Source organism: Bos indicus, chromosome 24 (genome assembly GCF_029378745.1).
Source record: "Bos indicus isolate NIAB-ARS_2022 breed Sahiwal x Tharparkar chromosome 24, NIAB-ARS_B.indTharparkar_mat_pri_1.0, whole genome shotgun sequence".
In the NCBI taxonomy this organism is placed as follows: Eukaryota; Metazoa; Chordata; class Mammalia; order Artiodactyla; family Bovidae; genus Bos; species Bos indicus.
Genome location: NC_091783.1, coordinates 30,036,180 through 30,541,856, shown reverse-complemented (window position 1 = coordinate 30,541,856; position 505,677 = coordinate 30,036,180). Strand labels below are relative to the sequence as shown.

Below are 505,677 nucleotides of genomic sequence, written 5' to 3'. Positions count from 1 at the left end.
GGTTGATGGTGGCTTATTAGTTCTGCGTTCCTTACCAGGACCTCCTATCGTAAAACAGCTCATGAAAATGGTTACTAAAGGGCCTGGCCAGGATGGGTGGTTTCAGTCAGTGTGCTTCCCCTAACAAATCTACTGTGTAATAAATGTCCACATGATTGGGATGCACATGAACTAACATTTGAGAACTTTTTTCCCTTGATCTAACGTGGAAGCCAACCATATTGCTCTGTCTACGCTTTCACTTCACATGCTTTCATCATCGACATTTCATGGTGTCCTGGAGCTCAGCCCAAATTAAAGCACGCTCCCAGTCATAAGACCTCCTAGTCCCTGCCCTGCTTTGCTTGGTCGAGGGCATCTTTGGAGCACACTTACTCACTCCGTGGTAAATTCTGATTGGTATTGAGACAGCAAGCCTATGAAAAATCACCACACCTAACTACAGTTCTATTTGAAATAATTTATTAGGTGTAAAACTAAATTGCTTTCCACTCAATTGGTATTTAAAAAAAATTGCTTTGAAAGTGAAAGTTAGTCACACAGTCTTGTCCGACTCTGTAGTCTTGTCTGACTCTGTGAGTCCCATGAATTGTAGCCTGCCCAGCTCCTCTGTCCATGGAATTCTCCAGGCAAGAGGACTGGAGTGGGTTGCCATTTCCTTCTCCAGGGGATCTTCCCGACCCAGGGACTGAACCAGGGTCTCCTGCATTACAGGCAGATTCTTTACGAACTGAACCACTAAGGAAGCCCCAAACATTTTTTTTTTAATGTAATACAATTTTTAAAGGTTGTACTCCATTATTGGCTATACCCCCCATTTTGTACAATATATCCGTGTAGCCTATCTTACACCCAACAGTTTGCATCTCTTACTCTGCCACGCCTACGTTACCCCTCCTGCCTCTCTACTTTGTTCTCTGTATTTGTGAGTCTGCTGAAGAAATAGCTTTTTAATAGCGTCATGTCAGAGTGGAGAAATCAGAGACTTTGGAATCAGGCAACTCTGGCTTCAAATCAGTTTCATGGCTCACCCTCATAGGATGTTTGGCAAAACTTGAATGTCTCTGAACTCTTTCTTTGCTTGTGATGTGGGAATCTTAAATTATAAACAGTCCGGGTTGGAGAGAAAAATGAACAATATGCAAGAAGTGCTTGGGGTAGATAATAGTAATTATCATTCACCATTTACAAATAGCTGTTGATTTCACAAAAGGTGGACATGAAAAGAAGAAGCAGTGGAGAGATGGGATGAGGCTGCTGATGAAATACTAGGGAATTCCTGGGATGCACAGGAAACTGCTGAAAACTACTCACTTCCTGCTCAAACCTGGGCCCTATAAAGTCTCTCCCAGAGTTCCTTCGGGGTGAAGACAAAGAAAGAATGCATAGCCATTCCAGATGACTGCCACAGCTAGCACTGTCCCAGAGACAATGTGCTAGAAGACAGCAAACTTACCTAGGAAGTCATGTGATGAAAATTTTGTAGACAAAATGAGAACTTTGGGCCACTGAAGACAGGGGCTAATGCTGCTGCTGCTGCTGCTAAGTCGCTTCAGTCGTGTCCGACTCTGTGCGACCCCATAGACGGCAGCCCACCAGGCTCCCCCATCCCTGGGATTCTCCAGGCAAGAACACTGGAGTGGGTTACCATTTCCTTCTCCAATGCATGAAAATGAAAAGTGAAAGTGAAGTCGATCAGTCGTGTCCGACTCTTAGTGACCCCATGGACTACAGCCCACCAGGCTCCTCCATCCATGGGATTTTCCTGGCAGGAGTACTGGAGTGGGGTGCCATTGCCTTCTCCAGAGGGGCTAATAATTCTCCCATATTTAGTATAAAGTCTCCATAAAAGAGATGTAACAGAGTAGGATACAGAAAAGACTCAGCAGATGTAATAGACTTTGAAGGATGAAGTCAGAATAGAATACAGGGGAAGCTGAAAATAACTTGGTTTAGGAAGGCGATGGCACCCCACTCCAGTACTCTTGCCTGGAAAATCCCATGGATGGAGGAGCCTGGTAGGCTGCAGTCCATGAGGTCACCAAGAGTCGGACATAACTGAATGACTTCACTTTCACTTTTCACTTTCATGCATTGGAGAAGGAAATGGCAACCCACTCCAGTGTTCTTGCCTGGAGAATCCCAGGGACAGAAGAGCCTGGTGAGCTGCCGTCTATGGGGTCGCACAGAGTCGGACACGACTGAAGTGACTTAGCAGGGTTTCACCAGTTCTCTTATTGAGCACCACTGAATACCAGTAACAATAATGATGATGACAACTTTCTAGTGGCCTAATCTGGCAGACCAGGTAATAAGCATGCTCACAAAATAGTATCTTTACTGCTGTTTAGAGATGTTATATTATATATTTTCAAGTGTGTTATATCATTTAACTATCCTATGCCTGTGAAGTTGGTTTTATTTTTAGCCTCATGGCCTTAGGATCTTGAAAAATATAAAAGTGTTAGTCTCTCAGCAATGTCTGACTCTGTGCAACCACATGGACTGTAGCCCGACAGGCTCCTCTGTCTATGGAATTCTCCAGGCAAGAATACTGGAGTGGGTAGCCATTCCCCTCCCCATGGGATCTTCCTGACCCAGGGATCGAACCCAGGTCTCCCGAATTGCAGGCAGATTCTTTATATCTTGACACATGGACAATACCAGTTGAATGCTTCATTGTGTGTGAAATGAGTTTCCACAACAGAGATTTGTTGTTTGCCCAGTATCCACTTTTTTAAAAAAAAAATTTATATTTATTTATTTGACTGTGCCAGGTCTTAGTTGCAGGATGTGAAATCTAGTCTCCTGACTAGGGATAGAAACCAGGCCCCTACATTGGGAGTTTTGAGTCTTAGCCACTGGACTACAGGAAAGTCCCTCCACTTACTATTTTTACAGCAAAATGATATCCCAAATTCCCTTTGGGAAACCACCATTCTCAGGTCACATATTTTTGTTGTTTAGTCACTAAGTTGTGTCCTACTCTTTGTGACCTCATGGGCTGCAACAGCATGCCAGGCCTCCCTATCCTTCACTATCTTCCGGAGTTTGCTCAAACTCATTTCCATTGAGTTGGTGATGCCATCCAACCATTTCATCTTCTATTGTCCCCTTCTCCTCCTGCCTTCAATCTTTTCCAGCATCAGGGTCTCTTCCAATGAGTCAGTTCTTCGCATTAGGTGGCCAAAGTATTGAAGCTTCAGCTTCAGCACCAGTCCTTCCAATGAAATTCAGGATTGATTGCCTTTAGGATTAACTGGTTTGATCTCCTTGTGGTCCAAGGGACCCTCAGGAGTCTTCTCCAGCACCACAAAGCGTCAACTCTTTGGCGCTCAGTCTTCTTTATGGTCCAACTCTCACATCCTTACACACTTTTAAAAGTTGTCAAATCCACCCCTAGCAGCAGAAATGAGTGTTGATCGGTCTAAAGAGATCCACATGCTCCTTTCTCCTTGGCTATACTGATTGGTTCAGCCATTGTCTGTGTGACCCAGTCGCAGCAATGCACAGTGAGACTGTTGTTCTTTTCCAAGGGACTTGAACCTGGAAACATCTGGCCTGGTGCTTTGCTGCTACCTTGCTACCACTCGTAGATCAAGAATTAGTCCAGTGAAGTGGAAGAATGCAGAGTCCACTTGAGAGAAGGGCAAAAATGTGTCTTGATGACCTCAATGGAGCCTAAAGCAAAACATTCTGGAAGAGGGTTCCATTTTGGACTTCTTCCATAAGTGAGCCTATAAATTCCCTTATCACTTAAGCCAGTTTTCATGGAGTGTTTTTTCATATTCAACAGAAAAGCATCCTAATGAGGCAAGAATCTCTATCTACCCTTCTATGCTAGGGGAATTATAGACAGAACTTGTCCATCAAGAGGTTTTTACGCAAAACAAAGGCAAAAATAGAAAACTGGCACATTATGGGCCATTTTATACTTTGAGAAAATTTAAAGACTATCTCTCCAACAAGCACATTCTGGAGAAGTTGCTAGTCACCTATTCTGATATTTGTTCTTGCCTCTTAAAATCCTGACTGTAGCTGGCACATGACCAACTTTTTTAAGAGAGACTTTGTGAGATGCCTTTGGGATTGTGTGGCTTTGTTCCGGCCAATGGGGCTAAGTTCCGGCCAGTGGGTTTTAATTTCAGCAGCTCCTCCAGGTAATTTTCTTAAAAGGTAGCTGGCAAGTAACCTCTGCTTTTCTGTCTTCTGTATTCATCCTACTGCCTGGAACGTGATGTGATAGCTGGAACGTGATGTGATAGCTGGAATGTGATGTGATAGCTGGAACTCTACCATCTTTGTGTCATGAGGTCAGGGCTCAAGTAGCAGAGCTATGAGCTGAAAAGAGCCTGAGTCCCTAACAACTTCAGGAAGCAAGTTATTTTACAGAACTCGTTAGCTTACACCTGAATTTTTACTTGAGAAAGAAATAAACCTGTCTTATTTGAGTTACCATTAGTGTCAAGCCTACTCTTAACTATTATTCCCTGATGGTAGTTCTAAGAATGTGTTTTATAGGAAAGTAAATTATCTTTTCAATCTCTTTTTGATTATCCATGAAACTGAAAACGAGTACAGTCAAGGTATGAAAAGTTCACAAGATGTTGGTATAGTCTTTCCATACAGATTATGTAAATAATTATAATAATATTCAGGTTAAGTTCAGTGTAAGCCGAAAGGATTCAATTCTTCCTACCTGCCCAGTGCTGTGCTAGGCTAATGGGATTTGTCAATGACAAAGTTGTGAATGTAACACACACATTTTATTTAGAGTCACAAACCAATTAAATCACATGTTTGAAGAGAAATTTTGGAGTATTTTAGGAAGGGAGTGAGAAGCAAAATGTTATGCACATTGTAGTTTGGATAAATGTTGTTTATAATGGTATAAACACTGCCTGAGAACCCCTGTCTCATAATAGCTGTGATTCAGATTCTGCAGGTATTTGTCAGGGCTGAAATTAATAAATTACATGGAAATCAATGGATTCAATTCTATTTGCCTCACAGAGGTACTTTACATTGCTGGGTGAATTTGAACAAGAGTAAATATTTTTTGGCATTAAAATTGGGAAGCTTAATGGATGTCATGTAATTTATGAAGAATTTTGAAAAAAAATTTTTTTTTTAGTAATCTCTCCATAATACGTACATAACATCTCAAGTCCCATGTTGAAGAATACTGAGGTAGAAAAAGAAATTGAAAAGGCCATGGGGATTTGTGGTAGGAGAATTTGGGAATGTCATCTGTATCATTTTGGCTTGGAGACCATCATCTTGGTGACTACTACACCTTCAAGGAGACCAAATCAGTCAATCTTAAGGAAAATCAACCCTGAATACTCTTTGGAAGGACGGACTCTGAAGTTGAAACTCCAGTATTTTGGTCATCTGATGAGCAAACAGCTGACTCATTGGAAAAGTCCCTGGTGCTAGGAAAGATTGACGGTAGGAGGAGAAGAGGGTGTCAGACGATGAGATGGCTGGATGTCATCACTGATGCAACAGACATGAACTTAGGCAAGCTCCGGAAGGTGGTGAGGGACAGGGAGGCCTGGAGTGCTGCAGTCCACAGGGTCTCGAAGAGTTGGACATGACTGGGCAACTGAACAGGAGAAAGCAATGGCACCCCACTCCAGTACTCTTGCCTGGAAAATCCCATGGATGGAGGAGCCTGGTAGGCTGCAGTCCATGGGGTCGCCAAGAGTCGGACACGACTGAGGGACTTCACTTTCACTTTCCACTTTCATGCATTGGAGAAGGAAATGGCAACCCACTCCAGTGTTCTTGCCTGGAGAATCCCATGGACAGAGAAGTCTGGTGGGCTGCCGTCTGTGGGGTCGCACAGAGTCGGACACGACTGAAGCGACTTAGCAGCAGCAGCACGGCAACTGAACAACGAACAACACCACCACCCTCATCAATGGGAGTTAGTGGTGGGTATGATTTGTTTGGTTGGTGAGTGTCATTTTCCAAGGTGTGCTGGAATTTCTGGAAGTGTTAGGTATATATACTGTCAGGTGTAAGTAATGCAGAGACATAAGAGAAAAACAAAATAATATAGATATATCTATTTGCCATTGCTGTATAACAAACCAGCCTAAAACTCAGAGGCTTAAAACAATGACTATCTATTTAGCATATGATTTTGAGGCTTAAAACAGTGACCATCTATTTAGCATACGATTCTGGGAGTTGGTAATTTAGGCTGGACTAAGTGTTCGTTATGGAACACTGATGATGGAAGCAAGGTCCGATGCTGTAAAGAGCAATATTGCATAGGAACCTGGAATGTCAGGTCCATTATTCAAGGCAAATTGGAAGTGGTCATTCAGGAGATGCCAAGAGTGAACGTCGACATTTTAGGAATCAGCGAACTAAAATGGACTGGAATGGGTGAATTTAACTCAGATGACCATTATATCTACTACTGTGGGTAAGAATCCCTTAGAAGAAATGGAGTAGCCCTCATAGTCAACAAGAGACCAAAATGCAGTATTTGGATGCAATCTCAAAAATGACAGAATGATCTCTGTTCATTTCCAAGGCAAACCATTCAATATCACAGTAATCCAAGTCTATGCCCCAACCAGTAATGCTGAAGAAGCGGAAGTTGAACAGTTCTATGGACCTACAAGACCTTTTAGAACTAACACCCAAAAAAGATGTCCTTTTCATTATAGGGGACTGGAATGCAAAAATAGGAAGTCAAGAAACACCTGGAGTAATAGGCATATTTGACCTCAGAGTACAGATTGTAGCAGGGCAAAGGCTAATAGAGTTTTGCCAAGAGAATGCACTGGTCATAACAAACCCTCTTCCCACAACACAAGAGAAGACTCTACACATGGACATCACCAGATGGTCAACACCGAAATCAGATTGATTATATTCTTTGCAGCCAAAGATGGAGAAGCTCTATACAGTCAGCAAAAACAAGACCAGGAGCTGACTATGGCACAGACCATGAACTCCTTAATGCCAAATTCAGACTTAAATTGAAGAAAGTAGGGAAAACCACTAGACCATTCAGGTATGACCTAAATCAAATCCCTTATTATTACACAGTGGAAGTGACAAATAGATTTAAGGGACTAGATCTGATAGAGTGCCTGATGAACTATGGACAGAAGTTCGTGACATTGTACAGAAGACAGGGATCAAGACCATCCCCAAGAAAAGGAAATGCAAAAAAGCAAAGTGGCTGTCTGAGGAGTCCTTACAAATAGCTGAGAAAAGAAGAGAAGTGAAAAACAAAGGAGGAAAGGAAAGATATACCCATTTGAATGCAGAGTTCTAAAGAATAACAAGGAGAGATAAGAAAGACTTCCTCAGTGATCAGTGCAAAAAAATAGGGGAAAGCAATAGAATGAGAAAGAGTAAAGATCTTTTCAAGAAAATTAGACATACCAAGGGAACATTTCATGCAAAGATGAGCACAATAAAGGACAAAAATAGTATGGACCTAACAGAAGCAGAAGATATTAAGCAGAGGTGGCAAGAATACACAGAAGAACTGTACAAAAAAGATCTTCACGACCTAGATAATCACGATGGTGTGATCACTCACCTAGAGCCAGACATCCTGGAATGTGAAGTCCCGTGGGCCTTAGGAAGCATCACTATGAACAAAGCTAGTATAGGTGATGGAATTCCAGTGGAGCTATTTCAAATCCTGAAAGATGATGCTGTGAAAGTGCTGCACTCAATATGCCAGCAAATTTGGAAAACTCAGCAGTGGCCACAGGACTGGAAAAGGTCAGTTTTCATTCCAATCTCAAAGAAAGGCGATGCCAAAGAATGCTCAAACTACCACACAATTGCACTCATCTCACACGCTAGTAAAGTAATGCTCAAAATTCTCCAAGTCAGGCTTCAACAATATGTGAACCATGAACTTCCAGATGTCCAAGCTGGTTTTAGAAAAGGCAGAGGAACCAGAGATCAAATTGCCAACATCTGTTGGATCATTGAAAAAACAAGAGAGTTCCAGAAAAACATCAATTTCTGCTTTATTGACTATGCCAAAGTCTTTGACTATGTGGATCACAATAAACTGTGGAAAATTCTGAAAGAGATGGGAATACCAGACCACCTGACCTGCCTCTTGAGAAATCTGTTTGTCATGAAGCAACAGTTAGAAGTGGACATGGAACAACAGACTGGTTCCAAATAGGAAAAGGAGTTCATCAAGGCTGTCTATTGTCACCCTACTTATCTAAACTTATATGCAGATAACATTATGAGAAATGCTGGGCTGGAAGAAGCACAAGCTGGAATGAAGATTGCCAGGAGAAATATCAATAACCTCAGATATGCAAATGACACCACCCTTGTGGCAGAAAGTGAAGAGGAACTAGAAAGCCTCTTGATGAAAGTGAAAGAGGAGAGTGAAAAAGTTGGCTTAAAGCTCAACATTCAGAAAACAAAAATCATGGCATCCGGTTTCATCATCTCATGGGAAATAGATGGGGAAACAGTGGAAACAGTGTCAGACTTTATTTTTGGGGGCTCCAAAATCACTGCAGATGATAACTGCAGCCATGAAATTAAAAGACGCTTACTCCTTGGAAGGAAAGTTATGACCAATCTAGACAGCATATTCAAAAGCAGAGACAGTACTTTGCCAACAAAGGTCCATCTAGTCAAGACTATGGTTTTTCCAGTGGTCATGTATGGATGTGAGAGTTGGACTGTGAAGAAAGCTGAGTGCTGAAGAATTGATGCTTTTGAACTGTGGTGTTGGAGAAGACTCTTGAGAGTCCCTTGGACTGCAAAGAGATCAATCCTGAGTGTTCACTGAAAGGACTGACATTGAAGCTGAAACTCCATTACTTTGGCCACCTGATATGAAGAGCTGACTCATTTGAAAAGATCCTGATTCTGGGAAAGATTGAAGGCAGGAAAAAAAGGGGAAGACAGAGGATGAGATGTTTGGATGGCATCACCAACTCAATGGACATGAGTTTGGGTAGACTCTGGAAGATGGTGATGGACAAGGAGGCCTGGTATGCTGCAGTCCATGGGGTTGCAAAGAGTCGGACACGACTGAGCACCTGAACTGAACTGACTGAAGTGTTCGTTGTCTTGATTTACTCTTCCTTGTGTATCTATTGCAACCCCTGGGTTGACCAGGCTGATCTTCTGGAGGTTGGATGACTCTCCTTCCTCCATGTGTTCTCATCCCCTCGAAGGTTATTGTGAGCTGATTCCCGCAACAATGGCAGCGTTTCAGGCCCACACACTGGGCCTCCTGTGAATCCATCTTGGTCTAGTCCTCTGTTACAAGCACTGGGTGCTGTTGGGCCTAGTTGATGACAAGGCTAGCCTGTTTGATGACAGAGGCTGCGAGGTCACATTTCAAAATGCAAGGATACAGGGGAGGGAGGATCACGGCCCCTTCTCAATCAACTTACCAGAATGGAGTGTTTTGAGGAGCTGAGGGAAGACAGACTTGATTTGTTGTTGAGCGAGTGAGCAGAGAAGTAAGAAGAAATTAAAAAGGACACATGTAAGAAAGAAAGAAGGGCATCAAAGAACAATGAGTGGTTAAAATGTGATACAAATAACAACAGGGAATGCCAGAAGAAATTTAAGCAAGACAGAAATGTAGATGATGCAAAGGGCATATCTTAACATCTGCAGAGTTATAGGGGTCTTCTGGCTGAGGGCCTAGCAGGGTAATCAGAGCGTTGGTATCTCTGAGTTTCTGAGTTAACAATGCCAGCAGTCTCTGGACCAGCCAAATTGTGGTGGATTTATTATTTACATTACAACTGAACTTAAAAATGAAAACATATGTCTACATTTTCAGTGCTTTGAAAATACCACTGAACATGCTGTAGAATTTTATATACAGTAACAGGATGCAATTTCCCTATCAAATAAAATTGCTGTTTGTTTTCTGTACTCTCTGTTATTATGGAAATTTCACAGTTTATCGGCTACAGTGAAATGAGGAGGCCACTTACATGATCTACTTTCTCCCACCCCTAAAAATCCCAGTCCTCCTGTTTACATATTTATGCTAACATTGTTTTATGCTAATGATGTACTTTTGTTTGGTGCTGTTTCAATGCTACACAGCCTGGTGACTCAGTGATAAGGAATCTGCCTGCAATGTTGGAGACTCAGGTTCAATCCTGGGGTGGGGAAGATGCCCTGGAGAAGGAAATGGCACCCCACTCCAGTACTCTTGCCTGGAAAATCCCATGGACAGAGGAGCCTGGTGGGCTGCAGTCCCTAGGGTCGCAAAAGAATCAGAGGTGGCTGAGTGACTAGACAACAACCACCACCACCACCACCTGTGATTAAGAGGAGAAAGGCAAATGTTCTGAAAACTCTTTGATGGAATTGACGGTGAACTGAGATAACTCCAGCAAGAGAACATTTTGGTGGCATCCTACAGTCTCATTTTCCTCCTCTTTCCTCAGTTGACAGTGTACTTCTGAAATGAACAAATAAGCAGTTGCTTAGGGCCCAGTTAATTTTGCTGACTTCTGCAGAGTATGCCTGATTTTGTTCCTAGTGATTGTAAGAGTAATGGTTCTGTATGGTGCAACTGGGCAATTTTGTGAGATACCCTCTCTTCCAAGAGCAATTTAAAGATGCTTCTTCTGCACCCCGCCCCCCTTTTTATTGCAGTGTGACAACAGCCAGTATCCAAATCTTGTTAGCCAATAATGTGATTTCTGAACTTGGCTTCTGGACTAACAATGTTACAGGGTATGTGCCACCAGAGATGAAGTTAATAGTCGCATGTTTTAAAAAATATCCAGTATTCAGGTCTAGTAGTTTCTTTTTTCTTTAAAAGTAGTCTTCAATCTTGTCCTCATTTTCTTATTTGAATTTGTCGTCTCGAGCTTGAGCAGGAGCAGAATCCAAGGCAAGGGGAAATACGGTGGGCAAGTTCTTCCCTGGTTAGGGACCCGGAGGTTGGTTATTTAAACCTATAAGACAGTGCGTAGGGCTTCCCCGGTAGCTCAGCTGATAAAGAATCCACCTCCAATGCAAGAGACCCGGGTTCAATTCCTGAGTTGGGAAGATCCCCTGGAGAAGGGATAGGCTTCCCACTCCAGTATTCTTGGGCTTTGCTGGTGGCTCATAGGGTAAAGAATCAGCCTGCAATGTGGGAGACCTGGGTTTGATCCCCAGGTTAGGAAAATCTCCTGGAGGAGGGCATGGCAACCCACTCCAGTATTCTTGCCTAGAGAATCCCAGGGACAGAGGCTCTAGTCCATGGGGTCACAAAGAGTTGGACTGGACTGAACAATCGAGTACACACTTGTCAATTAATCTTTGTGACTCATGACGTAACCTTTGAGATTAGTTTCTGCCTCTCTCTAGCTGCATGACTTTGGGCAGATATCTTATACCTCTATCAGGCTTAGTTTAATAGTATCTCATAACATTGTGGTAAAGATTAGATAATTACACCGTACACAGTCCTTGGGACATAGAAAGTGCTTAGTGGCATCATCATCATGGTCATTGGCATCACCATTATTTTCATGAATCAGACTACTCTAGAAAGTGAAAGTGAAAGTCGCTTAGTTGAGTCCAACTCTTTGGGATCCCATCGACTATATAGTCCATGGAATTCTCCAGGTCAGAATACTGGATTGGGTAGCCTTTCCCTTCTCCAGGGGATCTTCCTGACCCAGGGATTGAACTCAGGTCTCCCACATTGCAGGGATTCTTTACCAGCTGTGCCCCAAGGGAAGCCCAAGAATACTGGAGAGAGTAGCCTATCCATCTCCAGGGGATCTTCCAGACCCAGGAATCGAACCTGGGTATCCTGTATTGCAGGCGATTCTTTACCAACTGTGCTACAAGGGAAGTCCCATAAGCCTTCTCATATCTGTGTCCTTATCCTTTCATTCCACTGATCTGGCTTCACCTCTTGTGTGATGTTGACCAGTAGTAGGTGCCAAGTACACAGTATGTACTCAAGTTCTTGAGAAACAAGGTAATAAATCCATCAATCCTAATTACAGTGTGAGTTTTCTTAAAATAACTTAACCCCAGTACATTGATAAGTACTTCTGATGACACACAAATGACTGGGAATCAAAGATTTCTTTGCAGAGATTTATTTATGTGTTTGTTTGAAAATCCTAAATAGAAACCAGATAACAAGTGGATCAAAGCCTGATTGCTCTCAGGCCCCCAGGCCTCCATTGCCTTATCTCTGTCTCATCTCCCAGGGCTGTCCTAGAGGGGGCCTCCCTGTGGAATCCGAAGACTCAGAGGAGCCAGGGTGAAAACAATTGCCCTAAAGAATCGTCAAAATGAATGTCTTTACGCTTTTCAGTTTGATTGTTTCAATAATGCTTTTCTTTTTTTAAAGGGCTGTGTTTATAGTTCTAAATGGAATCTCAGGTAAAGTGTTTATCACATCGTTTCTGAAATCTCAGCCACCGCAACGCAGTGGTAATATCCCTGGTTTTCCAGGGAAAGAATCTAAGGGAAAATTTAAAATTATGAAGTGCAGAAAGCACCAAGTTTGTGCTCAGTTGGACTGAAGTCTCTGACTTTTCACACTCTGGTCTCTAATCACTCTATTTCCCAGGACTTCCTGGGGTGTTATCTTATTCCTAATTGGTGCAATCTCCTTAGCACCCCTAATTATACCATCTCTTCTTGCTTTTGGTGATCTCTCTCCTCTCCTTGTTTAAACCCTGGATATCTTTCAAGTCCTAAGACAAATTTTGTCTCCTCTAAGATATAGTTTCCTACTACTCTCTCCCTTATTTAGATCCATGAGGTGTAGCATTTAATTGTTTTGTGTTAGCTTTTTCATCCTAAATAGGTCACGATCTCCTTGAGGGCAAAGATTATGCTTTTGCCCTTCTAGTTTCTCACTCTGGAGCCTCTCTAAGTGATAGATACATAGTAGGTGCTGATTAAATATTTGTTGATTGATTTCCTGCAGAGGGGTAGATGCAAACTAAAGTGAAAGCATAAACCAAAGCTGTGATCGGAATCTCCCTTTGGGAAGATGCTCTTATGAGAATGGAAAACATTCTACCAAGAACCCTGTCAGCTAATGCTCTTCCTTGAGTGCCCTACTAATGTGGGGGGTGGGGTGGGGTGGGGCAGGGTTGCAGGAGGGGCCATTCTCTCCTGGAGGTTATGGGGCTGGCTATTGAGGGCTTCCAGAGGCATAGAGACTCTGGGGCTCCCGGCATTTGAGTAGGATGTAACAGAAAAAAGACTTGTATATTTATACCTGCACCCAGGTTTGGGGAATGTACATCCCTCACCCACAAACCAGAATGAAGAAGGGTTTAATTCTGATGACTTGCAGCTAGAGCTGAAAAGGGAGGGGATGAGAGAGAGAGGGAGAAAGAGAGCGAGAGAGAGGAGGAGGAAGTGAGTCCTTCTTTGGGGTTAATAATGTTCTCTTCAGTGATTGAGCTTGGCCAGCGGTGAAAGGAGAAAAGTCACAGAATTAGCTCCAATCCCCTATGCATGGCCTCTTCACAATTTACTGAAAGTTTAGAAACTTCTTTCTGGGGCAGACACTGGGGAAGCTGTCCCTAAGCAATTCCTTGTTAAGATTCAAGTTTCCTGGTTCTAAAGAAAAGGAAGCAAATGAGAGACATTTGAGCAGGATTGGGATGAATGGGTGCAGGTGGGGAAAAACTACTTCTTCCTCTTCTTTGGAGAGAGCAAGGGTGTGCGGGGCTGGAGGTCTGGGTGGGCACACATACTTCAAAGTTTGATTGTGGTAAGAGGCTGAATCATTAAAACCACCACTACAGGCTGGTGCACATGTCCTTCTGCTAGTTCTACATCATATCAGTATTGTATAGGGAACTTGAGAATTTGAGGCAAGGGCTGATTGCTTTATTCGAGACATATGAACAAGTATCTTTTAGTCATTCAATGAAAAGGGGAAACCAAGTATCTTCACGTCTTTGGAAGCTTCCCTGGTGGCTCAGATGGTAAAGAATCTGCCAGCAATGTGGGAGACTCTGGGTTCAATCCCTGGGTTGGGAAGATCCCCTGGAGAAGGGCATGGCAACCCATTCCAGTATTCTTGCCTGGAGAATCCCATGGACAGAGGAGCCTGAAGGGATACAGTCCATGGGGTTGCAAAGAGTCAGACAAGACTGAGTGATTAACATACTTTCAGGTCTATGGAAATTAGTAATAACCTCCCACAGACATAGACACCCACTGTAGTGTTAGGAGAGGCTGGTGAAAAAGCCACATGACTTGGTTGTCCATTGGCTCACTTTCGGTAACTGTTATCTGGAAAGCAAATGCAGATTGCTTATTTATAAGACGAAATGGCCACTGCTGTGGAAAATATAATTCTTAAGTGAAATCTTATTACCATTCTGGGCCCAATATGTTTCCTTTTATAGAATTAATATTTTCAAAATAACTCCTTTGAAATTATAATGGAAAACATGGAAAATTTACACACACACAAAGGGCTTCTTTCCTTTATTACTTCTCCTGGATCCTTGATTTTTGCCTCTGCTTAACATCTCATAGGATGATTTCTGTATCTCTTTCTGGACCTCTTCAGATGAGTCTCCTCCAGGGGGTTCTTAGATGTTGTAAAATCACATGTTCCATGGGCACATCTTGGGAGACTGTTGGGTGATACTAAGAGGTGAAGAGCAAATGAGGAAAGAAATGACATTTTTCTTTTTAGCCACATAGCCCAGCATGTGAGATCTTAGTTCCCTGACCAGGGATTGAACCCATGTCCCTTGCAGTGGAAGTGTGGAGTCTTAACCACTGGACCACCAAAAAAGTCCTAGAAATGACATGTTTGGTGGAAAGACAGAGACTGTGAGTGGATATGCAATGAGTTGATGGCTGTTGCCCCTGGTTCCCAGGAGATGTTCAAGGCAGAGAAAATTTCAGGCAAAGTCCTGGTATAGTTTTACCCATGCTCTGCTTGGCAGTCCAGCAGTGGGTGGGTTAGGAGGATCTCAAAGTGGAAAACACTGTCTGATGTGACTTTACCTCATTACCTATGTTTGAGAAGGAAGAAGGCAAAGGAGAAAAGGATGGAGCTCAAAGAGTATAGTGCAGAGGAGAGATAATGAGAGAGAGAAAAGCCTGCCTCAGTCCTCTCTTCATGACTTCAAAAGTCCTCTGGTTTCAGGGTTCTCAAGTGTGGTCTGGAGACTCTGAAGGTCCCTAAGACCCTTTTGGGGATCTATGAGGGACCTACCTTTTTCAGTGACCGGTGTGAGGATGGATTTTCTTCAAATACATTAATTAAAACAACATATTGCATCAAACTGGGGGCTTCCCAGGTGTTGCAGTGGTTTAAAAAAATCCACCACCAATGCAGGAGATGCAAGTTCAATTCCTGGATTGGGAAGATCTCCTGGAGTAGGAAATGCAACCCGTCCCAGTTATTCTTGCCCGGAATATCTCATGGACAGAGGAGCCTGGCAGGCTACAGTCCATAGGGTCACAAAGAGGTGGACATGACTGGAAGACTGAATATGCATGCAACAAATTGAATGCTGAAACAGATATCAGAATCTAGTTTTCTTTTCTTCAGACAGACATTAAAGAGATTTGTAAAAATGTAAAACGGAAGTATTCTTCTTATTAGTTTTTGTTTTGGAAAATATATTCTTTAAAATAAAATTTTATTTAATGTAGTTTATATTAACATGTCATGGGCTTATTGTTTTTTTTAAATAAATGACTACATGAATATTTTTAAATTTTCTGTCTTAATTTCTAATACAGTCTGAATAGCTGGATATCACTCACATAAGCCAAAGCTTTTTGGAGTTCTTATTGTGAAGAATGGAAAGGAGCTCTAAGACCAAAGAGTCTGAGAACCACTTTTCCAGGAAGTAGGATTGCTGCAGGGGCAGTGATCCTTACAGAAGGCAAATACATGTCAGGGACATATTAAGTCTATTAATAGAAAGATCAGTCCTTTTCTAAACCAACACCAGGATTGTACTGCCAAACACAAATGTCCCAGGTAAGTTGCAAGAGGTACTTGTTACAGGTACCTCCAATACTTTTTTCAATACTGAAGCTCCAATACTTTGGCCACCTGATGTGAAGAGCTGACTCATAAGAAAAGATCGTGATGCTGGCAAAGACTGAGGGCAGGAGGAGAAGGGGCTGCAGAGGATGAGATGGTTAGATAGCATCACCAACTCAATGGACATGAGTTTGAGCACACTCTGGGAGATAGTGGAGGACAGGGAAGCCTGAAGTGCTGCAGTCCATGTGGGTTGCAAAGAGTCGGACACGACTTAGCGACTGAACAACAAAAACTTGTTACAAGTAGTTTACTTTCCAGGTTTTGCAGCCCTGTTTGATCCCATCACATTCTTCCTTATTGACTTGAACACAGTGGCACTACCTTCCTCTTGTCTTCCTTCCCCTCTTGCCATCTACATGAAGCGCTCCATTCCACTGTACTATATAAACAGGGAGGTCGTGTACTTGGTCCAGAGGCTTAATCAAGAAATGAAAGCCAAGAGACTCATGTTTTGGACCCCCAACTGACATCGGAAAGCACGTAGCTAATGTAATTAGCAGATGAAGTCATCCCTTAAAAATGAATAATAGTAGTCATTCTGCCATGACGTTATTAATATAAAGAAAAAGAGCTCCCTTTGTATGTCTGTACATTCCTGGCCACTATAGTTTTCAGAGTGAAGCTGGTGAATTCCTCCTTCTCTTGACTGCTGAGTACGTTGGGATGCAGACGAAGCTGACTTTGGAGGGCGTGACCTTACTCTGTGGGCAAATGGGCTTGCAAATCCTGAAATCCAGGGTTTTCCAAACGTACACACTCAGCACAGGCATCTCCGGAAGAAAGCAGGCCCTGCTTCCACGGGTAGACCATTTCACCAGATGGCAGAGACTGAGGGGCTGAGTCACCATTGCCAAGTGATTTCCCCTGAGTTTCCCGGTGAGATGCTTTAGTTATTCTTTCCCAGTGAAGATGGGGACCTCTCTGGTGGCTCAGACGGTAACGAATCTGCCTGCGATGCAAGAGACCCGAGTTCGACCCCTGGGCTGGGAAGACCCCCCTGGAAAAGGGAATGGCTGCCCACTCCAGTATTCTTGCCTGGAATGAGCCCTGGCGGGCCCCCATCCATGAGGTCGCAAAGAGTCAGACACGACAGAGTCACTAATATTTTCACTTTTCCTGGTGAGGATGAGAGTGAGCAAGCAGGAAGGTGAAGTGTGTTACTGCCCATGTAGCCCCCTCTGCATGGGTGGAAGCTCAGGATACAGGTCTAAGTGTTACTCTCAAACACATGTTCCCTCCAGAGATACCGAGTGCCTTCTCTGTGACGGCTCGTTACCGCGCTACTTGTGTGCTACTTGCTGCTTCTCAGAGATCAGCCATAATCAGGGAATTTCTATTGGGCAGCAGAGGAGCTGAAAGATAAAGGGCCAGTTCATGTGCAGTCTAGAGAAATCCAAGGCCTGCTATACAAGGATGACACACGCGTGTGAGAGCTAAGCCGCTTCAGTCATGTCCTACTCTGTGTGACCGAATGGACTGTAGCCCACCAGGCTCCTCTGTCTATGGGGTTCTCCAGGCAAGAATACTAGAGCGGGTTGCCATGCCCTCCTCCAGGGGATCTTCCCGACCCAGGGTCGAACCTGTGCCTCTTTCATCTCTTGCATTGGCAGGCGGGTTCTTTAGCATTAGCGCCACCTGGGAAGCCGGAAGGGTGAAGGGTGACATCAAGATCCAGCTTACAGACCTGTGAGCTCAGAGTCAGGTCAACAGATCAGCACCTCAGTGTTCTAGACACTGGTCCAGATATTGGTCTTGCCCCCTGGCTACATACTTGTAGGAACCAAAAGGTTAAGTAGCTTGTCTCAGTTTCTATAGCTGGTAAGTAGCAGTCAAGATGTGAACCTAGGAGCCCAGATTCTGGGCATGCAAACATGCACCATCCTGCCTTCACCCTGCAGCCTCATCATTTCATCTAATCCACTTTTATCAAGGGCTTTCCAGGTGCCGGGAGGTGGGTTGGGTACAGTGGAGTCAAGTACCATGTCTGCTTATGGTTCAGAGAGGATCGCTCAGGCCCACCATTGAACTTGGCCCATAATATACAGGGTCTCCACTAGAGAGGGCCCGTGACACCATCATTAACATGCAGCATTATATTCAGCCTGCAAGTCACCTATCTGGTTGGCAACCTCAAGCTACCTCATTCTCAGTTCTCAGACTCCTTTATTATGGGCCGTCCTTTGAAACCATAATCAGAATCCTTCAATCAGAGGCAGTGGTCTTAAAGCAATGTGCACTATTTATGAAACTGCCAAGGGAATGTTCTTACCAGGCAAGGAGGATTAATCAGAGCTTGCTGGTGGCTTTATGTATGATTGCCAGCATACGACAGAATTTCTTGCTTTGCAGGGGTGGGAGACATGGGGGAGGTGGGGCTCTGCAGAAGGAAGGATGGCAACAGAGTCTCCAGGGACAGCATTTTTCTCAATATAGTTCCTCAAAAAATGTAATATATATATGATGACTGTATACAGTTTGGACTACCTTGATTATGGTTTCCTCCAAGAATTCATTATGTTGAAACACAGGCATTCGAGTAAAACGAGAAGAAGGTTTAAACTTGGCATGGTATAAAGGGTTTTTTTTTTTTGGCAGGAGCATAGTTGTGAGAAACAGAGCACTTATTGTTTAGCAAGTCAGGGCCGTGTGCTGGCCAAGGAAATGCTGATGAAGTAGTTACTCTGGAGGGGTGAGGGGTGGAGGGTCTTCAGATAAAAAGAAGAGAGAGAATGGATAACCGTGCTGTGCTTAGCCTGCCCTTCAAGACATCCTTCCAACAGTTGAAGGCAATGGTATGCATGTGCCTGTGTGTGTGGTTAAAACTGGAAACACTGCAAAACCAACAAGGAACGCTAGTGCCCCAACCGCTCCCGGCTTGATGGTATTGTTCTATCTGCTTTGATTGCTATAGTGCTGTGCTATGTACAAGGCATATGGACATTCCTTCTCCTCTGAGTCCCACACTGCCGCCAGACTGCTGCACCTGGAGCGCTCTGAAGGAACCTCAGATGTTAAAACAGTGTGCTTCCAAATAGGGTATTTCTCAAGCATAGATCTCTCTACATGAAGATCTCTCTAGAATGTTTAAAAAAATTAATTAATGTATTATTTTTTGGCTGTGCTGGGTCTTCGTTGTGGCACCTGGTCATTCTCTTGATGCAGTGCACAGGCTTCTCCTTGCGGTGCCTTCTCATGCTGCAGAGCACCAGCCCTAGAGTGTGCGGGTTTCATTAGTTGTGGCACACAAGCTATGTGGAATCTTCACAGAGCAGGAAATTGGTGAATTCACAGAGCATTGGCAGGTGGATTCCCAACCACTGGACCACCAGCGATGTCCTATCTAATATGCTGAAGGTAATGGACTGGTTCCACCGGAAAAGGAGTACGACAAGGCTGTATACTGTCACCCTGCTTATTTAACTTATATGCAGGGTACATCGTGCAAAATGCTGGGCTGGATGAAGCACAAGCTGGAATCAAGATTGCCGGGAGAAATATCAATAACCTCAGACACACAGATGACACCACGCTTATGGCAGAAAGTGAAGAGGAACTAAAGAGCTTCTTGATGAAAGTGAAAGAGGAGACTGAAAAAGCTCGCTTACAACTCAACATTCAAAATATGAAGATCATGGCATCTGGTCCCATCACTTCATGGCAAATAGATAGGGAAACAATGGAAACAGTGAGAGACTTTATTTTCTTGGGCTCCCAAATCACTGCAGATGGTGACTACAGCCATGAAATTAAAAGACACTTGCTCCTTGGAAGAAAAGCTATGATAAACCTAGACAGCATATTAAAAAGCAGAGACATTACTTTGCCAACAAAGGTCCATCTAATCAAAGCTATAGTTTTCCAGTAGTCATGTATGGATGTGAGTGTTGGACCATAAAGAAAGCTGAGGGCTGAAGAATTAATGCTTTTGAACTGTGGTGTTGGAGAAGGCTCTTGAGAGTCCCTTGGACTGCAAGGAGATCCAACCAGTCCATCCTAAAGGAAATCAGTCTTGAATATTCAGTGGAAGGACTGAGGCTGAAGCTGAAGTCCAATACTTTGGCCACCTGATGTGAATAACTGACTAATTGGAAAAGACTCTGATGCTGGGAAAGGTTGAAGGCAGGAGGAGAAGGGGACGACAGGATGAGATGGTTGGATGGTATCACTGACTCGATGGACATGAGTTTGAGCAAGCTCTGGGAGTTGGTGAATGTCAGGGAAACCTGGTGTGCTGCAGTCCATGGGGTCGAAAAGAGTTGGACACGACTGAGTGACTGAACTGAACTGAACTGAACCTGTCATCAAACTAACTTGAACATTGCTGTTAAGCAGCCAGCCACATGAGAGGTCCATATGCTGAGCACTTCGTAGGGGCTAGGGGCTGGTTGATGCTGTACATGGTCCTCTTTGACCCTCATCCCAACTTGCACAGCTGGGTGATGATGAGCCATTTTATAGATGGGAAGAGAACTTTGATGACTTCTTCGAAGTGGGATTTCTAGGACACAAGATCAAGCTGGTCAGATGGCACCACCCTGCTGCTGGGGCCACCCTACTTCCTCCTGTGCAAGCTCACAGGATCCTCAGAGTTCCAAATTAGTGACTTTTACCCCTGGGTTTGGAGAATCCTAGAACACAAGATACTTTGTGTGTGAAAGAGAAGGCGAGATTTGCTAATAAGGATTGGGCATTCTCAAAGGATTTGCCTCCCATGTTTTATTATGAGGTTTTCTTTATTACAGGGAACTTGAAAGAATTTTATAGCAATCACTTGTATACTTATCACCTACATCCTGCCATTAGTATTTTATTATATTTGTTTTATTATCTATCTATCTATCATCTATCCATCCTTCTTTGTCTATGCGTATCTGAATCTGAGGCATTTCAAAGTAAACTGTAGCCCTCAGTGTGCGTGTGTGTGTGTGTGTGTGTGTGTGTGTGTGTACGCTAAGTCCCTTCAGTCGTGTCCGACTCTGTGTGACTCTATGGGCTGTAACCCACCAGGCTCCTCTATCCATGGGATTCTTCAGGCAAGAATACTGAAGTGGGTTGCCATGTCCTCCTCTAGGGGATCTTCCGACCTAGGGATTGAACCTGTGCCTCTTACATGTCCTGCATTGGCAGGCAGGTTCTTTACCACTAGCACCCACCCAGGAAACCCAGACATCAGTATACTCCTCCCTAAATACTTCATGACACACATATTTAACTAAAGTTTAATTTTGTTTACATCTCTTTCCTTTTGATGTAAGATTTACATGCCATGAATTGCCTGGATCCTAAGTGTGCATTTGCTGCATTTTGATAAATAGGGATATCTGTGTAATTCAACCCCCCCTCAAGATATGAAATATTACCACCGCCTCAAAAAGTTCCTTCATACCATTTCCTGTCCCCCTCACCCCCACCCCCAGAGACAACCCCTATTTAGATTTTCCCACCAGTGTACTCTTGTGTGAGGCTTCTTCCACTTAGTATAATGTATTTGAAAGTCATTCATCCATGTTGTCTTGGGGCTTTCCCGGTGGATCAGTGGTAAAGAATCCGCCTGCAATACAGGATCCACAGGAGACACAGATTCGATCCCTGGGTTGGGAAGGGAGGAGGGCATGGCAACCCACTCCAGTATTCTTCCCTGGAGAATCCCATGGACAAAGGAGTTTGGCAGGCTACAATCCAAAATATTGCAAAGAGTCGGAAATGACTGAAATGACTTAGCACACGTGCATGTCGTCATGCATGGCAGTAGTTTGCTCTTTTTTATAATTGAGTGGTATTCCTTGTATGACTATTTTAATGTTTATCCATTTTTCCATGGGTGGCTTTTTCTCAGTTTCCAGATTTCATGAAGAAAGCTGCTCTGAAGATTCTTGTACAGGTCTTTTTATAAATGTTTTTGTTGCTCTCAGGTAAATGCTTGGGAGAGGCATTCCTGGGCCACAGGGTAGATGTGCTGCTGTGTCGCTTCAGTCGTGCCCGACTCTGTGTGACCCCACAGACGGCAGCCCACCAAGCCCCGCCGTCTCTGGGATTCTCCAGGCAAGAACACTGGAGTGGGTTGCCATTTCCTCCTCCAATGCATGAAAGTGAAAAGTGAAAGTGAAAAGTGAAAGTGAAGTCGCTCAGTCGTGTCCGACTCTTAGCGATCCCATGGACTGCAGCCTACCAGGCTCCTCCGTCCATGGGATTTTCCAGGCAAGAGTACTGGAGTGGGGTGCCATTGCCCTGTACATAAGGTCTTTTTTCAAAGTGGTTGCCTCTTTTTACTGTTTCACCAACAATGCATGATGATTCCGGTCATTTCACCAACAATGCATGATAATTCTGTTTGCTCCATTTTCTTTCTAGTGTTTGGTGTTATCTGTCTTTTTAAATGTAACCATTCATTTTGGTGGGTGTTGGGGAGTACAGTGACTTTGAAGCAGAGATGATGGTTATAATGGAGTGATGGATCACACGCTAGCACAACTAATAGTAGATCTCCTTAGAGTTCACTTAGAAACTCATTGCTTCAGCTCTCTAAGTTCCCGCCAGCCTGTTTTCTGATTGACAGATGGAAGAGCCGGGGTAGTACCGATTTTTAGGGTCATGCTCCTAGGACAATAAGCTCACTTAAGGCTTCTTTGTATAATCTGGATGCTCAGCTTTAACCCTTGTGACATTTCTTAGCTTTGTCAAACTTCTCAGGCTGGATTGCAATTTCTCTTCCTTTACAGAGTTTTCACTCAGAGAAAGGTTGATGGTTTGAATGTCAAAAGAGGCAGGCTTCCAATAAAATGCAGAAAAAACAGTTTTGAAGACCTAGACCTCTCTTTTCCGTTATGGTTACGTCTCCAGCCTCTTCTGAATCAGAACAATATGGAAAAAAAAAAAAAAAAAAAGCAAAAACAACAAAAAGAACAAAAAACAAGCTGGGTGTGAGGAGATCTGCCCTTTGTGCTCAGCTGCGGGGCTGGGTTGTGGGGGGTCATTTCACTCATCTTGATTGGCTGCCTGGACTTCTGGGGACCCTTGGTTTCCTGGACTTTTGGGGGAGGGGCTTGATTTCCTCCCGTGTAGAAGGACCTGGCTGAAACAAATGACATTGAAGGTCTTACTTCTTTTTGAAATTTCAGAAAGACAAATTGGTTCTGAACAAATTTCTCTTTTATTTAAACATTAAGAAATGTTAAAATTTTAAGGTAAAGATGCCACTTAAAATTTTTTTCAAGAGACCGAATACTATTTCCTACATCCCTTCCTGCACCTTAATGATACCCGTATACATTCATGGAAGCAGGTCTCTCTTTTATATTTTGACTTAAAGATTTCCTTAATGATTCTGTGGACTCTTAACAGATGTATCAGCTGACACTGCTAGAAGGATTCTACCTAAAACTATACAAGTGCTGGGTGAGCTGGTATTTATTTAATATTGGCTCTGGGATCTTTTTCAACAGATGAGGTGTTTGAGGTGGATTCGTTGATTTCCCCCCAACTTTTGTTATTCTATACTGTTCAGTATTATTCTTTTTTAAATTTTTTAATTTTAATTTTCTGACCGTGCTGCATGTGGGATCTTAGTTCCCGGTCCAGGGATTAAACCCACTCCCTGCATTGGAAGCACTGCACCACCAGGGAGGTTCCTGTCTAGTTTTATTCCATTTTATCAAAGTATAATTGACATACAACATTATGTTAGTTTCAAGTGTGCAACTTAATGATTCAATATATCTGTGCGTGCATGCTAAGTCACTCTAATTGTGTCCGACTCTGTGCGACCCCATGGACAGTAGCCTGCCCGCCAGGCTCCTCTGTCCATGGGATTCTTCAGGCAAGAATTCTGAAGTGGGTTTCCATGCCCTCCTCCAGGGGAATTTTCCCAACCCAGGGATCGAACTCCTGTCTCTTGTGGCTCCTGCATTGCAGGCAGATTTTTTTACCGCTGAGCCACCAGGGAAGCACTGCAAAATGATCACCATAATAAGTCTAGTTCCCACCTGTCACCAAAGTTATAAAAAAAAGTTTTTTTTTCTTGTGAGAACTTTTAAGATTGACTGTCTCAGCAACTTTCTCAGTTGTATTTTGGAATTGGGTGGTGGTGGTGGTGAAGAGAGTGTGAGGAGGATGTTTGGGTCATGTTCTGTCTGCAGGCAATCATTTTGGAACAGGAAGGAAGAGAGAGGAGGATATCTAGAGAGGATTGGCTTCAGGGGAAACCGGCAGCCTGAATTTCAGTTTAAACAAGATAAGGGTCGAAGAGATAGAATCTGCCGATAAAGGTGTTTTTTCTTGGCTGCTGTTACTGCCTGAAAGGGCTGGGAGGTTTTCCTGGGTGTTCATTCCCTAGAGGCCCAGGAAGAGAAAGGATCCTGATCACCGAGGGAAACTTCAACTACAGACACACCGCAGTCCCTCAATTTTCCCTTGCTGCAAGGTTTCAAAGCCCCCAGTTCTTGAGCAAACACACCAGGTGTCTCTGTGCATTGGTTGAGATTTTTGGTACTGTAGCAGAGAGCACCGCAGACGATGCTGAAGGTCAAATGAAGGTAGAGAAACCACAAAACAGCAGGACACACCACCCAACTGCAAGCTAATTGGGAAGGAAATGGTTTCAAACTGACAGACTGTGGCCAGATAACTGAAATCTCATCGGGACAAAAGGTTCATGTCACTTAAAGGGGTAGCTTTGCCGACTTAAATTGTGCAAACAAAAGAAATGAAAACCCCCGATGGGATGGGGAGTTCTATTAGCCGATATTACCATCCTTGCTTTTATGCCCTCCTGTGTCACAAACCCTGAACATGTGCTGCGTGTCCTCAGGCATCCATTGGTTAATTTCTTTATTCAAAGTAAGGCAACAAGAACAAAAAGCAACAGCAAACCCCAAACAAATTACATACTGGGGCACAGACGGCATTAAGATGCAGTGCACAATTTTGATGTGTGGGTTTTTAGGAGAAATGTGTTTGGTCTGAAATCGTACATATGTTAAACACTAGAGAAAGTAAGAAGCCGACACTGACTCTTCTGGGAACTAAAAAACACAAAACAAAACAAGAAAATTCTTTAAAGGCATCACCATGTTGAGAACCAGGGATCCTTGATAAAATGTCAGGTGATCCTCTGTAGCCAACAATAGCCATTTGGGGCTCGACTTTAATCAATGTCCCAATAAAGGTGACTGGAGGAGGCTAATTTTTCTATCCTATGGATGTGGTAAAAGTTAATTATATACTTAAGTATATCCTCTGGTTTTGAAGTCCTTATAGAGTGCCTACAAAAGTAACCTTGTATATATTCCCTTATATTTTAAAGCTGAATTGTAATGAGTGAAATAATATGAAATAATTAATGCTTTCAACACTGTGTTTAGTTGGGTTTTCAAAAAAGAAGTCATTAGAATAGTACTCTGTGGTTGACTGAGACTTATATACATTTTCCATGATGTTAAGGGAAATAGTAAAGTCCAGAAACATTAAGAACTTACTCATGTCACAAAAGAAGTTGAGATAGAGTCCAAGCCAACTGTTTTCTCTTGTCTTAAAAATTAGTTCATGCGTTCTTGTCATGAACTCTGAGAGTTCTGAGTGTTTTGTGGGTCATCAGTGTATTTCGATTAGTATCAGTGATATCTTAATGTTTAATTCTGGTTTGATGACCAGCACCTATGTTTAAAAGAAACAAATATGAGCTAGTATAAGAAAATTATAATCAGTTACTTTTCATTTTATCTTCTGGATAAAACAGTCTTTTCAGAGAGATGTTACAACTATTACTTAAAAAAAAAAAAAACAGAAAGAAAAAGAAAGTTAAAGTAAAATACTTTTAGCTATTTATACATTTAATTATTAAAAAGATTTCCTTTGTGATTCATATTTATTACTTAGTCACTACTCCACAAGATTTCCCAAACTTAAGAGGATTTAGAATCAAGAACTTTCAAAGCAACATGTTATATTTATAGTGTTCCCAAGTAATCAAGGGACTTTCCCATCTTGTCGAACAAGGATGACAAGTCCATGGCACAAAGCACAATTCTGGCTGTTACAAAGTTTTCATTCATCCTATGGAATGTTCAGGAAAATACCAGGGGCTTGTGAGTGAACTTTCCTTACATAGCTATACTTCAGGTGCCTGACACATGAACACTGGTATTCCCATGAGCAATGTGACTTACCAGTCAAAGTGGATTTTATTAAACTCTAAATGCTGAAATGAGCACCCGCTGTACATGTAAAAGAGTGATTTGAAGGAAAATTACTTACCTGCTCTATATTTTCTTCCCTACCAATTCATCATAGCACCAGAAATGGCCAGTCTTTATAGCCATTTCTCTGGTTTAAGGCCCTGTGTCCAGAAGGTCCTTATTAAAATGCAAATATGCAACTCATCAATCCATTTGTACCTTAGCAAGGATTAGCTTATCAGATCAGAGGAAAGAGATTAGGGCCCCAAGGAATGGGAGATAGGAGGCCTAGTTTGATTGAAAAGGGGGTTAGAGAAAAGTATTTTCAATAGGCCCTCTGCTGTCTTGACCGTGTGACTTTGTGAAGGTATGTTCTATTGCTTTAAATGTACCCTCACTGCCATTGACATTCAACTCTATCTCACTGTCCACTTCAATTCTTATCATTTTCCTGCAGGACTTTCCGGGCTACCTGGGAAGAGGTGAACTCTTCCTATCTGAATTCCTAACATTCATGAGCTGTATTATTTATTTATCAAGTCTTGTCTTTGTTGTAATTATTTTTATTTATGCACATCTTTTTTTCTAAAATAAAGCATTTCTAATTTATTTATGGCTGCCATGGGTCTTTGTTGCTTTCTCTAGTTGCGGCGAGCAGGAGCTACTCTCGATGTAGTGTGTGGGTTTCTCACTGTGGTGGCTTCTCTTGTTACCAGAGCACAGGTTCTAGGGACGCAGGCTCAGTAGATGCCCTGCGGCATGTGGGATCTTCCTGGACCAGGGACTGAACCCGTGTCCCCTGCCTTAGGAGGCAGATTCTTAACCACTGGACAACCAGGGAAGTGTATTTATACACATCTCATTTACCAACTTTGGTGTCAGCTGTGCTCAGAAGCCAGGTTAGTGACCCAGAGGAAGAGAGAGGCTATTTTGGCTGGGGGTGGATGAGAAGCAGCAGGTGCTACCGGTCCATCCAGCACCCCAGCTTCTGTTGTGACACTTTTACGTGGATTCTCTGGATTCTGTCCTCTGCTTCTTCCCTTTAGTGTGATGACTCCCTGGCTTTGGTTTTGGTTTTATTGTCCAGATAGTCTTCAATCTCTCGATTTGAGAGATAACAGGCCATATAACTTGTATCCATCAAGCCCTGAATCATTGCTGGGCCATTCTGGCAGGTGGGGTCATTGTGCTTTTGTTCTGATAGGCAGGTCTGCACAACAGATAAAGGTACCACTCTGGGAGTCACTATGGCTCTGCTTCCTTGGTCATAAAAAGATAGGTTGTGGTTCTGTCAGAACACAAGGTATCAGGTTCTGGCCTGATTGAGACTCTGAGAGAATCAGGTCAGTGGAGAATGAGCCAATGTGTGGATGGCAAGTCTAGCTACTCAACCAGTCCAAGACCTAGTCCCCAAAGAAATTGATGCAGGGTAGCCAAAAAAGTAACAGATGTCCAGCTCACCACATAAGTATGTTCACATGATGGGTATTCTACCAATGTCTATTGACTATGAAGTGTTTCCAGGAGATGGAATACAAGGAGGAGAATTCTGGGCATCCAGGGGGCAACATGGGGTCACTAGTTTGGGTATGGAATGGTCAAGGCTATTGAAAGGTGAGAAAATTTGCTCAAAAGGAGATTGGGGTAAAAAGTGTTGCTAATAGTGAAGATCCCACTTCATTTTCCCTGGGGCTGACTCTGACTAACACGAATGTATTCGCTGAGCCAAATGACTCTATAAAAATAATGTGTTTTCCAGCAATTTCCTCTTTTTGGGGGTGACACAGCACACTTTCTGGCTTTGATGAATCATCCAGATAGCAGGAGGCTTTAGTCTGCTTTCATACTAGATCAATTCCAAGCTCTCAAACTGGGTATTATAATTAGCAACGCAAACCTCCAGAGAATCATCTCTGAATATAAAGAAAATATTGCGTGGACCTTATAGAGGATTCTTGTGAGCTTATTCTTCTCCTTTTTTAACTAGTTTTTTGGTTAAAGGTGAGTGAGGAAGTCACTCTTGAGAAGCTTCAGTCTGAAGAGTCATCGTTATTAACAAACATAGGCCAAATGGTAGCAGAATTCTTTTCCCTGTTTAATGGTCCTTTATTAATTAGTTTGCAGTATTACGGAGACGGGGCTTCCCTGATGGCTCAGATGGTAAAGAACTTGCCTACCAGGGCAGGAGACACAGGTTTGAGCCCTCTCATTGTATGAGGGATACATGTATGTATCCCCTGGAGAAGGAAAATTACAACCTACTTCAGTATTTCTGCCTGGAGAATCCCATGGATAGAAGAGCCTGGCAGGCTACAGTCCATGGGGTTGCAAAAGAGTTGGACATGACTTAGCTACTAAACAACAACAACAATCACAGAGAGAGAAAATAAGGCAATATTTCTATGGAAGCAGAAAAATCATCTTTCGGGCCATTTAGAGGCAGTGAGACTCAGTTTGCTGGAGCACTCGGGGAAATGAATGTCTACTCTTCTATACTGGTCTTGAATGTAGTGTGAACACCCTCCAGGGGATCTTTCCAACCCAGGGATCAAACCTGTGTCTCCTGCATTGCAGGTGAATTCTTTACCCGGTGAGCCACAGGGGAAGCCCCACTAACCAGACTGGTCTTGAACACAGAGTGAATAAGTTCTGGAATGGGATGAGTTTCCATGAGGATGGAGCCAAGATGGAAGAAGGCAGAGTCAGGAACTAGAGAAAGGGATGTGGAATTTTTGGTGACATTTTGGAAGCCTGGATCAAACCTTGCCTAAAGGCTACCTCTGTGCACTAATAAGTTTTCTTTTTTTCATAAGCAAGTTTGAAGTGGGTTTTTTTCACATTCAGTTAAGATTTCTAATATTCATAGCATTTAAAAAACATTTATTTATTTATTTATTCAGCTGCACTGGATCTTACTTGTGGCATGTGGGATCCTCAATCTTAGTTGCAGCATGCAGGATGTTTTTTGTGGCATGCAGGATCTAGTTTCCTGACCAGAGATTGAACCCGGGGCCTCCTGCATTGGGAGCACAGAGTCTTAGCCACTGGACCCCTAGGGAAGTCCCACTCACAGTATTTTCTTTTTTTTTTTTTTAAGAACAGGCTTAACCCATGAAACAGATGCTATGATGAGAGCAATACTTTCAAGGATTAAGACTCTCGAAATTAAAATTTTAGGGGCAGCATTTATTTTCTCTTGAGTGATAGCCTTGCTTTTCTTGACTTTCATATAATCAGAGTCCTACTCTGTTTGAACCTGCAAACAAGCTCTAAATGAATGAAATTTCGTGTCTGGGCTACTGCGGGTTGAGAGAGGGTTGGGTTTGATGCAGGTGTTAGGACAGATGTATTTTGGCCATCTTGGGCTCAGGATTTCTACAAATAAGAGATGACTCTAGAGAAGCAAGCAGTGTGTTGGGTAAGAAGAGCCCCAGGCAGGAGGCAGGAGAGAATGGGGTTGTGCCTCTATTAGCTTGTGGCTTGGGGGTGAGGACTTGAAGTGCCCACGGCTCAGCTTTCTCATTTGTAAAATGAGGGGCCTAAACTAAATGATCTGGAAGGCCACGGCAGCTCAGAAGATCTATGACTTAATGAATTGAAGCACCCAACCGGCCCTTCTGGGAGGGTGAGAGTTTCTTCCAGGAGTACCCTGATGAAGATGCATTTCCTTGGCAGGAGATTTCTAGGTCTGTGGCTGTCCCATCTTAGAACAGGCATGTTGAGTGCCAATGAACTTTCATTCACATCCAGTGACTGCTTGATTTTTAATCTTAGCCAGGGTCACATTTGCAGCTGCCATTGTATGAGAGGAGAAAAACCATGGATAAAGATAATCCCCCTACCTTTCCATTCATTTATTTAAAGCAAAAAATTGGAAGGATGAGCCGATTCAAATAGGCACTAAGACTTGTCTCAAGTCAAAAGCAAGTTGGTGGCTGGGCTGAGACCAGGGCCAGAGTCTGCTGACACTCAGTCAACTCAGCTAGAGTCAGTCAGCTCAGGAAAAGGACAGCTGAGAGCCCGCGAAAAATGTCACCTGCTTTGGAGACTTGCCAGAGGTTGCTCCCTCCCCCACCACAGTCTCTGCATTGGGAATGGGGAAGTTCCCCCTCAAAGTGACTTCTGTCCCCCGCTGTGAGCAGCTGAAGCAGCAGGAGCTGGCAGAGGGGCCTTTTGCAAAGTTCTTGGGCCGAGAGGGGAGGAGGAATCAGAATCCTCACCAACATCTTGACTCCTTACTTGACTACTCTCTCTATCTGCTCTGTCTCTCGCTCTCTTTCAATTGAGATGTCATTTATGTATCATCAGTTCAGTTCAGTTCAGTTCAGTTGCTCAGTCGTGTCCGACTCTTTGCGATACCATGAATTGCAGCACACCAGGCCTCCCTGCCCATCATCATCTCCGGGAGTTCACTCAAACTCACGTCCATCGAGTCGGTGATGCCATCCAGCCATCTCATCCTCTGTCATCCCCTTTTCCTCCTGCCCCCAATCCCTCCCAGCATCAGAGTCTTTTCTAATGAGTCAACTCTTCGCATGAGGTGGCCAAAGTACTGGAGTTTCAGCTTTAGCATCATTCCTTCCAAAGAACACCCAGGGCTGATCTTTAGAATGGACTGGTTGGCTCTCCTTGCAGTCCAAGGGACTCTCAAGAGTCTTCTCCAACACCACAGTTCAAAAGCATCAATTCTTCAGCGCTCAGCTTTCTTCACAGTCCAACTCTCACATCCATACATGACCACTGGGAAAACCATAGCCTTGACTAAATGGACCTTTGTTGGCAAAGTAATGTCTCTGCTTTTCAATATGCTATCCAGGTAGGTCATATCCAGATGCTTTCCTTCCAAGGAGTAAGCGTCTTTTAATTTCATGGCTGCAGTCACCATCTGCAGTGATTTTGGAGCCCAAAAAGATAAAGTCTGACACTGTTTCCACTGCTTCCTCATCTATTTCCCATGAAGTGATGGGACCAGATGCCATGATCTTCGTTTTCTGACCCAGGTCAGTAGGTGCCCAATATGCTACTGGAGATCAGTGGAGAAATAACTCCAGAAAGAATGAAAGGATGGAGCCAAAGCAAAAACAATACCCAGTTGTGGATGTGACTGGTGATAGAAGCAAGGTCCGATGCTATAAAGAGCAATATTGCATAGGAACCTGGAATGTTAGGTCCATGAATCAAGGCAAATTGGAAGTGGTCAAACAGGAGATGGCAAGAGTGAACATCGACATTCTAGGAATCAGTGAACTAAAATGGACTGGAATGGGTGAATTTAAATCAGATGATCATTATATTTACTACTGCGGGGAGGAATCCCTCAGAAGAAATGGAGTAGCCATCATGGTCAACAAAAGAGTCTGAAATGCAGTACTTGGACACAATCTCAAAAATGACAGAATGATCTCTGTTTTGTTTCCAAGGCAAACCATTCAATATCACAGTAATCCAAGTCCATGCCCCAACCAGTAATGCTGAAGAAGCTGAAGTTGAATGGTTCTATGAAGACCTACAAGACCTTTTAAAACTAACACCCAAAAAAGATGTCCTTTTCATTATAAGGGACTGTAATGCAAAAGTAGGAAGTCAAGAAACACTTGGAGAAACAGGCAAATTTGGCCTTGGAATATGGAATGAAGCAGGGCAAAGGCTAATAGAGTTTTGCCAAGAGAACACACTGGTCATAGCAAACACCCTCTTCCAACAACACAAGAGAAGACTCTACACATGGACATCACCAGATGGTCAACACCGAAATCAGATTGATTATATTCTTTGCAGCCAAAGATGGAGAAGCTCTATACAGTCAGCAAAAACAAGACTGGGAGCTGACTATGGCTCAGACTTAAATTGAAGGAAGTAGGGAAAACCACTAGACCATTCAGGTATGACCTAAATCAAATCCCTTATGATTATACAGTGGAAGTGAGAAATAGATTTAAGGGACTAGATCTGATAGATAGAGTGCCTGATGAACTATGGACAGAGGTTATGTATCATAGAAGCTACCATTTAAAAGTGTACAATTCAGTGGCTTTCAGTGTGTTCCTGAGACTGTGCAACCAAAACCGTGAATTGTAGAGCACTTTCATGACCTCCAAAGAAACCCTACACGCCATGGCAGTTACGCTTCTCTGCTCCCTCCTCCCAGCCCCCGGGAACCACTAATCTACTTTCTGTCTTTACCGATGATTTGCCCTACTCTGGATATTTTATGTAAATAGAATCAGACATTACCTGGCCTTTTGTATCTGGCTTCTTTCACCCAGCAGAGTGTTTTCAATGTTCATCTTTCTTGTGGGATGTATCAGTACTTCATTCATTCTTTTTTTTTAGTATTTATTTATTTTTGGTTGCTCTGGGTCTTCACTGCTGAGAGGGCTTTTCTCTAGTTTTGGTGAGCGGGGGCTACTCTCTAGCTGCGATGCTCGGGCTTCTCATTGCAGTGGCTTCTCTTGTTGCAGAGTGTGGGCTCTGGGGTGCTCAGGCTTCTGTAGATGTGGTGCACGGGCTTTAGTTGCCCATGGCATATGGAATCTTTCCGGACCAGGGATCCAATCCTGCATCAGCAGGTGGATTCCTATCCACTGTACCACCAAGCAAATCCCTTCATTCTTTTTTACGGATGAAAAAATATTCCATTGGATAAACATATCACATTTTATATCTGTTCGGCATTTGATGAACGTTTGGGTTGTTTTTACTTTGGGGCTGTTATGAATAGTGATGCTATGGATATTTACAGGCACTTCTTTATATAAAGAAATACATTCTGGACATACTTCTAGGAGTGGGGTTGCTGGGTCATTTGAAAATTATGTTTAACTTTTTGATAAATCACCAAATCTTTTCCCACATAATTTATCTCTTTGTAACCACATGTCATCTTTATTTTTGGCTGGGTTTGTCCTTCCCTTATACATATGTGTGTGTATGTATATATTATACACACATATTTACTTATTTTTAGTTTTATTGGAGTATAGTTGATTTACAATTGTTGTGTTAGTGTCAAGTGTACAACAAAGTGATTCAGTTATACATATACACATATTCATCTTTTTTAGATTTTTCTCCATATAGATTATTACAGAATATTGAGTAGAATTCCCTCTGGTATCGAGTAGCTCCTTGTTGGTTATCTATTTAATCCATAGTAGTATCTATCTATTTGTAAGGCATCCTCAGACAGTCATTTTCCTTTTTTGCATTTCTTTTTCTTGGGGATGGTCTTGATCCCTGTCTCCTGTACAATGTCATGAACCTTTGTCCATAGTTCATCAGGTACTCTGTCTATTGGATCTAGTCCCTTAAATCTATTTCTCACTTCCACTGTATAATCATAAGGGATTTGATTTAGGTCATACCTGAATGGTCTAGTGGTTTTCCCTACTTTCTTAAATTTAAGTCTGAATTTGGCAATAAGGAGTTCATGATCTGAGCCACAGTTAGCTCCCGGTCTTATTTTTGCTGACTGTATAGAGCTTCTCCATCTTTGGCCACAAAGAATATAATCAACCTGATTTCGGTGTTGACCATGTGTAGAGTCTTCTCTTGTGTTGTTGGAAGAGGGTGTTTGCTAAGACCAGTGCGTTCTCTTAGCAAAACTCTATTAGCCTTTGGCCTTACAAATAGCTATGAAAAGAACAGAAGCGAAAAGCAAAGGAGAAAAGGAAAGATATACCCATTTGAATGCAGAGTTCCAAAGAATTGTAAGGAGAGATAGAAAGCCTTCCTCAGCGATCAGTGCAAAGAAATAGAGGAAAACAACAGAATGGAAAAGACTAGAAATCTCTTCAAGAAAATCAGAGATACCAAGGGAACATTTCATGCAAAGATGGGCTCGATAAAGGACAGAAATGGTAGGGACCTAACAGAAGCAGAAGATATTAAGAAGAGACAGCGAGAATACACAGAAGAACTGTACAAAAAAGATCTTCACGACCTGGATAATAATGATGGTGATCACTCACCTAGAGCCAGACATCCTGGAATGTGAAGTCAAGGGGGCCTTAGGAAGCATCACTACGGATAAAGCTAGTGGAGGTGATGGAATTCCAGTCGAGCTATTTCAAATCCTGGAAGATGATGCTGTGAAAGTGCTGCACTCAATATGCCAGCAAATTTGAAAAACTCAGCAGTGGCCACAGGACTGGAAAAGGGCAGTTTTCATTCCAATCCCAAAGAAAGGCGATGCCAAAGAATGCTCAAGCTACCACACAATTGCACTCATCTCACACCCTAGTAAAGTAATGCTCAAAGTTCTCCAAGCCAGGCTTCAGCAATACATGAACCGTGAAATTCCTGATGTTCAAGCTGGTTTTAGGAAAGGCAGAGGAACCAGAGATCAAATTGCCAACATCTGCTGGATCATCGAAAAAGCAAGAAAGCCTCAGAAAAACATCTATTTCTGCTTTATTGACTAGGTCAAAGCCTTTGACTGTGTGGATTACAATAAACTGTGGAAAATTCTGAAAGAGATGGGAATACCAGACCACCTGACCTGCCTCTTGAGAAACCTATATGCAGGTCAGGAAGCAACAGTTAGAAGTGGACATGGAACAACAGACTGGTTCCAAATAGGAAAAGGAGTATGACAAGGCTGTATATTGTCACCCTGCCTGTTTAACATATGCAGAGTACATCATGAGAAATGCTGGGCTGGAAGAAGCACAAGCTGGAATCAAGATTGCCAGGAGAAATATCAATAACCTCAGATGTGCAGATGACACCACCCTTATGGTAGAAAGTGAAGAGGAACTAGAAAGCCTCTTGATGAAAGTGAAAGTGGAGAGTGAAAAAGTTGGCTTAAAGCTCAACATTCAGAAAACGAAGATCATGGCATCTGGTCCCATCACTACACGGGAAATAGATGAGGAAACAGTGGAAACAGTGTCAGACTTTATTTTTCTGGGCTCCAAAATCACTGCAGATGGTGATTGTAGCCATGAAATTAAAAGACATTTACTCCTTGGAAGGAAAGTTATGACCAACCTAGGCAGCATATTGAAAAGCAGAGACATTACTTTGCCAACAAAGGTCCATTTAGTCAAGGCTATGGTTTTCCCAGTGGTCATGTATGGATGTGAGAGTTGGACTGTGAAGAAAGGTGAGAGCTGAAGAATTGATGCTTTTGAACTGTGGTGTTGGAGAAGACTCTTGAGAGTCCCTTGGACTGCAAGGAGATCCAACCAGTCCATTCTAAAGGAGATCAGCCCTGGGTGTTCATTGGAAGGACTGATGCTGAGGGTAAAACTGCAATACTTTGGCCACCTCGTGTGAAGAGTTGACTCATTGGAAAAGACCCTGATGCTGGGAGGGATTGGGGGCAGGAGGAGAAGGGGACAACAGAGGATGAGATGGTTGGATGGCATCACTGACTCGATGCACATGAGTTTGGGTGAACTCTGGGAGTTGGTGATGGACAGGGAGGCCTGGCGTGCTGTGATTCATGGGTTTGCAAAGAGTCGGACACGACTGAGCGACTGAACTGAACTGAGTATCTATCTGTTAATCCCAAGTTCCTGATTTATCCGTTTGTCATGCCTCCCTTTTGTGTTTTTTATATCTGTGAGTCTGTTTATAAATAAGTTCATTTGTATCATTTTTTTTATTTATTTTTTTTATTATTTATTTATTTTTTAATTTAATAATTTTAAAACATGTGTTCCCCATGTGTGTATCATTTTTTGAGTTAGATTTCACATATGAATGATATCATGTGATAACCACACGCAGTCTTTGGATGGAAAAAACAGTGCTACAATGCTTTTCTTTATATATCTCTCTTAGAGTATGCTCGTTTTCCTTTTGTGCTCTAGTCATTATTGAGTTGGAAGGAATTTCAGCTTTGAAATTAGAAAGTCCACAGATGGTGCCTTCAATTTTCTGGGTCCTTAGTTTTCTCATCTGTAAAATGGGCCCAGGAGTGCTGTGAACCAGGAATGAAACAATGGTCATAGAACTTTTGGCAAAATCTTGGCACTTAGCAGACATTGGCTCTGCACTAATGCCCTTGACCTTGTCTAGGAGAGGTACAATGTCTCTGCGCTCTGTCCCTAGCACCTGGCAGGGTTCGTGACAGTAATATTTGTTCGGTACTTGGATGTTAGTCTTCCCAGGTGGTGCAGGGGTGATTTGCCTGCAGTACAGAAAATTAGGGCTTGATCCCCGGGTAAGGAAGATCCCCTGGAGTAGGAAATGGCAACCCACTCCAGCGTTCTTGCCTGGGAAACCCCAGGGACAGAGGAGCCTGGAGGGCTGCATTCCATGCGGTTGCAAAAGAGTAGGACATGGCTGAGCGTCTGAGTACACATACACTTGGTCACTAAATGAGTGAATGAGGGAATGAGTAAAAGCACACAGGAGCACAAGGATGCTTGCATATAGGTGGTATTCAATAGATGTCAGGTGATGGACTGAATGGATAAAAAAAAGGGGAAAAAAAAGAGGGTTACAAAGGCAGGAAAATCGCTATTCTTAAAAAAGAAGTTTTCAACAGATATATTTTCCCTGGTATTTGGGAGGCTCTGCCTAAGATCACTCACAGGCAACATATGTGCAGCTGTCTCTTCCTTTTTGAAATTAATAGGTCTGTGCTCAGGCTGCTGTCTGTCTCTGTATAGGGGGAAACAGCCTTCTTATTTTTAGAGTAATGATCACGTGACCTTTGCCTGTCTGTCATCACTGGGATCCCAGGAGTGGGAAAGCCAGAGAGTGCCTGTCTGTCTTGCTTGAATGCTCCTGTTTGCTGCTTCTATGCACTGGCATCCCAGGCCATGGCAGGATGCAGTTTCAGACATGCCAGGGACAGCCTGGCACACAAGGAGATAAGACAGTTTAGCTGAACACAAATTGAATGAGTCCCAATCAAAGAGATTTACTGTGTTTTTAAAAAGACACTGATGTTGACTTGACTGGTGGAAAGGTGCATGGCGACTGTGCTGAGTGAGGGCCTTCTGTGAACCATTAAAGAAATGGGGTTTGGTATCTCAGTCATGATTGCCCAGGAATATGGATCAACCTTGTACTCCAAGATTAAGATAGGTTTTCTGGATAGCTGGCACTTTTTAAGAATGGTGCAAGTTTTTGTGACAAGACTTTAAAATGAACAGAAGACAGAGAGGAATCTGAGATGTCTGTTCATGAACAGGAATGATATTTTCGGCTGCGTCTGTGGAACGTCAGGCAAAGTGCAATCATATAGATAACTGGGGCCTCAGAGTCCTGTTGCGGGGAGGGTGGGAAGGAATGGAGGCAGTAGATTCTTACAGATGGTCTGTCCATATTGATCGAGTTCAAATGCTTGCCTCCTCAAATCTTCTTCCTTAGGAAGGCACGCGCATGTGCTTAGTGGATTAGTCATGTCTGACTCTTTTGTGACCGACCCCATAAACTGTAGCCCACCAGGCTCCTCTGTCTATGGGATTTTCCAGAAAGAATACTGGAGTGGGTTGCTATTTCATCCTCCAGGGGATCTTCCTGATGCAGGAATCAAACCCAAGTCTCCTGCCTGTCCTGAATTGACTGGTGGATTTTTATCACTGAGCCATCAGGGAAGCCTTGGGAAGCCGAGACCTGCTTATAAATTCGCCACAGAATTTGTAGCACGGGCTCTATGTGTGCCCTCTTGTTGGCTCACAGCTGGAAGGCTGGGCAGGTGGTAAGGTTAAGGTGTCTTTCTGAGGGGCTGGGCAAGCTGTGCTGGGTGGTGGGTATGTTGTATCGTCTCGATAGGGACCGCAATCTGTACATATGAGAGAACTCAGAGCTGAGGATGAACTGAATTGCTCTCTGACTGAGAAGGTTGCTGCTCTTTTGCTAGCAGCCCTTCTGAGTCTGTGGCTCAGTATGGAGCACTGCCTGGCAGGAGAGGGAAATGGCATCACAGATCATGATGTTTTTTTGCTGGGACCCCATTTCCTGACTACAGTAAGAGCATCTCTGATGAGTTCTCCAAATTGCACTTTGAGCAGACCTGGGTTTTCCCTTGAGTGTTCTCCTGTTGCCTCCTAGGCCCTGGGCCCTGAACTCTCCTTCAAAAGAATCTTGCTTTTCCTCTTCTGTACATGGCACTCACTCAAAGATGTTATTTGCTAATGAATTATGCTACCCAAACACATTTGAAAAACTACTAGCCTGGTGCATCTCTTAAGTTCTCTTCTCACTTTAGTTCCTGAAAAAAACAAACTAAAAATAGAACTACCATATAGCCCAACAGCTCCACTTCTGGGTATATCTGTAGAAGAAAACCATAATTCAAAAAGATACATGCACCCCAATGTTCATTACAGCACTATTTACAATAGTCAAGATATGGAAGCAACCTAAATGTCCATCAACAGTGGAATGAATGAAGATGAAGTACATATATACAATGGAATATTTCAGTTCAGTTCAGTTCAGTTGCTCAGTGGTGTCCGACTCTTTGCGACCCCATGAATCACAGCACGCCAGGCCTCCCTGTCCATCACCAACTCCCGGAGTTCACCCAGACTCATGTCCATCGAGTCAGTGATGCCATCCAGCCATCTCATCCTCTGTCATCCCCTTCTCCTCCTGCCCCCAATCCCTCCCAGCATCAGGGTCTTTTCCAATGAGTCAACTCTTCGCATGAGGTGGCCAAAGTACTGGAGTTTCAGCTTTAGCATCATTCCTTCCAAAGAACACTCAGGGCTGATCTCCTTTAGAATGGACTGGTTGGCTCTCCTGGCAGTCCAAGGGACTCTCAAGAGTCTTCTCCAACACCACAGTTCAAAAGCATCAGTTCTTCGGTGCTCAGCTTTCTTCACAGTCCAACTCTCACATCTATACATGACTACTGGAAAAACCATAGCCTTGACTAGACGAACCTTTGTTGGCAAAGTAATGTCTCTGCTTTTGAATATGCTATCTAGGTTGGGCATAACTTTCCTTCCAAGGAGTAAGCATCTTTTAATTTCATGGCTGCAGTCACCATTTTACTCAGCCATAAAAAGGAATGAAATAATGTCATTTTCAGAGACGTGGATGGACCTAGAGACTGTCATACAGTGTGAAGTAAGTCAGAAAGAGAAAAACAAATATCATGTAGTATTGTTTATATGTAGAATCTAGAAAAATGGTACAAATGAACTTACTTGCAAAACAGAAATAGAGACACAGATGTAGAGAACAAATGTATGACTACCAAGTGGAAAAGAGAAGGGTGGGATGAACTGGGAGATTGGGATTGACATATACACACTGCTATGTATTAAATAGATAACTGTTGAGAACCACTATTAGCTCAGGGAACTCTGTTCAATGCTCTGTGATGACCTAAATGGGAAGGAAATCCTAAAAAGGGAATATATGTATAATATAAATGATTCACTTTGCTGTACAGCAGAAACTAACACAACATTGTAAAGCAACTATGAAAGTGAAAGTGTTAGTCACGCAGTCCTGTCTGGCTTTTTATGACCCTATGGACTGTAGCCCACCAGGTTCCTCTGTCCAAGAAATTCTCCAGGCAAGATTACCAGAATAGGTTGCGATTTCCTTCTCTAGGGGATCTTCCTGACCCAGGGATTGTACCTGGATCTCCTGTGTTTGCAGGTGGATTCTTTACTGCTGAACCATCAGGTAGTCCAATTGGGGAAAAAAAAAAAAAAAAATTGGAGATCCAAGTCCCCCAGCTATTCTGGAAACCCTGATTTTCCTTTTTTGTCCTGATGAGTTTTTGAAATGAATCTTAGTTCCCTGTTATAATGAAGGCCCATTTCTACAACTTCAGAATCTGCTATGCTTCATATGGTCTAAACCCATGGGACTGGGGCTAAGAATCCTACCTGCTTCGATGAGAGGTTTCACGCACATGATGACCTCCTTCAGGAATGGGTGAGCCTCAGATTTGCATCTGACTCTGAAGTCACACAAACCCAGACACTTGTAATTATTCTGGGGTTTCCTGAAATGCCTCTGCCTATCTCACGACATAAGCCTCCAGGGCGATGAGAGAGACTTTTCTTTACTTAAAATATATTGCCTGAGAACTTGTGCAGGAGGAGGGGCTGGTAGGCGCAGCGACACCCTGTGACGGGCTGCCTGGCGTATATGCGAATGAAGTGACCATCTGCATCAAATAATTAGAAGCCGTCTTCCCTGACTGCTCTCCATGTGCCGGCACAGAGGGAGGGGAGGCACCCCTTTACGGCCGCTGCAGCCCGCGGAGGAGAGGCTGGGGTGGAATCACGCATCTTCTCCCACTTTAGGGCACACAACCTGCTGAGCGGACAGGTGCTGGCAGTGTGATGTCCCTGGGCATGGAAGCCGGCCTGTCCTCGGCGCTGACATCTATATCTCCGTTTCGCTGGATTTGAAAACTGACACAACATAAGGACTGTCACTCTCTATTAGATGATCTCCGCGTGCGTCTCTATTGCATTGGAAGCCCTGTGAGCAAATGTCTTGATCACAGCTGCCCTCTCGCTTCCGCTTGAGGGGCTCACCCCCGGAAGTGGAGCAGACCCGGAAGTGGGGCAGAGGTCTGAGTTGGTGACTGGGTTTTGTCTCCTGGTTGTGGGCGCTGTCCCGCATCTGCTGGCCTGTTGAAATGATAGTGAATTGGTTTTTCCTGTTTGATAATTCTGCCCAAGTCCCACCTTCCCTTTGTTAGCTAAATACGGTTGGCACTGAGACCTGATTTTTGCCTGTTTTTGTGCGTGAGGAGCTTTACTTGTTAACATTTGCAATGGTTTGCGGCCCTTGGGAACCCAGATTTCAGCACCCTGCAAGGGTGACTCGGGCCGCCCACATGGTCACTCATGGCTCCAGTGTCTGACGTTGGCCCCCTGCCAGTCCTCTCCCCTCTGGCACCGTTCTCTTGTCTGAGAAAACCTCTGGCAGGGCGACTTCTGGCCTGACTAAGCAGACATCATCAGGTGAGTGTTCTGGTGCAATTTTGTGTAGCTGGGAGCCGAGCACCCACTTCTATTTGAGAGAAGCTAAGAGAGCATCTAAGAATTTTGAATGTGTGTTGTACGGTGGAGAAAAGATGACAGATGCATTTCCATTTGTGCTTTGAGGCAGAATTTTAGAAGGTCACTCGGGGAAAGGGGAAGGACTTCCATTTCATCATTTTAAAATAATGACACATTCAAGTGTGGTTAATGCTTCTGTAAAAACATTGGGAAATAAACAACTTTTTCTATCCATGCATCTATTTATCTATCATCTGTCTTTGTCTGTCTATCTATCATCTATATCCATCATCTATCAATCTATTTATCAATCTGTCTTTCTAAAAATGCAGCACTAATTTAATTTGTCTTTCTGGGTCACTACCTTGTAGGATTTTCCTGGGAAAAGTGGGGGACCTCAAGCAGAACATACGTAGACAAGAAAAATTTATTAGTAAAAAAAGAGTTACATTCTTAATGGGAAATCTGATGTTTGACTTTCAACTCGCTTTAGAGAACACATTAGCTTTTATTATAAGCCTTTTGTTGGCTTTCTGTTTACACAGTTCTTTTACATCATTATGTTATTTGGTTCTTCCAACAAAATTGAGAGAAGACTATATTATAATTTTTAGGTCAGGAGACTGAGCTCTGAGAGATACAAGAAGGTAAACTAAACACGCAAAATATACATATGCATTCAAAGACAAGAGTAGGAATCTTCTTAGTGACCATGAACTATGAGGAATCCTGGACAGGTGGAAGATGGAAAGTGGAAGAAAGGAAACCCGATGTGCAATGCTCACAGAGAGGCACCATGTGGAGGTAGGAGGTTCTTGAAGCGGGGATGCTGGGAAAGATACCACATACCCGTCTGGTGGTAGGTGATAGTTACAGGAGCGAGATCAGGCCTTTTCTCTCGAATGCCTGAAGTGTTCCTGTCACAACTTCTGAAACAAGCTCAGGACACTTTGGGCTTGGCTCCACCTACACAGCACAAACTGAATAGAGATTTGGCAGCCTTTTGTTAATTTGAGCACTGTGCATCAGTGAAGTGTGTGATTCAGGATTAATTACAATTTTTTTTCTGGTTGGTCCCAATTCTTTTCTTTCTTGCTTGAGAAATAAGCGTTATGGCATTGTAATTTACATAATTATAAATTATGTAATAAAACTGACCACACAAGTGTCCAATTCGATGAGTTCTGACAAATGTATACAGTGCGTAACCACCACTGTGATCATGACATAGATATAGTTCCTCAAAAAGTTAAACAGAGAGCTATCATAAAGCCCAGCAATTCTACTCACAGGGACATACCCAAGAGAAATGAAAACATGTTCACACAAAAATTGTGATACAGATGTCTGTAGTAGCATCACCCCAAAAGTTTCCTTTTAATCACCCCCTAGATTTCCCTTGTTTAGCTTTGTAAGCATTCCTCTTTCCCTACCTCTTACATGACAATCACTAATTTGTTTTTTGTCTCTAGTTTTATCTTTTTTAGAGTTTCATATAAACAGAATCATACAGTATGCAGTCTTCTGTGATTGATTTCTTTTGTTTCTCTTATACTTTTGAATTTTATCCATATTGTGTTTTGTATCACTAGTTTGTTCATTTTATTGATGAGTAATGTTCTATTAAATGAATATACTGCAATTTGTTTATCCATTCAACACTTGGTGGACATTTGTATTGTTTCTAGCTTTTGGTTATTATGAAAAAAACTGCTATGAACTTTTTGAGTATGAGACTTGGTACAAATGTATATTTTCATTTCTTTTCAGTAAATATCTGAGGAATTGAGTGATATGGTAGAAATATCAACAACCTCAGATATGTAGATGATATGGCAGAAAGTGAAGAGGAACTAAAAAACCTCTTGATGAGGGTGAAAGAGGAGAGGGAAAAATGTGGCTCAAAATTCAACATTCAAAAAATGAAGATCATGGCATCTGGTCCCATCACGTCATGGCAGATAGAAGGGGAAAAAGTGGAAGTAATGACAATGACAGATTTTCTTTTCTTGGGTTCCAAAATCACCGTGGACAGCACCTGCAGTCATGAAATTAAAAGATACTTGCTCCTTGGAAGGAAAGTTATTACAAACCTAGACAGTGTATTAAAAAGCTTTGTATAGTCAAAGCTATGCTTTTTCCAGTAGTCATGTACGGATGTGAGAGTTGGACCATAAGGAAGGCTGAGTGCCTAAGATTTGATGCTTTTGAATTGTGGTGCTGGAGAAGACTCTTGAGAGTCCCTTGGACTGCAAGGAGATCAAACCAGTCAGTCCTAAAGGAAATCAACCCTGAATATTCATTGGAAGGACTGATGCTGGAGCTCCAATACTTTGGCTATCTGATGTGAAGAGCTGACTCATTGGAAAAGACTGAGATGCTAGAAAGATTGAAGGCAAAAGGAGAATGGGGTGGCAGAGGATGAAATAGATAGCAGCATCAACTCAATGGACATGAATTTGTGCAAACTCTGGGAGGTAGTGGAGGACAGAGGAGCCTGACATGCTGCAGTCCATGGGTTGGAAAGAGTCAGACATGACTTAGAGACTGAACAATAGCAACAAATGGCATGTGTATTTTTAACTTTATAAAAAACTGTTAATCTGTTTTCCAGTGGTGCTCTACTAGTTTGCCTTCCCATCAACAATGAATGAGGGCTCTTGTTTTTCCACATCCTTCTTGGCATTCTATACAGCATAGTTTAACATTTTTAACCATTTTATGGGAATGTAATGGTATCTCACTGTGGGTTTAATGAGCATTTCCTTAAAGATTAATGCTATTAATCATCTTTTCCTGTGTTTATTTGCCATTTGTTTATCTTCTTTTACTGAACTGTCTAACAATTTTTTGTCCTGTTTCTCAGCTGGTTTGTTTTTCTTATTATTGAGTTTCAAAAAACTCATTCAAAAACATTAAAAAAATGAAGGTCATGGCATCCGGTTCCATCACTTCATGGCATATAGATGGGGAAACAAAACAATGAGAGACTTTATTTTCTTGGGCTCCCAAATCACTGCAGATGGTGACTGCAGCCATGAAATTAAAAGACACTTTCTCCTTGGAAGAAAAGCTATGACAAACCTAGACAACACATTAGAAAGCAGGGACATTACTTTGTCAACAAAGGTCCATCTAGTCTAAGCTATGGTTTTTCCAGTAGTCATGTATGGATGTGAGAGTTGGACCATAAAGAAAGCTGAGCACTGAAGAACTGATGCTTTTGAACTGTGGTGTTGGAGAAGACTCTTGAGACTTCCTTGGACTTCAAGGAAATCCAACCAATCAATCCTAAAGGAAATCAATCCTGAATATTCTTTAGAAGGATTGATTCTGAAGCTCCAATATTTGGCCACCTGATGTGAAGAATTGACTCACTGGAAAAGACCCTGATGCTGGGAAAGATTGAAGGCAGGGGGAGAAGGGAACAACAGAGAATGAGATGGTTGGCTGGCATCACTGACTCAATGGACAAGATTTTGAGCAAGCTCTGGGAGAAACCTGTATGCAGGTCAGGAAGCAACAGTTAGAACTGGACATGGAACAAAAGACTGGTTTCAAGTAGGAAAAGGAGTACGTCAAAGCTGTATATTGTCACCCTGCTTATTTAACTTACATGCAGAGTACATCATGAGAAACGCTGGGCTGGAGGAAGCACATGCTGGAATCAAGATTGCTGGGAGAAATATCAATAAACTCAGATATGCAGATGACACTGCCCTTATGGCAGAAGGTGAAGAAGAACTAAAGAGCCTCTTGATGAAAGTGAAAGAGGAGAGTGAAAAAGTTGGCTTAAAGCTCAACATTCAGAAAACAAAGATCATGGCATCTGGTCGCATCACTTCATGGGAAATAGATGGGGAAACAGTGGAAACAGTGGCTAACTTTATTTTTCTGGGCTCCAAAATCATTGCAGATGGTGACTGCAGCCATGAAATGAAAAGACGCTTACTCCTTGGAAGGAAAGTTATGACCAACCTAGATAGCTTATTCAAAAGCAGAGACATTACTTTGCCAACAAAGGTCTGTCTAGTCAAGGCTATGGCTTTTCCTGTGGTCATGTATGGATGTGAGAGTTGGACTGTGAAGAAGGCTGAGCACCGAAGAATTGATGCTTTTGAACTGTGGTGTTGGAGAAGACTCTTGAGAGTCCCTTGGACTGCAAGGAGATCCAACCAGTCCCTTCTGAAGGAGATCAGCCCTGGGATTTCTTTGGAAGGAATGATGCTAAAGCTGAAACTCCAGCACTTTGGCCACCTCATGCGAAGAGTTGACTCATTGGAAAAGACTCTGATGCTGGGAGGGATTGGGGGCAGGAGGAGAAGGGGATGACAGAGGGTGAGATGGCTGGATGGCATCACTGACTCAATGGACGTGAGTCTGAATGAACTCCGGGAGTTGGTGATGGACAGGGAGGCCTGGCATGCTGCGATTCATGGGGTTGCAAAGAGTCGGACACGACTGAGCGACTGATCTGATCTGATTAAGAATTCACTGATTTCAGTTCACTACTTTTTCCAGTTGAGTCTTGCTGTGCAATCACTGCCTCTCTCCTTGAGTTAGATGGGTAGGCAGGAGGAGGAGGAATGTTAGGGGATGGGGTGGGTAGTCTATGTTCCTTGTGTGGCTAAGACCGAGGAATGAGTCAAACTCGTATTTCTGTAGGCATCTAAATGTCTTTGTGTGGTAGAGAAGAGCTGGAGTCATTACATTCAATTTACTAATGGGAAACAGAGACCCAGAGGGGTTAAGCGCTTAGTCCATGGTTATTTGGGGAGGGTTCAGAGATAGAGAAGACCACAGTCCCCCTAATCCCACTGCTCTTACCGTTGTACTTCCTGTGTGGTCCAACGACTCAACTAAATGACATCTGCTCTTAAAAAAAAAAAATACAGATTTGCCTTTCTAAAGTGAATACATCTCATGAAGTGGATAAATCAATTTAAGATATTTAGTCAAATTAAAAAAACAGGGAGCCATAAAGTTAGTCCTCAAAGCGGAATACAACAGTAGTTCACAATAGCTTCCTCATTCCTCCTGTTCTTGAACTTTCTCTCTGTGGGGGAAAAAATCTCAAAGTGCATTTATCCCAGGGTAGGAAATAATTCATGCCTTTGCAAGATTTGTTACCAGAAGTGTGTATGGAAAGAGTTAACCTTTATTTTCTCAACATTTTGAAGGTGTCACTTTGAAAATTATATATAATCTTCACTGCAAGATAAACTTCTGGGATTGTATAGAGTACAACCATTTCAGACTCGAAACTCGTCTGCCAATGGGGCCTTAGAAACCTGAGAAGCACACTGCTTGGTGTTTTATGATTTTTACAAGTCTCCTGTCATTTAATGAAAGGCAGGAAGAGCAGCTAAATCCTTAAAAAGATCCTTTGATTCAAGACTCCTCATGTGGTTAGTCTTTTCCATGTTATTTTGATCCATACCCAATTTGCAATTAATCAAGTTATATGCCTCTGAATTCTTCAAGGGTTGAAATGCATCATCTGGTAACTAGCAGCAAATTCAATATTAAGTTGCTTCCTCTTAGACTGTGTATCTGTCTGCTTTGTAAACCTACTAAGGGACAAACACTTCTCATTGACAGGCCAACTCCAAACGATTGAATAGAGGCCATATTTAAATAAAGGTGATTGTAACCTATAAAAATGTAGAGTTTGATTAGGATTAAGGGACAAGCTTGAGATTAGTCCTCTTGAAGAGGCTAAATGTTGTTTTGATGATTCACTCCAATTATTATACTCAAGGAAATACAGTATATATATAATATATAGAATAATATACAATATAATATTATTGCTGTTGTTGTTTAGTCTCTAAGACGTGTCTGACTCCTTGTGACCCCGTGGACTGTAACCCACTAGGCTCCTCTGTCTATGGGATTCTCCAGGCAAGAATACTGGAGGGGGTTACCATTTCCTTCTCCAGGGGATTTTCCCCACCCACGGATCAAACTCTTGTCTCCTGCATTGACAGGCAGATTCCTTACTGTTGAGCCACCAGGGAAGCCACATAATATAATATAGTATAGGAATTATACTTTGCAGCTCATCTGTGCAATAGACTAGTCGTTAGTCTAGTGACCACATGAGTCTGTGGTCACTGATTACTGTCGATGTGGCTCATCTAGACTGAGAGACAGCACTGCTTAGGGCTTCTTTTGGAGTGGTCGTTTACTTGTCATCATCAGAAATAGGGATAGAAAGGGAGGGGTCAGCTGCACCAGAGGCAAAGCACTCTTGTTTTTTATTTTTTAAATTAAAAAAAATTTTTGGCCATGATACACAGCATGTGGGAACTTAGTTCCCTAACCAGGGATCGAACCCACACCCCTTGCATGGGAAGCTAGGAGTCTTAACCACTGGACCACCAGAGAAGTCTCACAAAGCACTTTTGGGGATATGTGAGTGCCACAGATGTTTGAAGCAAATAAATATATGGGCCCTGAATTCTTTGAGTTTGTCCCTGAGGATGTTGGTGCGCTTGGTAAACCACTCACCTTTTGTGATCCTTTGAGTTATCTCTGGGTCTTTATCCTCTACATGAATACTGTCCCATAGAAATATAAAGTGGAACACATATATAATTTAAAATTTTCCTGCAGCCACATTAAAAAGGGGGAAAAACACCCAGGTCTATTTTAATAATCTATTTTAACTCAACATACAAAATATTATCATTTGAGGGGCATCAAATGTCTGAAATATGATTTGTATTTATACTTATAGCATCCCTCAAATTATACAAGCTATTTTTATTTTTAAAAAAAATATTTATTTACTTAGCTGCATTGGGTTTTAGTTGTGGCATTCAGGATTTTCAGTCTTCATTGTAGCATTCAGGGTCTTTAATTGCAGCATGAGAACCCTGAGTTGGGGCATGTGGGATCTAGTTCCTAGACCAGGGATCAAACCCAGGCTCCCTGCATTGGGAGCACAGAGTCTTAGCCACTGGACCACCAGGGAAGTCCCCAAGCTACTTTTGAAGTGCTCAATGGCTTGAGTGCTCGTGGCTACTGTCACGATGGTATGGACATTTTGGCCTTGGTCCTCCAGTGAGCAAGAAGAAAGTGTAAATTGGCCTCTAGAGTAAAGAGAAACATTTCATAGTTATGTTCAAGTTTATTACAGATCATATTAAAATGTAAGGATGGACTTCTAAGAACTTTATAAACCTGGATTGATGTGTGTCTCTGGAGATCTAATGGCAGGTAGAAGGGAGAAAATCTAATATTATTGATCACCTAAAATGTACCAAAACTGTGTTAGTTGCTTTGCATGTATTATTCATTAAATCCTCTCAATAACCTATGAGTGTTATAATTGGCCCGGTGAAAATGAATGAAACAGAAATGCAGTGGGATTAGGAAGCCTGTCCAAAATTAACCCAGTGATAAATCAATAGTGGAGTTGGGATTCTTCCTGAGCCAGGTTAACATAATTTCATTCGTCCCAAGATTTTAGATTACCCTGTACCCAAGTAGATTTAACCTCAAATGTGTCCAAAATACCTGACTACAAAGCCCTCTAATACAAATCAAGAAACCATGCACATCATACAATTTCCAATCATAGTTCTTATTGTCTAAGTTTTATTGCCTTTGTTATACATTGATGCTGAAGCTGAGCTCCAATACTTTGGCCACCTGATGGGGTGCAAAGAGCCGACTAAATGGAAAAGACCCTGATGCTGGGAAAGATTGAAGGCAAAAGGAGAAGGGGATGGCAGAGGATGAGTTGGTTAGATAGCATCACTGACTCAGTGGATATGAATCTGAGCAAACTCTGGGAGATGGTGACGGATAGGAGAGCCTGGAGTGCTCCTTGGGGTTGCAAAGTGTTGGACATGACTGAGTGACTGAAAAATAACAACAAAACAACAAATACATTCAGGAAAATGTATTTGAAGAAAAACAGAGATATTCATCTTATAAATAACTAGATAAATAGATAGATAGATGTAGATAAATAAATCACATTTAATGAATGGGGGACACTGCTGACACAAGCCAGTTCTTGTCCTTGAATGACATCAGGCAAGCCTGACATTTGTCTTCTGGTGTCTCCCTGTCCTTTATCAATTAATCTTCTTATCAAACAGCTTTACAGTTTCTTGTATGTTTATTGGTTTCTGAATCTCCTACCAACTGTTTAACAGAGGCTAGAAAACACAGTTCTGACATTTGATCCAGGTTTGTTTGCCAGGATGCTGAACCTGGCTTTCTTTTCCAAATGGCTTGATGTCTGGCATGGTAATCAGAGTCATTTCCCTAGTTGGAAATACCTAGGTAAGATGCATAAAGGAGAATTGGTATGGCCGTGGCTCCTGAGAAGAAAGCATGATGACTGAGGACCTCTGGTCTTTGAAGGGCTTGGGGAAAGAGCAGAGCCTACTGAGAGAAAAACTATAAATCGAGCATATTCAAAATAACATGCAAATGAGCGCCAGGTCATTTTGCTATGGAAGGTCAGGTACTGTAAGTGGTGAGCAGACATGCCCTAATTAGTTCAAGATCTTCAAAGGACAGCACTGCGTACAGCCACAACCTAACCCGCAGGCTTTTTTACTAATTCAGAGAGCAGCTACCCAAAGCGCCTTCTCCAGTACTTCCCTGAAAATTCAAAGGATACAAAGATTAAAAGCCCAGGTTGCATTTGAAAATTAAATGTAAAGGAATGCAAACTATTTTTTCTGGTGACAGAAAGTGTGTCTCTGAATTATATTGGTCAGGCTGGACCCCTCACTTCTAGAGATATGAATAAACCCATTCTGGGGCTTCCCAGGTGGCGCTAGTGGTAAAGAACCCACCTGCCAATGCAGGAGATGTAAGAATCATGGGTTTGATCCCTGGGTCAGGAAGATCCCCTGGAGAAGGGCATGGCAACCCACTCTAGTATTTTTGCCTGGAGAACCCCATGGACAGAGGAGCCTGGTTGGCTACAGTCCATGGGGTCACAAAGAGTTGGACGTGATTGAAGGGACTTAGCACGCTTGCATGCTCACACAGACTTTCAAGACTACGTTAGTGCAAAATGTGGTATGCTTTCTAAAGATAGCGCATTTAACTCTGAGACTAGTTTGAAAAGATTACAAGGTGCCACATTTTTAGAATGTTTTCAAAATTGAGAGAGAATAATCAAAAGATGGCTGTGTGTGCTGTGTGTACAGTCGTGCCTGACTCTGAGACTCCATGGACTGTAGTCCCCCAGGCTCCTCTGTCCATGAGATTTCCCAGGCAGGAATACTGGAGGAGTGGGTTGTCATTTCCTCCTCCAGGGGATCTTCCCAACCCAGGGATTGAACCCTTGTCTCTTGCATCTCAGGCACTGGTAGGCAGATTCTTTACTACGGTGCCACCTGGGAAACCAGGATTGATATCTGGTCAGATAATCTGTTGATAATCTAACCAGCAGGACAAGCTTATTTGTTCTAGATATGGTTGTCTTTTTGTATGGTAAGCACTGCTGCTTTTGTAATCTTTGATTAGGAAAAATAAAAACCCAGATAGAATGACCCTCCCAGTTCAAACCAAATTGCCATAGTCTTTTGATGTATAAATGGAATCACATTCTTTAAAGCAGTGATTTTGAGTCACGTGCACCAGGTTAGATTGATTGTCAAATTTGGGGAAGGAAAAGAATTTCCCTCTGGGGTCTACTGGCAATTATTTTTCAGTTGTTTTTGCCCTGCCCTGGAGCATGAAGCCAATATCATTTTTAGGATCAGGTGAGTTTACCCAACATGATCAATTTCCTGTGATTGTCTGCCGCTGTCACTGCGGAGAGGGGAAAGCAGCTCTCCTTGATCACTTTGACACTAAGAGCTGTCATTTGGAAATTGACCAGGACGTAAAACTCTGAGCCTCTAATGACAACCACAAAGAGATCCGGAGATTAATGAAACCGTGGAGAGAGTCAGGGTTGTACAAAGTGAGTTACTACTGACTTATGTTGCCTCCGTTCCCTCTAATGAACCAGGGCGCTGGGTGCCTGGTGTCAAGCATTGTGTGTCATGCAACTAGAGTGTTCTGTCAGGACCTGAAGAGTAACACGACAGGACAGACACAGTGAGGATAATGAGTCAGTTCTCCCTGGTGCAGAACATCGCTTGATAGGGATGGAGGCGCAGAAGAAGGCTGCATGTTTACCGTTTGGAGGAGCCATGCAGGTGCTCTATGGGCACGTTCAGACAGGGCTCCTTATCTGATAATTTCCTGGATTTGCAGAGAACTAGGCCCAATCTCATGGGTGAAGTTGTCTTCTTGCTAATTCCTAAGTGCTTCTTATCTTTTTCTCGGAGTCTTGTTCCTTGGTTTTATTTCTGTCCTCCAGTCGTGTCTGTTTACTGGTGTCTTCCGTCCTTCTTCCTGATTTAACATGAGACAGCAAACACTTATTTGGAATTTATGAGATTTCTAATTGTCATCCAAAATCCTACTCTCACGCCTATGCAGTGCACTTTCCACCGACAGCCGGTATGACCTGTAAAAACCTAAGTTACGAGCATGTTGATTAAAATCCCCTACTGCTGCTGCTGCTAAATCGCTTCAGTCGTGTCTGACTCTGTGCGACCCCATAGATGGCAGCCCACCAGGCTCCCCCGTCCCTGGGATTCTGCAGGCAAGAACACTGGAGTGGGTTGCCATTTCCTTCTCCAATGCATGAAAGTGAAAAGTGAAAGTGAAGTTGCTCAGTCGTGTCTGACTCTTCTCGACCCCATGGACTGCAGCCTACCAGGCTCCTTCATCCATGGGATTTTCCAGGCAAGAGTACTGGAGTGGGTTGCCATTGCCTTCTCCATAAAATCCCCTAAAAATCTTCCAAATTCCTTCCTCTCTAAAAGATCTTACAAGATGCAGCGTCCCCTCGGCATTCCAACTTCAGGTCGTCCTCTGCTGCCGTCACTCACTACACTCCAGCCACACTGGTTTTCTTTCCTGCTTTTTGAATCCCTGCCTAGGTACACGAGGGTTTGGAATCATGGAAGTTAGAAGAGTGTTTTAAGAAGGAGGACTCGGCCAGCTGTGCCAAGGTTATTGAGAGCGTGAGTACGTTGTTTAAGAGAATCACACACTAACTTCGGGAACATGGAGGTCACTGGAGCCTCAGCAGTTTCCCTGATGAGAGTAGAAGCTTCATTGTAGTGGGTGGAGGAGAGAAGGCGAGCAGAGGCAACTCTTTTGATGCATTTTGCTATGGAGGCAAGCGGAGAGCTGGGGCAACAGCTGAAGGGGGATGTGTGGGAAAGAGCCGTGATGCTATTTTACTTGCTATAGATGATGGATAACAGAGCACGTTTCTCTGCTGATGGGCTGCTTTGGCAGACAGTCTTTGAGATGCACAGGGATGTGGTGATTAAGAACAAATTCCTCCAGAAGTGGAGATGGGTGATGGAGGGTCTGTTCCTGCACAAGAGCAGTCTCTGTGGGTAACAGGAGAGAGGGCAGATATCAGTGGCAGAGATGTGAGTGGGCTGCCATGTTTGTTTGGGGGAGACAATGGATTTCCTTTCTGATGGCTTTCATTTTCCCAAAGAAGCCTGAGGCAAAGTCACTTGTTATAAGAGAAGGGATGGGAAGGGGTTACTGGACATTAGAGGAGCAAGAAAAGAGAGTCAAGTCCTCTTTCTGGAAAGTGGGAGTGTGAACTACATATAGGAGTGTAGCAGCATTTCCCCGAAGAGTTGAGCACCCGCTGAGGATTTGCGGTCAGGAATTTAAAGCGGAAACAGGAATGTGAGCTCTTTCTGGTGATAGCCAGCAGCTGGGTGTCACACCCAGTCAGCTGGGTGTCACCAGAGTGTGACCTCAGTGGTTGTGGTTGCACAGGCTTAGTTGCTCCATGGCATGTGGGATCTTCCCAGATCAGGGATCGAACCTGTGTCCCCTGCATTGGCAGGTCGATTCCTATCCACTGCCCCACCAGGGAGGTTTCCCAGAAACAATTTTAATCCTTATTATTATTTCCATTCAGAGTGACTGAGGTTAGTCCTCTGAAACTTGCCTCTGGCATTTATTTTCCTTAATGAACTGTTGGTACCCCAGGGGAATTGGGAGATAAGTTCTAGAAGAGCAGTGAAAGGCATGGTAATGTTCCTCCATGTTTTGACCACTAGAGTTTGTAGAATTAATGTTTTGCCAGATGGATAGAAGACATTTTAGGGCTCTCTTAGGCTCTATGATGGTCAACGCTTTTTTTTTTCTCCTAAGTGTTGAAGACCAGTAATAAGTAATAAGTTCCTTAGAAAGTGAAAAATAAACCAGTTGTTTTACTATTGCTCCAGGCCCCAAACAACATGTATAATTGACTTCCTTTCTAATTGCTGTCTAACTTAGTCCTTTTTACTCATATTCAATCTGACTCCCCATGAGTAGAAGAGGAGGATGTAAATCTGTGACAAGAAACCTATGAAAACTCACTTACAAGCAAGAGAATTTAGTATCTTAATTTGCAAAGAGATGGGAAGAGAGTTTTCTCAAGAAAAACACTGCTGAACTACAAGCCAAGTTAGGTCAGACTCTCCAATAATTTAAATACTTCAAACACAGGCAAAGCTAGACTGATTAGTACCATTAACATCTTATAGACTGATTGTCCAAATCCAACACCTGCTTCCTCCACTTGTGCAGCATTTTTAAGAAAATCACAGATATCATGTCATTTTATGGAAAAATACTTTTGTATAGTTTTCAAAAAGATAAAGGCTTTTAAAAAATACAACCAGAATATCATTATCATACCAAGGAATTTAGTATTAATTCCTTAATATTATCAACTATCCAGTGTTTTTATTTCTAATTGTCTCAATAGTTTTTTTTACAGCCTTTTTGTTTATACTAAATTTATACTGTTACTTCTAATTCAGCTTTAGGACAGGCAGGATTTCTAGTCCACCTGTTTGATCTAGTCCTTCTGTCATTCTTGATGATAGACGTTTTCTTGGTAAGAGAGAAATGTTAAAATGGAAAATGAACAAGTCCAGTTTACTCTGAATGCCATCTTTTGAGTGACATGAAGTTTCTGATGGTGCAGGGGCTTCATGGAATTAAAATTTTGATAACTGAAGCAAAGACTTTATGGTTCATGGCATGATAAAACTAACTAGAGACAGAGGTACACTGTTGTCACAAGGAAACAAAAATATATTTTAGGAGCCCTGGAAAATTGAGTTGTAACAAATTCATAGTTTGCACCATTCTGCATTTTTGGTTAACAGGAGATCAATGTATTTATAAAAACATAAGTTACCTCTGTCCTCATGAGAATGATCCCCTTGTCATTTGGGTATTTGGTTTTGATCACTGAGGTCATTTAGTTTTAGTAATTAGTCCTTTGTATAGCCTTCCCTTGTGGGAATAATCTGTCTGCAATCCAGGAGACCTGGGTTTGATCTCCAGGAAGATCCCCTGGAGAAGGGAATGGTTACCCACTCCACTATTCTTACCTGGAGAATTCCATTGACACAGAAGCCTAGTGGGCTACAGTCCATGGGGTCACAAAGAGTCAGACAGGACTGTATGAGTAACATTTTCACTGTCCATGGAGAATTCAAATGAGTCAAGTGTCTAAGTAACATTTTAACCAGATTGAAATCAATAAAAGATATTTACAGGGGAAAAATGGATTTTTGGAAATAATCGGCTTCTAATCTAAATTGATTTCATTGCTAAGGTTATTCAAAAATTATCAGACTATCCCATCGGTTTTTATCAGCCTTCAGGACCGTATGGTCATACATTTAGCTGTCAGTACTATGACTTGAATGAAAAATTATATGGAAATTAAGAAATATGAGGAGTATTCATGGTAAGAAAGAAAAGTGTTCACCTGATCTACTTTCTGTCCTTCGTATTCCTTCAGTTTTTGTCTGCTGAACCCCTAAACTGCAGACTCAGCCTCAATCTGACCTTTAGTACTCACACAGTACTCAGTACTGCATGAGCTGTTAGTCATCAGTCCTCACACAACCTTAGGCTGGAAAGGAAAATTGTCAGAAAATTGTTGTTCAGCACTCAGAATGATTCAGTATGAGGGGACCTGTATACATACTCCACATCCACTGACTATGACCTTGAGCATACTATAATGCCAGGTCTTTGGCTTGAGATTAGATAACTGGAACCCACCGAACAGTCTGGGGCATGAGCCAGGCTGTGTGGGGGACATGATGGCAGGGACGGGACACAGGGGACTTGTGGGGGACAGGACAAGGGGTTTCCTTTGCCTTTCAGGATTCTATTTTTTTTTAATTAAAAATATATGTCTTTATTTGAAAAACATATAAGTTGATTTTCATAATGTATTTACCATAAATATTCAAGTCAGATCAAGCTTAAAAAGGAAAAAAATATATCATTTTTTCATGTGACTTTTTAAATTAAAAAAGCTTTAAATTTAAGTATAGTTAATTTACAATGTTTTAGGTGTATAACAAAGTGATCCAGTGATTATATATGTACATACACACACAAACACACACATACATATATATGTACATATATATTTTTTTCGGATTCTTTTCCATTATAGGTTATTACAAGATGTTGAGTATAGTTCCCTGTGATATATAGTAGATCCTTGTTGTTTATATATTTATATATAGTAGTGTATATCTGTTAATCCCCAATTCCTTATTTATCCCTCCCCCAACCCCACCTACCCCAGGAGCCGATGATTTTGTGTTCTGTTCACTGCTCCTTATTTTCAATTTTTATAACCTGCTTAAAAATCTTTTTTAGTGTTACTGTCTTGCTTTGTTTTCCCACTTCCTTCTTCAGGGATAAGATCTCTACCCTTGAACTCCAACCTCATGTCTGAGTCTCTGCAACCCTCCAATTTCCCCCTCAGCCTTTAATGAGAGCAGCAGCCAGTGCTGAGGTTTCCTTCTGCCCTGCTCAGGGAACCTTGGGCATCTCGAATGTTGATGGCCACCCACAGACCTCCTGTTTGCTGCGTGCCTGTCCTGGCTCCTATGACTGGCACTCTGCCCCTCAGGCTATAGGTGAGGACACCGGGGCCTGAGCTAGGCCAGTAACATGGGGAAGCAAAGTAGTGTGGGGACCTTTCCAAGAACCTGACCTTCTTTTTAAAAATTTATTATTAATTTTTATTGACGTGAGTTCGTGCGTGTGTGCTGAGTAGCTTCAGTCATGTCCGACTCTTTGCTACCCTGTGGTCAGTAGCCCACCAGGCTCCTCTGTCCATGGGATTCTCCAGGCAAGAATACTGGAGTGGGTTGCCATTTCTTTCTCCAGGGGATCTTCCTGACCCAGAGATTGAACCCGGATCTCCTGCACTGCAGGCAAATTCTTTACCATCTGAGCCACCAGGGACACCCTGGACTACATGAAGCCCATGGTAAATGCTCAACAGTGTGAGATATTACTGTTGTAATCAGTCTTATTAGTTCAGTTATTGGATGAATTATTTTCCTTTAGCTGGTTGACATTCATTCAGAGGCGCTGAATATCTGAAAAATGAAAACTTTTGGAAAAGAACATAAAAGATGAGCAATGTCACTATTGAAGTAAGAGGAGAGCTGACATTTCTCAACACAGAAGTCACCGGTGACTGTCACAAGAGCAGTTTAGGTGGAATGATGGAAATGCAAGCCAGATTAGAGCAAGACCCAAGAAAGAAAGAGCCAGAACTCACTGAGTTCTATATAGAGTCAGAGGATGTTCCAGCCAATTGTCACCCAAGCTTCAAGTAGTTCTGCTTGTCCCTGTGGTGACTTGCACCCTGCCTCTCCATGGGCACTGAGCTAGAGGGTATGTCTGGATAGAGGAAGCATCTGTCTTCTGATAAGTCCTTCCCTCTTCTGGTGCCTTCTCTGCTTCTAGTTGCCTTCTCTACTTATAGGTGCCTACTCAGAAAACATCTTCTAGAATGTTTCTTTCTGTTGAACTCAAATCAATTTGTACAGATCATTGCCTGGAGATCAGTTCACCAGGCATACCCAGACACATGCCACCTTTATAGGAATCAGAAATTCCTGTAATTCTCTAGGCAAGAATACTGGAGTGGGTTGCCATAACCTCCTCTAGGGGATCTTCTCAACCCGGGGATTGAACCCACATCTCTTACGTCTCCTGCATTGGCAAGTAGGTTTTTTACTAATCATGTCACCTGGGAAGCCCTGATCCCTTATAGTAACAAATCTAAATCAGTCATAAAATTTGACCAAGGGCTGAGGTTGCTCTTCAGGGGAGTACATGGATTGGTTGAAGTCTTTCAACCCAACTGTCCCATAATAGAAGTAAAGTACTTGGCATAATGTTCATTACACATTAATTTCCCTTTCCCCATCCATTGCCTTAGGTTCAGAATAATCTCTGCAAGCTGAGAACTGGGGGCCAATTTCCAGGACAATTTATGCCATGAATTTCATACTCCTTTTAAACTTGGACCACCTCCGCCCCTGCTTCCTTGGGTTTGTTTGCCACTAAAGGGACATTATTCCTGCATTTCTTAGTATTTCCACTTCAGGGGGTCACCATTAAAGGCATGAGGACATTTCAGTTAGTACAAAGCTTGGAATTTATTTGTTTGATTTATTAAAAATACACCCTAGCCTCAGGGTCTCAGGGTGTGCATACAAAATACTTCAATTAGATTCAAACCAGCAGCTAAAATTTCCTGTTAAGAAATTGAAATATCAAAAAACAAAAACAAAAAAAACCAATGCCAATAGAGAATGTAGCAAAAGTAGAAGGATAGGCCTGGTGCCATTTTTTCAAGGTCAACAAGCTGGCAGCCTGGTGACCAGGAATGGGTAAGAGCTGCCAAACGGGACTGGCCTCATGTGAGCTGAGTGTCTGCTCAGGAACTTGTAATTTAAAGGGCACTGGTCATCCATTCCTCAAACCCACCCTCAAAAATAAGTAAAACAGATTTTTGTTTTATTTATACATTGTGCTTTTCCAACTAGAGTTCTGCCCAAACAGAGTTCTTTTGTGTGAAATATCACCTTTAAAATAAAATCAGGCAACCTAGGCTAGTTAAAGAAGAAGGACATGGAACTGGAGGAATCAACCTGCCTGACTTCAGGCTCTACTACAGAGTCACAGTCGTCAAGACAGTATGGTACTGGCACAAAGACAGAAATATAGATCAATGGAACAAAATAGAAAGCCCAGAGATAAATCCACACACCTTATCTATGGACACCTTATCTTTGACAAAGGAGGCAAAAATATACAATGGAGAAAAGACAATCTCTTTAACAAGTGGTGCTGGGAAAATTGGTCAACCAGTAGAACACTTTCTAATACCATACACAAAAATAAACTCAAAATGGATTAAAGATCTAAACGTAAGACCAGAAACTATAAAACTCCTAGAGGAGAACATAGGCAAAACAGTCTCTGACATAAATCACAGCAGGATCCTCTACGACCCACCTCCCAGAATATTGGAAATGAAAGCAAAAATAAACAAATGAGACCTAGTTAAAATTAAAAGCTTCTGTGCAACAAAGGAAACTATAAGCTAGGTGAAAAGACAGCTTTTAGAATGGGAGAAAACAATAGCAAATGAAGCAACAGACGAACTAATCTCAAAAATATACAAGCAACTCCTGCAGCTCAATTCCAGAAAAATAAACGACCCAATCAGAAAATGGGCCAAAGAACTAAACAGACATTTCTCCAAAGAAGACATACAGATAGTTAACAAACACATGAAAAGATGCTCAACATCACTCATTATCAGAGAAATGCAAATTAAAACCACAATGAGGTACCACTTCACGCCAGTCAGAATGGCTGCTATCCAAAAGTCTATAAGCAATAAATGCTGGAGAGGGTGTGGAGAAAAGGGAACCCTCTTACACTGTTGGTGGGAATGCAAACTAGTACAGCCACTATGGAGAACAGTGTGGAGATTCCTTAAAAAACTGGAAATAGAACTGCCTTATGACCCAGCAATCCCACTACTGGGCATACACACTGAGGAAACCAGAATTGAAAGAGACACGTATACCCCAATGTTCATCACAGCACTGTTTATAATAGCCAGGACAAGGAAGAAAGCTAGATGTCCATCAGCAAATGAATGGATAAGAAACCTGTGGTACATATACACAATGGAGTATTACTCAGCCATTAAAAAGAATACATTTGAATCAGTTCTAATGAGGTGGATGAAACTGGAGCCTATTATACAGAGTGAAGTAAGCCAGAAAGAAAAACACCAATGCAGTATACTAACGCATATATATGGAATTTAGAAAGATGGTAATGATAACCCTGTATGCGAGACAGCAAAAGAGACACTGATGTATAGAACAGTCTTTTGGACTCTGTGGGAGAGGGAGAGAGTGGGATGATTTGGGAGAATGGCATTGAAACATGTATAACATCATATATGAAATGAATCGCCAGTCCAGGTTCAATGCATGATACAGGATGCTTGGGGCTGGTGCACTGGGATGACCCAGAGGGATGGTACGGGGAGGGAGGTGGGAAAGGGGTTCAGGATGGGGAACACGTGGACACCCGTGGCAGATTCATGTTGATGTACGGCAAAACCAATACAATACTGTAAAGTAATTAGCCTCCAATTAAATAAATCTAGAAAAAAATGAATGAATCCACAATTTCCTCTACATTGTTGACTCCAGTCTTCTGAGTGAATGGGCACTTTCTGGAGGAGGAGAGAGAAGGAGATTTGGGAGCTGGGATATCACAGGGAAAGGTAGGGTTGGATGGGGTGGTCTGCTGAATTTGATGTAGGTGAGGGTCCTGGGTATCAGGGCACCTGGGATTCCAGTTCCAACTATGGGAGAAAATTACAAAAATCTCTACACATTATTCACTTGCCAGTTTTGTCTATCACAGAATTAAAGAATCTTCCAAAGAAAATCTGTAGGGTGTTTGCAGGTTCAGTTGGGAGAAAGTCATATGAAAGCTGGAGCTTATTTTTACTCTTGTGATATTTCAGAAGATGAGAATAAATACTTAATAATCTTTAATACTTGGAACAGAATATGATTAACGGGCAAGTGAGATTGGCTGGCACATGCAATAGAGCAGTGGTTCTCAAGCCACATTCACCCTGATGGCTTGCTCTAAGTTTCTGATTTTCATAGATCTAGGGTGGAACCAGCATTTCTTTCTTTTTTTTCTCCTTCCTGCCTGCCTCCCTCCCTCCCTCCCTTCCTCCCTTCCTTCCTTTCTTTCTTAATTGGAGGATAATTGCTTTCCAATGTTGTGTTATTTTCTGCTGTACAACAACGTGAATCACTTATAAGTATACACATATCCCCTCTCTCTTGAGCCTTCCCCACCCCACATCCCACCCATCTCGGACATCACAGAGCACTGGGCTGAGCTCCCTGTGCTATACAGCTGCTTCTCACTAACAATCTATTCTATACATGATAATGCATATATGTCAACGGGGACCAGCAGTTCTTAACAAGTTCCCTGCTGATGCTCTTTGCTGCTGATCCAGAGATGGTACTTTGAGAACCACTGCAGTAGAGACATTTACCTGGAGGCTAGCTTTGAGCAGAGAATGTGCCGAGGATGACAGAGCTGAGGTTTATTTTCGGAAAAGAGATTATAAACTTACTCTGAAATGGAGGACATGTGTGTGTCAGTTTCCTAGGGCTGCTGTAGCAGGAACCCCAAACTGGGCAGCTCAAAACCACAGAAACTTACTGCCTCACAGTCCTGGAGGCTGGGGGTCTGAGATCAAGGTGTCAGCAGGGCCGGGCTCTGTCGGATGGCTCTAGAAGGGATGCCTGCAACCTTTAGTGTTACTCGTAAATGGGTCGCTCCAGTCCCATTATGGCCTTCTCCCAGTTTCTTTTCCAATTATTTTTCCTTTTTGTGGGTTGGTGTCCACAGTTCCCCCTTTTATAGGAACACCAGTCATGTTAGGTTGTTGTTGTTGCTCAGTCGCTCAGTCGTGTCCAAATCTGTGACTTCATATCTTCTGGAGTTTGCTCAAAGTCATGTCCACTGAGTTGATGATGCCATCCAACCATCTCATCCTCTACTACACCCTTCTCCTCTTGCCCTCAATCTTTTTCAGCATCAGGCTCTTTTCCAGTGAATTGGCTCTTCATATCAGGTGGCCAGAGTATTGGAGCTTCAGCTTCAGCCTCAGTCCTTCCAATGAATATTCCAGGTTGCTTTCCTTGAGGATTGACTGGTTTGATCTCCTTGCAGTCCAAGGGATTCTCAAGAGTCTTCTCCAACACCACAGTTCAATATTAGGTTCAGTTCAGTTCAGTTCAGTCCCTCAGTCGTGTCCAACTCTTTGCGACCCCATGAATTGCAGCATGCCAAGCCTTCCTGTCCATCACCAACTCCCAGAGTTCACTGAGACTCATGTGCATCAAGTCAGTGATCCCAACCAACCATCTCATCCTCTGTCGTCCCCTTGTCCTCCTGCTCCCAAATCCCTCCCAGCATCAGGGTCTTTTCCAATGAGTCAACTCTTCGCATGAGGAGGCCAAAGTATTGGAGTTTCAGCCTCAGCATTAGTCCTTCCAAAGAACACCCAGGACTGGTCTCCTTTAGAATGGACTGGTTGGATCTCCTTGCAGTCCAAGGGACTCTCAAGAGTCTTCTCCAACACCACAGTTCAAAAGCATCAATTCTTCAGCGCTCAGCTTTCTTCACAGTCCAACTCTCACATCTATACATGACCACTGGAAAAACCATAGACGGACCTTTGTTGGCAAAGTAATGTCTCTGCTTTTTAATATGCTATCTAGGTTGGTCATGACTTTCCTTCCAAGAAATAAGCGTCTTTTAATTTCATGGCTGCAATCACCATCTGCAGTGATTTTGGAGCCCAGAAAAATAAAGTCTGACACTTTTTGCACTGTTTCCTCATCTATTTCCCATGAAGTGATGGGACCAGATGCCATGATTTTAGTATTCTGAATGTTGAGCTTTAAGCCAACTTTTTCACTCTCCTCTTTCACTTTCATCAAGAGACTTTCTAGTTCCTCTTCACTTTCTGCCATAAAGGTGGTGTCATCTGCATATCTGAGGTTATTGATATTTCTCCCGGCAATCTTGATTCCAAAGTGTGCATCTTCCAGCCCAGCGTTTCTCATGATGTACTCTGCATATGTTAAATAGGCAGGGTGACAATATACAGCCTTGACGTACTCCTTTTCCTATTTGGAACCAGTCTGTTGCTCTATGTCCAGTTCTAACTGTTGCTTCATGACATATAGATTTCTCAAGAGGCAGGTCAGGTGGTCTGGTATTCCCATCTCTTTCAGAATTTTCCACAGTTGATTGTGATCCACACAGTCAAAGGCTTTGGCATAGTCAATAAAGCAGAAATAGATGTTTTTCTGGAACTCTCTGGCTTTTTTTGATGATCCAGTGGATGTTGGCAATTTGATCTCTGGTTCCTCTGCCTTTTCTAAAACCAGCTTGAACATCTGGAAGTTCACGGTTGATGTATTGCTGAAGCCTGGCTTGGAGAATTTTGAGCATTACTTTATAGTGTGTGAGATGAGTGCAATTGTGCGGTAGTTTGAGCATTCTTTGGCATTGCCTTTCTTTGGGATTGGAATGAAAACTGACCTTTTCCAGTCCTGTGGCCACTGCTGAATTTTCCAAATTTGCTGGCATATTGAGTGCAGCACTTTCACAGCATCATCTTTCAGAATTTGAAATAGCTCAACTGGAATTCCATCACTTCCACTAGCTTTGTTTGTAGTGATGCTTCCTAAGGCCCACTTGACTTCACATTCCAGGATGTCTGGCTCTAGGTCAGTGATCACACCATCGTGATTATCTGGGTCGTGAAGATCTTTTTTGTACAGTTCTTCTGTGTATTCTTGCCACCTCTGCTTAATATCTTCTGCTTATGTTAGGTCTATACCATTTCTGTCCTTTATCGAGCCCATCTTTGCATGAAGTGTTCCTTTGGTATCTCTAATTTTCTTGAAGAGATCTCTAGTCTTTCCCATTCTGTTGTTTTCCTCTATTTCTTTGCATTGATCACTGAGGAAGCCTTTCTTATCTCTCCTTGCTATTCTTTGGAACTCTGCATTCAAATGGGTATGTCTTTCCTTTTCTCCTTTGCTTTTCGCTTCTGTTCTTTCACAGCTACTTGTAAGGCCTCCTCAGATAGCCATTTTGCTTTTTTGCATTTCTTTTCCATGGGGATGATCTTGATCCCTGTCTCCTGTACAATGTCATGAACGTCCATCCATAGTTCATCAGGCTCTCTGTCTGTCAAATCTAGTCCCTTAAATCTATTTTTCACTTCCACTGTATAATCATAAGGGATTTTATTTAGGTCATACATGAATGGTCTAGTGGTTTTCCCTACTTTCTTCAATTTAAGTCTGAATTTAGTAATAAGGAGCTCATGATCTGAGCCACAGTCAGCTCCCAGTCTTGTTTTTGCTGACTGTCTAGAGCTTCTCCATCTTTGGCTGCAAAGAATATAATCAATCGGATTTTGGTGTTGACCATCTGGTGATGTCCATGTGTAGAGTCTTCTCTTGTGTTGTTGGAAGAGGGTGTTTGCTATGACCAGTGATTTTCTTAGCAAAACTTTATTAGCCTTTGCCCTGCTTCATTCTGTACTCCAAGGCCAAATTTACCTGCTACTCCAGGTGTTTCTTGACTTCCTACTTTTGCATTCTAGTCCCCTATAATGAAAAGGACATCTTTTTTGGGTGTTAGTTCTAAAAGGTCTTGTAGGTCTTCATAGAACTGTTCAACTTCAGCTTCTTCAGTGTTACTGTTTGGGGCATAGGCTTGGATCACCGTGATATTGAATGGTTTGGCTTGGAAACGAACAGAGATCATTTTGTCGTTTTTGAGATTGCGTCCAAGTACTGCATTTCAGACTCTTTTGTTGACCATTGTGGCCACTCCATTTCTTCTAAGGGATTCCTGCCCACAGTATTATTAGTAATAATAGGTTAGGGTTATTCTAAAGACCTCATTTTACCTTGCTTCCCTTCTGTGAAGACCCTATTTCTGGATAAAGCCATATTCTGAGACACTGGGGGTTAGAACTGAAGCCTATCTTTCTTTGGGGGAATGCAATTCAACCTGTAATATTGTGTTTAACCAATACCATTTCATAGCATCAAAATAATACATTAAGGCCCATATGCATTGGGTACTATTGGAAAATAAATTAACTAGACACAGAAATGTAATGCCTAAGGCAGGCTTTGCTGATAATAGGAGATGTAGTAGAGAAATATGCACAGTTTAAGTATACACACAGATGGCCAGACTTTGAACTCTTCTTTGATTCTGTCCAAAATGGTGAATTGCCACCTTATGTGTGATACTATGGCTTTTGGACATACCTTTATTATAAGTATGTCCTATAAAATCTACATTCTGTACTTCCTTGGCAGTCCAGTGGTTAAGAGTCCACCTGCCAGTGCAGGGGGCTTGGGTTTGATCCCTGCTCCAGGAAGATTCCACAGGCCCCAGGACAAGTGAGCTTGTGCACCACAACTACTGCGCCCTGTGCTACAACTGCTGAAGCCCACACCCTAGAGCCCATACTGCTCAACAAGTGAAGCCACTACAATGAGAGAGGAGTCCTTGCTCGCTGCAATTAGAGAACGCCCGTGCACAGCAATGAAGACCCAGTGCAGCCAAACATAAATAAATGAATGAATGAATATACTCTGTTTCTTAAAAAGTTATGACATTCTATCATAGCTACTTAATTATGTTAGTCTCTCTGAAGTACAAGCTACTTCAAGGTAGGGCTGTGTTTAAATGTATTTATAGTCCTGCACTCTGGCACATAGTAGGCTCTCAAGGCGTTGAATGAAGTCCATAATAAGCTGAGAGCAGTCTGGGATTTGGGCAGATGTTTCCAGGTGCCCTTGCTCACACGGCAGGTAGAGGAAAGTGAGAATAGATGAGCAGAGAGTCTGCTGCTGCAGCCAGGAGCCACCCTCCACAGATGCTAAAGTTCTTTGAAGTCTCCCTTTCACTTTAAAAATTAATGTGGTTTTTGCATGCGAATCCATAACACATCCGTGTTTGTTTTAATACAGAACTAGTGTTTCAAATTACTTAGGTGAATAGTTGAATTTCTCCCCCCTCATTCAACCCATCTTCAGTTGGAGACACGTTGTATCCTGTGGGAGACATGCCATGTTTCTCTTAGGAATGTAGAGACCCCACCCCCACACTCCACTAGGCACCTGCTAAACAGCTGAAGGGGGCTTCCCAGGGGGTTCAGTGGGTAAAGAATCCATCTGTGATGCAAGAAACACAGGAAACCTGGATTCAGTCCCTGAGTCCAGAAGATCCCCTGGAGGAGGGCATGGCAACCCACTCCACTGTTCTTGCATGGACAGAGGAGCCTGGTGGGCTAAAGTCCATGGGGTCACAAAGAGTCGGACATGACTGAGTGACTGAGTACAGCACAAACAGCTGTGAAAAGAACAGGGAAAGCCAGTGGAGTGGGAATTCTATGGGAATGAAACAGGGGACAAGGAAGTATATGGCAGAGCTGCATAAACTCTCGGGGAGTTGACAAAAGAATGCATAAAGGACAGAAAGGATTTGGAAACTATCTTTGGAGAGGGTTGGGCCAGCCTAAAAGCTGGTGGTTCCAGATTCGATTTTCCCTCACATTGGAGATGGCTTCTCAGCAGGTATCATCCCACCCCTTTAAGGCAGTCATGCACATTAGTGTAGGTCTCTAGGCTAGGAATTCAAAAGCAATCAATCTAGTTGCAAAGAAAAAAAAAAAACCCACAACTTGAGGAAGAGTGAGGATGCAGGAGAAATTTGCAACCCATCACATGACATCTGCTGGCAGACTCGGCTCTTACTGTTAGAAGTGATTCTGACACTGTTCTGTGGCAAGAGCTGGTTAGAACTTAAAGTATTTTATGGGTCATAAGACTCTGTGGCTCTATCTGCATGGCTGCCCTAAGGAATTGTCCATTCAGGCCTTCCCCTGTCCCTTCCAAAGCTTGCTTTTCACGAAGAGTGGGCAACCAGAGAAGTCTTCGTCCAAAAACATTATATAATGCCTCCAGGAAATGCCATGACAGTGTACAGCTCATGAAATGGAAACCCTAGCACAGTGACCTTTCTCCCAGATATCCTAGGACACACTTCACACTTCACTGGGCAAACATCTCTCCTTCCAAATGGATTCAGCTCTAAAGATTTCTGCCCTCACTGGGGGCCAGGAGACACAATAGGTTGCAGAAGTGGCAAAGAGTTTTTTCCTTTAATAAAATGATCATCTAATATTTCTACAAGCTGGAAGTATACATGCATTTCATGGTTAAATAGAAATGTGCTGAAAAAAATATAACAACCTAGTGTTTGCCCTGAGGAGGTAATGGTATAAATGATGCACTGCAGAAAGAAAGGAAGATATTCACAATCCTGGTACCCACCTATCATGTTGCTCTATTTTGATTCTTGTTTCACATTAGTATACTAGTTAAGAAGGGCTTCTCTGGTGGCTCAGATGGTAAAGAATCTGCCCACAATGCAGGGGACCTGTGTTCGATCCCTGGGTCAGGAAGATCCCCTGGAGAAGGGAATGGCTACCCACCCCAGTATTCTTGCCTGGGAAGTCCCATGGACAGAGGCGCCTGGCGGACTACAGTCCACTGGGTTGCAAAGCATCAGACATGACTGAGTGACTGAGCACACATACATGCGTGCACATACTAGTCAAGAAAGATGAAAAGTGAAAGTCGTTCAGTCATGCCTGACTCTTTGTGAACCCGTGAACTGTAGTGCCAGGCCTCTCTATCCATGGGATTTCCCAGGTGAGGATACTGGAATGGGTAACCATTCTCTCTTCCAGGGGATCTTCATGACCAAGGAATCGAACCTAGGTCTCTGGCATTGCAGGCTGATTCTTTACCATCTGAACCACCAGGGAAGCCGATTAAGAAAGACAGACAGATATCACGATTTTTGAACATCATCTTGACCAGGTAAATGTCCAGGTGTTACACTTGTTAACCTACTTCGTTTTGAGAGAGGCATATAAAATGTACGATCCGATTCATGCAAAATTTATTTAAGCATGTCAACTTTGTGTTTATTTACTTATGAAGCCTCAGGGTTGATGAGCAACACCAGGAAGAAGGAAAAAATAAAAAAACCTTCTTGCTTCTGGGGACTGTTCCTTTAAGAGTAATTATCCTGCTAGAAATGATGACAATGAATCCTGCATGAGTGTTTATTTTGAAATGACAATAGAATCTATGTGTCCTTGAAAATTTGAATTCCTGTAAGAGTTGTTCAAAATAGATAAAACTAAGAGCCTGGGTGTAGATGTTTCTTTGTGGCTAATTAGTGAACTATCTTTTCTTCTAAACACAAAGAAGACAGGCTGTCTCCAGCAGATTAAAGGGTCAGAAAGTTCTAAGCCAGTTTTTGTCACACTTGGGCAATGCACCTGCTCTTTTTTCAGCTCTATGATATTGACTTAAATTATTGTCTTTTATAATATTGCTCAAATTTATACAGACAGTTCCTGTGCAATTAAAAATGTGTATTTTTAAAAAATAATTGACTAAGGGACTGCACAGATGCCCATTAGACAAAAATCACTAATTACAGTGTTTAAGTCTTTTATATATTTGTATTATTTTTTGTCTGCTTAATCTGACAGCTATTGATAGAGGTATATGTATTGGTTTTCTAGGGCTATGGTAACAAATACCCATAAATTTGATGGCTCAAAAAAACAGAAATTTATTCTCTTATTGTTCTGGAGGCCAGAGGTCTGAAATCAAGGTGATGGCAGGGCTCTGGGTCCTCCAAACCTGTAGGGAAGAATCTGTCCTCTTCCAGCTTCTGGTGGCGCCCAGCTTTGCCTAGCTTGCGGCTGCATCACTTGGACCACTGTGTCCATCTTCACACGGCTGTCTTCTCTGTGTCTGTGTCTTCTCTCTTGTCTTTCACAAGAAGATGTCTTATTGAATTTATTATCAGGGCCCACCCAGATAATCCGGAATGGTTTCATCCGTGATTTCGACTGCAAAGACACTTTTTCCAAATAAGGTCACATGAACAAAGTTTGGAGGGGAGGCAGGAGGGGGCCACTCTTTTGGAAATCTCAATTTAACCCATTACAGCGTAATAAAATTTCCCACTCTGCCCATCGCTTTTCAACTTCTTGTGTCTCTGCCAATATTTATTTCATGTATTTTGTGGGTGCTGTTATTAGGTACTCGCCGGTTCAGGATCTCTCTCCATTAATTGTTTTTTGTTGTTGTTTATTTAAAAATTTTTTTGGTCATACCATGTGACATGTGAGACTTTAGTTCCCTGGCCAGGGATCAAACTCATGTCTCCTGCATTGGAGGCATGAAGTCTTAACCACTGGATTGCTAGGTAAGTCCCTAATTTTTCTTTTTATTATTATGAAAGATCTTCTTTATGCTCTTGCTCACCCCCCCCTTTTTTTTTTGCTTTAAGATCTAGTTTTCTGATATGAATACAGTTTTTCTAGCTTTCTTTAGGTGAGTGTTAATAAATGTTGTATCATTTTCTATGATTTCATTTAACTTTTTGTGTTTTATTAACTTTTAGAAGTGTTTTCTGAGAACAGCTTAGAGTTGAACTAAAACTTTATAAAAACATATTCAAAGTGGAGAATGTGGTACAATGAACCCCCATGCACCCATTAACCAGATTCATTAATTATCAAAATTATATCACATTTGGGCTTCCCTGGTGGCTCAGATAGTAAAGAATCTGCCTGCAGTGCTGGAGACCCAGGTTCGATCCCTGGGTTGGGAAGATGCCCTGGTGAAGGGAGTATCACATTACTTCCCCAACCCTTTAAAAATGTATCTTTTATTTTCTTTTCAAAACTATTTTAAAGCACTTGCTATATATCATATCATTTCACCTTATGTATTTCATATGTACCTCTAAATAATGTGAATATTTTCATTCTTACATAATGGAATACCATTATTCCATCCAAGGAAACTAATAATAATTCTTGGGTATCATCTATACCCAATATACAGTTTAATTCCTCCAGTTTTCTCCTGATTTCTTACAGTTGATCATTTAAATCAGGATCTAAACAAGGTCCGTGTTTAAGCTGTTTGTTACATCTCTTAGCTCCCTTAATATTGAGTGTTCATTTTTCTTTCATGCTCTGGACTTATTTCAGAAACAAGTTAGCTTCCTATAGAATGCCTTGTATTCTGCATTTATGAGGTCTGTGTTTCCTTTGTGATATCATTTATCTTGTTCTACAATCCCTTGCATTTTCTTTGAGTGAAAATGATCCAATATTAGAATTTCTGTCTTTTAACTGGTGAGTTTGATCCATTTATATTAATTAGTAAATGATATTTACTATGTGGATGATATTACTGATATTTAAAATTTATTTTTACCATCTCCTTTTATGCTTTCTATCTGCTTTTTCTTTATTTTTTTTACTAGCTTTTCTATTTTTAAAAATTCCTCACTTTATTCTTTGTTACATATTTGATTTCTATTTGTTTAGTGGCTATCCTTAAAATTTTAAAATAACTCTTTGACCAGACCATATCTACAAGCAATCAATATATTTACCATTTTCTGTACAATCCTTCCTTTCTGGAAACTATAAGCAAGGTGAAAAGACAACCCTCAGAATGGGAGAAAATATTAGCAAATGATAATATTGACAAAGGATTAATTTCCAAAATATGCAAACAGCTCATACAACTCAATGGCAGAAAAACAAAGAACCCAATCAAAAAGTGGGAAAAAGACTTCAACAGACATTTCTCCAAAGAAGGCATACCGATGGCTAAGAAACACATGAAAAGATGCTCAACATTGCTCATTATTAGAGAAATGCAAATCAAAACTACAATGAGATATCACTTCCCACCAGTCAGAATGGCCATCATCAAGAAGTCTACAAACAATAAATGCTGGAGAGGGTGTGGAGAAAAAGGAACACTCTTGCACTGTTGGTGGGAATGTAAATTGATGCAGCCACTACAGAAGATGGTATGGAGATTCCTTAAAAAACTAGGAATAAAATCACCATATGACCTAGCAATCCCACTCCTGGGCATATACCCTGAGGAAACCAAAAGTGAAATAGACACACGTATCCCACTGTTCATTGCAGCACTATCTACAACAGCTAGAACATGGAAGCAACCTAGATGTCCATCGACAGATGAATGGATAAAGAAATTGTGCTACATGTACACAATGGAATAATACTCAGCCATAAAAAGAAATGCATTTGAGTCAGCTCTGATGAGGCGGATGAACCTAGAACCTATTATACAGAGTGAAGTGAGTCAGAAAGGGAAACATAAATATTGTATTCTAACACATATATATGGAATCTAGAAGAATGGTACTGAAGAATTTATTTACAGGACAGCAATGGAGAAATAGACATAGAGAATAGACTTATGGACATGGGGAGAGGGGAGGAGAGGGTGAGATGTATGGAAAGAGTAACATGGAAACTTACATTACCATATGTGAAATAGATAGCTAATGGGAAATGGCAACCCACTCCAGTATTCTTGCCTGGAGAATCCCAGGGACGGAGGAGCCTGGTGGGCTGCCGTCTATGGGGTCACACAGAGTCGGACACGACTGAAGTGACTTAGCAGTAGCAGGGAATTTCCTGTATGGCTCAGGAAACTCAAACAGGGGCTCTGTATCAATCTAGAAGGATGGGATGGTGTGAGAGATGGGAGGGAGTTCAAAAGGGAGGGGATATATGTATACCTATCACTGATTCATGTTCATGTTTGACAGAAAACAACAAAATTCTGTAAAGCAATTATCCTTCAATAAAAAAAAACAAATCCTTCCTTTCCTTTCCTTCCTTCCTTCTTCCCTCTCTTTTTTCTTTCTTCTTCTTTCAAAGCTCAACTATGCAATTTTCTAGCATTACTTCTAGGTTGTAAACCATTTCTGTTTTAGTTTAATCTACTATTTTCTAGACTTATTGAAATATCAAAGTAATTAAAAAAAACAAGTGAATGAATATGTGTATTTATATGCACGTACCTCTGCTTTCTTTGGATCTGACTACTGGGCAAAGCAGTGCGGGGTGTGCCATGTGGTGTTTAAATTCTCCTATCATGTCACTTATAGATCCAGTTTTAATGTTATTTCTTGCAAAGTTTTTATAGACATAAACGTGATTGGAGATGCTAAAACTGTATGAAAGTGCTCTATTATATTACACAGCTTTCCCAGTGATACCAAGAATGCTCACATTAATATTTATAAAGAGTATCAAAATAGAAACTTAAAATTAGAAACAATCTTTTATAGAGATCCTTGGATTCCAGAATATTTGGCTGGTTTATGGAAACTGGTTTTAGAAATACTACTGCTTGGCTTAGTCCACAATCAAATTTATAACTAGCTGGTTTTAGAAAGTATTCTCTTCTGCAGATCTAACTCAGATCTTAGTTCCTCTGTGAAACTGTGTGTAATTTGGGAGGGTGTTTAAAAAAATTAAGCCTACCGTATTAGTCAGGATTCTCCAAAGAAAGAGATCAATTGCAAGCAATTGACTCACACCACTGTGGAGGCTGATAAGCTCCAAATCTGATGGATAGGACTGTAGGTTAGAGAATCAGAGAAGAATTGCACTTTGAATCAAAGACCATTTGCTGGAAGAATTCCTTTTTGTGGCTCTGGGAGGTGGGGGAGGTCCTCTATGTTCTGTTCAGGCTTTCAACTGATAGGATGAGGCCGATCCATGTTATGGAAAGTAATCTGTGTTACTTAAATGACTTAAATGTTAATTCCATCCCCAAAATACCTTCACAGAAAGATCCAGAATAATGTTTGACTCACTATATGGACACTGTGGCCCAGCCAAGCTGACATAAAAGTAACTGTCACACTTACCTTATAGTTTTTGTCTATGGCTGGATTACCCATGTGTTTTGCTGTCTGCACTAGACATTCAGGTATGACCTAAATCAAATCCTTTATGACTATACAGTGGAAGTGAAAAATAGATTTAAGGGACTAGATCTGATAGACAGAGACCTGATGATCTATGGATGGAGGTTCATGACACTGTACAGGAGACAGGAATCAAGACCATCCCCAAGAAAAAGAAATGCAAAAAAGCAAAATGGCTGTCTGAGGAGGCCTTACAAATAGCTGTGAAAAGAAGGGAAGTGAAAAGCAAAGCAGAAAAGGAGAGATATACCCATTTGAATGCAGAGTTCTAAAGAATAGCAAGGAAAGATAAGAAATCCTTCCTTAGTGATCAGTGCAAAGAAATAGAGGAAAACAACAGAATGGGAAAGACTAGGGATCCCTTCAAGAAAATTAGAGATACCAAGGGAACATGTGATGCAAAGATGGGCTCGATAAAGGACAGAAATGGTATGGACATAACAGAAGCAGAAGATATTAAGAAGAGATGGCAAGAATATACAGAAGAACTGTACAAAAAAAATCTTCATGACCCAGATAATCACGATGGTGTGATCACTGACCTAGAGCCAGACCTCCTGGAATGTGAGGTCAAGTGGGCCTTAGAAAGCATCACTATGAACAAAGCTAGTGGAGGTGATGGAATTCCAGCTGAGCTATTCCAAATCCTGAAAGATGATGCTGTGAAAGTGCTGCACTCAATATGCCAGCAAATTTGGAAAACTCAGCAGTGGCCACAGGACTGGAAAAGGTCAGTTTTCATTCCAATCCCAAAGAAAGGCAATGCCAAAAATGCTCAAGCTACCACACAATTGCACTCATCTTACACGCTAGTAAAGTAATGCTCAAAATTCTCCAAGCCAGGCTTCAGCAATACATCAACCGTGAACTTCCTGATGTTCAAGCTGGTTTTAGAAAAGGCAGAGGAACCAGAGATCAAATTGCCAACATCTGCTGGATCATCGAAAAAACAAGAGAGTTCCAGAAAAACATCTACTTCTGCTTTATTGACTATGCCAAAGCCTTTGACTGTGTGGATCACAATAAACTGTGGAAAATTCTGAAAGAGATGGGAATACCAGATCACCTGACCTGCCTCTTGAGAAATCTGTATGCAGGTCAGGAAGCAACAGTTAGAACTGGACATGCAACAACAGACTGGTTCCAAATAGGAAAAGGAGTACGTCAAGGCTGTATATTGTCACCCTGCCTATTTAACATATGCAGAGTACATCATGAGAAATGCTGGGCTGGAAGATGCACACTTTGGAATCAAGATTGGCGGGAGAAATATCAATAACCTCAGATATGCAGATGACACCACCCTCATGGCAGAAAGTGAATAAAGAGCCTCTTGATGAAAGTGAAAGAGGAGAGTGAAAAAGTTGGCTTAAAGCTCTACATTCAGAAAACTAAGATCATGGCATCTGGTCCCATCATTTCATGGCAAATAGATGGGGAAACAGTGGAAACAGTGGCTGACTTTATTTTTCTGGGCTCCAAAATCACTGCAGATGGTGATTGCAGCCATGAAAGTAAAAGACAGTTACTCCTTGGAAGGAAAGTTATATCCACCTAGATGGCATATTAAAAAGCAGAGACATTACTTTGCCAACAAAGGTCCATCTAGTCAAGGCTATGGTTTTTCCAGTGGTCATGTATGGATGTGAGAGTTGAACTATAAAGAAAGCTGAGTGCAGAAGAATTGATACTTTTGAACTGTGGTGTTGGAGAAGGCTCTTGAGAGTCCCTTGGACTGCAAGGAAATCCAACCAGTCCATCCTAAAGGAGACCAGTCCTGGGTGTTCATTGGATGGACTGATGTTGAAGCTGCAATTCCAATACTTTGGCCACCTCATGCAAAGAGCTGACTCATTGGAAAAGACCCTGATGCTAGGAAAGATTGAGGGCAGGAGGAGAAGGGGATGACAGAGGATGAGATGGTTGGATGGCATCACCGACTCAATGGACATGGGTTTGGGTGGACTCTGGGAGTTGGTGATGGACAGGGAGGCCTGGAGTGCTGTGGTTCATGGGGTCGCAGAGTCGGACACTACTGAGTGACTGAACTGGACTGTCTCCCGCCAGGGTAGTTTTTGGAATTTAGTAGATGCTGGATACATGTTTATTTAGTAAATTAATATTGTGAAAGGGGAAGCAGGGAAAGAAACTGAAATGTGTTTCAGTCATCTGATCTTCAGATCAAATCAGTCGCTCAGTCGTGTCCGACTCTTTGCGACCCCATGAACCACAGCTCTCCAGGCCTCCCTGTCCATCACCAACTCCCGGAGTTCACTGAGACTCATGTCCATCGAATCAGTGATGCCATCCAACCATCTCATCCTCTGTCGTCCCCTTCTCCTCCTGCCCCCAATCCCTCCCAGCATCAGAGTCTTTTCCAATGAGTCAACTCTTCGCATGAGGTGGCCAAAGTGCTGGAGTTTCAGCTTTAGCATCATTCCTTCCAAAGAAATGCCAGGGTTGATCTCCTTCAGAATGGCCTGGTTGGATCTCCTTGCAGTCCAAGGGACTCTCAAGAGTCTTCTCCAACACCACAGTTCAAAAGCATCAATTCTTCGGTGCTCAGCCTTCTTCACAGTCCAACTCTCACATCCATACATGACCACAGGAAAAACCATAGCCTTGACTAGACGAACCTGTGTTGGCAAAGTAATGTCTCTGCTTTGGAATATGCTATCTAGGTTGGTCATAACTTTCCTTCCAAGGAGTAAGCGTCTTTTCATTTCATGGCTGCAGTCACCATCTGTAGTGATTTTGGAGCCCAGAAAAATAAAGCCTGACACTGTTCCACTGTTTCCCCATCTATTTCCCATGAAGTGGTGGGACCAGATGCCATGATCTTCATTTTCTGAATGTTGAGCTTTAAGCCAACTTTTCACTCTCCACTTACACTTTCATCAAGAGGCTTTTGAGTTCCTCTTCACTTTCTGCCCTAAGGGTGGTGTCATCTGCGTATCTGAGGTGATTGATATTTCTCCCGGCAATTTTGATTCCAGCTTGTGTTTCTTCCAGTCCAGCGTTTCTCATGATGTACTCTGCATATAAGTTAAATAAACAGGGTGACAATATACAGCCTTGACGTACTCCTTTTCCTATTTGGAACCAGTCTGTTGTTGCATGTCCAGTTCTAACTGTTGCTTCCTGACCTGCATACAGATTTCTCAAGAGGCAGGTCAGGTGGTCTGGTATTCCCATCTCTTTCAGAATTTTCCACAGTTTATTGTGATCCACACAGTCAAAGGCTTTGGCATAGTCAATAAAGCAGAAATAGATGTTTTTCTGGAACTCTCTTGCTTTTTCGATGATCCAGTGGATGTTGGCAATTTGATCTCTGGTTCCTCTGCCTTTTCTAAAACCAGCTTGAACATCAGGAAGTTCACAGTTCACATATTGTTGAAGCCTGGCTTGGAGAATTTTGAGCATTACTTTACTAGTGTGTGAGATGAGTGCAATTGTGCGGTAGTTTGAGCATTCTTTGGCATTGCCTTTCTTTGGGATTGGAATGAAAACTGACCTTTTCCAGTCCTGTGGCCACTGCTGAGTTTTCCAAATTCGCTGGCATATTGAGTGCAGCACTTTCACAGCATCATCTTTCAGGATTTGGAATAGCTCGACTGGAATTCCACCACCTCCACTAGCTTTGTTCATAGTGATGGCCCACTAAGGCCCACTTGACTTCACATTCCAGGATGTCTGACTCTAGGTCAGTGATCATACCATCCTGATTATCTGGGTCGTGAAGATCTTTTTTGTACAGTTCTTCTGTGTATTCTTGCCACCTCTGCTTAATATCTTCTGCTTCTGTTATGTCCATACCATTTCTGTCCTTTATCGAGCTCATCTTTGCATCAAATGTTCCTTTGGTATCTCTGATTTTCTTGAAGAGATCCCTAGTCTTTCCCATTCTGTTGTTTTCCTCTATTTCTTTGCATTGATCGCTGAAGAAGGCTTTCTGATCTCTCCGTGCTGTTCTTTCGAACTCTGCATTCAGATGTTTATATCTTTCCTTTTCTCCTTTGCTTTTCACTTCTCTTCTTTTCATAGCTATTTGTAAGTTCTCCCCAGACAGCCATTTTGCTTTTTTGCATTTCTTTTCTATGGGAATGGTCTTGATCCCTGTCTCCTGTACAGTGTCACGAACCTCATTCCATAGTTCATCAGGCACTCTATCTATCAGATCTAGTCCCTTAAATCTATTTCTCACTTCCATTGTATAATCATAAGGGATTTGATTTAGGTCATACCTGAATGGTAGGGAGGCATAGATTTTCTGAGTTCTTAGAAATAATTTATTTGTAATATTGGTGATTACAAAACTCATGGTTTGTTTCAAACCATGTAATTTTGATACAATTAACTTATACTGAGGGGGCCTGCTACACATTGGATATTATGCTAGGTGTCATTCATGTTTCTCAACAGCCATACTAAGGTATCTGTGTTGATCAACAAATTCTTACTCCCTTTTCCTGGAGAAAGCATGGAATATTCCTTTTTTTTTTTTTTGCCATGCCACATAGCATGTAGGATCTTAGTTCACCCTCCAGGAATGGAACATGTGCCCCCTGCAGTGGAAGTGTGGAGTCCTAACCTCTGGACTTCCAGAGAAGTCTTCTGGAGCATGCTTCTTTGTGCCCTTCCTTGTTTCATTCTGAAAAACCTCTAATATAATTTTAGGGATTGATTTAAGGCTTTTGGGGGGATGGGGTGGAGGAAGCAGTGCTCTTGAATTTTTCCATCTCAAATGCAGGCATATTGAATTGTTTCAAAGAAATCTCATGCAGTTTCCCAAGTTCCTGTGTATGTGATTCTTTGTCTTCCTCGCAGTAGTCCCTGGTGGAGACATTCGAGTATTTAACTAAGGTTCTGAGCTGAATTGCGTCCACTCCAAATGTATGTGCTGAAGCCTTCAAACCCAGTATTTCAGAATGTGATTGCTGGAGTTAAGGTCTTTAAAGAGCTAGTTAAGTTAAAGGGAACTCATTTCAGTTCAGTTCAGTCACTCAGTCGTGTCCGACTCTGCAACCCCGTGAATCGCAGCACGCCAGGCCTCCCTGTCCATCACCAATTCCCGGAGTTCACTCAGACTCATGTCCATTGAGTCAGTGATGCCATCCAGCCATCTCATCCTTTGTCGTCCCCTTCTCTTTCTGCCCCCAATCCCTCCCAGCATCAGAGTCTTTTCCAATGAGTCAGCTCTTCACAACTCATTAGGGTAGCCTTGATCCAGTACGCATGGGGTCCTTATAAGAAAAGAAGGTTAGGACACAGACACTTAGAGAGAAGACCAAGTGAAGACCCAGGGAGAGGACTGACATCAAGGAAGTATGGCTCGGAAGGAACCAACCCAGCAGACACCTTGATCTTGAACTTCCAGCCTCCAGAAATGAGAGAAAGTCAACTTTTGTTGTTTAAGCCACCAGTCTGTGTTACAGCAACCTTGGCCAATGAAATGACCATGGATTTTTCAAAGATATTGTTTCTTATCACAATCAGATTCTTCTTTTTTATTTTTTCATTCCTTTTGCTGCCAAAACTTGCTCTCCTGCCTGGCTTCTGCAGTCAGAGGCCTTGCAAAACTTGCTATTTGGAGCAGAACATACAAAGCTGAAACAACTCTGAGAGTGAGATGAATCTTGGCTTTGAATCTTTTCTTACCACTGTAAATGGCTACAGGGTTTAGGCTAAAGTATTTAAGAAGGTCCTGGCAGTGCTTTGCATTTGATCAGCAAAAACCATATGCAGTGGTTGGGGTCGGGGGCGGTGTGCCCTGCTCTGTTTTGCTGGATGACTCTGGTGTAATTAAGGATGCCGGTGAAAACCAATCTAATGTTTTGGATCTGGGCAGGGGCCAGTTAGCTGCAGTCTCTATCTGTAGATTGTAGCCAACTTTGCAGTCATTCTTAGGGAAAAAAAAAAAGCACAGGCAGGTCAATGTAGTTTCATTGTTGCACCTGGAAATCTAAAGGAAAATAGCCTACTGGGGCAGTATCTTTGACCTTCTTCTAAGCTTAATAACTTTATTATTGTTAGCGATTTCATGTGAACCACAAGAGACTCCCTTTCTTCTTTCTCCATGGATTCTTTTACTTCAGAAAACATGCAAAAAGTATACATAATCACATGTTTGTGTGTTAGTCACTTAGTCATACCCGACTCTTTTCAATCCCATGGACTGTAGTCCACCAGGCTCCTCTGTCCATGGAATTCTCCAGGCAAGAATACTGGAGTGGGTTGCCATTTCCTTCTCCAGGGGGATCACATGTTTAAGATATATAATTTTAGTGTTTTTCAATACTGACATATGGGGGGGGGGGGAAATCTTAAGATATCTTCCTTCTTTCTCCAAACATTGATGCTATCTTTAGTTCAGATGATTAGATAATGAACATGTTGCATGAAGAGGGTTATGTGGTCACTGCTGAAATTCTTATGTGTAGTCATAAGACTACTTTTGGATATCTTTTTCAACTTCCTGGATCCTCTTAAAGTTCAATGAAAATGTATCTCTTTCTATCCTTGATCAAACAGCTTAATCTTCCCCTGTCTACGATTTTCAATTATACTGGCTTTGAAAGGTCTGAGGACATTGTATTAAAGACATCGCAAACAGTCTGGCATTATTGTAAGCTGTGCAGACTCAAATCCCGCATGAAACCTAGATCTCAATTTATCATCACCCCCAGGCATGTCTGCATTTTCTATAAACAAATTGGAATTATTTCCCCTTTTGATCTGGATATACTAAAAAATAAATTTCTCATTTTGGGATAGAAGCTTGGCTTTTTTTTTTTTTTTTTTAAGTTAGTGAAGCTTATTCCTGATAGAACAGTGGAATTGGGAGTCCACCAGCCCTGCAAGTTTCCCACCTCTTTCTTTTAAAGAAATTTTTTTTTATTAGAGTATAGTTGCTTTACAATGTTGTATTAGTTTCTATTGTACAGCAAAGTGAATCAGCTATATGCATACATATATCCCCTCTTCTTTGGATCCTTCCCATTTAGGTCACCACAGGGCACTGAGTAGAGTTCCCGGTGCTATACAGTAGGTTCTCATTAGTTACCTCTTTTATATATAGTATCAATAGTGTATATATGTCAATCCCAATCTCCCAATTCAATCCCCTCCCCTTTTCCCTTGGTATCCATACATTTGTTCTCTACACCTGTGTCTCCTATTCCTGCTTTGTAAACAAAGTCATCTATATCATTTTTTTCAGATTCCACATATATGTGTTAATATACTGTATCTGTTTTTCTCCCTACCTCTTTCTTTAGCTAAAGGAAGGACTTGAGGAAGGAAATTAACCTCAAGCCTCTTTCAGCTTAAATCCAATAGACATCTCCCATGCTGGCAAAGGCAGGTGATAGGGAATCAGAGAGGAGACAATATTAAGTGTTATCCAGGGGACTCCTCGTTTTAAGTAGAGAACCCATCACCTTTAGCCTATCTTTCCTCCATCTTTGAAACCGACATTGTCAGTTTCAGACCAGAGCACATGCAGAGTGGCAGCTTGTGAGAGTATCTGTTCCTTTTCCTTGTTCAGGTTTCATTATCTTTTTCATCCAAGGTGAGCATGAGCTTTTAGGCAGGGCTCAGAAAACAACTGTTTGGCTTGAATACAAGAATTTTCTTACATTCTTGCAGGACTGATTTTCTCCATGCAAAGCACAAAAATTTGTTGTTCAATAAATTTCCATCTCTTCCCCAAGTACAATAAATTTGGTTATTTATCCAAAGTTTTGTTACACTCTCAGAGAGCACTGCATTGAGGTGATGCTTCAAAGGGAGCAGCTTTGACACAAAGAAGTAACATGTTTTTGTTTCCTGGGTTTATTAAAAGATACCTCCTTTAGATCAGAGTCTGAATGCCTGTATGTGGTAAATAAAAACCTGAAATTTTAAAAAGTGAAATTATTTTTTATCCAGTAGAATTCTCTGTGTAGGTCAAAGAAATGCCAGACTTAACAGATGTCTTACACTGTGCCCTGAAGGTCAATAAATTAGAGTTTTGTTGAACCAGGAAGAGGAAGGAATTCCAGAACTTCAGGTCCCCAAATGGAAATGCCCCTTAGGACAAGTCTAAACTAGGGAAATAGCACTGGAGCTCTTCCAAGGCAGTTGGCCCAGTGCAGTGTAACTCATTTCTGGGCCCCCTGAAGCTGTTTGTTGAACTCTGCAGTCTACAACATTACAGTGTCAAAGGGAGTTAATCATTAGCAAGTGTGAATAATGTCAGTGTAACAAGGCATGATTGCAATTCTCTCTGCCTTGACAATGTTTTGCGCGTTTGTCAGAATAAAAAAAACAAAAACAGAGCCACCATACACACATCATGTGACCACATGTGAATGTGAAATGTTGCATGGAATCTGGGGAGCTGTTAACTCACTTTCTAGCATTTTAAATCACCCCTCTCATTTTCCTGGAGGAGAGGATGGTGTGGTATTCTCCAGATGAAATAAGGGTTCCTGACTGGCCTGGGATGGTCCGATCTAGCTCAGGTAACTGATGTTCAGAGAACTGGTCTTTGGAGAAGGAGCTAAAGATGTAGATGTATGACCCTCAGCCTCGCCATTCTCCCTCTCCTATGCCAAAGCCACCACATTATGCTTGAGAAGTAATGTGGACCCAGCTGTGATCCAGAGCCTCATATGCCTCCTGCGTGTGTCCTGGGCTGGGGCATCACAGTGAATCCAAGACCTCTCTCTGAATGAGAATCATAAGTGCCTTGGGTTCTGGAATTCTGAGGTTAGGGACAGGATGAAAAGCAACATTCCAGCAGCACTGAAGGACTGATTTTTATTTTTTGGCTCATCTGAATTCTGATTGAAAAAAGGATAGTCATCCTAAAACACAATCAAGAATTCCAGTAGCCGCTCAACATGGCTCTGCGGTTTGGTTTCAGAGTCAAGGGGATGAAGAAGCACTCAACCAAGCTCACCAAGGTAACAGCTGCGTCCCTCACTCTGGGGAGTTGCTGAACATCAGTTACATGTTATATCTTGGATAGTCATAAAGTTCTTCCAAGAAGATGCACAGGCTTCATCTCTTCCTCAGACCAGTGCCCCTCAGAGATGCCCTTCTTCACTTAATACAGCTTCACGGATTCCTTTTGTTGCTCAGTCCAGAAAGTCAGGGTACAATGAGTCAGCTGCAAATCCCAGGATCTCAAGGTACCTTTCTCCTCTTTCTTCCTGCTGCCATGGGCTTAGTTCAACCCTTGTAATTTCTCTCTTGCTAACTTTCATGATCCTCAAACTCTAAGAGGATGCTACTAGAATCACCTCTTTAAAATCAAGACTTGATCCCGGCACTCCCCTGCACATTCTGTATACCCTTTTCCTATGGATAAAGTCCAGCCCTTGGGTTGTTGTTTAGTCTCTCAGTTGTATCCGACTGTTTATGACCTCACGGACTGCAGCACTCCAGGCTTCCCTGTCCTTCACTATCTCCTGGAGTTTGCTCAAACTCATGGCCCTTGGGTACAGTCTGCCATTTACTTTCTAACTAGGGCTTTGCCGCCCACTCTGGTCCCATATTTGTTCTCTGTAGCTTTAAACCACATTCTCAAAGTTTATGTATCATGAACTTCCACACCTCCTGTCTCCTTCAAGCTGTTCCCTCTACCTAGGACACCCTCTATGCATGGCCAGCTTGAAAAAAAGAAGTCTCGAAGAAGCTAAATCTATTCGTAGGTGTATATACATACATACATATACATATACATATATATATATATATATATATAAACCAAAACACGTGTATTTGAAAAGATACACACATCCCAACGTTAATTGCAGCATTATTTATGATTGCCAAGATATGGAAGCAACCTAAGTGTCTATCAAACAGATGAATGGATAAAGAAGATGAGGTATATACACACAATGGAATAATACTACTCAGCCACAAAGAAGAACGAAATTTTGCCATTAGCAGTGACATGGGTGGATTTGGAAGGGGTTATGCTAAGTGAAAGAAGTCAAACAGAGAAATAAAAATACTGTATGATCACTTATATGTAGAATCTAAAAAATACAATAAAGTAGAGAATGAAAAAAAATGCAGACTGACAGATATAGGGAACAAACTAGTGGTTACCAGTTTGGGGGCAACACTGGGGGAGGGGTGGTAGTGACAAGCTATCGGGCGTAGGTCAGGCTCAAGTGTGCATTGTCCAACGTGGGGAATGTAGCCAATATTTTGTGTATGTGCTCAGTCACATACATGGCTATGTGCTCAGTCGTGTCCGACTCTTTGCGACCCCAAGGACTATAACCCACCAGGCTCCTCTGTCCATGGAGATTCTCCAGGCAGGAATACTGGAGTGGGTTGACACACCCTCCTACAATATTTTATAATAACTGTAAATGGAAAGTAACCTTTAAAAATTGTATAAAAAATTTAAAAGTTGTTCTTTTACTGCCATTCTCTTTGTCCCCTCTCTTACTACCACCACCTTAAACTGAGTACACCCTCTATATTCCCTAAGTCCCTGTTAATTGCCTATCAGAGCATTTACCACAATGTACTTATGTCTGTCTCCTTTTAGACTATAAGGGTCTGGAAGGTAGAGGTTGTAATCACTTTTTCATCCCCATCTCCTGACACACTGGTTCTGAGTCCTGCAGAAGTTTGTTGAAGGCTAGCTGAAGAGAGCTGAAGGCTAGCTAGCCAGTTGTTAGTGTTTATGTTCAAGTAGATAGACTTAATTAAAAATGTCATGCTCGGGCTTCCCTGGTGGCTCAGTGTTAAAGAATCCTCCTGCCAGGTCAGGAGACACAGGTTTGAACCCTGATCCAGGAAGATCTTGCATGCTGCGGAACAACTAAGCCCGTATGCCACAACTACTGAGTCTGTGCATTTCAGCCCAGGGCCCAAAATTCCTGAGCCCATGTACCACAACTTCTGAGGTCTGCCTGGCCTAGAATCCGTGCTCTGCAAGAAGAGACACCACTGAAGTAAGAAGCCCATGCATTGCACCTAGAGTAGCCCCTGCTCTTCACAACTAGAGAAAAGCCCATGCAGCTACGCCATAAATAAATAAAATTTTAAAAATGTCATGCTTGGTTAGATTGCAAAGTGAAATGGTCCTCACTTAGTAATTCTCAGCCTTGCTGCACTTTGCAATCACCTGGAGATCATTAAAAAATACCAAGGGCAAGTTGGTCTCAGGGGAAGAGGAACAGGTCTGTTTGGGAGCCGTAAATCCAGGTCCCCTTTCCTAAGATTCCCACCAAAGGGCCTGGGGTAGGACGGGACATCAGTACTGAAGACACTCCCAAAGTGATACTAACACGTGCCAAGTTTGACATTCATAATTCTCACTGAACCCACTGTATTAAGGATACATTGGTATTGCTGGTGTCTTTCTGACATTCGTAGCTTTTTCTTCTTTCTATTCTTCCAAATACAGAGACCAAACACAGAGAGTCGGACCAAGTATGGGAGTTGCTCTCAACCCTGGCCTCACAAGAGAATCATTACTCAGGAAACTTAAAAAATACCTATTTCCCAAAAAGAAAGAAGAAAATAAAAAAAACAATACTGATTCCTGGACGTATACCTTTGCTCTTAAAGGACACATTGACTTCTCTGTATTGCTCTGGATGGCAGCCTCCCAGTAGACCCATTATTGCTCTCTGGGGAGAATGATACTTTGTTTTAAAGATTGTCAGGAGTCAAGGAAGGAGAGAGACTGGGAGAACAGAAAGGGGAGAAAAGGAAGGAGAAAAATAATTACATATGACCCTTCATGGGAATGTTACCAATAATAGATTTAGGTTTCATTTAGAGACACTAAAAATAAGCCATGGAAAACTGTTTTCTCTGCATGTTTCTTCGCCACTGACCCTTGTATTGAATGGTAAATTGTTGCAATGTGAACGGATGGTCAAGACTTTACAAGCATTATTTAACATGCTCTGAAATACATTAATTCTTCAAGAGATGGGAATACCAGACCACCTTACCTGCCTCCTGAGAAATTTGTATGCAGGTCAAGAAGCAACAGTTAGAACTGGACATGGAACAACAGACTGGTTCCAAATTGGGAAAGGAGTATATCAAGGCTGTATATTGTCACCCTGCTTATTTAACTTATATGTGAAATGCCAGACTGGATGAAGTGCAAGCTGGAATCGAGATTGCCAGGAGAAATATAAATAACCTCAGATACGCAGATGACATCACCCTTATGGCAGAAAGTGAAGAGGAACTAAAGAGCCTCTTGATGAAAGTGAAAGAGGAGAGTGAAAAAGCTGGCTTAAAACTCAACATTCAAAAAATGAAGATCATGGTATCCGGTCCCATCACTTCCTGGCAAATAGATGGGGAAACAATGGAAACAGAGACAGACTATTTTCTTAGGCTCCCAAATCACTGCAGATGGTGACTACAGCCATGAAATTAAAAGACCCTGATCCTTGGAAGAAAAGCTATGATCAACCTAGACAGCATATTAAAAAGCAGAGACATTACTTTACCAACAACGGTCCGTCTAGTCAAAGCTTTGTTTTTTCCAGTAGTCATGTATGGATGTGAGAGTTGGACTATTAAGAAAGCTGAGCACCGAAGAATTGATGCTTTTGAGCTATGGTGTTGGAGAAGACTCTTGAGAGTCCCTTGGACTGCAAGGAGATCCAACCAGTCCATCCTAAAGGAAGTCAGTACTGAATATTCTTTGGAAGGACTGATCCTGAAGCTGAAACTCCAATACTTTGGCCACCTGATATGAAGAACTGACTCGTTGGAAAAGACCCTGATACTGGGAAAGATTGAAAGTGGGAAAAGAAGGGGACGACACAGGATGAGGTGGTTGGATGACATCACCGACTTGAGGGACATGAGTTTAAGGAAGATCTGGGAGTTGGTGATGGACAGGGAAGCCTGACATGCTATACAGTCCATGGGGTTGCAAAGAGCTGGACACGGAGAGCAACTGAACTGAAATACAATTCTTCTATTGCTACAGATGTTTGATTTTATTTTACCTCTAAGAAAATATTTTACAATTCTGCAAAAGAAGAAAGATTTCTTATATGCCTTGGGATCCCCCTCAAAATATTTAGTGATGAATTTTGCATATCGTGTGTGTGCGCTTAGTCGCTCAGTTGAGTCAGACTCTTTGTGAGCTCATGGACTCTAGCCTGCCGAGCTCCTCTGTCTATGGGATTTTCCAGGCAAGAACATGGGAGTGGGTTGCCACTTCTTCCTCCAGGGTATCTTCTGGGATCCCCTGGTATCAAACCAGTGTCTCCTGCAGCTCCTCCATTTCAGGTGGATTCTTCACCACTGAGTCATCAGGAAAGTCCCTTTGCATGTAGCAAATGCCCATTAAATACTTATTGAATGAATGAACAAAGGTATGTTTGTTCTTGATATTTTCAAAAAGTGGTTTGGGTTCATGCTTTCTGATATTTGGCATCTATAATTCTATGTTTGTGTAGTTGAAAGATTCATGCTTATTTCTTCTTAGTTAATAAAGAGAAATTGATTTTTTTCCCCATAAAACATTGCAAATTTTTTGTCTAGGAGAAAAATTTGGAGAATGGTTCTACATTTTTCAGGTTTAATTAAGAGCCAAATTGGATGTGCTATAGAAAGTGGGGTAAAATATATTTGAGCTACAAATTCTGGGTCCTGATCATTTTCTTACTGTCTTTGCTCACATTTTTCATACTACTCACCCTAAATGGTCATCAGAGCTGGCCACCTAAGAAGAAGATGTATCTGTAGTATGTTAAATCTTTAATTTCTCAAACAGTAGAAAAGTGTTCTAGTCTTTTTCTTTGGCTGCTAATATCTTTGTTAGCAAAGACATATATCAATGATTAACCAGTATTATCTAGTCAATGTGGGAAAATCAATAATTACTAGTCGCTGCCCCCACACCCCCACCCCAGCCCATTTCTCAGGTTTTAGATGCATCTTTTTTAGAGACTGAGGACCAGGAAGGTCAGATTAAAAGTAGCCTTCCCACCCTCTTCTCCAGAGGAAGTAATCTTTCCCTTTCTCTTTCCTTCCTTATAGTGCAAGATGTTTTCAAAAGATACTAATAGTGCAAGATATTTTCAAAAGATACTACTGACTTACCTGAATGGTTTCCCTATTTTTACTCCATTATAGTAGCATTTTGGGGTTCAGACTTTGAAGTTTATAACTGCCTGTGTTCTTGCTCTGGCAGAAAGACATTCTGTCCCTTGGGCACCTTGCTGCTTCACTCACTGTTTTGAACTACAGCCATATGGGTGTGTGATAAATCTGTCCTGCTCAAGAAATCCAACCAGAGCAAGCAGGGGGATCCATCTGGATGCTCTGTGGCTCTCTGAGGGGTGGGCAAGCACCGTTCAGCATCAAGCAGACCATGATCGCTTCCAGGTGTCACCAGAGAACCTCTTAGTGAGGATAGCTCATGTGTGCGCGCCTGTCTGCGTAGGTGCTCAGTTGTGTCTGACTCTTAGCGACCCCGTGGACTGTATAGTCCACCAGGCTCTCTGTCCATGGGATTTCCCAGGCAAGAATACTGGAGTGGATTGATTGCCCTTTCCTTCTCCAGGGGATCTTCCCAACCCAGGGAATTTGCCTTTCTTGAATCTCCTGCATTAGCGGGCGGATTCTTTGTCACTAGCCTGAGCTCAGGACACCCTATTCTGAACCTTGATCTCTGGCCACATTCTTTCCTAGTGGCTAGAAGGGAGTAAAGTTAATGGCGGCCCCAGTTCTCACGGGACTGAAAATTTCCAGTTCTAATTGTGCTGCTGCATGTGGGGTACGAGAACTAACTACATGGGCAAACAAACTACTCCATCTCAGTAAGACACTTGGGAGTTGGGAATTTGAGGGGTCATGTGGATTGGATGATCCAGTGTTTAGGCAGTATTGATGGAACCACGAATTCCTGGATTGCCAATTAGTCATCTTCATCCTGGTTCTGTCTTTAATCTGCCCTGTTCAGCATCAGTTATCAGTGATCTGATGAGATCATTCGTGGCACACTGATGATTTTAGTTGGTTATGGGAAGCAGGATGAATTTAGCAAATACATTCAATGACAGAATAAAAATTAAAAAATACTGTATCAGTGGGTGGAATCTAGCCAGATAGATTTCAATAGGGGTAAATGTAAAGTCTCATGCTTGGGTTCAGCACACATACACACACACACACACACACACTTGTACTATCGGTGGTTCTTGTCTTCTAAAAGGTGAGGGAGATGTGTTCTAAAGCCTGGACTTGGGTGTGGCATTCAGGCGTGGGGGCTGGGAGTGTAGACGGCAGGTGGCGTTGTCCCAGGGAGATGCTGAATGAAAAACTGGCCAAGGGACTGCCCTGGTGGTCCAGTGCCTAAGACTCTGCATTCCCAATGCAGAGGGGCCCGTGTTCCATCCCTGATCAGGGAACTAGATCCCACGTGCTGCAACTAAGGCCTGGTGTAGCCAAATTAATTAAATATGTTTTTTTTTAAAAAAGGCTGGCCAAGCCACTCAACAGTAATATCCAAAGAGGTTGACGGTGGGGTGGGGAGGGAGCATCAGCCAACAAAGGCAGCCAGATAGAGATCTGTGATGGAGACTCCTTGAAGAGGGAGCAGGAGGCAGGTTGCAGGCAGAGCCCGGGGCAGTTCCTGTGCCGATCCTCGCTTTTATCTGTTGCAATGACCTTAGGCAAGGGTGGCGAGGGAACAGGTAAGGCACCTGTCAGGTGTGGACAAGCATAATTACAGAAAAGGGCAACTGTCTCTAGGAGTAGTGTATAGAAAAAAGGCTCAGGCATTTGAGTTGAAAGCATGACATGAGTGAAGCTTAGAATGCGGTTGCTGAAATAGCTCATTTGCTGTTAGGCTGCACTGATAAATGGGGAAAGTATTTACAAGAAATCCTGCTCTGATATCACCTAGTGAACTGACCCAGTCCTGGGTAACACACTCTGCAAAGACCATTGACACCCCAGAAAGTACCCAGGAGAGAGGCTTCATTCACTCATTTATTCAGTTAACAATGACTTTAATGTGCAGCTCTCCAGGGCTAGGGACCGGGCTTGGTGCTGTGTATTGAGAGATGAATGAAATGGGTGACTCTCTAGAGTCATCCTCTTTAGAGGATGTCTAGAGACAGATGATAAACAAGATACAAACAAATATCCATGTAATTTCAAATTTTATTAAATGCTAAGGATGCAGTGAAATGCGTTTTTGTTATCTATTGTTGAATTACAGTTCACACTAAAATTTAGTGGCTTCAAACAACCACAGTCATTTATTTTGCTCACAAATCTGCCATTTGTAGGCAGGACTACAGTGGGAATAGCTTATCTCTGCTGAAGATGACACTAGTGGTAAAGAACCCTCCTGCCAATCAATACAGAAGACATAAGAGACATGGGTTTTATTCCCGGGTCAGGAAGATTCTTTAGAGTAGGAAATGGCAACTCACTGTAGTATTCTTGCTGGGATAATCCCATGGACAGAGGAGCCTCACAGGCTATAGTCCGTGGGGTTGCAAAGAGTCAGGCACGACTAAAGTGACTTAGTGCATACATACTCTGAGCACAGCATCTGCTGAGGTGGCTTGATGGGGTTGAAGCACCACTTCTGAGACAACTGACACATACTTGACACTGGCTGTTCTTTGGGAGCTCAGCTGGGGTTGTGGCTGAGGACCTCATCTCTATTCTACCTGAGGCTCTTCATGGGACTGCTTGGGCTTCCTCACAGCATGGTGACTAGGTTTCAAGAAACTGCTGGGCTTTTAAGGTCTGGGTGAGAAATGGCAAGAGTCACTTCTACCATATTCTATTGATCAAGCAGTCAAGTCCACTTAGATTCAAGGGCATTTAGTTCAAGAGTGGTCAAAAGCCCAACTCTTGATGAGAAGAATGTTAATTTTTTTTTAAGTAGCCATCTTTGATGTATCACATGCCGTCATTTTATAATTTTCTATCTTTAAGTCCAGTGTCCTAGAGAAGGTTGATTATTGCCTGCAGATTTTTCCTATTATTAGTATGTATTGACATTAGAGGTCATGGGATGTGCTGACTTAGTTGTGAATTTATGGCTTGACTAACTCATGGGGGTTATTAACAGATTATATGTTTCTCCCTTGCTTATATATTTTCTTTAAGAAACAACATCTTTATTAAATAAGAATAAAACTTCAGGTATCAAATAAATATTTGATAAATCCAAAATTACATATGGATCCTGTATATTTAAAACTTAAAAAAAAAAATCAATAGCCCTATAGTTAACCTTGTTCTTTCATCAGGTACTGAATCATAGGAGGATTTTTTTATGCCCTTGTGGTGGTGATATAATCACTATGTCGTGTCTGACTCTCAACCCCATGGACTGTAGCCCTTCAGGCTCCTCTTTCTGTGGGATTCTCCAAGCAAGAATGCTGGAGCGGGCTGCCATTTCCTCCCTCAGGGGATCTTCCAGACCCAGGGATTGAATCCGGGTCTCCTGATTTATAGGCAGATTCTTTATCGACCGAACGACCAGGGAAGCCATTTTATGTTCTGGTAGATTGTAATCATGTCAGACTTCATATCCAGAGCCCTTGGAAGTGCTTTCTTTGACTATCATGATTGTCAAAGGCATATTAAAAAAAATCATGCTTGCTCAGTTGTTAGCCAAGGACCGGAGGTCTTTTTTGGCTTTCTCATTCTTCCTGTTTAGTTAGCTTCCCCCTGCTGGGTGAAGGAGGAAGCACCTGGTTTAAATTCCTTCTAAAGCAGCTTACTTTCCAGGGATTGCTGGGTAAGTTAACCTTGCTGGGATTCTTTTTTCACAACCAGAAAATGGAGATAACAATACTAACTGGAAAGATGTTTTGGAGGTTGTAATACGTTACCTTAAGTGAATCACCTGTGCACGTAGAAAGTACTCAATGAAGTCTGGTCTCCTTTCTCTTCTCCAGGCTCTGACTGGTTGGTGTCTTTCATGGCAAAGTTGTAAGAAAGCCATGTGGGAATGCTAGCATATTTTCAATAGTCCTCACTTCACTATCACCGCCAGTGACTGGCGACCTTTGAAACCTTTGGGGCTGAAACACGATTTTGCTGGTTAAAAAAATTCCGTGCATGGTGACATGCATACACACACTGCACTATTTCTCTCTCTGTTCTCTTAGTGGTGAGACGCAAAGTCTAGTTCACTTAAAATCTTGTTGCAGAGTTCTACTACAATAGAAAACCGGGGCTTCCCTGATGGACCAGTGGTTAAGAATCTGCCTTACAATGCAAAGGACACCGGTTCAATCCCAGATCTGGGAAGATCCTACAGACTGTGGAGCAACGAAGGCCCTGCGTCACAACTACTGAGCCAGTGCTCTAGAGTCTGAAAGCTGCAACTACTCAAGCCCGCGCAGCTTAGAGCTTGTGCTCCGCAATAAGAGAAACCACCTCATGAGAAGCCCCTGCACCACAATGAAGAATAGCTCCCGCTAGAGAAAAGCCCGAGCAGCAACGAAGACTCAGCACAGCCAAAACTAAAAATACATAAACCTTTAAGACAAAACAAAAACTAACCAGAACCAAGTACTTAAACCAAATTTGAACAGAAAGAAGATTGTGAAGCACATAGAAGCTTTTTCTCCACAGTAGCAAATGTTTCCTTTATTTTCTTCCTTTCGCTGGTGACCTTGTGTTTCCTGCTCTCAACCGTGCACAGGGGAAGGCAGCCCCCTCTCAAGGTCAAGCTCTGACCTTAGCAGACACTTGCCACATGGATCTCAGAGAGCAGCCTGGTTTAGCCATTCCCAAAGGTTTGTTTATTCCTTGGATAGATTCTGTTTGCAACCGGCAGCTCAGGAGAGAAGAGAGGAAGGAATTACCTCGGATGGCTGGAGCGGAGAACTAATGAGGGGAAGGCTCCAGGGCTTTGCCAATGGGGCATCTGGCTGGAAAATCTGTGGATGAATCAGCACAAGTGGATGCTCGCTGTTACAAAAATGACCAGAATCACATATTCTAGTCATCACTGCTGATGGTATCACATTAGGAGTGAAAAGCTGCTGTGAAAGAATGCTCACTTTTCTTGGTGGTGAGAGGTAGGAATTCAGAAACCTTGGACCAAATCTTTTGAAAGCAAAAGGCCAGTCTTCAGACATCTTTTAAAGCCAGCATTCTGACTTCCAAATGGTAGGCTAGCTCTATAAGTATTATAAATGGATGTCATTATAAAGATGTTAATACCTATCTTTTCTCCTAGAATCATGAAAAGCACTACCCTTAATATAGAATTGGATATTAAAAGCCGTTTCTTATCCATGTGTCCTAAAGCAATCAGTGACATCCATGATTAATTAGCAGGGGTGATTCCTGGAATGCTAATTGTCATTCTCTGATACAGAATCACAACCTGGGGATTCTCTTTTCTTTTTTCTATTTGACTCTGGGTATCCAAATCTAAACATTGTTTGCTCAAGACGACTCGTATAATTTACACGCCCAGCAATTACGACTGCCAAATATTTTGTATTTTGTATAGCCAAATGGCAACTCAAAGTCACATTTAAAGGGTATGAAAAAAGAAACCACATTTAGAGCATGATCTTATAAGTTCAGTAGGGAATAGGAATTAAGGGCACAGGCTGTGCAGTGGGACAGACTTTGGAGAAGAATCCAGCTTTCTCATTTCTGCTGTGTGCCTCATTTAACTTCACCAAACCTCTTTTTCCTCATCTGCAGTGTAGGATAGTGATAACAACAACTTAGACAGGTTCTAATGTGGGATAAATGAGATAATCTATAGAAACAGTTCAGCACAGTCCCTGGCATAGGACAGATTTAATAAATAATAGATATTATTTGGGCAAAAATATATACAGTGGACATAATCTTGCTATATGACCTTGCAGAAGATATTTAGCTCCCCCCATTTTATTTTTATTTTTTTTAAAGATTTTTTTGATGTGGACCATTTTTTAAGTCTTGACTGAATTTGTTACAATATTGCTTCTGTTTTAAGTGCGGTTTTTTGGCTGCCAGGCATGTGGAATCTTAGCTCTCCAACCAGGGGTCATACCTGTACCCCCTGCAGTGGAAGGTGAAGCCTTAACCCACTGGACTACCGGGGAGGTCCTGGCCCCTATTGCATAAATTTTTATTTTCTTATTTCTCAGAGTTGCTTAACTGATTCGGGCTTACTATATGCTATCCTTTATTGGTATTTATCATTTCACATGCCTCTCATTGTCTTAAGTGCTGTGTTATGTCTTAGAAGGAGGGACTGTATTTCACGTTGGTTTGTAATTTCCACTGTGATTAAACTGGTGGCTTGTATACTGTAGGTGCTCATTCAGTGCTGCTTGATGGAAATGGTGGTTGAATAGTAGTATGTGGTGCAAAGAAGCCAAAGGTCAGAGATTCAGGCTTCATGTGCATGAGAACGCTTGAAGTTTGCTGGAGGAAAGAATTCTGTTTTCTTCTAAATTTTTTGGGCACACGGAACAGCATAGCATATGGGATCTTAGTTCTCCGAGGAGGCATCAAACCTGTACCGCCTGCATTGGAAGGTGAAGGCTTAACCACTGGACCACCGGGGAAGTCCTTCGTTTTCCCTTTATGGTCAGAGACTTCATTGTCCATCCTGTTCGGTCGTTTCACCCCTTCTTACCCTCATTGTATGAAAACATGCAGATGAATAGATACAAATACATCATTGCTACTGGCAATACATCATTATCACTGATGACTGTCTTTGTTTACAGAAATCTTCATGGTCAAGGAACTTATTACTTTAACTTTGGATAAAGATGTTCAATGACTATCACGCTTTATTTTTATTGTGGCAAAAGATAAAATTTACCATTTTAATTATGTTACATGTTCAATTCTGTGGCATTAAAAAAAACCCAATCCATTTTTATTTATTTTTGGCACCAGGGATTGAACGGGCCCCCTATAATGGTAATGCAGGGGTCTAACCACTGGGCATCCAGGGAATTCCCTCTGTAACATTAAGTGTCTTAATGCTTCCCAAGTGGTAATAGTGGTAAAGAACCTCCCTGGCAACACAGAGACAGGTTTGATTCCTGGGCTAGGAAGAGCCCCTGGAGGAGGACATGGCAACCCACTCCAGTATTCTTGCCTGGAGAATCCCATGGACAGAGGAGCCTGGCAGGCTACAGTCCCTAGGGTCTCAGAGTCAGACATGACCGAAGTGACTTAGCACACAGGTAGCACACACATGTTGTTGTGCAAACTTCACTATCATCTCCAGAACTTTATCTTTACCAACTGAAACTCTGTTCCCATTAAAAAATAACTGCATTCTTCCCTCCCCTGGCAAACACCATTCTACCTTCTATCTCCATGAATTTAAATACTCTAAGCATCTTATGTAATCTTCTCTGGTGTCTCACATGGTAAAGAATCTGCCTGCAATGCAGCTGCTGCTGCTGCTAAGTCGCTTCAGTCGTGTCCGACTCTGTGCAACCCCATAGATGGCAGCCCACCAGGCTCCGCCATCCCTGGGATTCTCCAGGCAAGAACACTGGAGTGGGTTGCCATTTCCTTCTCCAATGCGTGAAAGTGAAAAGTGAAAGTGAAGTCGTTCAGTCGTGTCTGACTCTTCGAGACCCCATGGATTGCAGCCTACCAGGCTCCTCCGTCCATGGCATTTTCCAGGCAAGAGTACTGCAGTGCAGCAGATGTGGGTTTAATCCCTTGGTTGGGAAGATCCCCTGGAAAGGGAAATGGCAACCCACTCCAGTATTCTTGCCTGGAGAATCCCATGGACAGAGGAGCCTGGTGGGCTACAGTCCATGGCGTCACAACTGGCGAGTTGGACACAACTGGCGACTGACACTTTCACTTTCAAGCATCTTATGTAAGTGGAATTATACAGCATTTGTCCTTTTGTGACTGGCTTATTTTACTTAGCGTAATGTCCTCAAGTTTCAACCATATTTTAGCATATGTTAGAACTTCCTGCCTTTTCAGGACTGAATAATATTCCAGTGTATGTCTATACCACACTTTGTTTATCCATCTATCTATCTGTTGATGGACACTTAGGTTGCCTCCGCCTTTCGGCTGTTGTGAACAATGCTGTTTGAACACGGATGTATACATTTTGTTTTTGAGTAGTATAGACTGTTATTATGTGCTTGCATAACTGTCAGCTCAGTTCTTTTCATGTAAGGATTCATGCTGGTCACCATCCTGTAGTTGGAGAAGGCAATGGCACCCCACTCCAGTACTCTTGCCTGGAAAATCCCATGGACGGAGGAGCCTGGTAGGCTGCAGTCCATGGGGTTGCTAAGAGTCGGGTACGACTGAGCGACTTCACTTTCACTTTTCACTTTCATGCATTGGAGAAGGAAATGGCAACCCACTCCAGTATTCTTGCCTGGAGAATCCCAGGGATGGGGGAGCCTGGTGGGCTGCCGTCTGTGGGGTCACACAGAGTCGGACACGACTGAAGCGACTTAGCAGCAGCATCGTGTAGTGATCCCTTTTCGTTTCTCCCTGAATCACTCCATGAAGTCTTTTCTGCTTATAAGGACTGGTGTCCACAAGACGGGCTTTCCAGGTGGCTCAGTGGTAAAGAACCCGCCTGCCAATGCAGAAGATGCAGGAGACTTGAGTTTAATCCCTGCATTGGGAAGATCTCCTGGAGGAGAAAAAGGCAACCCATTCCAGTGTTCTTGCCTGGAAAATCCCATGGACAGAGAAGCCTGGAGGGCCACAGCCCACGGGGTCACAATGAGTCAGCCATGACCTATCGACTAAGCATGAAGCACATCCGTAACACCTGTGAGTTTGGCCATTCTACCTCTATTCCAGTTCCCTTATTCAGAGAAACACTTAGGAAGAGTCCTTGTTGCTTAAAAATTAAAGCTTGGCAATTGTCTGCTTGGGTTGGGTTTGTCCAAAGAAAGAAAAATGTGAAAAATCAGACAAACTTTAGACAAGCCACAGTCCTACTTGCTTCAGACACATCCTGGAAATGTAACATCCCCCACCCTGGGCCAGCAACGTGCCACCTTCTGAACTGGTATCCAACTTCCACGTTGTTTACAAGGAGAGGGTTCTGGCTTCTCTGATGCTCTGACTCAGAGAGCATATGGTGACCCCAGCTCTGTTGTAAAGAATTCAGAGATCCCAGAATTGATTTTTTTTTTCTTTCTTAAATCTGAAGACCAGGGTTCCTTTGAGCTATGAAGTCACAGGCTCTAGCATTTGCAGACGTCTGGTGCCGGCATCCTCTTGTGCGGCTGAGCCTCCGGAGGAGGAGAACAAACCTGCTCATCTCCCGCTGGTGAGACCAGGGAAGCAGTTCTAACATTTTTGAAAAGAAGCCAAATCGTTCCTCTTTTGACCCTGCTGCAGCTTTCGGGGGTCATCTTTTTGTTTACCGTATGTTTGCTTTTGATTTAGGTAAGTCCTGGTGTTAGTCGTTCAGTTGTGTCCGACTCCTTGCGACCCCATGGACTGTAGCCAGGCTCCTCTGTCCATGGGATTCTCTAGGCAAGAATACTGGAGTGGGTCACCATTTTCTTCTCCAAGGGAATGTAGTAGGTCCTGGAGACATAGCCAAAACAAAGACGAGGAAGTCAAACAAACAAATGGATGCGAAACAAAAGAAGGACTTTAATCATTTCCAGGTATGATCACCCTGATGGTAAGATGACTCTCAGCTTTTTGGGTGACGTTCTGAGAAGCTAACCGTGTTCTACCTAACAAGAGTCATCTGTCGCCTTATCACACACCCAGCAAGTGCCAGGCGCCTTCTGTGCTTTTCTCCCAAGTCCCCCTTCCTCTTCCATTTCCATCTTGGTGGCCTAAGGGACAGGCAGTGTGAGCACAGGCTTAGTGGGGGCCCAGGCATCCTCAGGCGGCCAGTCTGCGGGGACTGAGGAATGTTGGATACCTGGGGGCCTGGAGGATGAATGCCTGGCATGTTGAAAACTGTCAATCTATGGTTCTTGGAAGGATAAATGAATGGAAGAGAAATGTCTCTGACCAGAGATACAAATTGCCAATCTACATCTAACATGAATTTCACTCTGCAGATGGAGAGACTGAGTTATGGAGAGATTAATTGATTTACACGGGCTCAGCCAGCCAGCTACTTAACATCAGAAACAAGACCAGACTTTATGTTTCCAGGCTCAGAGCTGAAAGTGTTTGTACTAGATTTATGCTCTTGCTGACCCGTCCTGCTGATGGCCACTTTGATAAATCATCTCAATTAGAAGCAGATGTTATCATGGTATATCCAGAGACAGGTCTTCCTGGGGTTCCAAACAGGGAGGTCGTGTCTTTTAATGGTTTCCTGTCCCCGTGTGCGGCTGTGTTTGTGCAACTCTCACAAACATACAAATAAGCAGACAATAGTAACAACAATAAAAGCAACAAAACTAGTTCCAGTGGCATTGCAGATTGCAGAAGAACCTGAGGATAAAGTCGTATTCTTTTCCCTAGACTAGACTGTGGTCAGCTTTGCTCGGAAAATGAGCAGTAAGATGAAGAGCCTTGTTGTTGTACAGGGGAGTCAGAAATCACTTACCCAGGAATGGAAGTATCTGGGAATCTTGGTCTGGAAAACAATAATTACAACAACCTTTCTTGCCTTTATGGCATCTGGTACTAACCATCCCATTCTGAGAATCTTGACTTTCGTGCAACCATTTTCTTAAATTATTTCTTTCTCATTTTAGTATTCACACGGCTTTTATTTTCTTGTAATAGCTTCCCTTTTGATTATAAATTTAATACATGCAAATTTTGCAGGAATTTGGGGAAGATGTTTAAAGGTATAAAGATAAAATAAAAATCAATGATCATTCATTACCCAGAAATAATTGTTATTGACATTCTGGGGTATACTCTCCCATTCTTTTATATATATATATTTAAAATTGGGATGTGTTATATATTTTGTTGTACAATCTTTTTTTTTTCTGCTTAAGATACATTTTGAGAATTTTTCCATGCAATTGAATACACTTCTAAAACACAGTTTTGTTTTTTTTTTAAGGGATGCAGTGCTCTCCTGTACATATTTACTCAACCATTTTTTATGATGGAATTAAAACAGAATTCTGACTTATATAGTTCATATGCATATGGATAATATAGCATCTATTTTTATATCTGTAGACTTTCTTTTAGAAATGCATTTATTTTGAGCAATCAAGCATTTGATCTTACTTTTGACTCACTCTTTCCCCTTGGGAAACTGGAATTGGAGCAAAAATGAGAAAAGAAACAAGATAATGACTAAAGTTGAAGCAGTTAATGTTAATTAAACTGTAAAACTTTTCCTTCCTCCCTTCTCTCCTCTCTCCCTTTTCTTCCTTCCCTCCCCTCTTTAATCAACACCAACTGTGTCAGGCAGCGCACTCGCCCACAGAATATCAGTAAGCAAGGGCTAGTCCCCACTTTAATAAACACATGACAGAAGGAGAGGACCGCAGCCTACCTAGTTTCAGCGATAGAGTGGAGGTGGTGGCTACCTGGGATTATTAGCCTCGCAGCAAAGGTAAATTAGGTCACCATTGACCTGAGGTGGTCGTGGAGTGTAGCTGAAAGAGGAGAATATGCACGTGTGTGAGTGTATGTGCGTATGTGTGCACACATTTTCATGGTCCGCATGTGGTAGAGAGGAAGAGGTTCGGATGAGCTGAGTGCCTTTGACTCAGATACGAGAGACTCAGGGCTTCCAATTTCAGTTCCATCCTGAAAATAATAACATAAAATTCCTACTCAAGAGTCCAGAGTTTCTTTACTAGATCAGTCGTGTCCGACTCTTTGCGATCCCATGGACTGTAGCCTGCCAGGCTCCTCTGTCCATGGGATTCTCCAGGCAAGAAAACTGGAGTGGGTTGCCATGTCCTTCTCCAGGGATCTTTCCGACCCAGGGCTTGAACCCAGGTCTTCTACACTGCAAGCAGATTCTTTACCATCTGAGCCACCAGGGAAGCTGTGGTGGGTATGAGCCAAATTGCAAAGTGTTGGTACCAGACAAGAAAATGAAAAAGAAGAGGGCTTGCCGACAGCGATCCCCCAGTTTCTTGCTTTGCTCCCAGGGTCAGACTCTCTTCTCTCTTGAGTGTGCTCCCTCTTGGGGTAGATGTGGCTGAGGCTCACGGCCGGTCATTAAAGAGTCTCTGCTAACAAAGCAATGGGGTGGATGGGGTCTCGGGGTGCTGGCTGATGGGGCAGGCTGCCCACACCGTGGCAGTCTGGCCTTGGTATGGTCGGGATGCGGGCTCCTACAGTGCCCACGTCCCCTCACCTTCTTGCCTGCCCCCAGGCTTCTATCAGAACCAGGCAAGCTTCCCAGTGGCCTGCCAAAATTCTGATTCCATTGAGACCTCTCTTTTGTTGACTTTGGCTCTTAGAAGCCTCATCAAGGACCTTTTCCATTATGGAGCAGCTGATTTTCTCATTTAGTTATATTTGGGGACAGAAATATTTTTGCGGCCATGACTTACCGGCCAGTACAGTGTTGTCTTTGATTCAGTCGCTCCAAATAAATACTCCTCCTAAAAAAGAACTGGATAACTAAACATATTTTTAAAGCAAATTCCCCATAAACCAGTAAAGCAAATATTTTGAGATAGAGATATACACATATTAATAGAAAAATGTTATAATTATCTTTATAAATCTGAAAGTGGTTTAAAATAATGTTTTCCAAAATTATGACTTTTTCAGTAGTTAGAATTTGCCGTATGCAGTGAGATAAATTTTGAATTCCTTTTGAATATTTTGGAAAAACCTGGGGTTTAAAAAGGTTAAATAACTTGTCCAAGGTTACCTTGCCAGTGAGTTCCAAAGATGGAAGTTGAAATCTAAAGGCTTCACTTTTAAACAATTTGCATGTTTTAAAGACACTATTTTGTGAACAATATGCCATGGAACCACAAAATTTCATTTAATACTCATTGTGCCCCTCTGAGTTGTTCTTCTTTTACTCACAGGGAAACTAAGGCCTAAAGAGATCAAGGGAACTGCTCCAGGTGCATGGTCATTGTTTGACTGATCAAGAATCTAACCTTTATTTATCTGGAGGAAAACAACAACAACAACAAAAATTGACTTTTTGAAAAGATACATGCACCCCAATGTTCATATTAGCATTGTTTGCAATTGCCAAGTTATGGAAGCAAACATCTGTTGACGTTTATGTCCATCAACAGATGAGGATAAAGAAGATGTGGTGTATATGTGTCTGTGTATATATATACACAGGAATACCACTCAGACATAAAAAAGAATGAAATTTTTCTATTTGCGGCAACATGAATGGACTCGGAGAGTATTATGCTAGATGAAATAAGTCAGACAAAGAAAGACAAACACTGTGTGATATCACTCACATGCAGAATCTAAAAAAATAAGACACACTAGCAAATGTAACAATAAGGAAACAGTCACAGATATAGAGAACAAATTTTAACCAGTGTGGAAAGGGAAGGGGAGGAGCAGGGTAGGGGGAGGGAATTAGAGGCACAAACTATTATGTGTAAAATAAATCAGCTCCAAGGGTATGTTGCACAACACAGGGAATATCATCAACATTTTACACAAACTTCGAGTGGAGTATAACCTTTAAAAATTATGAGTCGCTATGTTGTTCACCTGTAACTGATATAACATTGTACATCAGCTATATCTCATTTTCCTAAACAAGTAAATACAGTGCCGATACAGGGCCAGGAGATAGGGAAGGGTAGGGAAACCTGGCATGCTGCAGTCCATGGGGTCGAAAAGGCTCAGACACGACTCAGCGACTGAAAAACAGCCGTGCCTGTAACAGCACCTAAAGTGTGTGGGGCAGTCTACTTTAGTGGATCTTGATGCCACAGCTGTATTTCCTGGCAAACTAAAAGAAATGAAGGCAGTTAAAGGAAAAACATTTCAAAAAGGAGCCTCATCCTCAGTCTAACTCTAATGCTCAGTTGCTTAGTCGTGTCTGACTCTTTGTGACCCCATAGACTGTAGCCTGCCAGGCTCCTCTGTCCATGGAATTTTCCAGGCAAAAATACTGGAGTGGGCTGCCATTCCCTATTCCAGGGGATCTTCCTGACCCAGGGATTGAACTCATGTCTCTTGGCATCTCCTGCATTGGCAGATGGATTCTTTGAGCCCACAAAATTCCAGTGCACCACGGTTTCTTCTGGAGCCTGTACAGTTTGGAATATTTTTGGTTTCTCAAAACCTACTTTCACCGTTGTTAGTTCTCAGACTTATGGACCCACTGGAAGCAGAAATAAGCTGCATTTGGATGGGGAGAAAAGAAAGAAACCATGAAAAAAAATCTGGGCAGAGTCAGAGAAAGGATATTTTTCCCCCCAACCCAATTTTCAAATGATTTTTGAATCCTTTTTTTTTTTCCCCTCTTTCGATCAAATTCAGAACATGCTCCATTTATTTTCAAACCTGGCTGGTATAATTTTGTCACGCTAATTCAGATTTTCATAATCTTCACTTAAAATCACCAAATGCGTGTGCCCGGTGTTTGCAACAGCAGCCTGGAGTCGTTTCTCTGGGAAGGGCTGAGGTGATGGCAGGGGCACTTTTCTCCTAAAGGACAGAAAGATGAAGCTACCGGGAGCTCTGACTCAGGACAAGATCCAGAAAAGTAGGACAGCCTGGAGGGTATTTGGCATATAACAAGGTTGAGTTAGATCCCAAACGAAGCGAAATCAAAGCAGGCTGGCCTCCCACTGGAGATGGGAGTCTGCCTGGAGCTGACAAAGCCCAAGCTATAGAGGGGCTTCAGGACAGGAAAGGAAATGAAGACATTCCTCAGCTCCCCACCCAACCTTCCTTCCCCCAGACCCAAAGATGCTCGATCGCATTTCACGCTAGGTGAAAACAACACACAGGCTGCCTGAAGATGCCTCCGTCCACAGGTCATTTGGGCTTGGCCCAAAGCCAGTGCTTTAAATGCACCCTCAAAGGAAATCCTAAAGGAAGTCTCTCCCCTGCCAAGATACATATGTGTGCAGAGCGCATAGATGTGCATTCTGGAGATGAGGAGGCAGGCGAGGAGAGGTTTCGCTTGGAGCACCCCAAAAAAGCTCCTGGCCACGGGACCGGAGAGGGAAAATCTGCGTGTGTGAATGAAGTCTTTGCCAACTGGTTGCTGTGGGGGAACAGAAAATGCTTCCTGGCCCAGAGTAGAATCTTGCAGCCAATGTGGGAAGGGTTGGCCAAGGTTTGCTATGGGAGTTTGCATCCTTCAGGCTGGCAATGTCCTTGGCACCTAGGCAATGAAAGCATCCATAGTGTGAAGCTGCATCTTTACTTATTTGATGGCTGGGTGCTTCTCTGTGTCCAGGTTGCCCCTGGACACAGAGTTTTTATCAACTAAGGCAACTTTGTGAACACAAGCAAATAGATGAAAGGACGGTAATATTAGGGAATGTGTGCTGTGCTTAGTTGCTTAGTCCTGTCCGACTTTTTGTGACCCCATGGACTGCAGCCGGCCAGGCTCCTCTGTCCATGGGATTCTCTAGGCAAGAATACTGGAGTGGGTTGCCATGCCCTCCTCCAAGGGATCTTCCCAACCCAGGGATTGAATCCAGGTCTCCCACATTTCAGGAAGATTCTTTATTGTCTGAGCAACCAGGGAAGCCCAAGAATACTGGAGTGGGTTGTCATGCCCTCCTCCAGGGGATCTTCCCAACCTGGGAATCGAACCTGGGCCTCCTGCATTGTAGGTGGATTCTTTACCAGCTGAGCCACCAGGGAAGCCCATTAGGGAACATGTTATTGTATAAAACGTATATACACATGCACACGCCTACCTACCTTGGTGGTGGTTTAGTGCTAAGTCATGTCAGATTCTTGCAACCCCATGGACTGCAGCCCACCAGGCTCCTCAGTCTATAAAATTTCTCAGACAAGAACACTGGAGTGGGTTGTCATTTCCTCCTCCAGGGGATCTTCCCGACCTGTAGACTGAACCTGCGTGTCTTGTATTGCAGGTGGATTCTTTACCACTGAGCCGCCGGGGAAGGCCACTACCTACCTTGGGATCACAGCTAATATCCCAACAACTAGTGTCTTAATAACTTAAGATGGTCCTTGCGTTCAGAAAGATTTTTATCTTTGACTAATCACATTTTAAAATGAAGATAAGCCAGTGACTGTTAGGCCGAGATTTGTTTGTTTGTTTGATTGTTTGGATTGGGTTTGATTGTTCTGGAGCAGGTCTGGGGTTTAAAATGAAGATAAGCCAGTGACTGTTAGGCCGAGATTTGGGTTTGATTGTTCTGGAGCAGGTCTGGGGTTTGGGTTGTTCTTTACCTGTTCCTCTAGTGGTTCCAACATTCAGGTGGGGCTGAGACATCTGTGGAGAAGCACTTACAGGTCATTCTCAGTTACTTCCTGCCTCATTCCTACTGAGCTTAGGGGTGAGTATGGGGGTGGAACTCTGAGTTCAAGCCAGGTTATCATATGCTCTTATGACAGTATTGAGGATTTCTTGTGTATTTTAACATCACACTTTTCAGATACAGGAAATCAGTTTGACCTACTGATTTTGTGGAGCAGGTCTCTAAATATGTTTAAGAGGCTCCACAGCCCTACGTGGCCATGTGGAAACCTTTGGGTTCATGGGTGATGCCAGTTCTTGCTGTAACATTGATGCCAACTCTCCTGTCAGGAGACATACCTCAGATAAAACATACTGGCATCTTTTTTTTCACCTGTGAAATGAAGAGAAAACCAAATATAATCAATATTTGGTGGGTTTTACTCTCTGAGAGAATTCCATGGGTCAGTAATTACCCTTTTCAAATGACCACAATTATATTGTGCTTCCTGTATCTATATTTGTTTGTTTCTATTTCTTTTTTTTAGCAGAGGATGTGGAAGTACATGGGTAACTTGGTCAGAGTTACCTGGCTATGACTGGACCAGCCAAGTCAGTTTCAGATCACAGTGAGTCCTTCTCCCTGGTTCCACGTGGCTCTTTGCTCAAGCCTCAAGAGAAAGACTTATTGACACACAGACTGAGAAAACTCCAAATGTCTTCAAATATTAGGGCATTATTTCTGGCTCATTTGTACAATTCGAGGAGTCTGAATTTATTAAGCTATGTTGCATAATACAGTAGAATCCCACATTTTAGAAGTTATATATGTAATATATAATACATATCATATAAAATAGAATAAAAATATTTATAATTGCCTTTCCTAGGATTAGTGAGTAGATAATAACATTGCATACATGGTCTGGATCCTATAAATTTGAGAAAAACCAATACAGATTTCCCCTATGACATCCTAAAAATTAATCATAGTACAGTTTGGACATTTTAGGTAAGTAGTATTTGATTTCAAAATATTATTTACTTATTTACAAATATGCACATGGTTCAAAATTTGAAAGATGTAAATGATTAACAGTAAAAAGCCTTTCTTCCATTCCTCTCCCAGCTGCCTGTTTCTTCTTCCTGGATTTGCTCAGTGCTACTAGTCATGTCCAACCTAGATAGCATATTCAAAAGCAGAGACATTACTTTGCCAACAAAGGTCCGTCTAGTCAAGGCTATGGTTTTTCCAGTGGTCATGTATGGATGTGAGAGTTGGACTGTGAAGAAGGCTGAGCGCTGAAGAATTGATGCTTTTGAACTGTGGTGTTGGAGAAGACTCTTGAGAGTCCCTTGGACTGCAAGGAGATCCAACCAGTCCATTCTGAAGGAGATCAGCCCTGGGATTTCTTTGGAGAGAATGATGCTGAAGCTGAAACTCCAGTACTTTGGCCACCTCACGTGAAGAGTTGACTCATTGGAAAAGACTCTGATGCTGGGAGGGATTGGGGGCAGGAGGAAAAGGGGACGACAGAGGATGAGATGGCTGGAAGGCATCACTGACTCAATGGATGTGAGTCTGAGTGAACTCCGGGAGTTTGTGATGGACAGGGAGGCCTGGCGTGCTGCGATTCATGGGGTTGCAAAGAGTCAGACACGACTAAGCGACTGAACTGACTGAACTGAACTAGTCTCTTGTAAAGAGAACTTTTATTTATAGTATATTTAAGTAGAAATGGAGGATAAAAAGTCTTATTCTCATTGAAAGCCAAAAAAAAAAAAAGTACTTAGTGACAAATGGAGGGAGAAAATGGCATAATCTTTTTTTTTCCTTCTTGTTTCATTAAGGCAAAATTAACATACAGCACTGTATAATTTTAAGGTATATAGAATAGCCTTCCCAAGTGGTAAAGAACCTGTCTACTAATGTAGGAGATGCAGGGTCAGGCAGATCCCCCTGGAGGAGGGCATGGCAACCCACTCCTATAATCTTGCCTGGAGAATCCAATGGACAGAGGATCCTGGTGGACTATGGTCCACAGGGTTGCAAAGAGTCGGACACGACTGAAGTGACTTAGCACACACACATACAGTATAGTGATTCGATTTACATATATCATGATGTGATTATCACATATTTAGTGAACATCTATCATCTCATATAGACACACAATTAAAGAAATAGAAAAAAATGATTTTCCTTGTGATGAGAACGCAGGGTTATTCTCTTAACAACTTTCATATGGAACATACAACAGTGTCAATTATATTCCTCATGTTGTACAGTCCATCCTTGGTACTTATTTATCTTATAACTGAAAGTTCTTATAAGCTTTTGACAGTCTTTCTCCAATCCCCCCTCCCTGCACCCCTCAGGGACATCATCTCTGACTATGAGTACTGCAATATTTATCACCAAATGACTTTTTTGTTTTTGACTGTGTTGTGTGTCATGTGGGGATCTTAGTTCTCCCACCAGGAATTGAACCCCTGCCCCTTACATTGGTAGCGCAGAGTCTTTAATCATTGGACCACCAGGGAAGTCCTGCCAAGTTACTTAAAAAAAACAAACTTTTAATTTTATATTGGAGTTAACCAATTAACAATGTTGTGATAGTTTCAGATGGACAGCAAAGGGATTCAGTCGTACATATATATTATCCATTCTTCCCCAAACTCCCTTCCCAGCCAGGCTGCCACATAACATTGAGCAGAATTCCCTGTGCTATACAGTAGGTCCTTGTTGGTTATCCATTTTAAATATAGCAGTGTATACCTCCAAATGACTCTTTTCAATCTCTATCAATGGCTACTCCACTATCGTGCCTTGTCAGGAGATGCTAAAGAAATAGTTGCTCATTTAATTGGCTGGTGGTAGGATGCTATCTTTCTTATATATCACACCTTCTGTGTACTTTCTCCTGTTTCTACATCCTCTGTAGAGGGTCTAGTATTAGGCAAGTTGGGCCTCCTGACCTTTGATTTCCCTGCTCCCTGAACACCCACCCTACCTTGACTTGGAGAATCTGGAGTTGCTTGCCTGCATCTCACTACGTGTGCAGTCCGGATGCTGCTTCCGCTTGGGTTGTACTCATGGTGGCACTTTCTCCTGAGATGTGGGGCAGATGAGGGCTGAGGCGCTTCTCCTGCTGGGTTAAGAGTTGCCTCCTACTTTCCCAGCAGGAAAGAAAGCCCGGTTGCGGTGAGGAAGCAGTTTTTTAGCCACTGCTGCATGTCAAATAGGGCTTCCTATTGTTTTGTTTACCTTCTTGTCTAATTCTGTGATTTGAGTTCCAGGAGGGTTTTGCCAGGTGGCAAATATTCTAAGTGACTGGGAAAGAGGGGAGAAGGGAGAAAGGGCACGAGGGCTCTATCTCCACTGGCAGAACCCTGACTTTCATTCCCTCTCATCTTTTCCTTCTTTGATTTCCTTATTTTCAAAAACCCTGAAGAATATGTGAAACGGGCTGGGCTGGACAGGTTGAAGCTAAAAAAGCTGTTTCCTTAGCAACTGTAGCCGTATGAAAGGCTGGCAAGGATTCCTTGTCTCATTTTTCATTTCATTTTCTGCAGTTCCTGAAAGGAGGTCAGATGCTCTGTGTTAAGTTCACATTGCAGTTTTGCTTTGCGGTACCTTCTGTCTCATAGCTGGGGAAGGCAGAGCTTGTGCAAGTCACTGACTGCTTTTGTTTACTTCAGTGAGAAATGATACATCTACACACATAGTCACATTTTGCAGCCAGTTCTCAAAGAATCATAACATATTCATTTTATTTGTGAAGAGTTCAGAAAGTGTCAGAAGCAACGGATGCATCAGCTGCACACATATTTGCAGGTCATCAGTCTCGAATGAGAGCTATTCTGATTTCAAAGTCATATCAGAATATTTTTGGTAATGGCAAAGGGCACCTTTTTTAAAAAAAAATTCAGATTAGTTCCTCACTAATCGATTCCTCTTCTAAAATTATATGCGAGATATAAAATTGAAGTTTATGGTTAATTTCCAGTTTCCAAATTCAATTCAACAATATTTATTGCCTCTCTGTTTCACTAAGAACTGCAGGGGATAAGCAGATGTGGTAAGATGGTCTGTGCCCTCAAGGAGTTTCAAATTTAGTAGTGGGAATAAGACAAATACGGCGTAATTACAACTACAAGGGAGAAAGTGATAAATGGTGCAATGCGGTGGTTATCGACCTCGACTGCAGATTGGAATCACCCGAGGAGCTATAAAAACACCAGAGGTTCCTCCCCAGAGGTTCTGATTTAATTGGTCTGAGGGGGATGTGCAGCCGGGAGACGGGGATTTCAGAATAGCTTGCCAGGTGATTCAAAGACACAGCCAAGGTTAAGAAGTACTGGCAAAGAGCGTCCAAGAGATGTCTCAGAGGACACATTTTGGCTTGGTTGGGAGCGGAGAAGGCTCAAATGTAGCACTTGAGAAGAACCCTTGAAACGTGGGTGTGATTTCAGTATGTAGAGGAATTGGGGTGTGAAAGGTGATGTCTGAGAAGAGGAGAAACATGAGAAAAGTCACTGAAGTGTGAAACCCGGAACCGGAAGTAGGTCTCTATGATCGGAGCGCATCACCTGCGCATGCACGAGCATCCCAAGTACGGAGAACTCAAGCTAAGTGATTTCAGTATGTAGAGGAATTGGGGTGTGAAAGGTGATGTCTGAGGAGAAGAGGAGAAACATGAGAACACTCACGGAAGTGTGAAACCCGGAACCGGAAGTAAGTCTCTATGATCAGAGCACATCACCTGCGCATGCACGAGCATCCCAAGTACGGGAGAACTGAAGCTAAGAGGCAGACAGAAGAGACGGAGGAATAGAGACGTGAGGTAAGTAAGGCAAGAAGGACCCTGAACTCAAGGTGGCACCTGGTTCAAGTTTGGTCTTTCTGCTTTTAGTTGTTCCTCGAACTCTTTGGGACTTTGAGTCTACTTGTGCTGGAAGAGGAGTCTAGCGGAAGACGAGAAAAAGAGCTAATTGTGGGAGAAAGTGTGAATTAAATATCTGACAATATCGCCATCTTTTAGATTCAGGAGGAACGTTGAAGATAATTCAGTTATGTTTGTTTTCCAGTAGAGGAGGCCCTAAAGGAACCGACCTGTGACAACTACCTGATTAGTTAGTGAGCTGTTGTGATTCTGAGGTCAGCGGGGTGTCCAGGTGCAGATGTCCAGCGGGCAGTTTACAGGCAGGTTTGAGGCTGAGGAGAGAGGTCAGGGAGAGAAGTCCAGTTCTGAGAATAATTTGCAATGAGGACTCGAGGGCGAGGGAGGCATGTGGAAAGGAAAGGGAGAGTGATATTTAGATGAAAAGAAAATTTGAAACCAACAAAAGAGGCATAGAATTAGCATCTGAGAAATAAAAGGAGATTGAGAAGAACTCAGTGGTACAAAAACCAAGAAAGAGTGTTTTGGGGAGGAGGGGTGCAAGATGCTGTGCAAAGTGCTGTGGGTGGAGAGGCTGGAGCTTCCAGGCTGAGTGGACTCCCCTGTGCTTGGCTTGTCTGTGTAGTGGCTGGTGGGTCATGAATGAATAGCACTGTTGAAGTTACCGCAAGCTCTTTTCCTGGGCTGGAGAACCCTTCTCCAGGTCTCACTTGAGTCATTTCTCATCTATCAAAACACAAAATGGTTGCAGTGAAAACCAGATAGACTCATGTGTTTTTGAGGAGAAGAACAGCCTCAGATTCTCCAATTTCAAGTCAGATCCATGAAAAAATGACATTCCATAACACAACCTTGAAAAAGAAAATGAATAACTTATAAATGAGGCCGTAATTAGCTGTCTTTGCATTGTTTAAGTCATTTACAAGTATAAGCCAACCAATGGGGGTTGTGAGTCTGTGGATAGATTATGGGTATCATAGTTGCTATACAGGTCAAGAGAAAGAGGATGACTGAGGTGCTGGGGGTGGAAAAAAAGGCAAGGACTCTGGATTTTCCTCTTGGGGAATGGAGGCAGCCTGCTCTAAGCTGTTTAGTAGTTTTGCTCAGCAGTGAGAATACCAAAGGGATCAAGGCCCCCACAATCCCCACGGCTGCCCAGAAAGAGAGAGTTTATGAACTGGGACAGAAGCTATCAACAAAAGGAGAAATGCTTTATTTATTATTCACAGCCTGTTGATGTGGGTGGAAGAAGAGAGTGAAAAAGCTGGCTTAAAACTTAACATTCAAAAAACTAAGATCATGGCATCTGGTTCCATCACTTCCTGGCAAATAAATATGGAAAAAGTGGAAACAGTGGCAGATTTTCTTTTCTTGGGCTCTAAAATCACTGTGGACGGACTGCAGTCACAAAATTAAAAGATGCTTGCTCCTTGGAAGAAGAGCTGTGACAAACCTAGACAGTATATTAAAAAGCAGAGACATCACTTTGCCAACAAAGGTCTATCTAGTCAAAGCTATGGTTTTTCCAGTAGTCATATACAGATGTGAGAGTCGGACCATAAAGTAGGCTGAGCATGGGAGAATTAATGTTTTTGAATTGTGGTGCTGGAGAAGACTCTTGAAAATCTCTTGAACAGCAAGGAGATCAAACCAGTCAATGCTAAAGGAAATCAACCCTGAATATTCATTAGAAGGGCTGATGGTGAAGCTGAAGCTCCAGTACTTTGGCCACCTGATGTGAAGAGCCAACTCACTGGAAAAGACCCTGATGTTGGGAAAGACTGAGGGCTGGAGGAGAAGGGGACGACAAAGGATGAGATAGTTGTATGGCATCACTAACTCAGTGGACATGAGTTTGAGCAGACTCCGGGAGATAGTGAAGGACAGGGAAACCTGGTGTGCTGCAGTCCAGGGGGTCTCAAAGAGTTAGACATGACTTAGTGACTGAACAGAAACAGTAATTATTCACTAATCTCCAAGGTCCTTGTGCTATTCAGAATCAACATATTATCTGTAATAAAGGTTTAACAACTTCTGGTTTGACGTAGCTGTGCTCATCCACACATGTACAACATCTTTCTAAGGGCCAGGAAGGAGAAATATACCAGAGCCACATCCCCTCCAGTCCTTAGAGTCATCTGGTACACCTCCCACCCCAATGTACGAATTACCGCATGGATCCCCGACAAGGGCTGCCTAATCTTGCGTGTTTCTAATGATGAAGAGTTCATCATCTAATAAAGCACCTCATTTTGTTTTTAAGCGATTTTTATAGTCTCCAGGAAATTTTGCCACATGTTGAATTCTACCTTTCTATAGCATAAGTCTTGCACCTTGTCCTAGGTCTTATCTCTTTTAGAGTCTGTCATTCCCCTCAAGCTCTTTCTCTATTAACTATTGAATGTGTATTCTACAACTGGAGTCATTTTCATTTGCTTTATAATTTTAAAAACAGAAACAAAAATTTGCAGCTTATGTACTCAAACTAAAATTCTTTGATAGGATGTCTATGTCCATTGGGGGCCCTCCATCCCTTTAAAAGGGACCTTGAAGTCAATACAACATTGGTCACTTGCTTTCCTAGTTAAGCTTAAACAGTCTAGGCTACTCATAGTAGTTTTCCTGAATTAAAAAATCTAGTGTCTTTGACAAATGTCTGTCTGTGCAGGGACTTCCATTCCTGTGCTAGACCTATTGAGTGGAGCCAGTCTACAGCATGAAGTAATGGCACCACTTTTTTCAGTGGTGAACTTAGGAGACGTCTGAGCTCTCAGAAAACTTAACAGTTGTCACTTATGGAGGTCCATTTGCACTCAAATCTCTGAACTCTTTTTTCATCATCATCTTAGAGAGAAGGGACCATGCTAAATACTTTTTTCCAGATAGTAAGGTACCTGGTAGTCACAGGTGAGTACTTGGCAAATTCCTGCTGAGTTGACTTGAATGGAATCTGCTTCGGTAGGTTTCCTCTTTTCCCTGAAGTCACATTTTCCTGTGGGAGTACTGGTGGGGTTCCTTTCCATAAAATAAGAAAGACATCTTTTGATAATCTCTAATTCTGTGGGATGTATTTGGATTCTCCAGCAGTTCTTTGCAAGACTAGGTCAAGAATGCTGAGAGATGTTATTCAAAAACATTATTTTTTGAAATTGATAATTCAAAAGGGAGAAAAGATGGGATAAGTAGCTAACGAGCAGACACAGTAGATCAGGAATCTATGTTATCATGTTCCTCAGGGTAGCAGAAACTCAATCTCTCAATTTCCAAAATGTTTACCTTTTTTTTTTTTTTCAATCTGGGTTCTTCTGGATGTTTAGTATACCTGGATGACTGTTTTCACCCACATTCATTTATCAGATAAATTTATCAGATAATTAACACTTTTTTTTCCTTTTGGTGACAAGGACGAAGAGATATGAAAATAAGTTGCAAATGACTTTTTTCATGTCTAGTTTTTCAGGGCATTTTTCCTGATTCTCTGACATAAGTATAAATGTAATATGACTTGATATGCGAGACCAATATAAATTAGATGCTACTGTTTGTTTTTAAAGCTTTATTTATTTATTTTTGGCTGTGCTTCATCTTCGTTTCTTTGCATGGGCTTTCTCTAGTTGTAGTGAGCAGGGGCCACTCTTTGGTGTGGTGCACAAGCTTCTCATTGCAGTGATTTCTTTTGTTTTGGAGCACAGGCTCTAGGCGTATGGGCTTCAGCAGTTGTGGCTCCTGGGCTCTAGAGCACAGGCTCAGTAGTTGGGCTCATGAGCTCAGTTGCGCCGTGACAGGTGGTATATCACAGACCAGGGATTGAACCAGTATCCCCTGCATTGGCAGATGGATTCTTATCTTCTGCACCAGGGAAGTCTGACCCTGCTCTTTTTATTTTAACAAATATCTTGATCATATTCAGCTCTGTTACACTGATCCCAATAGGCAGTTCTTGCTAGTATCCCTTGGCTGGTATGGACTCATGAGCAGTACCACCACCACCCGAGTTCCCCGGGAACTGGAGGCATCTGTAAGTCCCTCTCTGTCCATTCTCGGCAGCCACTCTGTCAATTTACTTAATGATTGTTCCTCTTGGCTTTTTTAGTAGGCATTGATGTACATTAACAGAGAAGGCAATGGCACCCCACTCCAGTACTCTTGCCTGGAAAATCCCATGGACAGAGGAGCCTGGTAGGCTGCAGGTCGCTAAGAGTCGGACACGACTGAGTGACTTCACTTTGACTTTTCACTTTATGCATTGGAGAAGGAAATGGCAACCCACTCCAGTATTCTTGCCTGGAGAATCCCAGGGATGGGGGAGCCTGGCGGGCTGCTGTCTATGGGGTCGCACAGAGTCGGACACGACTGAAGCTACTTAGCAGCAGCAGCAGCAGCAAATGTACATTAATGGTAGAAGTTTTATGTACAAATAAAATTTGACATGATTTTAAAATGTTGGGTTGGCGTTTAGTGGATACTTCTGTGCTTCCTCTGTAAATTGTAGGGCTGTTAATTTTATTGGAAGGCCAGTCCTTGGAAGGAAAGCCAGTGACAAAGTACCTCTCCTGGTCCCCTTAACTTTTTTCCGAGGCATGACTTTTCCTACCATTTCAAAGAAAGGACAGCTTAGTCAATGGCTGTCATCTGGGTGTCAGGATTTTGGAGAGGTAAACAAAAGGAAAGAGTGTGAAAAAGAATGCAGGGGTTGTTTAAACAGAAGACTGTAGAGTCTATGACTGTGTAAGAGAGGAGAGGCAGGTTTGGAAAGCAGACATATGAGTTGTGTCTGACTCTTTGTGACCTTATGGATCATAGCCCGTCAGGTTCCTCTGTCCAAGGGATTCTTCAGTCAACAGTGTTGGAGTGGGTTGCTGTGCCCTCCTCCTGGGATTCTTCCTGACCCAGGGGTCAAACCCATGTCTCTTGGATCTCCTGCATTGGGAGGTGGGTTCTTTACTATTAGCACCACCTGGGAAGCCCAGACATCTGAGGCTTTTAGACAAATTAACAAAACATCCTCTCTCTGGCACATGTTGTGGTGAAGACTTCTTGCGTACAGTGGAGTGTGGCTTGAATCCAGATGTTCTTGAATTTTCATGTGTAGATTTAGATGAGTTTGGGGGAGAGCCAAGGCCTTTTTTTCAAGGTCTATTTCCAATGTCTTTTTTTTTTCCCCCCCAACAAAGCCTTCTCCAATTCTCCTGAAGATGGCCCCTGTCTTTGAATGTCCTAGAGCATTCAGTATCTCATTTTGTTTAGACATTCTCCCTCATTACTCTTCATCGCCTTTGGAATGGATGCCCCCTGAGGGCAGGGCTGACCTCGCATCAGCTGTGTGTCTTCTGCTGGTCTTCGTGCAGGAGGCACCCTCCAGACGCTGGAGTTGAGTTGTGTAGACTGGGATTGAAAGGGTGGGAAAGAAAGCAGGTCAACTCTGAAAGCCTCTGGCATTTTTAAGAGCTGGAGAGCACTCTGGAGGCCACCCCAGGAAGGAGCCGGCTGTGTCATGATGCGAAGGAGCTGCCTTCTTGGATGGCTGTGAAACCCTGCCAGGGCATCTTTAAGTGCATGACTCCTCAGAATCCTCAGTGCTCTTGGGCACGGCTAGACTCTGAGGAAGAAGGTGACTCTGTAGAGTAGTTAGCAAGCATTTAACCTCCAAGTGCTGAGGGTAGGAAAGGAGAAAGCCTGGGGCATGAGGCCAGCTCAGGGTCCCCGGAAAATAGGTCAGAATTCTGAGTGGCATCTTGGATGTTTAAAGAGAGTGACATCCTTCTCTAGGTAAAGTCTAGCAGATTGAGTGGGTGTCCTGTCTCTGCTTTATTTCCCAAACCCTTTCAACTATGCTGATCTGTGGAATCCTCCAATAGAAGGATCTTATCTTATTCATCCCTGGGTGCCTGACACTGTGGGAGTGGAGTGGGCAGATCCATCCACTCCAGTTACTACAATAATGTCCATGTTCCTGCTTCTGCTTTGATGTTGTCATTCTGTTAATAAATGCTGACTCTTTAAGGACTGCTCTTGTTTTTGAATTTCTAAACTGCCTAGCACGATGCCTTATGCCAGTTAGGTTTTTTAAAAAAAAAAAAAAAAAACTATAACATTTTCAGTAAAACTATTATTTCACAAATGCTTTAATTTTATATACTAATTAAAAATCAAGAGCATTTCATTTTTGACATTGTACTTAATTTTATTCCATTATTTGATATTTATAAAACATTAATGTGTAAAATAATGATAGTTTAAAAATCATGAACCACCACTTAATCTAAGAGCTATAATGTTATTAAAAACTTCCATTTTGCTGTATATTTTCTCCTCCCCCAAACTCTGCTTCTGTTCCATAGATAACAATTCCCTTAACACTCCTGTTTATCAGTCCATTGCATTTTATCTTAAGTACAGTTTTATCTCAATGTGTATATGCTTACACAATGTACTATTTAGTTGCATTTGTTTTTAAGTTTTCTTTTAAAAAAAAACTGTCATCTTACATTTAGGTTTCTGAAATTTTCTTTTCTCTACTTGAAGTTACGTTTCCAAAATGTATTCATGCTTTGGGAGGTAGTTATAATTCATTAATTTTCATTGCTACGTTATATTCTATGGTATGAAAACACTGTGGTTGTTTCATCTTCTTGTTGATGGGCCTTTGGCTTGTTTATTGTTTTTGCTATTATGCTTTATGGATGTGAACCAAGAGCAGTAATTTGGGGGCATATCCACTTAGGAATGAGAGCTTCCTGGTGGCTCAGATGGTAAAGAATCTGCCTGCAATGCAGGAGGCCTGGATTTGATCCCTGGGTTGGGAAGATCCCCTGGAAAAGGGAATGGCAATCTACTCCAGTATTCTTGCCTGGAGAAGCCCATGGACAGAGGAGCCTGGTGGCCTGAGTCTGTGGGGTCGCAAAGTCGGACACGACTGAGTGACTAACACTAACTAACTAACTAACCACTTAGGAATAGGGTCTGTTAAGTGTTTGACCTGGCCAGACACTGCCAAACTGTTTTCCAAAGTGGATTAGCACTTATTCTTCCACCAGCCAGCTATGAGATTCCCCGTGTCTGCTTTTTCCACAGCCCTTACTACTGGCAGTCTTAGCTTTTCTTCCTTTTTCTGTTTCTGTGCTTTATCATGCAGATGAGATTCAGGGTAGATTTTGCAACTTTGCTTGTTGAACTGCATTGATCAGAAGTTCCACAGATGTCAGAGCAACAAAATTTTAGAGCTTGATGGGATTTTGTAGAATAGATTGTCTGAGAGAGCCAAGGACCAGAATACAGGAGGCTTGCGTTCTCTCTCTGTGTGCGTATATACACACCCATCTCTCTGTATCTATATTATCTGTATCTTTATCATCTATAACAGCTTCCCTGACAGCTCTGTTGGTAAAGAATTTGCCTGTAATGCAGGAGACCCTGGTTCGATTCCTTGGTCAGGAAGATCTGCTGGAGAAGGGATAGACTACCCACTTCAGTATTCTTGGGCTTCCCTTGTGACTCAGCTGGTAAAGAACCCGCCTGCAATGTGGGAGACCTGGGTTCAATTCCTGGGTTGGGAAGATCCCCTGGAGAAGGGAAAGGCTACCCACTCCAGTATTCTGGCCTGGAGAATTCCATGGACTGTATAGTCCATGGGGTCACAAAGAGTTGGACACGACTGAACGAGTTTCACTTACTTATCATCTGTATCTATATATTTAATCTATGCCTATATATTTAATATACATACATATATATATATATGGATATATATATATATAAGAAGAAGGGAAATGGCAGCCTACTCCAGTATTCTTGCCTGGAGAATCCCATGGACAGAGGAGCCTGGCGGGCTACAGTCCATGGAATCTTAAGAGTTGGACACAACTTAGTGACTAAACCATCCATATATATTTAATCTATCTATTATATCTATATCATTTATTTCTATCTGTATCTCACAATTGTTTGTGTATGTTATGTATTATAAAGAACAAACATATTGATGTGTTAATATTATTGCAGTTACCATGCAGGAAAGGAGGGGAACAGGAAAGGAAAAGACAGATGAAAGTGGTGCAGGCTGGCAGATTTACTAGTCTCTGCTCCACTAAAGGGATTGTGGGTTGTGGGGTCATTACCAATTGGTGAACATCATACAAGGGGACCCGTGTGTGTGCATGTATTTGTGTGTGTGTATACATGTGAGTGTGTATACATGTGAGTGTGTGTACATGTGTGTGAGGAAGATGTGTCTGTGAAAGAAGAGTACAGATGAGAGAAATTTCTGGAGTTTATCAATAATCACAGATTTGGGAAGCTAGAGAAGGCAATGGCACCCCACTCCAGTACTCTTGCCTGGAAAATCCCATGGATGGAGGAGCCTGGTAGGCTGCAGTCCACGGGGTCGCTAAGAGTCAGACACGACTGAGCGACTTCACTTTCACTTTTCACTTTCATGCATTGGAGAGGGAAATGGCAACCCACTCCAGTATTCTTGCCTGGAGAATCCCAGGGATGGGGGAGCCTGTTGGGCTGCCGTCTCTGGGGTTGCACAGAGTCGGACATGACTGAAGCAACTTAGCAGCAGCAGCAGCAGCAGCAGAGAACTGAAGAGAGAAGAATCTAGTGATATTGTCATTGCCCATGCATTCTTTTATGGGTCACTGAGAAATATAATAAAGGATTTGAGTCATCTCTGAAGTCCTGTTGGAGACCTTGACGTGTTTTCTTGAACTTGACAAAACTTTGTGATGGAACCAAATGGAATGCAGAAAATTTCATTATTGTATTTACACATATCCTAAAAACTGGGCTCCCCAGGTGGCGCTTGTGGTTAAGGATCTGCCTGCCAATGCAGGAGACACAAGTGGAGTGGGTTCAGTCCCTCGGTCGGGAAGATCCCCTGCAGAAGGAAATGGCAACCCACTCCGGTATTCTTGCCTGGGAAATTCCCTGGACAGAGGAGCCTGGTGGGCTGCAGTCCATGGGGCCATAGAGAGTAGGACATGACTGAGCGACTGAGCACAGCACATATCCTAAAAACTCTAAGCACAATAGGTTGAAAAAAACCAACTTGTCATGATGATCATTGCCTTGTTCTCACTTAAAGAATAAAATATAAATGCTGTATGCACAAAATATAAGGGAGAGTTGCCTTTTCAAGTACCACTATCTCCTTATAACCAACAGTTCCCTTTTAAAACATTTTTTTAATATAAAAATATAGTATCCACTGAATCCTGGATGTATGTCAACTAAAAAAAGACAGAGAAGTAGAAATACTCTTCTACTGAATCTCAATATTAGCTTTTGGTTTCAGGTGTAATAGTGTCATTGTGATCGGCAACATCATTTGAATTTATTTTCACTTCTGTGCATTTTGGAATTCTCCTGTGCCTTGTGAATTAGAGCTCAGTTGTATTTAGCTAGGCTGACACGTCCCTTGTCAAATCCACTAACTCAAGCCAAGTTGTAACAACATTTCTTGATACTCCTCTTAGGGACTATATATCTATTTGTTTACTTATTTAATGTGACACTTCTTTAGCGGCTACTCTTTCTATTTCTGGTTGTAACCGGAAATCCTTCTTTAGTACAGTGAGCAATAAAAAAAAAAAAATCTACTCGGATATTTAAACCACTGCATTCACTTAATACATGTCTCTTTTAACCTATAATAGAGGTATAAAAATATGGGCCCCTGGAGTTTGGGGGAGAATGGATACATGTATATGTATGGCTGAGTCCCTTTGCTGTTCACCTGAAACCATCACAACATTGTTAGTCGGCTATACTTCAATACAAAATAAAAACTTTAAAAAGTGCCATCAGGTTTTTTGGGGCTTCCCATCTGGCACCCCTTGAGAAGCATCATCTTAGATAATGCTCTCAGGGCGACTGGTCCTGTTCCAAGATCTCCCTTTTCATTTATAAAATGTCAGGTGCTATAACAGAGAGAATCCCTTACCGAACTCAATTTCTGACCTCCACTTACCCTAGAATTCCCTGGCTTGAGAAACTCCATTTTGCACTGGCAATCCACTTGTTTCTCTTCACAGACGGTTTCTCTGTTGCCTCTCCTTCCACCAATCTGTCAGACAGTCACCGGTTTTTCTTCCCTGGCACTGCACTGTTACCAGTAATTGCAGAAACCATTAATAACATGGGTGGGAGGGGGCCAGAGGGAGAGGGAGGCGAGCCACAAAGGGAGTCAGCAGTGTACACAGCCCACAGGCTTTTCCCTCCCACACATATGATTCACTGTTGTTCCCGCCTCACGTGGGAAAATGTTGTCCTGCTGAAAATACACCTGGAAGGCAGCTCTGCCTCAAAGATATCACATATGCATATTAATAACACACACTTTGTCGTGCCTAGAGTTGTTTTTAACCAAGAGAGCTGAAATACACCAGCCACTTTCTCAGCTCCTTCTGTGCGCTGCTGGATCCCTGAGTATGGGCTCGGGTGGCTCCTGCCTCCAAAAGAGGAGGCACAAGGAGGAGTTCCTTAGGACCGAAATGGAGAGGGAAGGAAGCTTCGCTGGATGAAATTAGTCCATCTTCCAGGAAGATTGAAGGAAGAGTTTCAGCACAGGAAATGTCCCCATGTGTCAACAAGAGGGAGCGCAGGCACAGGAGTGGAGAAGGACCTGGAAAGGAAAGTCAGAGGCAGACAAGAGAACATATGAGAAAAGGTCTTTAAAGATGCACAGTGTTAGTTGCTCCATTGTGTCTGACTCTTTGTGACCCCACCAGACTGTAGCCCACCAGATTCCTCTGTCCTTGGGATTTCCCAGGCAAGAATACTGGAGTGAGTTGCCATTTCCTTCTCCAGGGGATCCTCCCGACCAAGGGATGGAACTCTGGTCTCCTCCATTGTTGGCAGAGTCTTTACTGTCTGAGCCATCAGAGAAGCCCAGAGGTGCACAGGGAAGTCTTAAACCCTGAGATGAGTTTCCACCATCCTGTCTGCCATCTCCCAGTTTGCTGAAGGACTTTGCAGTTTGCTTATATGAGAACAGTTTACCTATTTTAACTGGGATGAGTGGAAGGTTGAATTTCTCAGAACAATTTAGTGTTGTCTACCAATCCAGTTCCCACCCCCTGGGGTCCGTTGCTGCAGAAGCTCAGGTGATGCTTTGGGCTCGGCAGTGAGCCACACTGGCTAATGGATATTTGGCTTCCCTTTGTTAGACCAGCCCAAGATGCTGGTATAGTCTTCCTCAATGGTTTGTTAGTTGGTTGGAACATGCTGCTAATGAGACCAAAGTTAATGTCTCTGAAATCTGGTGATTTAACTTTATGTAGAAGAAAATCTCTTCCATGTTCACAGGATTTACTCACAAGGAGAAGAGCATGATGGATTGCTCAAGAGAGGGCCAGCCTCAGTGGAAAACCATGGACAAAGCCTAAGCTGGTCCTGTGTTTCCTAACACCTATTTCTTTTTTCCATTTTGGAAATAAAGACCCTGTGACCCGTCACTTCTTCCTTCAGCAGTCTTCTAATATTCTCAGTGTTTTTAGACTCTTCCCACCCTAATCAGTGTACACAAGATGGCCAATTGGAGTTCTACTCAGGTCTCTTAAATCAGTGGCCCCGAGATTAAAACCCAGTGCTTTTGTACTTAACATCTTCTGGGTTTGATCCTGGGTTTTGCTTCTAATTTTGACCGTTAATCCTTCTTATCACTGAATGCTTCAATCAAATTGGACAATCCATTAGCCCTCAGACTATTTTCCATTTTTCTTACCTCTGCATCCCTTCTGCTGATGTTACCCCTGGTGGGAACACCTCTCCCCATTTCTGTCTCTGAACATTCTTCCATTTCAGGGCACTGTTCAAATGTCACCAGTTCCAAGAAAAAGTTTCTGTTCTTACAAATGAAGACAAACTCTAAGTGTCTCTTGTGCTTGGTTTGTATCTCTTTTAGGACATGTATGATTTTTATTCCTTCAGTAAATATTAATTAAATATCTAGAAGTGCTAAACACTATGGTACATGGAAAGTCAAATATGAACATATGTAACCTCCTCACGTTAGTTAAGGATATGCTGGTTGCTCCTCTGGGAAACAGACCCCCAAAGCTTAGTGATTTAACATGACAGTCCAACCTGGTGCTACTGGTTGAGTGGAGGCTCTTCTGTCTCTGGTGATTTAAGGACTTTGTTAGTTTTGTCTGTTGACTTTTATCTATTTTCTCTATTATCTGTAATATACACAATAAGTTCGTTGCATTACAAATTAGCCCCCAAACTGTTGGCTTAAGAAAATATTTACTATTTCACAAATGCTGTAGGTCAGGCATTTAGGAGAAGTTTAGCTGAGTAGTTCAGACTTCGGGGTTTCTCATGAGCTTATAGTCAAGCTGTTGTCTGGGGCTGCAGTCACCTGAAGGCTTGACTGGGGCTGGTGGATCCATTTCCAATGACTCATTCATCATCCTCACCAACTGCCCATTGAGTGTACTTATGGCTACAGACTCCAGTAGTCCTGCCTGGGTAATCCCATGGACAGAGGAGCCTGGCAGGCTACAGTCCATGGGGTTGCAAAGAATCAGACATAGCTTAGTGACTAAACAACAACAACAATGGCCTGATAGCTGGCTTCCCCCAGAGAAAGAAACCCCAGAGAACACAAGAAAGAGTCTGATTCGATTCCAGAAGTGAGTCCCTAAGTTCAGCTCACCCTCAAGGGGGTGAGAACCAGGCTCTGACTTTCAAGGCAAGGGTATAAAGAACCTATGGACCTATTTTTCTCTTTTGCACTAAGGGCTTGTGGGATCTTAGTTCCCTGGTCAGGGATAGAACCCGGGCTCTTGACAATGAAAGCGTGGAGTCATAACCACTGGGGTGTGTGTGCGTGCTCAGTTGCTTCAGTCGTGTCCAATTTTTGTGACCCTACGGGCCATAGCCTTCCAGGCTTCTCTGTTCGTTGGATTCTCCAGGCAAGAATACTGGAGTGGGTTTCCATTTCCTCCTCCAGGGGATCTTCCTGACCTAGGGATCGAACCTGCATTTCCTGTGTCTCTTGCATTGGCAAGCAGATTCTTCACCACTGAGCCACCAGGGAAGCCCCCATAACCACTGGACCACCAGGGAATTCCCTGTGGACCAGAGCATGGGACCCATGCTCCTTCAATTCTGTGGGGCTCTGTCATCTGCTAGAGCCTAGATCCTTCAGCTTCCAGCAGATGGAAGTTGAAAGCATGGAGAAGGCACTCCAGCTTCTTAAAAGCACTGATCTGATAGTGACACATATGATGACTATTCTCCTTTAAGTGGGGAGTAGTACATGGCCACCTCTGGATTCAAGGCTGACTGAAAAATGCCATCTGGGCTGGGCAATCATTTCCCAGTGACAGCCCTCTGTACCTGCCACCCTTCCCAAATGTTAGCTTCTTCCAGGCAGGAACTGTCTTGTCCTTTGTGTTCCTTATTATACAAATAGCACAGACCTTGTGTGGAAGAGGTGCTCTTTAAATATTTCATGAACAAATGAATCCATGAAGGATGGGATGGTAGCATTATTTTTCTGTATATTTCAAAAGGTAAACCTAGGCTACCTTCTGTCTGGAATCCACATCAACTCTGCTACTTAAATCCTCTTTACAGCTGAGCTGTGGCATATGTGTCTACGTTCAGAACTATCTAGGCATCATGGTTCTCTTGTTATTTCTTATGAATTATTTATCTTCCCTCCTCTGAACTTTCTTCAAATGGCACATTGCAAAGGACTAGTTCTTTACTAAAGAATATTATATAAAGGCAAGAATGTTCAAAGCTTCTCTGCATCACTACACAAACAATTCAAGTAAGATGCTGCCAGATACTGAAGAGATGGGATCACAGGGTAGCAGAGATAAGAAATAAATTGTCATAGCAACCAGAAGACCTGAGTTGGGAGGACTGTACTTCAACTTAAAAGGTAGTTCTAAGAGCTTAAATATACACAAAGAAATGGCTAATTGCATAAAGATGTCATTCAAATACAGAAGAATCTATTTAAACTTTTCTGAGTGAATATAATTTGGAAACATAATGTGGGAAAGTATCAAATAAGAGCATGAATGAGCCTTCACCATAATGTTTAATAAGAACAATAATTTATGATAATTGTTGAATTCTATTTATTTACCAAAAAATAAGATATTGTTCATTTGGGAATTACAATGATGTTGCATGGTTGGTGTAGAAAAATTGAGGTGGGAGGCAGGCTCAAGAGGAAGGGCATATATATATGTATACATATGGTTGATTTACTTTGCTATACAGCAGAAACTAACACAACATTGTAAAGCAATTATAGAAAAAAGAAAATTTTAAAAATGCAGAAAACAAGAAAGGGGATGAAAAAATCACCCTACCACTCCGAGTAATTTTAAAAATATGTTTAATGTATATATAAATATGTACAAGCATGCTATGTCGCTTCAGTTCAGTTCAGTTCAGTCGCTCAGTCGTGTCTGACTCTTTGCGACCCCATGAATTGCAGCACGCCAGGCTTCCCTGTCCATCACCAACTCCCGGAGTTTACTCAAACTCACATCCATCGAGTCAGTGATGCCATCCAGCCATCTCATCCTCTATCATCCCCTTTTCCTCCTGCCCCCAATCCCTCCCAGCATCAGAGTCTTTTCCAATGAGTCCACTCTTCGCATGAGGTGGCCAAAGTACTGGAGTTTCAGCTTTAGCATCATTCCTTCCAAAGAACACCCAGGGCTGATCTCCTTCCGAATGGACTGGTTGGATCTCCTTGCAGTCCAACGGACTCTCAAAAGTCTTCTCCAACACCACAGTTCCAAAGCATCAATTCTTCGGCGCTCAGCCTTCTTCACAGTCCAACTCTCACATCCATACATGACCACTGGAAAAACCATAGCCTTGACTAGACGGACCTTTGTTGGCAAAGTAATGTCTCTGCTTTTGAATATGCTATCTAGGTTGGTCATAACTTTCCTTCCAAGGAGTAAGAGTCTTTTAATTTCATGGCTGCAATCACCATCTGCAGTGATTTTGGAGCCCCCCAAAATAAAGTCTTACACTGCTTCCACTATTTCCCCATCTATTTCCCATGAAGTGATGGGACCGGATGCCATGATCTTCATTTTCTGAATGTTGAGTTTTAAGCCAACTTTTTCACTCTCCTCTTTCACTTTCATCAAGAGGCTTTTGAGTTCCTCTTCACTTTCTGCCATAAGGGTGGTGTCATCTGCATATCTGAGGTTATTGATTATTTTTCCCGGCAATCTTGATTCCAGCTTGTGCTTCTTCCAGCCCAGCATTTCTCATGATGTACTCGGCATATAAGTTAAATAGGCAGGGTGACAGTATACAGCCTTGACGTACTCCTTTTCCTATTTGGAACCAGTCTGTTGTTCCATGTCCAGTTCTAACTGTTGCTTCCTGACCTGCATATAGATTTCTCAAGAGGCAAGTCAGGTGGTGTGGTATTCCCATCTCTTTCAGAATTTTCCACAGTTTATTGTGATCCACACAGTCAAAGGCTTTGGCATAGTCAGTAAAGCAGAAATGTTGCTTCAGTTGTGTCCAGTTCTTTGCAACCCGATGGACTGTAGCCCACCAGGTTCTTCTGTCCCTGGGATTCTCCAGGCAAGAATTCTGGAGTGGGTTGTCATGCCCTCCTCCACAGGACCTTCCTGACCCAGGGATGGAACTCGTGTCTCTTATGTCTCCTGCATTGGCAGGCAGGTTCTTTACCACTAGAGCCACCTGGGAAGCCCATGTATATATATATCTATATATCTGTTTCAATCATATGTATATTAAAAATTGAGATTATATATTTTTCATTTAGTACTTTGATTTTACTTACATTATCTCATAACGTTTCCCCATTTCTTTCATATTCTTTAAAACATTTAGAATTACTGCATAATGTTTCATAATTTAGATATATCATAATTTTATCTAACTATTGCTATAATGTTTGACATCTCAATTATTTCCATACTTTTGGTATCATAAATAATTCTATAACTAACGTTGTGGTGTAAGCAATATTTGTCACAGAGTGGATGTTGGATAAGGGTTTGATGAATAAACTACAAGATACAAATCTTTTGGCACATTTCTGATAACTGATATTATGTTCCTAAAAAAATGAATTATTATCAATTATCTAGAAGATTCGGAGAAGGCAATGGCACCCCAGTCCAGTACTCTTGCCTGGAGAATCCCATGGATGGAGGAGACTGGTGGGCTGCAGTCCATGGGGTCACTAAGAGTCGGACACGACTGAGCGACTTCACTTTCACTTTTCACTTTCATGCATTGGAGAAGGAAATGGTAACCCTCTCCAGTGTTCTTGCCTGGAGAATCCCAGGGACGGTGGAGCCTGGCGGGCTGCTGTCTATGGGTTCGCACAAAGTCGGACATGACTGAAGCAACTTAGCAGCAGCAGAAGATTTATTAAGCTTCATTTTGACTATTTGGAATAAACTTAGCTTCTAATACTTGTGTTGTAGACTCTCCTATGTGTATAAGTAATAGTTTGCAAAACATAGGTGAGGGAGCTGGAACCATCCCGGGTACAGAGTCTGATCGGTCAGAGGCATCTGCTGGTGTCTGGTGTCTTTTCTTACTGCCCACAGGAAAGTCTTCCATGTGTGGGGGGCTTCAGATTTGATCAGGTTGTGATCCGCACAACCATCCTGCAAGGCCAGCAGGCCAATCTCCCCCCACCCCCACCCCACCCCCAGCCCATTTTGCAGCAAAGGAAAGGAGACTCAGTTTGTGAGTTAAAATTCAGCCCAAGGATCTGAAGCTCATCTGGTCTCTTGTTTCTAGAACACACGCCAAAGACCCAAGACCCTTATGTATTGGCTCCTGTTTCTCAAGACAGTCCTCCAAAAATAAATTGGACCAGCATAGAAGGCTAATCTTTTAATTTTATTTTTAAAGGTTTTTTTTAATGTGGACTGCTTTTTAAAGTCTGTATTGAATTTGTTACAATGTCGTTTCTGTTTTATGTTTTTTGGCCACTAGGCAGGAGGCATGTAGGCTCTTAGCTCCCAGACCAGGGATCGAACCTGCACCCCCTGCACTGGAAGACTAAGTCTTAACCACTAGACCACCAGGGAAGTCCCAGATCTTTTAAATTGTGTGGCCTGTTTCTCATTATTAGGAGTCTTGAGGGACTTGCTATTATGATTATTAACATGTAAGGCTTTTCTTATGACAGTAGAAGTTGTAGCTTTTTCAGTTTTCATCCTCAAACTCTGGAAATGACTGTGACACCTGGTTTCCTTTTGCTATAAGGATGAGAGGGAGAAATAGGCATATAGCAAACAATTCAAAAAAAATCCTTTTTAAAAGCTTCGGCTTAATAGAAAATAGAGCAAAATTTCACAAAACTATTATGGAGGCAGGTTAGCATAATGAGGTCTCAGTGCCTGAAGGAATGCAGCCTTCCTCTGCCAGCCACGTGGCAACCTCAGAGCGGTAGGGAGGCGGGGGAGACTTGTGACCACTCCCAGGTTCATTTTAGGGGAAAACAGGCCGCTTTTGGACTTCCCCATTAGTAACACCTGATTGAACCCTCAGGTTAGGCTTAGAAGATGTCAAAAGTGTGTGTGAATTAGGCGTTTAAAATTAGGTGTCACCACTCTGACTGCACAGTAGAAATGTCTGGGGAGATTAGAAAAATGTATGGGTGTCTGGCCCCACCCTTGATAATTAAAATCAGCATCTCTTGGAGTAGGAGCAATTGTCAGTAGTTTGCGAAAGCTCTCATGTGATTTTGATGTGCAGCGGGGATTGAGACTCAGTATTTTAAACTTTGTGAGCATCTTCTCGCAGGGTAGAGGTGGATGGATAAGAAGATTCAACAGGTGGGCAGATGGGAGGTGAGTGGATGAGAACAGTTCCCCAAAAGTTTCTCTGAATTATTGGGGACAATGAATTTTAAGTATTTTAAAAATTGTGTTAACCCCTCCCTCTGCCTCATTACCTGCCATCACAGGGCCATCTTTTATATCAAGAGGATGGTGTGAGTCTCCATTGAAGATATTTAGGGGACCCTGGGGAAGTAACACAGGCCCCCTCCAAATTACTAACCTCCTCATCTAGACTTCAGACATCCCGTTAGACTGTTTCCCTTGAGGTGCCATTCTTCCCCTGCATTACAGAAAGCTTTTCTAGTGACTAAATTATAATGATTGGTTTACCAAGTACCAACCAAAAAGTTTTGAAATCTAAAAGTCAGACAATTAAGGGTTGAAAAGGCAAATATTTCCAAGCTAGACCTAGGCTTGGAAGCAACTGACAATTGAAATTCTCAAAAATGCCTTTATAAAATAATGTCACAAGTAAGTAGATTGCAAGTCTCATCACCTTTAAACCCAGCGCCATCCACATACAAAGCCTTCCTGAGCTCACGGAAGACACACCTTAGGCTCCAATGGTCTACATTTCACAATTGGAACGGCAAGAAAATAAGCTGTGACTTGAAAAGGTACATAGTGACTCCCTCCCCAGCCTCTGGATCTCAGCACTATGGGCTCAGCAGCCTAGCCTTCTTTGTTTCTGGAAAATGGGGAACAAATGTGACCTGGGCTGCAGCAGCTCCCACCCCTCCCCTGGCTTCCCCACCCTCTCCCCTCCTGGGCTTGTTCTCCATTGTTTTCAATCAGGGCATTATTTTTCTTAAATATCATTTCTCCCGTCTCTGGGGATATTGCATAGAAACTTACTAATGAGAGTCTTATGTGATGTCACCATGGCTCTTGCACGTGTTGGGTGATTTGCTTAGTTTATCAGACATCCAGAAGCTAACAAGTGACAGGCATGTGTGCGAGTATTTAGCATTTGCCAGCATGGCAAGAAATCTTCCAAAGTGCCAGGAGGAAAAGCCAGCTTGTGCCTCAGTTGCTCGATTTTAGCACCTCTTGACCTCATCATCTCACTGTTTTGAGGCACCTAACTTAGTGTCATTGCAATTGCTGTGAAAACAACTCTACAGGAAGTCACACCACGAAAAGGAACACACCAGGTGGCCCCTTCCACAGTGTTGCTGTGGTGATCCCTTAACTGAAAAAAAAAAAAAAAAAAAAGCTTCACTACCCTGTTATTCATCCTCCATCCCCAGAAACTTTGAATTTTATACACACACACACCACACAGACACATCTGATACTAAAAAAAAAAAAAAATCAGAGTTGTTGATGCAGAAATGACTTACTTTCAACACCTGCCAAGGGGTGGAGCTGCAGAACCACAGACCACGGTGGTACTGCGTGTTCTATCCCGTCAGGACTGCTTTCATCCAGGATCTAGGCTGCTGCTGCTGCTGCTGCTAAGTCGTGTCAGTCGTGTCCGAGTCTGTGTGACCCCACAGACGGCAGCCCACCAGGATCCCCCGTCTCTGGGATTCTCCAGGCAAGAACACTGGAGTGGGTTGCCATTTCCTTCTCCAATGCATGAAAGTGAGACGTGAAAGTGAAGTTGCTCAGTCGTGTCCGACTCTTTGTGACCCCATGGACTGCAGCCTACCAGGCTCCTCCATTCATGGGGTTCTCCAGGCAAGAGTGCTGGAGTGGGTTGCCACTGCCTTCTCCGAGGATCTAGGCAGATTCACCTCTTTCTTTTCAAATTGGAGTATAGTTGATTTACAATGTTTTGTTGGTTTCATGTGTACAGCACAGTGGTTCAGTTAAACATATATCTATACACACACACACACACATATATATATATACTTTTTCAAATTCTTTGCCCTTATCAGTTCAGTTTAGTCGCTCAGTCATGTCTGACTCTTTGTGACCCCATGGACTGTAGCACATCAGGCTTCCCTGTCCATCACCAATTCCCAGAGCTTACTCAGACTCATGTCCATTGAGTTGGTGATGCCATCCAACCATCTCATCCTCTGTCATCCCCTTCTCCTCCCGCCTTCAAAAATTTGTGCTTATAAGTTATTACAGAATATTGAGTATAATTCTTGGTGCTATATAGTAGGTCCTTATTGGTTATCTATTTTACATATAAATATATCTACTTTATTATAGATATATCTTTTTCCATCCCATCAGTACTGTGTTTATCCATGATCCCTTGTGGTTCAGATGATAAAAAATCTGCCTGCCAGGCAGGAGATCTGGGTTTGATCCCTGGGTTGGAAAGACCCCCTGGAGAAAGGAATGGCAACCCACTGCAGTATTCTTGCCTGGGAAATGGGGAAACAGTCCATGGGGTCGCAAAGAGTTGGACACAACTAACACTTTCACTTTTAAACAGATCTACCTTTTATCTCTTTTCCTTACTTAGTTTTAGGTTCTTAGCCTTTTTCTTTCCTGGTGCATTTACCCTGATTATAAATGGGTGTGAATCCCTTCACAATTCATCCCTGTGATAAGATCTGAGGGGGAACAGGTGCTTAAGGACTCAGCCCTCAGAGAATCCATCTTGTTAAGACAGGTACATGAAATGTAGAGAACTAAGTGGTTAGGGAAAACGGTGATGCAGAAATTGTGCATCAGTTTGTTCACTTTAACAAGTTTGGTTTTAAACTTTTGTGCAGGGTTGCTGCTGAGTTTAAAATACAGGGCTGATGGGGAAATTAAAGGTGTCTGGAAATTTAGCCTAAAATTCCTGGATTTGAAGGGACACAGGCAAGCCCAGACTTTTCTTGTTTTTGTTTACTAAGCATATAGCAATGTTACGTGCTTTTTAGCTGTCATCACATCTAGTTGGTCCTTAATCTGGATTTTAAAATTTAGAAGCATACTCAAGATCTTCACTACAGGGACCCCTCTGGTGGTCCAATGTTTAGGAGTCTGAGCTTCCACTGCTGGGGACTAGGGTTTGATCCTTGGTCATTGAACTGAGATCCTGTTGGCCAAAAAAACCCAAACAAATAAAACCGAAAAATGATCTTTACTAGAGCCATAAAAAATGAAAGCAAGGGTAATCTTTGTAACTGTGATGAAGGTATTTATGCTCTTATTGCATTAAATTAAAGAAGCAACGTGAGATTTTTTTGTGTGATAAAATCAGAAGCAATTGGTGTCACCATTAGGTGGCGCACTCCAGCCACCGATTGCTTAGGCTTTATGGAAGCAAGCGGTGCCACCTAGGCGGAAATTCCTGGACCCTTCCACCTTTCCTTTAACCATTTAAGATTGCAAGAAGACAATCTGTGTGGAAACCGGCAGCAGGCATATTTTATGCTCCTCTGACACTTTTTGTTTTAACATTTGGCTTCTAGCTGCACCGACTGCTTCTCTTTGGCCCCACGCGGTTTCCAAGCCGGCTGCCTTCGCTGCCTTCGTTTTCCTTTCTGCTGCAGCAGCATTTGCACTGGCAACGGCACAGTGCATGTCAAACCTGCATTCAATTTGGATTGAAGTCTCTATTTTTTTTTTTTTTTTTTTGTATTTGCAACATTTGCAGTGGGTTGAGAGAATGAGTCTGATGGGAATTGAGTCTGGTGAAGAGAATGAGTCTGGTGAACAGTGTTCTAGCATCCCATCCCTGCCTGTCAACGTTAGGCAAAAATAGAAAAGAATAGTTAAAAGGAGAAATCATGGCAATTATTAGGAGTCTCAGCATCTGCTAATGGAACACTTTTCCTTTAATCATGTTCTAACTTTCCCGGGTCACACTGGCTACAAGGACCAATTCCCCAGTGCAGTTAATAATAATCAGGGTGGAGATCACTGTCTTTGAGTTGCCTGCCTTCCTCCTGGAGGTTTCTGGTCACACTGGCTCCTTTCCTTGGCGGGCTTTTCTCTTCACCTGGCATTCTTTACTCCAGCGTCTCACTCAAAGTAGAGACTTTAAAAAAAAATTGGAATATAATTGCTTTACAATGTTCTGTTAGTTTCTGCTGTACAACGAGGTGAATCAGCTGTGTGTATGCATATATCCCCTTTCCCTTGGCCCTCCCTCCCATACCCCTGCCGTGACTCTCTAGGTCATCACAGAGCACCGGAAGAGACTTCTCTGCTGCCAATAATCCGCCTGCTGCTCCTGTTTTTTTTTTTTTTTTTTTAATTAATTTATTTTTATTGAAGGGTAATTGCTTTATACTATTGCATTGGTTTCTGCCATACATCAGCATGTATCAGTCACACGTACATGTATGTTCCCTTCCTCTGGAACCTCCCTCCCACCTCCTGCCCCTTCCCACTCCTCTAGATTGTTCCAGAGCTCCGATTTGAGTTCCCTGAGTCATACAGCGAATTGCCACTGGCTATCTATTTTACATATAGTAGTGTATATGCTGCTCTCTCCATTCATCCCACCCTCTCCTTCCACCCACCCACCTGTGTCCATAAGTCTCTTTTCTGTCTGCGTCTCCATTGAAAGTGAAAGTGTTAGTTGCTCAGTTGTGTCCGACTCTTTGTGGTCCCGTGGACTGTAGCCCATTAGGCTCCTCTGTCCATGGGATTCTCCTCTGTCCACGTAAGAATACTGGAGTGGGTTGCCATTTCCTCCTCCAGGGGATCTTCCCAATCCAGGGATTGAACCTGGGTTTCCTGCACTGCAGGCAGGTTTTTTACCATCTGACCCACTTGGGCAAGAAGCTGTTGCATCTCCATTGCTGCCTGCAAATTTAGGTTCATCAGTACCGTCTTTCTAGATTCCATCTCTATACATTAATATATTTGTTTTTCTGTTTCTGACTTACTTCACTCTGCTTCTGTTGTTTTTGTGGATCCGTCGCTTGTATCATTGAAGGTGCTTTTCCTGGGCTCCCAGAAGGTTGACCCTGGGCTTTCAGGATCTTATATCCCTCTTACTCTAGGAACTTGGAGCACATGCCCCAAGGCTGGATTGGAGAAGATTTATTTCAGTGGCAGCACCAATTATCAAACTCAGAAGTGTCCCTTGTCACCAGCAGGCAAGAATAAAGCCCTGGCTTCTTGAGTCATGACTTCTTCCTGTAGCCATATGGCCCAAGTTCAAGGATCTTAGGTAAGTTACTAAGCTCTCTCTGCCTCGCTTTCCTCAATTATAATATAATATTATAATAATATGGAGAAGGAAACGGCAACCCACTCCATTACTCTTGCCTGGAGAATCCCTTGGAGGAAGGAGCCTGGTAGGCTAGAGTCCGTGGGGTCGCAAAGAGTCGGACACGACTGAGCGACTTCACTCACTCACTATTTATAATAATAATATAATAATTCCTCATTTAATTCCTCATAAATAATATAATTTCCTCACATAATAATACAAAAAAAGTTCATCACGGGATCAGCTTTTCAGTTGTTGTGAGGATTAAATGATTCAGTGCATGTGATGGCTCCTCTGTCCATTGGATTCTCCAGGCACGAATCCTGGAATGGGTTGCCATGTCCTCCTCCAGGGGATCTTCCCGACCCAATTTTACAGTGCCTCAGGAATTGACCCTGGGTCTCCTGCACTGCAGGTGGATTCTTTACCGCTGAGCCACTGGGGGAGCCTTGCAGCTCTAAATTTCCTTTGTTAAATCAATCTGAGTTGAGCTTTTGGTCACTTGCATCGTAAAAGTCTGTCTCTATTGTTATGATGCAACCTAGTGAAAACATTCCTATGACAGAAACACGTCATGGTTTCTTAACATCAAATTGGAAAATTATTACTGTTTCATTGGTATTTGCTGCTGCTGCTGCCAAGTCGCTTCAGTCGTGTCCAACTCTGTGCGACCCCACAGACGGCAGCCCACCAGGCTCCCCCATCCCTGGGATTCTCCAGGCAAGAATACTGGAGTGGGTTGCCATTTCCTTCTCCAATGCATGAAGGTTAAAAGTGAAAGTGAAGTCACTCAGTCCTGTCCGACTCTGAGCGACCCATGGACTGCAGCCTACCCGGCTCCTCTGTCCATGGGATTTTCCAGGCAAGAGTACTGGAGTGGGGTGCCATCACCCTCTCTGTCATTGGTATTTAGATGCCCTGGAATATCTAAACATCGTAAAGCTTTGTGTATTTACATATGACCTCTCTTGATATGCAAATCTAGAGAGGAGTCATTTGTTAAATTGTGTTTCCAGAAAGATGTTCATCTATCAATTAGAAAACGGCCTTGAACGTTTCTAAAGTAATTCGCCGCACATAGATAAAGCTCGTGAAATGTTTAAGAAATTAGGTTTTCTGGATAAATGAATTTCTGATTAATTGAAATTAATTAAAGCTCTCCCCCTCCAACACACGTGACCTACTAGTTCGTCTCTGTAGAAAATCTTTGTGAAATGTATAAATGCACTTTCTTTCATTAGTAATTACAGTATAGTGAGCATAATTGCATTTTTGATGATTAAGAATTTTACAGTGCCTCAGGGTTATGAGAGTATAAATTCTCATTGTACAGTATTTTACATAGAGAAATTCAGGGAACTGGGCTAAATATGGATTGATCCTGGGATATTTACTAGACGTTTATTTTTCCAAACCTCCAATATCTACTTACTAGATTTCATTGTCTTTCATTTTTTTCTATAAAAAATAATGTGCAAAAAGTTTAATAGAGATTTTGGTTAGCTGGGCTCTTGTTAAGGAATATTTTGTTTTATTTTTTCAATAAGCCATTTAAGCACAGAAAATTTTGTTATATTTTTTCAATAAGCCATTTAAACACAGTAATTGCACACTAACTTATTAATGTGGAACAAGATGGAAAATGGAAAATGTGGGACAAAAGGGGCCTGACATTGACAATAGGAGCTTCAGTGATGAAGTTACACTGGGGGTTGAGTTTAACTGTGTAGAGTCTCAGAAATGACCCAGGATGTTCAGTGACTGTGAGTTCAGGATCCCAGGGCATCCAGCATGTAGGGACCATGGTTCATTCTTGTCAAGCGTTTTTTTGTAGAGTGGAGGCCCAGCGGTTCCAGATCTTTACATATCCTGTGGCTCAGCCACAGTCAGGATGTATAACCAACTCACGGTTGGTTATATAGGGAGTTTGACATGGAGGGACCACATCCAGGAAACACTTACTGTTCGTGGCAGTCTTTTCTCCAGGTTCATTCTTTCTAGTTCCTTTTCATCACTAGACTGGTAAGCTGTAGAAGATTCAGAGATTTGGAACCAAGGCCAGTAGTTCCTTTATTCCCATCGGAGGTATGATTAATAGTCAGAGTCAGAGATCAGACGTTGCCATAACATCATGTGGAGTCTTAAGGGTTGAATTGTGTCTCCCCACCCCCTTCTGTTTTCATATGTTGAGGTTCTCATTGCCAACACCTTAGAATGTGACTATATGTGGAGATAGGGTCTTTAAAGACATAATTAAATCAAAATCAAGCCATTGGGGTGAACCTTAATCCTATATGAAGGGCATTTTTTTTTTTAAATAAGAAAAGATTAGGACATCCAAGTACAGAAGGAAGATTATGTAAAAATCAAGAAAGAAGACAGCTGTCTATAGCCAAGGAAAGAGACCCCAAGAGAAACAACCTTACAGACATTTTGGTTTCAGACTTTTAGCTTTCAGATATCCTTAAGGCATCCTCGTATATGTATACGTATATCTTTAAATAAAGACCTTTTCTCAGATATTCTCTTGTCTGCCTCTGATTTTCTTTTCTAGATCCTTCTCTCACTTGTGTGTGTAGTCACTTCAGTCATGTCCGACTCTGTGTGATCTTAGGACTGCAGCCTGCCAGGCTCCTCTGTCCACGGGATTCTCCTGGTGGGAATATTGGAGTGGGTTACCACGCCCTCCTCCAAGGCATCTGTGTGCCTTTGTTTCCTCTCTTATTGATACATGGACCATTTCCTGTGCTGAAACTCTTCCTACAGCTTTGGTCTTCCTGGAAGATGGACTAATTTCATCCAGCAAAGCTTCCTTCCCTCTCTGTTTCATTCCTAAGGAATTCCTCCCCATGACTCTTCTGTGTCTCTGCTAGGGGCAGGAGCCATCAAAGTCCATGCTTGGGAATCCTGCTACATACAGAAGGAGGTGAGGAAGTTGCTGGTCCATTTCAGCTTGTTTGGTTAAAAACAACTCTAGGCACTACAAATCATTTCTGTGGTTTAAACCATTCGTCTGTGGCACTTTCTTATGGCAGCTTAAGCAAACTAATACATGGAGTTATTCAAGAAAGGAGCAGGCCAACCATCAGTGTGTGTATTCAAGGATGGGATGGAGAAATTGTACGTCAAGGCAGAAGGATATGAAGACCTGTCGTATCATCCAAGAAGCAAATGTCAGGTTGCACGACATGGAATGTTGCTGGCTGGGGATCAGAGGTGGTTGTGGGTCCTCCCCTTTGTCTCCATCCCCTTGAGGTTGCAATTCTCCTCTTTCTACTCCCATTCCAAATCCAGTTATCAAGAGGCCATATTCTGCCACAGTTCAGAAGCTGGCATTGGACACGTTTTCAGTTTGTTTTCATATATTTTTTTTCCCCCAGCCTAGTCTGTCCTTTGCTAGGGTCATCTTTCATGTGAGTTGATGTTATTGACCTACCATCTGCAGGGCATGTACGTTGAGTTTTATTTACAGTAGCGATGATGAATTAAGCTTGAGTTAGTGAACTCACCAGCCTCCCTTGGGAAGATGGCTTTGCATTTGTGGAGAAATAACAGAGGTTTCCTGGAAGAGAATGTATTTGCTGGAGGACTGGTAAGATTGAGACACAACCTATAATTGGGGGGACTAACTTCTCTTCATGCAAAGCTGCTGCTTTTCTCCTTTAAAAAAATCAGATTTAACCTCAGTCATGCCTCAACAGCACCATGCAATGCTCATTTCGGTTCTAGACAAAACCTTTTACTTCCTGAGTCAATCAGCCACCACTGAGCTGAGCACTACAGGGATTATAAAGATGAGTTCAACAGGGTTGGCAATCTCAACATCCCACAGGGGAGACAGATAGGAGTGATTCTAACATGAGAAAGACTATGAAATGAGCTATAATAAAAGTATGAATGGATTTCGTTAAGAGGAACAAAGGAGGGAGAGGATGTTTCCAACTTAGAAGGCATCTGGAGGAGGAAGGGATATCAGTTGGGCCTTGGAGGAGTTAGAGATGTGTAATAGACACAGACTAGGGAGGCGAGAACAGCGTGCACACACACACACACAGGCTGGAGAGAGCAAGGCCTGCTCCAAAGCAGAGAAAAATCCAGTGAGACCATGTGTGGGTATGTAGTGGTCAGGTAGGATGGGAGGGGCTGTCTTAAGGGAGACTGGAGCTGGAGGCTGGGCTTGGCTGTGGATGGCTCTGACTGCCAGATCAGAAGAAGGTGGGGAACCAATCAACATCTTTGGAAAAAGGAGTTGGTACGGTTATACTGATTTTAGGAAGATCATTTTGGAGATAGAGTGGGTGGTATGGGTGGGAGTTGGGGAGCATGACAGACTGAAACTGGAGGACCGTGACTGGCAGCTACTGCAATCCTTCAGATGAGAACTGCTAAGTCATGACCTAGGAAGATGGTGGGAAGGACAAAGAGATATGGACTCAGGAGTTGTGGGGACCCCAGGGAGAAGGTGGTGCTGATGACACTCAGGGTTAAACGCAATGAGGAACCAAGAGGAAGGAAGGAAAGGGGACAAGATTTATTTTAATAAGATGATAAAGAACTTGTTTTTGAGTATGTTTAATTTTGTATGTGTACATGTTCAGCAGGAAAACGATGCTTGTTCCTTGAAGACTAGGTTATGTCTCATTCACCTCAGCCTCAGCCAGAGGCCAAGTTTTCATTTATTTGCTCATTCATTCATTCATCCATTCAACCAATACTGAGTAAATGCTCATTTTGTACTAAGCTCAGAACGTGGCATATAGTAGAAGTAAACAGTTGTTTTTTTAGCTGAACTAAACTGACTCTGGGAGTTGGTGATGGACTGGGAGGCCTGGCATGCTGCAATTCATGGGGTCGCAAAAAGTTGGACACGACTGAGCAACTGAACTGAACTGAAGCTGATTTTTATGGATTCTCATGCAGTTGAGTTGTCATTATATCGAGAACTTCTAATCGGTTGGTTTAGTAAGACTGTTGGTTCCATGGGGAAGGGATATATGGGTGGAAATAGAAGGGAGAGTGGAGTTCATAGCCTCCATCTATAAAAGTCACACACGGAAGTGCCATGGGTGTCCACCTGCCCTCTGCTGGATCTCTCAGCCCAGAAGTGGACAATGAACACAAAGTCTTAGAGATCTTATATACAGACATTTTTCAAAAGCAGGGGGAGGGATGGAATTAGAGTTGAGTCAGTCACTTAGGTATTTATGCCTATGTCAGAAACCTGTAATTTTAAAGATTACCTGTATTTATACCTCTTGTGTTTTCTTTGTACTTGAAAGCTACCTTTTTTCTTAGGTGTTGGCATTTCTCAAATTCCGTCTGTCTTTGTTTGGTGAGAGACAGAAAAGAAGACCCCCTTTAGATTGTTTTCTTTCTTGGGTTGGAAGTTTATATGGAGAGCATCGTACTGCAGGGACTCATCGGGGTGGTAGCCGGGATCAGAAAGGAAACAAGCACAGTGGGAAGGCAGAGCCTGGGGGAGCAGTCAGCGTCTGTTGCACAGAATCCTTTTCTACCTGGGGTTCCTGTTGCAAAGGCATTGGGGGTTTGTGTAGCGCATTGGATAAGAATGTGGGTGTGGGAATCAGAGCCCTAGGTTGGAATAATCCCAATACAGATCATGTGTACTTGTGCCAATTATTTACTCTCTTTAGGCTTCTACTTTCTCATTTAAGATAAAGATAATAATCATATCTTCCTTGTCTTCTAACATGAAATACTTTGCTTAATGTCTGTGTTCATTTCTGTTTCCCCCTTGAATGTGAACTTCACGGGGACAGAGATTTCTATTTGCATTGTTCTCTGATGTCTCTCACGTACTGAACACATGGTTACTTGGAGGAATCTCCAAGGTAAAAGAAGCAGGAATGGTGGGCAGGAATGATTAGAAATGTAGAAAAAGAATAAGTTGGGAGATGGTTCTGGAAGCCAGTGTAGGAAAGGGTTCCAGCAAGGGGATGTTGAGCAAGGCTTAATCTTAGGAATCTGAGGAAAGATAGAAAGAGGTAGGCCCCAAAGGAAAAATCACTGGATTTGATAACTAGAAAGATATTGGTGGCTTAGAGAGTCTGAATGTCATTGGAAAGTGGCAGAAACACCTGATAGTCAGTGATGAGAAGTTAGAACTTAGGGCATGGTGACAATGAATTACACCTCCTGTTTGCAGAAGGTTGGTAAAGAAGAGAGGCAGGATGGGCTTGATCTTCAGGGCAAAAAGTGTTCAAGGGAGAAGCTGTATTTTTAGACCAAGGAAGGAAGATGCCCAAGGTGAAGGAGAGACAGAAGATGTGAACAGAGGCAATGACCCATCGATTAAATCTTGGGAGGGAAGGAGGTGGATAAAACCCTGTGGGGGAGGGGATAGAAATTAGCCTTAGAGGACACTTCTGGTTAAATGAGGATAAAAAAGGAAAACTATGAAAAGAAAGGAAATTTGAGGCTTAAGGGAGGATAGTTGAAAGAGTTCAAACGGGAGTCACCTATCATCTCAGTGACTTAGTAGCAAGCAAAGTCTGATTGCTGAAGAACTAATGCTTTTGAATTGTAGTACTGGAGAAGACACTTGAGAGTTCCTTGAACAGCAAGGAGATCAAACCAGTCAGTCCTAAAGGAGATCAACACTAAATATTCATCGGAAGGACTGATGCTGGAGCTGAAGCTCCAATAGTTTGGCCACCTGATGTGAAGGACTGACTCATTGGAAAATACCCTGATGCTGGGAAAGATTGAGGGCAGGAGAAGAGGGTTACAGAGGATGAGATGGGTGGTATAATCAACTCAATGGACATGGGTTTGAGCAAACTCTGGGAGATAATGAAGGACAGGGAATACTGGTGTGCTGCAGTCCATGGAGTTGCAAAGAGTCAGACACGATTTAGCGACTGAACAACAATAACAACCACCTCGCGGTGGATTAGTGGGAGCCTGAGGAAGGTGGGAAAGAGCTGGAAACTCACTAGGGGTCAGTAGAGACATCGATAAGATTGCTCAGTGGACTCGGGCCAGGTGGAATTAGAAGGCAGGGATGTGTCTCGATCTGATCTACTCAGTAATGTGACTCCCTCTCCCCAACCCCCACCAAGGCCCCAAATGGGGATTAAAAGCAAAATGGTAACTGGAATCATGTGAGATGACAAATTGGAAGGAGAATGGAGAGATGGATAAAGGATTAATGACTTCCTGAAAACCAGCCTCCTGAAAGTATGTCTGAAGCAATGGAGCAAGAGTAATAAGGGATTGAGTCGCACTGGAAAGAGGCAGGAATTGAAAACCTTGAAAATAAAGACCAGATTCAGCAGCGGGTAGAGAACATGGAAGAGGTGGAAAGTTTGGTGTGCTCATCAGGTCCAGCCTTTCTTCTTATTTTCTCCCCAGAAAAAAGTGTGGAAGTCATGAAGCTGGATGTTTTCATGGATTAACCTAATAAATAACACCCTTTGTACTTTTTGGTGCACAAGTACACATGACTGTTGCCTGCTGATAATAACTCATGGTTAGAGTAGAAAGAGCTGAAGATCTATCTGTAACAAGGAGATGGGAGGGGGCATTATCCCTCATCTCAATCACGATGTTCTTTGAAGTTAACCTGGGAAATAGAATCTCAGTTTGAATTTTCCTTCAAGTTCTTTTTCATACACATGCTAAGTTATGGCAGGTTTTTTTTTTTTAACCCCCTTAAGTTTTTATTTCTTCTTTCCTTGGCTGTACGGAAGTCAAAAGTGGTGTCTTTCAACAGAACACAAGAGGTAGTCTTATGAGTTGAGGTGCCCTGAGTTTATGGGCTTCGGGTTGGCTGAGTGTTACCATTGATTTGTAGTAGGTCAGAGTCCAGCTACCTTTCTATCTGCATTTAAGGAGCTGGTCCAGGTAGTAAGTCTCTTTTCACCTTGGCCCAGATAATAAGGTCGCTGTCCATGCTGCTCATATCTAAAAGCCATCAAGGACAAAGAGACACAGAAGCCCACGTTCTCAAGACGGAGGACACAGGCCCTGTCCAGAAGCCACTGGGTGATGCTGCTGGACCAAGACTGCCCATGTTTTTGGGATGCTGATATGAGTCCTTTCTCTTAATGTGGGTACTGCTGCTGCAAGTCGCTTCAGTCGTGTCCAACCCTGTGCGACCCCATAGATGGCAGCCCACCAGGCTCCCCCATCCCTGGGATTCTCCAGGCAAGAACACTGGAGTGGGTTGCCATTTCCTTCTCCAATGCATGAAAGTGAGACGTGAAAGTCGCTCAGTCGTGTCCGACTCCAGTGACCCCATGGACTGCAGCCTACCAGGCTTCTCCATCCATGGGATTTTCTAGGCAAAAGTACTGGAGTGGGGTGCCATTGCCTTCTTATATAATAATCTTTTTAAGGGTGGAAGTGGCTGAGGTTTCTCTATCACCTCTCTGAAACTTACCAGGTTCTCTCTCTCTCTCTCTCTAGAGTGGCCAGTAACTGCTCTGAGAAAATAGTAGACTAAGAGTGACTAAAGTGAAGCCGCTCGGTCGTGTCCGACTCTGTGACCCCGTGGACTGCAGCCCACCAGGCTCTTCCCTCCATGGGATTCTCCAGGCAAGAATACTGGAGTGGGTTGCCATTCTAGGGGATCTTCCCGACCCAGTGATCGAACCTGGGTCTCCCACGTTGCAGGCAGACGCTTTAACCTCTGAGCCACCAGGGAAACTGCTTGGGCTGAAAGGCACCATTGGTATTTGAATAATAGTTTCCATGTTACAAAGAATTTTCACATGTCAAGTAACAACAAACTCATACTGTAGAGCACTGGGAACTATATTCAATATCCTGTGTGATAAACCATAATGGAAAAGAATATATATATAAAGACTGTTTATGTATGTATAACTGAGTCACTTTGCTGTACAGCAGAAATTAGCACATCATTATAGATCAACTATACTTCAAAAAAAGATAAATTAAAAACAAGCAAACAAATAAGAATAAAACCCAAAGACTTTTCACATAGCAGTGACTTCACATAGCAGTGACTTGTAGTGTAAGCCAAGACATCACATTGCCTACAAAAGTCCATATAGTCAAAATTATCGTTTTTCCAGTAGTTATGTGTGGATGTGAGAGTTGGACCATAAAGGCTGAGCGCTGAGGAATTGATACTTTTGAATTGTGGTACCGGAGAAGACTCTTGAGAGTCCCTTGGACAGCAAGGAGATCAAACCAATCAATCATAAAGGCAATCAACCCTGAATAATCACTGGAAGGACTTATGCTGAAGCTAAAGCTCTAATACTTTGGCCACCTGATGTGAAGAACCAACTCATTGGAAAAGACCCTGATGCTGGGAAAGATTGAGGGCAGGAGAAGAAGAGGGCAACAGAGGGTGACTGACTCAACGGACATGAGTTTGAGCAAACTCGGGGAGACAGTGAAAGACAGGGAAGCCTGGCGCCACGCAATCTATGCAGTTGCAAAGAGTTGGACATGACTCAGTGACTGAACAGCAACAACAATAGTTCCTTGTACAACTCTGCTAAGACAGTGATGATTGTGTCTAACGGGAGGAAGCTGTGGGGATCCCGGAAATGAGCCTCTTAGTGGTGTGATTGTAAGGTGGCTCGTCCTTTCTTAGAATCTAAAGGGAGAGTAGTATGAGCAAGACTGTAAAGTTAAAAATGGATGCAGGAATCATTGCTGATTAAATAGAACCAGAGGGATATGAGTATGAAAAGAGAGGATGAAGCCTGAGATGGAGGTAAGGAAAAGTAGGTTATATTACAGAATTCACACTTGGCAGATGTTTGCAGGGGGTGTGGTTTAACCTGGCTATTCCTAAGCATATCATAATAGAGGTTTATTCTATTTATTGGGAAAAAGTTATAAAATGATTAGTTACCTAACATATTTTTTTTCCAATGTGTCATAGAACATATGTGTGACATAGGCAGCTGATGTTCGAACAAAGATATCAACTTTCTCTTTGATGAGTAACTGATCAGATCACATATAGCTGACATACCCCAGTCACCTTCATACAACAGAACAAGGTTTGTTTCAGTTGTTTCGTCATTGAAGGTGGCCCATTAGGACTGGCTACTTGGAAATCAACTTGCAATGGGAGCATTTTTCACTGTGACAGCCAGACGACCTCAGAACTGTAAGCTGCCAGTCTCTGATCTTCTACATAGAAATAGTCACGGCTTCTCCAAATGAAGACGGAGAGGGAAGCATGTTGCTGTGTTTTGTTTCTCAGCTTCTAAGATGTAATAGATTAAACCAAAGCAAGAGTCAGTGTTCCTGATCCTGTCTGTGGTTTGCCTTTATTGTTCAGCAAAAGGAAGCTTCACACATGGAAAACCATATGTTCTATCACTTTTCAACTTGGGATGTCTCATCTGGGGGTGGTTTGAGCCCCCATCCCTCAAGACTTTTTTATGACTCCAAGATTAAAAGACCATACTCCATCTTATTTTATCGTATCTTTTGTGAGAGGCATGGAAATGTAACTCTTAGCGGAGGAGGGAATTGTATGCCATCTGAGCTGGAAACAGATGCTAATGTTAACCTCTTGGCAAGATCACTGGCAAGAATATACACAGTATTTTTGTATCTTTCAAAGTGAGGACGCCCCTGACAATAAAAGCAAGTATAGATTACCTCAATATAACCCCCCCAAATACCATTTTCATGTGTAATATCATAACATTCCTCTTCTTTTACCAAAATCAAACCTTTAGTTGGTTGCTCAAGCAAAAAAAAAAAAAAGCCAATTAAAGTAGGGGATCATAAAAAAAAATATGTTACACAAATCTTATAGGCATTATTTAAACTTGAAACTCATAATTGCACACTAATTCGCCAACCTTGTGAAGTAGGTCATGACCTTGTCCTTGAGTTGGGACCTGCTGATGCCTGTTCTTCCTTGGAGCTTAAGGACTAGTGATACCCACACAGCATCATTTACAATTTTCAGCTTCAGTTTTTTTCTCTTTTTTTAAATATTTTTTTTCTGCTTGCAGACTTACAGTACCCCCTCTTTTTTTTTTTTCTTATCTGTGTCTATTTACTTGTTTATTAGTTTTATTTCTGCCTGCACTGGGCTTTCATTGCTGTGCACGGCTTTATCTAATTGCACTGAGCAGGGCTCCTCTCTACTTGCAGCAAGCGGGGCTTCTCCTTGCAGTGGCTTCTCTTGTTGCAGAGCATGGTCTCCAGAGCACACGGGCTTCGGTATTTGTGGCTCATGGGCTTAGCTGCTCTGAGGCATGTGGGATCTTAGTTCGCAGACCAGGGATGGAAACCATGTCCGCTGTATTGGCAGGCAGATTCTTAATTACTGGACCATCAGGGAAGACCCCAGCTTCAGTTTTTTAAGTGAAGGGAGAAATTATAGAAATTCACAAGACAATCTGGTATCAGGATTCTTCTAGTTATTTATGATAACTCGCCTCAATCTCTTACAGTTGTCTTGCTCACATTTAATACAAATGCCTTGTTTTTACTGTTTCTTTGCAACACACTTGATGTGATTTTGCTGCAAGAGATCTTTCGCTCTTTGTATTCATATTAATTCCTTTTAAGAATCTTCAATTAAATTGCGTAATTACAGTAGCAAGTACAAGTGGGAACCCTGGATTTAGGAACAGCCTCTTGCCAAGCATCCAATGCAGGGGTCCAGACAGACTTGTAAGGGTACACTGATGAGGCTACTAGTTGTGAGGATTTGATATTCAGCGGGCACCAAGCAGTATGTTTTACCAAGGGCAATGAGTGCCTCAATTAGTCTTTCCTGATGGGATGGAGGCTGGTGAAGAGAGCGTTTTTAAAAAGCATTCCCATTAAGTATGTGGGCTTCCCTTGTGGCTCAGCTGGTAAAGAATCCACCTGCAATGTGGGAGACCTGGGTTTGATCCCTGGGCTGGGAAGATCCCCTGGAGAAGGGAAAGGCTACCCACTCCAGTATTCTGGCCTAGAGAATTTCATGGACTGTATAGTCCATGGGATTGCAAAGAGTCAGACACGACTGAGCAACTTTCACTTTCATTACGTAGGTCCCTATAGGTCCATGGACTGGCTAAGAGTCAGACACGACTGAGCGATTTCACTTTCACTTTTCACTTTCATGCATTGGAGAAGGAAATGGCAACCCACTCCAGTGTTCTTGCCTGGAGGATCCCAGGGAAGGGGGAGCCTGGTGGGCTGCCGTCTATGGGGTCGAACAGAGTCGGACACGACTGAATCGACTTAGCAGCAGCAGCAGCAGCATAGGTCCATGGTCAACTCTTTCATATTCTTTTATTGCATCAACATGCAGAATGGCTGCTCTTAGCTCACTCCTTTTACCTTTAAACAATTACAATATAGTATCCTTTAAAATCTGGTCTTGCCTTCAGGAGTTAGTGTGTCTTTATTCAGGCAATAGAACTGTGTAAGTTAATGAAGTCTGTGACACTTCTGAGTGCAGGGTATCTCACATTCCTTTTAGTTTTTTCCTAAAACACATCTGCATTATAAACAATGGGAAATCTCTGTATGCAACCATAAAAGTAAAAAAAGAAAGCCAGAGTGTAATTTAATGTTGGAAATCAATACTGTAAGCCTCTGATTGAATTGAGAGGTAAAGATGACATATATGTCCCTGGGTGGACTAGAAAATGTTGGTGCCTGCAGTCGGTCACAGAATATCCAGTCACACGTGTTTCATTGCCTCTAGTATTTGCCAGCTCTAGACTACACCTGTTCTGACTAATGAGAGGGCCACCTTGACTGGGAGCCCTCTGAACCTTCCCATGGGGCCCCTTGTGCTTATTCATCTCTTGACATCAGCCTTCAGAGTACATGATACAGAAATCTTAAGGAAAGAAAGAGGACTGAAAGGATGTTGTGTGCTCATCTGGCTAAACTCTTAATGTCTGATGATTATATCTGATTTTTAAGTCATTCTGAACTCTATCTGCAACCCTGCTCCCTTTTATCTTTCCTCGGCATCACAACCTTTACTACAAAGCTTATTTCAAGGGAAAACCTCTTAGAATTCAAATCACTCCTGCTTTGTGCCAGCCTGTTTGTTTGGGATACCAGCTTACAAGGTGTCCTTTGAATGATTGCTTTTAGTGAAATCAAAGTGATTCAAGGAGTAAGACTTTGATAACAGAATATGTGTTTTTCACTACTTCATGGGTTCCTTTTGCAACTTGATGGAGTCGCAAATGTGAAAACTGAAATGAATCATTACAGGTAAGAGGATTGAGGCTTGTGACCGGCAGTGTGAACAGATTTCTAAAGGAGCACCAGCAAGGCCAGAGGAAGTGGTCATTTTGTGAGACTTCAGAAGCAACCTGGAGTCAGATCTGTGACTCTAGAATGTTCTCAAATTGGGGTGATGGGTGTTCTTTGTTGTCAGATGCCCTGGGCTACAGCAGGAAGAGTGCTTCATGTCCTTAGGGGGCGTTTGCTTGCTTTTGGAGGGATTCTTAAAGTGGTGGTGACTTTGGGGAGTTAACTAGGGGTTAAGTGGGATGGATAGAAGACCGTCCCCTTCCATGCTGGGTTGGTACCATGGATGCAGGACCCCTTACCTCCATCTGCAAGCCCTCTGGAGCTGGTCCACCTGTGATGGATGTACTTCCTCTTGGTTAGAAAAGGCATCTTCAGCTCAAAACCTACATAATGAAGTAGCCTTACCATTCTTTGCATCAGAGTGAACACATTGTCTTCCCATGACTTAAAAGCAGAAAAAGTCACTGGATGTCCATTTATCACCTCTAATAAAACATCAGATCAGATCAGATAAGTCGTTCAGTCGTGTCCGACTCTTTGCGACCCCATGAATCGCAGCACGCCAGTCCTCCCTGTCCATCACAAACTCCCGGAGTTCACTCAGACTCACGTCCATCGAGTCAGTGATGCCATCCAGCCATCTCATCCTCTGTCGTCCCCTTCTCCTCTTGCCCCCAATCCCTCCCAGCATCAGAGTCTTTTCCAATGAGTCCACTCTTCGCATGAGGTGGCCAAAGTACTGGAGTTTCAGCTTTAGCATCATTCCTTCCAAAGAAATCCCAGGGCTGATCTTCAGAATGGACAGGTTGGATCTCCTTGCAGTCCAAGGGACTCTCAAGAGTCTTCTCCAACACCACAGTTCAAAAGCATCAATTCTTTGGCGCTCAGCCTCCTTCACAGTCCAACTCTCACATCCATACATGACCACAGGAAAAACCATAGCCTTGACTAGACGGACCTTTGTTGGCAAAGTAATGTCTCTGCTTTGGAATATGCTATCTAGGTTGGTCATAACTTTCCTTCCAAGGAGTAAGTTCCTTTTATTTTCATGGCTGCAGTCACCATCTGCAGTGATTTTGGAGCCCAGAAAAATAAAGTTAGCCACTGTTTCCACTGTTTCCCCATCTATTTCCCATGAAATGATGGGACTGGATGCCATGATCTTCTTTTTCTGAATGTTGAGCTTTAAGCCAACTTTTTCACTCTCCACTTTCACTTTCATCAAGAGGCTTTTGAGTTCCTCTTCACTTTCTGCCAAAAGGGTGGAGGACTTATTATGGACAAGGCAAGGCACATGCACGTTTCCATGAACCTTTCATGTATCTTTAGTGATTTAATCATCCCCTTTCTACAAAGGAGGAAGATGAGGTTTAGAAAGATAATGGCCCCACAGCTGGTAAATGGTGAAGCTGGGACTTGCAGTTCTATCTAGTTTTAAAAATAGTGATCTTAACTAGGGGCATTCTGGGGTTTTCCCGAGTATCATAAGATTTACTCAGTATTATTCAAGTTAGAGAAATGAAAGCACATAGTGTTCCATCGAACTTCTTCAGTTCTTGGAAAGGAGAGCAAAATGAAAAGGCGGATACTTTCCCTGATCATATATGAAGATTGTCTTCTATGCTGCCAAACAGATGACATATCATCACCATGTATTTATTCAGCATAAGGACAAGGAAGATAAATTAGTAGCTATTGTCTCACAGATAGGAAAGAGAATGGAGAATGGAGAACATTCTAGAATAATATGAAGTGTAAACTCAACTGAAAGAAGACTGTTCTTGCTTGCACAATAACTGGCACCCACCCTGGTCATCGCAAATGTCAGTTGCTGGGTGCTAATGGTGAACCATGCTTGTCCAGATCCACATGCCCAGTGAGCTTTCCTTTGGTCCCCTTTGGCTCCATGTTTGGCAGGGGCTGGCACAGCTTCTGTGGTCCAGTTTCTCCATGGCCTTGTTTTCTGAAGCTCTCTCACAGCCCACATTTGGACAGGATGGCCATCCCGAGAAATGAGAGCAATTTCCTTTGCACATATTTGCCAGGGTGTGGCTTAACACAAAGAACGATTTTGTAAATAATTGGACAACATTGTGATGAATGTTTTTAAACAAAACAAAATGAAAAAATACCTGGAAGACAGAATTGCCAAGCTCAAAAGAAATCCAGATGGGTTTTCTGACCTCTTTCTGCACCAACATTTCCTTTATGTTCTTGGAAATAGCTGGAGAGAGTTTTATATCTGTTCACATTTCAATCCTGGGACTTGGAAAGTTTCTCTCTTGTGCCTCAAAGAGCAGCGCGTGTCACTATTAAACCTGAACTGTCTGGACAGCTGTGAAGATGGAAAAGAAATACCATGCCTGGAACATTTTCATTTTGTTGTGTGTATTGCTTATTGTGCAGCTGGTCTGAATTCTCTCTGCAAAGATGTTATGCAGCTGTTTCTCTGAGGCACAACCTGAGGGCAAGTATCAACTCATCACCTCTCACGTTTCTGATCTCAGCAAGCCAGTTTGGCTTTAACTCTGCTGTGTATAATCACAAAAGATCACAATTTATTGGAATCTTCTTTAGGATACAGTATACGAACTCACTCTCAGAAGTTGCTGGAACACAGCATTCCATTCTAAGAGATTTTCTATGCCCCGCCTCCCCCCATGCCATTTTCACAGTTGCCATGGTGACACTTTTGCTCTGATGACACCTCCAGGATTATTGCACCATCACAGTTATTTCTTCTGATAACTATTGTTGCTTCTTGTCATCAACATCATTTTGCCTGTCGGTTCATCACACTCTGATCCTTAACACCTGACCTCTGGGGAACATCTTCCCAAAACAGTTACCAGAAGAGCAATTACCCTACATCAGGTTTATTTATTTTTTCTTTTCTTTTCAAGTTTCCCACCATGTCAATCTAGTCCTTTCAGAATATATGCGTATCAAGTTTGTCCTAATACCAATATATATGTGGTTTGTTGCCAGCACTTCTTGCTTTTAGAGAAGGAATGTATGCATGCATTCCTGCATGTGTGCATGGGGGGTGTTATACATCTAAAGCTTTCTAATATTACTAAAGGAAATTTTCATTAGACACTGAAAACGAGTTATTTAGGGAACAAGTTTTAACAGACAATTATCTATCAATAATTATCTGCCTCCAGCACTGTGACTCTCCTCGAGGCTTTCTTAGGGTGACATGTCAGTGAGACTCCAGTTCTGCTGTGACACCCTGAGCCTTTGAGATCTTTCTAAAGTTGGATTGAAACCCTACCGCCTCAGGTCTTGAGAGTCTAGAACCCTCATTTTTAAGTCCCCACAAGTCCCACAGCTGTCTTTTTTGTGCTTTCCACCTCTGGGCCGCTGTGTTGATACCAGTTGCTCCTGCTGGATCTAGGAAAACACTGGAGGCAAATTCAGTGTCTTCATCACTTTCTAGGGGAAACTCCCAAGGAGAAAGCTTGCCCTCTTGCCCTCTCTCTCTCCTTCCACCCCTCCCTCTCTCCTTTCTCCTTTACTCTTTCTTCTTTCTGGCTTTCCCCCTCCTTCACTCCCCCTTTCCTGTCTCTTTTGATAGGAGGCAAGGCTTTGAGGATCTGGGGAGTTGCTAGGAGTCACTTCCTAGGGGAGCAGGTTTCCACCATCTGGTTCCCAGCTCCACCCTCTCACCTCCTTTCTTCGTCTCTGCTTGTTACCTTGCCACAAGGCACACTTAAGAATGTCTTCCCCTTGTCTCCTGTGAGGCAGCAGTCCCCAAAAGGAATTCAGTTTTTTCCACTTGGTTTCATTTTGCCCATAGATACATTCATAGCAGGCTTCCCAGGTGGAGTAGGGTAAAGAATCTGCCTCCCAGTGGAGGAGATGTGGGTTCAATCCCTGGCTATAAAATTCATCACAAAGTGTCCATTCTTATCACAAACTACAGCATTTCCACCCATGGGTCCCAGACAGGTTTTTGTCCTTTGTAATTCTTGCCCTTCACACACTGCAAGGATGGGGAGGGGACAGGGTCTTGGTGTGCCTGGCCCCAACGTGAGGTGCACACTGGTGGGTATGTCCTCTCAGCTTTGATCAGAGTCTGGAGTTTGGACCATGAGCCTTCTGACCAGAGCCTTTTAGAAGGATTGGGATCGTTCCTGGCTGGGACAAGGAAGCTCATTGTCTATGTGCCTAGTGCTGTCAAAGCTGCTCTCTCTGGCCCATGTAAAGACAGTGAATCTCCTGGATAAAACAGTTGATCAATGTAAACACATTTTTATTCATCAATTCCCCAACATTTCATCAATTCCCAAAAACGTATTGAAGACTTACCTGTCTCCTGGGCATCAGGGAGACACACATCTGTCACCAAAGCACTGTCAGAATCCTCAAAGAATCCTCAAGGCGTGTGGTGGTGGTTTAGTTGTAAAGTCGTGTCTGACTCTTGTGGACCCCATGGACTGTAACCCACCAGCTTCCTCTGTCCATGGGATTTCCCAGTCAAGAATACTGGAGCGGGTAGACAATTTTCTCCTCTAGCAGATCTTCCTGACCCAGGGATAGAATCCAGGTCCCCTGCATAGGCAGGTGGGTTCTATACCAACAGAGCCACCAGAGAATCTCAAGGTATCATGGGGAACAAATGTGAAACCCAGAAACTTTGTGCAGCCTGATGATGGCGCACCATGGACAGTGCAGAGAAGAGGGCTTCAGAGCAGAAGATCAGGGAGTCTGCTGGGCTGCAGGATGGGAGTGGGCAGTCCAGGTAGAGGACATCGACTCTGCAGTTTGGCCTGGAGGTGGGAAGAGCGTGCGTGTTCAGGAAACGAGGCTTATGATTAGGAAAGAGATGGCAGTGTGAGTGGAAACTCCAGAGCCCTGGTTCTCATGCGAGAACTCATGGAGGAAAGCTGCTTGGATGAGCTGATTCAAACGGACTTATCCTAGGGACAAACTTTCCTTGGATGTAGATTCCTAGTGAGGAATGCTGGCTGCAAGAGTGTTTACTGCTAAATATATATTTGTCCTATGTTTTTATTTTAGTGGTGGGGCTTCCCTGGTGGCTCAGATGGTAAAGAATGTGCATGCAATGCAGGAGACCTGGATTTGATCCCTGGGTTGGGGAGATCCTCTGGAGAAGGAAATGGCTAATCATTCCAGTATTCTTGCCTGGAAAATCCCATGGACAGAGGAGACTAATGGACTCAGGCCATGGGGTCACAAAGAGTCGGACACCACTGAGTGACAAACCCTTTATTTTAGTGCCAAGGCTTATAGTTGACTTTGTGAAGATTAAAGGGAAGAATGATGCAGCTCTAATGGAAAGATCTTTTTCAAATACCTGCGAAACACCTACAGTTTGTACTTTTGGTGTTCCCTAAGATCTCAGTTTTGGGCTGACTGCTATTTTAGTTCTCAAAGTTTTTAGTTTAGTGGCTTAGTTGTGTCTGACACAAAGAGTACCTAAGAAATATACCTTCAGAGTTGAAAGCTTTGTAATGTAGGGTTAATAGTGTGAACTCAGATGTAACAAACACTAGATATGAATTCAGTCTCTCTCTCTCTTAATTCTTAATGTGGGGCAAGTTAAGTCTCACTTTCTCTTTCTTTTTCTCTTGATCTCTCTGGATTTTCTCATGTTTCCTCATGCCACAGAGCCCTTTCTCCTCCTCTTTCACCCAATTAATTCCGATATAACCTTCTGATCTCATTTCAAATGACACTTCCACTGGGGAGCCCTCCTAGATTAGGTCAAATCTCCTTGTAAATGATGTCACAATATGCTGTATCCTTTATTTACTGAATTTCTGTTTGTAGTTGTTTGTTTATTTCTGATTATTTAATTCACGTAAACCTCCAATTTTATACTATTGCTCACCGTGGTGGCCCACTGTTTATCATAGTGTCTGTCACATAAGAGGTATATGATCAACATTTTTGAGCAAATAGGTAAATAAATACCTCTGTAAGAATGAGGACTACATTTTATAATGCATCTAAGTAGTTTGGCACAGTATCTGGTATATCCCTGCTGGCTCAGTGGTAAAGAACCCTCCTGCTGATGCATGTTTGACTCTTTTGTGACCCCATGGACTGTAACCCACCAGGCTCCTCTGTCCATAGGGTTTTCCAGGCAAGAATACTGGAGTGGGCTGCCATTTCCTTCTCCAGGGCATCTTCCCAACCCAGAGATCAAACCTGCATCTCCTGTGTTGGCAGGTGGATTCTTTACCACTGAGCTACCAGGGAAGCCCAAGAGCATTTGTTAGTTAATAATAAAATAAACCCTTCAGTGAAAAAAAAAAAAAGTATCGGTTATCAGAATTATTCTTAATCCTGTAGTTTTACAATTCTTTACTCCTAGAGTAAACTGGATAATGAACAATTTGCATGTCTTCAGCTAATTTGGGACTTCCTTGGTGGCTCAGTGATGAAGAATTCACTTGTAATGCAGGAGATGCGGGTTTGATCCCTGGCTTGGGAAGATCCCCTGGAGAAGGAACTGGCAATGCACTCCAGTATTCTTGACTGGAGAATGTCATGGACAGAGGAGCCTGGCAGGCTATAGCCCATGGGGTTGCAAAGAGCTGGACACAACTGAGCAACTGAGCATGAGCAGCTAAGTTCCAATAGTTCTGTTTGCTAAGTTTTGGTAGTACAAATGCTTTCTTTAAGTTCAATATTATGCCCCAGATTTCGATTGAGTGTTGGTTTAAGAAATGGAGATTTTTGAGGTCATTTGTGAAACCACGGACAAAGATTTTCTGCAGTATGGCCATCAGGAGCAGGAGTTTTGGGGGTCTGGATTGTGGTCTTTTCTTTTTAGCTGTAGCCATGGGCAGCTTATCTCTCTGTGCCTTTATTTTCCAACCTGAAAAGCAAGGATGATTGTCTTTCTCACAGTGCCATTATGACGATTAAATTATGATTCATAAAAAGTTTAGGAGAATGCCTGGCACATAAAAAACATTTGATACACGTTAGCCATTATTTTATAAGGACTTATAGGGTAAAGTATTCCTGGAATTTAGTACAAAACTAAAAACTAAAGTAGTAACCCCTAAAGAGTTAGTATTTTTCCTTTTACAACATGGCAGGTTTAATACAGTCCATAGCATTTCCTCTTTTGACTTGATATCAGAAATTTTAGAGCTGTTAATAAATTTAGTATTTATGTGTAGCAAATATCTCATCTCTAAATCGATATACTAAGTACCATTATGTCTATGGTTTCCCTGATGATTCAGTGGGTAAAAAATCTGGTTGTAATGCAGGAGACATGGGTTTGATCCCTGGGCTGGGAATATCCCCTGGAGAAGGGCATGGCAACCCACTTGCCCTGAAAAATCCCATGGGCAAAGTAGCCTGGCAGGCTATAGTCCATGGAGTGATAAAGAGTTGGATATGACTAAGTCTATGTATGAGTGTATATATTAATACATTACTGTCTTAGTTATCTATCCTGTGTCCCTGGATATCTTTTTTTAAAAGTTAAAATCCACCTCAAATTCTTTGTGGGGATTACAAATGATGAATTCTTGAGTTTTATAATAAGAGGTTAGAAAGAAAACATGTTAGATGATATTTATGTCAGATATATTTTGTGTGATCCAAAATTTATTTATAACCCTGCATAAACTTCTCCGCTCCTCTGTGAATAACTAAAAGCAAATTAAGTATTATTGTGGGGATGATTCAGTACATAAATTCTAATTTAATATGTTGTGAATGCTTATGACCATAAATTGCATAATGATTACTGGCAGTATTTGAAAAGTCCAAATTATTTCCCACTGTTTATATCATAGAATCATAGAAATTTAGAACAGCATATTATTTACTTTTCATATTTTGCTTGACCAAACTGGCCAACTTAATTTTCTGTTAATATAGTTTCAATTTCTTCTTAGAAATAAGACAAAGCTACTGTCTTTTCATAGAATTATGGTGCTGAAAGGTCTCTCCAGTTGGGTATTTCATTTGACTCCCTATCAAGGTCAACCTCCCAACCACTTGAAATAGAAGGATAGCATGTTAAAATCTTTTGAAAAAGAAATGTATTTTAAAGATCTTCACCCATAACATCTGTCAAGATTTAGCATTTCTGTTCTTCCTGCAAATTGAATCTAAAAGTCATACCTCTTCTGGGTAGAGAGCAGAGAAAGAATTGGTGACCATTTGTTGTGTAACAGCTCATTGCAGAAAGCCAGTAATGGCCAATTTATTCATTCAATCATCAGCCAGCAAATATTTACAGATTGTTGTTTCAGTGCCACGTGGGTGCCACATTTTCTTGGGAAATCTAGAAGTTGACAGAAAGAGTGGTGAGCTGCTTTGATGCCACAGAGAGAGCATTTCTCTATGTGGCATTTTATTTGCATATTATATATAGAGAGAATTTATTGACTATGCCAAAGCCTTTGACTATGTGGATCACAACAAACTGTGGAAAATTCTGAAAGAGGTGGGAATACCAGACTACTTTACCTGCCTCCTGAGAAATCTGTATGCAGGTCAAGAAGCAACAGTTAGAACTGGACATGGAACAATAGACTGGTTCCAGATTGGGAAAGGAGTACATCAAGGCTGTATATTATCACCCGGATTATTTAACTTATATGCAGAGTGCATCATGGCAAATGCCAGGCTGGATGAAGCACAAGCTGGAATCAAGATTGCTGGGAGAAACATCAATAACCTCAGGTACGCTGATGACACCTCCCTTATGGCAAAAAGTGAAGAGGAACTAAAGAGCCTCTTGATTAAAGTGAAAGAGGAGAGCGAAAAAGCTGGTTTAAAACTCAACATTCAGAAAACAAAGATCATGGCATCCGGTCCCAGCACTTCCTGGCAAATAGATGGGGAAACAATGGAAGCAATGAGAGACTTTATTTTTTGGGGCTCCAAAATCACTGAAGACGGTGACTGCAGCCATGAAATTAAAAGACACTTGCTCCTTGGAAGAAAGCTATGACCAACCTAGACAGCATTTAAAAAGCAGAGGCATTATTTTGCCAACAAAGGCCTGTGTGGCGATGGTTTTTCCAGTAGTCATGTATGGATGTGAGAGTTGGACTATAAAGAAAGCTGAGCACCAAAGAATAGATGCTTTTGAGCTGTGGTGTTGAAGACTCTTGAGATTCCCTTAAACAGCAAGGAGATCCAACCAGTCAATCCTAAAGGAAATCAGTCCTGAATATTCATTGGAAAGACTGATGCTGAAGCTGAAACTCCAATACTTTGGCCACCTGATGTGAAGAACTGAGTCATTGGAAAAGACTGATGCTGGGAAAAATTGAAGGCGGGAGGAGAAGGGGATGACAGAGGATGAGATGGTTGGATGTCATCACCGACTCAATGGACATGAGTTTGAGTAAGCTCCGGGAGTGTGGTGATGGACAGGGGGCCTGGTGTGCTGCAGTCCATGGGGTTGTAAAGAGTTGGACATGACTGAGTGACTGAACTGAACTGGACTGAGAGAGCATTTGCCTGGGGAGAAAGGGCCAGGCTGCACCATCTTAATTCCTACTGACCCAGGCAGATTTCTCGGTGGTAATGAATCCTCCTGTCAGTGCAGGAGACACAGGAGATGTGGGTTTGATCTCTGGGTGGGGAAGATCCTCTGGATAAGGAAATGGCAACCCGCTTCAGTATTCTTGCCTGGGAAATCCCATGGACAGAGGAACCTGGCAAGGTACAGTCGATGGGTTTGCAAAAGAGTTGGACACAACTTAGTGACTGAGTAAGCACACACAGGCAGGGCAGAAGACTGAGCGAAACACTGAAAGCCGGAATACATCCCCTTCAGTTCAATTACAGATGAGGAGTTCCTAGAGATGGCGATTCCAAAGAATTAAACAACCAAAGAAAACTAGAATACAGCCCAGGAGGGGAAAAAAATCAGAAGTCATCATTTACCAGAATCAGAGAAACCAAAGCTACCTAACAGTATTTTATTTGTTGAATTTGGTAGCTCTGTTGGCTTACTTTCTCCTGTGCCTACAGCTTAATGAGCCACTGTCCAAAGGGAAAGGGGTGAACAGAGAAGGACAGAGCCGAAGCTAGTGCACCTCCTTTTTGTAAGTCAGGGAGCTGCCAACCACAGACTTTATTGAGGTGGAGAGTGAGTCCTCTTAACTTGGAAGAAAAATTGAGGAACTGCTTAATATGTTGAGCAGGATACTTTCTATATTTGTGGCTCTGGTTTTGTGAATTAAAATGATCATATGATCGTCTTCATGTAAGTCAGCAGAAAGTCAAGGGAATCTGCCAAATTTCCTTCCAGGAACAGGGGATGCATATCGTCACTAAATAAAATAAAGGGACAGAAAAAAGACAGTAATAAAATTGTGTTTTGGTCCCATCAGCACCCACGAGTCTAATGGGTTTGTTAACATGGGAGTTACAGCAGAGACATTTAATGTAGGCTCCAGGGGGTTCTCTGAGGAAGTAACATTAAACAGAGAGCAGAAATCTGTGCCAAGATGGCAAATTAAAGTGTTTTTTTTTTCAGATTCAAGATTTTAAAGGGGATTTTAATGGGGAATCTCCCAAAATCCCCATAAAACAATTCTAAAGTGATTAAAAAAAAAAGTATTAACCCCCAGGGCTTCCCAGGTAGTAGTGGTAAAGAGCCTGCCTGCCAGTGGAGGAGATGCGGGAGACCCAGGTTCAATCCTCTGGAGGAGGGCATGGCAACCCACTCCAGTATGCTTGCCTGGGAAATACAATGGACAGAGGAGCCTGGTGGGCTGCAATCCATGGGGCTGCAAAGAGTCAGACACAACTGAGCACACACATCTGTCATGTTCTTGTGTTAAACCCCAAAGCGTAAGAACAATAGAGGAAGCACTATCTACAAAATTTTGGAACTTGGGAAACAGATGGATGAGTGAGAAAGGACCAGAGAGAATTGAAAGTTAAGTTCTAGGACAGAAAGAAGAAACCCAGCTTCATTACTCAGACTCCACAGCTTAGAAAGGGGTACCACCTGGAACTTCCAGAAGTGGGGTGGTTAGGACGACTAAAATGAGAAGGATTGATTGAAAGCTAGTTTTTGAAGTAGTAAGACTTTCAGATCACCTTTCCAGCTCACTGACCAACAACACTGGCAAGAGGAGGAGGATTAACTTTTTCCAGAGAAAGAAGCTGGGTTAAGTTAAGGGTGGAGATACATCCTGAGAACAGGGGAATAAAGTGAATGTATACAATTCTGGAAGGACTGATGCTGAAGCGGAAACTCCAATACTTTGGCCACCTGATTCGGAGAGCTGACTCATTAGAAAAGACTGTGATGCTGGGAAAGATGGAAGGCAGAAGGAGAAAGGGGAGGCAGAGGATGAGATGGTTAGATAGCATCGCTGACTCAGCGGACATGAGTCTGAGGAAGCTCCGGGAGATGGTGAAGGACAGGGAAGCCTGATGTACTGCAGTCCATGGGGTTGCAAAGAGTCAGACATGACTGAGTGACTGAACAACAGCAATGCGATTGAGACCAGCCCCCTGCCTTCCTCCCGTGTTCAGTTTCCAGACTCTATTGTCCTAAAGCAATCAATATGAACTCATGGCTGGGAGTTGGGGCTTTGGGTTGGACTAGCTGAGCAGCTCTGAGCTCTCTCCAGGACTCCAAATTCACTTGTAATGAATCAGTTTCTGGCTTAACTGGGGCTGGATGGTCTAAGATAACCTCACTTACATGTCTGGGGCCTTAGCCAGGATGGCTGGAAGAGCTGACCTTCTGTTGCCAGTGGTTCTTCATCTCCCAGTTTACTAGAATGGGCTTTACACTGTGGTCTCAAGGCAGTGTCCCAAGGAATTGGGGGCTGAAGCTCGAGGCATCTTGAGGCCTAGTCTCAAAAGTCACACAATAGTTGCATTATGCTGGTAAAGCAAGTTATAGGAACAGACCAAATTCAAGGGATGAGAAATAGATTTCACCCCATGATGGGACGATTCACATAAATAGAAATGGTATGAGTTCTTATGGCCATCTTTGGAAATAAATCTATCACAGCTTCTTTTTAAGAATAGAGATTATTTTCTCAGATGAGATTAAACAAATTGTTCTCAGACCCTTTCCTAAACCAGTCACTGAAGAAGGTGATTAAATTACCCTGATTGGGTAAGCCTAAAAAAGGTTGACTTCCTAGACCTGAAGACCCATTATTTTCTGATTCTTACTGAAAAATATGTGTAGGGAGTTTGATAGAAAAATAATCAATATCTCTTAGATTTTACTAAAGAAATATAATTTCATTTTTAGAAGATAACCTTTGAAGATAATGATTTAATTTAGAAGATAACCTCTACAAGATGAAAGATATGATTTCATTTAAAAAAGATAACCTTGAAATATGATTTCATTTTTAAAAGAAGTTTATTATTCTCACTTGGAGGGAAGCAAGACTGAATGTAAGTAGACTACATATAGCGTTTCTCAGTCTCAGTTCTATTGAAATATTGAGCCAGATAATTATTTGTTAGAGAGTGGAGGAATGTTCTTTGCATTGTGGGATGTTTAAAATAACCCTGGCATCTACTCATTAGGTGTCAGAAGTTCATCTCCAGTGTAACAGCGAAAAATATCTCCAGACATTGACAAGTATTATCTGGGGATCAAAGTCACCCCTGGTTGGAATCCATTGGGTTCAGAGGCTAATACAATTATGTAGGTGATGATTTCATTGGTCTGAACCAAAGTAGAGGCAGTAGGGCTGGAGGCAAGAAGGATTTAAGAGATCTTAGATTTGGCAGATCATTGAATGGGAAGGGGGGACCACATGCGATGACTGCCATGTTTTGGCTTAAATAACTCTACAGTTTGGCACACACAAGAGGAGAAACAGGCTGGAAGAAATCAAGGCAATGAGTTCAACTTGGAAGAGGCTCCATTTGAGGTGTCTGAAGAACATGAATGAAGATGTTCAAGAGGCTGTGGAGTAAAGATCTTGAGCCTGGCCCAGCCTCAGATGTACTTTTCTTTGCTTCTGTGATTTTAGAAAAATACATGTGAACTTACATTTAAAAAAATTTGGAGACTTCATATTCAAGTTTGAATTTCCAGTTTGTCTAAAATATTAGAAGCTCTGGCTGCACTTGGTCCAAGGTCTTAGATGACAGAAATCTACAAGCCAAGTTTACTGCAGCAGGTCCCAGACTCCCCAGAACCTTCTTGACTCCTTTCTATCACTTGCTCACTTACCATTTTAAAAATTTGAGTGTAGGACCCTCTTGCCTTGGGGGACATTTCTGCTCTTGGACATCAACACAGATGTCCAAGATGTGTCCCTTGCCATCCCCAGGAAGAAGTTCTGTCTCAATTAAGATAAACTTGCTCCCACTTCTCAGCCTAGATCCAAGGAGTGCGTCACAACTGAAGCAGAATTATTTTTTTAAAATGGCAATGGAAGAAAATAAAATGAGTTTGTTGTATTCAACCTCTCTGCTTTTGTGCTTTTATTTTATTTTTTATTTATTTTTTTTTTTGCTTTTGTTCTTTTAAAAATATATATTTATTTTAAATGGATTGATTGCTTTACAATGTTGGTTTGATTTCTGTCATATAGCAACATGAATTAACTATAGGTGTACATATGTCCCCTCCTTCTTGAATCTCCTTCCCACCTCCCACCCCTCTAGATTATTCCAGAGCCCCTGTTTGAGTTCCTTGAGTCATACAGCAAATTTCCACTGTCTATCTATTTACATGTGTTAGTGTATATGCTTCCACGCTGCTCTCTCCATCCATCTCACCCTCTCTTGCCTCTCTCCTGCCCTTGTCCGCAAGCCTGTTCTCTATGCCTGCATCTCCATTGCTGCCCGGTGCTTTTAAAAAATATATATATATATTTTGGCCAAGCCACGTGGCATATGGGATCTTAGTTCCCCGACCAAGGATCAAACCTCTTCCCTCTGCATTGGAAGTGTAGACTCCCAACCACTGGACCAAAAGGGAGCTCCCTCTGCTTTTGTACATTTTAAGCCAAAATTTGTGCATTCTGAAGGTTACTAAGAAAAGAAAATGAAACAATCAAGAATTCAGGCAATTAAGTGTTTTCCCAACATTAGGAATTCAGTAGTCATAATTTATCACCCCTCATTCTCTCAGTGTTTCAAGGAAACATTTTCCATTTATGTTCATTTGTTTTTCCAAATGCTTCTTAAAATAGCCTTAAATGTACTATTTGTAGGTCAGTGACAATGCTCTTTTAAAACTGCTTGAATAATAGAACAAAATGACATACCTCTTACAGAACAAAATGGGCCATAATAATGTGAGAGAGACCATGTACGAAGGGATGTAATGGTTAGAATTAAAATGACGTCTGACAATTACTTTCAATTTGAACGGAGGTGAAGAACATCAGAATTACAATACTCTTGTGATTAAACTTGGATGAGATGAAAATGTCATATTGTTTGATGAGAATTTTTTATTAGAGTTCAAAGAATATGAATGATTTAACTACAATGTACCAACACCACAGGGCTGAATACTCTTTATCAGTTTTCCTGACTTTTCCTTACAGCAGATCACTAGAGAAGTGCCAGCCTCTCTCCTTCTTCTGTTCTTCTGCCACCGTTTTCAGAAGATTGGTTTGTGAAACAGCAAGATCCTTTGTGATAAGTTTTGACACTGAAATCCTGTGCCTGCATGCTCAATCGCTTCCGTCGTGTCCGACTCTTTGGGGCACTGTGGACCATAGCCTGCCAGGCTCCTCTCTCCATGGGATTCTCCAGGCAAGAATACTGGAGTGAGTTGCCATTTCCTCCTCCAGGGAATTTTCCTGACTCAGGGATCAAACCTGTATCTACTGCATTGGCAGGTGGATTCTTTACCACTGAGCCACCAGGGAAGCCCCACCAAAATCTTGGAGAAGCTTAATATGGTAAGTCATCTCCAAGATCCTTGTGCTGAGATGAGGCTCATCATTTTTCCTTTTGAAAGAAATACATTATAAAGGCAAGGTTTCTTGTGTGAGATGTGGGGAGATCCTGCTCTCACCCTGCATTTGTTGCTAAAAATCAAAATTCGGTGAGTCCTTTTATTCCATGGGAGGAGTCTAGGTATTTCCCTTTAGCTTGAAATGGCAGCACTGGGATCACAGGTTTGATAGTCACTCTGTTGTGTCCGACTTGTTTTGACCCCATAGACTGTCTCCTCCCAGGCTCCTCTATCCATGGGATTCTTCAAGCAAGAATACTGGAGGGGATTGACAGTTCCTCCTCCACGTTGTCTTCCCATCACAGGAACTGAATCTTCGTCTCCTGCATCGGCTGGCAGGTTCTTTACCGTCTGAGCCGCCAGGGAAGCATGAGGTTTTGACTATTAAAATTGTTGAAGACGATGCTTGTTCAGTTCTCTTTCCAGTACTGATTCCATCATAGGATGATAACTCAGCACAGGGACTCACCTCTGTCTGCACAGGGGCAGAGGCTGTCCTGACAATTCCCACACTGTGGGAGCAAGAAAATAGGAGCCCCTGTCCTCTGACTTTGCTCTTAGTGAGGGACTCCTGTCTCCCCTCCCTCCCCCATGATCATCCTTTTTCTTATCTTTCCCCTTTGGGATCCCTAAATCAATTAACTAATGTTTTTTTTATTGGAATATAGTTGCTTTCCAATGTGTTCGTTTCTACTGTACAAAGTGAATCAGTTATATATATCATATTTGTCCTCCCTTTTGGATTTCTTTTCCATTCAGGTCACCATTTGGGAGCCCCAGATTTAAACAAATAGTTCCCCAGTCACTGGTAGTACATCTCTATCCTGTATTTTAAAAGATTTTTGTCTTCTGAAAGTCTGAGTCAAATTAGGTGGGAACTGAAGCTACAGTTCTGAGGCTTGAGCACAAAGAGGTAAGGACTTACTGATGACAGTCATTCTACTCATTCATTTCCCAAAGCTGTTGCCGTTGTAACAGTGTTAGTACTTGGCTCACTCATTGTTATATTTATCTATTTATTTTTGGCTGTATAGCACAGTGTGTAGGATCTTAGTTCCCTGACCAAGGCCTGAACCTGAGCCCTGGCAGTGAAAGCTCTGAGTCCTAAGGGCTGGACTCCCAGGGAATCCCCACCTTTATTATTATTATTTTTTTGCAAATAAAATCGATCCACTTTATAAGCCAATATATAGGATAAGTTATCACATACTATTAGTTCAATTTATTGTCAAACAACATTTTATTGCTTCCTTTTTAAAAATTGTATGTTAAATAAAATTAATAAATAAATTATAATTTATTAAAGCTTTCTATAGGATCCTGAACAAAATAGGTGTGTTAGCATACATATTGATTGGGTGATTAGTAGGTAAAGAAGAACTAAGATATATATTAATTATCTTAATGAAGGGCAGAGAGAAATTGTCAGATTAGGTAAATTAAAGACCAGTTAGGAAATCTGGGCTATTGATAAAAAGTGAGCAGTATCTGTCATACCCCTGTTCAAGAAAAGAAAGTGGGTTTTTGGCTATTCAGTCCCTTTCAAAAACACTTTAAAGTTCAGCTGATTTATTTTTGTAGCATTTGCATTGGAGGGTTTCAGTCTTCCTTCAGAGGTGGTCAGAATGATAACCAGCGGTCAAGTTGTGAACAGCGGAGAGATTCAAACATGCTGAAGTCTAGCATGTAAGAATCAAAGGCTTGGAAAAAGCAGATATGAATGTTGACACGACTGGCGGCCTAAAAACCCCAACCTCAGGTAAGAGACAGTACAGGACAGCTACTAAGAGTTGAGTCTGTGGGACAGACTGCCTGGGTTCAGATCTCACTTCCCCCACTTGGCAGCTGACTTTGAACTATTTACTTACCCATCTTAGACCTCAGTTTCCTCACCTATAAAATGAGAATGATAGCAGTATCTACTTTGTAAGGTTTCTTTACATAGTGTTAAATATATGTCTAGTGCACACTACATGTTGTCATCATTATTGAATTGTGGAAGACCTAATCAGTACCTTTGCAATCAATCCTCATCTCTTTTTTCTGGACCAAATGAAAATCATCTTTAGTGGTCTTTATAATATTTTTGTAAATAAAAATCAATCAAAATTTTTTAAATTACCCAATCTAACGAAACACATTGTAGCAGTCAACTCTATTCTCTTATTTGGGATCTTGTCTAAGATTTGTAATAGGTACTCCAGATCTATAGTACTTAACTTATTATCCCTCACTGATGCTGTATATAAAGATTTCCCCTAGTGTGGAGAAGGTGTTTCTTGCCACTTGATGGCTGATGGGAAATTAGGCTGATGGTTGGAAGAGAGAACTTTGTGTGACTTAGGGAAACAACATGAGGGATTGGGATTAATAGGGATGTGAGTTCCTGGTTTTGCTTTAGCACTAGGTACAATTCTGAGTAGTTTGCTTAATCTCTTTGACACTCATCTTGGGAAATGGGAAAGATAGTAATGCTTGCCCCACAATGAGTTTTGAAGAGTGACAGATTGAGACCAATATTTAGAAAATCGGACACCCCATGTATGCTCATAATTGATAGTTATTCTAATCTGTGCATTTCTCCTCTACCATTTTGATCCTTGGCCAATATTTTTTTAAAGGAAGAAGGCATACAGGCTCTGATTTCCATCTATTCTCAGATTAACTTACTTCTTCCAGACTGGAGAGTTTCTTTCACTCATCCATCCATTCATCCATCTATCCATCCACCCCTCCATCTTTCCATCCAATCATCCATCTTGCATTTACCGAGCACTGTGCTGGGGGCTGTGCTTAGCCACTCAGTCATGTCTGACTCTTTTGTGACCCCATGGACTGTAGCCTGCCATGTTCCTCTGTCCATGGGGATTCTCCAGGCAAGAATACTGGAGTGGGTTGGCATGCCCTCTTCCAGAAGATCTCCCCAACCCAGGGATTGAACCCAGGACTCCCACATTGCAGGCAGATTCTTTACTGTCTGAATCACCAGGGAACCCCTTGTTGAGCACTAGCTACGTGCTATCACTATTCTGTGCTCAGAGGTTGCAAACATTATGCTCATGGTTTCTCAGAGACTTCTGAACATGTGGAGGCAGCAGAACTCAACTAGCTTTTTGGGGTCTTTAATGTCTTCTTGAAACCCAAGGAATGAAGATGTAGAAAAAAACTAAAAAATATTAAGAATGAATTAAGGTGACATACTGCTTTGGACATTTTCCAAGCAGGATAATTATCTAAAATCGAGCTGACATTTATTTTCTAGCTTCCCATGCTTGTTAAAATACTTTTCTTGCTGAAATACTCATAGAGCTAAATTTCATCTAACATCTGGCCATCATATAAATATAGCAATTAAAACATGTCTCGTTGCTTACACATTAGGTATACATTTTAGAAATCCAGTTAGTGTTTTATTCTTTCTAAAGTGCATTTTTCCCTTTTCTTTTCTTTAGTGTTTGAACTAGTTTTGGACTCCTAACTGGAACTATATGCATTCAAATATTTTGCACACACTTATACAGTAAAAACCAACTAGATCAAGGTATAGTGCTTTGTGGTATTTCCTAATGATTGAGATATTCTTTAAGTTATTTATTCATTTATGCAACAAGCATTTATTGAGAGAAATGTCAAGCCTAGTTCTCAGTGCTGAGAATAAGACATAGTCTTAGCCCTTAAGGAGTTTAAAACCTAGTAGGAGAGACAGAAACCTACACAAATGATTTCACTACAATGTGACAAATGCAATAAGAGGTTCACATCCACCTGGCTCTTAAAGGCAGCATTCACCACTCTTCCGATGGGTTGCATGTTACATAAATGATTGTCCTCAATCCTTCCCTGAAGGTCTGTAACCTCTCAAAATTGAGAGGTTCCAACCGAGAACCCAAGGGAGTAAACTGATACTCACTGAGGCTACGTTATCCATCTGGGTAGGCAGAATTTGCCAAATGCCCTGAGGATGGATCGTCTATTTTGCAATACCAGCCTCATTTGAGTCACAGTTGTTTAAGTCTTCACTCTTTGACTCTCTATAATGATAGCTGATATTCAATGGTCTGTTTTGCACAGATGTGAACATTTAGAATTAAGCCCACAAAAACATTTTCACTGTCTATATGAGGACCTAACATACTGTGTACTCTGTAGGCTCTCAGAAATATATTTTATTATATGGATTCCACAACCATTTCATTTGGTGTTGATTGTACTCAAATATCTAAACCTCCCGGTCCTTCTCAATGATGCTTCAAGATGAAATGAGCAAAAGCTGTGGATGAATTTTCAAAATCATCAAACACAATGCTTACCTTTTAAAATATTAAACACTTTATTTGCACAAGCTTAGTAATATGAGATCAACATAATTCATGGAAATCAACCACAGTGCTAACACTTTAATAGATTATTCCAAATATTAGACATTACAGTTTCAATCTCCTTAACATTAGCTCTAACACTGGAATAACATTTCAGTTAATGAATAATTGTGAATATAACCATATGTTCAGTTTATTCTCACCAGTTTATCATGAATTACAATTTTATTGTGATTTGAGTCATAAAAGTGATAAACAATTGTTTATATAGTTTTATAAATTGCATGTTTATTTAATTAATCCTGAAGAGAATCTAGAAAGACATTCTGATGGGTTATATAAATTCAGTGTATTTTTTAGCTCTTGAGTTTTAACATGCATAGGTAATGCTATAACTGCTTTAAAGTTTAATGTTAATCGTACATGTTGCATAACATTTATTTGATCTGTATTTTCATAGGTTATTGTCATTTGACAAAGTGAGCAGCCACAGTTTTAAAGCCCTGGATTAAATATCTTGCATGTATTTTAGGGAAGAGGGTTTCAAAAGTTACAGCTGTTTTGGAGTGATCTGTAAAGTACTATGAAAGCAATGCAAATGTACACAATTTGGGGTAAAGAGAGTGTTACATTACACTTTCCAGAGAGTAAACACACTTTTCTAATAATTTTGATGCCATCAACGTATTGGGAAAGACAGAATGACTTTCAGGTATCAAATAGCCTGAGTTTGCATATTCTATAGTGCTTATGATGAGAGTTTATATCAGCTTTCTCTTGTCTGATAAGTTGGTCTGTTGGGCTCGCGTTGTCATTCTTAGCTGTCACAAAGGCAATTTATCTGTCACATGTTCACAGCATGTGGAAACAGTGTCAACAGGCTGCAACAGAGAGCTTCACTGGGATCAATTCTAGTATTTGAATGTGCTATTCTATTTTGGAATATTTTGGTTCATTATGGAGTTTAAATCAGTAAGTGAGTTGCCTGGTTTCATGGTCTAAGAAGAATATTCTGTGCTATCTAGAATCAGACCTCTAATAATTAGATGGCTTAATTCCGTCATGTGCTGGGTGCTGTGCTTAGTTGCTCAGTCGTGTCCGACTCTTTGCAACCCCAGGGACTGTAGCCCACCAGGCTCCTCTGTCCATGGGATTCTCCAAGCAAGAATACTGGAGTGGATTGCCATGCCCTCCTCCAGGGGATCTTCCCAGCCCAGGGATCGAACCCAGGCCTTCCGCAATGCAGGCGGATTCTTTACCATCTGAGTCACCAGGGAAGCGTGTTAGCAAAATACTTCTAATCTTGTAAAATCTTCAAGACTGAGCCAGCACCTACCAACTGCATCAGTAAAAGGATCAAAAGGGGGAAAATACAAGAATATAGGAAAAACATCAAATGGCAGAAATGAAGTGTAAGAATGTTACATTTAAGCAACTATTTAGATACCAGAAAATACTTCCTTCCAGTATAAAAGTTGAGAACTCTTTGAAGAAAATGTCGTCTTCTACAATGAAAACATACGTTCAAACTCTGGACCCCCAATTTTAAAGAAAGCCCTGGAAACTTAAAAAATAACTCTTACCCTTTGTACTCCTTTGGCAAACTATATACATTTGCGATGTAGGGACCACCTTACAATTGGGGCGGGGGGCGCTTGTTGTACTTTTCCTTAGGGAAGAGGCGGCTGGCATCGTTTCCTGGCTGGGTATAATTCATTTATGTCCTTCCAGTTTTTTCTCTCTGATCTCTTTTCTGTATATCTGTCAGCAGCACTCTCCTGGGAGCAGCACGATGCACTTCATTAATAAGAAGGGATTAAAGGAAAAAGCCCCAGTCTCTTAATACACTTGGATAATTTGGTGTCATCCACAAGGCAAAAGACCCCTGCTGCATAGATGTCATTAGAAAGGTACAATTTCATTACTTTTTACTGGTAGAGCCTTGAGTGAAATACAAAATATGTTGTCTCATGTGCGGGGAAAGGAAAGTGCAGAAGCTTTCATTCGCTGCATGCCCCTAAAATAGTAGAAGGCAAAAATATATTCGATGGTTTTTACATTTATATGGCCTTCCCTTAGTACTCCTTGAACTCATGCTTCTATAAAATATTGAACAAAATAAAGATGAAAAGAAAATTATTTATATCCTTAAATCACAAATGAAATGTATATATATATTTTCTCAACTAACACACTTGTTTTGAATACCTACTATGTGCCAGGTACTCTGCTTGTTGCTGGAAAACAAATGACCAAAATATAATTCATGAGGGTTTTTTTTTTTTTTCCAGTGATAGCTTATCAAATGCTCTAACTGGAAGTAAGTGTAAAATTGACTGTATAAGAAGTAAACCATATGGCTGAATAAAAATGATCCTACACCAGTAAACTTGAAGTGTATTCAAAATGTTTCCTTTTTTCCCTTGATGTGTGTGTTAGTTGCTTAGTTGTGTCCAACTCTTTGCAGCCAGGCTCCTCTGTCCATGGAATTCTCCAGGCCAGAATACTGGAGTGGGTTGCCATTCTCTTCTCCAAGGGATCTTCCTGACCCAGGGATCAAACCTGTGTCTCCTCCATTGCAATCAGATTCTTTATCATCTGAGCCACCAGGGAAGACCCTTTCCCTTGCTAACCTAACTTATTTTTGAACTGGCATGTTTGCCTATGGTTGATAGCATTATCTTTTGAGCTAAACCACTCCTAGTTTTAAGCCTTTAATGATATATTGAGCAAACATGAAAAGATGGGCATAAACCATCCTTAGAAATACACCCTAGTTCCTATAGATGCTGTCCCAAGCAGGAAGCAGCGTGCCTCGATGATGGAGGGTGTGGACAGCCACCAAAGGGACCTGGGATTTAGGCACCTGCCAAAAAGATGACAATGGGACTTCTGGGGACTCCCCTGGTGTGATGTCTCTCTTGGAACCTTATGCATTCCTTTCCTAGCACCGAAGAGAATCAGATTTAATAGTGGTCCATTATCTCACTGCAACAGACACACAACTGCCATTAACACTGAAAAGTGACACGCAGTTGGAACTGTGTGTGGGAGAAGAAAGCCCTTGATTATCAGCTATTTACAAGCCACTCTTTGCAGTGATAGGTTTTTGCTTTACTATTAGCTTTTGTTCAGTGAAATCGACTTTTGCAGCTCTTTGTCTAAAACAAAGGCTAGAACAGACTGGGGTTTAGATGACAGCAACTGGCATTTCTAGAGACAATTTTACTGACATAAGGCAAAGCAGTACAGAAAAAAAAAAAAAAAAAAAACAACCCAAGTTATTTTGACAAACAAATGAGTCAATAATGAAAATTCTTAAAAACCACATTGGGTTACATACAGTATCTCTACAAATGAAAGACTGTCATCTAGTCAGCTTGGAATACAGAGGATTTTGATGTCCTCACCCTTTTATTTTGCAGTCTTGTTGTTCTTGTCCTTCGTGCATTTTAGTTCATTAAAATATCATTACGTGTACAATGAAGATGATCAACAAAGGCACAGTGAAGATTATCAATAAATGTCATGAGAAGTGGGAGGGTAGCAGCGATTGGGGCTGGCAGGACCAGTGTGTACACCTTCTAGAATGAGCAGAGCTTAATAATTAACAAAAACTCAGAACTCAACTAGTTATGTTCTTGTTATCAAAAATATGTCTCAGCTAATGTTTAAGTACAGTTAACCAAAATTACAAACAAAAAAAAAAAACCCCAGTTTTGCCAATAAATTAAAAAAAAATAAGCAAATGGTTAAGTGGTTACAAGTTTAGATTGTTAAACTCATGTGGTGTATTTGAGGACATGCACTGAAAACAGATCATCTGAAACCATCCTACAGATTGCCTTTTTCCACAGGATTTTTGTATGATGGGAAGTTTCCACCCACCCCCATATAATTTTTCAGGTCTGTTTGTCCTGAGTCTCAATAGGTACCTTATGATGTAGATGTTTTATTAGGTGAATAAACATAAAGAATTTTATGAACATTATTCAAATTTCTGGGCTTTAGATCCATATTTACCCTAGAGACAGTGAGGAGGAGGAAGAAATATTATGAACTGAGTTTGGGTTGAAAGTTGGGTATTTGAAATATAAATGAAAACAACTCATTAGCAATGACTCATTAATATTCATTTGCCGAGGTAGTTTAAACATAAGGGATTGCATGTAAAAGAGTTTGTTATATTTTCTCTCTCGAATGTGCAAGACTCTGTGACATACTCTGCATTTTGCCATTGACAAACTGGATTTAAAAGAATAAATACTCAGATGAGGATTGGCAATACCAGTTACAAGGAAGAGGAAATAAGCTGATAGGTTATGTCTGTGTGATAGATATGTCAGGCAAGCCTTAACAAAATCTTGATAGCATTTTAAATTGATTATCAATTAATGTCAAATAGATAAACTAGATACACATTTGCTTTGGGGATACTTCAAAAAGATTTTTTTTTTTAGATTTGAAATTCATGATAGGTTTCTTCCAGTCCTCCTTGGTAAATAATGAAATATTTACTGTCTAGACTGAGTAATATGACATGAAACAACAAACCTGCACATGTCTAATTTATAACAAATCTGTTTCCTTAATGGGTGGAAGGAGATCTGAGGACAGTTCTAAGGGCTCTTGTCTGCTTTCAGTGCTGCCTGCTAGTCATACTGAAGACAACACCTCTCCAGATGGGTCTTTCCCTTTCTTCTCCTCCCCCCGGTCAATGTCGATCACGTGCACCACTCCGGGTTTTAGAATCAAGTCGTCGGTCTCTACCTGACTCCTGTTGTCCTCCACCTCCATGTAGCTCCCTTTTGTTTGCTGGGCAGCTTTGCTGAAGGCTTCTTTAAATCGACGTTTGAGTTCAACATCTGGACAGAAGACATACTCATAGAGACCACCAGCAAGGACAGCTCCTATGATTGGTCCAACCCAATATATCTGGGAGAAAGATGGAAGAGTTATAGAGCGTAAGTAGAGTAAAACTATTTCTCTGAACAATGCATGAATATAGAACTTTGCTGATTTAAATTGAGAGCACATATGGCATGCATAAAAAGAGACCCTTGGAAACAAAATAAGAAAGCACGTTAAATCTACGTCTGAGATCCATATATTACTAAATAACATTTTGAACAGAAAATAAGAAGACTGTTTCCTCTTTTCTTTTCCTGCTTTCATTATGTTCTTTCCATTTTCAGATAATCCTGAAAGATAGGTCCTCTTTGGTGGTACTATAAATTAAAAAGACACTAAAACTTATTTAACTAAAATAGAGAAAAAATTTTCTGGAAAGTATCAATACTTGTTTTCTTAATATTGCCATCTTATATTGGTTTTCTACATAATCACAATCATGGTACAGATCGTACCACTTGGGGCTTTAATTATTCAGTACAGCATGATAAATGGCATCTGAGGTCTACCACTTAGCAATTTTGTGACTGCTTGCATCCATTACATAACCTCATGAACACTTAATTCCATCAGATGCAAAACAGGAATAATAATAATACACACCTCACCGTTGTCAGGATTAAATTGAAATACTTGTAAAGTACTTAAGAGTTCCAGTTTCATAGTAACTTGCTCCTTTCCATGTTTCCTAGACAATTTAAAGATGTATGGGTCTAGGCTGGCTATAAGTCACTTTCCTTATGTTACATGTTTTTTTTCTCTGAAATTTGGTGATTTGTTTTAAGAGAAAACCTCAAGGTTTATCCATTGATCTTCTTGCAGAGTGCGTTTATCCTCATGGTTCTTATACTGATGACTTGGTGGAAAAATCTGTGCTGAGTTTATGGATGATGGTGAGTAGAGGATTTGCCATCCCATAGGATTTTAATTCAATAACTAGAAGTTTCTATCATATTAGTTATGTGTCTAGAATAAACTAAGTTTTGAGATTGGATAAACTCTAACATTTGCTTTAGAGTACATGTAGACTGTAGGATCTCAGACAGTAAAAATCTGCCTGCAATGCGAGAGACCTGGCTCAGGAAGACTCCCTGGAGAAGGGAATGGCTAACCACTTCAGTATTCTTGCCTGGAGAATTCCAGGCAAGAGGAGGAGCTTGGTAGCTAGGTTACAGTCCATGGGGTTGCAAAGAATCAGACAAGACTGAGAAACTAAGACTTTCACTTTCAGATTGTGGAGCATTAGACGTTCATTCAGCAGATGGACTTGAGCAACAGTTGTTCAGTCACTAAGTTGTGTTCGACTCTTTGTGACCCCACGGACTGCAGCATGCCAAACACTGTTTATTGAGTACTTTCTCTGGGCTGGCTGTATTCAGTGCTTAACTTGTATTAACTCATTTTATTCTAACTGATCTTTGAGATAGATATTATTATTATCCCATTTTATGGGTATGAAAATGGATATGCAGAGAGGGTGAGAAGCTTGCTTAAAAATTTATGCTTAGCAAGTGGTTGAGCTGGGATTTCAGGTCTGTCTGATTTCAAAGCTCTTTCGAACCATTATGCTGTTTTCTATTATACTCGCTAATGGTAAAGAACCTGCCTGCCAATGCAGGAGACATAAGAGACAGGAGTTTGTTCTCTGGGTCAGGACGATCCCCTGGAGAAGGGAACGGAAACCCACTCCAGTGTTCTTTCCTGGAGAAGCCCATGGACAGAGAAGCCTGGTGGGCTACAGTCAATGGGGTCGTGAAGAGTTGGACACGACTGAAGAGCTTAGCACAGATACACACACACATGCTACACTTCTCTCATTTGGAAAAAAAAAATCAGATGAATACTTCTGGGTTAAAACACTCTGTGGAAATTAAATTCATTTAGCACCCTCATTGCACAGTCTAAAGAAAATTCAAACTTAAGCTGAAGCGGAACACATACACTTTACAGGGAAATTGTTGACAAAGTGGCTGCAAGAACCAAGTTCCTTATCTTGAACATGAAAGAAATCATGTCAGAGTTGACCTTCTTAATGCCCTTTCAAAGGGGAAATGAGAGCCCTCCTCTAAATGTCTTTGTGCTACATTCCTTTGGTAAGATCTCATTTGGTATGCTCTATTCCATAAGCTCCAAATTCCACAAGAGAGACAAAGGACTGCTAAATAATTACAGTTCCTTCAAAACACTTATTCAGAAGACATCTGGCTGCATGCTCTCAAAACAAATCTCAGTTTCAAGTTGCTATTTCCAAAGTTATAATGCCCCTTAACTTTTAAAATTCATAAAGGTAAAGAATTTTTACTGCTAAAAATCCAGAAAATCCAGAAAAGAAGACTAAAAAATATTATTATACCACACGCAAAATTCATCATTAATATCTTGCTATTTTCATCTATCAGTCTACCTATTTACAGATATACTTTAATTGTTAATTTTACACAACCATTGTTACAAAACGGACATTAGTTTTCAGTAGGATTAAGTGTTATAGCAACAAGGGGAACCTTAGATTCAGTCAACAAGCTAAGGATTTTTTTTTGCCACTCAAATTTTAACTAGTGTATCACAACTCAAATAATTAATAAAAACACATGTTTTCATCTACATTTTAAAGTCCTCATGGATTAAAATTTTTCATTTTTCTAAATTTCAAATAGAAAAATTGTTTGAGTGTATAAGTTGAACTAAAAGTTGTACTTTTATCATAAGATCTATATACTGTGTTCCGTTGCTCAGTTGTGTCCAACTCTTTGTGACCCCATGACACCAGGCTCCTCTGTCCATGGGATTCTCTAGGCAAGAATACTCGAGTGGGTTGCCATTTCCTCCTCCAGGGGATTGTCTCGACCCAGGGATCGAACCGGTGTCTCTTGCATCTCCCAGATTGGCAGGTGGCTTACCACTAGTGCCACCTGGGAAGCCCTGAGATCTATATACTGTGTTTCCATTCTGTTAATGTGGCAAGTCCTTAGAGACATACATGGGAATTTCAGTGGCAAAATGACCAGTTGCATGGATAGTATTGCTGACTAAGCTTTTTCATGGCCGGGTCCAAATCCTTGCTTTTGATCACTGATGTTCATGCTTTTATTTAATGGGATAGATTACTCATAAAGACTTGGTACACTTTTCTTAGAAGTGAAAGCACATAGCAGTGGGGCAGTTTCTTCTCATTTGCAACATAGATCACGGATGAATGCATGTGACTGGGTTAATAACCCCTGTATGCATGACATTAAAACATAAGCGACATCTATCACAGAAAAGAATCGAAAAAGAATATATATATACATTCATACACTTGTGTGTATAACTAAATCACTTTGCTGTACACCTGAAACTAACACAGAATTGTGTATCAACTATACAGCAATAAAACAAAAAACATTACATTCGTGAATTAAAAATAAAAGGTGTAAAAGAGCATTCACAACATATACATGAAGATAAAAGTTAGCCCCATTTGAAGCTGGCTTATATACACCTATTTTTATTGGTTGTTGTAAGTCAGTATGTAAAAGATCTTCAGAACTGTCACATTATTCATTTAAGGGATTTACATTTCTTTTTGGTAAGAAACAATTGAAAAGAAATCGACTGTGGTATCAATGGATACCGCTGCTCTCTAGAAGCACTGCCCCCACATTAAGTAGGGTAGGCATGAGGTGTGAGAATTGTGTCTTTCCTGAAAGTCACTTATTCTTCCAGCTATGGATATGGTGATAATAGCATAAGCTCTGGCACTATCCATTCCTCACCATCTGCAGTTCACATGCTCCCAGCTCCTATACTGTTAATTGGGTTCATGCTTTTGTAAACAAGAAGGGTAAATATTTTTGCTACGTGCTTTTAAGCATTTCTCTTTTTCTTCTTTTTATTGTTTCGCAAGCATATTATGTATCATTGCTGGGAAGGGTTTACTTTCAATTATTTAAACATCATATTCACTTCACCACCCTGATTTTAATTTGTTACAGCCAGGCAACCTCCATATACAATATATTCTGCCAAAGTCTATCAGAATACAGTGTGCAGAGCAGCGGTTAAAAAAAAAAGACTATCACTAAAGGCTCAAAAGAGATATGAAATGTTTTACAGCAGATAAAATCTGTCCCAGTCTGTCCCTAGTCTTTATGAAAGATGTAATAAAGTGGTGGTGGGGGGTTACAGTTGGGTGAAAGAGAAACTAGTGAGCAAAATAATGGGAAAAAAAGCTCTATGGCTCATTGTCCTCAACTTTAGGAAAATAGGAACAATGAACATGATGGTTACCCAGTGGTTCTCCCAATTTCCCATGATAACTGCAGGTCCAAAGGATCGGGCGGGGTTCATGCTGGCACCAGTGTAATTGATCTACAAGGGAAAAGAACACAACTTCAGACATTGCTGAAACAGGGCTACCAACAGGTAGCCTTCATGGCATTATGTCACTGTTGGCCAAGTCAGTTAGAGGAAGGTTAGCAGCCTTAGCAACATTCTCATCACAAAGTTAGCAAAACAATAACCTAAAATGGACAGAAGAGGCTGGATACTAAAGAACTACAGCTGTGAAACGCAACATCTTCAGGCCAGCTGAAGGGTGAGGCTAAACAACGTGGATCCGTTATTTAAAGGAACTTGGAAACTTACTGCAAATAAATGTCCAATTGCAACAGAGATCCCAATGGCTAAAGCTATGGAACCGGTGACATCAGTCCGTTTGGAATCACAGCTGGCAAAAATAGTAAACACCAACTGAAATGTGATTATCAACTCCACCAGGAGACCGTGTCCAGCGCTAAGATTTCCGTGAACCTGGAGACAGAAAAATACTCCATCTGAATTGACAAGAGAACCTTTTCTGTGATAACATATCATTGTGAAAGGCACATTTTATTCCTATAAAAACTGATGGTCAGTTTGAGTCTTCTGTTCCACCCCTGATTGAGAGATGCATCTCCCCCCTCAAAAATAAATACTTATTTTGGGCCAGCACAGATAATTAATTAATCTTATAATGACCAAGTGGGAGTTTGTGCTGAATGTTCTTTTCTACAAAGAAAGCAAAATATGCTACTGCTGCACTTAAGTTATAAAAGAGTTTCTTGAGAGTCTTGTAATTTTATAAGGCAAAGATTAAATTTATTAATTAGGTTTAAATTAATTAATATATACTTCAATTAAAATTTAACTGTGTGTGGTTTTTTAATCAACGCCTGTGCTGAGCTAACAAATGATATACTTAATCAGCTAAGAACAAAACCAGGATCAAATGCCAATTCATTTTTTTGAGTGTGACCCTTGATGTTTTAAACCTCATGTTCATGGTAACAAATAAAACTGTTCCTTCTGCTAGTGAACCAACAAATAATTGTAATAAAAATGTCTTATGTTATATATATAGTCAATGCAGTCACTGGGATGGAGAGAAAGAGGAAAAAAGAACCCAACACAATTTTTGTGCTGCCCAGACTTAGTGCCATTCAAGTCATTCAACAGCAAATAATGACTCTATATGATATATTCAGTGTGGCTGGAATCAGTTTGCACCCCTATCAAGAGTTATCAGACAACCCCTGGGAATAAATTAGCAATTTTAGGAAAGACTCTAAGGTCACCAGGGTGTCATTTAGCACTCCATATAAGCTGCCTGGAGTCCGAGACTGAAAACAACAGCTAAAGATGGTACCGTGGTGACTCCAAGGCCCCCCACCACACTGGGAGGCGTGACCAGGTAGAGAATTCCGGCTCCAATGATGGCGCCCAGGCACTGAGCTGCAATGTAGAAGACAGACTTGGCGATGCTAATCCTCCTGGTGCACACCATGGCCACCGTCACAGCGGGGTTGATGTGGCCACCACTGATGTGGCCAAAGCACTGGACCATAGTCGCGATGCTGAGTCCAAAGCAGAGGGAGATGAGAACCATGTCGACAGGTAATGGCTTTTCTGCTCCACCCCAGTTGATGGTGGATCCCAGGCTGAGCAGGACAAAAATAAGCATGGCCAGAAATTCCGCAGTGACTGCCTTCCAGAAAGTTTGTGTCCAGACCCCTTTGAAGGCCACCATGATACTCTCTCTTGTACACAAAGGTCCACACTTACTGAAAAGAAAAAGCAAAATTGGCATCAGAAGCTACTGAATCAGAGTCTCCTGAGATGATGGCCAGGCCCTCGGGCTCCCAGGTGGCTCAGTGGTAAAGAATCTGCCTGCCAATGCAGGAGATGTGGGTTCGATCCCTGGGTCATGACGATCCTGTGGAGAGGGAAGTGACAACCCACTCCAGTGTTCTTGCCTGGGAAATTCCATGGACAGAGGAGCCTGGCGGGCTACAGTCCATGGGGTCTCAAAGAGTCTGACACAACTGAGCCACCAAACAGCAGCAGCAGGCCCTCAGTCTTGCCTATTGTGGGGCACCTCCCACCAAAGTTTATTTGCATATAAAGCCTCCCTCAAGGTCATCTGCATACAAAGAAAGGATGCTTCGGGAAAATCTCCTTAGCTACTTAATTATCTCCTTAATTAATAATCAAGAGATTGTCATTCTGATCCCCTTTGATTTAATATCCAAAGATCATCCAGTTTCACTGAAAAATTATCTGAATTGTCCCTAGAAAGGAAAATATCTGGATCAAGTTCCTTAAAGAATTAAGTATATTTACCTTGTAGTTAATTCCCTCTGAGCAACTTTTTACATTTTCAATGTACTTTTTACACATCATTTCTATTTGGAACCTACGGCCATAAGAAAGAGAGGTCTTTTCCAGTTTTGCACTTTCTGGTTCAAATGGCATTCTGGAAATGGATTTTGAGAGCTGACTCTCCCTTCTCTCCTCCAGTGGAGACTCTGATGAAGGGGTGTTCTGTGAGGAAGCCAGGAAGGCTATCTTTTGAGGATGTCTTTTGACTGATACGGGCAGTGGGGACTCGCACAGCAGAGCTGGGACCCAGAACTGGGACGAGGATGCTGCCGTGCTCTCCTGGCCAGCGTGGGGAGAAGTCCTAGAGCCCGCCTGGTCCGGAGGTCCAGCGCAGGCCGCCCAGGACCAGGAGTGCCCGGGCGGGGCGGCTCCGGGAAGCCCACCCACCCCTGGGTCCCAGGCATCTCGTCCGACACGGGGGATAGGTTAGAAGTGCATTCTGGCCTCTGCAGTACTTCTGCAGGGTTGAGGGACTGTCCCTTCTTGGGCTTGACTCCCCATCCCTTGATGTTCACCTCTGATAAAATCCTCCCAGAGGGATCCTGGAGGCCAGCGTGTGCGGGCAGCACCCCCGGCACCCTAGCCGCCAACTGCGAGGGACAGCGACTTGGGGAGAGGGGCGGAAGGCCGCTGGGCGAGGGGAGGGTGGTCAGGAAGACCATGGGCCTCAAAGCAGGAGGCTCTGGAAAGCGGTTTTTCTCTAGTGTCTTCTTGATGGCATTCTCTAAATCTCCGGTACCTCTTCTGCGGGAGCTTGCTGTGCCTTGAGTGGGTGGGGAGGATTGGTGGGGAGGGACGTGAAGGTTGGGGGGAGGAGCAAGGCAGCCTTTGGGAAGGAAGACCCTTCTCTTCCTCCACTGTTGCCCCGCTAATACCTTGGGATCTTCACAGCTGAGAAGGGATGTGCTTTGAGGATATTAATGGCAAGACATGACTAGGATTCCTCTTGGGGGACAATCATCCCAGTGACCCCGTTTTTCAAGACATTTGCCCTTATCCTTGGTCTGTGATGGGGTAGGAGAGAGTGATGGAATGTGGAAAGCATTTAGTGAGACTCATCCCAGGGGACTATGAAAAGGGTAATGCGAGAAGGTGGGCTTCCCAGGTGGCGCTAGTGGTAAAGAACCCACCTGCTAATACAGGAGACTTGGGTTCCATCCTTGGATTGGGAAGATCCCCTGGACAAGGGCACAGCAACCCACTCCAGTATTCTTGCCTAGAGAATCCCATGGACAGAGGAGCCTGATGGGCTACGGTCCATGGTGTTGAAAAGAGTCGGAAACGACCGAAGCAACTTAACACACCCAAAGGCAGGCAAGAAAGCCAGGTATTTTAACAGATTAGAGTTATTGCAGTTCTTCTGAGCATGGGCGCTTCCCTCCCCCATCGAGTCCCCAGGATCCTAGTCTGGTTGAGCCAGTGGGTGAGAACTGTGCCTATAAGTGCCAGGGGAACCCTGCCTTGACCTTTAGGATCTTGACTCAGCCCCTGGTTTGACATGGGGCTTTGCTACAGGGCTGGAAAGTGAAACCCATTTTCTGCCCAAGCCTAGGTGGCTCCAGAAGGGGACCAGCCAACTCCATCTGTCTGGAGCATCCCCCATCCCAGTGAACAACTCTAAGCAAATCATGCAATTAGGAGAAACCCCAGCTGGGAGGACACTGACATCACACTCCCTAGAGAAACAGAAAATAAAGAGACCAAAACAGTGCTTGGAGCCAGGCAGCCAGTGAGGGTGCCCTGGGGGAGAAATGACAATATCCCAAAAGGGGAGAAATTCACAAATTGAAAAAAGAAGTTTCAAAAGTGGCTTTAGAACTTACCAGCAGCCCACGGCTGTAGCCAGGATGGCAGAGGGCTAGGTGCTATGTCAGGGGCTGGTCCTCTGTGGCCAGATTTAGTGGGAAAAAAGGGAGAGGCAGGAAGCTAAGGCAGCCAGGTGGGCAGGACTCGGCAGGTCCCATTCAGCAGCCACACAGGGAGCCCAGGGAGAGGCATGCCCTGGGGACAGGCCGCCTCCTCCCTGCACCCTCTCCCTCACCTTCCCTGCTCATTCTCTGCACCTTCTCCAGAGACCCAATCTCAGAAGCTCAGTTGCTCTTTCAGCTTCAAGACTTTATCAGCCAGAGGAATAAAAACAACCCCCCTCCAACCTCCGAAGTAAACAAATAGACACCTTGAGCATGCCTTTAGTTTTCTTTGAAAATCCGCAGAATCTGATCTCTTTCCAGGGCAGAATGACCAACCTCAGAGGGCTGTGAACCCCAGGGTCCCCTGGCGGCACATACATACCTCTGTCTTGACAAGTGCTCAGCTCAGCTCTTTCGCAGCCCCTCTGAGTTATCTACCGTCAATGTTCCCTTCCCTGTTCACACTCCCTGGAAATGCATCAATACCATTTGTTGTGCTTTTTCCCCTTTTGCTCCAGAACAAAGGGGGTTTGTTGATGTGACCGGGTTATAGAGAGCCCGACATTACTTACTAGCCGAACCCCCAGCCTGATCCACTTCTGGACAGCTGAGCCCCTAGATAAGTGATTTTTCTGATGAAAAATACTAGATGATAGATTTACCTCCATAGACTCCATAGAGGCATTTTCTTGGGCTATAGGTCTCCAATATATGGAGGATTTTTGCTGTAAATCATCCCCCTTTTTCTTCTGCCCTCTCTCTGCCTCTCTTATGAGTATGCCCATACCCAGCCCTGGAAGAACCACCTGCCCTACAGTTCCTTCTAGATTCTGCCTGAGCAGCACACGTATCTGTAATAAAAGAGTCCCAAGTTTCATCTTTCATCCGAGCCTCAGCATTGTTCCCTTAAGGCAAAGAAGGACTTACCCCCACCGCCTCGCTGCGGGTCTGTCACTCATGCCTCCCCCGGCCAGAGTGCAGCGCTCACATTGCCAGCCCCACGGCTCCCAGTGCGCCGGGAGTCAGATTACGGCCACTTGTCTGATTGGGTTTTTGAAGTCTTAGGGGTGGAAAGATTCGGCACCATGTGGCAATCGCCAAGTTATATTTGAACTTGAAATGACTTTCTCTACCTGATCGTTATAGACACAGGACATTTCAGGAACACAAAATGCTGGCTCACCTAATCCTTGAAAATGAGGCTTTCCCCAAATCTTTATTTGAAATCCTCCCACCACAGGGAACTGCTGAGAAATTTTGTTGTTGTTGTTCTGTGTGCAGTCGAATTTGGGCGACTATTAAGAGCACGGATTTGCATTATCCAGCAGTTGAGATGAACGGAATGAGATTCAGGCTTCGGTGCATTTGTTTTTGAGTGGCGACATAGCCAGTGGGTTCTATGCGAAGTTTTTGCTCACAGAAGCAGTTTTCAAAGTACTGCAGATCACTTCAGGTCCCTTGGAGCCTGTGCAGCACTGATTTGAGTAACAGGATATAAGACTGCTTTAGAGTCTCACCTGACTGTTATGTTAACAATTGTTGGTAAGAAGTAGCAAATTTTAAACAGATAAACGTTGGGTGGCACAAAATTATTGGGAACTAGCTGCTTCTTGTTGTTCAGTTGCTAAATCGTGTCTGACTCTTTGTGACTCCATGGACTGCAGGATGCCAGGCTCCTCTGTCTTCCATTATCTCCCCAAATTTGCTCAAATTCACGTCTGTTGATTCAGTGATGCTATCTAACCATCTCATGCACTGCTGCCCGTGTCTCCTTTTGCCTTCAATCTTTCCCAGCATTAAAGTCTTTTCCAGTAAGGTGGGAACTAGAAGTAAATTTAATATCTAGAAACCCAAGGACAGGACTGACTTGACTGCACCATTTTTGGGGTCCAGTGAAAAGTGAATGCAGGACTCCTTGTTGAAAAATTATTAAGAATTTCCAGTTTGCAGCAGTAGGATATGAAAGGAAGTACGGGACCCTTCTAAATGCACAGGTTGTGTGCCGGTGAGGCAGGCCCGGCTAAAGAGTTTGGTGAGCTCTGGAAGGTCTGACAGTTAGTGCCTGCATTACCATCTCATTTTTTTCTTTCTTAAAATGGACCACAGGTACCTAGGACTGAAATAATCATCATCCTTGATACAGGGCACTCTGTCATCACTGGTACATTTATGGCCCTCTTTTATTTTATATTATTTTAATTAGTTACTTTTTAATAGTATAATGATCATCATACTGGCAACTAGACCTGTGATAATAACTCACTATGGGACCCTCTTTATCCCCGCCCTGCTTCTCTACCTACCATCTCATTTCACATAGGAGCTTCCTTTTTTCCCCCAGAATGGACTGTGGCAAGAAAGAAATACAGGAGAGAGAAGAAAACAGTTATGTTTTCACATCATGGTTACAATTTCTTGTTTTCTTGTCTCTTTTGGATACTTGAGAACTGGGAATGGTTGAAAAGCTCTCATGAGAAAGAGGGATTACAATTTTGAGTGTGAATTTCAGAGGAGCTCTTTATTTCTGTTTCCAGCATTCTCAGATAACAAAGATTGAATTTATATCCTTTAAGAATGTGGCTGCATACTGATGGCTGTTCATCAGGGGTTTCAGCCTTTGAAAACACATGCAAGTCAGAACAAACTCTGGTAAGAGGGCAACAGAGAATTTATGGCAATCTGCAAAGAACACTTAAAATATTTCCTGTTCATCCACCTTATTAGGACTGACTAGAATGCATTCTTTTTTTTATATAGCTGAGTAATATTCCATTGTATATATGTGCAACAATTTCTGTATCCATTCATCTGTTGATGGACATCTAGGTTGCTTCCATGTCCTACTGCGAAGTTGGTTGTGAAGTTGCTCAGTCGTGTCCGACTTTTTGCAACCCCAGGGACTGTAGCCTGCCAGGCTCCTCCGTCCATGGGATTTTCCAGGCAAGAATATTGGAGTGGGTTGCCATTTTCTTCTCCATGTCCTATAGCTATTGTAAAAAGTGCTTCCATGAAGATTGGGGTACAGGTGCCTCTTTCAGTTATGGTTTTCTTAGGGTATATGCCCAGTAGTGGGATTGCTGGGTCATATGACACAGTATTGTAAAACAATTATCCTCCAATTAAAAAAAGAACAACAACAACAAAAATTATTTCCTGTTGATTGTTACAGCTGTTTACTATTCAGATTTTTGAATGAGATTTTTTAAAGGTGCAAAATGTTCTTTTTTTTTTTTAATTTGAAAACTTTGATTTGGACAATGGGTCAGAAGTGCTTGTGAGGTCTTTGAGTCCAAGGAACAGTGCTGTGAGGTTTAAGTTCTTCCTTGAGAATGAGGCCTGTGGTGCTAGCCACAGAAACCTACCAAATGTGGCATTGTGTAGGGCTGCTGGTCAGCAGGAGGACATTTTTCAGGTCCACCCTTTGTAAGTTGCACTCGGCTCATTAGCATTCACTCCATGGTGGTGGCAGTTCCCGGCACCATTTTACAAAGTGCCAACAGAACTTGGTTACCACAGTTTCTCAGACCCTTTCCCTTTCTTCTGGCTGGCTGATCACTGCCCTGGTAGAATGTGTTGACAGTCCAGTTCCTAAGCGATGGCTGTTCCCATCAAGGGAAGGGCCACCCTAATTGGCATCAACTCACACTTATTAGTACTCTCAGCAGAGAGGTTCAGAATTGACCAGGGATTAACCCTTCACTTCCTGGAGGTAGTTTTTCTTTTCAGATATTCTTTATTATCCTTTCTATATTTGAGATGGTAATATTGACCTTCCTATGCTACATTCAGTCTACCTACTTCCCTGGCTTTTCTTTAAACTAGGGATAGAAACTTCCAATAGGACTGTTTATGGCAATGCATGCAGGATACAATAATGAAAGAAATCAGCTGTATTGGACTTATGATCGTGCAAAAAGTATGAGGTGGGAGCCCTGGTGAATATAAGTAATAGCCTCTAAGTTGACCTGTTTTGAACTGGCTTAGGACTAGAATCAAAGATTTGAAATCTAAACTTTTTTCCCCCACTGGTAACCTTAAAAAGGCCTAAATTCATTTAAAGATGGAATAACAATTTATTGATGAAGTTTTCTTGACTTTCTTACCTTTAGGAAAAGGATGGTAACCTGGGACATTGATTTAAAATCAGTCTTGTATGTCAAGCAAACTTGTGAGTTTTTAGTTAAATAGCTTTGTGAAGTTGTGAGTCAGTAACATATGAAAAAAATGAAGGCATGATAAATGTAAATTACAAGTACTTGACAAAAACTAGTGGATGAATGCACTTTGTTCCTAATTTTTAATCTCTTACATCATGTTGTTATCCTTGGGTGCTGATGTATATCTGTGGGATTTGTAGACCCCTTTCCCCACCCTGGCCCTCAGAACTTTTAGTATTTCTTCATGTGTTCAGAGATAGAAGACTAACACAAACATACTAAAAACGCCAGCAAGGCCTCAGGATCAGATAGGAAGTGTCTCCAGGCTGGCAGGGACAAGACTCAGTAGCAACTCACAAATCTCATCTTCCTTTTCATGAATCTCAGCGATAGGAATCCCTGCAGAGCACTTATGTATCAGCAAGTTCATTAAAAACAAACAAAACAACAGCAGCAGCAGGGCAACCACAGGCACAGGCACCACAACACAGGACTTCAGTGGAGCTTTGTTCGCTTTTCAAAGAGGTGTTACCTTATTATTGTTACAGTAAGGCAGAGTGGTTGCTGGAAATATGGCGCACCACCCAAAGAGAAAAATAAAGATAGCAATCAAAAAACATAAAAGAATCAAAGAAAGTTTGACTTGCCTCCCTTTCTCGGGGAGGTGAAACTGACAAACCCTGGGTCTTTGCACCTGTGTGGACCCTTCCGCTCTATCGCTGCCCCTCCCCCATCACCCCTTCAATCCAAGTTTTCCCGTTTGTGATAGCCGGTGCTGTTTCCTTGATTCAGGTCCAGGCCGACCCTGCTTTGGCTGGTGAGTTGTACTCTGCTGACATTTAAGGCAGGAATTCCCTGGGAAAATAGTCAAGAGATTCTTTTGGTGCCACTGGCAGCGTTCCAAAAGGTTTAGGGTTCCCCTGTCTAGGCAAATGGGCAGAGAGAACGGGAGGGATGGAGAGAGAAACAGAAGGACTTTATTGAGTGACTGTGTTTCATCCGAAGCTTGTACAAAAAAGCAGAAAGGTGGTTGGATGACAATGCTTTTCTTAGCCCTTATCCTTTACCCAGCTTCTATGAGAGTTCAGAGTTTGGTTTGGGCGTTTTAAAGGCTGCTCAGACATCCACAGTGGGAAGTCAGTTTTCTCGGAAGCAAAGGACTTTGGGATCTAATGGGTTGGATCAGAATGTTTGGAATGGTTAATAATCTGTAAAGTGTAGTCTGTAGTAGTAATTGTTCCAAAATGTAAATTAAATTTGAAGGTTTTAAGAGCCAAAACAGCATTTTGGCAGTTATCACTTATACAGAGAGATTCAGAATCCTCATGTTTTTAATAAACTAAGAAAGATAATCCCAGTTTCAAGGAAAGAGCAAAATGCTTAAAATTCAAGGGGCTCTCACAGGAGGAGTAGACCAAAAAACAAGAAAATTAAAAGAAATGCTTTTAGAATAATACTAGAAACAGAACATTTTCTAAGAAAGGAGAAGAAAAGGTCATAATCTGTGACCATAAAAAATACAATAGACTCTCAACAGTTTAGTTACTTAAGAATTTTCTCGGATGAACCTTATGATTCAAACAAAGTTTTCTGTTTCTTTCCTGAATGATCATTCATACTACTCTTTAACCTCTGTACTTCCTACTTTGTTTTCTCATATAGTCAGAAGAAGTCTATGTGTGAAGAAATTCACAGGGCCTCTTAGAGGAGTCAGGTATCACTGATGGTTTCACCACTGCCTAGGAATATCCAGTGCTACCCCTCGGCCCATATGCCTGTTGTGGGGGACCGTGCCGTGGCCACACCTTGTCAGCTCCTCTAGGGAGCCACCTGAGGTGACCCTTCCATCTTTAATCCCTTTCCCTTCTCTCTGCCACATGATTCTCTGTTTCTTCTTTAAAAATTCCTCAGTATTTATTCCCTCCAGGAAACCTGCCCTTTGCAGACACACTGGCTCTCATCACTTGAAATATAGCAACCTATGAACCTATGTGAAACCCTACAGTTTTTAATAGGCAATGTGTCTGTATTATTCAGCGGTGTTTTGACGCAAGTTTACCCTCTCTTCTTGATACGAACTGAAGCTGTGGGCTATATGCTGTGCTTAGTTTTCAGTCGTGTCCGACTTTTTGCAACCCCAGGGACTGTAGCCCTCCAGGCTCCTTTGTCCATGGGGATTCTCCAGGCAAGAATATTGGAGTGGGTTGCCATGCCCTCCTCCAGGGGATCTCCCCAACCCAGGGACTGAACACAGGTCTCCTGCATCACAGGCAGATTCTTTACCATCTGAGCCACCAGGGAAGCCCAAGAATACTGGAGTGGCTAGCCTATCCCTTCTCCAGGGAAATTTCCTGACCCAGGAATCGAACTGGAGTCTCCAGCATTGCAGGTGGATTCTTTACCAGCTGAGCTACCTGGGAAGCCTTGTGGGCTGTATATATCATATTAATTTCTTACAGTGATGATGATTATGATGGATGGACAGTAATGATTTTGGTGATGATACCATTGTGCAGTGGAAGGATAAGGGGTAAGAGCTGCCAGTCATAACTCAGTCACTTAATTCTTATTGGCTGTACGCCACTTGATGTTTCTGAACCCTGGTTCTTCATCTGTGAAATGGAACAAAGCATTTTATGTCCTCTCTTTTTGTAAAGTTGTTTTAAGTCCAGATGCCCTCCTGACCCATTCTAGTTTTAGACCACCTCATGTGTGCTTGCTTGGGAATTCCATTTAGGAATTTCCCAAATTCCATCACAGAATTGTCCCCACCATACCAGAATCATCTGTTTACTTGTCTGTAATTGAAATCAGGGCAGAGAACACTCTCAATAATCATAGTAATTAATTAGACTTGGTAATTAATTGCTGTATCCTCAGCCTGTAGTATATCTCCAAGACACCCTTTAAAGACTGAAATCATTGTGGAATAAATAAATAAGTGAATGAGGCTCAAATAGGGTGATACTAGCAGGAGAGTTTTGCCAACAGAATTGATAAGTATAAATAATGATCATAAGGATGTTTACGATAAAAAGGCATTGAGTTATGTCAAGAAATTTATCTGTGTCAAACCTTGAAAAAGTAATTTTTCTTGACCTAATTTCCCCATTTATAGAATGAAATGGTAACTCTTTTCTAACTCAAGTGAAGGCTTCCCTAGTGGCTCTCCGGTAAAGAATCCACCTGCCAATGCAGGAGATATGGTTAGATCCCTGGGTTGGGAAGATCCCCTGGAGAAGGAAATGATGACCCACTCCAGTATTCTTGCCTGGGAAATCCCATGGAGAGGAGCCTGGTGAGCTATGGTCCATAGGGTCATAAAAGAGCTGGACGTGACTAAGTTGAACAGGACAACAACAACAACTCAGGTAAAAACCTAGAAACAGTAAGTTTTTAATGTATGTACAGTGCTAAAAGTATTAACATCAGTGTTAACATTTTATGAACTTTATATGGGCATAAATTATTCCAAGACCACATTTTGGAGTTTAAATCAGAAGTAATATTTTAAAAAACCTCTATCTTATGGATAAATCCAAAATATCTCAGTGAATTTTATTTAAAAAAGAAGAAACTGCCTTTATGTTATCTGCTTATTAGCTTAGTAACTCTTCAGGGATGATAATGACATTTATAACTCTCACATTTCCACCGAGGCTGAGTATTGCTGGAAAAATAATACTGCTGGTATTGGTCATTTTACAAATTTATCATTTCCAGAGTAAACTTGGGCTTCCCTGGTGTATCAGTGGTAAAGAATCTGCCTGCCGATGCAGGAGACGTGAGTTTGATTCTTTGTTGGGAAGATCCCCTGGAGAAGGAAATGGCAACCCACTCCAGTATTCTTGCCTGGAGAACCCCATGGACAGGGGAGCCAGGCAGGTTGCAGTCCGTGGAGTCACAAAAGAGTTCAACACAACTTAGTGTCTAACAACACCACCAACAGAGTAAACTTGCTCCTCAGTGTCACTCAGCAATCCTATTGGTTCAGAGGTATCTGACTCTCATTCTCCTGTCAGGAAAGAGATGAAAATTGTTTGCAACCAGGGACTTTAGCAGAAACAGGAAATGACTCTGGATTTCCTAAGCAAAGTGGACTTCATTGAAGGGATGGGTGCGTGCATGCTAAGTCGCTTCAGTCGTGTCTGTCTCCTTTTGACTCCCATGGACCATAGCCTGCTAGGCTCCTCAGTCCATGGTTTCTCCAGGTAAGAATACTGGAGTGGGTTGCCACTTCCTTCTCTAGGGCATCTTCCCAACCCAGGAATTGAACCTGAGTCTCTTACGTCTCCTGCACCAGGAAGCAGATTCTTTACTACTAGCGCCACCTGGGAAGCCCAAGGCAGGGCCAGAAGCTGGGGCAACACCTGCACCTCAGCCGCTGGGATGTCTGCTGTCCTGTGTTCTTTTCTTCGTGCATAACTGCCCCAAGGTATAAAGTCCCAGGACCCAGCCCTGGATATGAGTCAGGGAGAGAGATGGCTTCTGTAGAGGGAAGAGTCACCAGCAATGATCCTGCTACCAAGGCCACACACAGTGAGAAGAAATCATGGTGGCAGCTAACACTTCTATAGATACTCGTTTGGGCCTCACTTTTTTTTTTTTTTCTGTGCAAGGTAGGATCTTAGTTCTCCTACCAGGGATCGAACCCGTGTCCCCTGTGTCGGAAGCGTGGAGTCTTAACCACTGGACCACCAGGGAAGTCCCCGAGCCTCAGTTTCTACCATCCCTGACATCCTCTCTTCTTTCTGGTCATATGAGACTGTATTAGTCTGTTAGAGTTGCCATAGCAAAGAACCACAGACCGGGTTGTTTAAACGACAGACATTTATTTTCTCACAGGCTAGAAGTCCCTGCCTAGATAATTCAGACTTTGTTGTTTAAAATTCAAGTTTTACTTTCCCTATTAAACCTTCCCTGTTCCTATAGTTTTGTCTAGATGCCATTTCTCTTATATTTCACAGCACCTTCTAAAATAGCTTTGTACTTCTCCGACTTCCAAGCATGTGAATACCAAATTCCCTTTACATCCCTCCCTAAGAGACGCGGGTTGCCCCAGTAAGAACGCATGAAAACCAAAGGCTTTATAACCAGTACTTGACAAAAGATACTAGGAATTGTGCTTGGGGTTTCCAAACAGGGTTGCATTAGTTATAATTACTGGGCTCAGTGGTAAAGAATCCGCCTGCACTGCAGGAGAAGCAGAAGACTTGGTTTGATCCCTGTGTCGGGAAGATCCCCTGGAGAAGGAAATGGCAACCCACTCCAGTATTCTTGCCTGGGAAATCTCATGGACAGAGGAGCCTGGTGGGCTACAGTCCACGAGGTTGCAAAAGAGTCAGACACGACTTAGTGCCTAAACAACAACAAGTTATAATTACACAGCTGGATAGTTCGTGGCTTACAGCTCTGTCTCTAACTCAAGAAATAAATTCCTTGGGGCAGAGATTATGTGTTAGTTGTTTATGCAACCCTGGAAAATAGAAGACGGTCAATACATTTTGGTTGGTTGGATGAATAAATAAATGAATGAGGAGTTTACAAAAATGGTTTCACACATTTTTCAGTATGTTTATGAAATAGGCAGAGTGTTACTTCTCTAGTTTCGGTCTAAGTTAGTGGAGAATTTAAGTGACCCAGAAGGTCAGAAGTTAATCAAACCAGATTTGTCCTATTATATATATTATACAAGTGTATTTTTTAGCTACTGTGGGGCTGTTGGCTGCTCTTTAAGCATATTCATTCTGTCAGGGTACAAGTGTACCTTTTGATTTATTTAAAAGATTTAAATGGAAATTTATGTTTTGATTTTCTTTTGAAAATAGAATAGTTTGTGGGAAAATTGGCTAATTTTGGGATCATTTGACAAAGTATTTTAATAAACATAGAGTTATATCCTTGTTAACTGGTTAAATTATTATTATTTTTTTTACTATACAGTTTTTTAGATTATTAGTTTTTAAAATAACATGTTTATTTCTAATTGTAGTGACTTTTAAAGGTTTAGGGAACCAGGAACACCCTGACATAAAGAACTATGTTACCCATTGATATCTGAGAGGGATTAGTCCAACAAAGTGTTGTAACAAGGACTAAACAGTTTTATAGACATACTCAATATATAGTTTATAGTTTTGTTGTGATATTTTTCCACGTACAAGTCTTTATCATCACCCAAGGGGGCATATGAAAATCAGTTTATGAACTTTCAAGAGCAATACAATTCTTCTTTATTATTATTATTGCTAATAATCCCATTTAAAAAATGAGAGCTTGTTGAGTAAATGGAAGAGCTCTATGATGCCCTGGTAATACCAACATTATTCCACCTCCATTAGTGGGTCGTGTCGCACACCTCACAGAATAAGTATGCAGACTTCATATACCCTTCTCACTCTGCACAACATTTTGAGTAAAAAAAGACAAAAGGCCCTTTGGGTTGTCAGAATATCTCTTTCTATTTGGAAAAAGCTCACCAAAATCAACCCTCCGTCAACCGCAATTACCTACCAGAGACCATTAACCCTACTTTCCCCTGTGTAGCCAAATACCCTTAAAAAGATCATTTCCATTTGTTGTCTCTTTTCTCATGCTTTATCCTTTGCAATCTAATTTTCTGTTCCTGTCGCTCCCTGTGAACTGCTCTCCTCGTGTTCTGGGGCCTCCTCTGTTGTGTGACTCTAGAGGAAATGCTCCCATCCTTACCTCCCTTGACTCTCTGCAGACCTGACCCTGCCCACCACTCATCCATCATCATAATGTGCCAGGTCTATGCTAAGTGCTTGACACGAGAGGGTTTATTTAATCTGGGTGGCATCCTGATGATGGAGCTCTGATTATTATTCCATGTTACAGATTAAAACAAAAACAAAACCCAAAAAAACAAGTACCTGAAGTCATACAGCTCACAAGTAGAAGTGTAGAGTCTCAAACCCAGGTCTCCATGACCCCAAAGCTACAGGTCTTACGCACCACAATCTACCCCCTTCTAGAAACACCTGCATCTCTTTCCCATGACATCATTATTCAGGTTTGTTGTTATCAGTTTCTCAAACCTTTATCATTTCTGTTGTACATTCACTATTTTTTTTCCATATTGAAATCAACTTTTCACTGCATATATATATATATACATATACACACAGTTGACCCTTGAACAATGTGGGTTTGAACTCCATAGCTCCACAAACATGGATTTTTTTTTTCAATAGTTAACATTACAGTTCTACATGATCTGAGGCTGGATGAATCCATGAATATGGAACTGTGGATCCGGAGGGTGAACTGTAAGTTATATGTCCACTGATTTTTGACTGCTTTGAGGGTAGATGGCCTTAATTCCTGAGTTTTTCAAGGGCCAGCTCAGATTTTTGCTCAGAACCAATCTGTGCAACAATACCATCCATCTGATACACTGGCTAGATTTTTTAAATATGTATGAATTTCAGTATATAACTTTCAGGAAAGTCCATTCTGTGTATCACCTCAAGCCGTCTTGCTCACCATCAGCATATGTATGCCACCTCCATTGTGAGCAGTGACACTATTTTTGAGAAAAGAGGTAAGGAAGAGAGGATTCAGGAGGAAGTGCTTTCTGTCAAGATGGAATGAAAAGAGGAGGAAAATGAAGATTTGTGTGCATCTCAATTGATGGTGGTAAAAAATGGTTGGCCCTTCAGGCCACAGAGGTTGAGGAATGTTTGATAGAACAGCACAGAAATCATTACAGAATTAATTACTTCGGGATAAAGGATGGTGTTTTTCAAGTGAAAGGTGCGGGCCGTACTGTCCTTGGGTATCTGTTATGCAGATCAGAGAGCAACTGAAGTGGCAGTGGTACTGGCCTCAGACCCTGCCAATAGGGCCCTGCCCTGGACCCCTGATTTAGAAGGCTCTGCCCCAACTCTGTGGAGAAGGCAATGGCAACCCTCTCCACTGCTCTTGCCTGGAAAATCCCATGGATAGAGGAGCCTGGTAGGCTGCAATCCATGGGGTCGCTGAGGGTCGGACACGACTGAGCGACTTTACTTTCACTTTTCACTTTCATGCATTGGAGAAGGAAATGGCAGTCCACTCCAGTGTTCTTGCCTGAAGAGTCCCAGGGATGGGTGAGCCTGGTGGGCTGCCGTCTATGGGGTTGCACAGAGTCGGACACGACTGAAGTAACTTAGCAGTAGCAGCCCCAACTCTGAGTGCATTGTCCTCCTCTGTACAGAAAACTTCTCTAGACCACAGGGTCCATGACTGGGACTCTGGAATTCTCTGCTCTCAGGGTTTGGGCTGGCCTGGCATCCCTCCCCTGACCTGGATCCCACTGCTGATGTGCACAACCTTGGTCCCAATCGTGCCCAATGAATGGCTGATTGTAGGTATGTGTGTATGGAGCTTGAACAGTGGGGTCCAAACTTATGCATATGATGCTTCTTATGGTATAGCATAGCACTATGGCTGGGAAGATTATGGGGGACCCTGTCATGCAACTATCGGGGGTAGACTTGATTACCCCAGAGTCAGAGAACTGAGCCAAGGAGAGAGAAGTGATCCTCAGAGAACAGGAGCATCAGTCCAAAGGGAACATGTCCTGCAAATTCCACCATGAGCACCTTTATTTATCAGTCTCTGGAAGGAAGAGAATTAGCTGGCATTGTGCCAAACATCATAATGCAGACTCTACTTAAAGTAGGAACTTGTCTACTTAAAAAAGACCAAGAGATGGAGTGTTACATACGATTAGTACCAAGACAAGATTCACTTCATGATGGAAGTCACCTTCATGACCATTTTAATACAGAACCAATTGAAACATGCTAAATGGGACATGGAGCGACAGCAAAAGTAGTGCAAACAGGGTGACAAAAAGGAGCCTGACTGGGATGAACCTAGAAAATCTTCCCTCACCTGCGTCTGGCTAAGATTTCCCCCAATTCTTAATAAAAAAGAAAATAGAAGTTCACGTAGAAACTATACTAAATGTTGTTGCTCTTTGTTTCAATCAGATACAGATATATTGAACAGACTCCATCTTTCAGGTCTTTTGCAAGGTGCTGATATACATAAAATAGTATGAAAATCAGTTCCTGAGGGAACTGAGTGGGAGAAGAGACTTCAGGTGGAAAAGACTTAAGACAGCCAAGATCTGGATTAATTTGTCTAGGAAATTTGCTAGGGAAGGGAAATGAGATAAATAATAAGCTTTGGGTCAGTTGGGAGTGCATTATAAGTTAGCATGAATTTGTAGGGAGGCCAGCAAGATTCTGTGATTTTCTTTAGCAGTGATCTGCTGTCAGGGAAGGAGCAGGAAAACTGAGTGGAGGTGGGTATGTCAAGTTTGGCACAGAGATAGCTTAAAAAAATAATCCAGGTTCAGTGAGAACAGCACAGAAGAGGCTGCCATGCCACCTGGGCTAACTGTCATCATCATCATCACTAACTTTTTTTAAACTATATAATACTTCCTGTTCTTAAGTCTTTATTTTGTTCTATTTTTTATTTTTTAAATTAAACAAAACCTTTTTTGCAGTGTGGCATGTGGAATCTTAGTTCCCTAGTCAGGGTGGGAGCCATGCCCCCTGCCTTGGAAGAGCAGAGTATTAACCTCTGTTACGTCTTTAAATGCATCATTTCTGGACTTGGTAGAAGTCATGTGACCACAAGAAGGTTAGTAAGCTGGGAAGAGTGGAACGGCAAAGTGATTCCAGGGCTTGATGAAGATTCCAGAAGTTTGTGTCCAGTTGCTTCAACTTACTCTGGAGATGAATGGAAATTTCAGTGTGAGGAATTTAAAGATTTGATGATCCCAGAATGAACATCTGAAATAGAGTATAGTGATCTTCTCAGAGAGACTTCCCTGGTGGCTCAGTGGGTAAAGTATCCACCTGGAAAGCAACAGGAGACTCAGAAGATGTGGGTTCGATCCCCAGGTTGGGAGGATTCCCTGGAGGAGGAAATGACAACCTACTCCAGCATTCTTGCCTAGAAAATCCCATGGACAGAGGAGCCTGGTGGGCCACAGTCCATAGAGTCTCAAAGGAGTTGGGCATGACTGAAGGGACTGAGCACGCATATACTATCTTCTCTGAAGGTTGTTTAAAAACTGAATGCATCATTTTGGCTGTTTTGGAGTATTTTAGATGTGGCCTTGTTTGGAAGTAGGTTATAAACAAGGTGATCATCCCAGATCCCTTCCCATCTTTAGGGATGTGAAATTAAGCTGGCACCTTTTTGTTTTGTTTGGATTTAGGCTTCTACTGATAGAGAAAAAAGTGATTTATTTAGAATTGAGAAGATAGATTTTCAAACAGAATAGTTTGGCTACCTGTGCTGTGGTTGAGAGCTGTAGCTGTCTGTGAAAGTATTTCCTTTATCATGTGAAAAAAAACAAAAAACAAAAAAACAACCCAGTCCAGATCAGGTTCATCTTTTATTTGGTTAAGATTTGGTAACATGGCCATATTTGAGGGGAATTTGCTATCCTGTGCAGAAGATCTTAATTGGCATTGATCATAACTAACTTTCTGACTTTTGTTATAAAGCACATGGGAAAAAAGAAAGAGTTGAGCCTACCTGGCTGGTTTGCTTGTTTGTGACTATGGAACAGTCCTAATTCAGATACCATGAAAGTCAGCGGACCGTGCAGGCAGAATCATCTGTGAAGTCAATTGTTCATGCACAGCAAAACTTGCTTTCAATTACTGAAATCAATTTTTCCCAATGCCTCAAAGCAGGGACCATTCTGAGGCCTTTGAAAGCAATTTTTCATATTATTTCTTTGCAGACTGACACATCACTCTGCTTTGTAACAGAAGAGCTGACTTAAAGCGGTTGGTTTGCTGCTATGGCTAGCTACCTCTGCCCAGGATCCCATGATCCTCTAGACCAGCAGTCCCCAACTTTTTGGCACTCAGAACTGATTTCACGGGAGATAATTTTTTAATGGAAGGCTGGGGAGGGGATAGTTCAGGCAGTAATGCAAGCGAGGGGGATCGGATATAAATACAGAGGAAGCGTCACCCACTTGTCCACCGCTCACCTGCTGTGCAGCATAAATTCTAACAAGCCAGTACCCATCTATGGCCTGGAGACTGGGGACCCCTGCTCTAGACTGTTCTGTGCCATATGGTGGTACCTACCCCAAGACGGCTCTCTAAATAGATGTGGGTGATTAAAACTTAAGTGAATTTATGATTTGAACCAAGGAAATTTCTTTCCCCAATATTGGTGCCCATGTAACTGCGCTGATTCCTTAGTCAGTGTGACTGCTTGGAAGATTGTAAGAACCGAGCAAAAGACTTTTAAAGAATTTTCATGTTTTACATGTGTAGGTCACCTACTTGAAACCTTTTTTTCCCGGTTTAAATTGTTTTCTAACTAATGTGTTATGTGTCCATGGATAATCTTGAAACTGTAAGAAAATTATTTTTTTCTCCTAGTGATAAATACTGAGTTCACTGCATTTCTCAGAATACAACATTGATCATTGGTAGCCAATGCTCATCTCTCTAGTCCTCTTGTCTAGAAAGATTAGCTTAATATGGAAAGGAGTATGTGTGTGTGTGTGTATGTTTGTGAAATAAAAGGGAAATCCACTGTGCTGTATGGTTAGTTTCTAGATAAGTTTTGTCTTGCAAGTGATAGTTTGAAAGTACTTGGAATTCTTGGATATACTACAATTTAAAATCTGTATTCAGGCACATTGCTGTTAATACTGAAACTTTACAGTCTCAAGTTTGAACTCCAATAAGCCCATATCTCAGAGCTTATAAAACTGTATGAAAGATGCCCTGAAAGATATTTCTTGGCCAACCATGGTGTGAAATGGAGAGCTGGAGGTGGGGGAATTGGGGATGGTTGGGAGGAGGGGGTCCCAGAAGACAGTGTTTCCTGAACATAGGAAGGTCAGCAGGGCTCATGTAAATGATGCCACTTTCTCCTTGTTCACATAATATCCAGAAGCTGTGCTGGTTAGTCAGAACTACTACCTTGGTTTTCAGAGTGCTCAGGGGTATATGTACACTGCCATAGAGAAAAACTTTCTTGAATATATAGTATGTGCCTGGTACTGTTATCCCTTCTTAGTTTTTTCTTGCTTTCCTTCCATGTGTATTAGCCATTTTTCGCTCCACCCCAGATGAGATCTTATTTTCTACCTGCGCATGAATTGGCCCTGTTTGTTTCCCCAACATGCTAGGAGCTGTTAGATAAGCTCTTTCTTAAGCAACAATCATTAAATAAGTATCATTAAATAATCTGTGAGCCATGATTCCTGCTCATGAGTTGAGATAAATACATGTCAAACAATGAATAACATCATTTTTCAAATTACTATTATATGATGGCATAACAGAAGCAAGGTTGCATATTATAGACAATGAGTAAGAAGGATGTATCTGTGTTGATTTGTTATCAGATCAGAATCTGGTGATGTGTTAATTGAACACTTTCTTGGTTTATCCATTTGGACTACTTCTACTGAGGAAATAAAGACAGAAAAGATGAATGGGCTTCATTTTACACTGATACTGTGGAATAGAGAGCCCGGGCTGTGTAGCATGCTAAAAATTACAGATGAACCATTTTTAGATCAATTTGGATGGCTGCGTTAGAGCATCCAAGATCCAACCAATATCTGTCACTATCTTTACAGCATATGAGTGACTTTTGTTGAGGTGTGTCGTTGCAAACACTGCCTACAAGGCAATTCATGGACAGGGTTAAAGAGAAGGTACATGTTAAGAAGCTAAGTTGCCCTTGGAGAGAAGTGGTGAAGTGATGTTGTGAGGCTTACTGGTCACAGTCCCAAATTTAGGATAAAAAAATTCCCCTTTTGTTCAGCATTCAAGTTGGGTATTTGCCCTGCAAGAGACAGTCAACTGCTGACTTTACTTGAATGTACTTGGAAAGAGAAGGACTTAAACTAGCCATGAACAGAGAAGAATGCCAGGTTTTCTGGAAACATCGCCAAACCCCAACAATTTCTCAGAATTTTCAGAGGCGCCAGAGGAGTGTTTGCATTTCAATGGAAAAAGTTCTGAAGCTCTGAAAACTATTGTCAGTTTAGTTTTGCATTGAAAGGCAAAACCATTGCTGTGAATAAGACACAGAAGCACTTGCTAGAGCTTTGTTGAGAATTATAAAGGGGACCTCTGGGAAATTTTAATTGTTCAACCCTTTGCCACAAACCAAGTCAAAGAGGATTAAGTCATAATGACAAATAGAAAATAAAAGTACTGTTAACTTTATACAGAAGTACCCAAAGTTTGGAGTTGCCTTCCACTAGCCTGGGTTAGAAAGAAAGGCAGAAATTTCTAGGTTTAATGAAATGTCATAGCAACAAAATACTTCTCATAAGTACATACTCATCGTAAGTATTTCATCTTCTCACACCTACAGGTACCTGGTTAGGTGGCTTGGAGGTGATAGCATTTATGAGAGATCATTTTTGAGAAAATATAATACTATTTCCAGTTGAAATATGGGAGGGTTTTTAAGTAGACCTATAGTAACAATAAAAAGTAAACAAAACTATTTTATGTCTAATTCTACCTCAACAAGCTTGAAGGTCGCACTGTCCAGTAGAAATATAATGTCAGCCAATAAAATTAAACATTTCTAGTAGCTACAAAAAAGTAAAAACAAACAGGCAAACTATACCACTGTACTTAATCTAATACATGTAAAATAGTATCATTGCAATATGAAATGAATATAAAAATTAGTAATGAAACACTACATTTTTTCATTCTGTTTAAATTTTGTATGCATTGAATGCTTACAGTCACTTTCCATTTGGAAGCTAAATAGTCATTGGAAATACAGTTGACCCTTGAACAATTCAAGTCTGAACAGCCCAAGTCCATTTATAGACAAGTTTTTTTTTTTTAAATAAAAACCTACGGTACTGCACGAGCCCAGATTTTTTGAATTCCCCAATGTGAAACTGTGGATACGGAGGGCCAGATATGAGCATCCATGGACTTTGGTGTCCATGGCGGGTCCTGAAACCAATCTCCAGCAGATGCTTAGGGATGACTGTCCTTGACTGGTGTTCAGATGTCTAATACTCATATTTGAAAGAGTAGATGAACAACTATACTTGAAAAATTTCCTGAATTGAGTAACAGTTTTTATTTTAAACTGATTAAAATGAAATAAAATTGAGAAATCCTTTTCTCAGTGTTACCAGCCCCATTTCAGGTACTCAGGAGCCCACATGTGGCTAAGTGACTACTTATTAAATGATGCAGCTCTAAGAAGTTGCTCAGTTTTTAAAAAGTTATTATGCTGCAATTTTATTGTTTCAAACATTAGCTAGTCAAGTGAGCATCTGAAATTGACTTGCTATCTTTTTACCTAAAAATATTTGGGAGGTAATACAAACGTTGTATGAGCTTTGACCTATTCTTTGTTTAAGGAATTTGTTTCTCTGTTTAATATTAAGTGTGCATATATTGCGAGCAATTTCCAAAACCTTGAGCAAACTTGGCCTGTGGGGCCCAGGGAGTCACGTGGCTGTGAGGTGCAGTAGCTGTGGGAGGAAGATGAGGAGGTAAGGCAGGTTAGAAAGAGGGACGTTCTCCCACCAGTCTCAGGAATGTGAACATTGCCTTTCAGGTAATGTGACATCACCACGTTTTATGAGTATTAAAATAATGCTTCTTTATTATAAAAATTAACAACATTCAGATAAGCCTGAGAAGATTACAGAAGCCATCCATAATTCCACCACCATGAGGTAACCTCTGGTAGCAATGAACATACTTCTTGGTAGCTTTATGAATCTGTTTAGACAATGACTGTTTTCTAGAGGGTATTTTACAATCCAGGGGTCCCCAGCCTCCGGGATCTAGTGCCCAGTGATGTGAGGTGGAGCTGATGAAGTAACAGAAATAAAGTGTGCAATAAGTGTAATGTACTTGAATCATCCCCAAACCATCCCCTCCACCCTGGTCCACGGAAGGATTGTCTTCCATGGAACTAGACCCAGGTGCCAAAAAGGTCGGGGAGCAATGAGGTCCTGTCCTGATGGCTCGTTGGGAAACTGCTCAATCATGAGTTATATCTCTGTCTTATAAATACTTTCTGTTTTAGTATTCAATCTTTTCAGATTTAAGACTCTATCAAGGCTAGTTTAAATAGTTTCTTTGAATAAGACGACTCTAGTTAAATACTCAGTCTTCCAGATTTCTGCTCCTTTCCTTCCTCTTTCCAAAATGACAACTGACTGACTCTATGAAGCAAGTCACTTACCCTTCTGGCAGTGAGCCTGAGCTCTGCCTCAGAGGGACTGTTCGTATCTACTTACTAGTGACTTCAAGATGCCCCCGGTTCCTCTGGTTTCTTTTTTCTTTTTTTCTAATTTTACCTTCATTTACTCCTTTATAAAAAAAAAAATTTTTTATGGAAATATAGATGGGAATACCGAACCACCTGACCTGCCTCTTGAGAAATCTGTATGCAGGTTAGGAAGCAACAGTTAGAACTGGACATGGAACAACAGACTGGTTCCAAATAGGAAAAGGAGTACGTCAAGGCTGTACATTGTCACCTTGCTTATTTAAGTTATATGCAGAGTACATCATGAGAAACGCTGGACTGGAAGAAACACAAGCTGGAATCAAGATTGCTGGGAGAAATATCAATAACCTCAGATATGCAGATGACACCACCCTTATGGCAGAAACTGAAGAGGAACTAAAAAGCCTCTTGATTAAACTGAAGGTGGAGAGTGAAAAAGTTGGCTTAAAGCTCAACATTCAGAAAATGAAGATCATGGCATCCGGTCCCATCACTTCATGGGAAACAGATGGGGAAACAGTGTCAGACTTTATTTTTCTGGGCTCCAAAATCACTGCAGATGGTGACTGCAGCCATGAAATGAAAAGACGCTTACTCCTTGGAAGGAAAGTTATGACCAACCTAGATAGCATATTCCAAAGCAGAGACATTACTTTGCCAACAAAGGTCTGTCTAGTCAAGGCTATGGTTTTTCCTGTGGTCATGTATGGATGTGAGAGTTGGACTGTGGAGAAGGCTGAGTGCTGAAGAATTGATGCTTTTGAACTGTGGTGTTGGAGAAGACTCTTGAGAGTCCCTTGGACTGCAAGGAGATCCAACCAGTCCATTCTGAAGGAGATCAGCCCTGGGATTTCTTTGGAAGGAATGATGCTAAAGCTGAAACTCCAGTACTTTGGCCACCTCATGCGAAGAGTGGACTCATTGGAAAAGACTCTGATGCTGGGAGGGATTGGGGGCAGGAGGAGAAGGGGACGACAGAGGATGAGATGGCTGGATGGCATCACTGACTCGATGGATGTGAGTCTGAGTGAACTCCAGGAGTTGGTGATGGACAGGGAGGCCTGGCGTGCTGCGATTCGTGGGTCGCAAAGAGTCGGACATGAATGAGCGACTGAACTGAACTGATAGATTTACAATGTTGTGTTAATTTCTGCTGTATGCACAGTGATTCAGTTATACGTGTATATACATTTGTTCACATCCTTTTCCATTACGGTTTATCACCGGATGTTGAATACAGTTCCTTTGTTACACAGTAGCCGTCTCTTCTTCTGAATCATGTATTGGTACCCATGCTGGAGTGCCTAGTCCTTCCCATTTGTTTCCAATAATAAGTCTGTGTTTCCTAGTGGTTTCTTCATCTCAAGTCTGATAGTCCATTTATCCTCTCAGCATCCTTGTGGCCCCCTCTGGATTCCCTCTAGGTGTCACATAGGCTATAGCGAGCCAGAAATGCTCCCTCAGACACACCTACTATCCACCTTCCCCTGCTGCTTGGCTGTCGCCCATGTCCTGCTGGAGATTGCTAAAAGAAAGGCATTTCCAGGAGACCTATTGCCTCCTCCCCAAGTTCCCAGGTCTAGGCGACTAACTTCTGGCTCATTCTACCTCTCTCTGCTATTTGTGCCCTTAAGCCTTTGGGCAAGAAAGAGTGGGCTTAGTTCCTCTATGTCAGCAGTTCTCAAAGTGTGATTCACAGATCCCTGCGAGTCCTTGAAACCTTTTCCAGGGGCTCAGAGGATCAACACTATTTCCATAAAAATATTGAGAAATGACTTCCGCTTTTCACCGTGTGACATTTCCACTCATGATGCAAAGCAATGTAGGTAAAACTGCTGGCTCCTTAGCACAAATTGAACTTGAACTTAGCACAAATTGAGGCAATGGCATTGAACTCTATTGGTATCATTGTATTCTTAACATCACACAGTAAACACACACACACACAACCTCAAGAGACAAAAAAAAATTAAAGATAATCTGCTAATTTATTTCCCTTAGGAATGTCCTTGATATATATATATATATATAATTTCAACTTTCAATTACACATTTTTGGAATTTTCTATGTGGCTAACTAGCAAGTACAAATAAAATATTTCTGATTTATGTTGAAACATGATGGGTGTTCTGAGAAAACACACATGTAATTATTTGAGTTGTGAACTGAATTATCAGTTTTTTTTCCCCCATGGAACCATTTTTACTTGAAAGAACAACTGATAGACAAACTCTGAGTAGTCAGAGTTGCATTTCTGGTGGACATTTTCTCAAAAATGAATGAAGTGAGTCTGTCATTTCAAGGAAAGTAATTGGAAGTATTTGCTGCCACTTTGAACTTTCAGCCAAAAAGTAGTTTAGAAAATGTGTATCACCACCAGTGAACCTGACTGCTTCCCCGCACTTCAACATTTTTCTGATGAGATGTGTGATGATGGTGATTTTTGATATTGTACAATGAAATATGTCAATGGTAGAAAAAAACTCCGTAACTCGGCAAATTAATATTCTCCAAGTGATCAATGCACGATGTTTAAAATCATGCATAGGTTAAAGATTCATTCAGAGTTCAAGATGAATGAATGAACTCTAACGTAGCAGTGTGAATGTTCATTGATATGGGATCAAATTCCAAATTGTAGCTCGCATTTAAGAAAGTATTAGCTGTTGAGTTTTGACATAGTATTAAAAAAGAATATCCATGCAAAGGTCATTAAAATACTCCTTATTCTAGATACATATGTATGTGAAGCTGGATTTATTTTCTTGTACATTAACCAAAACAATATGCCACAACAGATCAGAAACAGAAGAATCCAGCTGCCTTCCTTTAAGCCAAACATGAAATAGATTGTCAAAATATAAATAACTTCCTACTCATTCTTTTGAAGTTGGAAAGGTTTTTTTTTTTTTTTCCCCCATGAAATATGTAGTCTATTTAGTGTGGTAGATTTATTATATCTTAGGTGAATTAATAAATATTTTACAATGCTCTCAGTTTTAATCACTAATATGATATCTAAGCTTGGGCTACTATAACAAAACATCAGAGACTGAGTGGCTTAAACAACAGACATATATTTCTCACAGTTCTGAAGGCTGGAAGTCCAAGAGCAAGGTGGCAGTGTTTGGTAAGAACGCTCTTCCTGGTTTGCAGATGGGCATCTTCCTGCTGTATACTTACATGACAGAAAGTTCTCACATTACTCTTATCATGAGAGCCTTGCCCCCATGACCTAATCTAACCCTAGTCACCTCCCAATGACGTTACTCCAAACACCATTGCATTTGAAATTAGGTCTTAGCATAGGAATTTTGGGAGAACACATTCAGTCTATAGCATATGGTTACTATCAATAGATGTAATTCACATGGTCTTCTCAAGTGGAGCCAGTGGTAAAGAACCCTCCTGCCAATGCAGGAGATATAAGAGGTGTGAGTTCAATCCCTGGGTTGGGAAGATCCACTGGAGAAGGAAATGGCAGCCCACTGCATTATTCTTCCCTGGAGAATCCCATGAGCAGAGGAGCCTGGCAGGCTACAGTCCATAGGGTCACAAAGAGTCAGACGTGACGGAAGCAATGTAGTACGCACGCAATCCACATAAACAAATAACTGTCAGTAGTTAAAACAGCAGAAATGATTAGGGTCCTCAATAATTTTAAAGAATTGTGAAAGTGCTCTGAGACCAAAAGTTCGAGAACCACTGCTCTCTCTTTGACCTTGTTTTTATTCATTCTGAGGCAATTCTGTGATCTAGTCACCAATCTGGTTTCTTATACTTAGAGGCTGGTTGGGAGCCATAGGGGACTTCCTTGGTGGCTCAGATGGTAAAGAATCTGCCTGCAACATAGGAGACCCAGGTTTGATCCCTGGATCAAGAAGATCACCTGGAGAAGGTAATGGCTACGCATGCCAGCATTCCTGCCTGGAGAATTCCATAGACAGAGGAGTCTGGCAAGCTACAGTCCATGGGGTAGCAAAGAGTCGGATACAACTGAGTATAATGCACTTGGGAACTAAAAGAACTTTTAAAAGTCAATCCTTGTCTTGGCTAAGAGTAGATTTCAAGACTATTTAAAAAATTCTGCTTTAATAACCAAAAGCTGAATATTGCCTTTGTATTTCTCTTCCTGTTTGCTTTTCTTCCTTCAGCCAGAAAAGGTCTCATCCTAGGTACCCAGCTCCAGTCCTGACTGTGGACAGGTTCCAGACACAAAAATGTAAGGAAAAAGGATCTGACTGTGTTTCAAAAACATTACCTCAGTAATACACATTCAAAAACACACACAATATTGAAAAACTTAAACCCTATTATGCAGACTCATTGATGATTCACCCCTCTCCTTTGTCATGAGCACATTTTCATATCATGAATATTCCTCAAAAGTGTGATTTGTGGGCTTCCCTGATAGCTCAGTTGGTAAAGAATCTTCCTGCAAGGCAGGATACCCCAGTTTGATTCCTGGGTCAGGAAGATCCCCTGGAGAAGGGATAGGCTACCCATTTCAGTATTCTTGGTCTTCCCTTGTGGCTCAGCTGGGAAAGAATCTGCCTGCAATGCGGGAGACCTGGGTTCAATCCCTGGGTTGGGAAGATCCCCTGGAGAAGGGAAAGGCTACCGACTCCAGTGTTCATGAATATTCCTCAAAAGTGTGATTTGTGGAGCTTGTACAGTATTCTACTGTAAGATCAGTTCATTAGTTGTGTCTCCTGCCACCAGCAAGGTTTAGACAGAGGGATGATGTTTATGTTCTAAGAAGGTAACTCTAATGACAATACTGAGACACCCAGGGAAACCTGTCAGAAATCTAGAGTCTACACTTGCTCCCCAAGGGAGAAGCTATAAATTTAATCACACACAACATGGTCTACAAAACCAAGATTTCTAAAAGAATGAAAACAAGAAGGCTGTCTCCTCTGATACACCTTTTTTTTCAAGATCATAAGAGATATTTGCTGTTTGCTTATACGACTGTTTCTGTTCTCACCAGGCCTGAAAGCGTTAAGTGACGTTCCAAGAGTCCACTGGATTCTAGACTTCCTCCCCCTGCCTCTAGAAGGCAGTAGTATCTCTAGTTTTTTATGTTGTGTGTGCTCAATCACTTGGTCATGTCTGACTCTTTGTGAACCCATGGACTGTAGCCCACTAGGCTCCTCTTTCATGGAATAATCCCAGAAAGAATACTGGGGTGGGTAACCATTTCCTCCTCCAGGGATCCTCCCAACCCAGAGATCGAACCCATGTCTCCTGCATTGGCAGGCATATTCTTTACCACTGAGCCACTTGGCAAGCCCAGTTTCTTATGGAATCAGAGTCAAATCCCGTTGCCAGTGGAATGACTCCTTTCTTTGCCTTTTCCTCCACAGTGACAGGAGGAATTCAAGTGTTCTGAAACTTCATGGGACTTATAATTTCTCCTTACTGAAGATTTCCTCTCTGGGAACCAGTAAATCCAGCCCAGCTGTCTAAATTTCCAGGAAATGGGAAACACAAATTCTGCAAATCATTCACTGTGACTAATAAAGAGAGGAACAATCCTTTTTCCACCCAGAGCCTCGTATTTCAGTTACTAGGACACAGCTCTGTCATTCAGTATATACGCTGTAGGACCCAAGGGCAAGGGCTAGAACCCACCTAGACAGGTGCCCTTCTCAAGCCAGTGCCTCAGCTGAGTCTCTTGTAGGCCATTTCATCTTCTCTTGACTATTTCTGGGGAAAGCAATACACGGTCAGTCTAGTGGATTTCACGGTTGTGCATACACACCTTCATACCTCACTGGCCATAAATGAATCTCTTGATTGGAGGCAGTGTTGGGTGGGACACATTAGTAGATCAGCCTTTTTGAGTGCCCTGGATGATGGTGCAGTGATGGCATAAAAGACAAACCTACATTTGGAATAGACAGGTGGTGCAGGAGCCACTGGAGACCCAGGATCCATCCCTGGGCCTAGAAGATCCCCTGGAGTAGGAAATGGCAACCCACTACAATATTCTTGCCTAGAAAATTCCATGAACAGAGGAGTCTGATGGGCTACAGTTCATAGGGCCACAAAGAGTTGGATGTGGCTGAGCAACTGAACATACACACATAGATTCCAGGAGCTCAAATTGTTGCTCCCTCCAGAGTGGAACAGGACCAGTACAATCAATGGATGACAAGTAGCTGCCCGGTCTTTGCTGCAAGCAGAGAGGGCCATCAGCAGTGGAAGGAACTAGGTCTATTTTGGTAATAGAGAGTCAGGCTGTGGGACCCACGCATTGCTTCCATCCTTGCTATCATGGTCACTCTGCTCATGGGCCTGTTGTACAAGCTTTGAGGAGGCAAAGCTGAAAGGCAAACTGACAGCCCTTCTGACCACGCTGTTGTTGAGAGCTTCCCTTGGGGTGAATGCTCCTGAGACGAAGATCTTCACGCATTAATTAGCATTGTTTGTGCTGTTCCCATATATCCACCTATCTTCTCCGCACATCTCACTTTCCTTATTCTTTCAGCCTTATTGCTTTTTTTTTCAGGCCTTCTTTAAACAGAGTTGAGCTACTTAGTGGTCTCTTCTTAGAACTGATGGAGCAGCATCCATGCAATAGAGACAGGTGGCATGGGAACAGAAATCACTGGTTTACCACCCATTCACATGATGTGATTTACTCACACCTAGATCTGCCAGATTAAAAACAGAACATTTCTGTTGTATATTGGATCACTGCTGCACATATCTAATCTTATAACCCTGTGCATCTGATAACACCCCATTTTTTGATAGGAAGCGCCAGTTACTGGAGTTCCCCAGGGGTCCCATGGCCAGGTAGAGCTTCTATTAGGTGCTGTAACCAGTTTCCAAATGGAAAGTAGTCTTAAACTGGCGAAGGCACGGATTTGCTCCAGAAACCCAAGAGGTATGTAGTACAGCTCTTCTGTTGGGACTTTCCAGAAATTCTCTACAGCATCTTTATCCATTGTGGATACATAGGTACCATCAGATACACTGAGTCACGTGGCAAGTGGAAGAGCAGCTTTTGCCCAAGCCCAGGGTTGCTTCCAAGTTTTCTGTTGGTCTGAGCTTCAGCTGAACTGACAGTCTCCTGGGTATCTCCCAACATGGACCATACCAGTGTCCCAAATTACAGGACTGGCTGCCTCTAGAATCCAGAAAGTCTGTCTGTGAACTCAACCTCTTTCTTAATGGTGGGAGATGCAAGGTGCAACCACTTTTCATTTCCACAGATGGAATGCCCCGTATCTGTCAGACTGTTATACCCCCACCCCAACCTTTTATTGAAGTGGGATACTCCTAAATTTTCATGGGGCTTATCTCTCTATTGCACACACATATCTTCTTTGCAACCCCATGGACTGTAGCCTACCAGGCTCCTCTGTTCATGAGATTTCCCAGGCAAGAAAATTGGAGCGGGTTACCTTTTCCTCCTCCAGGGGATCTTCCTGACCCAGGGATCGAACTTGTGTCTCCTGTATTAACAAGTGGATTCTTTATCACTGAGCCACCAGAGAAGCCCAGGACATCCAGAGAACTTGCCATTTCCTGTTCTACTGGGCAAGTTAAGCTGATGTTATCAGTGTAAGTGAGCCAATATGATGATTTGCAGAATGCCAAGTTAATCAAAGTCTCTGCGGAGCATACTACAACGAAAGACAACAGAATTAACACAGCCCTGGAGCAAGACAGTGAATATTCTCTCTCTTCTGTGTGAAGGTGATCTGTGTTTGATCTTTTCTATTGAAGGAGAAGAATGCTTTCCCTAGATCAGAGTCCACAAAGCATGTGTCAGAGGCAGTGCTGATTTGTTGCAGTAAAGATACCATGTCTGGCCAGCGATCATCTGGTTCAGATTACAGTAGCCTTTGAATAGGGAGGTGATGGAGGGCATCACCCTTGCACCCTTTAGGTCTCTGAGGGCTAATCTAAAACTCCTCTTGGGATGTGGTGGTGGTTTTGGTTTAGCATGTTGGTCAGGGATGGAAGCGATTTTAGGGGATTCCACTCATTTTTTCCTATCATAATGGACAGGACCACACAGCTAAGGGGACCAGTGTGAGACATTATGCCACTTCTAAGGATATCTATTCCAATTACAAACTTGGAGACAGAAAACACAAACACAGGGTAGGTCTGTGAACCCGTTGGACTCACTGGAAATTAGATACAGGTTGAATTTCCATTCATCGCTAGATCTCCATAAGCCTCTACTCTTACTGGAGGAGCATAATGGTATTTGGGGTCCATAAGTATCAGTGTCACTTCAGACCTTGTATCTTACAGATGTGGAAAAGTCTGGATATTTTCCTAATGGGTACTTGTCTTAACAAATGGTGGCAAGTCACTTTTTGAAAAGATTAGGGGAATATTTACCATGTATTCTTATCATAGCTTTGCAAGGCCCTTTCTCGAGGGGATAAGAGTTTTGTTTGGACCAAAAAGCTCTGTCTGTAAACCAACATAGGTCTGGAAACTGCACGGACATCCATGATTTTTCATTGGGGCAAAGGGTATCACCATCTGCTCTCTTGGTGTCAAGTTTTTTGACTACATAAACTGAGCAACATTGTGATCAGTTGGCCATCTACCTTACCTCTACATTCAAATGACCTATCTATCTATTAACCATTGCTGCAGATCACTGCAAATCAAGCCCCCTGATGACCACCCCAGTCTTCTTGTCCATTATGGAACCACATCTACTTGTTTCAGAAAGTCCAGTGTATACCTAGCTTCTACAACCCTCCACACCATCATCCCCAGCCGTATTATAGAGTCTGGTTCTCTCACAGCATCTTCAACTGTCAATCCTACCTTATGGAAGATTTTCTTGAGCTTCTAAAAAATGCTGGCGTCTACTCACTAGGGCATTCCATATCACCTTAGAAAAAGGAGTGTTTTTTGATTGGTCCTGGTTAACACAGTCCAGTGGTGAGTTCCATGGTTTTACACATTAAGTCCATTTTAACAATTTCCCATCTGGAGGTGTCTGACCCCTTCCTTGGTGCTGTGCCAACAGTTCTGGGATCTCCATTGTATTTTCTGTAGGCCATCAGCATACTCAGCATTCAAGGAACCATACCAACCAACTATTAGGATTAGCTCAAGGAGCCTTTGCCAGACAGCCTGGGGAGTTCCAGCATGTGCATAAGTTACCCTATCCGACTTTGTCTTTTCTCTTGTCCCCACCTATCCAGCACCCTCAAATTTCACTCTCACATGTGTTCCCCTGATTCCTGCTGATAGATATTGGTGATGCTTTCAGCATGCAAACTGTTTTGTACCAGAATGTCCCCTCTTGGGCTGTGTTGACTTTAGTATCAGCTGGAGGTAACAAGGGAGTAATGAAAGTTCTTGAGAGAAACAGGCTTCATCTTATCCCTGCCTTCAGTGTGTTTCCGTGTGATCCTCATGGAAGGTGAGGCTGTTGTCTGGCTGGGTGTTCAAGGCTCTCCAACTCTCCCATGTTAAGAATTCCCATCCCAGATCTTAGTGTCCCAAACAGGGCCTTCACCTTGATATAGAGGAACAATTGAGGATGTGTGTTCAGCTCAGCCACCGTCAAGACTTGATCTTGGGCTGATTTCTCAGCAGAATCTACCTTGATGCTTCAGGAATTGAAAGTCTTCTTCAAAACTTCCACAGGCTCTCTGGCTTTGAAAGAACACCCTGAATTGGTAGTAGGCCACCCAGAGTCTATCATCTTTTCTCTTCGAGGTTTCAAACGCTGTTGAAAGAAGCCAGCCTCCTCCACAAACCCTTATACTTATCATTTATTTCAGTGACTCTCCTTCCACTTGGACCTCATCTAACCACTAACTATCCACAGGTAAAAGACTTAGCAATGGTCTTCAGGCCACCTGAAGAGACAGGCACCCAGGGAGAACCATTTGATGATGGAGGCAGAGATTGGAGGGATGAAGCTGCAAGATTAGAAACGCCGAAGTTTGGTGGCAATTGCCAGAACCTAGGAAAAAGTCATGGGACAATTCTCCTTCAGAGTCTCCATAAGGAACCAACTCTGCAGAAACCTTGATTTCAGACTTCTGCCCTCCTGCACCTTGAGTGACTAAATCCCTGTTGCTTTAAGCCACGCAGGTACTTTGTTACAGCAGCTGTGGGCAACTAAAATACATCCAGGTTCCTAAGAAAGCGGCATCTGAGGCAGAGGTTTTATATGCTCATCCTGGGCTTCCCCAGTAGCTCAATGGTAAAGAACCCATCTCCAAATGTAGGAGACACAGGAGACGTGGGTTTGATCTCTGGGTCAGGAAGATCCCCTGGAGAAGGAAGTGGCAACCCACTCCTGTATTCTTGCCTGGGAAATCCCATGGACAGAGGAGCCTGGTGGGCTACAGTCCATGGGATTGCAAAAGAGTCAGACACGATTGAGACACACCAAACAACTACCCTGTATCAATACAGTCAGTACAATCCCAGGGAGCTGAAGTGAGGGCCAGCACAGGGAATCAGGGATGGGACGATGGCCAGTTCAGGATATGATGTCTAGCTGGTTGCCAGGAGAACCACTGGAAAGAAAATGTATAAATAATGTCTCAGTACTGCCTGTTGAGGAAATAAAGGGAGAATCATATGTCCACTTGGACACACTTCCCACTGATCAAAAGCTCTTTCCATCTGGTATTTCTTTTTATGATTTTTTCTTGATGTGGACCATTTTTAAAGTCTTTGTTGAATTTGTTACAATACTGTTTCTGTTTTATGGTTTGGTCTTTTGGCCATGAAGCATATGGGCTCTTAGCATCCCCAGCAGGGATTGAACCCACACCCCCTGCGTTGGAAGGCAAAGTCTTAACCACTGCACGGCCAGGGAAGTCCCCCCATTTGGTATTAATTCTACTTCTCAGGCGGTGCTAGTGGTAAAGAACCCGCCTGCCAATGCAGGAGACATAAGAGACACAGGTTCGATTCCTGGGTCAGCAAGATCCTCTGGAGGAGGGTGTGGCGACCCACTGAAGTATTCTTGGTGGGAGGATCCCCCGGACAGAGGAGCCGGGTGGGCTACAGGCCATGGGGTCGCAAAGAGTCGGATGCGACTGAAACAGCTGAGCACTCACGCACGCACAGACGCCTCCACGTAAAGGCTGCGTATGCATTGGTGCCCGCTGTTCAGAAAGGCTTGCAGAGAGGAGCAGCGTGCTTATCTGAGAAGATCGAGGCTCAGCCCGCTCAGGGTGCGGAGTTAACGGAAAGAAAGGGGCTGAAGATGATGGATAGAATAGGTTTTCCTTATTTGCTTCAACACTGTGGTTAGGAAGCCCACTATTTTAAATGATTATTCTTATTGAAAAGAACCAACCCTTGAAAGTCTTCTGAACTTCAGTTACGTGTACATTGAGCAAGACATGGTTTCTGCCCTCAGGTAACTTAGAATCTGACAGACTGAAGGCCCATTTTCATATTGTTATAATACAAGTCATGATACGCTGTAAGGGAAAGGGCACAGTGCGATGCTAACAGAAGGGTAGTGTGCGAGATTCGTTCCTGCAATCATTTCTGCAACAAATATTTAATGAGTGCCTTCTCTGGGGTTACAGAGATGAACAGGATAAGGAATTCAGTGTACTGGGGGAACCAGACACATACAGAAATGATTAAAATTCTGCGAGTGCAAAGATAGAGATACACATAGGATCTAATGGGACAATAACAGTAGTTAAAGTTTATTGAGCACTTATCAAACACTCTACACAAGTTTCCCACTTATTTCTCACATTGACTTTATAAGGAAGGTATTACAGTCCTCATTTTTCATATGAGAAAACTAACATTCAGATAAGTTAAATAAATTGAAGAGATCCAAAAGTTTGAAAGTTGAAGACATGGGATTCAAAACCAGTTCTTAAGGATGACAAGCCCCAGGCTCTTAACCATCATAGCATCATAACCATGTTGCCCAGTAACACAGGCGCAGAGCATCTCCTCCAAGCCAAGGGAGGGGGGGAATGCCTCCCTGAGCTGAGGTCAGGGATCAGGAGGTGAGTGATCCTCCAGAGAGGGACAGGATGAGTAAAGACCCAGGAGGCAGGACACCACTCACTGTCAGGGGGCCACAGCCATTCTAGGTTGTTGAAGAGGAATCGGGAGGTGGGAGTTGGCAGAAAATGTGGCTGGAGAAGAACTGGGACCGTGGAAGACACTGCACATGTGTTAGGAGACAAAACTGGATGATTGAAGCCACTAAGGAGCTTTAAGTGGAGAAATGCCAGGCTTGGGTTTACTTCTCTGAATGAATACAGCAAAACAGAGGATGGCGTTGAGAAGAACAAGGGTGGGAGACCATTTAGAATGTATTGCAGTGTTGCAGGCAAGAGAGGGTGAGGGCTTGAGCTAGGAGAGTGGCAGAATGGCTGGGAGGAGAGGAGAAGCTGGAGAAGCATGTAGATGGTGAAGTTAGTGCGCTTTCTCCTGGCTAGCGGGCGTCAGCGCAGGGAGAAGTCTGGTTTGACTCCTGGGTTCCCGGCGTGAGAGACAGAGGAGATGGATGATGATTACATCAAATAAGGAAAAAGCAGATTTGGGGGCTAGATGATGAGTCTAACTTTAGTCCCGTTGAGTTGAGAGTGCTAACAGGCCATCTAGGTGAAGAGGTCTAGTGGGAAGTTGGAAATCTGAGTCAAGGATCACTCCAGACGTGTGGACTGAAGATGGGGATATGGGAGCCATCAGTCTAGAGGTGGAGTTACAGCAAGGGGAAGAGAGATTCCCCAGGCAGAGTGGGTAAAGCAGCTAACTGAGGGATGGTGATGAGGGAAGGAAGGGGTGGGCTCAGAATGGGGGGATGGGAGGCAGCATCGGGTTGGAGGGGGCATGTGAGGAGGCCATTGAAGACAGAGGAATGTAGTGACGTGGATGGACCTAGAGTCTGTCACACAAAGTGAATGAAGTCAGAAAGAGAAAAACAAATACTGTATATTGATGCATATATGGGGCTTCTCTCAGAGCCCAGTTGGTAAATCATTTGCCTGCAATGCAGCAGACCCAGGTTTGATTCCTGGGTCGGGAAGATCCCCTGGAGAAGGAAATGGCAACCCACTCCAGTATTCTTGCCTGGAAAATCCCATGGACAGAGGAGCCTGTCAGGCTACAGTCCACAGGACCTCAAGAGTCAGACATGACTTACCAACTAAACCACCACCATCAACGCATATATATGGGATCTAGAAAAATGGTACAGTTGAACCTATTTGCAGGGCAGGTACAGAGATGCAGGTATAGACAAGCAGACATAGAAAGTGGACATGTGGATACAGATAGGAAGGGGAGGGTGGGATGAATTGGGAGATTAGGATTGACATACATATACTACCGATCAATGCAAAGAAATAGAGAAAAACAATAGAATGGGAAAGACTAGAGGTCTCTTCAAGAAAATTAGAGATACCAGGGGAACATTTCATGCAAAGATAGGCTCAGTAAAGGACAGAAATGGTAGGGACATAACAGAAGCAGAAGATATTAAGAAGAGGTGGCAAGAATACACAGAAGAACTGTACAAAAAAGATCTTCACAACCCAGATAATCACGATGGTGTGATCACTCACCTAGAGCCAGACATCCTGGAATGTGAAGTCAAGTGGGCCTTAGGAAGCATCACTACAAACAAAGCTAGTGGAGAATTCCAGTTGAGCTATTTCAAATCCTGAAAGATATGCTGTGAAAGTGCTGCACTCAATATGCCAGCAAATTTGGAAAACTGAGCAGTGGCCACAGGACTGGAACAGGTCAATTTTCATTCCAATCCCAAAGAAAGGCAATGCCAAAGAATGCTCAAACTACCACACAATTGCACTCATCTCACATGCTAGTAAAGGGCTGCTTAAAATTCTCCAAGCCAGACTTCAGCAATATGTGAACCATGAACTTCCAGATGTTCAAGCTGGTTTTAGGAAAGGCAGAGGAACCAGAGATCAAATTGCCAACATCCGCTGGATCATGGAAAAAGCAAGAGCGTTCCAGAAAAACATCTATTTCTGCTTTATTGACTATGCCAAAGCCTCTGACTGTGTGGATCACAATAAACTGTGGAAAATTCTGAAAGAGATGGGCATATCAGACTACCTGACCTGCCTCTTGAGAAACCTATATGCAGGTCAGGAAGCAACAGTTAGAACTGGACATGGAACAACAGACTGGTTCCAAATAGGAGAAGGAGTACATCAAGGCTGTATACTGTCGCCCTGCTTATTTAACTTACATGCAGAGTACATCATGAGAAACGCTGGACTGGAAGAAGCACAGGCTGGAATCAAGATTGCCGGGAGAAATATCAATAACCTCAGATATGCAGATGACACCACCCTTATGGCAGAAAGTGAAGAAGAACTAAAGAGCGTCTTGATGAAAGTGAAAGAGGAGAGTGAAAAAGTTGGCTTAAAGCTCAACATTCAGAAAACTAAGATCATGGCATCCGGTCCCATCACTTCATGGCAAATAGATGGTTAAACAGTGGAAACAGTAACTGACTTTATTTTTCTGGGCTCCAAAATCACTGAAGATGGTGATTGCAGCCATGAAATTAAAAGACGCTCTCTCCTTGGAAGGAAAGTTACGACCAACCTAGATAGCATATTAAAAAGCAGAGACATTACTTTGCCAACAAAGGTCCATCTAGTCAAGGCTATGGTTTTTCCAGTGGTCATGTATGGATGTGAGAGTTGGACTATAAGGAAAGCTGAGTGCCAAAGAATTGATGCTTTTGAACTGTGGTGTTGGATAAGACTCCTGAGAGTCCCTTTGACTGCAAGGAGATCCAACCAGTCCATCCTAAAGGAGATCAGTCCTGGGTATTCATTGGAAGGACTGATGTTGAAGCTGAAACTCCAATGCTTTGGCCACCTGATGCGAAGAGCTGACTCACTTGAAAAGACCCTGATGCTGGGAAAGATTGAGGGCAGGAGGAGAAGGGGATGACAGAGGTTAAGATGGTTGGATGGCATCACCGACTCAATGGACATGGGTTTGGTTGTACTCTGGGAGTTGGTGATGGACAGGGAGGCCTGGCGTGCTGTGGTTCATGGGGTTGCAAAGAGTCGGACACACCGGAGTGACTGAACTGAACTGAACTGAACCATGTGTAAAACAGCTAGTGGGAAGCTCTTATAAAGCATAGGAAACTCAGCCTGGTGCACTGTGATGACCTTGATGGGTGGGGTTGGGAGGGAGGGAGATACCAGAGAGAGGGGATATATGGATACATAAAGCTGATTCACTTGTACAGCAGAGGACTAACACAACATTGTAAAGCAATTATACTTCAATAAAAAAGCAGAGAGACAGAGAAGAATGGATTCTTCAGACACTGCAAATAGTACGAACAAAATTAGGAGAGGAGCAAGGAATGTAGTTTGGCTGGATAATAATGGGTCTGATGCCTTTATCAGGTCATACTGGATAAAAATTGTATTGTTGAGGGTCTTAAAGCCATGCAATGAGAAGCTGGGAGCAGAATGATGTTGTGGGAAGTTTATTTTCAAAGTGTGTAGAGTAGATTAAAAAGAGAAGCTCTATGTACAAAGGACATTATTCAGTTTTAAAAGAAAGGCAATTCTGACATGTCTATAGCATGGGTAAGCCTTGGGGACATTTTACTAAGTGAAAGAAATCAGTCACAAAAAGACAAATATTCTATGATTCCGATTATATGAGGGACTTAGAGTAGTCAAGAAAAGGTAGGGATTCCCTGGTGGGCTCAGATGGTAAAGAGCCCATCTTGCAATGCAGGAGACCCAGGTTTGATCCCTGGGTTAGGAAAATCTCCTTGAGAAGGGAATGGCTATTTACTCCAGTATTCTTTTTTATTAATTTTTAAATTTTTCATAATGGTATATATTTAATGGTGTTTATCATTAGTTACTGTAATTAAAAAAATTAATTTTTAAAAATTGGAGGCTAATTATAATATTGTAATTTTTTTTGCCATATATTGACATGAATCAGCCATGGGTGCACACGTGTTCCCCATCCTGAACCCCCCTCCCAACCCCCTCTCCATCCCATCCCTTTGGGTTGTCCCAGTGCACTGGCTTTGAGTGCCCTGTTTCATGCATCGAACTTGGACTGGTCATCTATTTCACATATGGTAATATCCAAAATCACTGCAGATGGTGACTGCAGCCATGAAATTAAAAGACGCTTACTCCTTGGAAGGAAAGTTATGACCAACCTAGATAGCATATTCAAAAGCAGAGACATTACTTTGCCAACAAAGGTCTGTCTAGTCAAGGCTATGGTTTTTCCTGTGGTCATGTATGGATGTGAGAGTTGGACTGTGAAGAAGGCTGAGCGCCAAATAATTGATGCTTTTGAACTGTGGTGTTGGATAAGACTCCTGAGAGTCCCTTGGACTGCAAGGAGATCCAACCAGTCCATTCTAAAGGAGATCAGCCCTGGGATTTCTTTGGAAGGAATGATGCTAAAGCTGAAACTCCAGTACTTTGGCCACCTCATGTGAAGAGTGGACTCACTGGAAAAGACTCTGATGCTGGGAGGGATTGGGGGCAAGAGGAGAAGGGGACGACAGAGGATGAGATGGCTGGATGGCATCACTGACTCGATGGATGTGAGTCTGAGTGAACTCCGGGAGTTGGTGATGGACCAGGAGGCCTGGCGTGCTGTGATTCATGGGGTCACAAAGAGTCGGACACGACTGAGTGACTGATCTGATCTGATCTGAATATACATGTTTCAATGCTTTTCTCTCAAATCATCCCACCCTCACCTTCTCCCACAGAGTCCAAAAGTCTGTTCTTTATATCTGTGTCTATTTTGCTGTCTTGGAAATAGAGTCATTGTTACCATCTTTCTAAACTCCATATATATGTATTAATATACTGTATTGGTGTTTTTCTTTCTGACTTACTTCACTCTGTATAATAGGCTCCAGTTTCATCCACCTCATTAGAACTGATTCAAATGTGTTCTTTTTAATAGCTGAGTAATATTCCATTGTGTATATGTACCACAGCTTTCTTATCCATTCATGTGCCGATGGACATCTAGGTTGCTTTCATGTCCTGGCTATTATAAACAGTGCTGTGATGAACATTGGGATACACGTGTTTCTTTTAATTCTGGTTTCCTTGGTGTGTATGCCCAGCAATGGGACTGCTGGGTTGTATGGCAGTTCTATTTCTAGTTTTTTAAGGAATCTCCACACTGTTCTCCATAGTGGCTGTACTAATTTGCATTCCCACCAACAGTGTAAGAGGGTTCCCTTTTCTCCACAACATCTCCGGCATTTATTGTTAGTAGACTTTTGGATCGCAGCCATTCTGATTGGCCTGAAATGGTACCTCATTGTGGTTTGATTTGCATTTCTCTGATAATGAATGATGTTGAGCATCTTTTCATGTGTGTGTTAGCCATCTGTATGTCTTCTTTGGAGAAATGTCTGTTTGGTTCTTTGGCCACTTTTTGATTGGGTCATTTGTTTTTCTGGTATTGAGCTGCATAAGCTGCATATTTTTGAGATTAATTCTTTGTCAGTTGCTTTGTTTGCTATTATTTTCTCCCATTCTGAAGGCTGTCTTTTCACTTTGCTAATAGTTTCCTTCGTTGTGCAAAAGCTTTTAAGTTTAATTAGGTCCCATTTGTTTATTTTTGCTTTTATTTCCATTACTCTGGGAGCTGTGTCATAGAGGATCTTGCTTTGATTTATGTCAGAGAGGGTTTTGCCTATGTTTTCCTCTAGGAGTTTTGTAGTTTCTGGTCTGACGTTTAGATCTTTAATCCATTTTGATTATTTTTGTGTATGGTGTTAGAAAGTGTTCTAGTTTCATTCTTTTACAGGTGGTTGACCAGTTTTCCCAGCACCACTCCAGTATTCTTGCCTGGAGAATCCCATGGACAGAGGAACCTGGCAGGCTACAGTCCATGGAGCCGGATATGACTAAGCAACTAACGCTTTCACAGAGTAGTCAAATTCAGAGAGACAGAAAGTAGAATGTGGATACCAGGGGCTGGGGAAGGTGAGAGGGAGTTATTTAAATACTAATGGGTAGGAGGTTTCAACTTTGCAAGAGGAACAAAATTCTGGACAGATGGTTGTGATGGTTGTATAACAACTGGATATACTTAATGCCACTTAAAAATGATTAAGATGGTAAATTTTAGATTATGTGTATTTCACCACAATTAAGAATTAAAAGAGAAAAATAGAGAAAAAAAGAAAAGAGAAGAGTGGTGAGGGGTGGGGATTTTTCTAGGGGCAGTTTCTAATGCTAGTGTGACTAGAATTGCATAGGGAGCAGTAGAACTCATAGTGGGAACATTAAAAGGCTAGGATTGTACGTCAGAAATGGTCAGATGTTGACAATGTCATGTGGTTCAACCTCACAGAGAGGAACGGAGAGACATGCTTTAACGAAGTCATGAAATGTACATTCTTAACCATTTAAGTTAAATTGCAAAAAATTTCCCGAGGCACTTGCTTTCAAACTAATAACATAAATAGCAAATATTTTCCATTTTCTATTATCTTAGGTTGATTTGAAAGAGGCTTTTTAGTTTTTATTGGAGAAACTCAGAGTGCCTTTGCGTAGGTCAGTGTGAAGTTGAGTTGCCAAAACTGCCCTCAGTACACATTTGTCTTTTTTGTCTCAAAAGGAGAAAATTTCCATCTCCCCATTTGATCCTGAAAGCCTTCAAAAGTCTGGGCAGTGCCAGGCTGTCCCCATAACTCACTCATTTCAGCTCTAGTTCTTGCAGTTGGCAGCCTTGGATGCCAAGTTTCTGCTTCAGCGCTGGTCACAATCCCATGCTGGACTTCGGTACCAACACCTGCTGATGCGTCTCTCAGTAGAGAGTTTTAAACTTTTCAACAGAGCAGCACAATGAAAGAAGCAGACTTTATTATCACCTGTAATCAATCAGGATATGAAAAAAAGAATCACACACATATAAGTGGTGCTCCAACTTTGCTGTATATAAGGCTGATCCCAGGAGATTGTTAAAAAATTTTCCAAGTGAATTTCAGGAGATTCTGATTTAATGCATTCTGGGTGTGCAGTGCGGGAGACCTGGGTTTGATCCCTGAGTTGGGAAGATCCCCGGGAGGAGGTCATGTCAACCCACTCCAGTATTCTTGCCTGGAGAATCCCCATGGACAGAAGAGCTTGGCGGGCTACAGTCCACGGGGTCACAAAGAGTCGGACACGACTGACTGAGTCACGGAGAATGCATGCATGCACACACTAAATAGGTTGCCAGATTTTTTCAAAATAGGAGGAATTTTTGCAGGAAGGTCAGGGACTGACAGTCTGGGCGCATCAGTGTGAGCCACTTTTTGTCCCTAGATGCCCAGCTTCTGGGGACATGGGAGAATGACTCATCTCTGAAGGGGATGGGAAGGACTGCTGTGGCCAGGGGGACCCAGTGGTTAATACAGAAGGATGCCAAAGAAAGGCACTGGACTTCTCCCAACATCTTGTTGTCAATCAAAAGTAGTTTATTTGAACAATGAAATATTGTTTGGTCATCCCACTGTGTAGAAGACCAAAGGACAGACAGCATTTTGAGTGAGGATAAGGAAATCCAGAATATGATGGCCTCCCAGAGTGCAAAGCACAACTATAGACAAAGAAAACGTTCAGAAATTCCTTTGGAAGCTTAGTGGACAAAAGAACACACATTTTCAAGCAGGGGTTAAAAAGTGGGACACTTAGGGGTCGGTCAGGTGAGGTAAGTGAGTGATGATGGTTGGGTGGTAAGCATGAGCAAGAGAGACCTCCAGGTTTGTCAAAAGGACTGACCTGGATTCTGCATGTTTTCAGGCAGGCAGGTAGGCTGCAGGGTAACAGAAATTACCTACCATTGATGAAAAAGTCCCAATTTTAAAATGTTGCAGCTAATTCAAATATTAAATCAAATGCACTGTAGGTCAAACCAAACATATCTGTGGCCGGATCTGGACTGGAGGTGGTCAGTATGTGGTCTTAGCAAGTGAGCCAGATCGTGGTGGGAAGCTGGTTCTGGGGCCAGTCATTAATCCCCTGTGACTCTCAGTTTCCTCATTTACAACAGGATGAGTGGGATAACACCTATTTTTCATATTTGAGGGGATGGATGAACATACTCTTCATGTAGTTAAAGTGAAGGTGTTAGTTGCTCAGTCGTGTCTGACTCTTTGACCCCATGGACTGTAGCCTGCCAGGCTCCTCTGTCCATGGGATTCTCCAGGCGAGAATACTAGAATGGGTTGCCATGCTGTCCTTCAGGGGATCTTCCCCACCCATGGATCGAGCCTGGGTGTCCTGCATTGCAGGCAGATTCTTTACCATCTGAACCACCAGAGAAGCGCATAGTTAAGTTAATGTACATATTTTTCCAGGGTCTGCTATCCAGTAAATGGCTGTAAATGGCTCTTATATTGACCAACATCATACATTTTTTTTTTCAAAATTTCCTCTGCAAAACTTCATAAATATATAATCTTAGAAATGTACAAGACTGCTGTATGCACAGCTATACTTTATGTTAGGATGTGACTGTTAGCATAGAAAAGGCATGTGGCTTGGGTCGCTTCCCCCAGTTGCCCAACTCTGGACCCTTCTCTTTAATCCATTGGTCCTACAGATAACTGAAACTTGTAAGGCAGAAATGTACACATTAAACACTAAGAGAAGCGGTAGGTGAACCTTTACACGACATCACAAAAACATTTATTAAAGGAGCTCTTTCCATGCAGCGCTTTGCTGGAAACTATGTGAAGTGAATTAAACAGACACACTCTTGGAAGACTAAGACACATACCAATGACGACAGAGACTCTGTATGCATATAAAGAGGGATATAGCAAGTGAACAAATTAATGAGGCAAAAAACAAAAAGGGAAGGGAAGGAATACCTGCATTCATTGGTAAAATAAGAATCTGATGCATATCAGGAGAAAATCGTTCTTTTTCTGTTGATAAGAGTGCTCATAAAGAGATAAGATTTGAAAACTGAATAATCTAAAAAGATTCCTTGGTGAGTGAATATGAAATAAATGCCCAGAGAGAGAGAGAGAGAGAGTATTTCAAATAGAGGGGAAGACCTGAGCAGAGGCTTAGAGATGTGAAAAGAATGGGATTCTCTGGTGGCTCAGGCAGTAAAGAATCTGCCTGCAATGTGGGAGGATCGGGTTCAATCCCTGGGTAGGGAAGATTCTCTGGAGAAGAGAATGGCTACCTGCTCCAGTATTCTTGCCTGGAGACTCCCATGGATAGAGGAGCCTGGCAGGCTACAGTCCACGGGGTTGCAAAAAGTTGGACACGACTGAACGACTAACATGTTGACTTTAAGTGGATTTGAAGAAATTTACCTGGAAGAATAAGATCCTGGTGAAGAACCAAGATGGGAGCACGGAGGCAATTCTGAGAGTTTAATGATGCGGGACAATAGCCTTCTGCTGAACTGAGAGCTGGACTTCCTCAGGTAGAGTGCCCCACAGACCCAGGGAAAGTCTACCTTCATCTAGCTGAGCACTTATTTAACTTGACTTTTTCATGGTGGTTTTCAGTTGGTTTAAGTCAAACTGCTCCTCTGTTCTTTTGTACAGTCTTCCTGAGTCAGTTTAGGGTTATCGAAGCTAAACTATTTTTGGGGATAGGCAATCAGAATGGCCCAGCAGGTGAAGAATCCACCTGCAATGCAGGAAATATAGGAGTCATGGGTTCCATCCCTGGGTTGGGAAGATCCCCTGGAGGAGGAAAATTGCAACCCATTCCAGTATACTTGCCTGAAAAATCCCACGGACAGAGGAGCCTGGCAGGTCCATAGGGTTGTAAAGAGTCACACATGACTGAGCACCGAAGCATACACACACAACTACCAAACTAGCATCTGGGGATAGGCACTCAGGAAAGAGACCAGCATCGTTGATCAGTTTTTAACAGTAGTTACGGAACTTTCACTTGACCGACTTGCTGAGCAAGGCCATCTTCAAAGGCCATCAAGTGCCGACCTATGTAAAATTGGCTGAATTCCCTCCCTCTTGGACTATATTCCCCTTGACCTTACCTACTTCTGGAGCTGTTTGGATTTTCATGTCAAAATTACATTTTGTTTGTGTTAGGCTAAATTTGTTTCAAGGACTTTTTTTCCCCCCTCTTTATAAAACATTGTGACTCATGATCAGCTAGGAATAAAAAAAGGGAGGGATAGGAAGCCTAAATTTTTATAAAATCTTTGAATCTGTTAGCTTAACTTAGCAGGAATAAAGAAATAAGCTGATTTGAAATGTCAAAAAAGTTTCTGGGTGCCAATATATATTTCTTGCCTTTGGCTGTTCTGAATATAGGTAAGAGAACACAATCAATCGGCTACATAGTACTGTACTATAGGTTTATAATACTTTTCACATAAATAATACATGAAACATAAACACAAAAATAAAGCATTTTTAATCTTACAGTACAGTACTTTGAAAAGTATAGTAGTACAGTACAACAGCTGACATACAGGGGCTGGCATTGAGTGAACAAGCAAGAAGAGTTACTGACTGGGGGAGAGGGAGGAGGTGGGAGATGGTAGAGCTGAAGGGTTGTCAGCAACAGGAAATGGAGGGCAAACAGCAATTTCACTCATGCCTGATGTTGATAGAATGCACGTTTGGAGTTTTGAAAATTCACACTTGAAAGCTGTATGTAGGGGACTTACTGTCTACTATTTTAAGAAGCGTGTTTGGTAGTGGTATTTTCTGGTTGAAATCATTCTCTCACCCTACCTAATTACCAGTCATGCCTCTTTAAAGCATACCCTATTTTAGTTTCCTTTATTATATATGGGAAGGGGGTGCATATAACAACATCTATATTAGATAGGTAGCTCAGCTGGTAAAGAATCTGCCTGCAATGCAGGAGACCCTGGTTTAATTCCTGGGTCAGGAAGCTCCCCTAGAGAAGGAATAGGCTACCCACTCCAATATTCTTGGGCTTCCCTGGTGGCAAAGATGGTAAAGAATCTGCCTGCAAGGCGGGAGACCTGGGTTTGATCCCTGGGTTGGGAAGATCCGCTGGAGGAGGGTATGGCAACACACTCTAGCATTCTTGCCTGGAGAATCCCCATGAACAGAGGAGCCTGGCAGGCTAGTCCATGGAGTTGCAAAGAGTCAGACATGACTGAGCGACTAAGCACAGCACAACTTAGATTGACTATGGAGATTAAGTTAATGCATGAAAAGCACTTAAGTATTGAATAACTATTAGCTATGATTATGAATATTATTATTAACAATTATGATTAAGATTGAGACCCTAACGGTACGATCCTAACAGTAGGACTAAATTATGTTAGCCATGGTCTGAGGTGGTTGCATGCATGCTAAGTCACTTCAGTCATGTCTGATTCTTTGTGACCCTATGAACCACAGTCTGCCAGGCTCCTCTGTCCATGCGATTCTCAAGAATACTGGAGTGGGTAGCCATGTCCTCCAGGAAATCTTCCCGACCAAGGGACTGAACTCCCAGTCTCCTGCATTGGTAGGTGGGTTCTTTACCGCTAGCGCTACCTATCTACCATTAAATGCCTTGGTCAACCATTCTTCAAATATCAGAACACTTTGGGGATGTTAGCCAGGGGCAAAAATTTCTGCTTCACCATATTCTATAAGACCTAGAGTTTTAAAGATGCCCCAAGGGGCCAGATGAGCATTCAGAGTAAGGAGATGTTTACCGTAACCCAGCCTACTAATTCCAACTTCTACTAATTCAGCAAGCGATCTTTTCAAAGAGAAGTCTAGTATTCAAAAATTCTCTGTGTCTGCTTATAAATTCCCTGCAGCTAAACACTAATACACAGTGTTTGGGAGATAACACCTTTTTGAAGAATAATTATTCCTGAAAAAGTGTAAGTCTTTTTTTGCACTCTGTAATTATAAATGATGTACAACTAGTTCTTGAATTGCTGGATAGTTATAGACTGTGAAGTTCAATAACAAGTTGAGTGTCAGAGTGTTGGGTGTCCTGTGTGTACATCTCCATTGAAGTTGGTGGCAGTTTCTGGGCACAGTCACATCAATAATGCCCATCCATAGGTAGTTTCGGAGAAGGCAATGGCACCCCACTCCAGTACTCTTGCCTGGAAAATCCCATGGATGGAGGAACCTGGTAGGCTGTAGTCCATGGGGTCACTAAGAGTCGGACACAACTGAGTGACTTCCCTTTCACTTTTCACTTTCATGCATTGGAGAAGGAAATGGCAACCCACTCGTGTTCTTGCCTGGAGAATCCCAGGGATGGGGGAGCCTGGTGGGCTTCCGTCTATGGGGTCGCACAGAGTCAGACACGACTGAAGCGACTTAGCAGCAGCATAGGTAGTTTACCAGGTTAAATAACTGTGATTCTGGGTGTAATTGCCCACTTGTTACCCTAAGAGTAATTCCAGACAGGAGAATAACAGAGTGAAGGGGCCTGTGTTACTGCTGCCCATAAAAATAAATAAGATCCTTAGGGTTTAATTAGAGGACTAACAGTTACACCTAAAGCATGCTAATGTTCGCATGGGAACATTGGACATCTGGAAGATGAGTCCAGATTTGGTCACTTGCCTGTAGGAAACTACGTCCAAGAAATGGTGAGTGTCCAGTGCAGCAGCGATGCTCACATTTGGCATTTTTACACAGGCAGATATGACAAAGGTGAACATAAGCTGGTCTGAGAGATACAGCAATTCAGGGGAGATAAATGGGACTGCAAGGAGATCCAACCAGTCCATTCTGAAGGAGATCAGCCCTGGGATTTCTTTGGAAGGAATGATGCTAAAGCTGAAACTCCAGTACTTTGGCCACCTCATGTGAAGAGTTGATCATTGGAAAAGACCCTGATGCTGGGAGGGACTGGGGGCAGGAGGAGAAGGGGACGACAGAGGATGAGATGGCTGGATGGCATCACTGACTCGATGGACGTGAGTCTGAGTGAACTCCGGGAGTTGGTGACGGACAGGGAGGCCTGGCGTGCTGCGATTCATGGGGTCGCAAAGAGTCAGACTCAACTGAGCAACTAACACGCACGCAAACACAAATGGGAAGTGTATTTAAAATCCCGGGATTATGGCAGCTTCTTTGACCCTAACACAAAAAGATGTCATTTAGAAGGAAGAACAGGTACATAAAAATGTTCTTCCTTCATAATAACACACATGGCCCCAGGAACTCAACCACACAAGATGCCGGCTGGCATCAGAGAGTCCACTGAAGAAAAGAATGTCTACGGGGCCTCTAATGGTTACAGAGGCTCTATAGAAAGGGCCAGGAAAGGAACTTTTACAGCATAACAGCTTTTTTTTTTTGGCCATACCTCTTGGCGTGGGGGATCCAGCTCCCCAACCAGGCATTGAACCCACGTCCCCTGCAGTGGAAGCGTGGAGTCCTACCCACTGGACTACCAGGGAATTCTCAGAAGAGCTTTGATACAGAGCACTGTGTATCATTTTCTTCCTTTCACCCCTCTGCTCTACCACCAATGCCAAACAATCATATATATATATATATATATATATATATACACACACACACACACATAAATGATTGTGCATATATATATGATTGCATATGTATATTATATGATTGTGTGTATATACACAGAGTATATTCCATAGTTTCAAGCGCATTAGAGATGCTAATAAGAGACAGGATCCTCATTTCCACCTTCTTTCCAAGTTATGAACAGAAAGGTTTTTTGTTCTTTATATGGTTTCAAGAGTAACTTTGAGAAAACTGCCTCTCCCCTTTATATCAAACCCATGTAAAACAAGTTTTGTGTAGTTTAGGCATAAAATGTTAGGCTTCTTGGCATATTTTCTATTCTTTCGCTCTTTTCCTCCATAAAAAGCTAAGCTCAGTGTCTCTAAGTGACTGGGAATCCTCTCTACACGGTATAGCAAAATCTAAATGATACCATTTAGATGACTCGAGTAAAACTCCTCAAAGACAGAGAGCACAGCTTAAGTGCATGGTTTAGAGGCAAGAGTAAATGGACTGGAAAAGTAGTAAAAGTTGGGTTTTAGAAGGTTTAGTACTTACGATCTGGCGGCCCATTGCAGTTCCCCTCTCCTCAGGAGACAGATGGAATGGGGCACGTGAGTGTTAAGAGGGAATCAATTCATGAAAACTCAGCCATGAAATGGAAAGTCAAAATGAAATAAGCATGAGTGTAGCTATGTTGGTCTATTAATATTCAAATATTAATACCTCCTTTTCTTTGAGAGACATTGCTCAATATTTACTGACAAGAAAGAAAGATAGTTGGAGGAGAGGAATGTATTCAAGAAAAGTGTTTAAACAGGGTTTGAATGTGTGGTTTGCTTAACTCTGTGTAATTGTCGGCCAATTAGATTTCCCATCCAAGTGCATCTACCAGTTCAGGGTCTCTTGGAAAAAAATTTCCAAAATGCATTACAGCTTTTCACAGGGGTGACACACAGTCTTATTTTCCTAAGACTCTGACTATTTGAATACAATAGTATTTTATTCTGTTAGAGAATAAACTTGAAAAGAAAAATATTTTGTTTATGCATAAGCCTATTAAAAAAACGTTTCTAGGGGCTCTCCTGTTTATTCTGTAGAACGTAATCTATCTTTGAAGTGGGTATATTAGTTTTTAAAAAATCATTCCCAAGCTGAATAATTAGACAAAAGCTATTCTTAGAGTACATTCCCATCTAAAGCTATGCACATGATGCTTTGATTCAAGTAATATTCTTATAAAACTTTGTTATTGTTTGAGGTCTATATTCAGAGTGGCAACTTTTGTTTTTGATGCTATTCTTATAAAACTTTATTATCATTTGAGATCTATATTCAGAGTGGCAACTTTTGTTTTTGATGATTATTCCATCCTGAAACAATTTCTCTTCTGCCCAATTAAACCAGAATAAGGAGCACATTTGTATCTGATGAAGGTTAAACTTCTCCATCTCGGGCTTCAAAAGGGAAGACCTTTAGTGATGCCATTCATTTTGTCTCTGCAAAAGGGCTCAAAAGAAAACAGAATCAGTTCCCTTAAGTTTTTCTGGAAGAGGAAGGTTGCTTTTGTTGCTTTGATCTTAGCATGTTGTGCATTTTTTATTGGCTGTCGAATATAAAAAGCCATTGCCTCATCTGGTTTTTCTGCTATATTCTCATATTGTAAATCACATAATGCCTTCCAATTTAAGTAAAACATTCTGGTCCAAAATGCCATTTCAGAATTGATTTATCATTACAGTTGATGGAAACATTTCCAGGGGTGTAAGAAAACTATCCAGTGTTTGATTCATATGCCACAGACTGCTAAAAATATCTCCATGCGCTTTAGACAACAGATTCCAGGATGGAGACATACACTCATGCTATTCTCGATCGTTTTTCCTACCCTTGAAAGAGGCAGTTGTAGCTTATGTAGCAGCTGGCTGGGTTATTGCTTCTATAATATAATCCATAATGCAAAAGCAGCTCTTTTCCAAACATTCTAGAGTAACTGAAGTTGTTTACATGTCTCTGTTAGGTAATTTTCCTATAACTTTGTGCCAATTGGTTTCATACTATTTGGTAAAAATCTTCATTCAATCAAGACAACTGCACTTAGTTAAATTTTTTTCATACAGAGAATTATAGGAAAGTTACAGCTAGCTGATTTGAGGCCATCGGCATAAAGTCAATACAGAGTTTTAGAAAAAGAAAGCAGACTACAAAAATGGAGTTGTATAATTAAACATCAAATAGTCCAAGTAATAAAAGTCATAGATTAACTGTCTCTCAGTTCTAGTCAGATCCTTTAAATACTGTCCCACCACCTGAGCGTTGGTTCTTTTATCAGAAGAGTGCCTGTCTTTAAAGTTGGGAAATTTCAGTTCCTTTGGAGCTCCGATCAGCTGTAAAAAGTAATTGGCGTCTTCTTCCAAAGTTTCAAATTTCCCTACAAAATCGTAGTGGATCAAACAGGGATAGCAGAGTTTGCTGACCTTTTCCCAGTGAATGTCCATTCCTACTGGACGATGCGAGTCCAGCAAATAATGGATGAACTCTCTGAACTTGACTCCAGATCCATTATTTAATGCTTCTTCACAGGCATTCGGCCGATATTTCTTTATAATTGCCTTTCCAAATACTGGATGGTAATAACTATTGGGGTGTTCAAATTTGTCCCTAAATGCTGACACTAATCTTTCCATGGGATCACGAACAAACACAGCTTTGGTGTAGGTGTTTAAACGACTATAAATCCCCTTTAAGTCAAAGCTGTCTAGCTTTTTCAAGTGCTTCCCGTAGTGAACAGCATCATGGGAGATGTTGTACGCAGAGGGGGCCAAGCCGTTGAGCACCATCAGAATTCTCTTCCAGTTGGAGCAGCCAGCCTTGGGTACTTCACAATACAAGATCTTGTGTTTATCCTCTACGTAGATCCTGGAGACCATGTGGAAAACGTGGGATTGAGGACGACTCACCCCACCATATTTCTTGCAAAATTCCTGAAGGAAAGACCTACGTTTTTCTTGAGTTGCATCAATTCTCTTCCATTTGCTGTCTGTGACTAAGCTTTTATTTAAAGGCTGAATGTCTACCGACCAGTTCGTTTCGCTGAACTTCCTGAAGAGGATCTTTGTCCCTTGCTGTTTTTCAATCAACTGAATTGTTGGTGACCCTGGGTTCCTGCTCAAAGCTGGAGCCTCTCCTTGGGAGTGGTTGGTCTCCGTGAAGACCCTAGTAGGGCTCTTGGAGTTGAGTAGATTTGCCAGTTTATCCTTGGGATCCTTGAGCATGTGGGACTTGGGGTTCTGTTAAAATAGAGAATGAGAAATGTTGAAAGAACATTCACAAATATGGGTATATTGATAAGGAGCTTAACATTATTGTTTTAAAATGCTATCCAGGGGGTCACATTTCATGTAAGCTGCCAGAACAGTTTAGCAAAGCATGAAGAATATATGGTTCATAAGCTTCTTAATAGAAAATGTAACAAGGAAAAATGGTATCCGGGCATCGCTTTGAACCAAAGCTTCATATTGTACAGTGTATTTATTTGGGTTATTATTATGTTATTCATTTAATATTCATGTGGTGTATTACTTTAATAGATTTTCTCATGCACAATTATCTGTACATTATTGGGATAAAACTATTAGTTGTTTAGAATGTATTTATTTGGCTGTGACAGGTTTCAGTTGCAGCATGGAGGACCTTGTTCCATCATGCAGGCTCAGTAGATGCGGCATGGACTTAGTCTCCCCATGGCATGTGAGATATTAGTTCCCTGACTGGGGATTGAACCTGCATCCTCTGCACTGCACGGTGAATGCTTAACCACTGGATCACCAGGGAAGTCCTCAAACTACTGGTTATTGATTTGAATCTATGGTCACAGTAAGTTTGTTATTATTTTTGTACCATCTTTGTATCCGTGGCTGTCAATTATATAATCTTGTGCATGTATGAGTCTTAAGTCACTTCTGTTGTGTCCAACTCTTTGTGAACCTAAGGACTGTAGCCCGCCAGGCTCCTCTGTCCATGGGATTCTTCAGGCTAGAATACTGGAGTGGGTTGCCATTTACTCCTCCAGGGGATCTTGCTGACTAAGGGATCAAACCTGCATCTCTTTGTGTCTCCTGCATTGCAGACGGATTCTTTACTGCTGAGCCACCAGAGAAACCCTCATACAATCTTACAAAATGCAGAAAAAGTATACACAAGATAGAAAGGAAAAAGCCCTGAATTTTCTATCTTAACTTTGCCTGTAATGCAATAAAATATAACTCCATCATTTTGTAGGTCAATGATTCTTGAGCTATTGAAGTGTGTGACCTTCAAGCATTGACTTAGTGCATCTGAATGTAGATACAAAATGTAGCTGCATTTGGATTGAGATTTTTGTTATTTTTGGGGGGGGGGGACATTCTATAATGTGCAGAATATAGCAAGGCCAATTAAAAAAGTCTAACGGCCACTTCAGTTTTCCAGGCACTTGCAAAAACTGATACATAATTTTTTCCCTTTGGAAACTGTTTTATTTTTCTAAAATTCATTTATCACAATAATTTCATAGTATCATACAGTTCCATTCATGTATGAGACCTTCCCTCTTTCCTAAGTGAAGAAAGACTAGGGAATCCAGAAATGTCTACTCGATGTCCTGCGATACAAAACTGTATCAAAAGTAGGATGAGAATTTAGTTCTTTTGGTGGGATGGTTCAGCCCACTTACCGTCTGTTCTTCATCTGAATATATCCTTCCTACAACTCTCAGAAGTGACTTGATAAAAGAAGTCTTGGGAGACAGGGTTTACAAGGTGGCTTCCTCTGATAGTGACACAAATTTTAAGAACCTTGACTTTTACCCTGGGTAAACTACAGAGGCTTTGGAGAGTTCTGAGCAAAGAAGTAACATGATCTCACTTGGACTAGAAAAGGATGGCTGAGGAGACTGAACTGAAGCTATACACGTGGGGTTGTCAGCAGGGTATTAGAAAGATGAATGAAAAAAATGATGTGTTGGGGGACTGAAGCATGGGACTACCAGCCTAGGGGGAGGAGGGAGTGGCGGGGAAAGTTTCCTAGCAGACTTGTGTATATATACCTAGAGGGAGACAGCTACTGATATAGATGGATTTAGCATTTTGTTCTCAGGGTCAAGAACAGTCTATAGTCTCTAGTAATTATTTGTTACATGGAGGAAGGAAATGTATGACTTGGCAGATTAGGTCTTCAAGGATTATTAGGAATTTTCCAGCAAATGGAGCAAAAGAGCAGAGGAATGAAGCACTGTATATGGGAGCCACCTCCAGGCATCACAGTCCTTCCATTGGCTGAGCTTCAAGGAGATATGCTTCTTTCTGGTGGAAGAAGGTTGACTGAGTAAGCCCTGACCACCATACACCAACTTATGGAACTCCATAAAACAGTTGCCAAGACCCACCACACCACTGAGCCAACTATGTGGAGTTTCAACTCTAAAAGCATTTGTCTGCCATCTTCTCAGAGACTGCCAGGGTGACCTGAAAGCTTTGAGTCCCTCTTTACCCTGATCAACAACTTGTAGTCCACAAAGTTTTCACTATAACATAAAAGTTGACTTGAGGTTTTGAAATGGAGCACGACCCCATGGTCCTTGCCTCCCATGTCCTCTGCTGGCCTTTTGTCTGTGGAAAAAATTTTTGCCAACAAGTAAGTTTAATCAGGGAAGTAAGAACATGAAGAAGGAAAAGAAAACAGTCAAAGGTGACCAAGCAATAATAGTTTAGTCAGTAAGCAAAGCCAAGGACTTTTAGATCCTCCTCAAGGGCTACCCAGGCAGCCTGGGTTCGACCCCTGATATGGGAACTAAAAGTATTGTTTGGGCTTCCCTGATAGCACAATTGGTAAAGAATCCTTCTGCAATGCAGGAGACCCTGGTTCGATTCCTGGGTCAGGAAGATCTGCTGGAGAAGGGATAGGGTACCCACTCCAGTATTCTTGGGTTTCCCTTGTGGCTCAGCTAGTAAAGAATCCGCCTGCAATGCGGGAGACCTGGGTTTGATCCTTGGGTTGGGAAGATGCCCTGGAGAAGGGAAAGGCTACCCACTCCAGTATTCTGGCCTGGAGGATTCCATGGACTGTACAGTCCTTGGGGTTGCAAAGAGTTGGACACGACTGAGCGACTTTCACTTTCAAGGGCTACAGATAATATTCTGAGCCATAACCTGTGAGCTGTCTTATAGATACTGAAACCCCCAGTTTCAGTAGGGTTTCACTGAAGTGAAGAAGTCAACCACATGATGACCAGACTGCAGCCATGATGTAAGCTGCCACAATTCTGAGAACTGGCCTCAAGGAATTGGAAACAACCTGACCCTGGAACTGAAGATTAACTGTACCTAAAACAGTCAAGATGACGCTAGTCAGACCATTGATGACCAGTTTCAAGATGACTGTCAAAGCTGACTATGCTGTTTCTGCATATATTCCCCCCATCTATAAAAGTTCTTGCCACCTGATTGTCTTGGAGGGGGGCGGTCGACCTTTGGACAGACACCTGCCCACCCCCCAGTCCCTGTTCCCAGCATCCAAAATAAAGCAAACTTTCCTTTCCATCAGCCTGGCCTCTTTAATGGCATTTGAGTATCGAGCAGTCAGTCCCCACTTTTGGTAACAGTCTGAAAGATCACAGGGTCATTCACAGTGGCACGGGAAGTACTGAGCATAGCCCTGAGATCAAACTGCCGCTACATTTCTGCTACTACTGCTTCAACTCCAACGATAAGCAATAATCGCTCTTATTATTGTTTTACTATTCATCATTGTTGTAATAGTATTTCATCCCAGTGACCTAGTGAATTTCAAGGCTCCCCAGTTGTCCATTATTATCCAGGCTGTAATTTGTGTGTCTACAGATGGCCCAATTAATTCTCTCCCTGCCCCATTAACAAAAACAAAAATGAAATCAGCCCTCTGATCGCCCTCTGGACCTTCTGCTTGTGGTCATCAGATTTCCCTTTATTCTTCAGGGACTTCTGGAATGTTTGCTTTCCATGACTTTTTCTGATGACTCTTGCACTTTTTCAAGTAGATGAAACTTCACTTATTTATGCCACTTGTCTCTCAGGCCAGAAGATGGGGAGCTGTTTGCTTGTCCTTTCTTGTAGCTTCCAGGACACTCCCCCAGCCTGCCCTCCTGCTTCTGGGAAGCACCTGGGTCCTGCTCCACCCCCTTTTCCTCTCCCTATCTGGTCACCTGCTTTTTCCACTGACCTTTCCACTTCGTGCACTGAAGACTTCAGCTCCAGGCTCAGACTCTGCTTCTTCATCCCCACTTTGTCATCATGTGTAGTGACTCCGACACCCAATAAACTCTCTGCTCCTTGACCATCTCGCCTTTCACAGAAGCGTCTCCACTTTACATGGACCTTGCTATTGCCAGAGTCTGCACCACCTCCATCACGTCTCTGACCCCTGGCATCTAACCATCCAGTTAGTTCATCAGGGCTTCCAGTTTTGCAATTCTATGACCACTTGTCACTATCTTACTCAAGCTCTTAGCAGCCAGCACGCCTGGTGACTCTCAGAAGTCATCTCTGTAGGGAGGTGTTCCTTGTAAGCCTTGTTTAATTTGTGTTCCTCTCTGAGATTTTCTCTCACTGAACCCTACTTATTTTTCTCATACTACTTATCATGATATGAAATGATTTTACTTACTCCTATGCTATTTCCACCCCATCCATCTCTCTTGCCCTAGAATATGACTGCAGAAGTCTCATCTTTCTTGTTCTTTGTTGGATCACTGGTATCTAGCATGTTACCTGTTGCATAGATGACCAATAAATAATTATTGAATGAGTAAATGTGATTATAATTTAACAATGGGCTTCTAAGGAGTCATTTTTTGACCTTGTTGAAGAAAACCAGAGCTAATCAGAAGATCAAGGTTAACTTAGATAAATAATTGACTGATTCTTGTTAAGGGGCCGAAAATCTGTATTCAAACAAATCTTTGGCAGAAGAGAAAACAAATAAAAGAGGCACAAGGAGAGCTGCTCATGCTAAAGTAGGTGTGGAGGTGGGACCCTTACCGGCCTGCCAGATCAGATTGGTTCAAAGTCATTCAGTACTGCCTGGGAACTCCTGGCGGCCGGCCAGCCATCTGGACTCCCAGGCCTCACTGTGACGCCCTGAAACAGAATCTGGGGAGGAGGCTCTTGATTCTAATTTACTCTACATACAGGTGTGCTTTCCTGCTAAGTCGCTTCAGTCATTTCCAACTCTGTGTGACTCTATGGATCATAGCCTGCCAGTCTCCTATCTCCATGGGATTCTCCAGGCAAGCATACTAGAGTGGGTTGCCACGCCCTCCTCCAGGGGATCTTTCCAACCTAGGGATCGAACCCTTGTCTCTTACAGTCTTCAGAAGACTACTGGTTCTTTACCAGTACTGCCACCTGAGAAGCCCAACACAAGCAATAATGGCAGTTGGGGTGCACTGTACTGGACCATAGCAGTGGAAGGTGAGGAAAAAAAAAAGAGTTCATCTCATACCATTCAGGAGAGAGATTCCCAAATATGCCAAATGCGAGTATTTCAGTAAGCAGAGGTAAATGCTTTACTGTAGGCAAGGTGTCATGTCGGCCCTAACATGGACCAGTTGAAATACCCTTCACAGATACCCACTTCCCTTTGCTGGAGGTCCGTATTTCTCCAGACACTTTCCAATCACCAGTATGGCTGGGGAGATGACTGCACAAAGGAAAATTTCAGTGCTCATATTGACTTCAGTCTCCTACTGGTTTACTGAGTATCAATCTGTTTCCTTAGCTCTGATCAAATCAAGGTATGAACAAAGGCTTCACTCCAGGCACCCCATGAGGCTTCTGGGTGAATGGACATGAGACCCTCTCCCAGCAACGCCTCATTTCACTATCACTCACCTTTATAAAAACAATTACTAGGATCTTGTGACATCCCTCCTCTCCCCTCCCACCCCTGCCCTGCCTCACTCTACTTGCCTTTAAATCACAGCAAAGACTGAGGGGTTTGGACCACTAACAGAAAGGTTAATAGTATTTTTTTTTTTTTTTTTTTGGCTGTGCTGGGTCTTCACTGTGGTTTGCAGGCTTAGTTTCCCTGCAGCAATTGGAATTCGAATTGCCCAACCAGAGACTGAACCTGAGTACCCTGCATTGGAAGGTGGATTCTTAACCACTGGACCACGAGGAAGTCCCAAGGTTAATGGAATTTTAAATTGGAGGCTTAAACCAATGAATTTCCATCATGATGGTGATAATAACAACAGTAACAGTAATAATAAGAGGAAACTTACATTCCCATTTTCCTTCAGGGCACTTGGTTCAGACTGTCCCTAAAGCAAATGCATATAAAGTCAAACTTATCCTGTTCCTCCCCAAATTAGCTCCTCCTGCACTATCTTCTATTTCTGAAATGGTTCTAGTACATTCTGGTCCCCACTGACAGAATCTGAGAGATGCTTTGACAATCAGAAAGTAAATTGGTTAATTTACATCTCATAACGTATTTCAAAAAAACTTTTCTTTTGTACTTATTATTTCTTAATTGGAGATATTCTTTAGTAGCCTCCTAATTGGTTTTCCTGAAAATTACTGCCAAATTAGTCTTCTTAAAATATTTTATTTTTCATCCCTTAAAATCTGGAACTGGTTCAACTACAGATATGGGGTAGGAAATGGCAACCCACTCTAGTATTCTTGTTTGGGAAATCTCATGGACAGAGGAGCCTGGTGGGCTACAGTCCATGGGGTTGCAAAAGAATCATACATGACTGAGGGACTGAGCACACACCAACATATAAATAAAAGTCTTATTTCCTTGGTTGGCATTGGCAGCCTGTCACCACTGGATCTCTGCTCACTTAGTGGTCTGCTCCTTTCCTGATGTGTTCTGTCCTTTACTTGTTTCTAGCAGTCTCTCAGCATCCCCTATCCATGCTCTCCCCCTTTATTGGGACTTTCTGAATCTCCTAAGCTGAAAGTCCCACTTTCCTCATTAAAACCACCCAGGTCTCTAGAGAGGGATTCCACTCTCTTTGAAACAACTTCAGCACTTAGTCTGTACCACCTGTAAGGAAAATAACTTTATTCCAGCCTACACTGAGATTTGATCGTCTCACTGGAGAAACTCTTTTCAGACACAGCTAAATTGTAAACTCTGACATAAAGCTAGGGTTTTCCAAGTGTGCCTTTAAAGAGTGGATATTACTGTAAAATTAGCTGAAAGACATGTAACCACAGATGAAAAAAAGAGTATTAAAAGAAGTGGAACAAAAATTGTGGAATATACGTGAACTCTGCAGTAAATGTGAAAGCCTCACTCTCCTTAATTTTTAAGGTCTACTGTACCTCTATGAAGTCTTCTCTGATCTCCAACATTTAAATTAATTGCTCTTCCTCTTTCCCTCTCAAAGTCATGGAACCCCTACTATACATCAGGCACTGTGCTAGATGACAGTGATGCAGTGGTGGAGAAGACAAATGTGGTCCTTGACACTGTGGAGCTGATATCCTTATAGGAAAAAAAATCAGATAATTACACACTTAATTAATATATTGCCACAGTGGCAAAGGCTCCAGCAGGAAGCTGTTGGAGGCTGGGAGAGCAGAAATGTGAGTGCAGGGTACTAAGATAAGTCTGCTCAGTCTGCGAGTCGGGTCCTCTGTTTAGCACTTTTTGTTTCTTGCCTGGAGAATCCCAGGGACGGGGGAGCCTGGTGGCTGCTATCTATGGGGTCGCACAGAGTCGGACACGACTGAAGTGACTTAGCAGCAGCACCAGCAGCCGTTGGTTGTTATAGTTGGTTATTTAGGTGACTAGCTTTCCAATTTATTTAAGTTTATTAAAGGTCAGAGTACAGTCTAATTTTTTTTTCTCTCCTTTCTGTTTGCACCCATTCCCACTAGTGCATTTTTATTTTAGATTTTTCATATTACATTCTCTAAGTCACTTTCCTGAATATATGGACATTCTATTATGTGATTGAACTGCTTTTTTAAAAATTTATTTTTAATTGGAGGATAATTGCTTTACAATATTGTGTTGGTTTCTGCCATATCACAACGTGAATCAGCCATAGGAACTACTTTTGCCTTACTTTGTCTTTTTAAAACTTATTTTATATTGGAGTATAGTTGATTAACAATGCTGTGATAGTTCCCGGTGCTCAGCAGAGCAACTCAGCCATACATATACATGTATCCCTTCTCCCCCAAACTCCCCTCTCATCCAGGCTTCCACATAAAATTATACAGAGTACATTCTTATAAATCTGTATTATTGCCATAAGTATCTGGAATAGTATTTTGCATAAACATATGTTTTGATTCAATGGAAGCAAAAGCAATATCATTCCTGTACTTTCCGTTTTTCAGGCAACTAACTTACATTGGCTTTATGCTGTCATGAGTTTCAGTTCTGCAATACTTTATCTGCTATTGTGAGGCTGATGGAAACTATGTGCTCAAGGATTTTGAGCATTCATTTGATACACATTGAACTTCTGCTGTATGTTGTTCTTGGCATTGTAGAAATGGATGAAGGAGATAAAATTTATAGTCCTGTGAGGAAGCCAAAGTTTAACTGGGTTGATTAAAAAAAGCAGCTTGTGAAAAAGTTGTGACAATTGCCATAATGAAAGGATGCATAGGGTATTTGGGAACAAAGAAAATAGTACTTAATTTTTCTCAAGAGCTGTTTTGTGGGGCAAATCTCACAGAGGAGGTGGATGCCTGAGAGTCTAGGAGGATGACTGGGAAGCTGACAGGTGGACCAGCCAGGATGGGAAGGTACCATCAGGGGGACTCTTGGGGGACCAGATTCAGATAGGAGAGGCAAGCGGGTTGGAGTCATCCCAGGAAGGCCTTGGGCCCATATAGAATCTAGACTTTGCCATGTAGGTGACAGGGATTTTTGAAGGCAGGGACTTAGAATGAGTATTCTGTAAACAGCAGCGGCAAGAAGGCATGCCTGGAGAAAGGGGATCGTCTAGAAGACAACTGAGACTGTCCATCAGGAATTCTTAGGAGAACTCAAACAATGGGGTCAAAATGAAGAAGAAGGAATTATTTGGGGCCAATTTAGGAAACTGATCAGACTGGGAGAGTGGCGGTAAAGGAAGTAGAGAGAATGGATTCCCATCTCCCAGAGAGAGGACACAGAAGCAGAGGGTTATGGGAGGCTGGGGTGTGGGTGTGGTGGGTACTTTAACTATCTTCAAGTTCAGGCCTCTGGAGTTGGAGGTGCCTTGGGAAATCTGTCAGTATCGGGACTCCAAAGCTGGGTGTACAGATTCGGGAAGTGTTGGCTGGTGGAGGTGCTAGCTGAATGTATGGGCTTTGAAAGTATTTCCTAGATAGAGGGGCAGATGATCACAGTGTCTGCTGTTTACTAAGTGCCTGCTATGTGCAGACCCATTGCACACACCACCCCCTACTGCCATGAGAATCTTCCACTTCCGCTTTTCAACTGAAGAAACGGAGCCTCTTCACTGAACCTGTTTAAGGCACACAGGGCTTTAGCACAGGTAAGAGCCCTGTCCCAGGAAGCAGTCAAGGCCCTGTTTCCTCGCCATCCGCTGCCTAGTAGCCCGAAGCTACGTGAGCCCTGGCAACAGCCACGCCGACTGTGACGGCAGCAGTGACTCTGGCAGGACACATTCCATTTGTCCTATTTGGCTAAGCATCTGCCAGACCCAGATCAGATTTGTCCGTGTCAGCATCTTTGAGTGACACACACGCCCCTCTGGCTGAGTCGCCGGCAATATTTGACAACTCAGCTTTACTCAGGGATGCCTCTTCAAAGCCCGCTCCAACCCTCTCAGTCCAGAGTGGGCGACCCACACTTTGGTGGTACCGTGGGCTAATAGGGCCCTGTGTTAGAGGGTGGCCTGGGGCACTGGATCTTGCCCGGGGGAATCTGGGGGTGTGCCAAGAGGGATTTCTTTTCAGGATTTCAGGCTGAGAAAGAATGCAAAGGAAGACTGTAAGCCATAAACTCACAGCAAAGCAGGACAGAGAAACAAGAGAATAGAGTGGGTTACCTAAGGAGGGGGTCAGAGTGAACAAATCACGGACAAAACAAAGTGATGATCGATCTGTTTCAGTGGACGGTGGTATGGATGGTCTTCTCTCTCCACGCGTTGTGCTTATGCGCATGCTCGGTCGCCTCCGATTCTTCACAACCTCAAGGAGTGTATCCCTCCAGGCTCCTCTGTCCATGGAAGTCTCCAGGCAAGAATACTGGAGTGGGTTGCCATTTCCTCCTCTAGGAGATCTTCCTGACTCAGGGATGGAACCTGAGTCGCTTGCATTGGAAGCAGTGTTCTTTACCACTGTGCCACCGGGGAAGCCCTGATCTCTTCAGGTATTAAGATAAACTTTATCACCTTCATTTTAAGAATATTATTTCATTAATGATAATATTTGAAGCTTTTTTGGAAGTTTCCAAAAGACGTAGTTTCTCCTGAGTATGACAATTTGATTCAAGATGTCATTGAAATGGCCGCTACGACGTATCAATGGCCATAGACAACTCCTTTGGTCTCCCTTTCTTCTCAAGGCCAGGTATGAGCGGCACTGGTCCGGATCATTTAGTCTGAGGCTGGGGGCTTTCAGTCGGAAATACTTCATCCTCCAGAGCTGGTACAGAATGAGCTCCTGCTGGACTGCGAGGATCACGGAGGGGCGCCTGCCCCCTACAGCCCAGCCTTGGTAACTGCAACTGTTCGAACGGAGCCGTGGGGAGTGAAGAGGTGGGGAAGGAGGAACTGGGGACAGTCCAACCCTTCCTGTTCCTTTCTTTAGGCAGAGCCCCAGACCAGGGAAGCAGCATTTACCTGGGGAACTGTTTCTTCTCCACCCACTACAGAGCCACTTGAGCCCCTGGGACAGCAATGTCCACTGGCAAATAGCAGTGACACCAGCAGGGCTGGTGATGACGTCCAACCACACTCCTCTTATATGGAGACGCTGATGGACAGGATTCTGCCTAACCTACTTACAGAGACACCGCTCTCATCAAGCAAACAGGCGAGCATAATTCTCTAAAGGTCCTTCAGACACTGCATCCTTGCCCCCCTCCCCTTGCTATGATTCTATAATCTGTTTCTTGGAAGGAATAAACACGTGTTGACATACCTTGTTCAGAAACAACATCACAGTCTATTAACTCCATTATTCCCCATGCCAGAGAATACTGCTCAGGGCAGGAGGAAGGAGGTCTCAGGCTTCACACTGGGGATTTTCTTGGGCCCTCCCATAACTGTAGCCACTAACAACTAGACTATAGCCAATACTGTAACAGGATGAAAGTGGATGGATGAGCATCACTCACTTGTGAAACCCACAGAAAAGGCGGGCACTTCTGGACCAGTTATCAGACCCAGGAGAAGACTCCCTTGCATTACCTGAGACTCATATATTGAGATTCCTAGGTCCAGACCATGCTCCCTCTTGAGCAAGGGAGCACGATATATCTATATATTTGATATATTTATACCAAGTGGCAGGGAGACTGTGAGAGCTCCAGTCTCCTTTAGCTACACTGTACCTGCTAGACCAAGGGAAAGGATGGGTGGGGAGGGTGGTTTGGGGATGAATATTGTCAGAGGGCTTCACCTGTGTCACGTGCTGCTCAAACAAGTGTATCCTCCCCCAACTCTGTCAGGTGGTTATGCTCACATTCCCATGAGACTTACTCAGTATCTTACAGCTGGCAACTCCTAGAGCTAAGGTTAAGATCCAGGCTTGTCTGACTCTTCCGTTTGTCATCATACAGCACATGTTTACCCCACAAGGCTCTCAGTGCCACCACGTCTTTATTTAGAAGATGATGGAATTTCCTTGCTCTGAGATTCAACTGAATATTATCTTTTGTACTGAGCTACCCTGAGGTGGCTAGATGTATCTATGTCAGCTTCAAATAGACTGAACAGTGGACATCGCCAAGCCTTTGATTGCTTCTCTTCTCCAATTTGAATTAGATAAGTTGGGTACCAAGAACTGATGCTCTACTGGACAGTCCCAAATAATTAGCTTGGTTGAGCGGGTCCTGGGCTCTTGCTTCTAGAATATCACGATGTAACCATGATGCTGCCTGGACTTTGGGTTTCCTTTTATGCTGCATAAAGCACACAGAGATATTGATCATCTGCTTAGCTTTTATGTCTCAGAACGAAGCTTCTTATCTTCACAGCATCTTTATTTCCTTTTCTGCTTCTACACTCCTGTTAGACACACCTATCCAAGCTTGGTGGTTTTGGAGGGGTTATGTCTTCACTCCATCCCTGGTGGCCTTGTTAAGAAAACTTATTTTATATTACTACAGCATTTCAGCGACTGTAAGTCTGGGAAAACTGTAAGTCTGGGAAAACTCATCATGGGCACTGCTGAGCTGTGTGCCTGGATCAGGGATGAAAGGAGGAAAACAGAAGGTATCTTTCAATTCCTGGTAGACTCCCAGTGACAAGTGAACCTGGTCCCCATGGTTTTTATTGAGACACTGGCTCTATGATGCCGTCTCCATTAGGATTTATATGTTGGGGATAAATGTCCACTTCTTGCCACGAGTAAAGGGATGCCTGAGTGTTGAGCTGCAGCATCTTCTACCTCCCCAGACCCATTAGCAGGATCGTCTCTACTCCGGACCCCAGCATAGAACTCATTTTCAGTAAAGTCTAGTTTCCATGTTCTAAGTTGGTAATTTATCAGATGGTTGGCCCCAAAGACAGAAACCGTAAGAGTTTTGTGTATTGCATTTTGGTTATTTCCTGGGGGTCCTATCGCCCTCCAGGCAGTGGTCTGCAAGGTAACTGCTATCATTCTGCTCTACTAATCTCCTCTCTTACCTACATCCAATTACTTTCCTGTTGGATGTCTTCTTTAAGGTATTTCCAGCTCCCAGCCCCGCGTGGTTACAGAATGAGGAAGATAACCATGGAGGCCCACAGGGCCCCAGAGCACTTTGCACAAAACCCCTGAGAGCCAAGGTAGGTTGTGAGACACACATTTCACACCCCTTCAGCCAGACAACTTGTGAAATGGGACGGAGACCAGACTTAGTAAATTTTTATCCTTTTCATGCTTTACTGGTAACTTTCAGTTGACCTTAAACCAGTACTTTCTACCAAATCAATCTCCCTCACTGGAGTAGGACAGCTAACCAATCAACCCGGGATAGTTGACTCAGCCTCCCCAGAGTAAGAGAGATAATGACGCTGATTTTATGGAGTCATGAAAAATAAATGGGACAAATACACAATGCTTGCCATGTACATATTAGACAAAAGGCTGAGAAGTGATCTGGCGTGTGGTATATACTCATTAAATGTGATTTTTAACCACGAATTGTCTTCCTGCAGTAACCCTGGGGACCTTGCATGAATCCCTGTCTCAGGTTGTTAATTTGCTTCCCACTCCCAGACATCAAACTCTTCATTTTTTCTCTAAACTGTTCATCCCACTATCAGTGTATCACCTGTGTGTGTGTGCTCAGTTGTGTATGACTCTTGCAACCTCATGGACTGTGGCCCACCAGGCTCCTCTGTCCATGGGATTTCCCAGGCAAGAATACTGGAGTGGGTTGCCATTTCCTCCTCCAAGGGATCCTTCTGACCCAAGAATCAAACCTGTGTCTCCTGTGTCTCTTGCACTGGAAGGCAAATTCTTTACCTTGGCCATATATTTTTTTTTTCACACCCAGACTATCGGCATAGCCTGCTGGCAGAATTAAGTGATGCATTCATTTGATGAATACTTATTATAATCATTTAATATGTGCCCTGTTTAATGGCACTGGGGACAGAGGACCAGACAACTCTGACAAGGGTCCTGTTCTTAGGATACTTATATTCTTGTGAGTGAAGGCAGATAATGAACAGATAAATGAGCAAAAGTTTTGATGATGATATGCGTGATGTAAAATAAACACTGAAACAGAGATTGTGGTAGAGCATGGGAGGCAGTAGAGTGGAGAGACTCCATGAACTAGGGCTCTAGGGTCTGGATCTATTTGTGGAGAAGCTGCTCGAGGTGGGATCTGAATGACAAGAAGAAACCCCAGATCTGGGAGCCGAGCACTGCAGGCAGGGTCAGTGAGGGCAAAGGTCCTCCAAATAGGAACGAGCCTGGTTAGGCAAAGGGACAGAGGGCAGGCCAGCGTGTTGTTGTGTAAGTGAGAAGGGCCCAGGTTTCCCTGGTGGCTCAGTGGGAAAGAACCCGCTCCACCAATGCAGGAGACCCGGGTTCGATCCCCGGTCCCGGAAGATCCCACATGCTGAGGAGCAACTGAGCGCACGTGCCACAGCTATTGAGCTTGTACTGTAGAGCCCAGGAGCTGCCACTACTGAAGCCTGACCCCCTAGAGCCTGTGCTCCTGCAACAAGAGGAGCCACGGGGATGAGAAGCCCTCACACTGTAATTAGAGCGTAGCCCCCTTGCCACAACTGGAGATAAGCCTGCACAGCAACGAAGACCCAGCTCAGAAACAAATAAATAAATAAATAAATATATTTTAAATTAAGGGCTTAAGAACACAAGATAAAAATCAAAGAGGAAGGCAGGATCACATGCCATAGGAACACCAGGTCAAGGAGAATTTAGGATTTAGGTCATGGAAAGGAAGTAGGATTTTATCAGAGGTGTACTATGAGCCATTGGAAGTTTTAGATAGGAGGATAACATGATGTGATGGACAGTGCATGAAGCTCAGTCTGCTGGCCAAGTGGAGAATGGACTGGGGGCTGCAGAGTGGAAGCAGAGTAGCTTGGAGAAAGGTTGGTAGCTGCTCAGAGCTGATGGAGTCAGAAGGAAAATACAGGATATAGTTTCAAAATCCTATATTGATTTTCCTAATTTTCTCAACTCCAAAATTTTCAGTGTCACCACATTATATTTCCTGCTGAATCAAACCTGAGAAACTTTGGTTTTCAAGGTTCTCCCTGATCCTTCCCTGGCCACTTTTCATGGCTTGTTGACTTCACCAAACTCTCACGCTGCCTGCTTTGTGTAGTTAATAAGCAAGGGAGTAATAACACACTCTCTGTGCAGCATTGATGGTGTGTTCATCTTCTCTTTCAAGGCATAAGTTCCCTTTAGAACAGGCTCTCTGCTGATCCTTCCCTCTATATCCTCCATCATATTTAGCACTGCTCTAAATGCAGGGTATGTGTGGAAACTGCTTACTGATTGATGAAAAACACACATCACAAGCATTCGTTTCTTCAGGATTTCTCTCGTATGAACAGGGGTGATTATCTGTCAATATTCATTGCACCATTGAGCCAATATGCAACACATGAATCATCTCGGAGATCAGCAGATGAAGCTTTCTTGTAATCTTTCCATTTTGCTGAGATAATTTCACTTGCTTCGGAGTTTATGAGGCCATAAGTGGCTCCCATCTGTTGATGAACATATTTCTAAGAGTCATTTAGTCTCAAGTATGAAATACTTGAGGGGAATTAAATAGTAACTTTTATATAAAGTGTCATCTCAGTAACAGAACCAAGATTGGAAGCATGTGTTCAATTTTGGTCTTTCATTTTCAAAGCTTTCGGTCAGGCAAAGAATTAATTTCATTTGTTTACAAAGCAGATTATGCCTAATAAAATCTATTTTGTTTATGGTCACATTTTAGACAATCCATTGCCTTAGCAAATGAGAGAAATCTGATTGGCTAATTAGTCAACATAGTAAATTTCATTATTCCACATACACAGAACATTGGCCTAATTGAATTATCCAGTAATAGTATGAAGGATATATTTCCTTTTAATACATTTTGAGCAAGGCTCATACCAGTGATGAAATAGTGAAGAATCTTGTTTATTCCATCCTTGTTTTGATGATCAACCACAGAATATAACATAAGACTTCTGTGGATAATAACTTTTTCCATATTAAGGGAAATAAAGCAAGGTAGCAGCTTTCACTGGGATCCTTACTGGTACTCTGAATTTTCACCAATTGTCTGTGCATCTTTTCTTTCCTGGAAACTTGTTCTTTGGTAAGTGCTACTTTACAAAAGAAAGTTTCAATAGAATTAGTTTTAATTTATGCATTATCAAAGAGATAGTTTTGATCACGTGCTCTAGTTATAGGTAGAAAAACTATCTCAGATACTTTCTTTCACTCCTGAGGTTCTGATGAGGACTATCTCCTCAGCAAAATACAGAGACCCATAAAAGTCTATAAACAATATCAGAGTTGCCCATGGGATCTGCCGTGAGGGGCCAAAACCATTTATATAACATGGATTCTACAGAATTTGCATTGTATTAATGACACTACTAATTATTTTTTTCTTTCTGGGCTTATAGAAATATTTATTGTGGTCAAATGTTGTAAATAGTGAAGTTCAAACTGATAAAGACAAAAAAGGATCGTAATTTGTAAATACAAAGGAAACAGCCATTTTAGCATCATTATAGAGAACAGAGCTCAACTTAAGCCATCTATAAACATTATCTTTAATCTATATACATTATAGAAAATTTCTGATTCCTTGATCACTATTTATTTCTTAAAATACATCTTTATGTACACAAACATTTTATTCAAAATGATGACTACTTAAGTGCCTCTTTCACACAATTTCAGAATATATCAAGTTTTCACTTGAGTCCTTCATTCAGTGGTTTATCATGAGAAGAAAGAATAATATGGATAACATAGTTTAAAGGTAGATTTAAAAAATGTTGTATATGAGAATGTATACTCAAACATGATGACAGATAGACTCTTTGGCCCATCTGATCCTAGTTTTAACCCAAGAAGTAAGAGACTTTCTGCAGGGAGGAGGTGTTTTGAGTTTCTGAATGTTGATGGGTCTCCACTACCTGCTCCTGACTTGTAGAACGTGGTTACGGAGGTTAGTTGCTATGTGTTGAGGAAAATCCCAAATGATGGTGCAGACCATTTGGCTCATAACATCTGCTGAGCTGAAAAACTGCAGTTACCCAGTAAAACTCATCTTCAGGTATGTGTGTGCATGCTCAGTCGCTTTAGTTGTGTCCAACTCTTTGTGACCCCATGGACTGTAGCCTGCCAGGCTCCTCATCCATGGGATTCCCCAGGCAAGAATACTGGAGTGGGTTGGCATGACCTCCTCCAGGGGATCTTCCCTACCCAGGGATTGAACTCGAGTGTCCTGTGTCTCTGACATTGCAGGCAGATTCTTTACCCAGTGAGTCATCTGGGAAGCCCCCATCTTCAGGTGCTAACAAATAGGAGGGGGTATGATTAGAAAACTCAAAACAGAGGAGGAAAAACAGGAGAAACAGATTGACTAGAAATCCCTTGTGGAATCAGTTTCCCTGGACTGCTTAGTGATAGCAACTTAGGTGGTAAGATTCATTTACACTAGATGGTAAACTCACTGTTTTCATCCTTTTTAATAGGAGCAACATTTCCAGCAGTTTAAGAATCCATATTTTCTCACATGATTACATAGACAGTAACACATTATGACTAGCAGTGAAAACCTTATGAAAGAGTTTTCAGAAGTAAAGTACTTTTCTGGAAAACTGAAGAGTAAGAGAAGATTTCATAGTTGTTAAGAATACACGCTTCTATTTTAATTCTTGTTTTATGTCCATGATAGTTTGGTCTGGGCTCCGCTGAGGAAAATTGCCAATGGGCAACAGATTATCCCAATGTACACCTTTCTTTTTTTTTAGCTTTAATCTCTTTTCAGGTGACAAATAACTTTTCTCTTAGACTAGATCATTTGATTTTTTCACTTAATTAAAAAAGTAATTTAATGCTCATCAGGAGTCCCAGAGTATGTGCTCATCTTGATAGTTAAAGCATTTAAAAAGAAGCTTTTTAAAAAAGATCTACCACACCATAAATATCTGTGTTCTAGAATCTCACAACCAATTGCTTCAGTACTGGTGTTAAAATTGGAGTACTGCTTAGGGTGGTCATACGTGGAATCATCTAATTAATAGAACTTTCAGAACAAGTAATAGGACAGCACAATAGCAAAAAGAAAGGATTTCAGAATGCGATCCATCCACATAGATTCAGACTCCAGCTCTACCACTCATCATCTGTGTGCTTTTAACTAAAGACACTTAAAGCAGCAGAGAACAGCGGCTGGTGCTTACATGGTTGGGTTGGATTGCCAGCTCCCATCCTTGATCTCAGGCAAGCCTCTCAAGTTCACTAATTTTGACTCCTTGAATTTGTACCTGCCTTCCAAGGTCACTGCTGTGAGGTTTAAATGAGAGAATTTTGTGTATAATACCTATGCATAGGAAGTTCATTAAACACTTGGTAATCATATTACTAACTAACACTGTCTTCAATTGTGTCCAACTCTCTGTGATTCCACGGACTGTAGCCCACCAGGTGCCTCTGTCCATGGGATTCTTCAAGCAAGAATACTGGAGTGGGCTGCCATTTCTTCCTCCAGGGGATCTTCCTGACTTCCACATCTCTTGCATCTCCTGCATTGCCAGGCAAATTTTTTTTTACCACTATCACTACCCGGGAAGCCTAATAATTATGTTAACCATTGTTATTATTCATTTAGTGCTAAGCATGGCAGGACCTGAAAAAGTACTAAATCTTTCAAGGGTGTTTCCACCTGTCGAGAAAGGAGATTAAAATACTCATCATCCTAAGCTTGCTATGACAAATAAACAAGTTACTGGAGCAATTCTTGGTCACAATTATACAGAAACAATCTAAGTGTGAATGATCTCGAGTGAGAACAGGTGAGTGAGAATTATCTCATGTCTGAATTGCTAATAGTTCTCGCAGTGTCGCTAATAAACTGTTTTCCTTGTTCCAATCAGTATTTTTTCTATGGGTTTTCATGCTTTTAAAACACCTGAGGGCTGTCTTCTCCTCCCTCTGTTTGTCTTGACAATATAGTTCCAAAGACTATATTGTCTTTTTCCACTAGACATCCTTACGTAGTGCGTTAACTTTCTCGGCTTCCAATAAAAGAGGTGAGTGCAAGCCCTTTGACATTTACACCTGGGTATCTTCCTGATGTGAAGCCTTGTGACCTTTCGTACAGCATGTCTTTCATAAATGCCTCTTTGTTAACCATTAGTGCACCACTTTTGGATAATTTCAGTCTTGCTTTCAGGTATTTTAAAAAAGACTCATACATTGAATGGTTTTTTAAAAGCACAACTTCCAATTCTAGAAGGCAATCTTAGAAGAGAATGAGGGGAATGGGATCTTTACCTGTTGCATTAGCACTGAACCTGCCAAGAGAGACGCTCTGTAGGTCAAAGTTGTCTCCTTGAGTGCATGGCCATTTTGATAAGAATAGTGCAAGGTAATGTAATCCCACTTTAAATTTAGAAGTTGTAAAGTTCACACGACACTGAAAAGAAACAGCAGTGAATGACGGTGCCGTGCTTACAGTCGAGAAAAAAATCTCAGGGGCCAAGTCTTGATTCAAGCAAATGTTCAGTGTTCTCCAGGCGGTTATGGGATGTGGAAATAAAGGTGGGGTCCCCTTGCTCTTTGATTCTTGTATTCCCCGACTGTGTGACCATCATTTGTAGAGACTATGGGCAGCCTTAGCTGCGCCTTCTGTTTTTGGTTTAGAGTCCTGACATGGGAGGCAAAGGACAATGCCTGGTTTCTGCCTTATAAGAGTCAGTGTAGTCTGCCTGCATCCAGCAGTCCCTCTGGTTTCTAGGATAATAAATTACTGAGTGAAAGAATTGACATTCAACCAGCAATTGGTCAGCAATTGTTCAAGTTCTAATCGTGAGCACAGAAATGAGCCAAACATGATTTCTTTCCTTTGGTGCAATACTGTTTCATTACAAAATCACATAGGAATATCCATAATTAGAATATAGAGTAGAAAATGCAAGGACCTATGCCAAAGGGGCAGAAAAATAACAGGAACACGGAAGAAGGAAAGATTACTCTAAGCCCTGAGATGAGGAAAGCTTCATGGAAGAGATGATACGGGTATGAGGTGCTGGAATATGAGTAAATGTTGTACCTGCAAAGAAAAGGGTGGGTATATTGGTGGAACAACTTTAAATAGGGCATGTTAGCCTGGCAGGTTATAGTCCATGGGTTCACAAAAAGTTGGACATGACTGAAGCAACCTAGGACACACGCATGCACATTAGCTCTATACACAGGAGAAGAAGCTCTATACACAGGGAAGTAAGTCCAGGGAGGCAAGGGGCATGCTCTCCAAAGCAGATCACAGGGCCATGGATAGGATTTTATCCTATAGATGACAGGTGAGTGGGTTTCATCTTGGCTTTTTATTGGAATAACATGTTGAGTTTTAAGTTGTAGATGTCTGATTGATATCATATCAATAACATTTATGGGGCCTAGAGCGGGAGGATGAATGGAGGCCCATGCACTATATGTCTAAATATTCAAAAGTTTTAAAGTAAGTGATACTCAAGACCCTGCCTTTGTTTTTATCCAGGGTCTGCAGTCTGTCCCAAAAGATCACTTGGGCTTGGAGGCTAAAGAAGCTCCCTCTCCCTGAGGACTACCCTTCCACAGGGGTCTGAGTGGTCCTTCAGGAGGAGAGTGGGGCAGAAACTGGACTCAGCTGGGGACTCCTAGGCAGCGTCTGGATCTGTTCCCACCAAGGACAGGATGACGCAGGAAAGCTCATTAGGTTCTGGGAAGGGCAAGTTCCCTCACTTCATGTCTCACTTTTCTGACCTGGGAGTGTCAGGCAGCTCTAAGTACCACCCAGAACTATACCGCCCACTGCACCCACCTCCCAAGCAGAGGCGAGGGCGGAAGTACCATTATGGGAGGATCGCTGTCTGCCTATACATCCTCCCACTTCTGGGGGGTTGGGGGTGGGGTGGCTACCTGGAAACCGAACCAGCCTTTCTGTTTCTCTGGTTTCAAAGGGCACAGGCTAGACATTGTCATACTGAGTGAAGCAAGTCAAACAGAGAAAGACAAACATCATATGACATTACTTATATGTGGAATCTAAAAAAATGGTACAAGTGAACTTATTTACAAAAGCAGAAACCGAGTCTCAGATGTAGACCACAAACTAATGGTTGTCAGGCGGGTAAGGGGAGGGAAGGGGTAAATTAGGAGACTGGGACTGCCACATACACTCTGCTATGTATAAAACAGGTAAGTAATAGGACCTATTGTAGCACAGGGAACTTGACTCAATACTCTGTAATGACCTATATGGAAAAACAATCTAAAAAAGAGGGGATATATGTATACCTATAGCTGATTCACTTTGTCGTACAGCTGAAACTAACACGACATTGTAAACCAACTATACTTCAGTAGAAGTAAGAATCTGCCTGCAACGCAGGAGACCCAGGTTCGATTCCTGGGTCGGGTTTGATCCCTGGGAGAAGGGAATGGCAACCCACTCCAGTATTCTTGTTGGGAGAATTCTATGGATAGAGGTGACTGGGAGGCTACAGTCCATGGGGTCAAAAAGACTCTGACACAACTGAGAAACAAAGCAAAATAAAAAAAAAAGTATTAATTCGCCAAAAGTTCTAATGATCTACTATCCAAAAGGCACAAACAGAAAGTATTCTATTTACTACAAGTTTCAATTGCCTACTAAATAAAAAGGCAATTTTTAAATCTTAAGTCAAAAGGTTTTATTATTCCCATTCTGGTACTGACCATTTGCTACTTTGATTTGGAAGGTATTCTGGGTAGTATTCTAAGGTATTATCTTTAATCTACCATATTATGGTAGACTACCAAAATTATGGGGAAATCTACAGATTTCATCTCTACAGGGCGCATTTTTCAGAGAGAAAATCATGGTATCATTGAACTGCCAAAGGGACAGCTGAAAAAAAAAAAATGGGTCATGCATTCATCTCATTCTGCCAAGCGGTTCACTGCTCATTTTTGTCCTCTTCTCGTAAACAAGCTGCGTTAACAAGTTACTTGAAAAAAGCATACTAATTTCCCCAGTGAATTACACAGGAAAGAATCCAGCGTTCCCTCCAGAGAACTCAAATAGTTGTTTGTTCTCTGAGCTCAGGTGTGGTAAAATAGCCATGGGCTAAAAATGCATGCTGGATATTAGCCAGCAGGCTAGAACTTTCCCTCTGCTCCAGTCCTGATTTCTCACGTTGGTGTGCAGCTTGGAGATTGCTTAATGGGGAAAAAAAATAAAAAACAAAAAACCAACAACAGGACTTGATTTTCAATTTCAATTTAATTACACAATCTATAGTGCCTAGTGGGGAAGGATTTCGGGGCAAGATTAACGCACACCAGTGTTCCATTTTACATTCCTTTCTGATAAAGAACTCTGTATTGATTAGCCAAAGTGAGTATATAGACATGTTTTACAAGAGTCAAATTCTTTGGGTATCAGAAGGGGAGTGTGGATGAAGAAGGACAAACTTCCAGTTATAAAGCAAATAAGTCTTGGGCTGCAATGGACAGCACAGTGATTATAGTCAATCCTATCATACCGTGTGTTTGAAAGTTGCTAAGAGAGTAAACTCTGGGAGTTGGTGATGGATAGGGAAGCCTGGCGTGCTGCAGTCCATGGGGTCACAAAGAGTCAGACACAACTGAGCGACTGAACTGAAGAGCATAAATTTTAAAAGTCATCACAAGAAAAAAAAATGGTTTGTAACTTTGGATGGTGACAGATGGGAACTAGACTTACTATGGAGATCACTTCAGAGAATAAACAAATATAGAATAATTATGTTTTGTATATACTATACAGACTAATGTATGTAATCAGTATATTGTTAATATACTAATTATAACTAATATATGTAACTAATATAATGTTATATATCAATTATACCTCAATTTAAAAATAATTAAAAAGGAAGTGACTTCATTTTACCCCAAGGATACTGGATTGAGTAGACTATCCCTTCTCCAGCGGATCTTCCCGACCCAGGAATGGAGCCAGGCAGGGTCTCCTGTGTTGCAGGCAGATTCTTTAACAGCTGAGCTACCAGGGAAGCCCAACTAATATAATATACCTAACTAATATAATGTTATATGTCAATTATACCTCAATTTAAAAATAATTTTTAAAAAAGTGATTTCATTTTGTGGCTCTTTGCCAGACTTTAGATAAATTAAAGGTATAAGATGGCTTTTATAAGAGGTATAAGATAAATTAGAGGTATAAGGCCTTCCTTGATAGCTCAGTTGGTAAAGAATCTGCCCGAAATGCAGGAGACCCCTTGCTAGGTTGGGAAGATCCCCTGGAGAAGGTAAAGGCTACCCACTCCAGTATTCTGGCCTGGAGAATTCCATGGACTGTATAGTCCATGGGGTTGCAAAGAGTCGGACACGACTGAGTGACTTTCACTTTTCAAGATGCCTTTTAGAATTATATTCCCAGTGCATTCTTTTTTGTTGTTTATTTTGTTCTTTTTTTTAAAATTACTTTTAATTGGAGAATAATCGCTTTACAATGTTATGTTGGTTTCTGCCATACAACATCGTGAATCAGCCATAAGTACACATACAACCCCTCTCTCATGAGCCTCCTTCCCACCTCTGACTCCACTCCTCTATATGGTCACAGAGCACTCCTGGTGTATTCTTGAGAGTGCGGAGCACCTCCCTATGTGCAAGAAGAAAGAACAGAAATTCCATTGTAGCATCAGAAATACCAGCTGGCAGACACTGATTGAACAATACACCTATCTGTCCTGAAAATGACTACATAACTAATACACTCAAGACCCTTACCTCTGAAGACTAAAGAATTTCACTCTTTTACTGGAACCGGGAGACATGATGCTTTTATCTGGCACCAAATCCATGTTTAAGATTATGAGTAAATATTTGATGTTCTATTCTAGTATCTACATCCTCGATTAGTTTAGCCAAGGGTACAAAAGAAAGAAAATACAGGAAATGAAAATCTACCCCTGAGAAGTAGTCTTAATATATTTCTTGACCAACTGTTTTACCTTGTTAATAAAGAAAACAGTTCTCTTTATAAGGAAAAATGTTCCCTCTGTGACTTAAATAAACAAAACGGTAATAATGAACTTGACTGGTTAACTGTTGCTCAACCTCACCAAGCCACTTGAGTATATACAAACAACTGAAATACAATGCTAAAGACACTAAGCTCAATAGGCAAATAAATATTTGAAACGACTAACTGACTTTAACATTACATGGGGATGGCATTTTCAAGTTTTTAAGATGGCTGAGACTGAGTCAGTATTTACAGCTCTATTCAAAAGCAAAATGGTGCCCAATAAGCATTACATTTTGCCTACTGAATTTGCAAGATAGGAGGTCAGTCACAAGGAAGGACAATTTTTAAAGCCTGGTGAATTACAGGACGTCTGGCACAGATTAGGTAGAGCTAGGGAGAAGGCAATGGCACCCCACTCCAGTACTCTTGCCTGGAAAATCCCATGGATGGAGGAGCCTAGTAGGCTGCAGTCTATGGGGTCGCTAAGAGTCAGACATGACTGAGCAACTTCACTTTCACTTTCCACTTTCATGCATTGGAGAAGGAAATGGCAACCCACTCCAGTGTTCTTGCCTGGAGAATCCCATGGATGGAGAAGCCTGGTAGGCTGCAGTCCAGGGGTCGCACAGAGTTGGACACGACTGAAGCGACTTAGCAGCAGCAGCAGCAGCAGGTAGAGCTAGAACTTAATTTGGTTGGAATGCCAATGGGAACCAGAATTGGAATTTATTTTGAAGTCCGTTAGGAGGAGACGTTGAAAAATGTACCCTTGACTGGTATAAATGCAGATGAACCATTCTTCCCCTTGACAAGGATGAGGTGACAACAACAAGACTTGGAGATGTGTGTCTATGAATGAAAGCTGTGCGTGTTTTGCCGCAGGCCAGTGGCTGCGTCCCCTGGGTCTAGTGGCAGCACTGGGAAACACTGCAGCCAGATTGGCCCATGGGAAGAGGGTGAGGGGGGGCAAGCCTGGCCACACTTGGTTTGGATCTATGGCTGCATGTCTTAAACCCCTTAAGCTGTTGTACAGAATGACTCCATCTCCTGGTAAATATAAAAAAATTAATCAAAAAAAGACTGGATAAGAAAACAGTGAAGCAGGCAGGAGGACACTAGCTACATGTGGGTAGAAATCAGAGACCAGATAGAAAACCAACTTGTACGTTTCTGCGGCTAAGGCTTTAGTTCTTAACTGTTGGGGAGGGAATGACTGGATGAATTAGAACTTGAGAAAATCACTGAGGACAGTCACCTTAGTTAAGGGAGAAGTAGATAAAAGTATCTCTTTGCAGCCATGATAGAATCAATGCAGAGGTCATGACATGCTCTGAGGGCTGCTTACATCAGAGCTGGCAGAGTCCATCCTTGGGAAAGATGGTGTGGAGGGGAGGAACGAGGTGGGGGAGACAGGAAAGTGCACGATCACCCATATATGATCAATTTATTTGTTCTCAGAACCAATAAGGTGTATTGCTCATACCCAATAACTAGCAATGCCTCCTTTTAAAAATATTTACAAACGCTTAATTAATTAGTAACATTTGAAGCAAAATTCTACATCCTGGTTTATGAGAAGTGAGGAAATACCTGGTTGGTGATATGTTCCTGGATTTTTTCTCTAGTCACTGAAAAAGAAAGCAAAAAGAAAGTCAGCATTAGTACTGGTCTTGCTCTGTTCTCACTCAAAATTCAGAAAATGAAAAAACAATTAAAAAAAAAAAAAAAGTAGGCTCTTCAATCCAGCCACTGTCACAAAATACCAGGGCCAATTTTGGAGTTTCTAGATAATAATTACCAATTTTCTTCATTTTTAATGGTACTGCCCAATTGGACACTCTTGATATGTTTCGGTATTTAGATGTCTTTTGTCAGATAATATGCAGTGTATAAGAAGAGTGTATAAAGAAGAGTGTTTTTTGGAGGGGGGACTTGCCTTTTGAATTAGATCACCAATGTGGACAAGAAGAGAGGGAAGAACATTCAGGAAGGAGAGAGCATTTTGGGTCCAAAGCAGGGAAAGGAAGCCAGCACGGCCAAAGTGAAATAAGGGGAGGTGGGGCGGTGTGAGATGAAGCTGGACAGACAGGCAAGAAACATTTAGCAAGAAAGCTCATGTAGACCATTTTGGGGAGATTGATGACCTTCCCCAAAGTAGTGGGAAGTCAGTTATGAAGGGAGTGTAGCCCAGGGTGTGAGTAGGCCCACTGGAATGCCTGGGTCAGCTGTGCATTTTCAGAGGACCACTCAGGGCTGGTTGCTACCTGGAGGATAGACCAGAGGTGGTGTCAGGGGCGGCAGCAGCACCAGGAAATCTTAGTTTTATTTCCTTAGGAACAAACTGAAATCTGAAGGAATTCCAGTGAAAAGTAAGAGGCCAAACAATCAGATAATCATAAACTAATCACAATGTCCCCTGGACTCTAGAAAATGGAGTAGATGGTAACCTGACATCTAATTTACAGCTCTGTCATTTATTAGATTTAGGGCCCGTTATGCCTGGAAAATCCCATGGATGGAGGAGCCTGGTAGGCTGCAGTCCATGGGGTCGCTGGGAGTCGGACACGACTGAGCGACTTCACTTCACTTTTCACTTTCATACATTGGAGAAGGAAATGGCAACCCACTCCAGTGTTCTTTCCTCGAGAATCCCAGGGACTGGGGAGCCTGGTGGGCTGCCGTCTATGGGATCGCACAGAGTTGGACCCGACTGAAGCGACTCAGCAGCAGCAGCAGCAGCATTCAATGTTCTGGTCCTGTCTGGTCATGTATACCAAAGAGTTACTAGTGTTTACCCCTCACCAGATTTGGGAGGATTAAATAAGTATGATTTTTGCACACAAAGGATAAGAGAAAGATATTCCAGGGAGTGGGACTGAAAGAATAAAGTCTCAGAGGCAAGGAGAGGGTGTATTTGGGTGAATCATGAGACATTTTGAGAATCTGAAAGTCAGCCCAGCCAAATTGGAGAGACAACAGTAAGTGCAAAAGACCAGAGGTCAAAAGGACCAGATATTCACATGAGACCAAAGTGACTGGAGGGTAGAAAGGGAGAGGAAATGACTCAAGCACAGTACATCTGTTGTGTGCTTTATTTCTAATCTAATGGCTGCTGATCTGACAGGCTCTTTCAAATGTTCAGGTTTTAGTTTAATATTAAGGCCTCATACTAGTCAAATGGGCTTCCCTGGTGGCTCAGAGGTTAAAGCATCCACCTGCAATGCTGGAGACCTGGGTTCTATCCCTGGGTCAGGAAGATCCCCTGGAGATGGAAACGGCAACCCACTCCAGTATTCTTGCCTGGAGAATCCCATGGGTAGAGGAGCCTGGTGGGCTACAGTCCACAGGGTCGCAGGGTTGGACACGACTGAATGACCTCACTTTCTAGTCAAATGGCCATCATTGAAAAAAAAATCTACAAACAATAAATGCTGGAGAGGGTGTGGAAAAAAGGAACTCTCTTGCACTGTTGTTGGGAATGTAAATTGATTCAGCCAAAATGGGGAACAGTATGGAGGTTCCTTAAAAAACTAAAAATAGAGCTACCCTATGACCCAGTAATCCCACGCCTGGGCATAAACCCTGAGGAAAGCATAACTCAGAAAGACACACGCACTTTAGTGTTCACTGTAGCATTATTTATAGTAGACAGGGCATGGAAGCAACCTAGATGACCATCAACAGACGAATGGGTAAAGAAGTTGTGGTACGTATATACAATGGAATATTACTCAGCCATAAAAAGAAACAAAATTAAGTCATTTGTAGAGATGTGGATGGAGAAGGCAATGGCACCCCACTCCAGTACTCTTGCCCGGAAAATCCCATGGACGGAGGAGCCTGGTAGGCTGCAGTCCATGGGGTCACTAAGAGTCGGACACGACTGAGCGACTTCACTTTCACTTTTCACTTTCATGCATTGGAGAAGGAAATGGAAACCCACTCCAGTGTTCTTGCCTGGAGAATCCCAGGGATGGAGGAGTCTGGTGGGCTGCCGTCTATGGGGTCACACAGAGTCTGACACAACTGAAGTGACTTAGCAGCAGCAGCAGCAGCAGCAGCAGAGATGTGGATGGACCTAGAGACTGTCACACAGAGTGAAGTAAGTCAGAAAAAACAAGTATCATATATTAACACATGTATGTGGGATCTAGAAAAATAGTGCAGATGAACCTAGATCCAGGGCAAGAATGGAGACACAGACGTAGAGAATAGATATGTGGACACAGGGGGCAAGGGGGAGGGTGGGATGAATTGTGAGGTTAGGTTTGACGTATATACCCTACCATGAATAAAACAGAATGCTAGTGGGAAGCCGCTATATAGCCCAAGGGAGCTCAGCTCAGTGCTCTGTGATGACCTAGATGGGTGGGATTGAGGGGTGGTGGGAGGGAGGCTTAAGAGAGAGGGGATATAGGGCTGATTAATTTCGTCATAGCAGAAACTAACACAAGACTCTAAAGCAATTATACTCCAATGTAAAAAAAGACCTTAGGGGCTCTTCTCTGGCCGGCCCACCTCCTCTGATGATTCTTGTTTATTTCTTTCCCAGCATTTATCACAACTTGCATTTATTTTGTCATTTGTACGTGTGTTGCTTCTTTGCGCATCTCCTTCTACACTATAAGCATCCTGTGGTCAGGGACCCTGCCTATCTTGGTTTATTTCTTTTTTGTCTTTCTATTTTCTGATTTGAGACTATATTACACAAATTCTGGCAATAACATTTTATTAACAAGACGAGATCTCTTATCAAGAAACCACGTTTAAAAATAGAGCAAGAAAAAGTAATAATGATTTTTATGAGGGGGCTGGTTTTATTACAAGTTGAAGAGCACTAAAAAAAGGTTTAATTTCCTACATTTTACAGCAGTGGTTACTAACATTGAAAGAATGTGGGTCCCTTTAAAATATCATGACAATTGCTTATAATTTTGTTATTTATTAAAATTCTTTTATGTACATGCGTGCTAAGTCGCTTCAGTCGTGTCTGACTCTTTGCGACCCCCATGGACTATAGGCCACCAGGCTCACCTGTCCATGGGATTCTCCAGACAAGAATACTGCAGTGGGTTGCCATGCCCTTCTCCAGGGGATCTTCTCAATCCAGGAATGGAACCCATGTGTCTTAGGTCTCCTACACTGGCAGGTGAGTTCTTTACCACTAGCCCCACCTGAGAAGCCCCAATGTTTTATGAAGTGTCTATGAATTCAACACCACCTAAAAATGAGTCTGTACCTTTTAAAGAGATCTATTTTCTTCCTGTATTTTATTTCTTTTTTAGATTAATTTTTTGGGGAGTCTAGTTGATCCATCTTATTTACTGCTATATCGAGGGCCTGGTGCTGGCACACTTGAGGTATTCAATGCAAATTTACAGAATGATTGACAGCGTTTTCAGTCAGGGCTGGTTTGTATCAGTTCTCACATTTTAAAGGCAGCCGTTCCTGGCTCTTGCTCTTTAGTGAAAGGAAAGATTCAGGGGTTAAAACTCATTAGATGAACCGTATGAATGCCTGAAGTTGACTACTAATAAATTCTAGCCCATACCAAACACTTGGTTTTGTGATAGCCACCATTTTTGTCTTAGTTCCCAGTTGATTTCCCAAGGATTTTAAAGTATCCTAGTAATAGTGATATGTCTAATCTTCCTTTCCCCCTCCTTTAAAATATAACATTTATAGTAGCCTTAGGGCTTCCCAGGTGGCTCTAGTGGTAAAGAATCTGCCTGCCAATGCAGAAGCCACAAGAAATGAGGGTTCGATCCCTGGGTCAGGAAGATCCCCTGGAGGAGGGCATGGCTCCCCACTCCAGTATTCTTGCCTGGAGAATACCATGGACAGAGGAGCCTGGGGGCCGCAGTCCACGGGACCAAAAAGAGTCGGATACACCTGAGTGACTGAGTACGCAGTAGCTTAGTTTTGTATTCCTAACATGAAAGTGAAAGTCACTCAGTCATGTCTGACTCTTTTCGACCCCATGGACTGTAATCCATGGAATTCCCCAGGCTAGAATAGTGGAGTGGGTAGCCATTCCCTTCTCCAGGGGATATTCCCAACCCAGGGATTGAACCCAGGTCTCCTGCATTGCAGGAGGATTCTTTCCCAGCTCAGCTACCAGGGAAGCCATACATGTTCAAGACTGTGGGAACTGAAGTGAAGGACAGAGAGTTAATTCTAGATAACTTATAACACCAGGTTTTATGCTTTTCCTGAAGGCTAACAATATTTTAATTGTTCCTTTAGTTTGAATTTACCCAAATTTCCACCATTCTCTTTCACTAAGCTGCTATTTACCAAAATAAGGCTTCTCAGCATAGCTACCCAGAAGACTCAGGCTTCTCTTTAATTGCATTGTGGAATCAGGGGCTTTGAGGAGGGTGGCAACCCCAGGGCAGATTTGACCCAAGGCCCCCAATTACAGGCAGGAACCCAAGACACAAACCTGGGCTGTGTGTCTTGGGATGTCAAGACAGACAGGCTGGATGTAAGTTTCCCAAGCAAAAGGTCACAATGAGTCCAGGATTCAGGGCTTCTATGCAAATATGGAAGAGGTGGATGATAGCAGGTGACGTACATGGCAGGGAACACATCCGTGTTTCAGAGGGACTTAGTTCCACGTCATGAACAACTCAGGCAACAAGGCAGGAGCCACGCTGGGGACTGAGGGATAAGGCAAGGGCTGATTCAGAAGGCAACAGAGTAAGGTTCCAGTTACTAAGGTCAGAAAGTCAGTTGAGGATCATGGGGACTAGAGCCAGACAGACCATTACTTGAGATACAGCTATTTAAATATGAGAAAAATGATCTCCTCCCTTGAGCTATTAAGACTCAAATAAATTAAAATATATAATTACATTATTATTTTGTGACTGTAGTGGTTATGATTGCAACTCATGATAATTTTTTCTCTTGCTCACAGATAGTCTTAGCCTGGTGGAGATGTAAATGTTCCCTGACCGAGACAAGAAAAAAGGAGGGAATCCCACTTAAGGAAAACTGAAGTCGTTCCCCAGTTTATTCAAATCGTATTTGAGAGAGAGGAATGGAATTCAGGGGATAAATTGTAACTGCATAAGCTTTTGCTAATAAAAGATTAAGAAGTATGTGGTTTAGCATCTTTTAATTATTTTTTTCTAGCATCTTGAATATACAATGTTTGAAATCTCTGGTTGGATCAACATTATTTTGCTCAGAGGTTTGTGGACTTTGCATACTGATTCTTTCCTGTTTCCAAGTACATTTGCTTTTAGGCTATTTTTATTCACTTTAAAGGAATTTTAATAACTTTCTGTTGACAGCATGGACAGCTGGTCTTGAGAATTAAAGAAAATTCACTTGCTGACTGAGGAAGGAAGTGACATCAATGAGCTTCTAAAGTCAGCCCAGAGGGGGAAATTGGCTTGTGAGAGAGTAGCCTTGCATGGCACTGTATTTATCGAGCGATGCCTTGAGATGCAAATTGGTGTATCAATCAAACCTATGGTGCCTACCTCCAACCAACTGAGTGCAAAGAGAAGGAACATTGCCCCGCAACACTGAGGAGGAAAAGGATGAGGGATATGGGAACCCAGGGGCGAAGTGAATTATGGGAACTCACAATCCCCTCTCTGGGCGGATGCTTCACTCACTGTCAAGCCTCAGTTTCTTTGTCTAGAAAATGAGTTTGATGTAAGCTGATGGTTGAAGTCAGTCCATTTCTGTGACAGATGGCTAATGAGACCGTGTACTAATATATACGGTAGAGATGTTATCTCACCACTTTGTCCCAAAGAGTGCTATCAATCACTTTTTATCTCTCACTAAGAGCAACCTAGAAAGAGAAATCTTTAAGTGTCATTTGTAGCTACTGGGCTTCCCTTATGGCTCAGCTGGTAAGGAATCTGCCTGCAGTGTGGGAGACCTGGGTTTGATCCCTGGGTGGGGAAGATCCCCTGGAGAAGGGAATGGCTACCCACTCTAGTATTCTGGCCTGGAGAATTCCATGGACTGTATGGTCCACAGGGTGGCAAAGAGTCGGACACGACTGAGCAACTTTCACTTTGTAGCTACTACCTTCGTTCCTTGGTATTTTTAAAATTGGCATTCATTGTGTATTCTACTGCAGAAAAAGGCACCAAATCTGGAAGACACCAAACCTGGACTTTAAAGACTAATGACAACGGTAATAGCAATTATCATTGTCGTCATAATGAATGACTTAATTCTTCACCCTTTTAGAGACCTGCCCTCTGGAGCTGCAGTATCCATTTTTCAAAGGTCACTGCGGTGCAAGTGGAATGTGTGTGTGTGTATGTGAGGTTTGCATCATGTGGGTGTACAGGTACGTGTATATATATATACACACACCTGTGCAAAAGACAGGCAGAAAAGTACCTTAATACATTTTATGGTTATGAGCTGAAAAATAAAATCTGCTGATTATTTCTTAGCTCAGTTTATAAAGTGCTTGAGTGCTGGTTCAATAAGAGTTAAATAATATGAGTTTGATTTTGCAATCTAGAGTCAATGGGAATTTTATTCATCCCAAGAGATAGATGCATTCAGGCTGCCTTCTTTTCCTTGTCTATAAACATATTTGGGGTATTAAGCTAAATTTTCAAATTTTACAAGTATAAATAGGTAACTTGAACCATTCAAAAAATATTGGTTAAGTAGAGAAAAGAAAGGATGGGCTTTCAACAGCCATAGTCTTCAGGCTAAAGGATTTTCAGCTTATCCTCAAGCAAACTAATCCTACAGCAATATTTTAATGAGCATCTATTATGGAAATGGTGTTCCAGAAGTATAGAAGAAAAGTAGAGAAAGCAAGATGATCACCCCACAAAATGACAGCATGTAATCATGGAGCTGTAAAGGATTTATCAGTAATTGTATAGGTAGTCAGATCAAAAGGTATTTAAATCTTGATGTAGTAGTAACGGCAATGGATTCACCTTCAGACTTTTCTAGTCTTGGTTTTGCCACTATCAAGCTGTATAGTGAAAGTGAAAGTCACTCAGTCGTGTCCGACTCCTTGTGACGCCATGGACTGCATAGTCCATGGAATTCTCCAGGCCAGAATACTGGAGTGGGTAGACGTTCCCTTCTCCAGGGGATATTCCCAGCCCAAGAATAGAACCCAGGTCTCCTGCATTGCGGGCGGATTCTTTACCAGCTGAGCCACAAGGGAAGCTGTTGGCATTTAGTAAATAACTTCACTCCTGTAGTTCTTGCTTTTTCTTCAGAACAGTAATCACAATGTTGCAAGTATTGATGGTCTCTAAATTTGTCTCTAGTTACTTAAATTCTTTGACCTTAAAAAGAATGAGGGAGATTGAAAATTTCCATAGAATTGGCACAAACAGAAGACAGCTCAAGAGGGAGGGGATACATGTGTACTTATGGCTGCGTCACATGGTTGAATAGCAGAACCTAACACAACACTGTAAAGCAATTATTTTCCAATTAAAAAAAAGTAAAGGATCATTTATTAAAGTCAAAAAGAAAAAAGAAAAGAGGTCATGTTTGGTGAAGGAACCTGAGGAGGCTTCATAGAGGAGACAGCATTTGATCTGGGTAGTTCTATTAATAAAAATAGATTGGAGGAAAGGTTTTTCACCTGAAAGGAAAATCACAAGCAAAAGCGCAGAACCAGGAAATGTATGGGGTGTGTACAGGGTAGTGAATAGGACTTTTTGACTTTAGTGAAGTCTGTATATTAGCAAGTAGTCAGAAGCAAGGCAAAATGTGTGTGATGGATCAATATTAAGGAGGGTCCTAAAAACTTCAGGAGAAATTTTGACCTTTATTTGGTAGGAGAGCCCTAAAAGATTTTTGAGCCAGAGAGTGATCAAAACTGTTTGAAGAAGATGAATCTAACAGTGCTATCACTTGAGGATGGGAGACATTGGTAAGGAGATGGCATGCTAAGTCGTCTCAGTTGTGTCTAACTCTTTGCGACCCTATGGACTGTAGTCCGCCAGGCCCCTTTGTCCATGGGATTCTCCAGGCAGGACTACTAGAGTGGGTTGCCCTGCCCTCCTCCAGAGGATCTTCCCAACCCAGGGATTGAACCCGTGTGTCCTGTGTCTCCTGCACTGCAGGCAGGTTCTTTACTCCTGACCCACTGGGGCATAATGTGGGTGAAAGTGAGATACTCTGTGTGACTAGAATGGACTTCCTTCTGCTGGGGGCTGGGCAGCAGGGCAGTGGAAAGAAAAGAACTAAAGATGATCAAGATCTTGAGCTCGGGTGCTTGGGAGAAAATGCTCTTAATGCAAAGGTGGAAACAAGGAAATAGGGACAGTTTAAAGAAGCAAATTTGGTGAGTAATGGTGGAGGTGGGATGATTAGCTCAGTTTGACCTTTGTTAGGTTTAAAAACACCAGGAAGACATCCTGGAGGAGGCAGTAAGTGAGATCAGGAAAGAGGTCAGTTTCCAGGCCATCTTCCACAGAGAAATGCCAGGGGGAGCTACTAGATGCAAGACTCTTTTTAAAATTTACACAGAGAAATAATGACCAAATTAGAACTTTGGGAAACAGTTGTGATTTATTTATATTTGATTATGCCTCCTTAAGTAATGGAATGCAAATTTGACATCATCTGTGCTGTGCATAAGAGATGCTGTCTCTGAGCTAACCCAAAACTTAGTGTCAGGAACTAGCAAGTTCCAGGTCCAGAGCTTAAGTCCTCACTGGTCCCGGATTTGAGTCAAAGGCTTTGATTCGGACACCAATTCTAATGTGTTTCTCTTTTAATACAACAAACAATGAACTGAATTCTCCACAGATACTGACTGGTAGGGTTTCCCAAGTGGTGCTAGGGGTAAAGAACCCACCTCCCATTGCAGGAGATGTAAGAGAGGTCGGTTCGATCCCTGGGTTGGGAAGATCCCTTGGAGGAGGGCATGGAAACCCACTCCTGTATTCTTGCCTGGAGAATCCTATGGGCTGGGGGCTTGATGGGCTATAGTTCATGGAGTTGCAAAGAGTTGGACACGACTGAAGCGACTTGGCATACATGTACATACAGACTGACTAGTTCACAAATTTAACTCAATTCTGACATTACCTCCCTGAAGATAGACTCAGATTCTGCAGGTTAAGGGCTCAGTCCCAGATGCCTGTATCCACACACCAGTCCCACGACACACACGTGTGAGTGCACATACACACACCTCACTTCAGATGCCAGCTGCAAGTCTAGCTTGTCCATTGGGCTTCTGACCTGCCAGCTATAGATCAGAGATCCTTACAACCCCTCCCTGAAGTTTGATCAATTTTGTTAGAGTGGGGCTCATAACTCAAAGAAACAACTTACTAGATCACTAGTTTGTTACAGAAGGATATAACTTGTGCATGCATGTGTGCTCAGTTGCTCAGTCCTGTCCAGCTCTTTTTGACCCCATGAACTGTAGCCTGCCAGGCTCCTCTGTCCATAGGATATCCCAGGCAAGAGTAGTGGGATAGGTTGTCATTTCCTACTCCAGGGGATCTTCCCGACACAGGGATCGAAACTGCATCTCCTGCACTGACAGATTCCTTACCACTGCGCCACCTGGGAAACCTTGATATAACTCAGGAGCAGCCAATGGGAGAGATGTACAGGGTGAGGTATGTGGAAGGGGCACAGACCCTCTCCGGGGGCACAATTCTCCCTGAACTTCCACTCCTTCTCCAACCAGGAAGTTCTCTGAACCACATCCCTTTGGGCTTTTCTGGGGGTTTCAGCACATAGGCACCATTGATTAAATCACTGGTCATTAGTGATTATACTCAATCTCCAGGTCTTCTCCCCTCCCTGGAGTTCAGATGTGGGACTGAAAGTTCCAACCCTCTCATCACATGGTTGGTTCTCCTGGCAACCGGCCTCCACCCTTAGTTCAGTTCAGTCGCTCAGTCGTGTCCGATTCTTTGTGACCCCACGGACTGCAGCACACCAGGCCTCCCTGTCCATCATCAACTCCTAGAGTTTACTCAAACTCATGTCCATTGAGTCGATGATGCCATACAACCACCTCATCCTCTACTGTCCCCTTCTCTTGCCCTTCAATCTTTCCCAGCAACAGGGTCTTTTCAAATGAGTCAGCTCTTCGCATCAGGTGGCCAAAGTACTGGAGTTTCAGCTTCAACATCTGTACTTTCAATGAATATTCAGAACTGATTTCCTTTAGGATTGACTGGTTGGATCTCCTTGCAGTCCAAGGGACTCTTAAGAGTCTTCTCCAACACCACAGTTCAAAAGCATCAATTTTTCAGCACTCAGCTTTCTTTATAGTTCACTCTCACATCCATACGTGACTGCTGGAAAAACCACAGCCTTGACTAGACGGACCTTGGTGAAGGGAGGGGTCCAAAAATCACCTCATTAATATAATAAAAGACATCTTTATCACTCTCATCATTTAGGAAATTCCAAGGGTTTGGGGAGCTCTGTGCCAGAAAGTAGGGACAAAGACCAAATACATCTATTTCTATTATACATCACAACATCGGCAAATTGTAAGTTCTAGGAAAAGAAACTCAGGACTATTCCCTTTTTTATAAACTGAGACTTAATGAAAGTTTAGGATTTTTCTAAGGACACCAAACTTAGTGATGGTCAAGAGTGAGGCTTAGCAGTCAGAATTTCTGGGCTTGATTCTCAATTTCTCTACTTTCTGTCTAGTTGGCCTTGGGGAAAAAACAACCTCTTTGAGTTTTCTCATCTATAAAATAAGGATAACACCTATAGTATATAATCATTTTTTATAATTCAGCAGGTTAATATAAAGGGCTTAGCACACTACCTGGTATCTGTCATGACTCACATCACAGGAGACTCCAGCTAAGGATAATAAAACCAGATTGTTTAAAGCCAAGATGGAGTAACAAGAATTTTCAAGAGAGCCAAGTATCCTATTCTGGAATAACCAAGGAGTATGGGAGAAAACTAGGGTTAATAAGTATTTTCAGTGTCAAAAAAAGAGATGAAAGAAAAATTTAGTCAAATTTAAATGATTAACAAGTAGTCAAACATCTAAGAGTTTCAGCTTGGCCAATGCAAATGCGTGCAATCCTATTTTCACCTTAAGGCATAATTGCATAGGCAGATATCCAAGTCCTGCCCTTGGCCTCCAGTCCCCAGCCTGCCACACAGAGGCACAGGACAAAGAAGCCTGCAGCCTTGCCCCTGGTGTGGGTGGAGGGGCCAGCCGACACAAGGACTTCCCTGGAGAACTGAGGGGTGGGGGCGTTGGTGCTCCTAGTGAACTGATCTGGTTCTCCAGCGATACGAGCTTTGAGAAGAAGAATGTGCACAATTTCCTAGGTACCTTTTACCACTTCTTCGAGTGAACTATGATATGGCTCCTGAAAAGACTCTCTCCTTGATTAGACTTGAATCAGGTTCCTCTGACCGTGACCTGTGTCGTCTTCTGCCAGCCTTGCCCAGTCTTAGCAATAATCCTACTGAGTCCCCTGAAACCTTGATCCGTGATCAAGTTCCTCACCTGTAACTTTGAGGTGTAAGTCCTTGGCTGGCCTTTAGCTAGAATCCTGTTCGGTCGGTTTAGCAAGAATCCTCCTACCCTTAAGGTCGCCTCTTAGTAATTTTCCATCCATTGACCCCATACTCTGCTCACTGGCTGTAAGTCCCTACTTGTCTTTTGAGCCCATCCCTCTCTTCTCTTACATACCCTTATTGCAACAGTCCTGAATAGAGTCTTCCTTGCCATCTTAACAAGTGTCGGAAATATTTTTTCCTTCAACACACCTAACATTTTATCATTAAATTCATTTTTTTCCTTTATATCCATCTCGCTTGTCCAAAAATGACTTTTTATTAATTTCTTGTTAAGTTTGCAGATCCCGTGTGCTCGCTAATTCTAATTACTCCTGGTGGTATCTTAAAGCCTTAGTATACAATCAGGGAAACTGTAAATCACACAATCCATCAATGCCAGACCCTGGACTTCACAATGTCATTTACAGTAGGATCTATAATCTTATTAAAAGTAAGGTCTCCTCCTGCTACCTTTGAAAGCGGTAAGAAATATGAGCTTAGGTTTCAAAAGTCAAATATAGATGTTTGAAATGGGGTTCCTTTTTTCTTTCAAATTCAAGCATGATTTTTTGTTTAAATGCTGAATTGGGATAGCTGATTTTTTAAAGGTAATTTTTAGAGTATTAGAGACTACAGACATTATGTGAATTATATGAATTATATGACTACAGACAGTATATATGAATGTTTTCCGATTACCTTTTCTATACATCAACACTTAACCAGTCTAGGCTGGAACTAGTTGAAGGGATTGTCAATAGGCTGTAATAGTTAGTTTATCTCCCAGCTCTTGGTACACAACGCAAACATATCTGAGGAGGGGCGGTTTGGATAGAGCAGATTACAGTTCTGCGGAGAGAAAAAGGGAAGCTGTGCCTTTGTCAGTGGCCCCTCTGTGTGATCAGTGGGTCGTGCCGTGCGGACGGCCTGTGGTTCAGGCAGCAGAGACCACACGTCAACAGGCAGCTCTTGGTGGCTCCACGTGACATCATTATCCCCAGGATCAATCTACTAGACATGATCCTATATCATATCCATAGGAGGGGGTAGACTTGTGATGCTTATGTTTTTATTTCATCTCCTTTACATTTTGGTATTTTTTTTGGCATTTTAGGGAATTTTGTCATGTTTATTTATACATTTCAGAGGTTCTAAGTATATTATCACACTTCCACATGCAGGGTAGGGAACAAGGGAGTAAGGGGGAGTGGGGACGGTAGTAGGCTAGCATAGGGAGGTGTCATAAATTCAATTCTGTGGTGAGAACTTTTTAACACCCAGTTAAAAAGTAGAAATAACAAAGGTGAACACAATCTATGGTTGTATCATAGCCATTTCTTCTTTAATCAGATATTTATTTCACACCATTAAAATCAACTAGGGGGAAATAATTGAATAGTCATTTAAATTATAATTGATTCCCAGCTTCTTGCCTTTTGTAAAAAAGGATTTGGGGGGCTTTAAAGCTCACCATGTTTTTTCACTTAGCAGGGAAATATGTTGCTTATTCTGTTACAATGGTGACAGAATAATTTTCTTTTGTTTTGCAATTTTTCCTTTCTATTTGGAAAATATATGTGTCTGATTGAATTTGGTTGGTCCCATAAAAGTAGTAATTGAAGGAAGTAACTTAAACTCATGAATCCCTAAACCATTTTATACACTAATTGTCATATAATTTTTTATTTTAAAATCTCCCATTCTTTTTTTTTTTTTCTGGAAAGAACAGACAGCATAATTCAGAGTTTTATGCTAAAAGCAAATCATACTCATTCTTGTAGAATGAGAGTGCAATGCTGAATGCTTGCATCACTATAATTCTTCTTACATTTAAACATGCCCAAGTGGCTTAAGTAAGAATTTAAGGTGCCAATTTCTCTCTCTCACTGTTTTGCCCATTCCATCCTTTTCTGTTAACCAAGTTAGGGTCAATACTATTTTGGTAGTTTGAATCACCAATCACAGTCTTATACAATTAGAAAATTCTTTCTCCTTGACTTGGATTAAATTCACTACTTGTGAACATTTTTTTCTTATGTTAGACAATATTTACATAAAAACATGATGATGATTCTTGGCTCCAAGAGCTGAATCAGGTTGTATTTCTTTTGTAATAGCCCTGACATTGGGAAGGGTCCATTTCATTATTTATCTTTATGGTTTATATTCCAAGAACAAAAAGCATCACAAAGAAATTATAAGCCTGACACTCAGCAGATTTACTGTCATTAGTAACAGTGGCATTATAATCTTGAAACTACTGAAAGTATATTGTAGGAAAAAGACAGTAAGTAAGTATATTCTTAGGAACTCAAGTTTTCAGTGTAATTTTCAGAGAAGGGACAAAGGAAGAGGGATTCTAAATTTGAGTTGAAAATATATGAAGCCATCATTTAGGGAAAGCAAGCATCCTTAGCAGCTTGTTTAACACCCAGGTCTTAATTTCTATGTGCTGTGAAGTGAGTGAGTGAAGTCGCTCAGTTGTGTCCGATTCTGCGACCCCATGGCCTGTAGCCTACCAGGCTCCTTTGTCCATGGGATTCTCCAGGCAATAGTCCTGGAGTGGATTGCCATTTCCTTCTCCAGGGGATCTTCCCAAGCCAGGGCTCGAACCCTGGTCTCCTGCATTGTAGACAGACCCTTTACCGTCTGAGCCATCAGGGACGCCCTATGTGCTAGTCCTCATTAAAAGGAACCAGGGCTCCTTGTAGAAGCTGATTTCAGGGTTGCGGCAGGGAAAAGATAGCTTTTTGCTAGCAATTAGGAGAAGTACTCAAAACAAATGAAAGTGAAAGTGAAAGTGGCTCAGTTGTGTCTGACTTTTTGCGACTGTATAGTCCATGGAACTCTCCAGGCCAGAATACTGCAATGGGTAGTCTTTCCCTTCTCCAGGGGATCGTCCCAACCCAGGGATTGAACCCACGTCTCCCACACTGCAGGCAGATTCTTTACCAGCTAAGCCACAAGGGAAGCTCAAAACAAATGAGGTCGTACCAAAAAGACTCAGGAACTAGCTGAAACAGTGTTTCGCTGTCCACATTAGGAAAAATGCACACCAAAAAGCAGAATGAATAGAACCGACTGTAATAGACTGCATGGGAAAAAATCAATGAGTTCATAGTTGTCCTCCAGCCTAAGGAAAAGGGAGAGAAAGTGAAAAAAGGGAAAGTTTCTTTATTAAATAATGTCATCTAATAAATGTGGAAGAAGTGACAGAATTAAGGAAAGATGTTTAAAATTTCCGTGTCAAGAATATTACTGCCATGAACATATTATTCCATGGATCTTTCAGTAACTGAGAAGGAAAAATGTACTTTTAAAATAGAGAAATCTACTGTCTGTACTTTTAACAAAGTGATCAAACGTGGCATCACTAATAGTGAGAAAAGTGACAACACAGCACGAAATAGAACACTTCCCCACGAGGTATCAATGCCCCAAACCTTCAATCTGGTTTGGGCTAACTGCCAGTTTACTGAGGAAAGGAAAAATGTAAACTATTTTATGAGAAATGCTCAGAATGCAGGCCATCCTAGAGACAATGGACCTGGAATCCTAAACAACTCATACATACTTGGGGTTAAAAAAGAAGGCAATTGAATTTAGTGCTAAGCATGGCACAGAAAAGATCTGAAAACTAATGTTATTGATCAGAGTGTCTTTCTTCTTCTTGTGGCCGCACTGGTCTTAGTTGTGGCACGTGGGCTTAGTTGCTCCACGGCAGGTGGGATTTTAGTTCCCAGACCAGAGATTGAACCTGTGACCTCTGCACTAGAATGGGAATTCTCAGCCACTGGACCACCTGGGAAATCCCAAGGAGAGTTTCTTAAGAATGGTGGGAGCTGAGGCCAAATATCAGTGACTTTGGACGTGAGAAAATGAAAATGGGAAGGATGGGCTCCACAGACAAGAACTTTGAATGAAAATGAAAGTCATAAGATTGAGTCAATGCAGAAATATTAATGGAACCAAAGGACTTGAAAACAGCTTTGACTGAGACCCAGGAACTGGCCGTAAAGAAGAGGTTGGACATATTGGAGACAGTACAGGAAAATTTGAGCAACAGGTCCTGGGTGGGCAAGTGGGCAATACACCCATCCAAGGCACAGACTTGGCCTTGAGCAGGAGGATGAATGCACATCCCCTGATACCGAAGGAAGGGAGTATGCAGGGTGTACACTGAGTCTGCAGGGACAGTGAGAAGCTGAGAGAGTGCATGCCTGTGGCTTCCATTTCCTCTGAAAATCTGGTAAGGCAGTCCGCAAAAAAATGAGAAGAGTGAGGATTTAAAGGTGGCGGGGAAGGGTGAGGATCATCATGAGTAGGAATCGGGACACTGGGACACTGGGTGGTGTACAGACCTTCCTCATGTTGGAGAACATGATTTCCAAGTGACACTCAGCCTCCCTGTGGGATGTTCTCCATCTTTCGAGCAGATGACATGAAAAGAGTGTTCAAGGACTACACGTTTCTGAAGAAGGGGAGATCTGAAGATGAATGTGAAGGCTCAGGCTAGGTTATGAACGAAGGGGGATGAAGAAAGAAAAAAAAAACTGCAGAGAATGGCAGCAAAATGGCAGAGATATCTAAGAGGTCAAAGAACAGTTAGGTGGGCAAGGAGTGCCCTGAGATAATAATCACAAGATGAAATCAGAGATCCTTGTTTCTGATTTTTGAAGCAGAGCAGTTACAAGTCAAGATCAAAGTTGTAGCCATGGGAGCTGATGACTGAAGCTGAGCAGAGATTTAGCTCATGGTTGCAACGAAGTGTCCCCAGAACCACAGAATGTAAGAGTTACATGAGCAGGGCCTTTATTCCAATTTCCACCAGAAGAACTTTGAAAGCACTTTTGTCAGTGAAGGATCCAATTTTGGTTTAGTGCCACTTTAAAAAGTTTGCTTTACTCACCCATGACTGATACAGGCAAAAACCACCAAAATATTGTAAAAGTAATTATCCTCCAATTGAAATAAATAAATCCATTTTTAAAAGTTTGCTTTACTCAAATTTTAATTGTTTTCCTTAATTTATTTTTATCCAAGTAAGACAACTGGGAAAGAGTCAACAGTGAAACATGAATTCCCCTTACAGGGTTTATTCTAAAGAAATCCTCAGGGCAATATATGAAACTGGGTCAGCTTGTGGGCTCCAGGCTGGGCAGGAATGAACTTGAGAACAACTAAGGAGAAACTCAGAACTGGCAAAAGAAGTTCTGGTAAAAGCTTTCAGGGGACTCTTAGATAGCCAGTCAAAAAACGATGAAATGGATATAGTTGCTGCTGCTGCTGTTTAGTCGCTTCAGTTGTGTCCGACTCTGTGCAACCCCAGAGACGGCAGCCCACCAGGCTCCCCTGTCCCCGGGATTCTCCAGGCAAGAACACTGGAGTGGGTTGCCATTTCCTTCTCCAATGCATGAAAGTGAAAAGTGAAAGTGAAGTCGCTCAGTCGTGTCTGACTCTTAGCGACCCCATGGACTGCAGCCTACCAGGCTCTTCCTTCCATGGGATTTTCCAGGCAAGAGTACTGGAGTGGGTTGCCTTTTCCTTCTCCAGGGGATCTTCCCAACCCAGGGATCGAACTCATGCCTGCTGCATTGCAGGAGGATTCTTTACTGCTGAGCCACCAGGGAAGCCCTCCTTTCTAAACAGTTTCTCTTGACCTTCTCTCAACCTGAGTGTGGCCTCTGCTTCCTTTGGGACACTGACTGATACATGGTGGCTTTGGCCTGCGGGCTGCATTCCAGCTGGGCACTCACAGCGCTGAGGACAGGAGCATAGCTTGGGGTTGCCGGCAGATCCTCGGGGCACTGGGATCAAGGCCACGGTGGCAAATACCTGGAGAGGTGTCTGATGGAGTGAGGAGAAAACTGGCAGGTGGCAAGTGATAGATGGTAGTGTGTTTATATCAGGTAGGACAAACTCTGAAGACTTCTAGAAATCATTATTGAGATGGAGTGGAGTCAGAGAAACATAATTGGTTTTACGATGATAAAGCTTTTGGTTTGTCTGTTTGTTTTAAACTCTCATGCTGATGTTTTTAGGGAAAGACCCATCATCACTTAGATGAGAAAAATCAAGGCTTCAAAAAGTTGATTTGCTCATTTATTCATTCAGCAAATACTGAGGGCATAATAAGTACCAGGCAGTGGGCTGAGAACAAAGAGTGAACAAAATGAACTGAAGCCCCTTCCCTGAATGAGCTAGGTGCATTCGAACCCAGGCTTGCTGCTGTTCAGTTGCAAAGTCATGCTCCCACTCTTTGTGACCCCATGGACCGCAGCATGCCAGGCTTCTCTGTCCTTCACCATCTCCCAGAGTTGGCTCAAACTCATGTCCACTGAATCTGTGATGCCGTCCAACCATTGCATCCTCTCTTGTCTCCTTCTCCTTTTGCCTTTCTCAGCATCAGGGTCTTTTCCAATGAGTTGCCTCTTCACATCAGGTGGCCAAAGTATTGGAGCTTCAGCTTCAGCATCAGTCCTTCCAATGAATATTTAGGGTTGATTTCTTTTAGGATTGACTGGTTTGATCTCTTTGTGGTCCAAGGGACTCAGGCTGTCCGACCTCTAAACACAGTATACTGCTGCTGACTCAGGCTGCCTCCTTTTTAAGTATTTGACAAAGTCTCGCTTTGTTGAAACATTACTTTAAAGACCCCCTCCTCCACCGCTTCTTGGGACACCACAGACCACGGAGCCAATTCTGCCTCTTGTCTTCCTTCAGACTCATACTTTTAGTTAAGCCTGGCAGTATCTCCAAGCCCCTAGAACTCTGCAGCTTGGTTAAGTCAGTACTGGGACTATCTGTAAAAGCTGACACTCATGCTTACGACTGAGTCATTGGGTCTATTTGTAAGAACACAGAGAATGAAAAGATTTGCTGCCTACAAGCTCCCCCAGCTGTTCAAATGGAAAAACTTCACAGAGCCCTTGGGTTGAGTGGCACAGATTCAAGCTTATATTTTTAAAGAGGATTAAAACAAAAAATTTAGTGAAACAACTCTTTGTCTCGTCATCCAGAAGCACCTATTACAACTTAAGGAATATCCTGTAGCCCTAGAATACAATGACGACAGGCACAGACCCGCGTGTCAGACAGATCTGGGCTCCAGTATCAGTGCTTCTATTTACCAGCTGTGTGACCTCAGATGCTTACCTAGCATCTCTAAACCTTTATTTTTTTCCCTCCAAAACAGGATTATCTGAGTAATATCTCCCTTAGGAGGCTTTCCTGAGGACTGACTGATATAACGCATGGCACATACTTGGCACAGCTCCTGTCACATAGCAATTCCTCAATAAATGTAGCCACTTCTATGAAGTGGGCTTACCCAGTGGCTCAGTGGTAAAGAATCTGCTTGCAGTGCAGGAGCTGAAGGAGATCTGGGTTCGATCCCTGGGTTGGGAAGATCCCTTGGATAAGGGGATGGCAACCCACTCCAGTATTCTTGCCTGGAGAATCCCATGGACAGAGGAGCCTGGAGGGCTACAGTCCATGGGGTTGCAAAGAGTCAGACACGACTGAAGCGACTTAGGAGCATTATTAAGTGCCTTATCTCTTTGACTTGCTACCACATTAGGGAGGGAGTGGGGAAATGGTAACACAATCCAAGTATTTTTTTTTAATTTATTTATTTTCAATTGAAGGATAATTGCTTTACAGTACTGTGTGAAGTTGCTCAGTCGTGTCCAACTCTCTGTGACCCCATGAACTATATATATAGCCCACCAGGCTCCTCCGTCCATGGGATTCTCCAGGCAGGAATACTGGATTGGGGTTGCCATGTCCTTCTCCAGGGGATCTTCCCAACCCAGGGATCGAACCTGGGTCTCCAGTATTGCAGGCAGACACGTTACCCTCTGAGCCACCAAGGAAGCCCAACAGTACTGTGTTGGTTTCTGCCAAACATCAAACATATGTCCCCTCCCTCTTGAACCTCCCTCCCACCTCCTTCCCCATCCCACCCCTCTAGGTTGTTACAGAGCCCTGGTTTGAGTTCCCCGAGTCATACAGCAAATTCCCATTGGCTGTCTATTTTACACATGGTAACGTATGTTTCCGTGTTCCTTTCTCCATACATCCCACCCTCTCCTTCCTCCCCCTGCACTGTGTCCATAAGTCTGTTCTCTAGATCTGTGTCCCACTGCACGCATGGTAAGTTGCTCCAGTCGTGTCTGACTCTTCGTGACACTATGGGCTGTAGCCCGACAGGCTCTGTCCATGGGACTTCCCAGGCAAGAATACTGGAGTATGTTGCTATTCCCTTCTCTAGAGGATCTTCTCCACCCAGGGATCAAACTTGGGCCTCTGGCACCACCTCATTGCAGACAAATTCTTTACCACTGAGCCATCGGGGAAGCCTGTGTCTCCATTGCCACCCTGCAAATAATTTTATCAGTACCATCGTTCTAGATTCCATATATATGTGTTAGTATATAATACAATCCAAGTATTTGAAGCCAGTGCAGCAAAGTTCTAGTTTTATAAGAGGAAAATTTAAGTAAATTGAGCAAGAAACCATAAACTACATTAACATAAGAGAAATGAGATGTTGATGCAACTAATACAAGTTTGACATTTATTAAAGTTGCAAAGCTTTATAAAAAGTGGAGAGTGAATCTAAGTCCATATCATGTACTTTTATGCCATTGCTCACATTTAATATAGCCATTAAATGTAATAATTTATGGATATACTTAGAGGCAGCTCTTTTCTTATACCCTTCAGTTAACCCCCTAAACATGACATTGTTAGAAACATTGTACATTCCTTCTCAAGCTCCCATCTGGTTACTGGACTGGAGTTTTAGGAAGGACAAGCTCCTTGTGCTTTGGTGTATTTTGATCTGTTTGTGCCAGTCCCAGGCAGGGAGAGGGGAGAAAGAACATTTTCTTCCTCCAGAAACAAATATGCTCCTTTTAGACTTCAAATTTCTTCTTCCCATTTAGTGCACATTACTTATAGGTGTTTTATGTTTCTTGATGCATTTGCTGTAAGCAAGAAAATCAAAGCCAGGAGGAGAGCCATGGAAAATCTGGTGCCCCTTATGGCAGGGCTTTCTGGGTGGTACCGGTGCACGGGGAGGAGGAAACAGGTGTGCCAGGATGCTGGCGCCGCCCCCTCCCTCCATGGGTCCCAGGTTTCTGGGCCCTTTGCGTGCCCCCTCCAGCAGCACGTGTACTGCACACCAGTACCACGATTATCAGACTTCCGTGGTGGCTTAGCGGTAAAGAACCCTCCTGCCAATGCAGGAGACGCAGGTTCAATCCCTGCCTTGGAAAGATCCCCAGGAGAAGGAAATAGCCACCTTCTCAAATATGCTTGCCTGGGAAATCCCATGGACAGAGAAGCTTGGCGGACTACAGCCCATGGGGTTGCAAAGACTCAGACACGACTTAGCGACTAAACAATAACAACCGCCACCGTACCAGGTGTGTGGTGTTGGGCAGAGGATGGAAAGCCCTGTCTCAGAAAAGGGGAAGCTTTGAGCAGTGCCCTTTCAGAACAAGGTCAAAGGAATTGTGCGGGTTGATTCAGTAGTTCCCAGTACGGTACAAACAACTGCCACGGGAAAGACGACGCAATGAACAAACGTGCAAGAAGAGTCGTAATAATGGGAGGCCGTTTCCTTACTGGTTGACGGGCAAGGCCAGGTCAAGATGGTGGAGCTTTAGTATAGAAAATAAGAGCATACTATGCGAAGTCACCTCAGTCATGTCCGAGTTTGCAACCCCATGGACTGTAGTCCACCAGGCTCGTCTGTCCATGGGATTCTACAGGCAAGGATACTGGAGTGGGTTGCCATTTCCTCCTCCAAAGGAATATTCCTGACGCAGGGATCAAACCTGTGTCTCCTGCATCTTCTGCATTGCAGGTGGATTCTTTACCGCTGGGTCTCCGGGGAAGCCCAGAGAATAAGAGACATACCTCCTTTTCTGTTGTCTCCCTTCATTACCCCCAGTTGACCAAAGTCAACACCTTCTTGGGAAATTTATTAAACAGTGTAAAATGTAATACAAGGGCTCACTCTTGGTTAACAGCACTGGCCAGGCATTTGTTTGGGTTTAGAACTTTTCCCATATGCAGCAACACAGATGAACCTAGAGAGTGTCATGAGTAAAGTAAGTCAAGACAGAGAAGGAGAAATATCGTATGACATCTCTTGTATGTGGAATGTGGAAAGAAGTGATACAGATGACCTTGCTTGCAATACAGAAAGAGACTCACAAACTTAGAAAACATGGTTGCCAGGGAAAGGGATCGTTAGGGAGTTTGGGATGGGTATGTACACACTGCTGTATTCAAAATGGATAACTAACAAGGACCTACTGTATAGCACAGAGAACTCTGCTCAATGTTAGGTGCCAGCCTGGCTGGGAGGGGGGTTTGGGAGAGAATGGATATGGGGGTACGTAAGGCTGAGTCCCTCTGCTGTTCACCTGAAACTATCACAGCATTGTTAATCGGTTATACCCTAATATAAAACAAAAAGTTTAAAGTTTGAAAGAAAAAAGAATTTTCGGTGTGGCTGGACTATGACCCTCAAGTACTGCTGCCTGGGTGGCGGGTCACAGCCTGTAGAGGCGCTGTGCCACTTGCCATGGGTTCACAAAAATCCTCGTCTGAGGTAGCATGTCCTGGTGCCCAGGGGGTGTTATTTCCACTTGCAAGAGCGGTCTGCTTTGGCAGGAGGGCACCCAACTTATAATTACGTGAAGATTTGTGAGTGGAAACACGAGAGAACTGGCAGCACATTACCCGTCTACTCCAGTGGCATCCCTGCTTTTTATAGGCTGGTATCCCCAGGCAGAGGGCCACCTGGCTCGCCCTTTCATTTGACCTTGGCCTGCAGCATGTGCTTTGGCACCCACAGACCCGAGTTCAAGTTTGAGCACTGCCATTCATTAGCTGTGCCACCTTGGGCATGTTATTTAACATCTCTAAGCCACGGACTGCAGGTCAGAGGGACGTGGATAATAATAGAACTGATTTCATGATATTGCTGTGAAGAGTAAATGAATAATATGTACCAAGTGCCTGGAAGAGCTTAAAATAGGCTCACTCTTTCTTTAGTCCTATAACGGCAGCAGTGCTATCAGAGATGGCTCTTCTATCAGTATAAGCAGATGCAGATGTTGAATAAGGACCCCTGAATCCCAATGCTGAATTCAGATCCCTGAATAAAGTCAGGGATCAGAAGGCCTCGTGACCTAGTGGCAGGTCTGCCGAAGGACCCAAAAAACAAACATCTCTTAGTAGAAAAAAATGACATTGAAGGAATAGGCAAAGGACAAAACCCCTATGGAATCCTGATCTATCAGCCAGTGACAAGAGATTGGCAATGAAAACAGAACAGATCAGTAGATGGTCATTCTTTTTCCATATGTCGAACATTATATGGACTGGCAAAAATATATTCTAGTTTATTCAAAATGCCTCTTTTATCCTTCTCAACTAATTGTTTGGTTTCTTTCTAAAGTTTCTGGCATTCCCAACTGATCTTTTAGGGTGGGAAGTGTAAGTTAAAAAAATGGAATATTGTTAATCATTTTGAATAAGGATTTTGTTGCTGAGATGCTTTATAAGATACTGCTGTGACAGCTATTACAAAAAAAAATCAAAGAAAAACTGTAATTGATAGGATACTTTCATTTTTGTTTTTCTAAAGAAATTTCTTTTAAGTCCTTGGAAAAGACCAGGCACAGCAAAAGTGAGTCAAACCTTGAAAAGTCTGTTCTTCTTGTAGGGCACTCTAAAATCAGAAATACACATTCATTTTAAGTTACAAGAATAGTAATCTAGGACTTTGGGGATTTAAGACAACTCATTTCCCTGCTTTAAATTCTTTTGAAATAACAAGGCAAGAATATATTATAAATATTGCATATAGTACTTCTTGATTTGAATCAAATCCTTGATAAAACGGTGACACTGGTTTAGAATCTCACTCTTTCACCAAATGTGTTCACTCATACACACATGTATGTGGATGCACACATACACCCACATATAGCTGTTCATTACTATTTCCACTGAATTAACCACAAATCTTTCTGTATGTCATCGTTTCCTCAGCTGTCTCATGAGTTTCCTAGTTTCCTTGGTAATGTTGGAAATGATCCTGCCTCAGTATCAACTGGACAAGTGAAGGCCAGCTGGCTATCCTGAGGCATATGAATTATTTTCGTATATTAGGTTCTCCCTGGCTGACTTTAGATGATAAAAGAAGACTTTAATTTTTCCTCTCTGAATAAGATTCCTAGAAGTTATTGCATAAGTTTAAAAGATTCTGGAAATGTAAACAAATCTTTTGATGTTCCAGTTGGCAGATGCCTTGCACTGGTCTAGGATTCACATAATTTTAATCCAGGAATAATCAAGCACATCAAAAGTGAGTCACACCTTGAAAAGCACATTCTTCTTGTGATGCACCCTAAACCAGAAATATGCATTTGTTTTAAGTTGCAAGAACAATAATCTAGCACTTTGGAGACTTAAAACAATTCATTTCTCTGCTTTAAATTCTAGTGAAACAACAAGAATTTGAGGGATAGGTCATAAGGGCAGAGTGACCTAAGTATTGAGGGCTTTATCCTTTCTCTTACAAAATTCTAGAGGTGGTCGTATTCACTGTGAAAAAATTTCCAATATTGAGAAAAAACGAAGTGAAAATTAAAGAGTGTCACCTCATCCTCAGTATTATTCATTCCCCATGGGCAGCCGGGGTTACCAGCTTCCTGTATAGTATTCTGAAAGTTTTTGTTGTATATTCAAGGATTTTTATGCTTGTCTTTTTGCTTTTAAGAAATGGGTCATGCAACATGTGTGGTTAAGCAAATTATATCTTTCTTTTATTTAGCAGTATATTGTAAACATATACTGTCAGTCCACACAAACATACTCCATTTTTAATAACTGCAATTTTAATAATTGCATTGGTGTCTACTAAATAGAAGTCCTGTCACTTTTTGGCAGGAAACTATTGTACATGTCAAGAAATTTCTTAATCGCAAGCAATTTGCCAATGAACTTTCATCTTCATGTGCTCATTTAAGTATATTCTGTAGGTTAAGTTCTTAGAATGAGAACTGCTTGGCCAAAGGGCGTAGATTAAAATTTTTGGCTGCTATTGTCAAGTGACCATAAAAAAGGTTAACAAATTTACATTCCCACGAACAGTGTATGATAATGTGTCTTTCCCATATCCTTAGTCTATAAGGTTATCAAACTTTGAAATTATTGTCACTGCTATTTTGTGGCTTTAATTGGCATTTAAAAATTTAGGAGTCAGATTAATTTTTTTAATGTAGACTAATCATTTCTGATTACTTTCTTGTGAATTTTCCATGCATTTACTTTTCATGTACAGTAGTCCATTGTGGGACTTTCCTGGCGGTCCCATGGTTAAGACTTCATGCTCCTATTTCTAGGGGCATGGACTTGCTCCTTGGTTGGAGAACTAAGATCCTGCATGCCATGTGGTGTGGCTAAAAAGAAAAAGAAAATCAAACCCTATAATAGTTCATTGGACATTAAAGAAATCAGATATTTGTGTGACAAACTCTGAAGGACTTGTAACTTTCTCTGTCTTTTAACTTGGATCATGGAAAATATTTTGTGCGTGGATATTTTTACTATTTGTGAAGTTAACTTATTAAATGTTCCACTATACTGCATGCATTTCATGCCATTCTTAGAAAAGTTTTTCCTAATTCATAGCTGTTCTTAAAAAATCAGCTATTTTTTCCCAGTATTTTCATGATTTTTTAATTTTTAGATTCTTTACATTTAAAATTTTGATATGTTTGAAACTAATTTTGGTGCAATGCTTTACGAAAAGACCTCAATATATTTTTCCTTTCAGATGGCTAGCTAGTTTTGCCCAAATGATTGAAGAATGCATCTTTCCTCCACTGATTTGAAATGCCACCTTTACTTATACAAAATTGTTGCTGCAGTCGCTAAGTCATGTTTGACTCTTTGCGACCCCATGGACTGCAGCACTCCAGGTTCCCTGTCCTTCACTATCTCCCAGAGTTTGCTCAAATTCATGTCCATTGAGTAGGTGATGCTATTTAACCATCTCATCCTCTGCTGTCCCTTTCTGCTTCTGCCTTCAATCTTTCCCAGCAAAATATCCACATGAATTCAAGCCTCCTCTCAAATCTGCTCTGTTGATTCCTTTGTCTATTGTTCAAATTCACACAGCTTTATTTTGTAATGCTACTCTCTCCTTTTTTGGCTGCTCTGGGTCTTCGTTGCTGTATGAAGCCTTTCCCTTGTTTCGGCCTGCGGGCTCTAGAGTGTGGGCTTCAGCAGTTGCGGTGCTCAGGCATAGTTGCCCCCCTGCATGTGGGATCTTCCCAGACCAGGAATCGAACCCATGTCCCCTGCCATGGCAGGTGGATTCTTATCCATTGGACTGCCAGGGAAGCTCTAGTCATCCTTTCTTATTCCTTCTTTTTCCCCCTGTTAATTCCAAAATAATATCAGGGTGGGAGTCTCTACACAGACTGAAGGTGACCTCTGGTTGTTAGTGTATATTTGGCAGTTGGGCTCACACATAAAAAAAATTTTTTTTTCCAAAATAGTTTCCAAAAGACGACAGGGTCAGGCACTGTCCTAGGCTCTGAGGACAGCAGTGGAGAAGAATGAAAAGGTCCCTGTTCTTACTGAGCTGACGTTAGAGAAAGTGGAAGGAAATAAACAGTAAGCAAATCAACAAATATGCAATGTAATATTGTGCCATGAAGTGGAATGAAGAAAATAAATTAGGTGATGAGATAGTGAGGGGAGGAGGGAGATATATGAGATCAGCTATTTGGGGAAGGTTTTCAGAGTGATATTTGAGCAGAGCCCTGAGTTAGTTAAGCTTCAGTTTATCATATCTAATTTCATTCTAACTAGCTTGACCCTGATGCTTCAGTGTCTAAAATAGAACCTGCCATCTTTACCTTAAAACCGGCTTCCCTTTGGTCTTTACCATTTGGACCAGTGTTATCATTTAAGTCACCAGACCCTGAAACCTTCGAGGCCTTTCTGCTTTTCTTCTTTTTCCAAGACTGTCTGTTGGTAGGACAAGAGCACCTTCTCCAGAGCGTCTTCAATGTTGGTCTCTTCTTTGTCGTGGCCGTGACTGGAGCACGTGTTTCCAGTTTCCCACAATGAGATGAGGCATCTGCCTTCCCTGGTGGCGCAGATGGTAAAGAATCTACCTGCAATGCAGGAGACTGGGGTTCGATCCCTGGGTCGGGAAGATCCCCTGGAGAAGGAAATGGCTACCCACTCCAGTATTCTTGCCTGCAGAATCCCATGAACAGAGGAGCCTGGTGGGCTACAGTCCAGGGGCTCATGACTGTAAGAGTAATACACGGCCGAATCACCAACACACACTATCTGCCTCCAAACCGGTCTTCCTGCCTCCACTTTTCAGCTACTATCACCTGGCTGAAATATTAACATCTATGGCTCTCTGATAAAAGCCATTGATCTGCTGGTGGAAAGTATTCTGCCTTCAGAATGACACAACAGCCATCTGCACCTCAGCCTCAAGATCCTGCAAAATTCTTGAGGGCTGCACAATTCTCAACTCTTCTTTCCAAATCAACATTCACTCTATGACAGGGACTATTCTAAACACTGCATGTTTGACTCATTTAATCCTCAGAACTCATTGAGTTAGGGACTATTATGATTGTCATTTTACAGACAAGGAAGTAGAGGGGCAGAGAAGTTAAATGACTTGTCAGAGTCAATTAAGATACCTCATGGGAAGCCAGGACTTCAATCAAGGAAGTCTAACCCTACAGTCTGGCTTCTAACCATAGTGGTATATGCTACCTTCTAATATTTCAAAACAGGATCCTGCTTGTGTGTGATTGATACTGTTCCTCTAGGCAGGAATACTCTCTCCTGGTGCTATTTCTGCTTGTCCAAGTCCTCATGAAATTAAAAGTCGCTTGTTTCTTGGGAAAAAGCTATGACAAACCTAGACATCATATTAAAAATCAGAGACATCACTTTTCCAACAAAGGTCTGTATAGTCAAAGCTATGGTTTCTCCAGTAGTCAGGTACACATGTGAGAGCTGGACCATAAAGAAGGCTGAGTGCAGAAGAACTAATGCTTTCAAACTGTGGTGCTGGAGAAAACTCTTGAGAGTCCTTTGGACAGCAAGGAGATCAAACCAGTCAATCCTAAAGGAAATCGAACCTGAATATTCATTGGAAGGACTGATGCTGAAGATGAAGCTCCAATACTTTGGCCACCTGATGCGAAAAGCCAACTCATTAGAAGAGACCCTGATGCTGGGAAAGGCTGAAGGCAGGAGGAGAAGGGAGTGACAGAGGATGAGATGGTTGGACAGCATCATTGACTCAATGGACATGAGTTTGAGCAAACTCTGGGAGACAGAGAAGGACGGGGAAGCCTGGTGTGCTGCAGTCCATGGGGTCGCAAAGAGTCACACATGACTGAGAGACTTAACAAAAAGTCCTCAAGGCCCAGCTCAGGTAGCCTCCCACCCCCACCTGTAACCAGTTTACTTTCAGTGGCTGTCTCCACCTCTGAATTCCCAGAATTATAATTTTAACTAATTAAATAAAAATGAAACTTCAATTTTATTCAACAGCTGTGGTGGAGGTGGCGGCAGGGCTGCAATGTACACTGGAGTGTCGGGGAGGCAATTGCATTGAATAAGGACTTGAAGGGGGTAAAGGAGTTAGTAGCGGCTATGTGGGAAGGAGGGTTCTAACCAGAAAGATACCAGCAGGAGCCCTAAAGTGACAGCATCTCTGCATGTTTGAAGAACATCAAGGAAGCTAGTTGGGGCAGGTGAGGTGGCTGGGGCAGGTGAGGACAAAGGGACTTGGAATTGAGGCCACATGGTGCCTTCCACTATTCTTGCTTTTACTCTGAATGACCCAGGGAGCCATGGCAGGGCTCTGAGCAGAAAAATGACATGATTTCTCTTAAGTTTAAGAAGGATCTGTGTTAAGAATGAACTGTTGAAGGGTGAGAGGGCTGCCATGATCACCCAGGTGAGAGCTGCTGGTGGCTCACTCAGGCTGATGTCACTTTTTCTTGCCATGGACTCTTGATTTCAGACTTCCTTTGCGGGGGATATGTGTGTGTATGTCTGTGTGTGTCCGTGTGTGTGTGTGCACACACTCGCACTCAGTCATGTTTGACTCTTGCAACCCCAGGGACTATAGCTGACCAGGCTCCTCTGTTCATGGGATTATCCAGGCAAGAATATTGGAATGGGTTGCCATTTCCTTCTCCACTTTTCCAGTTTTCATTTCAAAGGTTGCATAGGGACTGAGAATGAAATCTGATTTCTTCTCATGACTCCCATGATGGCCTCTGCCTTCCTCCAGCTCCACCCTTTGCTACCTGCTTTTTGCTCATGAACTCTAGACTCCACTGGCCTCCTTCTGCTCACTTGATGACCTCAAATTATTTCCAGCCTTGCTGCATATCTCCTTCACCTGAAACACATACTGTCTCTCCTTCTTCATGTCTCAGTTCAAATGTCTCATGTGAAAGAAGCCTTCCCTGACCAGGGAGCATAAGGCACCCTCTTCTAGTTTTTCTTGGTCCCTGTCCATTTACTTCCTTCGTGGCTCTCATTACAATCTGCCCTTCTATCGCTTATTGAATTCCTTGTTCATCACCTGCTGCTGACCACTGGAATGTAAGCTCTGTGACCAAACAGCTGGGAGTGGTCTGTCCTGTTCCAAGTGTAATTTCCAGTGTCCACAAGAGTATTTGGCAGAATTAGCTACTTGACAACAAACGAATGAAGAGTCCCAAGGGGTAAGTTGGAGTCAGTGAGGCAAGGATGCAGGTCAATGGATACATGGTCCCAGGGGAATTCAAAGAGATTTTTGAAATAACTCATAAAAACTTGAGGAGGTGATGCTTTAGATGGTGAATTGCTTTTTGAACCCCAGACTGGCTCTGAGCATGCTGGGCACTTAACATATTCTATTTTAATGATCTGTTTTTGTATCTGTTTCCTCTACCAGGGGCTATGTACTAGTCTTTCTTTTATGCCTGATGCCTAAGTGCTCGACAAATACTTTTTGTACCAAACTGTACTGACTGCTCATGTCTTCTAACTCTCTCGTGCTGAGTTCTCTAATTAGATCCTTATTAAAAATAAAATCTTATGAATCTTGTTGGGTCTTTGTGGAAAAAATGGTTTACACGCATGCCATGATCTTTGGGATACATCGAGATGTTTCTAATCAAGCCACCATCTGGACCACACATTATATTAACTCAGTTTTGTTGTGTTCCATCAATTCATGACAACATTACTAAATCTGAAGTATAGGATTTGAACTACAGTCTGTGACCTAGAGTTCCCTGAGATGTCTATTTCCTTTTTGAAGTTTTAAAGCCAATATGTTTTGAAATGAAAGAAATAAGGAACTAGTACAATGAAATCAGGGTTTAGGAACAGGTAGTGGACATTGGTAGGCATTAGGAGGCATGGCAAATTTCTCTGACCAGTGGAGCATGGTTAGTAACTGAGACACAGTTACCCTCCATTTTCTCCATTGACATCGTGCAGCCTGATGGGCTACTGAAAAGAAGAGCAAACATCTTGACAGGGGCAGGAAGGTGGGGAGGAGATGGAGGTGTGAAACGTTTTCTGATTGCTCAGACTGAGGTTGAGTTGGTTCCTCTGAACATGTGTTAAAGACTTTAGTACTGGCTTGAGCTTTTGTTTTAGCTTAAAACTTTATGTCCTATGTTTGAATGGTTTATGAAGGCTCTCAAACACTCCCCAAATCCTCTGTCTCATCTGATCCTTCCAACAACCCATCAGCAGGTGGAACTAGAATTCACTTCAGTTCAGTTCAGTCACTCAGTCGTGTCTGACTCTTTGCAACCCCATGAATTGCAGCACGCCAGACCTCCCTGTTTATCACCAACTCTCAGAGTCCACCCAAACCCATGTCCATTGAGTCGGGGATGCCATCCAACCATCTCATCCTCTATCATCCCCTTCTCTTTCTGCCCTCAATCCTTCCCAGAATCAGGGTCTTTTCAAATGAGTTAGCTCTTCACATCAGGTGGCCAAAGTATTGGAGTTTCAGCTTCAACATCAGTCCTACCAATGACACCCAGGACTGGTCTCCTTTAGGATGGATCTCCTTGCAATCCAAGGGACTCTCAAGAGTCTTCTCCAACACCACAGTTCAAAAGTATCAGTTCTTCAGCTCTCAGCCTTCTTCACAGTCCAACTCTCACATCCATACATGACCACTGGAAAAACCATAGCCTTGACTAGATGGACCTTTGTTGACAAAGTAATGTCCCTGCTTTTTAATATGCTGTCTAGGTTGGTCATAACTTTCCTTCCAAGGAGTAAGCATCTTTTAATTTCATGGCTGCAGTCACCATCTGAAGTGATTTTGGAGCACAGAAAAATAAAGTCAGCCATTGTTTCCACTGTTTCCCCATTTATTTGCCATGACGTGATGGGACCGGATGCCATGATCTTAGTTTTCTGAATGTTGAGCTTTAAGCTGACTTTTTCACTCTCTTCTATCACTTTCATCAAGAGGATCTTTAGTTCTTCTTCCCTTTCTGCCATAAGGGTGGTGTCATCTGCATATCTGCGGTTATTGATATTTCTCCTGGCAATCTTGATTCCAGCTTGTGCTTCTTCCAGCCCAGCGTTTCTCATGATGTACTCTGCATATAAGTTAAATAAGCAGGGTGACAATATACAGCCTTGACGTACTCCTTTTCCTATTTGGAACCAGTCTGCTGTTCCATGTCCAGTTCTAACTGTTGCTTCCTGACCTGCATACAGGTTTCTCAAGAGGCAGGTCAGGTGATCTGGTATTCCCATCTCTTTCAGAATTTTCCACAGTTTATTGTGATCTGCACAGTCAAAGGCTTTGGCACAGTCAGTAAAGCAGAAATAGATGTTTTTCTGGAACTCTCTTTCTTTTTCAATGATCCAGCAGATGTTGGCAATCTGATCTCTGGGAACTGGAATTATTCTTTCCCTTTTATTAATACAGAGGAGGATAGGGAAGCTCTGAGCTTCAGGACAGAGCTGTAAGGTGGCAGAGGTGCCAACACGAGCCTTTGAATAGCACATCTATTGGGTCCCGTCAACCTGATTTTTCTATTTAAATCCATTGTTTTATTAGATCAGGTTCTCCGGAGCCAAGGTTTCAGGTGCAAGTGATATAGTGAAGATGGGCTCCCAAGAGAAGCCAATAAGGGGTGGGGGAGGAAGATGGGGAAAGGTGATTCCAGAAGGGCCAGACTCAGGTTGTTTCTTGGGGGAGGAGCATCATAGGGCATAAGTAACATCTCAGGATTTATTGCACCTTGATCTTTTTATTGGACTATAGTTATTCTACAGTGTTGGGTTAGTTTATGCTGTACAGCAAAGTGAATAAACTATATATATATACACATATCCGGGCTTCTCTGCTGGCTCAGCAGTAAAGAATCTGCCTGCAATGCAGGACATGCAGGTTTGATCCCTGAGTCAGGAAGATCCCCTGGAGGAGAGCATGGCAACCCACTCCCGTATTCTTTCCTAGAGAATTCCATGGTCTAGGGAGCCTGGTGGGCTACAGTCCATAGGGTCACAGATCAGATAGGACTGAAGCAACTGAGCATGCACGCATACATGTATCCCCTCTGTTTTGGATTTCCTTTGGCAAAGGAGCTGGCCTTCTCTATTCCCAGTGACTTCCATGATGGACATCAGTGGGTGCCCCCCACCTCCTTAGAAGAGCACCCAGTGACTGGGAGCAACCTTCTAAAGGGGGTTTGTTAGCAGTCAAGCATACTAAAGGGGGTCCAATAGTGTACCCTAAACTATGCCAACCAGGATGATTAAATGAGCTGCTGTAAGTGAGATCCATGAAAGCAACCCAGCATTTTTCAAACGCTACACAGATATAAGAAATCATTTAATTCTGATGCATTCCTAGGGCAGACTGATCATATGGATTCTTTCTTTGAATCAGAATCAGAGCCGCAGGAGGAGCATGGTAGGCTGCAGTCCATGGGGTCGCTAAGAGTTGGGGACGATTGAGCGACTTCACTTTCACTTTTCACTTTCACGCATTGGAGAAGGAAATGGCAACCCACTCCAATGTTGTTGCCTGGAGAATCCCAGGGACAGAGGAGCCTGGTGGGCTGCCATCTACGGGGTCGCACAGAGTTGGACACGACTGAAGCGACTTAGCAGCAGCAGCAGCCGTAGTCATCCAACTCTCCTCCCAAGGAATCTGATACAAAGATGCTTATTTAGAACAAGTGGGTGTGGAAAAGGTGGATGTTGTCTCACCGAATATACAGAAATTAATTTTATTCACTCATCCCACTCTGACAAAAGATCAAGCATAGAGACCAAGTGGTAGTGATGTGGTGACTTAGTTGCTAAATCGTGTCAGACTCTTGTGACCACAAGGACTGTAGCCTGCCAGGCTCCTCTGTCCATGGGATTTCCCAGGCAAGAATAGTAGAATGGGTAGCCATTCCCTTCTCTGGGGGATCTTCTCGACCCAGGGATTGAACCTGAGTCTCTGGCACTGCAGGCAGATTCTTTACTGCTGAGCTACCTGGGAAGTCCCAGAAACCAGGTGATTTAGCCCCAAGTCACAAAACTGGTAAGTGGCAGACCCTGAATGGGAAGCCAGGTCTCCTGACTGTTAGTCCAGGGTCCCTTCCAGGTCCCCACATGCCACGAAATCAGAAGCAACCTTGCTTTCCAGCTGGGCAGGGTTGAGGTGAGGACCTGGGAGGCCGGGGGTATTCTCTCCCTGGACTCTGGTTGTCAGCAGCCCTAGAGCCTGTCCAGACACAGATAGAAGACTCTTGCACATATTTTTAAGTCCTCCACCATAGACAGGCTCTCATAGGACCAGAAGAGAAGCGCTGCTGTGACTCAAAGTCAGAGGCTGCCTGGCACGGCAGTCACAGGTACACAATCCACATCTCACTGGAATGGGAAACCATCCGATCTGTAGGCAGGAGGAATGGGCATTGATCATGAGTTTAGAAGAGGAAAAAAAATCCATCTCCTCTATTCTCCACCATGCAGCCCTATGAAGTGTTACTGCTAGTTGCCTGGGTTAGAGGCTTTATTCCACGTACCCTTCCCCTCCTTATAAGGGAGATCTTATTTGAAGGGGAGAATGAGAGGGAGATGAGAGATCTGCGGAGCCCTGTGCTTCAGAGCATGTTCTCCAGGCCCTTTCAGTCAGTGTGACATGGTGGGCCTGAACCATGAACATTCCCCCTGGGAAGTCACAGAATCATCTTAGGAGAAGTCCAACATGCATAAATTTCGTGAATTTCTATGGGAAATGTGCAACTCTACAGAATATACGTTACTTGTTAATATATAAAGCCAGTGAATTTGTACTGAAGTTAAAAAAAAGAAGGTTAAACTGAACCCAGATGGACACTGTCTAGACGCTCGGGTTAGAGAGATTGGGTCAAATACGGTAGCAGGCCCTAAAGCAGTAGCTTGCTGCAGGGAGTACAAATCTATCTGCATTTAGTCTAAATGTAGAGTGACCTTTCACTACCAAGCCTTGAGCTTCAAGTTGGCTGCAGTTATTGGAAATCACTTCCAAAGGTCATTTGCAAAAAAACCCCATAAAAAACAGTAATATAGATTTAAAGATGCCTCCCATATATGCAGAAAACCAGGTCTGCAATGCTGGTCAGAAGTAATACAGGGGAATCATTGTTGCAGTGATGAGTTTGGAAAATAATCTAAAAGGTCTAGGGCGACACAGATTGGGCAATTTCATTTTCTCTCTTTATCCATCAGTAGAATTGTTCCTGTGTGTATCACTATGCTATTTACCAACACTTTATGGATGGCAGAAAAATAATATGCAGCATTATTTAGGAGGGAGTTATGGAAAACCGTTTTGCTTTCATCAGATGAGGAATAATCTTACCCTGTAGCCAAGCAGAGAACATTACAATGAGTAAAATTCCTCTTTTCATTCCAAAGGGTGATATTTATATGCAAGATGTCCAACATGTCATTAGAAAATTTTCAAAGGGCATAAAGAGCTGAAGTCACTAGGGCATGATTACATGTGCCACCTTAATAAGTTTTTTAAAAAATCTTCATTGGGTCTGCAGGAGCTCAAATACACTCTCCCGTTCATCAGTGATGCTAAATGAGGCCCCTTTTCAGACATAGCTAAAGGAGAGCAGGTATGTGCATGTGTTAGAAATAACACACACTTTGATGATTCTCAAAGACATCCTCTTTTCTCATGCTTTTTTTTTTCAGTGAAAAATGATGTTTAATGTGTAATATCAAATTATTTTTCTTGAAGTCAAAGCAGAACTGAATAATAAATTACTCTGCTGTATTTAATTAGGCATCTCTTTGTCTCAAAGATTTCCTTTCCCCTCTTCCTAACCAACCCCTCTTTCTTTCCCATTTCTCTGATGTTTCTGTGTTAATATTTTTTTTTTGCTTTCTTGTGCTCCAGAATAATTCCTTAAGGACAATGACAGCATCTATTCAGATGATTTATTCAGGATGCATATGTTTATTAAGTATTAAATCAGAGTATTAATAATCTTTTTGTTCTTTGCCCCAACAAAAATGTATGGAGCATTTATTGTATGCCAGAACCCTCCTAGACACTAGCGCCCACATAGGAAATGGCAACCCACTCCACTATTCTCTGGGAAATCACATGGGAAATCCCATCGACAGAGGAGCCTGACGGGCTACAGTTCACGGGGTCGCAAAGAGTCGGACACGACTGAACCCGCACGCACACACAAATTAAAAATAAACCTCCTTCTCTTCCCTCACGAATGTTGGTCTGCTTTTGTTAGTTGAGAGCTGCCTTCCATTTGGTATTTGTGACCTGGAATAACACGCACTATATTCAGAAGAAATCTGGGTTCCAAGGTTGCTTCCAACAGTCACCAGCCTTGTAACCGGAGGCAAGAAACCATCTAAGTCTTACTTTCTTCAACTGTAAAATGAGAAAAATAATAGCGGTCCTATCTACCTCACAGGGCTGTGGAGAAAATAAAAAGAAAAAACTTAATGAAAATGCCTCATAAATTTTAAAGTGTTATGCAAATTTAAGGCACTAATGCATTTAGTAAATGGCAGATTCAATGGCTGCTCAGTGCTAAGTAAGGTGGATTCTCTACAAAGAGATGAATCTAAGAGAGGACAAGAATTTTCTAGGTGGCTTATGTAACACACCCTATGTGTGTGTGTGTGTGTGTGTGTGTTTTAAAGTATGGGCCATTATGTCAGGGTACAGAAAGGTCTTTCATTCTTGAGAATGTTATCCTGTGCAGTTGTGTCCTGGACAAATGGCCATTCTGTTTTGTTGTGAGAGTTGGACCATGAATCATTCTCCTATATAATGTGAACACTTGGTGCCCTTTATCTTCCTGAATGACAACTTCTTGCATCTTTTTTTCATTATAAAAGCAATATGTTCATAATTGAATACTTGAGAAAGACCAAAAGGGGGAAGTGATGAAAACACCACCTTCCCAGGTGGTAGTAGTGGTAATAGATCCACCGGCCAATGCAGGAGATGCAGCTTTGATCCCTGAGTCAGGAAGATTCCCTGGAGGAGGAAATGGCAACCTGCTCCAATATTCTTGCCTGGAAAACTCCATGGATAGAGGAGCTAGTGGGCAATAGTCCACGGGACTGCAAAGAGTTGAACATGGCTGAACGACTGAGCACGGCATCACTATCCTTAGAAAACCATGACTAACACTTTATTTCTTTGCTGTCTCTCTCTCCTTCTTTTTTTCCCTATGCATGTATTTTTTTGGTTGGTTGGTTTTATATAATTGTGGTCAAATTGCATATCCAATGTCACAGACTGTTTTTATTTCACACATAACATTATAAAATAAGAAATTTTCTCTGCTTCCATTTTCTTTCTCCCCTCTTGTCATTCAAAACTCAAGTTCTGCACCATCCTTTTTTGGCAGCTTAACATGTTTGGCTAGTTTCTTGTTTGTTTTGTTATTTAAAAGTTTATTTTATTGAAGTATGATTGATTTACAGTGTTAATATATGCTGTACAGCAAAATGATTGAGTTATACATACATATACATTCTTTCTTGTATTCTTTTCCATTATGGTTTATCACAGGATACTGACCATAGTTTCCTGTGCTATTCAGTAGGACTTTATTGTTAACATGCCCTGCTAATTTGATTTATGTGGATCTCAGTTACATTCTAATAATGTGTTTAGACCACCACTGGAGACCATTTCCTACCTGTAAGATAATTCAGTCATCTGTATTCCCCAGTTTACCATGAACTACTTTGAGGAGGATTTGTGTATACCTGACTTTGTGTACACAGACCCTAGCTCAGTGCCTGGCATAGGTTGTTCTATAAATATTTGTAGACTAAACTACTGAATGTTGAAATAAAGTCTTGGCAAAATCATGAGTGTCTGCTCTTTAGTCCTTTAGTAGATAAACTATAGTTTCCTTTAAAATCCCTCTGTTGCTAGTTTTAAGACTGTAACTACAAATAACTATGTCACTGACGTTCTTAAATATATTTTTTCATACTTCGTATTTTTTTAAAACTAAAGCTTCAAAGAAGGTAAATTTCAGGTGTAAACATTTTTTTTACTTTCGACGTATATTTTCTGATTACTTTTGAAGAGGTGGCATCTGTTTTCACCATTTCTAGTCTATCTTAATTTCAAGTGATTGCAGCCATGAAATTAAAAGACGCTTACTCCTTGGAAGGAAAGTTATGACCAACCTAGATAGCATATTAAAAAGCAGAGATATTACTTTGCCAACTAAGGTCTGTCTAGTCAAGGCTATGGTTTTTCCAGTGGTCATGTACAGGTGTAAGAGTTGGACTGTGAAGAAAGCTGAGTGCGAAAGAATTGATGCTTTTGAACTGTGGTGTTGGAGAAGACTCTTGAGAGTCCCTTGGAGTGCAAGGAGATCCAACCAGTCCATCCTAAAGGAGACCGGTCCTGTGTGTTCACTGGAAGGACTGATGCTGAAGCTGAAACTCCGGTACTTTGGCCACCTGATGCAAAGAGCTGACTCATCGGAAAATACCCCAATGCTGGGAAAGATTGAGGGCAGGAGGAGAAGGGGACGATTTCCGGGAGCCAGCGTGAGGAACTCCGCCCGTGGCAAAGGTCATGAGGAAGGAGGCTCGGCATACGCAAAGGCGGGATCGAGCCTCAGGAGTCCCCCTGGAAATTCTCGAGCATCTACCCCCAAAACCAGAGCCTGCCTACTTTACTGCTTTGTGCTCTCACCTACACCTCTGACTTTATGGGGGGCTGTCCCCCACCACCTTCTCTCTGAAAAAGAGTTAACTTACAGCTCCAGTTAATAAAGTTCCTGGGCATGCCAAGGGTGTTTCAACCTACAAACTCCTTTGGAAGTCCTCTAGCCTGCCTGAATAGGTTCTTCCGGCCACATGTGATTGTTCAGAGCCTCCCAACCGTGAGAGGCATGAGATGTTCTAAACTGTCTAAATACAGATTCCTTTGAGCAGTTAAAAGATTGATTAGAAATTGTATTGGTGAAGGGTTTTTCACTTCTTGGGCCAATGTTTGCTGCTAAGTTTCCATATCCCTTACCTACTGTGTCCCTGGCAGTGTATTGATTGATATAATTGGTGTATAGGAATGTAAGTAATAGCTTTAATGTTTGTAATCTTGGACCCTTGAGTTAATTCTTTTCTTGTTATAGCACACCACACCTTTGCCCTATAGGAATGCAACTTTATCTAATGCTTTTGGAGGGTGGCACCTGACTTTAGAATAATCACCTTTAGAGAAAAATAAGTTTTCTGAAAAAAGGATCTTAAAATGTTGACAGGCCTCCTGGCCAGAAGATGATGTAAATCACCTAAACTTTTGCATATGATAAGTTTGCAGGAAGAAAGCCTGGCTTGCTGCTGACTCTACCTCTTCCCCTATTATCCTCTATGCACAACTTAAGGTATAAAAACTACTTTGGAAAATAAAGTGTGGGCTTTGTTGACCGAAACTTGGTCTCCCCATGTCGTTCTTTCTCTCACCTTCTGGCTGAATTCCCATATGGGGCGGGGAGGCTCGTCAAGCCTACTAATTCTGCCTGGGCTTCTAAGATCTGATCGGGGAGGCCTTAGTGTCTCCTCTCCTTCGGGAGAATGGGAGGACGCCTGCGGATTACGTAGGTGACGCAAATTCCTTATTTTGGAATTTTATTATTTTTCCACGTAAACCAAGTTATTCAGCCTCTTTTCTCCACTGAATTTCCTCACTGAGCTATCCTTATTTAACCACTCTTTATATCCTTAATTAACGTTTAATTAAGCAGTTGTTTCCTGATCCTTGCCGACGCCGTCCCCGCTTCGAATTCCCTGGATCCACTGGGGCTGGACCCTGGCAGACGACAGAGGATGAGATGGTTCGATGGCATCACCGACTCAATGGACATGGGTTTGGGCGGACTCCGGGAATTGGTGATGGACAGGAAAGCCTGGTGTGCTGCAATTCATGAGGTCGCAGAGTCGAACACGACTGAGCGACTGAACTGAACTGAGTCTATCTTAGCATCTATTAAGACTTCATTAAGGGACTCCCTGGTGGTCCAGTGGTAAAGAATCTGCCTTCCAATGCAGGGCGATGAGGGTTTGACCCCTGACTGGGGAACTGAGATCCTACATGCTGTGGTGCAACTAACCCTGAGTGCCACAGCAAGAGAACTCTGTGTACTGAGCCTGAACACTCAGCACAGGAAAGGAAAAAAAAAAAAAGACTTCATTAAGACAGCACAGATATTTCTTCCTCCAGGAAGCCTTCTCTATTTCCCTACCACTTTGACCTATGCAGCTTAGGTTAGCCTTCTCTGTACTTCTATATAACCCTCCACTGTATATTTATAATACTTGAATACAGTTATGTATTTACTCCTCTATCTTCCAGATAAGACTATAAGCTCTTTGAGAGCAAGAAGCAAGTTATACTAATTTTTACAGTCCTCAGTGCCTGGGAGAATAGTATATTCTCAATATATTCTTGTTGACTGCAAGTGGCTAGTGTTTAATCCAATTATATAATAACAGTGATCTATAAATAAAGATAATAATGACAATGATTATTATGTACTAAACATAAGGTGGAGGGCAGAGAGATAGAGAATTAGTGGAATTCTTCACTTCGGAAATCTTGACAGAATTCATGTTCAATACAGACTCTAATGTCTGGTTATTCAACAATTAACACACTGGAGTCAGGAAGTTTCACAATAATGACTTTTCCCTTCTCCATCAACCTGCCTTTATTCTGTTTCATACATCAGACTTCCTTCCTCTAAACATTCCGAGGGTTTACTGCTTCAGCATGCAGATTCAATTACTGGTAGAACTGCCTAAGGCAAGCAGCCCCATCAGGTCCAAATCTGTTAAAAAAGAAAGTCCACACTTCTCTTGAGAAGAAAAAAGGATCTTATAATTTATAACAGTTAATAATGAATATTTTATCAAGGGCAGAAAATGAGCAAAGCGGTATAAAAGAAGTTATAGAATTATCTCGTAGCGACCCATTGGCCAAAACAGGAGCCTGGATATTCTATGTCTTAAATCCGAGTGCAGAAAAGATACACAAGATGAAGGGATCTTAAAGAATATATGAAGTGCCCTTCACTTTTTTTTGGTCATTCTTCAAAATGCTGATCAATCCTCATCTATATAAAAATGATCCTTCCATATTTAAGGAAAATTCTGTGCTATTGATAGCAATAGACTAAGGCCAGGAGGCCCTTTTTTCCTTCATTTCTACACACATGTTCATAGCTAAGTTGGAATACTGGATTTTTTTCTAGTTTCCCAAATTAAGAAGTGGATTGGAAATTAGAATTGGTTGCAGACTGAATTTTATATGTTAAAGAAAAGCTTTTGGTTTAGGAGAGAAAAGGATTGGGAGTTTGGGATTAGCAGATACAAACTATTATATATAGAATGGATAAGCAACAAGTTCCTAATGTATAGCACAGAGAACTATATTCAATATCCTGTGATAAGCCATAATAAAAGAGAATATGAAAAAGAATATATTTATGTATAATAGAATTGCTTGCTGTACAGGAGAAATACACAGCATTGTAAATCCAACCAAACTGCAATAAAATTTACAAAAAAGAATAGTTTGCCTCAAGACCAAACTGCTAAAATAAATAAAAGATTTTGGTTGTGAAATAAATTTTTTTTAAGCATTGGTAAGATAAAACTAAACGCTCCTTTTTTACAGGGCTAAAAACATAAATACACCTAACCAGGGCAAGTCATTCATGTCTAAATGCTGGCTTATCAACCAAAGCTTGCCTGTGACCCATGCAGATATGACGTATATTCTTCACAATGAGGTACCCATCTCCATTCCATTCACAAAAAGTAGTCAGTCAAGTCTGGCCTCAATCGACATGTGAACTGCTGACGGTACTGAGCTGTAGCCAAGTATTTGCTAAGTGGCATGTTTAGAGTGAAGCGCCATCAATCATTCAAGTGTTACTAATTTCCATTGTAATGAGCACTTGAGAACGAACAGTAAGTTCCTTGTTCAGGAATACATGTGCGATCCTGCTGGTGAGCACCGGTAAACATGTATTCTTGCTCAGACTCTCAGTGCTTGCCTCTGGCACATGGACTTGGAGGTATGATTTCTACGGGTAATTATCCCATATTGTTTTTGTTCAGTGCTTTGTCGTTAACAAAGCCTCCATGGTATAACCTCGCAGATCCAGTAGAAGAGGAGGCCCGACAATTTAATTGTTATTATTTCAAACACTTAAAGTTCATATTTTAATTTTTTAAAATTGGGGTATAGTTGCTTCGCAATTCTTTGTTAGTTTTTGCTGTACAAAGAAGTGAATCTGCTATATGTATACATTTACCTGCTCCCTATTGGGAAGCCTCCTACCCCCATCCCCGCCCCATTCTATCCGTTCATGTCATCACAAAGCACCAAGCTGAGCTCCCTGTATTCCCTAAACATGTCCCTATATAGCAGGTAGGTTCCCACTAGCTATCTTTTATCTAATTTCTGACAGTCCCCCTATCTTTGTCAGCAAATTCAGTGGACTGAGCCAATGTTCTAAATATCTGTTGAAGCCAGTCCCTTTCCTAACCACCCCCTCTCCAATTCTGTCACAGCCCTAATGCAAGTTCTCATCAACTCTCTCTTGATCGGTTTTAACATTTCTTGTAACTAGTCTTCTGCACTGCAGTCTCCATCCTCCATTTCCCACTTCCCAATCAATCCTCCACACAGCAGTCAGAGTGACCTTTAGAAAAACAAATCTATTATGTTATTTTCCCTCCTTAACATCATTCAATGGCTTACAGCTGCCTTCAAGATAAAGTACAAACTCCTACACAGAGTAAACAAGACCCACAAGGCTTTTCATGGGCTGGCCTTTGCCCAGAGGCTAGATTCCAAACCTCTAAACATTGAAAAGATTGTGGTGGCTCATTTCCTGGTTTCTTCATCCATATGTAATTAACAAAAAGAGAGGAAGAAGCCAAGAAACACCAAACGCATATGGATGCTGTAGTTGAAATGGTTTCTTAAAACATGTCTGATTAAAAAAAGTTGGAGACATTTATCAAAGCTAAATACCTCTCAAATTGTCCCCCTGGTGCTCCTAAATTTTTACTGGTGCTCCTAAAATTTTGCATACTTAGCCAACTAGAAGATCTAGAACTATAGATGTCTCTCCAGCAAAAAACATTCAATCACAAGGAACAACAGCAGTAAGAAAACTCCACTTATGCCATTAAATAACTTGTTCATTCAATCATTCATTCATGCATCCATCCATTCATTCACTTATGGTGAATTCACTGTATGCCAGGCACTGTACTTGGCCCTGCTGGGGACTGGGAACGGATGAGGGATGGGATGCTGTCACTGGCTTCAAAGGGCTCACAGTTTAGAAGAGGGAGGGGAAAGGGGTGTCAGAGTCCTTGAGAGCTTCCAGTTTTCTTTTGAACACCTCTTGTGACAGGTCCCTTAGTGCTCCTTGCCTCCTTGAAGTCTCTATTCCCTGTACCTTGTTTTACAATTACTTTTCCAAAAGAGAGTCCTTTAAATATTTATTGATTTACTCAAAAATTATAGAATTCCTTTCCCCATGAGAACTCTGTTCCCCACTCAAAACATTGCATTGAACTCCTACACATGCCACACGCTGGGAATGCGAAGTCCCTGGCCTTAAGGTCATCCCAGCCTAGTGGCAGATACAGGGAAGCAGACGGACAATGACTAAGCAGTGTGACAAGAAGCATGACTGGTGGATCGCATCTGGAACTCTGTGTGTGCACGTATGTGTAAGGGGAGAGAGGATCTGAGCCCAAGGGAGGTATTAGTCAGGCTACAATCTTGATGGGGATCTGGGCAGAGATTAGCACCCACCTGGGGGTGTGACCAGGCACGGCAGGTTACAGGAACCTTTTGTAGTGGAGCATGACTGGAGAAACTGCAAGCCCTGCACTAGGGGTGTGCGCCAAGTTTTGTGACCCGGAGAACTCATTAACACACTGTTGTTTTCTGGGTTCCACTTTCTGGATTTCTGATTTAGTAGGTCTTACGTGGGGCCTAAGAATCTGTATTTCTAACTAGTTTCCAGGTGATGCTGATGTTATTGGACTGGGAAAAGCACACTTTGAAAATCACTGCCACAGACAATTAAGGAACAAATCACAAGAAATTTTATATATAAAAATCATATGTACCCTGTATATAAAAGTATAGATACATATGCATATATACATACACATATAGACACACTTACCTATGTATATATACATGCACGCACACACATGCATATACATGTATACATGTATATACACACATGTATGTGTGTGTGTGTGCCAAGTCGTGTCCAATTCTTTGTGACCCTATGGACTGAAGCCTGCCAGGCTCCTCTGTCCATGGAATTTTCCAGGCAAGAAGACTGGAGTGGGTTGCCATTTTCTATTCCAGGGGAATCTTCCCAAGCCAGGGATTGAACCTGCATCTCTTGTGTCTCTTGCATTGGCAGATGGATTCTTTACTGCTGCACCACACGTGCATATACATACACATATATATAGAACTACAAGGCTTCATAGTTATTCCAAAGTGAATGCCTTTTGCAATGCAATGAATTGTTACTGAAGCCTGCTATGTGCAAGGCATTATTCAAGGTTCTGTTCTTTTCTAGGGTCAACCCTTCTTCTTTCCCGTGGTTCTTAATCCATTTGCTGTCTTGGTTTTCCATAACAAAATGTAATTATCCCTTCTGATGACAGTGACTTAAGCACGCCTTGAAGTCAAAAGACCTGAGCTTAAAACCAAGAGATTCATACCTTACTAGCCATGAACAGTGGGAAATGTATTTAATTCATCTCATTGAGCATTTATTCATTTATAAAGTAAGGAAACATCTATCTAATAGAGATTTTCTGAGGATAAAATGAAGTATCAACTTGCACACTGCCTGCAGCATAATCAATGCTCAAAAAGTGCTAGTCCAGAAAGAATGAGCCTTTCAATTAACTATGCTACAGCAATTGGTTACTCCTATTTTGACCCCTACTTCACACCAACAAAAAAATTAATTCCAGATGGGTTGTGGAACCGACTGAGAATGGGAAACAATAAAGCTTTTAGAACAAAACATTGGGTAATATCTTCATGAACTTGGAACAACCAACAGTTTCTCAAACAGGGCACTAAAGAACCAAATCATAAAAGAAAAATGTGAAAAACTTGGCTATGTTAAACTTAAGAACTTCTGATTATCCAAAGACATAATAAAGTAAAAAGGAAATCCACTAATAAAGAGAAGGTATTTGCAATGCATGTATCTGACAAACAAATTTATATAGAACTTCTATAAATCAGTAAGATAAAAGTCAACCACTCAGAAAAATGGGAAAGACTTTGAAAAGGCACTTTATAAAAAAGGATTATTAAATGACCAAAAACATGAAAAGCTACTCAACTTCATCAATTACCAGGGAAATAAAAACTGAATAAATACATGCTCACCAGTATGGCTAAACTTAAAAAGCAAAAAATGTCAAGTGTTGATGAGGATGCTGGACAAAAGGAATCTCATACACTAATAAAGGACAGTATTTGTATAACCACCTTGGAAAACTCTTTCTAATTATTATTGACCAAAGTCGAGCATATGCTGTTCCCACTAAATGCAAACATCATAGAAATTACTTCGAATAGTTTTTTTTAAAAAAACTTTAAATCGACATTCAAAATCTAAGCTGGGACTAAGCACATGCTAGTTTTTAACTTTAGAAGGACCCTGAAAAGAGAGTTGCTTTCCTCTGTCTTCCTCTTATTAAATGAAAACAGTCTACTGTGTATCTTAACTGCATTTAATTTTAGTTCTGTAATTATTTAGCTGAGGTTGTGTTTCCCTTATTTCTGTTGAAAGTTCAGTTTCCTTTTAAAGAAAGAACTAAAAAAATCCAAAAGTTATAAAAGACCTTGTTTTTAACAGTTTTAATAAGAAGAAATTATATTGTTAATGGGTAATGCCCACCTGGAGATAGAGCCAGATTTTCAGGGCTCTGCTCACATATTTGATCCCCAAGGACTGGGTCTGAGTCCAGCCTGAGTCCAATCAAGCTTTGTGCAGCGTTGCATCCTGTGATGTTCATGAGCCCTGTCATGCTGTGGGCAGGCCTGGGTGGCAGCACAAAGAGAGAGTTCACAGTGCACTGTCCATACAGCCTCATACTTTGTGCTTATTTATCTTAAGCACTATGTTTGGTGTTTTAAAATATTTATTTGGCTGTGTGGGTTCTTAGCTGCAGCCCATAGGCTCAGTTGTCCCCAGCATGTGGGATCTTACTTCCCCAACCAGGGATTGAACCTGTGTCCCCTGCACTGGAAGGCAGATTCTCAACCACTCGACCATCAGGGAAGTCCCCGATACTTTGTGCTTATGCTCTCATCACTTATACTCTGTAAAAGTGACTCTTAGCCAACAATGTCCTTTTAGGGGAGGCCTCTGGACACAGGAAGTGAAAGAGAGGAAAGGTCTATTCTTCATCAATGCTTTCATAAAGATGGTTAAGAGTTAGGGGAGAAATAATCGTACAGAGGACAGAACCATGGGCTAGAGTGGCTGGAAGGGAGGAGGTTGGATTACTGCCCCAAAGATGTTAGAGACTGGGCAGTCCAATAATGTGCTAGACGGACTCAAGAATGTCGACTCAAGTCAAAGGACAACCTTGGATTTCTAAGTGTCTCTTGTTCCTTGAGTGTGTATGTATGTAGTGTGTGAGTGCACACCTGTGTGATTACGTGTGTACAATGTGTCAGAGGTTCTATCTATGTGTACATAGCAGTGTGTATATACTATGCCTAATCTCTGAATTTGACTCTATGCTGCTTATTAGACAAAAACTAGAAGATTGGTTTTTTTTTTTTTTTTCTAGAAAAACTAGAAACTTAACTGATTTGGGCCATATTTTTCTGTTGTCAACAACAATCCTTTCAAAAAATGTCCCCCAAGTGTCAGAAAAATATACAGAACTTAAAAAAAAATATTTTAAACATCTCAGCAACATGAGTCATTGCATAGGTCTTGAATTCTGGCCACCTGAGTTCCAATTTTCCTTTTCCACTTGTAGGCCGAGTGGGCAAGTTGCTTCATTCTATGAGCTTTACTTTTCTGGTCTCTAAAAGGGGGTAATAGCAGACTTTACTGACCAGGTCATAGACTACTCAGGATCTACCCCCAGAACCACTGCTCAAGAAATGTGAGCAACCATGAAGAAGTGAAAGAGATTTCCCTAAAGTAAGTAGTTCTCTACGACATAACTATAAACACAATTCTAAATAGAGGAAGTCTAGTCTTCAGTTATAAAACCACAATGTTTCATATTATCTATTACAAAGCACAGCAGTTAAAATGCAGTCTACCTTTCTAAACCATCTGTGAGAGTTTGGTCACTTATTATGACATTGTTGTTGTTGTTTAGTCATTAAGTTGTGGCCGACTCTTTTGTGACCCCATGGATTAGACTGGCAAGCTCCTCTGTTCATGGGATTCTCCAGGCAAGAATACTGGAGTGGGTTGCCATGCCCTCCTCCAGGGAATCTTCCTAACCCAGGGATTGAACCCAGGTCTCTCGAATTGCAGGCAGATTCTCTACTGACTGAGCCACCAGAGAAGCCCATCTGTAGTCTACTAAGAGCAATACCATCATGTCTAACAAAACAATGCACATACCTTAATATAAAAATTGTTTATTGCTAAAAAAATAAAACACATCATCTGAGCCTTCAGTTCAGTTCAGTTCAGTCGCTCAGTCATGTCCGACTCTTTGCAACCCCATGAATCGCAGCACGCCAGGCCTCCATGTCCATCACCAACTCCCGGAGTTCACTCAGACTCACATCCATCAAGTCGGTGATGCCATCCAGCCATCTCATCCTCTATCGTCCCCTTCTCCTCCTGCCTCCAATCCCTTCCAGCATCAGAGTCTTTTCCAATGAGTCAACTCTTCGCATGAGGTGGCCAAAGTATTGGAGTTTCAGCTTTAGCATCATTCCTTCCAAAGAACACCCAGGACTGATCTCCTTTAGAATGGACTGGTTGGATCTCCTTGCAGTCCAAGTGAATCTCAAGAGTCTTCTCCAACACCACAGCTCAAAAGCATTAATTCTTTGGTGTTCAGCTTTCTTCACAGTCCAACTCTCGCATCCATACATGATCACTGGAAAAACCATAGCCTTGACTAGATGGACCTTTGTTGGCAAAGTAATGTCTCTGCTTTTCAGTATGCTATCTAGGTTGGTCATAATTTTCCTTCCAAGGAGCAAGTGTCTTTTAATTTCATGGCTGCAGTCACCATCTGCAGTGATTTTGGAGCCCCCAAAAATAAAATCTGACACTGTTTCCACTGTTTCCCCATCTATTTCCCATGAAGTGATGGAACCAGATGCCATGATCTTGGTTTTCTAAATGTTGAGCTTTAAGCCAACTTTTTCACTCTCCTCTTTCACTTTCATCAAGAGGCTTTTTAGTTCCTCTTCACTTTCTGCCATAAGGGTGGTGTCATCTACATATCTGAGGTTATTGATATTTCTCCCTGCAATCTTGATTCCAGCTTGTGCTTCCTCCAGCCCAGCGTTTCTCATGGGGTACTCTGCACATAAGTTAAAAAAGCAGGGTGACAATATACAGCCTTGACGTACTGCTTTTCCTATTTGGAACCAGTCTGTTGTTCCATGTTCGGTTCTAACTGAAGACATTATTTCAGTGAGCCTTCAGTGAGTCGTAATCTTTTTACTGGTGGAGGGTCTTGCCTGGAAGTTGCTGGATGGTGACTGGTCAGGTGGTGAATGCTGAAGGCTGGGGTGGGTGTGGCAATTTCTTAAAACAAGACAATGATGAAGTCTGATGTATTGATTAGCTCTTTCTTTCATGAATAATTTCTCTGCAGCATGCAGTGCTATTTGACAGCATTTTACCCACAGCAGAACTTCTTTCAAAACTGGAGTCAGTTCTCTCAAACTTGGGCTTCCCTTGTAGCTCAGTCAGTAAAGAATCTGCCTGCAACCAGGAGACCTGGGTTCGATTCCTGGGTCAGGAAGATCCCCTGGAAGAGGAAACAGCAACCCACTCCAGTATTCTTGCCTGCAAAATTCCATGGACAGATGAGCCCAGCAGGCTGCAGTCCATGGAGTCGAAAGAGTCGGACATGACTTAGTGACTAAATCATCATAGAAGCTCTTAAACTTTTCCACTGACTTATTCACTATGTTTATATAGTATTCTAAATCCTTTGTTGTCATTTAAATAGCATCTTCACCAGGAGTAGATTCCATCTCAAGAAGCCACTTTCTTTGCTCATCCATAAGAAGCAACTCTTCACCCATTAAATCTTTATCATGAAATTGTAGCAATTCAGGGACATCATCAGGCTCTATTTCTAATTCTAGTCCTTAACTCCTCAAAGTCACCCATGAGGCTTGGAATCAACTTTTTCCCAAACTCCCATTAATGTTGCTATATTGTCCTCTTCCCATGAATCACGGATGTTCTTAATGGTATCTAGAATGGTGAATCCTTTCCAGGAGGTTTTCAATTTACTTTGCCCAGATTCATCACAGGAATCACTATCTATGGCAGCTACAGCCTTACAAAATGTATTTCTTAAATAACAAGACTTGAAAGTCAAAATGACTCCTTGAACCACTGGCTGCAGAATGGATGCTGTGTTAGCAGGCATGCAAACAACATTAATCTCATTTTCATCCATGCCTGCCAGCCCTCTTGGGTGACATTGTCCAATGGGCAGTAAGAATTTTTTTCTGAGCATTAGGTCTCAACAGTGGGCTTAAAATATTTAGTACACCAGACTGTAAACTAGGTAACTTGCTGCAGCTTCTGCGTCAGCATCAGCATTTGCAGCTTCACCTTGGACTCTGGAGCTTCCCAGGTGGCACTAGTGGTAAAGAATTCGTCTGCCAATGCAGGAGACTGGAGAAGGCAATGGCACCCCACTCCAGTGCTCTTGCCTGGAAAATCCCATGGATGGAGGAGCCTGGTAGGCTGCAGTCCATGGGGTCGCTGAGGGTCGGACACGACTGAGCGACTTCACTTTCACTTTTCGCTTTCATGCATTGGAGAAGGAGATGGCAACCCACTCCAGTGTTCTTGTCTGGAGAATCCCAGGGACGGCGGAGCCTGGTGGGCTGCCGTCTATGGGGTCGCACAGGGTCGGACACTACTGAAGTGACTTAGCAGGCTTAGCAGATGCAGGAGACACAGGAGACATGGGTTTGATCCCTGGGTCAGGAAGATCCCCTGGAGAAGGAAATGGCAGCCCACTCCAGTATTCTGGAAAATTCTGTGGACAGAGGAGCCTGGTGAGCTATCGTCCATGGGGCTGTAGAGAGTCGGACTCTGCTGAGCAACTAAGCACTGCACAAACTTGGACTTTGATATTACAGAGATGGCTATTTTCTTTTTGCCTGGGAAATCTCATGGACAGAGATGCTAGTTTCAAAATAGTCGGAAATGACTTAGTGACTAAACAAGAGCAAACAACATTTTCTTCTTAAATCTCAAACCAACCTCTGCCAGCTTCGAACTTTTCTTCTGCAGCTTCCTCACCTGCCTCAGCCTTCATAGAATTGAAGACAGTGAGGACTTTCTCTGGATTAGGCTCTGGCTGAAGGGAATGCTGTGGCTGGTTTCATCTTCCATCCAGATCACTTGAGCTTTCTCCATATCCACAATAAGGCTGTTTCGATTTCTTATCATTTGTGAGTTCACTGGAGCAGCACTCTGAATTTCCTTTGAGAACTTTTCCTTTGCACTCACAACTTGGCTAACTGTTTGGTGCAAGAGGCCTAGTTTTCAGCCCATCTCAGTGTCTGAAATGCCTTCCTTGCTAAGCTTAATCATTTCTAGCTTTTGATGTAAAAGCAAGAGATTTGATTTAAAGTGTGACCTTTCTGTTCACTTGAATGCTTAGAGGCCACTGTAGCTTTATTAATGGGCCTAATCTCAATATTGGGCCTCCCTGGTGGCTCAGACAGTAAAGAATCCACCTGTAATGTGGGGATCTGGGTTTGATCCCTAGGTTGGGAAGATTCCCTGGAGGAGGGCGTGGCAACCCACTCCAATATATTTTTTTAATATTTACTTATTTTTTAAAATTTATTTGGCTGTGCCAGGGTCTTACTTGTGGCATGTTGGATCTAGTTCCCTGACCAGGGATCGAACCCAGACCCCCTGCATTGGGAGCCCGGAGTCTTAGCCACTGGACCACCAGGGAAGTCCCCACTCCAATATTCTTGCATGGAGAATTCCCATGGACAGAGGAGCCTGGCGGGCTACAGTCTATGGGGTCACAGAGTTGGACACGACTGAGCGACTAGGCATATAGCAAGCTCAATATTGTTGTGTTTCAGAGACTCGGGAGGCCCAAGGAGAGGGAGAGAGACAGCTAAACAATCAGAATACACACGACATTCACCCATTAAGTCCAGTGTCTTATGTGGGTGCGGTTCATGGCACCCTGTAACAGTAACAATACGAACATCAAAGATCACTGATCATGGACCACCATAACAAATATAATAATAACAAAAACTTTGATATACTGGGAGAATTCCCAAAATGTGACAGAGAGACAGTGAGCTAATGCTGTTGGAAAAATGTCATGGATAGACTTGCTTGAACACACGGATGCCATAAATCTTCCATCTATAAGAAATATAATATCCGTGAAGTAAAGCAAAGCATAATAAAATAAGATATGCCTGAATAAAGAAACCCAGAGAGGCGATTAGGTAGTCAGTCACATCAAATGGGAAAGAATTTCCTATAAATGCTGGAAATTCCTGGATACCATGTGGAAATATACAGGGAGGACTTCTTAGGCCATGCTCGTTCCCTAAGCGGATGGGGTGTGTTGCCCAGGGCATCGATGGAGCTTTCTCCGGGCGGCTGAAGATTTTGGCCACTCCCCAGTCTCCATCCTCTCAATCTGGCTGTCATTCCATCTGAAAGAACTGGAGTTACTTTTCACTTGGGAGAACATAATAAAAATCAGTTCTTCACTACTAAATTAGGATGGACAGCCCTTCTCTAGGGAAGAAAAGCAATAACTGATCACAATAATGAGATTGTGCAACAAGCTTTGAAAATGCTTAGCCCGCATTTATACAGAACAGGATATGCTTACACTTCAGATACAGCCATCAGATTTATGCTTCAGAGATACCGCGTAGGTAATAAATACAAGCATCACACTCTACTGAAACCACTTCACTTTTTTCAAAAGATAAAAATAGTATTTGCTTGTTCACTTCATATTAAACTACAGTGTTCAAAATATTCCACTTTGGATTTTCAAAATCAATTTTGGCAGGATTAGCCCATAATACAATGATTCATTTTCCAAAGGAAATACCACCAGTGATGCACTGCACTCTCAAAAATTGTGTTCCAAGCATGATATTAGATTTTTATTCCATATCATCAAAACTGACTTTTCTGGGTCTCATAAAGTGCATTTCCAAAAGTAATTAAATGTTTTATAAGGTCAAACTCAATATTTAATTTTAAATGTAAACAGAACCAAAATTTTAAGGGTTTATGTTAAGAAAACATTGGGAGTTAGAGAAAATGAAAGGATTTCATTATAGTGTATCTTTGTCTATATCTTTAGAAAGTTGTATTTTTCTCTTTAACTTCCTACATTTTAACCAAAGGGATAAACATTATCCTGCCTTTCAGGGTTTTTATAAGTATTCCAATTTATAAAATATCACAGAGGTAGTAGTAGTATAGTTATTGTCATTTAAGTAGAAGGTAAGTCTATTGATAAAATTAAAATAAAGATCCAAAAAACATGTAATTAATTTAAAAGGATACTTAAGGTGTTGCGTGAAAATAATGTGTAATGACGTAAAGCTAATTATTTAGTGGCAGGTTATAAAATAGAGCAGTTGTTATAAAATAGAGCAGTTGTTATAAAATAGAGCAGTTAAAACAGGGGGAAAAAAGAGGCCCATAGGCAGGAGAACAGCAGAACGAAATTAAACAGAAGACAGCTGAGGGCAGCCTCAGGTACTCGGCAATAATGTGCTTGCGAATGCAGAGTTCCAAGCTGTCTTTGTTGGTTTGGGGAGCAAATACAGAATGATACCTTCCATCTTCCTCCTACCATGCCTGGTGGATCATATTACTGACACCTCCATATTCATCTACCGTGCTCTCCAGATTCAGCCAGACCTCTAAACCGTCTAACCACATCTGCTTCACTCTTAGTTCCACACATGGAACTGTGGATTTGTTGGACACCTTGCTGCTGCGTCGCTTCAGTCGGGTCCGACTCTGTGTGACCCCATAGACGGCAGCCCACCAGGCTCCCCTGTCCCTGGGATTCTCTAGGCAAGAACACTGGAGTGGGTTGCCATTTCCTTCTCCAATGCATGAAAGTGAAAAGTGAAAGGGAAGTCGCTCAGTCGTGTCCAACTCTTAGGGACCCCATGGACTGCAGCCTACCAGGCTCCTCCGTCCATGGGATTTTCTAGGCAAGAGTACTGGAGTGGGTTGCCATGGGCTTCGGCAACTTCTGCAAGGAAAAAAAAAAGGCAGTTGTGCAGGAGTCTTTTGAGAAAAACATGATGTATTTGATGGCTGAGGTGTTTACTCATGAACGGATCTTTCAGAATTTTAATCTGGGCCTGTTTTCACATTTCAGAGAACTCAAATGTAGAAAATCCAAAGTGATTTAGCTATTCTTTCAAAATTAATTAACCAAGTGATATTTAACTTGAAGGACTTCTCAGGTGAGTCAGTGATAAAGAATCTACCTGCCAGTGAAGGACACAGGAGACTCGGGATCAGTCCCTAGGTTGGGAAGATCCTCTAGAGAAGGAAATGGCAACAGACTGCAGTCTTCTTGCCTGGGAAATCCCACGGACAAAGGATCCTGATTACAGTCCATGGGGTCGCAGAGTCGGACACGACTTAGCAACTGAGCACGCACACATGCACACATTTAACCCGAAAACACAAAGATGAAGAAACCCTACCACAGGAGGCCACAACCTAGAAAAATGGTTGTAAAACCTTCCTCATTGTGCAGCACTAAACTCTCACCATCATGCATTCACTTACTTGCTCTTTCTATGTATTTATCGATCTATCATCTATCTATTATCTATCATCATCATCATCTATCAACTACCTAGCCTCTAACATTGTGGTAGAATATTTTGAGCTCATAAAAGTTATTCCACCCCAGAACAGAGAATTAAAAAAGATAAAAATTACATATAAGTGGAAGTTCTAATATTTCCTTCCCTAATATATTATCGTGTATACCTCTTGAGGTACAAGCAACCCACTTAGGAGATGGCTGCCTGAAAGGGATATAAAGACATGTGAAGAGACAACATAAGAAGGCATAGAGACTGAAGCAACTAATCCACTGGGAGAACTGGCAGGACATCACAGCGGAATTAGAATTATAAGCTGGGTTTTTGAAGAATGAACAGGATACAAAACATATAATACAGGAAGTGATGATGTGTGAGTGCACGTGACTAGTGGGTCATTTTTGACACTGATGTTTTTCATATTTGTTTGATTATTTATTTAACGTCATTAAACTTTTTATTCCATTAAAATTCTATGTGGAAGCCCAGAACGTAATATAAATAAAAGCAGAATTGCTCTGGTTGAAACAGGAAGTGGAGTCCAGAGAGAGCACCTGTTTAATGCTGAGAAGGTTCTGTGGAACTCGGAACTCCAGACTACTGTGAAAAGCCACAAGAGAGTTCTAAAATGAATAATTTTAGACAAGAGAGTTCCTTAAACAATGAGTTTCTCAGCTTCCTGGTGGCAATAGTGGTAAAGAACCTGTCTGCCAGTGCAGGCGACATAAAGAGATGTGGGTTTGATCCCTGGGTTGGGAGGATCCTCTTGAGGTGGGAATGGCAACCGACGCCAGTATTCTTGCCTAGAGAATTCCACGGACAGAGACTGGTGGGTTACAATACATAGAGTTCCAAAAGAGTTGGACATGACTAAAGCAACATAGTACACACTATATTGTTTACAGTTTTGGAGAGTATAATTGTGATGTAAATTTGGGGAAAGTGAAATTTAATCAATTTATTTCCTTTAAATATAGGTGCTTTTTTTTTAACCTTCCCTTGTAGCTTTATTTTTAAAATTAATTTATTTTAATTGGAGGCTAATTACTTTATAATATTGTGGTGGTTTTTGCCATACATCATCATGAATCACCCATGGGTGTACATGTGTCCCCCATCCTGAACCCCCCTCTCACCTCCCTCCCCACCCCATCCCTCTGGGTTGTCCCAGAGCACCAGCTTTGAGTGCCCTGCTTCATACATCGAACTTGCACTGGTCATCTATTTTACACATGGTAATATACATGTTTCAATGCTATTCTCTCATATCATGCCACCCTTGCCCTCTCCACCGTAGTCCAAAAGTCTGTTCTTTACATCTGTGTCTTTTGCTGTCTTGCATAAATACAGGTGCTTTTATGCTTACTTATTTATGGCACACAAGATACCACACAAGATACCAGTATAAATGCCAAGTTTCCAGTTTGTAACCTTCCGTTAGAAGTTCCTGAATTGAAAAAAATATCCCCGTGACACGGTAAAGAATCTACCTACTATGTGGGAAATCTGGGTTCGATCCCTGGGTTGAGAAGATCCCCTGGAGAACAGAATGGCTATCCACTCCAGTATTCTTGCCTGGAAAATCCCATGGAGAGAGGAGCCTGGTGGGCTACGGTTCATGGGATGGCAAAGAGTTGGACCTGACTGAGCAAATAACACATACATACTGAATGTAGAGATTTATAATTTGGATGTGCATTTGATTTGATAAAATATTTTTCTTCTCTAGTTCAAGAAAATGAGTAAACAGAGTAGTAATTATATTTCACAATGGTCTATTCACTTAACAAACATTCATCGAACGCCTGCTTTCTGCCAGGCACTGTGTTGGGTCTTGTGAAAACATGTGAAACTCACCTGTGGTCCAGTGGAAGGAGGCAGGCAGTTAAATATAGTAGAATGACATAGAAAATATACACATATAAAAATTAATATGTGATTGTCAAATAATAATACCACAAGTCATGCTGAAATTACACTTTACATATGTACACTGTTATATACTGTATAATGGTATATATCATAATTTAGACATACATTATTATTAAACATTTTTGCTGTGTTTTATATAAAATTGGGTCTCAACATATAATGTGTTCTATACACTTTTATAATTTCTTTGATTAATAGTGAACAACATTTTTAAATTGCTTGTTTCCATATTGTTTTAACTCTCACTGATTAAAAAAGATCTACATATTAGGATTATTAACTCCTTTCAGTTGAATGTTGTGTAATCCTATTTTTAGACAAACTTTGTGTTAGTATTTCTGATATCCAAATCAGCAATTGGCAGCACAGTTTTTCAAAGGAATAATTTGTGGTCAACGTTTGAATAAACTAAAGAGTTTTCCCTTGGTTTATAAGGTGCTGACTTTCCCAGAAAATTTAGTATCTCTTAAGATAGCAAGCTATGGTTTTTCCAGTTGTCATGTATGGATGTGAGAGTTGGACCATAAAGAAGGCTGAGAGCCAAAGAATCAATGCTTTTGAACTGTGGTGCTGGAGAAGACTCTTGAGAGTCACTTGGAGAGCAAGGAGATCAAACCAGTCAATTCTAAAGGAAATCAACCCTAACTGTTCACTGGAAGGAGTGATGCTGAAGCTGAAGCTCCAATACTTTGGCCACTGATGTGAACAGCCAACTCACTAGGAAAGATTTTGATGCTGGGAAAGATTGAATGCAAAAAGAGAAGGAGGCGGAAGAGGATGAGACAGTTAGATAGCATCACCAACACAATGGACTTGAATTTGAGCAAACTCTAGGAGATAGTGAAGGACAGAGGGACCTGGAGTGCTACAGTCCATGAGGTTGCAAAGAGTTGGACACGACTTAGTAAGTGAACAACAATAAAAGATCGCAGTAATTTTTTTGTGTTTATATCTCAAAGAGAGGTGGGGTCTAGGACCACCAAATGATAAATATGTTTTTCAAGTGCAAGGATTTCAGAAAGCCACGAATAACTGGGGTCACTTTCTTTTTGGACGGAATGGACCTGTGCATAGAAAGGCTATCTAGCAGTATTGGTTTCTATTGACGAAATGTCAGTGACCTGCATTTTCTGTGACAACAGAAAACTATCCTCAGAGACTTTCAGAAAATCTTCCCTGAAGGTCATTTCTCCCCTGAGGAAATCACTACTCTGCTGAATATAGTTAGCTCCTTCTGGTGTATATATTAAAGCATATTATAGGGCCCTGCATTAGGACAGTCTGCTTATAGAACACTAGTCCAGACACTGCTCTTTCCACTCATGGACCACTGTGGCATTTTTAGGAGCCAGGAAGTAGATGTGATACAGAAATGCAATCTATTGCTATAATCAAGAAAAGCAAATGTTCTATCTTCCTAAGGAGAAGTGTTAAGGAATATTAATGATTTTGTAAATAAATATATAAAATGTGAAGGTAAGTCAGCGGAGTAGGGCTGTGTAAGAGGAGAAGACAAATGGCAAAAAGGTAGAAAAATAAGATTCTTTTCCCAAGTCAAAAACAGAAGTTAATTTATTTATTATAATTCAATCATGGGGGTTGACTAAGCTGGATGGACATCTTAGGATTTAATTTGGCTTGAAATACATGGAAACAGGAACATATCCTAAAAATAATTTTGAAATTATTTTATTTTTTATTAATTTTTAAATAATCTTGTGAAAACTGGCATCCGAAGTAACATTTTTTGTTGGTCTGAACAAAAAGTTTATTTAAAGGGTGAGGACAAGGCTGGGTGCCAAGGATGGCTGATTGAAATCAAAGCTTTAGAGTAATCTGCATAACAATTACACTAATCATTTTCCTACTGGAAAAATTGATGATGTGTAGACTTCCCTATGACCACATGGTGAGTCAGGGGAGCAAGGAACCAAATTCACGATTCCCAGTCCCAGACCACCATTTCATTATTCAAGAAGACCTAGATCTATCGCTCATGGGGGGTTAGCCAAAGCTCACAAACTAGGTCGGTGGGTGAAGTGTTTCAATTTATAGGATGAAATGATGGGCACAGACCTGGTAAATTGTACTTGCAATTATTTTCTTAATTATAACTGCAGGGTAATTTCCACAGATAGGGTGCATAATATAGGAAGTTTTTTTCCCCTTCACATATAAGGAGTAGGGCAATTGAAGGTCTCCCATCTTTGCTCTGCTTGAGATATCCAATATCTGCTAAATACAGACTTCATGATTTAATATACTTTACAACTTTTTCACACGCCAAGCAAAAGAAATGGTGAGTTTGGAAAAGAAAATCAATTAAACTGGTTGTTCGGGGACTTGTGGACCAAAGCGAGCTCTCCTTTGGCCACAACTTTCACTCTCGAATCTGTGGTTTTAGTCTTGCACACACACCACAAAAGGTTTTTCTGCTTGTTTCTGTGCTGTCAGAGGCTAGTGTGTAAGAATGGGGTTTCTTCCCTCTTATTTCTCCCCATTTATTCGATTAGTGTGATAAACGATTCTCCTCTGGCATCAGATAACATGCTGTCTATTACTATCAAGTTTAGGTAAAACAGATCCTGGAAACACATTTTATGAGTTTCTGAAGGAAATAGAGATGTGAGTGTTTAAAAAGGAGAAAAAAAGAAAATAAGCCACAACACAGGAACAAAACTAAAACTGGAACTCAATCTAACAGCTAATGAAAACAAAGAGGAACAATAAAGGGGGAAAAACAAAGCCAGGCATAATGGGAGGAAAAATGAAATGAAAGAGAGAGGCTGTAAAAATGAAGACCAAGGAACTCTGGGCCACAGAGGAAGGGGGGCAAACACCCTCAGGGCCAGATTAAAGGAAGGGATGAGGGCAGTGGGAAAGAGAGCAAGAGGAAGCCACAAAGGGGGCTGAGGAAGACCAAGCTCTTGTCCCCGCTGTTTTTTGTTCTTTCGTCTTGTTATTTTCCCCTTTCATATCACATTCATGCTTCCAGCGGTAAAAGACAGAGAGGGAGAGAGAAGACAGGATTCCTGACCTCAAAACTATGCCTGTTTTATTTTATTATTTTATTTAAAAACTTTTTATTTTATATTGGAGTACAGTCAATTAACAATGTTGTGATAGCTTCAGGAGGACAGCAAAGGGGCTCAGCCACACATTTACAAGTAGCTGTTCTCCTGCAAACACCCTCCCATCCAAGCTGCCACGTGACATTGAGCAGAGTTCCTTGCTGGTTATCATTTTAAATATAGCACTGTGTACATGTCCATCCCAAACTCCCTAACTATCCCTTCCTCTCACTGTAAATGCTCCTTCTCCAACCAACATGGCACTTGAAAACAGTCCATCAGAAGGTGTCCTGAATTCTTACATCCCGAATCAGGTATTTTCTCCTCTCTTGAAAGGTAAATGTCAGTAATTGTTCTATTTCAGCAAGTATTTTTGGTAATGCTGATTTTATATCCCTAAGTGCCCCCTAGTGACAAGGTCCAATTTCAAAATCTCTTTCACTGTAATTCTGTCTAAACATTTCCTTTTCCTAGCACAAATGTTGCTGTCTCAGGGACAAAGCACGTGACTTATTATCAGTTTATTTTAATTAGGCAGATAAAAATGTTTCTTGAGTAGCTGTAGGATGCTGTAATAATGAGTTATTTATAAATTAACTTACAAATTGGAAAAAGTGATTGTCCCCTATTATAAGAGCAGTTTTCCCTCAGTTATACTTATTGGCATGATAACCCACTCCAGTATTCTTGCCTGGAGAATCCCATGGAGAGAGGAACCTGGCCAGCTACTGTCAATGGGGTTGCAAAGAGTCAGACATCACTAAAGCAACTTAGCATACTATTACAAAACAAACGATTTGGGAATGGGATTACTCACATCCCCCTCCATTAAGTTTTATTAAGACTCAGATTTCTGCATAGTTTCTTTTCATTCATCTTGTGAAACAAAAAAAGCAGGACAAGAGTGCCCTGTCTCTTTATAACTCTTTTCCAGTTATGCTTTCTGATCATGTCTGCTAGCCCTACAGACTGTGTGGTAACTAAGAAGAAAAATGTTACTTAGGCCTAAATCCTAATTTAATAACTTTCTGTGGAATATGGGACATGCCATGTAATTTCTTTAAATGTCAGTTTTGTATCTGCAAAATGGGAATAATAATAAAAGACTTATGGGGATTAGATAAGATATTACAAATTAAGCTCTTAGCAGCGTATCTGCAAATAATTTGTTGTTAAGTCGCTCAGTCATGTCTGACTTTTTGCGACCCCATGGAAGCACACCAGGGTTCCCTGTCCTTCACTGTCTCCTGGAGTTTGCTCAGACTCATGTCCATTGAGTCAGTGATGCCATCCAACCATCTCATTCTCTGCTGCCCCTTCTCCTCGTCCTCAATCTTTCCCAGAATCAGAACCTCATGAACAGTATGAAAAGGCATATATTTAGGGCTACATTGGTGGCTCAGATGGTAAAGAATCTGCCTGCAATACAGGAGACCTGGGTTTGATCCCCGGGTTAGGAAGATCCCCTGGAGAAGGGGATGTAACCCACTCCAGTATTCTTGTCTGGAGAATCCCATGGACAGAGGATCCTGGTAGGCTATAGTCCATGGGGTCACAAAGAATCAGACGTGACTGAGTGACTACACTTTCACTTTCATAAATGATAGTTTTTAAGATGTGTAGCCCAAGAATCGACACAGACCAATCTTGTGTCTTCCTTCTCTCTTGAAAGATAATCTGGTAGAAACAATCTCAATGCCCTGAAGCACAGTCACAGTGACCTTTAAATAGATCATATTTACTTCTAATCAAGGCTATTTTTAGATTCTCTTTAGAATCTAAGTGCTCAAGAGCTTAACTACAACAGTCAACCTACCCAGCTCTGTTGTATCATATTTAACAAACTGAATAAAAGAGGCAAATGGAAGATATTAAAACTTTTTCTGTAGATCCGTTCACACCTTTACAGATTCTTGTCTATATCATTCTCATTTTATCCATGAGGAAACTAAGACAACACAGGTCACATATGGGGAAGAAATGGGGAAGGGACAGCCCGTTTGGGGAAAAATTCAAAACCTCCTGGAAGGAGTGGGTTTCCCATGTACAAACTCCCACACTCCTTCCAGGAGCAGGACCCTTAAGAACAGAAGGGTGTTCCCCTTGTAGCCCCTGAACCACTATTTTTGATGGAAGTGTGTTCAACTTCTTAGTCACTTCTGGGGTAGAAACAAGGGTAGGGAACAACCACTCGGTTGATAACTGATCTTGAGTGAGAATCCACATCAATTTCAGTATAGAATTTCTACATCCACCTAAGAGGAATTTCTTCTATTTCTTGTATTCAGAATTTTTAGCTTCAAATATTTGTTTGCGCTCTCTATACTTGCCCCCATTCTATTTCCATCCCCTATTTGTAGACCTCATTAGAAGGAAAACTGATTAGCATGAAGGGAAAAGAATCACTATACAATTGGAATTTTCTCTCTGATGTAATCAGAATAATAGACTTTAGCCAATGCCCTGAAGAGGTGAGCTGCTCTAGGCTTTATTAATTTCTCTTATTTATTTGCTCAAGATCAAATGCTCATTGATGAATCTATTTTCAGAGATGTTTTAAATTCACACCCCAGGCCTGCAGAGGGTATGTTATATTCATAGAAGTCAACCAGTTTCAATGAATTGGGGCAAGTAGGTATTTTCATTGTTCTGAAAACCTCTAACAGTGCACAGATTGTGAACTGAGGTGAAACGGTATACCCTGTCATATAAAGTTTTATTGTGATTCTATTTGGCCTGTCTTCATATCCATCCACTTGATTTTAGGTATGGCTGAGATATCCCCGGTTCTTTAACCTCATAACACCCTAGTGTGCCATGTATATATAGAGCTGCAACAAGCGTTGCTAAAAATTCTTTTCTATCCCCAGTTGTAGATTTCTTCTTTTACACTAAAATTTGTCATCCTCGTCCCCTTTCCAGATTCAAATGACTTATGTGATTACTTCTCAGCCTTTCTAGGATTGCTGCAATTTTAGAAGTTACTGCAGCTCCAACTGTCACCTAAAAAGGTGCATGGAATGGTCTGATCTCACTGGTCTGGAGCAAGTCAGACTAGCAAAGACAAACTGTTTGAGTAGCTTCAGCGCTGGTGAACAGGACACTGGTGAGACAGTGTTTCCTGAGTCGGGAAACTTCTGATAATATCAAGCATGACTTCAAAGTAGGCAGGAAGGTACGTGTTTAACACTCCAGTCCACACTCAGTGTGTGTGTTCTCGTTTATTCCAAAAAGCTAGCCTCAACCTCTTCAAAATCCAAGTCCAGTGTGTACACCCTCCATTCTATTAACAAAGTCTTCTCAGTGGAGAAACTCCGCCTATGTTCTCATCCACCAAAATGCTAATTGTTGATGATATGTTACCTCTGGGCTTAAGCATTATCTTCAAGAATGTCGGGAAATGACTGCCTTCTATTACAGAATAGCTTGGGCATCAGAGAATAGGTGGGGGAAATATATTTGTGAATGTGGAGTGCCTTTCAAAAATAAGGTAAAGGTCATCTAAGTTTGACCTTGCCTTAGAGAGATGATGAAACATTGGTGGATTCAAATTCTTCTTGGATGCTCCTCAACAGCTGAGCAATCCTTCGATTTAGTCATACATTGATGCTGTATTTGATTTACCTTAAATAGGGTGCTAATTTAAAAAAGAAAACTACTTTTATAAATTTTTACTTTATTAACTACAGAATGCTGGCTATACATGTTTACATATCTTGTACATGGAAACTATTAAATAAGAAAGTGGTAATATAAAAGGCCAAGGCCATGCAAAAGAATCCATCGTTACTGTAAAATTTAAATCAGGATAATGTACCTATATATCTATTTATTTTGGGAGTTATTAACCTCATAAAGCCAGGAGAATCAGAACCAGAAATGTCAAAGTTCAACTATGTTAGAGGTATCTAGGTTATTGAGATATACTTTCTATTGTGCTTGGAGAAGGAAATGGCAACCAACTCCAGTATTCTTTTATTTTATTTTATTTTTAAACTTTACAATATTGTATTAGTTTTGCCAAATATCGAAATGAATCCGCCACAGGTATACACGTGTTCCCCATCCTGAACCCTCCTCCCTCCTCCCTCCCCATACCCTCCCTCTGGGTCGTCCCAGTGCACCAGCCCCAAGCATCCAGTATCGTGCATCGAACCTGGACCGGCGACTCGTTTCATACATGATATTATACATGTTTCAATGCCAGTCTCCCAAATCTCCCCACCCTCTCCCTCTTCCACAGAGTCCATAAGACTGATCTACACATCAGTGTCTCTTTTGCTGTCTTGTACACAGGGTTATTGTTACCATCTTTCTAAATTCCATATATATGCGTTAGTATACTGTATTGGTGTTTTTCTTTCTGGCTTACTTCACTCTGTATAATAGGCTCCAGTTTCATCCACCTCATTAGAACTGATTCAAATGTATTCTTTTTAATGGCTGCAACTCCAGTATTCCTGCCTGGAGAATCCCATGGATGGAGGAGCCTGGCAGGCCATAGTCCCTGGGGTTGCAAAGAGTCGGACACGATGGAGCGACTTCACTTTTCTATTGTGCTTAGTCGCTTCATCATGTCTGACTCTTTGTGACCCCATGGACTGTAGCCCACCAGGCTCCTCTGTCCATGGGTTTCTCCAGGCAAGAATACTGAAGTGGGTAGCCATTTACTTACAACTAAGTTTAAAATAGAACTTAGAAAAGTAGAAGATGAATGAGGTCAAAGTTCACATTTGTAACACTGCACATAAACTTCTCAATCTGCACCACATCTGTGAAAAGGAAAACACGGGCCAGCAAAACTCATCCACTTCAGAGAGATGTAGCCTGGTGAAGCGCGCACTGTAACAGTTGGTACTGACTCCTGTGAGCTACTGAGTCTCCAACCAAATGGAAGTAAAGCCCTTTGATATTCAGTGTAAGAATAATGCAATGGATTCATGGATTTAAATTCCTCCTGTATTGCTTATTGTTCTCTTAATTCCTCTTTGTAATTTAGAAAAAAGCAGAGAATCTGCCCAACACTCTGTAATGGTCTATATGGGAAAAAGAATCAAAAAAGAGTGGATATATGTTTCTGTATAACTGATTCACTTTGCTGTACAGCAGACACTAACACAATATTGTAAATCAACTGCACTCCAATAAATAATAAAAAATTCATCATGAACTACAGTCAAATACTGTAAAAAAAAAAAAAAAGGAGAAAAAAGCAGAGAGCTTACAGCCTTCAAGAAAATGGGTTAAGACTAGCACCAAAATAGAATCAAAATTATTTCTATATTTTATGCAGATTTTTCCTTTTAAGATGGAAAACCTATCACATGTAAACTTGGAGTGGCTGGGAAGTAGATTTCACAAGAGAGAAAGAAAAAGAGAAGGTGCATCATTCATTCATTGAGACCTTCCGTGTATTAGAATCCACGCTAGCTGATGAAGGTTCAGGGATGAATACAGTCTGATGGGGAAGATATAGCACAGAATTATCCAGATAATCATGAAATTACAATTGTGGTAGCTGATAAAAGGGAATAGAGGACAGGAAAGAGCAGGGACAGCAAGTCTAGTCAAGAGGACTTGGAGGGATGAGAGAATTTCCCAGAGGATTTTATCTGAGCCCCAAGGCGAAGTGTGGAGATGGGCAGGGATGGCTGGGATGAGGAGGGCAGAGAATTTCAGGGATAAAGGCAGCACGTGAGAGAACAAGCCTATGGACACCAAGGAGGAAAGGGAGGTGGGTGGGATGCATTGGGAGACTGGGACTGGCATACAAACACCACTATGTACATAACAGATAACATAATGCGAATCTACTGTACAGCGCATGGACCTCTACTCAGTGCTCTGGGATGACCTAAATGGGAAGGAAATTTAAAAAAGAGCGGATGTATGCATATACATAGTAGGTCCATTTTTCTGTATAGCAGAAGCTAACACTGCATTGTAAAGCAACTATACTCCAATAGAAATTAAAAAAAAAATGAGAACAGCACATGGTCAGGAAGGAGCTTTTGTGATGAAGCTGCTAAGAGAAGCTCAGTGCAAGAGAGGGACTGTCAGAGGTGGGTAATAGGAAGTAAGGAGACGGGTCTGTAGGAAAAGGGTAGATAGCACAGGATCATGTAGAAGGCTGTGCTTTTTTTTTCTAAGGACACTGGGAAGCCTCTGAGGCATTTCAACCTATGGAGGGACACACTCAGATCTGCATTTGGTAAAATTCATTCTGGCTGTGACGTGGACAGTGGGAGAGAGAGGAGCCTGACCAGACATGGGGAGAGAAGTTAGGGAGCTGTTTCCAGAGACAGTGAGATGGCAAGTGAAGAAGCCCAGAACAAAACAGCACCATATCCATTCTGCAGGTAACACTGATAGGAACCGAGTATGAGAGCTGAAGAAGAGGCCAAGCGTCAAGTCCCACATTTTCCGCGGGAGCAACTGGGTGACATTTACTGAGATGGGGGATGTTGGAGGAGGGGCAGGTTTGAGGGAGATAGAACAATAGCACCCCATAGGCAGAGGGTTAGATGTCTCTGAGGTTCTGAAGACAAGTGGAGAAGAGAGGCTGGCTTATAACAGGGAAGGAAATCACTAGGGAAAGGGGAGAGGCTGAAAAGCCAAGTGGACCTGCAGGCAAGCGAAGAAAAATCTAGTGTGTAAAATTCAGGTGGAAGAAAACAGATCCTCAAAGGGATGGAAGAAGAGCAGAGAAGGAGGAGGAAAAGCCTTTTTTTTTTTCAAGGAGAAAGCAGTAAGATGAAGACAGGTCAGGTGGAAGAGGGGCTTCCCAGATGGCACTGGCCGTAAAGAACGCACGTGCCAATGCAAGAGACGCAAGAGACATGGGTTCAGTCCCTGGGTCAGGAAGATCCCCTGGAGGAGGGAAGTCGAAAGAGGGCACAGGATTTGGAAAAGACCTTCTTTTCTTTTTTAAAGGAGAAACTAGAGCATTGTGAATACTGAAAACGAGCAGCCATAGAGAGGAAGAGCCTGAAGATTCAGGAGAAAAGGAGTCACTCATTCAGGGAGGTTTACGGGAGGACAATACAGAGAGGACCGGAGCAAAGGTTGGGACTCACCTTGATGCAGGTGCATCCACTTCCTCCTTCCCCCATCGTAACACGAGGAGAAGCAGATGGGAAAAAAGCAAACTGGCTGACAGATTTTGCATACATATCTGAGCTACTTCTCAGCGGGTAGCCTCTGACTTCTCTGAAACACAAAGCCAGGTCCTGCAGTGACAAGGAGTGATTTGGAAGATGGGGCTGGTGGGGGGGGCAGTGTGTGAAATTTCAAACCAGAGGAGGTTATTTCAGAGAATGACCTAGCTAGAGAAATAATTCGGAATGGTCAAGGAGTCCTTTTAAGTAGTTTTAACAACAGTGAATCGGTTGGAAGCTGGAGAATTTCAAATGTTGTTTAGTCGCTTAAGTTGTATATGACTCTTTTGCAACCCCATGGACTGTAGACTGCCAGGTTCCACTGTCCATGGGATTTCCCAGGCAAGAATACCAGAGTGGACTGCCATTTCCCTCTCCAGGGGATCTTCACAACCCAGGGATCTGTGTCTCCTGCATTGCGAGAGGATTCTTTACCATTGAGTCACCTGGGAAGCCTCAATATAGAGAGAAATTGTAAAGCACCATGCCCCACTTACACTTTCCCTCTTAAACATGCTACATTAAGACCAATCTCTAGTTCTTTTGGTGATTGTGATTCTCCACAACTTAATAACCATCACCAGACGGTCAATACCAAAATCAGATTGATTATATTCTTTGCAACCAAAGATAGAGAAGCTCTATACATTCAGCAAAAACAAGATGGGAGCTGACTGTGGCTCAGATCATGAACTCCTTATTGCCAAATTCAGGCTTAAATTGAAGAAAGTAGGGAAAACCACTAGACCATTTAGGGATAACCTATATCAAATCACGTATGATTATACAGTGGAAGTGACAAATAGATTCAATCTGATAGAGTGCCTGAAAAACTATAGACGGAGGTTCATGTCACTGTACAGGAGGCAGTGATCAAGATCATCCCCAAGAAAAAGAAATGTAAAAAGGCAAAATGGTTGTCCGAGGAGGCCTTACAAATAGCTGAGAAAAGAGGAGAAGCTAAAGGCAAAGGAGAAAAGGAAAGATATACTGATTTGAATGCAGAGTTCCAAAGAATAGCAGGGAGAGATAAAGCCTTCCTCAATGATCAGTGCAAAGAAATAGAGGAAAACGATAGAATAGGAAAGACTAGAGATCTCTTCAAGAAAATTAGATATACCAAGGGAATATTTCATGCAAAGATGAGCACAATAAAGGACAGAAATGGTATGGACCTAACAGAAGCTGAAGAAATTAAGAAGAGGTGGCAAGAATACATGGAAGAACTATACAAAAAAGATCGTCATGACCCAGATAACCATGATGGTGTGATCACTCACCTAGAGCCAGACATCCTGGAATGTGAAGTCAAGTGGGCCTTAGGAACCATCACTACGAACAAAGCTAGTGGAGGTGACGGAATTCCGGTTGAGCTATTTCAAATCCTAAAAGATGATACTGTGAAAGTGCTGCACTATTATATGCCAGCAAATCTGGAAAACTCAGCAGTGGCCGCAGGACTGGAACAGGTCAATTTTCCAGTCCCAAAGAAAGGCAATGCCAAAGAATGTTCAAACTACTGCACAATTGCACTCATCTCACATGCTAGCAAAGTAATGCTCAAAATTCTCCAAGCCAGGCTTCAACAGTAAGTGAACTGTGAACTTCCAGATGTTCGAGCTGGATTTAGAAAAAGGAGAGGAACCAGAGATCAAATTGCCAACATCCATTGGATCATCAAAAAAGCAAGAGAGTTCCAGAAAAACATTTATTTCTGCTTACTGACTACGCCAAAGCCTTTGACTGTGTGGATCACAACGAACTGTGGAAAACTCTTCAAGAGATGGAAATACCAGACCACCTGACCTGCGTCTTGAGAAATCTGTGTGCATGTCAGGAAGCAACAGTTAGAACTGGACCTGGAACAACAGACTGGTTCCAAATTGGGAAAGGAGTACATCAAGGGTATATATTATTACCCTGCTTATTTAACTTATATGCTGAGTACATCATGTGAAATGCCAGGCTGAATGAAGCACAAGCTGGAGTCAAGATTGCTGGGAGAAATATCAATAACCTCAGATATACAGATGACACCACCCTTATGGCAGGAAGCGAAGAATAACTAAAGAGCTTCTTGATGAAAGTGAAAGACGAGAGTGAAAAAGTTGGCTTAAAATTAACATTCAAAAAGCTAAGATCATGGTATTCGGTCCCATCACTTCATGGCAAATAGGTGGGGAAACAATGGAACCAGTGGGAGACTTTATTTTTTGGGCTCCAAAATCACTGCAGCCATGAAATTAAAAGACATTTGCTCCTTGGAAGAAAATCTATGACCAACATAGACAGCATATTAAAAAGCAGAGACATAACTTTTCTGACAAAGATCTGTCTAGTAAAAGCTACTGTTTTTCCAGTAGTCATGTAGAATGTGAGAGCTGGACTATGAAGAAAGCCGAGTGCTGAAGAATTGATGCTTTTGAACTGTGGTGTTGGAGAAGACTCTTGAGAGTCCCTTGGACTGCAAGGAGATCCAACCATTGAATCCTAAAGGAAATCAGTCCTGAACATTCACTGGAAGGACTGATGTTGAAGCATCTGATGTGAAGAACTGACTCATTAGAAAAGTCCCTGATGCTGGGAAAGATTGAAGGCAGGAGAGAAGGGGTCAACAGAGGATGAGATGGTTGGATAGCATCACCAACTCGATGGACATGAATTTGAGCAAGCTCCAAGAGTTGGTGATGGACAGGGACACCTGGGGTGCTGCAGTCCATGGGGTCACAAAGGGTCAGACATGACTGAGCAACTAAACCGAATTGAACTCACAACTTAATAAATAATATGGCTTCGAAAGGTGCATTTTGATCAGAAGTTTCAAAGTTTTAGGTGGAAACACTTAATTGCAAAAAGTGAAAATAACTGCAAAAAAATGCTGTGAAACAAGCTCCTCGACTGGCCAGCAGTCATACCTTGGTTCAACTTCCCCAGACCCGTTCTCCTCTATTTGCTTCCTTCCCTACCTCCCTTCCTTGCTCTCTTACTCCTGTAGAGAGCAGGGAGTCCACTTGACTCCCAGCATGGTGCTGAACTTGCAGGAAGGAGTCCGTAATACTGGTATTTCTAATTGTAACTTTCATGCCCATGAAGAGAGTCCATCTTCAATGGCCTTTCAATCTTGAGACATAGAGCTATGGCAGGTTCTGGGATTTTCCCCTTTGTTTTCTTTTTTCACTTTGTCAAAAATACTGAAACTCTAAATTGGAGACCCAGGGAATCACTTGCAAGCACTCTCTCCCTCTCTTTCTGTGCTCCTCTCTGTCACACAGAAATATGCTCCTACATGTGAGGTAGGTTTTTGCTCCAAATATCAGGTGAAGAAAGGACCCCCTGTTGGTTCAGCATTCTCCTGCAACTTGCATGTGTGTGTTGAAAAGGATCTTAGAGACCATTTTATCTCCTCTCTGGCTTGGATTGCACTCCATGTTACGGATGAGAAACTTACAATGGTTTAACTTGGAGCCCCAAGAGGCCATTCCTGGAACTGATGACCTTGGTCATCTGTGAACAGGGTACAGATCTGAAACCTAGGATGTTAGTTCACATAAACCCTTCTGAGATGGGTTCATCTTTTTCTTTGCCCACAGACTCTAGCGTGGTACTCTGCATGCATTATTGCTTAATGAACACTAGGTAATTTGAATTTGCTGTTCAGGATCCTTCAGTAGCAAAATGATCTTTGGATCAATGGAGGTTTCCAAGTCACCATCACACTAAGATCTAGGTTTTAATATTATTTCCCTTCCTTCAGTTTAGAATGGAAATATTACAGAAAAATGGGTGAAATAATGCCAGTGAGTATGGTAATAAATTCTGACATGTGGCATGCAATCTGTGAGGGGATTCTTTCACTTGGTCCTGTACTTTGGGGAGTAATGGAGTGGAAAATTAAATTAAGTAAAATAAGCTGTTATTATTCCGTGGCTCTGTTGAAAAGGGTACCATCAAATACTTTTAGATACGTATCTTCCGAAAGCAACTTCTGAAGTTTTTTCACGTTATTGAATTGTGAAAAAGTGTTTTCTCATCTATTTTATGTTTTCCTTTTCCTTTCTTTTTGCCTTTGGTAGAATCAAATCCATGGTAACTTACTTTGGGTTGCCTCAGAAATACATATTTAGATCAGAAGCCTTCAAGGTGAAATCCGAAAGTATAGGTTCTAAATTAAGTCAGAGAAGTAACAAGGTAATACTTTTATTGTTTTCATTTATATCACCCTTTAACCTCAGATTTCTGTGCAGGCTTATATGTCTTAGATGTTGCAGATATTTCTATATTTGCTTGTTTCTTTATTTAAACATAATTATATCATATTTGATAATTAATTTTATTTATACCATGCCCAAATATACTTTTTTCTTTTCACATGAAGTAAATTTATCCATCATCACAAAATGATAGTTGACAGCTGAAAGCAGGACCTAGTATCCTTGGCTTTTAGCCCAGGGATTTAAGTGATGTCACCTTTCATGGTCTATAATGTTTTTCTCATTTTATCTGTCCTCTTCCAGGCTAGTATTGTTTTAGTGGCATATGAAGAAAGACATCCCTTTCTCCTTGTGCACTTGACTAAAGTAGTTATTGACCATGTATGAATGGGACTTGACTTTCAGTAATTGTAAGTGTCATTTAAGAGAGACGTTTCCTTATGTTCTGCAGGCACAAACTCAGGGCACGTGGAATGGGAGGAGGGTGGGGTTTGGGGTCCCACAGCCACAAGTTTTATTCTAAATCCGCACCTACTATCTGTAGGCTGAAGACAGGAAAGGTAATTCCTCTTCTACAGCACATCATTCACTGAAATAACACTGTTCTCAGTCGGGTGCCCAAGTAGCATTCTTAGAAACATGTTTTACACGTGTATCTTTAAATACTTCCCTACAAGAAATTAGAATGGTCAAAACATCCATGAAACAAAACAAAATACTTTGTCCCCCTGCTCCAAAATTAACCACCCACAACTCTTTACACACCATTATTTTATAGAGAAAATGAGGTTTGGAGAGGTCAAACAACCTGCCCGAGGTCCTACAATGGACTGGAGCTTGAGCCCTGTTCTATCAGATTCTAGAGTCCAAAGGCTTGTAACACCCAAGGGAGGGAACAGGAGACAGCATCAGTCTCAACGCCAAAGGAGGAAGGTTGATGGTGGGAAAAATGAAATAGAACTAAGCAGTACCCATCTTTTACCTACATGTCCTTGTTCAAGGTCACCAATTAATCGAGAAACAGGTGGTTTCCAAGCATCTGATATGGGAAAGGCAGGGAATTGTAGCCTGTGGCTGTTTGTCAAAGAATTATAGACTACGAAACTTGAAATTAAATTAGACCACATGCCCATGGAAACTCCAGTGTGCAAAATGTTAGGCTAGTCCTGTAGTATAGATGTTACCCCTGTAGTACTCCTCCATCAAGGCTAGGATAGGGGAGTCTTAGCTGTAGATCAAATTCTTTTACTTATTGTATCATCTTGGGAAAGGTCATTTAAACACTGTTTATGAAATAATGGACTGTATGATTCGACTAGTAAAGGCTTATATGACACATGTGATGTATCCAATAACAGCAAGTGAAATGGTGTTCATAATTTCTCATTCCATGAATATGTGCAGCATGTGAAGTGAAGTGAAAGTCACTCAGTCGTGTCTGACTCTCTGTGACCCCATAGACTATACAGTCCATGGAATTCTCCAAGTCAGAATATTGGAGTGGGTAGCCAGTCCCTTCTCCAGGGGATCTTCCCAGCACAGGGATCGAACCCAGGTCTCCTGCATTGCAGGTGGATTCTTTACCAGCTGAGCCACTAGGGAAGCCCAAGAATATTGGAGTCGGTAGCCTATCCCTCTCCAGTGGATCTTCCTAACCCAGGAATTGAACTGGGGTCTCCTGCATTGCAGGCGGATTCTTTATCAGCTGAGCTACCAGGAACACTTGCCAAGTCTGTGCAATAGCTAATTTTCAGTACATGTTACATATGCTGAAACCACTGTTCATCTCAAAGCTCTTTAACACACAATGTTAATACATTCATAAATTATTAAGCTGTTTATCCTTCTAATATTGTATGAACAGTTGTTAACTTAAATATACTTTTATAATTTGATTTCTTGTTTGGCATGAAAAAATTAGCAAAGTATTCAGACAAGAAAACCACAGCTTGAGCTTGAAGCCCTGGATATAAGACATGAAATTTAAATATATTTGTAAGTATCTGAGACTATTTCACTCTTCCAACAGCCACTAAAGATTTAACTCAAGAAAGAGTTTGGTTTAAAAAATTAGTAATCATCCTTACAGTACTATGCAACTGACATCATTATTCTGAATTTCTCTAGTTGCTCCTCTCATTTGAATATATTACCAGCAAGTGTTGTCTGATATTTAACTTATACACATTTTGTTATGATCACTAAAGACTAAAACTTTCACTTTAAAGTTTCAATTATCTAAATGACACATTTATTCTTTGAAAGTTAATCTCTTGGCACAGAGCCTTCAAATAACAGTCATGGAGCAAATGTTAGCTAATTCAAATTTATCAAATTGGTTGTCAACTTTTGCTTTTATGTAAAAAAGCACACCCTTGGTAATATCAATCCCTTGGAAAAGTTGATGAAACAAAAATTTTAAGTTCAAGTGTGTTCATAAAAGTAAAAAGCTGTGACTGCAGTAAGCAGTATCATAAATGAAATATGTAAGTGCAGCAAATATTAAATACTAAGATTCAAGAACTGTGCTACCATGCCATCATTCACAAATATGCAAGAACATTTACACTTCATTAAAGTCAATGGAGTGTACCCATTCATCTTGGCATTATTCATAATTGAAACACTTTCAATTTTAGTTAACACACACAAAACTAATTTAAAAGTCAAATGAGGAAATTAGGTCTATGTTCCCATATTCCAATTCCACAGCAATATCAACCAGCCAAATTTAGCCCTAGGAGGTATGAAAAAATATCTAATACAGTGAATGGAAAACCTTTCAAAGAATCACAGATCTGTTGAAATTAACCATTTTGCAACCAACTCAACAAAAATATATTTAGTGTTGTAAAACAGCCCTCAAACAATTGTTATGAAACAACTGAGCTTATCTATAGATTCACTTCTGGATTTAAAGAGCAGTGAATCAAGAACTAGAGTATTAATGTAAGAAATACAGCTCATTTCCTAAATAATAATAAAAAAAAACAACTATACTGAACAGTGATTGAAAACTATTTTCTGCACACATATTATGAAGACCAGAGGGGATCTTCTCCTGTTTTAAATCTTTATTTCTGCCATACTCTTCCTATTTGCTTTTCCAGTTTTCACCGTTCTTTTAGTATCTCTCTTTTTTTCATCTTTTGGTTTATTGCTTTATCAGCCCCCACTGTGCATGTCACCAAGGACTCTTTCCTTCATCCTTTGGTTGTTTATCTCTATGTGAAGTCTTTTGTCTCCCATCTCTGAAGTTAACTGTTCCGGAATATTTATTTCCATCTGAGCTTCTCTCTCAAACTCAGTTTTATTTATTGTCATTTGCAGATACTGAAGTGAAAGTGAAAGTGTTAGTTGCTCAATTGTGAACCACTCTTTGTGACCCCATAGACTGCAGCCAGGCTCCTCTGTCCAAAGGGTTCTCCATGCAAGAATACTGGAGTGGGTAGCCATTCGCTTCTCCAAGGGATCTTCCCAACCCAGGGATCAAATCCAGGTCTCCTGTATTGCAGGGAGATTCTTTACCATTTGAGCCACCAGGGAAGCCCTTACAACTAAAGCTCAACAACAACAAAAAAGGTGTTAAAATTCCTTGACTTTCCTGCTAAAACATTTTTGTAACTGTTACATTCAGGCTTTTTTGCAAGCTCATAACCCTGGTACAGTTGTTCCTTGGTACACAGGAGGGAACTGGTTTCAGCATCCCTATGGAATAGGGGCCCTGAAATAGATACTAAAGTCTGAGAATGCCCAAATCTGTTATATAAAACAGCATAGTACAGTCGACCCTCCACAAACACCCCATGTTTAGTCATTCTGACACCTTTCTTTCTGAGGGTTCCGGTCTCCTCAATATGAGGAAACATTATCTTATATTCTTCCAAGTTTAAACAATCACCAGAGAAGGAGTTGTGTGCATGTCAGTGTAGGGAGCGTGCATGCACCCATGGGAGAGGGTAAGGGGGACGCTTATCAGAGAAGAGGAGAGGGGGACTCTGCTGGACCAGGTCAGGGCACAGAGGCAGGGAGAGGATGCTGGCCTTGACCCTGCAACCAGATCATTCATCTGCCTGCCTAGAGCCACGTTGTAGCTTCCAGCTGCAGCCCTGCCTCTCTAGAAGACTCTATTGGGAAAGGTACATGCTGGCAAATCATATTTTATCTACACTTCCCAGAGGCAGGAAATAACTTCAAATGGCGGAGAGAGTCACATAGGAGCTCCGCTACCCCACAGCAAACCTGACAATGGAGAGAGGTCTCTGCACAACAATTCTTGGATTCCTGTCTTCCTTTCCTTTACGACTCAGCACAATGTACACAAATTTTTTGAAACTTCATTTAGTGGAATTTCCTGCTTCTGGTTTCTTGCCGTTCAATCCACATTACCTGCTTGAGAATGATCTATACCTGGCTGGTGTATGGGAAATGTGGTGTCCCACACATGGTCTCATCCTAACTTCTGGACATTAATTCCTGACTTTGCCTCACCCTAATGCTGGGACCCTGGCCTTCTCCCTACTTCTTCACTATGTCTGTGCAAGGCACCTCATGGCCCTGATGTGGGTTCTAAGTTTAAATCCCCTTGGTCAGCATGTCCCTCTGTGCTCCATGTGTCTATGGACCTCCTGTCCTGAGAATTCTGTTCAACAGACACCAGTGAGTGATCCCCTTATCCCAGGCCACATGCCATCAGTCATCACTTATCAATATAAGCTGAGACTCTTCAGAGACTCCAAACAACAGTAATATAATTAATAATCCCTTATTCTAGCTATGAATACCCCATGTTCCTTTTGTGAGGAACGTGGGCTTCAGCTGTAAGGTAGAACAGTCTTTGTCAACTTAACTCCTGACCGTAGTCAAAAGAAGCCTTTCCATGACCTTGCTGCTGGTCTTACCCTGTCTCTCTCTTCTGCTCACTGCCCCTACCCTAGCCTGGATTACATGGCTCTTACCTGCCTAAGGCTGTCACCTGAGTGGCTTGGCTCGTAAGACTGTTCTTCCCCACGTGGCTGGATCCCTGTCAACCAAGTCTCTGGTTAGATGTCACCTGCTCAGGAAGGCCTCCCTACAGGTGGTTCCCCCTGTTACTTTTATTGGTGGTGCCCTGTAATATCTGCAGAGCATCTAACAAAAATTTTAAACAATACCTGTTTACTTGACTCTTCTCATTCAGGTAAGAAGCACCAAGAGGTGGGTACCTGGTCTGCTTATTCACCACAGCGTATCCAACATCTAGCACGTGTACGTGTGTGTGTGTGTGTGTGTGTGTGTTAGTTGCTCAGTCCCATCTCTTCATGACCCCATGGCTATAGCCCACCAGGGTCATCCATCCATGGGATTTCCCAGGCAAGACTCCTGGAGTGGGTTGCCATTTTCTTCTTCAGGGGAATCTTCCTAACCTAAGGATCAAACCCTTATCTCTTGCATTGGCAGGTAGATTCTTTACCACTGAGCTACCAGAGCTTCCTGTTTAAATTTGTATCTTTTTCATAATATATTGCATGTATTTAAAATATTACAAATTTTGTGTATTTTAATAAATGTATAGATAAATGATATTATTTGGAAAGTCTGATAATTTGCTATCATCCTTCTTCTCCAGAGATAAGGATAAAGAATAGGAATAGCATGGTTGGGCTCCTTGGAGTTAAAGTCATTGCTCAAGGACAGTGAATAATGCTATAAAATCACTTGTACTCTAAAGATCATTATCTAAAGTCATTATCATACACAGGACATTCAAACCTCACATTGAGATTTCTTTCCTAGTCCTTCATTTCTAACAATTCTCAAAACACCAAGACTTACTTTCTGTTTGTTAGAGAAAAAGAGGATACATCAAGGAGATACTTGAAAATTAACAAGTAGTCATAAATTTATAAAAGTACAGAGATAGCCCTGTGTTTCAGTTATTATAAACATGCCTCTTTGTTTGCCTACAAAATGTCCTTATTATTCTTCTCAATGTTTAAAGTTGCTATCATCACTTTTTGAGTAAGAGCAGACTATGTTCACAACCTTAAGGTAAACAAAGATTTCTTAGGACACTAAAAAGCATTAACCGTGCTCTCTGGCTAGTTTAGCTGGTTCTGGGTCCAGGTCTCCTGTGCTTTAGAAATCCCTTCTTCACTGGGCTGTCAGTCTTCTCACTTCTTTTCAGCTTGGCTTCTGCCCCAGAGACCTCTCCTGGGGTCTCAGCTCCCTCCTTGCCCACGTGTGCAGTAGGTCCCCAGCCTGGACCCCTGAGTCTGCCCCCTGGCCCGCTGGTCCCCTGCTATTCTAACTGCCTGCGACTCACTTTCACAGACAATGTTTTGTCGTCACCCCATATCCCTCCATCAATCTCCCAATCTGACTTCTTGTCCTTCTTCAGTAACATGACTCCCGTTTATCCAACATCAGATCTCAGAGAGGCCCAAGTTCAGTGATTTGCCTTTAGGTATTTAATACATTCTTACTAATTCTACCTCTGCTGTGAATTAAATTGGGCTTCTCTGGTGGTGGCGCCGTGGTAAAGAATCTTCTGGCCAGTGCAGGAGACATAAGAGACGCATTTCGATCCCTGGGTCGGGAAGATCCCCTGGAAAGGAAATGGCAACCCACTCCAGTATTCTTGCCTGGAGAATCCCATGGACCAAGGAGCCTGGTGGGCTACAGTCTGTGGAGTTGCAAAGAGTTGGACATGACTGAGCACACAGCAAGAATACTGGAGTGGTAGCCTATCCCTTCTCTAGCAGATCTTCCAGACCCAGGAATCAAATAGGGGTTTCCTACATTGCAGGCTGATTCTTTACCAACTGAGCTATCAGGGAAGCCTGTTTACAACTATCAAAACTCACTGAGTCAGACAATTACCTGTGTATTTTATTGTATATAAATTGTACTAAAAAATTAAAAGATTCTTTTATTTAAAACAACATTAACACTAAACATCATTCAGAGTATTTGCTTATTTTCCAGGCATGAGAAATATTAAGAAAATTCTTATTTTATTGAATTTTACATAACTGGTTTATAATGTATGATGACTATAGTAACTTATCCAGTTTCATTAGATTAAGCCTCAATTTGTTGTGAAGTTCAAAAACATAGAGAAGTACCAAGAGAAAAAAAAAACCCCACCTCCCAAACAAACAAAAACCCTTGCTCTGAACCAGGATTACATTTTTAAAGGTGAATGTCATTGCTACAATATACCAGCAAGGGGAGCAGTTACACTTTGAGAACAATTTCATCCTCTCACCACTGAATTATTCTATAGGGCACTTTAAAGAGACCAAAAATTGACTTTTGGGTGTAGCCACAATGGAAATGACAGATCATTTTAATGCAAGAGAAAAAGATTGGAAACCTTGACCCTCTAGATTACTTTGCACCTCAATGAGAAGGGGAAAAACAGATCAGCTTATTAAAAGAATATGTTCATGAAATTCAGGTACCAGAAAAAACATTTAAAAGAACAGCTAAATTAACTGTGGGCTGCCACTTTTCTTTGGTTAATCATTCCCATATGAGAATAATAATGTCTGTCCACCCCCTTCTCCCACAAGAGAAAAAGACCCCCAAGAATGCCACTCTTCTGATGGATGTGGACAAAGCAGCATCCATTTGTGTAGAATTTGCAAGCTGTTCGAATACTGGAGTCTGTCTGAGCATAGGCAAGGCTGGCAAAGGGTAATTTTTTAAAATCCTGAAGCATAAAGGCTTTTCAGTTGAGATGGTTACGCCATGAATCTGAAGGTTTATGTTGCATTTTTTATATATATCACCGTGCTCATCAATTCTTATAAGATTTGTAAGGCTTAATGCTCAGCTAAGCTGAGGAAGCCTGTAGAAAAGTCTCTAACTATCCCTTCCTGTCAGGTTCGGTAATCCTGGATTTACAGAAAAGAATGTTCTGGCTGACAATGGCAAGCATGTCCCCCAAGGCACATGCAAGTGAAGGGCTTGGTAGGGACACTTACAATATGGGTAACTGCCCCCTTTACACTCTAACCTGCATAGTAACCCTGGCCTTGATTCTAACATCATGTGTGGTGTGTCACTTGCTCAGTCATCTCTGACTCTCTGCGAGCCCATGGACTGTACCTGACCAGGCTCTTCTCTCCATGGAATTCTCCAGGCAAGAATACTGGAGTGGGTAGCCATTCCCTTCTCTAGGGTGATCTTTCCAACTCAGGGATCGAACCTGGGTCTCCTGCATTGCAGGCAGATTCTTTACCATCTGAGCCACCAGGGAAGCCCCTCTCATATCATGGCACCTTCTCAATTCTCCTGGTTCCCCAGAGAAGCTGAGCACAGAGGACACAGCATTATGTGCCCTGAAAAATGCCCTGAGCCATGCCCAGGGTTGGGGATGGATTCCCACTTGTAGGAAAGCCGTATCTCTACATTCTGCAGTGCTCATGCATCCGAGCTGTGCCTTCCTCTCTGGGAGTCAGGTGAACCCGAGAACGGTGGGTAAACAGAAGCAGGAGTCCCTTCCGGAACTGCGTAGGAGAACGCACCAACAGAATGCAGCTCTAGAACGTGAGCAGATGTGTGCGCTGACTCTACATGGGCACCTGCAGGGGCACCAGGAGCAACTCTTCCTTTAAAGTCGCACTTCACTGCAGCCCTTCCACAAGGGCAGCCCTCTGTCCTAGGAGAGGAGCCAGGGCTGGACCTCGGCAGGAGGGAATGCTAGCAGCATGGAAAGGGCATCACCCATGAAGGTGGGTACCCTCTGCCTGGGACATAAACCCTGCCCAGAGATTCTCCTTATGAAAATCCAAGGAACACTTCTCAGTTCAACGTCCCTAAGAAAGGATTTGGAATTACTACTCCCACTCATGAAATAGAAGGAAATCACTTTTTTCTCCTCCAGTTTCTATAAATGGAAGTCCAAGGAAGTAGAGGGTTCAGAGTAAGAAGATTCAAGTTTAGACTCTGCCTTGAACATTTTCTCCAGACCCCTTAATCTGTGATGCTACAATCTGAACCATATTCTTGCTGGCAAAAAGTCATGGGGTTGCTCCACACTGAACTAGCATTTCATTACGCAGCAAAGGAGTTTTGAAGAACAACGAAGCAAACAACCAAGCAAACATAGAAATGAAGAGCTGTGGCACACACAGTCCTAATTTTGAGCTTGCCACTGAATGGACCTGAGTTTTGGGTTCTTCCAAGTTGGACATAAAACAAAAGACTGTCTCCCAAGAGTTACTAAAACCTGTGAGATGTATCAAGTGTAGAGATGAAATATAAAGGGAAAAATAAACAAAGAACCCAGAAATGGGAGACATGCTGGCTAGAGGAAGAAACAGAAGCAAGATGTAGTTAGAGCAAAAGACATAAAAAATAGAGATGCCTGTGTATGTGTTTAAAATTTTAATTTAATTTTTCATCGCTATATAGTTGACTTACAGTATTAGTTTCAGGTGTACAATACGGTAATACAAATTCTTATAAATTGAGCACCATATAAGATTATTATAATGTTACTGACTGTATTCCCTGTGATTTGCTCATCTTATAACTGGTATTCTGTTGTGTTTGTTTAAAATGAAAGGTGAGTTGCTCGCTCTAGCAGATCTGCTTGCATATAAACCAGGAAGGAATACTTGGCAGTTGTAGAGGGCACATTGGTCTGGTTGACATGGCACCAGGTGATTAAAGCATATTCCAGAAAGGGCTGATGTGTGTTTGTGTCAAGTGGGAAAATCCCAGCCTGAAATCCAATCAGAAGAGTTGTATGGGGCTTCCTACTCTCGAGGAGGTAGAGATGGGCTACACTTCAGCATGGCTCTTGCCCCGTAGGGAAGGGCTGTGAGGGGGGAGTGAGGATGTTATGTGATCTAGAACCATCTATCTATCCATAGGTGACTGCAACTGACTGGAAGGAACGTATAGGAAGCAAAGTACTTCGAAGTGAATTCTAGGTGACTCCCTGTTGGCAGTCACAGGAGGGTGGGCTTTGGGAACCAAGTCTGAGCGAGAAGAAAGAGCTTTGAGGTTACCCACACTCTAAAGAGTCTCAGCAGCTGTATTTTCACAGAAATGTAGAGTTTTGTCTGAATTTGACAGGGTTTTCCTAATGTTTCAATTATTATTCATGAGAAACGCTGGGCTGGAAGAAGCACAAGCTGGAATCAAGATTGCCAGGAGAAATATCAATAACCTCAGATATGCACATGACACCACCCTTATGGCAGAAAGTGAAGAACTAAAAAGCCTCTTGATGAAAGTGAAAGAGGAGAGTGAAAAAGTTGGCTTAAAGCTCAACATTCAGAAAATGAAGATCATGGCATCCGGTCCCATCGCTTCATGGGAAATAGATGGGGAAACAGTGGAAACAGTGTCAGACTATTTTTTTGGGCTCCAAAATCACTGCAGATGGTGACTGCAGCCATGAAATTAAAAGACGCTTACTCCTTGGAAGGAAAGTTATGACCAACCTAGATAGCATATTCAAAAGCAGAGACATTACTTTGTCAACAAAGGTCCATCTAGTGAAGGCTATGGTTTTTCCTGTGGTCATGTATGGATGTGAGAGTTGGACTGTGAAGAAGGCTGAGCGCCGAAGAATTGATGCTTTTAAACTGTGGTGTTGGAGAAGACTCTTGAGAGTCCCTTGGACTGCAAGGAGATCCAACCAGGCCATTCTGAAGGAGATCAGCCCTGGGTGTTCTTTGGAAGGAATGATGCTAAAGCTGAAACTCCAGTACTTTGGCCACCTCATGCGAAGAGTTGACTCATTGGAAAAGACTCTGATGCTGGGAGGGATTGGGGGCAGGAGGAGAAGGGGATGACAGAGGATGAGATGGCTGGATGGCATCACCGACTCTATGGACGTGAGTTTGGGTGAGCTCCGGGAGTTGGTGATGGACAGGGAGGCTTGGGGTGCTGCAATTCATGGGGTTGCAAAGAGTCAGACATGACTGAGCGACTGAACTGAACTGAACTGAAGGTGCTTATATATATACATCAGTTCAGTTCAGTTCAGTTGCTCAGTTGTGTCTGATTCTTTGCGACCCCATGGACTGCAGCACCTCAGGCTTCCCTGTCCATCACCAACTGGAGTTTCAAAGTACTGAAACTCCAGTTTCAGCTTCAGCATCAGTCCTTCCAATGAATATTCAGGACTGATTTCCTTTAGAACTGACTGGTTTCATCTCCTTGCAGTCCAAGGGACTATCAAGAACTTCTCACAGTTCCAAAGCATCAATTCTTTGGTGCTCGGCTTTCTTTATAGTCCAACTCTCACATCCATACTGGAAAAACCGTAGCTTTGACTAGATGGACTTTTGTTGGCAGAGTAATGTCTCTGCTTTTTAATATGCACTCTAGGTTGGTCATAGCTTTTCTTCCAAGGAGTAAACGTCTTTTTATTTCATGGCTGCAGTCACCATCTGCAGTGATTTTGGAGCCCAGAAAAATAAAGTCCATCACTGTTTCCACTGTTTCCCCATCTATTTGCCGTGAAGTGATGGGACCAGATGCCATGATCTTAGTTTTCTGAATGCTGAGCTTTAAGCCAACTTTTTCACTCTCTTCTTTCACTTTCATCAAGAGGCTCTTTAGGTCTTCTTAACTTTCTGCCATAAGAGTGGTGTCATCTATATATCTAAGGTTACTGATATTTCTCCCGGCAATCTTGATTCCAGCTTATGCTTCATCCAGCCCAGTATTTTGCATGATGTATTCAGTACATAGGTTAAATAAGCAGAGTGACAATATACAGCCTTGACATACTCCTTTCCTGATTTGGAACCAATCTGTTATATATATTTATTTATATACACACATGCATATATATATATACATGTATATATATATGTAATTGGGATACAGTTTGTTTTACGATGTTATGTTAGTTTCTTCCATGCAATGAAGTGATTCAGCTATATGTATACATATAGCCTGGGATATAGTGCTTCCCAGGTGGCACTAGTGGCAAAGAACCTGTCTGAGAATTCAGGAGACATAAGAGATGCGTGTTTGATCCCTGGGTAGGAAAGATCCCCTGGAGAAGGGCATTTGCAACCCACTCCGGTATTCTTGCCTGGGAAATCCAGGGACAGAGGAGCCTGGCGGGCTATAGTCCATGGGGTCACAAAGAGCCGGACATGACTGAAGTGACTTAGCAAGGAAGCACACATACATATATCCCCTCTGTGCTGGACCTCTCCCCCCCTTCTCCACTCCATCCCATCCCTCTAGGTCATCACAGAGCACCAAGCAGAGCTCCCTGTATTATACAACAGGTTCCCACTAGTTATCTATTTTACACATACTAGCACCTTGAATTAGTATATTCTTCTTGAATATATTCACTCACTGCATGAAGCAACCAAATTCCCCATGGAGGAGTGTAGCTCCCATTAATTAAAATAGTAGTCCATAATGAGTGAGGTACAGCCTATAGTTTCTTTATTACTTCCATTTGGCATATGAAGGACATTCTCCAGCCATTCAAATCTCTCTCCGAGGGAAGTTAACTGTCAAGGTAGATCTTGGTAATTCTTTCTTGGGGTCCCCAGTGCTAACTAAGAATTTAAGAGGACACCAGACATCATCCTCTTGGCTGGTAGGATAACCAACTTCCAGGTATGGGAGAGGAAGTGTGGCCCTGCCTGCTGTACCCAGTGAATCCTGTTCTAAGGTCTAGAAGGGGTGCTGATGACCTGAGGGACAAGAAACACGCAGATGGGCTCTTTTTTACTTGGTTCAAATGCCACTGTTCTATTCCAGGGGAGATAGAAATGTTTCTCACTGTCTCGTGTGCTAGGGAAAAATGAAAACTCAAGTGGAAGAGAGGCTGGGGTAGGGACTGTGAGCCAAGGGTGGTCAGTGAGAGGGTAGGAGAGGCGGGCAAGGGTCTGGCGGGTCTCTGAGCAGACAACTATGTCTGGAGCTTAGCTGGTAGGACAGTAGACAACCTTGGCCTCTTTGGAACTCAGCTCTCTTCCTTGATAATGACCAGAGCCATAGGCTCACAGGCAGCTGACCCTTAGAAAACACAGTCTTCTGCCAACTCAGGGTAGAGGCTGGAGAACAGGTCCTGGAATATCAGTCTCCACACTTCTCAGACTGGAACTCATCAACGTTCTCAATTGTTCTCTCAGTGACACAGTGCTTGCTTTGACCTTCCCCGACTCAGGCCATTGAAACATCCCTATTGGCTGCTCTGGGACACATAAATATGACTGTACTTGCAAAATCATGCTTTCATAAAGGGTTCTTAATGCTGCTTAAAAACCACTTTCACAGGGCTTCCCTGGTGGTCCCGTGGTTGAGAATCCACCTTGCAAAGGAGGGGACACTGGTTTGATCTCTGGTCCAGGAAGATCCCACATGCTTCAGGACAACTAAGCCCGCCCATGTGCCACAACTCCAGAGTCTGTGCCCTGGAGCCCGAGAACCTCGACTACTGAGTCCATGCATCACAGCTACTGAAGCCCACACACCCCAGATCCTGTGCTCCAAAACAAGAGAAACCACCACAATGAGTAGCCCACGTACCACAAAGGAGTAACCCCCTGCTCTCTGAATCTAGAGAAAACCCAAGTGTAGCAATGAAGACCCAGCACAGTCAAAAATAAATAAATATTAAAGGAAACACTTGCACATGTCCCTTTCCAATCTTCATTCCTCATTCTGTTTTTTCTGTCCCCCTGGAGACAAGCTCCTATTCACAGATGACAATCATCTCGCAGCTCTCATGTATAGAGCACCTTTGTATGAATATGTTGTACAAGCTTGTCTTCAATAATCGCAACAATCCATATAAGCTGTGTACTGTTATCCTCATTTTATAGACGAGAGCTCAGTAAGTGAAGCCAACACTGAAATGTACGTGGGTTATGTGATCTGCCCGTGTTACATGACTCACAGATTCTGGAGCAGGGATTCAAACTTGTGCCTTTCTAATAGGCATTCCACACTCATCCAACAGCAAAACGGAAAGGAGACTGAAGCTCTCAGACATAAACTCCCTCGAATCTCTTTGTATACACCTTCAAATGTTTATTTATTTATTTATCTCCCCTTCTCTCCTCTAAGAAGGAGAAGCCTATTCTTGAAAGTTCTCTCAATTGTCCACAGTTTAATCTATTCCCATTTCTCTACATTTCAGCTTTCTACAGACAACTCTCAAATTTTTCTGTGAGCTCCAGCTGGTGTTTCCAACCTCTAAGGAAGGGCATATCTTAGCAATATACCATTTAATAGACCATATATTGTTCCCCACCTCCTCAGCTCTCCACCTCAAACATGTCTGCTGTTTTTCTTAAGCAATCCACATATTCTCTATTTCCATATGTTGCTCACACTGATTTGAAATGTCCTTTTCTCTACTTGTAGACATTGAATTTATGTTTAAAGAATGAGCTCCAGTGTTATACCTGCTATGAATATTTCCCTAACTTTTTAGTCAAATTTAATGGTATCATCTCAGTGTTCCCTAAACACTCTGCTTATAAGGATAACACATCACTTATCACATGGGAAAACTGTCTCCATCTCTGCTTCAACTTACGGGCTGCCAGCACAGTGTAGACAAGAAGACAGTTTTATTAATCTCTACACACCTTGAAGCAATAAGCACGGCCCTTGGCTAAGTGTTTGTTGTATGAAGGAATGAATGGTGATTTGGTTACTGCTCTGACTTTTCAACATGCCACAAGGAGGGCATGATATGATTTGGGGGTTATTTTTTTCTCCCCCTAAATCTTCACTATCATCTTGGGAATTTGTCTTTCTTGCTTTGTGAAAATACGGTTTTAAATTTTAAAAAAATTCCTTTGGTATAAAATCACAGAAAATAAAAGGGAATGCTACATCATTTTTCTTGTAAAAATAAATACATGACTGTCATCCAGGTGATCAATGTTACAGATAGGCATTCAAAAAATTAAAATGTATATCTGTCAGTTTCAAAAATAAGATAATAAGAATTGATCCTCTTCTACTAACAAACATTTATGTCCATATATAACACACAGTACATTTCAGTAGACTAGAATACTGAGTTTGGGGAGGTGGGAAGAAAAAGGGGACGTGATCCTGAACTACAGAAGTCAGATTTATTGAAAGCAATGCACTTTTATTACTTTCAATACTCTAATCTGCCAATAACGCCTGTCTAAGGAGAAAGCCACTAAATGACATGCATCCTTGTTTTACAGCTGAATCTTTTTGCCTAAAGACCACCGTATGTGCCAAAACCATGAAAACAATTATTCTTTTAAAATAGGTTACAGCTGTTTTCTCTGTTTCTTGTATCAAGCCCATTCCATGCTGACAATTCATAAGTAAATTTCATCTTGGTCTGGGTCAAACTGTCAAAAACTGTATAATCAAAATACCTGAATGAAGAAGGTTTTACTGAATTCTTAGAGGAAGACATTTCTGGAAAATAAAGAATATAGTCCAATGTCCCAGGGAAGTGTTATAAAATAAAAATAGGTAAAATGTGAACTTTTTCAAATAAGGTGGATATTAATTATTCATTAAGCTAGATATAACTGGAATATATCTTCAAAGTCTATGATTTCCTCTGTAAATTTATTGAGGGCAAGGATCATGGTTTGCTTGCTTTTCTCCCCTATCCTCCAAGACTTTATAAAACTCAAATGCCACCTAGGCTGTGCTTTCTGGTGATGGATCATCAGAACAGGTATTTAAAAGTGACGCTACAGGGTTTTCAGTTATTGTGGCTTTGGGGCTTCCCTGGTGGCCCAGATGGTAAAGAAACTGTCTGCAATGTGGGAGACCTGGGTTCGATCCCTGGGTAGGGAAGATCCCCTGAAGAAGGGAATGGCAACCCACTCCAGTATTTTTGCCTAGAGAATTCCATGGACAGAAGAGCCTGGTCAGGTACAGTTCATAGGGTCGCAAAGAGTTGGACACAATTGACTGACTAACGCTTTTGCTTTGCTTGTCTAAAACTACCTGAGACCCAAACATTATGGAGAGTTTACTCACTGATTCTGGGTGTAGATCGCAAGTAATTTACAGGTTCCCATCCTAGAAAAGAAGAGACAGGAAATGCACATATTACCATCACCTGCAAAGACATTTTAAGAAACTTTCTACATTGACATACCTCAAAGTCTCTGATATTTTATTGCTAGCCAAGAAAATCATGGGAAGGGAGAGGGTCATGATATAGAATATGACATCCCTGTGTTTCTAGGCTACTCAAGTGGTGGCGGGCTTGATATCACATATTAAGAAACTTGGCATTACCTTTAAACTTTGCCACAGAAAAGACAGCTTTGTGCCTATACCTTCTGCCTCAGAGAAATCGAGCTGGGACTGCTAGGGTAGGCGGAGATGGAAAATATTCATCTTGGGATTTCCCTGGCAGTCCAGTGGTTAAGACTTTGCCTTCCAGTGCAAGGGGTGAGGGTTTGATCCCTGGCTGAGGACCTAAGATCCCCACATGCCTCATGGCCAAAACACCAGAACATAAACAACAGAAACGGTATTGTCACAAATTCATTTCAAGGAAGAAAATTTCCTTGGATTCTTTGCATTCTACTCCATAATCTACCAAGGTGTTGATACACAATTATAGTTTCTGTTTAAAATTTCTGAGTACATGGGATAGATCTGTGCATAAAATTGATAGCTGGGATAGAAACACCATGTACATCTTCTGGTATGGAATATCCAATGGCCCACTCTTGGATAACTTGGGCTGTGAAGCTTGAAAGAGTAAATGAACTGAAGTCTAGGATAAAAGGACAAAAGCTTTTTGAGGGATGAGATCCTATGGATATTTTTATATCATCCAGAGATACTGGAAGTTAATTCTATAGTGAAGAGCTCTAAGAAAGAAATCTTGAGGGTTCCCTTGAGCCAACAATTTTTCATCCTGATAATCAAGAAGGACGACCTTTTCTGCCAGATGAAGTTGCTCAATGTAATATAGAATATTTCTTCTGGTTTAGTCATCTCTGGGGAGAAGTGAATCTCAACTCATTCTGAGAACAAGTTGAGGGAACCGCAAGATGGTAATTATATGGCTATTCAGACTTTTTGCTTTCTAGATTACACTGGTCCAATTCCTCTTTTAAAAAAACATATTATAACCATATAATACGTAGGCTTCCCACTTCCCAGGTGGCACAGTGGTAAAGAATCTGGCTGTCAATGCAAGAGAGCAGCAGGAGACATGGGTTCGATTCCATGTCAGGAAGATCCCCTGGAGGAGGAAATGGCAACCCACTCCAGCATTCTTGCCTGGGAAATCCCATGGACAGAGGCGCCTGGGGGCTACAGTCCGTGCATGTGTGCTAAGTTGCTTCAGTTGTGTCTGACTCTTCGAGACCTCACAGACTGTAGATAGCATACTGTCTTGTTTTTCAAAAATATTCCTTTCAAAGTATGTTGATAAAATTTGAACAAATACTTAAGAATGATGAAGCTTATACATAGAATGGTAAGCTTAGCTCTCTGGTCCTGCTCTTCTGCTCCATTTAAAAAACTTCCTATCAGTGTAATTCATATATAATATTGTTTCTCTAACCTAAATTGAAAGAAAGATTCTATCAGTGCTTGTTTGCATAATTATTCTTTCATCAAATTTCATTTGTGCTAAAATATACCAGTTTATAGTTATGTCAATTAATGCTATTCTAGTAATAACTTTATAAGGGAAAAGAATCTGAAAAGGAATATATATATTATATATATTTAAACTGAATTACTTTGTTGTACATCTGAAACTAATACATTGTAGATTAACTATACTTTAATAAAATGTAAAAGAAAAAATATAAAAGTAAACAAAAATTTAAAAAGGTTTTTAATATGCTATTCTATCTTTAGAATGATTAAAAAATACATATAAACAATATATTGAGTTGTAGTATCATGAGTTTCCTGGGATAAGGTATCAGCAGTGCACTTGATTTAGTAATTTCTGCATTTTGGATGAAGGCATTTATAAGTCATTTGTATAGCTCATCAATAAGTTATAGGTCTTCTGGTACAACTGATCCTCAAGGGTTGGAACTTGATATGTAATCCACTGCTTCGGCTCACTTTGATGCGATTGAAACTCTCTATTTACTGATTCACCCATGTAACAATAGCATGATTAAGGTCACACTTGCGTGGCTTGGTGATAACAATATTGTTTAGGCTAGGACTCAAAATCTTCCCTCATTCAAAATTGATTTTATCCGGCACATCTCATTGTTGATGTAATCTGTCACGTAACCAGGGAAGGAAATTAAATTGAAGTGGAAAAAATGGCTATTCAAAGAGTCAAATGCAGTTGCTTCTTTATCTCTTATGATATTCTGCTAAGCAGTTTACTGATTGCATGAGAAATGGTTCTCATCAGGTATTGCCTCTAAGCCCTCAGGTTTATGATAATCAAGTCATTTCCTTTAAAAACGTGGACATGGTGGCCTCTTTCCCCATCTCTGTGATGGCTCAACTAGAAAGGCTATGCCAAGGTCATCTGCCAGTTTCTTTTTTCTTTTTTTATTAATTGTAGGAAAAAAACACATTAGATCTATCCTCAGTAAATTTTAAAATATACTGAATGGTATGTTGACTGTAAGCTGAGCATATCTCTAGAACTTTTTCATCCTGCATAACTGAAACTCTATAGCCACTGAATAGTAATTTTCCATGCCCTTCTTTCAAGCCCCAGGAAACTATTGTCTCCCAACTTCTCAAGGGTCTCAGGAAACCTGACCCTGGGGCCTAATAATAAGATTATATTTCTGGGCAGGATATACTTTGATGTTCTAGTTTGGCTTTCACTCATCACAGACTGATGGAACAACATACTGGTTCCAAATAGGAAAAGGAGTACGTCAAGGCTGTATATTGTCACCCTGCTTATTTAACTTCTATGCAGAGTACATCATGAGAAACGCTGGGCTCAATGAAGCACAAGCTGGAATCAAGGTTGCTGGGAGAAATATCAATAACCTCAGATATGCAGATGACACCACCTTTATGGCAGAAAGTGTAGAACTAAAGAGCCTCTTGATGAAAATGAAAGAGGACAGTCAGAAAGTTGGCTTAAAGCTCAATATTCAGAAAACAAAGATCATGGCATCTGGTCCCATCACTTCATGGGAAATAGATGGGGAAACAGTGGAAACAGTGGCTGACTTTATTTTTTGGGGCTCCAAAATCACTGCAGATGGTGACTGCAGCCATGAAATTAAAAGACGCTTACTCCTTAGAAGGAAAATTATGACCAACCTAGACAGCATATTAAAAAGCAGAGACATTACTTTGCCAACAAAGGTCCATCTAGGCAAGGCTATGGTTTTTCCAGTAGTCATGTATGGATGTGAGAGTTGGACTGTAAAGAAAGCTGAGCACCGAAGAATTGATGTTTTTGAACTGTGGTGTTGGAGAAGACTCTTGAGAGTCCCTTGGACTGCAAGGAGATCCAAGCAGTCCATCCTAAAGGAGACCAATCCTGGGTGTTCATTGGAAGGACTGATGCTGAAGCTGAAACTCCAATACTTTGGCCATCTCATGCGAAGAGTTGACTCATTGGAAAAGACCCTGATGCTGGGAGGGATTGGGGGCAGGAGGAGAAGGGGACGACAGAGGATGAGATGGCTGGATGGCATCACCAACTTGATGCACATGAGTTTGGGTGAACTCCAGGAATTGGTTGATGGACAGGGAGCCTGGCGTGTTGCGATTCATGCGGTCGCAAAGAGTCAGACACAACTGAGTGACTGAACTGAACTGAACTGAACCACAATAACAGCTAACCTGTACTGAATTCTTGTTAAATATTAGACATTATGCTGAGCACTTTATGTGAACCTCATCTAATCTAATACCAGAAGAATCCCTTGGAGCATGACCTGGACTTCTGCTTATGGAATAAAACAATGTATTTCTTTTTTACATAAACTGCACCTATCATCATTATCATCATCTACATTTCCTAGTTTCAGTCCCATTAAAGTGGATTGAGAACTGAAAGACACAAAGCAAAATCCTTTTAGATTTGAGTTTTTTCCTAATATTTTACCATTTTATTTTCACACCTGATTCTGTAGCATTTTATTTTTAGTAACTCAACTTTGAGTCTTACCAAAACAGCTTCATAGAAATAGCAACTGTTTTATGTATCTGTATGTCATTGGTTTTATATAACTTAGAATTAAATAGTTATATTAACAGATACAATGGGGACAAATACAACTAATCTTGGTCCATATTCACCCTTACTGGTGGGATCAGAAGTTACAGGTGGGCTCAGGGGACAGCAGGTGAGACCCTGGTGGCCAGCTGGCTGGAAGCATCAGTCAGTAGATTATATCTAGGAAAGGGAGAGAGTTACTCAGTCAGGGAACTCATTTAAGGAAGCTAGTTCAAAAAACTTTTATTGCACTTGATACTTTAAGTATGCATTACTTTGATAAAAATCAAAAGATAATTAAAAAGAATAGAAGTAGAAGGAGAAAGAGAGTAAGTTTAGGGAGCTTTCCCAGGATGAATACACTAGAGTTAGAACTGAATTTGGCTCCAGAATTCAGCCTCCAAGTCTAGCAATTCAGTATTCTTTCCCTCCATCCCCTGAACCTCAGCACAGAGAAAACTCTGGAGGGTTGTGTGGGCTGTTACCACTCAGGAAGGGGGTTTGAGACCACTTGCGCATGGTCAGCAAGAGAATACAGTAACAGAAGAGAGAAGAAGCCAGAAAGTGATGAGAGTCTTAGAAGTTTGCAAAAGAAGAAACCTGTATAGAGAACAGTCTTTTGGACTCTGTGGGAAAGGGCGAGGGTGGGATGATTTGGGAGAATGGCTTTGAAACATGTATAATATTATATGTGAAATGAATAGCCAGTCCAGGTTCAATGCATGATACAGGATGCTCGGGGCTGGTGCACTGGGATGACCCAGAGGGATGGTATGGGAAGGGAAGTGGGAGAGGGGTTCAGGATGGGGAACACATGTACACCTGTGGCATATTCATGTTGATGTATGGCAAAACCAATACAATATTGTAAAGTAATTAGCCTCCAATTAAAATAAATAAATTTATATTAAAAAATAAATAAAAATAAAATATATAGTACCAAGAAAAAAAAAAAAGAAGAAACCTGTGATTGTGTTAACCTTAAGTTAACCCAAGTCTTTCTTGATCTTGGGCCTCCCTGGTTCAAAACAAAAGGGGTTTCAGCAAATATATTTGGCCAACTGATACTGCCAACTATTTTCAGAACCGGTTTTTGCAGCTCTGAAATTGAAGAAACCCTGAAAGGGCACCCCTCCCTATCAGCAAACGATAAACAACACAGAAGAACCGCTGACCCAATGGCCCCATGGGAAGCCAGGTGTGGAAGCAAACTTAGTGGAAATCTGTGATGACAAATAGCATTTAAAATGAAGTCATTTGAATCTCAATCCCACTTTCTTCTAAGCCTTGGGCTTTATGGTTTCTATTTCCATTAAGTCTTTCTTTGAGTAAGACAGCACTAGTTTTGAAGAACTTCCTAGCCTCTGGTAAAAAAGAAACAAATCCAAAATGGATTCACTCATGCTAAGCCCATGTCACCAAGCAGAAACTTAAGACTTAACCTAATTGTAGCTTGAATTTCCCCCAGGAATGTAATCCTAACCGGTCAGTTGGGAATTTTCTGGTCAGCACTGATGACGTAATTAGCCACAGAGACCCTTTTCATCCACCAAAGGAAGATGCTGTAATCTGATCCTTCCTTATCCCTTCCTCTTTCTGCCTAAACAACCCTTCCATCTTGTACAGCTCCCTCAGAGCTCCTCTCAACTTGCTACATGGAATGTTGCCCAATTCCTGAATTGTTTAATAAAGCCAATTAGATCTGCAAATTTACTCGGATGGATTTTGTTTTTTAACACCTCCTGGAAGGGATGATTTTAATAGCTGCTTTAAAATGCCTCAGAATGGCTTATGCTTCTCCATTAAGTATTAATGATTTCCAGTTTATGTTAAATGCTTCCTATGTTTTTGTCCTTGGCATTTCCCAAATTGTTTCCTTCAAGAAGAACATTAGAAAGGTATTAAGATTTCTATGACTTCATAAGAAATTCATAAGAAGGTTAAGATCGCAAGTGGCTATCCTTTCCATAAAATTATGCTAAGTGGTGCAAATGGTTCAGACATGGGACATCACTTTTATGCACTTTCAAAAACAGCTACTTCAATTTTTAAATGATGTGGCTTATAATTATTGCGATCATTGGGCTATAAACGCAGTTGAGATTTACAGTCTCCTTCATATAAAACAGTATGTCATTTCAATATCTTTTGGGAAACAATATTCGTGTTCAGTCGCTCAGCTGTGTATGACTCTTTTGTAACCTCTGAACTGTAGCCTGCCAGGCTCCTCTGTCCATGGGATTCTTTAGGCAAAAATACTGGAGTGGGTTGCCATTTCCTTCTCCAGGGGATCTGCCTGACCCAGGGATCGAACCTGTGTCTCCAGCATTGCGGGTGGGTTCTTTACCACTGAACCCACCAGGGAAGACCAATTATAAATATTTGTTTAATTAAAATGTATGCAAAAATAAGGAGTGAATGGGTAAACTGTTTATTTCGTTTTCTAAATATTGCAAGATTAGTTAACTAAAGGAAATACACATGAAATAGAGAAGTAGGGCAAGAGCAAATATCCATGTGTGTACAGAGCACTCCTTTCCAGGAGCCCCGCTCTAGCCGACGCAGCTTCTGTGCTCTGCCCTTGGCTGAGTGTGGGCTCCCCTTGCAGAAGCCCCAGCAATTTACAGTATGAAAGTGAAAGTCGCTCAGGTGTGTCCAAGTCTTTGCGACCCCATGGATTACACAGTCCATGGAATTCTCCAGGCTAAAATACTGGAGTGGGGAGCTGCTCCCTTCTCCACAGGATCTTCCCAATCCAAGGATCGAACTCAGGTCTTTGCATTGCAGGCAGGTTCTTTACAATCTGAGCCATCAGGGAAGCCCAAGAACAACTGGAATGGGTAGCCTATCCCTTCTCCAGCGGATCTTCCTGACCCAGGAATCGAACTGGGGTCTCCTATGTTGCAGGCAGATTCTTTACCAACTGAGCTAGCAGGGAAGCCCACTTTACAGTATGCTTTGTGTAAAACAGAGTACAGATCTAACCATATGCAGTGAGGCACTGAGAGACAGGAAGAGCCCAAGCAGCAGCCTGGAAAACGAGAAGAGTGCTGAAAAGGGGCACGTCTGACTCTGCAACCATCCCAGGGGAAACCACCGAACTCCGCTTTGCTGAGCCCTAATTCCTCACCTACAAAATGTGTCCATTTTGGCTTTGGGATTCTAGGAAACGGGGCAGTCACCAAATTTTTCCTATTTATGTTCTATTTCTTCAGCCGTGCCCCCATAAGTGCTGTCATATACATCGCCTCCCCTGATGGTCACTGCTGTCTCTTGCTGGCATCTTACCCCGCCTCACTCCTGCCAGGCCATCTTGCAGAAATTTCACCCCCTCTCCTGTCTCTCACTCTCCCCTGTACTTGATTCAGTCCCAAGTATATACACAAGCTTAGCTCTGACCTCTCCTGAACTTCAACTCTGCTTCTCCAAATTCTAGCTTCCATATGGGTGTTCTATTGTTGGATCAAATGCAACCAGACTTGAAAGAAACTCGTAATCCTTTCCCCCAAACCACAGGTCCCTCTGAACTTGCATGTGTGTGTCTATTATACAGACTTCTCCGCCAGTCAGGCTTGCAAACCTGACATTCCCCCTCATCTCCTCCCCACACCCGTCTCCAGACAATCACCTTCTGATCTTTTCTTTCTACATCTCAACACTCATTCTCTTTTATATGAGCCCCCCCATCAATCCCGCCAAGAGCCTGAGCACATCAAAGTCTAGACTATTGCAGTGGTCTCCAAACTGATACCCTAATTTCAATCTCCACCCTAATATTTATTTACCAAATTAATCATGTAAGAAATTGTTTTGCTCATGCTAATCTCCTCCTCTAAACCTCTCTTTGCTTCTCACTGTTACCAGATCTCATCTAACGCTGCACTCATCCAGTGCTCATTAAAATAAGATCACTGCTTATGTGCAACTCCCTATACAAGGCCACTATTTTCCCTATACAAGGCCACGTTCATTTCTAGTCCTAAGTCTGAAAGAGCCAACTCTCTTCCTTGTGTTTGACAAAGTCCCATTCCTTCTTTAACCTTGATGACCTCATCTCTCTGTGTTTAGGATGATCCTATTCTGAACTTTAGTAGTTATTGCTCATTTGGGATGCGGGCAAAGCCAGGAGCAAAGAGCATGCCAGCCTAGGCACTGATGGATGAAAACTCATTTGTTCCTTGACCTGACCTGGTAAGTACTAGATGCTTATTCCCCCTTTACAGGTGAAAGCACAGCTCAGAGAACTTGTCGAGCTCACAAAGCTGCCAAGTGTTGGATCCAAAACTAGGGGGATCCAGCCACAGAGTGCAGGCTCCTAACCCTTATGCCACCATCTACAGAAGCCTCCTCTGTGATAGAAATCATTGTGTCAGGTGTCAGTCCCACATGCAAGCTCATTAAGGGAAAGCACTTTGTACTCTGAACCCCTGACTAGAACACAGAGATGCTGGCTGTGAGGATGCTAAAAGGCGCAGGAAGCTTTTAGCGGTAAAAACAATGGCAAACCTGCACAAGGTCTGCCCTGCTTAAAATACATGGAGACACACACCTTCCTTCTTGAGCTTTCCTATGTTCTCTTAAAAGCACTGCTGCATATTTCACAGGTCAGAAAAGGGGTAAAAGTCATAATAAAAATACCTGGTACTTTTCCATGTTTCAGAATGTCAACCAGACAATGAGGAAAGATCTTCGAATGCTGTAACCTTTCTCCTTCACTATCTTTTCTTCTTTTGTCATTCTCTCAACAAATATTTGTTTCATGCACATTACATGCCAGAAAAATAAACCTCTGGGTGTTATTAACATTTACATCCCAGATGCTAAAAGACAGAGGCAAGCAATAAAAAGTAATATTAAAAGTGATGAAATGACTCCTAAAATGTATTGTGATCACAGCATAAGCTAGACATTAGGGACTTGACAGGTATTTTCTCCCTTAGTCCTCTATTATTATCTCCATTTTGCATATAAGGAGACTAAATTGAGAGAGAGTAAGGTCATATGACTCCCAAGGGACAGAGGCTGGATTCCAGCCCTGGTCATTGAAGACTAGAGCTTGCACTCTTAACCTTAACTTTGGAGTAGATTCAACTGCAAGGCATGCAGAGGGCATATGCAAAAGCAGTTTCACTTCCTTCGAAAAGGGTCCCACACAGAGTGTCGGGGGTCCCACACACAGTGTCGGAGTCCAACAGGGATGCTCTGAATGTCAGCAGACTGCATCCAAAAGCAGGTGTGTGACTTTTAACAAGTTACTCTCTTGGGGCTTTATTTAATTCATTTGTAAAATGAAAAATTAGCAGCAGGTCATCTCTGGACTTCCTCCCAAACACGGATCTTACACAATTCTAGAGCAGCAGCCGTGGAGCAGTGAGAGTTCTCTGATTTGGGAGTTAAAAGAACTAGGCTTGTTTTAATAACTGGCACCCTTCATCAGAGCCCCCAGCACAGGGCTGTGCATCCATCCCTTCTGGCTTGTCTTCTGTTGACATCTGCCTCGAAGACAATCACCCAGCCAGACAGCATCTGGAAATACAATGATCTGCTCTCTTAACAGATTTTTAAGTGTACAATACGTTATTGTTGACTATAGGTACAGTGTTGTACTGCAGGACTGGAAAGCATCTCGCTTGACCGAAATTTAATGCCTGGAGATTAATAACTCTTATTTCCCCCGCCCTCAGCTTCCAGTGACCACCATTTCATGCTTTGATTCTATGACTTTGACTATCTTAGGTACCTCATGTAAGTGGATCATGTAATATTTTGTGTTTCTGCTATTTCACTTAGCACAAAATCCTCAAGCTTCATCTTGTTGTCTGTTGCAGAATCTCCTTCTTTTTAAAGGCTGAATAGCATTCCACTGTATGCATATACCACATTTTCTTTATCCATTCATCTGTGAATGGCCATTTAGGTTGTCTCCACATCTTGGCTATGGTGAGTAATGCTGCCATGAACATGGGAGAGCAGATATCTGAGATCCTGATTTCAATTCTTTTGGGTAAATACCCAGAAGAGTGATTGCTGGACTATATGGTGGTTCTATTTTCAATTTCTGAGGAAGCTCTATACTGTTTTTTCATAGTGATTGCCCCAATCTGCATTCACACTGACACTGTGTATGTAATTACCTAAGAATTCAAGATCAAAGTCTCAATTTCTGAATTCTTTATTGCCTTGTTCTATGGCTAGGTGTTTTGCTCCTTGACTGTGAGACTTGCACTGATGTCCAATATTCCCTTGTTTTAAGTTCTTCTTTTTTCCTTTATTTTTTGGCCACACCATGTGGCATACAGGATCTCAGTCCCCCAACTGGGGATCGAACCTGCACCCCCAGCACTGGAATCATGGAGTCCTAAGTGCTAGTCTGCCAGGGCAGTCCCTCCCTCATCATAAATTCTAGCTGGAAAAGAGCTAGTCTCATAAAATAATGTACCTGAGTTGGAAGGGTGTTCACACCATTCCCTCCCTTCTGTGCATCTTTGGGATTGTTTTGCTAAATAGCATGATCCACAACAAGCCTTTTATTTTCATCCGAAATACAGACTCTTTATGCTTTTGACCTACAGACTTTCTTGGAGTAATCTCATCCACTCTGTTAGCACTGATGATAACTACGTTTATATCACTGACCCCCCACATGTCTAAACTGTGTCTCTCACCTGAGCCTCAGGCTGAAATAAGAACGTGCTCAGTGCACATGCCTGTAGGTCTCCCCAAGCAATAAAACTGTGCCTCCTCCAGTCTGAAGTCCTCCTCTTGTAATCATGCTCCTGGCCCAGTGCTCACTCTCCAGGACTAGTGCCCTCAGTCATCCTTGGAATTCCTCTCAAATCCCTCACCCTCACTTGCTATTAATAACCACGTGCTGTCTATTCTTTCTTCAGACTTTTCTTAAATCCACCCACTTCTCCAGCCTCATTGTCCCTTCCCCAGTTCAGGCTGCTATCATTTTTTACCTGGATGATTGCAGTAGATCATCAACAAGTGTCTTAGCTTGGGTAGGTAACAGTGATCTCAAATTTAAGTTATCCAAAATAGAGAGCTCCTCTTAACCTCAGCTCCTCACTTTAACATTATCCTCACTTTCTTGCGGTCATCGGAACTGACCATGCAGTACCTCTCAGGTCTGCACGTGTTACACTATTCATACAAGTTCTCTAAAAAATAGAAACTAGTCACGTCTTAGCCTTGGTGTTTACATTTCTATTAATATCAGCAAAGATGAACCAAAAGTTTAATCCTGTCTTCTATCTTAAGTGTAAATCTCTTATTTTTCACTTAGAACAAATATCTTCTGTTGACACTGTCTCATGAGTGACAATGCTACATTTGATACTTTGTTAGTAGAAAGAATATGACATCTAATTTATACTGCATGGGATCCTACTGTATTGAATCTGGGTACAAAAGATTCTCCAAATCTTCTGGAGAGAAAAGATTAACAATGCAAGCTGATCAGGGGCATCTATTTCTGCCAACAATCATGTTACTTCAAAACAGGAATAATGAAATCCATCTTTCAGATCATTTAGTCTTTGACTGACTTTTACAATCTCTCAATAACTTTACTGCCAAGTTTGCATGTTTCCTGAAAAATTCACTGAAATTCACAGATTGTGGTTATAATTAGAATACTAAGAATAGGACATTATTGGTTCTTCAGTGTGAAACCAGGATCTAATCCAGATGTGTCAGTAAGTTGTTATTTAAAGACTTCTGCTATGGAGTTAAAAAGTAATCATTTGATTATTTCTGTTTTATTTTTCAAATGTGGAAGAGGAAAATGATTTTTTCTTATTTCCTTGATAAACACCAGAAAGGTAAACTGAATTCTAGGAATGCATTTACATTTTACCTTTAAAAAATACTGTACATTTGAATCAAGATAAGGAAAGGAAGAAGAAAGAGAAACTCTCTAATATATTCAACAATCAAAAACATCATCCTCTGATTTAATCATAACCATTTATGTATTGGGTATTTTAGGTCCAAAATTATTTTAACTGAACCACTGTCATGATTTTGTAATACCTGTCATTTAATACTAAAAAAACCAACAATAGTTACATATAAATTAAGTATGAGTTACATATTTTTAATATGGGGCAATTTTTTTTTGGTTTATACTGATTATTCTATAAACATGCTGATTAAGGATATTTTGAATGCTATCACTTGGCTTTTCACAAATTCTCTTCTAATTCCCAGGAAGTCAACACACAGCTGTCCTCTAGCAAACAATGACCACTACTGTTCGTTGCTGCTGAGAAGGCCTGGCTATAGCAGACCCTGGGAAAGCATGCAAACACTTGTTAGGTTCATTTTGCAATTAAAAAAAAAATTGAACATTCCATGAGAGACTGTCACTCATATCCTATTATTTTCTAAAGTGCAGAGGCCCCTATACTAACGGCAAAAAAAAAAAAAAAAAATTTCTGATAAATGTGCTTGATTGCAATTAAAAGAGATGCAACAGAGAATCGTGTTAAAGGTGTGAGATAAATGTTAATGACATCCTGCATCTCTTTTCAGTTGAAGCCCCCAATTATTTCTAAATGTGGACTCCCATTTGCAACCCCACAGAGGCAGGCAGGAGAGGAATTGTTTATTAAAACTATTTTTTTCCTTGTATTTACATGCATTTAGAAGGTAACAGCAGAACGCTGAAAATCAACAAGCACCATAAAGACAGAATTATCAAAGAAATACTGATTTTTGCACTTTGTTTTAAATGTTGCAGTGACCTGAAAAGGTATTATAATATTTGTTATCTCTTTAGGCAAATAGACTCATTCCAAGGCAATCAATGCAAACATTTCATGCAAAGATGGCTCAATAAAGGACAGAAACGGTATGGACCTAACAGAAGCAGAAGAGATTAAGAAGAGGTGGCAAGAATACACAGAAGAAGTGTACAAAAAAGATCTTCACGACCCAGTTAATTACAATGGTGTGATCACTCACCTAGAACCAGACATCCTGGAATGTGAAGTCAAGTGGGCCTTAGGAAGCATCACTATGAAGAAAGCTAGTGGAGGTGATGGATTCCCAGCTGAGCTATTTCAAATCCTAAAAGATGATGCTGAGAAAGTGCTGCACTCAACATGTCAGCAAATTTGAAAAACTCAGCAGTGGCCACAGGACTGGAAAAGGTCAGTTTTCATTCCAATCCCAAAGAAAGGCAATGCCAAAGAACGCTCAAACTACCGCACAATTGCACTCATCTCACACGCTAGTAAGGTAATGCTCAAAATTCTCCAAGCCAGGCTTCAGCAATCCGTGAACCATGAACTTCCAGATGTTCAAGCTGGATTTAGAAAAGGCAGAGGAACCAGAGATCAAATTGCCATCTGCTGGATCATCAAAAAAGCAAGAGAGTTCCAGAAAAACATTTATTTCTGCTTTATTGACTATGCCAAAACCTTTGACTGTGTGGATCACAATAAATGAAAATTCTGAAAGAGATGGGAACACCAGACCACCTGACCTGTGTCTTGAGAAATCTGTATGCAGGTCAGGAAGCAACAGTTAGAACTGGACATGGAACAACAGACTGGTTCCAAATAGGAAAAGGAGTATGTCAAGGCTGTATATTGTCACCCTGCTTATTTAACTCATATGCAGAGTACATCATGAGAAACGCTGGGCTGGATGAAGCACAAGCTGGAATCAAGATTCCCGGGAGAAATATCAATCACCTCAGATATGCAGATGACACCACCCTTATGGCAGAAAGTGAAGAAGAACTAAAGAGCCTCTTGATGAAAGTGAAAGAGGAGAGTCAGAAAGTTGGCTTAAAGCTCAACATTCAGAAAACGAAGATCATGGCATCTGGTCCCATCACTTCATGGCAGATAGATGGGGAAACAGTGGAAACAGTGGCTGACTTTATTTTTTTGGGCTCCCAAATCACTGCAGATGGTGACTGCAGCCATGAGATTAAAAGACGCTTACTCCTTGGAAAGAAAGTTATGACCAACCTAGTTAGCATATTAAAAAGAAGAGACATTACTTTGCCAACAAAGGTCCATCTAGTCAAGGCTATGGTTTTTCCAGTAGTCATGTATGGATGTGAGAGCTGGACTATAAAGAAAGCTGAGCAATGAAGAATTGATGGTTTTGATCTGTGGTGTTGAAGAAGACTCTTGAGAGTCCCTTTGACTGCAAGGAGATCCAACCAGTCCATCCTAAAGGAGATCAGTCCTGAAAACCCAGGACTGATGTTGAAGCTGAAACTCCAATACTTTGGCCACCTGATGCGAAGAGCTGACTCATTTGAAAAGACCCTGATGCTGGGAAAGATTGAGGGCAGGAGGAGAAGGGGACGACAGAGGATGAGATGGTTGGATTGCATCATCGACTCAATGGACATGGGTTTGGGTAAACTCCAGGAGTTGGTGATGGACAGGCCTGGTGTGCTGCAGTTCATGGAGTCACAAAGAGTTCGACAGGACTGAGAGACTGAACTGAACCGAAAGGTAATCAAGATTCATCTATCATGGACCTGAAGGCAAAATTCAGAAAATACCATCCCACCCCCTGTACTTCCCCCAAACAATCAAAACAAATAATTTTTTTTTTAAAGTGTGAGATTTCTCTCCAACTGAAATACAGCTCCAGTGCTTTGCCCTTAACTCAGAGTCATAAATAATAAATATTCTTTTAATAGTTCTTCAACAAATGAATGAATAAACGAATGACTTCACTTCCAAATGGAATTAGGATGCAGAAATTTATATGCAGAACTAATGAAATCTGTGCTTTAATTTATGGATAAGGAAGTGCTCATGGATCCAGGTTGGCTAGAGTCAATCCTCTGTACTTCAAATGCATTGTGTAAGGTTCTCATATCCTTCTTCTGTGTGTTTCCACTTTTCCAGTTCTCTCCTGCCCTCCCCTTACAATTCCTTCCATCACTCTCAGGGACCTCCTTCCTTCATTAACTCACAGAGCCATTTTCAGTGTGTGATAATTTAACAAGGCCACTTGTTTCTTCATTTGCTGAACCAATAATGACTTCTTTCAGGTCCGTGGGAGGTCCCAGGGACAAAAGAGAACCATACAAGCAACCTTTGTCTTTGTTTTCAATACATTTTCCCATTTCATCCAAAAACCTAGTTCAGAAACCAAACAAATAGAACCTAGCACCAGCAAGAATCTTAGTCTCTGCACAGGCATTCCAGGACAGGGCTTGCTGCTGATACAGGCTCACTCAGTGAGACCCCAGTGCCATGACAGTGCTTGGTAGATGGAACACATTCAACAATGGAGAGCTTGCTAAGTACATTTAGGAGCTCACCCAACAAATACATATTCAGCACTTACTAGCACCAGGTGATAAGGCTACACTGAGCTCTCCAGCAGAATTTCCATGATGATGAAATGCTCTGCTCTGCACTGTCTTCTGTGGTCGCCCCGGCCACATATGGCTATTGAACACCTGCTGTGTGCTTAGTACAACTTAGGAAGTGAATTGTAAATTTTAATTAACCTGAATTCTAACTTAAAGCTGAATGAAAAGATGCTCAACATCACTATTAGAAAAATGCAAATCAAAACTACAATGAGGCATCCCCTAACAACAGTCAAAATGGCCATCATCAACAAATCTACAAACAATATATGCTGGAGAGTGTGTGGAGAAAAGGAAAGCCTCCTACACTGTTGATGGGAATGTAAACTTGTACAACCACTATGAAAAACAGTATGGAGGTTCCTTAAAAAACTAAGAATAAACCTACCATATGAGCCTGCAATCCCACTCTTGGGCATATATCTGGAGGAAACCATAATTCAAAAAGATACATGTGCCACAGTGCTATTGAAGCACTATTTACAATAGCCATGGCAAGGAAGCAACCTAAATGTTCACTAATGGAGGAATGGATGAAAGAGATGTGGTACATATATACAAGGGAATATTACTCAGCCATTAAAAAGAACAAAATAATGCCACTTGCAGCAACATGGATGGGTGCAGAGATTGTCATACTGAGTAAAATGAGGCAGATGGAGAAAGGCAAATATCATATGATATCACTTACATAAGTGGAATCTAAACAATGGTACAAATGAATTTCTTTACAAAACAGATGTAGAAAACAAACTTATGGTTATGAGGCGGGGAAAGGATAAGGGAATAAATTGGGAGACGGTTCAGATTCTCAGTTGTGTCTAACTCTTTGCAACCCTATGAACTGCAGCATGCCAGGCCTCCCTGTCCATCACCAACTCCCGGAGCTTTCTCAAACTCACGTCCATCAAGTCGGTGATGCCATCCAACCATCTCATCCTCTGTTGTCCCCTTCTCCTCCTGCCTTCAGTCTTTCCCAGCATCAGGGTCTTTTCCAATGGGTCAGCTCTTTGCATTAGGTGGCCAGAGTACTGGAGTTTCAGCTTCAGAATCAGTCCTTCCAATGAATATTCAGGACTGATTTCCTTTAGAATTGCCTGGTTTCATCTCCTTGCAGTCCAAGGGACTCTCAAGAGTCTTTTCCACACCACAGTTCAAAAGCATCAATTCTTTGGCACTCAGTTTTCTTTATGGTCCAACTCTAACATCCATACTAGACCATTGGAAAAACCATGGCTTTGACTAGACAGACCTTTGTTGGTAAAGTAATGTCTCTGCTTTTTAATATGCTGTCTAGGTTGGTCATAGCTTTTCTTCCAAGGAGCAAGTATCTTTTAATTTCATGGCTGCAGTCACCATCTGCAGTGATTTTGAAGCCCAAGAAAATAAAGTCTGTCACTGTTTCCATTGTTTCCCCACCTATTTGCAATGAAGTGACGGGACTGGATGACATGATCTTAGTTTTCTGGATGTTGAGTTTTAACCCAAATTAAGAGACTGGTATTGACAAAAACACACTAGTATATATAAAATAGGTAACACTAATAATAATGACCTACTGTATAGCACAAGGAGCTCTTCTCAATATTTTGTAATGACCTATGGGAAAAGAATCTAAAAAAGATTGGATTTCTGTATAACCAATACACTTTGCTATATAGCAGAAACTAACACAACATTGAAAATCAACTATAACATAAAAATTAAATCAAAGCAGTGTACAACAGTTTTCTATTAAACACACTTTGTTTTTTTGGTGGGACTACATTTTTCCTTAACTTTTGTATCATATGATCTATTAATTTTCATTGTATGCCTGGCAAATGCATAGTTTCTAACATTACATTTATAATTTTAATATTGATTACATTTTCAAATGCTAACATTATTAATATACTAAGTTAAATAATATATTCTTAAATTAATCTCATCTATTTCCTTTTACCAGAGAAGGCAATGGCACCCCACTCCAGTACTCTTGCCTGGAAAATCCCATGGACAGAGGAGCCTGGTAGGCTGTAGTCCATGGGGTCGCTAAGAGTCGGACACGACTGAGCGACTTCACTTTCACTTTTCACTTTCATGCATTGGGGAAGGAAATGGCAACCCACTCCAGTGTTCTTGCCTGGAGGATCCCAGGGACGGGGGAGCCTGGTGGGCTGCTGTCTATGGGGTCACACAGAGTCAGACACGACTGAAGCGACTTAGCAGTAGCAGTAGCATTTCCTTTTACTCTTTAAAATGTGGCTATTCAAAAGTTTGAATTTATATCTATGGTTTGAATTGTATTTCTACTGGACAGGGCTAATCTAGAAAAAAGCAAGAGAGAGGGAAGAAAACCAAATAAGCAAACAAATAACTGTGAAGCCTAGGAAATCCTATAAATCTAATAATTTTTTCTGCCTAAGTTAAAATCTTATAGGGTACCATATGATCACAATGAACTGTGGAAAATTTTTCAAGAGATGGGAATACTAGACCATCTTACCTGCCTCCTGAGAAATCTGTATGCAGGTCAAGAAGCAACAGTTAGAACTGTACATGGAAAAACAGACTGGCTCCAAACTGGGAAAACAGTGCATCAAGGCCGAACATTGTCACCTTGCTTATTTAATTTATATGCAGAGCACATCATGCAAAATGCTGGGCCAGATGAAGCACATGCTGGATCCAAGATTGCTGGAAGAAATATCAATAACCTCAGATATACAGATGACACCAGCCTTATGGCAGAAAGTGAAGAAGAACTAAAGAGCCTTTTGATGAAAGTGAAAGAGGAGAGTGAAAAATAGGCTTAAAACTCAGAAAACTAAGATCATGGCATCTGGAGCCATCACATCATGGCAAATATATGGGGAAACAATGGAAACAGCAACAGACTTTATTTTGGGGGGCTCCAAAATCACTGCAGATGGTGACTGCAGCCATGAAATTAAAAGATGTTTGTTCCTTGGAAGAAAAGCTATGACCAACCTAGACAGCACATTAAAAAGCAGAGATATTACTCTGCCAAAAAAGGTCTGTATAGTCAAAGCTATATAAGTTTTTCCAGTAGTCATGTATGGATGTGAGAGTTGGAACATAAAGAGAGCTGAATGCCTAAGAATTGATGCTTTTGAACCGTGGTGTCTGAGAAGACTCTTGAGAGTCCTTTGGACTGCAAGGAGATCCAACCAGTCCATCCTAAAGGAAATCAGTCCTGAATATTCATTGGAAGGACTGATGCTGAAGCTGAAACTTCAATTCTCTGACCACCTGATGAGAAGAACTGACTCATTGGAAAAGACCCTGATGCAGGGAAAGATTGAGGGCAGGAGGTGAAGGGGACAATAGAGGATGAGATGGTTGGATGGAATCACTGAATTGATGGACATGAGTTTTAGAAAGCTCCAGGAGTTGGTGATGGACAGGGAAGCCTGGTGTGCTGCAGTCCATGGAGTCCCAAAGAGTCGGACACAACTGAGTGACTGAACTGAATTGAATCATATGATCCAACAATTTTAATTTTAGGTATATACTGAAAAGAAATGAAAATGCAGTCTTGAAGAGATATTTGTCCCCTCATGTTCATAGTAGCATTATTCAGAATAGCCAAAAGGTGGAAGCAACCCAAGTGCCTATTGATGGATGAATGGATAAACAAAATTCATTATACACATTGAATAGCATTCAGCCTTAAAAGGCAAGAAAACCTTGACACATCCTGGAGCATAGATGTATCTTTGAAGATATTACGCTAAGTGAAATAAACCAGTTGCAAAAAGACACTGTATAATTCCATTTATATGAGGCACCTAGAGTGATCAAATTCATAGAGACAGAATGTAGAATCTTATGGGATGTAAGATTTAGTGCCCTTCTAGGTATTGTGACTCACTGGAAAAGACCCCGATGCTAGGAAATATTGAAGGCAAAAGAAGAAGGGAGTAGCAGAGGATGAGACAATGAGATAGCATCACAGATTCTATGGACATGAATTTGAGCAAACTCTGGAAGATAGTGGAGGACAGAGGAGCCTGGTGAGCTGCAGCCCATGGGGTTGCAGAGAGTCGGACTCGACTGAGCGACTAACACTTTCACTTCACTAATAACTCCATGGTGAAGATGTATAAGCAAATGCAGGTCAGCAAGGATAGATTCAAGAGACAGTCTGTGAGGACTCAAACAAGATAAAGACGTTGAAACAAATACCATGGGCTGTGGTCAGGATCATCATCTATAAATGGTTCAAATGGAAGCCAAGACACTGATGATCACATGGAACAAAATCTAATTATTTTTTCTGAAATCAGTCATGTAGTAATTCATGGCCCTTCATTAGCCCCTCAGTATAAATGAGTTGATCAGATTAGTGAGCTGTTTCTAAAAGAGTCCCCTGGGCTCTGGTTTCCCCCCACAATATCTACCTCCCTTCCCGGTTCTCTCTACTTCAAACCAGGCTTTGCCTCTCTCAGAGTCCCTGCAAGAGCCACTCAAGTCATAACCTCACTTCTGAGGTGAGCCGTCTACGGGCGTTTCTTGTTTCCTTAGAGTCTCCTGGCTTCTCTCCTGCCCTCTAAATCCTCTTATCGGGGAATTTTCAGTGAGATAGTAGGACAATTTATACGATTGATTACTGTATTACTCAGCTCAAATGACTATGTTCCCTGTAGATGGTTTTCAGTGACAGAGCATACAAGTATATCACTCACAGCTGATTAAAATGTTTGTGATCATTTCTATGGAAAAAACAACAAAAAAAAAGAAAAGTTGGGCATCTGTTCTTTTGGTTAGAAATACAGATTCATTGTTTTCTCTGTGGGAAAATCAGGTATGACTTAAGACTCTGCTAACAAGAAACCCTCAGGATCACCTATTCTCTATTTCTGTGGGCATGTTTAATCCTCTGCCAGTATGAGTGCCAGTTTTAACTAATCAAAATATGCACTGACCTAGAATGCTCGGGAATGGAGCAAATCGGGTTGGATGAAAGTGTAATTACTATTATACTGACTAATACACACACCTCGGATGCCCTTTGATGCAACTTCCACAATAAATTCAAACTAGCATGAGCCTAATTTTATTGAGAATGGCTTTGGCTTATACTGCCTTAATGAGCTCTATCATATAACTCCTGAAAGTCTATTTTTACTTGAGTCTCTTTCCATTTTAATCGGCAATTCCCTGTGGGCTTTCCTACAGAATGTTTAAGATGAAAGAGCGAAGTAATTTTTGGCTAACAAAATTACAAACCTTTTCTTCATTTCTTCTTCTGGATGAAAGGAACACATTGGTGGTTCAAGAATCAACCCAGATGAAAGTTCTTCTTCCCTTCTACAATGAGCCACGCTGCTTTATTTTGATGCAGCTAAAGAGGATATTTCTTCCCTGTCACCTAAAGAAACCATGTTTCCGGTCTCAATTGTATGTAAATAAATCCTGCTCTGTGTACCATAATAGCAATCCAAAATAAATTCACAGAGGGAATTTCAGAGAGAGGTTTTTATACCCGCACTTTGACCATGAAGGGTGATGCAATTTCTCCCACATTAGCTATTTGTCGTTTCAGATTTGTTTAATTTGCATACACATTCTGTTTTAAATGTAGTGTTATGAAAAAGAAATTTAGGGATTTTCAAAATAAAGCGGCACAGCTGTTTTGTTATTCAGTCTCCATCATAAATTCAACTAGCTGGAAAGTGAAGCCTGTTTTAAAATAAACTCTTCAGGTTTCCTTTTAATGAATAGCCCGTGTGTTCGTCTTCCATTTTCTGGATGGAAAAATATATCTAAGATACTTATTTCACTTGATGATAAATATTGTTCTGAAACCACAAAACCCAGGGAACGTTGGTTATTTTTTAATAACCAACTTTGGGACTTTGCTGTCAATCAGATGGAGACCCAGGACTGTGCTTGTCAGTGTTTAACAGCTGATTCTCCAGGAATAAGCAAACGAATCAACCAACCCTGGTTTGCCAGTTTCCATGGTGCAAATCCTTCCACCGTGGCCAACTGAGGTTATCTACATGACCTCCCTGAGCATAGAGTGGGAAAAAGATATGTACAAACCAGTTCTTTCCAGGTATCTCCCCATATAACTCAAGCTGCTTCTAGCAATCCCCCTGCTTTGAGGCCATTTCTAGCTCTACCAGTTGACACATGAGGTCAAAGCAAGTTATTTAACTTCTCTACATCTTGGTTTTCTCATTTTTAAAATGTTGACCATAAACAAAGTTTACAGAGCCATTTTGAGGGTAAAGTAAAAGGCAGTGAGTGCAGAGCCTGAACTAGTAGGTCTCAGTAAACAGGATTCCCTGACGTAATGACTTAACGATTCTGTCTCTCTCCCTGCTCCTTTTTGAAGGCAAATTCTTCAAAAGAACAAGTGAGTATTTGTTTTCATTTGTTCTCTACTTTCTCCCTCAACCCACTGCTACCTGGATTTCACTAACAGAGCTCCTAAAAAGTAATTTCTTTGTGGTAACCAGGAGATCTTTTTTCTCTCGAATCCAATGAACATTTTCCGGGTGCTTATTTTATTTAACTGCTCTGTGGCATTTCACATACTTGACCAATTTCTTCTTCCGTCTTCCTCCTTCTCTTGGATTCAGAGACAGAGGATCCTGTTGATTCCCACAAGACAACACTGATAGATCTTTCTTAGGCTCCAGCCTCTGGCTTCTTTCACTGTGTTCTTTGCTCACGTTAGGGATTTACCAAGGACTCACTCCAGGCTCTTTTCTTCTTACACCCTCATTTCCCTTTGGGCAGCTTGTTCATAGCCAGGGCTTCAACTCTTATCCAGGTACTGACGGCTTGAAAGGCAAGCCTATGTCTCAGACCCCTCTCTGGGGTTCCAGTCTTGTAATGTCTGCTGCTTATTTAACATTCTTGACATTTCTACCTTCATATTTCATACATCACACTACAATCAACAAAGATATAACTCAGTTTATCATTTTCCCCACCAGATTTGTCCCTCCTCCAGTGTTCCCCACACAGGATGCACTATTCACCTTAATTCTTAGTCTGGAAACCTAGGCATCATCTTCCTCTACCTTCCATATCCAACCAAACAGGCCAATTCTGTCTTGTAAATGTATCTGCATTCATTTCCTTAGCGCCTTCGCTAATGACACTGTCTTAGTCAAGACCCTTCAGACCTTCACCCTTCCATTCTTATAATTAAAGAGATATACTTTCTGATTTCACTGTCTCCAGTCAATTCTCCTTCTAATCCAGACTTCCTCTGGAGGATTTTTATAAAATGCAAATAGACTATGTAATGCCTTGCCCTTCATCAGCTCCTGATATCTGCTGCATAAAGTCCAAACTCCATGGAAGGGCAAAATGGCCCTTGTTCTCACTATCTCATGCTTACTTTTCTGACCACATTGCTTGTCTTAGTTTATTTATTACTGTGCTACATCCAGTCTTACTTAACCACAAAGCTTCCTTCAACAGGCCGTGCTTCTTCTTGTCTTTGTCTTCCTGGAAAGCCAGCCCTTTCGCCTTTTCCACCTCAGTTCAGTTCAGTTCAGTTGCTCAGTTGTGTCCGACTTTTTGTGACCCCACGAATCGCAGCACGCCAGGCCTCCCTGTCCATCACCAACTCCCGGAGTTCACTCAGACTCACGTCCATCGAGTCAGTGATGCCATCCAGCCATCTCATCCTCTGTCATCCCCTTCTCCTCCTGCCTCCAATCCCTCCCAGCATCAGAGTCTTTTCCAATGAGTCAACTCTTCACATGAGGTAGCCAAAGTACTGGAGTTTCAGCTTTAGCATCATTCCTTCCAAAGAAATCCCAGGGCTGATTTCCTTCAGAATGGACTGGTTGGATCTCCTTGCAGTCCAAGGGACTCTCAAGAGTCTTCTCCAACACTACAGTTCAAAAGCATCAATGCTTCAGCGTTCAGCCTCCTTCATGGTCCAACTCTCACATCCATACATGACCACAGGAAAAACCATAGCCTTGACTAGACGAACTTTTGTTGGCAAAGTAATATCTCTGTTTTTGAATATGCTATCTAGGTTGGTCATAACTTTCCTTCCAAGGAGTAAGTGTCTTTTAATTCCATGGCTGCAGTCACCATCTGCAGTGATTTTGGAGCCCCAGAAAATAAAGTCTGACACTGTTTCCACTGTTTCCTCATCTATTTCCCATGAAGCGATGGGACCGGATGCCATGATCTTCATTTTCTGAATGTTGAGCTTTAAGCCAACTTTTTCACTCTCCACTTTCACTTTCATCAAGAGGCTTTTTAGTTCCTCTTCACTTTCTGCCATAAGGGTGGTGTCATGTGCATATCTGAGGTTATTGATATTTCTCCCGGCAATCTTGATTCCAGCTTGTGATTCTTCCAGTCCAGCAGAGTAGCCATCATGGTCAACAAGAGTCCGGAATGCAATCTCAAAAACGACAGAATGATCTCTGTTCGTTTCCAAGGCAAACCATTCAATATCACAGTAATCCAAGTCTATGTCCCAACCAGTAACGCTGAAGAAGCTGAAGTTGAATGGTTCTATGAAGACCTACAAGACCTTTCAGAACTAACACCCAAAAAAGATGTCCTTTTCCACCTAGTGAATTCCAATTATTTCTTTAAGTACCAGCTCAAATCTCCCCTCTTCCATGAACCCTTCTTTGATATCCTCATAACACCTAGTATGTGATTCTCTAAAAGGCAAACTTGATACTGGATTCGGAGAAGAAGATGGCAACCCACTTCAGGATTCTTGCCTGGGAAATCCCGTGGATAGAGGAGCCTGGTGGGCTGCAATCCATAGGGTCGCACAGAGTCAGACACGACTGAAGTGACTTAGCATGCATTCATGCATTTGAGAAGGAAATGGCAACCCACTCCAGTATTCTTGCCTGGAGAATCCCAGGGACAGAGGAGCCTGGTGGGCTGCCGTCTATGGGGTCCCACAGAGTTGGACACGACTGAAGCGACTCAGCAGCAGCAGCAGCATACGGGATTATAATCATGTCTATGCACCTGTTTTTCTCACCCAGCTGAAAGTGAATGAATTGAAACATTAATGCCATATCTTATTCACCACTTCATCCCCCATATCAAGCACAAAGCCTGGATCACAAAAATATTTAGCAAATTGAATGTATCAACTTATAAACACTTCCCCAGATTTATTCTCTTTCCCCTTTGTGGTACCAAATGAGATGGAATCAAGATATGAGTTTTTTTTTTTAATTGAGATCTAATTGACATTAGCATTATATTAGTTTTAAGTGTACAACATAAAGATTCAGTATTTGTATATATAGCAAAATGATTACCACAATAAGTCTAGTTAACGTTTGTCACTGCACAGAGTTACAGGATTTTTTTCTTTTTTCCTTGTGATGAGAACTTTTAAGATCTACTCTCTTGTTTTGTTGTTGTGGTTGTTTTGCTGTTTAGTAGCTAAGTCATGTTGGATTCTTTGCTACCCTACGGACGTAGACTGCCAGGCTCCTCCATCCATGGGGTTTCCCAGGCAAGAATACTGGACTGGGTTGTCATTTCTTCCTCCAGGGGATCTTCCCGACCCAGAAATCAAACCCACAGCTCCTGCATTAGCATGAGCATTCTTTACCACTGAGCTGCCAGCGAAGCCCTCTACTCTTTTCAGTTCAGTTCAGTTCAGTCGTTCAGTTGTGTCCGACTCTCTGCGACCCCACGAATCACAGCACGCCAGGCCTCTCTGTCCATCACCATCTCCCGGAGTTCACTCGAACTCACATTCATGGAGTCGGTGATGCCATCCAGCCATCTCATTCTCTGTCATCCCCTTTCCCTCCTGCCCCCAATCCCTCCCAGCATCAGAGTCTTTTCCAATGAGTCAACTCTTCGCATGAGGTGGCCAAAGTACTGGAGTTTCAGCTTTAGCATCATTCCTTCCAAAGAAGACCCAGGGCTGATGTCCTTTAAAATGGATTGGTTGGATCTCCTTGCAGTCCAAGGGGCTCTCAAGAGTCTTCTCCAACACCACAGTTCAAAAGCATCAATTCTTCGGCACTCGGCTTTCTTCACAGTCCAACTTTCACATCTATACATGACCAGTGGAAAAACCATAGCCTTGACTAGATGGACCTTTGTTGGTAGAGTAATGTCTCCAAATATGTAATATAGTATTATTAAATGACAAGAGCTTTTGTAAAGTCTGAACAAGTTAGGATGATATGCATTTTCAACCTTGATTCTAACTGGAAGACTGATTCTTAAAGTGAGAATAAAACATGTAGAATATTACAAAATATTAAAATCCAAGAAGTGTAGGCTTTTCAAGAATGACAGTTCATTTAAAAACATATTTGTCACAACATAACCTGGCTGATCGGAGAGGGCAATGGCACGCCACTCCAGTACTCTTGCCTGGAAAATCCCATGGATGGAGGGGCCTGGTGGGCTGTCGTCTCTGGGGTCAACTGAACTGACTTAGCAGCAGCAGCAGCAGCAACCTGGCTAACTCCATATGTTTAATGTTGGTCATCGATAATTAAGACAATGACAAACTAGGTCTCCTCATGCTTATTTTTGAGAGTTTCTTGATAGTGTATAAGAACTATGACAAAAAGCACTACAAAAATAGTAACAGTGCAGATAAAAATCATGCTAAATATGCATGCACTTGAAAATTTGTGTTCAATAACTGAGTACCCAGTAAGAAAGTGAACATGCTATTCCCACATAGATGGAAGGATTTATTCAGCATCTAACACTTTTAAATCTGAATGACTGCATGTACAATGTATGTTTAAAGTTTTAAAAATGAGATGCTATTGCTGTTTTACAACATTTCAAAGAAGTGAAAAGCCCAGTTAAAGAGTAAGTAGCAAGAACTGAGCTTGTAAAACAGATGTTCTACCATTTGCTGAATTTCCAATAATAAGTTTCACCTTTGAGTTGAGAGAAAAATAACACTGTTCTTTACCAGTAACTTTTCAGAAATGATGCAAAGGAAAAAAATTCTTAAATTTTTGTGATGCTCTAATGTCGTAAATGGGACTGGTGATGGAAGTAAAGCCTGATGCTGTAAAGAGCAATATTGCATGAGAACCTGGAATGTTAGGTCCATGAATCAAGGTAAATTAGAAGTGGTCAAACAGGAGATGGCAAGAGTGAACACTGACATTCTAGGAATCAGTGAACTAAAATGGGAGAATTTAATTCAGATGACTATTATATCTACTACTGTGGGCAAGAATCCCTTAGAAGAAATGGAGTAAGCCTCATAGTCAACAAAAGAGTCCAAAATGCAGTACTTGGGTGCAATCTCAAAAATGACACAATGATCTCTGTTCGTTTCCAAGGCAAACCAATTTATATTACAGTGATCCAATGCCCCAACCAGTAATGCTGAAGAAGCTGAAATTGAATGGTTCTATGAAGACCTACAAGACTTTCTATAATGGACACCCAATAAAGATGTCCTTTTCATCACAGGTGACTGGAATGCAAAAGTAGGAAGTCGAGAGCTACCTGCAGTAACAGGCAAATTTGGCCTTGGAGTACAAAATAAAGCAGGTCAAAGGCTAACAGAGTTTTGCCAAGGGAATGCACTGGTCATAGCAAACACCCTCTTCCAACCAAAATCAGATTGATTATATTCTTTGCAGCCAAAGATGGAGAAGCTCTATAGAGTCAGCAAAAGCAAGACCAGGAGCTGACTGTGGCTCAGACTATGAACTCCTTATTGCAAAATTAAGACTTAAATAGAAGAAAGTAGGGAAAACCACTCAGAGAAGGCAATGGCACCCCACTCCAGTACTCTTGCTCAGAAAACCCCATGGATGGAGGGGCCTGGTGGGCTGCAGTCCATGGGGTCGCTAGGAGTCGGACATGACTGAGCGACTTCACTTTATTTTTTCACTTTCATGCAATGGAGAAGGAAATGGCAACCCACTCCAGTGTTCTTGCCTGGAGAATCCCAGGGAGAGGGGAGCCTGGTGGGCTGCCATCTATGGGGTCGCACAGAGTCGGACACGACTGAAGCGACTTAGCAGTAGCAGCAGCAGGGAAAACCACTGGACCATTCAGGTATGACCTAAATCAAATTGCTTACGATTATACAGGAGAAGTGACAAATAGATCCAAGGGACTAGGTCTTATAGACAGAGAGTCTGAAAAACTATGAATGGAGGTTCATGACATTGTACAGGAGGCAGTGATCAAGATCATCCTCAAGAAAAAGAAATGCAAAAAGGCAAAATGGTTGCCTGAGGAGACCTTACAAATAGCTGGGAAAAGAAGAGAAGCTAAAGGTAAAGGGGAAAAGGAAAGATATACCCATTTGAATGCAGAGTTCCAAAAATAGCAAGGAGAGATAAGAAAGCCTTCCTCATGGATCAATGCGAAGAAATAGAGGAAAACAATAGAATGGGAAAGACTAAAGAAGTCTTCAAGAAAATTAGAGATACCAAAGGAACATTTCATGAAAAGATGGGCACAATAAAGGACAGAAATGGCATGGACCTAACAGAAGCAGAAGATATTAAGAAGAAGTGGCAAGAATACACAGAAGAACTATACAAGAAAGATCTTAATGACCCAGATAACAACGATGGTGTGATCACTCACTTAGAGTCAGACATCCTGGAATGTGAAGTCAAATGGGTTTTAGGAAGCATCACTACAAACAAAGCTAGTGGAGGTGGTGGAATCCCAATTGAGCTATTTCAAATCCTAAAAGATGATGCTGTGAAACTGCTGCACTCAATATGCCAGCAATTTTGGAAAACTCAGCAGTGGCCACAGGAGTGGAAAAGTTCAGTGTTCATTCCAATCCCAAAGAAAGGCAATGCCAAAGAATGTTTAAACTACTGCACAATTGCACTCATCTCACACGCAGCAATGTAATGCTCAAAATTCTCCAGCCAGGTTTCAGCAGTATGTGAACTGTGAACTTCCAGATGTTCTAGCTCGATTTAGAAAAGGCAGAGGAACCAAAGATCAAAGTGGCAACATCCATTGGATCATCGAAAAAGCAAGAGAGTTCCAGAAAAACATCTACTTTTGCTTTGACTAGACCAAAGCCTTTAACTGTGTGGATCACAACAAACTGTGGGAAATTCAAGAGATGGGAATACTAGACCACCTTACCTGTTCCTGAGAATTCTTTATGCAGGTCAAGAAGCAACAGTTAGAACTGAATATGGAACAACAGACTGGTTCCAAATCAGAAAAGGATTATGTCAAGGCTGTATGGTAAAGAATCCAGCTGCCAATGTAGGAGACATGGGTTTGATTCCTGGGTTGAGAAGACACCCTGGAGAAGGAAGTGGCACCCTCTCAAGTATTCTTGCCTAGGAAATTTCATAGACAGAGAAGCCAGGTGACTACAGTCCACAAGGTCACAAAGAATCAGACACAACTCAGCAACTTAACAATACCACCATCTTAAATGAAAAGAATGCAAAGTCATTTTGAAACATTCATTATCATCCCTACTGATAACTCCATTCTCTGGTCCATTAGGACTATTCTTTACTTCATACTTAGCTGAATTTGAAAGTGTTCTCCTTTTTGGAAAAATTGGAATAGTATCTGTTTAACCGATGGTGTCTCTTGATAGTCTAGCTTAGTAAGCCTTGTAATATCTCTTTTTCTAAATAATAATTTATGAAGCATTTTTCTCTGCAAGAATTCTTCTTTGTGTTTTTGTTGTTTTCTTCTAAAAAACAAGAATTCCTAACCTCAAAAGGGGTTTTTTTTTTCTCCTAAGAGAAAAGTAACTTCACACTCCATAGAGTTTTTATGTAGAAATCTATGGAATATAGCTGGTTATTTTTTTCTATTTTTTTGATCAGGACAAATAGATAATTGTTGATGTTGGGAACTTGCCTCCTGGCATTTTTCTATTTACCATTTCACCTCCATATATTTTAAATATTCTTTACCAACCCAAACAGCCAAATTTAGCTTTGATGTTGCTGGCCACATTTTATGAATTTGACATGGGTTTCCAAATTCAATGTCAAGATGCATATGCTTTGAATTATCTTTTGAAAATGGCTAAGCTTACCATAGCTTTTGAAAAATGGTATCAGGTTATCCATACTCTCTTGTGACTCATTCCTGGCTTATCAAAAAGAGCATCATACTTGAAACTACAGCCAGGGCTGCAATCAGGACACAAACAACTTTCTCCCACAAGAAGCTAAATGGACTATAGAATAATTTTATTTCACTGTCTTTACTAAACAACTCAGTCTAAACTAACAAACTTTGGGACATGATTCATTCAGTTACATAATGAAATATGAGCCATTTAGGAATTTTTGTAGTGTTGATCCGTACGCAGATTGTAGAGCTATTTTAATAAAGAACTGACAGTAAGTAGAATCAGACACAAAATTGAGAACCTTAGGAATGATCCAACCAACTTTTCAGGAATTTCTTATCAACATCTCTTGCATACAACAGAAATTAATACTGCATCATAAAGTAATTATATATACTCCAGTAATAAAATTTTTAAAAAACTACTATAAAAAAAAAAATCCCTTGCAAGTGATGGCCCAACTTCTGTAAAGTGTTACTCACATAAGTTTATTCTTCCCAGACCTGGAGAAGTTTCCTAGTTAGGAAGTTATTTCTTTTTTTGAGTAAAAACACACCTCTGTAACTTTCATCTTAGTGCAAGATTCTTTAAACAAAGAATTAACCAACCCTACTCACTCAGTAGGGCTTCCCTGGTGGCTTAGTGGTGAAGAATCCAGCTGCGGTGCAGGAGACCGCCTGCAATGCATGTGACACAGACTGGATCCCTGGGTCAGGAAGATCCCCTGGAGGAGGAAATGGCAACCCACTCCAGTATTCTCGCCTGGAGAATCCCATGGACGGAGGAGCCTGGTGGGCTACAGTCCATGGGGTCACAAAGAGTAGGACATGATTGAGTGACTTCACTTTCACTTTCTTTCTTTCTTGCCTTGGAAACCCCACCGACAGAGGAGCCTGGTGAGCTACAGTCCAAGGGGTTGAAGAGTCAGACAACTTAGCGACTAAACTACTACCATTACCAGTCACTCAAAAATTGAGGGTCCTGGAACTCCCTATTTTTCACTACCATATTTATTCTTCTAAATTCTTTCTCCCGCAGCTGGGAGATGGACCCACTATAAGCAAAAGGGTGCTGGGTTGTGCTTAGCTGCTCAGTCATGTCCAACTCTTTGTGATCCCATGGACTGTAGGCCACCAGGCTCCTCCGTCCATGGAATTCTCCAGACAAGAATACTGGAGTGGGTTGCCAAGCCTCCCCCCAGGGGATCTTCCCAACCCAGGGATTGAACCTAAGTCTCCCACATTGCAGGCAGATTCTTTACCATCTGAACCACCAGGGAAGCCCCAAGCAAAAGGGTGTATTGTCTAATTCAGCAGGCAGGACACAGAATCTGAGCAGAATGGAAGATAATGAATACAAAGAAATCCAGGCAGGAAGTAAGAAGCAGGAGTGCCTATGATGTTATTGGTATCTCAGGCACAGGCTTTACAAAGATGCAGACATTCAGAGAAGAACCACAAACTGAACATGGCCTTATATATATATACTTATGGCCACAGTGACAATGGTTATGTCTCAGTTTTGAAAACTCAGACTGTCTTTACAAATGCAGATTTCCTGAGGGCAGGATTTGTGTTCTTTGAAACGATGAGGAGCCAAAAAATTTTCCCCAATAATTTGAGCTCTGTGTGTCAGTTATCCTCGACTTCACTTCCTCACAGAAAGTTTCTTCCGTTTTCTCACAGAAATAGAACATACTGACAAGCTGCGGATCAGTTGAGGCAAGTTAGCTCCGTTAAAGGAGTTTCCTCAGAACCCTGGTGATCAGTGTTTGCCTTAAAAAGACGGTCTAATTGTTGAAAAATATTTTACTAAGCAAGAAACCTAACACTTTGTTGAAATGATTGCACTTTGATTTGGAAAGAAAGCTTAGGAGGGTGGGACTCTGGGAAGAATAAGGAATGAAGAAATCTGAGTTCTTCTCTTGTCTCTGTTGCTAGTCCCTTATGTCACCTTGGTCACGCAGCATATTAGAACCCACAAGCATGGAGGGGACTTAAAGAGGCATCTGGTTTAACACTTTGCCCAGCTTAGCTTTCATCTCAACAATAAAGTTTCTTTACGCCCATACCTACAGGATCATAGCAATAGCGGTTCAGAAACAGTATAAACAATTTTCCCCCAAGGAGCAATAATGGAGGTGATCACATCTGTGAGGACGCCAGACACTTTCTTGACTTCACTTTTTTTTTTTTTTTTTTTGGCATTCATGATAAGGTTTTAAAAGAGCCACAGGGAGAAGGCAAACAATAACATTTAAAAGGGAAATCGTGTCTAAGATGAACCCTAACAATGGGAAGGAGAAAAGAGACAGGGGCTTAGACTACTTTAACATTTTTGGTTTTGGATTAACACAAATTTTGGCTTTCTGTTGACTGCATTGTTTGCAAACATTAACACATCATTACCAGATCAGAAAAAAAAAAAAAAAGGAAGTTGAAAGAAGACAGTATTTGGGAGTAACACGTTGGTGAAAACTTAGCAAGGGAGGTGGGAATTCCCTGGTTGTCCAGTGCTTAGGACTCCATGCTTCCACTGAAGCGTGTGAGGGTTCGATTTCTGGTCAAGGAACTAAGATCCCGCATGTGGCAAGATGTGGCCAAAAAAATAAATAATAATAATAAACAAAAATAAAAAAACACTCAGTTAAAAAAAATAAAATAATGGTTAAAAAATCTTAGGATGGGTGGTGGGCATGGGTACATATGCCAAATTAGAATTCTCTGTGAATACTGACAATTTTCGGGCACTGGGAACTGGAAAATTGCCCTTATGCAAATATTTACTTGGCAAATGAAACTTTATCTTACCATACATGATTTTAAGCCAAAAGCCTAGTGATGAAAATATGGAAATGTCAAAATGTATTTCTGTATCAGATAGCAAATATTGGCCCCTACTATGTGCAATGGCACTGTGCCAAAGCACCATTTACTTCTGCATATATCTTAGGATTTAGAAGTGGAGAAATCTTAAAATTCCTTCAAAATGTAAAGACTCTTCTTGCTTAACTGACACCACCCTGAAAAACATCAACTACATAAATGACTTCGAGAAAAATAATTAAGGTTCACAGATATTTAGGGAAATGAAACAGTTGTCAACAACTACAACCTTCACATTTTGAAGTTGGTGGTTGCAACACTTACTTGTTAAATAGGTAATCATGGAAAAATTGAGTAACATGCCATCTCATTTTCATCTGAATAGAAAGGTGGGATGAAAAGGACATGACTTATGTGAAAGTGAAAAAGCAAAATGTGTTCATTTATTTTCATTAATTCAAAGTCAATCAAGTCTAGATTTATAAACTACTGCATTTTTAAGGTGAGTTTTTGAATATTATAATGCAAATCGGTTGTGTTTTTTTTCAAGGTGGAAGTAAAAACATGACATAAAGCTGAGGCCAATTAGTCAGCATCTTACCTGAAGTCGCTCTTTGTTCTCTTCTCTTCTCTACTTTCCCTGCAATAAGAAGTGGCGGATCAGTTGCAATATGCAGCTGTGAGAAAATGATGTAACTAAGACAGAAGCCCAGTTTATCGCAATTTGCAGACACAGTCACTAGGTCAGCCATGTTCAACATTTTTCCCGAGATGACTGGGCACAGAGGAAAGGGCTGAACAATATTTTCAAATCAATTTACAAAAGTCAAAAATTAATGAATATGCATTAAATATGCTGCTGGGTTTAAAAAAATCTTGTTAGAGCCATTTACTCAACAGTAAAATTAAGAGTGCAAACCCCACCCATAGGACAAATCCCCATGTTCCATGTGCGGGTAAACACGTAACTAAGATAAGACCGTGCCCTCTTATGACCTACTTGGGAAGATAAAGGACAGAAAATATGACATGAAACAAGATGCGCCCTCAAAGGGCATGTGCGTGTGTGCATGTGTGCTCAGTCATGTCTGACTCTCTGCAATGCTGTGGACTGTAGCCCACCAGGCTCCTCTATCCATGGTATAAATGTTTAAAATACTAGAGGGTGAAATGATTAGTTTTAAGAAATAAAGGGGTGCCCATGAAGTTATGGAGAATACTTAACTTAAAAATCAAATATGGAGTATTTGATTTGAACCTTGAAGACATATGTAATTTGGGGAATTTTAAATAAGGAAAGGATTAATTCTTGACCAAAGAAATAGTATAGATTCTGTGCATGCATACATGCATGCTATGTCACTTCAGTTGTGTTTGACTCTGTGACCTTATGGACTGTAGTCGGCTGGGTTCCTCTGTCCCTGGGATTCTCCAGGCAAGAATACTGGAATGGGTTGCCATGCCTTCCTCCAGGGGTCCTTCCCAACCCAGGCACTGAACATGAGTTTCTTACATCTCCTACACTGGCAAAGTGAAAGTGAAGTCGCTCAGTCGTGTCTGACTCTTTGTGACCCTATGGACTGTAGCCCACCAGGCTCCTCCGTCCATGGGATTTTTCCAGGTAAGAATACTAGAGTAGGTTGCCATTTCCTTCTCCAGGGGATCTTCCTGACCCAGGGATCAAAACAGGGTCGCCTGTACTGCAGGCGGACTCTTTACTGTCTGAAATCCCATTGGCAGGCAAGTCCTTTACCACAGGTGCCACCTGGGAAGACCTATGGGTTTTGTAGGACAGGGCTGTCCTACAAAACCCATAGGTCACCTTTAGGACTTGCCTTAAGAACTCAAATGAACAGAGTTTTGCATAGGAGGAGGGCTATCTGAGAAGTTGGGCAAGAGGTTGAGTATGTCAGTGGGAGCAAAGAGGAGGGAAGTGATGGGTGCAGAGGAGATGGCAGGAAAGCAGAGCTCACAGGGCCCAGGGGTTTACAAACTGTAAGTGCAAGGGAAAAGGAAAGGTCAAAATGAATGGCTATCTAGGTGTCTCTGGGTGTGGTGATGCAATTCAGGGAAACGGTAAACATGATGGGGACATGGGAATGATGAGTTCAGTTTTAGGCTTAATGAGTTTGAAGTGCTATGGGGACTTGGAGCTTGGGAGGGTGATTGGAATTGAAATTACAGACGTAGAAAATGGCCATCTTAAGAAGGTGGCTGGAGCTGAAAGGGGAAATAGAAACATACAGGCAGACAGAACAGGGAAAGGTCCCAGACTGAAGACAGGGACCAAGAAAGCAAAAAACACGATTTGTGCTTTGTGATGGAGGATGAGGAGAAGACAGAGGAAGCAGAGGTCCACGAGACCAACCGAACAGAGTCAGGTACCACAAATAAAGTTTTAGGAAGTATGGAGTGGGGCTACCAACAGCATCTGAAGCGGCTGAGTTCACGAGGTTGTTGCTAGACTGTGAGAGAGAAGTTTTAGCAGAGAGAGGGTGGGGAACACGAGAGGCCTTGAAGGTCTACAGAGTACTGGGTGATGAGGAAGATGAGGCCGAGGAGGAAATGACTTGTCCACGATACCTGTCAAACGTGAGTGAGATGGGGCGATAGTTTGAGCAGGAGTTAAGTCAGGTTTCTGGGATACCTTAGCATGTTTATGAGCTTAGATCAGAAGGTTGGCACCAGGGCAATGGTGTGTGTAAACGCCCCTGTTGAGGTGAGAGCCTTGATTCTGTGATGGGTAAGTAAAGGCTACCCTTCTAGCCATCACTTTCTTGTTAGTTATTAACTTTTCACAGATGGAGCTGGTTACTGAGAGGTTATGGAAGCTGCATGTAAACTTCCCACAAGGCCTTTAAACTATAAGGTGGAAAACATATAAGCCTTCTCTTGTGTAGCTGCCCGAAGGGGAGAATTTATTTAACTGGCATCCTGATTAATTTCATATTCTATTCATTTGAGTGATTTTCAGAGTACTTGTTTGATGTAATTTGTTTCAATGATTCAAATAGATAAATGGCATTAATAGCACATTTAAAGGTTTCATTCATTACCAAGTGTGATGGGATATCTCCTCATTCAAGATTTTTATTGGGCAAGCCACTATGTATGCTTGATTATAAATTTTTGTATACTAGGGGCCTCAAACATTTTCATGAATTTTTACAAAAATGTTATTCAAGTCCTGAATTATTAAAAAATAATTTAAAAAAGACATTAAAAACTATTCTCATTGGAGAGTCTTTAACTTGTATGAGTCATAAATCCTGAAAGCTCACAATGAATGTACTGAAGGTAAATAATGGGTTATGGTAGACAGTCTCGAAGGTGATCCCAATGATCTTCCCTCCTCCAGGCATTTGTATCCTTGTGTTGTCTGCTCCCACACTGAATCAGATTGACTTGTATAACCAGTAGGATTTTGTAGAAATAATGTGATTTCAAGGCTGGGCCTCAAAAAACATTATGGCTTCTGTTTTGTTCTCTCTCAGATTACTTCCTTGGAGAGAAACCAGATAATATGTTAAGAAGACACTCTTCCTAAGGAGAGACCCATGTGGCAAAAAACTGAGGTCTCCTGTCAATACTACTGAGACCTCCTGTCAATAGCCAATGAGGAACCGAGGACTCCAGAACAGCCAATGTGCAACTGAGGCCTCTAGCTAATAGCCAATGAAGAATTAAGGCCTCCGGAATGGCCAATGAGAAACTGAGGCTTTCAATTAGCAGCCACTGAGAAACTGAGGCCTGCTGCCAGCAGTCTTTATCGACTTGCCAGGCTAATGAGCAGCCCCTTCTGCAGCCCAGCCCCAGTCAAACCTTCACATGGTTGCAGCTCAGGACACCTTGACTGTAACTTCATGGGAGACCCTGACCCAGAACCACCCAATCAGCCACTCCAGAGTTCCCCACAGAAACTGTGACATGAAAAATGTCTGCTGCTGTTCTCAACTGCTAAGTTTTGGGTAAATTGTCATACAGTAATACACAACTAATACTATGGGATAATTTTATTATGAAAGTTTGGGTTAATTTATCAATTAATAGAATATGCATGTGTGTGTGTTAGTCACTCCACTGTGTCTGACTCTTTGTGACCCCATGGACTGTAGTCCACCAGGCTTTCTCCGTGGAATTCTCCAGGCAAGAATATTGGAGTGGGTTGCCATTTCCTTTTCCAGGGGATCTTCCTGACCCAGGAATTGAACCTGGGTCTCCTGCATTGCAGGCAGACCCTTTACAAACTGAGCCATAGGGAATATGCATTAAAGGATGTTAATTTTTGCAGATAGATCAGTCTCCCTGCCTTTCTCATCTGTAAGGTAGAGATCAGAGCCTGCTTATCTGGAATGTTGTGAGGATGAACTAATTTCATATGCAGAGCCAGCAGGAAGTGGAGGTTACATACAAAATACTGGCATTCAAGGTTTCAGAAGGGAGGCTGGAAGGCATTGTTGATAACAATTTTTCACTGAGATGTCAAACAGTTCTCTGCCCTTATGACATATGAAAGGGCTCTGTAAACTGTGGCATTCTATGTAAATGTTATGTATTAGTTTTATTATGGTATTAGTTCTGGTATAGGAAACAGATTTCTGTTCTTAGTTACATATACACTAAACTTCAAGTTAGAAAAATAAACACTGGATAAATAAGACAATCTTATATTTATCAAGAGACACAGAGATTACACCACTTAACTGTAGATAACCCTCTAGGTTTCTTTTTAAGTCTCTTTATCTTGCTCTGTATGGGTGACTGTATCTCTCAGTGTTCACCATCACTGGGAAGAGATGATGCCAAGACCTATGTCTTTAGCTCCAAAATCCAGCTAGGTGTTAGGTCCACTGGAAATATCTATATCTGCATTTTCTACTTCACAAAAGTCCTTAAGTCAAATCATTATATTCCCCTCCAAAACTGCTTATCTTTAGTGCTATCCTGCTCAGGCAATCGGACATAAAACCTAAGACTCATCAGCTCCTGCCATTCACTCACCCTCAGACCGTTCTGTTCTCTCTACAGGGCCTATCAGAGCTGACCTCTCCTTTCTCACTGCCACTGACCTGGTTCATAAACTTGATAATTCTTCCTGGGGTTATTTTCTATAGGCTCCCAACTGATTTCATCAGTTTTATGGATGGTTTTTCCATCCTTGTGGTTTGATCCCTGTTAAAATACACATTCCCTCATATGAAACTGATGACCCTGGAAGACTTGGTCATGACCTACCTTCTGCTACAACCCCTGAAACACCGTACAGAATACTGACCAATTATACCAGGAATTGGACCTCCCCCTCCAACTCCCTGTGCATGATGTTTATACTTCCTGGAATATCCTATAATGTCCTTCCTGCCCATCAAAACTCTATTCATCCTTCAGAGCTTAGCTCAAATGCAGGCCCTTCTGTGATGTCTCTGGCTTTGTGTCACTCCCCCCAACTTCCCATTCCCTGCAGAATTAATCGCCCTTCTTTCTATGCTCCTTTAGCCTTTGGCTTCCCTCATAGCTCAGTTGGTAAACAAACAGCCTGCAATGCTGGAGACCCTGCATTGGTTCGATCCCTGGTTGGGAAGATCCCCTGGAGAAGGGAAAGGCTACCCACTCCAGTAATTGGGCCTGGAAAATCCCATGGACTGTATGGTCCACGGGGTTGCAAAGAGTTGGACACGACTGAGCAACTTTCACTTTCACTTTTGCCTTTTATTTGTTCCTTTGCTACAGCACTAACTCCAGCGTTTGGTTTATAATCAGTTGCGTGTTTATTTCCCAACTTTACTGTGTTTTCCTTTAGGATAAGAGGTGTATCCTGTGCCTCTCTCTGTCTCCTCATGCCTCACAGTGCCTGGAGCACAGATGCTTGGGATTGAGTGGACATAGAGTTGTGTAATATCCCAACCCTCCTTAAATGCTAAAGAACACAAAATCAATTTTAGTGTTGCTAACATTGAGTGCAAGTACAACCAAGAACAGAGCTTTTACCGGGTATCTACATTACAACTGACAACCTAGGAAACTATTACATTAGAAAAGTGGGTGATAAATTAAGAGAGGCTTTCAGAATAATGAACATGCATTTTGCCCTAGTTGTGCTTTATTGTACCAGAGACTCTACTTGAAGAACAAAACATTAAAGTATGGTGCGCACCTTACTTCTCTCTAAAGCTGGATATAGGACTTCACCTGTGAGGAACCAAAATGGACAGTAATCTCATAAAAATGGAATTTGAAGGGTCTAACTTTTTTCTGAGAAAATGTATTTAGTTGAATATTAAAATGGCACATCTCATGATGATTTATTTATATAAACGGAGTCGATATTTTTAAAAGCTGTTTTAGACTTGGGGTTGATATGGTTTTAGGGAGTAACATTAAGTATATACCCACTTGTAGCACATTTCAGTACTTCATTACGTAAGTAGTTCCTTAATTGAAGTAATGGTTTCTGGTCTTTTCAAACAACAGGCACATAAATGCCTAGCCAGTAACGACTCACCAATAACAAGCAGGGCACTTGTATCACAACTCAGAATCTTATGTCACTTCTAATGAAAAGAAAATGTTGTGCATGCATACATAGGTATTTATATGTATGCATATATACAAATAGTGGGTATACATGTATATATATGTACACATGTGCACATACATATGAAATGTATGTCAATATGTACACATACATAGAAGGCATTACATATATGTACCTGTGACACATCTTGTAATTTTACAACCAGACATAGTCTAATCTCCAAAATATGCTCTTTCTTCTACCTGCTTCCATGGGTGTGTAATAAAGTCTGTCATAGAATCTTATCAAGCTTCCCTTACTGCACACCAATTTCTCAGGCGCCAATTCTGAGTGTGTGTTCACTCGCAGGCATTTTATCTGCCCTGCTCTGAGAGGTATTATTAATCACATCCTGTTGCTAGGATACCTGAGAATGTTCATTTATGTCCGATGTTTCTTTGGCAAAATGCACCATGAAGGAGGCATAGAATCATGACAAGGAAAATTACTGTGCACATGCTACTCATTAAAAAAAAAAAGCAGAAAGGGCAGGGAGAGTAGCATAGCTACCAGATAATATAATGTGAACTCTTATGAATTCTTTTTTAATACCATTTTGTTTCACTTAGCTTTTAATGGAAAAATGCTGGCAATGTTTCTAGATAATGACAATCCGTAGTACTTCTTTACTTCTTAGGAAAAGTGGAAGGAGGTAGGGTTTTAATTTTGTTTACTTTAGAGAAGGGGCTTTAAGATTACTCGCTTTGGATGTCTCCATGAGAGATGGGGTTACTAGGTCACAGTGCTAGTTGATTTGCAGAGATAACCTAAACCCCAGGTTACCACTATTGGCATGTTTAGCTATCTTAATGAAAGACTTATGAGAAAAGTAATCTACAGAATATGCATTTGGGTAATGGGAGAAAAAATACCTTTATCAATATCTCTAAAAAAATTACTGTTGTTTTGGATATTAGTATTCCAAAAATTCTAGCTTATCTTTGGAACATGAATATATGAAATTCACCTAAATGCAAGATTTTCTTAGTCAATCTCTTCCCAGAGGAAATGGCATGATATAGTGAAATAAATGCCGACTTTGGTGTTAGATGGATTGACTTCTTGTCTTAACCACTGGTACCTATGGCTATGTTAACCCTGGGAACAAATCATAGAGGATTTCCCCAAAACTTGTTTTTTTCTGTTTCCTCCTCCTTTTTCCAGTACGGTGTGTGTGTGTACAAGATGTGTGTATACACACACATACACACACACACCGTACTGGAAAAAGGAGGAGATATATGTGTGTATATATATATATATATATATACACACACTATCTGTTTATTGATACACTATCTATCTATTTCTACCTACTTACCTCTTATATTTCAACTGAAAGCAGAAACAATTTTGAGTTTTACTTCCATTATTTTTCTAAGTGGTATTAACAGAGTTCTATTATTGTAATCATGCTAATAACTGTAGCTAATGTTTATTAAACAATATCTATGTGCTCACTGCTGTTATCAGCACATTACATATGTTAATTTATTTTATCTTCACAGTATTATGAGGCTTGTATTATGTATTATGAATATTTTATTATGTTTATGAATACATAATTATGTATTATGAATTTTAAACCTATTTTCAGGTAAGAACACATGGTAGAAATTTCTTAAATAACTTTGCCAAATCACTGACTTACTAGTGGCAAATAAATAATGAGAGGACAAAAAATAGTTGGGGTGAAAAGGTAGGGAGGAGTAAGGAGTGCGATATCAATCCGTAAGCTGTACATAATCAGTCTCTAGGTTTGAAAGTTAGCTTGAATAAATTATTTTTAAAAATATTTGTATAGACTTAAAAAACTAGCTGCCTATTATTTATCAAATTATTTGCTTGAATGAATAAACTGCTTATTTTAACTGCTAAGTGCCTGATCATAGTATTTCAGGAGCAGAATGTCAGAAAGATCTTCAGATTTTGAACTTTTTTTTAGTAGATTAGTATTTATTTAGTTGTTGTTGTTCCATCGGTAAGTTGTGTCTGACTCCTTGCGACCCAATGGACTGCAGCACGCCAGCCTTCCTTGTCCCTCATCATCTCCCAGAGTCTGCTCAAACTCATGCCCACTGAGTCAGTGATGCCATCCAACCATCTCATCCTCTGTCGTCCCCTTCTCCTCATGCCTGCAATTTTTCCCAGCATCAGGGTCTTTTCCAATTTATTTAGTACCTACTATGAATTTGGCACTCTAATAACACTTATAAATCTTCACAATAAGCTGAAAGCTATTTTAGGCTTGGTATTATATGACGTCATGGGAAAATATTAAATATAGAATATATATCCATTTATATATTACATTTCAGTGCTGAAGTATAGAATTACTTCCAAGATTGGAGTGATTGCTTCTCATCTTTTAAAACCACAGGTTCATATATGGCAATCCAATGACGTCTCATGAATAATGAGCAGGGCATTTGTATCACAACTCAGTATTTCATGTCACTTCTACTGAAAAGAAAATTTTGTGCACACATATAGTTGTATGAATCTCCCGACTCAAGGATCGAATCCGGGTCTCCCATGTTGCAGGCAGATTCTTTACTGTCTGAGCCACCAGAGAAGCCCATGTATGTTTTCAGTTCAGCCACTCAGTCATGTCCGACTCTTTGTGACCCCATGGATTCCACCACGCCAGGATTCCCTGTCCGTCACCAACTCCTGGAGCTTACTCAAACTCATGTCCATTGAGTCGATGATGCCATCCAACCATCTCATCTTCTGTCGTCCTCTTCTCCTCTCCTCTTCAATTTTTCCCAGCATCAGGGTTTTTTCCAATGAGTCAGTTCTTCGCATCAGGTGGCCAAAGTACTGGAGCTTCAGCTTCAGCATCAGGCCGTCCAATGAATATTCAGGACTGATTTCCTTTAGAACTGACTGGTTTTATCTCTTTGCAGTCCAAGGGACTATCAGGAGTCTTCTCCAACACCACAGTTCAAAAGCATCAATTCTTTGGTGCTCAGCTTTCTTTATAGTCCAACTCTCACAACCATACAAGACTACTGGAAAAATCATAGCTTTGACTAGACTGACATTTGTTGGCAAAGTAATGTCTCTGCTTTTTAATATGCTGTCTAGGTTGGTCATAACTTTCCTTCCAAGGAGTAGGCGTCTTTTAATTTCATGGCTGTAGTCACCATCTGCAGTGATTTTGGAGCCCCCCAAAATAAATTCTCTCACTGTTTCCATTTTTTCCCCATCTATTTGCCATGATGTGATGAGACCAGATGCCGTGATCTTAGTTTTCTGAATGTTGAGTTTTAAGCCAACTTCTTCGCTTTCCTCTTTAACTTTCATCAAAAGGCTCTTCAGTTCTTCTTTGCTTTCTGCCACAAGGGTGGTGTCATCTGTATATCTGCATTACTGATATTTCTCCCAGCAATCTTGATTCCAGCTTGTGCTTCATCCAGCCCAGCATTTCTCATGATGTACTCTGCATATAAGTTAAATAAGCAGGGTGACAATATATAGCCTTGACATACTCCTTTCCCTATTTGGAACCAGTCTGTTGTTCCATGTCCAGTTTTAACTGTTGCTTCTTGACCTGAATACAGATTTCTCACTTATAAAAATAGTAGGTATACACATATATATGTGTGTGTGTATGCATATATATATTGGGGGCTTCCCTGGTGACTCAGATGGTAAAGAATCTGCCTGCAATGTGGGAGACCTGGGTTCGATCCCTGAGTTGGGAAGATCCCCTGGAGAAGGGAACGGCCTCCCACTCCAGTATTCTGGCCTGGAGAATCCATGGACACAGGAGACTGGCAGGCTACAGTCCATGAGGTTGCAAAGAGTCAGACCCAACTGAGTAACTTTCACTTCATGCATATACATACATATAATGCATTACACATATGTGACATAATGGAGAACGAAATGGCAGCTCATTCCAGTATTCTTGCATGGAGAAGTCCATGGACAGAGGAGCCTGGAGGGCTACATACAGTCCATGGGATTGCAAAGAGTCAGACATGACTGAGTGAGCAACACACACACACAAACACATGTGACATACATCCTGTAATTTTACAATCAGACATAGACTAATTTCCAAAACATACTTTTTCTTCTAGCTTCTTCCATTAGTGTATAACAAAGTCTGTCATGGAATCTCATCAAGCTTCCCTCACTGCATACCAATTTCTCAGTCGCCAATTCATGGAGTAGATTAAAATGACTTCCATTTTCCAGTGAAGAAAGAGTCTCAGAATATTTTTTGAAACAGGCTCAAGATCCCAATTAGTGACTAGCAGGATTAGACTATGAACCCAGAGATTTGCACTTTTTTCTGAGCAATATAAGTAATTTGGGGCAGGTCCGTAGAATGGTGAAGGGCTCTTCTGCTTAATCAATGTGCGTTATTTACCCTCTTTAAATTGTATTTATCTGGAAATGGGGTTAATACTAGTTCCTACTTAGGGTAATTGTGAGGATTAAACAAAATTTTAATAATAATATAATTTAATTTATATTTAAATTAAATATAATTTAAAACAATCCCAAATGTTTTGAGTGTATAATACAATCACATTTATAAGGGTCTCACTTCATTGCCTGGGGAATAGCAATGTAACGTGTCGCCAGGTGCTTCTCTTTATGAATGTTCCATGTCAGGTGTTCCCTGGTAACATCCAATATTTCTAAATATTCTCAAGGTCAGTGGCTTTGTTTACAGAAATATTATAAAGTTCAGCCTTGGAGTCGCACAGAGTTGGGCACGACTGGAGTGACTTAGCCTCTAGCCTCAGCCTTGGAGAGTTTCTTGATATTTTTACCATCACTTCTGTCTCTCTTGCTTTCCCTTAGAATTTCTAAGTGAGAAATAGCTTTTTACTTTGGTGAATTCCTTTTCTCTCCTCCTCATGTTGTAACTCTTTCCAAATACAAACTGGTTTGATGAAACACACAATTACATGGCAAGACTCTCCCCAACTGCAAGCTCAGATGACATGATATTAGAGCCCAGGGTGTGTGGTCCAAATCCCTGCCCATATCTGGTACTGACCAGCAGCTGTGGAACTGTCAGCAGTCTAATGTGACCTAAATAGAAAGGGAGAGCTTTTCTAGAAACCAGAGGACCTCAATGCCAGAGATAAGCAGACGATACCTCTCTAATGGCAGAAAGCAAAGAAGAACTGAAGAGCCTCTTGATGAGGGTGAAGAGAAGAATGAAAAAGAACTTGAAACTAAACATTCAAAAAACTAAGATCATGGCGTCTGATCCCATCACTTTCTGGCAAACACACGGGGAAAAAGTGGAGACAGTGACATATTTTATCTTCTTGGGCTCCAAAATCACTGTGGATGGTGACTGCAGGCATGGAATTAAAAGACTTGCTCCTTGGAAGAAAAGCTATGACAAACCTAGACAGCATATTAAAAGCAGAGATATCACTTTGCTGACAGAGGTCCATCTAGTCAAAGCTATAGTTTTTCCAATACTCATGTATGGATGTGAGAGTTGGACCATACAAAAGGCTGAGCACTGAAGAACCGATGCTTTCAAATTGTGGTGTTGGAGAAGACTCTTGAGAATCCCTTGGACTCAAGGGATGCAAGGAGGTCAAACCAGTCGATCCTAAAGGAAATCAACCTTGAGTATTCACTGGAAGAACTGATGCTGAAGCTCCAATACTTTGGCCACCTGATGTGAAGAGCTGACTCACTGGAAAAGACCCTGATGCTGGGAAAGACTGAGGGCAAGAGAAGAAGGTGACAACAGAGGATGAGACAGACTCAATGAACACGAGTCTGAGCAAACTCCGGGAGATGGTAAAGGACAGGGAAGCCTGGCGTGCTGCAGTTCATGGGGTTGCTAAGAGCTGGACATGATATAGTGGCCGAACAACACTGCCAGAACTTACTCCTTAAAACAAATAGTAAGATCTTGAACAAGCAACTTGACTTTTCCAAGATTCAAAGGTCTCTTTAGTTAGGTAGGTAAATAGTACGATTTTAAGTACTATACTATAGGGCAGGAACAGAGGCGCCACTGTAAAGACCAGAAAGTCAAAAAACAACAAAGACCTGTTGTATTGCACAGGGAACTCTGCTCAATGTTATGTAACAACCTAAATGGGAAGAGAAGTTGAAGAAGAGTAGATACATATATATGTATAAGGGAATCATTCTGCTGCACACCTGAAATGAACACAACACTGGTAATCAACTATGTGTGCACGCATTTGAAAAGTCAAAGTATCAGTCGCTCAGTCGTGTCCAACTCTTTGTTACCCCATGGGCTGTAGCCCTCTAGGCTCCTCTGTCCATGGAATTCTCCAAGGCAGAAATACCGGAGTAGGTTGCCATTTACTTCTGCAGGGGATCTTTCGGACCCAGGGATAGAACCCAGGTCTTTTACCATCTGAGCCACCAGGGAAGCCCTGTGCATGCATTTACTCCAATATAAAATAAAAAGTTTAAAAATGACTGTTAAACACTGCATGGTTTCTGTTTCGTTAGTTGTATATAAAGGCAGAGGAGTTTATTATTGACATCTGGATTTATGCTGATGCTGAAAGGGTATTGGCCTCAGTAAACACTGTGATGAGCCTCTGTGCCGCTGTGGACCCTCTGCCGTCCTCCAAGTTTAGATAAACTCCTCTTGCTCTTATGTCCATTTCTATGCGCTGAGTTGATGTGTCGCTAGGATGCTTAGGTAGAGAGAGCCGTTATGAGCACATTGCCTGCTGTGAGCTCCAGACAGTGTGGACTGAGCCACAGAAACTGGCCCTTCAGAAACATATCAATACCAATAGATCTGGGCCTCCGAGGTTGGCCGTCTGCCTTGGCAGGGCTGACACTCCATCTGCGCTCCCTAGCTCCGGGGTCTGCCATCCGTCATCGTGTGGAGAAAGCCTGAGAAGAACTGAATACTCAAAGATTTTTCCTGGGCTGACCCCTCTGCAGAGAAATAGGAAAAGCTGTAGGAGAAACAACAGTTTAATGTTCTCTTGGAAATTTTCAAGTACAGAATATCTTCCCACTTATCCACTTAACAAGCACGTGATTAATGTGACAAGCAATAGTTCCTTTCAGATTCCCAACACTGGCCTGGGTGAATTAAATCTTAGAGTAAACCTTCTGATATTCAGCACCTCATTTTTGAAGCAGTTTTTTATTGGCACAGAAGTTTTTTTGGTAGACTTTTAGATGCTGAAGTCAGATTAGGAAAATAAAAATAAAAACCAAACCCAGTGATAGCCAGGTCTTAAACATCTGTGAAAAACGGGAATGCTAGTTTTACTAATATACGCTTCAGTTAGTGACCAAAGCAGAGATGTGTGCATTTGCACTTTCCTTTGTACAATAATATGTTTCTTGTGCATTAGATGTGAATAACTATTCTTAAATGACAGAATATTCTAGATGTCCTTGGAATCTTCATTATATAAAAGAAACAGGAGTGAATTATTTTGCAAAGTAAAGCATATATTCATAATATACTTATTGGGCTTCCCTGGTGGCTCAGCTAGTAAAGAATCTGCCTGCAATGCAGGAGACCTGGGTTCGATCCCTGGGTTGGGAAGATTCCCTGGAGAAGGGAGCAGCTACCCACTCCAGTATTCTGGCCCTGGAGAATTCCATGGACTATATAGTCCATGGGGTCACAAAGAGACACAACCGAGCAACTTTCACTTCACTCACTTCATACTTATTCACTCCTGTGCTAGAATAACAATGACCTTGCTTTAGGAAGTGGAGTCGATTTTCTTCCTACTGAACTGTCCAGGCCTTCATAAATTGCTTAAAGAGTAGATTACACTGGAACTGCCAGCTTTTTGGCTTGGGACTTGAAAATCAGGTAGCTCTCACTTTCCGAGTCTGATATTTGCTCTGAGAAAAGCCCTTGAGACCACCATGCTGTGAGGAAGCTCAAGCTAGCCACACCTACAGGCCTGGTGGAAAGCAAACTGCCTGAACCAAAAATGACCAACAGCTACTGTTCCAGCCATGCCAGCCTAGGTGCCAAACATGTGTGGTGATGACGCCATCCTGGAAGTGGATTTTCCAACTCCAGTCACCTGAGTGAACACCACATGGAGTAGACAGATTGCCCAGGAATTTTACAAATTCCTAACCTACAAAACTGCAAGCAAAATGAATGTGTGTTACACCACTAAGTTTTGGCATACTTTGTTACACACTGAAAGATAATAAAAACAGCTCCTTTTCTATTCTGATAGCAGGAATTATTGAGGTACCGATCAATATGAGCTGCCCAGGTGGCTCAGTGGGTCAAGAATCCACCTGCCATGCAGGAGATGCAGGGGACACGGGTTCGATCCCTGGGTCAGGAAGATCCCATGGAGGAGGGCATAGCAACTCCCTCCAGTATTCTTGTCTGGAGACTCCCATGAACAGAGGATCCTAGTGGGCTATGGTCCTTAGGGTCACAGAGAGTGGGACATGACTGAAGCGACTAAGCACACACACACACCTATCAACACATATTGATTTTTTTCCCATAAAGCAAGGCTCACCTAGATTTCTTCTTTCCTAAGATGGCTTGTTCAACTATACCTATAGATATGTTCCATTATTTTAGCATTTAAACTTATTGCTTTTCACAAAAAACCCTGTTATTAGTAACAGTGTGGTTAATTTATGTAGAATCTATGTAGATTAATATGTACTTCGGTTTTATAAAAAGTATTACAATATCACCCTTTGTCCAGATTATCAATCAAAAGTAAAGTGGCGACTCGCCCATTACATAGCGTCTTTTCAGAACTTGTAAACCATCAAATGAGGCACCCATTTGAAACAACAACATTTAAATATTCATCCAGGCTTCATAAACTTTCTCGTTTATGGCTGGAATTATACAGAAACCCTTTGAACCGAACCACTGAAAACATTCAACAGCCATTTCTGCTAAATAATTTAAAATTATCTTTCTTACCCTAGGTAGATTTACTTTTAAAGGATAAACTGGTAGAATCTATATTGAATTAAGAGCTTTAATATTATTTAGGGTTCATTTTCTGTATGAAGGCAACAAGGGGAAACATTTCACTGAGAAAGGTAATGATACGAGGCCAGTCAGACCCAACGCTTGTGAAGTCGGAGTTGGTTCACTTTAAACACAATTTATTTGGCTCACGGACACAGTCCTGCCCAGCTTTTCATTTGAAGGAAACGAGCATATTTCACTACTCTCTCATCCTCTTAATCATCTCCTCATTAGCCTGTGAAGAAAGCTTTTCGAGGCCAGAGGTGAGCTTCATTTTACTCTTTGAGATGTCAGCACCATTTTCATTCCCTCTAGCCCCGAGTTTTTTCTTTTTTAATCTTTAAAAAAATCCTCATCATACTCATCTTTCCTTCACACTGACCTGCATCAAAGGTTTGGGCCTCAGACATTCAGGGAAGCTCTTATTTCATGGACAGAAGGAAGACAAGGAAGAAAGTGTGCTTAGATGAGTGGCTATGGATTTACTGTTTTCAGGCTTTGCAGCATACTTCGTGATCTGGCAGAACTATCCTCTGTAGAGCTGGTTGACTACTCAAAAGTTTACAAGAAAAGTTGTTAATGATCTAGTCCATTTTATGTGTAGGGGAAGAGGCTCACCAATACTTGGGTCCCTCGGAGAAAGCAATGAGAGAGAAATGCTGTTGAGCCCCTGTGGTGTGATGAGTGGGGAGTTCAGCACTTTATGTTTGCAGCACACTGTAAAGAGCGAGCAGAGAGGGGGATGGACCTAGAGGCTGTCATACAGAGTGAAGTAAGTCAGAAAGAGAAAACGAAATATCGTATATTGATGCATATATGTGGAATCTAGAAAAACGGTACAGAGGATCATAGGATCAAAGCAGAAATACAGACACAGATGTAGAGAACAAATGTATGGATACGAAGGGAAAGGGTGGGTGTGGGAGGAATTGGGAGATTGGGATTGACATATATACACTATTGGTACCATGTACAGAATAGATAACTAATGAGAACCTACTGTATAGCACAGGGAACTCCACTCAGTGCTCTGTGGTGACGTAAATGGGAAGGAAATCCAAAGAGGAGGGGATACGTGTAAACGTTAACAGCTGATTCACTTTGCTGTGAGCAGAAACTAATACAACAGGGTACAGCAATTAGGTTTGTGATGTGCGCTCAGTCGCTCAGTCGTGTTCAACTCTTTGTGACCCCACGGACTGCAGCCCACTAGGCTCCTCTATGGGATTTTCCAGGCAAGAATACCGGAGTGGGTTGCCATTTCCTACTCCAGGGGATCTTCTTGACCCAAGGATCAAACTTGGGTCTCTTGTGTCTCCTGGATTGGCAGGCGGATTCTTTATCACTCACTAAGCCATCTGGAAGCCCACAAAGCAACTGTACTTCAATAGAAATTAATTAAAAACAAAAAAAGGTAAACAAGAAATTCACCGTCAAGGGAAGGGCTGTGGAAAGCAGAGACTGTCAACTGGTACAATGGATGCAGCCTCCTGCAGGGGCTGGAGTGGGCCTTTACCTAATAACAGAGACAGAGCGGAAGACACTCCAGGAGGGAAGGGAAATAAATATCATCTGAACACCTAAGGCAATAAGCTATTTTCCGGCAAAATCTTTCATTGATGTTCAGTGTGAGATGCTGATTTCAGAAAAAGCAAACCAGGCACTGAGAACGTGGAAAGGGAAGCTCCCTTTGATGCAGTTTACCCAGATAGATGGGGCTTCCCATGTGGCACTAGTGGTAAAGAATCCGTCTACCAATGCAGGAGAAGCAAGAGACCTGGGTTCGATCCCTGGGTCGGGAAGATTCCCTGGAGGAGGGCACGCCAACCCACTTCAGTATTCTTGCCTGGAGAATTCCATGGACAGAGGAGCCTGGCAGGCTACAGTCCATAGGGTCACAAGTGAAGCGACTTAGCACGCAGGCACCCAGAAAGACAGGAAGAGCAGCATCCCCGGAGGAGGGCACAGGCCAACACAGGAAAGGAGTGGGAGCACTGAGAGGAGTCTTCTCACCAGCTTCAGCCACTGCAAGCTTAGATTTGCACAAGACTCAGAGTCTGGCACTTCTGGGGAGGGGAATGACTTCTAGCTTGTTTACTACGGCAGGCACAGCTGAGTGCCTGCCCTCCAGTCATGCCCCTCTTGTTCCATGCTGGTACTCGGCGCTCCAATCACATGGATGACACGGATGAAACATGACTGACATAAAGTAATCATTGTGGTCCCATTCCCCTTGCTTTAGGTGGTCATTTGACATTTCTGGCCAATGACATGTCAGATGAATTCTTTTCAAGAATTTCATGGCAAGGTTTCCCATGCCAATAACAAATGACAGGTAGGGGAAAATATCACATTTTCTTTCAGTGGCTGTTGTTGCATCTGGGAATGATGCTTGGGACAGGAGGATAACACCACTCACTGCAAGGACGACTGAAGGGAACAGATCCCAGGAAGGTGTCTCAAAGGCTCTGAACTCACGTACCACGGAACCACCCCAGCCCGAGATTTCTTTTTATGGGTTATCTAACCTTTTTGTGTTTAAGTGACATTTTTTAGGTACTTGCAGCTGAAAGCATCCTATATTGTATACAGGTCAAGCACAGAATAATGGTATCCAATGCTAAATAAACTAGGGAGGCAAAATAATTATTTAGCTACATAATGAATATTGTTAGTTTCTCAGTTGTGTCCAACTCTTTGTGACTCTATGGACTGAAGCCCACCAGGCTCCACTGTCCATGGAATTTTCCAGGCAAGAATACTGCAGTGGGTAGCCATTCTCTTCTCCAGAGGATCTTCCTGACCCACGGATCAAACCCTGGTCTCTTGCATTGCAGGTGGATTCTTTACCATCTGAGCCACCAGGAAACTCACTTAGCTACAAAGTCTATGCTAAATGAACTAAAATTAAAATCTGAGGGAAAGGTAAGAGCATTTTAAGCTAGTTCCAGGAATTTGGGGTAAGGCTGCTCCCCCGCTGGGACTACACTTGAAAGGGTCTGGTCTTGCACTTTTCCACACAGGTCACCTCACACAGGAAAGAAAGGACCAGCATGTTTGCCCACAGATTCCATTGCTTACCTGGACCATGCACTGAGCACCTGGGATGCCAGAATTTCCTGGTCAAACATCCCTGAGGCCCTACAGGGTCTGTATGGGCTTTCTGCTCAGATTAGAACTCTAGAAGGTGCGGGGGGTGGGGGGATGGGGATCAGACTGCACCATTGGTACCAGGCTTGTAGCGGGGTGTTCAAAGGATGCTTGGGGCTTGGCAAATATGTGTATAGACTGGTCCCAATGCATGTGAGTGAGGCCCTTCACAATGCTGGAGCAGCTGTGATGGAGGCTTAAGAAAACGGGCTTTCCGCTGGCTCTCCTGCCCCAGATGCAGCAATCACAGGGCAGGCCTGTCATGACACAAACACGGAGTGTATTTCTGAAGAATGCACAGAAATGTGCTGTGCTAAGTCGCTCCGTCCTGTCTGACTCTTTGCGACCCTATAGACTGTAGCCCACCAGGTTCCTCTATCCATGGATTCTCCAGGCAAGAACACTAGAGTGGGTTGCCATGCCCTCCTTCAGGGGATCTTCCTGACCCAAGGATCAAACCCATATTTCTATGTCTCCTGCATTGGCAGGCGGGTTCTTATACCACTAACGCCACTTGCGAAGCCCACACACAAATGATGAGCCTGTAAACACAGCCTCACTGAATTCTCACAACAGTCCAAGGGGAGGAAGGGGAAGGTACTTTATCAATAGCTTATAAATGAGGAAACAACAAAGGCTCAGAAAGGTGAATTTGCCTAAGTTTACCCAGTAAAGGTTAGATTCTGGATTTGAATCCACGACTTTAAAAGATCACACTGTTTACCACATATGATTCCTCAGATTTTTCTGTACAAAACCGAAAGATACAGATTATATTAAATTAGCCTTTTTATTTGTAAAGTTTCCATTTCCTATCCCCAAAATTCTTAGCAAAGCTTACTCTAGGTGGGTAAAATACAAAAATGAAATCCAATCAACTTCTTTATAAATCAATCATTGTTAAATTTATCTGTGTATCAAAAACACTAAGGGATTGGGGGCAGGAGGAGAAGGGGACGACAGAGGATGAGATGGCTGGGTGGCATCACTGACTCGATGGACGTGAGTCTGAGTGAACTCTGGGAGTTGGTGATGGACAGGGAGGCCTGGCGTGCTGCGATTCATGGGGTCGCAGAGTCGGACATGACTGAGCGACTGAACTGAACTGAACTGAAAACACTCTTAATAAACACTATATGCTGGGATAAAGTAAATAAAGTGGAACAGGGTAGGCTTTTTCTTCTTGCATGGTCTTATAAAATAGAGACGATCCACTGTCATTTGTATAAAACGTTCTCTGAAGTTTTTTGGAAATGGGTCAGTTCTATTCTTTTTCCCTTTGTTGTGCAAAATATGTAAGTTTTATTTTCCATAACGTTATCTGAACTGGTTGCTTACATAGCCCCAATCTGTCACTTTGATTTTAAATTCCCCAATTCACTATCTGTTACAGATTTCTGAAAAAAAGTTGCAAGGTGATTTGCATTTTAGGGGGTAAATTTTAGTTTTTTTTCCTTCCAGTTGAACCAACCATATTTAAATCTGGGTGAGGGCAGTGGAGGGGAGGCCAGCGGGGTTGTAGACCTTTCTAGTGTTGCTTTCACCTTTCCTGGGGCTGTTCTGGAAAGGGAGATGTCATTTCCATGTGTGTACGACCCACTTATGGGCTTCCCTGGTGGCTCAGTGGTAAAGAATCCGCCTGCAATGCAGGAGGCCTGGGTTTGATCCCTGGGTCAGGAAGATCTCATGAAGGAGGAAATGGCACACTCCAGTATTCTCGTCTGGGAAATTCCATGGACAGAGGAGCCTGAGGGCTACAGTCCATTGGGTTACAAAGAATTGGACACCTCTGAGCAACTAACAAAACAAGAATATGACCCACTTATACTCTCAGGAATACCTAAGAGATTTCTCCTAGAATGCTGAACATCTATAGAAAACACTTTGATAACTTTTTTTTTTTTAACACCGCTGTGACACTGACAAATATTTTGGAGAAAAAAAATCACTCCTGAGTATTAATAGGCAGGGTAACATCAGTTCCTGAGAAACTGGTAGGAAATCCTAAAAAAGTGATAACACAGATACAGAAAACACTCTTTCATTTCAAAAGATGAACAAAATCTTACAAAATCCAGATCACACAGCTGTAACAGCCACGCCTTAAAATGAAGAAAAAAATCAGGTTGTGAGTTCTGCCATCATTTCCAGAGTCAGCCTGATGAAGCCAGGTTGCTGTGTCTGGCTGGCTTCCAACAATATCTACCCATCCGGATGCCACCAGGATTATTAACACAGTCGCACAAATCTTATTCCTAAGATTCATTTTTGTGGTGCAAAGTACCATTTGGGGTTTAAACCAAATGACCAGGATAGCTTCAACTCAAGACAGTTCAAAACCTGAGTGTCCAAATGATGGCCCCATGGCTCGGTGAACTATTCATCTAAAGAAATACGGTTGGTGCATATTTTTATTTTCTTGCCATTTCAGAAATATTTGACAGAATTGCATATGACATCATAAACATTTCAAAGAAGCATGGAATGTAGAGGTTTCTGGTGTTCAGCTGATCATGCCTCTGGTGATGAGGCACATTTTCATTCTCTGGCTGGTCCCCAGAGACTTTCGCTTAATCCCGTATTCAAGAGGACACTGCTCGGGGTGAGGCTGGCACTCACGGGTACATGTTCACCCGACAATGCACACACAATTTGAAATAGACTGCCGCTGGCATAGGGCAGGAGGAGAGGAGGCCAGAGCTGCTGGGCTATTTGTCATCTCAAGCATTTCAAGCGTTTGCACACCACCTCCTTAGCAGGACACATGGGGTATGTGTCCCCTGGCAAGATGTTTAGTGAACACAAATAAGGGCTGTAATGTATCCACCCGAGGGGAGAGACAAGACCCACCACTGGAGCTTTTCTTCCTGCATTTAAGGGACAGAAAACTCTTCAATAAACATCTTACTATTTCAACCTAAAGGCTGAATAATTCCATGGAATTGAATTTAAAAGATATGGCTGATTCATGTTGATACATGGCAGAAACCATCACAATATTGTAATTATCATAAAAAAAATAATAAAAAAAATAAAAACAAAATAAAAAAAGACATGAAAATTGAAAAGGTTTGCTGGTGATATATACTCCACAATCATTTGGTCTGACTCTGGTCTGCTTTCAAAGGAATACAAAGGTCTTTGGGGTTATTTTTTCCCAATTCTGGAAAAACAAGAATTTTAGACCTTATTTTTATCATCTTGCATTTTTCATGACCATTGTGTGAAAATAAACATGCTCTGAAAATACTTAGGTAACAAAATAGGGTTTGTTATTAAAAACAAAACAAATGGAAGCCGCTTTTTGTCTTCCAGGGGAGTGGCAGAATGCCATTGCTAGGGAAACTGGTTCTTTAGGAAAATTCCCTGGCGCCTTAAAAACCCATTTTGGTTATGAAAGTGAGATTTCTGGGATAGTTTAGTTGAGAGCATGCAGAAAAGGAAGGGTGGATTTTTCTGTATAATGATATAAGAGGAACTGTGGAGCTATTCATTAATTATTGTTGAAAGGTTAAGTAACTCTGAAGAAAGTACAAGGAAAAATGGTCTAAAAAGGGAGGGGGCAGGTTCAGGTTTATATATGAATATAGGGATCAGTTGGAACCTAAGGAAAGATATAACCAATAAGCAATTCCCTTTTAGGAAAAGGCCAAGAAACGCGTAGAACCACAATGACTACTTTCAGTGTAAGTTGTTTCCAATTCTGTGGCGTGCTGAACTCCATTCTCTGAACCACTGAAATCAATGAGTTAGTTAGGCATGATGGTGTGGCGTGAGCACGGCAAACGGTTTTGGACGGATACACTGTGTGTGTGTGGTTCTTGGAGATACAACATGGAGTACGAGGCCAAGAACAGAATGGAAGAGCTGATGAGCAGAAGAAATGATAAGCCCCCTGGGGTGGACAGAGGAGGCTGGACTTTGCAGGAGGTGAGGAAAGAGTCTGCTTACTTGGTTATCACAAGAATGGTCAACTTGTGACGTATTAACATTGCTGTGTTGGTCACTCAGTCATGTCCAACTCTCTGTGACCCCATGGACTGTAGCCTGCCAGGCTCCTCTGTCCATGGGATTCTCCAGGCAAGAATACTGGAGTGGGTTGCCATTCCCTTCTCCAAAGGAGTTTCCCAACCCAGGGGTCAAACCCAGATCTCCTATATTGCAGGCAGATCTTTACCATCTGAGCCACCAGTACCATATTTAAAATGGATAGCTATAGGAAGCCGCTGTATGGTGCAGGGAACTTAGCTCTGTGCTCGGTGATGACCCAAAGGGGTGAGTGGGAGGGAGGTCCAGAGGGAGGGAATATATGTATACATACAGCTGATTCACATAGTTGTGCTGAAGAGACTAATGTAACACTGTAAAGCAATTATATTCCAATTAAAAATTTTAAAAAAGAAGAGTAGAAGAATTTTGAATCTGGGCAAGGAAATAAAAAGAGTTTCTTAAAAACTATAAGAAAAAAAGGCTCTCATATGCAGGATGGATAACAACAAGGTTATCTGTTGTATCTACTGTATTTAACACAGGGTGTATATTCAATAGCCTGGGATAAACCATAATGGAAAAGAAAATGAAAAAGAATAGCAGAAACTAACATGACACTGTAAATCAACTATACATTAATAACATTTTTAAAATGCTCCTAGTTATTTGCATGCTTTGATTATTAACTGTTGGGTGTTAACAGGCAAAGTAGGGGGAGGACTTGCATTTGGATCCTCATTCTCACACTTAAAAGTTACAGGATCTGGGTTGACTGCTCTCCCCTATGTATTTCTATCTTCTCATGTTCAAGACAGAAGAAATAATACTAAACTCTTAGGATTATTATAAAAATGAGAAGAAATGCTAACTATTATGTTCTCAATAAAATGCTAAATCTAAAGTCACAACTTTCAAGCCACAGTAAAATAAAAATCAATATGATTTCAGTAAACCTGGCAAGATTCCACTGTCCCCAGAATGCCTGAACTATTCACATACTTCCTGTATTCATTATTTAATGAAGTGCCTTAAATAGTTCTGGAGAAGGAAATGGCAACCGACTCCAGTATTCTTGCCTGGAGAACCCTGTGGACGGAGGAGCCTTGTGGGCTGCTGTCCATGGGGTCACACAGAGTCGGACACGACTGAAGCGACTTAGGATGCATGCATGCATTGGAGAAGGAAATGGCAATCCACTCCAGTATTCTTGCCTGGAGAATCCCAGGGACAGAGGAGCCTGGTGGGCTGCCGTCTATGGGGTCGCACAGAGTCCGACACGACTGAAGTGACTTAGCAGCCGTAGCAGCAGCAGCTTAAATAGTTGGTGATGATATTTCACACACAATTTCATTTAAATCTAATTGTCTTTTTTCATTAATGATGTCTCATATATTCTAAATTATTTGAATTTCATATGTGTATTTATTTGGTTATTAAAAAGATAAATAGAGTAGCCTCTAAAAAGATTAAGATAGCTATAAGTTGTTATATAACACAGGGAGCCAAGCTTGTTGCTCTGTGATGACCTAGAGGGGTGGGATGAGGGGAGAAGAGGGAAGGTCCAAAGGACGGGGATATATACATAGCTAAGGCTGGTTCTCATTGCTGTATGGCAGAAACCACATGATATTGTAAAGCAATTTTCCTACAATTAAAAAATAAATTCAGAAAAGATTAAATAAGTCTCATTATACTTTGCAAATATCATGACTTCCAGGAAATCAGCATGTTCAGTAAATATCTTCAAATCTTACTAATGATTATTTCTAATAACACCTTACATTTTTGTAGTGGTTTCTTTTTCATGTGTATGATCTCTTTTGGTCTTGAAGTCTCTTATTTTTTTGATCCATTTTTAATTGGAGGATAATAACTGCTTTAATTATTGTGTTGGTTCCTGCCATACAACACCTTGAATCAGCCATAGGTATACATGTGTCCCCTCCCTCTAGAACCTCCCTCCCACCTCCCTCCCTCCCACCTCCCACTCCCTCCCACCCCTGTAGATTATCACAGAGTGCTGGTGTGAGCTTCCTGAGTCACAGAGCAAATTCCCACTGGATGCCTCTGATTTTTTGTTGTTATTGTTAAGACTAAATTTTCTATGTTCAAAACATTAAATTCAAGTAGTATGATTCAACTTTCTAATTGCCTCTTGAAGGTAAGTACCATTTATCACTGTACCACCTGATCAATATTTTCCTAGTTCAACCAAAGTTTCAAATTCATATACTCACCTATGGGAATGTTCCTTATTGGTTATTTGGTTGGCAAACTGTACTGACATGTTGACATGTTACCACTGCTGCTGCTGCTGCTAAGTCGCTTCAGTCCTGTCCGACTCTGTGCGACCCCATAGACGGCAGCCCATGAGGCTCCCCCATCCCTGGGATTCTCCAGGCAAGAACACTGGAGTGGGGTGCCATTTCCTTCTCCAATACATGAAAGTGAAAAGTGAACATGAAGACGCTCAGTTGTATCCGACATTTAGCGACCCCATGGACTGCAGCCCACCAGGCTCCTCCGTCCATGGGATCTTCCAGGCAAGAGTACTGGAGTGGGTTGCCATTGCCTTTTCCATGTTACCACTACAGACTTTTTTTTTGAAATCTATTCAGTTCAATTTTGTTTAGGAGATTAAGCATCTCTTTGGAGAGCAAAATACCTAGATCAAAACTGACACTGCATTAAATTTACAGGGCGATGCTTTCTGGTTTGGTAGTTATGCTTCAATAATATTTTGTGGCAGTAACAACACACTACTATCTGACATTTTCCTCCTCTTTAGAAATCTAAAATGGAAGAAAGAAAACCAAAAAAATATAAAAAGCCTTCTTACAACAGGGTCAAGGAATTCAACTATTGATACTAACTCAATTTTATTAATTTCAAAGCAGTGATAGTACCCAAAATATTTCTTTTTCATTTATCATTTTTATGAAAAAGTCAGTGTTTCTAGTCGTCCACCCATCTCCATTTTTCTATAGGTCTTGAATACCACTTTATACAATTAGAATTTAAAAAGGAGTAGTTATAGTGAGCTTAAGAGTGTTAAATCTAATATATGTAGATTGGCAGGCCGCTTGATTATTCTGGGAATATCTATCCAGTTTTTAGTTTATGAAGCCCCTCTGCCCCTCAATCATTTTACTGCAGCAACATTAGGGCATGCTCTGAAACACAAAGCATATTTTTTTTTATAATCTGTGAGAAAACAAGCAAGCTATAACTATTGCATATTATATTACTTTGGGGACTCTTTAAAAATGATCCATTTCCCTCTCTTCCATACTCAGAAGACTCTCATAAATGATTACTTCTCCAACTCTAACTGTTTGTTTTTCTCTCTCAACCTCAATCATCCCCCTACAAGGAACAATAATGAAGTGATAATAAGATCCCACAGACAACACAAATATTTTGTGGAAGTTAATCTGGAGAAAGTAAGAGGAATAAAGAGAGACAAGGATAATTTCTTTATGAGATACAGTTCCAATTATTTGTTTTCTAAAAGTGGTTTCTGACCACTGAACAAAGTTATGCCAGTCACACTCCAAACTGTTGAAAAGCTTCAAGATTTTCTGCTCCTTTTAGATTCACGAATGAATACTGAATGTAAATTAGTGCCATGTCCCCATAGTCCCTAAGCTCTCTAATATACCTTGCAGTCCCCTAAGATATCTTCAAAGCTCAAAGAAGCAGTTATGCCACGTAGAGCACAGTCTTGTCTTCACTTCTCTGGCTCAATATGCTTGTGAGACAACTGCAAGCACTTATAAGAACTTTTTATAAGCCCTTCACATGGAAAAATAAGAAAATACATAACTTTTTAAGAATCAGAATGAAAGATTAGGAGTTCAGGATTAACAGATACGCACTGAAGAAAGTGCAAGTGTTAGTCCTTCAGCTGTGTCCAATCTGTGACCCCATGGATTGTACAGCCTGCCAGGCTCCTCTGTCATGGGATTCTCCAGGCAAGAATAATGAAGTGGGCTCCATTCCCTTCTCCAGAGGTTCTTCCCAACCCAGGGATCAAACCAGGGTCTTCTACATTGCAGGCAGATTCTTCACTGACAGAGCCACCAGGGAAGCCCTAGGTATACACTACTATATATAAAATAGATAAATAACAAGGACCGACTGTATAACACAGAGAAATCTACTCAAAATTTTGTAATAACCTATAATGGAAAATAATCTGAAAAAGAATACATATATATATATATATATATATATATATATACACACATATGTGTGTATATATACTTGTATAACTAAATCACGTTGCTATATTTGAAATAGGGCTTCCCTGGTGGCTCAGACAGTAAAGAATCCACCTGCAATGTGGGTAGACCTGGGTTCAATCCCCTGGAGAAGGGAATGGCTATGCACTCCAATATTCTGCCCTGGAGAATTCCATGGACTGTACAGACCATGGGGTTGCCAAGAGTCGGACATGACTGAGCAACTTTTACTTTCACGATTGAAATATGTGAAACTATTCACTTTCATACTTGAAACTAAAACATTGTAATGTTTTAACTTGAAACTTAAAACATTGTAAATTAACTATACTTCAATAAAAAAATTTAAAAACCAGAATGATATAATTTTTTCCCCAAAAGCCAATCTTATTCCCACATTCATATTAAACACAAAATCAGCATACTGTACCAAGCATGAACTCATGATGGATTATAGATGTCAACTCTTATACAGATATCAGGACAATAAGTCTGCTATACGTGAGTGAATGTACTCTAGATCATCTGTTGATATCCTAGAAGTTATAGGCAGTGAGACTAATTTCTAAATTTCAGCTATACTAATTCACTGTGATTTTTTGATAAACCTTCCTTAGATTGCTACAATGAAAAACAGAAGTAAGACAGGAAAATGAAGATTAAGCGGATACATGAAAACCCTTTTGGGGGACTACCCCACTGACGAGAAAAGCACCAGACATGAATTGCAACAAAATGAATACTGATCTAACTCGAATATCAGTAAACCAAATAGCGTAGTTCCTATTTCAGTCCAGGAAGAAGTACAAAACAAATTATTTCAAGAATGATGAGTTAAATAAATCAGGAGAACACAGCCTGGCACTTAAAGCGCCAGTGCCTTTGAAATGTTAGTGACTTTAAAATCAATTATTTCATGGGAAGAAGTTTCTTGTCTCAGCACTCTCTGCCTATCTTGGCACGTAAAGAGTTAATAACAGAAAAGCTAATGTCTGCTAGAGAATAAATCAAATAATGATAGTTGTCTTAAATTATATTTAGAACTCTCTTATAGCTACCATCTGCCCAAAGTTTGACAATTAACACTGGTCCCAGTAAATTTATTTCTCAGAAGCAGTGGGCTCACATCTGCTTTAAGGACTTCATGCTTAACCTCTGCTGCACCTGTCTTAAATCCTTCAGTTCAGTTCAGCTGCTCAGTCGTGTCTGACTCTTAGTGACCCCATGGACTGCAGCATGCGAGGCCTCCCTGTCCATCACCAACTCCCAGAGTTTACTCAAATTCATGTCCTTTATGTCGGTGATGCCATCCAACTATCTCATCCTCTGTTGTCCCCTTCTCCTCCCAGCTTCAATCTTTCCCAGCATCAGGGTCTTTTCCAATGAGTCAGTTCTTCCCATCAGGTGGCCAAAGTATTGGAGTTTCAGCTTCAACATCAGTCCTTCCAATGAACATTCAGGACTGATTTCCTTTAGGCTGGACTTGTTGGATCTCCCTGCAGTCCAAGGGACTCTCAGGAGTCTTCTCCAACACCACAGTTCAAAAGCATCAATTCTTGAGCACTCAGCTTTCTTTATAGTCCAACTCTCACATCCATACATGACTACTGGAAAAACCATAGCCTTGACTAGCTGGACCTTTGTTGGCAAAGTAATGTCTCTGCTTTTTTTTTTTTTTTTTTAATGTTTATAGCAGCTTTATTTGTGATAGCCTGGAAAACTGAGAAAACAAAAATGCAAACAGATGTTTTTCCATGGGTAAAGGGTTAAACTGGCATTTTCACACTATGGAATACTGTTCAGCAAAAACATCTGTTGATACAAAAAACTGGAATGGATGTCTCTGCTTTTTAATATGCTGTCTAGGTTGGTCATAGCTTTTCTTCCAAGGAGAGAATGTCTTTTAATTTCATGGCTGTAGTCACCATCTGCAGTGATTATGGAGCACAAAAAAATAGTCTCTCACTGTTTTCATTGTTTCCCCATCTACTTGCCACTAGGTGATGGGACCATGATCTTAGTTTTCTGAATATTGGATTTTAAGCCAACTTTTTCACTCTCCTCTTTCATTTTCATCAAGTGGCTCTTTAGTTCTTCTTTGCTTTCTGCCATAAGGGTGGTGTCATCTGCATATCTGAGGTTATTGATATTTCTCCCAACAATCTTGATTCCAGCTTGTGCTTCATCCAGGCCAGGATTTCGCATGATGTACTCCACATTTAAGGTAAATAAGCAGGGTGACAATATACAGCCTTGACATACTCCTTTCCCAATTTGGAACCAGTCTGTTGTTTCATGTCCAGTTCTAACTGTTGCTTCTCAACCTGCATACATATTTCTCAGGAGGCAGGTCAGGTGGTCTGGTATTCCCATCTCTTTCAGAATTTCCCACAGTTTGTTGTGATCTGCACAGTCCAAGGCTTTGGTGTAGTCAATAAAGCAGAAGAAGATATTTTTCTGGAACTCTTGCTTTTGCGATGATCCAATGGATATTGGCAATTTGATCTTGGTTCCTCTGCCTTTTCTAAATCCGGTTTGAACATCTGGAACTTCACAGTTCATGTACTGTTGAAGCCTGGCTTGGAGAATTTTGAGCATTACTTTGCTGGTGTGTGAGATGAGTGCAACTGTGCGGTAGTTTGAGCATTCTTTGGCATTGCCTTTCTTTGGGATTGGAATGAACACTGATCTTTTCCAGTCCTGTGGCCACTGCTGAGTTTTACAAAATTGCTGGCATACTGGGTGCAGCAGTTTCACAAGACCATCTTTTAGGATTTGAAATAGCTCAATTGGAATTCCGTCACCTCCACTAGCTTTGTTCGTAGTGATGCTTTCTAAGGCCCACTTGACTTCACATTCCAGGATGTCTGGCTCTAGGTGAGTGATCACACCATTGTGGTTACCTGTGTCATGAAGATCTTTTTTGTACAGTTCTTCTGTATTTTCTTGCCACCTCTTCTTAATATCTTCTGCTTCTGTTAGGTCCATACCATTTCTGTTCTTTATTGTGCTCATCTTTGCATGAAATGTTCCCTTGGTATCTCTAATTTTCTTGAAGAGATCTGTAGTCTTTCACATTCTATTGTTTTCCTCTATTTCTTTACATTGATCACTGAGGAAGGTTTTCTTATCTCTCCTTGCTATTTTTTGGAACTCTGCATTCAAATCAGTATATCTTTCCTTTTCTCTTTTGCCTGTAGCTTCTCTTCTTTGCTCAGTCCTTATGGCTTTATTAAAAAGTCTTAATAATGTTTGAACAAGGGGTCTTACATTTTTATTTTGTTCTGAGACCCACAAATTAAGCATTGAGTTCTGACTGGGTTAATATAACAAGCCTATTCCCACATTTGTCCAATAGGGAAGATATAATTTTGATCATGTTTCCAGGCATAAAGGTCTTAAACAGCCTATTGCCTACCAGGTAAACATGAAACTCCTTAGCCTGTTATTCAATACCCTTCAAGAAGTGGTTCCAATATCTGATTCCACATTTAATTTATCTGATTTCATTCATTCTTTCATTCATGCATTTGTTTAATGAAGATTCATTCCTACTCCTCCAGTAACTGTGAAGAAAAGAAGTATGAATATGTCCTAACTTATCTGTGTCAGAGGTAAACGGCATTTCTTGTAAATTCCCCAACAGCCCTGGTTTTCTGAAATCTTTGCATTTGCTGGCTCCTCCTGCTTGTTCTTGGAGTCGTACCCCACCCTTATCCGGCTGTGTTCCCTGTTGTTGTTTCATCGCTGAGTAGTGTCCAACTCTTTGCAACCCCATGGACTGTAGCCTGCCAGTCTTCTCTGTCTGTGGGATTTTCCAGGCAAGAATATGGAGTGGGTTGCCATTTCCTTCTTCAAGGGAATCCTCCCAACCCAGGGACTGAACCACAGAAACTTGGGTTTGATCACTGGGTTGGGACTATCCCCTGGAGGAGAGCATGGCAATCCACTCTAGTATCCTTGCCTGGAGAATCCCCATGGACAGAGGAGCCTGGAGGGCTATATAGTCCATAGGGTCGCAAAGAGTCGGACACAACTGAAGTGACTTAGCACGCACCTGAGAAGCCCTTGTTCTCTGTTACCTGAAACAAAATTTACCAGGTTTTTCTTGTACTCCTTGGTAGGCTGGGCCAACAGTAGGTATTGATGAAAGTTTGTAGAACAAAAGAGGGGGGCACCCAGACTCTAAGCCACTGTCCCTCCCCACTGCCGTGCGGGTTCCTATGCCAGCTCCACGGGGCCATTCTCTTTGTCACCATTGCCCTCCACAGTCCCAGCTTCGGCTGCTTGGCCTCTGCCGATTGGTCCTGGCTTCTGGGCTCCAGAAACATTACTGTCCTCCTAGTGCTGGTGGTGGTGGCAGGGCCCTTCTGCTCTCGAGCTTCTTGGAGCCCCACTATCCACTGCTAGGCTTCCCTGCTCTTCTAGAGCCTGCAACACCATCAAAGTTTCTTTTTTCCTAATTGGATCCTGGTCTTTTCTTTCCTGAAATTATGTCTCCTTTCTACCTAACTTGCTCCTTGGAAGAAAAGATATGACAAATCTAGACAGTGCATTAAAAAGCAGAAACATCCCTTTGCCGAAAAGGTCTTTATAGTCAAAGCTATGGATTTCCTAGTGGTCATGTATGGACGTGAGAGTTGGACCATTAAGAAGGTTGGGGACCAAAGAATTGATGCTTTCAAACTGTGGTGCTCAAGAAGGACTCTTGAAGAGTATTTTGGACAGCAAGGAGATCAAACTAGTCAATCCTAAAGGAAATCAACCTTGAATATTCCTTGGAAGGATTGACTCTGAAGCTGAAGCTCCAATACTTTGGCTACCTGATGCGAGAGTTGACTTAGAAAAGATGCTGTTGCTGGGAAAGATTGAGGGCAGGAGAAAGTCGTGACAGAGGATGAAATGGTTGGATGGCATCACTGACTCAAAGGATATGAGTTTGAGCAAACTCTGGCAGATAGTGAAGGGGGAGGAGTCAGACATGACTTCGCAAATGAATGATAAAAACAACCTAACCTTTCATTCACCCTTCAGGGCGCAAGTTCAATCTACCTTTTCTATCAACAGTTCTTTTGTAATACTTACAATGTTTGAACTTATTTGGTAGCTGCTTATGCAGATGTGTCTATTGTCCTTGAGCACAGGGATATATCCTAGAGTAAATGAGATTTATCCTAAGACAAAGCTGTTCCCTTACCAAGTACTCAATAAATTCCTTGTTGTAATTCTCTAAATATAGCACTGAGTCTTATGTACTGTATTTTTTTCAACTCAAAAATTTAATTTATAGTTCTTTGTGTAGAAACCAATATTTCCAAGGAAATATCTGCATTGCTCATATGAGTAAAGTGCTAACAAATCAACTGCCAGGACAAAATGGACTGTGAATTATTCATATGAAAGTGACATCATTGCTTGAAGACACAAATAACAGCCAGCATTAATATAGTCATAGAGATCTTGGGGGGGTGGGTGGTGTCCATATTTTCATGATGCCAAAACTCTATTAACTATAGACATCTTCACAGTTAGTGTAAACAGTCTCTGAACTTGACCTTCTTTCTGCCAGACATACATTTAACATATGGCATATTTGATTATCCACGGGGCATATTTGATATGTTAATGTATCTCCTCTATTTGAAGATGATGCTTTTCCTGTTTACCATTATGTATGAGCCTGACTGTCAGGATGCATGTCTACTCAGTAGTTATTTCCATATTGCCTCGTGTGAAGACTGTTTTTTGATTGGGCTACAGCTGGGCTTTTGAGAGGCTGTTTTCAACTCTTGCTCTTAAGCTAACAGCACGCTTGTGAAGTCTCTGTTCAGAAGAAAAGCTCTTCCATCTTGGTTTGAAATGCGCCACCCTCACCTCCCTGTACCTGTCGCCTTCTAGCAATCTGTAGTGAAGCTTTATTGTCTGAAGTTCGGATACAGAACATCCTTAAAGCCTTCCTTAATCTTCAGCAGTTCCCTTTCTTTGAGATGTTGTACGACTAGGGTTGTCAACAAAAATTTCATTATGGGTTTGTTCCAGTGGACTTAGGATAAGCATGGAAGGCAGACCCTCTAAATGCCAGAGGGCTTAGCAATATCATGGTAATATTTACCATAAATGATGAAATGGTTTAAGTCTGTAAGGGGACATCTGAGATACAGAGGCTGAAGCTGCAGACCTGGGTGTCCTCATAGGTGACCTGTAGCTAAGATACAGCCTTGACACTGTGCCTCACAGATAAGCCAGTTCTGCTTGGCCAGATGTTCAGCCCCACTTGGGCCCAAACCCACAGTGATGAGATTCAGGGAGTCAAGTCAGTTTGTCCAGGCAGAGAGGGACAACCCTTTTCTTTTTTTTTTTTTTCCCCTTTTCTTAACAGAACAACAGGCAGTGTTGCTCTAACCCAAGACTTGGCAGAAGACTCTGGTCCAGTTTATATCCTTAAATTAAAGCAACTGATGGAATGAGTGGCTGGCAGCTTTCCATAAGAAGTGTACTTACTGCTCCTGCAGTGGGCTCTCTTTCTGTTTGAGAAGTTCAACCCAACTTTGCCCACGTTTGTACTTTGTACTTTGGCTTTGTACTTTACCACTTTGGCACTAGTGGTAAAGAACCCACCTGCCAATGCAAGAGATGTTAATATGGGTTTGATCCCTGGGTCGGGAAGACTCCCTGGAGAAGGAAACAGCAACCCATTCCAGCATTCCTGCCTGGAGAATCCCATGGACAGAGGAGCCTGCCGGGCTACAGTCCACAGAGTCACAGAGTCTGACATGACTGAAGCGACTTAGCACTGCCTAGATTTTAGCAACTCAAAGTGCAGGGGACAAGTTCGTTGCCATAAGATGTGAAGAATCTCAGGCCACACTGCAGGACCTACTGAATCAGAAACTACATTTTAGCAAGATTTAAGTAATCTGTAAGCACAATTAAGTTTGTAAAGCACTATCTTAAATGACCAGGTGACTATCTCTGAAAGAGCACCCGGGTCGTGTCATATTGGAAATGGGAACTTTGTGCTTGTAGGTAAACATATAGCTGGATGAGGACGGTGGAAATCACAGTGATCTGTCTCATGATGTTCTGTGTATTCCAATCGGCAGGGGATACTGAGGCCCCAGGAGTGGAGGGAGAGGGCTATCCAGGCAGAGTGGAGACCTGGTTCCAGATTTTCCATGATCTCCTCTGAGGACGTGCTGAACCTGAGAATAAAGTCCATGCTGAGTTAACAAGTTAGGCGAGCATGTGGGGAGTGACCGGCAGAGGAGCAGGGAAGTACAGGGTCTCAATGGGGATGCGGACACCTCAGACTGAGTAGCCTAGACTGCAAACAGTTCATGGAACACGGAAGTGACGTCGTTAGAGACAGGTAGTCAGTTAAACTAGCCCTGGGACTACAGAGAAGTCAGGAACCCAGACAGAGAAGTTCCTAGGGACCACCTAGAGGGGTACCCAGGCAGAGAGGGGACTGTAGGAAGGAGGACCCAGGCGGCCATTCCTGGATTGATGGGGATTCAGTCACCACTGCGGCTCATTCACTTCTGCCCCCTCTGTGGTCCATCTCTTCAGGAAGCTGTGGCTTCTGATAAATTTCATGTATCTTTTGACACTATTTTACTTACTTTTCATGACTAAATCTATTTCTTCCTGTATAGGGGGCAGTCCATCATATTTTCTATTTCTCTCTGTTTGCATTTATTATCTCATCTTGTCTCATTTTTTCTAATCTCAGTTGTGTCCACAACTCTATGAAGAGGTGCACATATAATTCATCCTTGATATGTCGAAACTGATTTATAACTGTGACACAGAACCACTCGTCTCACCGAAGGTAGCATATATGGTGACAAAGTTAAGAACAGCACACAGATATTCATATTTTACCCTGGCACTTTTGAATATGACACCTAGATGTTTACCATTCCCTTCAAATGTGTGAAAGTTTATGAGACTAACATCCTTAAGTTATGAAGCGTGGAAGCAACTTTCTCCCAAGAGCTATGTTATTTTGAAAACTGATTTATTTTGGCCAGCCTAGCTTGAAGAATCTTTTCTGAAATTCATCTCATTTTCTTTTTTATTATTTATCTCCCAAATCTAAATCCACAAGTATACTATCTCTTCAGTAAATGATGGGGTCTTTAATGACTGGTATTTGCTTTTAAACAAAGACAAAACTATAAAAATGCTTTCAAGTTAATCAGATTTTGTAACAAATTGGCATTTAAAAAATAGCCTGAGGATATGGTGTTTTGTGTGTTCCTTTGCAGAAATGAATACAATGGAGTCAATTAATGTTATCTTTTTTTTTTTGGTGACAAACTGTGGCTTTCTCTGATGATGACCCAAAAAGACTCCCCCTCCAGATCTCTGCCCCCCGTACACCAAACCTTGACATTCACGTAGTGCTATCAGCTTGCCTCCGAGTAAATGGATTGGGTGGTTTGTGTCCTGATGTTGGTATTCTACTTGCACAAAACACAGACACTATTTTCTGCTCCTAGCTTTACATAGCAACAATTATTATTTAATATTGTCTGTTTTTTTTTAACATATTGCTGAAGTTAGAAGGGAGAATATCAATATATAAGATTTATTAAATCCCTAATATATTATTAATACATAATAACACATAATTTATATTATGGCTTAGTGGTAAAGAATCCACCTGCCAGTGCAGAACACTGAGGTTTGATCCCTGGGTTGGGAAGATCCCTCAGAGAAGGAAATGGCAATTTCAGTATTCTTGCCTGGAAAATCCCGTGAACAAGAGGAGCCTGGCAGGGTCCAGTCCATGGGGTCACAAAAGTGTCAGACATGATTCGGTGACTAAACAAAAACATGTAACTATATAATATAGTTTATATAGCATTAATATAATAAATTATATATATTACCTAATATCTAATACACATAAATCATATATGTTTATGTACTGAAAGCACAACTGTAATACATAAAATTTGACAGCTATAATGCAATCATTGCATATAAGAAATAAAAATAATGCTTTAAAGAAAATGTTCACTCATCATATATATTTTTTTAATTTTTAAAAGGTAGGAAGTATAGATTGAAAATTATTGATAAGTAAAAATGAAGCGTTCCCAAACTGCTGCAGCAACTGCCTCTTTGCCTAGCATATATTACAGTTCTTATAAGAGGTGCTTTTTTTTTCACTGACATTTTATTAGTTACAAGAAGCTTCACTGGATGACTCATATTTGTCATAGTCATTTTACGAACTTGTTCAACCAGATAGCAAGTGTACTAAATCTCCACTTCTTTATAAATGCAAAGAACACACACACACTCACACACACACACAAAGAAATCCTTATTTCCAGAAGGATACCAAAGAAGAAAGGATAAAACAAACTCCAGTCTGCCAACTGGTCTTATCAGCCTCTGATTCAACATTGAGAAGATATATCCTATCTGACTTCAAATGGTCTGACAACCAATTTACTTCAATTATCCTTTTTTTAAGGTAAAATTCATGAGAACATAGATGACTAGACCATGATAACATGTAAAATCAGACTATACCAGGAGTGCTTTTTGTTTCTAATGAAGCTTACAAATCTCACTTATCAGGCATCTGTTACTCATTACAAAGCAGCTCTTCCACACACACACTGACTCCCACAAGTGCTAAACTTCTTATGTATTCTGTCAGAGTTGGAAAATACTCTTCTCAAATGTATGGTGTGAGGATGACGAAAATTAATTACAAAATATCTAAATATTTAAAGATCTGCCGTATTTAAGGATGTCTTAGGGTACCCCACTCCAGTACTCTTGCCTGGAAAATCCCATGGATGGAGGAGCCTGGTAGGCCACAGTCCATGGGGTCGCGAAGAGTCAGACATGACTGAGCGACTTCACTAGGGTACCTAAAAGCTTGTTATGGATGCCTAAATCCAAGAAGCAAATTTTAAAATCCCAGGAGATCCAACAATTTTATTAGCACTCGTGCCAAGGCCACGGCCCTCTGCCCAGCTCCTGATAGAGACCTAAGTCCACAGAGCTGAAACCCGAGTAGCCCTTGGAAGCTGTCCTGCCATGGCAACATAATTTACTGTGTCATTACCACTGTTCCCTTGTCCTCAACTTCAAAGCATGCGGTATCCAGGTGATAAATGATTGAATCTGACATTTCTCAGCATTCAAGAAGTACTCTGGTAAAAGGACTCAGCTCCTTTAACTAAATGTGCAATTTCAAGACAATAGACTCTATTTGAAAAGGATTACATTCCTGAGAGTTTAGTTAAATGACATAATTAGACATTTTACGCTCTTTCTGATATGGGACAATTTCAGAAGCAGTAGCAGTAACTGCCCTATTTAAGGCACCAGATTGTTTTTAATGCATATGTCTACATGTGTGTGTAATACAGGTTCACTTTAGTAGGCTTGGCTTTTATAGGTCTCAAAAGTGTACGTTAGTTGCTCAGTCACATCCACCTCTTTGCCACCCCATGGACTGCACCTCGCCAGGCTCCCTTGTCCATGGAATTCTCCAGGCAAGTATATTGGAATGTGTTGCCATTTCCTTCTCCAGGGCATCTTCCCAACCTAGGGATAGAACCTGGGTCTCCCGCATTGCAGGTAGATTTTTATTGTCTGAGCCACCATAGGCCTCAAAGGTTCCATTTAAAAATTATTTTCAAAAGAGGAAGTCTCAAGAATGCTCAGAATGTTTTGATACCTGACCAATAAGTGGTCCCTGGGATAGGTGTGGATCAGTGTGGCAACCAAGAGCTGAATGCCAAGGACATCACAATGGACAGACACTCTCCCCAGCCCCAGTCCTGTGCCAACTCCTGTTTAAAGCCAGTGAGTGTTTTTTGTGTTTAGCAGAGCAATTCCAGGATAGATACCTGTCTACAGTTAACACAAGTGACTCCATGCTTCCCTGTGCATGACCTTGGGGTCTTGCAAATGTGATTCCATTGAGAATATAAATCCTGCCTGGAAGCTTGCATTCTAGGCACCAATCACTCTTTCCCCCACAATCAGGCCAATAAGGTGTCTGAAAAAAAAAATTAGTACAGAGGTTGTTCCATATTTTCTGCACACGGTGGGAAAAGGAGACAAGAGCCACATGCCCAATGAGGGGGAAGGAGGTGAACAGAAAGGGGAACCAATTATTTAGCCACACATTTAGCCCTTAGGAGAGGTGATTTGTCAAACAGACTCTAGTGGCCTTAATACAGAGTATAACTGCAGACATTGATCAGGGAGTTCTCACTCTACTGAAAGAGGCAGTCCATCTATGTTTTATACCATGTTCTTAGAAGGTGCATAAAATTCTGAATTTATAGCTTCACACGGTTCACTTAACCTACCAAGCTAGAGTTTATTGACTCATCTGTATGGAAACTTTGGAACAAATTTTCTTATAGTTATTGGCGGTACCAATGATGTTTCTTCATCTTTACCAATGTTCAGAATTCATCACATTAACAGAAACAAGAGGAGTTATGGTCATTTTAATTACCAAGTGGATGAAAATCAAGGAACATTCCAAATGCCTAAAATTCTGATGGGCAGACTTGAAATGTTCTTAGAACGCTTTAAGTTAGACACTAAACACATAAAGTTGAGTATACTGTACATATTGGATTATATAGTTTCTTTTCTGTAGAGTTAATTTCTGCTCCATGGTGTTTTGATAAGGCGAAACATGTTTTGATAAGGTGAAATACCTTCTTTATCTGAATCTTCCACAGCACTCAGCACAGAGCTTAATAAATCCTGTTCAATGAGTCCTTGAACACAAAAATTCTGTTTCATAATAGATAATGGTGTGGATAGTAGGGGAGGGAGCCTTTGTTTAGAGATTCTTATTGCAGCAAAGAAATAAACTTCTTTGGGGAAAGCCACCATGATCTACTGGTTGTTACATTTAGGATTCCTTATTCAAAAATTTTACAAGATGATTCTACAATTGTTAGGCTAATCTAATCACATAGAGATGCAGTGATTATGTCTTTATGAATCCTGCAAATTTTTAAGTCCATATGTCTAAAATGTAAGACTGTATAAATATTCATAACTGGCTAAAAACAGGCAAATAATGTATCTTGCTCATATAAAGATAGAAACCAATACAACATGGTAGAAGGAATTCATTACTTTGTTCAGTATTGTTTGTACAAGTGACAGTTCTAGAGTATGGTACAGAGGCCAACTGGATCAGAGCCTGGTTCTCTGGAGGTGCTCAGTGGCTTGCGTAAAGCACCCCCAAACAGGTGCCAAAGTCCTCATTCAATTGGCCCCAGAGACAGAGTTTCCTGCCCTAAGGCTCTTGCCTCCTCCAGTCTCCACCCTCCGGTCACCTCCTGCTGGAGAGCTGGAACAAACAGGCAGAGTGTGCCCTTCTTTGACCTCAACTGGGAACATATGTGTTGCATGACACAAAGTTTTGCCACTCTATATTCATCCCCATGTGACATTAAAAGTGCCACAAATATTGATTTGGGGATTATAAATAATTTTCAGCAAGGAGGCACATTTGCATATTTAGAACTCAAAACTGATGAGGATGGACAGTATTTGTAAACCTCGCATCAGTACAGGTCATCAAGGTTAGGACTAAATTCAGGGTGGCTCAGTTCCAAGACTAAGACCACATAGACCTGAGCTTCCCCAAGTTGGTTTCCCCTACCTGCTGTGGCAAGGCCTCTGGGAATGCTTTGGGGGCCATCCTGACCCCTCCGCTAATGTTTGCATTCAACACCATGTTTATCCTCACGGTCTACCAGCACCTATCAAAATGGATGATGGGCTTTCTTCTTGGAAAACATTAAAAGATTTTTAATGTAAGTGAAATATTAACTTCACACTCTAAATTATAGAGTTAGTTACAGATAGGTTTACCCAGGTGGCAAAGTCATAAAAAATCTTCCTGTCAATGCGAGAGGTGCAAGTGATGTGGGTCTGATCCCTGGATCAGGAAGATCTCCTGGAGAAGGAAATGACAACCCACTCCAATATTCTTGCCTGGAGAATCCCATGGACAGAGGAGCCTGGTGGGCTACAGTCCATGTGGGTTACAAGAGTTGGACATGACTGTGCACACATGCGTGTGCACACACACACACAAACACAGTTACAGATAAATTCAGGATGGTAATTTGCGGGCACTTCAGTTAAAAAAAAAATCTTGTTTTCTGATAATTGCAACTGGAGAAATTTTTCTTCAAATGATCTTCCAGAGTAAAGGATATCATTAGTTGAAGAAAGTGGCTCTATCACAATGTGTGGAATTTCTCATCAGTTTTCTCTCTTAATCCTCTTTGATGACTGAAATTTGTATGATGAAAATTTTGCATTTGCTTTACTTTTTCATGTCACCACAGTCTAACGGTTGTTACATTTAGGATTCCCTACACAAACACTTTACAAAATGATTCTACAACTGTCACGCTAATGTAGAAGAAAACACAGAAAACTCACATCAGGACCTATACCCCATGGATGAATGTTAAACACTGTACTAGTTTGCTATTGCTCCTGAAATGACCTATCACAGACTCAGTGGCTTAAACAATATAAATGTATTAGCATAGAGTTCTGTGTCTAAAATATGCAGGCAGGGCTGTGGGGCTTCGGAAGGTGCCCAGGGAGAATTCTGGCCTTTGGAAGCTTCTGGTGAGTGCCACTGCCCTTGGCTCCTGGACTCTCCTTCATCTTCAGTCAAAAGTAACATTGCTCTGACTTCTGCTTCCACCCCTCCATCTCCTCTGACTCCAACCCTCCTCTGTCCCTCTTATGAGGAGCTTTGTGATTATCCAATTGATCGGATAATCCAGAATGATCCCCTCATCTCAAGGTCACAACCTGTTTTGCCATGTATGGTAGCATATTCACTGGTTCTGGAATTGTCATATGGACATCTCTGGGGCCATTATTTATGTGACCACAAAACTAACCTGGGTTCTCTGGTGGCTTAGTGGTAAAGAACTCATCTGCCAATTCAGGAGACTTAAGAGACATGGGTTTGGTCCCTGGGTGGGGAAGATCCCCTGGAGAAGGAAATGGCAACCTACTACAGTATTCTTGCCTGGAGAAGACCATGGACAGAGGAGCCTGGGGTCTACAGTCCATGGGGTTGCAAAGAGTTGGACACAACTGAAGTGACTTGGCATGCATGCACAAGTGTTATACATAGTTCAAAGACACTGAGGCATGGTCTCTACAGTTAAAACTTGCAATCTGGTCAGGAACTGGTGAATACTACAACAGCCAGGGAGTTCAGAGAAGGAAGAGATTGGTTACCAACTGACCAGAAGAATCTCAACTTGTGTAGGTAATACCTGCCTTTTCTTTATTTGTCCATTCTCTGGAAATGCCATTTCCTTCTCTTGTACTTGGCTGACTCCTGCTCATCCTTGAAAATTCAACAGTCACTTCTTAGGAGACACATCCTTTGATGCCCTAAGCAGAGATGGTACTCTTATCATGTTAAATAAATAGTTTAATTAATTGCATCTCTCACCAGACACCCTGATGACTCAGTGGGTAAAGAATCCACCTGCAATGTAGGAGACACAGGAGATGTGGGTTTGATCCTGGGGTCAGGAAGGTCCCCTGGAGGAGGAAATGGCAAGCCACTCCAGTATTCTTGCCTGAAAAAGTCCCATGGACAGAGGAGCCCGGCAGCTACAGTCCAAGGGTCACAAAGAGTTGGACACGACTGAGCCACCAAGTATGCATGCACATCTCTCCCTAAAAAGAGCTCTTGTCTTCTAGAAACTCTTGTGCTTCTTTTTTTCATTTCTGTATCCTCAACACCTTGTGATGATTTGTGTACAGTAGACACATGGCAAATATTTGATAAATGAATTAATGGGGCGGGCATTGGGCACAGAGGACATAATGACTGATTATATCGTCTTGGGCAGTGAGGATGTCACGTACAGTGAGAAGGTGAGTCACTCACTGAAGCTGGGTGGAGGGCTTTTCCAACTAACTCATGGAGGAGAGGGAGGTTGGGAGGAAAACCTAAAGAGAAGTCAAGGATGAAGCTCCTCTTGGAAGCCTGGGTAAGCAGAGAGACACTCATGGCCATCTATTATTAACAGGAATAATACACAAGGATGGGGAGGTGGAGGTTTGGTGTGGAGTCATTATGACTTCTTTCTTGGCTTCATGAATCTAAAGAGTTTAAGGCAACAGCTCACTGAGATGAACAGAAAATGGTAAGGTGGAATTTAGGAGAAAACTTGGGGTAGTGTTTGGAATTAATCTTCGGAGGAGTAACAGTATGAGCTACAAGGGTTGCTTGAAGGAAAAGACAGTCAAAAAGAAAGAGAAGAAGGAATCAGAGACAGAATGTTGGTGAGTATATTCGGAGGGACTTAGCTGAAAGGGCACTTTTAAAATAAATCAACAGCAGATGAAGGATGGAGCCACTGTTCTCAGGGGGACTGCTCATCATCTCTGAGCTGCTAAATGGCAGGAAGCGTGTGTGTATTTGGCCTCACTATCCTGTGGGGATGGTATCTGATTTCCCAACTTTCCTAGATGACACACCTGCTGAGGGCAGGGGCTTATCTCTGCATCTCTGTGTCTCCCAGATGCTGGATTCTGCTCTTCACACAGTATATTTATCAAGAGAGTAATAAATGAGTACGATTCAAGTGTGGTGGTATTTTTTAAAATATTTTTTTAATCCAGTTTCTCCTGTTTGCCGCAGGTCCTGGAATGGAAAAAAAAAGTGTGGGGGGGGGTGCTTACAAAGGAGCTTAAAGACACTGTGCACAGGCCAGAGGCTAAAAGCACACCCAGTGTTCTCCGTCTTGTTTGCAAAGCGGACCCGTGTGCAAACACTCTGGATGCTGCTCAGCTGAAACTTCCTGCTACATGATACCTCTCGGGTTCAAATAAAGGACAGAAGTCTGCACTTAATTAAAAACATAAACAGGAGCTTTCTGTTCCACGATGAGATTTAATCCTAAAGTCACCTGCAAGTGTTTATCAGTCAGTCTGAATACCCCTCACAGGAGGTAGTCAGTTCTCAAGTTACTAGACATACATATGCTTCAACAAAAGGTCTACCAAGTTTCCCTTAAAAGTGGATCTCAAAACGTTAAAGACTAACATCGCTCATAGAACAGGATTCAAAAGATTGAAGACAAAGGACATTCATACATTTTAACATGCAAACCAAAAAAATCTGCTTTTTGGTATGTGTGTGCTTATGTGCTTAGTCGCTCAGACATGTCTGAGTCTGTGCAACCCCATGGACTATAGCCTGCCAGGCTCTTCTGTCCATGGGGATTCTCCAGGCAAGAATACTGGAGTGGGTGGCCATGCCCTCGTCCAAGAGATCTTCCCAATCCAGAGATTGAACCCGGGTTTCCCACACTGTGGTGGATGCTTTACCATTTTAGCCACCTGGGAAGCCCCTGCTTTTTGGTATAGTCATAATAGATACTTGAAAAATTGATCAAAATGTTCATGCTTTCTAGTTAAGTATGAAAGAAATGACAATTTATTAACTTTAGTAAGTTGTTTTGCAGACAATTCTCAGAGCTAGCACTCATTAAAAAAATCTATTATTTATTGGCTGCATCGGGTCTTAGTTGCAGCAACGGCTCCCTAGTTGCGTCGCACGGACTCCAGAGTGCAAGGGCTTCAGAGCTGCGGCGCATAGGGTTAGATACGAAGGTAATTAGATACTAAAGCATGTGGGATCTTAGTTCCCCAACCAGAGATTGAACCCACATCCCCTGCATTGTAAGGCAGGTTCCTAACCACTGGACCACCAGCAAAGTCCTGCTTCGACTCACTTAAGGCAAATATTGGATGGAAAAACATACAAGGTGTAGATTGTGTTGCTACCACACCCAAGTAAGTGCACATTCCTTTCCAGCCATGCAGCGATCTTTCCACGTGTGTTCTGTGACAACAATCATCTAACTGGCCCATTAACCTTTTTAGCTGATTTCTCTGTGCTCAAGGTGGTCCTATGAATGACAAGAAAACTGAAAAATAAAATTAATGGATGAATTACACTATTCAGGAACTGGGATTAATTATTTCAAAGCAAGCCAGTTTCTAAGCAAAACTTCTGGGCAAACATTTCAAAAGCTTTTCACAGCTGGTTCCTACTGTCATTTCCTTGAAGTTTTAGCAATAAGTGGAGAAAAGACCACCGTGGGCATCTTTCTGCCTGAGGGAGCAAGATGACAGTGTAAGAGGAACACATTTAGGCTTTGATATGTCCAGTTGAAAGGGCACTCAGGCTCCAGAGAATTTTCTCTAAATGCTTATTTTGTGTGCTGTGTGCAATTTGTTGTTTAAATCCCTCTAGGAACCAGGAGATTTTCAGATGCGTTTTAGGGAATGGTGATTTTTCAGGGTGAAACAGTATCATACTTCGTTGGTAGATGTGTTGGATCAAGTGTTAGAAAGGTTATTAAATCCTACGGTATTGCTTCTTTGCAACCCAAATGATAATGAAGGCTTCTTAGAGAAATACAGAACCAGTGCGAAGAGATTGCTTCAAGCAAAGGTATTAAATCGAATCTGAAGAATGATCACTCTCTATACTCATCAACTCTCACTTAGCTCAGCATTAAGCTTGTTTAAATAGAGACTGGAAAAGAAGTAATACAATATCTTTTCTATTTACCACTCATCCTCATATGTAGAATTGTGACGAACTTGTTCTGCATGATTAAAATTTAACATCAGTTATAACTTATTTGGCCATGAATTGTTCTAGGCTCATTCTGAGAGAAAAAAAAAGCACATGCAAACTCTGGGTGAGAGGAAACATTTCTTTTTGTATTACACAGTTGAGATACATACAACTCATGATCCCATTGTCTCTGAAGATGTGTTTTTCTGAGAGAAATTATTTTTTGCTTCTAAGATAAATACTTTTCAAAGACATATTTGATGGAAAGTGTTCATCCTTCTCTGTGAGAAAAACAGGCCTCCCTGAGAAGCAGGCCAATCTGTTAAATGACTGATTTACACAAAGCCAATCCATCAAAAATCAATCTGTCGAATGACCCATTTGCCAATTTTTTTCTGAGTCTTAATTTCATCACGTCTCTTTAACCTCTTTTCCCACCAGCTTATCGGTTGGCCTTAGCTAATATTCCTTTGGCAGGTTTCAAAATTCAGATGTCTAGAATCTCTGGAACTTCTGCCTCTGGTCTCCTGTGTTCCCACCACACCTGTGATTTTTTTTAAATCTACCCTTACACTTGCCTCAACTCCTACCTCTGGCTCTACCAACCTGTTCTGGACCTGGTTTAATATGTCTACATGAAATTGTAAAGTAAATTTTTCTTGGACTGCAAATGTGGTGAATTGGCCCTTTCCAATTAACTTGTGGAAATGGTTTTCAGAAAATTGATTTGGAACCCCCTAAACTACCCAGGGGGCTTCCACGGTGGCTCAGTGGTAAACAATCTGCCTGCAACGAAGGATCCTCCAGAGATATGGATTTGATCCCTGGGTAGGGAAGATCCCCTAGAGGAGGGCATGGCAACCGACTCCAGTATTCTTGGCTGGAGAATCCCATGGACAGAGGAGCCTGGCCTCTACAGTCCATAGGGTCACAAAGAGTCGGGCACGACTGAAACAGCTTAGCACACACACACATGCAAACTACCCAGGGCTTCCCAGGTGGCTCAGTGGTAAAAACATCTGCCTGCAATGCAGGAGACGTGGGTTTGATCCTTGGGTTAGGAAGATCCCCTGGAGAAGGAAATGGCAACTCACTCTAGTATTCTTGCCTGGAAAATCCAGTGGACAGAGGAGCTGGGTGGGCTATAGTCCATGTGATTACAAAAGAGTCAGACACTGACTTAGTGACCAAACAATAACAATAAAACTATCCAAAAAAATCTCAGAATAATAATATCCCTATTGAGTGCTTTCTTTATGTCTGGCCCTTCATAAGTATAACATCATGGAATTCTAATAGTAAATGAAAGCCTTTTCTAACATACAAGAAAACTGAGGGTTAAAATAATTACATAATTTTCCCAAGGTCACAGAGCCATTAAGCAGCAGAATCAGGATTTGAATCCAGCCTATCAGACTCTAAAGCTAGTGTGCTATATATTAAACTAAACCACATTTCAAAACAGTGTTTTTAATAAAGGTGATAATTACTTAAAAAAACATGAAATAATTTCTGACATGTTTCCTGATGGGCAGCCCTGAAGAAGCCTAAAATTGGGTAAAGGATGTGTATTTCATACACTTTCAGAAATTCAAAGCCTTAGTGAATACTCAAATGTGTAAGATAAGATTTTGACGAGTGTCTACAAGTGTCTTTGCAAAGGAAGAGGAGGTGTCAGAATATGAGAGCTGGATGTGTGTTAAATCCCTTCAGTCGTGTCTCCAGGCAAGGATACTGGAGTGGGTTGCCATGCCCTTCTCCAGGGGACCTTCCCGAACTAGGGATCAAACCCAAGTCTCCTACAATGGGAGGCGGGTTCTTTACCACTAGTGCCATCTGGAAAGCCCTTGAGAGCTGGATATTCTTTCTTAACCAGAATATGAGGTCTCTTAAAATGAGCTGGTTGGTCTCTTAAATTTTCTGTACAAGATTTAAATGAAACAGAAAGCAGACCCTTAGGAAGTGATTCATGGACAGCAAGTCTACTATATGAAGCAGGAACTGAGGTGTGTGTTACACTGTCTTGAAAGGATGTCTGTAAAGAGAGTGGGAGCCCTCCATGCTCTCTACTTCCGCCATAATAAGACCCCACCACAATTAACTGGAATATCTGGAAGTCAGCTCTCTTGGACTGGCCTCTATTCTCTTCCCCAGAGGCTATTTTAGAAATTTATGTTTATTGACATCAGAAATGTCAGCACAGGGCTGGTAGGAAAAGGAGAAAAAAGACTTCAATGAGTCGCCAGGAAGCTTGTTTCCGTCGTATCATTCCCGCTGTCAGTATCCGTCACTTTCAGTGCTCATCTAGACCCGACATTTGCAGAAACACCGGCAAAATCACCTTCCTGAATGAGCTTCTTTGCCCTTTTGCTGAGTGTCCTTGCCCTTTTGGTTGGTTCTCCAGTAGCAGGCGGGGGCAAGTCACTCAGTCATTCACTCTTAATATTTACCGAGTGCCTTCTTTTTATAAGAAAATGTCCTGGGCATATATCACTTCAATATTCTTAACAGATGCTGCTTTGCAAATTTATAAGAATTTGAAATGTGCAAAACCATAACTTAGAGTGAATATATCTTCACATGAGCCTGCCCTCCCCTGCTCCAAAGACTCCAGAGAATTGCTAGGAACATTTTCACACAATGACTTTTGGGATTAAACCATGAGTATCTAATAGTATTATTGGCTAATAAGTTTAGTTAGATAACTTTACTAGTATCTATCTTCCCAAGGAATCTAATGTCCACAGCAGTCCCCTAGGGAATGGCATCTGTGGAAAAAGATTGTGTGTGTGTGGCGGGGGGTGGGGTGGGGTGGGGGCATGGCTGCCTATCAACCTCCTTCTTGGTCCCCAGACAGAACCCAAAGTGACCTTTGTGTTAACGGGCAATCTCCTGACATGTTCAAGTATTACAGGACAATCATGTTAGAGATTCTTCAACGTTCAATTTCTCCTACTTGGTGACTCTTCAAGGACAAATGATAATTTTCAGAGACTTGGGAAGCTTTTGGAAACTTATTTATGTCCTTTAGGTATAACACAGGCTCCCACTTTATGATAGTGATGATTCCCCCATCATCTCAGAATATGTCATACTCAGAATTTTGCAGACTGCTGAGTCCATAGTTTTGGACTCCACCTAAACAAAAGCAAGGAGGAATTTACATACAGAAACAGGAGAACCTTATGAGCAAGGAAGGGATTGAAAAGAAAGGTGTACTGGGCAAAGCTGAAGGACACAAACTCCTGAGAAATGTCTTCTTTCCATTCACATTACACTTACCCATAATTCACAACTTGTCCATTTACCTACTTATGGGTAAATAGAATGGAAAGAAGACGTGTTGTTAATATACTGAGTTACAGCCTTTTGTATTCCATTTCCAGCTTTCATCACTTTTTTTGATGCCTATAGGCTAGGAAACTTCCATTAGGAGGAGAAGGGGGCTATCTCTGCAAGTTGCTCCTAAACTGAATTCCATCTTTGAGATGCACAGGTTTCCAAACATGCTACGGAGAAGAGCTGCCACGTAGGGTCTCCGAGACCTGGCACTATGGTTTAGAACCTTTCTGAATCCTAATGCCTAGGTCAGTGGGCTGGTGGCTGAGAAGTTCTCAGTCGGCCCTTGAGCGCCTCCGTACACAGAAGTAAGAAGAAGTTACTCCTTAGTCACTGGCTGCAATAAAGTGTTATTATTTTACTGGATAATAAAACATATCAATTCATAGTCCGGTTAATTTTCCAGTTTCCAACTTCATGCTATTTGCGGCATACCAATATTCCACATAATTGTTATGGCAACCCACTCCAGTACTCTTGCCTGGACAAGAAAATTCCATGGACAGAGAAGCCTGGTAGGCTACAGTCCATGGGGTCGCAAAGAGTTGGACACAACTGAGCAACTTGACCTCTTCCTCTTTTACTCTCTTTTGTGTTTTTTTAAATCAAGGAGATTGTGACATGATTAAATCATGCTTTTCAAACTGAAAAGGCTAATGCCTTTATGCTAAGTCAGAATCAAACATAAAGAAGCTTATATGGAAGCATGCCGATTTTAGGTTAAACATACACTGGAGTTATCTTCACATTGGGAGAATGAAGGGGTGCTATGGAAGCTATTTTCTTCTTATTTTTATTTGTATGTTTCTTATAAATGTATTTGGGCACTATATGTGAGAGTGGTTGCTAAAGTCGCTTCAGTCATGTCTGACTCTTTGTCCCTCTATGGACTGTAGCCTGCCAGGCTCCTTGATCCATGGACTTCTCCAGGCAAAAATACTGGAATTGGATTGCCATGCCCTCCTCCAGGGGATCTTCCTGACTCAAGGATCGAATCCACATCTCTTACGTCTCCTGCACTGGCAGGTGGGTTCTTTACCACTAGCAGCACCATAAACACATAGCTAAAAAACCTTATTTGCTCTAGAAGATAGAATGAAGGGTTGGCAGTGGGGCAGACATAATCCTCAAAAACAGAGACCCCTTGACAGAACTGGGCCATCTCATCACATTCACTGTGGGGGTTTGGAACAGGGGACAACATTACTCAGCATTGTTAAATAAAACAGAAAATCTTATTCAAAGAAAATCTTTACTCTCATTTGTTTTTAGTATGTTTATTTCCCATGTTGCCAATGTACTGAGTTACAGCCATCTGTACTCCATTTCCAGCTATTATCACTTTAATATACATATATATCAAACAAGACCTTTCTTATATTCCAAGATTCATAATAAATACTGACATGAGAAAAATTTAGAAGTCTTGTCTGCCAGGTGATAACGTTAAAGTGACAGCAGCAAAATGCCTATGACTGAGTTCTCAGTTTCCATTATGAAATTGTTAAGGAGATTTAGCAATCTCCTCTCATAGGTATGTTTATCTTGGTATTGATATGTATTTATACAGAAGGTAAGCAATGAAAATTACAGATGATATTTCATTTTGAATATGCCAGATTTGGATTTCAGGAAGCTAGAGATAAAAGAATAGCAGAAGTGATCTACCATGTCCTACATTTATACCGTACGGGCCAGACACAATGCTTGAACTTTGAAATTTCAGTTAACCTTCATGGCAACCTGATGAAGTCCAAGCTACAAGTCCAAATTTATAAGTGAGTAAAATGAGGCTTGGACTTCTTTGGTGGCTCAGATGGTAAAGAATCTGCCTGCAATGCAGGAGACCTGGATTTGATACCTGGGCCAGGAAGATCCCCTGGAGGAGAAATGCCTACCCACACCAGCCTGGGAAATCCCATGGACAGAGGAGCCTGGCTGCAGCTCAAGGGCTCGCAAAGACTTGGACATGACTAAGTGATAAACACTTTGACTTCTTTTCAAAATGAGGTTAGGTGGCTTACCACAAGTCATATAGTCAGCAAGTGTCTAAGACAGGACTCACACCTGTTTTCAGATATAAAGCACATGACTGTCTCCATATTTTGAATAATATTATGTTGCCTGATAAGATAATTGCAACCAAATAAGATGAGGTGATTTGTACAATTTTTACAGCACAACTAAAACCCAGGTTTTCTATTTCCAAGATCTGCAATCTATCTACTACACTAACAATAGGAGGCCAATTTATATTATAAAATATTTTGAGAGTAGATTCCCTTTAACATAAAGGATACTAACTCACAACTTCAAAAAGCATATGCAAATCTTGGTTTTCCAACATTGAATAAGCATTGGATAAACAGTAGGACCAAGGGTTTCTTAATGTACAACCACATATTTACAGTTAAAAAACAAGAGCTACTCTGAAGGAAAAGCAATGTCTGTTGTAATTTTTTCATGATTTTCCAGTCTGACATAAATGCCAATAGAACAGTCTTTTAACTAAAATTAAGTTGAATGGAATTCAATCATGAGTGAAATTTCTGGTGCTTTAACTCTATGGGCAATAAATGTGAAATTGTAACATGTTAAGGAAATCAATATGGTGGCCTAAAAAATCTTTCCCGCAAAATTCAGATTTTAAATACTTTTAGCAAAAACAAGCAGGAAAAAACCACAGTACATCATTCAGATCCAAGTTGTGGAGCTTGAACAGCAACTAATATACCCAATCCTTTGCCACAGTCCAGGATTCACCCTAATTAATTTTAGCATCTCCCATTGGTTGATACAAAGGAGATTGCTGCAGACAACCTTTATCAGCCAAGTCAGGTATATTTTTCTATCTGTGAAGAACACTGCTTGTTTTAATTCACCTCCTTTAAGAATAGTTTGCACACTTGTCGAGAAAACTATAGGAAAACTTTGTTCCCAGACACAGATAAAGTCTTGTTCTACATGCCCTAATCTCTGGTGATTTATTAATGCCAGAACCCAAAGCCCTGAAAAGACAAGCACAATTGATTTCCCTTGCATTCTAGTAACTAGAAAACACTAATCTCTAAATTACTGTTAAACCTCAAGTACATCAATGTGTAAGATGTAACCTATGCAATGTTAAATGTAAGATTAACCACAAAATTTGTGACTCCCCCAAAATTAACTTTAGCTTTAGCATTTGGGAGACAGAGCTAAAACATAATTAGTTGTTTAGAGAAATGGTGAAGCAGTACTGAAAATTCTGAAAACCACCTTATTTTCAATGCATAATTACTTTCGAATACCAGACAGTGAAGTTAACACTTCCACAGAGATAGAAAAATAATTTTTTTTTTGTTTTAAACATCCTTTTCTTAAATATCAGTGCTTCTATTACACAGATGATGTCATTATAAGTGACATTTCTGCTAGCAGAATTCCCAAGGTTTTTCATTGTCATTGCAAAGGTTTTGAATTACCTTTCTGAGAAACTCTAATGTATTATTGCAAAATTATATTAAGTGTGGATATTCTTAGACTGAAGATATACAGTGCCCTTAGTCTTCATGTCAAATCAAAATAGCTCCAAACTTCCAAGTCTTTAGTAATCAGATATCACTGTATTTAGAAATCATACTATACAGTTGATGCTTTATAATTATTTATGGATTAAATTAGAATCTATTGGAAAATACAAATGGCTTCAGGAGGGACATGTAAGAAAACTCTGCTGAAAGGCACAGATGCTGTTGTAACTGGGCTTATGTATCATCCGCATGGATTGAAGAATTTTTCCAACACTTCAGTTTGTGTCTGCATCTGTATATGTGACCAGAGAGTAGTATCAGTGTTTCTTAAAGTTTGATACTCAAGATTAACATTAGGAGAGACACAGATGACCAAGTTTAGTATGCGTAGATACAAACTCATTGGATCCTTTCCAGAGCTGTGGATGGACCTAGAAACTGTCATACAGAGTGAAGTAAGTCAGAAAGAGAAAAAGATATATATTAACATATATGTGGAATCTAGGAAAGTGGTACAGATGCACCTATTTGCAGGGTAGGAAGAGAGATGCAGATGTAGAGAACAGACGTGTAGACCAAGGTGGAAGGGCAGCTTGGGATGAACTGGGAGATTGGGATTGACATATATACACTACCATGTGTAAAACAGATAGCTAGTGGGAAGCTGGTGTGTAACAGAGGGAGCTCAGTTTGGTGTCCTGTGATGATCTAGAGGGGTGGGACAGAGGCGTGAGAAGGAGGCTCAAAAGGGAGGCGATACGTGTATACATATAGTTGATTCAGCTCGTGGTACAGCAGAAACTCACACAACATTGTAAAGCAAGTATGTGCTATGTTCTCAGTCACATCTATTTGAAGCCCCATGGACTGTAGCCCACCAAACTCCTCTGTCCATGTGTTTCCAGGCAAGAATACTGGAGTGGGTTGGTATGTCCTACACCAGGGGATCTTCCCAACTCAGGGATCAAACCCATGTCTCTTGAGTCTCTTGCATTGGCAGGCAGATTCTTAACTACTGCAAGTATACACCAATCAAAAAAAAAAAAGAAAAAGTCCATTAAACAATTCAATTAGTAAAATTTCTGTACTAATTTATGGATATCTTTGTTTAGGATGACTCTAAGTAAGCATCTTATAAATGAACTTGAGGAAAAGTGTTAGTAATTTACAGTACAGATAGTACACTGCTAGAAAAAAACTGTGATGCTTAATGCTTGAGAAATAATGGCTATGATTTTCCCTATTTGGAGATTCAGTCTACTTTTGTCCAGTAGCACTAATTTCGGGAAAATGACTACTCTCAATAATAAAAAAGAATAAGATTAAATCATTTTCACTCCATCCTGAACAGTGGGTTTTTTTTTTTTTTTCTGTGAGTATGTAGCATTCTTTATTGATGAAATATGGAATATTGTTCAGATAATAATTAACAACTTCTTGGACAAACATATTATCACATGAATATTTGATGTTAACACATTATTGATGGGGGATTTTTGCAGAAACTAATGCCTGTGGCTGGTGATTTGTTATGTCAGTGAACACTGAAACACTCTGGTCAATAATGTTTGGGTAACAAAAAACATATTAATTCATCTCTGGCCAATAAGTTGGTAAGAACTTTATTTACATAAAAGTACTCTTTTCCTTTGGGCAAGATTAGGTTCCCCTGGGATATAACTGCATGGGGCTTTCCAGGTGGCTCAGTGGTAAAGAATCCGCCTGCCAATGTAGGAGACATGGGTTCAAACCCTGGGTTTGGAAGATCCCCTAGAGAAGGAAATGGCAACTCACTCCAGTATTCTGGAAATGCCATGGACAGAGGGGACTGTCCAGCTATGGTCCATGGCGTTGCAAAAGAGTTGGACACAACTTAGTGATTAAACAACAACAAAACAATACTTTCACAGCACACTGGACTGTTCGCTCACAGAAGTGCTCTCAACTATAATATTTATTTGTGTGATTATTGGTGTAATGTCAGGCATCTCCCCACACAGACTCAATGCTTCATTGAAGGGAGGAACATTGTCTGTTTTATTTATCTATTTATTTAAAATTTTTTTGGCTGTGCCTCATGGCACGTGGGATCTAGTTCCCTAGACCAGGGATTGAACCCATGCCAGCGCACAGGAAGTACAGAATCAACCACTGGACCACCAGGGAAGTCCTGTTTGTATCTGTTTTAGCCAAAGCTATGCCCCATTGCTTAACACAATGCCTGGGACTCTGCGCTTTTTTATTTTTTTTAATGTACTGGATTGTAAAGCACAATCTGTTTGTGATTATCTAGAAGTAATGAGGTAAAGCAGAGCAGTTATCAGTCTGTACAAAGGGTATTTTCTCGTTAAAAAGAAGAATCCTCAGTCCAGATAATGTGATAGGAGTCAAACGTGTTCTGTCATTGGCCAAGTCTGCAGCTGAATATGTACACAGTGGAAAAATGATGGGAAAATTGCCATACGCATAATGAATAGAATCTTGGAATTCTTTGTCTTGAAAGCACCTTAGAGATATCTTCTCTAGTCCTTTCCCTTTATGGTAAAGATGACTAAACCGAGGTATAGAAAGAGACAAGTAATTGCCTCAAGTTCACATAACAGGACAGTGGAAACAGCCAGTGCCTAATTGTGGTCTCAGTGTCCCATGATGCTTGGTCCCTCTGCTCTGGGCTCTTTCTCAGCCACGAGTCCCCTTTCTAAGTGATCAGTCTCTGTTAACCTCTGCCTGTGGGGAGAGGGGGCACCACTGGTTCAGCCTCATGGCTCCCTTCAAGATGCTGAGGCACAAGGTTCAGGGCTCAGTCAGATCCCTCCTTACAAACTCCTAAAGCCCAACTGAGATCATTGGAAATCCACTGTCAGAAAAACAGTCCTGTCTGATAATCCATATTGCAAATAATCTGCATGTGGCTGAAATGGTTTCCACAAAGGTGTAAGACCAAACAAAGGGACTGTTAAGTGGAGCTGACCAAATTCAAGTTCATCCTTTGATATGACCATTTACAAGCAACAAGAATTGTTGGAAAGCCTTGGACTCCTTACATGGGAGAATACAGATGCCTTTGGTGAGTCAAGCCAAGTGGCCTTTTGTATTGCAGATTTTTTTAAATCATCAACTGCTGGTCATTAACAGACTTCAAGGCAATAAATTACTGTAATTGTGATTAGTGTTTTTCTTGCTCTCACATGGCTGTTTGGAAGCATTCTTGTAACAGGTACAAAGAAGCCAGAGGCTCATTTACCCTGAACTGTATTACATGAGTTTCAGGATTTTCTGAAGCCTCACTTGTCAATATTACCTGATACAAGGGAACGAGAATACAATTTATTTTAACAAACCTTGAGTGCGTACTTTGTGAAATGCTCCTTGAACAGCAGAACATGACATTTAAATTTTTCTTTCTATTGGACTTTTAATAACTATTATCATTTTAAAAGCTCATCACCACTGTCTCACCTCCATACCCACCATTAGAAGAAATACACACAGTGCACCTATTAAGAGCCAGGCACTGTGCTGAGCAACCAACGAAAAGGCTTCATTATAGGTAATGTAATTAAATTCCTACATCTCTCCAAGATGGTCTTTCAAATCACAGAAATTGAACTGAATACATTGGGATATGGAATCACAGCATTGCCTGATTCTTCATGGTGTCTGAGTAAAAGGCTGTGTGTCTAATTGGTTTACAGATGCAAGATTTCTTGCCTTCTGCTATCCTCAATGGCACAGGCTCTTTGCTTGCTTTTCATGGGTAGAAATTTATATTAGAAGTTGTTACTTTAGCATTCTGTGTGCTAAAAAATCAGTTTTAATGAAGATCTTCTCCTTAGGCTATTGTTAAAGTCAAATTTCACTCAGGCAAGAGACGCCACTGGGAAGCATTCACTCAGCATCTAGAAGGTGATTCTTGGAATATGTCATTACGATAGTCTCAACCATACTGGTTACTGACTTGGGTGGCACATCTCTAGTGAATAAGAAATAGCTTTGGCTAAGCTACTGATTCTGACTATTTAAACTTTGAAAAATGATTGATAGTGCTTCGAGACATGTATTTCCACAATCTTTCAAATCTAATTTTGTCAACTAGAGTGAAGCAAGGGGCAGAGGAACCACATAAGGACAAATAATTATATCCATTATTATCTAGAATGTGGTGCCTTTCTGTGCTTTTATCTTGCTTCCTTGAAGAAAAATGAAATCCTACTCAGTGCCTGACCCATAGTAGGCACCCAAGGAACTCAAGATACAGTTGTTCAGTGAATAAAAGAAGCAATTGCTAGTGATTTTAAGCAAATGAACTATCACCTTTCAGTAATTCATGGGAATGAAGTTTAACTAACTCAAGGTTCCTCTTTTCTTCCCTTCCATCCTGGCTTTTTCTTCTTTCCTATTTCTTTTTTCTTGCTAACAATACCTGAAACAGAGAGACCATTTGAGGTCTTAGAAATAAAGGGATGTTTTAAAGAAAAAAAATTAGGATCATGAAATTAAACACAAACTTCCATTTCTCTTCAATCAACGAAGTTTACAAAACAGACAGAAATGATTAATATTGAGTTTTTCAAGGTCCTATACCTCTTCCTCTCCTGAGATGACTCACTCTGCTTACTTTAAAGAAAACAAAGGAAGGATTAATGTCTATCTTTGATTGGCTTCCTCTGCCCTGATTTCTAAGAAGAGTTTTGTCTTTGTCAGAACAATCTGAGGACTCTTCTGTGATTCTGAATCTGGAGAATAGATGGAGAAGTACATCAAATAAAGGACCAAGAGAAAGGAAGGATTTTGCATGTTGTTTATAGGGAGAAAGTTTTGGAGGTCCAGTGTATGAAGGAAGCTCAAGCAGCCACGAGGTAAAAGAGAAGAGAAGGGAGGAGAAAGGAGAGAGGACAGAAACTTTTAAGAAGTATCACTATGTACAATGAATTAGCACCTCTTCATGTAAGAGACTCAATTTGACATTGAAGTTTTATTTTAATTTCTTGGCCTACTCTTTTTCACATGATGCTGTGTAAAACCTGGTCCAGGTGGTATGTGCTGTGCTTAATTGCTCAGTCATGTCCAACTCTTTGAGACCCCATGAACTTTAGCCTGCCAGGCTCCTCCCTGTCCATGGGGATTCTCCAGTCAAGGAGTGGGTTGCCATGCGCTCCTCCAGGGGATTGTCCCAACCCAGGGATTTAACCCAGGTCTCCCACATTACAGGTGGATTCTTTACCATCTGAGCCACCAGGGAAGGCCAAGAATACTGGATTGGGTAGCCTATCACTTCTTCAGGGGATTTTCCCAACCCAGGAATCAAACTGGGGTCTCCTGCATTGCAGGTGGATTCTTTACCAGCTGAGCTACCAGGGAGGCCTTAAGAGCAATTACAGAAGTCTGATTATTTGAATCAGAAAGGTTCTGTAGCCCTCAACCCTCATACATATAAAAATCTGCAATTCCAAATTCAATGTGATAGAGTAGACAATGAAAAGTCAGAATGAGACTTTAAGGTATAAGGATAAACATATTTCCAATGTAGGAAAATTGCAAAACATTAATGGATACAAGTTGTCAAAAATATAAAGTTTAGCATTCTAACTCACTTTGTAAATTTTACATTTTACTTCAGCAGAAGCAGGCTATTTTGCTCATAAAACTAAAAAAAAAAAAAGAATGTCTAGAGGAAAACTTCTTTTGATGTAGCTAGAAACTCAAATAAATTCTTGAAAGATTAATCAATGCATAAATATCTGGGAAACTCAGTCACACAATTGTTCTTAGCGATTGGTCTGGATCATCACCCAAAGTATTGACTGCCCGAACTGCGTATTTTTCTAGCAGTTTTGTTTGCCTCTGAGGAAGCAGAGACAGCCCCACACTAAGGGTAAAATTTGCTGAGCTTAAACAAAATCATTAACTAAGGATCATTCTTCTTCATTTCCCCTCTTAATGATTAGCTCCATTTGAAAACCAGCCCTCTCATTTTGTTAATGCTATTATTGGAGTTGGATAAATTCACCGACCAGCTTAACCAATTTATTCCTATTTGTAATTGCTGTCTTACAACAGCTTTCTTATTCCCTGAGACTTTGCATATGACCTTAGGAAAACACGTTGATAACTTGCATAATAAAACTTATCTCCTAAATTTTGCATATATGATCAAATATTTTTAACTATGCTGAATGAGATATTTAATATTTACAGCTTGGTTTCTGGCTAATGGTAAAAAAAATGTAGGATGAAAGCTTAAAATAAAGACTGCTTATTTACACAACACATTCTTTTGCTATGCAAGTTCTATGCTAAAATTTGAAATAATACACTAAGAAATATTCTTTTTAATCATTTTTTTTTTAATTTGGCTATGCTGCTCAGCCTGTGGGATCTTAGTTCCTCAACAAGGGATTAAATCTGTGCCACTTGCCTTAACCATAGGAACAGCAGAAAATTCCCTCTTTTTAAATTTTCATAAATTCCATGATTGACAATTTATCAACTATTTACAGCAGTTGACAAATTTGCCTACCTATTTAATACCCTATTTTCCATTAAATAACCTTTTATTACCTAGATCTTTCTCAAAATTCAAAAGGAAAAAATAATCCTGGGATTTTGGTTATACAAATATCAGAGTAGGTCATATACGTACATGAGTGGGTGGGTATATATTTGAAAACAAAGCTAAATAACTAGTGACTGGTATGACTTTGTTGTTGCTCAGTTGTTAAGTCATGATGGATCCTTTGTGACCCCATGGACTGCAGCACACCAGACTTTCTGTCCTTCACTATCTCCCGGAGTTTGCTCAAACTCAAATCCATTTAGTCAGTGATGCCATCAACCATCTTATCCTTTCTCGAACCCTTCTCCTCCTCCCCTCAATTTTAGGATCTTTTCCAGTGAGTCAGCTTGTGGTATCAAGTGGCCAAAATATTGGAGCTTTAGCTTCAGCATCAGGCCTTCCAATGAATATTCATGGTATGGCTTAGAGATGACATTAAAAGATAAGGAAGATTTCCATGGGTGAGAAAAGCCTCTGGGAAGGAAAGGCAGAAGGTCTTTGGGGGAATTAAGGATATGAAGACTAGAATAGTAGAGTGGTCTTGAAAGGTAGATAGTGGCTACACATTGAATTGTATTAAAACTTGCCTATGGAATCTTGAGTTCTGGTTCGTAGGCAATGGAGAGTTTTACTGGAGTTTTGGGCAATGGTATGAGAGTCGGACATGACTGAGTGACTTCACTTTCTCTTTTCACTTTCATGCATTGGAGAAGGAAATGGCAACCCACTCCAGTTTCTTGCCTGGAGAATCCCAGGGACAGGGGAGCCAGGTGGCTGCCGTCTATGGGATCGCAGAGTCGGACACAACTGAAGCGACTTAGCAGCAGCAGCATGAGAGTGACTTATTCTAGGAACATAAAGGAAGATAACCTTTGCAACAGTATCATAATTAATCTAAGAAAAACAAAAACAAAACAGATATAGGACTTCCCTAGTGGCCCAGTGGTTAAGACTTCGCCTTCTAATGCAGGGGGTACGGGTTTGATTCCTGGTCAGGGATTTAAGATCACACATGCCTCCTGCCCAAAAAAACGAAATATAAAACAGAAGCAATTCAATAAAGACTTTAAAAATAGTTCACATCAAAAAAAGAAAGAAAAAGAACGGATCTGCTCAGAGTCCCTCTGGCTATGGTTGCTCAGTTTCAGTTCACTGCATAGCAATGCAGCATGGGTACCATCTTGACACCCGGTTTTTATTTATCAACAGCACAGAAGATTCATGTTGAGAATTTTCTAAGGACTCATTGTTTATGAGTCAGTTTTTTCAGTTAAATGCTCACTAAAACTATACAAGAAGAGAGCTATATAACAGATGCTGTAATTCTACAGTGGACAGGCAGGTTTCAGGAACAAGCTGGAGCTAGATAAAAAGGTTGAACATTTCAGATTTACACTGTGCTTCTTAACCAAGTGTTTGCTGCTGCTCCAAAGAATAACTTTCTTTTTCAAAATAATGCTATTTTTTTAAATCAAGAATTATCTGAATAATTTGGGAAAAACTCAGAGGAAGGAGTCACGGGGAGTGTAGAAAAAATTATGCCCTATTATTTCTTATCCAACCAAACAGAAAAATTCACTATTAATCATAAATATGATGTAACATAAAGATATTATACTTATTAATGCACTTCTTATTGGGATATATGTCATTTTTTCACAATTCTGGTCTTTATAAGGTCCAAGGGAGCATAAACTTTATTTCTCCCAGACAATTTTAAACTCAAACATCTTTACATTATGTCCTTGTTACATAAAACTTTGATATTTAGCATTCATGCATGCATGCTCAGTTGCTCAACTGTTTCTGACTCTTTATGACCCTATGGACTGTAGCCCACCTGGCTCCTCTGTCCCTTGGATTTCCCAGGCAAGAATACTGAGTGGGTTGCCATTTCCTCCTCCAGGGAATCTTCCTGACCCAGGGACTGAACTTGTATCTCCTGAATTGGCAGGCTGGTTCTTTACCACTGAGCCACCTGGGAATCCCCTTTGCATTCATGAAAGTGAAAGTGAAGTCGCTCAGTCGTGTCCGACTCTTTGCGATCCCACGGACTGACTGTACCCTACCAGGCTCCTCCATCCATGGGATTTTCCAGGCAAGAATACTGGAGTGGGTTTCCATTTCCTTCTCCAGGCGATCTTCCCAACCCAGGGATTGAACCCAGGTCTCCCACGTTGTAGGCAGACACTTTACCATCTGAGCCACCGGGGAAGTCCCCTTTGCATTCATAGATATGCCAAAATATATGATAATTTTCAAGATGGTTATGGGATAATTATAGAGTAAGGAGGTCAGAAGTCTTGAGTTGTATTCGTAATAAGATGCCAATAGTGTTTCTAGCAAATCCCAGTACACAGCAAGATTTATGTAGCAAATAAACTGAGCATGTGAAAGCAGATAATATCACAGTGTCAAGAATTCCTGCCCACACCTGGGACGGCCTCCGGCCACCTGGGAGCTCAATCTCATTAAGTAAGTCCTTAATCAAGGCACAACTATCTTTTTACAATTTTCTTTTCTCTTACAAGCCCATGGGACAGAGCCTCCTGGTTCCTGGAATTTGATGTCCCTCTTTATCCTGGCAAGTGTCATTTGTTCATAGTGTGAAGGAGGTGGGTTATTTTAAATTTTGCTGAGAAGCTGCTCATTTTCACCTTAAATTTAGACAGCAAAATACTGAGTGATAGATCTCCTGCTCTGGACCAAGATAAGCATGGGCATGTGGCCACCATGGAAGACGATGCAAAGCCTTTGACTAATCTGGCTGAGATCTGCATCTTAGTTAATTGTTTGGTCCCAGGGTAGCACTGATGGCTTGCCGATTCCAGCGGAGCACACGGCCACCTGTGCCGGGGGCTTCTCCAGCGCTGGACTCTAATTGGTGCTGACGCCAGGTGCCTCCCTTCCATCGCCTTCTATCTGAATCAGTTCATCATCGCCACTTCATCTGTCTGACAGCAGCTCCTGGAGAATTCAAACATTGACTCTGACAACTTTTGTTTTTAACCTCAAGGCTGTGCCCTGGTTGCCTAGGTGAATTTGACAACTTGATGTTTCTCTCCTTAATCAGGGAAGGCTCAGGACCCTAGACTCTGAGCCCTTGGCACCTGTGAGAGAAGTTAGGGCTTCATGTGTTACCCATTAGCGGGAGGGGAAGCTCCCGACTGAGGAGAGACATGAGGTGGTTGAATTTTCTTTACTTAGGTGGAAGCCAAGTTGAGTAGTTTATTACCAGGGTCGTCCGGGAAGCAGACAGAGGAAGACAGAGCTCCTGCCTCAGGGTTTAGAGACATTAAAATAAATCCTGATTGCAAAAGTGTAAATGTTCAATGTAGAGTTTTATGGCCTAGTTTTTGGTTTGGATTGTTTGCTTTCTGCCACCTGAAAAAAGTTTTGTTTTGCTAATCTGCTCTTGTCCGTTCTGTGTAACTTTCTCCCACTTAGCCTGGGCTCTGCTGTTTCTTCTTGCTTCACACCATGCCTGCGTCTGACATATCCTCCCATTTCCACCTGATGTTTTTTTTCCTACCTAAAATCCTTCTGTTCCCTTCACAGGTTTCAGGCTCTCTGACATTTCTGTATTAATTAGGCTACTTTGGGCTATAACTAACAGAAATGTCCAACTCGAACTGGCCAAGACATGAAGATATTTATTTTCTCACATAAGTGGAAGCTCAGGCCCCAGGCCAGGTACCATCTGGGCCATATGTCATCATGGAGTCAAATTTCTTCCAGTTCCCTGCTCTGACCATCACAGTCTTGGCATCCTGATTGAGGCGTGTGTTCCCTCATGGTCACAGATGGTCACAGGATGGCCTCCACTGTTTCCAGACTGCACGTCCAGAAACAGAATGTCTCTGGGGAAAAGAGACGGGGCGGGGGGAGGCCCTGTTCATTCCCTATCTCACGTCTTCCAGTAGATATCCTTTTATGTTTGGGGGGCTAAATTTAAATCATATGCCCATTCCATCACCCATGAACAACCAGCGTAAAGGTGACCTTAGACTAGTGGTTCTCAAATTGTAGCAGCATCAATATCACCAAGGGATTTGTTAGAAAGGCCAGTTCTCAAGCCCCACCCAAGGCATACAGGATAGGAACTCAGCAATCTGTGCTTTAACAGAGCTTCAGTGATTCTGATCCAAGTGCAAGTTTAATTTCCACCACTCATCTGGGGTAGAGTGGATTTAGGAGTCTACTGCTATGACCTTGCCAATCTCTCTCGTGGAAGAGGACTGAGTTCCTGAAGTCATTGTTTTTTAAGAACTGGTTTGTTCCCAGGTGGCTCAGTGGTAAAGAATCTGCCTGCCAACGCAGGAGAAGTGGGTTCAAGTCCTGGGTTGGGAAGATCCCCTGCAGAAGGAGATGGCAACCTACTCAAGTATTGTTGCCTGGGAAATCCCATGGACAGAGAAGCCTGGAGAGCTGTAGTCCATGAGGTCACGAAAGAGTTGGACATGGCTGAGTGACTAAACAACAAAGTTTTAATTTTGCATTTCTTCTGTTATATTTATCTCTAATTACATATTCTGTTCTCTTTAATGCTACTATAAGTGGAATTCTTAATTCCACTTCAGATTGTTCTCTGCTTATTTGGAAATACAAATTATTTTTGTATATTGATTGAATCCTAGAACTTTGCCAAACTCACTTAATTTTTTTGTGTGGATTTCCATACTTAAGATGGTGTCATCTGTAAATAGAGATATTTTTTTTCTCTTTCAAATCTGGATACCAAATTTCACTTTCCACCAACATTTCCCGATTTTGAAGACTCTTTTTTTAAATGACCAAAGGATAAGGGACATACTCAAATAATACGTGAAAAATGCATGTTGTTTTCAAATTACTTGGATATTTAGGATAGGAAAAATTTTATCTACCTTATGTTAGACCTTCTGCTAAGTGCTCCTACATTATTTAATGTGTTTACACCAGCCTTGGAAGCAAGTATTAATAATCCATTTGATGGATGAGAAAACAGAGGTGGAGAGACTCAACATCAGGGAGTTTGAAATCTGCACACAGAGAGGGGATCTGAACCTGAGCTGTCTGACTTCAAAGCCAGACTTAGAAACTCTTTCCAAGTAAAAGTACTCACCAAAATATCCTAGGAAGATATTTAATTAAAAGGAAACAAAATAACAGCAACACCTGTAGATCCACAGTTGGCTGTGGAGAAAGCAACTCACAAAGTCCCCAGAGTCCTGCTCAAATATGCACTGCCCTGGGCCTTCTCCTTTCACTTAGCCATGGAAGATGCACCTCAGTTCTTCCCAAGGAGCCCTCAGTCTTGTCAGAATGGCCACTATTCCTCTGATGGTTCTGTCCCCCACTATCCACCCCACCCACATAAAAATCTCCAGGTTTATATAGTTTTCATATCATAGTTTTCAATTGTAATGAAAATGTTAATGATTTCTGTTGGATAATTAATGAAGTGGATTAAGAGTTAGGTTTTATATGTATTTACATGAATGTGCCATGATTTGGGTTTAACAATTTCCTTTTATCTTCTCATTTTGGAACCAAAATCTATGCCTATCAGCACTCAGACACTGTCATGAGTTCTTGAAAAGATCATAGACTCTGGGAATGGGGCTGATGAGAGTTGCCTTTGGATAAAATCACAAACTCCATTTCATCTCCTCTTGGATCCAGAATTTCTAAGTGATTGATCCACCCAACCAACTACATCTACCTTCTTGTTTTAACTAACAATGTGCACCCATCACCTCATGGAGTTGATAAGACTAGGAGCACATGCAAAAAAGACCTGCTTTTCATTAAGTCATTCAGCCACATTACAGAGAAAGATATGCCATTCATTGAACGATCAGAAAATATTTTATGGTTATATAAGAATCAGTTACCTTTGAAGCAGGAATGGGAACCTTTTGGAATTCTGCTTGATGCTTTTTGTTTTGTTTTGTCCTGGGTGCTAGTTAGGTGTGTGTGCACTTCGTAAACATTCATCAAATGGGATGCTACTATCTGTGTACTTTTTTGTATGTTTGTTATACTTCAATAAAAGTTTACTTAAAAGTTTTTTTTTTTTTTAATTTTGAACTTAGTTTAAGAGCTCCTAGTAATCTGAGCATCCAGAATATGGGGGTCACGGTTTGATGACCACTGGAGTGAAGTCTCGTGGGGGACTTCCCTGGTGGTCCAGAGGTTAAGGCTGCACCTTCCAGGGCAGGCGGTGCAGGTTGAGTATCTGGTGGAGGAGCTAAGATCTAAGATCCCACATGCCTCATGGCCAAAAACCCAGAACTTAAACAACAGAAGCAATATTGTAGCAAATCAATAAAGACTTTAAAAATGGTCCACATAAAAAATGTTTTTAAAAGTATTTTCCAGTGTAACATTTTGTGAAAAAAGAAACAACAACAAAATACTTCAAGAGCATTCTATCCTCTCTCCTGTACTTAGCTCTTGTTTCTCTGGCTAATGGCCAGTTTACTTGCCCCTTTCCTGTGGGTCCCCAGCTATTTTCACAGTTTAAGGCTCTGTTTACTTAAGTCTATACTTAGCTTGCAGGTGATAATTGCTTCCTTATCAGTTTTTTTGCTATTTGCTCTCTAAGCCTGTTCTTAGGTTCTCTCTGCCTTTTTTCACTTGTTTCTCCTTTTAGAAATCCCATCCAGGGAGATGTCTCCTTAGGATTTATTCCAGGCATCACTGGTTGCTTAAAGGAGACTCCCTTTACACTCATTCAACAGAATTATCACATATTTAATATGTGATCAGGCACAGTACAGCATGCTGAGAATACAGAGGTAAATAATCAGATGTGGTCACTCATTTATAATTTAGTGGGAGAGAGCAGTACCAGACTATCAAACAGTCACACGAGTAAATGAACAATTTCCAGTTATGGCAATTGCTTGAAGGAAAACTACAAAGTGCTGAAAGAGAGTGTATCCAGGGAACCTAGTAAAGATGGGTAGATCAGGGAAGGCCTCATGGAGGTGTTAATATTAAACTTGAGAACTGAAGTGTAAGTGGTAGTGAGTGGGGAAGATGGACAGGACTACTCTAAATAGAAGAAACAAACTTCAGAATCACTGTCAGGTTTTAAGCTTTACATTTCATCCTAAGAAGGTTTGTTAGTCAAAAATAAAACATGTCTTTCTACTATAGCTGAAACAGATACAGAGGAAACAGATGCCTATATTAAGAGTAGATTTTGAGGGAATTCCTTGGTGGTCCAGCGATTATGAATCTGCCTTGCAAGGTAGAGTACTCGGGTTTGATCACTGGTTGCGGAACTAAGATCCCACATACTGCAGAGCAACTAAGCCCTTGTACCGCAACCATCGTGCTTGAGAGCCCCAACTAGAAAGCCTGCGCACCTCATGGAAAGATCCCACAAGATGCAGTGAAAATCCCACAGGCTTCAACTAAGACCCAACATAACTAAACAAACAAATATGTAAGGGTAGATTTTGGAAAGGGGTAGGGGCTTCCGCAATGGCTCAGCGGGTAAAGAATCTGTCTGCAGTGCAGGAGACATAGGAGACACTAGTTTGATCCCTGGGTTGGGAAGATCCCCTGGAGGAGGGCATGGCAACCCACGCCAGTATTCTTGCCTGGAGAATCCCATGGACAGAGGAGCCTGGTGGATTCCAGTCCACGGAATCACAAAGAGTCGGACATGGCTGAGTGACTAAGCACTACAGAGAAAGCAGTGGCTGAAGGAGAGATCAGAGTCACTACCACTCAGCCTCCTCCCAAATGCTCTCTTCTTGATCAAATAGGACCATTTTCATGACCAGATGGCCACAAAGATTTTAAATATATTATTTTTTTTCTTCATGTTCATTACTACCACTTACCTCATAACTAAAGTCCTCCGACCCCTAGCCATTCTGCTTCCTGCCTGCTCTCAGGATCAGTGGCTCTTGAGCCTGTCACTCATCAGAATCACTTTGGCCATTATAAACTGTAAGGTTCCCCCACCAAATTCCAGAACTAGTGAACTGGGATGTCCCAGGGTGAGACTCAGGTAATCCACATTTTAACAAAAGGTGCTCCAGTGATTGTAATATGAAAAAGGCTTGAGAAACCCCAGTATACTACTAGCTGTGTGCCCATGGTCAAGTTACTTACCCTCTCTGTGCCTCAGTTGCCTCAACTGTAAACTGAGAATAATACTGGTATCTACGTCATGCAGTTATAATGAGTATAAAAAGTGGTAGAGAATCCTGACTTTGGGTAACATACCTGGATAAGAAAGACAATCACTGAAGGGAATGCCAGTTTAGGGACTTACACAACTCAGGATTGTCCCATAGACAGAAGGACTTCCATCAGATCATCTCTGGACATCACTTTGTGAGCATCTTTAAGAGCTGGACAACTCCACCACTAGAGTTGAAGGTGGTAGCATGAATATCAGCTACAGTTTAAAAATCTGCCTTCATGCCTTCTTCTGCAGTATGAGCTCCACAATCCCCACCTCCTTGATTGGCACAAAGCTGTCAATTATCAGACCATATTTTCTGTGAGCCAGGGGAAGGTTAGGTTGGCTGGTCTGAATATTTATGTCCATGGACACAGGAACCGTAGCAGAAGACCTTGCAGGATGGATCAGTCTATTTTCAGTAACTGATGTGGACACCAGGGGAGGAAGCAGTCTCTTCTTTGAAACTGCAATCACTAAGGATAGTAAAAGACTGGGATCTCCCATGGGTATCTCTGCCATCAAACTCAGGCACCTGCTGAGGAAGCCACCATGCATTGGAAAACAAAGCCAAGAGAGGAAGCCAGAGATGGAGGGAGTCCTCACAATCAACTTGCTAGAACTCTGGATCTTGCTCGTTCTGACACCATATGACTTACCAAGCCTGGGCAGAGACTAAGAAAGTCTCCTGTGCAATGTATCTATCTATTCGTCCACTGGTTTTACCTACATGGAAATGGATTTCTGTCACTTGAAACCCAGCATTCTGCACAATACCCTTTGATGTTTTTCTGACATATTTGTAGTCAGTGTGGCTTCTTCCACAGTGCTGTGAAGTTCTGTTTGAGAAGAAAAGCTAAGATTACCTCCAGCTAACAATCCCAAGAAGCAAGAGCAGGAGTCTAGATGGGAGATGAAGGCAGGACTGTCATTGCTTCAGCTCTCTATTTTACAATTACTGAAGAGCAAACATCAAGGGCTTCCCAGGTGGCACTACTGGTAAAGAATCTGCCTGCCAATGCAGGAGACCTAAGAGACACAGGTTCGATCCTAGGGTCAGGAAGATCCCCTGGAAAAGGGAATCCACCCTACTATTCCTGCCTGGACAGAGGCAGGGATAGAGGGCATGCTCCTCCATGGGCAGAGGAGCCTGGTGGGCTACAGTGCATGTGGTCACAAAAGAGTCAGACACAACTGAGTGACTGAGCATACACACAAACATACTTAAAATGAACTCAGATAAATTTCAAAGTTTAAAACGATTTCTTATTCTGCACTGATCAGAAACTCTGTTATTGCCAATATATGATCCCAGATAGTGTGGGTTTATCTCTTCCCTTAAACAAAACAACCTTAATAAAAATGCTATCCCTACAGCTTCAGTGAGAGTCTGTGTCTTACAGCAAAGCTTGGCAATATTGCATTCTATTGTGTGTAGAACTCTATTCAAAGCTACATCGAATACAAACTGGAATGGAGTTACAAACAGCATTAAAAGTTAATGAAAAACCACCTTTGTATTTGCAGAACAATAAAATAAGTAGGAAAGGAAATTAATTAGGTTAGGCTAGTTACAGTTAAGACTTAGGTAATTATTTTGAATTTGAAATTTAGATCATTCTCCCCTCTCCTTGATGCAATTATCCATTACACTTACTACTGCACATTTTCATGTCAAGCTAGCCAAAACTCCAAAATAAAGAGGTTGGGACTGCAAGAGAGAAGAGAAAAGAGGCAAATTTGACACACATGGAAGCAAAAGAGTGCAGGAAAACATCAGCATTTATTGCACCATCTATCACTAAGAGTGTGCAGGAGCGCCATGCTATCTTTATTTGGTCATAGGATAGAAGATATGAACCCCGTACATCTTCAGTGTGACTCAAAGAAGCAAGTGCTGGAAGAACCGAGTTGTAAGCGGATGAAAACACCAGTGTTTCAGAGCTGAAAGGAAACGGGAACAGCAACTGGTATAATTCCCTGTGTTTTAGGTCAGGAGGCACATTTGGGTGGGCTGAGGACCCTGGTCAAGGCCACACAGCTACCCAGGTGGAGTTTCCTCAGTGCTAATTGGTGGTTATTTCCCTCTCTAAGATATACAGCTATCAGGAAAAAAACACCCAGATCAGAGAGTGTTCTTCCATTAGACATATTTCTCAGACTCTCTAATACAATTCTGCCAGACGCTGAGTATGTCCATTCCACTTCTGCATCCTGGAATTGCAGAAAGGACCACAGGATGGGTTTGGGGATGACCCACATACTGTGAGATGGATCTGAGCATCTGATGACAATGATGTTTGGGTCTCAGAAATTGGTGTCAATTCAGGGCCCTGGTCCTTGCACACGTGTGCTCAGTCGTGTCTGTCTCTTTGTGACCCCATGGACTGTAGCCCACCAGGCTCCTCTGTCCATGGGATTTTCCAGGCAAGAATACTACAGTGGGTTGCCATTTCCTACTTCAGGGGAATCTTCCCAACCCAGAGATTGAACCCGAGTCTCCTGCATTAGCAGGCAGGTTCTTTACCACTGAGCCACCTGAGAGGCCCTCCAATTCAGGGCTTATGTCCAGTAATTCCCCCAAAGACTGATCATTTCCTTTTCCCTAAGTCATAGTCACCTGGGTAAAAGGCCATAGTATCCAGTGGCATCTTAATGAATCTTTTGTTTAAATGAAAATTTACATTTGTAAAAGATAGTCCTTCATGCCATAGAGCATCATGTCCTAGGTTCAGTTTGGTTCTACAGAATCAGAAACAAAACAAGATGAGAAGTCTGGGGAGGGCAAGGAGGAAATGTCAGAAACAAGGGGAGACTTACTCATTTCTCCAGGACACCCTATTTAGTCCTCAGAACTGCTGGGGAGCAACTTGCCCCAAAGCAGACATAAATACTGTGGCAAGAGAAGAGCCATTTTATGCACTGACATCAAGCATAGGCCATTGGGGTATGAAAAGGTAGCCAGAATCTGGCAACAAGGCCACTCTTTGCAGACCACCATCTCCATCCCTTCATGGATCACAGCCTTGTCATGGCAAAGGGGCTTGCATAACTTGATGAAGCTATGAGCCAAGCTGTGCAGGGCCACCCAAGACAGACAGGTCATAGTGAAGAGTTCCTGCAAATCATGGTCCAATGGAGGAGACAATGGCAAACCACTCCATTATTCTTGCTGCGAGAACCCCATGAACAGAATGAAAAGGCAAAAAAGACATAACACCTGAGGATGAGCCCCTTAGATCAGAAGGTGTCCAATATGTTACTGGGATGAGATGGTTAGATGGCATCACTGACTCAATGGACATGAATCTGACAAACCCCAGGAGATAGCAGAGGACAGAGGAGCCTGGTGTGCTATAGTCCATGGAGTTACAAAGGGCCAACTTAGCAACCCAACAACAACATCTCCACAGCCACAGGAAACCTTGAGTCTGTGTGTTTCAGAGTGGGTCAGGCCGGTTGATACACTCTACTGTCGTTTTTCACAGACCCCCCTCGCCCCCCAATCCCCACCCAGAATCCTCCCTCCTCCTTGCAGTCCTTGGCTGTCCATGACTCTCATGAACATTCCAAGAATACAAAGGCAGACAGACAGATGCCCTTATAAAGTCCTATGAGCCTTGAAAGCGAAAGTTGCTCAGTTGTGTCCAACTCTTTGTGACCCTATGGACTATACAGTCCATGGAATTCTCTAGGCCAGAATACTGGAATGGGTAGCCTTTCCCTTCTCCAGCGGATCTTCCCAATCCAGGAATTGAACTTACAAAGGAGGTTTCTGGAAGGAATGGCAACACAATTGTTTGAAGTTGATGTAACGAATTACATAGTAGTGCTACTCACTGTACACCCCCAAAATGTAACAACCCAAAGGGTCCTCAAAGTCAAAACTGCATAAATGAATATTTAAGAGTTCCAGATGCTAAAAATACACCTGAGATCTCATTTTCTTCTTAATCAGAAATTGCTTCGGGGAAGAAGGCTCTTTGCCTTCTGGAATCCAACATCAGCCAAGTTAACTTGGCATCTTGGCAAAAATCAAGGATACCCTGACTCTTGCCAATTGTAAACAGAGAGCATAGAATTTAAATGTAAGAGCTACAGAGGAGGAAAAAGCTGCCTACCTGTTGTTGTGAAATGAACAAGACTATTTAAATTTTATCAGATATTGCCTTAGTAGAATTTGAATATGGTCAGATTTTTTCTTTTTTTTCAAATGGACATCTGTCATTACAAACTCAATCATGTTAATGTGAAAATATTTCAGAAGAATGAGAAACAGAATTAAAACCTGTTAAACTTTTTCAGTACTACTAGTTTTCCATTTAAGTGCATCACCATTTTCCCCATCTATTCTAGATTGCTCATAAGTCTCCACATTTCTACCAAATCTCACTTTTTGGATATGGGATTTCAGGTTGCAGTTATGTCATTTTCCCTAGCTCAGGGTTAGTGGAAATACCTTGGAGCCAAAGCAAACTCGGAGTCTCTACTTAATTTTCTGCCAGTGGTTCGGTGAATGGACTTCTGATTTCTGTTGATTATGGAATCGCTTCTGGGGATGGATCTAAAATGCAGCCACTGACCCTTAATGTCAATCATAAAATTCTGGGTCCAAAATTCAGGGTCAATTTCATTGTTCACAGTGTATTTCTGGTGGCATGATCATAAGCAGCCCGACTGCTTTATGGATTCACCTCTCTCCTGAGCAAACTTAAAAGAAGGCTTAGTAAAACCTCCATTGGTTTATTGAGTGTATAAGGGCTGCCACTCTTGTCTTCTACTAGATATTCTTTGGCCTTATTCATCTGTGGGCTTCCCTGATGATTCAGATGGTAGAGAATCTACCCGAAATGCAGGAGACCCGGGTTCGATCCCTGGATCTGGAAGATCCCCTGGAGAAGGGAATGGCTACCCACTCCAGTATTCTGGCATGGAGAACCCCATGGACAGTGGAGCCTGGTGGGCTATATAGCCCATGGGGTTGCAAAGAGTTGGACATGACTGAGCGACTAATGCTTTCACTTTTTATGCATCTGAAAAGAATTCTAAAACTGAATTTTGAAAGTTAAAAAGTAAGAGTTTCTTAATATGACTAAATACAACTTTCTTAGCTAATTACTTTGTGATGGGTCATGTAATCAACAGAAATCATGGAGACTATCTTATGATAAAAATCATTTGTGTCTTAAAGTAATATTTTATAGTACAAGAAATGCAAGATTGTGTGAGCCTAGTTTATATGAGCTCATAATTCATAATAAATTGGTTATAAAAGTAATCTGAAAGCTGTTCCCAGGACCATGAAATAGATAAATATTCATGTCTATTGTTTTTCATTTGCAAACAACTATTAATTGTCACTTTACCCACACAGCACATAATAAGCATTCTGGAATTCTACACTTATCACTGTGATGTTTTTATTAAGAGTATGTTAAGGTATTTGCACACGTACTCGACCACAGCACGGAAAGCTGGATATTTTGCCTCTGTTAGCGTTCCTACTCTGACTAGATCAGAACCATTTTTGATGTCAATTTCTGGCCGTCTCAATTTTTAAAAAATTAATGAGGAAAATTCTCTCCCATCAAGAATCGTTACTAAATATGTAGCCAGCTGCCACCTACAGAACAGTTAAATATCACCTTCAAAGAAGAAAAAGGCAACTGGGCAGGGTGTATTTTGTTCTATCTCTAAGATGGTCCTAACAAACAAGAAACTTCCCAAGATGCTGGCTGTCAATGTCACTGGTGGCAATGCTGCCTGCACAGTCTTCTTTACTTCTTTTAAAACTTTTAATTTTATATTGGAGTATAGCCGATTTACAATGTGGGGACAGTTTCAGACAGACAGTAAAGACACTCATTAGCCATACATATATACATGTCCCCATTTTTCCCTAAACTCCCCTCTCATTATGGTAATATCTACAGCAACCAAGCTCACAAACACAGCTAGAAGGTTGTGGCCACACCAAAGATAGGTTGATATACTGTGAGTCCTGCAGAAACTGTCAGCTCTCTTGTCTCTGGAATCTCGCCCCCAATTCTTCCCATTGAGCTCTTTCCTGGGGTCTCTTGTGTTCCAGGCACAATGGGTCCTGACCCTCAATGAGGCTGCCAGTTGGGGAGACAGACATGGAAGCAAATGTTTACAACTCAGGCTGAGTCAAGTCATGGGAAATGGGGATAAAAGCTTGAGAATAGGAAGGGGGCACTAGTGATGAGTTCTGTCTGCTGCATTAGCACAGAACCATTTACTTTCAGTCCTATATATATATATATATATATATATATATATATATATATATATAAAACTCAGTATAAAAGGACAGAAGCTGCTTCGAGGGTTTCAGCTTCTGAGCTGGCACTAATGGTAAAGAATCCTCCTGCCAATGCAAGAGACACAAGAGATACAGGTCTGGTTCCTGGATCTGGAAGATCCCCTGGAGGAGGGCATGGGAACCCACTCCAGTATTCTTGCCTGAAGAATCCCCTGAACACAGGAGCCTGGTGGGCTATGGCCCATAAGGTTGCAAAGAGCTGGACACAACTGAAGCGACTTAGCACTTAACAAGCAGCATGAAATGGGACCCTCCTACAAATTAGTGGAGCATTAGTGAATATTACAAATGCAAAGCCTAACTTTGTGAACCCCAATGTAATGAGAAAGTTTGGAAAAGTCATTGAAATAGTCAGAAGAAAGAAGTCTTATCTGAAATTTTCTTTCGTGATGACAGTAAAGCCTTCCCAAAGTACAGGTGTCTTTAACCCCCATTCTGGGGTAGCTTCGAGCCTCTTTCCAAGGAGACTGCCCAACAGAATCTTCTATTCTTTAACACCGAAGACCCCACCACTCCCACCCTCACCCCACTTCTCACCCCAGTTTTGGTTAAACTGATACATAAACCTCTGGTGGTGGTGGTGGTGTAGTTGCTAGGTCATGTGCAACTCTTGCGACCCCATGGACTGTAGCTTGCCAGGCTCCTCTGTCCATGGGATTTCCCAGGCAAGAATACTGGAGTAGGTTGCCATTTCCTTCTCTAGATAGATAAACCTCTACCTCTGGCTAATCTGCTAATTACTCACTACTGAGTACTCCCACACACATAATAAACTTTTTTCCTATTTAAGGAAAAAAAACCCCAAAAACCTCAGTATAAGTTTTGGCAATCTGTGACTCAGGGAAACAGAACACTTAGTGAAAAATAAGGTTCTTCTTTTCACATTTTATTCCTCTTTAATCTGTGATGATCTGGATATCATGAAATTTCCTATCAAATCTCTTGGATGCTTGATTTACTCTTGAAAGGTATGTTCCCAGAGACCTTGGTTCTGTACTCTTGAACTTTCTTTTGAAGTCTGTGGCTTTTACAACAGTCAGTTCTTCTCTGTGCAGATTTTTCAACTGGAGAACAGAAAACTGTGTCTTTCTCTCTCTCTTCATAGACTATATATGTATAAACTATATATATAAACAGAACATATCTATATGTTCCTGGTGATGCATCTGGTTGCTAGACTTCGAGATTGGGTTTGAGGATTGCTGTGTTCAAGCCGCTTTAGGAAACAAACCAAACACGCGAAGCGTCCTGAATCCTCTTCTATCTCAGGGGAAGAGGAAGAGCACTGGGCAAAAAATAGGAAGTTATCAGGCATCATGTTTTAGTGCCAGGTCTGTTGCTTCCTGACTGTGCAAATGTAAGCCTCTTGGTTGCTCCTCTGTACACGGAGGAAGCTGGGACTAGATGATGCTTTGGTTTTTGAAATTTATTTTTATGAGGAAAACTAGACAGTCTGAACTAGGTGGTATTACATACTGAACCAATAACCCTAACAGGAGCTAACTTGTCTATCACCATGACTTATTTAGTGAGTGAGGTCTTTGCACCTATAATCAAAGTCCACACTAATGACTGGTAGTTATTTGAATTGATTCTCAATGAACTGCTAATCACCCTGTTGATATTTACCAATAAAGCAAGCAGCCCTGTACCTGCAGGTTCTATGTTTTATATTTGTATCTTTCCATTCAGAATTCTGAATGGAAATCTGTGTGCTCAACTGAAATTTCTATGTCTATTTAACGTACTAGGAGTATCATTAAACATCTGTAGTGTTTTAAGAAGTCCTAATTTTGATTTGCAAAAGCTGAAAAGAATATATAAAGTAACAGAATCTTAAAGATGATATTATGTGAACAGAGGAACCTGGTAGGCCACAGTCCATGGGGTCAAGAGTCAGACATAACTTAGTGACTAAACCACCAACCACTCAGCCACCTGTAATTTGCTTCTCCCTGTAGACTTTTTCTTAACTCTCTATCCCGTCTTCTGAGTCTCCTGTCTTCCTGCGAGCTGCCTCCTGCATTTGCCCCATATCCCAGAAGCCACACTACTAGAAATTAAGAAGTAATTGTCAGAATTGCTTAAAATCTGCAGAATTTGAATAATACTCAGTGGCCAAGGTTTTCTACAGAGTTGATCCAATCAAAGTAGATTTTTATAAAATCTAGTAATGATAGCTGAGAGAATAAGAATAAACATGGAATTTAGAGGGTGCTGGCGGTATATAACAAAGTGAAAATTGACATCAGAATCTGAAAGTGGGTGACAGGCAGGTGAATGAACATCAGTGACCAACATACAAGTTCCCTGCCATTGGGAACAGAGGTAGAGCATATGTAAATATATAAAAGGAATGCTTACAGATAGACTAAGTGTCATGAAATAAGTTTTAAGAAGTAATAAACAGGTACTGGTAGATACACCATCAGAGTATGCCAACTTTATATAGGATGTTGAGAGAAGGTGATATTTAAGCTATACTGTGAAGGAAAAGGAAAAGCCAGTAATGGAAACAGGGAAGGAAAACATGTTCTAGGAAGAGAGAAGAGCTAACTCAAAGGCCCTGAGATGGGAAAAATCACATAAAAGGAAGACAGGATATGGAGATGTCCAGAGGGGAGCTGTGGGAGCAGATATTCATTTGATTTAAAAAATGGTTGCAGCTCTCATCAAAATCAGAGGAAGTGACTCAAACAAGTGACTTTTAAAAGAAATGAGATTTTATTTTCCCAAGGATATGATTGACAGTAAGCATAATGTCTTTCCAAGTTATAAGTGGCTTTGCTTCAGGTCAGGTATAAAAAGATCCCCTGAGAGAAAATAAAATTTCAAAACAGCAACATCAAAATGAGGAAGAACAGCCTGATTCTGAAGGAAAAGAATATACTTTCTCATCAGAGAGGTGCAAGAGAAAAGAATTATGCCAATCTAGTCTAAAAGTCTTCACTTTCACTTTCCACTTTCATGCATTGGAGAAGGAAATGGCAACCCACTCCAGTATTCTTGCCTGGAGAATCCCAGGGACAGGGGAGCCTGGTGGGCTGCCGTCTCTGGGGTTGCACAGAGTCAGACACGACTGAAGCGACTTAGCAGCAGCAGCAGCAGTCTAAAAGAAAAACTTTATATGCCACAAAATATATTTAGTTTGAAAAAAAGCAATACAGAATCTTGTTAGAAATACCAAAGCATAGAGGTCAGTTTGCCTATAAGGTCCTGCATCAATTAACTGTCTGAGAAAAAAGAATAAGGTGGCTTTACTTTGTCTAAAATCAGAAGCTTATAGCTACTAACTATAAAGTTTTCATACCAACAAAGGAGTGTTAAAATATAACCTGGGCCTACTGATGTTAACTGTACTTTTGCAAAACAAAAAATTAAAAGTAGCCATACACACATGGAAGATTTGAGTAAAATCTTGGCTTACAGAAAGGTCACATCATTGACCAAAATGAACATATACTTTAGACCAATCATGTTCAAGATTGGAGTCTTACAGAGCCTGGATTGGTGGTAATGAGTTTTGCAAAGGTGAGATTATAGCTATGTGATTCTTTTATATGCTGCTGCTGCTGCTGCTAAGTCGCTTCAGTCATGTCCGACTCTGTGCGACCCCAGAGATGGCAGCCCACCAGGCTCCCCCGTCCCTGGGATTCTCCAGGCAAGAACACTGGAGTGGGTTGCCATTTCCTTCTCCAATGCATGAAAGTGAAAAGTGAAAGTGAAATCGCTCAGTTGTGTCTGACTCCTAGCGACCCCATGGACTGCATCCCACCAGGCTCCTCCATCCATGGGATTTGCCAGGCAAGAGTACTGGAGTGGGGTGCCATTGCCTTCTCTGTTTTATATGCTAGGTATGATAATTTATAGCTAAACAATTGACCTTATATGTTAATGCTGAATTTTCAACTAAATTCAGATATCAGTATTTAGTGTAAATCAGAAAGAAACTAGTAGAAAAAAATGTCATTAAAGGTATGAAAGTCAAACAAGTTTTTGTTTAAGGTAAACATTTAAAAATAGTATCAATTAAGAGCTAAAACATTATTGGTCCTGCCAAAAACAAGCAATCTTGAAAAGAAAGCTGGAACAAAACTATATTACAAGGTTATAGTGACTAAAACAGTACAGTACTAGCATAAAAATAGACACATAGATGAAAGAAACAGAATAGAGAGCTCAGAAATAAACACCCAAGTAAATGGTCAATTTACGACAAAGGGTCTGAGACTATACAATGGGGAGAGGACAGTCTCTTCAATAAATGGTGTTGGGGAAACTGGTCAGTGACATGCAAAAGAATGAAGCTGGACCACTACTTTACACCATACACAAAAATTTACTCAAATGGATCAAAGACTTGAACACAACACCTGAAATCATAAAACTCTTGCATGAAAACATAAGCTGTAAGGTCTCTGACCTTGTAGATAATTTTCTGAATCTGTCTCCAAAAGCAAAAACAAACAGGTTGAACTACATCAAACTAAAAAGCTTTTGCATGGCAAAAGAAACCATCAACAAAATCAAAAGGAAACCTACTGAACAGAAGAAAATATTTGTAAACCAAAACCCAAATATATAAACAACTCATACAACTCAATAAAACCCCAAACAATCTGATTTTTTAAAAAATAGAAAATCTGAATACATATTTTTCCAAAGAAGACATGCAGATGGCCAAAGGGGCATGCAAAGAGGCTCTGTGTCCGTCATCATCAGGAAAATGCAAACCAACACCACAATGAGATATTGCTTCACACTTGTTATAATGGCTATCATCAAAAAGACTAGAAATACGTGTTGGTGAGGATGTGGAGAAAAGGAAACCCTCATGTTACTGCTGGTGGGAATGTAAATTGGTGCAGTCACTTTTGGTAAACAGTTATGAAGGTTCCTCAAAACATTAAAAATAGGACTACCATATGATCCCATGTTTCTATTTCTGGGTTTTTATCTGAAGAAAATGAAAACACTAACTTGAAAAGATATATGAACTCCCATGTGAGTCTCAGTGAACTCCGGGAGTTGGTGATGGACAGGGAGGCCTGGCGCGCTGCGATTCATGGGGTCGCAGAGTCAGACACGACTGAGCGACTGATCTGATCTGATGTTCATTGCAGCACTATTTACAGTCCCGAAGTCATAGAAACTCGTATTTATTGGCATATATTTTTTTAGGTTTCACGCATATTCAAAAACCATCACAAAGCAAGAAACATGCATTCTATAACCATTTCGACACCAAAACCCAGAGGAAAATATAAACTAGGCTGTATAAGCCTTTAAATCTCTATGGTCGGATCAAACATTCAAGTAGTTTCAGAGGGGTTTCTTTCAATTAATTTGTTCTAGTGCTTTCACAAGCAAGTTCATAAAAATGTGGAAGAGAATCAAAATGTACAAAACACAGATATAAATGATTCCAAGGCCTTAATGAATCCAGGAGAGAAAGATTGCTCATAGCTTTGGTTTTGTTTTTATATTACAGATAGGGACTTGTAGGATGGCTTTGAAAACCATCTTGAAATAATATGAAATCAGCAAAATTTTATTAACTCTACTAATTTCAGACTCAGATTTTTTTTTCCCTCTAAGTGTAATGTAAAGCTGATGACAGCTCATCGGTGTTATGCAATGTATTTCCTTTGTCAAGGTGAAGAAATGTTGGTTTACAGAAAGAAATTGAATGTAATTTTAAGCAATTTACTTTTAAAGATGAACACAACTATTTAGCAGAGGATATTTTAAGTAAATGCAAAATAACAGCTGACTGGCTGTATGTCAAAGACTAAGATATATTTCTTTTGTATTCAGCCTATGTTTTTCCTATATGGTATATTTTGCAAAAAAAAAAAAAAAAAAAATCCCACACAGCATGATTATTTTTCTACCTTTTATAAAAGATAGAGCCTGTTTATTCATTTAGTAGATACAGAAATTTGGTCTATAATTGAACTCCTAGTACTCTCGCCTGGAAAATCCCATGAATGGAGGAGCCTGGTGGGCTGCAGTCCATGGGGTCACTAAGAGTTGGGCACGACTGAGCGACTTCACTTTCACTTTTCACTTTCATGCACTGGAGAAGGAAATGGCAACCCACTCCGTTATTGCCTGGAGAATCCCAGGGACAGAGGAGCCTGGTGGGCTGCAGTCCATGGGGTCGCTAAGAGTTGGGCACGACTGAGCGACTTCACTTTCACTTTTCACTTTCATGCACTGGAGAAGGAAATGGCAACCCACTCCGTTATTGCCTGGAGAATCCCAGGGACAGAGGCGCCTGGTGGGCTGCCGTCTATGGGGTCGCACAGAGTCGGACACGACTGAAGCGACTTAGCAGCATACAATGGAATAGGCTTCCCTCATAGCTCATTCAGTAAAGAATCCATCTTCAATGCAGGAGACCCCGGTTTGATTCCTGGGTGAGGAAGATCTCCTGGAGAAGGAAATCACAACCCACTCCAGTATTCTTACCTGGAGAATCCCATGGACAGAGGGGCCTGGTGGGCTACAGTCCATGGGATCGCAAGAGTTGGACACGATTTAGCAACTAAAGCACCACCATACAACACTTTGGCCACCTGATGCGAAGAGCTGACCCGCTGGAAAAGACCCCTGATTCTGGGAAAGATTGAGGGCAAGAGGAGAAGGCGTGATGGGATGAGATGGTTAGATGCCATCCCTCACTTAATGGACATGAGTTCGAGGAAACTCAGGGAGACAGTGAAGGAAGCCTGACGTGCTGCAGTCCATGGGGTCACAAAGAGTCAGACACGACTTAACAACGGCAAACAACTGACAGGTGAGAGCTGGGAGAAGAACGTTCCAGATCTGAGACTTGGTTTGGTAGAGAAATTGTGATGAAGCCGGAAACACTGGCCAGGGAATTAAGGTGAGGCTGTGGAGCAGGAGTTGGCCCCACCCATGGCTTTGTAAGCTCCAGGGAGAAGTTTTTGCTAAAGGAACTGAGCTATCACTGACAAGTTTTAAACATGGGAGTGTCATTGTCAGATTTATATATTTAAAAAACAGGTTGTGAGAATCAAAGGTTGATCTTTAAATTGTTTGTAAAGCTGGCATTCTGATTCTGCAATGATGGGGTCCTTCACTCTCTCTTATTACACATACACAACAATTATGCACCACACCTTTTGTTACTTGCTGTGTTTAGCAGTAACAGTCTACGTAGAGAAAGAACATCAGATTGCAAAACAGTCTACCTAGAGAAAGAGCACCAGATTGTAAATTTCAACAGCGGTTGGGGGGTAAAAAATAAGCCATTGTTGTGATTTCTCCTGAAATGGCCCTCCTTGCTATTGCACTTTACACGGGCCTGTATCCTTTCGGATCTGGTCCTCTGCTGACCCTGCTCCTAATTTGACACTGCTCCTTCTAAGACTTTTATCTGCTCAGCAGTTCCATTACTGACAATTGATTGGGCTCTTTCTCCTGGTCCTAACTCATTACCTTGCCTCATAAAGAAGGACCAGACTCCTTCCTGTCAAAATGAACTGTCCTTTTGTACCAAAGCCTTGGCCTGGACTCAAGACCATTTTCCCCCTTACAATCCAAGAGACTATAGTCTCCTTGAGAACAGGGGTTATATCTGCTTCTCAATTACATCTCCTGTTTTCATCACAGGGCTTGGCATCTCCCATTGTTACATCTTCAATAAACGCTGTTGAATGAATGAATGCCCTGACCTTGGGCAGCCTGTACCGATCTGATATCGCTCTGGACCAGAATTCTCCTGTCTGCCACTCATCACTCTCCTTCCAGTGTCTACACTGTGAAGCATGATGGCTCTGTGCCAGTTAGACTCTCCCAACTATTTTAACCAGAGCTGAAACTGAGCCTTTTTTCCTATCTTAATCATTTAAGGCACAAGCTTGGGATTGTTTTCCTCAAACGTGGCTGAGTCTTAACTTGGATAACTCAGAAAAAAAAAAAACCAAGTCTGCAGATGCTCTGCATCATTGCCAGGATATTAGCAGTAATAAAGCTCACATCCATTGGCCTCACTGCTTGCCAGGCACCATGCTAACTGCTTTGTAGACATTGTCTCCTTTGATCCTCACTGCAGCCCTACAGGGAAAAGATTATTACCCCCATTTTACAGATGAGAAAATCAAGGCTAGAGTCACAGAGCTAACAAGGAGATCTGAGATTTTCAAGATTCCTCTGAATGTAAAACTTGCACTCTTTAACAGTTAGGGGGAAAATGTACAAAATAAAACTGATAATAATACATCCACATACTGAAAATTAACACAGAGAAATGCATAAATTAATTGATAATGGTACTGAAAAATGGATGCTTATATGAAACTCTTTGTTGTATAATTGGATAGATTCTAATTTCTCTGTCACACATTTTTCCTCTTTGCCTCCAAAATATCTGTCTATTCATAATCTTCTACTAGTACACAGAGCACATTTGAGATTTTTTTCATAATCTTCAAGCATTTTATTTTAATAAGAAGCAGCCCAGGAAAACTAGGAAGGCAAGAAAACAATCATATCTTACTGGATTTTAAAAGCCTCAAAAGAAAAAGTGTATGAAAAGAACCTAAGAGCTCTTATGGTACAACTGAAATGTACATGAGATCAAACCATCCAGAGCTTTAAAATCTGCTCTACTTACAGAGGAGCAGACATCTTCCAAAGTGCTGTGAGTGATAGTTTTAAAGTGTCCAAAACTCAGATTTCTGTTTACCATCAAAGCACACATTCAGGTATTTTCTGACTTAAAGAGACTGCCTTAAAAATATGAGTGATCTTCCTCTCAAACTAGGGCTCTGTAAGAACTTAGAGGGGTGGGAAGGGGTGGGGGATGAGAGAGAGGTGTCAGGAGGGAGGGGATATATGTCTAACTATGACTAATTCATGTTGATGTATGGCAGAAACTAACGTAATACTGTAAAGCAATTATCCTTCAATTAAAAAGAAATAATTTTTTTTTAAATGTGTGCTGTTCCTGATGTTATCTGAAACAAATATAAAATACACAGCGAACTGTTTACCTAGAAAACTACAGAATTATAACCTAGGGACTAGCCTAGTGTAAGGCAAAACTCCAGATGAAGTCTTACTGAAGAATAATAAAACATTTCTTCAGTAAAATAGTTATCTAAAGGAATCCTGGTTCTAATGTTCATACTCACTGTCATGAGTAGATTGTGAAATATTATGTAATTCACTTGGGATATATTGAGAATAAGAGAAAGTACTTCTAGAAAATCACAAGCAAAATTTAAGAGAATAAATGGGAAATGTTTTAGCAGCTTATCTTCACTGGGGACACTAATTTCCCAACTTGAAAAATTTATGAAGTCAAGAAAAATTTTTTAAATTTTGAAAAGAATCTAACTTGTAGACGAGAGTACCCTCTATGAACTTATAAATATAGCTTAGATTTACCAAGTCAGTGATTTTAAAACATAGTATCAGTGATGTATTATATATATGTTTATCTTTTCTGTTTTTGTTTTTTTTTTGATTAGGAGGTTCTTTTAGGACTTAAAAGGCACAGGAGAACCTGGGCATGGATCATACTTTGAAGATGCTTAGCTCTGTATCTATGGACATGTCACTTAAAAGTTTCAGTTTAAAGTCTCAGCTCCTTCATCTGTGCTCTAGGGGGTAATATTATTCACTTTTTCACATTCACAGAGGCAGTGTGTAGGGTAGAGGCATGGATTTTGGAGAGGCACAACCTGGGTTTGAATCCTAGCTTTTCCTTTGCATCTCAGCCTACACATGTGGGGCCCTGAATATCTGCCTGAGCCTTAGCTTCCTCATCTACAAACTTAGAATATCATGTCCAGTGAGATATCAATAGGATAAGGGAAAACATCTAGCACATACTAAGTTTTCAATAAATTGTAGCTATTGATGTTCCTGGATAAGTTTTGTAAATTGCATTGTATATGTCATGTTATTATACAACTAGACTGTTTTTTCAGATGTTAGGTAGATTCTTACTGACAGACTAAATCATAACATTTCTCCATTAGTCTGTATATATGAATATATTTTCTTTTCCAAATTGGAGCTTTGTTGTGACACTTTTCTCGAGAAATTCATTATGAGACTATGACATTAACAAACCTCCTAATAATGAAATTCCTGCTTCTTCCTCCATTGCTGCATTCCAGTCTACAGTCAGCAATGAGTTTTAATTCACTCATTCAACAAACACCTACTGAAGGCTTACTATGTGACAAGATCTATGCTAGGAATTATATTGCCAGAGGAATTAGCCTATTTATTTTATCACAGATGGTTTCATTCAATATTGTTTAAGTTATTATGATAAAATATTGCAGTAATATAGAAAACAGAAATATTATAATGTCTACAATGGGAATTAAAAATAAGTTTTGACAATATGTTAATGTTCTCTAGAAAGTAATCACATGCAAACTGTTTTCACAAGAGTTACCATAGAAATAAATAATTTCAAAGTGTCTATGAGGCTAAACCAAGGAAAGGAATTTTAAAATGGAAACACTTTTACAATTACCATTATTTATGACTTAGTATGGAGTTATCTTTCAGAGCAGATTCTTAAGGGCTTTACATCTAGAATGATTTTCAAATAAGCCACAATTGTAAACAATTAAGGAATTGTTCTGCTTTTACTTTATTTTTCTTAACTGTCATAGGCCATAGGCTATTTCTACCAATGGAAAACAACCAAATTTCACAACACTTATGTATATATATTTCTGTAGTGTTCTAAAACATTTCCCTGCATCATTATAAACATAATCCACTGTAACAGTAATTGAGTGTCCCCAAAGTATAGCAAATTACAAACTGAATAATCAATGTATTAATACAAAATGAGTATAGTACTAGTAATCAACTATGGCTTGTGGACCAAATGTGGCCTACCACCTGGTTTTATAAATAAAGTTTTATTGGAACAAAGCCTGATCCATTTGTTTACATAACAATATTTGGCTGCTTTTGTGATCTACTGGTTGTAGATAGAGACAACTGTAGTTGTGATAGAGACAATATAGCCTGCAAAACCTAAAATACTTTCTATATTTTTACTGAAAAGTTTTGCCAACCCTCGCTTTATAATAAAAGTATGAAAGAATTTCTACACCAACTGGAGTATTAATGTAAAAATTTAAAAGGAATTAAGAGAGAGAGTTTGCTGTATACTTAGCTCTTATTAGGCTTGTGCTCAATGCCAGAAGACACATCAAAGGTAGGATGAGTGAGTAGATGAATTCTCTACAAGCAGTCCTTGCTGAAAGGGCTGTCAAACCACTGGCCCAAGATAATAAAAATTCCAAGAATGGTCCCAAGGGACAGAGTAAATGCTCACCAGAAATGTATAACCATGCTTTCTTTGGGGAGCTGGAGGTTTTGTGTCCAGTGTTTTGTGTTGCTGGAAATCTTGTGACTTTGTATATATTTATAAATACCACAACTTATTTACCTGAAAATGACCATTATAATTAAAAATAGGGGGAAAAAAGTTGAGGTTTTACCTGGGTGTTGTTCTTCAATGCAGACTTGCAAGTACATGAAGAGGAGGAGCCCTGCTACACCAAACAGCAGCACCGACAGGAAGACTTGTTTGGGGTTCATGACCAATTCAGAGGGTTGCATCTCTCCTTACTTCTGAAGAGCACATGGTTTGGTTTCCCCCAGAGCTTCAATCCTTCCTTTTTCCCTTAAGCGCTCATTCCACAAAGTAACCTAGAATTTTAAAAAATCCACACTGTAGCTTGCTGATGACATTTCTTCCCAAATATGGTGTAAATATGCAGTATATAATGATTTCCCAGGTGGCTCAGTAGGAAAGACTCTGTCTGCAATGCAGGAGACCCAGGTTTAATTTCTGGGTTGGGAAGATCCCCTGGAGAAGGAAATGGCAACCCACTCCAGTATTCTTGCCTGGGAAATCGCATGGACAGAGGAGCCTGGTGGGCTACAGTCCATGGGGTTGCAAAGAATCAGACATGACTGAGTGACTAAAACGTTCACTTTCATGCAGTATATAACTGAGAATTTCCATGAACTTTAATAACACTCAGAAGACAGGAAAGACTATAGTTGATGTCCCTGGAATGGCAATTTTCTATTTTGACCTTTATCTTATCTAAGTAACATGCTGTGCTGTGCTTAGTCACTCAGTCGTGTCCGACTCTTTGTGACCCCATGATTGTAGCCCACCAGGCTCCTCTGTCCATGGGGATTCTCCAGGCAAGAATACTGTAGGGAGTTGTCATTCCCTCCTCCAGGGGATCTTCCCAACTCAGGAATCGAACCAGGGTCTCTTGGATTGCAGGTGGATTCTTTACCAGCTGAGCTACCAGGGAAGTCTCAAGTAACCTGCTATTTTATAGTTAATAAGTAACAGCCTAACATTTAATTAGGGGAAGCATACCAGACTTCAGGTTATCTTAAAATGTTTGTGAGTGGAAAGAAGACTCTCAGAATAGATTTTTGAAAAAGGGATTTTGAAAAACACGTTCCTAGAATGAAGGGGGAAAACACTTCATGTCTTAAAAATATATAGAATTCAAAAATGAAGGGTTCAATCATCATTTCTCTCTATTTTAAAAGTTAAGAGTCTCTGGATGTCCCTGGTGGCTCAGTGGCTAAGAATCGCTTGTCAATTCTGGGGACCCGCGTTCAATCCCTGGTCTGGGAAGATTCCACATGACTCGGAGCAACGAAGCCTGTGAGCCGCAGCTCCTGCAGCCCACCCACCCTGGAGTCCGTGCTTGGAGACAAGAGAAGCCACCACAATGAGAAGCCGGTGTGCTGCAGTGAAGAGTCGCCTCCACTTGCTGCAACTAGAGAAAGCCAACGCAAAGCAACAAAGACCTAGCTCAGCCACAACTAAATAAATAATAAAAGAAATGGCATTTCTTCCAATCCTTCTTTTAAAAGCAAAAAAGTCAGAGTCTCCTATTTAAAGAGTACACTTAGAATCCCTCAAAAGGCATAAACGGATAAATATGAAAAGTTCAGAGTTCCATGGCCTCTCCCTCAATTACACGGGAATAGAGAAGTTTACCTCAGATTACAGAAATCTACCTCAGTGATAAAAGGTTACTAAAGAAATATTGCAATGACATTATTTTAAGAACTATCACATTTAGTGGAATCCTAACTTTTTAGTTTTTCTTTTTTAAAGCTCCATCCACTTTTGAGAATGTGATGAAAATATAAATCCCCTCCTTGGAAAAATAAAGACATAAAGTCTTGCGTCAAATGTCAGTATGTTTACGGACCCTCAGTTCAGTCGCTCGGTTGTGTCCGACTCTTTGCGACCCCATGAATTGCAGCACGCCAGGCCTCCCTGTCCATCACCATCTCCCGGAGTTCATAAGAAGCCCTACTCCCTATGAACAGCCATACAACTATGCAGTAGCTTGTATGGTGAGCTCAGGTAATTAGCACCCCATCTAATGAGGCCAAGGTCATGGCACTGTGTCTAAGGCTGGTCAAAGACCTTGGCTCCGTTCCTTGGCCACGTACCACATCTCGTCTTTGGATGAGCTGAATTAATGGTTTCTTAGTGTGAGGATATCACACACACTGCTGTGTCTAAAAATTCTCTCTCCTTTCTCTCCAAAGATGTCTCAAAAACTTCTGAAAGAATATTGATTTAGCCTTTTTAAGAGGCGTTTGGTGAGGTGCCAGGTAAAAGTTAAAATGTGCTGTGGCAGATTGCAAGCCTGCTGAAAGGATAATATTTAGCTATTCTTGGCAAAATCAATTTTCACCCAGATGTTGGGCTTCAAAGGTAACCTTTGAGGTCAGAATTAGACATGGATATGGCAGTAAGATCTCTTGATTAAAAAAAAAGAAACAAAAGAAGTCCACCAAATAGGTAAAAGTGTTTATGTAATACAACAAAAAGTCATATTATAAATGCATTTCTTCCTTCATATTTTAATTATATGCAGACAGGGCCAGAGTAAGAGCAGTGATTGTCAGAGGAGCTTTCTCCAATCCACTTCTCTAGTCCCTTGAGGAAGGGCAATGGTTAACGTTTTCACATGTACTTTTGAAGATTTCAAGCACTTTCTTGATTTTGGTCCTGGAGGAAGTTTTTAAATAAGTAGAAAAACTCAGAGCATGATCGTACTGCGTATTTGGTGGGTGATATTCTGCTCTTATTGGCTTCCAAGGTGGCACTAGTGGTAAAGAATCCACCTGCCAAAGCAGAAGACCTAAGAAACGTGGGTTCCATCCCTGGGTCAAGAAGATCCCCTGGAGGAAGGCATGGCAACCCACTCCAGTATTCTTGCCCAGAGAATCCCATGGACAGAGGAGTCTGGTAGACTACAGTCCATAGGTTCATAAAGACTCAGATAAAATTGAAGTGCCTGAACACTAGCATTTACTCTGCTCTTATATTGATTCAAACCTGAAATATTACGGACTTTCCAAACATATGCAACAAATAGCAGTTCCGGAGAGAGATCTGCAACTTGGGAGCTCTAAGATCAAATCCCTCAAGGAAAACTCCAGGCCACATTATGCACTTGTCCAAATTTCAGGCTGGAAACTTGAGGCATAGAGCTTGCAGTCTGTAATATGCACTTGTCCATATGTCGGCCTGGAAACTTGGGGCACAGGGCCAGTTTCCTCTTTTCTCGATACTGCAGCTAAACAATGAACAGACATCATTCCCGAGTCCACAACAAGATTCAGATAGGAGGAAACCAGTTAGACCAAATCTACTACTAACAAAGAAATAGTTGTTTACAAGGAAAAGAAGAGACTTTTACAATCTGTCTACATAATTAAAACTTATCTCGGAAGAAAGAGGATAGAAGAGAGCTCATAAATCAGAACAGAGCCAAAGACCTGTGGGAAATGGTGGGTGTGAAAACCAAAAGAAGTATTCCTTGGGGGTTCACAGAGGAAAATTATTACCTACGATGCTGGAAAAAAAGATTAAGGATCTGCCCTTCCTTTCTTCAGGAGATGTTGCTATACTCTGACATACCCTCCTGGGTAAGAAGTCGGGAGAAAACCCATAATTGTTATGATGGCAGATGTGAGAGGAACTGAGTGATTAAAGCCACAAGGCAGAAAAGCAATCTGGTGGAAAACGGAGAGATACGTTTGATTTTCTCCCATCTCAGTCCTTTAACCCAACACTGGCATTAGGAAATGGCTCTCATTAAACAAAGGTGAGGCACGAGGAACAGCATATTGCTTTAAGCAAACTTCAGGTCAGTTGTGATGGGAAAACACACACCTATTTGGACACCATGTATCTACCTCCATGCCTGTGGAAAAAGTGCAGACTACTGGAGATTGAAATTACTTAGAATAATGCTATTTTATGTACCAGCATTATTCAGCATTTCCACGGTCAAAGGCTCCCTGTATTTTGTTCAATCCTTCCTTTCCTCGCTCATAAGCACAGTACCTTGAGACTAACAGGTACCCAACAATGGGCTGCACTGAATTGAATTTGGAGCTCCAATAATAAGACACAGTTAGCTTTCTAGTTGTACTTGTAAATCCTTAGTTCTAAACTTCAAATGGAGAAACAGACTATTAAAATACTGAAAGGGTCTTTGTGACTTTGTTAAAAAAAAGTGCATATTTATTTTTATTTGCATATCCTGTGGATTTATCCCTAGTAATTAGTAGTGTTAGCAACTCAGTCATGTCCAACTCTTGGCAACCCCTCGCACTATAGCCTGCCAGGCTCCCCTGTCCATGGAATTCTCCAGGCAAGAATACTGGAGTGGGATGCCATTTCCTACTCCAAGGGATCTTCCCAACCCAGGGATAAAACTCGGGTCTCCCACATTTCAGGCAGATTCTTTACTATCTGAGCTACCAAGGAATCCCTAATAATTGCGAAGATATAAAAATAATTATTTTGCTCCAGTATTTCTTTTCCAACACTTTAGAAATTATTCATTCCAATAACCAAGACTACCAACAGAAGCATTTTGGGATTACAGTGTAGCAATTACTAGATGGAGGCAATTAATTTAAAAGGAAAATTGAGTTATTCAGTTCAGCAGAAGCCTATAGTTTTAAGGAAGGAAGTTTTGTAAGGTCAATTTAGACCTCGTTAGAAGAATCCAGAGTCAGGGGACCACTTGTCTCTACTCTCAGCCTCCACAGGACCTCACAGCATTGCTTCTTCCTCTCTCAAAGCAGATTCCCTGTTTTCCATCTCTTTCCCACCCTGTAAGAAAACACAGACCATCAGGGACAAACTCCCTTAATTTACTACCCCACCAGCACAAAGTTTACTATTGCTTGGTTCCACCGTTTGTTTGCCTCTATCTCTGATGAACAAGTCCTCACTCCCACCTCCATCTCTTCTGGGCTGCTGTGAAGTGCAGCTCCATTACTTAGAAGCCTAGGTATCAGTTTGAACTTTCTTATCCAATGACTTCCCCTTCTGTAATCCCTCTAGCCATCGCCCCATTGCTGTCACTCCCAGCAAGCTTAAAGACAGAAAACTCTGTCTTGACTGCCTCTGGTGCCTACTTTACAGGCTTCCTCCACCCACAACTACCCAGGAGGCTGGAGAAGGTACCATGTAGCTCAGAAGTTGTGTAGGGATGGAAAAGTTATAATACCAGGGGTTTCAGTTTTGCTTTGTCTTTTTGCTATTCCAGTTTCCTCTTCTATGCATTTCCTGTTTATATTTCCTTCCCATTGTTCTTATTTTTTTTTTTTTCTCATTGGATGGGAATTCTTCATCAGCTATGAGTATTACAAAAATCTTCCTGTCTGCAACTTCTTCTTTCCTTCCTCCCTTCCATTGCTAGTGGTGTGATTGTTTTATCATGCAGAAGTGTAAAATAAATTTTTTTTCATTTTCCTTGCTGATTTATCAGCTAGGGTCTTGAAAGAACAGATGTGATGTACTCGAAACCAAGACACTGGGAAACAGCTTACAAGGATGTGTTCAGGGTTTTAGGGAAACCAACAAGAGGAAGAGCAGTCTTCAAGGTCAAGGAGCAGCAACCACTCCAGGAAGTGAAAACAGGAAGTAAAGCCATTATTCGTGGAGCCTGGAGAGGGGCCGGGAGGGGAGCTGATGGGACCTGTAGCCTGTTGGACAAGGACACGGACAACACTATGTTGCCAGGTGTTAAGGGAACCAGAAGAAAAACTACCCCATCTGCAATTTCCTCCTGTCCTGAGACTTCATGTCAGTGATTCATCCGGCAAACCTGACTGATGGCCTGAGGACCAGACAGCCTTTTCTGGAGTACAGTACCCTGAACTTCCTAAACCTCAGCGCAGGGAGGGGGGTGGCAGAAATGGACAGCATCCAGCTCAGTTTGTGACTTTTACAAATTTTCTAAGATAATATTTCTTCCCTTCAAATAACATGATTATTCTTTCATATATCCTTTCAGGGATTTTAAAGGTTTTACTTTTCGTAATTGGAAACTTAATCCAATTGGAATATACTTTTGTTTATGCTACAGGCTATTCATTTTACATGGACAACTGTCCAACTCTACTTTGAACCCGCATCTCTTGCATCTCCTGCACTGGCAGGCAGATTCTTACCACTAGAGCCATGTGGGAAGCCCTATTTACTGAGTAGTTTATTATTATTTTAAAACTTATTTATCTACTTTGGCTGTGCAGCACAGGATCTTAGTTCTCTGACCAGGGTTTGAACCTGGACCCTTAGCAGTGAAAGCACAGGATCTTAATCACTAGACCACCAGGAAATTTCCAGTAGTTTGTTATTTTACTATTGATTTTTAATGCTGATTTTGTATATTCAAGTTCCTATCCAGTAGTCATGTATGGATGTGAGAGTTTGACTATAAAGAAAGCTGAGCACTGAAGAATTGATGCTTTTGAACTGTGGTGTTGGAGAAGACTTTTGAGAGTCCCTTGGACAGAAAAGAGATCAAACCAGTCAAACCTAAAGGAAATCAAATCTGAATATTTATTGGAAGGACTGATGCTGAAGCTGAAACTCCAATACTTTGGCCACCTGAATGGGCAGAACTGACTCACTGGAAAAGACCCTGATGCTGGGGAAGATTGAAGGCAAAAGAAGAAGGGGACAGCAGAGGATAAGATGATTAGATTCATATCCACCAATTCAATGCACATGCATCTGAGGAAATTCCAGGAGATAGTGGAAGACAGAGAAGCCTGGTGTGCTAGAGTCCATGGGGTCGCAAGGAGTCATACACAACTTAGTGACTGAACAACAAAGTATGTTTGTGCAAACATATGGGCCTATATTTGAGGAATGGAAAATCAATCTGATTACTGATTTGATTTTGTCAATGGTTATTTATTTATTCATTTCACTTTTCTTTAGTTATCTTTAGAAAAGTACATTGCCTAGACAACTATCATTTCCTTTTAATGTCCAAATGTATAAGCACAGAGTTGTTCATACTATTTTCTTATGACTTTAAAAGTGTCTTTCATAGCTGTAAATATAACCCCGTTTTCATTCTCAGTACAGGATTTGTGCTTTCTTTTACTTTCTTTGGACATTCTTGTTAGAGAATTGTCTGTTTTATTTAAAAGTATATTGCAATGCCTCTCTGTTGTTTTTTGTCTTCTAGTTATTGATTTCTTCTCTTATCTTCATTTCTTTCTTCATTCTGCTTTTTTCTTTAGGGATATCTGGTTTCTTTTTTCCCCCAAAGTTTTTGAATTGAAAACTAATTTATGTATGTCAGATCTTTTTCATAAAACACTTTATATAAGCTTACTAATTTCCTCCAAAACAACTTCTGTTGCATATCACATGTTTTCACATGTAGTATTTTTAGTCATCCACTTTTAAATATATTGTAATTTAAGTTATCATAAACTGTTGTCTTTTATTTTTATTTTTTATTTATTTTTATTTTTTTGATAGGCAAGAAGTAGATTTATTAATATAGGATGCTTATAAGAAATGCAAGCGGGCAGGCAAAGAAGCTCTGCCCTGAGGATTGAGTGAGCTACAATTTTATAATGAAAAAATGGGGGGAGGGGAAAAGACCATCTTCTTCAAGTAGACATAGATGCAGATGTAAGGCATACATTTTGAGCTCCTCCTTCATTAGCTCCTCCTTCTTAATAGGTAGAGAAGTGTCTGATCCTATGAGGTCAAAGTAGGATTATCAAATTACTAGAAGGGTGGTGACATTTTTCTTCCATCTAACGGCCTGGGGCATATCTCGTGGTTTTGTTTATGGTTTTATAGTTCAGTTCAGTTGCTCAATCATGCTGACTCTTTACAACCCCATGGACTGCAGCACGCCAGGCCTCCCTGTCCATCACTGACTCCCAGAGTTCACTCAAACTCATGTCCAATGAGTTGGTGATGCCATCCAAGCATCTCATCCTCCATCGTCCCCGTCTCCTCCTGTTTTGGATCTTTCCTAGCCTCAGGGTCTTTTCACATGAGTCACTTCTTCACATCAGGTAGCCAAAGTTTTGGAGTTTCAGCTTCAGCATCAGTCCTTCCAATGAATATTCAGGACTGATTTCCTTTAGGATGAACTGGTTGGATCTCCTTGCTGTCCAAGGGACTCTCAGGAGTCTTCTCCAACACCACAGTTCAAAAGCATCAGTTCTTCAGTACTCAGCTTTCTTCATAGTCAAACTCTCACATCCATACATGACTACTAGAAAAACCATACCTTTGACTAGCTGGACCTTTGTCCGCAAAGTAATGTCTCTGGTCTTTAATATGCTGTCTAGATTGGTCATAACTTTTCTTCCAAGGAGCAAGCCTCTTTTAATTTCATGGCTGCAGTCACCATCTGCACTGATTTTGGAGCCCCCAAAATAAAGTCTGTCACTGTTTCCACTGTTTATTTTTAAAATGGATTTTCTCCTTCTTCAGTTTCCTAAGGTTATTAAGTCCTCTCTATTCTGCTTTCTTTGAATCTAAAGATTTCCCTTTCTGTTTGGTAAGGAGTAATTTAAATTTTTTCACAAAAATATCTTCTTAACAATAAATTCTTCTAATAAAGTTTACAGTGCTCACAGAACTTTAGCATGTTTTAAATATGTGTTGAACAATGTCTTCTCACCTTGGTCATACTTGAGCTTTTCTATTTAATTTCAATCATTTAAAATATATTTAGTATTAATTATTAAATAATTAAATTTACTGGTATGTTATAAATTTCTGTGTTCAGTGTTAGTCAGCCGAGATCAGACTGCCCACCCACCAACTGTAAAGATAATACATTTGTACTATTTAAGCCACTAAATTTGCTATGATTTTTATAGCAGCAAAAAAACTAATATAGTACATTACCATTACAAAGTAATTTTAAAGGAAAACAGTTTGTGAAATTGCTATGAATGGGTAGCACAATACTGATTTTTTCAAATAGGTTTCACATGGTTTCTCAGACCTGTGTTTCATGGTCCATTTCTGTCATAGCTCCATTGTTCAATGTGTTTTGTCATAAGGAACACAGAAGCATATCCCTTCACTAGACACTAATTTGTAGGTGCTTCCTTATGCATTTTGTTGCTTTGATTTTCTGTGTAATTTATTTAACAGGTACCTTCTACTTTTAGCTATTGCAATTAAATTTTAATTACAATTAAGGTCTATAACAAGACAAGCTTTTGCCCTTCTATTCTTTGTTTTAGAAGAAAAAGTTTTAAACTCATATTTTACATTCTCGTGTTCAGTGTAAGGTTCTTTGCTTTATTTTGGTTTTTGGTTTTGCAACAATAGTCTATTTCTAAAGACTGCATAAGACTAAAACCAAAGGCCCTTGTTTGTATTAAATAGGGGAAAAATAAAAATACCCATACAGATTATTGTTGAATGGACTCTATCTCAGTTCTCATTTTTACTTGTTCCCCCACTCCAAAGATGTCCAAGCATTAAATATGGAAAATACAGAAATAGAGTTATATTAGTTATATTTTACATTTGTTTAAGCACAGTCACAAGAACTTATAGCATGTATTTATATGTCAATCAGGAATCACCAGAATCACATTCTGGAAACCAAAGGTAAACACAGCAGCAAATTCTGTTTCATTAAAGGGTCCCATAAAGATAGAGGGAGTCCTTGAAAAGTTTGAGTCCTGGGAGAACAGAATGGCAATTTGAGTGGTCATTTCTAAGATGACTTGAAGGAGTTATTAGAGAGGGATTATGCCAGATAAGTGATAACTACAGATTGAATAAAGGGGTGGTCAGCAAGTCCAGTGAAATGATTAAATTTTAGTCACCATAGTAGTTAACAAGGTAAGCTAAAAAGTGTTAAATAAAAGATGGCTTCCACAACCTCAGAATCTGTCAATAGATAAATGGATAAAGAAGATGTGATGTGTGTGTGGATATATATACAAACATACAATGGGATAGGTGTGTGTACACACATACAATGGGATAAGGGGGCTTCCCTTGATAGCTCAGATAGTAAAGAATCCGCCTGCAATGCAGGAGACCCCAGTTCCTGGGTCGGGAAGATCCTCTGGGGAAGGGTTAATCTACTCACTCCAGTGTTCTTGGGCTTCCCTTGTGGCTCAGCTGGTAAAGAATCTGCCTGCAATGCAGGAGACCTGGGTTCGATCCCTGGGTTGGGAAGATCCCCTGGAGAAGCGAAAGGCTACTCACTCCAGTATTCTGGCCTGGAGAATTCCATGGATCATATAGTCCATGGGGTCGCAAAGAGTGGAACACAACTGAGCAATTTTCACTTAATGGGATAGGAAATATAAAAAAGAATTGAATATTTTTGCAGCAACATGGATGAATTTGGAGTGTATTATGTGAAGTGATACATGGAAAAAAGACAAATACTGTATATTATTTATATGTGAAATCTAAAAAATATAGCACACTAGTAAACGTAACAAAAAAGAAGCTGACCCACAGATAGAGCAAACTAGTGGTTATGGTGGCAAAGGAGGAGAGGCAGTACAGGAGTGGGGAGTGGGAGGTACAAAATATTCAGTGTATGATATTGTACAACATGGGGAATATAGCCAATATTTTGCAATTAGCTTTAAAATTATATAAAAAAAATAAAACAAATTTTTAAAAAAGATGGCAGGCCCTCCACAATTGGAATCAACTGTGGTGTAACCAATAGAAACGGATCACAGAACCCTTGGAGGCACTAGGGGAGAACCCTTCATTGCTTCTTCTGATTTCCAGTGGCTCCAATCTCTGCTTCCAACCTCACATAGCTCTCTCCTTTGTTTTATAAGGCTATTTGTCATTGGGTCTGTTGCCAACCCCAAGATAATTCAGGATGAGCTTAATTTGAGATCCTTAACTTAATTATATCAGCAACCCCCCCTTTTCCAGATATGGTTACAGGTTTCGGGAGTTAGAATGTGTCTATATCTTTTTTAGGGTCACCATCCAACTCACCAAGCCAGGCTTTGCCAGGCCACGGTGGCTGTTTTGGAGGCGATTTAATCAGAACCAAACTCAGTGCTTTGGATGGATGGTCATGAGCTGCAATGTTTTCTTTTGCAGTGAATGCGAATGAGAAAGCAGATAGTTCCTGCTGTTGTTGGAAGCCTTCTGGCAGCCCTGATGGAAGCCAGCCTATAAGACAAGGCAGCAGAGAGGAAGGCAAAGCTGAGAAACCTGCAGAGAAACAGAGGAACAGCTCCGACTGGACCCCGGAGGGACACACTCTGCCTCCGAATTTATAAATTAGAAGAGCCAATAAAGTTCCTTTATTTTACAGTGTATTACAAAGCAATTCTAAGACCAGTGAGAGAACTGAGGAATAAGCTATATGTTGGGTGTAGCAATTTCAGCAAGATAATAGGAAATAAATGAAAATAATAGTGCTAGCATTTATTGAACAGTTAGACGTTCCAGGCTCTATTCTGAGCATTTTATATTGATTATTTAATTTAATTCTCACAATAACTCTATTATCTCCCCAGTCAGGAAATGTGCAGAACTGGCTCATGTAACCACATGGCGTGATGCAGAGTTCAGTGGGAGGTGAGACGAGAGATGGAAGTGGACCACAGAGGCCCTCGGCGTCAGCCTATGGGGACGACATTTGCTCTGTGGACACCAGGGGACAGAGGGCAGGTGTGAAGAAAGTGGAAGGATCAGGTATGCATTGTGGGAGGATCACTGGGAAGCAGGCAGTGAGGAGACAGGATGGAAGGTCAGGAAGACCACGACTGTTCAGGTAGAGGATAGTTGCTGGTTGGGAATCCCCAGGGCAGGGATTGGACTAGATTTTGTTCCAATCCCAAAATCTTTCTGTCCTCCAATTCATACACGTCCTCTAGTCTTTCATTACTGGAGGCAGTTTATCACAGTAGCTAAGTAAGAAAATTCCGAAGCCTGATTGCCGGGTTCAAATCTCAGCTTGATGACTTACTGGTTCAGTCCCTCAACTTATTATGTAAGTAATAAGCTGAAATGCCTATATGCCTCAGTTTCCTCACTCCTAAACTGGGAGAATAAAAGTATTTATCATGTAAGGTTAATGATCTGAAATGCTGATACATAAGAGATATTTAGCTGGAGGAGGAAATGGTAACCCACTCCAGTCTTCTTGCCTGGAAAATTCCACAGACAGAAGAGCCTGGCGGACTACAATCCACTGGGTCGCAAGGAGCCAGATATGACTGAGTACACAGGCATGCAAGAGATATTTAGAAGAATACCTGCCCCACAGAGGTTGTCTACAATATTAAAATGTTAATATCTTTATATTCCAGATATCTGGCACAGGGGCAGCTACACTGTAGTTCATCAATAAATATTTTTTAAAAAATAAATAAATCAATAAATATTTTTACTTCAAAGGCAGTCTGTTTTTCCTGTTAGAAAGGTTTATTCTTTCAATTCAGGAAAATTCAAACCAATCAATAAACATCCATTAGGCTAGGATGGACTCAGGCTGGATGTCAGACACTGTAAGCAAAGCCAAACAGAGTAAGATTTAACCTCTGCTCCTCATCATGGAACATTTGAACTTAAGCTCTTCACAACTGGTACAAGTTGGTTTTAGTAGAGCCTTCTAGAATAACTCATAACAAATCTGTTCTCTCCTTTATGTGACAGACTTTCCAATTATTGAAAACAATTATCCTGTCTACGCTTAATCGTTTTTACTCTAAGATAAACAATAAATATGCACAATTCCTTCAGCCATTCCTTATGGGACATGGTTTAGGAGTAGTCAATCAATTTAATCATCCTCCTCCAGACACATTCGTGTTTGTTAATGCTTTTCTTTAAATGCAGGGCTCAGAAGTAGATATAATAATCCAAGCGTGATTGAATGGATGGGTGATGTTATGAGAATCAGCACCATAAAAATAATGGCTACACTTGAGAACATTCACAGATACAATGGGAGAATAAAACAGGTTACAGGTTAGAGTCTTAGAGATTCCCTTCAGTTCAAACAGCAGGATAATGGAAAGACCTTCTTTAAAAAAATTTGAAGGAAAGGATTATGAAGTAGGAAACATGTCATAAAGAACATGCAATTAAGAAACTAAGGACATTATTACATGGCAGACTGTAAACAAAACATTTGTTTAATAAATAAATGGAGAGCAAGGATTTAAGAAATGTAGGCAAGAAAATTATCTATGAAACATGTCACCCCCCCTCCCAAAATGGAAACAGTGATCAGAAAAGATGACTACACCAATGTGAAATTATTGAGAGAAGATCAATAGGATTTGGGGAAGAGGAACTGGAAGATGAAAAATTTTTTTTTCCAACCATGAGTTTGAAGTGCTGGAAGAGAAAAAGGATATGTGCTTTAATGCAGTGCACAGTAGAAAGAAATAGTTCTTACATATACAAATGTTATTCATATACCCATGAACCTTAAATAATAATGAGGTACTTTGGGTGCTATGCATTTGTTTTCTGTTTCAACGATAGCAGGACCTGAGTTTTCACAAAATTCATGTCTGATTCTTTCCTACCCTGTGAACTGTAGCCTGCCAGGCTCCTCTATCCATGGGACTGTCCAGGCACGAATCCTGGAGAGGGTTGCCATTCCCTCCTCCAGGGGATCTTCCCAACCCAGCGATCGAACCTGCGTCTCTTATGTCTCCTGCATTGGCAGGCAGGTTCTTTACCACTACCGCCACCTGGGAAGGTGGACTTAACTTCTCAATGATAAGCAGGACCTGGGTTTTTCATATCAACTAAAGGAAGAAGTTGCTTTTCAAGGAGATAGACCAATATATAACGGCATTACAAAATCTAGTGAGTTTGGTTGGGCACTATAGCTGAAAAAAGTGACATGATTCGAAAATAGGATAATGTAGACATGGGTGACTAAGAAAGAAAGCCAGAGAATTTTAAAAGCTTCATAGAAATATATTTACTTCCAAATGTCCTCAAAAGACAAATGAAACCCAGCATGTAATTAATTATCATGTATATAATATTGACATTGTAGATAAATAATTAAAATCATAGAAAAACAATTCATGATACCTTTGTAAGTGAAAAGGGCAGCTTATAAAACTGCTGGAACATATAGTTTGCTAATTATTGAAGTTCCACCCCTCTCGTAAAACTGTAGGACTGCATTCTGCCTTCTTTACGATTGGTGGCTCAGACGGTAAAGCGTCTGTTTACAACGTGAGAGACCTGGATTCGATCCCTGGGTTGGGAAGATTCCCTGGAGAAGGAAATGGCAACCCACTCCAGTACTCTTGCCTTGAAAATCCCATGGACGGAGGAGCTTGGTGCAGGCTACTGTCCATGGGGCCGCACAGAGTCGGGCACGACTGAGCGACTTCACTTCACTTGTCACTAGTGCAAAAAAAACCAACAACAGTCAAACAAGAACAACCCTAGAGCGCTGAAGAGGGAACAGGTGGGGAACTGCCCTCAGTCCAGTGGTTTGGGCACTGTGCGCTCACTGCCAAGGGCCTGGATTCAATCTCTGGTTGGGGAAGTAAGATCCCACAAGCCCCGGGGAACAGCTCAACAAAAGGCAATGGGCAACAGAATGTTAGGAAGTCATCTTGATCTTTCCACTTCTTCTGAGTAAGCAGGATTCCCATTATGATGCTGGCTACAATATAAAACACAATGGATCAAATTGGTATTGAAATATTACTTTTTACACTAGCAGTCTCTGTACTTAATTATGTCCAACACTGAAGACTACTTCTAGTACGACAAAATCCTGCAACAAAAACTTAGACAAATAGTTTGGCATTGCTTTATAGTCTACAAACTGTCTTGATCTATTTTCAAATTAGTAATTTTGTGATGAGACCATAAAACATAGATTGTTTTATTATTACTGTTGTTACTTGATGTTACCTGGATGAAATCTTTTCTCTGTTGTCACCTATATATTACATTATTTCTAAATTCCCTTCTCTGCTCATCCCAGTAATAATAATGCCCTTGTAATAGTATAATAATTTTAGAGCATCCTGCTTCCTTACACTGGATATGTTGGGTAGTTATTTTTATTAATAATTAGCCAGACAGTCAAAAACTATTTGGAAGATGACTTTCCCCCCTCACTATACAGTATCTAGACATCTGGTATGCTGCCATTCTATAATGTCTCTTATAGAAAGGATAATATTGCTTTCCATAAAATAGCAAAATTCTAAGGCTAACATAATCCTCTATAAAACACTAGAAATATGTGTATATTCTAAAATGAATATAATTTGTTTCTTATGGATCGCAAAGTTTGTGAGCCAAGCACGCAAGGCTGGCTTCAAGCAATCTCATGCAAATATTTATTAAGTTTTTACTATGTGCGCCCTCTCTTTGCTCTTGTTTCACATTCCAGCCCATCTGTGCTTTGCCTGCAACCATTTACCAGAGAAACAACATGAAACAGCAAAGGTGCTCATCTACAAATCTTGGTTTAAAAATGAGAAATAAATTAAACTTGCAAAAATATCTACTGACAAAAATCATAGCATAAGCTCTTAAGGCATCTCCAAAGAACACACCACAAAACTGCTTATATGAAAATATCAAAGTGACTGCCGTAGGTAGTTATTGAAATATGTATAGTTAAATTGAGAAGCCTGAAATGATGGCAACAAAGCAAAGTAGGAATAATATATAACTCTGAAGATTAGAATCCCATAAAAAATGCAGGAAATATGACAAAATATGTTAAAAAAAAAGAGTTGTGAGATTGAAGGCTATTACAAAATTGTGACTAATTAGTGATGCTTTGGGCTTCCCAGGTGGCGCTAGTGGTAAAGAACCCACCTGTCAATGTAGGAGACACAAGGGACACGGGTTCAATCCCTGGATCAGAAAGATCTCCTGGAGGAGGACAGGGCAACTCATTCCAGTATTCTTGCCTCAAGAATCCCACGGACAGAGGAACCTGGACGGCTACAGTCCATGGTTTGCAAAGTGTGGGACATGACTAAAGTGACTTAGCATGCACGCACACAGTGATGCTTTTAATGCTATTATTGTACTGGTTAATTTAAATTAATTTAGTTAACTAAGCGATGAAGAGGATGTCTAATTAAATCTAGTAAGTGAAAGTGAAGACGCTCAGTCGTGTCCAACTCTTTGCGACCCCATGGACTCCTATCAGGCTCCTCCGTCCATGGGATTTTCCAGGCAAGAGTGCTGGAGTGGATTGCCATTTCCTTCTCCAGGGGATCTTCCCGACCCAGGATCGAACCCGGGTCTCCCGCATTGCAGGCAGATGCTTTACCGTCTGAGCCAGTAAAGGGACAGATTAAATGCATGTATTCCTTCCTCAAACTCCAGTAAAATGAAACTGAAAATGGTAGAGGGGGGAAAAAAACCTTGCAAAGACATAAGGGAAGAAATGATTACTAGAAAGAGAGAATAATAAAACTGTAGAAGATAAAATGCAGGCAGAAGAGCGATAACCAACTTAAAAGACCACAAATGTTGAACTCAAATTATTCCCATAGATACCAACAAAAAGCAAGATGCTGTGTGCTACAAGCCCAGGAAAAGTGAACTAGGTTCCCCAGAAGAGGAAAGGCAATGGTTAACCAGACGAAAAGCAGGGCAAAGAACAGGAAAATATGAAACAAACAAAAAAAAATAGAAAAAAACTATAATTTACATCTTTAGAGAGATAAAAATTGGTTCCATCAAATGGCACAAGGACCCTATATTTAATAAAGAAAGTAAAGGAAATCAGAGAGCAAACAAAAAAGCTCTTGCAAATGAAAAACATAACCAAACTGAAAACTCAACATACAAGTTAGAAGATACATTAAGATGACTTCTCAGAAGGACAAAAAGATAGGAAATTGAACATGAAAAAAAAAGTCAGGAAATAGGATTAATCTAAGGGATTCAAAATCTTAATAACAGAAGAGATCCAGGCAGCAAGAACTGAGAAAAGGATCAATGGTGATAAAATTCAAGAAAACTTCAGGGACATGTGTTTCTAGATATAAAGGGATTACTGAGTATTTAACACAATGAATATGAAATAAACACACCAAGGGAAGTTGTATAGACAATTGAGAACACTAAGAATAAAAAAAAGATTCCATGGGTTACCAGAGAGAAACAAATGAGTGGATCACAACCAGATCACATCTAGAGGATCAAGAATTAGAATAACATCAGACTTGTCAATAGCAACTATTAGAATAAGGCAATGGAGCAAGAATGTCTTCAAAATTCCCAAGGAAAATTATTTTCACTTAAAATTTTACTAAATGCTACCAAATTCTATTGAAGTCTCAATCAAAGGTGTGGTTAAAAGAAAACATTTTCAGGTAAGTTTTCAAAAAAATTTACCTCCTAACAGGCTACAAGAGGACCCGACAAAGCAAGGCAATAAAACAAGAGGAAGAAATAAGATACAGGAAACAGGAGACCCAGAGAAGGAGAGGGATGATGTAAGAGAAATTTCTGGTCAGTAATGAAAAGATGAAAACTGTGTGCAGATTTTTTTGATGGTGAGCAGTTCAAACTGGAGCAGGACAGAGGCATGGCAGAAACTTTTTAAAAAGATAAAACTTGTAAACTAGCTAATCTGTCTGACCATCTTGACAGAATATTTAGACAGTGATGAAGAGTTTGCTTGAATCAGAGATAAACACTTAGAACATGAAGCAAACGAAAGAGTAAGGCATTAGGACTTCCCTGGTGGTCCAGTGACTAGGATTTAGTGCTCCCAATGCAGGGGGCTCAGGTTTAATCCCTGGTCAGGGAACTATTAATAAATCCCACATGCTGCAACTGGGAGTTCTCATGCCTCAAATAAGACCTGGCATAGCCAAATAAATTTAAAAAACAACAAAAAGATATTATTAACTTCAGGAAGTAAAAAAATACAGGAAAGGGAAGTTAGATAAAACTGCATAGTTAATGCTGCAGATAATGAGACAGTCCTGACAACAAAAACACTGAGTATGTATCTCAACAAAACGCTATCTCTATTGGGAGGACAGAGGGGTTTGAAGGACAAGTATGACTATATGTGGCAAGATGAGAAAGGAAAAAGGACTAAGCTCTCTTCTATCATGGTAGAAAGTCAATAGGTAAAGCCGAAAACTAAAACTTCAAGTTCTAAAATGTGGATATTGTTTTAGAGACAAGGAAATACCCCCCAAACATGAAAGTTCACCCATCATAACAGGTAGAGCCAGAATACAAAAAGAAACTTGGGTTTTTCTGTCCTCAAATTACATGATTTCCACTAAACTTAAGTGAGAAAGTAAAAGTGTTAGTTCCTCAGTCATCTCCTACTCTTTGCGACTCCATGGACTGCAGCCTACCAAGCTTCTCTGTCCATGGGATTTCCCAGACAAGAATACTGGAGCACATTGCCATTTCCTTCTCCAGGGGCTCTTCCTGACCCAGGGATCGAACCCATGACTTTTGCATAGCAGGCAGATTTTTTTTTCCATTTGAGCCCAGGGAAACTTCAGTGTACCCTTCAAATAAAACTTACTGAGTGATGCCAAAATTATGAAACATTAAAATTTTCTCAAAATAAGCTGATTTACTTTTTTATTAGTTACCAAAAGTCAGAGCTGACTAAATAAACTGAAAACCTAAGAAAGATGTAAGGGGCTACTTGTCTTGAGGAAACATTCCATTTTTCAGCACTGGGAAATACTTTTACATTATTTATCCACATATCTTAGGAACTCACAAATGGGGACATCAACACAGAAATATTCTGTTAATTGATCATTCAAGCAACCACAGAGAACTTTCTTTCCTAGGGTTACAATTTATTCCTGCCATTGCAAAACACATCCTCTGAGTTCCAAACCTTGTCATGAAATGATCTGTTGACGATTCTGAAAGGTCTCATATCCCTGGCTTCTATTGTGATCTTTGATTGTTCAACCTTTAATGACCTCACCCACTTCCCTTTTTCTTTCTTTGGAGTTCTACTCTCTTTTCTCTTCTCCATCCCCCATGAAATAATCAAGTTTCTACAAAGATGAAAGCTTAATCCATGTTTCTAGTTCTAATTAATCACCTGTTCTCATCCCTTTTTCTAAATACTGACTGTACATTGTCCTATTTCTCACAGTTTCAAGATGCCCAAATTTCTTATACAATTGACCCGTGAACAACACAGGTTTGAACTGCACAGGTCCATTTGCACACAGAGTTTTTTTTTAAAAAAATAAATGTAGTATGTGTATTTTCATTCTATCAGATCAGATCAGTCACTCAGTCATGTCCAACTCTTTGCGATCCCATGAATCACAGCACGCCAGGCCTCCCTGTCCATCACCAACTCCAGGAGTTCACTCAGACTCACATCCATCGAGTCAGTGATGCCATCCAGCCATCTCATCCTCTGTCATCCCCTTCTCCTCCTGCCCCCAATCCCTTCCAGCATCAGGGTCTTTTCCAATGAATCAACTCTTCGCATGAGGTGGCCAAAGTACTGGAGTTTCAGCTTTAGCATCATTCCTTCCAAAGAAATCCCAGGGCTGATCTCCTTCAGAATGGACAGGTTGGATCTCCTTGCAGTCCAAGGGACTCTCAAGAGTCTTCTCCAACACCACAGTTCAAAAGCATCAATCATTCTATAGATCTTAATTAATAAAGTTCAGGAGAATATTTGTGTTTAATTAAAGATCACAACATGTGGAATCAGAAAAAGTAGGATTTGAGTCCTGATTCTGCCCATATGGTTTCAGCTTCCTGCCCTTGGGTGAGTCATTTATCAATTCCTTTATTTTTGAGGCTGAGATAGCAGTGTGCAGATTTTTGACTGTGCAAGGGTTGGCACTCCTAACCCTCGTGTTGTTGTTCAAGGGTCAAGTGTAATAACTAAAAAGGCCCTTTCTGATCTACCTCTTGACTACTCTTTTAATCGCTCATAACTCTGAAGCCCCTGTTGATTCAGACAGTAAGAATGTGCCTGCAATACAGGAGGCCCAGGTTCTACCTTTGGGTCTGGAAGAGCTCCTGGAGAAGGGAATGGCAATCCACTCCAGTTTTCTTGCCTGGGAAATCCCATGGACAGAGGAGCCTGGTGGGCTACATCTGTGGGGCTGCAAAGAGTTGTACACGACTGAGCGACTGAACACTTTCACACCTCTACTCAAACTCTACTCTCAAGGTGCAGGCTAAACTATTTAAGTTTGTAAGAACTAATTGTATTCTCTTTTGTCCCTGGGCACATGAACATTCTTGTCTTTCTCTTTCAGACCCTCACCAACCTCAAGCTGGTCTCTGTTCTTTAGGACTCAACTTTAAAGTGAAACTCATGGTACTCTCATGCTAAATACACTGCCTTAGACACAGTGAATGGGGTATAAATACGTGTTTCATAAATGAATATAAGGACTTCTGGATAAATAACTTACCTCCAGATAATTTCTTCAGTTCAATGGAAATAATGCTGCCTCAATCTTTCTTAAATACTGCTTATTCAGTGTTTTCCTTTGCTTAAAATATACACACTAGTATATATAAAATAGATAACCAAAAAGGACTTACTATTTGGCACAGGGAACTATGCTCAATATTGTGTAATAACCTATCTTGGAAAATCTACCTACTAGGCTCTACTTAAGTTGGTAAACATAATTTTGCAACCTCATTTTCTGTTGCTCCCCAATGTAAAGCCTTCTGTCTACTGACTCCTGAGCGCTCCACACTCATCTCTACATCCATCAATTTGTTTTCACTCTTTATTCCATTTTTCATAGGACTTTTCTCATTTTGACTTTCTATCCTACAAAGCCAGCTTTTCCCATAACAGCTTCTTTGAATCATTCTAGCCCATGTTAATGGTAATAGCAACACTTTAGTCATTCATGAAATATATTTTAATGATTTGTTATTTGACAGGCACTGTGTAGATACTGGGACACAAAAGTTAGCCAAGAGAGTGCAAGAAAAACAAATTAAACATTGGATTAAGAAGTGTGACAAGTACTAAAAGCAAGAGTCAATGTATTGAATACAGGTTATAACGACCAGCAGATCTCCTTTACACATGTTGGTCAGAGAAGGCATCTTTGAAGGGGTGATGTTTAAGGAGATCTGAAGTACAAGAAGCACAACAGTTCAGTTCAGTCACTCAGTCCTGTCCAACTTTTTGTGACTCCATGGACTGCAGCACACCAGGCCTCCCTGTCTGTCACCAACTCCAGGAGTTTACTCAAACTCATGTCCATTGAGTTGGTGATGCATTCCAACCATCTCACCCTCTGTCGTCCCCTCTCTTCCCACCTTCAATCTTTCCCAGCATAAGGGTCTTTTCAAATGAGTCAGTTCTTCACATCAGGTGGCCAAAGTATTAGAGTTTCAGCTTCAGCATCAGTCCTTCCAATGAATATTCAGGACAGATTTCCTTTAGGATGGACTGGTTGGATATCCTTGCAGTCCAAAACATGGTCCACTGGAGAAGGGAATGGCAAACCACTACAGTATTCTTGCCTTGAGAACCCCATGAACAGTATGAAAAGGCAAAAAGACAGGACACTGAAAGATGAACTCCCCAGGTAGGTAGGTGCCCAATATGCTACTGGAGATCAGTGGAGAAATAACTCCAGAAAGAATGAAGAGACAGAGCCAAAGCAAAAACAACACCCAGCTGTGGATGTGACTGGTGATAGAAGTAAAGTCCGATGCTATAAAGAGCAATATTGCATAGGAACCTGGAATGTTAGGTCCATGAATCAAGGCAAATTGGAAGTGGTCAAACAAGAGATGGCAAGAGTGAATGTCAACATTTTAGGAATCAGCTAACTAAAATGGACTAGAATGGGTGAATTTAATTCAGATGACCATCATATCTACTACTCTGGGCAAGAATCCCTCAGAAGAAATGGAGTAGCCATCAGAGTCAACAAAAGAGTCCTAAATGCAGTACTTGGATGCAATCTCAAAAATGACAGAATGATCTCTGTTCGTTTCCAAGGCAAAGCATTCAATATCACGGTAATCCAAGTCCATGCCCCGATCAGTAATGCTGAAGAAGCTGAAGCTGAACGGTTCTATGAAGACCTATGAGACCTTCTAGAACTAACACCCAAAAAAGATGTCCTTTTCATTATAGGGGACTAGAATGCAAAAGTAGGAAGTCAAGGAATATCTGCAGTAACAGGCAAATTTGGCTTTGGAGTACAGAATGTAGCAGGTCATAGCACTGGTCACAGCAAACACCCTTTTCCAACAAGAAGAAGGACATAGTCATGTGCAAAGATGTGGTGGTAAATGGAAAGAATTCTCCATAGAGTGAATCACGTGTGAAAATACTCTGGAAGAGAAAAGGACTTAGCATATCCTAGGAACTAAAAGAAGACAATATGGCTTGAGCTTGATGAATAAAAGGAAAGCCATCTAAGATGAGCTTGGAAAGATAGGTAAGGTCACCCAGTTCATAAGGGCAACTCTAAAAAGCAACAGATAATGATAGACTATTTATAACCAGAGGAGAGAAAAGATTAGATCTATGTCTTAAGATCACTTTTGCTGCTATATGAGTAATGAACTGAGAAATTAATCAGCCAGGAAGGGGGCTGTTGCAGTCTACAAATATGGATAATGATGACTTGGATCGGGATAACAGCAGTAGAGATAGAAAGAAATGGAAAAACTTCAAATTAACTTTTGAGGTGACACTTGTGATAGGGGAAATCTTCAAAGAAGAGCAAGAGCTCAGATTCGATCATGTTGAATTTTAGTATTTATGATAAAACCAAGTCAAGGTACTAGATAGGAAATTAAATATGCAGGTCATGATTTCTGGGCAGATCAATTTCTAAGATGGGTCTGGTTCTGCATAATCCCCTTCTCTTGAGTGTGAATAAGACCGGCAATTTGATTTTAATTAATAGCATATGAAAAAGGTAACAGACATTGCAGAATTAATGTCCTTAATCAATTGTGTTTGAGTTAATTAAACAAGAGATTACTTCAGCCAAGAGAAAGAAGGAAATCCTGCCATTTGCTATAATGTAGATGAACTTGGAGGATATCATGCTAAGTGAAATAAGCCAGACAGAGAAAGTCAAATACTGGATGATCTCACTTATATGTGGAATCTAGAGAGAGAGAGAGAAGATGAGAATGAGAATAGAATGGTGGCTACCAAAGGCTAGGGAGCTGGAGAAATGAAGAGTTGCTGGTCACACTTGTAAGATGAATAGAGATGGCGACTATAATTAATAATATTGTATTGTTTACTTGAAATTTACAAAGACAGTATGTCTTAGTAGTCTCATCACACACACACAAATTATATGAGATCACGGATATGTGAATTAATGTGATTGTGGTAACCATCTCACAACAGGTATATCAAATCATCTGTTGTACACAAAGAAAAAGATAACAAAAACAAAAGCATCCTATGGGGGCCTGACTTGATCAGGTGACCTCCTTAAAAGAGGGTTCAGAACTTCCGTAAAGTTAAGAGATAGATACTCCCCTACTCGCCCTGAAGAAGCAAAAAGCTAGCTGTGAATTTCCTTTGGAGAGGGATGGTCTCTAGGAGCTGAGGCCCTCAGACCAATTGCTGTAATGAACAGAATTCTGTCCATAAACTCAATGGGCCTGAAAGAACACCTCAGGCTTCAGATGAAAAACGTGGCAGAGCCAACTGCCTGACTGCAGCCTTGTGGAATCTTAAGCAGAGGATTGTTAGGTTGTTCCTAACTTCACAACAAGGAAAGTTATCAGAGATACACAGAAATCTTATGTAATAATAAAGGGGTCAGTTATCTAAGAAGACATAATTCTTAATGCGTATGTCTGATGGAATTACAAGGAAAAACAGATGAATCCATTTTATAGTTGGAGACCTTAATACTCCTCTATTAGAAATGGACAGATTCAACAGGCAGGAAATTAGTAAAGACACAGTTGAATCCTGGGCTTCCCTATTGTGTCTCAGCTGGTGAAGAATCTGCCTGCCATGCCAGAGACCTGGGTTCAATGCCTGGGTTGAGAAGATCCCCTGGACAAAGAAAAGGCTATCCACTCCAGTATTCTGGCCAGGACAATTCCGTGGACCGCATAGTCCATGGGGTTGCAGAGTCAGACACGACTGAGCAACTTTCACTCACTCACTCAGTTGAACTCTATAATACCATCAGTCAACTGGATATAATAGATTTCTACACTATTTTATCTAACAGTGACAAAAATACAGTCTTCTCAAACTCACACAGAACATTCACCAAGATAGACCACCTTCCAGGCCATAAAACAGGCATTAAAAAGTTTAAAAGACTAGAAATCATAAAATACAATATCTGTTCTCAGATCAGAATAGAGTTAAATCAGAAATTGATAACAGAAAGATACATGGAAAAGTCCTGAAATACTTGGAGATTAAATATCATACTTCTAAATAAAATATGCATTGACCAAGAAATCTCAAGAGTAATTTAAAAATATTTTGAATTAAAAGTGAAAACATAACACCAAAATTTATAAGATGAGGGGAATTTATAGCATTTAATACATATTTTATCTAAAATCAATTGTTTATGCAACCTCGGCTGTCAGGGCGTGAGTCCTCCTCCATGTCTACCACCCTCAGCGACGCCTGCATTATGGTCGCCCCACCGCAGCTGCGGGCTCTGCTCTTTGTGATCAATGCACTATTGTGCAAGCGCTGCTACCACGCAGCACTGGCCATGCTTAAGGGCTTCCAGAATGGGGCAGTCTATGGAGCCAAAATCCGGGCCCCTCACGCGCTGGTCATGACCTTTCTTTTCCGGAGTGGCAGCCTCCGGGAGAAGCTGCTTGCCAACCTGCAGGCCACGTACACCCACTCCTGGAACCTGGCCAGGTTTGTGTTCCTCTACAAGGGACTCTGTGCCCTGCAGTCCCACGTCCAGGGTGAGACCTACCAGGCACATTCATAAGTGTCTGCCTTCATCGGGGGCTTGCTGGTGTTTGGAAACAACAGTAACGTCAACAGCCAGATCAGCATGTACCTGCTATCCCGCGTCCTACTTGCCCTGTGCCACCTAGGCGTGGAGAAGGGCTTCATCCCTGAACCCAGGTTGGACCCGTTTCCATGGTTCACAGGGCTGGTGTGGGGGCTGGTGCTGTGGCTCTTCGAGTGCCACCGGCCAACCCTGCAGCCCTCGCTGCAGTCGTCCACGACCTACCTGTATGAGGACAGCAACGTGTGGCACGACCTCTCGGACTTCCTTATCTACAACAAGAGCCAACCCTCCAAGTAACAGGGCCCCCAGGTGCTCAGGAAGGCTCCTGCACCCCAGTCAGGTGATGGAGGTGTCCAGCCGTGGTTTGAGATTGGCTCCACCTGCTAACCATCCCAGAGGCTCCTACCTTTCAAGATCTGGGGTCTCAGACTCTAACTTTTGTTAGCCCAGGGCTCCATTTGGCGAAATGGAAGCACTGATTATCAGTTCTCATTAGGTACTCTTGAATAGTGAAACGAGCCACCGAATCAGGCTGAGGAACCTTGGGCACGGTGATGGCTGCTGACTCTTGAGAGACCAGGGAAGGTCACACCCCACCCTGGGCCTCAGGGATCATCGAGCCCCGACGAGGGCACTGAAGTCTCTTTCTGGTGGGTATGTTCTCTGACTATTCTTCTGTAAAAGAGGGCTTCTGGCTGATGGGCAGTGGGTTGCAAAAATGCATTTTTAGACAATACTCAGTTCCTTGCCTTGGGTGTTCTATTGTAGAAGCTCCAGTGTTTCCACTGTCCCAACAGAAACACAGTGTGGGACATATGTGACTGAGCTTTTTTAGCAGCCACAGTTTTTAAAAAGTGGAGGGAATTCCTGGTGGTCCAGTGGTTAGGACTCCGCTGTCACTGCCAAGGGCATGGGTTCTATCCCTGGTTGGGGAGCTAAGATCCCACATGCCACAAGGTATGGCCAAAAAAAAAAAAAATGTGGGGAGAGAAAGAAGCAGAGGAGATTAACCTTAATTATATCTTTGAACCCAGTATTTCTCAAATGTTATCATTTTAATGTGTATTAAATATAAAATTTAATAAAATATTTTACATTCTATTTTTCTTATACTAAGTCATCAGAATCAGGTGTGTGTTTTACACTTTCAGCATTTTTCAATTTGGACCAGTCACATTTCAAGTGCTCAGCAGCCACATGTGGCTAGTGGCTGCTATATTGGACAGCACAGATTAGAACGTTCTATCCTCGCAGAAAATTCTAGTGGACAGTGCAGATACAGAGCTGGAGGACCTGGGTTTGAGTCCCCACTGGACTGCTGTGTAACCTTGGGGAAGGTTCTTCTCAGAGGCTCAGTTTCTACTAAAGTGAGGATAAACATAATAAAAAAAAAAAATCAATTGTTTAAGTTCCTGCCTTAGGAAACTAGAAAAATACCAAGCAATTTCCAAAGTAAGCAGAAGAACAGAAATAATAAAAAAATAAGAATGGAAATCATGAAATTGAAAACAAGAAGTCAGCAGAGTATCACCAAAACCATAGCTATTTCTTTGAAAAGACCAATAAAATCAGTAATCTCTAGCCAGCCTAATTAAGACTAGTTAAAAGGAAGAGGATACATATTGCTATTATTAGAAATGAAAGAGAGGACATCAGTACCTATCCCATGGAAATTCCAAGGATAATAAAGGAATGTTAGGAACAACTATATGTCTACAAATTTGATAATTTAGGTGAAATGGGCCAATTCCTTGAAAAATACAATCTGCCAAAATTCACATAAGACATGACAATGTGAATAGATTAGGTGTACATCCACCAAAGACACTGTGTCAATAATTAGTAACCTTACAAAACAGAAAGTATCAGGTTCAGATGGGTTCACTGGTGAATTCTATCAAACATTAAAGGAAGAAATTATACCAATTCTCTACATTTTCTTTCAAAAGATAGAAGCAGAGGGAACAATCTCTAACTCAGCCACTGAGGCTAGTACTACACTAATACCAAACAAAGCCAGTATAAAAAAAAAAATTACAGACCAATATCTCTCATAAATGTAGATGTAAAAATATTCAATAAAATATCAGCAAATCAAATCCAACAATGTATAAAAAGAATTATCAATGTATTTCATGACAAGTGGATTTATCCCATGCATGCAAGGCTGATTCAATATTCAAAACTCAATTAATGTAACCCATCACATAAACAGATGAAAAAAGAAACATCACACGAGCATATCTACAGAAGCAGAAAAAGCATCTGACAAGCTCCAACACTCATTCATGATAAAAACTATCAGTAAACCAAGAATAAAGAACTTCCTCAACTTGATAAAGAAAGATACAAAAGACCTCTGGCTAACATGAGAAACCTGCTTTCTCAGTAAGATCAGGAACAAGGCAAGGATGTCTCCTCTCACCACTGCATTTCAACATCATACTGAAAATTCTGATTAATGCAGAAAAATAAGAAAAGGACATAAATGGTATACAAATTAGGAAGGAAGAAATGAAATCATTATTGCTTATAGATGACATAATTGTGTACGTAGAAAATCTGAAAGAACTGCCAAAAAACTTGTGGAACTAATAAGTGATTATAGCAAGGTCATTGGATATAAGATTATTTGTAAAAGTCAACTGCTTGACTATATATCAACAATGAAAAAGCAGAATTTGAAATTAAAAACCAGAATACAATTTATATTCGCTCAGACAATCATGTCTGACTCCTTGTGACCCCATGGACTGTAGCCTGCCAGGCTCTTTTGTCCATAGGATTGTCCTGGCAAGAATCTGGAGTGGGTACTGTTTCCTCCTCCAGGGGATCTTCCTGATCTAGGGATAAAACTCAGATCTCTTACGTCTTCTGCATTGGCAGACGGATTCTTTACCACTAGCACCACCTGAGAAGCCCACAATTTATATTTTCTATAGTTGTTCAGTTGCTAAGTCTTGTCTGACTCCTTGCGGCCCCATGGACTGTAGCATTCTAGGTTTCCCTGTCCTTCACTATCTCCTGGAATTTGCTCAAATTCATGTCCGCTGAGTTAGTGAGCACTCCTCAATTAAATGCTTAGATACAAATCTAACAAAAGATATCCAAGATACATATGAAGAAAAATGCAAAATTCTGATGAAAGAAAACAAAGAACTAAATATATGGAGATATTCCATGTTCATAGATAGGAAGACTCAACATTCCTAAGATGTCAGTTCTTCCCAACTTGTCTATAGATTAATGCAATCCCAATGAAAATCCCAGCAAGTTATTTTATTGTGGATATCAACAAACTGATTCTAAAGTTTATATGAAGAGGTAAAAGATCCAGAATAATAAACATAATAATGAAGGAGAAAAAGAAAGCTGGACAACTGTGACATTACCCAACTTCAAGACTTAATATAAAGAAGCAGTAATCAAGACAGTGTGGTATTGGTGAAAAAATAGAAAAACTGGTCAAAAGAATAAAATAGCAAGATATTTTATTATCTGGAATAATGTTTCCAGATATCTATTTCTGGAATCCCAGAATTAGATTCCCAGAAATATAGTCAACTGGAACAAGTACGGTGCGAGAGGGTATTTTAGACAAGACACAGTGGAACTGCAGTCTGCCCACTCCACCAGCCCTTGCCATTCCACATCGCTGGCCCTCTTGAAACATGAAAAGCAAACCAGAAAATGACTGGACTACAGACATCAGAAGTGGGCAAGGGCAAAGGGGGTGAGGAATGAGAATCAGGCAAACAAAAACTCAGGAAGTATAGTATACATGAGTCCCCTAGAATAAACTCCTTGATAATGAAATCCAGCAATCCACAAGATAAATCAAAATAACTCAGAAAAGGAAACAGCCATGAAAGGACTGATTCTGAGCACTGATTCATTCAATTTAAGTATGAAAATATGAAATAATTGCATAAGAATAAAAATGTAACAAAAAGTCTTAAATGAGGGAAGGGAACTAGAAGGATCCTTCATTGTATTTTTATTTTGTGAACATACAGTAAAACTGATGGAGGGGTATACAGTTCCACGAAGTGTTATAAATGTACAAGGTTCATAAAAAGAATGTTCATCTCTTCTATATTTTATTTTACTGCTTAAGGACTTTTATAAGCGGCTGAATAGATACCACAAAGCAAACAATCAGGGATTCCAATACAAAACACCAAGAAGACTTCTCAGGTAATGAGTAGGTATTTATTTATTTCTGATAACTGTGATTTTGAGTGTAGTTTAGCACACCACTGGTGACAGGTTATAGAGCTCTACTTTGCTATTTCCTCTGTGATTGCAATGTTTGGAATATATACAAATAGAACAACACCATTTTCCATTGTTTGTTACACTGATCCTTTCTGAGACTTTAGGTAAAATGACCTATTAAGCATCATGAATGAAAAATAGTTACATACTTGGGCAAGAGTTCTGCATTCCATGTGCAGGGAATTCAATATACTTATATCTAGAATTACTCCCCTAAGGCACGATCTCTCACGTGGATTTATTATCAAAAGGTTCTATTTGTGCAAATTCTTATTATCATATGTGTATATTCAATAAACTCAGAGTACAAATAGCTTCCAGCTAATAATTACCTAACAAATTGTTCACATAGCTGTTTGCTTTTAAAGCCAAATTCTCATGGAAGTTTGCTTCTCCTATTGCTGTAAATTCAAACAACTTTTAACTTACATTGTTCATGGTCTTAGAACTTTTTTAAAAATATGAAACAACATATATTAATAGTTTAATGAGATCACAAAATTCAGTTACACTCAGCCCTCAAGTCTTAAAAATGTGTCCCTCTTATGGCAGCATGTGTGTTCACTGTCTTACTACTAAAATGTGTATGAGTAGCTTGGAGTGGGGGGTGGGGGGCAGTTGGGGGGAGTGAGTGGGGAGCTCAATGGTATAATAGCTAAAGCTATTATTACCTTTATTTGAACATAGTCCAGACTTTTAAGAATCAACTCTCTCTCCCAAATAATTTACTATTTTTCCCTTATTAAAAACAATCCCAAGTTTTACCTAATTCTCTGTCTTAATAGAAGCTGAAGTTTAATTTCATATCATAGTGAAATTTAGCCTCTAGCCACTATAAACTGGAAGTATCAAGAAACCGATTCTTGAAGATTTTTCAAAAACTCAAATCTCTTCTGCTTGTTAGAATTTCTAATACTTTATGACTAGCATATCAAATGGTACTTCGGTGGCTCAGTGGGAAAGAATTCACCTGCCAATGCAGGTTCAATCCCTGGGTTCATCCCCTGGAGAAGGGAATGGCGACCCACTCCAACATTCTTGCCTGGGAAATTCCCATGGACAGAGGAGCCTGGCAGGCTACAGTCCATGGGGTCAGAAAGAGTTGGACACAACTGAAAACTGGGATCACACAGACACAAATGAAATATAAGGGAAAAGAGCTCTATTGATAGTTTTACCTTTGGTTTATCTTAAGATACAAGAAGATCTACAAGTCCTTTTTCCATCATGTATCAAGACGCACTATTCCACTTATTCTGAATAAGTGCAAGGTACATATCAAAGCAGTCCTAAATGTTATCAGAAAAGTATTCTTACAGGAAGCTGACCTGAAATACCACATCATATCCTTAAATGATAGGAGGAATATCTTGAATATTTACCTTCAAGTTGAAACTTTTCTGAAAAGATATTATTACAAATTCTATAACTCTTAAATAATTTAACCTCTTACTTTGTGCTTCATACAGAACTGACTCTCAGTTTTGACTAAACAGAGAGCTTTGTGTTCTGATACTTGTAAATCTATGATATTGGGCTCTGATATTCCCAGGTGACTCAGTGGTAAATAATTTGCCTACCAATGCAGGAGATGCAGAAGACATGGGTTCTATCCCTGGATGGGAAGATCCCCTGGAGGAGAAAATGGTAATCCACTCCAGTATTCCTGCTGGGAAAATCTCATGGATAAAGGAGCCTGGCTGGGTACAGCCCATGGGGTCACAAAGAGTCAGACACGACTGGGCATGCAAGCAAAAAATTGGGCTTTAAGTACCTGTTTATAATACACAAACACTAACAGTGCTAGTCTGCCTTCTAGATGATGTACAGCTGAGAATCACACTGGATCCTAAATCCTACTGGGGCCTCGGCCAGATCTATTCTACACTGCACACTGCATTCTGCTACGTTGTGGATCTTTCAGTGAAAGTCACCAGTAATCTTACACTCTGTTTTACAGGCAAGCATGTAATGTTAAGCAAAAACAAGGAAGAAGAAAAAACATATTACCAAGTTGCCCAATTACTCCTTAAAATTTCACTTGTTGAAAACTTCTCATATCTAACAGAAAAATGGGAAAAATACTACTGTATCTAATAGCTACTGATCATATCCTATTCCGTATTATCTCCTATATTGCCACTACATATTTTTTAGGATAGCTTTTTCTTAAGTGTGTAAATATAAATTATGGATAATTATGGAATGCTGAATGAAGATATTTAGGTACTTTGAAGAGGACACTTGACTAACTGATCAATGAAACTGCTTTCACCTATGCTAACTCACTTCAACACAATGTGAGAACAACTGCATCTGTTGGAGAGTTGGTTTAAAATCACAGAATAGTTTACCCAATTTTTATTTTGAAAACCATCTATGGAAAATTAGCAGTACTAGCACAGAATCTTTAATTTGATTAAATAATTTTTAACATTTGGCCACATCTTCTTTTTTCTGTTTCCCATATTTAAAAAAAAAAGTTTTTACCAAATCACATGAAAGAAAATGGCAGAGACCATGAAATTTCATCGCTGAGTACTTCAAAGTATATCTTCTCTCCCAAAACACATTCTCCTACATGATCCCAATAGGATTACAGGATTTAACATGAGTGTAATACTACATATGATCTACAACCCAAATCTAGATTCCTTCCAATTGGCCTAATATATTCTCTACAGTTATTTTATTCTCATTCAGAATCTAATCATGAAGGATATATTGCAATTAGTTGCCATTTCTTCAGAAATGCGTGTGCATGCTCAGGCTTGTCCAGCTCTTTGCAACCCCATGGACTGTAGCTGCCTGGCTCCTCTGTTCATGGGATTTCCTAGGCAATACTGGAATGGGTTACCAGTCCCTCCTCCAGGGGATCTTCCTGACCTAGTGACCGAACTCATGTCTCTTGCATCTCCTGCATTGGCAGACAGATTCTTTACCACCGAACCACCTGGGAAGCCTGCCCTTTCTTCTAGTCTCTTTTAATATTCAACAGTTTTCCCAGATTATTTTTAGTGACGCTGACCTTTTCGAAGTGTCCAGGTCAGCTGTATTGAAGAATATCTACCAATCTAGATTTGTCTGATTGTTTCCATAAGGTTAGATTCAGGAGAATCACTTCTGGCAAAATAAATTTAGAGGGGACTGTCGTGTTTTACATGTATACTGTATCAAGAGATATAAATGACATCCGTTTGTCCACTCTTGGTGACATCAAGTGTGGTCCCTTGGATAAGCAGGTGTCTGCTTGTTATCATCCTATAAAAGGACTTTTCCCTCCCTGTACTTAATAAACAATCTGAGGGCTGACATGTAGAGTTAGTGTGACCATCCTGTCCCCATCAACCATTCACCCAGGGGTGGATTATCCTTTGATTATTCTTGTAACAGTAGTTGCAGAAAGTGGCTTTATAGTTCTAGCCTCTATTGTAATCTTTTGCTTATACTCTTCAATAACACAGCTTTTCCTTCTGTTTACCGAATCTACGCACTCTATGGGCTCATGGATTCTTATTCAATGTGTCCTAATCCATAACATACATTAATACTTTTTATCTTCAAATGATACACAAGTTCGGCCAGTGGGTACCCCTAAAACCTTGCTCTTATGTCCTTATGTGTGTCTACCTGCTTTTGAGCAATTCCTTGTTTTTTGGGGACAAAATATCCCAGGCTTAACTGATACTCCTCTAAAGTAGTTCAATCAAGTAGGCTTTACATAAAAATAAGACTAATTCAATTTTAATGCAGTGATTTGAATTGAGGCACAAACAATTAGAATAGTACCCAGAACACAGTAGGTGCCAGGCAGTATGATAGGTGTCTTCCTTAACTAGTTTTGACACAGTTCGAAGCTTCTGTGCAATTCATAAAAATTCAGACTTTAACAACATAGATTTTTATGTTGCTCTTTCAAATTCATCTATTTATTATTTTAATCTTTGTTCTCCTTCATTTTGTTTATTTCCACATGGAAATCATATAGATAGGAAAACTCCAAAGGATTTTCTTTTTCTTTTCTCCAATGTGGTATAATCTTAGATCACTGACTAATGCCAAAACATGCACAAACAGCACAGCGTAAATCCCCCATATAGTAAAGCCTTTTACAATTCCTGAATTTATCAAGGGAAATAATGTAAAGAAATGTCTGGCCTTTTTTTTTTTTGGTAAAAAATTCAGTAGACCAACCTCATTTTATAAGCAAATGTAGCACTAGTGAAGTTACCTCTGAATGAATCACTGAGAGGAAAGAGAAACTGAAGAAGAGTGTGATATTTGAAGAGGTCACAAAGCAAGTAAAATAGGGGGCCTTGTAGCCTTCAAGTTATTTATTTATGTATTTATCTTAGAACGTGTGGGTGGGTGTGAGGTGTGTGCTTGTGTGTCGTACATGTGTATGCATGTGCACACTGGGGGTTAAAGACAGGATGCCCGGCTAACATTTATTCAACAAAGACTTACTGTACTTCCACTGAGTGAGCACTGCCATGTTTTCCAGGAATATAAGGACCCAGATAACTAGACAGGTCCCTCCCTTAGGAATGAATTAAACAGTTTCATAGATAAATGTGAATTTGCAACTAGCTGAGATGAGGGATGTGCATGTGAACTCAGTTGCTCAGTTGGATCCAACTCTTTGTGACTCCATGGATGGGAGCCCTCCAGGCTCCTCTGTTTCTGGAGTTTTCCAGGCAAGAATATGGAGTGGGTTGCCATTTCCTTCTCCAGGGGATCGTCTCAACCCAGGAATTGAACCCACATCTCCTGTATTGGCAGGTGGATTCTTTACAACTGAGCCACCTGTATACATAAATATATATCCATATTTATAAATATATATTTATAAGCATATATATAGATAAATAAATCCATATTTATATATGGATATATAAAAATGGATACTATATGTATATATAAATATGGATACATGTATGCAAACAAATACAAAACCAAATATACATCTGTGTATATTATAAGGGGATTTGGCTCAGTCTAGGACATTAGCAAGGATCACCTGAGGAAGGGCCATTTGGGTTGACATCTGAGTCAACCAAGAGTGAACTAGCCAATGTTTGGGTACCTGGGTTTATAGATGTGAGAATGGGAGAGAGCAGAGAGACTCAGAGCAACTGGAAGAAAGACAAGCAGCTGAAGTAGAAGGAAGGAGTGGAGATACTGACATGAAACTGGAGGAGCACAATTTTGGTCTTTATCTTAAAGCAACAGCAATCCATTTAGGTGGCATGTGTAGCTGAGGGAGTGACAGTTATCATATTTGCATCTTGAAAATCTCCTCTCATGTTACTGGAGGATGGATCTGGAGGGGGAGCAATATGGATGCCACACAATGGATGGGGAAAGCTGAGACTTGGGTGAGGAACCGAGGAAGGTATGCAACATCCTTTGAAGGGAACAATCAATGACTGGGTGAGAGCTTTGATATGGAGTGGATGGAGAAGGAACGTCAAAGATAAAATCCAGACTGGGAGCTGGGGAATCCTGGGGGTTGAGGTGAGATGGGCAGAGACTACAAGGTTGATTCTGACATATGTTTCATTTGATGTTTAAGATGGGCAGGAAGAAATACAAAGTACAGAGCTGGATTTATACATGGAGAATTTAGAGGGACTTTCAGAGCCATAATCAGGTTTTGTAGAGTGCTCTGAATAAAATATATGCCCGTAATTTCAAGGAATCTTTTTGGACAGCATGTGATAGTTACAGGTTGGGAAAACTAAAGGTGAATCAAAGTTCTAAGGTTCTAGATGAACAACCTCTGCTACTCGAGAGTTCAGCCATTTGTAAATCTATCTCTATTCTAAATGCTGTCATAACTTCGCGATCTGCAAAATCTGGAAATATGATTTGCTAGACCTTTTAGCAAGTGACACATATATATATACATATATGCACATATATATACACACATATAGAAATATACATATATACAATTAGCAAGTGAAAGCTAGCTAGCTATACCAAAGTCACAAAAGTGATAATGTAAGTCCAGAATTAATATTTAAAATATTTAATAATACGTATAACTTGGGCTCCGATCACAAATAACAAGACCATAACAGTGCATTCAACTGAATGCCAAGCCCATCACAGTAACAGAATCTCATTCTCTGATGGGAAAAATTCCTAACTGAAAGTAAAGTAGAAATATTAGAAGGTAAAATACTTCTAATATTTAACACTAGAATAACATTGGTAGTTACTGCTTTTAGTCCAATAATGTCACTAACATCTAAACATATTTGAAATCTAAAACACTAAAGAATCTAGTTATTAAAAGAAATACACCCAGTTAGTGTAGTCATGTAGTAAAAGAAATGTTCAGGATACGTATGAAAATGGGAAAGACAACTTTGCCAATTCAAATGAAGAACATCACACTTACTCCTGCATTGAGAAAACTGATTTGGGGCAGGGGAGAGAGAGAAAACTACCCTTATACTAATCTACTCTCCAAGGGTGCTGTGGGAAAATCAAACTTATTTAGAGAGATATTTCTAAAAATTTGTGCTCACATTTTAATTTTGAAATCACTTGTCTAAGTATGTGATCAATGTCATCATTTTATCTAAATCTTTGTATCTGCTTAAAGTAACCTATTTGTAAGGCCTCCCCAGACAGCCATTTTGTTTTTTTGCATTTCTTTTCTATGGGAATGGTCTTGATCCTGTCTCCTGTACAATGTCATGAACCTCATTCCATAGTTCATAAGGCACTCTATCTATCAGATCTAGGCCCTTAAATCTATTTCTCACTTCCACTGTATAATCATAAGGGATTTGATTTAGGTCATACCTGAATGGTCTAGTGGTTTTCCCTACTTTCTTCAATTTAAGTCTGAATTTGGCAATAAGGAGTTCATGATCTGAGCCACAGTCAGCTCCTGGTCTTGTTTTTGCTGACTGTATAGAGCTTCTCCATCTTTGGCTGCAAAGAATATAATCAGTCTGATTTCGGTGTTGACCATCTGGTGATGTCCATGTATAGAGTCTTCTCTTGTGTTGTTGGAAGAGGGTGTTTGTTATGACCAGTGCATTTTCTTGGCAAAACTCTATTAGTCTTTGCCCTGCTTCATTCCGTATTCCAAGGCCAAATTTGCCTGTTACTCCAGGTGTTTCTTGACTTCCTACTTTTGCATTCCAGTCCCCTATAATGAAAAGGACATCTTTTTTGGGTGTTAGTTCTAAAAGGTCTTGTAGGTCTTCATAGAACCGTTCAACTTCAGCTTCTTCAGCGTTACTGGTTGGGGCATAGACTTGGATTACTGTGATACTGAATGGTTTGCCTTGGAAACGAAATGAGATCATTCTGTCATTTTTGAGATTGCATCCAAGTACTGCATTTGGGACTCTTTTGCTGACCATGATGGCCACTCCATTTCTTCTGAGGGATTCCTGCCCGCAGTAGTAGATATAGTGGTCATCTGAGTTAAATGCACCCATTCCAGTCCATTTAAGTTCGCTGATTCCTAGAATGTTGACATTCACTCTTGCCATCTCTTGTTTGACCACTTCCAATTTGCCTTGATTCATGGACCTGACATTCCAGGTTCCTATGCAATATTGCTCTTTACAAATAGCTGTGAAAAGAAGAGAAGCGAAAAGCAAAGGAGAAAAAGAAAGATATAAACATCTGAATGCAAAGTTCCAAAGAATAGCAAGAAGACATAAGAAAGCCTTCTTCAGCCATCAATGCAAAGAAATAGAGGAAAACAACAGAATGGGAAAGACTAGGGATCTCTTCAAGAAAATTAGAGATACCAAAGGAACATTTCATACAAAGATGAGCTCGATAAAGGACAGAAATGGTATGGACCTAACAGAAGCAGAAGATATTAAGAAGAGATGGCAAGAATACACAGAAGAACTGTATAAAAAAGATCTTCACGACCCAGATAATCACGATGGTGTGATCACTGACCTAGAGCCAGACATCCTGGAATGTGAAGTCAAGTGGGCCTTAGAAAGCATCACTACGAACAAAGCTAGTGGAGGTGATGGAATTCCAGTTGAGCTATTCCAAATCCTGAAAGATGATGCTGTGAAAGTGCTGCACTCAATATGCCAGCAAATTTGGAAAACTCAGCAGTGGCCATAGGACTGGAAAAGGTCAGTTTTCATTCCAAACCCAAAGAAAGGCAATGCCAAAGAATGGTCAAACTACTGCACAACTGCACTCATCTCACATGCTAGTAAAGTAATGCTCAAAATTCTCCAAGCCAGGCTTCAGCAATATGTGAACCGTGAACTTCCTGATGTTCAAGCTGGTTTTAGAAAAGGCAGAGGAACCAGAGATCAAATTGCCAACATCCGCTGGATCATAGAAAAAGCAAGAGAGTTCCAGAAAAACATCCATTTCTGCTTTATTGACTATGCCAAAGCCTTTGACTGTGTGGATCACAATAAACTGTGGAAAATTATGAAAGAGATGGAAATACCAGACCACCTGACCTGCCTCTTGAGAAACCTATATGCAGGTCAGGAAGCAACAGTTAGAACTGGACATGGAACAACAGACTGGTTCCAAATAGGAAAAGGAGTATGTCAAGGCTGTATATTGTCACCCTGCTTATTTAACTTATATGCAGAGTACATCATGAGAAACGCTGGACTGGAAGAAACACAAGCTGGAATCAAGACTGCTGGGAGAAATATCAATAACCTCAGATATGCAGATGACACCACCCTTATGGCAGAAAGTGAAGAGGAACTAAAAAGCCTCTTGATGAAAGTGAAAGTGGAGAGTGAAAAAGTTGGCTTAAAGCTCAACATTCAGAAAACGAAGATCATGGCATCTGGTCCCACCACTTCATGGGAAATAGATGGGGAAACAGTGGAACAGTGTCAGACTTTATTTTTCTGGGCTCCAAAATCACTACAGATGGTGACTGCAGCCATGAAATGAAAAGACGCTTACTCCTTGGAAGGAAAGTTATGACCAACCTAGATAGCATATTCAAAAGCAGAGACATTACTTTGCCAACCAAGGTCCGTCTAGTCAAGGCTATGGTTTTTCCTGTGGTCATGTATGGATATGACAGTTGGACTGTGAAGAAGGCTGAGCATCGAAGAATTGATGCTTTTGAACTGTGGTGTTGGAGAAGACTCTTGAGAGTCCCTTGGACTGCAAGGAGATCCAACCAGTCCATTCTGAAGGAGATCAGCCCTGGGTTTTCTTTGGAAGGAATGATGCTGAGCTGAAACTCCAGTACTTTGGCCACCTCATGCGAAGAGTTGACTCATTGGAAAAGACTCTGATGCTGGGAGGGATTGGGGGCAGGAGGAGAAGGGGACGACAGAGGATGAGATGGCTGGATGGCATCACTGACTCGACGGATGTGAGTCTGAGTGAACTCCGGGAGTTGGTGATGGACAGGGAGGCCTGGCGTGCTGCAATTCATGGGGTTGCAAAGAGTCGGACATGACTGAGCGACTGATCTGATCTGAAAGTAACCTATAACTGAGTCATAGCTTTAATCCCATTCGTTACAAAAAAGACAAGTTAAGTGAGGTTTGAACTCCTGAAACTAAGGCAGTAGTAAGCGTAACGTTCTTCATTTGAATCGGCAAAGTTGTCTTTCCCATTTCCACGTGTATGGTGAACATTTCTTTTACTACATGACTACACTAACTGGGTGTGTTTCTTTTAATATATAGATTCTTTAGTGTTTTAGATTTCAGTTTAGGGGAGTATTGAGGTCCTAAGGTGAAAGGAGACACTATGATTGGAATGTGTTCTGTTTATTCTGACAAAGAAGGTTTTCTCTTGTGTGGCACTATTACAGGTACAAAGAGGAGGAAGGGCTTCTCTTTGACAATCTTTGCCTCCGTTCTGTGCAAGAGTAAAAAGCACACCAAGAACAGGCAGATATCCCAATAAAACTGCGCTGTCTATAAAGATCTTTGTGTTGCTGAAATGAAAAAAGCTCCTTATTTTCCTTATCACTGCCACAATCCAACCCCCTCAATTTCATCTTCCCTCAATCCCACTGTACCAGTAGGTTCTTATTAGAAATTGTAACAAAAGTGGATCAAAATGAGTTAGAGGTCAGTTTGAATGTTGAACTATTCAATTGACCAAGAAGCTTCCAGTAAGAATGAACACTATACAGCAAAATAATCATAGATCAAATTGTGTTTTGTACAATTCCCTCATCCCTTTTGTAGCAAAAGCTGCCGCTCTTGACTGGGTAAAACATGCCCTTCTATGTAAAGAATCTTGTGATTGTGTCAAAGCAACAAGTTATTCACACACACATACACATACTGTGATTTCAGTCTTACCTGTTAAAGAGCTTGCATTAAAAACTTTCTTTCTTTCTTTAAAAAGATTAAGTAAAAAAGAGTAAGACATATAATGTTACAAAAGACACCTTAGAGGAACTCACCACGGAATTTAAGGAAAAACAAATCTTCCTTACAATTTGGCAAATTCAAGATGCTTGCAGTAGCTAACACTGAAATGACATTTTCTAATAACTCAGTTCCCAAGAGCAGGTCTTACATTATGGTCTAGTAAACAAACCAGAAGTAAGAAAATTTGAGTTCCACTCTCAATTTCCTCCTTGCTTCTGGGATCCCATACTCTCTCATAAGTTGTGTATGTGGGCAATCTTCAGAAGTCTCTAGTCTCTCTGCAACACTATATATTACACAAGAGGAGATGTCGGTGTGTTTTCAGTGTGGAAACAGCACACAGACAAAACACACCTAAGACAGACAACAGAATTGTCTACACCTCTGCTTCTCTAGCTCAGGGGCAAATAATCCGCTCGCCAATGCAGGAGACATGGGCTCGACCCCTGGGTTGAGAAGCTCCCCTGGAAAATCCCATGCACAGAGGAGCCTGGTGGGCTACAGTCCATGGGGTCACAAAGAGTCAGATATGACTGAGCACTCAGTATATATGAACCCCACCTCCAACTCTCATATGCCAGCACAGGACATACTTAACCAAAGTAATGCAAAATAATTCTAATACAACAGTTTATTTGCATTGGTAACAAATTTTGGCCTCTGCTATGGACATACTTCACAGCACTATGTTTTATGATGCAACTTCCAATACTGGACCAGCGCAGTTCTTTGCTTGCATAAGCATGTTTCAAGGGCATTAAAAATATAATATCAAATAATGCCTCCTTTTCCTATTTTTCGGTGCCTGAAATTTTGTACGTATATAACGTATATAACATGTACATCTATAACATATGCATGCATATACACACATGTGTGTGCATGTATATATTGTCTGTCTATACAGAAGCCTTCAATGCTTTCTGGAGATATGCCTTTACACAAGGTTAAGGTGTGGGAGAAGTAAAATATCCAGCTTATTAGTTTGTTGACATTCACAGTCACCAATAAAAGATAGATTCCTAAGAGAAATAAAGAAGTAGTAAATCTGGGTGGGGGGCTCCCTGGTGGCTCAGATGGTAAAGAATTGGCCTCTAATGCAGGAGACCCAAATTTGACCTGTGGGTTGTGAAGATCTCCTGGAGAAGGGAATGGCCACCCACTCCAGTATCCCATGGACAGAGGAGCCTGGTCGGCTATAGTCCATGGGGTCGCAAAGAGTTGGACATGATGGAGCAACTAGCATACACACTTTATAAAGGTGAGAGAGAGAAAAAGATCAGAACATGAACTTGAGTTTGATGGGCAGTGAAATTTGTAATACTGGTCCACTAAAGGCAGAGACCAGTAAACAATGGGATGGTCCCACTTAAAAGAAGTAAGGATTGGGTGAGGGTATGAAAAATAACCCATGCCATCATAAAAATCTTGTTTATCTATATGTACTGTTTTTCAGATTCTTTTCCCTTGTAGGAATTACTAACACAACATTGTAAATCAACTATAAATATATTTTTTATATAAATTTTATTTTTAAACTTCAACTATATTTTAATAAAAAATGAATAATTTTTTTTTAAACCTGACAATCTTGTTAATCTAGCCCTGTGACTCTCATCAGGGCCAGACTGCCCCTAAAGAATATTTTGGGAAGGATTTGAGGTTTGTCACATCATTAAGGGAGGGGTGTTCTGTTCATTCTTAGGGACTTTTTGATGAAGAATTTCCCCTAAATATCTCAAACAACAGGCTTCCCTGGTCGTTCAGCTGGTAAAGAATCCACCAGCACTGCAGGAGACCCTGGTTCAATTCCTGGGTCAGGAAGTTCCCGTGGAGAAGGGATAGGCTACCCACTCCAGTATTCTTGGGCTTCCCTGGTGACTCAGATGGTAAAAAATCCACCTGCAATGCAGAAGACCTGGATTCGATCTCTGGGTTGAGGAGATCCCCTGGAGGAGGGCATGGCAACCCACTCCAGTATTCTTGCCTGGAGAATCCCCATGGACAGAGGATCCTGGCGGGCTACAGTCCATGGGGTCACAAAAAGCCAGACACGACTGAGCGACCAAGCACACAGCACATCTCAAACAACATGCAGTGTTGCTTCCCAGCTGGCTCAGTGATAAAGAATCCATCTGCCAAGCAGGAGACCCGGGTTCGATCCCTGGGTCAGGAAGAGCCCATGAAGAAGGAAATGGCAATCCACTCCAGTATTCCTGCCTGGGAAATTTCATGGACAGAGGAGCCTGACAAGCTACAGTCCATGGTGTTGCAAAGAGTTGGACACAACTTAGTGACAAGCAGTGTTCCCCTGAACTAAATTTGTAATGAATATCAACTTGCAGAATCTGGTACATAATCATAACTAAGCATTTTAAAGGAATTTCCACCAAAACCCTGGTGGCTTACAGCAAGGCTGCAGTGAGTAATAATTCAATCATTTTGTAAAATCTTTCTCCTAAATCTAGAATTAATCAACTACAATATTAATAGAAAATAAACTGAAAAGGGCAGCATCAGCACTGTCAATAATTTCCATTGTGGAAATATTGTATTTGTCTTTATTGATGATATGGTAGGTAGTCTGCAGAGTCCCTTGACATACAGTTCACATTAGTAACAAGGGGGAAACGTCACATAAAGCAGTGTGGGGATTTTGGTGGAACAGTATTAACAATATTTAGTTTCTCATTTGCAAAATATCACACTTCCACGTTTTCTCCATTCTGACTGTCTATAACGTGACTTGGCATATTTTTCCTACAACAATTACCATCATTTTCTTCTCTCTGTTATCATATACAAATGTCTGGCTTATAAAAGTAGCTAATGCTACTTTTAGTCTAGTCTCCTTTCATTTCCTGTACTCCCTGTATGGAAGGTCTTCTGATGTTTTTATTTGTGTTAAATCCAAATGTATTCATTATATAAACATACAAGCAAGCTTCTGACCTCTTTACTGTGCTCCAGTGAAGTTACCCTTAAACACTAGCACAGTGAAATGCACATTGTACAACAGATTATTTTTATTTTATTGCTCCTTTTCATGACAGATATATTCAGTGATCATATTATTGATGAATTACATTTCAAGACACCAAGGGGGTGACCCAAAATATCTGTTATTAAGAGGAAGACAGGGGTTCCCTTGTGGCTCACTGAATAATCTACCTGCCAGTGCAGGAGACACAGGTTCAATCCCTGGTCTGGGAAGATCCCACATGCCTTGGAGCAACTAAGCCTGTGCACCACAACTACTAAGCCAGTACTTTAGAGCCCAGGAGCCATGAGGACTGATCGCACGTGTCGCAACTATTGAAGCCCTCTCGCCCTAGGGCCCGCGCTCCACAAGAGAAGCCACCGCAATGAGAAGCCTGCACACTACATCTAGAGTTGCCCCCACTTCCTGCAGCTAGGGAAAAACCCGTGAAGCAACGAAGACCCAGCACAGCCAAAAATAAATCAATATATATATATATTTTTAAAAAGAGGACAAGAGTCTAAGAGGGTTGAGGACTACAGTTTGGTCCAGAGTGAATGACAGTCAATGATGGAAGACAGAAAACCTACAAGGCTCCTGTGTGTCCCTCTGTACCACTTCACTTCCTCTCGTGTACAGCCGACACCGGATGGCCAGAAAGAGTTAACTTCCCCATCCAGCTACTACTCTTAAGTCAAGGGAGCTGGACGAGGAGTGAGTCTAGTTTCCAGTATCTGCTCTGCCACTAACCACCGGAGTGACCTTCAGCAGCTCACCAGGATGGCTGCGGGCCCCTATCTCCTTAACTGTAACATAAGGGCACTGGAATAAACTGCTCTTAAGGTCCTTTCCAGCTCTATCACAAAATGCATAATTTTGATTCCAAGATTTAGGCACTGCTCAGAAGAAACTGATTCCTTTAATAAATGTATATAAAATAAATCCTGTGGGTGTGAATTATCTTTCCAACCACAATGTATATTTTCAAGTACTCAGTCAAGTTTTCTAAAAAGTGTCATGTCTTATGAAAAACAAAAATGCCCTCTTAAAAAAGAAGCACCCCTACACTTGATAGAGCCAGCACATTTATTAGGAGAACAGAATCACCAATCTGAAGGGGACAGCTACTTTTCCAGTTCCATCCTGCTTACTGTTGTAAAAGTCAGAGTTTTATGTTTTGCTTTGAATTCTTGAAATAAAAACGATCTTATCTATCTGCCTAGCCAATCATATATTCTGGCAGCTTTAACCTTCTTCATAGAGGGCTTTTTAAATTGTAATAGTCCACAGAGATAACAATTCAACAAAATCTATATACAACTGAACACTGACCACAGAGGAGGTGTTTAAGAGCAAGTGCTATGGTGTGAATCAACTTCTTGTCCAAGTAACTATTTCATCTACAACCAATTTTGCCCTGGAGCTTTTGAAAAACACAATAGAAATCTGTTAAATTGGCGGTCTTGCTGAACTTCAACTACTTTTATCTACCAGGTCCTCCATAACAATAGGTATTCGAGAGCTTCTTTTTGATAAAATTTTGATTTGGAGCCTAGGTGCAGAGAGCAAATGGACCAAATTCCTTATTCTGATGACAACTTGCTATCTTTGCTTTTGAAACATATGCATAAAAATAAGGCATCAGAGTATTACCTTAACATATACACATGTGCATGCTTTAGGAAAATTCCAGGCTTAAAAAAATTCAGTTTGGTGAGATTTAAAAATTAGAATATTTCTAGTTGGTTTTCTGAAGCACCTATTATCTTCTGAAAACACCATAATCACCTCTGTTACATACAAAGTGGGGATGAATTTCTCAAATTTTGATCGAAGGGCTTTTTCTAGGAACACATCTAATCCTTAACACAAATGAATTAAGTAGGTATGGAATCAAGCCTTGGTCACCTGTCTGAGAGTGATATACAATTTACTGCAAAGTTTTCATAGCAGGTTTGCTTGTTTCTGTCACCTAGCTTGTTTCTGGGCAAGTTGTCCATGTGCCCCCCACCTTATAAATCAGTTTTTGCATTTGAGATATGTAAGCTCATTTAAAAATTAACCTAAACCAAACAAAGTAATTAGAAAGGCAACTTGCCCACAGTAACAATGAATATCTTTTTTGAAGTCAAACATACAATACATTCCAAAGACAAATGACTTTTTAAGTAACGATGATTTTGGATTATCTTTGCCTCTATTCCTCTCATTAACATGAATAATTTAGAGTGCTTACTATATGTGATGAAGCTGTTCCCCCTCCATAATTCATTTTTAGTACAAAGAAAAATAAGATGTAACACAGCCTTATGTTTTTCCAAAGGTATAAATTAGACCATATTTTTTAAAAGCAACTTTACTTTCCAAATTATCTATAGTTTGGGTTCATTCTTTTCAAGGCTATCCTGGGAACAAGTAAGGAGAGTCTTGTGCTTTCAAGGCTAGGGCAGTACAGGGCAGTGTAGCAGGTAAGAGGGCGGAAATCAACCTCCTCTGGCTCCTGATACTCTTCCAAGTAGGCATCAATTATTTGAAAAATGTGAGCAAGACTGCCAGTATCTTTTTTCTTAAAAATATGAAAGTGCTTTGGGACATTACACCCAGATTTGAGTAAAAAGAAATTCCCAACGTTTTGAACACACTGAAGGAACAATATTTTTATTATTATGCAACTTTGATTTTAAGTAATAAAAATATCCTAATATTGCGGTTCCAGCTAAAGCAAACATCCCTCAAATGGGAGAGCATTTCAGGATTGGGCGTAGAAGGACTCAAAACCTCAAATCTTACTTTAATGAGGACATGAACAAAACTAAGAGTGTGACTCTATATGCTGATTATATACAAACTCATCCAGATCTCCTAACACAAATCTAAAGAAAACTATGTAGACATATTTTATTCATATCCGATACAATACTCTACATTATGCATACCCAATATTTGTGCAGGAAATAACATGTACATCCTAAGTCTACTTAATTTGGGGTTTGGAATATTACATGTCTCCCATTTTGACAATTCTTCCTGGGAAGATGTTATATCCTTCTGGAAACCACACTAATTTTCAGGAGTCATGGGACTGTTTAAGGCACTGCTTGAGAGCCCCTATGCTACCCTTGTGACCAGGAAGAAAAGGAAAGAAAGTCATCAGAAGAGGCCTGCAGCTGTACTAATTCTCAGCCTCTTGCTGGTAACAAAAAGGTGGGGGCCGGGAGGGAAGAGCAATGAGATTTCACTGGCGTATACACCAGCCTTGGCCAAAGGCTTTCCAACTTTTTTGATTTCTTCTTTCATTGAAAATAAAATGAGAGGAGCTTACAGGGTAATCAGCCAAACACAACAGTTGCTGAACTTGGGTCAAGACCAGATACCATAGTAGCTTTAGGGATATTCATGGAAATGTATGAAATGAGGATGTATGTTTTGATACCTGTGAAAATAAACCACTGGGCTTTAAGTGAGTGGGAGAGAACAGATGGTTGGTAATGATTTAAAACATTTATGTTTTTGGACTGTCACCAAGCCTCTGTATTAAAAAATATGGTGTTGTAGTCAATACATATCAACAACTCTCTGCAAGGCTCATTTTCTGAAGGATGCTACTATAATAAAAGACATGAAACCTATATGAGGCCAGAGGAAAATCCTCCTCGTTTTCTCAAGTCATTCAATGCATGTTATTTCTTACGCAAGATATTTGATCAAAATGTTTCTGTGTGATGAGAGGACTTAAAATTTTCCTCAACAGTTGAGTCAACTACCAGCGCTCATGTATTGTATTCTTTTTGGCTGCGTGGGATAGAACTGTAATTTTGTTCTGTATATCTGATTCACGCTGATTTGAAGCCCCTTAAAAAAAAACAAAACAAAAAACCAACAACCCTCTGAGCAATCATAAAATCTGGGAGTCCAAGATACCCTTGCCCATGAAAAACAGTAACAATCTCCTTATCCTCAATTTGGGAGCCAGGCATATGGTATTATAATTATGTACTGGAACCTGCAGGTGCCAGGCCACCCAACTAGGAAGACAGATAAATATCCACTCACACTGTATTTTAGTGTATACACACACACACACACACACACACACACACATATATATGTCAGCCTAAAAGAAGCCTACATCCTGTCCTTTAAACTCAATGGAATTGTGACAAACACAGATAAAACTGTATACAGAGGGATTAATGCAATGTTTGCGGTTAAACTTAAAAAATAAGTACTGCTAAATGATATTCTTAGTTACTAGAAAAACTGCTAAAGGAGAGTCCTATGAAAGCCCCAGAGTCCCTTGGACTGCAAGGAGATCCAACCAGTCCATTCTGAAGATCAGCCCTGGGATTTCTTTGGAAGGAATGATGCTAAAGCTGAAACTCCAGTACTTTGGCCACCTCATGAGAAGAGTTGACTCATTGGAAAAGACTCTGATGCTGGGAGGGATTGGGGGCAGGAGGAGAAGGGGACGACAGAGGATGAGATGGCTGGATGGCATCCCTGACTCGACGGACGTGAGTCTGAGTGAACTCCTGGAGTTGGTGATGGACAGGGAGGCCTGGCGTGCTGCGATTCATGGGGCCGCCAAGAGTCGCCAAGAGTCGGACACGACTGAGCGGCTGAACTGAACTGAACTGATGAAAGCCCCACCGTGTTTGGATTTGGTCGTGAGAACAGAATGGGGGGAAAGTCACACCAGCGCAGGCTCTGTAGGATTTCCTTCGTAACCCTTTGAAGACCCTGGGAACGGTTCAGGACCGGTTTGCGGGTGGGAGGGAGTTGGGGGCGGACCTGCAGGAAGAGGAGGAAGACCCGCGGCCGCTCCAGCATGGCTCCTGTGAACTTAGTTGGAAATAACTCCTGACAGGTATCAAAAACGACAACCTCGAGCCTCCTAACAGAAACACGCGGATGAGCGGGATGTGGGGACGGGGCAGAAGAGAGAGCGGGGGGCCGTGTGAAAGTGACAGCTGGGGCCACAAAGCCACCGCGCAGCTTCTACTCCCCCCAGCCCACTTCGATCTTCCTCCCCAGGGCGCCCCCAACCCCTCGGTCCGGCCCGGCCCGATGGAATCTGGGCTCCCACATGGCCCGCGGCCTCAGCAGGAGTCTCTGCGTGGTCTCGGAGTTTGGGACAGATGCAAAAAGGGGGTACCCCAGCAGAGATGCTCTTCTTGGTGCCAGACACGCCGGAGGACCGGATAAACCGGCAGCACATACTCGAGACCGCTCCTTCTGGTGTCTTCTTTCCAGTCTCGGCCCGGAGCGGGGGCTCCACGCGAACCCCGGGTAGCAGGGTGCCCCGCGGAGCCCAGGAATCCAGCACAGGTAGCTCCCAAGTTTTCAGGCATCCTTCCTCCTCCTCCGGCCCTCCCCAAGTCTTCGCACCCCCTTCATCTCCCGGATCCTCCCTCCCCTCAGCACAGTCAATAAAGTGAGCGGGAGTGGGTTCAAATGGGGCGGGGGTTGGGATTAGAGGTAGAAAGAAAAGATGCCTCCCGCAGAGGTGAAGCACTTGGAAAGGGGAGATGCACTTTCCGCACACCCAGACCTCTCTCCGCAGGGAACTAGCGGCGCCCTGCAATCTCGGTCCCCGTCCCTCCCAATCCCGGACCCCTGCTCCCCTACGCGCCGATCCCCCGCAGGTACCTCGCAGGCGGCGCGGGCAGCGGAGGGCGCCGGCAGGTAGTGCTTTCGTGGAAGCGGAGCTTCGGCCGGAAAGTTCCCCGATCTCCGGGGCAAACTCTCGCGGACTCCGCCCCGCCGCGGAGCCGCCGGGTGGGTAGGCAGCAGCGCTGAGCTGGAGCCGGGGATGCGCGGAGCCCGCCGCTCGCGCGCGTCCGTCAGCCGGGCTGGGGCTGCGGCGCCGCCTGGGCTCCCGGCCGCCCCCGCCCCGCCCCGCCCCGCGGCTCCGCCCCCCGCGTCCGCCCGGCACCCGGAGCCCCTCATCCCCCAGACTTGCGCGCCGCCTGCCAGGCCTGCCAGCTCGCCGGCCTCCCGGTCTCCGCCTTCGTCGCTCTCCGTGCGGCTCACTTTGTGGCCTCACCTCTGCTGGCCGCGTGCCCTCTTTCCCAGCCGCAGGGCTCCGGTGCCACCCATTCTTGGTCCAGGGAGTGATGGTCTCTGGCGTTTGTTGCCTAAATCACCTTCTCTTCACCTCTGCACTGATTCAGGTTCTTTCCGAAGTGTTCTAGAAACACCTGAAGAATAAATCTATAGGTTAGTAGCTTATGGCAAGCTTTGAGTCCAAAGTCTTAGCATTTCTTTTGCCTGACAGATCCATCATCTGTGTATCCACCTATCATTTATATATCTCTATCTACCTATCTGTCCTTTAGTCTTATCCAGCTCTTTGCGACCCCATGGGCTGCAGCCCACCAGGCTCCTCTGTCCATCGAATTTTCCTGGCAAGAATACTGGAGTGGGTTGCTAGTTCCTCCTCCAGGGGATCTTCCCCACCAAGGGAATTAACCCAAGTCTCCTGCATTGGTAGGGAATTCTTTACTGCTGAACCACCTGGAAAGCCCACCTATCTAGCTATCTATCCATCCGTCTATTATTTATGTTTATGTAGTATTTTATACCTAGATCTATATGTATCCCTATGAGTGCCTGTATGCTCAGTTGCTTCAGTGTGTCCACTCTTTGCAATCCTGTGAACTGTTGCCTGCCAGGCTCCTCTGTCCATGGGATTCTCCAGGCAAGAATACTGGAGTGAGTAGCCATGCCCTCCTCCAGGGGCTCTTTCCGACCCAGGGGTGGAACCTACCTCTCCTGTGTCTCCTGCATTGCAAGCGGATTCTTTACAGCTGAGCCACCACGGAAGCCCATCTATACCTATATCTCTATCTATATATGAAATAATAGGTCAGTAAAGTCTAGGAGGGATATATGAGCCCTGAGTGAATTGGGTAGCAGGTGTGTGTAACACAAGGGCTTCTGAAAAAGAAGAAGAAGAAGAAGGCAAAGTGGCCCTTTACTGTATCCAAGACTTGGTAGCTGTCTCAGGCCACACACTTCAAAATCCAGCAAGCTGTAGTTGGCAGACCAAGGTTAGAACAGATTTTTTTTTTCTTATCATTAAAAGAAACTTTATTGAAATCTAAAATTAGTTCCAAATATTGTGTAACAACAATTTGACCAAACTAGGACAAATAAAATTAACATAACCCTTGCTTACTTTGCATTCAGATAGTTTTTATGCATTAACAAAGAAAAACTAATTTTTTTTTAAAGTAGTCAGTAGCTAAACCTACCTCAATGCTGTATCAGAATACATATTTTTTCAAAGAAGATTGTTATCAATCTACATTTTCAGTAGGTCCATTTAAGTGGGTGAGAAATAACACATCTGCTGGTAGTAAACTTTAGTTTGGTGAAGAAATATTATTGCCAGAGTTGTTTGCCTGATTCTGGTTTCTTTTAAACACAGCCTGATTTTTGTTGTTGTTGTTACAAGTTATTAATTTGTTTGTCTGCTGGTTTCTTATTAACAATTAACTTCAATTCCTGCACTGAAGTCCTTACTCATCTCTAGAGTGAACCTTTTTCTGCAGTTGGACTTTTAAAGAAACAAGGTAGTGTCCTGAGCAATATCTAACTGGAAATTGATGAGGGCTTGTTGAAAGAATTAACCGATGTAATGTAGTCATTTTGGGTTTGGTCCCATGGGTGTCATTGCATGTTCTATGAGCTCTTGAAGTTGTAACCATCTATTACATCAGAGCGGTGAAGAAATCCCACATGGGTTCAGGAGACCCTGACACTAGTTCTTGGCTGCTTCGAGTCATACAATTTCTGTGGCCTATGCCTTCTCATCTGTAAAATAAGAGAGTCAAGCAGGAATATAATTATAACTCTATTATTTGTAAATTCTCCAACTTTTTTGTAACCCCTGGGGGAAACTGCATGGTCAGGTCAGTTCTGATGGAATTTGCCTGATTAATGGGCTTCCAGACTTTCCCATCATTGTGGAATTTTCCAGGCTTTAGAATCTATCTTATTCATCTATTATAACAAATCCAACATTTTGAACTGTGAACTATCTTTCATTCCTACGTCTCTGTCCAAAGCTACTAAAAAATATTTTAATGACTAAGGAATTTGCATTTTGTGAATTTCCATTGTTGGTTTTTAAAGGATCAAAGAATCACCTGAAAAGCATTCCAAGCATCAGTATACAATGGATCGTCTCATGGTATCTGATTATATGGTTATGATACCACATGAGAGTTACATAGTTAAGTGAAAATAGCACCTTCTTAAATTTTTGTGGTTATACTAGTTTAATTTTTACAAACTGCATTATTTCTGAAACATTGGTTCACAGCACGTTTCTGAACTTGCCAGTCTATTAATTTTGTTTAGTTCTTTGAATTTCTTAAAATGTTTAACTATTGATTGTTTCTGGGCAAGTATGAAGCTTATGGATCATTGATCCTTTAATGTGTAGGTTGGTAACAATTATAGTCATAAAAAATTTCTGCATCAAATCCCAAGGTACATTTGATGGCAAGAGTGCCTTTGTAGAAAGGGGACTTTGTCATTCATAGGTTTATTTGTGAAGTACACACAGTGCAGCTATCATTGAATTAAGTATAGGAAATGCAAACTTCACTTTGAAAATAGTGTAACTAGTAGTAGAATGAGCAAGGAAGTTCCCTGGTGGTCCAGTGGTTAAGACTCCACCAGTGCAGGGGACACAGGTTCGATCCCTGCTCCAGAAACTAACATCCCACATGCTTCAGGGCAGCTAAGCCCGAGAGCCAAAACTACTGAAGCTTAAGCACCTAAGAGCCCATGAACCACAACTAGAGAAGCTTCCACAACTAGAGAAAGCCCTTGCGTAGGAACAAAGAGCCAGTGCTTCAAAATGAAAACCCAGTGCAGCCCAAAAATAAATAAAAGAATGAGCCAAGTGAGGGGCTCATAGTTTATGAAAGCTGTGTGTAAGGAGGATGGGATAGAAGAGTAGGAAAAGAGTAGGGAAGGGTATTTTCCCAGTGTCTCTATGCACACATAAAAAAAAGCTACTTTAAGGTATGAGTACAACACTATTATGGGATACCTCTTGCTCTTTTTGAGTTTGAGTTTTTTAACCATGCAGTTTCTAGCGATGACTTGGCTTAATGAATAGCCAAGATAATAATTCAGCAGAAATGTATTAAGCACAATGTAGAAGGCCATATGGGGGTTGCAAATACCTCTAAACCATCTTATTTATGCCCCCAACTGTTCTGTTGAGAGAAAGCAGAGATATATTTACCTGGAAAGAATATTTTTTTACATGAGTTAATGCAGGATACACCAGAAGCTATCATAATTTCCCTTTAACTTTTCTTGCTCTTATTCCACAGAGCAGAAGTAAAAAAAGAAAAATAATCAAAGAACATCATTTATGTTGATTCACTATCAAGAGAACAAAAAGAACCCCACTGAACCAGGCGGGGGGATGGCAGAACTCTTCTACTAGATGATATTCAGACTTTATCCAGATTTTTCTGGGGGAAGGGAGATCAAAATAAACAACTTTTAGGGGAAAAGAGGCTTCCCTGGTGGTCCACTGGTTAAGACTTCATTTTCCAATTCAGGGGGTATGTGTCCAATCCCCAGTCAGGGAGCTAAGATCGCACATGACTCACAGCCAAAAAACGACAACATAAACAACAGAAGAAATATTTTAACAAATTCGATAAAGAATTTAAAAATGGTCCACATCAAAAAGCTCTTTTAAAAAATAAATAGAAAGCTTAATTTAGTGTGATGAAATGGTCAAGAGTACTAGAGAACTGGATTTGTTTCTAATAAGTTGCAGAGGACGATATAGTTAGATTGCATCACTGACTCAATGGACATGAATTTGAGCAAGCTCCAGGGGATAGTGGAGGAGCCTGGCGTCCTGCAGTCCATGGGGTCACAAAGAGTCAGGCTCAGCTTAGGGACTGAACAACAACAAAGTTGGGCAAGCCTGTTCTCCTTGGGCTCATTTTATCCCCATGGAGTGCATGAGGTCATGGAATTCAAAGATCAAGGCCCCAATGATCCTTCCAATTTCAGAACTTCTCTGATATCTGATATCTGATGAAGATCACTTCTTTTGATCAAGCTATGCTGATGATTCTTCAGCTTCACATATCAGTGGATCTGCATAATGACGTCCAAAGTGAATTCTAATCAGAAAATAAAAGGCCAAGGTAAGCTTTTTCTTCAGTAGATGAAATTCAAAACAAAAATGAGAGAAAGCTAGAGGAATGTGGTACTGGTTATCCAGCCTTGATCTATAGGATGCTGGATATGGCACTGTACAAAGTAACACTTCCTCTCTGAAATGTTAGAAGAAAAAATCTTTTTGTTTCAATATCAGGATTAAATAGGAAAAAGACAAAGCATTCAAACTTTACAGACTTGGAGGAGTCTGGGAGCATAATGATTTATTTACTTCCTGTTATACCTAGCACCGTGTTACACAAAGTTTGCAGTTTGAAGTTGACCAAAAAACTGGGCTTCTCTGGTGGCTCAGATGGTAAAGAATCCACCTATAATATGGGAGATCTGGGTTAGATCCCTGGGTTGGAAAGATCCTCTGGAGAAGGGAACGGCTACCCACTCCAGTATTCTGGCCTGGAGAATTCCACGGACTGTATAGTCCATGGGGTCACAAAGAGTCAGACATGACTGAGCGACTTTCACTTTCAAAATTACCAAGTCATGGGGAAATAACAAGATTAGGCTCTGTGAACTCTTGTCTCTAACACTTTTTTAGGGGAGAAATTATTTTCCTAAAGAAATCAAGAAAAATATTAAGGACCGGATATATGAATAACGAAAGCACAAATCAAGTATCCAGAAGAATATTGAAAAAGATGAAAAGACAAAACACATGACTGGGCAAAGCATAAGATTAACATTATATGAGGAAAAAATATGATCCTAAAAACTTAAAAACTTTAAAAGAGGTTGGTCAAACAGAAAAACTAAAAGATAATTATAAATGAAAATGAAAGATGTGTTGCCATTATTATTATTTATCTGCTGCCTAAGTAAAGCAATGATTCAAGGTCAAATAAATTAGAATAGTCAGCACCTAATAGTGTTGGTAAATGGAACAGGTCAATAAATATATATTGATTGGTTGAT

General features: G+C 41.5%; 2 protein-coding genes, 2 long non-coding RNA genes and 1 pseudogene across 18 annotated transcripts; 3 read left to right on the top strand and 2 right to left on the bottom strand.

Annotated features, from left to right (window-relative positions):
- Positions 1-162,706: 162,706 nt before the first annotated feature.
- AQP4 (aquaporin 4) lies at positions 162,707-177,258 on the bottom strand. Of its 3 annotated transcripts, none has more exons than XM_019986872.2 (5): positions 177,149-177,258; positions 173,299-173,713; positions 172,260-172,424; positions 171,903-171,983; positions 162,707-167,654 (listed from the first exon to the last, which is right to left on the bottom strand). In XM_019986872.2, the coding sequence occupies exons 1-5, from the start codon at positions 177,178-177,180 to the stop codon at positions 167,376-167,378; spliced, it is 972 nt and encodes a 323-aa protein (XP_019842431.1). In that variant the 5' UTR covers positions 177,181-177,258; the 3' UTR covers positions 162,707-167,375. The 3 variants fall into 3 exon arrangements, with proteins under 3 accessions (XP_019842431.1, XP_019842434.1, XP_019842433.1); XM_019986875.2 differs by lacking the exon at positions 177,149-177,258 and adding an exon at positions 176,604-176,703; XM_019986874.2 differs by lacking the exon at positions 177,149-177,258 and adding an exon at positions 176,135-176,316.
- Positions 167,567-173,624, top strand: LOC139179414 (uncharacterized). The gene is made up of 2 exons (XR_011563783.1): positions 167,567-167,683; positions 168,453-173,624. It is a non-coding gene; the product is annotated as an uncharacterized lncRNA (long non-coding RNA).
- A 39,067-nt stretch (positions 177,259-216,325) lies between the features above and the next one.
- On the bottom strand, positions 216,326-500,408 carry CHST9 (carbohydrate sulfotransferase 9). 13 transcript variants are annotated; one of them, XM_070778775.1, is made up of 6 exons: positions 500,191-500,407; positions 452,103-452,313; positions 368,668-368,706; positions 335,680-335,721; positions 249,657-249,694; positions 216,326-224,425 (listed from the first exon to the last, which is right to left on the bottom strand). In XM_070778775.1, exons 2-6 carry the CDS (start codon positions 452,221-452,223, stop codon positions 223,337-223,339), a joined length of 1,329 nt encoding a protein of 442 aa, XP_070634876.1. In that variant the 5' UTR covers positions 452,224-452,313; positions 500,191-500,407; the 3' UTR covers positions 216,326-223,336. The 13 variants fall into 13 exon arrangements, with proteins under 13 accessions (XP_070634876.1, XP_070634886.1, XP_070634879.1 ...); XM_070778785.1 differs by lacking the exons at positions 452,103-452,313; positions 500,191-500,407 and adding exons at positions 247,629-247,697; positions 339,916-340,012; XM_070778778.1 differs by lacking the exon at positions 335,680-335,721 and having other exon boundaries at positions 500,191-500,408.
- Positions 233,355-235,475, top strand: LOC139179413 (uncharacterized). The gene is made up of 3 exons (XR_011563782.1): positions 233,355-234,503; positions 234,699-234,850; positions 235,008-235,475. It is a non-coding gene; the product is annotated as an uncharacterized lncRNA (long non-coding RNA).
- Positions 476,457-477,274, top strand: LOC109577764 (peroxisomal membrane protein 4-like; annotated as a pseudogene).
- Positions 500,409-505,677: the final 5,269 nt, after the last annotated feature.

Bases quoted from the DNA above. Each gene is read 5' to 3' on its own strand.
- AQP4 (XM_019986872.2), bottom strand. From the start codon at position 177,180: ATGAGTGACAGACCCGCAGCGAGGCGGTGGGG. The intron at 173,714-177,148 runs GTAAGTCCTTCT...TTTTCTTTTCAG, and splicing joins CCCGCAGCGAGGCGGTGGGG to TAAGTGTGGACCTTTGTGTA. The intron at 171,984-172,259 runs GTAAGTTTCCAA...TTTCCCTTGTAG, and splicing joins CAATTGGACATTTATTTGCA to ATCAATTACACTGGTGCCAG.
- CHST9 (XM_070778775.1), bottom strand. From the start codon at position 452,223: ATGCAACCCTCTGAATTGGTCATGAACCCCAAACAAGTCTTCCTGTCG. The intron at 368,707-452,102 runs GTAAAACCTCAA...TTCTTATTGCAG, and splicing joins CATTGAAGAACAACACCCAG to GGAAAGTAGAGAAGAGAAGA. The intron at 249,695-335,679 runs GTGAGTAAACTC...TTTCTTTTTCAG, and splicing joins GCGATCTACACCCAGAATCA to TGACTAGAGAAAAAATCCAG.